The following is a 487,587-nucleotide window of genomic DNA, read 5'->3' on the forward strand; positions in this document are numbered from 1 at the left end:
ATCTTTATCACAGAATTGTGATTATAGTACTGTTAATGATAGTTTCTTGCATATATCACCAGGTTACCCACTTTCCACCACAAAGGTCCCAAATGCCCCTCCCATCATCTCCTACCCATGAGCCTCAATCTGAGGGACCAGCTCTCCAATTCTGTTGACTTTAACCACATTTCTCCTTTACTTGACTTCCAAGTCCCACATGAGAGAGATCATACTGTGTCTATACCTTTCCTGTTGACTGATTTTCACTCAGCATGATGTCCTCTAGTTCCACTAATTTGTGAAAAATGGCATGATTTCACCCTTTCTTGTAGTTGAATAGTATTCCACTCTGTATACATGCAACTTCTTGACCCATTCATCTGCAGGGTATGCTTTGGTTTGTTTTTCTATCTTGGCTACTGTACTAGTACTGCAATGAACACTGGGTACATATATCCTTTCAAATGAATGTTTTTGTGATTTGGGGGTAGATGCCAAGAAGTGGTATTGCTTTCCACAGAGGGTGAACCAAAAGACATTCTCATCAACAGTGAATGAGGATTCTTTTCTCACAACATTGCCAATATCGACTTTTTCCAGATTTTTTAAATATATGCCATTCTCACTGGTGTGAGATGAAATCTCACTGTTCTCATTTACATTTCCTTAATCATAAAATATAAGAACTTTTCGCATGCTATTGGCCATTTTGTATGTCTTCTTTGGAGAAATGTCTGTTCATCTTCTATTTTTTAGATGGGGTTGTTGAACTTTTTGTTGTTGAGCTCAGTGTATGCTTTGTAGATCATAAATATCAGCCCCTTATATGAAGTGCCGTCACACCACAGTTTAATCCAGTACTTCTCAGATACATACAAGGTGCAAATCAGCATTAATATCCATTCTTTAGATATGCAGTAATTATCAAGGAAGGTTAAGTGTTTGTCATGAGTCACTGACTAATAAATGGAAGAGACAGGATTAAGACCCAGATAATCTGATTCCAAACCCAGACCTCTTTTCACTAGAAGTACTCTTTAATCCCTGTCAAATAAGAGACAGGAGACAGGATTAGGAACAAGTTTTATCAACAATTTTATGAATTCTCAATTCTTAGGTAAAATTCTATTTTATCTAAAATGATATCTTCCAATTGTTGTTTACCCTACTGAGAACTAACGTGTCAAGCATCATTGATACACAATACAAAATTTCCCTTCAACAATTCCATCATCTTGGTTTTTCTCATTTTATAGATAAAGACACTTTTCTATAGAGGCATAGAAACCTTCCCCAAATCAAATCAGTGAATAAAAAGCATATGGCTCCATTTCACAAGCTTTCCTAAATATATTGAATATGGGGAATGTAAAGGGAATGTAAAGGCCCTCCCGTTGATCATCGATTTGCTCGAGCGGGCCCAGTAACGTCTCCATTGGAGACTTTGTTGTTACTGTGTTTGGCATATCGAATACTTCACGGGGAGCTTGCCAGGCTCTGCCGGGCGGGCGAGATACTCTCGGTAGCTTGCCGGGCTCTCCGAGAGGGGCGGAGGAATTGAACTCCGGTTGGCCAGGTCAGCTGCGTGCAAGGCAAATGCCCTGCCGCTGTGCTATCGCTCCAGCCTTGAATATGGGATTGTTACTTTATTCTGAAAACTTGTTGTGTTCTCATTTGTATACTTCTTTCAAGTATTTGAAGACTGTAGCACTGCACTGTAGCACTGTCCTCCCGTTGTTCATCAATTTGCTCGAGCCGGCCCAGTAACGTCTCCATTGTGAGATTTGTTGTTACTGTGACTGGCATATCAATACTCACGGTAGCTTGCTGGGCTCTCTGAGAGCGGGCAGAGGAATCGAATCGACCAGGCAGGCCACATGCAAGGCAAACACCCTATCGCTGTGCTGTCGCTCCAGCCCTATATTTGAAGACTATCAGGGAAAATAGGAAACTGATTGAATGTACATGCTTCACAGGAGAGAAATGTGAATAGTATGTAAAAATTCCAATCTAATAGTGTTTTGTTTATTTTTAAAAGTCATCTAATAATTATTATATCCCTTTGAAAAATTAGTAGGAGTTAATACCATACGTTTTGGAGTGGTGATTACACAGGCACACAACTTTCCAAAGCTCACGTAGTTAAAACTTTAGATTTTGAAATTTAACACAAATATTTCCCAAAAACGTTGGGTTTGGAAATATAGTACAGGGGGTAAGATGCTTGTTTTACACGTGACTTGGCAGAATTACACACACCACCTAAGGTCCCCCAAGCATCACTAGGAATGATCTCTGAGAAGAGAGCCAGGAGAGGCTCTGAGCACTGCTCAACACCTCCCCATCCCCCCAAAGAGAGAATGCTTCACAAGATAATGAAGGGTTTCACTCTGAAGTTAGATGGCTAAATGATACCCTGATAGACATAAAGAGATGTCTGAGGCAAGCGATACCGAACATATTTACAATTTTTCTACAGATAAGACACTGTAGTACTTTCACTGGCATGTATAAAAAAGAACATGAGGTCCATTCTAGGTCTAAAACTCACAGTATGCTTAGACTGATTATTCTTTAAACTCATATTTGTCTTCAAATATGTAAAAATCTTCAGGTAAGTCATAATATTGTGACCATTATCCAAGAAGAAAAAGACAGGAATGAGGGCATCACTTATCATACTCTCATCACTTCACTTGAGGCCTCCCAGAGAGAAAATCCTGACTGAAGCGTAATGGCCAATAAACTAATTTTCTGTCTTTAAGATCCAGCAACCAATTTCTGTCTGTATGTCAAGAGAATATCACAACAAGGTTTATAAAACTAAGGTCTTTATAGTTTTTAAATTAAGTTTTTCCAAGTGGATCAGACTCCTTGGATCTTCCAGACAGTGTATATTCTTAGAATATTCCTTAAAAAAATTAATTTAGAGCAACAGCACAGTGGGTAGGACAACTGCATTGCTCACGGCAGCTGGATTTGATCCCCAGCATCCTATGTGGTCCTTCAAGCCCATCAAGAATGATCCCTCAGTGCAGATCCAGGAGTAAGTCCTGAATACCACGAGGTGTGGTAACTCCCCCAAAAATTAAAAAAGAAAGTTAATTATAGGAATATTGATTATAATAGAGTCAAAATAAGGAGCAGTGTACGTCTCAAGATTTGAATGACATGTTTGAGTCGCTGGGCCTCCAGTCAGGTACGGTTCCTAAGAGTATTCTTTATTCCATAAAGAATTACATGTATTTTTCCTGATTCATTGTGGATGTGGAGTAATATCTTAATTTACCCAACATGGTAATCATTCTTTCCTTCTTTGCCAAAGAAACAAGTCTAGGTACTCATTTCCAACTCAAAGCACTATAGTCCTTATGAAGACTTTGGGGGAAAAGTGAAAATGTTGCCTTACAAAATACCCAGCGGGTACTTGGAAGGAACCATGAAACTACAGCTTTGGCACAGACCTCGTTTTAAGGATACTTCAAATCTGACGCTGCAAGTCAAATGGGTAACATGAACTCCACACACAGTTCTTGAATTTATATTTTTCGTTTAATTAAAATATGAAATATGGAAACAAAGATGATCTATTGTACTATTTTTGAATTCTATTTATTCTTGCACAGGGATATGCGCCCATAGTTAATTTGCTCTCTTCAGGTCTTTTTCATGTTCCTGCCCACAAGTATTTGAATATCCATTAGCTGCCCAGTACAGATTCTCTGCACCCCACAATATGTTTCACGGTGAGCAGTGCCAAATTCTAACATGGACACAGGGGGTTAATGATCTTGGAGATGTTCTTCATTTTCACATGTCAAAAATAGAGTAGAACATAAATTAATATTTGTTGGGTGCCTGATTTGTGACAGGTTTCATATTAGATATTTTAATCTCATTCAATTCTTATGTAACACAACATATCAAGCAACATTCCCACTTTATTGAGGCAAGAATGGAGCTCAGAAAAGGTTACCTGACTAACCATGGTTACATAACTACTGAGTAGCAGGGCTGGAATTTGAACCCAATCTGTCTGACTTAAATGCCTGATTTCTATCCATATGCTCATCTTTCCTGCTATCCTGACATTTTTCCCATCTTAGAAGAGTGAAATATTTTGCCTGTAAAAGAAAATAACCACTCACTCCTTTAACTGCCTTAAAAGTTTTCTCCGGCACACACTGACAAAGTTACACTAAGGTAACCAATCATCATCTACAACCATTCACCCCTAACCACTCAAACTGCTGCCGAGTGAGACAGCAAAACTCTAAAATAGAATTACATGGCATTGGACAAAACTATGAAATGTAATTAGACAATTCTGGGTAAAATTCTGTGAACGTTCTCAGCTGTGCCATGGAAACTCTCCAAAGCAAAGGAAGAGATAGCTCGCAAGTGCCAGCTGCTCTCGTTGGGGGAAGCCGCCTTTTTGGTCACTAGTCTAGGGGAGGGACACCAACGTCAGAGAGGCCAGAACAAAATGAGGCCATTTCCAGAAACATCTGATAGGGCTTCCAGCGAGGGCGGAGATCAGGCAGGAAATGCATATATTCACTCCACAGACGTCACCAAACACCTACCCAAAGCTAGTGCTGCATTCTAGGCCCTAAGCCCCAGATGAATAAGAGATATTCCTTCATGCAAAAATAATACTGTGTCTCAGTTCTTTCATAGTCAAATATGCTGGATCCAGCTTTCATTCTGCAGAATGTTACAGAAGTGAATAAAACAAGAACCAATTCCTGCCCTATCAGAGCTGGTGTTCCACAGGGGCGGAAGAACAAAAGGAATAAAGAAGTGCAGAGTGCAGCTTCACATGAGTCCTAAGCAGGGAGGGCTGGGGGTGGTGGTGACTCATTCACCGCTGATGAATGAAGATGAGAAACCGCAGGCTGAAAAACCACATAGGAGTTTTGGACTTATTTTTTGTGGGGGGGTGGGGGGGTGGGGGGTGGGAGGTGCCATACCTGGCAGTGTTCAGGTCTTCCTTCCGGTTCTGTGCTCCTGGAGATCAGATAAGCATATTAATGCCTATCTGATCAGATAGGCATCTTAATCCCTATTCTATTTCTCCACCTGCAGAAACGAGGACTCTTAAGAGTGACAGGCACAAGGAGAGATAGGACAAAAATGTTATTTCCATTGGCCCCATTATGATGCTTGTGGTGGTACAAGGCAATGGTATCCAGGAGTCAGGTGGTGGTCATCTCTGCAGGACACATGCAAAGTTTGGGGACCTCCCTCTTCATATAGGGCAATGGTATTAGAGATACTATGGGTAGGGGAAGCTAGAGTCCCTGGAACTCCCAACTTGAGGAAAGACCATTTTGAAACACAAAATGAAAGTTATTACAAAACTGTTTTTAAATCTTAGTTTTATGACAGCAAGGACTTATTTGCTTTGTTTACTGCTGGAGCAATGCTTAGAATGACAGCTGGCAAAAAGTAGGTGCTCAAAGCAATCTGTTTAATGAATACATTTACAAATAAATAACTACAGAGAAATGAATTGATTCAATAAGTCCATATTAGAGATTCAATCATGAGAAAATTAAAAACTTGCATATTTATATACAAAGATGATCATCACAATATTATGTCTAATACCAAATTAAAAGCAGTATAAATGATTAATTATTAAGTGCACTGAGGTATATAATCTGCAAAAATTAAATATGACCCCAAAACAAATAATTTCAAAAACTATATAATGCATTGGGACATCACCCAATTATACCACTGGAAAAATGTGTTGGTATGTTAGAGAATAATGTGTGTGGGGGAAAAGGAAGAAATGAAGAATTAATCATATTTTAGAAACAGACATGTCTAGCTGATTAAACTGGGAAGGAATTTCTTTTCTTTTTATTCCTCCATAATTTTCAAATTCTCTAATGTAAGCATATGTTCCATTAAGGAAATTTTTTGTTGTTGTTGTTGTTCAGAAACTGGCAGTTTGGTAAAGATGAAGTAGGTCATACAAGTTGTAACAAAATTTTGGAACATAACACAACAAACAAGACTAAGAAGAGAGAAAGAGAGAAGACTTTTTAGGGAATTGCCACTTAGGAAATGAGGTGACAGGGAGTTCCTTGGGCTTGTTACCATCCACCCTTTATAAGTCCCTGAAACCTCCAACCAAGAAGTACCAACAAGCACAGATCAAAAAAGGAAAATTTAGGGGTATGGTGCCACCAGCAGGTCAATCTGTACCTGTGAGGCGAGTGCATCAGCAGCCTGATGGCGCCTTCAGACTTCCAGATACCCCAAAATTGCTGCTGTGCCTTTGGCCAGACCTCAAAAACTTGGGGCAAAGTTTACCAAGAAAGTAAACAGCCAAAAGTTAGGTATGTGGGAAACACACCCACAAACCACCTCCGGCTCAGCTATATAATTGGACAGGAATTATATGGTTCTGGTTCCTGATCGAACTGCTTAATGGCCATGATCCCAGAGTCTCAGAAACGAATCTCAGAACCCAAAGGCTTTTGGCAGAAATGTGTCCTGTTCCTGCAGTAGGTTACTGGCGCTGGGCCACTCCAGGTGGGAACAGGTTTTGTGCCTTGGCCTGTTCCCCCTGGTGGCCTGGTGACCACCATCTTCCAGAAGCCACTGGAAAGTCAGGTTTGGGCCTGCAGTGACAAGACACACGGGGCCTCACCACATGGGGGTGGAGCCGACTCTTTCTCCCCATCCCAACGAGACCCCGAGTCGCCGTCTACAAATGGCCTCTCTGGCTCCTGATCAAGCTGATTAATAGCCATGATACCGGAGACTCAGAAACAAATCTTGAAACCCAGTGGCTTTTGGCAGAAATGCATCTGGACTGTATACAGGGTGGCTGCCGGCTCAGAGCTTACTGGAAAGCCAGGTATGAGTCATCGGTGACAGGGCAACTGCAGTCTCATGGGAAGGGGGGCAGTACCAGCTCGTCCTTCACGCCCTACTGAGGTCACGAGTTGCCCACCCCCCACGAGCGGTTCTCCAGCACAGCCATGGTTCCAGAGGCAAAAGGACTTAATCCAGAGCCCGGAAGCCTGCAGCAGAAAAGTGAATGGACCATGCGTTAAACTACAGCGCCATGCCTCCCCAGAAGGGAAAGGGTGTTGCTCCCTTCCACCTTCCACAACCCCCCCCCCCCCCACTGGCAGCAAGGTGGCTGCCACCTCAGAGCTTATTGGAAAGCCAGGTATGAGCTGGCAGTGACAAGGCAACTGCAGAGTCATGGGAAGGAGGGCGGTACCAGCTCATCCTTCACGACCTACCGAGGTTATGAGTTGCCCCCGGCTCTCTGGCATGGCCATGGCTCCAGAGGCAAAAGGACTTAATCCAGAACCTGGCAGCTTGCGGCAGAAAAGTGAATGGACCATGCATTAAACTACAGCACCATGCCTCCTCAGGAGGGAAAGGGTGTTGCTCCCTTCTGCCTTTTCCCCCCCTGACAGCAAGGTGGCCATCACCTCAGAGCTTATTGGAAAGCCAGGTATGAGCCAGAAGTGACGGAGCAATTGCAATCTCATGGGAAGGAGGGCGGTACCGGCACGTCCTTCACGCCCTACCGAGGTCACGAGTTACCCACCACGAGCGGCTCTCTGGCATAGCCATAACACCAGACACAAAAACCAATCTCATAATTATCTGGCTCTTTGCAAAAATCCAAAATCGTGGCCACATGACATTCTATGATTCTCATAACCAGCTATAGAAAACAAAATATTTCACAATGCCTTTTCAGCAATTCTGATTGTTTGGGGGGAAATTCTAAACAATAATGATGCATCTTTTGTCAAATAATGAATGTAATCAATGTAGAGAAGAGCTAAGTGGAAATCATCTGCCTCACAGGCATTTGGAGGGATGGGAGGGGGGTATACTGGGGTTCTTGGTGGTGAAAAATGAGTACTGGTGAAGGGAAACGTGTTTGATTATTGTATGACCGAGACTTAAACCTGAAAGCTTAGTGACTTTTCCCACAGTGATTCAATAAATAAATACAAAAAGAAAAAAAATTAAAAAAATTAAGGTGGAGTTCATGCCCAATTCAATCAGCTAATCAGTGGCTGAATAAATAGCAGTACTCCTACAAAACAAAACAAAACAAAAACAAGGAAAATTATATTAAGCTCCAAGAAGTCGGTTTACTATAAAAGAATCAGAGGGTATCTTAACAGCTGAAAATTGGGGGAGGGGGAAAAGGGGGAGGGTAATGTCTGTCCTATTCTGATCAAAAGCCATACACTAAATTCTCTATCCTCTACAATGGCTCCAGAAATACCCACCTGACAGCTGCTACCATACTCTTCTGCCCCACAGAGGCAAGAAGTGGTATGTGTGGGAGAACATTCCATTCCCTAGACAGCAGGAGCAAGAGCTCCGAGTCCCCTCTCTATAGAATCAGGATGGAAGGACAGAGAACTGATATTCCATAGCCCATCTGACAGTACCCAATTCCCAAGTCAGAACAGCATCACTGAAGTCCCGAGATTTTACCATCATGTCTCAGACACAGGCACACAAGATTTAAAGTGGAATGACAGCATTCCATTCCTCCCTTTCCTTGATAGCAGGACTCAGGCTGACCCAACCCCCTACTGAAAAGTGCAAATCAGGGTCCCACTTTAAATGGAAGAGTTCTGATGAAAGAGACACCTAACTTATACTCCATGTCTCTGCAGTGGGACAGGATGACATAACTATCAATTTTTCCTTACTCTTTTCATTTTTTGGCCCCATGTAAAGCTGATCACACTTGCCTATCCAGCCCTCATCCTACACCTCAAAAAAAGTAACTACCTGCTAAAAACAGAAGACTAATCCAAAAATCACACAATGTAATATTCAAGATGCCAATGATATACTTTTGAAAATTGCAATTTTGAAAGAACTATGGAAATCAAAGCATCAATCAAGGACAATGAACAGATGCCAGCTCCAAGATAAATAAGATGCTGAAATTATCTTAAAAGATCAGTCCCCGGGGCTGGAGCAATCTCACAGCAGGTAGGGAGTGCACAAGGTCGACCGGGGTTCAATTCCCAGCATCCCATATGGTCCCCTGAGCACTGCCAGGGGTAACTTCTGAGCTCAGAGCCAGGAGTAACCCCTGTGCATCGCCGGGTGTGACCCAAAAAGAAAAAAAAATCAGTCCCCATCATAATAATGCTTTAATAAGTACATATTCTCTTGCAACAAATTAAAAATAAGTAATGTTAATAAAGAGATAAATATTATAAGAACCAGGACGAAATTGTACAATTTTAAATAAATCACCAATGAGGTTTTTTCAGAGAAATGTTTAATGTTTTACTATTATAATGGAGAAATTCAAAATATGTATCTTAAAAAAAACATAAATAACTGGTTATGTGGTATGAGTGGTAGAGCACATACCTTGCATGTGAAAATTCCAGGATTCAATCCCTGGCACTGCAGATTATGGCATCCACAGCAACAAAAATAAATAACAAGTAAAAAATAATAAAATGAAATAAAATCACTAAAATAAAACTCATTAGATAGGCTCCATAGAGAGGATTATACGGAGAATGAAGTCAGTGGACTTGAATAAGAGCAAAAGAATTAACAGAACTTGACCAACAGAGAGAAAATAGACCAAACAAATAAAAGAGCAGATCCCCAGGACCTGTGGAAAAATAGCAGAGTTAATTTACAGGTCATTAGTTCAAGAAAGAAATAATGGTCAGCTAAAACTGAAAATATGTTCAAATAAATGATATCAAGTTTGGTATGCATTCCGTAACACACACACACACACACACACACACACACACACACAGCCCAATATACTTTACAGATTCCAGAGCCTGAATGAATCTGAATGTAATAAATGTAAAGAAATTCACACTGGCACAACATAAGTAAATCTTAAAAAATAAAAAAATCTTGAAATCAGCAAGAGAGAGAGAGAGAGAAAGTACTACTTCTAAAGGAAAAATTCATCCAAATGATAGTTGATTTTTCTTACAAAGCCATGGGGGAACAGAAGTAATATATTTTTCAAGTACTGAAAGGCCAGAGCTATTGACCATGAATCCTATATCTGGCAAAAATATCATTCAGGAATTAAGGGGAAATAAGGACATCTTCAAGTGAAAATATATTAAGAAATTTTGGTGTCAGAAAAAACAGCACTTAACAAAGAAATTAACAGAATTAATATTTCAGAAATCATGTTAGAATGAGTATAAATATTACAATAGCACAAATGTACTATAAGTATTTCAGTGGTTCCTTATATCATCTGAGTTAAATCAAAATATATAATACATGATGTAATGCTCAATGTACACTGAGCAAATACTTGACTATCATATTTTAGAGGAGGGTGGGGCCAAAATGGTCCAAAAATAGTTTTGTGAGTGTTCTTCTGGCATCAATACAAAGAACGCATAAAAACTGAACAAAGCACAGCATCACACAAGGGACCTCACTGGAAAAATTCAGAGGTAAGTGCTATCACCTCAGAAAAACTCAACTTGTAGAACAGAGAACTACAAAGTTCAGAGCTAAGGAATGGGGGAAGGAGGGAAGCAGTTACTAAGATAAAGGGATCAGCAAGCAAGTACCAGACATAAAATGCTGATTTGGGTGAAGGATGCTGAGTAGGATTTAAAGAGCTTAAGCGATACCTGCAAAAGCAAGCTCAAACCCTAGAGCTTCCCTATATACCATGGACATACTGTCCACTGTCTGGAATTCCCAGTGGGAAAGAAAATAAGATTTTCAAAGGAGTGCTATCAGGGGGAAAAGGGAGCTTTGACATTTAAGAAAAGTGAGGGAGGACCAGAGATCTAGTTCACGTTGCAGACACCTTCAGGGTCTCAAGTTCAATCTCTGGTACCACATGCCCCTCCTCCAGCACTGATGGGTTCAGCCCCTATCAAGAGGTAAGGAAGGAAGGAAGTCAAGCTCTTCATCAAGTAATGAGTGGATAAAGACAGTACAATTTAGTTTTAAAAGAAAAGGATAAATTTTGCCAATTGCAACAAGATGAATGGTTCTTTAAGCTATTATACTAAGAGAAATAAGTCTGAAAGACAAATACTATATGCCTTTGGAGGCCAACCACACATACTAGGGGAAAAGGGAGCTCAGATAAAGAGGGAAACACCAAATAAAGGTGTTGGGAGGATCCTCCCAGGATGGGAGAAGCATGCTGGAAGTAGACTATAGACCAAACATGATTGCCACTCAATGTTTCTTTTGCAAACCACAACACCCAAAAGGAGAGAGAGAGAACAGAGGGGAATGCCCTGCCACAGAGGCAGGGTGGGATGGGGGGATGGGGGATCGGAAGGATACTGGGATCCGTGGTGGTGGAAAATGAGCACTGGTGGAGGGATGGGTATTTGATCATTGTATAATTGAAACCCAAGCACAAAAATGTGCAAGTCTGCAACTGTACCTCATGATGTCTCACTATTAAAAAAATTTTTAATAAAAAAAGATAAAAGTAGTTAAAGAAAAAAAAACACAAAAAAAAACCACAATGGTGTATAAAGAAACAAAAGTAGTGACAAAACAAAACTCAGACTACAAGAACAAAATAAGAGTTACAAATATAAGGAAAAGAGTCATAAGTAATCTGGGTAAAGGGGAATAATTTCTGGTGATAGAATCCAGACTTTTTGTGTATATAGATATTGATTTATAAAGCTGTACATATGAAACTGTTATAAACCAATGTCACATGAGTTTTGTTTTAATGAGGAAAGAGAATTTTACTTTAATGTCACCATCTAGTACAAGATCAGTGTTGGATGGCCCTAGTTTGGTTTAAACATCTTAAAGCACATATTCTTTTTCTGGAATAGGCCTCACTTCCCTCACTCATTAGCCTAAGAATGCTGGCAGTTTCAAAGATAAAAGACTAGACAGATGGTGTTTTGGAAAAAAATCATAGACCTACATATGAAAAAGCTGGCAAGAAAAGAATATCAGCAACCAAAATCAGAATTATGTTTTCGTAAAATTGAAGATTTATTTTGCCTAGCACACATGAAGGTTTACCTAGGAATTATGGAACCATGTTATGAAAAGTAAACATTCAAATTTGAAGAATATTTGAAAAAAACAGCTAGACTTTGGCAAAAAAGGGGGGGGTCACTAGTTTGGTCATAATTCAGTAAGTCTCCAAAGTCAAGACTTGTAAAGAACAAACTAATGTGTAAAACTCAAGGACATTAGTAACTTCATAGAGCTTCTACAGTGGTAAGGCATTTAAAAATATGTTTTAAGAAGCACCAATATAAAACATACTAATTTTTAACACAAGACATGAAAAATTTTTTAAAAAACACCTTATTCCAAAGTGCAGGTGTATGAGTTTTTTTACACAGATATAATTGGAAATTTTGATTTTTTTCACATTGTGAATTAATATTTTAATATACTAGCTAACACTTTTTGTTTGCTTTGATTTTTGGGTAACACCCGGCGATGTTCAGGGGTTACTCCTGGCTCAGGAATTACACCTGGTGTTGCTTGGGGGACCATATGAGATGCTGGGAATTGAACCCGGGTTGGCCACATGCAAGGTAAACGCCCTACCCGCTGTGCTATCGCTCCAGCCCCTAGCTAACACATTTTAATTTATTTTCACTCTCATGAAAATTCACTATGGCTAAGATTTTAAATCAACCCAAGTTTCCAAGAAGTTGACTGGAAAAAGAAACAGTGGTACATATACACAATAGACTACTACTAGGCTGTAAGAAAAGATGAAAACATATGATTTGCTACTTTGTGGATGGATCTGAGAGATTTCATGCTGAGTAAAGTTAGAAGGAAAGGGACAGACATAGTACAATCTCTCTCATATGCAGGATCTATACAAACATAGTAGGGAAGAACAAATTCCCAAAGACAACAAAAACTGAGAAAGGGCCTTCAGTAGAAAGTTAACCAAACGGGGAAATGGAAGAAAGGAATCAGAAGTGGGATTGGATCCTGGGGCAATGGTGGGGATAAGTGGACATTCTGGAGTGAGTGGTGCTGAGATGATTTATGCAAGAAACCCTGCTATTAACAGTATCGTAAAGCATAGTGCGTAAAAAAAACTTTGGTAAAAGGAGAAAAGCTTTTTTAGCTATCTACTTAGCAGTAACTACAGCCTATTCTTTTTCATGTCTTTCCTTCCATTAATCTATTCTTTGGACTTCAGACATAGTAGATTCTCAATGAATATTTCATGAATGGTCAGAAAAGTCTCTAGAAACATAAAAGCTGTTAGGGCAATAATAAAAGGTTAGAAATAAAAAGCGCAAGTGGAGGAATAGTACAGGGAGTAAGGTACTTGCATTACATACAGCTGACCCTGGTTCAATCCCTGGTACGATTCCCTGAACACCATTAGTAGTGAACCCTGAGCACTGCCAGATATGGCCTAACCTCCTTCTTTCCCCCAAGGAAATAAGCATATTTAAAGCAATTTATCCCCTCCCCCCACATTGTATATGTATGTTTTCTTACTTAATAAGCCAATGGTAGAAAAAACTGGCTACTAATTTACTAGTAAAATCCAAGAAGCTCTCAGACATGTTTTCCTAGGATTAAAAATTTACTTGGCTAAAATTTAAGTAGTGAAATATCTTTTAGACATGCGTCCTAATTTACTTTTATAAAATGCCAAATATTATGCTGAACTGCTGGAATTATGGTTCATAACTATTTTCCATAAGAATGATAACAGTAGTAAAAAAAAAGAAGGTGAGAAAAACACTAATAGAGAAAAACACTTTATATTGACTACTCTCAACTCTGTCACCTGCTTAAAATTCTAAAGAAAGCTGTGAATAAACTTTCCACTTAGAAAACAAGCCGATTCAATTCTGCTTGTCGTAAAATAATGCAAATGTTTGTGAACAGAAGCATGAAATCTCATCAAAGTTAGGCATGAAAATAACTGGAAAAAGTTTTTAATAATACACCATTTGACTCTATATCTTCCATGTCAATTTCACCTAAAGGACAATAGAAAATCGATTTCATTTTATTCATACAAATGGACCAATATATGATGGGATAGTATACCCCCATCTAGAGATCTTTGAGCATTTTCCTTTAACTTTAACCAGGAACCATCTAACACAGGGCTGTTGGTCAAATTGAAATGTTTTCAATTCTAGAGAGGAGACTATGAATGAACCTTGCCATCTGTCCTCTACAACTCTCCGAGGGAAGCCACTGAACACCTCCTAAAACTCTGGGATGTGTCCTCAGTCCCTCCTCTTAACTCCTTCAACTGGTCAGAAATGAAGGCCTACTGGGTTTTACCTTAAGAGACCCTCCTCTCCTACCTCCCCATACCCCAGCATCTCTGACTCACTCATCACTGGGGACTGCGTCATCAGATGAGTCCTCTCTCTGGACCACTGCCAAAGTGCTCTGATTGCCCAGAGTTGAAACGATGACTTCAGTGTTCACATTCAATCCGTTGGCCTGTTTCACATTGCAGAGTCCTCAATCACCTCAGCAGCTTCATTTCTCACTCCCATCACTACTGACATCTCAACATTGCTCTAGATGGACACTCGGGATTTCCCCAAGACTATTTGTTCCACCCAGATTTTTCTTCTCCCCACATCATAAACCCTGCAACTCAATGTAAGCCTCAGAGAACAGGGACTTGGTCTTTGCTAGCTGCCTCATCTGCCTCGTCTCCTGTCCACAGCATGCTGACGGTTTTCAAAAGCTAATGTGTAAGCTACACATTGTTCCATTCACATCCCTTTTTCTAGAACTCAGCCAAAGGGTCACACCAAAGTTGAGGGCAAGAGATGACAGTTACTGAGGTGCATAATCAATAAAAAACAAACCTGGACTAACAGCCAGCAGTCCCAGACACAGCAGACAACTGTCATAACAAAAACAACAACTACAACAAAACAACAACAAAATTCAAATGTGTAAAACCCAGAGAAAAGCTCTTTTCCCTTGAAATTAAGGCCAACTAGAAACTGAATTTAAGCCAATTAGTGAATTAAAAAATAAAGTAAACATTGAGGTACCAATTACATATCTTGATCTTCTAGGAGTGCCCATACCAATCTTTTTATACGTAATTTTTATCCTATTTAAACTGTCACTGTCCTCCCATTGTTCATCGATTTGCTCGAGAGGACCCAGTAACGTCTCCATTGTGACACTTGTTACTGTGTTTGGCATATAGAATATGTCACGGGTAGATTGCCAGGCTTTGCCGTGCAGGTAAGATACTCTCGGTAGCTTACCGGGCTCTCCAAGAGGGGCAGAGGAATCGAACCTGGGTCAGCCGGGTTGGCCTCATGCAAGGCAAACACCCTACCTACTGTGCTATTGCTCCAGTCCACTATTTAAACTATTTTTTAAAATATTAAGTAGCATGCCACTTAAGGGTAATAAATCAATTCTAAATTTTATCTATGCAACTGGAAAACTGAGAAATATCTATGAAAAGTTTAGGGCAATGGTATTAAAGACATCTAGTCCCTGGACTCTCAACTTGAGGAAATAACTTCTATTTTGTTTTTCAAAGTGTTATTTTAAAAAACTGTTTACAAAACAATAGTTAACTTAATAGTTAATTATTAACTATTAAGTTAATTATTAAGCTAATAAATAGCTTAATAGTTAATATTAAGTTAATATTCAATAGTTAATATTAATATCATCAATACTATTATATATCAATATTAATAAAAATAAGATAATAATTATTAATATTTTGACATTAATAGTTAACATTAGTAATAACTAATAAGTAGCACTGTAGCACTGTCCTCCCATTGTTCATAGGTTTGCTCGAGTGGGCCCGGTAACATCTCCATTGTGAGACTTGTTGTTACTGTGTTTGGCATATTGAATACATCACAGGGAGCTTGCCACGCTTTGCTGTGTGGGTGAGATGCTCTCGGTAGCTTGCCGGGCTCTCTGAGAGGGGCAGGGGAATCTAACCCAGCTTGGCCAGGCCGACCGTGCACAAGGCAAAGGCCTTAATAGCATAAATTCATTAACTTGGTAAAATATATTTATATATATATTTATAGTAGTCACTCTCTGTACTCCAAAAAATGGCAGAAAAAAAATCTTGAATAGCTATGAATTTAGTAGCACTGTAGCATTTTGTCCTCCCATTGTTCATCGATTTGCTTGATCGAGCACAAGTAATGTCTCCATTGTGAGACTTGTTATGGTTTTTGGCATATAGAATACACCACAGAGAACTTGCCAGGTTCTGCTGTGCAGGTGAGATGCTCTCAGAGGGTCTCCGAGAGGAACACAGGAATTGAACCCAGGTTGGTTACATGCAAGGTAAACACCCTACCCACTGTGCTATTGCTAATAAACCTAACAAGAAATTTGCAAAATTATACAAATCTGTCAAATTCTGTGAAGTACAAAAACCAGATGTTAATAAAGAACATAACATACTTGCCCTGGGAAGTTCAGTTTTTAAATGATATTAATTAAAATGTCAGTAAATTTCAAAATACCAGGAAAACTTTGTGTTTAAGGGCCATACCTGGTGATACTCAGGGCTTACTCCTGGCTCTAAGCTCAAGGATCACTCCTGGTGATCTTGGGGGGGGTCTTCTGGGGTGCTAGGGAATGATCCCAGGTCAGCCATGTGCAAGGCAAGCACTCTACCTACTGTACTCTCAGTCTGGTCCCATGCCAGGAAATTTATAATCAGATGAAACTTCTTAAGTTCATCTTGAGAGGCTGGAATGATAGTACAGCAGGGAGGGCATCTCCCTTGCACGTGGTCGACCCAGGTTCGATTCCCAGCATCCCATATGGTTCCTCGAACCCACCAGGAGTAATTCCTGTGTGCAAAGCCAGGAGTAACCCCTGTGCATTGTCGGGTGTGATTCAAAAATTTTAAAAAATAAATAAAAAATAAAGTTCATCTTGAAAAATAAGCATAGTAGTCAAATACAATTCAGGAAGAAATGAGTAGAGTCTAACTCTCACTGGCAGTAAAGCATGTTATCAGTTACAATAATTAGAATATGATGCTGACACATAAATAGAGAGTGAAGCAGACAAGCAGCTCCAGAGGCATCTCTTTATAGCCTTTGGAATGGCAAGAGTTAAAATTTATGAAGAATTTCATCTAAAATTCTGCTTTATATTAGAAGATTTTACTAACACCGAGAAAGGTCAATTAGTATTCCCTCTAAGGACTATTGCACTGTGAATTACAGCCAACAGGGAGATTTCTTTGGAGTTAGGTGGTTGGTGCACGTTCTACTAGTTTTCCCTCTAAAATATTCCTGTGTGTAGCAGTGGTAAGCACTTTGCTTACATTAATCTGATTTTTTACCCTAGATAGTAAATTACTAAGAATCATGAATTCTTTGATCATTTGAAGACATCTTTAAAAGGTGAACATGTACAGTCTGACTAAAAAGAAATTAATGAAATTAGCCTTTGCTATAGCAGCTGAAGTTTTTGATTCAGAATAGTCACTCAATTCATTTTTTTATTTTTTATTTTTATTAGTGAAACACCCTGAGGTACAGTTGTAGACTTACAAATTTTTGTACTTGGGTTTCAGTTATACAACGATCGAGTACCCATCCCTCCACCAGTGCCCATTCTCCACCACCACTGATCCCAGTAGTCACTCTATTTAAACTGAAGACTAACATACACCTTGATTCTTCATGCTTCCACTTGCATTTTCATCATTATAATTTTCAATGTGTTTGGGATTTGTTACCTTTTTTTTATTAATAACATTGGTTTACAGTGTAAATATTTATATATTTTTAAGGGTACAGTGTGGTACTACACCAAACCCGTGATCAAAGTACTGATCTCTCTCCACCACTGGGATCCTTCTACTTTCCACCCACTCAGGTGATTGAGTTGATTCATCAGAATCTAAGGGGCCCCCACACTGGGCATTGCCTATTCCTTTGTTCCTTTATAAACCACAAGTAAGTGGATCCACTGTCTTATTGACCCTATCGACCTATTCTGCTTACCATAACCACATCTAATTCCATCCATGTTGTATAAAAAAGGCAAAATTTTTTATCTTCTATATAACAGTATTTCATTGTGTATGTATACCATAATTTATCTTCTCATCTTTGTTTCCAGACTTTGGCTATTGCAAATAGCACTGTAAGGAACATAGATGTGCATATCTTTCTAAATCAGTGTCATTTGGTTCTTTGGCTACACACAAAGAATTAGAAGTGTGGAGTCATAGTAGTTTTACTTTTAATTTTGTGAGGAATCTCCACAGTATTTTCCATAGAGACTAAAGCAGTTTCCTCTATAGTCAAATCCGGTCCTTCTCTTTTATTTTAATACAGGCCACTCTAACTGGTGTGAGGTGATGTATCATTCTCATTTTGATTTTCATACCCTGATCACGACAATGAGCATTTTTTTCTATGCCTTTTTTTGTTATTGGATGTATGGTATGAAAATATTCAACAGGATGTCCCCTTTTTTTTTAGTGATAGTTCCTTTCATTGTCCAGAAGCCTTTTTGGTTCAAAGTAATCCCAATTGTTTATTTCACTTTTATTTTTCTTGCCAACTGAAGCTGTGATCACAGATTAAAATGCTATTCTCTTCAATGTATTCCATAGCAACTGCACGTTATTGAATTTCTTGTATATATTTCCAAGTGGTGATTTGTTTGCTCTCCAGGGTTACAGCCAGCCTCATTCAAGGATATTTCTAACTCTGTGCTTGGGGTATTCCAGGCAGTGCCAAGGACTGAACCCAGGCCTCCCACATGCAAACCATGCACTCAAGTCTGTTGGGCTCTTACCTCCAAATGGAATATGAAATTGTTTTAGCATAGAATGTTTTCATTCTGAGATTCAAGATCACAAATCATACTGAAGTAAAAAACTTTCTGCTTAGAATAAATTACCCTCATATGACAAGAAAATAACTCTGCCATCAGGAAGAAATGCAGATGGAGGGAGAAGGGTGGGTTATTCATAACATGAACAAGGGAGTTACCACTAGAAAGTGATTAAACATTCTTATTTCATTCCTTGTATCAAATATAATTCCAAATCAATCAAGCCTTTAAATTTAAGAATGAAACGCATGCAAACAGAAGAAGTTTTCTTTATAGTCTCAACTTATTATGCATGTTTTACCTAACAATTGTACCTCCCAGTGACCCAGCCTCCTGAGAATCACTGTAGGCTTCAAGTAAATTCCAGGTATTAGAGGAGTAAAAGACACACTCTTGAAGAGGTCATGAAGGTCTAAGTAATAACAGACTGCCAGAGAATATTCGGGAAAACAAACATGAGGCTGTATACACTCATTATTACTTAAACAAATTTGGGGAAAAGCCATATCCCCAATAAATGGTTTCCTGACATGGGAAATACCCTCAGCCAAAATGCTACAGATGAGTGCCTGCCTGCCCCTTCAGCAGTGGGCGCCTGGGCCAGCACCTGTCCAGCACAGCTGTAGCCACCTGAATTGCCCGGCCTGGCTCCCTGGCAGGCTTCCAGGTGGGGTGCTGTAGGCACCTCCATCTGTCACGGACCATACCGCCCAGACACACTTGCACATGGTTCTGTGTGGAGAGTCGTCAGGTCTTCCATGATAATTGGCATGCAGCTTCCCGTGGTGTAGGAAGCAGCGAGCTGCTGAGAAACAGCGGCCGCAGTCAGAGCAGCTCAGCAGGAAGGTATCAGGATTAGGGCCATGCTTGTGAGCAGGAGAATCTGTCCAGCGGAAGCAGCCAAAGGCAGCCACTGTGTTTAAGAGCTGCTACAGCCAACATGTTAAGACGGGCTTTGCGTGGTCTTGAGATGGAAAGATCAGAGGTTCTACCTTTTTTTTTTTTATTTTGGGGCTGCACCTGAAGGTCCTCAGGAACGACTCATGTCTCAATGTTAGGCGGATGCTCCAGACAGTGCTAGGGCAGGACCAAGTTCTTGATCTCTGCATTCCCCCAACCTGACCTTCTAACACCTGTCTCCACTCCAGCAAACTACATGCTCAGTGCAAATGATCTGAAAATTAAAAATTATAGAGTGGGGGGCTGGAACGATAGCACAGCGCGTAAGGTGTTTGCCTTGCACGCAGCCAACCTGGGTTCAATTCCCAGCATCCCATATGGTCCTCTGAGCACCACCAGGAGTAATTCCTGAGTGTATGAGCCAGAAGTAACCCCTGTGCATTGCTGGGTGTGACCAAAAGAGCATAAAAATTACAGAATGGATGTGGACAATTTTGGATTTGAGGTCTTATGCGTAACCTAAAAACTTTAAACTTTTTTCAAGAAGAAAATGCTAGAAATTTCCCCGTAACACCAACTGGTACCGTTCAGTGATTATTTTTTTCCTAAAGCTGGCTTTCCTCAATGGCGATTCATCAGTCTGCATAGATTTAATAGACATCCACTGCAGATTTTAAAGGTACACACTGGACATGAAAAATAGCTCAAGTGCTGGGGCACATAGCTAACACATACAAAATCCTGTTTGGTACCTGGTGCCTCATATCAGCTAGGTCTATGGATAGTCAAGCCTCACAGTGTGGCCCTTATAAAAATAAATAGAAGACAGGGCAAGGATGGAGAGAAAGGACAGTTAAGGCACATGCCTTGCATGTCACTAACCTCAGTCTCATCCCCAGTACCACATGGTCACCCAGCTACTGCCGAGGTGGTCTAGGTAATTCCTACCACTGCATAGTCTAAGAAGCATGGCATTCTTAAGCCCACTGCACCATCTCAGCTGGCAGAGAATCATCAGGAAGAGACCCTCAGATCTCCTAAACACCACTAGGGAGCCTCCCCCACTACACACACAAAATAAAAGCCCACACATCTCATTGTTCTTTGGGCTTAAAATTTTTCACCACAAAAGTAAATTTAAGTCACGTTAAATGGTGGGGGAACAATTCAACAGATAAGTGTGGTAATGATCCTAATTCCAGTGAATGGAAACAGGGAGAAGGGAGACATTCAAAGAGGGAGAGAGTAGGCAGTGATCTGGGCCAGGGAGGGAGGGTAGGATGGGGAGGCAGAGAGAGAGAGAGAAGGAAGAACATCGTGGGTGAAAGGAACAGAATGAGTGGGGGCTCAAAAGTGGAGGAGAGCTGGCATGAAACTAAGGTCATAGCATCTGGTAAGAATTCATGAATCTGTCTACAGAAAGGAGATTTGTACTAATGATTTTCTGCCGGGGTTTAAGTTGTTAGTTCACTGCACAAGCTGGCTAAATTAGCTAAATTAGCCCGTATTCTATGAAATCGCTTCTTGAAAATAACAAGAGAGTTTGCAACTGAGAATACCATTTTAGAGCAATGAGGGCTGCTAGTACTTCCCAAAACCATGTATCACCTCAGACTCAGGAATGTTGCCCCATAAGGTCATAGCAAGACCCCTAGATAATCAGATAAATTTGCCTGAGTGAAGTTTTCTCATAGTTGTATTTCTTCACATAATAAGCTTGGGAGCTTTCCCACTGGTTTGTCACTTTCCTCCAAAATTGTTTTCCATAATATCAGGAAAATTCATATTTAGTATCTAGCACAGAATAATTATTAATCATGAACAATGCACAAGACATGTGAGAAATGACATAGGAATTAAAAATAATTAATCACGGGATTTCTATTGGGAGCCATCGTGCTAAATACATCTGCGTGGGCATTTTGTTCAGCAGTATGTCTTCACTTCTATGCAGAACATGGGAATGGAAAGGAACACTTAGCGAAGGGAAAACAAGTTTGTAGCAGGTTAGTATGTTACATGAAATGACATGAGTAGTGGATGCTGAGCAACACACAGGATTAGAGGTTTAAGAAAGATCTGATCACATGCCAGGAAGTCTTCATGGAAGCTCTATTAGCTGAACTTGGTCTTCAAGAATGAATAGAAGAAAGTGGGTAGTGTGAGAATTGAAGCCAATTTATAGATTATTTTGGAGGCAAATTTTGTAGAATCAATGCCTGAATAAAGTTGAGAATATTGAATAAAGGCTAATCATGAAGGATCATCAAACTTGTACTAACTGCCATCACCAAGAGAGGGGTTCCAGCAGAGAAAGTCAAGTTAGTTGGGGGTTTGGTGAGTGTGAGATAAATTTGTAACATTGGTTGGAAGATACCTCATCAACCCACAAAAGTTGGAAGTTCAGCAGAGAGAAGAGGGTAGAAGATCAGTTTAAGTCACCAAATCACCAGTGTGAGGTGATGAGTACACACAGAACAAGTGAACAATTAAGCAGGAATGAGAATTAGAAGCACGAATATTAAAGTTTGGAAAAGGAAGGGGAACCAGTAAATAAATATAAAAGGAATGGGAAGAAAAGAATTTAAAAGGACAAAAAACTGGTAAACACAGAAGAGAATTCACAATCAGTGATAGAAATGGGGAACTGAGGAAACTAAGATTATAAATCATCACTGTTTAGGTTAAGAGGAGAGATTATACAGTACTTGAAGGGAGTAAATACTTATTTCCAGCAGAAATGATTTTTTCATGAGGAAAAGCCACCAGAAATAGAGTTAAATTGAGGACAGCAAAAACACATGAGAGTATTGAGACGGTGATGGGGCACATTCAACTAGTGCCAGACCCACCAGCAAAAAGTACAACTTCTTGAGGCAAACGTGTAGCAGAGTATGCCAGGTCTTTGAAGAGCCATACATTTTTCTCAACTCAGCTCAGAGAGAGGACATGCAACAGAGTCTTCATAGGAACTGAACTGGAGCTGTTCATGATGGGGTTTCAGTATAAGTTCCAACACCCATCCCTCTACAAGTTTACAATTCCCACCATCAATGTCCACAGTATCCCTCCGCCACCCCCACACCCTGACCTCTATGGCATATTCTCCCCTCTCTCCTTTGGGCATTATGGTTTGCAATACAAGATACTGAGAGGGCATCAGGTTTGGTCTTTTCCCCACTTTCAGCACACGCCTCCCATCCATAGCTATTCCTCCCAACCATCACTGTCATAGTGGTTCCTTCTCTGTCCCAACTGCCTAGAAGAGCACTTTAAACCAACACAAAAATCAGAACCATAACTCACTACTTCCACCGACATTTTATTTTAACAATATAATAACTCTGGAGTCATTCAGCACGTAGAACTAAATACACCGTACCAAATTGTTAAACGGAAAAAAAAAATTGAAAAGGAGCACTATAACACTTTCACAGATAAAAATTATCTTAAAGTGTGACCACAAAGCGGAAATATTTATCTAGATATTTTGAAATGAGGTCAAATTTTCAAGAATTCTGAAGCTCTGAAACAAGTCAGAAATAGAAAAGCTGAGATATTATATAATTAGACAAATGGCACATATAAAGTAAGAATTGACTAGAATATTAGAAAAACTTTAAGATTAAATATAAATTAAAGTAACAATAGGTATGGATTGAAGAACTAGTCTAGCAGTGATGCCAGTGGGCTCCAAGGGTGACATATGAAGTGGGGAGGAGAAAGATGGTCACTTTCCCCCCAACCGCCTCTGCCACCCGGGACCCAGGGTTACTGGGTTCTGGTCTCATCTCGCAGAAAGGAATTTCAGGAGTAGACAAGAAGTGAAATAAACAGATTTTATTTGGAGTACTTTTAAGGTGTGGAGGGAGAGACAGTGAGAGAGTGATGTACTCAAGAGAGAACATGGGCTTCTCCAAGGGTGGAGAGAGCCTCTACACACATACCAGCATTAGACACAAAAGCATGAAAGTACATGTCTCAAGAAGGGAGATGCGAGCGACACATGTGCTCAGCCACCACATGTGCTCCGTGTGGGCGCAAGCAACACGTGGGCTCGGGGCAGCGTATGCGTGCCCCTCCTTTTTAGAAGGTGGCCTTTATAGGGTTTCTCCAACCTGCCCCCACGTGGGGCTTCCTCCTAGATCTAAGTCTGGTACTAAGGAGATTACCAGGGAGGTTGGTGGGAAAGGTGATGGTCTTCTTTGAAATTCCTTTCCTGGCCTTTTGTTCCTGCAGGAGCTTCTTTGGGTCTGTTGCTGGAGCCAGGTGAGGGTCGTATTAGGCTTTAGTTCCTGTTTTCTGCAGGGCTGGCTTATGCCATTGCCTTGGGAGGTTGTCTTCACTATCTACCTGCCTACATCATCAGGCCGGGTGTTAAGTCCTACATGAAACCAACCCAAGTTCAATCCCCAGCATCATATATATCACCTATGCATCACTGGGAGTTATCTCTGGGCACAGAACCAGAAATAAGCCATGATCACCAGGGATGCACCCCCAAGAAAATTCACATCACGGTCCTCCCGTTGTTCATCGATTTTCTCGAGCAGGCCCAGTAATGCCTCCATCATGAGACTAGTTGTTACTGTGTTTGGCATATCGAATACATCACGAGGAGCTTGCCAGACTTTGCCATGCGGGCGAGATACTCTTGGTAGCTTGCTGGGCTCTCCGAGAGGGGCGGAGGAATCGAACTCGGGTCGGCCATGTTGGCTGCACGCAAGGCAAACGCCCTACCCACTGTGCTATTGCTCCAGCCCTGGAGTGATAGCGCAGCAGGTAGGGCGTTTGCCTTGCACACGGCCAACCCGGGTTCGATTCCCAGCATCACATATGGTCCCCTGAGCACTGCCAGAAGTAATTCCTGAGTGCAGAGCCCAAGAAAATTTAAAAATTTAAAATCAATAGGTACCAATAAAGTATATAATAGGAAGTACAATAAATTCAATAATTTGGTCGTATTTCCAAACATCCTAGGCATTTCAAGAAAAACAATATAGTCAGTGTATATTATATAGAGATAAAATTCTCCAAGAAATAAAAATTGAATAAATGTTTTTAATTGGACTTTTAGTAGTGAAATTACTATAATACACACATAGTGATTTTCAATGTATACCCGAAACATGATGCAATGATGAGAAACTACTTCAATTCCTAAAAGTCAAGTTGTACGTCTATAATAATCTGGAGAAGAGGCTCAGTGCCTTGAAACGGTGGCAAATTCAATACCCAGTATCACCCCGGCTACTGAGTACAATGCTGGCAGCTTTGTGGTGTGAACCTGGCAGCTCTTGTCTGCAGGTCCTGGCACTGCACTGATTTCTGGCCGGACTACAGCCAGATATGGGCAAGCACCACAAAGGGGTGTAATCTCCAGTAACTGCAATGACCACAACCAATGTACAAGCACTATAGTGAAGAATGATCCACAGTGAACATGCATGCCAGCATCACAGCTACAAGGATACAACCCTAGACAAGTACAACTGTCCAGCAAATATGTGACACCCCCCCCCCAAAAAAAAAAAATCAGTGCATCAACAACAAAAGGATAAACGAGGGGAGGAAATACAGACACACACAATTTTATCTGTCAATTATACTTCAATAAAGATTTTTAATGTTAATGGAAAAAAGCTACTCTTAAGAAAAATTTTCCTAAAGTAAAAATAAATGCACGTATATATATTGAAAGTACATACTTCTTACCACAGAAAATAGATCCAAAGTGTTAACACAATGGCATTTCCCAGCAAAAGTAATGACCTTTAAATATATTAAAAATCTTTTAGGTAGCTGGGGGGAAAGTCTAAGTCATCTATAAGGCAGGAACATTAACTCACAACAGACATCTATCTTGACAGGAATATTTTAGCCTAGAAAACAATGTAGTACTTTTAACATATCAAAGAAAATGCAAAGTAGGATTTAACCTCTATCCTCACGTTTCTTTAATAGAAAGGTCACCAACATGCTAAAACTCAGGAAACGTTTTATTGCGCCTATTTTCTGGAAACCAGTCAACCTCAAACAGTCACAAAATAATCAGAAAGGTTTTAATAAAATCTTCAGGAGCAAGTATCGTATATATTCACCTACTGAAATAAAACTAAAGAATGAAGAGAAGGATAATATAAAATTGTATCTGTGCTAAAAATGCAGCAAAAATTGGATGAGCTAAGAGAATATATAGAAAGCACTGTCACTGTCACTGTTCTCCCGTTGTTCATCGATTTGTTAGAGCGGGCCCAGTAACGTCTCCATTGTGAGACTTCTTGTTACTGTGTTTGGCATATTGAATACTCTCGGTAGCTTGCCAGGCTCTCCGAGAGGGGCGGAGGAATCGAACCCAGCTCGGCCGGGCTGGCTGCATGCAAGGCAAACACCCTACCACTGTGCTATCACTTCAGCCCATATAGAAAGCAAAGCAAGATAATTATTCTGTAGATATAAAATGGGTTTTTTGTGTGTGTGTGTGTTAAAGCTTTGTTACTGTGTTTGGCATATCGAATACGTCACAGGGAGCTTGCCAGGCTCTGCCGTGCGGGCGAGATACTCTCGGTAGCTTGCCAGGCTCTCCGAGAGGGGCGGAGGAATCGAACCTGGGTTGGCTGGGTAGGTCGCACGCAAGGCAAATGCCCTACCCGCTATTCTATCGCTCCAATCCACAAATGTTTACACACATATATAATATTATACTATAAGTAAAGTAAAGGCCCTCCCGTTGATCATCGATTTGCTCGAGCGGGCCCAGTAACGTCTCCATTGGAGGCTTTGTTGTTACTGTGTTTGGCATATCGAATACGTCACCGGGAGCTTGCCAGGCTCTGCTGTGCGGGCGAGATACTCTCGGTAGCTGGCCGGGCTCTCCGAGAGGGGCGGAGGAATCGAACTCGGGTTGGCCATGTTGGCTGCGTGCAAGGCAAGCGCCCTACCACTGTGCTATCGCTAGTGAAACAGGAACATGATCTGAGTAGAGATGTGTACAAAAAAGATAATGCTAGCAGATAGACAATGGAAGAAACTACTGTTAGCCTCTACAGACCATAGTAGGAAGCCAGTAAGTCATATCTAACTAAAAAGGGACTAACGGTATTAAACAAAATCAAACTATGTTTAAACAAAAATCAGTATGTTCACAAGACTTACCAGTAACACAAGAAAGACCAAAAGAAGGTCAAGAAAACACATGAATCTAAACTAAAAACAATTATCAAATCTACACACCCCATCAATATATGCCAAGTGTAACTCACCTAATAAAAAGTTGTTTTTTTAATCGTATATTTTTAATATTTTATTATCAAGGTAACACTATATACAATTGTGTCAGCATTTTTGTTTTTGATGTACAAAGTTACTGCACCTCAACCATTGTCCCTGGATCACCGCTAGTCCCTCCAAACACGTCTCACCTCCCAACACACACTTGGTAACCACAGATCTGTCCTCAGAATCTCAGGGTATGTTCTTATTGGATCCCGTCCATTCCCTTGCTTTATTTCATTATAAACCATAAGAATATAATGATCAGGCATTTGTTCTCCCCCTAATAAAATATTCTAATATTGACTTCTTTTAGCTTCTGAGAGAAAGAGAAAAAAGTAATTGGTAAGGAGAAGGCAGGTGTTATATGTCCCCAACCTGTTTACCAATCACAGTGAATACCCTGTTTTAAAAATGCATGTAGAACTTTCACAATATTTAGCAATATATTACACCATGAAAAGCTAAGCCATGAAAATATATAATAGCTTTTTAAAATACATAAAAACATATATTCTGATCAAAGAGCAGTAAAATTAAAATAAAATACTTAAAAAAACCCAAATGCAATAAAACACCTCACTGAAATTTGTGTCCAGGAGGAACTATAAAAAATAGTATCAGAGCCAGAGAGATATCAAGAGGATAAGTAACCTGCCTTGCACCTGGCTGGCCTGGGTTCAATCCCCAGCACCCAACATAGTCTCTTGAGGACCTCCAGGAATGATCCCTGAGCAGAGTCAGGAGTAAGCATTAAGCAACAAGGTGTGACCCCCCAAAACCAAATTATAATATCAGAATTTCAAAAAAATAAAAATAATTTGATATAAGTTATTGTATCTAGGGGATACAACTAAAGTAAAAGCACAGATAAAAGTTTATCACTTTGAGTCAGTCATCAGAAAGTGAAAGACAATTACCAGATGGTTTTACTAATGTGAAACAACCAAAGTAAACAGGCTGGCACAGCAGAACTTAATTAACTCAGACTATGGAAACCATGGGGTGGTCTCCAGGGGGAAAGGGGATGGCTGAAGGAAATAAGTTGAGGGGATTATTGGGACAATATGATGTACTAGGCAGTGTTTCCAAAAGTAGGTGATACCATACTGTGGGGCCATTGGAAGGATTCAGGGGTGGTAGAAATATCGGGTGCAAATGGGAGCACTTTGTTTAAGGAAGATAGACCTTCTGGGGAGGTACTTTGTGTCTTTTTCTGAAAGTGCAGTGGGGGGACCAAATAAATTTGGAACTTCTGCATTAGAACTTTGTTGATAGGTTCAGTAAGACTTGTGTAGGTGTACCTCCAAAATTTATAGGAGAGCAAACCAATGGAAAATCAATTTTGATTTAAAAACAGGTACTGGGGAGATTCCTCTAAGGCTGAGTATATGTCTCGCATGGAATTCCCAGGTTAGATCTGCAGTGCATGCTTTCAGCCCCCTCAAAATACATATGAAATAAAAGGGCCACTATCCAAAAAAAATCTACATCACTTTGCTCTTTATATATCAAAAAGGAAAAAAATTGGATTAAGCAATACCCAAGAAACGAGGAACAGAGAAGTATCAAAAGAAAGCAAAATGAAGCATTAATTCTGTTCCCTAGAAAAAAGAACAAATGTATAGTTTAATTTTTCGGTAAACAGGAGGTAAGGTAAAGGTAAAGGTAAAGGCCCTCCCGTTGATCGTCGATTTGCTCGAGTGGGCCCAGTAACGTAGAATCCAAATATACAAAATTTAAAATGTTCACTAAAACAAGGAATTTTAAATGTAATTATGCTAGCACAATTCTACACATATACTTAAAAACCTATATTAAAAAAGATAACTCCAGTCAAAATAATACGCTAAAAAAGTTCAAATTATAGATAACTGTGGGGGGTTTCAAAATAACTACTCTTCAAAATAGTACATGGGCTAAGGATGTAGCTCAGAGGCAGAGCAACTGCCCTGAGTGATTGCACTCTGATTTCAATCCCCGGCATGGCAAACACAGAACACATTCACTTAATGTGCTGAGCAGACTTCTGTCACAGGGCCTTTGCACTTGTTGGAAAATAAGCCCCGAGACGGGATGGCTTTTCAGTGGAACACTTTTCAATACTTAATAAAATGACCCAGATCATAGAAAAGGAAATCGAATATTTATGTGAAATATAAAGTATTCATTGATATAAAATTCACATAAAAGATAATACTGTTTCTCACATAGAAGAGCTAAAATGTTATAAAATTATGTCATATTGAAAAGATACATGATCAGAGAAATTATGAGATTATAAAGGTATTCACTATGCAGAAACCTGTTAATGTAATTAATCATAATTGGTCAAAGGAGAAATCATGATTTTCTACAACAAAGTCAGAAAGAGCCTTCAAAATTTGACATATTTTTTAATCACACACACCCACACACTCATTTACTAAGAATCAACTACATTTGTATCTTAGTGAGGAAATGGAAGGGCATTTCCACTGGTGTGAAACACTGCAGTTCCCCACAATAACCAGTACTATTTAACAGATATTAAAAAAGGATTAGACAATAAGATTAAGACATGGTGGAGCAAGTAGAAAGAAAAATAGCAGATCTACTTGTAGATAACAGGCTTTATATATAGGAATACTCTAGAGAATCAATGAAAAAAAGAAAAGACTAAAAAATGAGAATGCAGTACATTAATAAAAACTTACAAAATATATACAAACACTAAGTTCTCACTTGGTTATGGGAGGAAGAGACAAAGAGAATCAAGACCTTTCATACCTTCCCAAATTCAGGGCTCAATCAATAAACTTCCAGAGACCAGTAACAGAAAACCCAAGAAAAACTTGTCAATAAGCAGGAAAAGATGAGGCATTAACACAGGGACTGACTCAACATATAGCAGAAGAGAAACGTGAAGTAAGCCTTCTTGCAAACCTCCTGCTGTGCACCTGGGCCTTAATTCCAGCCACCAGTCCCTGTTCCCATTCCTGATCCCATAGATCAGAAGGCCCCAGCTTCCCTTATAAGTGGGATCATTTGGAGAGTTTTAAAATTCCCTAACATTGTGCACTTCAAGCAATGCAGTTGAGAGCCAGACCACAACCACAAAGTTATCAGGACCACTTCTGGAGGGTGGGACCCAGGTTGTAGGATTTTTAAGTTTGTTCCGGTGATTCCAATGTGCAGTCCACTTTTTGAGAATACTGACTTTGAACAAAAGCTGTGTGCCCTGCACCCTCTAATAAAAACACTGGCAGAGACTTTGCTAGTGGTTGCCTTATAGTGAGGAAAGTGCAGCTGCATTGGAGTTGGTGGTAATGAATCCTCATAAGAAGCCAAGGAGCCTCAGGACACTGGGTTAGAGTTAGTAAACTGGGATTTCAACTGATAAGGTCTGATTTGAGGACACAAACTCCCGACAGAAATCTTGTTAACCTCAACCATGGGGGGGGGGGGGGGGAGGAAGGAGAATTCATTCATTCAGGAAAGCATTTCAGCATGCAAACAGGTGATGTATTTTAGAGATTACACTGGATCCACCTTAATTCTATAAAAAAAATTCAAGTTTAAATCTCCATTATTATTACTCATAAACCATCTGCGACAACTTCCCTCATGGGTTGCGACACCATGACCGAACAACAATGCCAAATGAGAACCCTATGGCAGCTGCTCCTCCAACAAAACAGGCATTCGACCTTTTTCTGTATTTCATCAATCCCTTAACTCTCTAACATGTTTATTATCATCAGTAAATTATAGTCCATTTGAAGGGGGAGAATCAAGTTCTCTCATCAAAAACAAAATAAAAAGGGGGTGTGTCTTGTTGGCGGGGAGGGGGACTGCCACCTCTCCAAAGCACCTTGAAGATACTCCGCACACATACATTTCACACACATTATCTGAGTGGGCTGGAGCGATAGCACAGCGCTAGGGCATTTGCCTTGCACGCCGCCAACATAGCCGACCCAAGTTCGATTCCTCTGCCCCTCTCGGAGAGCCCGGCAAGCTACCGAGAGTATCTCGCCAGCACGGCAGAGCCTGGCAAGCTACCCGTGACGTATTCGATATGCCAAACACAGTAACAACAAGTCTCACGATGGAGACGTTACTGGGCCCGCTCGAGTAAAGCGATGAACAACGATTATCTGAGTAGGAGGCAATTATTGCTCAAATGGAACTAGCAAGAACGAAGGAAGTCAGGATGGGCTTTGCTCTTCACAGAGCCCTTCAGCCAAGTCCCCAAGAGAGGCACAGCCGCCGTGGGAGCTGGCTTATGCGGTCAACTCTCCCCGGGCCGACACAGATGGAGGCGCATGCCAGAACCACGAGTATATAATTAGAAACACCTAAAGACATAACTTAGCCTACTTTGTTTTAGCTCTGCGCCCCAGCGCATTCCTAATAGAGCCTCACCCGGCAGGGTTCACCTAAATAAGATCTTCTCACTTGTCACCCAGACCTAGTTCTTTGCATCTAAATGAAATGGATTCTGGGCATCAAGACATGAATGCTTACCTGGCATTATAACCAGTGGCTGTTTTCTAAAATCCAAACAACAAGGAAAGCTAATGCCAGTTTGTCAGCATGGATTTCTAAGATAAAAATGAAGTAATTCATCCACCCTGCTGGGTAAGGTTTAAAAAGCTGAAGGGTGCAAAAAGAATGCTTGGAGTGAAGCATGGTAAGATTAGAGACACTCCGTAAGTTAAGGAATGAGAAGAAAACATTCCTTGGTACATCTCCGCTAGCTGACCCAAGGACAGGCTCCTGCTTATCAGTGATACAACAAAGGAACCTCTTCGCACCTGGTTCTACTCTAGCAGGGAGGACAGGCTGTGCTCAGAGGCCTGCTGGGACACTGAGTCAAAATTCCCTCTCCTTAGTACGGGGGAACACTCAGTCCCCTTACCTGAACACAGTTCCTCCAGAGGGGGAAGAGGTTGCAGAGAGCAGACTGGGCCAATTCTTCCTAAAGGACCCCTCTCGCTCACCAGAACACTGGCTCTGTTCGTGCCCACTTTCAAGCTTTTGTACTAGTGGGTAAATTGAGACCAAGTGTTGCCAATCAAAGGGTCGCTAATAAGAGGGTTTCAGATCCCAGCAGTTGGACAGCTGTGCTGCTAATTAGGCTGCAGGTTCAGGCTTCCAGGAGCAAATGGGAGGAAGGAATGGGAGCCAGTCAGGGCTTTGCAGAGCTTTATGATTTTTATTCTGGATTTTGAAGTGGAAATGGTCAACGGTGTGGACTTGCAAATGTTTTCCCAGTGCTGGGGGTGGGGGCGTGGGGGGGTGAGGGTTGGTGCACCTCTGCCTCAAGTCCTCACTTCCCCATGAGCCTCCATTTCTGTACACCCCTGGCCTTAACTCAGCATTACTTCGTTCGTTTTTGATACTCACACTGAAAGTAATGAGCTCTAGTTTATGTAAGAGGAAGTGAGCAGAGAGATGAAGTACCTTGCCTAAACCACACGACTTTCAGCAGGAGATACCCAGCTCTGATACCCAGATATGTTTGCTATCCGTGAGCCTGCTTCACGCTGTTTCCGCTCTGCCAATCCCACCCAGGACCGTCAAGAATGCAACGTTCCCTGAGTTTGGTAGAAATGAGAAGGAGGAATTCAACCTCTCCAAATGGTCAGTTTCCTCCCTTCTTGATTTCCTGCTCTCCTTCAAACCACTATCGGGAAATAAGCTCCCCCACCCCGTAAAGGGCTTTCCTCTCATCTGGATCATTTTCTCCTGCTTCAAAATAAAGTAGCTAATCTCTTTATCTGCGAATCAAAACCTGGATTTTCCAAGCAGGCCTCAATCAGTGCACGAGTCACCCAACTGCCACTGCTGGACCCCCCATATTTGCTACTGAACCCCATGTTTCAGCTCTCAGCTAAAGCCCCAGGCTGGGCAGTGGTGGGCAGGACTTGAACCTCAGCCCTCCTTTTTTGTGTGTGTGGTTTTTTTTTAAATTTTCATCCTGATACTTGAGTGTGATGTTGGAAACAGTCCCTTTACCTTTGGCCATTTCTCAGCTGCTCAGAAGGGGGATCTGCTGTTCCTGATTAAAACCTCCTGCTCCCTCAGTCATTTTGAAAACAGCCAGAAACACAAACAGCCAGCAGCTGCACAAAAGGAAGGATGCGGTTCTTGGGGAACGTGACAGATGAGAAGACAGTGTCTGCGGAGACAGATCAGACAGATCTGACAGAGCTCGGCCCTCTCTTTGGAGAACGGTGCCAGGGCACAGGATCAGACTCAGTGTTGGTGGAACTTTTCTTTAACCATCCCGTTGTAGAGGCAGTTTCTGAGCTCATGGTCAACAGCCGCCTGGGTGGGAAATCCTAAGATACCTGGGACTGTCATCAGTGAACAGGGACTATTTTAACCAAAATGATTTCATTACCACTTTGGGGGTGATTTCCTTAGGAGAGCAGACTGTCCAGAAAGGAGCCCATCTAACTCATGTGCATGCCACATCCTAAATCTATCAAACTGCAGCTTCCAGAGACTTTTCTGAGAAAGAAGCCATAGTATGTCAGGGGAGTTCAGTGCCAGAAACCTGAATCCAGATGACAGTAGGCGTCCCCAGGTCAGCCAGAAAGAGAGAAAACAGGTTTGTAAAGAGCCTTTAAACCGAATGCGCACGTGGCCACAATGCACTGGGCCCTTTGTTTCTCCTTTGCTAGCTGACCTTCCTCCTGTCTGTTGAGACTTGGCTGGGAACTGACTTCCAAACCTCGGGTAATGAGGCGCATCCCCTTGACTCTGTGCTGACCATCAGCCTCTTTCTGCTAGGATCCCCAAACTGTGTCTCCCAGTAGAGTCATGTATGTGTGTGTGTGTGTGTGTGTGAGTGAGTGTGTGTGCATGACTTGATGCCAAACTATTAATGTAGCACACTTTCTGCTTTGTTTCCCCATCCTGTGACTCTCCGAATAAAGGGAAAGGGGTGGGAGCACTGTGACTCCCCCTTTCACACACATTTTCTCCTTATCAAAATGCCCAGTTCAAGGGTCAGAGTAATAGGATAGTGAATAGGATGTCTGCCTTCCACAGTCGACCCAGGGTCAATCTCTGACACACCGTATGGTCCCACAAGCCCACCAGGAGTTATTCCTGAATGCTGAATGCTGAGCCAAGAGTAAGCCAAGAACTTGCTGCTGGATGTGGCTCCCCCCGCACCCCCCCCCCCCACAAATGCCAAAGCTCGAGCTCCACTGCATGGATGCTGAATGACTGTTTCTTGGATGAATTAATGGATAAATGCAATGGAGATTAATGAATCCATGAATGAACAAATATGCAAGTAACTAAAGAAATGATAAGCACAGACTCAAGATGCAGGTTTGAAATTCTGATTCCTGTCAGCCCTAACAGTAACGAGTATATTAATAGCAGGAAGGGCACACCAAGATTCCCACTCACTTGTTTGATTATGTGAGTCTCCTTTCTTCCCCAAATTCCAGTAAGCATGGTCCCCACACAGCAGCTTCCTCTTCTATCACTGATGTGTATCTGGACACAGGGGTACACCTATGACACCAGGTCTTACATGTAGCTGCCCTGGGTTCCATCCACAGCATCCCACATGGTCCCAAACCCTGCCAGGAGCGATCCTTGAGCATAGAGCCATGAGGGAGGAGGAGGAGGAGGAGGAGGAGGAGGAGGAGGAGGAAGAGGAGGAGGAGGAAAAAGAATACTCTTAGCCCAAAGATCAAGAAAATTTCGTATGCTCCCGGACAGAAGATGAGGCTGGGCCAAGGCCAAGCCATGAGAAGCATGTCCCAGGGCACACTGCAATAACTCCTTGGCTTCAGGACTAAAAATCAAATTCATTTACAACTATTTGCTTCCTCTGTGTGCTATTTGCCTAATGCACTAAAAACGCTCTCACTTTTGATTTCTCCAAAAGTTCTCTGTGTGTTATTTTTACCCATGCTACACAGAGTGGTTGGATCTCCAGAGGAGACTGAAAGAGGAGAGAAGAAAGAAGAATAACCATCATCCCTGATTGAGAGCATTTGGGGCACAATTTCTCTGTCAAAATATGTGAAAATGCTGGTTAGTCAAACCCAGGGGTCACCAATAAACAATTTAAACCTACCACCTAAATCCTCTGACTAATAAGCCAGCTGTCAGATCTCTCCTCTGGAGCCAGCCCCAAAGAGCATGGTTACATCAAAGCTGCAGCCCAAAATGAGTCTCACTAATCATCCAGCAGTGGGGAGATTTTATACCATTACTTCCCTTGCCAGAATGCTGGGAGCTCCTGAAATTCTTTCAAGATAATTCTCAACCTATGTGTTTTATCCGCACACATCATCAAACTGCTGACATTCAGGCTAAGATCTGGTGAGCCTCTCCAATCTGATCAAATAAGGTGAAGGAGATGGTTTTGATCCATCGCCAGTAACAGAGATCACATTCACAAAGCATCGTTTCCCCCACAATTTACATTCTCAGTGCCTCTGAGCAATTCTTCTGGGTCCAGGTTTGGAAGGAAAAGAAAACAAGGTTCAGAGTGGCAGCATTCCACTTTTGAAGTCATTACATTTTAGTGGAAGTTTTGTGTGGTTTTTTTTTTAACTGCAGTACTTGAGGCAAGTCCATATGCAGCACAATAATATTCTCAAATCACACAGCTGAGATTTCAGAAAGCATCCCTTGTGCTCAGATAGAGTCATCACCATCCTCTAATGCAGGGAACAATACACAATACAGTTGTACACATGATACTACAGCAAACTGGGTCACTGCAATATTTCACCCAATGCGCTCATGAAAAGGAGCTGAGGGACGAGATCAATTCAATTCCCTGGGATTCTGTCCAGGAGCTAAGTGTCTACAAAGAGAAAGAAAACCTCCATAACCTGGAGGAATGGCTAATATACTTCTTCGGAGGGTTCTCTGCCTCCCGCTTCCAGTCTGAAAGGTAAGAAGTAATTGCAATAAAACTGATGGGACTTCACCATGTACTGTGCTAAGAAACGCTCTAGGTGTCTGCCTTATGTTTTTTATTTCTGACATGTGAACACTACCTGCAAAAACCTGCTACCAGGAACTAGGAAGACAATACAGGGGTTAGGATACCTGCCTTGCTTGAACTTGACCCTGGTTCAATCCCGGCCATAACATAGTCCCCATAACATAGCATTGAGAATTGCTGGGAGTGGCTGCAAGCCCTCCCCAAACAAGCACTCCTTGAAAATACCTCTCGCCCACATACACACAAAGAAAATAAAAAGCCCGGGGATTTGTATATGTATGGTTTCAAAGATCTAGGTTATAGTCTGTTTCCGTTTTCTGCCTTCTAAATCTTTAGTTTGCTTGTTTTTGGTTTGGGGCCACAACCAGAGGTGCTCATGGCTTACTCCTGGCTTTGTACTCAGGGATAACTCCTGGTGGACTTGGGGAGATGGGGGGGGGGCATATGAAATGCCAGGGATGGAACTCAGGTAAGGTGCATGCAAGATAAGCACCTACCTAGTGTACTATTACTTCGGCCCTGCTTTCCAAATTCTGTTGAATGGTTCATGGGGACATATCCAATAGGACAGTGGGTAAGGTGCTTGCCTTGTTCAGGTTTTATCCAGGTACCACATTTGGTCTCCTAGCATTGCCAGGAGAGATCCCTGAGCACAGCTGGGTGTGGCCCAATCCCCTTCCCCCCAAAAGAATAACACTGTCCTCCCGTTGTTTATCGATTTGTTCAAGCAGGCACCAGTAACATCTCCATTGTAAGATTTGTTAATATTGTTTTTGGCATATTGAATATGCCACAGGGATCTTGCCAGGCTCTGCCGTGCCCCCTAAAGAATAGTTTAGGTAAATCCCTTTTTAGAGATGAAACCAAAAGCACAGTCAGCAATGGCAAAAACAGGGTACCAAAGCAGTGGACTCCCTACAGGCAGGAGTGCTCCTACCAGGACCCCAAACAGCCCAATCGAAACCAAAACATGTGACTACACCATGAGGCAGAGGCCTGGGGTAGATACTATAGGAAGTGCTACCAGGGAACAGATTCTGATCCCACCCACTTGAAAATGCCAGATGAGTCTCTTAACAGCCCTGTTCTCAGGTTAATGGTATCCAAACTGTAAGAATTTGTACTGGATAATCTCAAAGTTTCCTCCAAACTCTAAAATGTAAGTAGAAGCAGGACAGAGCAAGAGGACAAGTCCCCAAAGTGGACAAAGATAGACCTGGATTCAAGTTCTGACTCTAACACACTCACCAACTTCAGGCAAATCATTGACTTCAGTGAAGCTCACAGTGCAAAATTTGAGATGAAATGAGTCCAGTGATATGGGGTACAAGGGATGCTGTGAGAATTAAAAGGTGTAATAAGTACCCTGATACATACTAGCACTTAAAAATTATACTGAGTCTTCTCCCCTCTCATGGGTAATGCACAAAGCAAACTGTATCCCTGCATCCCCAGCCACTGCAGAAGTGCCCAGCTGGCCTTCTGCTTCATAAGCTCATCAAGTTTGATCTATGCCTGTTCTGGACTATCAGGATTCTTTAATAGTGAAAACAAAACTCTACTGGATTTCAGTGATCTGAAAGTTTCTTGGGCTCTCTGGTACTTCTGCACCAGACACCATGAGAGCAGCTCAGGATACACGTGCAGGGGCAATTTCACTCAACTGGGCCCACACCATATTCCTTACCAGAGATTCAACATTAAGACTAAAACATGGCTTGTCATATATTGGTTTACGAAGGATGCAAACCAAGGGACCCTGGAAAGCTCCCATTTCCTGACCATCTCCCCAAAGGTTTCCTTGGCTTTTAAATTTTCACTATTAGAAAGCTGATTCTTTGTTGGGTTTTTGTTTGTTTGTTTTGTTTTAGGGCCACAACAGTGATGCTCAGGGCTTACTCCTGACTCTGAACTCACTTCTAAGGCTCAAGGGACTATATGTGATGCCAGGGATCAAACCTACATCAGCCATGTGTAAAGACAAGTGAGCACTTTACCCTCTGCACTACCCGATTCCTGAATAAAGTCTCCAAAAAGTCTTTCTTGAGTTCCTCTTGCAAGTCCAGAATACTTACAAAGTGCTAATAACTCAGCTCTGAATGAACAAGACAGGAAGGCTACCAGGAAGAGAAGATGTCTAGCAAACTCTAGTCACTGTCACTAACTTCCCAGCCTGCCCACCACCAAACAGACAGCTGTGGGTGGAATGAGGGTTCTACTTGGAGAGATCTAGGGAGGAGACTGATACCCAAGGGCCTTCTACACAACCTCCTCCACTCCCGGCCAACTGGTTACCAATGCCCAGTATCTGGGCACCTGTATCCCTAGTCAGTGCAGAAATGCCCACCTGGCCTTCTGTTTCATGAGCTCCTGCAGCATCTGATCTGAACTCTCCTGCTCCCACACAGATCTAGCCTCTCTACGGAAAGTGCGGGGAGCTACAAGGAGGGTGGAGACAGGACTCGAGGGTCAAAGACTCCTCTGAGGATGCTGAAAGCCACAGCTGATTCAAAGGGCCAAAAGTTCCCCTGCGAGAGAGCATAGTTTACAACTCTAATCATTTAGCATGGGCTCGCTTTCCCTGAATAATTACAGATTATTATCCAGCTAATTACAGTACACGGTATTAAAAGATCTGGAATTCATTACCTCAATCTAGGAAATGACTTTGGCACGTGTTTTGAAAAGAAAAATGCTGGAAGAGAAGATCTGTTCCTGCCAACGCCACAGACTACTGTGCACTCATGGTTTCTTCTGACTGTGACAAGCCACGTAGCCTGCGGTGTCAAAGACTCTCTGGGCTTCTGCATCTTAGTCTCAAGTGATTTCTAAAGTCAGGTTGTCAGATTTAGCAAATCAGAACACAAAATGCCTAGTTGTATCTAAAGTGTAGAGGAACAACTGATAATGCAGTTCCATGGCTCATAGTTATACTAAAGAGTTATTCCTTATTTATCTGAAAGGCAAATTTAACTGTCTTTTATTTGACAACTCTACATCCAAGAATGGCGTGAAACTTCAATGATGCTGAGGAGATGCAATAAATGTGTCGGCTCAATATATTGTAGTACCTCAATACCAATAAGCGGGGGACCAAATTCCATGCAAAAGTAAAAGCCTCCAACAGAGGAAGGTTCAACAGTGAAAAGAAATTGTCAGTGGACCCTTTTCTTTCAGGTCCAAGCAGCAATATAGTCCTCATTTACTAAGTGTAGTTGTGTGTGTGTGTGTTTGTGTGTGTGTGTGTTGGGTGAAGGGGTATCCCTTAGTTGTCTCCAGTTAGCAAGGGTGTTTTCAAATATGCAATAACAGGAGCTAGGGTTGCATACTTTCCATGCAAAGGACCTCGGTTCAATTGCTAGCACTGCATAGTCACCCAAGCACAATAAGGTTTGGGCCTAGTGACCCCCAGCACCCCATAGTGCTGCTGATGGTCCCCAATACTGCAGGACCCAAGAATCACTGCATCTTCCTGCATATACTGAGCTATGCAGTCCAGTTGGCCAAGTATCAACAGGAACGACTCCTAGATCCTCCTCTTCTCCCACCATGTGAGGCTTCTGCTTGAGGTCCCCCACCAAAAACTCAATACGTCCCAAATGCAACAAAATGTTTTCTAATAATAAAGAAATGTGTCTCAGTATTTACTGTAAACTTCACTGAGTATAAGAACTAGTCACTAGCTTATGCATTTGAAAAGAAATGGAGTCTAAATACAGAAAATGTAGGGAAAACTTTGTGATACTAACCCCAGCATAGTAAAACTTCAAAGAACATTAGTGCTATAAAAAAAGAGATTATAAAACAAAATTATTTGATTATAAAACAAAATGATTTGACATTTGAGACCTAAATAACACTGGTCAAATGTCCACTGGTTTCCCAAATAGATCTTCAGAAACAGCTCAAAATATGAGGTGAAGTTTCCCACACTTAAGACACAGAATATAATCCCTCCTTTTATATTCTCTCTCTCTTTCTCTCTCTCTTCCCTTCTACACACACACACACACACACACACACACACAAACACACTGTCTGTGTAGCAGAGTTTACTGTTAGAAGTAAATAAGGGAGTTTACTTCCCCACAATACAAAAACTTAAAATTGATATCAGACACCCCACCTCTGAACCATCCTGGGGTTCCAGTGCACTGCACATATCATCTTGACATCCTCATCCCAATAATGTTTCCTTCATATCTAACAATAAGTTCTTTATGTCTTTTCTGGCTTTGTCTCCCACCAACCCATTACAATGGTGTCTCACTTCTTATTCAAAGTATTTCCCTAAACAGAGTTTCTTTCTGAAGGGAAATTCTGGTGCCAACTGTTAGGATAATAATTTGTTTCAACTAACTGATGTTGGAAATCTGTATTTTTCTCTGTTGTTATGGGCATATGAATTGTTCAAATACCTTTCTTTGCAATAACAGAAAGTTTAAATGAAAGCAATTCTTCCTTTTGCAGTCCGTTTTTCAAAACTATTTTGTATCCCATAGACAGTTTCTGGTGCACAACAGGCTTTCAGTGACTGTTTGAAGATCTTAATTTAATATAATACAACCTATATGTGCACCATGGAGAGAGAAAAATAGGCATATGACAGTGAGTCAACACTCATAAAAGCCAGTTTATTAAAAATAATTTGCCACCAGCTGTACTTAGAAGTAGATTACTTTTCATGCTGTTTATTTTAGCATTTAAACACAATCATACAGCATCATTTGCAGCAGGCTTCAGGAAGGCATGTCTTTGCTTTATGAAACTGCACAATGATTGTATGACTGTTGAGGGTGGGTATAGTGAGGCCGATACACATATTGAATGTGTGTACGAAGCTGGGCTAGAGAGACAGTAGAATGGATAAGGCCCTTGCCTTGAATACAGCTGACCCTGATTCAATCCTAGACACCATATGTGAGTCCTGCTAGATGTAATCCCTGAGCACAGAATCAGGAGGGAGCCCTGAAAACCTTCTAAAACAAACAAACAACAACAACAAAGTGTGAAGATTCACTCCTGAAATTCATTTCAGGGAATTGTAAACAAGAGGTAAATCAGTAATGTTACAAAAATTAATAAAGATGAGTGACCCAAATTGCCTCAAGATAAAACAGAGAAAGATAACCAAGTCAGCCTTGGTGAGGCTGCTCCATTACCCAGGTGTTATCAATATAACAAAATCAACTTCATACGAATGTGGCAAATATCCTAATTAACCCACAATTTTCTGATATTTATTATATTTCTTTCTTGCCTTCAAAGAGGGCCGGAGCAATAGCATAGCAGGTAGGGCATTTGCCTTGCACGAGGCTGACCTGATTCTTCCGCCCCTCTTGGAAAGCCCAGGAAGCTACTGAGAGTATCCCGCCTGCACGGCAAAGCCTGGCAAACTACCCGTGACTTACCCTATATGCCAAAAACAGTACCAACAAGTCTCACAATGGAGACATTACTGGTGCCCACTCAAGAAAATCAATGAACAACAGGAGGACAGTGCTACAGTGCCTTCAGTGAAGTTTTTTTTTTGGGGGGGGTGGGGGGCTCTGAAATTCTTGCTTCTTTTTGTTTGGTGGTGACACCCAGCAGTGCTCAGAGCTTACTCCTGGCTCTGTACTCAGGGATCACTCCTGGTGGGGTTCGGGGATCCCATGGGGTGCCGGAAGCGAAACCCAGGTCTGGCGAAGGCAAGGCAAGCACCCTATCTGCTGGACTATCTCTTCAGTTGGGTGCTTTCACAGAGTCCAAATCCAGTGAGAAGCTTATTAGCCACTTATTAGGAGTTAGTAGTTACAATATAATGTCACAGCACTAAAATGAAAGTGTATCTAAGGATTTGAGGAGCAAACAGAAAGGAGTGACTCCCCATGGGACTGGATGGTGTTTGGCACAGGTCAGGTAGATTCATGCTAATAAACAGTTCCCAAGTTGCACTTGGTATGGCCTGGGGAGAGTTCAAGGTTTGCACTTCTGAACATAAGTGCAGAAGTTCATCCTTTTTAGCCCCAGCACCTAATTAATACAATGCTTGAAAAAAGGAAGTGTTTTTGCTGTTTAAGAAGTGCTTGCCGGTAAAACCAGTCTCTCTCCCATGCTAGAGCAAGAGACTTTTAGAAGCAACGGAGAGGCCAAGAAATTGCGCCAGAAATAAATAAAACACTTAAATTTCTCTTTAATGCTCATTGCATACAAGCTAACTTCAAGTACTCTATAAATCTGTCCTGCTCATGCATCCAAATTAAAACTTAAGCTTCTCTGTTCAGCACAAGGACTGCCCAGTTCTTTTAACTTTTGCAATTCATCAAAATAAAGTGAGTGTTTCGATGCTAGCATTCACTTTGGTGTGCTCTTAGGCCCTCTGAACTTTAAATGGTTCTCTCCCACGAAGGAGTGGATCTGGAGATGTGATAAGAAAGAGGGCTGGTGATCTATCTTTGATCTGCCAGTTCATCCTCTTTATGAATATACATCTAGGGAATTCTTGATGAAATACAGTTAGGATTATCACTCTCTTCTAGAGCACAAAACATTTGAAAAGGACTTAAAGCGGGGATGTCAGGTGAAAGTGAGTAAGAAAATAGAGCGATGTGCATCGCTCAAATACACCAATATTTTCTTAAGCCATTTCCAAGTAAAGTGGAGAATAATTAAACTGGAAACAAGTCACTAGGCAGAAAAGTAGGTATTCATTCATCAGCTAGATCTGAAGATCCTCGAACGATGAGCTTTTTTGATAAGAGTCTCTTCAAGAAAGAATTGGGAAGAGTAAAAGCAGAAATTCTTCATATCAACAAGAGACCTTTGACAATCTAACTCTATTTTCAAAAAACTACATCTCTGCCTCTTTTGAGTCCATCCGAATCTGGCCCACTATTCCAGTTCTAGTGCAAGATTCACCTCTTCCATCTGAACCCACAACTCTTGGTCTAATGTGACAAAAAGATTTCAGACTAACAAGACTGAGTTATTAGCTCAGTTCCCCAAACCACACTGCAGTTAGAATTTCTGATCTTGGAAATTTAGCCAACATATTCAGGACATGATATGGAATCAAGTGCACCTTTTATTTACTGTAATGTAAGAATTGATATTGGAATGTTCTTCCACACTCATGTGCCAAGTGTGTGTGTGTATCTTGGGGTAACTGACCCTTTGGGCTGCTGAATCCTACTTATTCAAAGGGAATAATTAGATCTCCAAAGATTTTGCTCATGAGAAGTGCCTGGATTATAGTAACTCCATGATAAAAAAAAAACCTAATAATTTTACCAATGTGATTTATTGATTAGAAAACCTTGTTTTCCCTAGAAAGAAAAAAATTTTCTCCTGGACGTTTGGTTCGATGCCAGATTCCTAAACTCCTTCCAAATGTAATAGTCAAATAGTCAAAATATTCTCTGACAATTTCTGATTTCCCCATTGAAAAGTAAAATCATCAATATAAACCTATTCTTACAAATACTCAAGTACTCACAAACTCTCCCATTGAAGAATTAAAAAAAAAAAGAATTTGGATTCTGAAAGTTGGGACCTGCTTTTCTGTCCCTCTCAGTGATTAACCAATGCTCAGGGAGCCTATCTCTGCCTTGCCTGAAGAGGGAGACTGCAAATATGAGAGAACTGCATTATTACTAAGTTCTTACACAACTAAACGTTCGTTTCCTATAGGTCATTCACTTGATATTCAGATCAGTCTTATTTCCACTGTAATTAGCAAAGAGAAATTTCATAATGACAAAGTATAGAGTGGTCCTCCAAAGAATAAACAAACTTAACTGTGGGAGTTCTAATTTTTGACTACTTTAAAACACTTTTCAACTTACGTAGATTGCAAAAAAAAAAAAAGGGTAAAGAATTCAATGTACTCTTTATCCCATTTTCATGAACATTTTAGTCTTATTTAAGCATAGTCAAGGATCAAAATCTAGAAATTGGGTTGGAGATAAGGTGCTTAGAGGAGGCAAGGTGCTTATTTAAATATGGCCAACCCTTCTTTGAATCCCCTGCACCAAATATGGTCCCTTGAGCAATGCCACATATAATTTCTGAACACACACCTGAGCATCACTGAGTTGGCCCAACTTCCCCCAATAGAAACAGTAAACTAATCCAATGTATTAATTTCATTATTTTACTAATGTGATAGCACAGTGGTAGGGCGTTTGCCTTGCGCGCAGCCAGCCTGGCCGAGCCAAGTTCGATTCCTCTACCCCTCTCAGAGAGCCTGGCAAGCTACTGAGAGTATTCAATATGCCAAACACAGTAACAAGAAGTCTCACACTGGAGACGTTAATGGGCCCGCTTGAGCAAATCGATGAATTAACACAATGTATTAATGCTAATACAATGCTATTAACTAAATCAGAAATTTCTAAACTTATTTGATCCATTATCCTTTTTTAGAAAAAAAAACACTTAGTGTCTCCTGAAAATCTACCTATTTTAAATCAACAAACAAAAGTCACCCCCACTTGTATCTTGTACCTGAGGTCATTATTGACAGCCACCACATCATTCTAATGTCCCCCAAAGTGGCAGGGGCAGAATAACTCAATAAGCAGTGAACTAAACCTTTGGCTCTATGCAGATTTCACCACTTTTTCTTCTTTATTTTTAATTTTTTGTTGAATCACTCTTGAGATAACCCTTACAAAGTTGTTCATGATTAGGCTTCAGTCATACGATGTTTCTTTATTTTATTTTATTTTAATAAAATTGTCCACAATATTTGATTACATTTAATATTTGAACGCAAATTCCACCACCATTATACCTTCCCACCAACATATTTCCCCAAACCCTGCCCCCAAAGCAAAACTGAAATAATTTATTTTGTATTGATTGATATTAATAATCCACTAAAAATGAGACAAAAAAGATTCTTAGAGGAAAGTGTGTGAAGATTGTTAAATTTCACCCAGAAGCCATTAAGCCCTTCTATAAGAGATTAGTAATATGATGGTAAAGGTTGAGCCTTGTGTGCTTATATCTCTATCGATACAGTGTTTTAATACCATCCCTCCACTAGTATACATTTCCCAGCACCAGTGTTCCCAGTTTCCCTCCCATTCCACACCCTTCCCCACACACACACACAACCTACCTCTATGGCAGGCACTTTTTTTCTCCTCCTCCTCTTCCTCCTCTTCTTCCTCCTCCTCCTCCTTTTCTTCTTCTCTCCCTCCTCCCTCCCTTCCTCTCTCCCTCCCTCCCCCCTCCTCTTTTCCTTTTTGGACTGTGGTTTGCATTACAGATACTGAAAGGTAATAGCTGAAAATTATCACACTGGACAAAAACTGAGTGTTAAAAGTAAGTAAAGGATATACCTTATCACCATTTTTTTTCTATACCAGAATCACATATTGCATTTAGTCTTCACATCTTCTTGGACTTGTCTAATTTATGATCATTCTTTTTTTTGTAACCTTTACCCTCTTAGATCTCCAAGCCTGCTCAGATCGGGACTGGGCCTCCTCCACCCAGATCCCCCATCTTCCAGTATGTAGGTGTTACACCCACCAACTAACCCCCCTCCCCCATGCGCCGTGTAATCCCATCAATGGCCAAGACCCAGAGACTATAAAACCCAGCTCCCGGAAATGTGCAGTCACATTTGCAGCCGCATGACATCTTATTATCTAGTTAGCTCTTACTTGGAGAATCTGGCAGGCTACCAAAAGTATCCTGCCCACACGGCAGAGTCTGGCAAACTCCCCGTGGTGTATTCAGTATGCCAAAAACTAGTAACAATGATGAGTCTCATTCTCCTGACCCTGAAAGAGCCTCAAATGTGGCACTTTCTAAAATCTCATGGCTAGGATGAAGGAGACATTACTGGTGCCTGCTCGAGGAAATCGATGAACAACAGGATGACAGTGACACAGTGATACCCTCTTAAAGAGCACTGCTGCTGGTCAGGGATATTTGTAGTCTCTAAATTTGGATCTGACAGTTTCTCATGATTAGACTGAGATCATTCTCATTTAGAAAAAATACCAGAGAGGTCCCAGGACTTTTTCAGTGCATCCCAAACAAAGAACACGACCCACAAGAGAAGTAATTGGTCATATTAACTTTGATCACTTTGTTAAAATGAACTATGCTCACATTTTACACTTCTGCAGAAAATGTATTTGTCATTAGTAAATATTTTTCTTTTGTTCTGCATAAATATTATGCAAAAATATTTTTCTCCACTAATTTTCACCTTCATCAGTGGATTTTTATTAACAGTAATTAGTATTATGATGTTCTAAATGGTGATCATTTGTGTTCTTCATTCTGTGTATAGCTATTAATTGGGGTGCTTGTGTAGGGGAGAACTGTTCTTTTGTTTTTTTACTCAATTATTTATATCAGTATTCACTTGTGAATATTAATTTTATTTTTTGAGTTATATTCTTTGAGTTATTTGTTTCTCAGATTGTTCCAGTTTTGACCACTTTAAATTCTTCTAGGTTAGCTCCAAAGTCCCTATCACATATTCTCATTTTTGTTTGTTTGTTTAGCCCTTATTTCCTGGCACAAAGCTTAAGTTCTCTAAGGAAAAGGGCCCAATTATTCCCTAGTTAATCTCATTCAGTGAGTGAACCAGTGTCTTCAGACTCACAGTCCTAACTACTGCAACAGAGAAACCACTCACCCTTCCCAAACCAAGCTGTTTACTCCTGCTTACTCGAGTACAAAGGGACTTTCTAATTCTTCCAGAACATACCTCAAATTGTATCCCAGCAGTTCATTTACATTTCTGTCCCTCCTTCCAGATTCCTCAACAGCATGGATTGTGACTTATTTTTTTTTGGAAATAATATTTGGAATAATAATATTTGGAAATATTTGATGGGCATCTGCTATCTAATGGGAACACCATGGAGAAGAAGACAGACTCTATCTCAGTTCTCAACTTGGTGAGCAAGTACCTAAGACATAAGAAGCACACGACACACCTTGAGCAAATGCTGAAAGGGCATTCTGCAAGTGACCCTAAGGAGACTTCGCTCATACTTTGGCCTTAAGGAAATCACTCCAGAGTATGGCCCAGGGCCTTGTAAACCACACCCAGATTATAATATCCCTTACTTACGGAGAACTACTATCACTATCCACTTTTCCATTACCATTTCTCGGAGATTTATTATTCACTGGGAGAATTACTTGCTTAGTAAATTCGTGCTAAGTATATAAAGCATATAATTCAAGCAGTGATTTCCTAAGGAGAACATTATTATATGATCTCTATTTAATGTTTCCCTGAGCTAGTCCAAATTTCATTATTCAAAAAAACAAACAAACAAACAAACAAAAAATTTCTTGAGGAAGAGCAATAATGCGCTTGGGCTACTGTTGTTCAGGTTTCTGTATAATCTCTATGCTGGATACAGAGCAAAAAAGTCATTTATACATTTCAGAGAAGGAAAACGGAAAAGTAACCCAGTAATGGGGAAGAACAGTTGCAGGAATACAATAAAAACTGTCTATCGCGGACCACAGCTGTGCCATGAGGGAGAGAGCGCATGTCCCGGGGGACACCCTGGGCTCAATCCCCTGTGCCACACCGGCTCCTCCGCACCTCTGACTGTGACCTCCTGAACCAACACATCCCTGAGTGTGTCTTTCTCTAGTAAGTAGAGTAAAAATGTCTCATTTAGGAGAGGAATGATTGAATATGTCACACAAAAATAAACAGGGGCCCAAGATGGCTCAACAGCAAAAGTGCTCTGTGGATGAAGTTGCAAGATAAATCCCCAGGGCCACCCGGTGCCACAACCAAGGGGAGCAGCATGAGGGCATTACCTGCAAGCATCACAACTACAGCTCTAAGAGCACTGTGACCGGCAGTGAACTGGGAAAGCACCACCACAACGAAGGGAAGGCACGGGGAAAAGGATTTAAAAAACCAAACAGGTAAACTGAAAATCGTGGATAAAGAAACAAAGCACTGTAGCACCGTCCTCCCGTTGTTCATCAATTTGCTCGAGCAGGCACCAGTAATGTCTCCATTGTGAGACTTGTTGTTACTGTGTTTGGCATATCGAATGCCAAAAGGTAGCTTGCCAGGCTCTGCCATGGGGGCAGGATACTCTTGGTAGCTTGCTGGGTTCTCTGAGAGGGACAGAGAAATCGAACCTGGGTCAGCCGCGTGCAAGGCAAACGCCCTACCCGCTGTGCTATCACTCCAGCCCAAAGAAACAAATATAGGGCCATTTTGGGGGGGGGGGGGGGAAGGGGAGGATTGAACAGACTTATGTGATTCTTCTCTCAAACCAAATCACAAAGGATAACACCAGAGCCTAGGGAGGCTACTTCTTATGGAAAACAATATGTAAACTTTAAATGTAGGAGTCTTTCCAACCCTTAATATTTAAACCTTCATCACATGAAAACTAATGGAATCTGACTCATAATGTCACCTTGAAATACTTTCAGCGCTGCTACATATAAAAGTCAGCCTTAAATTACATGGAGTCTGTGGAAGTTTAGTAGAGGAGAATTAGCACCAAATCTGTAACATAAAATTGTAATTATACTTTAGTCACAGAGTTTAATAATATTCGTAAGGAAGACACTGCACAGTTAGTGCGCAGTGATTAATCCCCCTGAGGAGAGGAGTTATATGAAGTTTCTCTGTCAGTAGCCCAGACTTGCTGAGGGTGAAATTCTGCTTGGACAAAGTGCTCTTCAATACAACTCTGAAGTGTTTTAAAACGTGTAGAATTTAGAATTTTAAAATATTGAAAATGTCTTGTGCATATGTTCAAAATGCATTATCCTATGTCCCCCATTTATTTCATTTCATTTCATTTCATCATCCTGTTAATCGTCGATTGTCTCAAGCAGGCCCCAGTAACGTCTCTTTCATCCTAGCCCTGAGATTATATTCACGGCTCTTTAGGAGAATGAGACCCATCATTGTTACTGGTATTTGGCATATTTGGTAGGCCACGGGGAGTTTGCCAGACTCTGCCCTGTGGGCAGGCTACATTCAATAGCCTGCAAGTTTGTCCAAAGTAGGAATGAGATAATAAGATGATCTGGATTTTATAGTCTCTGAGTCTTGGCCGCTGATGGGATTACACGGCGCCAGGGGGCCAGGTGGTGGGTGTGACCCCCGCCTACTGGAATTTGGAGGATCTGGGTGGAAGATGCTCGACTCCAATTCGAGTAGGCGTGGAGGTCTTCGGCTGCCGTAGCCCTGGTCGGGGCGGGGAGGAAAGCTCAACCCGCTCCCCTCCAAGGGACTCCGGGAAGGAACACCCAGGCGCGGGGGCAGAGACTGCACTGTTCTCGTCCGGGATCTGGATTTTATAGTCTCTGAGTCTTGGCCGCTGATGGGATTACACGGCGCCAGGGGGCCAGGTGGTGGGTGTGACCCCCGCCTACTGGAATTTGGAGGATCTGGGTGGAAGATGCTCGACTCCAATTCAAGTAGGCGTGGAGGTCTCGGCCCCGGAACCCGCGTGGCTGTGTCCCTCTGCCAGTACCTTCATGGGTGCGGAGAGTGGTCTCAGCATGGTGGTGGCTGGTCCCGGAGGTCTTCGGCTGCCGTAGCCCTGGTTGGGGCGGGGAGGAAAGCTCAACCCGCTCCCCTCCAAGGGACTACCCCAACCCCATTTATTTATTGTCCAAATAAACTGACATTTCTAAAAGATGACTCCTTTGCATGAAGTTTTGAGAACAACTGACATAAAAGCACTCATGAGTTTCACCAGCATTTAAAAATATGTGTGAATATGAGTACAGTGGAGAGCAAATGATGTTAATGGGCGTGGGGCGTGGGGGGGGGGGGCTCAAAATGCCAGAAAAATTATTATTCCATAACATAGTGTAGCAAGAGTTCCCTATGAACATGAGTATAAAGGCCCTTGTCACACGTTGGACACTGAGAAGTATTGGGTCAGAACTCACAAGAGAAGGAAAGCTCAGGTTAAAATTACATTCACCTTGGATTCTGCCTACAGGCACTTTCAAGAATGTCAAACACTGTGATGTGCACTCAAAGCAGCTGTCTCACTGGGTTGAGGAAGTGAACATCAGAGTTTATATCTACTGGGATTATTCGAATTTTTTAAAGTTATATGAAACAAGGGCCTCAGAACATTATGTGGAAGTCTTCTTCATTCTTGGCTGGTGACTGGGATGTGTCTGCGGAAGGAAATTACAACACACACAGAAGCCCTTGGGAGAGAGAGCTGGAAGCAGAGATACAAAGATTTAAATGCTTCAATACATTGACTGAGCCAGCAAAGAAACATCTCAGAGTACCTCACACATTTTATTTAGAAGCCCAGAAGGGTGGTCCTTCATGAATATATACCACACCTTAACACAAAGATTATGACCTAGAAGTTTGAAGGGACAAAACAACACTTATACCTGGCCCAACAGAGCCTAAAAAAAACACTTGACAGAATCAAAAACGTCCTCCAATATTAATGCCTGTCAGAACAATCTACACTATACTTTCAAAGAACCTAATTCAGGCTGATGTCAATATGATACACTCAATATGGAACATTCAATAAAAAATATTACAGATGTAAACCAACTCAGAACCATGGAAAGTATAAGTCCCAAGAAAGATCCAAAGCAAAGATAAACGTTGGCATTGACAGATAAGAAATCTAAAACAGCAATTAGAAATATGCACAAGGATTTAAAGGAAAAAAACAAATAAGTAAACAGGTGGAGAATCTCAACAAAGACACAGGAATTATAAAAAAAAAAAGTACCAAATCAAGATTATAAACTGAAAATTAGAATATTTTTAAAATTAAACATTCACTAAGGAAGTTTAGTACATACTATACTTTGCAGAATAAACAGTAAATGAAGTGAATGACAAACCGATCAGAGTGATTCACAGCGAAGGAGAGGAAAATGTTTGGTTTTCATTCGCAGAGCATCCGTTACATTTTGGAAACTATCAACTGATCTAACATGCATGTAAGTGGAATTTCTGAAGGAAGGATAAAAGATATTATGGCATCAAGTTATTTGGAGAAAAATTTGTTGAAATTATACACAAAATACAAATGTATGTACTACAAAATTAAACTCATCACTTGGTTCAAAAGCCTCACTGGATGTGGACTCCGGGGGTCTGAGGAACCTCCTCCCCAAATTAAATTATTAATCACAAATTGGCAAAATAAATCAACACTTACATCCAAAAAGTTTGGCAAATCTCAAACAAAATAAAAGGAAAGGAAAGGCAGAAACACATCTAGTTATATAACAACCGAGTTACTTAAAAACAAAACTAAGTGGAAATCTTCAAAGTAGTCAGAGAAAAATGACACATTATTTAACAAGAAAAATCATGATAATAAAACCAGCTACCACTTATCCAAAACAATGAGAGCAGAAGAAAATGAAATAATTTCTTTGGAGTGTTAAAATGCTAAGAATTTTCTACCTGTTAAAAACAGTTCTTCCAAAAAGAGGGTTAAAAAAGACATTTTTAATAAACAAAAGCTGAGTAATTTATTGCCAGTACAACTACATTATAAGAAATGCTAAAGTCTCCTAACCAGAGAAAAATAATATAACAGAAATTCAGATCCACAGCATAGTATTAGTAATGACAACTATCTGAGTACATTTAAAACTCTTATTTTCCTTTTCCAATGTGTTTAAAAACAACATATTTGTAAGATAAAAATAATAACACTATATCGAACAGAATTATAACATATGTAGAACTAAAATCTATGCCAACAATAGATCACAGTGTAAAGATAAAATGAATACTGTTATAAGGCTGTTAGACTTTTACATGTAGTTATGCAATATTAATACTAAGTGGAATTTGAAAAGTTAAGGATACACACTTCAATTCATAGAAAGCTCACTTTTAAGAATACAATGGGGTAAGCTAAAATACATATAGAGGAACTAGTTATAATATTATATCAACATGTAATATATATATAAGATATTTTATAGTATGTCACATGGTTTACCATTTTTAGCATTCTGTGGACATGTGAAAATAATGCTTACTCTATAATTATTGGGTTAGATATCAATTTAGTCAAATTTGGTCAAGAATTTTACTTAAATGTTCTCATATTTATTAGCTTTTTGATCATTTGTTCTGTTATTGACTATATAGTGGTGTTAAAGTTCTCCACTATGATACAGATTTGTTTATTCATGTGTTTAGTTGTCAGTATTAGTTTACACATGTTAAGTTTCTTTCATTATATAATTTTTAACTCTTAGCACTGCAATGAACAACTCCCGTTGTTCATTGATTTGCTTGAGCGGGCCCAGTAACGTCTCCATTGTGAGATTTGTTGTTACTGTGTTTGGCATATTGAATACATCATGGTGAGCTTGCCAGGCTTTGCCATGTGGGCGAAATACTCTCGGTAGCTTGCCGGCCTCTCCGAGAGGGGTGGAGGAATCAAACTGGGATCGGCCAGGTCGGCCGCGTGCAAGGCAAACGCCCTACCTGCTGTGCTATGGCTCCAGCCATTTTATCTCATTATTTATTAATAATTAATCTTACTAGAATTTTTTCTCTGTAGTGTTTAATTTTCTTTTTGTTGAGTCAATTTTCTCTTAGTTGACTTCTTTTCCTGGGTCTAATCAATTAGATTGATATGATATATTGAAATTACAGTATTAGAGAAGGGAGATTTAAACTTCATGACTTAAAATTTAACACGAAGTAAATAAATGAAATAATAAAGACAAAGAAAAACTCAATGAAATAGAAAATGGGCAAAGTAAAAGAGAAGAAAAACGGCAAAGCAAAAAAAAAATTGTTTCTTAAAAAAAATTAGCAAAGGGGCTGGAGTGATAGCACAGCGGGTAGGGCATTTGCCTTGTACGCGGCCAACCCGGGTTCGATTCCCAGCATCACATATGGTCCCCCGAGCACCACCAGGAGTAATTCCTGAGTGCATGAGCCAGGAGTAACCTCTGTGCAATGCCAGGTGTGACCCAAAAAGAAAAGAAAAAGAAAAAAATTAGCAAAACTGAGAAGCTCCAGCAAAACTTATTAGGGAAAAAATCCAACGAAAACACAAATAATCAATGATATAACTGAGGCTAGCACTGGTTATGGCGTATGACCCTGGGGCCACATTCACATCTACCGGTTTCTGTCTAGCCTGCAAGCTAAGCATGTTTTTCACATATTCTAAATCACTAAGAAAAAATAGCAAAAGAAGAACAATAGTTGGTGAAACATAAAATGTAAATAAAATTTACCATTTATTTCCCACAAAATTTTCCAGGATAGAGTCCAGCTCATTCCCTCACTTACTCACTAGGGGTAGGGCCAGTGACCACCACTGCATGGCTCCCAAGGCCTTAAGGATTTGCTACCTGCCCTTTAAAAGTTTGCCAGGCCCTGCTACAGATCAGATATTATAATAATACTAAGGAAATAGTAAAGTAAAGTAAAGTAAAGGCCCTCCCGTTGATCGTCGATTTGCTCGAGCGGGCCCAGTAACGTCTCCATTGGAGACTTTGTTGTTACTGTGTCTGGCATATCGAATACTCTCGGCAGCTTGCCGGGCTCTCCGAGAGGGGCGGAGGAGTCGAACTCGGGTCGGCCATGTTGGCCGCATGTAAGGCGAACGCCCTACCCGCTGTGCTATCGCTCCCACAGCGGGTAGGGCGTTCGCCTTACATGCGGCCAACATGGCCGACCCGAGTTCGACTCCTCCGCCCCTCTCGGAGAGCCCGGCAAGCTGCCGAGAGTATTCGATATGCCAGACACAGTAACAACAAAGTCTCCAATGGAGACGTTACTGGGCCCGCTCGAGCAAACTAAGGAAATATGACATTAAAACTTTATGCTATAAATTCAACAATTTAGGAAAAATTAATACAACTTAAAAAATACAATTTTTCAAAATGAGCAGGACAAAACTACTAGATAATAAATCTGTAAACTTAAAACATTGTAATTTAAAATTTGAGTCTTAAAAAATTAGTTTAAAACAATTTAGTATTCCTTAAAAACTAAGTCAATGTTCAACTGGTTTCATGCACTGAACATAATTCCAGATAGACTGAAGTCCTAAAGAGGGATGATGGTTAAAATGTATCATAGTTGGAGACAGGTGGAGCTGAGAACGTTTTGGGGCAGGAAACCAAAGGTACCATTCACGAGGAATAACTCTGATAAACTGGATCTTACTCAAGAACTTTTGCTCCTCGGAAGTTTCCTTTCAGAGAGTTGAAAGGCAAACCACAAATGGAAGAAAGTATTTGCAAATTTATCACTAGCAACAGATCGATATCTATAATACAAAAAAAAAGATGCCTACAAATCAATAAAAAAGAGAAATCATTTTTAAATGACCAAAAGAACTGAACAGACACTTTACAAGAGGAAAAGTTAATATGCATATTCTAACTGCTCACCACCACAATTTACTAGAGAAACGCCAATTAAAACCACTGGGATAAACATCTCTTGTCTGCAGTTTGACAGCTATTCCTTGTCCTCCCAAGAGTACCAACCATGCTTTGTAACCGAGCATCATTTCTAAAACCACCTCTTCTCCATTCTCAGCTATAAGTTTCAGTAAGATTCCATTCAACCTTAATTCAGAACACGGAAATAGCCGTCTCCAATTAACATTTTCCAGTCATGCTATTTGGTAAGAATAGGAAACCCATTTAGAACCAGTGAAACTTAAAATTGTTTTCAGTGAAAAAAAAAACCTCTTCTCTCTTCAGCACTACTCTTTCGTTGTAGGATAAAACGTGGCCATCTGAGACCTAGAATTACTGCAATCCTAGATGATGTTAATTGTGAAAATGAGCTGAGCATTGGCATGCAGGAGGGTGTGATGTAAGAAATAACGACAAATTGTCTTGGTTGTTCCACTAAGAAATCAGATCAAATTTCCCCTATTACTGCTACCCCTGACTTTTCAGATACTGGTCAACAAACTTTAATTACTTGTTACTTAAGTGCTGGACTTTCTGTGGATGCAGGATACAGTCCTAATTAAGCAATATTATTACTGTATTTTAGTATTTGCTAGGGGACCAGAAAATATACTCTGAGCTTTACATACATGTCGCAAGATTTCCACTGTGTGGTTGAGCAAACCAAGAAAAAGAGAATCTGGGTGGTTGAAAGCTTATTCTCACACATATAGCAGGGTTTTCCCCCACAACTCTTTGACTCAGGAAAGCCCTTACTATCAATAAGCTCAGGTTCAGAAAGGCACAAATCACATGACTTCTCCAAAATGTCTTAGAAAGAAACTAAAGATTCAGCACTGATCTTTTTATCTACCGGGTCATACCCACTGGTGCCAAGGGGCTCCTACTCCTGGCCTGGCACTTGGTAGTCATTCCCGATAGTGTTCAGGAGACCATGTAGTACCGGAGATCAAATGCAGGGCACACCCACGCTCATACAAAACATGTGTTCAACTCTGTTTCCACTTGGTTGGTCAGTGGAGTGTCGTCTTCGAAGATACTATTAGCCTCAATATCATGGAGGGTTTTGCTGACCTTGTCTTCAATGTACCTTATGGATTTTGGTCTGATGTTGAGATCTTTAATTCATTTTTATCTACTTTTGTGCATGGTGTTAGGTCAAGGTCTAAGCCTATTTTTTTTAATGTGGTTGTCCAGTTATCCCAGCACCATTTGTTGAGGCTTTCCTTGTTCCACTTCACATTTCTTGCTCCCTTATCAAAGATTAAATATTCATACATTTGGGGTTGTTTGTATGGATATTCCACCCAGTTCCATTGGTCTGCGGCCCTGCCTTCATTCCAGTACCATGCTATTTTAATTATTACCACTTTGTAGTAGAGTTTGAGTTTGGGGAGGGTGCCTCCCCACATCTTTTTCCCAAGAATTGCCTTAGCTATTCGTGGGCATCTGTTGTTCCATATTAATTTCAGAAGTGCTTGATCTATTCCTTTGAAAAATTTCATGGGTATCCTTATAGGGATCATGTTGAATCTGTATAATGCTTTTGGGAGTATTGCCATTTTGATGATGTTAATTCTTCCTATCCATGAACAGGGGATATGTTTCCATTTCCTCGTGTCCTCTTTTATTTTATCAAGTAGCATTTTGTAGTTTTCATTGTAGAGGTCCTTTACCTCTTTAGTTAGGCTGATTCCGAGGTATTTGACTATCTTAAATTAAGAAGCTTCTGCGCCACAAAATATACAGGGACCAGAATACAAAGACAATCTATGGAATAGGAAAGGATATTTACTCAATACTCATCTGATAAGGGGTTGATATCAAGGATATACAAAGCACTGGTTGAACTCTACAAGAAAAAAAAACATCTAATCCCATCAAAAAGTAAGGTAAAGGTAAAGGTAAAGGTAAAGGCCCTCCCGTTGATCGTCGATTTGCTCGAGCGGGCCCAGTAACGTCTCCATTGGAGACTTTGTTGTTACTGTGTTTGGCATATCGAATACTCTCCTAGCTTGCCAGGCTCTCCTGAGAGGGGCGGAGGAATCGAACTTGGGTTGGCCATGTTGGCCGCTTGTAAGGCGAACGCCCTACCGCTGTGCTAACATCAAAAAGTGCGGTGATGAAATGAACAGAAACTTTCCCAAAGAAGAAATCCGAATGGCTAAAAGGCACATGAGAAAATGCTCTACATCAATCATCAGGGAGATGCAGATAAAAACCACAATGAGATATCATCTCACACCACAGAGACTGGCCCACATCTAAAAGAACAAAAGCAACCAGTGTTGGCGTGGATGTGGGGAGAAAGGAACTCTCCTTTACTGCTGGTGGGAATGCCGACTGGTTCAGCCCTTTTGGAAAACAGTATGGACGATTCTCAAAAAATTAGAAATTGAGCTCCCATTTGACCCAGCAATACCACTCCTGGGAATATATCCTGGAGAGGCAAAAAAGTATAGTCGAAGTGACATCTGCAATTGTTTGTTCATTGCAGCACTCTTTAAAATAGCCAGAATCTGGAAAAAACCTGAGTTCCCGAGAAGAGATGACTGGTTAAAGAAACTTTGGTACATTTACACAATGGAGTACTACGTACCTGTTAGAAAAGACGAAGTCATGAAATTTACATAAAAGTGGTACTACATGGAAAGTATCATGCTAAGTGAAATGAGTCAGAAAGAGAGGGACAGACATAGAAAGATTGCATTCATCTGAGGAATATAAAGTAACAAAATAGGAGACTAACACCCAAGAATACCCGAGATAAGTACCAGGAGGTTCACTCCATGACTTGGAGGCCAGCTGCACATTCTAGGGGAAAAGGCAGCTCAGATAGAGAAGGAAGCACCAAGTAAAGGGTGTTGGGAGGATCCTCCCAGGATGAGAGATACATGCAGAAAGTAGACTATAGACTAAACATGATTGCCACTCAATGCCTCTTTTGCAAACCACAGCACCCAAAAGGAGAGAAAGAACAAAAGGGAATGCCCTGCCACAGGGGTGGGGTGGAATGGGGGAGTGTGGGGGGGTGGGAGGGATACTGGGAGCATTGGAGGTGGAGAATGGGCACTGGTGGAGGGATGGGTACTTGGTACTCAATCATTGTGTAACTGAAACCCAATAAAAAGTTTAAGTCTACAACTGTACCTCATGGTGTTTCACTAATAAAAATTTTAAAAAAAAATGTGTTCAAGTCCCTTGAGCCATTGGCCTAGCCCTGAAATACTGATCTTTCAAAAAGGGAGAGAGGGTTTGGTAGGTTCTCTGCAAGAGTTCGTTTTCTTTACTTTTTTTCTTTTTGGGTAACACCTGGTGATGTTCAGAGGTTAATCCTGGCTTTGCACTCAGGAATTACTACTGGCGGTGTTCAAGGGATGGTATGGGCTGCTGGGGATTGAACCCAGGTTGACTGCGTGCAAGGCAAATGCCCTACCCACTGTACTATCCCTCTGTCCCCCATTTTCCTTACTTTTAAGCTCTTTAAGATAAAGTTAAAAGCACACTTGGAAGAAGCCACTACAGTCATTTCTGGCTTTTGTGGCTCAAGGAGAAGTTTCAACCCCATGAGCCACGGACATAAAGGAGATCTAGAGCAGAGACATGACCTCCCAACTTTCCCTGACTTCCTCCTGCAGGGACAGGGAGAAAGTCCTAAGCTCCCAACCTGTGCTACCATGTTACCAGTTTACACTGCAAGTCTCCTCCCAGGACCCCCTTCCACTCCCCGGAGTTACTTCCCAAGTGCAGATAACCTGACAGCGGACCAGAACAAGCCCCAAGAAAGCAATCTCTGCTATAAAACTAACTTTGAAGAAGGGTCAGCTTCCCCTCAGTCATCCCAGAAACAGCCAGAGACAGGATCTGTTTGGCTAATCAAATTATCAAGCCAAGCAATCCAGGGCAATTCTGCTGGCAGAATTGCCTAAACAGCAAATTAGCAGACTCCAGTTTAATTCCCACCACCACATATGGTCCCAAAAGCATCATCAGAAAAGACCCTGGAGCACAGAGTCAGGAGTAATCCTAGAGCACTGCTAGAGGCACACCCAATGTAAACCCTTATATTATCACTGTTCGGGGGTAAATACTATTTCTATTTTCATATATGCATTTTAATTCTATTTTTATACATGCTTTTATATATATTTTTTCTCCCCAAAACACAGCCATGTTCTTTAGTGGGAAAACAATGAAGCCATGAAATAATAAAGCCATGAAAGCTTTTTGCTTAATTAGTATCATTTGTATTTACAAATAATCTCTTATAACATGGTATTAATGATGAGGTGGTTCATTTTATATATATGCACAGTATAGCCATCAACTTAATCAATTCTTTTGTACTAAGATTCAGATTGTTGACAAGCTTTAAGCCTGCCAAACTAAATGCTTCCTTTTCAGATTATTTTCATGAAAAAAGTGCCTAGACATTTAAGAAATTTAAGTGCCATCAAATTTCTGAGTTAAAAAAAAACAGAACTTTCAAATGCTGTTGACATGTATTACAAATTATTCTTCTAAAACACTGTACCAAATTCATATTTGTAGACGCAATATGAAGTCAGACCCAGTAGTTCATCTCATCACCTGCTGTCCCTAAATACCTCTTCTCCACCTGGAGTTCTCTCTCATTTGCCTTAAATCCTAATAGAAAGGGAGTTCTTCCCAGCAGCTTGGAGCAGAAAAGTGAAAGGACTATGCATTGATCCAGGCCATCAAGTCTGCCGGAGGGGAACGGGTGTTGCCCCATTCGCCCTCTCCTCTCTGGAAAGAAAGATGGCGGCCACATGGGAGCCTTGTGGACAGCAGGTATGAGCCGGGAGTGTGGGGGCGACTAAAACCTCATGGGAAGGGGGGCGTTCCGGTCCGTCCTTCACGCCCTACCGAGGTCACCAGTTGCCCCCCACGAGCGGCTCTCCAGCACGGCCACAGCCCCAGAAGCACAAGGGCTTAATGCAGAACCCAGCAGCTTGGAGCAGAAAAGTGAAAGGACTATGCGTTAATCCAGGCAATCATTTCTGCCCAGAGGGGAAAGGGTGTTGCTCCCTTCCACCCTCCTCCCTCTGGAAAGAAAGATGGCGGCCACATGGGGGCCTTGTGGACAGCAGGTATGAGCCGGGGGTGTGGGGGCGACTAAAACCTCATGGGAAGGGGGGCGTTTCGGTCCGCCCTTCACGCCCTACCGAGGCCACCAGTTGCCCCCACGAGCGGCTCTCCAGCACGGCCACAGCCCCAGAAGCACAAGGGCTTAATGCAGAACCCAGCAGCTTGGAGCAGAAAAGTGAAAGGACTAAGCGTTAATCCAGGCAATCATTTCTGCCCAGAGGGGAAAGGGTGTTGCTCCCTTCCGCCCTCCTCCCTCTGGAAAGAAAGATGGCGGCCACATGGGAGCCTTGTGGGCAGCGGGTATGAGCCGGGGGTGTGGGGGCGACTAAAACCTCATGGGAAGGGGGGCGTTCTGGTCCGTCCTTCACGCCCTACCGAGGTCACCAGTTGCCCCCCGCGAGCGGCTCTCCAGCACGGCCACGGCCCCAGAAGCACAAGGACTTAATGCAGAACCCAGCAGCTTGGAGCAGAAAAGTGAACGGACTATGCATTGATCCAGGCCATCAAGTCTGCCGGAGGGGAAAGGGTGTTGCCCCATTCGCCCTCTCCTCTCTGGAAAGAAAGATGGCGGCCACATGGGAGCCTTGTGGACAGCAGGTATGAGCCGGGAGTGTGGGGGCGACTAAAACCTCATGAGAAGGGGGGCGTTTCGGTCCGCCCTTCACGCCCTACCGAGGCCACCGGTTGCCCCCCGCGAGCGGCTCTCCAGCACGGCCAGGACTCCAGAACACAGAAACCAATTTCTTAACTATCTGACTTTCAGTAGAAATACTTCCAGGGTCAATAGGTAAAAGAGCAGAAATCCAAAACCAACATTTAATTCTTGAACCCAGCCGTAGAAAGCAAATCACTTCACAATGCTTTTTCAGCATGTCTGATTTGGGGGGGGGGGGGGTAAACTCTAAATAATAGTGGTGAATCTTTTATTGAAACAATGAATCTAATCAAAGCAGATAGAGTGTTAACTAGAATTCATCTGCCTCACAGGGACGGGGAGGGGTGGGGGGTGGGGTTTTATTGGGGTTCTTCATGGTAAAAAATAAGTATTGGTAAAGGGAAATGTGTTTGATATTTGCATGACTGAGACATAAACCTGAAAGCTTTGTAACCTTTCCCACAGTGATTCAATAAATAAATAAAAAAAAAAATTAAAAAAAATAAATAAAAAAAAAAGAAAGGGAGTTCTTATCAATAAGCCCTTTCTTATTTTATTTATGAACTTGGCTGTCAGAAACCACACACACGAACGATTAACTCTATTTTAAGGAAGTTAATCACTTAATCCCCGTTATTCATCGATTTACTCGAGCGGGTGCCAGTAACGTCTCCATTCATCCCAGTTGCGTGCTAGCGTAGCCCAATGGTATCTGTTCGTTCTAGGAACATGCAGAGCCTCAAACCGATCATTCAGGGTCTTGACGAAGAAGTCTGACCATCTTGTAGGTGGGCGTCCACGTGATCTTTTGATGTCCCGTGGAATCCAATCAGTAATGGCTCTAGTCCAGCAGTTGTCTGTAAACCTCATTACGTGTCCAGCCCATCTGATTTTTGATGTCTTGGCAAATGAGACAGCGTCCCTGATTCTTGAGCGTTGACGGACGAAGATCAGAACTCCGGATTCTATCTCTCATTTGAGTGAATCGTGATATTCCAAGCATAGCTCTTTCGATTCCTCTTTGAGAGACCCGAATAGCGTTCTCATCTTATTTTCGTAGGGTCCAGGTCTCTGAGGCATATGTTAATGCAGGAAGAACAGTGGAATCAAAGAGATGTGCTCATAGCTGAAGGTTCTTTGTCCTTTTAGTTATTTCTTCAACGTTCTTGAAGGCATTCCAAGCCGCTCTCTTCCTCCTGCGCAACTCAGGTGCCAGGTCATTCATCATGTTGATTTCTCGACCTAGGTATATATAACTGTTGCATTTGGAGACGGTGGTTCCGTTGAGAGTGAATGGAGCGTCAGGAACAAGGCTGTTTCTCATAAACATTGTCTTCGTAAGATTCAGCTGTAGTCCGACCTTTCCACACTCACGGTCAAAGTCGGTCAGCATTTGTGCCGCTTGGCTGATGTTTGGTGTTATTAGAACGATGTCATCAGCAAAGCGGAGGTGGTGTAGTTGCCGACCATCTATCTTCACTCCCATGCTTTCCCATTCCAGTCGTCGCATGATGTTCTCGAGGGTGGCACTGAAGAGTTTCGGTGAAATGGTATCACCCTGCCGAACCCCTCTCTTGATATGGATGATTACTTCGTTGTAGAATGGTGAGATCTTGGTAGTGAATCCGCAATAGAGCTCACGAAGGATCCTGATGTATTGAGTTTGTACGCTCTGATTGGCTAGGGCTTCCATGACCGCTTCTGTCTCAACAGAATCAAAGGCCTTCTTTAAATCAATGAACGTTCGACAGAGCGGCATCTTGAACTCCCGAGAAACCTCAATGAGCTTAGTAATCGTGTGGATATGGTCGATGGTACTGAATCCTTTTCAGAATCCGGCTTGTTCACATGGTTGTCCTTCATCTAGTGTTCTGCTAATCCTATTCAGGATGACTCAAGTGAACAGTTTCTAGATGACAGACAATAGGCAGATTGGGCGATAGTTGCCAATGTCGTGGATGTCTCCCTTCTTGTATAGTAGTACAGTCCTGCTGGTTTTCCATTGGGATGGAACCTTGCATTCAGACAGGTAGCGTGTGAAGAGCTGAGCCAATGTATTGATGAGTACTGATGGTAAGTTCTTCAGGTGTTCAGGTCTGATCTTGTCTGGGCCAGGCGCTCTTTGTTTCTTTACCGACGAGATGGCATGTTGGATTTCGGAAGGAGAACATTGGGAACGACATATCCATCATGTGGTATGTGGTATGGGGGCAAGTGGACGTGGCTATTAAAGAGATCTGAGTAGAAGTCATGAATAATCTGCTCCATTGGCCTTCAGGAAGATGTGATATATCCATCATGATGTCGGAGGGCAGTCATCTTGGTTTTGTAGTTGGTGAAGGACAGGCGGGCATTACGAATGCTTTTCCCAGCTTCTGCCACATCTACCAGTACTGCTGCTCTCCTGTTTTTGAGGTCATCCTTGATGGCTTCTCTGCACTGTTTTGCCAGTTTGGATGTTCGCTTGTGGTTGCCTGAGGCATGTGCCAAGCCACGTTGGCGAATAAGTTCAAGAGTGTTCGAAGAAAGGCGGTTTTTTGTGGTTATCTCTCTCTTGGCATTCCTCACAAAATCATGGAGGTGCTGAATCATTCGATCGTATTCCTCATCAATGTTGTCAATGGCGGCATCTTCCCATGTTGCCGCAACAGAGCCAAAGAGCTCCCAGTTGGTGGTCGTTCTGGGAGTCCTCTTCTTAAACCTTGCATACCGACACCACCGACGCCTCTTTTATTATATTTTATATATTTTATATAGTTGGAAACCTATAATTTACCAAACACCTCTAAGTACAAAATATAGAAATATTAAGACCCAATAGATACTCAATAAATATTTATGAATGATTGAATGGAGAGAAGTTGGCACTTACCCAACTTCTGACTCCAAGCCACTGCCATCGCCTACCACAGGAGCCTGCTTGGCTCCCTTCTGAAGTGATGGAGAGAGATGCCTCAACTCAAAAAGGCCAATCAAATCCTCTCCTGAGAATCTGAACTTTGAGTGAGAGAGATCAAAGTCCTTGGAGAGCTGGACTATATGAATTTTAGGATCCTGGAGGGGTCCTCCAAGTACTACTGCTGAAATACTCTCAGCTGCTCTATCATCAACTTTTTAGCTCTTCCTTCAGTCTCATGAAATACCCCAGGAGTTTCATTTTGTTGTTTTTGTTTCTTTTTCTGCTTGTTGTTGTATTGTTGGTGTTTGGGTTTCCCTTTTTTTAATTTTGTTTGGTTGTTGGTTCTTCCCTCCCTCTAATTAGCATCTGTTTTCACTGCTTGCCACCAATGAACACAGAGCTGAACTTTAATCCTCATCCTTGTAGCTGAAAATTACAGGAAAGCTTAGGGAAAAAAATCTCTCCTCCCTAAAAAACTGGGAGGCCCTACGATGTAGACCGACCTCAGAAATAGAGACCAGTTACTTGGTGGCAGACTGCTGATAGCAAGCTTGCAGATGTCCTGTTACGCGAAAATGTATGAAAATGTAGGCATAAAATTGCATAAATTTCAGACCTCTTAGAAGATTGTGCTTTCATTGTTCTTTTCCCATATGTCATAAAAGAACAGTCTGGGCAGCACTCTGGGTTTGTGCACAGCAAGCTGCGAGCGTGGTTAAGTGAAATTTCCTCTCAAAAAATTCTGGAGGAAGTTCAACTATTTCTTTGAGACACTGCAGGTAGAGTGCATACCTTCAGGAAACTAATTATAAGAACTAGATGTCCTTGAATAAACCTGCCAGAAGTAAAATGCTTTGGGCTATTTCCTCTTTTTAATGTTTTATGATTTTTATAATGGCTGCAGTTATGGAGAATGCAGCTGAAACCCCAGGAAACTGGCAAGGAGAGTGAAGGAGGGAAGGAGACAAAGATGAAGGAAAGGAGGAAAGGATAGAGGGAATGAGGGAAGGAAGTAGGCAAGGAAGGAAGGAAGGAGGGGAGGAAGTAGGGAAGGAAGCAAGGAGGGAAGGAAGAAGGCAAGGGGGAGGGAGGGAGGGAGGAAGGGAGGGAAGGAGGAAAGGAGGAAGGAAGGGAGGGAGGGAGAGAGGGAGGGAGGAAAGAGAAGGGAGGAAGAAGGGAAGGAAGGAGGGAAGGAAGGAGGAAGGAAGGGAGGGAGGGAGGGTGGGAGGGAGGGGAGAGAAGGGAGGAAGGAGGGAAGGAAGGAGGGAAGGAAGGAAGGAAGGAAGGAGGGAGGGAGGGTGGGAGGGAGGGGAGAGAAGAGAGGAAGGAGGGAAGGAAGGAGGGAAGGAGGGAAGGAAGGAGGGAAGGAGGGAAGGAAGGAGGAAGGGAGGGAGGAGGAGGGAAGGGAGGAAGGGAGGAAGAGAGGAAAGGAAAGCAGGTTGTCTGTTAGATCCATCTTAGCAGCTTCTTCCTTCCACTCATTTCCTGAAGATACCCTTCCTCCCATTCTAGCAATCTTTCCAAATCTGACTCTATTGCTTGTACCCAAATTAAGGGGCCAGTTTCAAGGAACTGGCCTCTTTCCTCTATCATCATCATTTGTATTATATCAGACCAACTCTGAGGTGCTAAGGAAAGTGCCTTGAACCAAGGACAAAGAACTGAATTCCTGCTATACTAACCATCAACTGATTGAATTTGAACTAGGCATTACTGGGCCTCACTGTCCTTATTTGCAACTGGGGTAAGGCATGCCTTGTTATCAGTGGCACCTGATTTGTAAAGTCCCTAATCCCGCCCCAGGTAGCATTCAGGATACCTACCTGCCCTTACTTCTCTACTAAGCCAAATGTCCTATGCAGCCCTCCTTGGTGGAGTCCTGGTCCACCAAAGCCAACATGTGTCCAGCCGAATGAATTCACGCCCCAATCACTCTCTTACCCTTCCCGCCCCCATTTCTAGTTCTCTTCCTCCACGCATGCTTCATAGCCATGTCCACCCACTACTGCTCAGTGAATGCTCTCCTATCCCACAAATCCTATAAACTCCAGCTCTAGTTCCTCCTTCTTCAGCCTCCTTACACCCAATCATTTTGCCATTTTCAGAATTAAGCAGTGAAGACAAATTCCCCAGGTCACAAGCTCAAGACACCTAGAAATAGAATGCTCTTAATTTTTCTGCAATTGAGCAGAATTTCAATCCTCCTGAAATCCAACGTTGCTGATGCCTTCATTCCAACTAGAGGGTGTAATTTAGTCTTAATCACAAGAAGATTTTTTTCTGTTTTGATTTACTGAATTTTTGCTCAGATCTGAATTTGGGGATTTCAGTTCCCTTCCTTTTTAGAATTTTATGAAAACTCCAGGGAAACACAATGCTTCGGGGCAGCAGGGCGGGACGGGGGGTGGGGGGGCGTGTAGGGGAGGATCTTAGGATCTTAATCACCTGGGCACAGCAACTCTTGCTTCTATAGTATTTGCTGAGATGGTTCCTCACAATTGAGTCATCGCCAGACTCTTCCTTACCCACTTGGGATTCTAGCATTCCCATGTGGAGAGTTTCTACACACTAACTGAGCATCTTTTTTGCTGCCTCACATCTCTCTGTCCTTCTGTCCATAAGCCCGCTCAGGTCTACTAGCTTGCACTCTCACCTCTCTGGACCATACATACCAGAGCCAGGCCATCTCAGTCTTCTTTATCTCACACTGCCCTACTGCCAGTTAGCTCTTCGTTAATGCCCACTTGCCCTGGGAAGGAAGCTGTGCATGGTTTTACATTTCCCAAGACTCCAGAGAAGCAAACATTCTGAAGGGTTTTACCACAAAACCCTCCATAGTCCACATGGGTCCATTATCCTCCCCAGCTGGGTTCAGCTAGCTGGGTTCAGCCCGAGTTCTGGGCACGTTATCCCTTGTGAAATACCCACAGCAGTTTCTAACTCTATTGCAATTCTACTGTCAACAGAAGTGTCTTCCCTGTGCCCAGCAGAATTTACCACTTCTCACTGGGAAAATAATGGTCTTGACATATTCTTGGTCTTTCTAGTCAAAGTTCTCCATCAGAATCTTTCAGAGTTTTGATTTTTAAAATGGGAAGGAAAAAAAACTATTGGGTTTGATCTACTGGCTTTTCCATGATTTTTAAAAGACCGCCATGGAACACGATTGCTGTCTATTTGACTCATTCCTTCCCTTAAGTGGACAGCCTGAGCTGTCATAGCTGCAACCTTTAATAAACGAATGGGTTACAGTACAGAGGAGAATCGGGACAGGAAACAGGGTGGGGGATACAAGATAAAAGTGAGATTTCACTGCAAAAAGACAAAAAGAACATTGTTTGTTCGGAGCCTTATCCAACAGTTCTCAGGATTACTCCTCGCTTTGTGCTCAGGGATCACTCCTGGTGGGTTTGGGGGAACATATGTGGTGTTGAAAATCAAACCCAGGTCAGCTGTATGCAAGACAACACCCTACCCACTACACTATTGCTCCAGCCTAGAAATTGGTTTATATCAAGTATCACCTCACAGTGGGCAGGAGCAATAGCACAGCAGTAGGGCGTTTGCCTTGCACGCAGCCAATATGGCCGACCCGAGTTCGATTCCTCCTCCCCTCTCGGAGAGCCCAGCAAGCTACTGAGAGTATCTAGCCCACACAGCAATACCCGTGACGTATTCAATATGTCAAACACAGTAACAACAAGTCTCACGATAGAAACGTTACTGGGCCCGCTCGAGCAAATCGATGAACAACGGGAGGACTGTGACATATCTCTCTCACCTCACAGTATTTGGGGTAAGAGCCCATTCATTCCTTTTCACCTCAACCTAACGACACCTGGTCAACTTCTAAGAACCATTTATTTCTGTGCTGAATTACTGCTTCACCTGAAATGTCTTTTCCCATTCTACCTAGGTTATTCCAGTCCCCAAATGAGGTGAGGTGCTCACTGAATTCTACGATGACCCCAATCATCCTCTCTTCATATAATTTATCCCTAAAAATGTGTCCAGTTATCATTATATCTACAGCTATTACATCACACAGTGTAAAGAACATGGATAATGTAACTGAGGTTACTAATTCGCGAGTTTGAGTTCATCAGGAGAGATTACCCTGGTAATAATGGGCCTGACCTAGTCACATGAGATTTCCCCTGGGACTAACTGCAGAACAGAAACTTAAGAACTTTGAAGCATGAAGAAATGTTGATGCATTATTGTTGGTGTGAAGAGAGAGGGAATTGCGTGGGGAAACCATGCAGGGGCCCCTAGCAACAATTCCCTTTCACAGACCCCAGCACAGCACCCTAGAGGGCCTGGGTATGTCTTTCAGGGTGTCTTTCTCAACCAGCCTTGGCTTCATTGTGGAAGAACCTGATTCCTAGTGCAGTCTCCTCAGAGCCTCCCTTTGCCGAGGTCAGTGTTAGTTGCTACTGAAAATATTTTGGCCGAAAGGACTGGGAATTGCCTAAAGTCCTTTCAACACTGAGATTTAGTAACACTGAACTGCCTTTTTTTTTTTGTCTTCTGTACTTTCTTTTTTTTTAAAATTTTTTTACATAATCAATGTGAGATAAGACCTTTACAAAACTGTTCATGATTATGTTTCAGTCATACAATGTTACAGCATCAATCCCTCCACCAGTGTACACTTTCCAGCACCAGTGTCCTCAGTTTCCCTCTCATCCCCCATTCCCCATCCCCCATCCCCCCATCCTGCCCTGTCTCTATGCCAGGCACTTTTCTTCTCTCTCTCTTTCTCTCTCTCTCTATCTCTCTCTCTCCTCTCTCTCCTCTCTCTCTCTCTCTCTATCTCTCTCTCTCTCCTCTCTCTGCCTCCCTCCATCCATCCATTCATCCCTTTTGGGCATTGTGGTTTGCGATATAGATACTGAACAGCTATCAGGAATATCCCTTTTTTGGTACTTCCTTTGCCCAGATTTAGAACTGTACATTCAGATAAAGTTGATGACAACAATTCCCTTAAGAACTCTCCCAGAATTTCAGGAGTGAACTTACCAGGGCAAGACTGTATTCAGACTGGTGCAAGGATCAAGTAAGATAGGCTCAGAATCAGGATCTTGTCCTTGCTTTCTCCTTTCTACCTTGGTAAGTGTTCCATGAACACCAGGGATATCAGAACTAAACTGAGATGATGCTCACCTTACATGTTCCTGTTTACTGAAAGCGTTAATGTCTTAACCAGTTACATATGTTTGCTCTGCATATTAAATTACCTGTTCAGAAATAAGCTAGCTACAGTAGAACTTTGGTGGTGAGTGCAGTGAGGCTTATGAACATATAGAGGTGCGGCACTATACATCCCAAATGTATATGGTATAGCAAACTAGAAGTACATCAATAAAATTTAATTAAGAATAAAATATTGTAAAAGTAAATAAAGCCAGGGGCAGGAATGACAGCACAGGAGGTAGGGCATTTGCCTTGCACACAGCCAACCCGGGTTCAATCCCCAGCATCCCATATAGTCCCTCAAGCAGCACCAACAGTAATTTCTGAGTGCAGAGCCAGGAGTAACCCCTGTGCATTGCTGGGTGTGATGAAGAAAGAAAGAAAGAAAGAAAGAAAGAAAGAAAGAAAGAAAGAAAGAAAGTCATATAAAACAAATTGCTTTGAAAATAAATGCATTCTGTAAGATTTAAATTTTGTTTAGAGAGGAAAATATAAAATCCACACAGCCAACAGTTTCAGTTCCATCCACAGATCAATCCTGGGTTTGACTTATCCAACTCAGGGGAGTCTGACCAATGCACTTCACCTCTTTGAACTGAAATTTCCCTGACATTCATGTAACAGTCAGACTGACAGTCAGACCAGTGCAGCAAAGACATGACCAGTTAGAGACAGCACTGGCACACTGGAGCAGGTCCTAGTCTGTTCCTGGCAGATCCCCAATGTGACAGACACTGAGAGGTTACTTTTGGTTTGGTTTAGTTTGGGGGCCATGTATGGCAGTGGTTGGATATTACTTCGGGCTCTGCAGTCTGGTCTGGGACCAGCTAAGTGCTAAGGGGCCCATGAGGTGCCTGGGATGGAATATGGAGTGCCTATACTTGAAGCATCCACTCCAGCCCAGGAGTTCTCTCTCCAGTCCCTGGCTGGTGAGTTCCTAAGTCACAGTAAGCATCTGGGGGGAAGGACCAGAGAAGTGATGGAGGCACCCGAACAGTTCCATCAGGAGGGTAGAGCTTCATAGATCCACTTGCAGTGGATCAAATATTTCAAATATTGAGTATTTGAAAATACTCTGGAGTTTCAACAAAAAGCACACTCACTTTGGGCACACTGATAAGCATCCTGATCCTTAGTTTGGGGTCATGAAAAGGGATTTTATTCTTCACAAGAATGTCTCATTTAAGGGGAAACTAAGAAATCCTTGCGAGTGTCTTGTGGGTCAAATAAGACAATAGACAATTTCAAAAACTTATTTCTGCTTGAGAGATAATAGGTACCTAATTGGTATTTGATAAATGAAGGTAGTCCTGGCTAGGATGATGTAGGAATAAAGAATAGAATAGAATAGAATAGAATAGAATAGAATAGAATAGAATGAATAACCTGCCACCATTACAGCTTTTGTTTATGCTTTATTTTTGGTAGGTAGCAGTTTTAATTTAAAAAAAAAAATAGAGTCAGTAAGAATTCAGGAGATCTGGCCAAGGAGAAAAAACAAGCGGGATATGTTTAGTTTGAGTCTAACAGGCTATTTTTATGAGGTTCAAAGTCATTTCTGTGTGAAATTAAGCTATCATTAGCCTTCCTGGCACTGGACTGGCTTCCAGGAATACATTACTGCACTGTGCCAATTCACTGGCTATTGTGATACAGAAGGAGGTACTGGTCAGAAGTGGTCTAGCAACATCTCCTGCAGTTCCCAGATTTAGAAGTATGTAAGGGAAAGAAAAGTTAGTCTAAATGCTCTAGCCACAGGCGAGAGTGATCAACAGGCTGGACAGTATATTCAACATGCAGGAGGGCCAGGTTCTGTGTCTGTCACCACTCCCCAACACAGAGCCAAGAGAAGTAGCCCCTGAGCACTGCCAGATGTGGCCTCCAGAAAAAATAATCAGTCAATAAATAAAATAACTATAAACTACACTGCCCAATATCAAATGTGGAAAATCTGACTGGGATTGTACCTGGAGCTCCTGTATGCAAAGTGTGCAAACAAACTTTTTCAGCCTTCATTAACACTTACTCAAAACAAAAGTCCTCCTCTATGCAAAACAGATCCAAAGAACAAAGTGCATATCATTGTAAATATACCACATATTTATTTTCATTTTAAAAACAATAACGCAAAATAATTATCAGCCAGTGCTTATGCGGAACAAATCTGTCACCATATCACAAACAGCAGGTTCATACAACATCAAAATACGCAAGTTCACGGGACATCAAGATAGCAAACTAAAGAATAGAAAGAAATGGTTTTAAACTTCAAATAAAGCAAATATGTTCAACTGGAAAAGTAGAAATTATAATATATGATAAGATTATTACAGTAAAAGTGATGATCAAAGAGTATGTCACCAAAAATTATATGAAAAAAAGTATGGCAGCAGTGAGCATACAGTTAATAAGGATGTGATTTATTTTAATGAAACTGAATATGTTTTTATTCTGCTTCAGCTTTTTAAAATGTGTAATTTTTGTGAAAATTGTTTTTTGTTCCAAACAACAATTCGTTCAGACCAAATTCTGTTGTAATTTTCTTAAAGAGGAAGGCCACAGAAAGCAAAAGTTTTAAACTCAATCAAACATGGATCTATGTGAGACAGGGTCACAGAAGTCGAGCAAATTCTCTGTCCTCACTCCACTGGAAGTAAACAAAGCAACAAAAGAGAGATTACACAGTGCAGCGGTAAGTGCTATGGGCTTATCTTACCAATATATCAGAAAATCCTTGAAAACTGAATTTATTTTTTACTGACATAGATCCCTAGAAACAAAGCACAGTTTCTGGAACAAAGTAGGCAAATAATGGCTCAGTGTCTGGATGGATGAATGGATAGATAGATATGTGGATAAATAAATAAGTTAAGGGGGGGAGGAAGAAGAGAGAAAGGAGTCAATCATTGTGTGAGTGGAAGGACAAAGTAAATGATAAAGGGCTTGAACCATTACTCTCTACATATTTGAGTTTTCATACCTGAAAAAACATTAGAATATATGAAAATTTTACCTCAAGTACCCTAGGAATGGGCGGAGCAATAGCACATCGGGTAAGGCATTTGCCTTGCATGTGGCCGATCCGGGTTCAATTCCTCCATCCCTCTCGGAGAGCCTGGCAAGCTACCAAGAGTATCCCGCCCCTGGAAAGCTCCCGGTGGCGTATTTGATATGCCAAAAACAGGAACAAGTCTCATAATGGAGACGTTACTGGTGCCCGCTCAAGCAAATCGATGAACAATGGGAAGACAGTGCTACAGTGCTACCCTAGGAATAATAAATGTTGACAATATCTATTATTTTACATTGTTCTTAGTATATGTTTTATGTCACTGTTCATTTCTTAGTGTACATCATATTTCTCTTGCTAGATTTCATTGAAGATGTCAAGTTTCTTAATTAAAATTCTATATGATATTTTTTTTACTCTTGATGTCTAATAAAACTGCAAGGAATAAGGGAATTTTCTGTAAACATTATTGCAGAACATGGTGGTAAATAATACTATGTCCATCACTCTTCCTTATACTAGGATAATGGTCCAGTAAATGAATGTAAGAGGAATTTGAGAGGCAATATACACAGAGGTTAAGAGCTGGACTCTGTAGTCCTGGTGTATCTCTTTTATGGAAAGTATTGGTTTCTATAAACTGATAATGTTCTTATTCTCTATGAGAAATTTCCCCTCTCTGTAATACAAACTAGAGAGGGGATAATAGGAAAGTGCTTCAGGAAGAGGAAGAATGGAGCCCAAAACCCATCTTCACAGATTTTCCTATTTTTCAGTCCTAAGGATATTCATCTATAGGTACAGATTTTATAATCATCTACAGGTACAGAAAGAGACCATGAAATATGAAAAATATGATGAATATTTCATGCTATCTCTCCAGCCCTAATTTCAAATCCTAATCATAGCTTGTTAGCTGTCTAAGTGAAGGCTCACTAAAGGTTCTTGGTTAAAAGCCTACATGTAGCTGAGAATCCTTAAAGTCCGTTAAAGTGTGAAAGTTGCTGTTTTAAAGTTGAATAAAGATTCTATGGGTCTCATAATTCTGGAATATGCTGGTGCTCTGGCCCACTCAGATTGATGAGACTCTTCTAGGAGTCAGAATATTTCCCGAGATTCCATGAACGTTCAAGAGAAAGAATCATACCCCAGGATATAGTTAAGGGTAAATATAATAACACCAGGATAAAGGTTAATTACACTAGCCAATGTATCAGATATTAACCACATAGAGAAATTTAGATGTAAAAGTAAACAAAAATTCCGCAAAACTTAAAATTTATTTTGCCAACACAGCAACATCACAACTCTTCAAAAGTTCAATGTGACCAGTGGCAACCACTTTCAGAAACATTTCAGGAAGGTTACTGGATACCCATACTTTAGCAAAACTAACAGTCAAGTCTGAGAAGACCAAGGAGAGATGCCAAAGCAATACCTATTTCAGTATAATTCAAATGAAGGCCATAAAATCTACACTCCTAATAAAAGTTATTATCCATGATACAGAACACACAATAAGTAATTCTAGACAGGCAAAGAATTAGCAACAGATTCTAAAATAATCGAGATGTTAGAATTTTCAGGCAATGCCCTTAAAAAAATAATAAGTATCTTCAAGGACATAAACAAAATAGAGCCTTAATTATAAAATTGATGGAGATTCATATAAAAGGAAGCTATGAAGGTGAATTCTATAATCTAAATTACAATAAAAAAAGGTCCTCCCGTTGATCATCGATTTGCTCGAGCGGGCCCAGTAACGTCTCCATTGGAGACTTTGTTGTTACTGTGTCTGGCATATCGAATACTCTCGGTAGCTCTGGAATAAAATATTAATTAAGATAATAACAGAATGGAAATAGCAGGATGACAGGCTGTGTAAACCTAAAGACAAATCTCAAGAAATTAAGCCAATCTGAAGAACAAAGGGGAGGATTATACAGAGGGAACCAATCATAATAAATGTGAGTATTCATGCTTCCTCTTTTTCACCAAGATTTAACAATGACTATTCCTTGCTGATCTTGTCAAAACTTTAATACAAATAAACCAGACAGGATCTGCCAAGTGTCTTTTCATATGTCCAAATGTTCCATCACATAACTGCCAACCCCTACAGACTAGAAAGCTCATTTATTGAACAAAGAGAAACCTCAGCCAATTTAACCACCCTTAGTTTTAAGTTATGAATATGTAACATCAATCCACAGTCATTTAAAGGAATTTCATAGCATCAGATATGGAACCCTTCTAAAGATTATTCAAGTACTATCATTATTGTCGTTGCTATTGCTGGGCATAGCCAGCAGTGTTCAAGAGCCAGTCCAGGGATAAGAGGGGACTAAGAGGAACTGAGCCCAGATGTCCTGCATGCTTTACATGGGCTCCAGCCCTTTAAGCATCTTCCTAGTCTGATTAAGATATAACTAAGGTTTGCTCTGCACTTCAAAACAAATGTCTCTATTTATCGAAACGAATGATCTTACCTGTATAAATATCTCATCATCAGAATTCACCCATATTTGCCAACTTAGTAAGCCCGCTGGACCTTTAATTGAAAGGCACGCACCCAAGTTCTAGTCTAGTGGTGACTTCTACCCCAGTTGCTGCTTCCTGTGTCAAATTTGCTGCTCTATTGAATAATTCAAATACCACTAATTTGAATCCTGGCCTCTCTTTGGCATTTTGGCCAGTGTTCTCTCATCTTATAACCAAGACAAAATCTGAATGAGAAGGGAGCTAGAAGGGCATGTGCCCAGTATGACATATCTATAAGGAATCTTAGAGTACCAGGGGATATACAGGAACTGATTCTATTTCTATGATTCACTACGTCAGAAGCAACGCTGTGGTCCAGAATACAGAGAGGAAAGCAGTGCACTCCAGTGAAAATCTCTAAATTGTGTTCCTCACTGGACCTGACCTCTCTGTGTTGACTATTTTTATATTATACATATTTCATCATGCAGTTAGGGTCATCTGAAACTACAGTTCCAGTCAGCTACTGAAGAGGTTGTCTGGTTCAGAAAACTTGACAAGGGAAATGAAGATAAAGCAGGAACAACTAAGAAGTAAAAATTACTTTGCCTGTATGTAAGCAAAGAAAATAACATATCAGCATTCAACATACCTTGAATAACATTCAGCAAGTACTTCTATGTAAATTACCTTTAGGTTTAGTAAGTATGCATGGCTGTCAAATCCCAACTGCTACCAAAAAATCCAGGAATGACAGATAACCCAAATATCCAATTTAACAAAATGCTAGGTTACACTGATGCACTGCATATAATTTTGGTCAAGAAGGGAGAGGCTTAAAAATTCTATTAGCACAATATAAATTTACTGCTCCCTTATGCACATGTTGAACAAGCATTTTCAAAATACTAATTTAGCCTCATTCAAACAGGCACCGCCCAGCACCCAGCGCCAGAGACTCTTTCTGGGCATGCACAGCTAGCTTGATCCCCTAGAACAGTCGGTTTTCACCCTTGATCTGCACGGGATGGGAACTGAGGCACATCTCATGGAAACAAAGCTGAACGGCTCCAGGCATTCTCTCCTCATTCAAACAGGTACCCCCCAGTGCCCAGCGCCAGGGACCCTTTTGTAGAACCACAGCCGCGTTATTCTCCCATTACATATCCCATAGGAACCATAAGTTACCCTCTTAGATGGAACCTTCTCTAGGTTAACTCAACCACTAGAAACACATTAGCCAATAATTCGTTAAGCCTATCGCAATTCATTCTGCATATCAAGCAGAACAGTAAAAGTGAACATGAAGGTCTAAACCACACTGGTCACAATGGTAAAGCAATGCAAAAGCCCACAAAACTTTCTTATTTAAGAGACTAGCCCAGAAGACACCAACAGTACTGTAGTGTTAGACAACCTCTCTGACAAGGAATTCAGAAGGGAGCTACTTAGGATGGTTAGGGAGCTAAAAGAAACAACGGAAAGCAATGCCAATAAAAGACAAGAGGATTTGAAGGCAGAAATGAGGAAAATGCAAACGGAAGTGTCAGACCTGAAAAACCTGGTAGGGCGAATTGAAAAACTCAGTGGAAGGCCTCAGCAGCAGAGTACAGCTGCTGAGAACAGAGTCAGTGAGCTCGAAGATGAAGTTCAGAGACTCTCCTGAAAAAAGCAGACAATAGAAAAGAGACTCACAATTCGGAAACAGATGGCAAGAGAAGATCATGATGAGCCAAGAGGGGTAACATAAGAATTATTGGAGTCCCAGAGGGACAGGAAGAAAACCCTGATGAAGAATAAAATGTCAAAGACATCACTGCTACAACGTTTCCAGAGCTGAAGAAAACTTGCGACCACATTCAGGAGGCCCAAAAGGTACCAGCTAGAAGAAATCCAGATAAAAAATACCCCAAGACACATCCTGATCAAAATGACCAAAACCTTAGATAGAGACAAAATTCTGAAAGCAGCAAGATCAAAGAAAGAAATTTCCTACAAAGGAGCATCCTTCAAATTCACAGCTTATTTGTTTGATGAAACCCTCATGACCCAAAAACAGTGGTGAAATATAGTGAAAAAACTCAATGAAATAAATGCCTCACCAAATATACTTTACCCAGCGAGACTCTCATTCAAAACAGAAGGAACAACACACAGTTTCACAGACAAACAACAGCTCAGGAACTTCATAGACTCAAAACCATGGTTACAAGAACAACTAAATGGGCTACTTTAAGACAAGAGAGGCCCCTCAAATACACCAAATTTCAACAGAAAAATGGGACAAAACCCCATAACAATAATCTCTCTCAATGTCAATGGGCTAAACGCATCAATTAAAGGACAAAGAGTGGCAGGATAGATTAGAAAATTGAACCCAACATTCTGCTGCCTGCAAGGAACACATCTCAATAGTCAAAGCAAACACAGGCTCAGAGTCAAAGGCTGGAAAACAATCCTACAGGCAAATAGCTCCCATAAAAAAGCTGGGGTAGCCATCCTAATATAAGACCACATCGATTTCAGAGTGAAGAAGGTCACAAGAGACAGTGAAGGCCATTTCTTATTGATCAAGGGATCTGTACAACAGGAAGAACTTACAATACTAAATGTATATGCACCTAATGAGGGAAAGTCAATGAGACTACTCATAGACTTTCTCCAAGTCTATGAGTAGTATTTAAAACAACTACTCATAGATGTGGAGAAAGACATCAATAGCAACACAATACTAGTGGGAGACTTCAACACCACTTTATCACCTCTTGATAGATCAACCAGACTCAAGCTTAGCAAGGACATACTTCATCTGAGGGAAACAATGAAAGAGAGGGACTTAGTAGATATATACAGGGCACTTCATCCTCAAAAAGCTGAAAACACATTCATCTCAAGCATACATGGAACATTCTCCAAGATAGACCACATGCTGAGCCACAAAACATACCTCTACAAAATTAAGAAGATAGAGATTGTATCAACAAACTTCTCAGACCACAGTGCGCTGAAATTAGAAGTAAATCACACACAAAAACAGAAAACTAAATCAAACACCTGGAAATTAAACGGTGTGCTATTGAACAACGAGTGGCTTAGAAAGGAAATCAAAGAGGAAATCAAAAGATTCCTAGAAACGAATGAAAATGAGGACATGAGTTACCAAAACTTATGGGACACAGCAAAAGCTGTCTTAAGCTGAGATCAGCACCAGGAGGATTACTCCATAATTTAGAGGCCAGCCGGGTATCCTAGAGGAAAGGGCTATTCAGATAGAGAAGGGAGCACCAAATAAAGGATGTTTGGAGGATCCTCCCAGGAGGGGAGATGCATGTCGAAAGTAGACTATGGACTGAACATGTTTGCCACTCAATGCCTCTTTTGCAGACCACAACACCCAAAAGGAGAGAGAGAACACAGGGGATTGCCCTGCCACAGAGACGGGGGGATGGGGGGATGGGGGTGGGAGGGATATTATCCATGGTGGTGGAAAATGGGCACTGGTGGAGGGATGGGTATCTGATCATTGTATAATTGAAACCAAAGCACAAAAAATTGTAAATCTACAACTTTAAAAAAAATAAAATAAAATAAAGGGGGAAAAAAAAAAAAGAGGAAAGTTTATAGCTCTACAAGCATTCCTCAGGAAGGAGGAGTGAGCCCACATAAATAACCTAACCTCACAGCTTAAGAGCTTGGAGAAGGACCAACAAAAGGAGCACAACCCGAACAGGAGGAAGGAAATAATAAAACTCAGAGCAGAGATTAACGAGATGGAAACCCAAAATACAATCTGAAAGATCAATGAAACCAAGAACTGGTTCTTCGAGAAAATTAACAAGATCGATAAGCCTCTAGCAAAACTCACAAAGAAAGGGAGAGAGAAAACCCTAATAAACCGAATCAGAAATGAAAAGGGGGTCATTACAACAGAAACGACAGAAATTCAAAGGATCCTCAGGGAGTACTTTGAGAAGCTTTATGCCATGGAACATGAAAACCTCAAGGAAATGGATAAATTCCTAGATTCCTACAAACTCCCAAGGCTGAACCAAGAGGACCTGGAATACCTGAACAGACCTATCACCATCAAGGAAATTGAAATGGTAATAAAAAGTCTCCCCAAGCACAAAAGTCCCGGCCCGGATGGATTCACTAGTGAATTCTTCCAAATCTTTATAGAGGACTTACTCCCAATCCTCTTTAAGCTTTTCCAAGAAATTGAAATATCAAAAACACTTCTGAACAGTTTCTACGAAGCAAATATTACCCTGATACCAAAAGCAGACAGAGATACCACAAAGAAAGAGAATTACAGGCCGATATCCCTGATGAACACAGATGCAAAGATCCTCAACAAACTACTAGCAAATAGAATCCAACGACTCATCAAAAAGATTATACACCTTGACCAAGCAGGATTCATGCCAGGGATGCAAGGATGCTTTAATGTTTGGAAATCAATCAATATGATCCATCATATCAAAAAAAGATAAAAACCATATGATCATATCAATAGATGCAGAGAAAGTATTTGACAAGATCCAGCACTTTTTTATGATGAAAACCCTAGCCAAAATGGGTATGGAGGGGACTTTCCTCAACATAGTTAAAGCCATCAACCACAAGCCTACAGCAAGCATCATCCTCTATGGGGAAAAACTGAGAGCCCTCCCTCTAAGATCAGGGATGAGACACGGATGCCCACTCTCTCCACTGCTGTTCAATATAGTACTGGAAGTACTTGCAATAGCGATTAGGCAAGAAAAAGATATTAAGGGCATTTAGACAGGAAAGGAAGAAATCAGGCTCTCACTATTTTCAGATTATATGAAACTATACTTAGAGAACCCCTATAACCTCTACCAAGAAACTCCTAGAAAAAATAGACTTGTATAGTAAAGTTACAGGCTATAAAATCAATACCCAAAAGTCCATGGCTTTCCTATACGCAAACAGTGAGAGAGAAGAAAGCGACATGAAAAACAATCCCGTTCACAATTGTGCCCCAGAAAATCAAATACCTAGGAATCAGCTTAACTAAGGAAGTAAAGGACCTGTACAAAGAAAACTGCAAAACGCTACTTCAGGAAATAAAAGAGGACATGAGAAAATGGAAATATATCCCCTGCTCATGGGTCAGGAGAGTTAACATTGTCAAAATGGCAATACTTCCCAAAGCATTGTACAAATTCAATGCAATCCCTATAAGGATACCCATGACATTCTTCAAAGAAATGGAGCAAACACTCCTGAAATTCATATGGAACATTAAGCCCCCACGAATAGCTAAAGCAATTCTTGGGAAAAAGAAAATGGGAGGAAACAACTTCCCTAACTTCAAGCTCTACTACAAAGCAGTAATAATTAAAACAGCAATGTACTGGAACAAAGGCAGAGCTGCAGACCAATGGAACAGGGTTGAATACACTGACATCTCCCCTCAATCATATGATCATCTAATCTTTGATAAAGGTGCAAGTAATGTGAAGTGGAGTAAGGAAAGCCTCTTTAACAAATTGTGCTGGCATCACTGGACGGCTACATGCAAAAAAATGGGCTCAGAACTCTGCCATGTACAAAAGTAAGATCAAAATGGATTAAAGACCTCAACATCAGACCAGAAACCATAAGGTACATTGAAGACAAAGTTGGCAAAACCCTCCATGACATTGAAGCTAATGGTATCTTCAAAGATGTCATGCCACTGGCCGAGCAAGTGAAAACAGAGATAGATAAATGGGACTATCTTAAACTAAGAAGCTTCTGCACCTCCAAAGAAACAGTGACCCAAATACAAAGACAGTCTACAGAATGGGAAAGGATATTCGCCGAATACACATCTGACAAGGGGTTGATATCAAGGATATATAAAGCACTGGTTGAACTCCACAGAAGAAAACATCCAACCCCATCAAAAAATGGGGCAATGAAATGAACATAAACTTTCTCAAAGAAGAAATCCGAAAAAAAGAACAAAAGCAACCGATGCTGGCGCGGATGTGGCGAGAAAGGGACCCTCCTTCACTGCTGATGGGAATGCCGAATGGTTCAGCCCTTTTGGAAAACAGTATGGATGATTCTCAAAAAATTAGAAATTGAGCTCCCATTTGACCCAGCAATACCACTCCTGGGAATATATCCCAGAGAGGCAAAAATGTATAGTCGAAGTGACATTTGCACTTGTTTGTTCATTGCAGCACTCTTTACAATAGTCAGAATCTGGAAAAAACCTGAGTGCCCAAGAACAGATGACTGGTTAAAGAAACTTTGGTACATCTACACAATGGAGTACAATGTAGCTGTTAGAAAAGATGAAGTCTTGAAATTTACATACAAGGGGTACTACATGGAAAGTATCATGCCAAGTAAAATGAATCAGAAAGTGATGGATAGACATAGAAAGATTGCATTCATCTAGGGAACATAAAGTAACAAAATAGGAGATTAATACCCAAGAAAAGCCGAGATCAGTACCAGGAGGATTACTCCATGGCTTAGAGGCCAGCCAGGCATTCTTGGGGAAAGGGCAGCCCAGATAGAGAAGGGAGCACCAAATAAAGGGTGTTTGGAGGATCCTCCCAGGATGGGAGATGCATGTTGAAAGTAGACTATGGACCGAACATGATTGCCACTCAATTCCTCTTTTGCAGACCACAACACCCAAAAGGAGAGAGAGAACAGAGGCAGGGTGGGATGGGGGGTATGGGGGTGGGAGGGATACTGGGATCCATGGTGGTGGAAAATGGGCACTGGTGGAGGGATGGGTATTTGATCATTGTATAATCGAAACCCAAGCACAAAAATTTGTAAGTCTACAACTGTACCTCATGGTGTTTCACTAATAAAAATTAATTTTAAATATACTAATTTTTTTTATAATTTATTTATTTATTGAATCACTGTGGGAAAAGTTACAGAGCTTTCGGGTTTAGGTCTCAGTCATGTAAATATCAAACACATTTCCCTTTACCAATACTTATTTTTAACCCCGAACCCCAATAGACCCCCACCTCTCACCCCTTCCAATTCTTGTGAGGCAGATGAGTTCTAGTTAATACTCTATCTACTTTGACTAGATAGATTGTTTCGATAGAAGATGCACAATTATTGTTTAGAGTTTACGACCCACCCCCCACAATCAGATATGCTGAAACAGCGTTGTGAAATGATTTGCTTTCTACAACTTGGTTTAAAAATAAAATGATGTCGCGCGGACGCAATAGTGTCCATGCGGTTTTGAATTTCTGCTATTTTACTTATTGACCCTGGAAGAATTTCTATTAAAAGTTAGATAGTTAAGAGATTGGTTTCTGTGCCCTGGAGTCGTGGCCGTGCCGGAGAGCCGCTCGTGGGGGGCAGCTGGAGACCTCGGTGGGGCGTGGGGGACGGCCCACAAAGCCCCCCTTCCCATGAGGTCCCCGCCGCTCCCGCTGAGCCCGGCTCAAACCTGCTGTCCACAAGGCTCCCGTGCGGCCACCATCTTTCTTTCCAGAGAGGAGCCAAAAATACTAATTTAAAGAGTTGTCAAAATATTAACTTTGGAAACATGAGTTCTAAACTACAAAAAAAATATATTAGCCTGCCTATAGTATGCATATGTATTGGCATACCATTATTGGCTTATTCTGTTTCTCTCTAAAGGTTAGAAGTAATTGAGAGAAAAAACATAGGTCAGATGGAGTAATAAGTATGAACTTTTTAAAAATTAATAAATGGCTTTTCTCCTTTCTCAGGTTTGAATTAATTATGGTTTGGTCATTTTAGAGATGAACTAACATAAACCTTGCTAACAAGCAAAAGATGTTAACACTAAATTTACCTTTTAACCAGAAGAAAATAGACCCTCCTTTCATTAGGCTAGTTTAAAGGGAATTAATGACAGACTTCATATATGTCTCACTTTTAGGCAGTCAAAATAGTTAATAAGATGCACATAAGATCACAGCACTAGTACCACACTGACAAAAGAACTTCATGCCTATGTTTCTATATCCCCAGATCTGAGTGTCAAGCAGGGGAAATCAGACCATAGCAGGGGAAATCAGAAGCCAACAATCTCTGAGTTCAGCCTCAGAGGATATGACAAACTGTGCTGTCATGAAGTCCCTGTTTGTGCCCTTCAACTCAACATGGATATAGTTCTGCTAGGAAGAAGAATTCTGACATTTCGTATTCATTAGTTCGATGGGTACATGCCCTGTTGCACTGTCTTTTCCTCAAAATGTAGTAATCAAGAAATGTGTGCAAGAAACCTAAGGCCTTTATTTTTTTATTTTCATTTTTCCATTGATGGCCATGTTTGAAGAATTGGGGACAGATAATAAAAAGCACCTAGTGAGTGTGACCATCCTGAGGCTTAAGTAATTAAGGAGTAAGGTGTAGGAGCCAAGATCATTAAGACAGGGACTGAACAGCCAGCAACACTGCTACCACCAAGCTATAGTAAGAAGTAAGTTTCTGAAGAAGAATATTCCATCTCAACCTCCCTATTCCACTGTCTAATCCTCCCTGAGCTTCTCATTCTCCATAGCCATAGATCTGGAGAGGAAAGCAGCCCAAATGATGGGGACCATTCTCCAGAACACGGAGCTGGTCCTGGAAGAATGGACCGTGAATCTGGAGGAATAAGAACATCTAGCAATGCTGATGTTTTGTGTTTCAATCTCTAGGCCCCAAGTGATAGTCTGATTTTCTAAGTATAATAAATGTTCTATCCATTTTCTAAGAACTTCTTGTTCTATTCAAGGAGTGTCCAAGTGTCCCTAGATTCTACCTTTGTTCTTTTTAGCTTCCTTTTTTATTCATAAGACATATGACTTTATAAAACACTTCTTTAACTTAAGAAACATGAAATCAAAGCAAGCCTGGTCTGTCACCATCATCCCTATTTAAACAAATTTCTCCCCTTCGAAATCTCATTCAGTTTCAAAACCTCAGTCAACTATTCACTAAAAACAGCCATACATCATGTGAACCCAGGCCTGAACTGCATATGCTGTTGTCTTCCTGTTTCTATTTAATATTCCCATATCCTCTTTGCCTTCTCTTAGTGTATAATTCCTTATATTTCTTGGATAAGTTTCCTCAAATGCAAGTGATATCTACATCATAGTGAAACTTTCCAAATAATTCCTCTTCCTAGTAGCCTTCTTTCAAATTTTCCATAAACCTTCAAGAGAGCTGTCCTAGTTTGCAAAACTGATGGTCCATTGATATCACTATCACAGCCCTAAAGCAGGGATGTGCAATCATGTTCTGAATTCTGGCATAGTTTAAGAAGTTTATTCTAGTTTTCTTCCTTAAACTTTGCTTCTTTTACATTCGCTGGATCTGGTCACTTATGGCCTAGTTCATAACATCTAAAATATTCCTTTCTTCTCTGTTTCAGAGTAATTACATCTAGGCAGAGCTTGCTTTCCGTTTCGTACGTACCTCTCCTAACTTCCTAGCTTCAAAGCATCTAATTTTCTGTTTTATATCTTTTATTTTTATCTCTCCCGCACGGCAGGGCCTGGCAAGCTCCCCGTGACGTATTCGATATGCCAAACACAGTAACAACAAAATCTCCAATGGAGACGTTACTGGGCCCGCTTGAGCAAATCGATGATCAACGGGAGGGCCTTTACTTTACTTACTATTTTTACCTCTTATTGCAACTCACATCCTGAGGAAATTTTTCCTTTGTCCAGTTTGATCATACAGTCTTCCGTTTTTTTCTCTTGCTCCTGTTCTGATAATGAAACTAAAATATATTTCTCAAACTACTCTGGTTTCTCCTTGCTTTCCCAAGTTAATTTGATTTCTAGAAATCAAGAATTCCAGGCTAGAGCCTTTTTAACCCTGGATTTGAATTTGTTTCATCAAGGTAATTTCACAGTAGATCTTTTTTTATGACAAGTTCTCTGCATAATAAGGGATTTTACATTTGCTTATTTTTAAACTATTGCTGTGTAATTAGTCTCAGAAATCTGAAATCACATAATTTTTGTAACCCAAGTAATAGTAGCAGAAGATCTGGAGACCACATTCCCCATCCATCAGTCCCATTTATTTCAGCACCATTACAATGGACAAGCCTGTTACCTGGGACCTCTCTGAAGCACTTCAATGCTCCCTGCAGATATCCTCATGACTATTTCTCAGATTTCGATCCTTACACAAGCACAGTATCAGAAGAGTTAGAGGACTACTCTTAGAGTACACCGAACAGGAGAGAGTATAATCAGCCCTGTTCCTCAAACTGTAGCTAAACAATCTTTCAATTTATTCTATTCACTTCCTGGATCGATCCGAGTTCGATTTCTCCGCCCCTCTCAGAGAGCCCGGCAAGCTACCGAGAGTATTTGATATGCCAAACATAGTAACAACAAAGTCTCAAAAAATGGAGACGTTACTGGGCCCGCTCGAGAAAATCGATGAACAACTGGAGGACAGTGACAGGACAGTGACACTTCCACTTCCTGGAAGCTATCATGGCCTACAATTGAAAACCAATTCCATAACAGTTTCCATATTGCTTTTTCTCTTCCCCTTTGTCATTTTCCATGCCCCATTCCCCATCCTCCTACTACATTTTCCTGGGATGGATGGATGGATGGACGAATGGATGGGATGGATGGGATGAGGGAGGGGAAGGAAGGAAGGAAGGAAGGAAGGAAGGAAGACTCTACTTTTACCTGGTTTGTTGCATGTCTCAGCTCATCTCTTGAAGACACGAAGCCAAGCCTATGAGACCTTCTGTTGCAGCAGAGTTGGAGAAGTGACACAAGACAAAGAACACTAGAGATTACCCTGCTCTTTCCTTTCTCTTTGTCCTTGAGTATAATTAATGTAATCTGAGCCAGTCGGTTCATTATAAACCACTCAGGTCTCAAATTAACAATTTACAGGTAGAAACAGCTTACCCACACTGGTGAGTTCTATTTGGAACTTATCTACATTTTATAGACTTTCATGAGATGTACTGTGAGACTTACAACACGTTGTTCATGGGTCCACCCACGTCAAAGTGAGTCTTCAATGGGACTCAGGCTTCTCATTCAGACTTCCCTGTAATGCCAACACAGGTTGAGACCTTGCTCAGCTGGATGTCAGAGGAGCAAGTAACATTCTCGCCTCATACACAGCCACCTTATAGAAAATCCCACTTCTGGTATAAAAACATCTTCCTGTTTATAGACAAAGCTGATGTGATCTGCACTGACACACCAACATCAATTTTCTCTTTCTTCTCACTTATTAACCCTGAGCCAAAAGTAAGACAAAGCCTAGTAAAAGCCAATTATGTAACTTCCAAAGTACCAAAGTGTGAGTCACTGCAAACTGCTAAGGTGAAACCCCATAGGGCCTCCACCTATTAAAACTGAATAATGAGCCATCAGCCTAGGATCCCCAAATTAAATTCCTTATATTCTTCAGAAGGCTCCCAGGTCACTAACAAGTAACTATGGAATCAAAGGGATGCGACCTATTTTTCTATAAATTTCAGGATCAATTGGGATCTTGCATTTATTTACTGGCATCAAGCCACTATGAGATTAAAATACTATATTTATTACTAAGTTGCAATAGCACAGTGGGTAAGGTGTTTGCCTTGCACGTGGCCAACACAGCTGACCTGGGTTCTATTCCTCCGCCCCCCCTTGGAGAGCCAGGCAAGCTACCGAGAGTATCTCGCCTGCACGGAAAAGCCTGGCAAGCTCCCCGTGACGTATTCAGTATGCCAAACACAGTAACAACAAATCTCACAATTTGTTGTGAGACGTTACTGGTGCCTGCTTGAGCAAATCGATGAACAATGGGAAGACAATGCTACAGTGCTAAGTTGCTTAAATGTGGCTTAGAGGAGAACTAAGTAGATTCCCTAGAATCCACCCTTAAATTGAACTTGGCCTTGGCCTTAGTCATCTTCCTGCAGATGGGGGCTATTAAGCTCACCTGTGGCTGGGCAGAGGCGCCCCTTGTATTCCAGTCAATCTGTCACCTGGTCTCTTCTTAAAAGGAGTGATGGAGAGGGATGAAAAGGCAGGAGTATTGCTAGATGTTATCTGTCCACACAGACAGATCAAGAATCTTCTCTCCTAGAAGCTTGTCTTGCCCTTGTTTCTGGTACAAGGACAAACATAGCAACTAGTCCCAGCCCCATATCAACTCCTTGTACGTTCAACCAAGAAAAGTCCTCCAGAAAGAGAACTTCCCAACTTCATTAATATGTTCATTGTCACTGATTCAGAGCCTCACCCCAGAATGTGCCAAAGCTGCTTCTCAGAATTGGGGTGGTCACCTTTGAATCCAGGGTCCACAATGAGACAATGAGTTACAGAGACAGGAGAAAGAACAGTTTAGGTTTTGCTTCCTACAATTGCCTCATGTAGGGGCCGTGTTTGGAGCACCAAGACCTAGATATGGCCAGTCTAGATTTCTAGGTTCTCTGATGTCTGTGGGGCTACATGTCCTGATACCCTTACTCTGACCCTACTTTCACGTGACTATACAGCTCCCCTGCACCGTATTTTCAGTCTCCCCTGGGACGTCCCAGAGTCTTTGGACCTCCCACCGCACAGGGAAGGCCTCTCCTACGACTACCCCTGGCTTCAGATGCCCAGTGTTCTCCACCTTTCCCTGGCTAATGCAGCCATGAAAGGGCAAGACAACCAACACAGTCTTCTACCTGTGGCCCCCTGAAAGCCCTAAACACCTTGTTCTACTCCCCCCTATCCAGAACTTTCCAGAAAACCCAAGAATCTTTCCTATTTCACAATCTATTTCCATTTAACTTTAGATAAACACAACTGGCCACAACATTTAGGTCAAAAAAAAAAGTGTCTCTCCCAGCTATGTGGCATAAACATTTCTTCAGCAAGAAAATTAAAGGACTTGCTCTCTGAAACTGTAAAAAAACGTTGTGGCTCCCAGGGAATCTAGGAATATCAGAGCAGCGCCCCACCCCCACCTGCTGCTTAAAGATAACAGGGTTCCCACCACATTTACACAGTAATTCACCTCATCACCGAGGGCAGCTGAGCTTCACTTAGAACAAACTCTTGTTCTAGTCACAGCCAGGCAATAAGCTAGCAGGAGAGATTACAAAGGGGCAAAAAGCAATCAAAACAGCTGTCTCTAACAGTTCCAAAACAGTGAAGGCAGTCAATAGCCAGCCTGAGTACCATCAGTGATTTAGTGATCACCACACCCGGAGCCCCAAGTTTTCTTCATGCAATTGCCAGCACATTCCCAGGGGGCTCATGGAGATGGTGCTCAGTGGTGCTGCTGCGGCTGGGAGGCCAACTGTGGTGGTCAGGGCGTATCTCAGGGCAGTAGGATAAGTCCCGCCCAGCCCTGCTCCTGGCACCTTTGGAACGGAGATCTCTGTGCCCAAGTCTCTGGGGACCATCAGCTGTTTTGTCCCTTGGTGTTGACAGACCCAGCTTGCAGCTGCCCTGGTCCTCTCTCCCAGGCTCCTCTGGATCCTCACAGCCTGGCCCTCCTGGGGCAGCAGCACCCTGGGGTCTCAGTCCCAGCCGGAGATGGAAAGAGAGCCCTTACTGGCAGCCTTTCCGGTCAATGTGGGCCACAATGCTGCTCCTGGGCTGAGCCTGAGAGACAGGGAGGCAAGGGAAGGCACAGAGGGCAGCACGGAAGGGGTGTCCTGGAAGAGCAAGTCCTGCTACTGCTTTCCACTCGGCGGTGAGTTCAAACCCCACCTCCTGCAGGGTTTCACAGCTAACACAGGACGCGCTTCGATCAGATGCTGGACCTCAGAGGGCACCATTTGTGAGTCAATAAGGCAACATGGGAAGATGCCATTGTTGACAACATTGACGAGGAATACGATCGACTGGTTCAGCACCTCCATGAATGTGCGAGGAACGCCAAGAGAGAGATAGCCACAAAAAGTCGCCTATCTTCGAAAACTCTTGAGCTAATTCGCCAGCGTGGTTTGGCGCATGCCTCAGGCAACCGCAAGCTAACGTCCGAGCTTGCAAAGCAGTGCAGAGATGCGATCAAGGAAGACCTCAAAGAGAGAAGAGCAGAAGTACTGGTAGATGCGGCAGAAGCCGGGAAAAGTATTCGTAACGCCCGCCTGTCCTTCGCCAACTATAAGACCAAGATGACTGCCCTCCGACGTCCTGATGGATCCATCACATCCTCCAGAACGGCAATGGAGAAGATTATCCATGACTTCTACTCAAATCTCTTCGATAGCCATGTCCACTTGCCGACATACCAAATTCCACAGGATGGGTATGTCGTTCCCAACGTTCTCCCTTCCGAAATCCGACACGCCATTTCGTCAGTAAAGAAGCAAACAGCACCCGGCCCAGACAAGGTCAGACCTGAACACCTGAAGAACCTGCCATCAGTACTCATCAATACACTGGCTCGGCTCTTCACTCGCTACCTGTCTGAATGCAAGGTTCCATCTCAATGGAAAACCAGCAGGACCGTACTACTGTTCAAGAAGGGAGACATCCATGACATTGGCAACTATCGCCCGATCTGCCTATTGTCTGTCATCTACAAGTTGTTCACTCGAGTCATCCTGAATAGGATTGGCAGAACACTAGATGAAGGACAACCATGTGAGCAAGCAGGGTTCCGCAAAGGATTCAGCACCATCGACCATGTCCACACGATAACCAAGCTCATTGAGGTTTCTCGGGAGTTCAAGATGCCGCTCTGCTTAACGTTCATTGATTTAAAGAAGGCCTTTGATTCTGTTGAGACGGAAGCGGTCATTGAAGCCCTAGCCAATCAGGGCATTCAAGCCCAATACATCAGGATCCTCCGTGAGCTGTATTGCGGATTCACTACCAGGATCTCACCATTCTACAAAGAAGTGATCGTTGATGTCAAGAGAGGGGTGCGGCAGGGTGATACCATTTCACCAAAACTCTTCAGTGCCACCCTCGAGAACATCATGCGATGACTGGAATGGGAAGGAATGGGAGTGAAGATAGATGGTCGGCAACTACACCACCTCCGCTTTGCTGATGACATTGTTTTAATAACACCAAACATCAGCCAAGCGGCACAAATGCTGGCCGACTTTGACCGTGAGTGTGGAAAGGTAGGACTACAGCTGAATCTTACGAAGACAATGTTTATGAGAAACAACCTTGTTCCTGACGCCCCATTCGCTCTCAATGGAACGACCATCTCCGAATGCAACAGCTATGTGTACCTAGGTCGAGAGGTCAACATGACAAATGACCTGGCACCCGAGCTGCGCAGGAGGAAGACAGCGGCTTGGAACGCCTTCAAGAACGTCGAAGAAATAGCTAAGAGGACGAAGAACCTCCGGCTCCGGGCACATCTCTTTGATTCCACTGTTCTTCCTGCATTAACATATGCCTCAGAGACCTGGGCCCTACGCAAACAAGATGAGGACGCCATTCAGGTCTCCCAAAGAAGAATAGAAAGAGCTATGCTTGGAATATCACGTTTCACTCAAATGAGAGAAGGAATCCGGAGTTCTGACATCCGTCGACGATCAAGGATCAGGGAAGCTGTCTCATTTGCCAAGGTGTCGAAAATCAGATGGGCTGGTCACGTAATGAGATTTAAAGACGACCGTTGGACTAGAGCTGTTACTGATTGGATTCCACGGGATGTCAAGAGACTGCGTGGCCGCCCACCTACCAGATGGTCAGACTTCTTTGTCAAGGTCATGAACGATCGGTTTGAGGCCCTCCATGTTCCCGGAGCGAAGAGATGCCATTGGGCTACACTAGCACGCGACAGGGACAAATGGAGACGTTACTGGCGCCCGCTCGAGCAAATCGACGGCTAACGGGAAGTTAAGTGATTAAGTGATTAAGCATTGAGTCCTAGAGGGCAGTGAGCAAATATCCCAGCACATTCCAGGAAGCCAAGGGGCAGCTGGTTAGGAAATGATGACCCTGAGAAATGCAGAACCAAAAATCATATTACAGTGTCAGGAGCCTGCTCAGGTCCCCCTCATTTCACTCCCCTTATCCCCCACTGCCCTGCAGACGTTACTGGGCCCGCTCGAGCAAATTGAAGAATAACGGGAGGACAGTGACAGTGACAGTGAACTTAAAATTACTCTAAGCAAAGCAAAAAAAGCAAAGCAAAAAAGAAGCCTTGGCTTTGGATATTCTCATCATATTTTGGGAACCTCAAGTGAGACTTGGTTTTGCTTCACCATAGAAGGTAGGAATGGATATGGTCAAGGAGTGGAAAAGTGCCAGGACCAAATATAAAACCCAGTTCTGCTTTGTTCAACTCTGGGGGAAAAAATTTCACTCCTCTGAACCTTAGCTCTTCCTTCTATAAAGAGAAACAAAGTGTGCATTTGGTTATTATGGGTCATGGTCACGGTCCTCCCGTTGTTCATCAATTTGCTCGAGCAGGCCCAGTAACGTCTCCATCGTGAGACTCATTGTTACTGTGTTTGACGTATCGAATACATCACAGGTAGCTTGCCAGGCTCTGCCGTGTTGCCGAGATACTCTCGGTAGCTTGCCGGGCTCTCTGAGAGGGGCGGAGGAATCGAACTCCGGTCGGCCATATTGCCTGCGTGCAAGGCAAACGCCCTACCGCTGTGCTATCGCTCCAGCCCATTATTATGGGAATTAGAATAAATACATGTTATTTGCACGGCCCTTGGGAGGCAACTATTATTTCTTCCTAGTAAGATCAGAAAGTGACTCCATGTTCATATGTTTCTGTACTGAAAGAATATAAAACTGAAATCTGTCCTAAATCTTCTTGGGTTCCTTTCAGTCTTCTCCATCAAGCACCGGTTGGTTGGGGAAAGCAGTGCTCCCTGTCACTGCTGCTGGACACTGCTCTTGTGACGGCCAGAACCAAGTCCAATAGCAAGTGGCAGAGCTATGTCGTGAAATCCTACTTACCTGTCCCTGAGGATCAATAAATAAAATTTACGAAAGTATTCTTAAAGAAAAAAAAAAAAAAGAAGGAAAACTCAACCCTTTTTTTTTTTTTTTTTTTTTTTGCTTTTTGGGTCACACCTGGCAATGCACAGGGGTTACTCCTGGCTCTGCACTCAGGAATTACTCCTGGCATTGCTCAGGAGACCATAGGGGATGCTGGGAATCTGGGAATCGAACTTGGGTCAGCCGCTTGCAAGGCAAACGCCCTACCCGCTGTGCTATCACTCTAACCCTGAAAAACTCAATCTTAGTGGTAAACTTACTGCAGTAAATTCTCATGTTGAGCTGTAATAATGGAACTGATTTATAATAATAGAATATAACCTTCAACCTATAGTTATAATCAGTGTGACTTCAATAAAGGTAAAGGCCCTCCCGTTGATCGTCGATTTGCTCGAGCGGGCCCAGTAACGTCTCCATTGGAGACTTTGTTGTTACTGTGTCTGGCATATCGAATACTCTCGGTAGCTTGCCGGGCTCTCCGAGAGGGGCGGAGGAATCGAACTCGGGTCGGCCATGTTGGCCGCTTGGAAGGCAAACGCCCTACCCGCTGTGCTATCGCTTCAATCACTTAATCACTTAAGTCACTTAACTTCCTGTTAGTCGTCGATTTGCTCGAGCGGGCGCCAGTAACGTCTCCATTTGTCCCTGTCGCGTGCTAGTGTAGCCCAATGGCATCTCTTCGCTCCGGGAACATGGAGGGCCTCAAACCGATCGTTCATGACCTTGACAAAGAAGTCTGACCATCTGGTAGGTGGGCGGCCACGCAGTCTCTTGACATCTCGTGGAATCCAATCAGTAACAGCTCTAGTCCAACGGTCGTCTTTAAATCTCATTACGTGACCAGCCCATCTGATTTTCGACACCTTGGCAAATGAGACAGCTTCCCTGATCCTTGATCGTCGACGGATGTCAGAACTCCGGATTCCTTCTCTCATTTGAGTGAAACGTGATATTCCAAGCATAGTTCTTTCTATTCTTCTTTGAGAGACCTGAATGGCGTTCTCATCTTTTTGCGTAGGGCCCAGGTCTCTGAGGCATATGTTAATGCAGGAAGAACAGTGGAATCAAAGAGATGTGCCCGGAGCCGGAGGTTCTTCGTCCTCTTAGCTATTTCTTCGATGTTCTTGAAGGCGTTCCAAGCCGCTCTCTTCCTCCTGCGCAGCTCGGGTGCCAGGTCATTTGTCATGTTGACCTCTCGACCTAGGTACACATAGCTGTTGCATTCGGAGATGGTCGTTCCATTGAGAGCGAATGGGGCGTCAGGAACAAGGCTGTTTCTCATAAACATTGTCTTCGTAAGATTCAGCTGTAGTCCTACCTTTCCACACTCACGGTCAAAGTCGGCCAGCATTTGTGCCGCTTGGCTGATGTTTGGTGTTATTAAAACAATGTCATCAGCAAAGCGGAGGTGGTGTAGTTGCCGACCATCTATCTTCACTCCCATTCCTTCCCATTCCAGTCGTCGCATGATGTTCTCGAGGGTGGCACTGAAGAGTTTTGGTGAAATGGTATCACCCTGCCGCACCCCTCTCTTGACATCAACGATCACTTCTTTGTAGAATGGTGAGATCCTGGTAGTGAATCCGCAATACAGCTCACGGAGGATCCTGATGTATTGGGCTTGAATGCCCTGATTGGCTAGGGCTTCAATGACCGCTTCCGTCTCAACAGAATCAAAGGCCTTCTTTAAATCAATGAACGTTAAGCAGAGCGGCATCTTGAACTCCCGAGAAACCTCAATGAGCTTGGTTATCGTGTGGACATGGTCGATGGTGCTGAATCCTTTGCGGAACCCTGCTTGCTCACATGGTTGTCCTTCATCTAGTGTTCTGCCAATCCTATTCAGGATGACTCGAGTGAACAACTTGTAGATGACAGACAATAGGCAGATCGGGCGATAGTTGCCAATGTCATGGATGTCTCCCTTCTTGAACAGTAGTACGGTCCTGCTGGTTTTCCATTGAGATGGAACCTTGCATTCAGACAGGTAGCGAGTGAAGAGCCGAGCCAGTGTATTGATGAGTACTGACGGCAGGTTCTTCAGGTGTTCAGGTCTGACCTTGTCTGGGCCGGGTGCTGTTTGCTTCTTTACTGACGAAATGGCGTGTCGGATTTCGGAAGGGAGAACGTTGGGAACGACATACCCATCCTGTGGAATTTGGTATGTCGGCAAGTGGACATGGCTATCGAAGAGATTTGAGTAGAAGTTATGGATAATCTTCTCCATTGCCATTCTGGAGGATGTGATGGATCCATCAGGACATCGGAGGGCAGTCATCTTGGTCTTATAGTTGGCGAAGGACAGGCGGGCGTTACGAATACTTTTCCCGGCTTCTGCCGCATCTACCAGTACTTCTGCTCTTCTCTCTTTGAGGTCTTCCTTGATCGCATCTCTGCACTGCTTTGCAAGCTCGGACGTTAGCTTGCGGTTGCCTGAGGCATGCGCCAAACCACGCTGGCGAATTAGCTCAAGAGTTTTCGAAGATAGGCGACTTTTTGTGGCTATCTCTCTCTTGGCATTCCTCGCACATTCATGGAGGTGCTGAACCAGTCGATCGTATTCCTCATCAATGTTGTCAACAATGGCATCTTCCCATGTTGCCGCAATAGTACCAAAGAGTTCCCAGTTGGTGGTCGTTCTGGGAGTTCTCTTTTTGAACTTTGCAGCCCTTTCTCCCCGCTCTGTGAAGTAGAATTTTGCACGAAGGAGACAGTGGTCTGATCCCGTTCGAAATTTTGGGACAACAGCGACATCAGTCAGGCAAAACCGTCGATTGAATATGATGTGGTCTATTTCGTTGTGGAATCGTCCACCGGGAGACTCCCATGTCCATCGTTTAGATTCTGCCTTCTGGAACTGTGAGTTACCATGAATGGTCTTGGTCGACATGATGAACTCAGACAGTCTCTCACCCTGTTCGTTCCATTCTAGGCCATGGGTTCCGATGTGAAGTTCTTCAGCTGATCTTCTCGGTCCTATCTTGGCATTAAAATCACCCACAATGATCTTGTAGAACGTGTGGTCTTCTTTATAGAATTTCTCTAGCTCCATGTAGAACTTCTCGATTTCTCTTTCATCATAATGAGATGTTGGTGCGTAGACAACGAAGATAGAAACTGCAGGCAGTGAGCCACATCTATTCAAATGTAAACATCTGATTCGGGTTGTTAGGCATTCGAATGAATCAATGCTCTTGGCCAAGTTTGTGTTGATAAGGACACCGACGCCTCCAACACCTCTTTTATCGCATGTTCCGAGGAACAATTCTTCTCCAGTGTCGAAAACGACATGGTTCAATAAAAATTATTTTTAAAAAATAGTGGGATGAAGAAGGTGTAAACCACTTAAACAGGTGGCTAAAACGTGATCCCTGCAATGAAACATCCCGCAGCAGGGCAGAGAGGGTTCAGATAGCTGTTATCTCATAAGAAGCAAATGTGAGAATCACAGAACAGGAAGGTTTCCTGGGACTGGCGGCTGCAAACTCGGGCCTGTGACTGCCCACTGCACCAGCCCAAACCTACCTCATGCCTCCTCTTCACTCTGCGAAACCAACCTCAGCATCACTACTGTAACCAACAGCGTTTTTTTTTTCTGCTTTTCTATACCGCTGCTTTGGGTCTAAATTCTCTCTGCATGTCTCTTCTCCACTACACTTCAAGCTACTCCCAAGCATGGATTTTTGTCTGATTATTTACCACGATGCTTATCACAACTACACTTACCTGTTTGTGGGGTAAAATGGACGGATAAGAGAAGAGAGCTAGCACATTCTTGATTTCTTACCTTCCTCCCTCCCTTCCCTTTTTCTGTCCTTATGAATAAAGGTCTCACTTGGTTGCGGTATTTTCACCTGTACTTGCCATGGTCGGGGTAGTGTCACCTGCTTCAGTTGGGGTGCTCGCATGTTTGCTGGGCCCTGGGGCTAGCATGATGTGCCTGGGCTAGCACCATACTTACGAGGTTGAGGACTCCAGCAAAAGAACGTACTGTCCTGACATACAGCCACTCCACTACCCAGGGACACAACAAATGTAAACACACAGTGGATAGCCTGCTGGCCCTTCAAGCGGGGGTCCGTGTGCCGAGTCAGATGAGGTGAGCTATGCCTCTCAGTCCGAAAGACAGACCAGCCACCAGCCCCCATTGGCAAGGTTTTGTCTTTCCCTGTTTGGGAAAGACTTGGTCACGGGGCTTCTAACTAAATCAGGCCGCGGCACACAGTTCCATCCTGTCAAAACACATCGCCCATCGTTCTTGGGTGATTTATCACGGAAACACACATGGCAGGGAAGAGGACGGGGAATTAGAGGGAGCAACGCGAGTCACTCGTCCTGCAGTGCTCGGCTGGCAGGCCGCCCGCTGCCGCCGCAGCAGCTGGTGGGCAAGGCTGCCCTGACAGGGGGATGAATGGACTCCCGTGAGAAGACCAGCTCCCAAAAATAAATAATCATCGCTGGACAGCCCCACTCTATGAAGCATGCCTACACAGAACAGCGCTGGCCAGTCAATCCTGGCCCGGGAATCTGTGAGGCTGTGGGACCGAATTAATGGGCAGCTGCTGGCGGCAACGCTTGCCACAGGAGTTAAAATATGGAGTGGTTTAGATTTGCTCTCGAAGACAAGAGCGGCACCATCACTCATTTAAAGCCACAGCATCCGCGGCTCACAGCTGGCAACCTGGGCATAGGGATGAACGAGGATTGGGAGCAATTTGAGAGTAGTTCCCATATCTTAATATATCTGGAAACAGTTCGCTCTTTCTTGCTGGCCCCTGCCCTCCCAGGACAGCTCTGGTTTCATAGAGATGGCATGACTTTGCAGGGACGAAGGTCTGGGTGCCAGGCTGGCAGGCCAGGCGGACATCTCTTGTTAAAAAAAATAGCATTAACAAATGTGCAGGCAGATAGAAAGCCACTGCTATTGGTCAGCGTTGCTTTGAAAAAGAGATGCCAGATTGTAGTCTGGGACCCCAGAAGGGCTGAAATTTAGTTGTTCCAAGGCCTAGAGCCTTTTTTTCTTCGGCAGGCTGGAGGCTGAAAGGGAAAAATTAAAAGATGGGAAGCAAACAGGCCCTTACCCCTATGTCCTTAAGAGTCTAGAAGGGAAAATGGATGTGAAAAAGAAATGGGAAGGCAGTTAGCAGAAAAATCAAAGTCTGAGGCTGTGAAAGACCTACATGGGGTGCTGTTGCACGGGAGGGGTTGGCAACAGGGGATGCCTTTGCAGGACCTGATCAGGGAAAGGAGTTTACCACAGGTCAACCATGGGTGACCCCAAAGACCTTGCTTAGGAAACTCCCAGCATGTACTTGGTATTTTTATTTTACACTTGAGAGTGTGCAAGATTTTCTTTCTCTATCTCTCATTAGTTGTCAAGTATCCTTTTCTAGATGTGGGATCCTGTGTAAGGCAAATGTGGAAAGAGTTTTCAAATTCACTCACAATGAAAGCCTGTCCCCTGAAATCCACCAGGAGTGTGGAGCTAAGAATCACAGTGCTGGTGGCCAGAGGGATAGTACAGTGGGTAGGGCATTTGCCTTGCACGTGACCAACCTGGTTTGATTGAGGAATTCCTGAGCGCAGAGCCAGTTTTAAGTCCTGTGAATTTTGTAGTATGGCCTAAAAAATAATCACAGTGCTGAAGAGATTGTTCTGGGGGTCACTGCAGTGGTCCTGGTCTTGGTAGTGCAGGAATGACCATGCAAGGCTGCAGCTAAACATACTCCAGGGGGCCCAGCAGTGCCAGGGATCCTGCTCAGCAGGACAAATGCACCTTCTGCCAGCTCTATCTGCACTACCTGCCTGGTCTCCTATTCTTTGTAAGGATTTGTTTTCAATAAATAAATAGTAATATAAGTACCCCTCCAAAGGTGAACGTAGTTACAACCCACAGAGTCCTATGGGCCTTGAGGTATAGCTGTTGGTCTCTTGAGAGCAAACAAAGCAATGCTAGAATGAATGAGTGCAAATCACAGAAGTCCAGAAAGCACTTCGCTAATGACTAATAACGTGTTCCCTTTGTGGGGCTGTGGGACTGACAACCACTGACAGAAACTCTCCCCGCATTCTGCAGTGAAAAGTTAGAAATCAGGCTTCATGGGACAGAGACATAGCATAGGGGTAAGGCACTGACTCTGCATGCAGCCAGCTCCTGTCTGATCCCTGCCGCCACGTATGATCCTCTGAGAACTGTCAGGAATGAACCCTAAGCACGAAGTCAGGAGTAAACCCTGAGCACTGCTGTAAGTGGCACCAAAACGAAAAGTAAAATAAAAACAGAATAAACAAAGAAATCAGGGCATCAGTACGGGTTCCTCTATTGAGCACTCTGAAGGAGAATATGTTCTGATCTCCTCACAGTGATGGCTGCTGGATATTCTTGGGGGTCCTTGGTTCAGAGCTACAAGCCACCCCCTGTCTCTGTCTCTTCTCCTGGATTCCTTTTCCTGCATGTCTGTGCCTCTGAATCCAAATTACTCTCTTCTAGTATGGAGCCCAGCTCACCCAATTCCAGTCTGACCCCACCTTACTTAAGAACCTCTTTAAAGACCTATTTGTAGATGAGGTCATGAAAGAGGGGATATGGAGAGATCAGCGTATATTTTAGGGGGCTACAATTCAACCCTGGGCAACACTCACGAGTCTGTTCACTTTTCAACCATTAATTCTTCACCCTTATGCCTTCCGGAGAGCCCAGCAAGCAACCGAGACTATCCTGCCCACACAGGCAGAGACTGGCAAGCTCTCCGTGGCGTATTTGATACGCCAAATACAGTAACAACAACAGGTCTCATTCCCCTGACCCTGAAAGAGCCTCCAATCGTTGGAAAAGATGAGTAAGAAGGGGCTGCCAAAAATCTCAGGGCTGGGAGGAATGGAGACGTTACTGGTGCCCGCTCAAGTAATTCTACGATCAAGGGGATGACAGTGATACAGTGAACCCTTAACCAATCATCGGTTCTTCATTAATGCCCCCCATCTCCTCTCACCCCCACCAAACTCAGTCCAAGGAAATGCTGCTAGCTCACCCTTCATCTTACCTTTGTATTCTGAATATTGCCTGAATAACTTCCCCAGCACTGTAGAACTGCATATCTAGCAGTAAACAAAGATGAAACATTCTTGTCTGACCTCTGAGTGAGGACAGGGGAGCTACCGTACCCCCCCCCCACTCCAAAATGGGCATGGACGTGCATATCCACCTGGGCAGTCCTGGAACACAGCCACCCCGATGGTGATTTCTCGCCTGTCTTCCTCTTTATGGAGACTTGGCATTCTACCATACGGTACGTTGTGAATAAAATGTCCTTTTCTGATACAGTGCTGTGTTTGGGTAGATAAAAGGTGAACAAAATGCTGAAAGTAACATATAATTTGCTCTTAACAAATGGCAGAAGGCTAATGGAGAATGTTATATGATGGAAAGATTAATTACAGTGGGAGCCAACACAGGCAGGATCCGACTTTAATCTCTCATAACGGAAAATGTCATGAGCACATCTGGGTGTTTTTGCTTGTCCTTAATAGTAGCGTGAAATAATGACAGTGAGGGAAATACGGAAAGGTGTCCCAAAGTTTGATTTATAGTCAGTCACCTTCCATGTGGCAGCCGCTTATAGGGAAGCTGCAGAAGCAAGAAATCTGGCAGGTTTTGCCCTTGAGGTTAAGATATTAAATAAAAATGGAAACCAATCTATCTTCACAGAGGAGTTTGGTACTTAAGGTTGAATGTTTGAGAGATAATCTTAGAAAATGTTTCTTTTTTAAAAGTGATTTTACTAGAGCAATTAAAATTGTAGAAAGCAGCATCATATTTCTAAAGTTCTATCAGAGCTCTGTTCTCATCTCTTTTGCTCTCTGGAGCTGGATAAAACTATATATAGCTGTCCCTGGTATATGCTCCCTCTATATATAGATCCGTAACGAGAACGTTCACTGTGAACAGAGGTCACATTGCTTTAAGACACAAGAACACTGAGTCTAAAAGCCTTGAAACTATAAAATTCCTGGAATAGTTCATAAAGTTAGCCCTGGAGGAGAGAAGCAGAGGTAATCTTGGTGAGATGTGCATTTATTTTCCTCTCCATTCCACAAATATTTACGGAGCATCCATCATAGGCAGACACCTATGTCCAGTGCTGTGGGCTTAAAAACAGCAAAACGTTTCTTACCTCTAAGATCTTATAATGAGAGAAATCTATGATTCTCAGCATTGTTGACTAGATAACACTTATGAAGAGTCCTCCTGGCATCGTACAAGCAATACCTGTGGCTGTATCATGAACAAGCCTTGAAATATCATATTGACCTTCAAGAAAGTAAGAGTCTTTATAGAGAAGGGTTTAAATCAAAGCAGGATTTGTAAGGCAGAAATCTGGGCTACACGAAGGAAAATTCTAAAACAAGGAGCACAGATTTTTGATAAGGACAAGAAGGAAAAGAGAAGATGAAATACTTTCAGGGTTTTGTGGTTAGTTGGTTAGTTGGTTGTCGGTCCTTGGTGGTGCCGAGGATCAAACCCAGGTAATGATGCAAGTTTCCATGGGTTCTTAACATGTCTAAGAGAATCTAAAAAATCCATGGATGTAGGTGGGGGGCATCATTTATTTTTACATATATAACTAAATTTCCTTTCATTATAACATGAATTGCAGTTTAATAATAGTGCCTTTGCCTCTTATAGAAATCACAGTTACTCCACATCACATCAGTGTTGTGTTTATACAACACAGCAAAAAGTTACCGTGGAACCAAGCTAACAAAAATTATTCCTGGTCTTTATGACAAAAATTATAAAGCTTTATTGAAAATCATTAGAAAACATTTCTAATATATATAGAGAGAAAAGAAAATTCAGTATCATAAGGTTTTATAATCCTAAAGTTATTTATAGCTTCAGTGTAGCACCAATCAACATGCTAATGGTTTGTTTTATTTTTGTTCATTCTCTATCACTTTGTTTTGTGCATATAATTATTCAAATAAAATTTATATAGAAACAAAAGTCTAAAACAAAAGCCCTGGGGAAAAAGGAAGAGGAAAACTCTCTGTGGAATACCAACATTCACTGTAAAGTTAGAGTAATGAAACCAGTGTGGTATCGGAAAAGAACAGACAGACAGACAGACCAGTGGACAAAGAAAAGCTCAGAAGAGTTACACAGATATCTCAACAAATGAAAATGTGGCCCTGAAAACTAATGGAAAGAGATGGTACTAGGGGCCAGAGGTATCGTTCAAACGTCAAGGTGCCTGCCTTGAATGCAAGTGACTTGGTTTGATCCCTGGCACCACATATGGTGCTCTGAGTACTGCCAAGAATGATCCCTGAACACAGAGTCAAGAGTGGGTCTTAGCCCCAGCAGATGGTAACCTCTAAAAAATAAAGAAAAAAAGACACAATAAATAAAAGCTGGTACGATTGCAAATTTTCATCCAGGTAGAAGAAACAAAATTTTCACCCATGTAGAAGAAACAAATTCTTCTTCATGAAAGAAATTCAGTTTCAGCTAGATAATAAACATAACTATAAAATGCAAAACTTCAATACCCTTAGCAGTAAACAGAGAATGTGCTTATGAACTTTGGCAAGACATAAAAATCACAAAGGAAATAAGTGCTGTATTTCATTATGACAAATACTATATTTTTAAGCAAAAATTGCTATTTAAAAATTTACACAGGAGCAAACAAGGAAAAAGGAGTTTCCCAAAAAATGGATGAGGCAAAGAATTCATATCTAGAATCCACAATAAGCTCAGGCAAATGAAAAACAAGGTCATAAACCAATGGAAAATGGACTAAAGTCTTTTCGGTCATAGTCTGATTGAAGGGAAAAAAATGAATCATAAGTATAAGAAAGAACTGTCAAAGCCTTATCAATGGTCAAGGAAATATGAGACTAACAATATCAGTTTAGAATGAGAATGCAAACCCTCACACACTGATAGGTGAGACTAGAACTGAATCCAATCTCCCTGTAAATCAATTTTAAGCATTATCTTTCAATCTGGAAATGTGTAGACTCAATGACCCACAATTTCACTTTTAACCCTCCATCCTAGAAACGAATACACAGGTGCACTATGGGAATATTCCTGTGTAGAAAACAACTCAAGGGCCAGAATGATAGTACAGTGGTCAGGGCACTTGCTTTGCATGCTGCCAATCTGTATTTGATCTCCAGCATCGCATATGGTCCCCTGAGCACTGACAGTAATGATTCCTGAGTGCAGAGTCAAGAGTAATGCCAGACCATTGCAGGTGTGACCCAAAAACAAAAAGAAGAAAAGAAAAAGAAAGAGAAGAGAAGGGGAGGGAAAAGAACTCAGATGCAAAATGTAAAGGAATGGGCAAACTGTAGAAAATTAACCCTGCAAACAGACTGTACAGTAGTAACCAGAAAAAAAAGTAGTGACTCAAACAAACTACAGGTACCTACAAGGTTATGGAGAAATACCAAAACAGAACATGAAAACATGATACCGTCTGTCTAAATAGAAATATGTAAAGAATGACACTTAAGAATGATGCAAAATAATGTGGAAGTTCAGAGGAAATGTCATTTGAACTGCACCAATAGAAAGAGAGAGGACATGGTGTAGGTATTAAATGCAGGCAGAGAAAACAGTACAAACAAGAGAACAAGACCTAAGACTCCCACCTGGACCCTCCCACACAAACACCATTCTTCAGGGAAACTAGACTGAAAAGAAATGTGGCATGTAATGCGAAGACATGAGACCAGAGACAAGACTAGAGATATGGGATTAGGGTTAGGGTTAGGCAGGGGAGCTAACCAAGGAGCAAACCAAGAGGACGTCCATTGTGCATACCCTAAAGCTGGGCTTCTTCAACTTCCTCTACTGGCCTGAGACAGGCAACAAGGACAAACATTGCCAGAAAATCTTTGGATTCATTACTTGTTTGATTCTGAATTATTTTTCGGTCCTTGCAAGCTGAGAAACCTCTACTTTTCCTTTTTTTTTTTTTAATCAGCGAAGACCCACAGTTTAAGCAGCTAGGTCCTAAAGATATCCCCATTTGTGTCTCCCCTTGAAAAGTGTGCTGTCTTGTGAACCACACCATCCCACGTTTTTCTCCCCAATACCTGATCTCTGCTCCTCTTCATCAAAACACTCACTTACCCACCAGCTGAAAATAATGGCAAGTGAAGCTACATTATGAGAACGAGCACCCTTTCAAAGCCAAGTGTGAAGTCAAGGTGTTACACCACCAAGGATTCCGGTTAGAAAAAGCCTACATTAGCCCAAAGCATTCAGCAAACCCCTAAATTCACAAATTCAGAGGGTCTTCACACATACCTAAAACAGGTCTTCTGGGCTATTCCACATACCCAATTTGGGACAGCTCAGTAAGTAAGCACCGGGCTCCTGTCCATCCTCACTCACCACATACTTATGGTGCATTTAGAGCCCACAGAAGTTGGGTCTTTGTGCAGCTGTGCCTTCAGTCTCATTACATGGGGCAGTTTTCAGTGGTATTACCCAAGTGTTGTTAGACATGATCCAGAAGTGATTAGCTACTTATTTTCATTTTTCAATGTAGCCATTCAATGTTCACTCGAGCACTAATGCTTTTTAAATCCAAACGGCGAAATGTATCGAGTAAAATACTCTTTATTGTGTTAAAAATAGTTTGATTTTTGAAAGTCATGTTTGAGATAGACATACATAAACACAAAATCATTGGCAAAATATCAACTTAAAAAAATTACTCTCTTTTCGAGAGACACACAAATGAATCTTGGAACCGAGCGGCTCCTGGCATAAATGCCTCCAGATGTTGCATTCGGCCATCTTCACTAGGCCACCCCAGATGGGAGCAGATTCTGTCCCTCCGCCTGTTCCCTGGGAAGTCTGCCGGCAGCCATCTTCCAAAATTCATTGGAAAATCCAGGCTGAGCCTCACGGGATAAGGGAGGAGCTGGTCCTCCCACATCCCAACGGGCCCCTGAAATGCCGCCCATGAATGGTCCCTGGCTACTTATTAAGGTCCTTAACGGCCATGATCCCAGAGACACACAAATGAATCTCAGAACCCAGCGGCTCTTGGTAGAAATCTCTCCAGACCTAATTATTAAAATTTTAGAATTCCAAGATCACGCGGCCACAACATTACAAGCTATTCATAACCAGAAATGAAAACAATTTGTCTAATGTTGCCTTTTCAGCAGGTCTGAATGTTGGGGGAAAATTCCAAAAAAACAATGGAGGGACTGGTGTAGAAATATTGAATCTGATCAAAGCAGAGAGAGTAATATGGAAATTATCTGAAACACAGGCAGGGGTAGGGATGGGATTGGGTGCATACTGGAGTTTTTGGCGGTGGAAAATGTACACTGGTGGAGGGATGAGTGATCATTGTTAAGTCTGAGACTCAAACACGAAAGCTTTGTAACTGTTCTCATGGTGATTCAATAAATAAATTAAAAAAGAAAAGAAAAAATAATTCCTCTTTTCCTTTTCCCTTCAAACTAACATTAATATATTTAGATAAGAATAGAAAAAAACTATTCCTGATAATTAGGATTTGAAAGAGTCTGTAAGACCAGAAAATTAGAAGTAACGAAAGCCCTTATCTTTATTTGCCATGTCATTTGTTTTCTATCAAGATGATCAAACAGCAAGCTGAGCTAATCTAATCATAAATATGAAGGGTTTTCTTCACAGAAAATGTAATGTTACTGATCTATGGTCAAAAGTAATAATAAGGCCCTGCCACAGAGGTAGGGTGGGATGGGGGGTAGGGGGTAGGTGGGATACTGGGATCAGTGGTGGTGGAGAATGGGCACTGGTGGAGGAATGGGTATTCGATCACTGTATAACTGAAAACCAAGCACAAAAATTTGTAAGTCTACCTCATGGTGTTTCACTAATAACAATTTAGGGAAAAAAAGTAATAATAAGGACCCACAAACTAACCTCAGACCCAAGCTCAACTTGGTCCTGGACTTTGCTATAGGCCCTTTCCGCTGGGCTGCTCCAGATGGGGGCAGGTGCCATCCCTCCTCCTGACCTTTGGGAGCCCTGGCGGCCGCCATTTTGTAGAAGTCAGTCACAAGCTCAAGGTACAAGTGGCGGCAGCAGCAGATGCCAGGCCTCATGGGACAGGGGAGTAGTGGGCCCTTCTTCTTCCCCCTGCCCCGATGGGACTCAGATCCGGCCATCATCTACTTAAGCTCCCACACAGCCATGATACAGTGACATACAAACAAACCTTGGACCTGAGCAACTTGCTGCAGTGATCTCTTCAGACCCTAATTAGTAAAATTTTAGAATTCCTAGAGCACGCGGCTGCTCTCATGGCTGCACGACACTATCCATAAGAAGCAATACAAAACACATTGTCTAGCATTGCCTTTTTGGCAGGTATGAGTGGTGGTGGAACTGGTCTCAAAATATCATAGGTAACTGAAGTAGAGAAAACGAGTATTGTGCAAATTCTCTGCCACACGGGCAGGGGGAGGTATGGAACGGGTGTGTGGATGGGGGGGGGCATACTGGGGATTTTGGTGGTGTAAAACATGCACTGGTGAAGGGGTGGGTGTTTGATGACTATATGATCGAAGCTCAAACATGAAAATTTTGTTACTGTACCTCACGGTGGATCAATTAAAAAAAAGTAATAATGATGGCCTCTTCTGGGTACTCAGGAGTCACACCCAGTGGTACTCAGGGCTTACTCCTTTCTCAGTGCTCACAGATCATTCCTGGCAATGCTTTGGGGTCCATACGATATGCCAGGGTTCAGATTGAACCAGGTCATCTGCATCAAAGTAAGTGCCCAACCCACTATACTTTCTCTCTGGCCCTTATAATGATGATTTTTACCAATACAGTTGTATGATTTTTTTTCCCTGAATAAAAAATATTCTTGTGGTACAAGCAGTTTTTAGCAGCTTTTAAATTCACTTATATACATTTGGTCATGCCCCCTAGTTTTATGAGTTAAACTGATAATAGCTCTGTATTAGTTTAAGATATATAGCATAATAACTTGGTACATGTATTTATTATAATTATCATAATCAGTTTAATATATATGATTCAAAGAGTTATAATTTTATCATGTATTTAGAACTTGCGATGTCTACTTGTTTTACAATTTTTAAATATACAAAACAATTTTGTTAATTACAGTCACCAGGCTGTATTATTACATTCCCAGAATTTATTTATCATATACCTGGAAATTCAAACCTTTGGAGCATCTTCACCCATTTTCCCTACTCTCACCTCTGATAAACACCAATTTGTTCCATATTTCTATAAGTCCGCAGTTTTGTTTTAGAGTCTGTAAAGGTAAAGGTAAAGGCCCTCCCGTTGATCGTCGATTTGCTCGAGCGGGCCCAGTAACGTCTCCATTGGAGACTTTGTTGTTACTGTGTCTGGCATATCGAATACTCTCGGTAGCTTGCCGGGCTCTCCGAGAGGGGCGGAGGAATCGAACTCGGGTCGGCCATGTTGGCCACTTGTAAGGCGAACGCCCTACCCGCTGTGCTATATATGTGATACTATACAATAATTTATTTCACTTAGAATAGGCTCTGTGCATATATGCATATACTGGGTTGATAATCTCTTAACTCTAAAAACATCTCACAGGGGGTATCGTGCCACCAGCAGTCAACCTATACCTGTGAGGTGAGAGCATCAGCAGCCTGATGGTGCCTTCAGGCTTCCTGATACCCCAAAATTGCTGCAGTGCCATTGGCCAGATCCCAGCAACTTGGGACCAAGTTTACCAAGAAACTAAATGGTCAGAAGTTAGGTATGTGGGAGCCACGTCCACAAACCACCTTTGGCTCAGCTATACAAGCTCATTTATTGGCCTTATTTCAGAAACCCATAAACAAATCTCCAAAGAGATCTAAAGCCACAGTTAATCTCAGACCCACGCTTGGCTGAACAGACCAGGGTAAATCAGAGGGGAGTGGGGTGGCTGGTACCCACCCAAGCAGGGCCACCAGAGGTCACCTGCTTTCACAATCCAAAATCACTTCCATGCCCCCAGCCTAACTCCACCATCTGAGGACGGACCTCACCAAGATATAATCTGCTGAAAATTCTGGTATGTGGGTTTTGTGACTGAAATCTCCAGGCTTTCTCAGAGTTTGGATGGGCTACCTTCCCCGACTTTCCAATACTCATGAAAGCACTGGTAGTCTCTCCCATGAACCAACTCCAGCACCTCTACTACTGGTTTTGCTTTAGAGACCCATAAATAATATCAAAAGAGATCAAAAGCTGCAATTTATCTCAGACCTGCTCATGGCTGAACAGACCGAGGTAAATTGGAGGGGAGCAGATTAGCCTGGTGCCCACCCAAACAGAGCCCCCAGCAGCCACTTGCTTCCACAATCCAAAATCGCTGCCATACCCCTGGCCTGACTCCACCATCTCAGGACATATCTCACTGAGACATAATCTGCTGAAAATTCTGGTATGTGGGTTTTGTCACTGAAATCTCCAGGCTTTCTTGGGGTCGGGATGGGCTACTTCTTCCCACCTCCCTGTACTTCCAGAAGCATCGGAAGTCATATCCACACCCCCAAAGCTGCCACCCAATTGAAAAGCTACTCCAGCCTTACCATCCCAATAATAATACCAAACGCCATGAACAAACACCATGACCTCTTGGTGTTTATAACGTGCATTATAATCATAATTTTGTGCATTATAATCATAATGCTCAAAAGGAAAAGGAGAGAGCAAGAAGGAAAGTGCATCCCATAGAGAGAGGCTGAGGTTAGGGCGTGGGGGGTTGGGGGATGGTGATAGGGAAACGGAGAGCGTTGGTGGTGGGAAATGTACACTGGTGGAGGGATGAGTGCTAGATCATTGTATGACTAAAATCCAATTATGAACAGTTTTGTAATGGTCTATCTCATGGATATCCAATTAAAAAAATTTTTAAAAAAGTAATGTGGAATTCAAAAGAACAAAAGCAACCGATGCTGGCGTGGATGTGGCGAGAAAGGGACACTCCTTCACTGTTGGTGGGAATGTCCACTGGTCCAGCCCTTCTGGAAAACAGTATGGACGAATCTCAAAAAATTAGAAATTGAGCTCCCATTTGACCCAGCAATACCACTCCTGGGAATATATCCCAGAGAGGCAAAAATGTATAGTCGAAGTGACATCTGCACTTGTTTGTTCATTGCAGCACTCTTTACAATAGCCAGAAACTGGAAGAAACCTGAATGCCCAAGAACAGATGACTGGTTAAAGAAACTTTGGTACATCTACACAATGGAGTACTATGTAGCTCTTAGAAAAGATGAAGTCATGAAATTTACATACAAGTGGTACAATATGGAAAGTATCATGCTAAGCGAAATGAGTCAGAAAGAGAGGGATAGACATAGAAAGATTGCATTCATCTGGGGGATATAAAGTAACAAAGTATGAGATTAATACCCAAGAATAGCTGAGATCAGCACCAGGAGGATTACTCCATAACTTAGAGGCCAGCCGGGTATCCTAGAGGAAAGGGCTGTTCAGATAGAGAAGGGAGCACCAAATAAAGGATGTTTGGAGGATCCTCCCAGGAGGGGAGATGCATGTCGAAAGTAGACTATGGACTGAACATGTTTGCCACTCAATGCCTCTTTTGCAGACCACAACACCCAAACGGAGAGAGAGAACACAGGGGATTGCCCTGCCACAGAGACAGGGGGGATGGGGGGCTGGGGGTGGGGGGATATTATCCATGGTGGTGTAAAATGGGCACTGGTGGAGGGATGGGTATCTGATCATTGTATGATTGAAACCAAAGCACAAAAAATTGTAAATCTACAACTTTAAATAAAATAAAATAAAATAAAGGGAAAAAAATCTCACAATTATTACTCCTTTTAATTTTTATATTTTCAATTTTATATTTTCATAGCATTTTACAACATCTTATTACTTGGGGTCAGCATATTCAGTATCAGATACTGAGCCTAGTCCTCTTGATACAGCATACACTCAAGCCCTAAAACTATCTCCCCAGCCCATCATTTTACACCTTTTTTTAAATCTATATTATATGTATTACTTCACTGTAGCACTGTAGCACTGTCCTCCCGTTGTTCATCGATTTGCTCGAGCAGGCCCAGTAACATCTCTATTGTGAGACTTTGTTGTTACTGTGTTTGGCATATTGAATACGTCATGGGTAGCTTGCCAGGCCTTGCCGTTGTGGCGAGATACTCTCGGTAGCTTGCCGGGCTCTCCAAGAGGGGCAGAGGAATCGAACCCGGCTCGGCCGGGCTGGCTGCGTGTAAGGCAAAAGCCCTACCCACTGTGCTATCGCTCCAGCCCTATATCTTTATAATATATATATATATATATTTCTTGGTTTATATCTTTATATTACATACAGCCCTTAACTACTTGTAGCTTGAGTTAATTTTACTACTTTTATCTTTTCTTTTTCATTCTTGCATTGTAAGTGACTGGTTCACCATATCACTTTCCAGTGTGTGTTTTCTTGCAGTTAGTGCCAGTGCCATTTCCTTTCAGTTTAAAGAAGTATCTTCAACAGTGCTTACAAAGTCAGTTTAGCAGTGATGAGCACATTTAGCTTTTGCTTATCAGGGAAACTCTTAATCTCTCTTTCAGTTCTGAAGCTTAACCTTGCCAGATAAAGAATGATCGAAAGTTTTCTCCATTCAGCGCTTGGAGTACCTTAAGCCATTCTTTTTGTCCTCTAAACTTATTTAAAATCTGCTGGTAGCCTGTGGGATTTCCCTTGCATAGAACAGACTCTTGTTGCTTTAACTTTTGCCATTTTAATTATAAAGAGTCTCTGTTGGATTTCCCTGGCTTCTTTCATTTAGGGCCTGAGATTTTTGTACCTGGTTTTTGTTTTCTGCTCTGTATTGGGGAAGTTTTCAGCCATTATTTTATCAAATATTTTTTTCTGGCTCTTCCTTCTCTCCCAGAGATTCTATAATGTGAACACTGTTCTTCTTTTTGTTATCCCAGGTACCTTTTAGTTTTCTTAAATTCTTTTTCTTCACTTTGCTATTCTGTCTAAATGAGTTTTACTGCTCTATTTTCAGGCTCACTTAGTACCCCTTTGCCTCATTTAGTTTGCAAGATTATGTTTTTCAGTTGTAATGTTACATCCTTCAGTCCTTTCATTTCTGTTTGGGTCTTTCTTAAATTTTTTGCTTCTTCCTTTATGACCCAGTGATACCACTTCTTGATATCTATCCCCAAAGCACAAAGACACTAATTCAAAAGGATATACGCAAACCTATATTAATCACAGCACTCATGACAATCCATAAGATATGTAAATAACCCAAATGTCCAACTACAGATGAATGTAATCAAGACATTGTGGAATATATATATATATATGTGTATATATATATGCAATGGAATACTATGCAGCTCTAAGAAAATGAAAAAAGCATGCGATATTCCATGACACATATAGAACTACAGGTTATCATGCTGAGTGAAGTCAGTCAGAGGGAAAGGGATATATCTGATAGGGAATGATCTCTCTCATATACGAGAGTTAAAGATATAAGCAGGAAGGAACAAAGGGTCAAAGGCAATCCGACGGGAGAACTGATTTACACACATGAATTATGAGGGGTAGGAGTGTTCAGGCCCTTGATTTACACACATGAATTATGGGGGTAGGAGTGTTCAGGCCTTGGGGGAGGGAGCTATGTACACTGGTGATGGGTGTGGTGTTAGAACCCATCATTTATAATATTATGAATCACAGAACTTCAATCAATTATAAAGCTTAAATTTTTTTCCTAGTTCTTCTCTTGGCACCAGTAAGCACCTTTATAATCATCACTTTCAACTCTTCATTAGATTGTTTCTTTAAATCTGTTTCTTTACAGTCAGGTTGAGGTTTTTGTCTTGCTCTTTCATATGGGACATGTTCCTCTGTTTCTTCATTGACCTGATTCTTGGTACTTATTGTGTATTAGTCAATTCTTCTCTACCATCTCTCCTGTCTTGTAGAGAGGGCCTGGTGTGAGTGCTGTCTCACTGAGTCCAAGGAGCTCATTTTCCCACTACACCAAAAATGGACACTCCAGAGTCATCCCCTACATTGGCTGTGCCCAATACACATTTAAATGCTATTGCATATTACCCAAGGAACTGAGTTCTAATTCAGATAAGGCCCCCATTAACTCAGGAGTCCATAAATGGAGATGAAAACTGCAAATCTAATAAGGGCTTAGGGAGCAGATGTATCCAATATATCACATCACAAGGTAAACGAAGTTCCTGAGAGTCACAGTCAGAGACCAAGCCCCGATCTCAGAAAACTGTTATAGCCAAAAAGGGTGTTAAAGTGAAAGTATGAGAAAGAACAACAACAAAAAACAAAAACAAACCAAAAAAAAAACCAAAAAAATCAAGAGCATAAGCACACAGCACTTCTATTATCAGTCCAGACACTTAAAAAGCTTTCTTTTTTTTTTCTGATTTATTGAAGATTTAAATTCTGGTCCTGTGATATTCCACTTCTTATCAGTTCCTCTCCACCTTTTACAGTGATGAATCAAATCTAAAAATTTGTCAGAAAGTGGGGCCAGAGTGATAGTACAGCAGTAAGGCACTTGCCTTGGATTTGACCAACCTGGTTCAATTCCCAGCATGCCACATTGTCCCCCAAGACTTCGAATAGTAAATTCTAAGCTGAGTCAAGAGTTAGCTCTGAGCACCTCTGCAAAAAATGACTGATAATGTATAAAATAGTAAACTAGACAGACAGTGAAGCGAGTATGTGTGAAACAGCACTCAACATAATGCAAACCCCTTAGCTTCAGGGTTCTAAATATTCTGAACTATTGAACCTAGTTCATCAGCAATTACTGGGGTTATTTTTTAGATTAATTTACAAAAAAAGATGTTGTGGCCACTATTATGCTTACAATAATGAAAATTCAAGGGGAAATAGTTGACATAAAAAATTAAAGGGGCTGGAGCAGCTAGGGCATTTGCCTTGCACTCGATTGAGCTGGGTTCAATTCCCAGCATCCCATATGGTCCCCTGAGCACCGCCATGAGTAATTCCTGAGTGCAGAGCCATGAGTAACCCCTGTGTATCGCTGGGTGTGACCCAAAAAAGCAAAAAGCACTGCACTGTAGCACTGTCCTCCTGTGGTCATCAATTGGCTTGAGTGGGCACCAGTAACATCTCCATTGTGAGACTTGTTGTTACTGTTTTTGGCATATCAAATAGATCATGGGTAGCTTGCCAAACTTTACACGCAGGTGGGATAAGTAGGAGCCAGAGTGATAGTACAGTGGGTAGGGTATTTGTCTTGATGCAGCTGACCGGGGTTCAATCCCCAGCATCCCATGGTCCCTTGAGCACTACCAGGAGTAATTCTTGAGTGCAGAGCCAAAAGTAACTCCTGAGCATAGCTGGGTGTATGTGACCCCAAAAACAATCAATCAACAAATCAATAAAAAGTATACTTGAAGCGTTTTAAATTAAGTCGTGGGTATCTGGTCCTCAGTGACACCCCAAAACAGGAGCACCTCAACACATGATCCCTCTCCATCTGTTTTCTCTGTGCCACTGTGTGGGAAAGCAGAGAAAGCATGGTTATCAACTTCCCCAGAGCTGTACATCTTAGAGTTTCAGTCCCCAGGGACTGTGATCCCATTTAAAAATACACAGAGAGAAAATGATTGCTCAGCCTCACATCTGCAAAACGTGGGGAATAATGCACACCTTCCTTGCAGAAGCATAAAGGTCAGAGATAATGTACAAAGTGGTGCAATGCCAGATATACGCCAGCCACTGAATTATGCAAATAGGGAGCAGCTCCCTCATAACCTCTAAGAGCCAATGCTCATTTGGCACAATGTATGTTTTCAGAACATGTTCTCTGTCTAGTAACCCATTTCCTTGTGAAAAGCATCCTTTCCCATCCTCTATACCCAAAACGCAAGGTTAATATAAATCCCAATTAGGTTTAACTACAAAGAAGTGGGGTCAGGCAAAGGAACTGCTTTTACACTGACTTTTCCCAGAGGTTTACTAATTTTATCTGAAATGATGCCACCAAAGAGCCAAAATCCCAACAGTAAAGCATTTGCCTTGCACGTGGGAAGGCCTGACATGCAATAGCTGACACTGCAAAAATAACATGAATAGTTATAATCATAGCAATATTAAAAGTTTTTAAAAAGTGAGCTAAGAAAAGACTATGTAGCTACACTAATAGCTTGAAATATCACTTGTAATCACTTGTCATCCCGTTGTTCATTGATTTACTTGAGCGGGCGCCAGTAAAGTCTCTATTCATCCCTATTGCATGCTAGTGTAGCCTAATGGCGTCTGCTTGCTCCAGGAACACAAAGAGCCTCAAACCATTCATTCAGGGTCTTAACGAAGAAGTACAACCATCTCGTAGGTGGGTGACAGGTGTTCTTTTGACGTCCGTGGAATCCAGTCAGTAACAGCTCTAGTGCAGTGGTCTCCAAATCACATTACATGTCCAGCCCATCTGATTTTCAACACCTTGGTAAATGAGTAGCATCCCTGATCTGTTATCATCGACAGAGGTCAGAACTCCGGATTCCTTCTCTCACTTGAGTGATACTCCAAGCACAGCCTTTTGATTCCTCTTTGGGTGACCCAAATAGTATTCTCATCCTGTTTTTGTAGAGCCCAGGTCTCTGAGGCATATGTTAATGCAGGAAGAACAGTGGAATTAAAAGGTGTGCCCAGAGCCAGAGGCTCTTCGTCCTCTTAACAATTTTGGACACGGGAGTCTCCTGGTGGGCAGTTCCACAATGAAATTGACCACATCATATTCAATCGATGGTTTTGCCTGACTGATATCGTTGTTGTCCCAAAATTCTAAATGGGATAGGACCACAGTCTCCTTCATGCAAAATTCTACTTCAAAGAGCAGGGAGGAATGGCTGCAAAGTTTAAGAAGAGAACTCCCAGAACGATCACCAACTGGGAGTTCTTCAGCACTATTGCAGCAATATGGGAAGATGCCCCCATTGACAACATCGACCAGGATACTATCGACTGGTTCAAGCACCTCCATGACTGTGCGAGGAATGCCAAGAGTGTGAAAGCCACAAACAGATGCCTGTCTTTGGAAACTCTTGAGCTCATTCACCAACATGGTTCGGCACAAGCCTCAGGCAATCGGTACAAGCCTCAGGCAATCACAAGCTTACATCGGAGCTTGAAAAGCTATGCAGAGAAGCGATAAAGGAAGATCACCTCAAATAGAGAAGAGCAGCAGTTTTGGCTGATGCGGCAGAATCCGGGAAGAGTATTTGCAATGCCCCCCTGTCCTTCTCCAACTATAAAACCAAGATGACTGCCCTTTGATGTCCTGATGGATCTATCATATCTTCCAGAAGGGCTACAGAGAAGATTATCCATGACTTCTACTCAGATCTCTTTGATAACCACGTCCACCTGCCCACATACCAAATTCCACAGGATGGATATGTCATTCCCAACATTCTCCCTTCTGAAATCTGACATGCTATTTCGTTGGTAAAGAAGTGTACAGCACTCAGTTCAGACAAGGTCATACCCGAACACTTAAAGAATCTGCCACTAATACTCATCAATACACTGGCTCGGCTCTTCACATGCTACCTGTCTGATTGCAAGATTACATCCAAAGGAAAAACCAGCAGGACCGTTCTGTTGTACAAGAAGGGAGACATCCACGACATCGGCAACTATCACCCGATCTGCCTGTTGTCCATTGTTTACAAGTTGTTCACTCGAGTCATCATGAATAGAATAGGCAGAACACTAGGTGAAGGGCAACCATGCAAGCAAGCTGGGTTCTGAAAAGGATTCAGCAAGATCAACCATATCCACACAGTGACCAAGCTCACTGAGGTTTCTCTGGAGTTCAAGACACCTCTCTGTCTAACGTTCATTGATTTAAAGAAGGTCTTTGATTCTGTTGAGACTGAAGCGGTCAATGAAGCCCTAGTCAAACAGAGTGTTCAAACTCAGTACATCAAGATCCTCTGTGAGCTGTATTATGGATTCACGACCAGGATCTCACCATTCTACAAGGAAGTGATCAACGTAAAGAGAGGGGTTCGAGTGATCAATGTAAAGAGAGGAGTTTAGCAGGGTGATACCATTTCACCGAAACTCTTCAGTGCCACCCTCAAGAAAGTCGTGCAATGACTAAAATGGGATGAAATGGGAGTGGAGATAGACAGTCGGCAACTACATCATCTCTGCTTCGCTGATGATATCGTTCTAATAACAGCAAACATCAGCCAGGTGGCACAAATGCTGGCCGACTTTGACCATAAGTGTGGGAAGGTTAATCTGCAGTTGAATCTCACGAAGACAATGTTCATGAGAAACGGACTAGCCCCTGACGTTCCATTTGCTCTCAATGGAATAAATATCTCCAAATGCAGCAGTTATGTGTACCTAGGTTGAGAACTTAACATGACAAATGATCTGGCACTAGAGCTGCACAGGAGGAAGCTTGAAATATACATATATGTATGTATATTTATGCATACATACATACACATAAATAAATACATATATAAATAACATATATATGCCTATAAGTTTATATACATAATTGACTGTCATATTTTCTATTTTTTTAATATCCTTTTTAGCCTGGAGCCAACATGGTTTGATCCCCAACACCACATGAATTCCTACACATCACCTGGAAAACTGAGCACTGCCAAGTGGCTCTGGTGGTCCCTAGCATCACAGGGTCCAAGCAGCCCTGCATCCTCTGACTTGCACTGAACCACTGACTGGGCTGGCGCAGTGTCCCCAGGAGTGGCCACTGGGTTCCCTGAGTACCTGAGAGACCCCAAAAAAAAGTTTTAAAGGATACCACTCAGGGGCCAGGAAGTTAGCTCAAGGGGCTAGAGTACAGCAGAAGCCCTAAGTTCAATCCCCACCACCTCATGATCCCCTGAGCACCGCCACGAATGGCCCTTGAGCACTATCAGGTATAACCCAAAATTTTTTTACAAAAGACACAGCTCAGGCACCTCCTCAGCCAGCAGCCTGTCTTGTTCAGCTTTGTGTTGCGGCCCATCACAGAAAGTGGTAAAAGTGGCAGAGTGCCTAACGGAATAAGAGGCTGAGGGGAGCAGTTTCTTACTACGACCTCATACCGGAGTTTCCTTTTTCCTAATTCTAACCTATTTCAGACGTCCAGGATCACCTCTACTCAGCACGGAAGGCCTATGAGTCAGGCCATATCTGTGCTAGGCCACTGAGGCTGTGGAAATGTCTAATTCTAGATGGAGAGCAAAGAAAGGTGAATGTGGGAATGCACCGCAGAATGGATGGCATCTACAGAAAAGCAGGCAGAGAAATGGCACAGCAGGACCCAGCAGGAAGCAGCTAAATCCCCACGAACATGTATATGACCCTGTCCCATACCATAGCTTCTTGTCTCAGGGTTTAGTGACCTGCCGCTAGGCCCAGGCTTTGTAGTTATCACCAACAATCATTAATAATGACAATTAATTCCATTTAAAAATAGGAAGAATGGGTTTAGGAAGTAGGCACGAGGCAGCTTCTACACCCAAGGCATTCCTCACTTCCAATGACTACACTCCCAGTCCATCCAAAGGTCTCACTGTTATGAAAGGACTAGAGAAACACGAGATGGCCCATAAAAGCAATGGTTGATGCTGAGACAGAAGAGGACATTAGATGACTCAGCAGGAGGAAGCAAGAAGCAAGTCTAACCAAGCCAGGTTAGGTGTCCCTGAGCACAGTCGCGCTCCTCTGCCAGTGAGTAAGCATACTGTAATGTATGTGTGTGTGTGTGTGTGTGTGTGTGTGTGTGTGTACAAAATGTGTATCTATAATGTATATAATAATGTAATGGCCTGGACAGCTCTAGGGGGAAAAAAAGTGCAGGTTATGTCTCCAATCTCAAGATCTCTGTTTCTGGCACTCCCCTACACAGCTTAACAAATTAGTTTGCTCCTGCTCACTCATTACAGAATTTGGCTGTTGTCCAATATTACCAGTCTGAGACCATGGGTCTCATAGAGCTCATTCCATTGAGGGTCTGTGGTCTTCCATAGCCAATGATCAGCTCCAGGAGGCAACACCAGCTGGAATTTCCAGTCTGGTCATGGTTGCCATGGGGATCATCTTATGCTTCATTGTTGGAACCAACTATAAAACTTGGCTAATGGCCCGTGGTCTTGACTCTCAGGAGATAAGAAGCCTTAGCAATCTGGGCCCTGGTGTCTGAAATTCCTCTCCTTCCTAGGAACTTAGGTATTGGTGAGGAAGGGCAATGAGCACAGCAGGAATGTGCTCAGTTCCATTAAAAGTAAGGTTCTTGGGGCTCTCAGTCACTCAATGGCAGATCAAGTGTGAGGCTGGTGAAAGTACAACTTCCCTCAGAACCACCCTACAAGCCTGTGTCAAACGGAGAAGCAGCTGGCGTCTGATTTGGTTTGATTTTGCTGATCCCAAAACCATCTGTGTAATCTCTGGCACAAGACCACCAGTAAACTCAAGTGTGCCAAACTGAGCAAGCGGGCAACCAAACACGTGTATGAGCACCGAAAAAAAATGCATACAAGCACTATGGCTACAATATGTGAGCCCCAACACGCACCCAACTAAAAACAAGTATGCAACTTTGTTGGCGGTAAAGTGAGGGAACAACATTTCAAAACCATAACTACTAATAAACAAGTGGAAGAAGAGTGGTGGTGAAGGTATATTAGGCCAGAGGTGATGTAAGGACACCTGTGAAGAATAACGAACAATCTAATGGCAGTAGGGTTCAGTAATGCTGTATATCAATATGACGAACTTAAACACTATTGCAACCTTATCACATAATCCATAACATAAAAAGGTGTGTGGACATAGCAACCAAATGTGGGACACCTTTGCAGAATTCTGTACATTGCAGAAATGAGAACAACAAAAAGATGGGAAAGAGGAAAGGGGAAAATAAAAAAGAGATGAGCTTTATACTGGCTCTTTCCTTTGCCACTGGAGCTTGGGTGTTTCTTCTAAATTAGGAAAGTGAGAGGCACCAGAGTCTGAAGGGGTAAAAGCACTGAAAAGGGGGCAAAGGTACTTGATCCTGCAATCTATGCAGCCACCAGCACTCCCTGGGAATGGAGACAATTCAGCGAGCCTCTTCTCGTTAATAAATTCATCTGACCCCTAAATGGGCCAAAGTTCCATCAGCTGATAATCTGACAGTGTGTTCTGTATTCAACATATCAAATAACTTCTCCCTCACCTGAATGACAATTATAAGAGATGGGACAGAAAGGCATGACTAATAATAAAACCTGGTCCAGCTTACTGGGTGAGAGGTTCAAATTCAGAAACCCGAAGTGAAGACAGAGTTGGGATCAGGCTAGCAGGGACCCAGAGAACATACCCAGAAACTCAATATGTGCAGCGGGAACCATGACCAAAGCAGGAGAGCAGATCTGCACGGTGCGTTCTGGAGGCCTATTTAGTCTCTTCCGGTCAAGCAACCATGAGTCAAGTCAACGAGAGGCGGGAACAAACGGAGAAGCAAAGAAAATCCCAACAACTTCTCAAGTTACATAATGAGGCTGCTCTGGATGACGAGGAAAGTCTACGTTGGAAATGTTAGCTTCTTTCCTGATAGGGTTTGCAGAATCTAAATGAACATGGGCAGGGATCAGTGGTGATCCTGTGAGATCAGATGAACAGGAGCTGCTGGCAGCCCGGAGCTTGGCATAGGGTGTGTCCTGCCCTCCAGGGGTGGGGGGTGCTCTTCAGAGTGTCTGAACTGTGTCCCTCATGATATGCCCTCTCACCTCTGTACGCCATGTGTAATACTGAGTGCTACTGCTCAAATCTTGGAGTTCAGGATTTCAATAAACATTCAATGAGGCCCTGCTACAAGCCAAATAGGACCCCAGAAGGAACACACTGACCGACTCTAAAAGTCCAGATAACCTGTGGGGAGTTTTCTGTGTTAAATTAGACAACCTCGGGAGCTTTCTGGAGACTCCTCAGAAGCATTCCCTCAGGCTCGTTGACTCTCCATACAGCGGAAAACAGAACTGGGTTCGGGTCCCTGCTCTCCCTGCCCAGCTTCCACTTGTGCCATGTGTGCCCCTCGGGCCAGGAGGCATCTCTACGCCTGAGTCTGAGGTTCTGCTATAAACCTGGGCAACCTAGCAGCACACATGGCAAAGGAAGGGCTCCCGACTCGACCCTGTTCCTAATTCATCCGGGCTCCTGATTCACCCCTGCTCCCGACTCAGCCCAGCATCCAATTCAGCCCAGCTCCCAGGGCCTCTTCTGCACCCAGCAGCTGCCACCCAGCCCCTGTCCCCCCAAAACAGGAACTGAAACACCTGCCCAAGACCACCTGGAAATTGCCACCGCAAGCTTTACAGACACGAATGCTTGGAGGCTGGAAACTCAGGCAGAGGGCTGGAGGAGCGGACCAGTGAATAATGAGCTCTGGAGTCACAGCCTCCATCTCCAGAGCTGCCCTGTGCTGGGGGTGATTTGTAATGCTTCTACTTGACAAGCCCTCATCTCCCGGAACAAGTTATGAAGACGGAAATCAATCTTCCCATATAACAGGGAGAGAGAAATCTGCTCGTAAAAATGAAGGGAAAAAAACTCATCCTAGAATCCTTTCTGCTACATAAATGGATTCCAGAGGAGTACGGCTGCCTCCACATTTCTCCCTCCTGCCTGCCTTTTGCGGAAGAGGGTGGAGAGAGTCCAGCTGGGCCTGTGGGTCTCCCCATCTCAGTCATAGGGGACAGATGCCATCAAGGAACCAATCTTCTGTCATCCCAACTCAGGGCTCGACCACCCTGTCCTGGGCACATATCTGTACTAAGTCAGTGTTTGTTTGCCTCATGAGACTGATAATGAAAAACCTCACAGAGTCTGCCAAAAATACACCCTGTAACTCACTGGGCATTATTCCCTCCCAAGATGAGGCCCTCAGTGTGCGGAGAGACACTTTTATCTTTCACCTCAGGCAGAGAGAGGGGCCCGAGAGACTGCTGAGAACCTTGCTTGCCTTGCATTTTCAGAGTGCCGAGCTCAGTGCTCAGTACTTGCCTGCTCCCTCAAGCACCTCTGGGTGTGGCCCTTGGAGACCCCTAAAGCGTCACAGATGGCCCTTGTGGCTTCTAGCACTGGACCACCTCACTTGGTTGGCCAAGTATCAGCAGGAGTGACCTCTCAGCACCTCCCTCCACCACCCAGCCAACGACCTCACAAATAAACTGTAAGGCAGCAATACGATGAGGTTTAATTTAAGCCCCAGAGCAAGATGAATTCTGCTTCTCAGACCTTTTGACACTGGAGAATAATGTCATTGCAAGGCATGCTGCAATCTACAGCAGAAATCCTCTGAGAACCCACTGGAGCACTAATCAGACCGATGTCAGGCAGAGATGAGTCAGCAGTAAGGCAGAGGAGCACTATAAAGTGGCAAGGAGGAAGGAGGGAGAGAAAGATGTGGGGGGAGGACTAGGAAGATGCTTTGTGGAGAAAAAACCCGAAGTGGGGTCCACAGAGCAAGCCTGCAGAGACCCTTTCGGTCTTTGTTTACACAGACCATCAGAGTCCTCACACCCTCCCATTTTCTGGAGGGTTCTAGAAGCTTCTAAAAGAACAGGCCACACTACGAGAAAAAGGACTGGTGTGCGAAAGAGTTGCCTCCTTTCTTCCCCTCTATCTGACTTAGCTCTGGCCCAGCGACAGGGACTGAGATAGACAAGGAAGCCACACATGCTCTCCCAGGGCCTATGGGCCTTGGTCTGTCTCAAAGCTTCTCTCCTGAGAAAAATCAGTTCACAGCCATCCAGGATTGGAAGAACATCCTGTGGGTCAGCAATTGTGTGAAAACCTAGAGATCTGGACTGGGGAATGTCAGGGCAGCTGGACCACCCAGGGAGAAGGCCCACAGCACCCAGTCCAGGAGGCGCTCTGATCCCAGCAGGGAGGGCCCTGACAATGGGGACTCGCTCCAAACTCTGGCTGGAAAGAGGGAGGCAGCAGAGAATGGATTAATGTGAGCAACCTTTTGGGAAAAACTGAAACATCGGGAGCCATGTGGGAACCTCCAGGCACAGATGAGAACCTGGAACTCAGAACCATGAAGTGGCCCCAAGCCTGACCTAAACAACTTAAATCTAAGACGGCAAACGTCCTATCAGTCTGGGGATGCAGCCCAGTGAAAGCCAGGAAAAGGATAAAGCTAAAAACAACAGCAACAACTGTGCAACAAACACCCTGTCATAGCCCTGTGCTGGCATCCTTCAGATCTTCATCTAATTCGCCAGATTCCCCAAATCCAGCTGGAGTCTGTGGCGAGTGCAGCCCCTCACTTCACTTCCCTCACAAGGGGTTGCCCCAGGCATACTGAGGAGACTGAACCCAGGGCCATTTCAGTCCAAAGCAGCTGGGACTCAGTCAGATCTAAAAAAAGAGAAAGAGGGGGTTCAGCCACACCCTGCTTTCCCACTAGCACTTATAGATGGAGGCTCTGGGTGGCGATTAATTCCTTAGCAAAGGGCCAGGTCAGGAGGCCTTTCCAGGAAGGCCTCCTGAAAGGCTGCTGGGAAGAACTCAAGGTCCTTCTCTTACATTTGAGAGTTGCGCATTTCAAAGTTACTTCTTATAGTTGACAAATATTGGGGGGGGAGGGGAAGGGAGGACTTCCCAAGTGTTACTTAAGAGTGCCAGGGGCCCCACTGGCACAGCTGATTCAAGGAGAATGATAAGTTCCAGGATGCAGGGATGCTCTGCCTTGTGGGGTGCGTGTGTGTGTGTGTGTGTGTGTGTGTGTGTGTGTGTGTGCTCGCACTCGTGTGCTGGCGGGGGCGGTGGGGGGGACGGGGTGCGCTGGGGGGGGGGGCGGAGGGGACGAGGGGAAGGACCTGTTCCTAGCCTACCCTAGCCTTGCATACATGGCCACATCAGGGGACCAAATCCAAAAGCAACATTAATCTGAGCTGAAATGGCTGAATGAGATGAAAATGACTGAATGAGAATAATGAGGGAGAAAAAGTCCTCCCAGGGCACTAGCCAGGACAGATACTGGGCTTACTTAGGACTGTAGTAAGCATCATCTCAGTGGAGAGACTGGGCCTACAGGCTCCGACAGAGAAGGCTGGGATACAAACACAGAGTCAGACTCAACTTCCAAGGCCTGCACAGTGAACTGCAAAGGACAGCAGCTCCTGACCCCCACAGCCCGCAGGCTCCTAGGGTCATGGGCAGCAGGTTGAGTTCAAGCTGACCAGAGAAGCAACATGCATGAGCTTTAGACCTTATTCTTGATTCCTTTTGCTCTGAGTTTACTCCCCTCTTTTGTTATCACATCAATGCCCCTAACCTAAGGCAAGAATGATTAATCCACCAGACAAAGAGAAGTCCTTTCCCGCAGCACTTGCTGGGATCTGAGGGGAGATGGCATCCCTGAAACTCCTCACCAGCCAAAATGGTGGGAAATGCAGAATGACCAGACCAGAAGTTGCTCCGTGAGCTGAGCATATCACTTTGCAGGCGAAAACCTGGGACTTGTTCCCCAGCACCACATGGTCTCCCAAACACTGAGCTAAATGTAGCCCCCAGCATCACAAGCTATGCCTCCCCACCTGCCAAACACACCGCAATGACCATTTCTGTAAACGGAAAATGTTATGGACGCTCCCAATTCCAAAACTTACCTCCCAAATGATGACAAATAGCTCTGGGAACCAGACATAGTGCTCCTGAGCAGTGAGGGCAGGAAGGCAGGAGCAGGGCCCCACGGGGACGCAGCAATGTGGCCTGTGGCCTGTATCATTTCAATCACCACAACAGGAAGGCTAAGAGGTGGCAAATTGGGGGACTGGGTCATGGGAAGTATAGGAGGTAGGGTAAAGGAGAGCTCAGAGAAGGGTCCCCCATTAACATCTCATTGTCATCTGGATCCACCAACAACCTCCAGGTCCATGGCCAAAGTCAAGGTCCACATCTGCCCCTTGCTGAGGAGGCCACAGAGCATGGCTAGAATTCCACAGGAGGCCTGACTGCTATACCTAGGGATCTTTTAGGCCTTCAAAGGCTCTAACCCTTTGAATAACTTGCCCAAACTTCTGCCTTTCCAACCTGTAGCCATCAGCATTGGGGAGAAGCTTACACAAATGCTTCCAGTGAAGTTTCAGCTAAGTCACAGGCCAGAGAAGTTTCTGTGCTGGACATTCTCGGGTACAATGTAGCCTCTTCCCAGGCCTCTGCTGCAGCTCAGCTCAGTTCTGGTTCACTGCAAACCCCAAGCCCCCCAACCTTGGCTTGGTCGACTTCCACAACTGTCTTCACTAAAATCACCAAGTCCCCAATTGTGGTTGTTGGAATCTCTGAGAGTGGGTTAAGGCACTTCAGTGGCCATTCCCGAAGATGGGAAACGCCCCTGAGCATCACCAGGCGTAGTCCCAAATCGAGCAACAGAGCTGAGGTTGTTGACCTGAGATCTGCTGGATAATCGCTAGCTGCTCTGGGACATAGTTTTCTTCAAAGCAGTGACTGCCACTTCCATGTTGTAGCCTTTCCAGATCTCTCGGCAAGAGTCCTCAGAGAAGCCCTCTGTTGGTTACAGGCAAAGGAGTCACAAAAGCTTCCTTGCAACTCCTGGATCCTGGCCACAGAGTCCAGAATTTTGGAGGTTCAACATCAACAAAACAAGGGAGTTTGGAGGGGACCTTCACTAGCTGCTGGGTTGCTGCTGCCTCTCTAATTAAAGGCAGCACCAAAACAAATGCAGAATTATTTTGCTATTTGGCTCTTCTAGTAGAATTGTTGGATCATTTTTGAGAGAGACGCCAGAGTAATAGTATAGCAGGTAGGGTATTTGCCCAGCATGCAGGTCAGATACCCAGCATTCGATATGGTCCTCCGAGTCTGCCAGGACTGATCCCTGAGCACAAGAGTAAGTCATGAGCATCACCAGGTGTGGTCTAAAAAATAAAAAAATAAAGACGGTAGAAGGAAGTTGACACTGGTGGTAGAATTGGTGCTGAAATATTATATGCCTAAAACAGCTATCAATAACTTTGTGAATTATAGTTCTTTAATAAAAAAATAATAAAAATTTTAAAAAGAGAAAAGAAGGAACAGGGGCTGGAGTGATAGCACAGCGGGTAGAGCATTTGCCTTGCACGTGGCCAACTCGGGTTTGATTCCCAGCATCTCCTATGATCCCCTGAGCACCCGCCAGGAGTAGCTCCTGAGTGCAGAGCCAGGAGTAACCCCTGTGCATTGCTGGGGGTGACCCAAAAAGAAAAAAAAAAGGAACATTTAACATTTAGCATGGTGCCATAAAACTCAGAGAGACTGTCCCATGTATCTTGAACCTCTCCACACCCAAATGCACTGGAACACTTACCTCATTAATCAGTGAAAATACCACCCTAGGGCTACTTCAGGATATTTTCTAAAATACGTTTTACAATACTCCACCAAAGGACACTTCTTACCACTCACCTTTGGTGATTGCCTCTCAGGGGCTCTCTAAGATAAAGAGGAAGCCAGCTTCTTCCAAGGCGTAGGCCATTCCATGTTTCCCAGATACATTCCTGGCACTCAGCACCCTCAAATGCCCCTACTCTGCCTCTGTTAGGCTAATTGCTACCTAGGCTTAAATCTTAATATGACAATATAAATGTCTTCTCTTCCAGGAAGTCTTCAGTAATTCCCCAAGCTTAGGGACACCTCCTCTGTAGATCTTTACCAATCTCCACTCTACCTTGCTCTACTTATCGTTTCGACATGCCTATCTTTTTCCTGTTAACGATGAAACCTGGAGAACAGAGGCTTTGGGTCCAGCACAACACAATGTTGGCAGAGAGAAGTGCTGAATGAGTGAATCTCAACCATTCATGATTGCAATAAAGAACCACTCAGGTCTAAGGCACAAGCCAATAAAGCTGTGAGACCAAAGCAGAAGTTTCTAGCATAAAAACAGGGTACTCGGATTGGAGTTGAGCATCCTCCACCCAGATCCTCCAAATTCCAGTAGGCAGGGGTCACACCCACCACCTGGCCCCCTGGCGCCGTGTAACCCCATCAGCGGCCAAGACTCAGAGACTATAAAATCCAGCTCCCGGACGAGAACAGTGCAGTCTCCTGCCCCTGCGCCTAGCTGTTCCTCGCCGGGGTCCCTTGGAGGAGAGCGGGTTGAGCTTTCCTTCCCGCCCCGACCAGGGCTCCGGCAGCGGAATACCTCCAGGACCAGCCACCACCATGCCGAGACCACTCTCCGCACACATGAAGGTACTGGCAGAGGGACAAAGCCACGCGGGTTCAGGGGCCGAGATCTCCAAGCCTACTCGTTTTGGAGTTGAGCATCCTCCACCCAGATCCTCCAAATTCCAGTAGGCGGGGGTCACACCCACCACCTGGCCCCCTGGCGCCGTGTAATCCCATCAGCGGCCAAGACTCAGAGACTATAAAATCCAGCTCCCAAAACCGCGCGGCCGCGCAACATCTTATCAGGACATCTTTTTATGACATCTTATTATCTCATTCCTACTTTGGACAAACTTGCAGGCTATCGAATGTAGCCTGCCCACAGGGCAGAGTCTGGCAAACTCCCCATGGCGTACCAAATATGCCAAATACCAGTAACAATGATGGGTCTCATTCTCCTAAAGAGCCTTGAATATAATCTCAGGGCTAGGATGAAAGAGACGTTACTGGGGCCTGCTCGAGGCAATCGACGAATCGACGACTCTCCCTGGAGTCGACAGTGAACTAGTTATGGTACTGAGCCAGGAATTGGTGCTGCTGAATGTGCAATGCCCAGGTCAGAGGAATAAGTAACAAGGTCAGGCAAAATGCTGCCTGTGAGAAAACAGAAAGGACAACCCCTCAACACAGCAGCACCAATGTGCATTCATTTAAGCCAAATATCAGCAAGTAAGAAGAGTGTTAGCAACTTATTCCACAGAAAGACACTCACAAAATTGGGCCAAGAAATGACAGAAACTGGTTTTGAACTTGGACCTGCTAATGCCAGAGTCCATACTGTTTTCTTGGTCTCACCGCCTTTCAATCTTCCAAAGACTTGGACGTTTGCTTTCACGTTCTGATGAGCGAGGTGTGGGGGAAGTTGAGCAGTCCTGACGCTGTGGAGGGAGGGAATCATCAATACGCAGATGATCTAAGAGCCATTGTCTGTGGCCTGCACTGACCTCATGCTGATGTAGATCTCGTTTTGAAAAAAAGCTTCAGACACAGGAATACAGTTCGGGGAAGCAAACACGGAGGACAAAGAGCAGAGGAGAGTCACAGAGGCTCCTTTACATTGCTCATGGATGAAACAAGTCACAGTGCACACCCAATCAGCCACAGAAAATGTAAATGTATTCCCCCCAAAATAACAGGGCCATCTTATTACCAACAGGGACGTGAGTCATTGCTGAGCCACCCAACTACCAGCAGGCAGCCTGCCACTTCCAAAGGCTAAGGTGCTGAGAGTAAAGAGAGAAACGGGGAGGAAGTGAAAACGCGTCCAATTCCCAGTCAAATGAAAATGCTATGGGCGTAAGGCCAAAGAATATTCTTGGCCTGATGGTGTTCACTACCCTAAATTTAGCCAACTGTAAGCTTTTTAAAGAAGCATCTTATTCAACCTTTTGCAAGCCAGAGATTTACCTCCAATGCACAGCTTGCCTCCCGCTGAAGCTGGAACACGCTGTCCTTGGCTTTGTCATCCGTGGAAGAGGCAGTGCCAACGGGAGCTCTCTCTGCTGCTGCCGCCTAGCTCTCTGCTTGTCCCAGAGCCACTGGATGGGGTGGTTTAAGGGCACTGCCCAAAGGTCTCCCGCCCCTCAGGAACCAGACCTCCACCCCTAAACACTAACTCATCTTCATTCTTATCCTTAAGAGATAGTTTCCTGTGTTCTGTGTGCCTCACACCAGTTCCAGAAACCATCTTGTAATATGGAAAAAAAAAAAACTTTAGCGGGATTTGCATGTCCATTAACATAACTGAGGTCTGTGCAGATTCTAACTGCTCGCCTCATTTGATCCGCTGGCAACACCAAGGACTAAGAGGCAACTTGGAAGGTTGAAAAAGCGTGAAGCCTCTGCGTCTGCCTCAGTCATCCAAGAGAGCTTCGGTTGTCTCATATGAAAAACAGCAAGCATTATCTACCTTGGTTCATTAAACCGAAATTAGTATTATTTTAAGGCAGCTACAAACGTCATAACTTTTTAGAGCCAGAAAAAAACTGGTGACAAAGACAACAGAAATGAGGGTCAATAGGACTGGTCCACGATAGAAAGTTTGCAAAAAGGGGGTTGGGAAGAGTGAAGTTAGGACAGAGAAGGGATGACTATGACATTGATAGTTGGAAATGATCACTCTGGACAAGAACTGAGTGCAGAAAGGAAAAAAACAAACACTGTCCTCCCGTTGTTCATCGATTTGCTCGAGCGGGCCCAGTAACGTCTCCATTGTGAGACTTCTTGTTACTGTGTTTGGCATATTGAATACTCTCGGTAGCTTGCCAGGCTCTCCGAGAGGGGTAGAGGAATCAAACCCGGCTCAGCCAGGCTGGCTGCACGTAAGGCAAACGCCCTACCGCTGTGCTATCACTCCAGCCCACAGAAAGGAAAGGACATATATATATGTCCTTTATATATATATTTATATATATAAAATACTGTAGCACTGAACACCCATTGTTCATCAATTTGCTCGAGTGGGCACCAGTAACATCTCCATTATGAGACTTGTTGTTACTGTTTTTGGCATATCGAATACACCATGGGTAGCTTGCCAGGCTCTGCCATGCGGGCAGGATACTCTTGGCAGCTTACCAGGCTCTCTGAAAGGGATGAAGGAATCGAACCCAGGTCAGCCATGTGCAAGGTCCTACCCACTGTTCTTTTGCTCCAGCTATATATATATATATATATATAGAGAGAGAGAGAGAGAGAGAGAGAGGATATACCCTATATAATATATATAATACACAGGATACCCTTTTGGTAACAGTACAGCAAACCACATGGCCTAAAAGGGAGAGGGGGGGAGAGAGAGAAAGAGAGAGAGAGAGAAACAAAGAGAGAGAGACAGCCAGAGAGAGAGAGAGAGAGAGAGAGAGAAACAAAGAGAGATAGCCAGAGAGAGAGAAAGAGAGAGAGATAAACAGAGAGAGAGACAGCCAGAGAGAGAGAGAAAGAGAGAGAGAAACAAAGAGAGAGAGACAGCCAGAGAGAGAGAGAAAGAGAGAGAGAAACAGAGAGAGAGATACCCAGAGAGAGAGAGAAAGAGAGAGAGAGACAGCGAGAGAGAGAGAGAGAGAGAGGTGTCTGCCATAGAGGTAGGATGGAGGTAGTGGGGGAGGGACACTGGGGACATTGATGGGTAGGAAAGTGCACTAGTGAAGAGATGGGAACATCGTATGACTGAAACCCAATCATGAATTGGTTTGGGGCACTTGGGTTTATAATACGTGCCTTCCAGACTTCGACAGTAAAAGAAAAGATTCTAAGGACCAGAATTAATAAGAAAGATGGCCGGTGCCAGTCACATGTAGACATGGCCCAGCCTTGGAATAGTTGGCAGCTGTGTTCTCCAAAAAATAAAAAAAATAAAGAGAACAATGGAGCAAACAGAAAAATAAACAATCTCACACACATACATATGCTAATGTACACACATACACAAAGACACACTTTCAGGACATTTCAGACCACTGGAGCTGGGAAAAATATACCAAGAGATTTCAAATTCCTAAGGGGAGGAAAAATGACTTCCAACTAAGAATTCAACATCTATCCAAGAAATGATCAAGATAAAGGCATTTTCAGGAAAGGAAGACAAGAGATTGGGGGTGAGGAAGAGCCGCTGATTTAAATATTCAGATTTCATTCCCTGGCATTGAATCTGCTGGATTCTGACAAGAAGCACAGGGAGATCATCTCTGAAATATTTTATTTCCATTACTATACTTCTCAATCCCAGAACTTACATTTTCCTTTTTTATAATTTGTCTTCTCTTTTTCGTAGCCTATGTTTGATGAGTTGCTATTACCTTGTATTACTGACAAACATTTTTAAGGCTGGAGAGGCAGCACAACGGTTAAGGTGCTTGGCTTGCATGCAGCCAATCTCATTTATCTCCAGCACTACTACATCTGGTCCCCTGAGCATTGATACAGGAGCGATCCCTGATCAGAGCCAGGGATAAGCCCTGAGCACTGCCAGGTGTGGCCCAAAATCAAAAAATAAATAAATATACCATTTTAAAGTTCAGCTTTAGGGAGCCAAAGAGACAGTACAGGGATGAAGACACATGATATACATGCAGATGACCCCATTTTGATCCCTAGCACCTACAGACACCGCTGGGTTCCACCCTGGTAGTACTGAGCATGATCAAGCCCAGCACTGAATCATGTGGTTGAGAATCCCTGGGAGAGGTCCCAAACTGCCCCCCGCCCCTCAAGATTTGCGTAGAAATCCTACCTCTACTCCCACCAAAAAAACCTTCAAGTTGTGAACATGTTTGTAATAGTGACCTGAATGTCTTTGTTGGCTAAGTTCATCATTGAGACCCCCCGAAAGGCAGTTTCTACTGGCCCTTTCCTATAGATGATTCACAATATCCTGCCTCTTTACATATCTCCAATGCTTTGCTGAAACTGTACACTTAAGGTCATACACTGCAACGACTAGATATTGGTTCCTCCCTCCCCGTGAGAAGTGCTGTAGTTTGTCTAATCATTTTCTAATTTTCATAGGAGCCACTCCTGATAATGCTCAGTCTGGCCCTTGGGTGCTTAGGGAGCACCGAGCCAGAGAGAGTCAGGAACTGGCACAGGCTAAGCACGTGCTGTACAATTTGACGTGTCTCTGCAGCCCCCGTTTGCTTATCTTTCAATCTTCCAGCTTCTACTTTCTCTCTGTCTTCCCAGAACACCTGATTCTGTTCCATTGACTTACTTGAGCAGGCCCAGTAACGTCTCCATTGTGAGACTTCTTGTTACTGTGGCTGGCATATCGAATATGTGACAGGGAGCTTGCCAGGCTCTGCCATGCGGGCGAGATACTTTCGGTAGCTTGCCGGGCTCTCTGAGAGGAGCAGAGGAATCGAAATCAGGTTGGCCGTGTTGGCCGCGTGCAAGGCAAATGCCCTACCACTGTGCTATCGCTCCAGTCAGGATGGCCCATAGATAGCCTTATTTGCTTGTTTGCTGCATGTACACACACACACACACACACACACACACACACACACACACACACACACACTTCATTCATCCCTTATGCCTTTTCTCCAACTTCTCTACCTAATTTTGGACCAGGGACTTCTGAGTGGTCCTTTGATATTGCACCTTCCCCTGCCATATCCAAATCTAGATTCCTTCCTTGACTCCAGCAGGCACTTCTCCCACATGCACTGCTCGTATAGTCTAGTATTCTTCATCTGGTCTTTTTGCTTTGCTATCCTTCACCTTTTTCCCCCCCACTGACCATGTTCCCAAAGCCAAAAACCAACTTTACTACCACATTCCATTTTGTAAACACCACTGATTATATGCCAAATGCTTTTGCAAAAATGTGGGGTGTGACCATTCTAAGAACATTTTTTTAAAACGTGCCAGTATTATTTAAGAACTCAGTGTAATTGACAGGAGTGACTGCTGAGTGCAAAGCCAGGAGTAGTCCCTGCACACTGCTGGATGTAGACGCCCTAAGCCAATGACTACAGGATAAAACTCAGTTTGCACTAGTAGCGATGAATACCCTTTACATATTATACCTGACATGCAGGAGAATGTCTAGAAGGACCCCCCCAAACAAAAAGATCTTTAGTAGAGAAGTTACATTAAAATAAGCCAAAGTGCCTGGAGAAGAATGGAATAGACTACAACAGAGGGAGCTACTATCTGAAAGAGCATTCAGGCTAATGTGGGAGAGTATTTCCTTTCACTGATCATGGTATCCCAGAGCTTGAAACAGTTCTCATAAAGAGCTGTGGAATGAATGGATGTGTGCATGAGGAGTAGGCTCAGTACAGGTTAAATGATAAAAAGAGATTCTGTGTATTCCAACCAGCCATGACTCCTCAGGATCCCTGTTACAGCCACATGGTGTCCTCTACAATTTCTAAAACATCATCTTTGCAATCTTTGCACCTACGGGTAAAGTATTCCTTTGTTCTTTCACCAGTGTCTATCCGCAGCTCAATCCTTTTTTAAATATTAGACTTTGATTCTTAAAATAAATTCGAAACTTAGATTAAACATAATCTAGATTTCAAAATTACCTATCTAAACTTTTCAAAAATTTAGTGTACCAAATAAGTTAATTCTTATTGATCCTAAGTCAGTCTGTTTTATAAGACAGCGATAAAGGTGGTTAACTGCCTGATTAAAAAAAAAAACTCTTCACCTGTATCAATTTCAACTATTGAAAAATCTTTAAAGAACTCCATTTCAGTTCATTGTTACTTAAAAATTTTAATCCAGCTGACCATAACAAAATTATCCCTGCTTTACTCTTAAGTATAAAGTTCAGACTATAGTCAGACCTTAAATATGAATATTGTACCTTGACATTGAATGGATAAATTATCGTGGTCTGCTATGAGTAAGACTCTATAGCTAGAACGCTCCCATCTCAAAGATTTTTGTTTTTTGTTTTTTGCTTCAAACTCTACTCTGATCACATAATAGCTTTAACTTTGCTCAGCACACTAGGTAGACCTGCTCCAATTTGACTCTAAGTTTGTTCCACTTAAGACATCATGATTTAGTCTGCCTATCAAAAGATGAGGTAGGTGGAGGGCTCCTAAGGGGTGCTGGTCTCCCTGAATCTGTTAGTGATAAGAAGAAGAAGATGGTAAGATGATGGCATGGGCATTGCTTGAAATGGTTTTCAAGTCAAGTATATGTCTAGCTCTAATTATTAGTTCCAATGGGCACAAAACTACTAATTTTATACACTTTGCCTAAGAACCAATTCTAAACTTTGCTCCTGAGGTTAGTGGTCATTTCTCTGTTTGGCATTTCTCTGAATTTGTGGTGCTTTTGTGATTTTTTTCATCCAAGAGCAAACAAAATCTTAGCTAAGAAGGGGTAGCAAATGCTCCACTGAATGAAAGCTAATACACGGCTGCCAGATTCACAAATTTTAAATTTCTGACCACTAGTGTAAGTAACTTCTATTCCTTTCCCAAAAGAGTCACAAAAACTGTTTTATTTTAGCCTGGTCTGATGGGAGAGCAGAGTGCATCTCTTTAATAGGTCATATTATCATAATTTAAATTAATGTTCTTCCATGGGTTTTAATATGACCATTTTTATCCCTTATGATCTTTGCAGTAACTTTAAAAAGGCTGAGATTCAGGATTTAGGAATCCCTGAGGAAAAGAGGTGCTGAGTTTGATTAATTTTGTGTCATGGTTTTTGGGTGTCTGACATTTTTCAATTTTATTTTAACCCAGAAAGGTATCAGGATTACAGATGTTGCCACCTCTCATCAGAAACACTAGGTCCTGAGATCCCTGTGGGGCTGTGGAGAAACTTTAAATGAAAAGCACAAAATTAATAATAAGCAATTTTCACTACCAGTGCTTTTTAACCACTGGCATATAACGCTGATACACTGTGGTGATGTAAGTGATTCTGGGCACAAGAATGTGAGCACAGTGGTAACCTGGCAACATTTCTCAGTCACCTCTTCCCCAAACCTTGCCCTAATCTAGTTCCTGGATTCATATTTTATAGCTATGGAATTGAAGGCTATCAATGGTGGTCCATCTAGTTGGCACAAAATACAAAGATCAAAAAGCAATAAAAGAAATCAATAGGTTGGGCTGGAGCAATAGCACAGTGGGTAGGGCATTTGCTTTGCACATGGTTGACCCAGGTTCGATTTCCAACTTCCCATATGGTCCCCCAAACACCACCAGGAGTAATTCCTGAGTGCATGAACCAGGAGTAGCCCCTGTGCGTTGCTGGGTGTGACCCAAAAAGGCAAAAAAAAAAAAAGAAAGAAAGAAAGAAAGAAAGAAAGAAAGAAAGGAAATCGATAGGTCAAAAGACCTACGAGGTGACCTAACATAGTCTTGTTCCTGAAACTTAACTCTGCATACGATTCCCCAATAGTAGAAGTTGATGCAGCAAACTCCTTCAATAAAAACATACAAGTTCCAGCTCAAAGAGAGCATGTCCCACATGCACAAGGCCCTGAATTCAAACCCTGGCTTTTCATGGTCCCCAAGAACCACTGGGTATAGGCACAGTGGCCCCAAAAACTTCTGGAGAAACTGCCTATCCCTCCAAAAATATCATTTAACTCCCTAGGAATATTCATTAGGTTAGCAACCAATTAAACAATTACCAGTCAGAATGGTTTCATGAAGGTCACAGTCAAAAGGAGAACAGATCCCTTGGATCTTACATAATTACAGCATGACCTAAGCTAAAAACATCTCAGTCTTCCTTGAAACCCAGTGGCATTAGCCATCCCAATTAGGGAAAAGCAGCTCACTTAGGTCCAGACCCCAAACTGGAAAGAGAAGTTGAAAATCCTAGAAGTACAAGAGTTTTACCACTGAGGGGGCAAGCGTTGAAGCCAGTGTACATTTAGGCAGATTTCCCCCAAGTGGCACGCAACAAGATGAGATGTCTAGCAAGGACAGGAAGAGAAGGAACCATGCCAGAAACAGATCTATGTCAGCCAGTTGGCTTCTTGAGGGTAGACGTCAAAGGAGTTTTAATCAAATTCTCAACTAATTGTATGGAGATGCTTAAGGAAACTGTCTTCCGGGGATGCTTCTATTCAGTTCTCATTTCCTGTCTTTGCTTCACTTTATTTTTCTTTCATTCCTTAAAGTTCTTCAGACCCATCAGTTTCCTTCAATTTCCTGGACTAGCTCCCCTCTTCATAAATTGCAGTTCCCTAAATCTAATATCTGCCACATGGAGCAGGCGGGCTTGGATGGAGTGTTCTATTATACCCACCCTATCTACTGTACATAATCCTGAAGACACATACTAAAAACCTTGGACAATCCTTGTACTCCTAAATAGACCCTGCCGATGATACAATGTGAATAAATTAACTCTTGATCAGTGTTTTTTAACCTTTTTTCTACAGGAACTGACTCACAGACCAGTTGTTGAAAATTATTATCAAATTCACCTTCAATGTCTCTGGAAATGCAGCCTTAAGAATCAAGAAATGGGAAATAAAAGACATTTGACAGAGAAAATGTTCCCTGAATTATCAGCATCAAGTAAGACAGCAGTTTCCAATCCTTCCCGGACATTTGCCTAGGGAAAATGTGCAGAGTCCTCACTTCCAAAGAGATAAGGGTACAGACGGTCTGGCTGAAGTGACCTCAGGAACCTACAATTTCACAGAGTTGGTTTTTTCTTTTTCACCTCCTCCCCCTGTTCACAGGTGCTTCTGAGACACAGCAAAGGCCAAGGTGATCTCAAACATAACTTTAAAAATGCTGGCTAGTGGTTCGACTCCAGAATCAAGAAACCAGAACTCCAAATCCTAATCCTCCCACTTCTCACCTGAATGTGAGCACATTAACCTAAGCATGTATCCCTTATCTGTAAAACACTGATACTAACAGAATTCTCAAAGGTCATTGGAGAACACATAAAATAATACATATGAAATAGTGATCAACACTTGTCCTATACATAAGAATTTAATACATGTCATATATTATAATTATTAGTATTATTAATATTAGTATTATTAAAGTGACAAGGCTGGAGCGATAGCACAGCGGTAGGGCGTTTGCCTTGCACGCAGCCAACACGGCCGACCCGAGTTCGATTCCTCCGCCCCTCTCGGAGAGCCCGGCAAGCTACCGAGAGTATTCGATATGCCAAACACAGTAACAACAAAGTCTCCAATGGAGATGTTACTGGGCCCGTTCGAGCAAATCGATGATCAACGGGAGGGCCTTTACTTAAAGTGACACATTCTATGAGAGTCTTTAACTAGTGAGGTTAAGAATTTTAACCGCTGCCCTTAATTCTTCCACAGCATCGTTCCCCAAGTTATGTTCTGCAGAACATTATCCCCACGAATTATTTTATGAATAAATGTCTGGCGAGGGCAAGGGAAGCATCTCAAAGGGTGGGAGCATATGCCTGGTGTATAGAGACCACCGGTTCCGTTTCCAGCACTGCACAATCTCCCAAGCACCACAGGAATGGCCTTGGTGGCCCCCAAGATTGCTAGACACCCCTGAGACACACTGGCCAAGTATCACTGGGTACAGTCCTGTGTCCCCTGAACACTGGAGTCCCACCTCCCCTACCAAGAAAAGTCTGTAGACAAATAGATTAGAAAAATGCATGTCTACTAAAGCCACTTACTTAGAGATTCACAATGCACACAAAGGCCATGTGTCTGGGACAGAGGTCGGCAAGCACAAGGTGAAATTCCCCAAAGATAGTGGCTAGTGGAAAAGAGAATGATGAAGCATGACTGATGGCAGAGATGCCAGTGAGGAAGCCACCATATGGATGGGGGAAGGTGTAGACAGAGACTGTGGTCTGAGTCATGGCAGAGAAGCAAGAAATGGTGAGACTATAGAGAAAGGAAGTGAAGGTCAGGGTAAGGAGAAAGTAAAGGGGAAATTCAAGTGTCTGGTCTAGGTGACAGCCTGGGGGTGGTACAGGAATCCAGAGCACTGGGGAATAAGCCTGTCAACTTTCTCTAGGCTACCAGGGGAATGTATTAACTGCCCAGGGAGGGGAAGGGGAGACGTGGCCTTGGACACTGCAGCAATCAATGTCTTGTCTGCTCTATGGACATTCTGTGCCTTTCATTTTGACCAGAGCCCTGTGAATGGGGACTTTGTAGTCCTAGAAATCTGTGAAATAAAACTGCACCTTTCATCACTGGGACTTGGGAACTCCATCCTGCTTGAGTTCAGGGTCCTGAGAGAGCCACTCCGAGGACACAGTCCCCAGCTGGCTACTCAGCAAACTCTGGGGCCTGTCTCATCAGGGATTGAAGCAAAACCAAAAAATTCGACCAGAACAAAAACAACAAAAAACATCCAATTTTATTTTTAGGTTCAGTGGGTACAGACTAGTGAAACAAGGGGACCCCACACAGAATTCCAAGCAAAACCAGTGAAGGAGACCACCCTCTTCTCTCTAGGGTGCTCTCATTTCTAAGTCCTCCATGCTCTGTCTAAAGCCTGAGAGGAGAGGCTAAAGCCAGGGACATACACCTCTCGCACCTCTTTCCTGCATCCTTCCAAATAAGCAGGAAACTTGCTCGGCCACTGCTTCTCCATGTTAGTGTGGCCGGGAAGCTTTTCAAGAATAGATAGCTACCAAGTCCGGGACAATGCAGTGACAGTGCACATGCTTAGCCTGTGTGGGGCCCTGAGTCCAATCCTTGGTACTTCACAACTGTCCCAACCCCAAAATACATCAACGATAGTCCTGGTCGCCCCCAAAAACAGGCAGCTCTGACCTCACTGCCGGAGTGAGCAGTGCTACCGTGGCTCTGGGGTTCCCTATAAATGAAAATTTTTTAAATAAGTAAGGTAGATTGCTAAAAGTCTCAGGGAGAGTTCGTGCCTGCCTTGTAAGCCCAAGGTTCTGAGTTCAATGCCCAGCACCAACCCATATGCTGGGTGTGACCAAGCCAGATGGCAACGCAGACTGGGATCCACAGTGAGCAAAAAGTATGTGTTCCTGGCTCAGTGAAGCAGGTGGGTGAATGCTCTGCAGTGGAAGGGTGAGAGAGCTGGTCCAGCCCTGCATAAGCACCACAGCCAAGGAGACAAACCCCAGTCACTGTGACAATTAAAAGGGGAGGAGGGAAGAGAAGGGGGGAGGGGGAAGCTTTATAATAAAATCTCTTTAAAAAAAAAACAATAGGTGAGTCTTATTCCTGGGTCTGGAGAGGGAACAAGGAATTTGCATCTCTAATAAATTCCCAAGAGAGGCTCTTAATGCTACATGGCACAAAACTCTGCTGCTTTTGAAGGCCAGCCTCCAACCCTGCACTAAACAGCTGTGTAAACAAAGGAAATTTTTTCCTACATATCAAAGGAACTCAAGGATCTGAGTCAGCTTTTGAATAGGCTATTTTCCTTACATATTAGGACACAGGATGATATAAATCCTATCTGGTTATCCCTTGACTGGTTAGCAAGCACCTAGCTGGATTCAGTAAATCCTCTACCACTCAAAAAGGCCTGCTCTTTCGGTCTCTCATCCTGGCATGCTAGTCCACCTGCCAGAAGCTAAATATTACCCAGGATACTCAATTTGCCTTCCTTCTGGAACATTCTTAATATACCTGCAGGCAGATAGAGATCCTTGGCTATGTGAGGAGAAAGTCAGAAAAATAAAAAAGACCGCTAAAAATCACATGAAAATCTTTAAAAAATATACTCTAATAGATACATTTTTTAAAAATAAGGGTCTCTGGTGGTGCTTGCTCCCAGGGCCTTGTGGTAGCAGGGATCAAATTTGGAGCTTCAAACACTGACCAAGTTCTCTGCCATATAAGCCACATCAATGACCCTGGATGTGTTTTTCTTGTTTGATTTTTTGTCACTGAAATTGGTGGATAATTTCTCTCTTCAAACAAATGAATTTTCTCCCTCCAGTTAAAGTTTCTTCTTTATGACGCCACCATGGCATGCAACTACAAAGAAAGCGAGCACAGGAAGAGGCAGTTCATCACTGGTGAATAAAGAGGCTGCTAGCACATCTCTGAGATGGTCAGAATTGGAGTCCCAGCTCTACAGACTGAGTTTCCAGTTAGATGGTAGGATTGTGACCCTGGAATTGTACAGTATACAGCCTGGGCAACCAAATGTGGCAGCCCAAGATCTTGGGAAGCCAACATAAACTGCCACAAGGAGAAAAAAATAAGAGTCCTGCTCCCAAGTCTCCATTTCTCCCATCAGGTGTGAATGAAACTCCCCTGGAAGAACGCTGAATCTCAAGATTTGTCAAGTTGGAAGAGGGGAAAAAAGTCACATTCTTCTCAAAGGCCTTAATTTATGAGGTGATCTGCCAGAACTGCACTCAGCCTCCAGGCTAAACACGAAGAAAAACATCCAAACTTCAACTGCTGTTCTTTCTTACTTAAAGATTTAACAGCAAATCAAAAGAAGACTGAACATGATCAGAAAAGAAAGGGGGGAAAATTCATGCCAATGTATTCCTGAGAGTACCTCAGGGGTTCTACGGCTCCTCTCTCCTTGAGAGATACTGAGTCCTCACCTAGGATCTACTGCTCCATCAACTGGCTATTCACTGGCCACAGAAACCCCTGGGAGTGTTCAAAATCAATGTCCTTTAATTTAAAACACAGTCTAGAGACTACAAAGAGGAAAGAAAGTCTCAAAAAAAAAAATGGTGATGGGAAAGTTGGAATATCATGCACCAAAGAAAATAAGCCCAGACAACTATGTAACACCATATACAAAAGTTAAGTCAAACTGGATTCAAAGATCTGGATGCTGGAGTCCAAACCCTAAAATACTGACAGAAAAGGCAGCAATGCTTGCCGTGACTCACACCTCAGAGACCTGGTGATGAGACTCCAAGCCAAGGAGAACAAAAGCCAAAATAAACAAAACAACGCCCACTTTAAAACTTTGGAACAGTGAAACTGTTACAGAAATGTAAAGGTAAACTAGCAATTGGGAGGAGATGATGCTTGTAACAATCTTCAAAGAGTAAGTAGATGCTGGGCTAGAGTGCCAGAACAGCAGGTTTGTCTTGCATGTGGTTGTCCTGGGTTCAATCCCCAGCCTCCTATATGGTCCTCCAAGCACCGTCAAGAATAATTCCTGAGTGCAGAGCCAGAAGTAACCCCTGAGCACTGCCAGGGGCTCCAAAACCAAACCAAACAAACCAAAACAAGTAGGTGCAAGAAAGAAAGAAAAGGAAGGAAGGAAGGAAGGAAGGAAGGAAGGAAGGAAGGAAGGAAGGAAGGAAAGAAAGAAAGAAAGAAAGAAAGAAAGAAAGAAAGAAAGAAAGAAAGAAAGAATTCAGTTTCACAATCAGGAAGCAAGCAACCCAATCCACAAAAGGGCTAATGTGACCCAGGGTCTCTTTCAAATCATCATTCATTATCTTCTCTCCACTTACATTGTCAGGGATCAAAAGGGTAGGGATCTCCCCAAGATAGAGAAGAAAGTGCCCAGAGCAGTGCAGGCATCAAAGACCCGGCATTTTACTAGCTGATCCCACACCTTCCACGTGCAGACCGCGGGTGTGGGAGTCAGGCCCCGCTGGGATGGGATCTTGCTTATGGGAAGCTCAGAGAGGAGCCTCGGGCACAGGCACAGGCACTGCACAGCCAACCCTCCACTGTGCCACCCATGATTCTCCCACACATGTTCATTCACCACAGTCCCCTGGCCAGCGCAAGTGCGGGCACTGCACAGCCAACCTGCCCACTGTGCCACCCTTGATTCACCAGTGGCTGGGGTCAGATGGACAAGGAGATGAACACAGCAACACCACAGCCAGTCCAGGGTTCAGGGGAGACCGGAGGGCGGTTCCAGTACACAGGGCGAGTGAGTAGGGTTCCACCACCTGCTGATGGGACCCTCCACTACTGTCTGTTCTGGGGTCGCCATAGGGCAAAACTGGAAGGAGCCACCCCTCTCTCCACCCCTATACAGTTCTCCGGCAGCTCCTCTGTCCTCCACTGTCCAGAGAACGGATGCCTGCATGTGTCTGCCACAGGGACTCATTTCCCTCTAGTGAGTCCTCCCTGCCTTTGCCTTTCCCTCTGGGGTCTGGTCCCCAGTTTGGGGGAGAAGGGGAAGTGCGGCTATAGACCTGAGCAGACACTTCTCCAAAACAGACACACAGATGGCCCAGATATTGGGAAAAGGCAAAACAAAACGACAGTGAGTAGAACTTCATTCCTCTCTATGTGTATGACACACCAACTCCAGAAAGACCTCATGCCCATTCCCCCTGCTCCCCTTCTCCCATCCCTCTGGAAACCACCATTATTTTCATGGAATCTAACCACAGTTGGTGGGATATGAGAGAAAATAAAACCAACTACTTTACAGATGGAAAAATAGAAATTAAGAGGTGTAACAGAAAAGTGTTCTCTCCTCAAATTTTAGTAACTAACCTTAAAAGATGCCTGTCGAGATGGCATGTTGGGGCATGGGTGACAGGGGATTGTGTAGGACAGGGAACCTGGGAACATTAGTGGGGGGAAGTTGACATAGGTGGTGGAATGGAATAGAATATTGTATGTCAAAAACCCAACTATGAATAACTTCGTAACTCACAGTGCTTTAATAAAATAAAATTTGGGGGAAAAAAGAAAAAGGTTCTCTCTTTTTTTTTTTTTCGTTTTTGCTTCTGGGCCATACCTGGCAGTGCTCAGGACTCATTCCTACATGAGTAAGGGCTCTGCACTCAAGAATTATTCCTGGTGGTGCTCAGGGGACCATACGTGGTGCTAGGGATCGAACCCAGGTTGACTTTGTGCAAAACCTATGCCCTGCCTGCAGTACTATCGCCCTGGACCCAGAAAGGGGTTCTTTGTGAATAACAAAACATATTCCATATCACTCAGGAGATTCCAAGGATTTTATGAAATGCTTTACCTGAAACTGGAGGCAACAATTCTATCTATATATATGCTATGTTTATATATAACATTAGCATATCTTATACAATTATACATAAATATGCATATATACCATATACAGATCTCATTATACCCCAGCCTTCCCCCTTCCCAGAACTACAGCAGGTACCGTGGCTCTGCCTCCTGCCATCACACAGCCTGAGCCAGGCAGGACGCAACTGCCTGAATTTGCACACGTGCTTCCTCCTCCGCTCTACCCGCTATACAGACCGGCCTGCCTGTGTACCCAGAACGCTTTTCTCCTGCAACAATCTGCCTGTTGAACTCCTCTTACTCCAGAACCTTCAGGAGGCTCAACTGCACCCATCTTCTCCAGCTCAGGCCAGCATCCCTCCAGGCTTCCTTCCAGTTCTCCCAACCTCACAAGAGTGTCTGTGTCTCCAGGAGTTAGCTGAGTCTGTTCTGCCAGGTACCCTGGTGACCCAGACATCTGACCCCAAGGACATTTGGACTTTGCCAGCCAGGAACAGGGCAGTCACAGACTTTGACATTGAAGAGGTCAGAGAAAGAAATAGGTCATTGTGAATCACAGCGAGAAGAAAAATCTATAGTGTATTAGATTTAAAGAATATTATTCTCCAGCCTTATTAAAACACCTCTCTGACCACACTAGCTAGGCCTGTATCAGCGTTTCCATTATAAATCCTATTTTCAAGGGTTTATGACTTGCTGTAAAAATCCAATCCAGGCTGAAAAGCAACATAGTGAGATTGCAGTCCTGGAAGCAGTTTGATTCAATGAAAGGCTAAAAAGTTGAGAAGAAGCAAATAACAAAAGAGAAAAAAGGAGACAAGTTGTTTCAAAAAGAGGCCAGCCAGAGCGCTGGCCTGCTTTTCTGCCCCCATGTGACTTAAACATGATTTTGTTTTTAAATTTGAGTTTTCACAGGTTATTAACTCCCATGAGCACAGAGTCCAATGGGAACCGCGGACGCCAAATGCATTTAGCTCTGTGATGGGCTTTCTAACTGGAGAGGCTGCCCAGAAAGGCTGCGGCTGTGGCAAGTGTCCAACTTTGTTCTTGGGGCTCTCTGGGGCGGGGGGCCTCTGGAGATGGTGACCTCCTAGGCATCCCCTGAATACAGGATGCAATCACTGGCTTGGTAGGAGGAAAAGTGTGGGAGATGCTCAAGAAACTGGAGCTCTCTGAAAAGCTAAAGGCGATCTAGAATCCACTTTCTCATTGCCTGAAGATAAAGTACCACCCATGTCTGTCTGTCAGCCTCACCCTGCAAAGTCATCTACTCAGACAGACCTACAAGTTTTCATTGGATCTGTGACTACTTATCCAATGAAACTTTCATTCCCATCCCTCACACATCCCCAGGAGACACTTTTGTCTGGGGGTTGTGGGGGGGGGGGGTCACGGCAGCACCTGTGTAAATACACTGCAGTAACCAAAGCATCCCCCCATCCCTTTCTTGCTCAGTCTGAAGATGAACTTTTGCCCCAATGTTCAGTGAAGGAATCTTTAGGCAGTTCAGGTTTGGAGGTGGGTAAAGAGAGCGTGACATCTGGCTCTGACTTTCAGACTTTTCCTCCTGAAGCACGGGCTGGTGATTCAGCCGGAAGGAGGCACTAAGGAACTTGTTTGTGCTTATGGAGCCAGTAATCAGTGCTGCTCAAATCACCGGATTACTCAGAGGGGTGTTGAAGGGGCTGATGGAAATGATACCGGGAATACTCTGCCTGCCCAGTTTTCTGGGAGGGCATTTGTCTGAGACTCCCAGTTTGCTTTCTAGGTTGAGTGAAAAGAAGAAGGAATGGAATTTGCTGTCATAAAGCATCTTTATGTACTGTCAGCATGCCTTTTTAAAAATATATATTTAATTCATGTAAACCTTTAAAAAGCTCTTATGATATTGATAGGCATTATCCATGTCCTGAAAAAAAAAAAAGATGAGAAAATTAAGACTAATTAACTGACCCAGGGTTAAACCCAAAGAAAATGGGCAAAGGCGGGATTGAATCCACACCTTCCCAGTTCTCAAAGCCCTTGATCTTTCCACAGCAGCTCTGAGCTGTAGTTCAATGGATAAATTACAGCATGGAAATGAATGTGAGGCATTCTGAAAGTTTCAAGCGTGATGTTATCTGGGATAAGTCTGGTGAGAGGCCTGGTAATTATCTGCACAAAGGAAAGCAGCCTTTAATGATACTAATTCCTCGAATCTAGAAAAGCAAGCTTATGTTCAGAAAATGAAAGCTTTTCGGATTGTTTAAAAAAAAATCAAACCATCTTTCTAATTTCATATCTGAACAGTCTTACTGTGAACTCTGAAAGATAAGAGCTCCCCGCTTTTAAAGGCTGTGTTCGTAATTAGGCTCTTGCACTCAGCTCCCCACCCAGGCTGCCATAATCAGCTTGGGAAGGAGAGAGCTTGCAAACTACAGATCTGCTTTACTAGTGGGCGCACAATAAGGCTCCGCCAACAGGGGGCGCTCACAGGAGCCTGGAAGGCCTGTGGCCAGAGGTCTGCCTCTCCTGGGGAACCTCCAGTACCAGGCTGCAGTTTCAAGAGGCTTCCTCTGCCCCAGAACCACTCTAATCGTACATACTCAGTCACAGCAGCACCAATCAGATGGTCTGGCCTCTTCTGGAGTCTCAGTGCTAGTAACCACACCAGCAGAGTCAGGAGCTCCTTCCTGAAACTGTGCTACCTAAAATGCCTCAGTGCTCCCTTTTCTACTTAAAACCTGTTTCACAAATTCCTTTCAATGGGTTCTGTTGTTACTGTGTTACTATGTCTGGCATATCAAATACGTCACGGGGAGCTTGCCAGGCTCTGCCGTGCGGGCGAGATACTCTCGGGAGCTTGCCGGGCTCTCCGAGAGGGACGGAGGAATCGAACTCGGGTCGGTCATGTTGGCTGCGTGCAAGGCAAACGCCCTACCGCTGTGTTATCGCTCTGTTGCTCATTTTTCTGAATGGTTCCTGACTGATACGACGCCCTCTATGGGAAGGTTTTTAATTCCCCTTCCTGCCGTCTTCCAAAAAATTGAAACAGGTCATGTGCCAGAGAGATAGTATAGGGGTTAGAGTGCTTGTCTTGCACATGGGCCAACTTGGTTTAATCCCTGGCATTACATATAGCTCCCGAGCATTGCCATGAGTGATCCCTGGGCAGAGCCAGGAGTAAGCAACTGCTAGGGATGTTCCCAGACCACACCCTCCAAAAAAATAAAAAGAACTACCAGGACAGATATAGAAGTCAAGCGGTAGCATGTATGCCTAGCATATGCCAGGACCTGAGTTTGATCCTCTTGGCCACATGTCCCCCCTTCATCAAGCACTGCCAGAACTGAGCACCAGTTTGTCTCACGCAACCTGGATAAGCACAGCTGCTGAACGTGACTCCTATTTTTTTAATGGAACCACTACATAACCTAATAATTCGATATCTAGGAATATAAAGGAAAGAAAACACTAACCAGAAAATATATCTGCATTCCTATATTCATGTTAGCATTATTTACAATATCCAAAGCATGGAAACAAGTGTAAGTGTCTAATGATAGATGAATGGCTAAAGAAGCTGTGGCATATAGCCTTGTGTAGCTTCATAATGGGGTATACAGTCCAAGAAATGCTTCACTAAGGAATTAGCAGGCATGCGTGCTGCTAACACCAGTTTGATCCCCAACATCACACATGGTGCCCTGAGCACAACCAGGAGTGGCCCCCCAGCACAGAGCCAGTCCTGAAAATAGCCGGCTAAGACCCAAACAATAAATGAAAAACTATGAAGATACCCTCCCTCATTTCACCAACAAGTTAACTCTTCTTAGGCCCCATTTTAGGTCTTGTCTGAACCGGGTTATTAATACCTATCTAGTGATGCAAGGAGGACTGAGTGCAATCACAGATGCGCCAGCATCCACGGATGGCCTGTGCATCTGTCTGCTTGGGTGTGTGCCTGGCTTCCACCACAATCTTACTCCATCCCTATTTTTGGAGGGTCCAATCCCCTACCTCTAAGTGAAGACGAATTTGAACATGTCGAAAAATGTATCTCTCTGGTCCCAAAGAATCCAGGGGTGGGCTGTCTTCAAGTCAGACCACTCGGAATAGCCCCTCGGGCCATTAGGGCTGCTCAGCCCAGGCCGAGGATGTCCAAGGCGCCAGGCTTGAGAAGATGCTGGCAGCTGCGACCCAAGATAGGTGGGCCCACGTGATGCAATGCGCAGGCGCTGAAGCCTGCCGCCCCCACTCCTCCCGTGGTCACTCTCAGTTGCCCACACAGGGAAGCTTAGAGAGCCTTGAGGCCCAGCCTCTCTCCGGCTCCGCCTCCTTCCTGCTTGCACCTGCTGTTTGTCCTGCCCCAACGCTTCACCAGCCTGGTTTCCCTTCCAACTGTTGTCTGTGGTGGTCGCGATGGGCAAGTTGGATCTCCTGACCCCAAAGGCCTTCACCAACAGGAACTGCCAGACATGCCAAAAGCAGTGCCAGGACGAGAATGGCTTTCAGTGGCCGAATGTCATCAGTTCCAACTACAGCTGTTCGTGGATTATTTTTTCAGAGGAATTCCGAAAAGAGTTTCTAGATAGAGTTTCTCTGGAGGTGTTTTGGCACTGAGAGACTCCACAACAATTTTTTGTGTAATGAGTATGTCAGGAATCTCCAGCACATCCACATGAAGGCCACCCAGTGGGAGATGCTCACTGACTTCAGCAAGTGTCTGGGCAGAGAAGGGCTGGATGAAGTGCATGAGACCCCTGGTGTATTCAGTAGATAGACAGGGACCCAGAAACTCCAGGGGCAACTGGAACTAGAGAAGAAGCAGGATCTTGATGATGAAGAAAAAACAGCCAAATTCATTGAAGAACAAGTGAGAAGAGGCCTGGGAGGAAAAAAAAAAAAGAGGTCCCTGTTTCTATGGAATTACTGTCACTGTCACTGTCCTCCCGTTGTTCATCAATTTGCTTGAGCAGGCCCAGTAACATTGTGAGACTTGTTACTGTGCTTGGCATATCCAATACATCACTGGTAGCTTGCCAGGCTTTGTACTGCAAGCGAGATACTCTCGGTAGCTTGCCGGGCTCTCCAAGAGGGGTGGAGGAATCAGACTCTGGTCGGCTGTGTCAGCCATGTACAAGGCAAACACCCTACTGATGAGAAGATCACCTTTAATTTGAATAAGGGAGCCTGCAACTCTGCAGCGACCATCTCCAAATCCAGTTCTTTGGGACCAAGTGCATTGGCCACTCTAGGGCCTGTGGCATCCACCAAGCAGAAATCTCAGAGTTCAGCTGAATCCAAGGAAAAGAAGTCTGTGCTCCATGAAATCATGGAGATTAAATAGAATAAGAGAACTTCCCTGACAGACTACTGGCTACAGCCAGAAATTACTGTGAAAGTCATAAGCAAAAAGCTTGGTGATAAATATTATAAGAAAAAAGAGTGTTATAACAGAAGTGATGGACTAGTACATAGCTGTGGTGAAGATGGTCCATTCCAGGGGCAAACTGAAGCTGAACCAGACTCACTTGAAAACTGGTATTCCCACACCAAGAAAGAGAATTCTAATTTTAAGTTGAGACTACAGAGGAAATGAAGGTACCCTGGAATCCAAAAATGAGAAAGCATTTTCAGCTACTACCTTTAAACTGGCCCTTTAAAGGGACACAGAATTGAAGGAATTCAGTATGAAGACATTTCTAAACTTGCCTGTTTGAAAATTTGTTAACACATTAAAATCCTAAATCAAATTGGTGTTTGCCAAGACACTGAGGCTCTAAATGCCTAAACACTGTGTTGGGATGTTTCTTCTGTATAAAGCAAATGGATTTATTTAAACCAGACTGTGTCGTTAGTTAGCTAAGCTTAGAAAAATGTCTAATTATGTCATGAGTATCAAAATATGTTACTCTGTCCTTGTTGCATTTATTTGCTTCGTAATAATAATGATTTTTATCCTCATTAAAAGAATGTTATTGCCTCTGGGGCTCTTTTGGGAGGCAGGCAGGATGGGTCCTCATACTGTCAAAGCCATATCCACAACCCTAAACCTCCTGTAACTCATTTATGGGCCCAGTTCCACAGCCTCTTGATTAAATCTCAGAAGATATCAACTAGCCTCAAAAATTCCCAGAACACCAATCCTGGCTGAGGGGCATCGACAAGAGCACGCCAGATTGTCAAAGCCCTAGCAGCCACAAGAACATTCCCACGGTTGCTGCCATATCAAAGGCCTTACCCCACCACCTCGCAACAGCTTTACAAGGCCGCCAAATTGAAATTTTCAGGTACACTAGTTTTTCTGTTTTTTTTTTCAGAGTGGGGTTAGGAAGCCTCCCCCCACACGCATACTTCCGGAAGCACCAACAGCCACACCCACAACCCAACCCACCATCATGTACGCTTATTCATGGCCCAGCTCTACTGAATCACTAAAAAATCTTAGAAAGCCTAGTCGCAAAAATTTCTAGATACACTGGTCCCAACTGAAAACTCTGGGCTGCCATGTAATCTCACTGCCCACTTAAATATGCCGGAGTTTCTGGAGTTTGGACACATCCAAACTGCAATACTGACATCCCAGTAGGAGCACACCAAATTAAGTGAGGAGGTAGCATAGACGCCAAAGAAGCTCAATAAACAAAATCATTAACACAGAAGGCTCAACTGACAACAACAGCTTAGGGAAAACCCCACAGAAAAGAACTTTATGTCTCTGTAGCAAGATGTAATAATTTTCAAAAACTTTCTTTTACTGAAGTATTTTGATAAATGCATTAGACATTTAGTTGCAGCAAGCAATATAAAATAAATTATTTTGTGCCAGCTAAGGGACTAGATTTAGAGGGTGATGGGAAAATGGTGGAGGGAAGGTCACACTGGTGGTGGTATTGGTGTTGGAATATTGAATGCTTATCACAAATGCATCATGAATAACTCTATTAACCAAAGTGTTTAAATAAAAGGGCTCAGGAGAAGAATAGCCTCTATCATCATGGTTGTTGCTGAGATTATGGGACAATGACTTAATTTATTATCTGCTACCTAAACTGTAAAATAATATCTATCCCTGAACCTGGGATCCATCTTTCCCACCCCTAGGATGACCAGTCCTGCCTGTCTGGAGTTTTCTTAGTCTTCAATATAAAAGTCTTGCATTCCAGAAAACTAAAGACCACCCTCTCATGATAGAAACCAGCAAGGAAATGCATCCCCCACAAAAGAAGTCAGGCATTTCTTGGAGAAGATATGCAATGGCCAACAAGCACATGCAGAGGCACTTAATACTGTGTTAGTCATTTGGGAAATGCAAATTAAAAGCACAAGGAGATGCCACTTTATATCCAGAAGAAGGCTATAATCTTTTTAATGGGGTTAAGTGATAAGTGTTGGAGGTAAGTGTTGAATATATGGAAATAATTGAACCTTGCATATTACTGGTAGGAGTGAGAAACAATTCAGTCATTATCAAAGAGTTGAGTCACTTCTCCAAAAGCTAACTGCCATATGCCCTGCAATTCCAATCCAAGGAACAGTCCAACAATCTGAAAGCAGGTATTCAAACAAGCACACCTGCACATATGTCCAGAGCACCACTACCTAAAGCAGCCAGAAGGTAGAAGCAGGCCAAATGCCCATCAGCAGGGAGAAGTATAAGTATATTATGATCTGTAGTTACAATAAGGTATTATTCACCTAAAAAGACTAAAACACCAATGTATGTCACAATCTGGATGAACTTCCAAAGCAGGATGCTAAGTAAAAGGCATACATAAAAAACACATGTTATATGACTCCTTTTGTGTGGACTACCTAGAAAAGACACATCTGTAGAGATCAAAACAGACTGGAAGATGCAAGGACTCTGGAGGAGAGACATGGAGAAAATCCCAATGGAAAAGGCCTTTTCCTTTTAGTGGAAGTAACAATTTAATAACTAGATAGAGGAGGTGGTTGCAAAACACTGTGACTACACTGATGCCATTTAAACCTTATTAATAAGAATTTAAAATCGAGTTATTGAGGATAGAGGGGCGAAATCAGAGAGGGAGTGAGACAGGCCAGAAAAATGAAGACAGAAAAAACTGGGTCTCCTGATAACATGGCTAAGGAAGTCTGAGTTGAACTTCTCTTCATTTAACCAAGAATTCTCAATAATATTACCCTTCACTAATAGTAATTAACCTTTAACCCAGGACCACTAAAATTTAATTGAGTTTCCATCGGTTCTGACATCAGTAAGAGAAAACAGCTCATCAAGTCCCATTCTGGACAAACTGTGCCTGCTGTAGAAGCCACTCAGGTACCCTTGAGCTGTCTCCTCTTCAGGTTGAATTGTTTCAGTTGTTTCAACCTTTTGAGGCAAGGCTTGAAAATTCCCTTTTGGCTTGTATCTTAGCCAGAACAACACATAATACTTTAGAAAGTTCCTTGGCAGAAGTCAATAACATGAGATACAGACTTCTGCATTCTTATCAAAAAATTAATGGCGGCTGTCTCACCAAAGAACTGTTGCCAGCACCTCCAATACTCAACTCCCCACTGGAAACCCTCTCACACTTCAAATCTTCTCCCACTTCCCTCATCATCATCTTGACATTCCTTATGTATTATTAGACAATGGCTAATGGCACTTAAATGTGGTAGCTTGGGTTTAATTGTCAGTTTATACTGAATGGCTCTAAGTGGAGGGAACTAATTGCTTCCATGAAAATTTGATGTGATTCTGTCAGGTGTCCGTCTGTATCTCAGAATACCCCTATAGCCAATGAGTTCATCATTGTGCTAATTTTCTATAAAAGATAAGACTTTATTAACTTCCTGTCCTGCATGGTTTGCTTAACCAGATGGAGACTGCCTTGAGGTAACTAAAATGCCACCAAGTGGGCGGTGTCCTCATATATGCTAAAACTAGAGAAAACCTGAAAAACATGCTGAGTGCGGATCACTGGTAACAACGGTTACCAACACAGGCCAACAGTAAGAACCATTTACTGTTTACCAGATAACCCCAGTCACGGTTTTTAATCACTAGTCTCTAGTTTTCCTTCTGTAAAACAAAGTGGTTTGAATTGATTTATTTTTCACTACCAAAACGCTGTCTTCTATATCTTAGAATGAGACTGCTATTAATTGATTTCATATATTTTTTTTAAGAAAGGTGTTAGAAACTGTGATTTTAAAGTTGTGTTAATATAGGCAGCAATTCAAGGTATAAGCATCCCAAATATGAGATTGGGGAGAGAGATCAAAGGGTTAGAACACATGTTTTACATAAGGATGGACTAGGTTCCACCTCTAGCATGGCATGATCCCCTGTGCACTGTTGGGTGTGGGTCCCCAAACAAAAAGATTATTCTCAAAAGACTTTGCAGTTCTTTCATTGATTTCTTCAGTCCATTGCCACAGTGACTTTTGTGGGGGATGCTACAGAATGCTATTCCAAGACTTCCTAATTAGAGCTATAAAGCTCGGAAGAGCATTTCCACAATTAACCTCATAATTAACAGGCAGAAGTTGCTAGAATAGTACTAACACTCAGTAATCAAAATTAAAGATTTTTAATCTTTTAATGATACATAAAGATTATTGTGTATTCTATGTAATAAACAGAACATAAAATTTATAAGATAATTTTTCTTGATCAGAGTACTCTTACCAAGCAAAATATTCTGACCAAAACCCAGCTCATTTAACAACGAATACCTACAAGGAATGCCAGAATGACAGAGAAGGGAAATCGGTGAATTTTTAATTTAGTAGTCTGTGACTTGGAGCTAAATATTATGTTGACATCACTGGGGTGTCTGTCAATAACAGGTGGTAAGACACTGCTGGCAATTTAGTAAGATTGGAAAATGCATTTCACAAGAACATTTTCCGGAGTGTGGCTCAAAGAAATATTTGTAAAAACAACATAGGGTTGGAACTAATTCTTTCCCCACCTAAGAACACAGTCAAGAATCATAATAAACACGAGATAGCACATTCCCGAGCTGCCTTCTAGGAAACTGATAGGTTAATGCAGTGTTTCTCGCTTCTAAGTTGGGTATAGAGCTTTGGGCACATGAATTTCTGATAAAAATTTCTTAGAGGTATAAGGAGAAGCCAAACCCTAGAACATTCGTGCTTTCCCCGCAATAAAAATATTCAGCCTCTGATAAACGTTTGAGAATATCACATTTTAGCATACTCTTGATGTGCTCCCATGATTTTAGTGCAGACCCATTCTGCTGAATCTGGGAGAAGCAGACTTTATTACGAAGGAATTCAATACAGCTAGACCAGAGGCAGTCACTTCTCTCTCATTCCATCCAGAGAGCCATGTGACTGTCCACTGAAATGAAAACCAGGGCTTCAAAGCACAAGGACTTGGAGAAAGCATGAGAGTTCTTAGACTTTATCATTTTCTCTTTGCCTTTAATATGATGATTTGTGATAAACAGTTCACAGAGTCTAAACCCCATTCATGGACATTTAAGATTACTATTAAAACAAATGGGCTGGAGCGATAGCACAGCAGGTAGGGCATTTGCCTTGCAAGCAGCCAACATGGTTGACCCGAGTTCGATTCCTCCGCCCCTCTCGGTACCAAGCTACCAAGAGTATCTCGCCCTCATGGCAAAGCCTGGCAAGCTACCCGTGATGTATTCGATATGCCAAACACAGTAACAATTGTCACAATGGAGACGTTACTGGGCCCGCTCAAGCAAATCGATGAACAACGGGAGGACAGTGACAGTGACATTAAAACAAATAATTGAGCGAAATCAGTCAGAGGGAGAGGAACAGATTCAGAACAATACTTCTCATATGTGTGATATAAAGAAACTCCCTAGAGGAATATAATTTCTCAAAGGCAATCGAGGAAAAAAAAAAAGCCTAAGAACTAGTCTTCAGTAGGAAGCTGGGGTGAAGAGCTGTGTGTGTGTGTGTGCGTGTGTGTCTAGGTGTGCATGCACGCACGCACGCACACACGCACACACACACACACATGCAGGACAGAGAAATAGGGAAGGGAACACTAGGACAACTGCAAAGGGGGAATATTCCTGCCACAGTGGCAGGTAGGTGGGCAGGAGGGAAACTTGGGACATGGGTAGTATACACTGGTGAAGGGACAGGTGATAGAACAATTTACACCTGAAACTCAATCACAAATATCTCTGTAACTTTGTAATTTACAGAGATTCAATTAAAAATGATAAATGCTTTAAACAATATTCATAAGAATGTTCAAAGATAAGACATGGTATGGAATACAATATTTTCAAATTATACATTTGGTAAGGAACATGTACAGAGTATATGCAAAATCTCTTGTTATTCAATAATTTAAAAACAAACCAATTGAAAACAGGGCACAAAATAAAATAACTGTCCTCCCACTGTTCATCGATTTGCTCAAGTGGGCCCAGTAACATCTCCATTTTTAGACTTGTTGTTACTGTGTTTGGCATATCGAATACGTCATGGGTAGCTTGCCAGGCTTTGTCATGCAGGCGAGATACTCTCTATAGCTTACCAGGCTCTCTGAGAGGGGTAGAGGAATTGAACCTGGCTTGGCCGGGCCAGCTGTGCACAAGGCAAACGTCCTACCATACGTTTGGAAAAAATAAAGATAATGCAGCTAACCACAAAAAAATGATTTAAGATAGCATTCTCAGCAGGATCCCTGGCATCTAGCTGTCACTCACCATCGATCTAGGTCCTAGAGATTCAGAAAGGATCATGCAAGTCCTTGGAGGGGATGGGAAAGAAGGGCTGAAAGTTGCTTTGAGTACACAGGTTTTAGCAACAGCACTGCCCCTCAATAGGGATTGTTATCGAGATAACACTGGTTTAAGTTTCTGGTGCACAGCATCAAAATCAGAGTCTATATACACTGCATGGTGATCACAACCTGCAGTCTAATTTGCAACCACCATCATACATTTGACCCTTCTATCTAATCCACGCCCCCCATCACCTCCTCCTCTAGCCACCATCAATGTCAGCTGTCAATGGATCTTTGTTCCAATTCCTGCTCAAGTCTGTCTTCTCTATAAATTGTGCTCTTTTCTTGCTTGTTTGTTTTTCCTGAATGCATCAGAAACTCTGCAGACCAAAAAGATTCAATCATTTGATAAACATTTGTCCAGCAAGCATCAGTCCAGGCTGGAAGCTGCAGCAGATGCTAGAGATACTAGCCTGGATAAGATGAAGTGTTTTCCCCGAGGGAACTCAAAGCTGGGAGCAACCGAAGACCACCGGGAGGTGAATTCTGGGAGGGACACAGTTATTCAGATTCAAAGAGAGGAGATAAAAATTGATTCCTTTCCACAACAGTGACAATGCTGATAAACAACACTGAGCTAAGTCCTCTATTATTTCCTCCATCATCTCATCTATCCTGTGTAGTATTAACAAGCCCATTTTGTGAGTAATGGTTCTCAGATGCGTTCATCTTTGTGTTAACAGCAGTTGGTCAGTGAGTTCTTCTGTAAGAAGGAAGCGAGCGCGACTGGACAGTGGGTGGATAAATCCACACAACCAAATCTAAGAACAATCAGCCTGCTGGGATAGAGGGCTGAGCTCACCACCAGATTTCCTTTAGAGAAGCAGAGAGAAGTACTTGGCCTCACAAAGAGGGAAACAGTGGCTGTTGAGAACATTTGGGGGAACTGAAATACTAGCAGGAGAGCTTAGTGAGGAGTAAACATCTGTGGAAGAGCAGAACCTGGGGCTAAGGTTTATGGGAGGGTGGACAGGAGAAGGGACAAAACTGACAGAACTCTGCTGAGAAAAACACCTTGTGCTTGGTGGAGGGCCTGTTCCCTAAGACCCCTCACGAAGAAGCTGGATTTTGTCTGCGAGTTCCACATTACCCACAGTGAGTCAAGCCAGGCAGGAATCTGTGACTAGAATCAAGCCAGGAAACTGTGTGGAAAAGAGATTCAGCAAGCAGGAAAATATAAAAAAGACAGAAAACTGTCCCCATGTTTTAAAAAAAATGAGTACTCTCTGGTCAAGGGCAAAAAAGGTCATCCATAATAAATAGCAGTACTCCTACATAAGAAAAAAAAAAGGTCATACATACCCAAGGGAATACAATTCGGAAATGGAAAGATTTGGAAGTCCAAGTCTGAAACTGTAGGAGCACCGCAGATGAAGAAGTACTGTATTTCTAGGTCCTTACAAGAAAAAGACGAAGATTCACAACCCCATAGAGTGAGTGAGTCAGTCCGTGAGGAAGAAATCCAAAAGCTAGCATCATAGAAAAGTGGAAATATCGGGGTCAAAATGAGGGAAAAATTCAAGGTGCTCTTCCTCTCTGAGGCAGAGCTGAGACGAGAGCTGAGGTGTGAAGCATGGCTAAGCAGAGGAGAAAGATGAGAACCCACCTCACAGAAACCTGAATGGAATTGACTTCAGATCTGTAGCAGTAAGTTTTGCTTGCCTGTAGGAGATGAGTTTGTAGCTAAAAGTAAGGAAGACTTAAGAGCAAGAGGAGTTGCCGGGAAATCCAGTCCACCTCCATGGGTTTCACCCTGTAAGGCTTCTACCTGGAGAAGAAATGTTCCATGAATCTGAAGTTACCAAAAGTCACTCTCTGGGCATCACCCAGGGGTACAGAGCAAAGAAAGAGGAGCAATGGGGTATGGGTATGGAAGGACATCCCCTGTCTGTGCCTCCCTGGAAGTTCACCCTGATCTTATTCCACTAGGTTTTGTGCCCTGCTGAAAAGCAGGACTGTCTCAGAGCACATTTTTCCTGTGCAAATGTAGACATCTTTCCAGGGTGTTTAAATCTGACAATCTCTTTGATTATGACCTTTCCACTTCAGAAGGGTTTTGTCAATCTACAACTCACCAATGATCTCCAGGCCCTACTTGGCAATTAAGAGCATCCACTGTGTCATTTAGAAAGCTTGGTGTTTCCAAAACTTCAATATTGAAATGGGAATTTATTTAACTGGAAAGAAGCAAAGGCTCCTGAGGCCACAATGTCAACAAGTATTGAGTAATGGCGCCAGCTCACCAGAGAACTAAAACCCAGAGAGCGATTTTTTTAAGCAGTAACTGACAGAAAGAGTTGAATTACTTTATACAGAAAATGAAAATAGTCTACCAGTGAATTGGAAGGAAGAGACAAAGAATGCTGGGATTATAAGTAATGCATTATGTAGATTTATTTTAGAATATGAATAGCAGAAATTGTCACTAAGACACGCACTCCAAAGATTCTGCCATTGAATAAAGTAATTATCATTCATTAATCTTTGCAAGGATTATGAAAATGGGTTTGTGATCAGGTTCCCAAGCATTTGGAGCCATGACTATGAGGACAGATTTATCATCTCAAATAAGCAGATAATCTTCCTGTTTAATGAGCCTCTCCTGGCCGGGATGGAAATGCATTGTGGGAATCTGACGAAGATGGTGCTGCAAACACCCTTTCCTCTTCCAGGCATAGTCAATGCGACTCAACTCTTTTTAAAGCACCTGATTTTCAACCTCATCCTTCTCCTCTTTCCCCTTGAATTTCTTACTCATTAATTTCTTTCATGCTATGCCCTTAGTGTCAAAAAGAAATCACACAGCTGACTTTTCTCCTCCTCTTCCTGGCTATAAGAACAATGTCGTTCCATCCAGCACATAAGACAAAGAAAGTCGAGTCCCTGGCTGTGCAGCAGAAGTGACAAGGACACGTGTACCTGACAGGCCTGGGTTTGAATTCCTGTTCCATCAATGGTGACAGAAAAAGTATTTCATTTCTCTCCATCATAACTTGTTCCCCTGCAAATGGGGTAGGGAGACAGAAATGACAATGGATGAAAAGTGGGGAATGCTTGACAGGAGAGCACCCCTCTCCCCTCCCCCACATACACATAGGATTCTCCTACATCTGTCTCCAGCAACATGGAAAACACCTGTCCCACTTCAACTGGTACCTCCTAGATTGTGATGACACACGGGCTCCAGACAGTGGCACGTGACTACCAGTGCCCCAGAAAGGACATGGGAAGGCTTGGATTGGTGTCTGACTCATATGAAACTTTATAGCATAGAGTCTATATGCTGTTTGGTACCACGGGCTAATGGCTGGACACCAAGAAAATTCTCAATCCTTCTATAGTGACTGATTAATATCAGAGTGATCCACCCACCCACCCTTGTTCCATATCCAAACAGCAACAAAAAGTCTAAAATCTATATTCTATATTATAAGCCTCTTTATCTTTTTTAATTGTTATCCTTATAGGTTGCCATTCTTCTTTCTTTCTTTTTTTTTACCTCTGACAGTCTCTGTTAATGTGATGGTCACTGTGGCAGGGAAATAAGGTATATAGGCATTTGCCTAAGAATCACAGAATCAAGTGTTTAGTCATGGCTCTCTTTATACATTTATTCTGTTATTGAGCACGTATTGTGGGCCAGACCTTCTAATGGACACTTATTTTGTGAGAGAAGAATATAAGAAAGGGACAATTACATTACAGGGCAGGAAAGCTGAAGCCCAAGAAAGCATATCAAAACCACAATCATTGTATAACTGAAACTCAAGCACAAAAATTTGTAAGTCTACAACTGTACCTCATGGAGTTTCACTAATAAAAATTAATAAAAAAAAAAGCTATGTGCAAAGGACTCTCTTTCATTGTGCCTTGATTTTCTTATACATCAAAACAGAAACAACTGTTTAACATTACCAGATTTAATGCAAACCAATGAAGCCAAGAACTGAATTCACAAGATATCATTATGGAAATTCTCAGTTATGTTCTTGCATCCGTCTTGACAACTTTCATTAATCTTTGTGGTTCTTACCCTGTTTTCCAAAACACAGCAACTCGGAGACACATAACAATTAAAGATAAAGTTAATTAGAATCCAGATTTCTTCACTCTTCTTTTGCCAGTGCTCACTATTTAACTTGAACAATCAATTGCAAGTGAGAGATGGATGGGAATGAAAATTCACTGACCCCAGAATGCAGATGGACACGGACAGGGGATTTCCATTTACCTGTAGACATTAACTGTGGAAAGAGAGTATGTATGGTCTGGAGGGAGGATTACCAGACAGTAGTGGGGGCCCAGTCACTGCAGGGGACCTGTCCCAGGGCTCTGAATCTATGGACAGTGGTAGCAAGCAAGAATGGGAGTGCAGACAGACAGACCACGACTCAATTGTCCTTTCTACCTGGATACATTGCTGGGGTACTTGGGAGCCTTAGAAACACTGACTAGCTAACATACTCCGAGCACCTATTAAGTGCGCAAACAGTTCTAATTGTTTTGTTTATTTTAGGGGGGGGGGCATGTATTCCTTGTAGCAACCTTCTGAAGCATGTTCTACTGTTAAGCTTATTGTATTGATGAGAAAGCTGAAAGTACATTGATTAGCCATGCTGGCAAAGACTTATTACCTGAACCCGTCATTCTTTCCCCCAAAGGGACAGAGACAGAGGGTGAAGGAGAAGCAAACTATTTAAAAAGGAACTGCTTCTACCACTTTTCTTCTCAAAATATAGAAGGAAAAGAAATTGTGAAAGCCAGACTCTCAGAATACAATTAAGTGCGGTTGGCAAAGAAGAAGCAATGCTCCCAGTACCAGGCCCAGGGGGATGGGGGGAAGTGCTCCCCCTACAAAAATGTTCTACCTCCTGCCACTCACCACTGACTCATGAGAAAATGGGAAAATGGGGAGCTCTTGGGTACCAATTATGTACTGTTGAAAACTAACAATGGCAGTCATTCAAAAGCCCAAAAAGAGTTATGAGTCAGTTCCACAAGCATTGCAAGCCCTGGCTAGGCACTTCACAAAATTTCCTAATTAAAAAAAATAATGATAACATGGCAATCAAATATGGGTCCTGCTGTTCTGTGGCAAAAAGGGGGCTTGGGGAAATTTTTAATTTTTCTTATTCTCCCCTTCAACAAACAAAGAAACTTGATTCTACCTATTGGAGCTTGTCACAGGAAACTTGATGGGGAAATAAAATGTTGAATAATTGAATAATTAGAAGGGAGATACCTCAGTCCTAAGCTTCCTTTTAGGAAGAAAAACCCAAAGATTCAACCACGCCATCAAGCTAATGGTTTGACCTGCCTTCACTGTAATAAAAACAAGCTGCTAAGTGTTTCCCAGAGGGACAATTGGGGGCTATCAATTACTGCCCTGGTGAGCAGCACACAGATGTACACCTCCAGTTCAGGTTGAATGATCATGTGTCATGAATATAAACCCGATCTCCCAAGAGATGCCAAGTCATCGACCCCTGCACAAGCAACAATTCATGTGTTCCTCATCAGCCCTATACCTTAGAGGAAGTGGAAATCTCTGGGTCTCATGTTTTCCTGAAGGAGAGCAATTCTCTTGACCAAGAGACACTCCTCAAACATGCACCTTAAATCAGCTGTTTTGAATTCAAAGGCCATCTCTTTTCCCAAGAATTTGCAGCCTCATGAGACAGAATCATGAAATAGCCCTGTAAAGAAATGTGATCACTACGCTAGAAGGAGAGCATAGGGCTATAATAAATGGAGGGTAACACTAACCAAACTGTAAATGTGGGGAAACAGGGAAAGGGTCAAGGAAGACTTTTCCCCCTGGTCAAAAGAATGATGCTTCAACTCGGTTGTTAAAGGAGGAGCAGGGATTCTCCTATATTGGCATTTTCTGCTTAATTTGGTGAATCCTGAGGTGAGAATGGGATTTTGTCCAGAGTTATATTTCTAGCCACTAGGCTTTTACTTGAGACATTTACTGAATGTATGAAAGATGGGTAGAAAAGAGGGAGGGAGGAAGAAAATGGAGGGAAGCAGGATGGAAGGAAGAATGGATAGAAGTATGGACATAAAGGATGAACGGAGTGATGGAAGTTAATATTTACATTATTTCATAAAATTTATTAAAATGTCATTCAAATAAAATTTATTTTCCTGATATTTTTAACCCTGAATCTTTCCATCTTAAGCAAAGTCATGATCTTAACATGTAACACTTCTCCTACTTGATCCTAGTCCCTAGACAGAGATGATTAGTCTAGGAATGTAGCAGAGTTCCTTTCTTAGAACTCAGGATTGAGACCAAAAAAGAGATCCTGGCTTCATGGGGCATCTGGATTTATAATTCATTAATTTGGACTGGAGCAATAGCACAGCAGGTAGGGTATGTGCCTTGCACGCAGCCGACCTGGTTGACCTGAGTTCTATTCCTCCACCACTCTCGGAGAGCCTGGCAAGCTACCAAGAGTATCTCTCCCACACAGCAAAGCTTAGCAAGCTACTCGTGACGTATTCGATATGCCAAACACAGTAACAAGTCTCACAATGCTACTGGGCCTGCTAGAGCAAATCGATGAACAACGGGAGGACAGTGACAGTGACAGTAAACTTGGGAGCTAAGAGAAGACCATGCTTTCATCATGTGAACAGGAAGCAGAGGAAGTCAGGCCTCAAAGAGCAAAAAAAATGCTATTGGTATGCAAAGGAGATACAAAACACTACCTGAATTTCCATTGTCTTATATTTATTGGTTTCTGAGGCTGACACATTTACCTCTGTTGGTTCTTTGTGTTTTATCAAATGTCTTTCCAATAGATTTTCGCTCTTATTTAAGCCAGACTGGCTTGTTTTCTTGTGTGTGGAACCAACAACATTTTCTACAATGTCACTAAGAGTTGGATCAGAAGGGATTTAGCCTCAATAAGGCACTGAGGTCTGAAGGGGGAGCTATTGAAGAATGAGAAGATGCCAAGGCTTCATTTACTGAGACAAAGGAAAAAGGCCTTGAGCTTTTAAAAATGTCCAAAAAAGAGGAGGGGACAACAAGATGTGATGGAAGTACATTTCCAGTATGCCTTAAGAATACGGTCAATGCCACAGAAGCAGGGTGAGATGGGAGGGATGGGGAGGGGAGGGATATTATCCATGGTGGTGGAAAATGGGCACTGGTGGAGGGATGGGTATTTGATCAGTGTATAATCGAAACCCAAGCACAAAAAATTGTAAATCTACAACTGTACCTCATGGTGTTTCACTAAAAATAAAAAAAAAGAATACGGTCAAAAGTTTGGGGCCAGAGAGAAAGTACAGCAGGGAGGGTACTTGCTTTGCACACCACAGACCCAGGTTGGGTCCTCAGCATCCCCTAAAGTCCCCTGAGCACCACCAGGAGAGATTCCTGAGTGCAGCGACAGAAGTAAACACTAGGCATCGCCAGGTATGCCCCTCACTCCAAAAAAGGTGTTCAAGTTGCAGTTGGAAAAGGAATGTAAATAAAAACCTTCCAGAGGACTGCACCAGATAGCTATGTTTGAGGCGCTCTCAGGGGTGAAAACCTGGATAAAGGGACAATATGAAGCCAGAGTGAACAGAAGCAATAAAGACACTGATAAAAACCATTTTTGTTCATTTACAAAGAGAGGCAAGCAACACAGGCCCAGCCACAAATGAAGTCTGTCTTCTATACAGGATCACAATGCCCCATACCACCTGATAAGAACTTACCTGTGTTCAGTCCTCTATTCTCCACACAAATATTAGTTTCCCATCATGCTCTCTCTTCTAGCTTTCCTCAACCACAGTGGAAGTCACTACAGTAGCTCTTGACACCTTTTTGTCCTTCCATAGTTGGGCTGGAGCGATAGCACAGTGGTAGGGCGTTTGCCTTGCATGCAGCCAACATGGCCGACCCGAGTTCGATTCCTCCGCCCCTCTCGGAGAGCCTGGCAAGCTGCCAAGCTACCCGTGATGTATTCGATATGCCAAACACAGTAACGACAAAGTCTCCAATGAAGACGTTACTGGGCCCGCTCGAGCAAATCGATGAACAACGGGAGGACAGTGACAGTGATAGTTAGGCAGAATGCCATGGCCCAGAGTCCACAAAAACAATTGCCCCCATATCCTCCTAAGTATTTAACAGCTCATATGATTAAATACGGTGTAGTCCCACTTCTTGAAACTCCAACTGAGTATGTAACACACAGATAGGGAGAGGAGAGTCCATTAGCATCACAATCAGCATTGCAAAATAAGTCTTCTACTGAAAAGGATTAGATGTCAATTTCCTCAGTACAATTATAACATGATGTAATTCTTACAAACAACATTTACACATGCGCTTCCAGGAATACAATTACTCTACATTACGGGTTTTATCTATATTGAACTTAAGATCTTTGGCAAGAGTAGTTCCAAAACACAACTCTGGAAAATTACTCCAGGTAGTTGAGTTCGAAACTTGTGCAGCATCTATCCAGGAGGAGAGGTAAAGCAAACCTCTGTTGATTTTAATAATTCACCACCTGGTGTTAGCTACACCCATGAGACCAAAGCCATGGGTAGCAAGGAGGCACTCAACACCACCTCAGCACATAAATAAACCATCCTCTGCTCTCAGTCCGAGAGGCAGTTATTGATTTGGGCTGTGATCTTTTCCTACCTGTCTTGCTAAGGGTTTTTAAAATAGCTCACCTTAGGGGAATCGGAGTCTCAAGTACTTTTCTTCTGTCCTTTGACCAGTAAGAAAAATCGCCAACACCTTACAAAAGATGAATCCTGCTAGAAGAATCTCAGGGGTTTTAATTGCCAGAAAACTGACCTGGCATCTTCACGTGCAAACTAAGAAGTCAAGGACAAGATGGGCCGTCGGGTGGCCATCAAGTCCATCTTGTTCCGTCAGGAATCAGACTCCAGGTCACTATCAGGGATCCAATTACAGTCATGAGATTTTTTTTTTCTCTTTGGGTCACCCCAGCGATGCACAGGGGTTACTCATGTACAGGATGCTCACGCACTCAGGACTTACTTGTGGTGATGCTCGGGGAACCATATGGGATGCTGGAATCAACTCAGGTAGGCTGCATGCAAGGCAAACACCCTATCTGCTGTGCTATCACTCAAACCCCCACTTAGGAGATCTTGATCAGCCAAAAAACAAGCCCTGAAATCTCTAAGGATGAGAAGGGAAGAACAATGTCCTGAAACAAAAGTCTTCCCACCGCACACATTCAGTGGCCTGCTTGGAATAACCAACTGAAAACGGAGGCTTCATGCTGGCTCCTACTGGGGCCTCATCATCAGAAAAGCCTCATAATTTCTCAGATCTCTGTTTCCTCCATGAGTCAAAAATCACCAACTGACCATGTAGCAGACAAGTCCAACTCCCCGCTCCATGACTGCCTCCAGGTCCAGTGACTCCAAATGCTGAGTCTTCTCTTCTAGCCCTCCTCCTCTGGAATATAGAGGGGGAGAGGGGAGGAGGGGGAAGAGGAACTTAGTACAGAGATTCTGGGTGAGAATTTCATATTTCATAAGTAAGATAATCTGATAAAGAGTTGCTATTCAAATCTACCAACAACTCCTAAAAATCACTAATGAGAAAGCAAACAACCCCATTTGAAAACAGACCAAAAGCGTTAACAGACTTCTCCCCACAGGAAATACACAGCGGGCAAACAAGTTCCACATCCTATCTCATCAGAGAAATATGAGTGAAAGCAACCATGAGCTACCAGAATATCCTTATCATAAAGATCCAAATCTTGAATATTAATGCCAAATGCTCACAAAGATATGAAGCAGCAGAAACTCCCCTCAATTGCCGATGTGTATGCAAAATGGCACAGCCACTTTGGAAGAGAATTTTGGAGTTTCTAATAAAACTATAGACACCGATATCATGATCTAATCATCACATTCCTTAAAACTGACTCTCAGGAGTTGAAGACTTAACTCATATATATGGGATGTTTACAGATCTTTTACTTCTAATTGTTAAAACTTGGAGGCCGGGGCTGGAGCGATAGCACAGCGGGTAGGGCGTTTGCCTTGCACGCAGCCAACATGGCCGACACAGGTTCGATTCCCAGCATCCCATATGGTCCCCCGAGCACTGCCAGGAGCAATTCCTGAGTGCATGAGCCAAGAATAACCCCTGAGCATCGCCGGGTGTGACCCAAAAAGCAAAACAAAAAAACAAAACTTGGAGGTCACCAAGACGTTCCTCAGTAGATAGAATGAGAGTACACCCAGATAATGAAATATTATTTCATTCAAAAGAGTAAAACATAAACAATATGGAAGAACCTTAAATGTTTATTACTATGTATATTAGGCACTGTCACATAGATTTAAACTCAGGGTGCCCCTGTAAGCTACTCAATACCCAGTCATATCAACTACACATACACTCCTGTTACTGGTGAAGTAAGCATTTAATAAATGTAGCAGGAGAAGTAGAAGGAGAGGTAGTAATAGTAGTGGTAATAGATATAGCTGGAGGAATAGTAATAGTAGTTGATAGCAGTACTAGAACAGGAATCATGTAGAACACGAAGAATGAAAAATTGAAGGATGTGTCCTTAGATTCGCATGTGGCCTTAAGAGTGGAGCTTCTTCTCTCTGAACCGCAAGTTGCCATCAGCCAACCCCCCCCATACCCTGCCCCAGTGGTAGCATCCCCACTCCTCCTTACTGTCCTGTTTTTCTGTTTCCCCCTGCAGGACCTTGTTAAGTCATTCACAGTCCAGAGTATATAACTCTTGGGCCTTTGCTGTCACACATATTTGGTATGCTTTGATACAGTTTGCATCTTCGGTTAGCTTCTAAAAGTTTGTTAGCATACTTTCCCCAACCTTGCTATTTTTCACTGTCAAAGAGATAGCTGTGATTGTGACTTTTCAACTAAGAAATTAGCAAGCAAGCCTGAGGGAGAGAGAAAGAGTGAGGGTGGGGAGGAAAAGAGAGAGAGAGAGAGAGAGAGAGAAAGAGAGAGCTGTGTCTTACCTGAGGGCTGAGGGATGGGCGGGTTTCTGCACATAAAACACCCTCACTTGGGCATGTATAAAGATGCCAGGAAAGATGTCTGGCTGACAAACTTTACTGGGAGATAAGATAAAACAGCAATAAGATTTGAGTAGCAGGGGCTGGAATGATAGTACAGCGGGTAGGGCATTTGCCTTGCATGCGGCCAACCCAGATTCGATTGCCAGCATCCCATATGGTCCCCTGTGTACTGCCAGGAGTAATTCCTGAATGCATGAGCCAGGAGCAACCCCTGTGCAACACTGGGTGTGACCCAAAAAGAAAAAAAAAAGAGTAGCAAAGGTCTGAGTTCAATGTCTAGTTCCAGTATTTACTTGTTGGATTGAAAAATAAATATACAGCCCTTACCCTCAAAAGCCAGACAGACTACAGGGGTAATGAACAGAGGTTGGTGCAGTGATGAGACCTCCACAGTTTTATGGGGCTCAGAAGATGGGGGGAGGAGGGAGCAGGACACACCATGAGGAGTGGCACCTGGACAGAGTTTTACGTAAGAATAGCAGTCGGCTATGCATTGAAGCAAAGGGGAACTCATAGCTGTGTTAAATTTTACAGAGTAGAAGACTAAACAGGCTTCCTCCATTAATGGTAACTTATACAAAGATATACAAGGAAATCACAGCAGGGAATCTAGCTCTATGGCAAGACACAAAGTCCTCACTTGGAGCCTCCACAAAACAACAGAAATCTTAGCACACATTTACCTTGCTCTCTTCCTGCTGGCTCTTCCTGCAGGGATCCAGCCCACTGGTGATTCAGCACCCATTCATATTTTCATTCTTCCTCGCTTTCCCTCTCTCTCCTGCACTCTCTCCCTCCCTCCCTCCTTTCCCCATTTCCCCTCCTCTTCCCACCTGGATAGTCTCTCTCATCTCATCCACTGGGATCCCCTGATTTTTGTTTACTCGTAGAACACAGAACTCTGCGGACAACCTTCTCCTTGTGTGATCTGGCTTCTTCCTGGGGCTGTGGATGCTCTTTCGGTTGTGTCCCAGCTCACCAAGAGTGTATGTCAGCAGAGAGCAGGCCTCTGAGTGAAATTGGTCAGAATATAGAATAACTGCATTCATTTGTGGTAGATATATATATATATATATATATATATATATATATATATATATATGGGCTGGAGTGATAGCACAGCGGGTAGGGCGTTCGCCTTACAAGCGGCCAACATGGCCGACCCGAGTTCGATTCCTCCGCCCCTCTCGGAGAGCCCGGCAAGCTACCGAGAGTATTGGATATGCCAGACACAGTAACAACAAAGTCTCCAATGGAGACGTTACTGGGCCCGCTCGAGCAAATCGACGATCAACGGGAGGGCCTTTACCTTTACCTTACCTTTACCATATATATATATATATATATATATATATATATATATTAATTTTATGGCCCCGGCACAAGGGGGTTTCTCATCAGCCGTGTCTGGCCACCCACTGCCTGCTCTTGCTGAACTTTTTTCCATCCACAATATGATGGCCTCCCATAGTTCAAGGCCACTGGCCACACACAGCTTGGTTCAAGAAGCTTCTTCTCAGAGTCCTGAGCAAAGGCCCTGAGGCAGAAGTCCCATTCTGACTAGAGCTGAAGCCGCTTGGCCACGTGAGCAAATGAAGCAGAAATTGGAGATGTGGTGGGTGATACAGGCCCAATTCTGCGGGGATTTGTGATCTGGCTTAGGATGAGGCAGGGAGGATGTTCTGCTTATCAACTCAGATATGGAAAGCAGCACATACCAGCATATACTTTAAATCCACCTAAATCCAGCATGTGGCTACAGTCCAACTGAAGTTGCTTGGGGATCTTGTCATTGGTTTTGTGCAAGATCCTGAGGTCTGCAGCGAAGCAATGCATCAAGGAGACTTCTCCTAGGTTCTGAGCATTGGTCCACATGGGAGAGCCACCACACACACAGTGTGAGCCACTGCAAACCTCACTTCCTTTATGCAGAAACCGGTTTGGTATACTGTATTTCACTCTTCCCCTAGGGTAAGAAAAAGAGCCCAGTTCCTGTGCCAAACTTTGCATGCAGGAAATAAGCAAATTCTCATCCTTATTGCAGTCCCGACCTCCCCACCTCCTTTGCCCTGCCAGCCTCGTGGGGCTTCAGGAGAGAACCAGTAGTGGTGGGGAAGAAGGGATGGTTTGGGAGAGGCCGTCCGTCCTGTTAGAGATTCTGGATAAAACGGCCCATCGAGATGACACAAATCACAGGATAGCATGCCGGAAAGGGGCAGCGGGGCTGAGAGCTGGTAGTGGAAAGGAAACGTGAACAGTAGAGGAATAAAGGGCAGCAGAGGAATAAAGGCTGTCTCAGGCCACTGGGGCTGGACTGAGAATCCATCATAGTCGGGAAAATGACTGGCAGGGGGAGGCATGGGCAGACCAGGAGAGAAGCATTTCAGGATTGATTTGGCAGGAGCGGAGGCAGCAGTATTTCACCCAGAGCTTTAGAGCAAATGGAAAAATCAGCTCTCGGGCTGAAACAGATGCAGAAGAAAAGCTGCAGACTCTGAGTATGTTTTTCTCTCAAGGAAGAGAGAGCCATCAGGGCCCCAGAGAAAAGCCTGGCGGAACAGAACAGCAGTGAGTCACTAGCACCTGCTCCTCGCCTCTCTAGCATCACAAAGGCCCAGCAAATCTAGGGAGGGGACCCGAAAACCTGGGACTGCCCCTTCTCTACCGGGTCACCTTCTGCAGGGGCATGAAGATCCTTGAGCCTTACCATTCTTTCTAGAAAAGGGAGTGGGGGTCCCATGGTACCTGCCGCTCAATAAAGAATCCCCTGCAAGCTCTGATATAACATCCTGAGTGAGGCACACTAGGGAGAGACCTTGATCAGCAGTGGGCAGGGGCGTAAATGGAGCGTGGAGAATTACTGGAGCAACGGAACTGTCCTGCGCGGCTCTATAAAGGTGGAGGCACTTCAAAGCATGTTGTCCAAACCTTCAAAATCTACAACACCAAGAGTAAACCCTAATGTAAACTATGAACTCGGGTGAGAGGGACATGTCAGTAGAGGCAGCTGGACTGTGACAAATGCACTCCTCTAATGGGGGCCATTAATCACGGCGGTGGGGGCTGCTGCATGAGCAGAGGCAGGCGGTATACTGTATTTCACTGCATAATTTTCATGCCTAGCTTTTTCAGTTCCCAAACTGGTATATGACCTTTGCTTTTTGGGTCACACCCAGCGATGCACAGGGGTTACTCCTGGCTTTGCACTCAGGAATTACTTCTGGCGGTGCTCAGGGGACCATAAGGGATGCTGGGAATCAAATTCGGGTTGACCAAGTAAGTGCAAGGCAAACACTCTACCCACTGTGCTATCACTCCAGCCCCGGCACATGACCTTTGAAAACAGAAAAGTTTTAGTGCCTAAAACTCTCCTACCAACAGCTTTGTGAATCATGGCTCTTTAAATTTTTTAAATGAAATAAGTAAGAAAACAAAAGCAAGAGAAGTTTCACATGGGCTGGAGAGAGAACTCAGCAGCCTGGAGCACATGCTCTGCACACAGGAAGCCTGGCTCTGATCCATGGGCACTGCAAACACTGAGCATCGAGCTGGGAGTAGTCTCTGAGCATCACCAGATGAGACACTCCCGAATGAATAAGTATGTTCCACATAATGGTTGCCACCTATCATTTTACACACACACACACACACACACACACACACACACACACACACACGGCTACTGGCTGTCTACATTCCTATTCATGGAAGTGTCTTATCTCATCTCTCCACTTCTTAGATGGGGTTGTTAGATTTGTTGTTGATAAGCTTTATATATCTTAGAAATTGACCTCTTATTTGACATATTGTGAGCAAGTGTTTTCTCCCATTTCGTAGGGTGTCTTTTTTCATTTTAGCCTGAAGGAGTGTTTTTTTGCCATGTTAAAAAAAATGGGGGGAGGAGGTTTAGGATACACCCAGAGGTGCTCAGAAATTATTCCTAGTCCTGCACTCAGGGATTACTTCTGGTGGGCTTGTGGTACCATATGTGGTGTTGGGGATTGAACCCGGGTCAGCTACATGCAAGGCAACTGCCTTAACCACTACTATGGCTTTGGCCTCTGCCATGATAAACTTTAAAAAGTGTCCCTCATAACTTATTTTTAGGTAAATGCAAATATAAACAACAATGAAATATCGTCTTACCCCAAGTGAGAATGGCATTTTTGAGAACAAAGAATATTCAATGTAACTGAGACAGAAATTCATTTTTTGAAAATGTATAAACCCCTTAGTAAGCTAGGAATAAACAAACCTTTCTTAATCTAGAAGAGAGAAACCATGAATGAATGTTTATACTCAATGTCAATGCTGAGAAGCTTGTCTTATCTTGTAAAGAGGCTCCTTTAAGGTTTCTTGCAAAACTGCTTTCAAACCTAAGAATTCTCTAAGATGTGGCTGGTCCCTGAAGTTCCTTCAAAACTGAGTGAAAATCTAGTTTGACAGAGCATTCTTGCTGAGGTGTTCATTCTGTTGAGTGTTTGTACCATATCCCCCCATTCTTTTGGCCCATAGTCATTTGATAGGCCTACCATGACTCTTAAGGGCTTTCATTTGCATGTAAGTTCCTTTGGGTTTTTTTGTTTGTTTGGTTTTTGGTTTTTGGTTTTGGGGCCACACCTGGCTATGCTCAGGGGTTACTCCTGGCTCAGTGCTTATTAATCATTTTTGAAGGCACATAGGGGCCCATATGGGATGTCAGGGATCAAACACGGGTCAGCTGAGTGCAAGGCAAATGCCTATCTGCTGTATTATTGCTCAGATCTCTGTATGCAATTTCCTTTGAAAAAACTTTTTGACATAAAATCTTCAATGATTATACAGTGAAATATGGTGTATGAAATCCCTGCATCTTCCTTTCAGCTTTGTGAGCCTTTCTTTCTTCCTCCCGTCCCTTTCTTTTCTCTCTCCCTCCCTCCCCCCTGTGACACTCAGGAGTTAATCCTGGTTCTGCATTCAGGTGTAATGCCTGGCAGTGCTCAGTGGTGCCAGTGATCAAATCAGGTTCGGTCATGTTTAAGGTAAATATCTTAACCCTATACTATCTCTCTGACCTCACTTCTGCATATTTTCTCACAGAACTCTCACTCTACTTTTGGACTTAAAGAGAAGTCACAAAACCAATACCCAATTTTTCAAATGAGAAAACTACAAAACAAACAAACAACACTGTCCTCCCATTGTCCATCGATTTGCTTGAGCGGGCCCAGTAACGTCTCCATGTTGAGACTTGTTGTTACTGTGTTTGGCATGTTGTGTTTGGCATATTGAATACATCACGGGCAGCTTGCCAGGCTTTGCCATGCGGGGGAGATACTCTCGGTACCTTGTCCGGCTCTCCGAGAGGGGCAGAGGAATCGAACCCGGCTCAGCCGGGCTGGCTGCGTGCAAGTCAAACGCCCTACCGCTGTTCTATCGCTCCAGCCTGAGAAAACTACAGTGTAGGATATTGAATTCTCGTTTTTCAGAAGAATCAGAATTAAGGTGGCCAACTGAACCCCAGGGTTCCTGTTTCACTCTGCCTACAGAATTCTCATGACTGGAGCCAGGGAGGAAGTTCACAAGGTAAAGAACATGCCTTGCATGTTAAGAGGCTCTGAGTTCCTGTCCTAACGCCACTGACTCCAGGGACACCGCTGTGTGACCCCTTTCATTGCAGCACTCTTTACAGTAGCCAGAAACTGGAAGAAACCTGAGTGCCCAAGAACAGATGACTGGTTAAAGAAACTTTGGTACATCTACACAATGGAGTACTATGTAGCTGTTAGAAAAGATGAAGTCATGAAATTTACATACAAGTGGTACAACATGGAAAGTATCATGCTAAGCGAAATGAGTCAGAAAGAGAGGGATAGACATAGAAAGATTGCATTCATCTGGGGGATATAAAGTAACAAAATATGAGATTAATACCCAAGAATAGCTGAGATCAGCACCAGGAGGATTACTCCATAGCTTAGAGGCCAGCCGGGTATTCTAGGGGAAAGGACAGTTCAGATAGAGAAAGGAGCACCAAATGGAGGGTGTTTGGAGGATCCTCCCAGGAGGGGAGATGCATGTCGAAAGTAGACTATGGACTGAACATGTTTGCCACTCAATGCCTCTTTTGCTGATCACAACACCCAAAAGGAGAGAGAGAATAAAAGGGAATGCCCTGCCACAGTGGCAGGGAGGATGGGGGGATGGGGGGAGGGATATAATCCTGGTGATGGAAAATGGGCACTGGTGGAGGGATGGGTATTTGATCATGGTATGACCGAAATCCAAGCACAAAAATTTGTAAATCTACAACTGTACCTCATGGTGTTTCACTAATAAAAAATTTAAAAATAAATAAATAAAAAAGGACACTGCTGTGTGACCCCTTTATTAGCAAGCAAATAAATAAATTACTAATTTAAAAACTCTTATTCTGATTCTACCCCCTATCCACCAACACACATGCCTGGCTGATGACAGGACTTCCTCTATCCAGGCCCATGAGTCTTTTTCATTCCTAAGGTCAAATTTCATTACAGAGCGAGACCTCTGTCTCTGTTCAACCACAGGCACCTGCAGGTCCATAGGAATCGCACAAACACTATCTTCCTGTCTCCTCTCCTGTGTTTGCATCTCAGGCCACTGACTCTCCCACACAAAGCACTCTAACACTCTGCACGCTTCTTTTCCAGAACCCCATTTCCCGGCCAAACAGCTAAGCAGCCCTTCCACAAGTGAGCAAACTCTTTCTCAAAACTTTGTACAGAAAATTCTGGCAGTCCGCAAGTAGTAGCAGCAGCATCATAAAAAGAGCTTTTCCCACAAAAAGCAAGTGCATGAGCCTAACTGCAATGGGACTTTAAAAGCAGCCATTCCCCTCACCTCAATACTAATGCTTGCACCTTACTCTCTCTCGTTTTACTTTGGGAAGATTATAACAATTAATTTGCCCAGATAATCCTTAAAGTATCTCCAGGATTTCCTGAACCTGCTCAGTTGAGAAGTATGGTTCTTCTTAGGCGAGTTTAATATTTTCTACTTTCTGACGTTTATCTGTGGGCTATTCTCAGCCCCTTTTCTGTAGCTCCAAATTACATGTATCAAGGTCATGTGTGATGTTCAGAAGATACTGCTGAGCTCTGTGATTCAGGCACGGTATTGGTGCTGGAGAGAGAAATGAGTGACTTCTACTCTTTTTCTGTGACTTCTACTCTTGAGGTGCTCATAAAATAGATCAGCAAAGGCCAGGATAGTTTCTAGGCCAGGAATCAGCACAGGGTCATGTGGATTCATAGACAGAAAACATCTGCTCCAGACAGGGTACTCGGAGAGGGTAACACGTGAGCCTGGCCGGTGCCAGTAAGGGATGAGTTTGGCAGCAATCGAGGGAAACTGATCAATAACTTCTGAAGGTACACATAGAAGTAAGAAGCCTGGAGAGGCCAAAACAAGATTCACACAGCAACTCACCAGTTCCGTAGAGGATCTGGGCTCCTTCCCGCTCTGCCTCTTCAACCTCAGCGTGGGATAAGGAAGGAAGTACGTCTTGCTTTCATTCTCTCACCTCTACTTTCCAGACTGGAGAAAAGGGTAGAATCAAGGAGACAGGATCACGGACAAGCTTTGCTTCTTGATTTGTGAAGAGTCACCAATCAAATCACCCTGGTGACTTCCAAGCCAGAAAAGCCTTGTTCAGGATAGTGTTCCCAGGTAACTTTAGCTTTATAAAGATGAGAAAATGAGAAACTTGCACAGTTTGGTAGAACAGAAAAGACCACCAAGAGTTGACAAAGAGCTGTAAGTAGAAATTAACTCTTCATGCAGAGTGTGGGGAGAGAGAAAGCTTCCAAGTGCTATGTCAAAGATGATACAAAAATGATAATGACATTTTAATGGGACAGAAATAACTGAATGGAACTGGAAGCCAGGCAGTGCCACTCTATCCATCCTGCTCTCACCTGCATCAAATGACTACAAGATTGTGACCCTCATTTTTCAGATTTTCTGACATTAGCATCATTAGCATCTAAGGCTGTATGTTCATTCATTCCTCTGATGTTGGAAAACCATGTTCTAGAGCAACCTTCACCACACTTCAAGGGCACATATCATTCCACAACAAACAGTCCACTGGAAAATACCATTCGTGGGGCTGGAGCGATAGCACAGCGGATAGGGCGTTTGCCTTGCATGCGGCCGACCCAGGTTCGATTCCCAGCATCCCATATGGTCCCCCGAGCACCACCAGGAGCAATTCTTGAGTGCATGAGCCAAGAATAACCCCTGTGCATTGCCGGGTATGACCCAAAAAGCAAAAAAAAAAAAAGAAAGAAAAAAAAGAAATGCCATTCGCCACCTCAAGGTGCACTAAGAGCTCATTGAACTGCACTGCAGCGGAACGAGCGAGCTGCCTGCAAAGTGGCCCATTCCCACCGCTACGACTGAAACCATTCATTTAGTATTGATTCTGCTGCCATTCATTCCTTGTTAGGTTTCTATTTGTATATGACTCATTTTCTCTACTAAACTATAATTTTCATGAGGGAAATGTTGTAGATGGAAGAGATTTTTATCCTGTTCTAGAGAGTCAGGTCACATTTCAGGTCCTAGAAGGCTAGAAAAATTAAAAGGTAGAAATAAACCAAGATATAACTGCAGAATACATTACAGATACATATGCACGTGTGTGCGTGTGTAAACCAATGATTAGGAAAAAATTTAAATTGTAAAATAATTGAAAGGGAAATATAGGGCCATATATAATTTTACCATTAAAATATACCAGTAATTAAATAAATGTAAACTAAATATCCTAAGACATAACTTGAGCAAAGATAAAAGAAAATGACAATAGCTAATATTTTTTAAGCTTTTCTATAAGTCAAGCTCTCTTCTAGTTTACTTTACATGAGCTCATTCATGTCATCTTCATAACAAGTCTGCAATGAAGTTACTACTATTGTACTCTGCATTTTACAGAGATGGGAATAAGGCCCTGAGAATCTGGGAAATCTATCCAGAGAAACATAATTAGACAGTATTAAAAACAGAATTTTAATGCAGATTCTGGGTTCCCAAACCATCTCTTGACTCTCTGACCCTTCAATCATTCGGTGCTAAGTATGGAAGACAGATTACCTTATCTGCCCCTTACAATCGTCCTAGAAGGGATTTATGAACTAATGCTTCATAAACTAAACAAGTGAGATAAAAATATATTGACCAAATCAATAGCTAGTAATTAATAGAACTAGGTATGTTTGTACAAAAGCAAGCCTGTATTAGCAAGAGTTTGAGGGAACAGGCTCTTTTTCATTCAGTTGGTGCCAAAGTTCAGTTGAATCGCCACTGTGGGGGAACTTGGCAAAAATAATTTGCTTTTTCGAAATGAGTCAGAAAGAGAGGGATAGACATAGAAAGATTGCATTCATCTGGGGGATATAAAGTAACAAAATATGAGATAAATACCCAAGAATAGCTGAGATCAGCACCAGGAGGATTATCCATAGCTTAGAGGCCAGCCGGGCATTCTAGGGGAAAGGGTAGCTCAGATAGAGAAGGGAGCACCAAATAAAGGGTGTTTGGAGGATCCTCCCAGGAGGGGAGATGCATGTCGAAAGTAGACTATGGACTGAACATGACTGCCACTCAAAGCCTCTTTTGCAGACCACAACACCCAAAAGGAGAGAGAGAACAAAAGGGAATGCCCTGCCACAGAGGCAGGGTGGGATGGGGGGGTGGGGGTGGGGGTGGGAGGGATATTATCCATGGTGGTGGAAAGTGGGCACTGGTGGAAGGATGGGTATTTGATCATTGTATAATCGAAACCCAAGCACAAAAAATTGTAAATCTACTACGGTACTTCATGGTGTTTCACTAATTAAAAAAAAGCAGCAAAAAATAAAACTTTCGATCAATAGATATATCTTGAATATCAATAAAATGTTAATGTAATATTTTAAAAAATAATAATTTGCTTTTTGCCATTTGCCACAGACTAATACAGTTTCAGACATAGTATCCCATTTCTTAAGGGATACTATGTGTTTTTCTAAAGGGGTACTGTATGTTTTTCATTCTGTACAAATACAAATGTATGAAGTTCATAATAGTATTACTCATCATTAGGATCAAAAATAGCTAATGATATATCCTTTGTATAAATGAGCTCATTTTAAATAACGGTAAAGACTTTTATGACTTGATAAAACTGTCACTGACACACTGCAAAAAGAAAATGTAGAAAATGAACATCATGGAGGTGAAGTACAGCAGGTAGCTTGCCTTGCATGCGGCTGACGGGGATCCAATCTCCGGCATACCATATGGTCCCCAGACCAGTGGGATGGGGACTGGTCTCCAGTGATATGGTCCCCAGTGATTCCTGGGTGCAAAACCAGGAGTAACCCTTGAGCATTGCTGGGTATGGCGCAGAATAAAAAGAAAGTCAACATCACTTACCACATAATATCATTTTTTAAGAAAACACACAAGTAGAAAGGAGTCTGGCTCACTGATTAAAGCCAGACACTGAGATACAGGAAGTTAGAAAGACACATAGCTACACTTACATTATTTGTAAGAAGAAGGTGATTAAAGAGGTTGCTTCCATAGAGCAGAATTTTAGGCACTGTTTTTCCTTTGTACTTTCATATATATATATATTTCCAATGTTTTGTTACTCCAGTTATAATAGAAGGGGGAGTGCCAATTTCTGTTCTACAGAATAAACTAAGTTACATTTCAGCAAAAAGTTCGCAGAAAGGCCAGGAACCATAGTGCTAGGGCAGACAGTAGTCAAGAATAATGGTTAACACTTCCCAGAGACTCGTCACAGGAAAGAAAGGTCCTTCTTTGCAACCAGTAAGAGAATCTCTGGATTCTGGATCTCCTTTCACCATGGTGCTCTTGTCCTAAAAGACCGAATTTTCATTTGATGGTATATTCCACGGACCCCTCCTCTAACCCTCGTGGCCCTTCTTGTCTAGTGAACTAGATGCCCTATTTGGATCCTTTTTTTTTTTTTGTCTGCTTACAGAAACTAATCAGTGAATCACATGCTCATGACAAAGATAAAATGGTGTCCTTCATAAGACTTATTCAAGGAACAGCCCCTCTGCTCAGACACCTCTTTACTCTCTTGGTCTTCACAAACAAGCTCTCTCTGCCTCTCGGCATGCACTAGAAGCCAATATCACAGGCTGGAGCGATAGCACAGTGGATAGGGCATTTGCCTTGCATGTGGCCACCAGAGTTCGATTCCCAACATCCCACATGGCCCCTAAGCACCGCCAGGGGTAATTCCTAGGTGCAGAGCCAGGAGTAACCCCTGTGCATCGTTGGATGTAACCCAAAAAGCGAAAAAAAATAAAGCCAGTATCACCAAAACAGCTTCCCAGATCAACCCATTGACCAGTTGGGAGAAAGCCAGTGGCTCAGTTTTGCTCCGGCATCCATCCTTGTCCCCATCAGGGCCAGAAGGTGGCTTCATAACACACTTGTGGAACTACCCTTTGGCCCTGTGGATAGTGAGTTTTTCTGAAAGGGGTGGGGTTGGGGGGTTGTGGGGGGGGGGGGGCTTCAAAGAACATAGCAGGTCCACAAAGAGGGTTTTTGCATCCATGCACTCTGCTGCCCCCTGGCTGCACAAACTCTTCCCTGCAGTTCAGCTGCCCTGAGTTCAGTCAACGCTCACCCAAAGGCTGGGAACCAACCAACCTCATTTCCTTTTGGTGCCAAGGACAGAACGCAGAGCCTAGACCACCTAGCTACAGCTCTGCCCTCCCTTCCCCACTTTCTGTACAGCACATCAGAAGCTTTGCATCTTTATTATCTGACTGCTTTCAAGAAGCATCAGCGTGAACACATGCTAATAACATGATGTAAATGCCCTAGAACCAGTTCTTCAGCAAAAAGAAGTCAGACAGTTCTTTCCCAGATTCAGAGGCAAGGGTGAGCAGAGGGTTTTGACCTCCACATAAATTAAACGGGGGTGGGGGGTGGCAGTTTAATCTCCTGTGGGGGAAGGTGTACACTTACCCCTAATTGATCAAGGGGAAGAGATGACTAGAAATTGCCTTCATGTGAGCAGTTCACAGCTTTCCATGCTGGAGACCTATTTAAGATATTCTGATCCGTGAAATAAAGCAGGGATGTTTGCATAATAATGGAAAAAAATAGAATTTAGATCTCATCTCCTCAGGTCTACCCAACACACATTCAGACACATTAAAAGTGGCATTGGGGTCTGGTTTAATTGGATTTTCTAATTTCATCATCCTGTTAATCGTCGATTGCCTCGAGCAGGCCCCAGTAACGTCTCTTTCATCCTAGCCCTGAGATTATATTCACGGCTCTTTAGGAGAATGAGACCCATCATTGTTACTGGTATTTGGCATATTTGGTAGGCCACGGGGAGTTTGCCAGACTCTGCCCTGTGGGCAGGCTACATTCGAAAGCCTGCAAGTTTGTCTAAAGTAGGAATGAGACAATAAGATGTCATAAAGAAAAGTTCTGATAAGATGTCCAGGATCTGGTGGAAGATGCTCGACTCCAATTCGAGTAGGCTTGGAGGTCTTGGCCCCGGAACCCGCGTGGCTTTGTCCCTCTGCCAGTACCTTCAGGTGTGCGGAGAGTGGTCTCAGCATGGTGGTGGCTGGTCCTGGAGGTCTCCGGCTGCCGCAGCCCTGGCCGGGGTGGAGAGGAAAGCTCAACCCGCTCCCCTCCAAGGGACTCCGGGAAGGAACACCGAGGCGCGGGGGCAGAGACTGCACTGCTCTCGTCCGGGATCTGGATTTTATAGTCTCTGAGTCTTGGCCGCTGATGGGATTACACGGCGCCAGGGGGCCAGGTGGTGGGTGTGACCCCTGCCTACTGGAATTTGGAGGATCTGGGTGGAAGATGCTCGACTCCAATTCGAGTAGGCTTGGAGGTCTTGGCCCCGGAACCCGCGTGGCTTTGTCCCTCTGCCAGTACCTTCAGGTGTGCGGAGAGTGGTCTCAGCATGGTGGTGGCTGGTCCTGGAGGTCTCCGGCTGCCGCAGCCCTGGCTGGGGTGGGGAGGAAAGCTCAACCCGCTACCCTCCAAGGGACTCCGGGAAGGTGTTCCTTCCCTGGATTTTCTAAATCTTCCATATATTCTAACGAGTTTGGGGGACAATCCCAGTGGTTAGGATACAGCTACAAGCAGGATGAACCATGAGCACCCTGTGCTGGAGAAGGACCACTCTGTGGATCCCCATAGCCTTTGTGGCTCTCTCAGCCTCTGGCATCCAGACAGCTGACAAAAGACTTGGATTTCAGGGTCTGGAGAGATAGCACAGCGGGTAGGGTGTTTGCCTTGCATGCGGCCGACCCAGGTTCGATTCCCAGCAACCCATATGGTCCCCTGGAGTACCGCCAGGAGTAATTCCTGAGTGCAGAGCTAAGAGTAATCCCTGTGCAATGCTGAGTATGACCCAAAAAGCAAAAAAAAAAAAAAAGACTTGGATTTCGGGGCTGGAGTGATAGTACAGCAGGTAGGGCGTTTGCCTTGCATGCACCGGACCCAAGTTCGATCCCCAGCATCCCTGAGCACTGTCAGGAGTAATTCCTGAGTGCATAGCCTGGGGTAACCCCTGTGCATCCCTGAGTATGACCCAAAAAGAAAAAAAAAAGATGTGGTTTCAGTTTCCATGTTTTGAAAGGAAGGTGCAAATGTCTTCAACAAGATTTGTGCATTTTGGTGGATGGAGCTCACTGCACTTTCAGGTGCTGCACTTAGTGATTTCCCAGTAATCAACAGAGCCTGGGAGGACAGAGGCTCTGCTGACTCGTAGCCTCTTAGAGGGCACATGCATCCCTGCAACCCTCCTCTCAGGCAGCTGCATGGGGATGCTCAGGCTCAGCAGTGCTGCTGAGGAAAACAAAAGTGGGTGCCACACTGACCACCTTTCACTGCCACCTGAAGTCCCACAGACCGGATGTCTTCCACAGCACAAATGCATTATTTCTCCCAGCTCTGGAGGCTGGAAGGAGCTGGCAGGGCTGGTTCCTCCTGCGGCCTGGCTTATTGGCTTGTATTTGACTCTCTTCTCCCCAACACGTTCCTCCCTCCACGGTGTCTGCATCCAACTTTTGTCTTCACATCAAGACATTGGACAGATGGGATTAGGGCCCACCCCAAGACCTCATTTGGACTTAATTAAAAGTAAAGATCAGATCTTAATGGGGTTTCTAAGACCCTGTCTCCCTTATGAAACTGAGTGGCCAAAGTCCAGCCCGAAGCACTCTCAAACACTTCTATAGACCACACAAGCCCAGGTAGGGGGTCAGATCAATGTGACTCTACAGAGGTCAATCCCAATCCCACAGGTGCAGATGCAAGCTGTGAGCCCAGAGGTCAGTGCTGGAGCTCCTCTGGGCTACAGCTTGTCAGATACATAATGAAGACGATTACCATCTCACCCAAATCCTCTCTCTATATATAAACTCAGAGCAGCTCCTGGTGCACAGTGAATTCTTCATAAACATTAGTGGCGAACATCGAGTTCCTCAGGCACCCTAGCTGACTCTTAGCCCAGAGCTGGTAGATCTACCCAGTGCATCCCTGAAGGTGACACTAACTTAGGAGACCCTTGAACCCACTGTGAACCTGGTCCCAACATGGCAGCTATAAATTATGGAACAAATACTCTTTTGACCTTCAAAAGCCTTAGCCAGTTCACTCTTTCAGCATTGGCCCCTGAGCAATTAAGGCTTCACATGTAACTCAGAACTTTGCATCCACCTGTAAACCCATTTGTACAGGCAATGAATTTTCCCCTTTGCTTTTCTTGTTCTCGCTGCAGACTACAAAGAAAGGCTTAAACTAATCCTTGGAAGATAAAAGTCTTCAAGTGACTCCTCTTTTCTGAACCCATTCAGTCTTGCCTATAACTGATCAGCTGGCTTGTCAAAGACAACTCTAGATCTCCCACAAGCATGACAAGAAGGAAGACAGAGGCTGGGTCATTTGCTTTGATGTGCAGGGTTGTGTAAGAAAGAGCTGGCTCTTGGCAGCACAGGAGCTGTGCCCAGCCAAAGGTTCACTTCCCTCACAGGAAGGGTGAAAGATACTCAAGAACAAGAAGAAGTCAGATCACTGAGGGTGGCCCAAGAACTGGCGAGAGAGGGTCTTAAACCCCACAGTCCCCAGTATTTAGAATGACCTCACTTACAGAGGCCGGCCTCACTGCTTCATTCCCACTTACAGCCATCCTGGTGTCTGTCTGTCTGTCTGTCTGTCTGTGGAAAAGCCTCCCAGGACAGTTTCATCACTCAGAAAGTCCTCCTGAATGGCCCTGGCTTTGGGCAGGTTTGCAAACAAGCTCCAGTCCCCATCCCACGGGGTTGTGGGTGGACACAGCCAGTGTCCTTTCTGTACCAAAAAGCACAATTCCTAAGCACAGCTGAGTGAGGCAGGATAGGGATGCTAGTGGCCTTTTCCTGAGTGCCCTCTCCATATCCAGCACTTTCTGTGGACACTGAGATAAAGACAACTCTGCTGGGGGCCAGGCACTCACCTTCTCACATAGAGAAGCATACATGGAACAACAGTGCCACGGTGACCAAGAAACACAAGGGACTCCAATATAGGAGAAGCAAACTTCCAGTCATGGGGAGGGAGGCGACTGAAGAATCACAAAAGCCATTGAACGTCGAAGAAGATATCTCAGGAGTTAGGAGGCTGGCATCCACAAATTTCAGGGTTATCTTGCTACAAGCCCCCACAACTACCAAGAACCACCAAGTATGGGCCTGGTGGTCCCCAAAAACAATTGGGGTGGTCTTGGTGATCCCCAGCCCCATGTGGTCCAAGAGTACTGCACTGCTGGTACTTATTGCACTAAGCATTCAACATTCCAACCCTGCTGTCTGAGCACTGCTTGGGAGGCTCCCAGCAGAAAGCATCTAAGTGGGAAGGAGGGGATTCAGGGAGAGACGTGGGATTGTGTGAAGAGAAAATATCTTAAGTGCTGCGTGGCTTGATCAATGTCTGATCTGTCCCCAGATCCCTGCCCAAAACGGGAGAAAAGAAGGCTCCATCAGCATGGAGGTATCCACTCCTTAACCTCCACTACTAAGGTACTAATAAACCTATATGCCAATCCATATTAAAAATTAAAGTCTTCAAGATGTAGTATCTAATCACATTTGACTTTTTATCATCAGTATAGCAGACAGCCAACTGCAAATACTTGAGCTGCCTTTTAAATGTCTGTTTCTTTTCCGGTAGCTTTTGGGTCCCTCCCTGCTGTTTGGGGCAGCGGAACTTGCCGCAGGGATGGTCACTAGGTGTGGGTGAAGCATGGTATAACTGGCACAACGTGACAAAATGCCAATGCAGAATCGAGTGAGTATGGTCAAGATGAAAATTATTTTGGAGACGAGGGAAGGGGACAGGTGGCACTAGACCATCTGCTTCAGAAGAAATAATTGGGATTCTGGCTTGGCTGAGATCATTTTTAGAATAAGCGTTTGCCGAACCCACAGCTGCTGCCATGTAAACTCATGGCCCAGCTTTACAGACTAGCAACAAATCTTGCATGAGATGTAAGCCAAGCCGCTAAAATTCACAGCACGCTGGTCTTTCAGTTGAAAACTCTGGGGTGCCTTCAGGTGGTGGCAGGCAAAGTCTCTGCTCTGTTGAAGCCCCTGTAGTCGCACCCAAACCCACAACTGCTGCCATGCCAAGGGTCCGAGTCCACTGCTTTCTTCCAGGTACACAAGTTTTCTGACTGAAAACTCTGGGGTCTTCTCGGAGCGGGTCAGGCAGCCTCTCCCAACCCGCTTATACTCCAAACCCTAGCAGACACACCCACATCCCACAGCCACAGGTGCGTAAACTCATCCATCAACCCAGTTCCACAGATCTCAGAGTTCCTAAGTCACGATTCCTCCAAATTCCACCGCAGTGACATCCCAGTAGGAGCACACCAAATTAGATGGAAAAGTAATATAGATGCCAGCTAAGCACAAGAAGCAAAAACACAGAAGGTTCAACTAGCAACAGTTTAGTAAACCCTCAGACAAGGACTTAATAATCTCAGAGTGCGATATAACAATTTTCACAAATTTTATTTTACTGGTGTATTTTTTAAATAATTTCATCCTCTATTTAGCTGTAACAAATAATATAAGTTATTTTGTGCCCACGAAGGATGCAGGCTTTGGGAGGGTGGTGGGGAACTGGGACAATGGTGGAGGGAGGGTCACACTGATGGTTGGGATTGGCATTGGAACACTGACTGCCAGGAACAACTGTATTATGAAAAACTTTGTAAACCATGATGTTTAAATAAAGAAGAAAAAAAGAAAAATCATTTTCTAGGGTTTCAGAACTGAGTCTGAGAAAAAAGGAAGAGATAAAAATGACTGTGAAGGACACACTCTCCAGATTAAACTGGTGTCCCATCAACCCTGCAAATGAAAACGCTCCCAGAGCCAGAGCCAGAGCCAAAGGGAAACCCTTCGAGTAACGGGTAGCCATCAAAGTAGAGTGGATGACCTCAGCTCTGACAGTCTGTCTCTGCTACCCACTGAAACTATCCAGTGCCTTTCATCTGCAGGAAATGGAGCCACATTAGAAGAGTTATGGGCAAAGATGCTTCAAAACTGTGACGATCTTCTTCCTTTAAAATCTCTGCTCCCTGCTTATAGGGCCACTTCTTAGTGTTTCCACCCTTGAAACAATAAGAACCGGACACATGGTTTGGTCATATAACTCCAGCTGTAAATACCAGCTATTCAAGAATAAAGAGAGGAAGAGAGGGAGAGAAAGATGAAGGAAAGGAAGGGGAGAGGAGGAAAAAGGAAGAGAGGGAAGGAATAGGAAGGGAAGGGAGGATGGCAAAAAGTGTTGATGACCACTATGTGTTCAGAAAAAAAAACCCACAATTTTAGGTCAACTAAAAAGGCTGGAGCGATAGCACAGCGGGTAGGGCGTTCGCCTTACAAGCGGCCAACATGGACAACCCGAGTTCGATTCCTCTGCTCCTCTCGGAGAGCCCGGCAAGCTCCCCGTGACGTATTCGATATGCCAGACACAGTAACAACAAAGTCTCCAATGGAGACGTTACTGGGCCCGCTTGAGCAAATCGATGATCAACAGGAGGGCCTTTACCTTTTTACCTTTACCTAAAAAGTACCATGAATTTAGGTCAATAAATACAGTAAATGGCTTCTATACAATTGACAAACTGTATTTCATATGTGACTTTTAATAAATATTGCACACTCAAAATTTAATGCTTCAACTTCAATAGTTTCTGCAATATGAGCTAAAGTAGTCGATGAAATGTAATATTTGTCAGCATCTATTATAATCACTGTAATTACCTTCATCTGTCTATAAAAGGACAATTTCTACTTCGTGTCATTATCCTCATACTGAAATAACACAACACAAATTAGAAATTATATCTAGATAAATTAAGTTTTCCTGCCAGAGTTTGGGGTGAAACTTTTGATTCGAAAACTTCAGCAACAGACTCTAAGTCAGTTAGAAGAGTTTAAACTTTACTCATAATCTGGCCTGAAAGAAAGTTTAATTGATAATATTAGCGAGAAAAAAAGTCATGAATACAGTCCTCATTAATGTGAACTTTGCCATGCTTTTCTTTGCTCTATCCATAAAGAACAGTTTCTTGGAAAATCGTCAACATAAATTCAATTGTAACACTGTAGCACTATCCTCCCTCCCATTGTTCATGGATTTGCTCAAGTGAGCACCAGTAACATCTCCATTGTGAGACTTGTGGTTATTGTTTTTGGCATATTCAATATACCACGGGGAGCTTGCCAGGCTCTGCCATGCAGATGGAATACTCTCGGTATCTTGCTGGGCTCTCCGAGAGAGACAAAGGAATCAAACCCGGGTCAGCCGCATGCAAGGCAAATGCCTTACCCTCTGTGCTATCACTCCAGCCCATATATTATGTATATACCCATAAATTATATATAACATATATGTGTATGTGTGTGTATAAAATTTTTTTGTGGGGGGGTGGTTGGTAACTGGCAATGCACTAGGCTTACTCCTGGCTCTGCACTCAAGGATCAACTCCTGATGGTGCTTGAAGAACCATATGCCAGGAATTGAAACTGGGTTGATCATGTGCAAGGTAAGTGCTCCACCTGCTATTCTAATACTCCAGTCCTATAAGACAATGTTTAATGTCTACATGGGCCTAACAGCACCCAGGAGACACTGTGCTGGGGATAGATTCCAGGGCCTTACACTTGTTAGTTGTGCCCTACTGACCTATCTCCTCAGCTCCAGGGTTTATACACCAAACTATAAATTTATTCAAGGAAAAGTTAAAAGATGAATTTTTAATACTGAATGAAATTAAGATCTTTCCATTAAAATGCCAGTGAAAATGGACATGTACCAGGTGAGCAGGAAGCAGGGAATGGCCATCAGTGTTGGTAACTGTCTGGTAGATGTACTGGACCTTGCAGATCCTGTAGAAAAGAGTTCTGAAGGGAGGCAGAAACCTAGCTCAGACCAGCTCCCTAGATCCAACCAGCTCAGCGTTTTGCCCCACCTGGATTATGACCCCAAATTCCTAAATATAACTGATCTTTCAACATAGTGTTGACGCCTGCACAGTTGAAAATCTGTGTATAACTTCCAAACACAGCCTTCATCCCCTACCCCAAACTTTAAAGAAATACCTACTATTGACCTAAAACTTTTCCTGGAACCAACTGAGTAAAACACATTTTTCATTTACTGTTCACTGAGTGAAGTGGATATGATGAGCAATCTCTCATTCACCCCCTCATTTTTAAAAAAAATTTTATTAAGAGTCAATTCCTACCTTCCAGGACGTAATAAAGACTAAATGAGATAATATAGGCAATGCGTTTATAACATACAGCAGGCACACAAAATGGCAGTATATTACCTGTCTCTGGTAACACTTGTTACTATTCACCAAGTCTCTGGAGAACTTATTTTATGATTTTTTTTCATGGTTCCCCGGGAAACAAGAACCAACTGATTTGTGTATAAACCACAGAGAACGAATGAATGGCCTAAGAATAGACTTGAGACTGTGAGATCTGCCAGGGTAGTTCATTCTGTTCATCTTCTACTACTAGATTCCTCATTTTCTACTCAAGTCAATACACCACGTTTGGCCTGTGAGGCAAATTTTAGTTTGTTCATCTGTAGTAGAGGTAATCTGTGATTGCCAGCTGTTCTTCTGTAGCTTCATGTTTGAACGCAGACCTCTTAACACGGGGCTTATTTTAGAAAGCAATAAACTAAATTTCATGAAGACTTTTTTATGTGATCTTAGATGCAGTCAATAGTCATTTAGTAGGAACTTGGAAGCATACTCATGGAAATTCAATTGTACCAAGAATAAACTTTCTGATTCTATCAGGAGGAGTTTGAATGTTTATTTTTTAATTTTATTTGATTATAGTTACACACCCAGCAGTGCTCAGGATTTACTCCTAGTTCTGTAATTGGGGCTCACCCTTGGCAGTTCTCAGAGGACCATGCAGTGCTGGGAATCAAACCCAGTTCTCCAGCATGAAAAGCCTATGTCAGGCCATTTCTCCAGGCCAGGACACAACTTTATGTTACTGCAGATTATACACACCTATACAGTTATTCTGCCTATACCTTAGTGGAACTGAAAATATCAGATCAAATCCCATATAATATATCTAGAAAAATAAATCCATCAAAAAGCAAAATATCTTTTCTCCTCCCCTTACTTGAAAAGAGTCATTAAGGGGTTGGAGTGATAGCACAGAAGGTAGGGTGTTTGCCTTGCACATGGCCAACCCAGGTTCAATTCCCAGCATCCCATATGGTCCGGGGTGGGGGGGTGATGGAAGAGAACCTGGGGACACTGTTGCTGGGAAATGTACACTGATGGAGGGATGGGTGTTGGAATACTGTACGACTAAAACCCAATCATGAACAGCTTTGTAATGGTCTATCTCACAGTGATTCAATTTAAAATGTACCTCATGGTGTCTCACTAATAAAAATTTTTTAAAAATTTTTTAAAAATAAAATGTTTAAAAAGAAAAGATAACAGAAACGATTCACTGAAAGAAAAATAGGCGATAGCATCTTTGTGAATATAATACATAGTATTTCTCAACCTTCTCCCAACCACAGCTCCCTGTGACTTTCCTTCCTTCCTGGGGCCTCCCTATCCTATCAGTTACTCCTAGTCTCTTAATGTGGTACCCATTTATTTTTACTAGGACCCCCTTGAAATATACTGGAGAGGCCACATGGGTCCCAATGAGAAATATTCCCTAGAGCACATCCTTTAGGGAAGGGGGTAAATTAAAAAGCCCCATTTCTCCCCAGCTTGGAGTTATTTGTATCATTGGTTGACTTGAAAGCTACTTCTCTCCAGGGTCTCATCCATTGATCTCTGGATAATTGCTGAAATGTGCTTCCAAATCCCCTGAACTGGAAGCAGAAACGCTTCTCAATCTTTCCCCAATGCCACCTTATCCCACCCTCTCCTGAGAGGTCTCCAGAGTCTTTGTCTTTATACATGAAAGCAGTCAATGTGTGAATTTCTCCAGGGCTTCACCGCACAAACTGTAGTGAATCCTCCTTAAATCACCCTGGCTTATGCAACTATAAATAATTCCATGTCCTAGGGTGATAAAAATCTTAGCATCAGAAAGAATTGCATCCAATTCAAAACTTTCATTTATACCAAAGGCAAATGAGAGCTGGGGAAGTGAAATGACTTGCCCAAGGTGACAAATTTCTCAGTGACTGGCACTGTTAAGAAATGACACTAGGCAGGAAAATGGCCATTAACCTAATTCTTGCCAGTGTCAGATTAGAAAACAATAAAATGGTATATTACATTTTTCATTATATTACATTTTTCATGTTTGGGTTTCACCTTAATTCTTATGAGCTTGCTCCATAATTAATCTGTGAACCCATAAGCCTTTATTCTGGCAACTTTTTCATAAGAAATTCTTCATTGATTCCTCACACCTTGGCCTTGACCAATGATAAAGGAAAAATGGGTCTGTGCTCAGATACTAGGCCTCTTTCCCTTCACTTCTTGGTCCTTTTTTGTAAGAGAAGAGATCATCTTTCTGATGGGCCAGAGCTTGATGTCCTTTGGCACCTAGTCCCAAATGCTGGTGCTGCTGCACTTTCAGCAAGACTGACGCTGTCCTTTCCCACTTCCTGTCCCTGGAGTACTCGACCAGCTCAGGGCCCTTTGCACTCCCTAATGTTCACCAAGGAAAACCTGATGGCCTTGGGGGGTGGGGGGGGGGGGCAGGAACAGCTCAAAGACATGTTCTATCCCCATAATGCATGGTCCCCCAAACACTGATCCCCCCAACCACCCTCCAGCATGCAATAGGGAATGTGGCTCCCAAATAAACAAATAAGGCCCAAATCAACAGCCAAACGTTAAAAACACAATGGCTGATTAGCCACCTGGAAAATGCCCGCCCATCTCTCCTTGTTTCCCATCTGGCAGCCTCACTTGAGCTACTATCCTGGCCTGGAGCCCAACAGCCTGGCACCACTTTTGGGCCACGGGCTGGCAGAGAACATGCCCAAGTTAAAGTCTAGCTCTTTTTCTTCCGGAATTTACAAATGTGGTTTGAAAGACAATTTTTAAACCCTCTCCTTTGTGGGAGATGGGTTGGGGGGGTAAGAATATGCAGGGAAACCATAATGCCCCAAAGAGGAGAGACAGAGAGAAAGGGGGGGGAGAGAGAGAGAGAGAGAGAGAAGGGAAGTGCCTACCATAGAAACAAGCTGGAGGAAGGGTGGGGGAGGGAAACTGGGGCATTGGTGGTGGAAAATGGTGGAGGGATGTGTGTTGGAACACTGTGTGACTGAAACCTGACCACGATCAGCTTTGTAATTCTGTATGTCATAGAGACTCAATAATAAATAAATAAATAAATAAATAAATAAACCAAAAGAATGTACGGAGATAAGGGGGTAAGATATTAGCAAGCAGAAGATGGATTTCAGCTCAGTATAAGGCCTAAGAGATGTCCAACTCAGTTCTTTCCAAGAATCCCTGAAGGGTAGGAGCAGGAAAGACAGTGGGCAGCCACCGGGTGTTTTTCAAGACACAACTAATGATGCACATATGTGTTCCCCATGGAGCCCTACTCTAAACCCAGCAAACATATATGCAACTCACAGGAATTTCAAACACTTAGGTCATATTGTCATGTTCTAATGTAGCAACTAACCTGAACCCAGGTTCTGAAGAGATGCCCATCACAAATTGCCTGGCCTCAAGATCTCACTTCATTGTTTCCGAAAGCCATTTCTAAAATGTGGTGACAAATCCCATTTGGTTTATTTCTGGTCCTTTTCTCCAAAAGAAACACTCAAAGGGCGTGGGTTCCTTAGTCAATTCACCAGGGTCGGAGCTTACGCCTGCCTCTAGGGGAAAGGGAGAGACACATTGCGGAGAATCTCCTGTGGAGAGACTCATGGACAAGTTACCTTAGAGCGTCCGTGGGGTCCTGCCAACAGTATCCTACATCTAGCTCAGTCTGTGCCTAACATAATTCAGATGGACATTTGTAAAGATGTTTCTAGATGGAGAATCACAAGCAAATATGGTATTTGTACAGTTGAAAATATGGAGTCCTCAGAAAAGAGCCAGGGTAGTTCCTTCCTGTTGCTAAAACTCTAAGATTATCTCAGAGGTAAGATCGGTCCGTGTGTTCATACACACAGAGCAGTGAGGTGGACAGAGCACTGACAGACATGCAATGTCCAGTCTTGCTGACCTCTACCTCACCACGAGGCTGGGACCACTATAGGCTTCTCTGCCTATAGGAACCTTGTCTATGCCATGAACAAGATGAATGGCCTGATGGTTGGGTCCCTTTTCACTTCAGGATGCCATGATGTGAATAAAATGTCCCCTCGGGGATAATAAAAGGACAATGCTTACTTTTTAACTGTAAAATATACCCAGAAAGTGCTGCACTTTACCCCCAATTTGGGAGGGAAAAAAACAATAAAAATACTTTGTCAGAAAAGATTGAAACTTGATCCATTAAAATAATTGCCTCCCCTGCTCAAAATTCAAAAGTGTTTCAGTCCATTCTGAGTGACTTCTCAAAATCTGACATTAATAACAATTTGGACCTTTCTCTGAAAAATCCTGATGGCTCCTATTTCTGTGCTTTAAGAGCATTAACAGTCCTCTCAGTGGAAACTTGAGCGACAACTCGAGGCCATAAGTAACCAGGAGTCTCTTTTCATTTCTGAGAGTACAAAAGAGAAACCCAGGGGTTAGGGCAGAAAAGGAACAGAGATGTTGATTGTGTTTTTAAATTCCAATTTCATTTTCAAGTGCAGAATGTGCCCAGAAGCAAGACGACACAGCAACCTAGAGCGAATGTCCTTAATTACTTCTTTCCCTAACTCCCTCAAACATTAGCAATATGGAAACTTGGTGCACAAGACCGGGCAGAAACCAGTTCACACAGTTTTCTAATCATTTCCTCCAAGAGGAGGCGGAGTAACAGTGATGTGGCTCCCCTAGGCTTGTCACCAGAATGAAGCTCTGACCACCGAGAACCCCTAAGGCCAAAGGGACTTTCAAGGTAGCAATGACACTGAAACAGTGTTTCACTGAGGTCTCAGTTTCCTTCCCCAAAATTGGATGGAATAATTCTTGCCTTTGAAGTCTTGGTGATAAAGTGGGAGAGGAAGGGTAGAGTGCTCGTTCATTTCATTTTTTTCATTTCATCATCCTGTTATTTGTCGATTGCCTCGAGCAGGCCCCAGTAACGTCTCTTTCATCCTAGCCCTGAGATTAAATTCAAGGCTCTTTAGGAGAATGAGACCCATCATTGTTACTGGTATTTGGCATATTGGGTACGACACGGGGAGTTTGCCAGACTCTGCCCTGTGGGCAGGCTACATTCGATAGCCTGCAAGTTTGTCCAAAGTAGGAATGAGATAGTAAGATGTCATAAAAGATGTCCTGAGTTCCGGGAGCTGGATTTTATAGTCTCTGAGCCTTGGCCGTTGATGGGATTACACGGCGCCAGGGGGCCAGGTGGTGGGTGTGACCCCCGCCTACTGGAATTTGGAGGATCTGGGTGGAGGATGCTCGACTCCAATCCGAGTAGGCTTGGAGATCTCGGCCCCGGAACCCGCGTGGCTTTGTCCCTCTGCCAGTACCTTCAGGTGTGCGGAGAGTGGTCTCAGCATGGTGGTGGCTGGTCCTGGAGGTCTTCGGCTGCCGGAGCCCTGGTCGGGGCGGGGAGGAAAGCTCAACCCGCTCCCCTCCAACGGGCTCCGGTGAGGAACAGCCAGGCGCAGGGGCAGAGTGCTCGTTGGTCCTTTTAAATCTCACTTGCCAATGAGATTGACAGTATATCCAGTCAAGATAGATAATGAATGGGATGACTAGGGGTGGGAAATTGTTGCAGATAAGAGAAAGCCCCCTGCTAGCCAAAGCTTTCTTTGGCTCCTCACCTAAGCCCAAACAGATGGCAGAACAGCCTACCCACCACCAAATCACTAATATCCATTTAACACTTCCATCAGACCCATTTATCAACTTCACATTCTCTGGTAACATCAAACCTATGGTTACAGTTCTTGCTGTTTATCGAACAGTGTTCCCTCTCTCCCTCATCCTCTCTCTTTCTCTCTTTCTTTCCTCCTTCCTTCCTTTCCCTCTCTCTTTCCCTCTCTCTCTTTCTCTCCTTCCTTCCTTCCTTCCTTCCTCCCTCCCTCCCTCCCTCCCTCCCTCCCCCTCTCTCTCTTTCTTTCTTTCTTTCTTTCTTTCTTTCTTTCTTTCTTTCTTGCTTTCTTTCTTTCTTGGCCATACTCAGTGTTGCTCAGAGTTTACTTCTGGACCTATGCTCAGGGATCACTCCTGGCAGTGCTTGAGGGATCATATGGAGTCTCAGGGACTGAACCCAGATCAGCTGCATATAAGGCAAACTCCCTATCCACTGTACTATCACTCCAGTCCAACTTTGTTTCTTTATCTATGTATAAGTGAGATTATTATTTGTCTTCTCATCACTTATTTCATTTAGCACAATGGCTTCCAGTTCCACCCATATCAGCAAAGTGCCAAAATTCCTTCTTTCCTTCCTCCATCTCTCCATCTCTCATTCTCTCTCTCCATCTCTTACTTTCTGCCACACCTGGCAATGCTCAGGGATTACTCCTGGCTCTGTGCTCAGGGAACATTTGTGGTAGAGCCTGAGGGATCATCTGTGGGTGTTGGGTGCCAAGAACTGGACTCGAGTCAGCTATGTTCAAAGCAAGCAAGCATCTTACCCAATACTACATCTCTAGTCTCTCATTTTTTCTTATAGCTGAATATTCTATTGTGCGTATATGCCACAAAATTTTTATTTGTTCATTTGTCACTAGGACTAGGATTGTTTCCCATATAAGTTAGTGCTAACGCTGGAACAATTCAGAATGGTCTACTTCCGGAAATGAATGAAGGAGAAACTTTTAGTCCCTTTTTTCAATACCACAAACAACATTTTCAGAGCCATCTTATCCATGCCTTGATTATTATATATTTAACATAGCATGCTTTGGTGGGTCGGGCCTTTTGCAAGATCAACTGCTTTCCAATCACCACAGAATTCACAGGGTTGTCCCTCAATTTTTGCTCGACCTCATGTCTACTTCTGATAGAAAATTCCTGTCAGTGTTGTTCACTTCTGCCACTTAGTAGACTAAAACTGGGAATGTGTTGGAATTCATTTGTATCAGATTAATAAAACACTAATGCAAACCAACAAAAAAAGTCCTGTTTCTCTCCTCTTCTTCAGCCCAGTTCCAACAAGAAAATTCAAGGAGAGTCTGCAACAAGGCTCTACTTGAGAAGGAAAAAGGAGCAATCGAGTGTCAGAAATACTTTAAATGATGTGTTTCCTTCTTTCCTCCAAGGCCTACCCTGATTTTGTGGAAATGCACAGCATGTGGGTCAATTCTGATGCTCATTAAGTACGGGAAAGTGGGCAGAGCAGTAAGAGCTGAAGGAAGAGAGATAACCCACCCCCACCCACCCCCACCGCTTCCTTCCCTTCCGGGTCCCACCTGGTCTTCATTTAATTCAGCTACGATGCCGAGGAAACTAAACATTACAAAGCAATAATCCTGGAGTGAGCGCAAAGTTAGGAAATGAAGAAAAATATCTCTAGCTCATGCCTTAATAAAGCCCAGCTATGGAGAAAGCTGAGAATTTGCGGCAAAATTGCCCTGTAAGGAGTCTAATGACCATCCAGCTTCTCTCTTTACCCATGATTAAAGTGTGTGTGCAGGGCCTGGAGCTGCTTCCCTGCTCAGCCAGGCTCACTGCCAAACAAGTGCATGGATAAAGCACAGACTCCTGAGGTCTGAGACCTCAGTGGACTGCAAGGAAGAAGTGAGAAGAGCCAAAGCTGGGGAGGTGTCCATCTGGCCCCATAGGGAGCACTGCAGGGAGGAGAAAGCATTTGAGCGGGGGCTGCCAAGGTTTCTTCCATGAAAGCATAATCCCAAAGGCCCACTTCCCAAGACGGTCTGAAAGGTAAGGGCAAGAGATTCAAAACGGCACAGCCGGAAGGGGAGGTGACCTTAGCATCCTTGTCCCAAGGGCATTTAGGGACCTCACTTCCCAGGGCTTCCCCTCCATGCCAGCCTGGCAAGCTTCAGAGACACAGTTCTTCACACTTTTGTCTATGTTCACAGTCCTGTTAGCAGCAGGAGGCATCGGAGTGATGAAGCCGCTGTTACTATTAACAGTCTCTGAATGATTTCTAGCTGCATATACAGGGGGAGCATCTTAGGGGCAGAGTTAAGTGGATACACAAACTGGGCAGTAACAGATACTATGGATAGTAAGAGACAAACCAATCCTGATGCCCACCGATCCCAACTCCCTCATCCCCCCCAAAAAGGTGCGAATCAAAGATCTTACTGGTTCACTAGGCGTTCTGGCCATTTTCTCTGTTTTGTTGGCTTATCTTTTGGCTAATTCTCTGACAGACAAATAAGAAGCTCTTCTCCAGGGAGCTCAGCAACAGTGGGAGATGATTGAGAAGCTGTCCCCACACTTCCCACGAAGGACCAAAGGAGACTCATCCACAAGAGCTGAGAAACTCTGGAATCGTCACTGATCCCAGGCTGACGACCCGGGCAGCGATTCAGAGCAAGGCTTCCTTCAGAGTCGGGGAGACATGGATCCTGGGCCTAGGAACTCAAATAATGTCTTCAGCTTCTTCTACCTTCAGTTCCTTTGACTTTACAACACGAGGACAGTCTAAGTAACAGGATCCTTTAGAAAGACCTCATCCTGAACAATGGTGGTGGTACTGGTGCTGAAATATTATATGCCTAAAACTCATTATGAATAACTCTGCAAATCACAGTTCTTTAATAAAAAATGTTTTTAATAAAAGAGAGAAAGACCCTATCTGGCTATAGCCAAGTACTTCGCCGTGTAATACTAGTTCTTTTTATTAAATCATCTTTTGCTTCTAGATGCAAACACCTCCCTTCTTTTCAAAGAAAATGAAATTCTGGTGGTGCCAGGGTTGAACTGAGCTGGAGGGGAACTCAGGTGAGAGGGTCCACATGGAGCTGCTCATCAGAATTTTCTGATGAATGGAAAACACAGACTCCTTGGCCCCAATCAGCATTGCCTACAGGAGGGGGCTGGGGCAAATCTGGACCTATAAAAAGTTTCTCATAAAGTTCCCTAGAAAAATAAAGCTGAAAGAAATTGGGGGGAGGGGGGAGGTTCTGAGGAATCAACTGCTGAGACAATTAGGGCTTACTGAGACATCAAGGCAAACACTGAAGCAACTTCATCTCAACTCCATTATGAATTGTGCATCAAACCCCCTTTAATTTATTTATTTATGGATGGGGGCAGTGGGAATGGGGCCACACTCAGTAATGCTCAGGGCTTGCTTCAGGCTCTGTGATCACTCCTAGTCGGGCTCAGGAGAACCATATAGGGTGCTGGAGATCAAACCTGGGTCAGCCATGTGCAAAACAAGCGCCCTACCCTCTGCACGATCTCCTCAACCCCTTTCACGCCTTTAAAAGTCATTTTTAAAATTGGAGAGAGAGAAATCACAAGCAAACACCTGGATCCGATCCCCAACACCCAAATAACAAGCCCCCTAACAACAAGGTCTCCCAAACAAAAAGCCCCAAAACAAGAAGCCATGAATAGCCCCTGAACACTACTGGGTATGGCTTTCCTTTTATTTTTTTTCCCATTGAATCACAGTGATATACACAGTTACAAAGTTGTTCATGACTGGATTTCAGTCATATAATGTTCCAACACCCATCCCGTCACCAGGGTACTATTCTCACCACCAATGGTCCCAGTTTCTCTCCTGCCCCTACCCCCCTCCAACACCTGCCACTATGGTGGGCATTTTCATCTATCTATCTATCTATCTATCTATCTATCTATCTATCTATCTCTATGTATCTATCTATCTCTATATCTCTGTCTCTCTCTGTCTCTCTCTCCTTTGGGCCTTATGGTTTGCAATATAGATAATGAAAGGTTACAAGGTATATCCCTTTAGCTATTTTCAACACTCAGTTCCTGTTCAAAATGATCATTTCCAACTATTACTGTCATGTTGGTCCCTTCTCAATCAAACTGCACTTCCCCCCCCACACACACACTCTTATGGCAAGCTTCCAACCACTGACCAGTCCCTCCTGGCCCCCATTTACCCTGGCCTTGGATATTAGTCTATATATATATATGTAAAATGTTCTCCCTTCCGAAATCCAACATGCCATCTCGTCGGTAAAGAAACAAAGAGCACCTGGCCCAGACAAGATCAGACCTGAACACCTGAAGAACTTACCATCAGTACTCATCAATACACTGGCTCGGCTCTTCACATGCTACCTGTCTGAATGCAAGGTTCCATCCCAATGGAAAACCAGCAGGACTGTACTACTATACAAGAAGGGAGACATCCACGACATTAGCAACTATCACCCAATCTGCCTATTGTCTACCATCTACAAACTGTTCACTTGAGTCATCCTGAATAGGATTAGCAGAACACTAGATGAAGGACAACCATGTGAACAAGCCGGATTCCGAAAAGGATTCAGTACTATCGACCATATCCACACGATTACTAAGCTCATTGAGGTTTCTCAGGAGTTCAAGATGCCACTCTGTCTAATGTTCATTGATTTAAAGGCCTTTGATTCTGTTGAGATGGAAGCGGTCATAGGAGCCCTAGCTGATCAGGGCGTATAAACTCAATACATCAGGATCCTTTGTGAGCTCTATTACGGATTCACTACCAGGATCTCACCATTCTACAAAGAAGTAATCATTGATGTCAACAGAGGGGTTCGGCAGGGTGATACCATTTCACCAAAACTCTTCAGTGCCACCCTCAAGAACATCATGCGACGACTGGAATGGGAAAGAATGGGAGTGAAGATAGATGGTCGGCAACTACACCACCTCCGCTTTGCTGATGACATCGTTCTAATAACACCAAACATCAGCCAAGCGGCACAAATGCTGACTGACTTCGACCGTGAGTGTGGAAAGGTCGGACTACAGCTGAATCATACGAAGACAATGTTTATGAGAAACAGCCTCGATCCTGATGCTCCATTATCTCTCAACAGAATGCAATAGTTATATATACCTAGGCCGATAAATCAACATGATGAATGACCTGGCACCTGGGTTGCACAGGAGGAAGAGATCGGCTTGGAATGCCTTCAAGAGCGTTGAAGAAATAACTAAGAGGACAAGGAACCTCCAGCTACGAGCACATCTCTTCGATTCCACTGTTCTTCCTGCATTAACATATGCCTCAGAGACCTGGGCCCTATGAAAACAGGATGAGAACGCTATTCGGGTCTCTCAAAGCGGAATCGAAAGAGCTATGCTTGGAATATCATGATTCACTCAAATGAGAGATAAAATCCAGAGTTCTGATCTCCGTCAACGCTCAAGAATCAGGGACGCTGTCTCATTTGCCAAGGCATCAAAAATCAGATGGGCTGGACATGTAATGAGGTTTACAGACAACTGCTGGACTAGAGCCATTACTGACTGGATTCCACGGGACATCAAAAGATCGCATGGACGCCCACCTACAAGATGGTCAGACTTCTTCATCAAGACCCTGAATGATCGGTTTGAGGCTCTGCATGTTCCTAGAACGAACAGATGCCATTGGGCTACGCTAGCACGCAACTGGGATGAATGGAGTCATTACTGGCACCCGCTCGAGTAATTTGATGAATAACGGGGGATCAAATGATCAAGTGATACATATATATATATATATATATATATAATTCTATACCTGTCCCTCTCCTTCTAACTCATTTTACTCAGCATGACACTCTCCATTTATAAGTTTCATGACTTTGTTCTTCCTAAAACTGCGTAGCATTCCACTGCATAGACGTACCATGCTTTCTTTCTCCACGTCTCTGTTCTCAGGCACTAAGGTTGTTTCCAGATTCTAACTATTATGATGTTTCTGCTGTGTGTTTTTGAGCCCCCAGGATATATTCCCAGAAGTGGTGATATTGCTGGGTCAAATGGGAGCTCAATTTTTAGTTTTTTGAGGAATCTCCATATTGTCTTCTCAAAAGGCTGGACCATTCAGCATTCCCACCAACAATGAAGGAGAGTCCCTTTCTCCCCACATCTGCGCCAGCACTGGATGTTCCTATTCTTCTGGACATGTGTGGGTATTTTTTTTAGAAAAAATGTGGGTATTATTTTTAAGAAATAACCTATTGAGTGTATAAATGTGATTTAAAAATGACTATGAATTAGTATGGGAACAATGTCAGTCACAGGTGGAACAATCTACAAATGACAGAAGAATTACTCATGATCATTCTGAAATCACAGCACAGCTGTGGGGTGGAGCTGAGAACCACACCTGACTGTGGCACATAGAAACACATCTGTGGTTTCTATGACACTGTTCAAAAGCAGTGAAGGGTCCTGGGATAGTGCCCGGAGGCAGCCCAGGCAAGCTTGCACAGTGTGGTGAGCCTGGGCAGGGCGGGTAAATGACCACACATGTGGGTCCCAGCTTCCACAGAATGGTGTTTCCATGCTATCCCTTTCCTGCACAGGCTGCCTGGCCAGTGGTCCTCAACCCCAGGAACACCCTCAACCCTCTTTTTCCCATCAAGGGTCTCATCCAGGCAGTGGCCCACACATCCAGTCCAGTGGCTACTTGTCTAGGAGAATCCTTTATTTTCCCATCCAGTTTTCCCATGTTCGTGTCACATAGGCTCTGCCCAAAACCAGGGATTTGGGGTTGCTGACATCGGACACAGTACATGTGACAGATGGATACACAGAACCCTGGGCCTTATTTGAGGTCCCACAGAAAGTTCTAGTAGAGCAAGCTCGTCTCCTCCCACCTCCAAATGAATCATGAGAAGTGAAGTTCATCATTCCATTCCAGAGTTAAGGCCTCTGGGCAGAGGCTCCCAAAACTGTTACTCTCAGCCAGGCGAAAAGTACTGTCGGTTTGTATAACGCAACAGTCAAAGTGTGGGTTAGAGCAGGTGGTACAAGTTTGAACCCCTTCACTGTGGTACTCTATCCAAAAGACCATGGAACTCTCAAAGTTCAGCTTCTCAACTAGACTGCGGGAAAAGTGATGCCTTCCTCGAGGACTACTCTGAGAACCAGAAATATCTGAAATGCATAAATTTCACAAATCTACTTAGCATGTATCAGTAACTGACTGCATGCCCGAGAATTGTCTTTACTCAGGGCTTAACAGCCTCAGGGTCCTGATGCTTGGCACACACAGTCCCAACTCAACGCCACGTGATGATGGTAAGGCTGGGACAAGTGGAACAGAGAGGAGGTACAGGAAAAGCAGTAGAAAGTGGACATGTCTGAAGCCTGATTACGACCAGCCAATGACCAGGGTCAAAAGGAAAAGTAACTTTCTAAAGTAAGACACAGGGACTGGTGATAGTCATTGCTTCAGTCATGCAGTGCGGAGCAAGGGAGGGTCCTAAACAAATAGTATGGGGGAAGAGTATCTCTAGTAACTGTCTCAGTGCAACAGGCAGCATGTGATGGTTTTTCTTCTTTATGTAACTATGCAGGGACATACAGTCACACTAAGCCCCCATAGCTCCACCCTCTTTTAAATCTTCAGTTTCCTTTCAGGCACTGTGTGTAGGAGAGAGGGTGAGAAATGAGAGGTGTTCTTCAGTAGTACTAGAAATGGTTCAGCTCAAGTCCACATTTGTGCCACTGGCTTGAACTCAGTTTGGTGCTCTGGCCCCCCACCTGCCCACCCAGCCCTCCCACTAAGAGTAACAGAAGCTGAGGAACAAGGTTCAGCCTTGTTCAGCCTGACGCGTGGCAGAGAACACAAATGTGGGTGAGCCCAGTAGACTCTGGACACAAATTCAAGCTTCAGAGGATAACTTCAGTGCACACATGCCCCCAAAGACCTGGATACCTCCTTTTCCTTGTCTTATTTTCTGTTTTCTGCACCCCAGGGGTACCCCAGGGCATGGGGCACAGGGACTTCCAGACAAGAACCCTTCCTCTGTACCCCCACAAAAGAGGTAGGTTTCAGCACATGGCCTGAGCTGGGACTTGGATGTCTGAGGATAAGGGACAGGAGTGTTCCCAAGGGACAGTCACTGAGGCCCTCGCGGCTGTACTCAGACACCCCAGGGCTCCTCAGCTAGCCAGCCAGGCCCACCATTTCTGTTCTCACTGGAGCAGCTCTCCCCAGCTACTTTCTTCTCAGCTACTTCCCAGAGACAAGAGGATGTATAGAACCAGGAAAACAGCCTGTGTCATCCATCAGAAATGACATGCGCCAGGCAGGGGCTGGGGAGGTGACTCTAGTTGAGCCATGCCTCTGGGTTTGATCTCAGGACTGCAAAACTGATTTCGGTGATAATAACCAAATACTAAGACTTCAGTTTTCTCCCAGGTCCTGACATGGACAGCTCTGTCTTGGTACCCTCATAACCACGTCCCTATACTTTTATTCAGCAGACCTAGTGATGGGCCCGGAACATCTCAGTCACATCAGATTGGGTCTGTCCCCCGACCGGAGGAGAAAGTCACAGTGAGGTGCCCCCACAGACCCCCTGGTTCTGTCTGCACTGACCTGGCAAAGATCCAAAGTAGCTGGATGTCCCTTGTGGAGGAGGGTGACAGTGGGGTGTCCCGGCATTTAAAGGCACACATTTGCTCCCCAATATCAGCTTCCAGCTTCCTTCTGCAGATGCAGCCATTTTCATCCTGTCCCTCAACTAGGGTGGGGTGGGGGGCAGAGGAAACCCATGACTGTCCCCGACACAGACACCCAAGAACTGTCCTCTGCCTGAGGAATGGAACTGACCTGTCCCTGAATTTTGTTATGCAAATATCCTTCAAACGGAGGAGCAGGTGACACAGGGTACCTGACACTACCAGAGGGTCAAGAGGTGAGGGACCCCAGCTCTGCTCCCCTGGCTGGAGTGCAGCCTCACCCCCAGGCAAGGCAGAGACCAGAACAAACACATTTCTTTGTCGGTTCCTTAACAAGTGACTGGCACAGGCGGGTCCCGGTGCCCCCATCCACCCAGACCCAGCAGCACCGAGGGTGACCCGCAAAGTCTTGCAGGTTTCCACTGAACACGCTGGGTGCATTCAGTGCCTCACGCAGCGGGCGGGTCAGACAGATGCTGGCACACAACGATGTAATGGGCACTCTGCAGGTGACCTCCCCAGTCTCAGCTTGGCCAGCCAGTCCCTGCTGACAGAAAAGATGGGTCACTGCAGTGACCTTGTTAGAGCACCGGGGGCTGCTGAAGAGCTGTCCTGGGGCCTGTGCAGAGAGGGTTGGTTCTCAAAATGTCTCCAAGCCAAGGGGAGTTATAGACCTGAACAAGGGCCCACACCCAGCCCCCGTCGGGCCTGTTTCTGGGGGCCACGACACACTAAGGCCCCAGAAGGATCAGGCCTCATGGGGTGCTCCAGGACTGAGGGCTACAGAGTGCTGATCCTGCCCATGGTTGGGGGGTACTTGTTACAGGGGAGCAGCTTGGCCCTCCCTGAGCCAGTGTGTGTGTGTGTGTGTGTGTGTGTGTGTGTGTGTGTGTGTGTATACACAAAGGGAGGGTAGGAGTTTCCCAAGGGCCTGATGCTGCTTCATACACTGAAAACAATCCAACCCCCACAGGCAGGTCTCCAAGCCCCTGGGGAATTTTCAGGAGAAGTGATACATGCTGGGTCAGCTTTTCCTTGGGACTCTCCTCAGGGGTCCCCTCTAGTATCCCCACATCCTTACTACAACTACCTGGAGGGCATGGTGGGGCAGGGGCAGGGGGAAGTTGTTCTTTTAAGGCCCACTTCTCTACTTCCTAGAAAGTCACTTATCCCAAAGTAGCATCCATTTCTTAAGTGATGCTTTTGGAGATACTAGCTGCAGGGCAACGGTGAAGCTGTGGAAGGAAGAAGCAGGAAATCCCTTTCCTGACCTTGACTGCTGTGGGCACAGGTGGAGTGTCGCCCTCACCTCCCGGCCCCTGCGCACGCAAACCTCCGCCCATCTGGCTCTCAGGGGCTTGGAAAGAACTGGCAAACAGGGACTGTCTCTTTCCTCAAAGCTCCCTGACTGCAGAAGAGCTGTGATAACACTCCTATTTTTAGTGCAGCATAAGCCCGTCAGGTGCAGGGTGGGGAAAATGAGGAGAAGGGCTGGAAAGGACCGGAAGTTCCTCAGATGCACACGTTCGGTGCTCCCTGCTCCAGCGGGGACCCTCGCAAACATGCCTGCTCCTAGTTCTTCATTAAAACCTCCAGTGGCAGGGTGTGATGGGGAGGATGGGGGGTGGGAGGGATACTGGCATCCGTGGTGGTGGGAAATGGGCTCTGGTGGAGGGATGGGTATTTGATCAGTGTGTAATTGAAACCCAAGCACAAAAATTTGTAAGTCTACAACTGTACCTCATGATGTCTCACTCATAAAAATTAAAAAAAAAAACCACCTCCAAGTGTGACCAGTAGCCCTGATTATTTGACCCTCCACACCACAGAACTCTGTGAGCAGGCATTTGTTCAGGAGGGTGTGAGCCTGTGATCACTTGGGCGAGGTTTGGAGGACCACAGCATGGGAGCTAGGGAGGGCAGAGCCGAACATGTTTCTTTCTGTCCCGGCACATGGGGAAGGTGGTCAGGGGTGACTTTAGGCGAAGCTGTGCAGGAGCAAGTGGGTCTGTCTGTTCTGCTTCCCAGCACCCTGGAAGCTCCCAGTCTCCCCGGTGACCCCAAGAAAGCAAACTAGGCAGAGAGAGTGGCAATTCCAGGGCTGCAGAACACAGTGCAGCTGCTGAGGCCCAGGAAAAGCAACCTGAGTGGAACTCACAGAAACTCAGCACCAGGAAATCAATTGTGGAGCAAAGCTGGCTGGCTGATCCTTCTCCAGTGAGGTGCAGTGGATCAGGGAAGCAAAGATCAGGCATGTTTTTCAGCCGATTCCACGCAGGTTTCAGTTCTCATCACTTTTGGTAAATATCACTCACCCGTTGCTCTAGAGTTCTTGACAGCAAAAAATAGTTCACCTCAGAAGCAATCCTGGAGCTTGCCCTGAAATTATAAGGTGTGTCAATGAGGGTGTCAACACACTCTCCAGTGAAGAGTGCTCTCTGCTCCTTAGATGCAGTAAAATTGATCTGGTGGCATGATGTGAGCACTTGATCAATTTATTTCCCTGACCAAGGAGTCAATATGAGAACTTTTGCTCCCCCAGTGGTATTAATCATTGCTTGATTTTATCAGTGCTGCAATAAATAAATAAATAAATAAAAAACTCTGTACATTTAGCATCAGGGTTTTCTCTCTCAAAATAGTGAGTGTGGAATGTCTTTCTCTGCAGATGAGACATTCCAGCACTCAGTGTGCTTGTGGTGCACAAGAGTGGACAGTGAAGGGGAAGAAGTGCCATCCTGCATGGCAGACACCAGACCAATGCCTTTATTCTTCTAGGAGTGTCTGCTGTGAGCTCACACAAAGCTAGAAAGTGCAGAGAGAGAATGAGCTGGTAAGTCTGGGATCAGGGAGAAAGTCTGTCCCCGCTCCCACTTTCCCCAACACTCCCCTCCCCGGCATGCTCCCATCTAAGGTTAGAGAGTCACCTGAGTGGAGTCGGTGACAGAGCGACAGGAACATCTGAGAAGGGACACACGGGGACACTGAGAAACAAGGCTTGGACTGGATCATCAGAAGCCGTGTGGGACCTGACACAGATGGTGCCGTTTCCTTATAAGAACACACCTGCTTCAAGGGAAATAAACAGGCGAACTGAGGTCCCAGAGACCTTTAAACACAAAGCCACTCGACCAGGCAGTTCTGGACCAGACCCACAGAAAGAAAAGGGCTCAAGAGGCAAATGCTTGAGTCTGGTCAGGACAGTCATCCCCAGAACAAACCCTTCTTCCGGGCAGGAGGCAGCCACATGCAGTGTGCTAACGCCGGGGATGGCAGTGGCTCTGTCTGGGCTCCTGAAAGACGGTAACGCCAGGCCCATCCAAGTGTGGAAAAGTCTGATGTATGGAGATCAATCGTCCTCAGAGATCAGTTGTACTGACAGAGAAGCACTTGGGGCCATCCTGACATGTGTGCCATGCATGTGCCTTGCAGGGCACAGGGCCACAGGGCTCTCTTTGTCTGGGGCTCAGGCCAGGGTGTGTAGGGGGTACTCAAAGGGTGGAGCATGTACTTTGTAGGAGGCCTGGGTCCTACCCCGGCACCACCAGGAGAAACTCCCAAGCGCAGAGTAGGCCCTGGGCCACTAGGGGTGGCACAAAAGACAAAACCAAAAGGAACAAGCAAAGAAACTAGGGAATCCCTTAAAGTGGAGAAGGAACTCAGAGTTACTGAAGGAAATTCAGACCCTGAAGAGGCAAAAGCTAAACGGTGACAGGGATGGTTACATAAAGCAGCAGGGCCAGGATCACAGGTACCCAGGGGGACACAGTTCATAACAGACAATTACCTGCCTTGTCCTGGAATTAAAACCCTCACCTTCCTGCTGCCACGGCCGTCCACCACAGTCCCTGGATGGTACTGACAGACAAGCGAATGATTCTGCTCCTTTGACACCAGCTCTCCAAAAATGTGTGCACACATATCTGTCCAAGGACTGACTGTGTGAGTCTAACAGGCTCATGCCACAACGGACAACAAATAATAACACAGTGACTGACTGTTAATGTCATACAACTAATTGATTCTTACAAGAAGCTTTTGTTGACTTTCACTGCAGTCTTCTAACTGATGGACAATCTGAGGTATAGCACGTTCAAGGGACAATGTCTGACAAGGGAACAGACAGGGTGAAATTTCAGTCACAAGGAATTGACTGGCCAAGGCATCACTTTAAACACGGTCTTCAAAAGTGGCACCTTTCTCAGGCGCACACTTCTGCATGTCCACACGCCCCTCTTCCCCTTACACATATGTATGAGCACATGCCGTTCCGAACTTCCTTGCATTTTGATCTCCAAGTTGCAAATTCTGCAGCCATTATGTTATGCATGGAAATGGTACGGTTTATGGGCTAGCAATTCCCCTCCTAGGTATAGACTCAAGAGAAACAGGAATGTCCACTTGGAGATGAATGCTCACAGTAGCAGAGTTCCAACCCCCGATGCTCACCAACTGCTGAATAAGTGAACTGTGGCAGAGCCACACACCGGATCGCTCTTTGGAATGACATGCTGACAAGTGTAACAACTTGAATGAACCTTGAACGGGGCTCAGTAGGAAAAACTGGACACAAAAGACCACATATTTCACAATCCCATAGGTAGGTGCCTACAGAAACAGTAAATGAGGCTTAAGCTCAGATTGGCAACATCAGTGAAGAAACTAGGAGCAATGACCAACAGGAATGGCCTTTCCTTGGGGGGATATGGGAAGATTCAAAATTGATAGTGATGATAGTTGCACCACTTAATGCAATATAAAATACTAAAATATGTCCTGAGATGTAGCTTTCCGATGGCAAACTAGAAGGTATGGAAATGATATGTCCACAAAGCGATGGGTGAAGGTTGGCTGTTACTTTACTCCATACATGCCCAACCCAGAGGAGCTTCATGAATTATCTCCGCTCATTTTCTGAACTGATTCGCACATCTCTGTGTGAGTCAGCACAGTGGCAAAGAAGAAAGCTCGTTTATGACTCTGAGGAGACTCGTGTAGGGTCTCACCTCTGGTTTAATGGTCAAAGGAAGAAATAGGACAATTTGTGCATGGGTGCCTACAGCTTCCTTCTCAACTGAGCACAAGTCAGAGAAAAGCCAAAGTCCTGCAGGGGGATCAGAGCAAGCCAGGCCTGTGCAGAGGTCAGGAGCCTGAGGAGCCCTATGACCATAGTTAGGACACCTTGTCTATTCCCTTATCCACTGGTGCATTCTTTAATGGGAGAGAGGGGTTGTTCTCAAATTTTTCTTGAGACCCAGGGATCCCTCCTGGCAATTCTCAATCAACTGGGTCTGCAACTTGGGCAAGGCCCAAGAACATGGTGCCACTTGGCCCCCAAGGTACTAGAGATTACCAGGGGCCACCTTGGTAGTACTCAGAGCTCCAAGGTCACTCTCATGATGCCTAGCAATGGGGCTGGGTGTGTGTGTGGTGGTGGGGGGGGAGTTCTGCACCTGATGATGCTCAGGAGACCATGGGGTACTGGGACTGAACCAGGGTTGGCCACTTGCAAGACACTGCTCTATCTCCCTGGTCCCCTTGGGGTACATTCTCGCTGGGTATCAATTATGAGCAATGCCACAATAAATGCCCTCATGACTGAGCTCTCAGGGCCAGGACACAAAAGAAAATCACCCTGTTAGCAAGAAACTATCACTGTGAACTATTCCAGTGGGGAAATAAGGGCACCCAAGAAAGTAGATAATGGGATTCTCTCTGGATGAATGGCAAACTGGGAGGGGGAAATACAACATTCTTCGAGATTCTGTATTACTAATTTCAAGTATATCTTTCATCTTGCAAAGTCAAAACCTGAGGGACCTGAGAGATAGCACAGGGGGAAAGGTGCTTGCCTTGTTCATGGCAGACTCCAGTTCGATCCCCAGCACCACATATGACCCATCCCCCAGCTCATTCACTGCCAAGAATGATTCCACAGCACAGAGCCAGGAGTAAGCCCTGAGACCATCACATGTGGCCAAACTGTCTGTCTCCAAATCAAATCCAATAACGCATTTTTTTTTTTTCATTGAACCTATGATATTTACTCCTCTGCCCTCTGGTTTCATTTATTTTTTATTTTTATTATTATTATTATTTTTGCTTTTTGGGTCACACCCGGTGATGCTTAGGGGTTACTTCTGGCTTTGCACTCAGGAATCACTCCTGGTCGTGCTCAGGGAACCATATGGGATGCTGGGAATCTAAACTGGGTCGGCCACATGCAAGGCAAACGCCCTACCCGCTGTGCTATTGCTCCAGCCCCTCTGGTTTCATTTAGATACTCTCTCAAAGAGTCCTCCAGCAAGAGGCTCCTCTGGTTGGTGAGTGTGGAGGCAGGCTGGCTCTGCTGGACCCTTTATGAGGGCCAGGCCTTGCCCACAGCCAACCACAAGAGGCTCGTCACCTCTTGCTCTCATGGAACCCCAGGCCCTCAGCCCTGTTTCGTTAAGTATCACCAGAGACCAACAGAGCAAGCCCCACATTTACTCTCAGAGCTCAAGCCTCTCCATCTGGCCCTGGGTCAATGTGTCCATCATCTATCGCTGTGCACACTATGCCAAAGCTTAAAACAACAGCCACTTCTCATCATGCCTTAAATTTAGGTCAGGAATTTGGGCCAGCTTGACTGGGTGATGCTTCTACCCCAAGGGCATCAGCCACATTCGGCTGGCACTGGAGCTATACACCTTCCTGCATACCCTGCCTATCACCCCACCATAGTGGTGGCTGAAGGGTTGGGCTCAGCTGGGCACCTTTTCCCCTTTGTGGAGCCCCAGAATCACATGATGTGGACTCTTCAGCATCAGAGCAGGTGCTTTCTTACTCTTACATGCTGCAAAGGTTAAAAAATTGGGAGTCCTGAGAGCCGGACAACAGCTGGGAAGCTAGCAGTGTCATGGGCCTAAGGTTTTGTGGTCTCCCTCATTTAGTGGTTCCTGAGGGACACCATCACTACAACTGATGCCACTCAGATCCCCCAGATTTAAGAATGGTGACCACACGGGGGTATGGTGCCGCCAGCAGGTCAGTCTGTATCTATGAGGTGAGTGCATCAGCAGCCTGATGGCGCCTTCAGGCTTCCAGATATCCCAAAACTGCTGCTGTGCCTTTGGCCAGACCCCAAAGACTTGGGGCAAAGTTCACCAAGAAAGTAAACAGCCAAAAGTTAGGTGTGTGGGAAACAAACCCACAAACCACCTCCGGCTCAGCTATATAATTGGAGGCCTGGCCTCTCTGATTCCTGATTGAACTGCTTAATGGCCGTGATCCCAGAGACTCAGAAACAAATCTCGAAACCCAGTGGCTTTTGGCAGAAATGCGTTCGGTCCCTGCAGTAGGTTACCTGTGCTGGGCCAACCCAGGTGGGAATAGGTTTTATGCCTTGGCCTGTTCCCCCTGGTGGCCCAGTGGCCGCCATCCTCCAGAGGCCACTGGACAGTCAGGTTTGGGCCCCCAGTGATGAGACACACAGGGCCTGACGGGATAGGGGTGGAGCCGGTCCTGTCCTCCCCATCCCAATGAGACCCCAAGTCATCACCCACAAACAGCCTCTCTGGCTCCTGATCAAGCTGCTTAACAGCTATGATCCCAGAGATTCAGAAATAAATCTCGAAACCCAGTGGCTTTTGGCAGAAATGCGTCCAGAGCCCGCAGTAGGTTACTGTCACTGGGCCAACCCAGGGGGAAAAGGTGTTGTCCCTCCTGCTCCCCCTTGGCAGCTCGGTGGCTGCCATCCTCCAGAGGCCATTGAACAGTCAGGCTTGGGCCCACAGTGACAAAACTTGTTGGGTCTCATGGAATGGGGGTGGAGCTGGTCCTGTCCTCTCTGTCCCAACGAGACCCCAAGTCATCGCCCACGAATGGCCTCTCTGGCTCCTGATTAAGCTGATTAACGGCCAAGATCCTAGAGACTCAGAAACAAATCTCGAAACCCAGTGGCTTTTGGCAGAAATGCGTCCGGACCCCGCAGTAGGTTACTGTCACCGGGCCACCCCAGGGGGGAAAAGGTGTTGTCCCTCTGCCTGCTTCCCCCTGGTGGCTCATTTGCTGTCATCCTCCAGAGGCCAATGGACAGTCAGGTTTGGGCCCGCAGTGAGGAGACACGAGGGGCTCACGGGATGGGGGTGGAGCTGGTCCTGTCCTCTTCGTACCAACGAGACCCCAAGTTATCACCCACGAATAGCCTTTCTGGCTCCTGATCAAGCTGCTTAATGGCCATGATCCCAGAGACTCAGGAGCAAATCTCGGAACCCAGCAGGTTTTAACAGAAATCCCTCCAGATTTAAGTGTTAAAATTTCGGAATTTCAAAATCATGTGGCCACTACTGCAGCCACGTGACATCATATGTTATTCATAACCAGCAATAGAAAACAAATTGTCTACTGTTGCCTTTTCAGCAGATCTGAGTGTTGGGGTAAAATCTCAAATAATAATGGTGGGTCTGGTGTCAAAATATTGAATGTGATCAAAGTAGAGAGAGAGTAATGTGGAAATCATCTGCCCCACAGGTAGGGGTAGGTTGTGGTATGGGGGTATACTGGGGTTGTTGGGGGTGGAGAATGGGCACTGGTGAAGGTACAGGTGTTTCATTGTATGACCGAGACTTAGACCCGAAAGCTTTGTTACTACTCTCATGGTGATTCAACAAATAAAATTATAAAAAATGAAAAAAAAAAGTAAGGTGGAGTTCATGCACAATTCAATCAGCTAATCAGTGGCTGAATAAATAGCAGTACTCCTACATAAAAAAAAAGAATGGTGACCATGGACCCTGCTCACAGGTCCATGGTACCATAATGATAAAAGATTTGTGAGTATCTTATTTACACTAGGCAGATGATGAAAGAGGAAGCCTCAGTTTCCCCTTGCCAGTTAGAGAGAAAGTCAGTTTCTTCTCTCCAGATCTTCCATCTCTCTTCCATCAACCTGACACACATTCCACTCCCAAGGTTCTATCTCAGCACGCCCGGGGCTTCCCAAGAACATAAAACTCTGCCTTGGACTCTGGGCTGACAGTGGAACTAAGATAATGGACAATCCTGGAGTCTAGGCTGAAGAGTAAACTGAGATAAGTGGCAATAAGGCCTATAAGGCCTGGAAGATTTGTTTCCTCTTGCCAGTGAAGACAGAAGTCACAGTTTCAACCCCTTGCCACCTTTCCCCCTTGACCTGACACATTTCATTCCCAAAGTCCTACCCCAGCAGTTATAGAGATTTTCAGGATCATAAAACTCTGACCTGGAGCCTAGGCCAACAGGGAGACTAAAATAAGGGACAAAAATGCCCAGAAAGATTTAGATCAGCTAGGCATCACTGTAACTTTCTGGCACCTTTTGTAAACACTTGCTCACCAATAAGGGATGCCAGGAGCCCTTCAAGTGGCCTTCACAAAACTCCCTTACCTGAACTTAGTCCTAAACTAAGTTCCTCCCCACTTGGGGAGGTTCTTTTCTTTTCTCTTCCACTTTCCAATAAACTTTTCCACTTTCGAACTGAGTCTGAGTTTTTTTTTTCTTTCTGGGTCACACCCATTGATGCACAGAGGTTACTCCTGGCTCATGCACTCAGGAATTACTCCTGGTGGTACTCAGGGGGACCATATAGGATGCTGGGAATTGAACCCTGGTCAGCCACATGCAAGGCAAATGCCCTATCTGCTGTGCTATCGCTCCAGCCCCAGCCTGAACATTTTTTATTCAGCATTTTCATTCTTGAAAATATTAAAGAACGTGGAAATTGCGTATGAACAGAGACCCACTGGCTGCCACCTCTTCAACCTCATCTGCATCAATGTCATTTTATTTTGTTTCGTTTTTGTTTTAATTTATTTACTGAATCACTGTGAGAAAAGTTACAAAGCTTTCAGGTTTAGGTCTCGGTCATACAAATATCAAACACATTTCCCTTTACCAATACTTATTTTTCACCACGAAGAACCCCAATAAACCCCCACCCCACACCCCAACCCTCCCAATGCCTGTGAGGCAGATGAATTCTAGTTAACACTCTATCTACTTTGACTAGATTCATTGTTTCGATAAAAGATGCACCATTATTATTTAGAGTTTACACCCCCAAATCAGACATGCTGAAAAGGCATTGTGAAATGATTTGCTTTCTACAGCTGGGTTCAAGAATTAAATGATGTCGCGCGGCCACAATAGCAGCCGCTCGGTTTTGGATTTCTGCTATTTTACTTATTAACCCTGGAAGTATTTCTGCTGAGAGTCAGATAATTAAGAGATTGGTTTCTGTGCTCTGGAGCCACTCGTGGGGGGCAACTGATGACCTTGGTAGGGCATGAAGGATGAGCCGGAAATGCCCCCCTTCCCATGAGGTTTTAGTCACCCCCCCCCACCAGCTCATACCTGGCTTTCCACAAAGCTCCCAAGCAGCTGCCATCTTTCTTTCCAGAGGGAAGAAGGTGGAAGGGACCAACACCCTTTCCCCTCTGGGCAGACATGGTGGCGTGGATTAATGCATGGTCCGTTCACTTTTCTGCTGCAATGCATCAATGTCATTTTAGGTGGGGGGTAGGAGATGTCCCATTATGACCTTCGGTCACCTTAGTTTACTTCGGGAAATAGAGGACCTCTGCTTTGCTCAGCTTTTTGTGCTTCTACTCCGATAGCCAGAACCTGGGAGAAGAGATGGCTGCCTCCCCAGATGTTGGGGAAGCTAGACTTAGAGAAAGTAAGAGTTTGCAGAAACCAGGGCAGCCAAGAGGGTGAGAACCCCAGAGAACACTTCAATCTCTTCTCAGTTGGTTTCTGCTGCCAGCCTGAGACACACAGAGCTGGTGTGCTTGGCAGTCACTATCCTGTGACCTGCGGGACGGGCTGGTGTGGGAAAGGAAGTTGCCAAATGATGCTTCTGGAGCATTGCCCAGGTCTTTGCATTTGAAATGGGCCCTGTGGGACCGGGGCTGTGATTCCTGGGAGCCAACAGCTGTGGCCTCTCTGCACTGCTTGGCAACTTGCACACATTTCCTAGCAAACAATTTCATAGCAGGTGTGGCGCGAGGGCCCCCGGGACACTGCCAGTGGCTCTCAGGGAGTGGCACCTCCCGCAGGAGCAGAGAGAGCTGATTCTGAGATCTACTCGATTCCGCCTCATGCCCAGTGTGTGTACCAGGCCCCTGTGGTTCTCACCACCACCGTCCTGTGCAGACTCAGGCTGATCATGGTATCAGAAGCAGAGGGTGACCTGGATAGAACAGGGCAGAGCTGCACAATGGTGACACACAACAGCACTGCCCTCCCCGGCCCAAATACCAATGAATGAGGCTACTGGTGATGAAACAGCAACCACCACTCTGATGTTAACGTTAGGGGCCTGGTTTAGTGTCTCAGAACCTCAGATCTGCCTGGCAGATCCAGGGTTGATCCCGGCTGCCAGCCGATGCACTGTGATCCCGGCAGCCATACTGTTTGCAATCCCCAGCATGAGAGCAATTTCCCACCACAACGGAGCCAGCTGTGTGTGAACACGGCAAAGGGGCACATCCCTGGTGAGCACCACAACTGAAAGGTATGTTGTTTTATACTCATCATTTGTGGAATATAAAATAATATAACATGAGACTGACACCTAAGGACAGTAGATACATGGGACAGACAGATTGCTCCATAGCTGGAAGCCTGTCTCATGAGCAAAGGGGAGAAGGCAGCTGGAAGAGAGAAGGGATAGCTAAGAAAAAGATGGCTGGAGGAATCAGTCGGGATGGGAGACGTGTACAGAAAGTGGATAAAGGACCAAACATGATAACCCCTCAGGGTCCGCATTGCAAACCATAATGCCCCAAAGTAGAGAGAGATTATGGGGAATCATGTCTGCCATGGAGGCGGGGGGGGGGTGGGAAATGGGGGGGCATACTGGGGATATTGGTGGTGGGGAATGTGCACTGGTGGAGGGATAGGTTTGATCATTGTGTGATTGTAACCCAAACATGAGAGCTTGTAACTATCTCACGGTGATTCAATAAAATTAAAAAATAAAATAAAAAATAAAGGTGTGCAGGCACCATGGCCAGGGGGTGTGAACGCTGATGGGCAAGGTGGCACTCTCTGGCAAGCACCACGACCAGAGTTTATGGCAGCACCAGAACTGAAAAGTGCAACCGTCGGCAAGCACACATACAGACTGTACGAGGAGCACGAGCTCTGTGAGCGCAAAGGCTGAGGGTGCAGACACCGGAATTCAATGTGCAACCTCTCGCGAGGCCCACAGTTAAAACAGGCATGTGTGTGGCCTCTGGTCACCAAGGCAACAATGAAGGAAGGGGGGGGAAGTAGTAAATTAATTAAACTAAAACATGAACTCAGACCAAATCACTTCATGCTGGAAGAGCTGGGGGAGATGGGGATTCTGCTACGTGCATCCCATAGGTCTAAATCCCAGGCACAGGGCAGCAGAGCAACCTGGCCCACCTCTGAGTGATGAAGTGCTGGGAGGGGCTGGAAATTCAAGTGTGAGCTCAGAACAACGATGTGCACCACAAAGCCTGGTTCTCGGAGCAGGGCCTGGGATTCGGCTGCTCAGTCCGGGGACTGCTGTAACTAACAACCACACTGGGAGTGGCTTCTGAAACAGAAGGTCTTGCCCCCACTCCAAAACAGGTCTGCAGGCTGAACACCTATAGTCAAGGCACTGGCAGTTAGGACCATGTTCCTGCCCCCCTCCCCCAAGACTGTCGGGGAGGGTTTCCCCTTGCCTCTATTCAGCTGTGGAGCCAGCTGGTAATCCCAGGCATGCTAGGCTTGTGGAAGCATCATCCGGTGTCCAGCTTCACAGGGCCTCTTCCCCATGTCTCTAGGCCCTTTGATCTGGTCTGTGTCTCTCCTTATCAGGATACTTGTGGAGTGGCTTTGGAATCTCTTTATTCCAATGACCTCTTCACTAATTATATCTTGAAGACTCGTTTCCAAATAAAGAAAGTCCCTGCGGTTTGGAATGAGCCTGAATCTTGGGAAGACACAATCTACCATAACTGAACGAGGGGGGATGGGGTTCTACTGCAAAGAAGATCTTGATTTGGACAGATCAGCTCTACCTTCTTCCAGGAACACTGGAGAATGCCACTGACAAGGTCTGGTCTGCTGACTCAAATCTCTCAGGAGCTTTTCATCCTGCTTCTCATCTCAGGCAGCGGGGCTAGCATTTTCTTGGCTCAGCGAACTTCAACAGCATATTTCATTTTATTGGTTGGGAGGTGGGTTGGGGGGGGGGCAACCTGGCCGGTGCTTAACAGCAACTCCTGGCTCTGTGCTCAGGTCACTCCTGGAGGTGCTGATGCAGTGCATATGCAGAGCCAGAGATGGCATGTGGCACACTGGGCAAGCACCTTGGCCATTGTACTCTCTCTCTCTGGCCGCTTGACTGCACATCCTTGGTGATGGTGTGGTCTCCTGTGTCTCACACCACTGGGCTCATCCAGTCAGCACAAGGCTCTCAGAGGGTCCTCCTAAAGCCCCATGTGATTTTGCATTTTCCATGGGATAAAACCTGTCCCAAACCTGCACTCATCCCAGGTGCTTACACGGAGGCACTGCCAGTGCGTCCCAGGTGGACTCAGAACCCATCACTTCCAGGTAAAGCACGTGTGTTGTGGGAGTGTTGTCTGGGTGTTGTGCAGTTCCCTGAGGACTGGCTCTGGTGGTCATTTCCGTGCCTTCTGGCTGGGGTTTCTGGCACACATTGAGCTCAGCTTTCTGGTGATTTTCCTGTTTCTCTACGGTTTTTCGGGCTCAGGTTCCTCTTTTCTGGAAGGCTCCTCTTCGTTCTCTTCTTCACTACAACTGTCCTTTTCCTTCAGATCCACCTGCACCACCCCGGAAGTGGGCAGGGCCACCCTGCAGAGGCCACTGTGAATCAAACCTCGAAATCCTATCCTAAGACCACTGGGAAGCCACTGTAGCTCTAGAGAAAGAGGGAAAGAGGTGGCCTGACGGTCTGGACTTTCCGTGAAGGCCTCCAAGTAATGCTTCAATCACTTGAATTCGAACCCTCCTTTCTTAGTCGGGGAGAAAGAGGTGATGCTGGCTAATGGGAATCTAGGCATGCAGGTGCTCAGCAGAGTTGCACACTGCCAGAGATGGATAGTGGTGGATTCCCCCACATCCACCGTGCCTTTCTTTCTTGAAGCCAGGAGTGGTGGCCGTCTAGTCCCACTACATCTAGGAGCTTTGCTTGCAGTTAGGTGACGTCAACGTGATTCCCTTCACCCCACTGGGACGGACTGTGACCTGGGCACCACCTGGGGTACAGCTCTTCGGGTGTTCTAGCCCTTGTCAGCCACAAGACGGAAGGCCTCAGTGCTCAGGAAGTAGAGAGCACTGTCTATAGTCAAGGGGCTATCCTGAGCACCAAAGACAAACCTGGTTTTCGGCTCATCATGTCACTGCAGCTTGGTTTATGCTCATACGCTGACTACCTCCACAGGTGCCATGAAGTGTCACAAAGTTTCTAGCTAATTACAAATTATTGCTTTTTTTCTTTTTGGGTCATACCCAGTGATTCACAGGGGTTACTCCTGTCTCTGCACTCAGGAATTACCCCTGGCAGTACTCAGGGGACCATATAGGATGCTGGGAATCAAACCTGGATCGGTTGTGTGCAAATCAAATGTCCTACCCACTGTGCTATCGCTCCAGCCCTAATTACAAATTATTAAGAGGGGGTTTAACTTGCTTCTTTCCCTTTTCTAAAGGAGGATTAAAACCATTATAAACGCTCAGGCAATACATTTTCATTTTTTTCATCATCCTGTTAATCGTCGATTGCCTCGAGCAGGCCCCAGTAACGTCTCTTTCATCCTAGCCCTGAGATTATATTCAGGGCTCTTTATGAGAATGAGACCCATCATTGTTACTGGTATTTGGCATATTTGGTAGGCCACGGGGAGTTTGCCAGACTCTGCCCTGTGGGCAGGCTACATAAAATATCCAGGCAATACATAAAATAAATAAAAAGCGGAGAGTGAAAATAAAGAAAAGAAAAATGATTCATAACCTCAACAGACTAAGCATTTGTTTGTTCTGCTTACTATGTTATTTTTCATTTTTACTCAGTATCAGGAACATAGGTCTGTGTCAAACATACTGTTTACATGGAAGCATCTGAAAAAACAGGGGTTGGCTCCTTAGGGTGAGATGTGGTAACTGTGTACTTCAAAGCCATAAACGGTAACACTATTAGAAACATGTAACCAAACTGTAATAAATAAAAATTTTAAAAGAAAAAACTTGAAAAAAAAATGAAGAAATGTAATTTCACAACAGGAATTTTTAGTAGGTGCATTCTGTTGAACCTCTCCAATGTCCTTATTTGTTCTCCAACTGTTGGAAATCTGTTTCTTTTAAAAATATATTATTATAAACAGACTGAGTCAAAGATCTTTCCATATCTTGTATCATTTCCTTTGCATAAAACATGGAAGGCGAAATTGCCGGGGAAAGCAAACATATAATTCAAAACTTTGAATCTACAGTATATCACCAACTTGTCCTCGAGAGACAGGGACAAAAGAGGGCTGGCAGGTTGGTTTTCTGTTTATTCCTCCGCCCTCCCATGCGGTGTGTTTGGAGACAACACTCCACCCACAAAGCCTTTGCCGGAACATCCCCTTGGCAGGTGCCGATTCCTGGGACCCACGGCAATTCCGTGATTACAGCGCGTGGTGCCTGGTACAGAATAACGATGAGGATGGCAGGAGAAACCCATAATTTCTGTTATTCTTTAAAGGCAGCTTCCTGTGAATCACTGTACAGGCTAATTTCCATTTCCTGGGGACTCAATAACCCTCTCCTGCACAGAGAATATCGGACCGGAATAGGAAGTCCAAGGCGGTCTCCTCTCTGAAGTTCTTCACCAGCTCAACCACCCTCATGCCCAGGAGCCACTGTCTGTCTGGATCAGCTGAGGGGGGTGGGGGTGGGGATGATATTTGCTGGCATTTCTCCCAAAATTGTTCACAAATTTGCTAAAAAAACCACCACCATGCTAACAATATGCTAATGAAGCTAATGGGGTTAGTGAAGTTAGTTTGCCATTTCTTTCTTTTCTTTTTTTTTTTTCACTTTTTGGGTACCACCCGACGATGCTTAGAGGGTTACTCCTGACTTTGCACTCAGGAATTATTCCTGGCGGTGCTCAGGGAACCATATGGGATGCTGGGAATTAAACCCGGGTCAGCCACGTGCAAGGCAAACGCCCTACCTGCTGTACTATTGCTCTAGTCCCTAGTTTGTCTTTTAACAGTTTCAGCTACAGTCATTCTGACCCACAGAGATCAAGGTCCTGAATTTTTTCTCCTGGAATCTTTTCACCATTTTTTCCCCCTGAACCATTTTTAACAGGGAGCCCAGAAATTCCAAATATATCCCCTGCCTGCCCTTGCCCCACCCAGAAGCCATCTCAGACCAAGCTGACCAGGACTGTGCTGGGCAGGTCCCCAGCAGCAGGCTGACAGTGGGCAGAGGGAGGGTCGTGAGGGAAGGGGGACAGGCTGCTCTCCCACATCGCCCCTTTGTCTCCTGTAAAGCGCAGACACCAAGTCTCTCCCTGACTGTGTGTCCCATTCTCCAGTCTTGACAGGGGGAGTCCTAGGACATTCCTAGCAGCTGATCTTCAATTTCTGAGGAGAGTGTTTCGGTCCGTCAGGCAGGTCCCTGCAAAGAGCCGAGCTTCCAGACAAGACCCTCCGCCTCATGGGCTTCAGAGCTCCGAGCATGGAGGCACCCCTGGCAGTGATTCCAGCATGTATAGACTTGAATGAAAAGGGAACAAGGATGCAAACACTTGGCACTCTGCACAGGAAGCCAGGCCCTGGGGACGAGCACACGTTTCTTCTCTCCCGCAGCTGTACCTGTGCCTCAGCCCCCCGTAACCCTGGTGGCCGCAGTTGCTCAAGTCTCCACACATCAACTTCTAACTTTGGCCTCCATGCTCAGCTCCACTGCCCCAATTCTAATTGACTTTTTTTTTTTGCTTTTGCTTTTTGGGTCACACCCGGCAATGCTCAGGGGTTACTCCTGGCTCTGCACTCAGGAATTATTTGTGGCGGTGTTCAGGGGAAGATATGGGATGCTGGGGATTGAACCCAGGTCGGCCATGTGCAAGGCAAACGCCCTGCCTGCTGTACTATCACTTTGGCCCCTTCTAATTGGTGGTCAAGCTCCTTTTTCTCCCTCAGGTCTATGACATCAAAATTTGTTGGCTGGATGGGTCTCCCCGCAGGCCTGGCCATGAGGGGCTGTGAAGTAGGACAGCAAGGTCAAGCCTTCCACACAGGTGGAGAAGGGACAGATAGCTTGACTCGTAGTTTCTTTAGATGCTGCCTACGGTACCAGAAATACTCTCTGGTTTCCTGTCTCCCAGGGAGGAGAGGAAAGGCAATCTGAATAACCCAGACATTCGTGCTTAAGCCTGAACCCCACACAAGTTCTGGCTGTCAGGTGTAGGAGGCAGGGAGGAAATGGAGAGGGAAAAGGAGTTCAAGGAAACCTTTCTTCCGGGCAAGAAACTCCAATCTTGACTCTGAATCTTAAAAGCAGCCAGGCTATTTCCTGGCTGAAAAGCCAGCAAGTGAGAGCAGGCCTCCTGCTGCGAACCTCTAACACAAAGGGTCCCTCCTCTCACCTGTCCCCAGCGCGGTCTCCCAGAACATCTGGAGGTGTGTGCTGGGGAGGAGGGTGGATCCGAGCGTGACTCACCTGAATTGCTGGTTGGCATGGTTCTTGTGTGGGGGGCTGCCCACATCCGGCTGGCTTTTGGGGAAGAAATGAGATCCATTCTCCTCCTCCTCTTCTCCCTCTCCTGTTTGCTGCCTTCCTCTGGGTGGGTGGGCTCAGTGGCCTGCCCCGGCCTTTCCTAAGCCTTGGAGAGAAAGAGCTGACCGCACGGCCCAAGAATCCACCAGAAACGGAAGCCCAAAGTCCCCTCTGTACAGTAGGATGGTTAACGCAAGTCTCAGTATGTGAGCTTACTTGTGCTTCTCTGAGGATCTAGGACAGGGCAAGGTGGCGGTCTGTTCCTTGTGGACACTTCTAGGTCATCCTCTCTCTAGACACTGCATACCAGGTCTGGCCTGTCCCCCAGAAGGGAGAGCCTGTTGTACACCAGAGCCAGAGGTGACACATCTCTGCCAAGAAATCCCCCCCAAGGAAGCGAGCCCCCTCATCCCCTAATGCAGCACCTTAAGTTCCAGAGCCCTGTGTGAGGACAGTTGTCACAGTGGGACAGGCGGCAGCTGAGGTGGGCAGTGCTGCGAGTGTTTGGCTTTGGATGGAGATGACGGGGCTCTGATTTTGACTGTGTGTTGTAAAGACAAGTCGACCATCCTCTCCACTAGTTTCCTCCTCTGCAGAAAGGGAGAAACACTCCTTCTCCCAACTGCAGTTCCAGACTAAAGGCCCACAGTGTGGCAGTTTGGCTGAGCGGTACCGCTCATTCATTCATTCATTCATTCATTCCTCCTCCGTTCAAACCCACAGACCTGCCTGAGGCACTTGCCAGGAACTGGATGCTGAGTGAGGGGCTAGGGAAACAGAGAAATCAGAACAGGAAGTATGCCTCCTAGGACTGCACCCTTAGCATTGCCTACTGGGTGAAACTCTGAAGACGGGAGAACACAAGGAGAGCTTTTCCGAGGAGGCGGCAGCCGACTCAGGGACAGACAGTGGGTTCCAGTGGGGGAGATGGTGTTCTTGGTCCAGCGTGCAGAATATTCAAAAGTCCCGGGCTCACTAGGAAAAATAAAGCCATGCGGTTTGCAGTAACTGGGACGGAGCTGGTAGGAATCACGTCAAAGCCAGACGCAGGACGGTTTCACTCATGTGTGGCACAATGAGAAACAAATCAGGGTATGGACAGTGTCGATCAATAATAAACCTTGGATACTAGAATCCGGAGCTAAGAGTGCCAGGTTGGGGGGCAGGCAGGCGGGAACGAACAGGCTGCTAGAAAGTAATGCATGACATGAGTGTCTCCAGTGCACGAGTGGTGCTAAGGGAGGTAACAGTCTGCACCAAAGCCGTGACTGTCAATGAACCATTCATGGCAGCAGGGGTGGGAGAAAAGGAAAGCTGGACCAAGTGGACACAGGGACGGAGGGTGGGAGAGGAGGGTCATGGGCACTTCAGTGCTTTATCCACCAATACCAGAGCACTAGCCTGATCCTGTCACTGTCACTGTCATCAATTTGCTCGAGTGGGCCCAGTAACGTCTCCATTTTGGGACTTGTTACTGTGATTGGCATATTGAATATGTCACGGGTTGCTTGCCAGGCTTTGCCGTGCGGGCGAGATACTCTCGGTAGCTTGCCGGGCTCTCCGAGAGGGGCAGAGGAATCGAACCCGGCTCAGTCAGGCTGGCTGCACGCAAGGCAAACGCCCTACCGCTGTGCTATTGCTCCAGCCTTGCCTGATCCTATTATCTAGAATATAACTACACTTTCAAAGAGTCCCAGGCTCTGCGAGTCTCTGGTGTGGGACCGGCAAGGTGAGGAGTCCAGGCAGAAGAGGTCTCTGCTTTCCCCGCGCGGCTGAGAGCCAATGCAGAGCCATGCCAACAGCTCCTGAGACCATCTACATGGACGGCAAGTGGCTGCAACGCTTCCAAGCTGGTGTGCGCAGAGGAAGGATCTGCTGACAGTGAGCATCTGTGGCCTAGAGAAATCCAGAATTGGTACTGGGGATGCGATTTCAAATTTAATAACATTTTTACTTACTCGTGGATGTGTTTCTGCTAAGCCCCGGGGTCTGAGAGCCAGGCTCATTTGCACACAGCAGAGAGAGCAGGTTTGTTTTTACTCAGAGTAGGAGATAATAAATAGATGGGGATGAAAGTTCTAATTGGATAAAAGTGGTTGGACTGAAGGAGGAAATAAGGAAGAAATAAAAAATAAGATCCACAGGAATTACCTGGCGCTGTCAGGAACAGTAGCCGGTAAGGGCCTGCAGCTGATCACTCAGAATAACTGACAGGCCGAGGTTTTAATGAGTCAGCCCTGCCCAGCAGGATCAAAACCGGAGATTTTGATTTTGATTAAAAAGAGACACTTTTTAATGTAATAAACCTCTGAGTTTCACATCTCTGGCCTCTCTCTACTGATGCTTCCACATTAAGGCCCGGTACATTTCTAATTAAAACCTAAATTGCATCCAAGACATTTTCATCCAAAGAATGTTTGTTCAGCCAAGACCACTAAGTTGCAAGTTTAAAGGAACTCTAACTTGAACTCTTTAATCCCCAATGCACCATTTCCCACTGGGTGCCTGCAACACTGCTGGGACTCTAGCATGCCTCATTCCTCTTTCTGGCGGATATGACATCAGTTCATTAAAAAATCAGGAATCTTCCGGTGACTCATCCCATCAGCAGCAGAAGAGTCACTTGGAAATACCCTGGGCTTCCAGACACACGCGTCCCTGTCAAAGACGAGAGGGAGCCCAGAGAGCCTACAGCCTATGAAGCCCAAGCAGAATTCAGCTGCAGGGCGCCTGCCCACCCTAGCTGGCCCAAGGAAACCAACTGGAGAAGATTAAAGGACACAAAGGAGATGAAACCACTCAAATGATCCAGAATTGCTCTGGCTGGAACCGGAACAAAGGCTGGAGATGAGTGAACAGTCCTGTATTGGTTTTCCTTTCTGGCCTTTAATCATTGTCATGGTGTCATGGAAGATACTCACAGTGGGAAAAGCTGGGTGAAAGGATGCTGGGGATTGCTTTGCATGATTTTGCATTTTCTCGAGGGTCTGAATTATTTTTAATGAAATGTTTTCCAGCCATTTAATTAAAAAAAGTATTAAAAAGGAACTCAAATCCTAGGTATCTCTGTGTTACTGCTCCAGTTTCTGGTTTGGTAGGTCTGGAGTTGGGGGCTGAGAATTTGGATTTTTGAAAGTCTCTGCTGCTGCTTCCAGGGGCCTCCCACAGAGAACCCCAGATCTACCTGGTACGCCTCATCAACTCCAAGAAGGCACTGCTCATGTCCTCTGGCTCTTTGGAGCTGTTATTTCTCTGTCTGCTTTTGTTTGTATACTGGGCTGGTCACACTGCACGTTAGGAACCACAGCTGGCACACTGGCACCTCACACACGTATACCCAGGACTGGGGCCACAGAGATGCAGTGCCACAGAGACCTGACGTCAGCCAGTGACCTTCTCGGGGAACTGACACAACTGTTTTGTGGCGCTGGATCTGATGGCCTGAACCAGAAAAAAATATCAAATAGCCTTTCCAAAGATTCTTTGAAACATTCTTCAGTTGCAAGTGACACATTAGGTATCTTCAGCACCATTTAGCGCTCCCCCTGCCAGCCCTGACTTCACAGCTAGGCTGAAGGAGCTCCGAGGATGGCGCAGTGCTCACCACAGGATGCACATGTATGCTCGGGAACACACACTCCAGGAAATTATAGCAAACAAAATATGATGTGACCGTGATGTCACTGAAATGTGAACTTCCCATTTAAAACTGATAGATGTTTATTTAGGTTGCTTTAGATCTGATGCGAGCAGAGAGAAACCATATCCCCCCTCACCCATTTCCTCTGTCACGAATCTTACATTATGACGCTACTTTTCTCGCAGTGGACAAACCAATGCTGATTATTATTAGCTAACTCCAGCTCTAACTGGGTTTCCTTAGCTTTTATCTACTGCTCTAATTCCGGGTCAGGGCCCTGCCGGACCCCACCACTCCTCAAACCCCCATTTGCTGTCTCGGGAAACTTCTCTTGGCTGTGACCATTTCTCAGATTTTCCTATTTTCCAGTGACCTGGGAAATTCTGAAGAGTGCATCAGTCCAGCTGAGGATACTCTCACGGGGATCCAGTTGATGTCTTTCTCATTAGTATTCAGGAACACGGTTCTTTAATAGGAAGATCAGGGAGGAGTCAAGACCTTCTCAACACATCCCACCACAGGGTCACACTCTGGCTATGCCTGGCAGCAGGGAGGAGGCTGGTCTGCACACCATTCCTGCCCCTTTCACACTGCCCTCTTCAGTCACAGCATAGGGGCTGGAGCAATAGCACAGCGGGTAGGGCGTTTGCCTTGCACGTGGCTGACCCAGGTTCGAGTCCCAGAACCCCATATGGTCCCCTGAGCATGGCCAGGAGTAATTCCTGAGTGAAGAGCCAGAAGTAGATCCTGTGTATCACAGGGTGTGACCCAAAAAGCAAAAAAAGAAGAAGTCACAGCACAGCCCACTGTGTGGACATCGAGAGAATGTGCCTGCCACAGAGGCAAAGGGTGGGAAGGGGTGGGGGTGGTGGGAGGGACACTGGGAACAATGGTGGTGGAGAATGGGCACTGGTGGAGGGATGGGTACTTGAACATTGTATGACTGAAATATAATTGTGAAAGTTTCTAAGTCTGTAACTATATCTCACAGTGATTCATTAAAATAAAATATATTAAAAAATAGTTTGGGGATCTTCTACACAGAAATGCTGTCCCTTTTTCTACATTTATTCAAACACGTCACAGCTTGGACTGATGAGCACTTATGTAGTACATACATATAGATGGATTTCAATTTTACTATATGCGTAGCTTACACTTTATTCTGCTAGCTCCTCTCTTTGGCATGCCCCTACTTTTGTGGGGATTTCTTTCCCCTTTTAAAGTATTTATTTCATGGCACTACAAGCAGCTAAGGGTTCGTCTAACACATTTCCAGTCCCAGTCCGAGAAGCAGTTCTGTTGCCAAGAAGCCCTAATGGAGAATGGTCCAAGAAATCACATTTTAAAACTATACACAAATATATCATGCTTGAAAGAAGTGAGCAATCATACCACTGAAACGCTATAGTATTTTAGAAGAAATCATCCTATGAAAGAAATTAAGAACTACATTCTGGGTGTGCTTATAACTACTTGCAGGTGGTCAATGGAATTTTAATACTATAAGAGCTATAAAAGATACTGGAAACTATAAATGAATATTAATAACTGCCAAATAATTATAGGGGGAAATAGATGACAAAAATATGATCCCAAAGATTCTTTCATATATATACATATATATGAATAGAGAGATAAAAATTTATGCTGAAATATCACGTTAACTAGATTTTCAGTGGTTTGTTTTTTTAACTAAGATTTTAAAGTTCCCACCATATACACACATTCATTACTGAGAGAAGACAATGAACTGACCAAATTCCTTCACATGAAGACTCCCAGAGATTCCTACTGGCAGAGCCAGATGTGAGTCTGAAATTCCTTCCTGCCATTAAACTGGTGTCCTTCCCAGCATGGCACAGACTATGGCTCTCAGGGGACAACCAGGCATGCTAGGGACCAGATACCCTGGAGAGGGCACTGTTCCACCTGAGTCGTCGAGCGGGATTAGACCTTTTAAAAACATTTACCACCAAAAGCTGTGATGCTGTTTCTCTTCTTCAAATCAGTGAAAAAACAAACAAAAAAACCTACCTTGCAAAACACACCTATATATATATACATGAATGTTATACTCACACCATCTATATGCGTAACTGTGTGTGTGTGTGTGTGTGTGTGTGTGTGTGTGTGTGTGTGAAGTGCTCAGATTTGGAGCTGCAAAGATAGTACAAGCATTAGGGCACGTGCCTAGCATGCACACAAATCAGGTTCAATCCCTGCCGCCAGGTCCTAGAGCTGCATCCAATGACCTGGCTGGCCAAGAATCACAGGGAACGATTCCCAGACATCCTGAGCACCAGCGTTTTGTTTCGCTTTTTCACATTAAAAAATTCTAGAGAAGCCCACCGAGGTTGAATGTTCTGCATTACAAGAAAAGCTGCCATTCGCATTATGGTCGCTGTTCTGCATTATGGGAAAAGCTGCCAGTCTCTGTATTAAGCCACGCAGCACTGGCCTGGGTGGGCAGTGCAGGGTCTTTCCATCAATCTCCCAGTCCTGCTCCTCCAACTCTGAGGAAAACACATAGCAGTTCGCGTCTTTGGAAAAAAGCTCTGAACAGTGAGGTATTTCACAATCAAGCAACCCAAGGCAACACAGTTCTTTGGAAGCGATGGAGCTAGCCAGTTTTCTGTAGAATTCAGAAGGGGTATCTATATTATCCAAGCCCACTGGCCTCTTCCAGAGCAAAGAATGACAGAATATTTTATTGATTATATATAAAAGTCACACCGGGCATCTCAGTTCTCCTGTTACACAGAATCAACAAATGTGTGTACGCCTCCATTAAAGAGAAGGAAGTCTTCTTGGCAATGATTCACTCATTCCTAATTCAGACTAAGGGCTCTTAGGATACATGCAGGAGTCAGAATAATTTGTATGTATGCTTCCTGTTTATCCATCCATCTAAGAATGTTTATGGCACCTTTATTCAGAATAGCCCCAACCTGGAAACAATTTAAACGCCCACCAACAGGAAAATGGGTGAGCAAAGTGTGGCATCATCACACTATTTCTTTTCTTTTTTATCTTACTTTTCTAGTGCTACAAAAAAACACCTCAAAACACTCTGAAAAAACGTGATTTGTCACAATTTCACATGAGCTTACTGCATGTTCAACTGAACAGTTCTTCTGTTCCAGACAGCATGGGCCAGCTCCTCTGGCTAGAACAGCTGGGAGCACAGCTGGACCTAGAGTACATCGGGTGGTTTCTCCTGCCCAGTGTCTCAGCTGGAATGACTGGTGTGGCCATTAAGTGGCTGGGCCTCTAGCCCCACAAATTCTCCTGCTCTTCAAGCCTAGCTGGATCTTCAGGGCAGCCTTTGGCTTTAATCAATGATAACTTTTCTTAATCACTATGTCCTACAAACAGTCTAATTTAATCATTAAAAGAATTGATGTTGGTGGTGACAACAGAGTTTGATTTTACAGTAGACTGGGGTGTCCACATTGATAAACGAGCAGGGATCCAGCAACCAGTCAGAGGACTACTGGTACTGACCTGTTTCACTCTTTGCCCTATAACATTGCCATGTACTACTCGCCAATGGGTTTAGATAGCCCTGACTTGATTTTCAAGCCATGAAAGTGATCCTGAAAACAAGCTCTATTTTTGATACCTTATCCCCATTCTCTAGGACTGGGTCATTGATCTGATATCGCTGTGCAAAACCAATCTCATGGGGGGGGGGGTGTTTGCCACTTCTTTATTCTGACAATGGATCTACTAACTTAACTTTTTTTCCCTCCCAATATAAACCCCATGCTAGCTTGGCAACAATTTATTATGGGAGCAATGTGGCCTAAATGACTGAGATCTCAGTTTTTCAGTCTTGCCAGAAAACTAAGTACCCTTTTTGCTTTGAGTCCACACCCAGCAGTGCTCAGGAATTACTCCTGACTCTACACTCAGGTATCAATCCTGCCGGAGCTTGGGGACCATCTGGGATGCCAAGGATCAAATCCCGGTCAGCTCATGCAAGCAAGTGCCCTACCTGCTATACTAACACTCTAAGCCCCTACACTAACCCAAACAGACCTTTAATTGGTGGGATTTAACCATTCACTCATCAAATGTTTCTGGAGTGTTCTAGGAGGCAGAACACAACAATGAACAGAGACACTTTCTAGTCTCAAGGACTTTATTCTGTTTTGTAGGAGTGGAGGAAGAAGGCAGCAAGGAAATAGAAAAAATGCCATGGTGGTAAATGCAATGAAAACTAGAGAATAACTGGGTGATTAAGAGGGTATAATTTTCCACTGGTGATCAGGGAAGACTTTTCATGATACTTGATGATACTTAGGCAATGCAAATACCAGAAAATCAGGAACTCTACACAGAATAAACAGCAAGAAATCCAGTTAAATGAAAGATAGCAAGTGAAGAAAATTTATAGATTAGAAATAAGGGACAAAATAGTGATTTTATAAGCCATGGAAAGGATTTTATTAGAAGCTGACAGGTCACTTTGAATTTTAACAGGAGTCATCGCACAATCCAGTTTATGATTTAAAAGAATTGTTTTGATTTGTGTCAAAGGGAAGAAAAGCAAGAATACTAGTTAAGAGGTTATTGCATATTCCTATGTATATACTTTATAAAATTGGAATGGATGGATCACTAAGTGAGTATATATATATTCCATCTATCTAGATAGATATAGATAGATAGATAGATAGATAGAAAGAAAGAAAGAAAGAAAGAAAGAAAGAAAGAAAGAAAAGGTCAAGGTTTGAGTTTTAAAGGTCTCTACCATTTAGAAGTCAGGACAAGGGGAAAACTCAGAAAAGGAGACTAAAAGAAATCAATCAAGGAGGTGGAGAGTGAGGGGGAGATGTTCTTGAAAGTTAGAATAAGACAGGAGGTGGAAAGCCCACATTTTACTACAGGATTTCTTCAGGTAAGTACTAAGAATTAATTTATGGAAGTTGTCAGTGGTGATCGAGCAAGAGTTGTTTTGGTAGGAAGGGAATGGGTGTGATATGCAGAAGTGCCGGGATTAAGTAGCTCTGGAAAACACATCACATAGCATCCGAAGCACGCTGGCTCTCCAAAGAGTAGTGAGAGGCATTCTCAACCTGCTAAAGAGGAAGATCATCAATCAAACTGAAAAGGACACATAACTGGTGCTCACCAAGAACTCAGCGTCAATCTAGGATGACATCGTGTGTGTGTGTGTGTGTGTGTGTGTGTGTGTGTGTGTGTGTGTGTGACAGATGGGAGTGGAGAGTGGAAGGTGGCATGCTAGGGAAGGCACTGAGTAACCTCAACACTGCATAAAAGTGCCTTCTAGGCCAGCAGCATGTCAAGTTGGTGGAGGGGAAGGGGGGGAACTAACTTATAAGAGCTGGTTAGATACTGTAAGGGATTTATAGAGATTTTCTCGGCTGTGCTTGGGGCTCACTCAGGGGACATATATGGCACTGGAAATTGCACCCAGAACCTTACAAGTCAAATACTCTATTACCAAGTCACATGCCTGGCCCAGGTAAAGAATAATCTTTTCACTAAACACTGTTGGATCAATTGGACAGCCATATGCAAAACTTTAAGGCTCTATCCATATATCATATACAAATGGCATTTATCTGAATGAAGTATAAAATTATAAAATTTTTACAGTAAAGCTACTGAGAATACTTTTGTGATAATAGGCTAGGCATTAATTTATCAGATACAAATTGCTGTCACTAAAAATAACATATTCAATATCGTAAAAATTGAAGTTCTGCTCTTTCAAAGACAAACAGAATGAGAAGGCAAGTCACAGACAGAGGTATTTTCAAGTCATGTATTTGAAAAAGAGCTTTAAACACATGACCTGAAATGTGTGCAGAATCTTAAAATTGTTCATGAATTTCAGTAAAAAATTATAAGCAACCAAAAAAACATAGGCCAGAAAGAGAGACCAATGAGCCTAGTGTAGCTTTATATGTGAGTGGCTTGGGTTTATTCCTGGCACCACATGTTCCTGTAAGCTCACCAGGAGCAAGTCCTGAGCATCAAGCCAGGAGCAGCTCCTAAGAACAAGCAGGTATCGCTCCAAATCTAAACAATAACAACAACAATTTTTAATAGGCAAAACATATTTATACCTGACCAAACAAAAATCTATAGATAGTAAGTAAGCACATAAAAAGATACTCATATCTTTAACCATCAGGGGAAATGAAATTAAAATCACAAGGAAATACCACTACACACACACACACACACACACACACACACACACACAATTAAAAAGACGAAGATCTGATATGGGCATGAAGTGGAGGTCGAAAACTCTAATACTACTAGAACAAATAAAATAGTCCCACCACTTTGAGAGATAATTTAGGAGTTTCTTAAATAGTTGAGCATACAACTACCACACAAGCAGCCATTTCCACTTCCATATGAAATGAAAACATACAAAGACTTTTATACAAAGGTTCATAGCAGGCTTGTTTGAGATTATCCAAAACTAAAATTTTTTCCCACTGGTTTAAAAGTTAAGTAGTAAGGTAGAGTCACATGTTAGATTCATTGCTGTTCAGCAATAAAAAGAAATGAACAGTTGGTTCATGGCACAGCATGAACGTATCTTGAGATAATGATGGTGTGTGAAAGGAACCAGACAGGGCCAGAGAGAGGACTCAAAGACTGCAGTGTATGCTTTGCATCATGAGTCCTGGGTTTGATTCCCAGCATCCCATGGTCTTCCAAGCAACACTGGCGAGTAACCTCCAAGCACCAATGGGTGCCCCCAATTAATAAATTTTGTATGATCTTATTTATTTAGGGCGGGAGCGATAGCACAGTGGGTAGGGCGTTTGCCTTACATGTGGCCGGCCTGGGTTTGATTCCTCTGCCCCTCTCGGAAAACCTGGCAAGCTACCGAGAATAACTCGCCTGCACGGCAAAGCCTGGCAAGCTCCCCGTGACGTATTCGATATGCCAAACACAGTAACAACAAGTCTCACAATTTGTTGTGAGATGTTACTGGTGCCTGCTCGAGCAAACTGATGAACAATGGGAGGACAGTACTACAGTACTACAGTACGATCTTATTTATGTGAAATACTAGAAAATATAACTTACAGGCACAAAAAACAAATCATTGATTGGCTAGAAAGAGCAGGCAGGAAGCAAAACAAAAAAAAGCAAAAATAAGAAAACGGGTGATGGGCATGTTTACCATTCACTGTAACGGTTTCATGGATGGCTAGATGCCATTGGTACTTCCACATTGCCTGTTATTTGTACAATATAAATTATGCTTTAATAAAGTACTTAAGAAAAAAAAGGCAAGAGAAGGAAGAAAGTCCAGGCCAGAGATAGAGACAAGCGTCTTAAATCATTCTGTGAAAGCAAAGGAGAAAACGAATCTGGAGCTGATAAAGGCTGGACAGAGTCCAGCCTGGGCCCTGTTAGAGGGGAGATGACACACGGCAGGTTTGCTTGCTGATGGTGGGGAAGGGTACCGGTGCGAGTCTTCCACACACACAGGGACATCCTTGCCAGGTAGCTCCTGCCCCCTTCCACCATGCTGTGTCCTGAGGAACAGTCCATGGGGTAAGTAGCCTTTGAGCTCTGGGTGGGGGTGGAGCACTTGTCTTTAGACTGGCTGCACATGTCAAGTTGAAGGTCAGCTTCCCTCCTCTTCCCTTCTCTCCCCAGAGTAAGTGGTAAAATTGTCACTACTTGTCTCATCAACCATCCTCCAGGCTTCCTTGCCTGGCCTAAGCAAATGATCCCTTTATTAACCCTCCTTAGAATCTTCCTCATTTGTGGGTGTCATCTCTGGTCTGCTGGGACTCTGACAGAATGCCTCTCTGTGAAGAACGACTTTAATAACTGAATTCCATGAGAATCTTGCTCCTCAAAAGTGGCCACGGGCCAGCAACATGCATCAGCTGGGCAGGGGTAAGAAAGGCGGAGCTGGGGTTGAAGAGACACTATAGTGGGAAAAGCGCTGGCCTTGCACAGGGTCAACCTGGGTTTGATCCCCGGCATCCCTTATGATCCCCAAAGCATGCAGGGAGTGATTCCTGTGCACAGAGCCTTAAGTAATCCCTAAGTATTGCCAATCCCTAAGTATTGCCAAGCGTGCCCCTGCCAAAAGGAATATAGAACCATGCCCAGCCCCTGCCCCCACCGCTAGGTGGAACCCTCAAAGTGCCTGAGTTTGAATGGTGCTCTTCCCAGTCCAACCTCCCCTCCCCAGATTAGCTCAGGGGTTTTATACCTCAGTACCTGAAAGAGCCTGAACTAGCAATCTAAATGGACCTATGGAAAGGTGACTCCTAGGGGGACAGGACTGATGGGAGTGTGGCCCTAGAGCTCTCAAAGGAGCCTACAGGCTTGGCTGTGTTGGCCTAGATTCACTCCAGCCTTTGTTTCTGGTTCCAAATCACCTATTTTCCTAATCACTTGCTCTAAATCTCATCAGAGCTCTTAGTCACTTACACTTTTGCCTGCCTCCCCATCCGGGCACACTTTCTGCTCATCAAAGACTTCCTGGTCTGTCTTAGAAGCTTATTATGTTGCTCTCTAAATTCCAGTTAGACAATCAGAACATTATTTGCACAATTCATCATCTTTGGGGGCAGAATTTTGTACCAGTTTCCCTCATTGGCTAACAGCTAGCCAGTGGGTCGCCTGCCTGTTCCTGCTCCAGCAGGCACTACGGGCCAGAGGGCATAAACATTCTCCCCAGAAGTGTCTCAGCGAGGGCTGGAGAGGAGATCGCACCACAATCACATGGAGTTAAGATGGTCTGAGAAAACAGGAAATGGATTCTCCTGTCGATTGCAACTTTTTCCCTTTTTCCTACACCAGCTTCCTACACCTCCCTTCCTAGGAATGTACCTTCTGGGGGGCAGATAGGCAAGGACAGGGCTTTCCATAGTCAGGGCATTTCAAATATTATATAACAGAATTAATTCACTAAGCATGTCCATCTGTAATAGCCCCAAACAAATCTAAGCAGGAAGTGGCTGTTGGGTATAGGCCGACCACCGCCTGCCTCGGCCCTGTTCTGCACCAAAAGCTTTCTCACACAGGCCTCATCTCCCTCCTTCTTCCTGCTCTTTTCTTCACATATAAAAATTATCAGTTGGTTTTTCTTTCCCTTACTACATGGTACCAGTGGAGGGACTGCTTGTTTTTCTTCCAAGTACAGGGCCTGGCATATGGGAATTACTGGATTTGTGAGTGTTTTTACTCAGTGAGTGCTCAAGCTCAGTGGTGATGTATTTCCGCCACCCTGAGTACTGTGCAGGGTTCCCAGTGATGATCCCTGCTGAAAAGTGACCTCCCTGGGAGAAAATGGCTCCCAAGTTCCCAGAACCACATATACCTTTTCTATTAGTTCCCTGCCTCTCACGGCTCACAAATCACTCCCAAGAAAGGGGTCTCGGGCCCAGGAATATCGCTCATAAGGGAGAAGCTCATGTTTTGCATGAGAGAGGCCTTGAGTTCAATCCTCAGTGCTACATGCTCTGGCCAATGTTCAGCACTGCCAGATGCGGCCCTGGAGGCTCCGAGCACCAGCTCATCAGCCCTAGTACTGAGCTGCCAGGACTGCATTGCTGGGCCATATATCACCCAGAATGGCTCCTGAGCAACACAGGGCAGGCCACTCTGTAAAAGAAAAAAGGGGTGCAGTGGTCCCTACCTGACTATTATCCCTACCTGTGGGCCAGTGTTTATCAAGGATGTTGCTGCCTTAGCTAGCCAGAGATGAAAGCACTGAACACCATCTACACACCATGGGAGAAATACAACAGTGATGGTACAGTATGTACGACACTTGCTTTGCACAAGACAACCCAGGTTTGATCTCTGGCACCCGAGATGGTCTCCTCCAAGCCCCACCAGGAGTGATCCCTTAAGCATAAAGCCAGGAGTAAGGTTTGAGCACTGCTGGGTGTGGTCCAAATAGTAAACAATGCATATCTATTACCTTGTTTTAAGTCTGTATTACACTGGGATGCTAATTAGCTTTCAATATCTTCAGTAACATATACTGGTCGGAATACACTCATCTTTAGACAATAACCACAAGTCAAACTAGTTACTACACCAAAGGCCATTGACTGCAGGAATAGGCTGTGAAGACACAGAAGAAATAATGGAGCAAAGTCCTTACCATGGAGGGATAAAGAGAACTGTTAAGGGCGAGGCAGAGAAGGCATCAAGTTTCTCAGCTGGTAATTGCATGACCTTGCTATAGCTCATGAGGAAACTGTGAAAAGAGAAACCTTTCAGAGACAAATATAGACCCAGAAAGGTGGAAGGACACAATCAATCCCTTTTCATGGATTCATGAGTAATTTATAGTCATTTATTGAAAGTTAATTTCATTTATATCCAGGTGAGGATACAAAAAAAGAAAGGGGAAGAAAAATAAAAATACAACAATCCATGGGGGCCAAAGGGATAGTACAAGGGGCTTGCTTTGCATGCAGCTGATCCAGATTCAATTCCCGGCATCCTATATGATCCGTCTGTGTGGTTCTTCAAGGAAATTAGTTTAAGAGAACAACTCATTGTTCAAGAACTGGCCACTTTGATTTTAAGAACCTTCACTTGACATTGGGGCTAGAGCAACACTATAGCGAGAAGGGCATTTGCCTTACATGTGGCTAACCTGAGTTCAAAACCCAGCACATCACACAGTCTCCTGACAAGGAGTGATCCCTGAGCACTGCCACGTATGGCCCAAGAACTAACAACAAAAACAAAACAAATGAAAAGAACCTTCCCCTGACAGCAGTTTGAAATAAATGGACACATTAGAAACAAAATTTTACAAGAAATGTTTATTAGTTATCATCTCAAAAAAATACTCTTTCTTTGGGGTTGGTCTATGACAGTTTAGGACTGTTCAATACACTGAAACTGTGAGCTAAGTGATGAAACAGTACATAGAGCTTCTGTGTGGTAAGCTGGACATGTCTCCAATGCCTGCAAGCACAAGAAGGCAGCATTTCCCATGACTAGATATGTCAGTATGTGGGTACAATCTAGTGAACCTGTCACTAGATAAGCCCTTGGGCACAAGATCCACAGGATCCAAGGGCTGCCTAAGCCAACTTTTTTCCCTCTTTCTGATGCATATGACCATAACTAGTAGTTTCCAGGAGAAGCAAAGAGAAGGAAATAGTTATCTTTGACTTTTGAGCAGATGTAATACCAGTTCTTCATCCTCTGCTAAAGTTAGGCCTGTGTCCAAGGGCTCCCACTTGGTCTTCTTTCTATTTCGACTTGTGGGTCCCTCGTCTTCCAATTCACTGTTGTTCCGTTTCCTCGTGCCCTGCTTCTTCTGGGTATCACTGGTGGGAAGAAATCCAATGATTTACTTTATTGACAGGGAATTGTGAAATCAAACACTTGACAAAGAACAAAATTTTCAATAAGATACCAGTTATATAATATTCATGAGTGAGAAATCACAGTATCACGATGTCTGTGTCATAACTAAATCTGCTCCCCTGGACATGTGGGGAAGATCACTGTCCTGTCATGTGTATGCATGCTTTCATGCAGTCCTTTCAGCAATCCTAGGAAGATCCACAATGAAAGAGCATGCAGAGTTCCATGGTGTGCTTGCTTAGCCATATCAAACAGTCTCTACATACAGCAGTTATCAGTTGTAGACTAACAGACATTAGGTACTGAATGCGATAGATCATGAGTGAAACAGAATCTGTGTTAAATGTTAAATTGCAAATTACTTGACATCAAATAAATTTCCGTTTTTCAAAATCTGTACCTAAGACACAGTTTTAAGAAAATACAAATTACTGCAGTTCTGCACATAATTAACACAAAGACCATTTAAAAAATCAGGCTTGTTTCTGAAGGTAGAGAAAAATCACTTGATATATTAAAATGTGAAAGCAAAACATAGTGAAGAAAGCATTTAGAGATAAAATATCACCACGTTAAAAACTACAGAGTTATTGGGTACAGGATAAAAATTTAAAAGACAGCACAGCAATGGCAGTAGAAAATATTTCCCAAGGGCTCCGACATTAACCTCGATGCGTTCCACACGTTTTGTCATTAAGCCTCATGAAAATCCTCAGTGTGTTCAGCATTAGCCTCATTCTATAATGTGGTTAAGAGAAGTTCAATGACTGGACACAGATTACACAAATGGGATTTGAATCCAGAGCTGAATGATTCAGACCTAAATCAGGCTTCTGACATGTAAGTTGATTCATTTATCAACATCTAGATGAAAGCAATACAAAGAATTGGCCATAGAAAAAAGCACTAGATTGGCACTGACAAAATCAGACTTTAGCCAAATAATTAAGATTTTCTAAGTCTCAGTTATCTCATTTGCCCGCTCGAGCAAATCGACGATCAACGGGAGGGCCTTTACCTTTTTTACCTTTAGTTATCTCATATGTAAAGATATGTATTAAATAACTTATTTAGAGGAACTTTCTGTTAAGAATTAAGTAAAATTATAAAGGCCCTCCCGTTGATCATCGATTTGCTCAAGCGGGCCCAGGTAACGTCTCCATTGGAGACTTTGTTGTTACTGTGTCTGGCATATCGAATACTCTCGGTAGCTTGCCGGGCTCTCCGAGAGGGGCGGAGGAATCGAACTCGGGTCGGCCATGTTGGCTGCATGCAAGGCAAACGCCCTACCGCTGTGCTATCGCTCCAGCCCCTTTCTGCTTTAAACTATTCCTTCTGAAATAAATTATACTGATATTAGGTAACGAACAGCAACAAGTACATGGTATATTCCAAAAGAGAACGAAGTTCTCCAATTCCAACCACCTACTGTAAGAAGATGGCCTGGATGTCCCCTCATCAGCACATCTATTTCCAGTCAGAGTGAAGAGAGACTTAAGAATGTTCCCTACTCTCACCCCAGAAAGATCCAATGTCCAGAGACTCAACAGTCATTCTCTCTCTTCATGGGAGTAGAGCCAAACTCTACGACATTTGAAGTTATTGAAGCGAGAAATAAAAACATTTTTTAAAGGTGCCTCAAGAATTGGACACGAAAGATGGGAATTCAGTCAGCAAAGATTTAAAGTAGTGGAGAGGGACCTTTTAAAAAAGGACTCAGGGGCTGGAGCAATGGCACAGCGGGGAGGGCATTTGCCTTGCATGTGGCCAACCCGGGTTCGATTCCCAGCATCCCATACGGTCCCCTGAGCACCGCCAGGAGTAATTCCTGAATGCAGAGCCAGGAATAACCCCTGAGCATCGCTGGGTGTGACCCAAAAAGGAAAAAGAGAAAAAAAAAGGATTCAGTCTTAACCTGTTTGAGAGTATGGCCATCCTGCATCAGTTACACTGGGCTGCAGTGATGATTTATTTGGTTCTGGGTAAGACTGATTTTAGCTTTGTACGTACTTTAAGTGCTTTTCAGAGTGGCTCATCGGAACCAACCTAATTAGTGGGCTTTACTGAGCATCTTTTCTTAATGTGCTCTGGCAGGTTATATTCCCTACAGGAAATGATTGGCTTAGATAATAATAATAAGATGAAAATTTTATGTAGCCTAACTATTTTCACAATTAGCAGCTTTGTTGTTTTATGGACAAGTTTAAATTCTAGAAAAATATTTCATACTGTTTTTCATAGCAGAGAGGCAGGAACTTGATAACAAAATTATTTCAAAATGCTATAGATGATTCATAGGTAATTTACCCCAAAGAAAGATTAACATAATAATTAATTAAGAAAATAATTAGCAGAAAGTTAAATATGGTTCTAATCTAGTCTCTTTAGAAAAGGCCTTCCCCAAATGCTGTGGTATTAGAGAGTGTCATCATGACATTCAGCATTCATGTCCCCCCATTACCTGGTCTCCTCACACAGACCAAAGTGACTCTGTGAACCTGCGGGGTCCAGCACTATCCACCAGCATGAGACCCAACCCTGCACTGGATAACGGAAACACAGACCTCCACACTAGCTGTGAAGCCTGCAGAGATCCTAGTACGTCACCCACTACACCCTCCAACCTGGCCTACCTAGATCCCTGTCTGCTCCCAATAGTGATAATCAGAGGAGATTGTAGCAAACAGCTAGTGAGCACAACATGAAATCAATGAGCCCAGGAGAAAGCAAAAACTTTCATTTCAGTGTCACTGCAGGGAAAACAAAAGGGAGGCGTCAACATTCAGCCTGGTGTACTGTAGAATCAGGAGAAGGCATACAAGTTTCTGTGAGAAGAGGAAGAAGCAGGGAATGGATGTGTCCATAGGTGTGAGAAAGCCACATAATCCTAGCAGGACTGACAAAGTTTCTCTCCAGATAAAAAGCTGAAGAAGGTGACAGCTATTCCAAGTGTGAAGAAAGCAACACAAATCTTGTACAAATATAAAAAAAAATCCAAGAAATACGACCCCACCAAGCAACCACAATACTTTTCTAGTAGTCAATCTCAAGATATGATCATCTGTAGCATACCAATGCAAAAATCAGAACAGGTAAGTTAGAAAAACTCAATGTGTGCATAATCCATAGAAAGAAAATTCTGAAGAATCAGAAAAACGATAATGAACAAAATGAAAAATGTAACAAGAGAATTTATTTTCTGCAGCTAAAGAATGTTATGAATTATAAAAAAAACTGATAGAATAAACAGGAAAATGGAAAAAACAGAACAAAGATCTGTGAGTTAGACAAGAATTCTGAAACAATCTGAAATTCTTAAAACAGTTAAAGGAAAAGTAAAAAGTGCAGAAGGCCTACTTGATTTGTGGCATAATTTAAAAAGAAATAATTGGCAAATTACTGGAAACTAGGAAGAGAAGAGAGAGAGTGGGCAGAAAGTTTTATTCAAGAAATTAGATCAAAGAACTTCTCAATTTGGGGGAAAGACTGGAACATCTAAATTCATGAAGCTCATAGGCCCCCAAACTCAACCTGAGATCTCAAAGACACAGTACTGCAAAACTGTCAAAAGTCAAAGCCAGAATCTTAAAAGAATGAGAGGGAAAAAAATCTTACCCTGTGCCAGGGGATTCCCATAAGCTATCAGTGGACATGTCAACAGAAATTTTATAGGCCAGTAAGAATTGGGATGATAGTATCAAAATATTGAAAGAAAACTCTGTCAGCCGAACACTCTGCATGGCAGTCATCTTTCAGAAAAGGAGAGACAGACACTAATCGGTGGGGGGATATGAAGGAAGCCACTAGACCTAATTTACAAAGAATGCTGAAAGAAGTTGAAGTTGAAGTGAAAGACATAAAAATATCCAATATATTGGTAAATTCAGAGCATGCTAACAGCATTAATATGGTGGTATGTTCATCTCTTAACACTAATGTAAGGGTGAAAGAGAAGTTTTAGTTTTAGCCCTATGAAGCTTTAGCCCTATTTAGTTAGTTGCTGAGAGCTCTATTGAATCCAATTTAAGTGGGACTGCTTTATCATCACATATAATAATAGAGTCCTAGTTCCTTGGTTATCAAATTACTTTCTGCAAGTGATGGGGTGGATTCACGAATCTTCAAATTAAAGGTTATATTACATAATATTGCAAATCAACAGTCAACTAAAAACAAAGAGCTCTAGTAGGTGTTCATGCATCATAGGAAAGTTTACTAAATAGACAGTGGAACTTTCTGAAGGTAAAAGTCTGCTGAAAGTGCAGTGCAGTAAGAAGCAGTGGCAACTCCTGGGTTTCTCTTCCGGAAACGAGGGAGCCCTACTCGGTAGGGATGGTGGGAAGCTCACAAGCACGGCCTGAAAGCCAGGCAGTGATGGGCAAAACAGAGGAGCTATTAGGGTTCTGTACTTCAGCTTCAGATGAGTTACCTCTATGAGATTTTAAGTGCCATGCTTCTCAAATGTACAAAGTATTTGTGAAAAGGACCAATATTTCTGCTCGATATGAGCAGCATACAGCATATTGGTCGAAAAAACATGGATTCAGATTCAAAGGCATAGCTCAGAGGACTATAAAGCCAGAAAACAGTAAGAGCAGAAGAATTCATATTCTGCAGTCACTTAAATAATGAAAAGATGTGATTAGAAATGTCTGCTGGATTAAAGAACCCTACAACAAAGCAAAAATGGAAAGTGTTAAAATATTTCATCGAAACAACAGGAAAATCGGCAATGACCCTGAATTTTGTGAAAATGGGTACCCAAATGCTTGTCAGAATGCCCAAAGATTTGAGTCAACTTGTTTACAGGCAATATTTAAGAGAAAAAGATTATAAAACTGGAAGATGAGCAACACTTTAAAATTTTAGTAATTAAGTTCTTAATTGAAATGTAGTTTTCTTGGCGCTCAACTCAAACTTCAAAGTCCGTTGAGAACCTAACCTGTTTTTTTCTACTGGTTTAACTTTGTATTTTCAACATGTACTTAGGTAACCAGAATAAGTGTAGTCTGGTTACACTGACGAGAAACAAAATGAGAAAGACCTGGAATGTGTCTGTCCACTGGCACGCAGGCACACGCACACATGCACACACATCAGCCTTCACAGGGCTCCTCCTGGCACTCCTCACGCGTGGTCTTGGCTCAGGTGATCAGAGACACTGGCCTTTCGTAAATATGGCACCTCGCTTGCTTCAACACCAATCAAGACGACTTCATCTTCCAATGCAAGGTGCCCAAACTCTATTTCAGAAGTGATCCCTTTACTCTGAGTCCCTATAGCCTTTATTTTATTATTCTTTTTGCATCTAGCATTCTTAACACTAGTGAGATTTTTCTTCTTTTTCACTTGTCTGCATCTCAACTCCCAATGAGAGTGTACACTGAGTGGGAATGCAAATTACTTCAACCTTTCTGGAGCACGATTTGGCAGCGCCTTTAAAAAAAAAATCTTTCAAGTATGCATGCCCAACAATTTCTCTTCTGGGAGCTTATCCCAATGAAACTTGGGATGTAAATAATAATTTCATTGCAAGGATATTCAAGAAATAATATTTAGTACAAATGAAGTCAGGACTCATGTTAATAAAATAAAGTTAACTTCAAAAGTATTAAGTTTCAGAAAGTTGAAAACCCAAATGTCTAACCATAAGGGGACTAATTAGATGGGTTATAGAGCTATATATGCAGTTATTAAAACTATTTTAGTAAATTACTGACATGAAGAAGTCATAAAACCAGATGAAATAAGAATACAGTCTTGATTTTTAAAGGTTGCATGTATGTTTACACATAAAAGATTTAGAAAATTTTTATTTAATTTAAATTCTATAATCTTTATTGGTGTTCTGTGATATAGAATTCTTTCAAGGCTGGTTTCATGCATACATCATTCCAACACTACACCAATCCCCAGAGTCTCTATCCATTTCCCTCCAGCAGGGACCAAAGGCTGCACCTCTTCAAGCCTGCCTCAAGCAAAATAAATTCTGGGGCTGACTTCTCTGCTCCAGCCCTTGGCCAGTTTTTAAATACTCTTCCAGGTGGTATCTCAACAGCACAGTTATATTACCGTGTTTCAAAGGGGAAAACAATTACGTTTGAAAGGAAAATTGATTCTAAGTAGAAAGGTAGATGTCACTTACATGCCGTAATTTCATGTTCTGAATTGGAGAGAGGAGATATACATCACCAGATTTTAACCTGGGTCCCTAGATCCACTGAAGGATGGAGAACAGGAGACACTCAAATGTGTCACAGGTTATCTCTACTTCCATAACACTTGCCACTATGTGCCAGACACTGAATTCTGTGATTTCTACGCTTTGGGCTAGATATTAACTGATTTTTGTAAATACTCAACACTTTAGAAGCTTGTAGAGGTTGAAAATGATAGTGCTTAGTTATGGCTGAATGCAAAAGTTTCTCTGTGATGACGAAAATGCTGGAGGTCATTGGTCTAGACTCAATGCACTCATGCACTATGTGGAGGACTTTGTGGGAGTTTCAGATACCACTGCTTTTCAATTTATGTATTAGACCTTTAATAACAGGTAACATCTCCACTAAACCCAATCCCTCCAAAAATTGAAAACTGGTCGTCTGTAAATGGGGTCCTTACTGAAATACCTGTGTTTTCTTTTATTTCTGCCAACCCCACAATGTGCCTAAGGATGATTTATCTGTAGAGCATATCGTGGTTCTTATGATTCTTCATAAAAATGATGGTGACTACCTGTCACTATAATTTAGTGTAATCTTTAGGACTATAATATGAGGCACAGGCTTATCCCATGTAACATAATGCCTACTCTACATTATATCTCATTTTATATGCCCCTGGTTCTTTTGTACTACTTTTTATTTCCTAAGTGTGTTCACGGTTTCAACTTTTTTTTTGTCTCAATATCCTGTGGGTCCCTTTTCTGTTTGACAATTATTTAAATCTTTATTCTCATGTCACATCTTCCTGAAAGATTCTTCTTTACTTTATCACAACTTATGCACTATGTCGCTTCCAGGGCACTCCTGAATTATATTACAGTATAGATCTTCCTTGTTCCTACCATGTTAGTTTTGGGTTTGAGGGCCACACTCCATGCTCAGGGCTTATTCCTGGAGGCACTATGTGATATCAGGAATCAAACTTGGATCAGCTGGGTGTAACAGATGAGCCTCTTCTGCTGTGTGATCTCTCTAGAGCTCCATGTTAGTTTTTTTTTTTTAAATGTCTCAGACTGTTTTTTTTCTTCGTTTCTGGAGAAGATTTGAATAAAGAAGTCGTTCCCTAAACACCTACTCATCTGAATGGTAAAAAGCTGGTATTGTGGGGGATGTGTGAAGTTCCAAAAACTACAGCCATCACCAATGGAAGGAAAAGTTCCCACTGACTTGGCTTCTCGTTCAACTTCCAAAAAGTCACAGAGGAGAGTGTGAAGCCTAGGAGCATCTGAGAGCACTAAGGCTAGTCTGTAGATTCTTTCTGCTGACCAATCCCTTGTGCTTAAAGGCTCATATTTCCAGTATTCTAAAACTTGGCTTTGCACATGCTTTTCAATTTTATAGAAATAATCATGTTATCGCTAAACTCAGAAATTCATTTTTATAAACATATCACTTCCATTGAGTTGATATTCTATTAGTGGTCAGTTACAATTTTACCATTACTGGGCTGGTAAAGTAGCTTAGTGGTAAAGTGAATTCTTTGCCAGTTAAGACTCCCAACACTAATAATAATAATAATAATAATAATAATAATAATGGTCGACTCGAGTTCGATTCCTCCGCCCCTCTCAGAGAGCCCGGCAAGCTACCGAGAGTATCTCGCCTGCATGGCAGAGCCTGGCAAGCTACCCGTGATGTACCCAATATGCCAAACACAGTAACAACAAGTATCATGATGGAGATGTTACTGGGCCTGCTCGAGCAAATCGATGAACAACGGGAGGACCGTGATACTGTGATACCATAACTATAGCTTTGCATGAGATGTACTGAGCAACATTTAAATTTTAAGGTTGGCTACTATAACCTTGACTATATTATCTTTTGTCCCCCACAAAAAATGAAAAAGAAAGAAAGAAAGAAAGAAAGAAAGAAAGAAAGAAAGAAAGGAAAAGAAAAAGAAAAAGAAAGAGGGAGGGAGAGAAGAAGAGAGAGGGAGGGAGGGAGGGAGGGAGGGAGGGAGGGAGGGAGGGAGGGAGGGAGGATGCATCTTGAGTCTAAATTTCTTTCCCAACCAGATTAGTATGTAACAATCAGCTCCAAGATATCTCTACTCACATCTTCAAAGGTAGCTCAAAACTCAACACCTCTTCTAGTCAGCATAATCCTTTCTCATGAGCTGCCACTTCGTGGACTAGAATAACAGCTATCCTAATTTCTTATCCTCATCACCTTCTACAACGCCAAACAGTATCACAGGAAACATGACTGAAGAATGAGAAGATGAAAAAGAAACCCAGGGACCTGTACTGGCATGATTTAACTAATCATGACTGGGAAATTATTAGGGTACATATAGAAATTCCAATCAACTGTCCCAGCAATTCATTGTCACAGTAATGCAATGTTACTGCATGAATTATTCTTTCTTCTTAAACAGAAGGTGTTATTTTGTTTTTTAATTCTTTAGGTCTCATCTCAGAGAAGTTCATTCTAATTACCTCATCAAAAGTCAATCTCTGAATTCCTATAACTCCCACATTTATCACTTTTTACTTCTTCATGCCCCATCTCCCCCACTATCTCACACTTCATGAGGACAGAACTCTAGACTCTCTTTAGCACTGCTCTATACCCAGTAATAGGATATTCCATTAGGGGAATAAGTAGAAAGGGTATTTTCCATACTCCAATTTGGCAATACACATGTTGAATGTAATATGTTACACCACATTATTTTCACTGTACTGTTCATCATTTGCATCTATTGTCTTTACAGACCCTGCCGTAAGAAAAACATAAAGTAGATATCATTCCTATCAATCTATTCCTATAAATATGTTAAGTTCATTTAAATATCACTCCCATAGTTTTGCTTTTAGTACTCAAAATGATTACCATATGTTCATTTCCCTATTTCCTAGTATCAGATTTCATTTTCCTTTTACCCACCTTAGAGCTTCACAATAGCTCTGTAAGAAAAGGATTACCTTCATTTGACTAGTAAAGAAGATTCAGGATCTGAGCGATTAAGTAAATTCCCCAACATGAACATAATATAATTTAATATAGAACATTTATAACTCTCTTATAAACGAGAGTAAGATTTTAATTCAGGTCTGCCTGACTTCAAAACCCAGTTGTCCCACAGGGCCAAGTAGCCTACCTATGTTCTAAGAGAGATATAACTTCCCAAAACTACTTCTCTCATGGTGTGAAGCTGATGATAATACAGTCCATGGATCAACCACTTCAAACTACATGCAATGGTACATGTGGGCCAGGCATTCAGTCTCTTGGTTCCCAAAACTCCATGCAATTCACATCGTACATCTGTCAGAACAACTGTACTTGTGATATAAATACTTCTAAGACCATTTACCCAGAACCAGACCTCTGTTAAATTTCTATGTGTTGAGAAGAAAAAGTCAAAGGAGAAGAGATTGATTCACTGTCATAATATTTTCCCACGCAGAAGAAACTAGTAAGGCATACTTCACTTGAATTTTTAATTCTCCCAGTCTTAGGAAGCTTTAGCCAACAGCTGCACAGATGTGGAAAGAGGTGGGACCAAGAGCGTGATACAAGCAAAATACATTAATACCTGCCATGAAAGGGAAGATGAGTGATTGTTAAACGCCATTCTTGAAGTGAAGTGGGAATGCACTCCATTCACTCAAAAGAGAGCAGAATGCTCCTCTTCTCTCCCCGCCCAACGGTCCATTAACTTGCATTCCCTGGGCTGTAAGAATTCTGCCATCAGAACCTCTGTTCCAAGCCTCAAGAATGCCCCAAGCACTGTCTGTTATAGGACTGTAGGCAAGGCCTCATAGCAGAAAGCAACCGCTGGTCAAACCTGTCAAAATCTTTCACAGTTGCATGTGAGGCACTGCAGAAACAGCGAGAGAGAATGAGCGTTCGACTTTCATGGATGCTGGAAGAAGCGGTTCCAAAAAAAAAAAAATTATAAAATGGCCACCCAAATCACTGGGAACTCTAAAGCCTGACACTTTTCCAGAGACAGTGTAGCCAGATGAGAGCTGTTGGCAAAGCTGCACGCAGGAGCTCCGCCTTCTGCAGTGGCTGTGTTTATTCATGGAGATCAGGAGTGTGCAGTCTGCCTATGCTGCCACACAAAAGAGAGGCCAGCATCATTGTACCAGCCTCCTCAGCAGCAAGACAAAAGGCAGGCCCAGGGGCTGCTGCAAGAAAGGACACTCCTTTTACTAGAGACCCTGCAGCTTCCCAGGCGCCAGTCTTTTGCTCTTCTTTTCTAAAAGGCCAAGAATAGAAATCAGGTGGAAGAACGGATTGCTCTCGCTGCAAGCAAACTGAGGCTGGAGGGGAGAAGAGGAAGATTCACTCACAGAAGGCCCCCCGGGGGTCATTCTGGAACAAGATGCCAAGTTGTCTGTGGAAAGTAACTGAGAGTTCGGAGCCCCAGTCTAGTTTGTATTCTTTTTCCATAGGAAACTCTCCCTCTTGTATTCATAGCAATAAACAGCCTTTTCCCCCACAAAATTTTAAGTTAAAAGTGAACCTAGGACTAAAAGAAAATTCAGAAATCTTTAAATCCATCTAGAAGTAATTGCATTTTGGCAAATATGTCATGCCACAGACTTTCCCCCTTATCATAAATTTCAATTTACAAGGCCAGGGCAACAGTCCTAATGAAGATTAATTACTGCAGCACATTTGAGAAAATCTGCTGAGCTTTATTCTGATGGTGAAGGATACTGCAGGTAGAAATTGAAGTGAAAATGTCTGATATCCTTGATGTCTTTTCTAGGTGCTAAGGGGAAAAAAATTGTAAAAACAATTTAAGTCAAAGAAAATATGAACTGGCTCAGCATTCAATACAAACAACTGCAAGGGCAGAAGGAAAGCTGTCATTCTGAAAAAGCCAAGGATTCAGAAAATCAGAGAAGGCTGAGGGTAGTGAGGAGATGAAGGGCAGAAGACTGCATCAGACTGCTAATTCACGCATCAATTTCCTTCTAAAATGTACACATCATTTGAAACTGAAAAAAACGTTTGGGCCTTCAGTCTCTTTTCCCTTTGAAAAGATGAGAAGAATCAGAATCATTTCTCCCGATAAACACATGGAACTGACTTGGTGCGCCTCATGTATGTCTGTGTGCAGCCCCACAATACAAGTTTGCATAAAATGTCAAGATGGTCTAAATTCCTCTTAAGCTCAGCCAGAGTCCAGGTTAGGAATTATTCCTTCTCTACAAAGATTTAGAACATACAATTATTTCCCTTCTCCCAGATTAAAAATTTTAAACACCTAGTAAGGCTGGTTTTTATCACGTACTTTTCTTGCTATCTATATGCCTATATACAGAAGAACAGTTTGTGCCCTGCAGAAGCACATCAGCTTCTCTCCTCAAACCACTTTCAAGGATTAGTTTTCAATATTCGAGACCATCTCCCACCAAACATGTCCACAATGTTCTAGTTATCTGGCAAAATTAACTTAGCAGTTTAGTCCTTCAAACCACTTCCTGAGAAAATTCAGTCTCCAACAGATTCACTCATAAAGGGTCACTTGAATGACAGAAAGAAAGGGCAACAATACAAGCAAACACTTTCACAGGTACAACCAAAAATTCTTTCAAAAGATGCTTAAGGAAATTAGTGTGAAATGAAATAATAAAAATGTTATCCATTCGTAAGGCCTGTGTGCATTCCACAGGAATATAAAATGAAAAAGGAACAGCACCAGCCTCAGCAGTTTTCAGAAATAAAGTTGACCAGCATCAGAATCAGGGCAAGAAAACACTGCTAAGTTCCTTAAGGCGTGTGGCACCTGAGCCATTTATCCATCCTCTTAGAGATCTGAGCACTTGTGCAAAATGACAGACTCCTACCAGAGCAATGAAAGCACTAGACTAAAACTGAGACTTATGTCAGTCACAACTTCCTTCCCTCCTCAATGAGTAGTAACCCTTCTTTCTCTCCCTCTCTCCCTCCTTCTCTCCTTTCCTCTTTCCTTTCCTCACTTCATTTTTCTTGCCACACCGGAAGTGCTCATGGTTTTACTCTTGCTATGTGCTCATGGATCACCTGCGGCAGTTCTAAGACAAATAATACTGCCAACCCTCACCCCCTAGTATCTGTTAAGGAAATGTCTCCATTCATGCTGAACTTGACAGAAAATTTTTTATTTTTTTTAAGGCCAGTGTCAAAAGGCAAAAGACAAAAGAAATAATTTAAAAGAAAGTCAAGATTAATTTGTGTCACCCACAATTTATGCTAAGTTCTGAAAAAAGCTTAGTATGAGTTTTGGTAATTCATACAACTTTAAATTTTGTAAAAAAAAATGATGACTGAGATATTTCTCTTAAAAGTTGCTAGACATATTGAATACATGGATAATCTCAAATTAAAATCAAATAACAGGAGACACACTTTCTACTCAATGAATCATGACTATGAACCAACTCCTTCCCACTTGTGCCCCTCCAAACTAGATTTTCCAATGAATAAGGCTCAAGAGAGTGGGAAGTACAAGTCAGTAGTATATTTTTAACTATCATATCACCTAGATTTTTGAAAATCCCATATTTTCAGCAGTAATTCTTCTAAATTTTAATATAATAAATAGGGCATCATATCCCCCAAAAAAATAATTACAGGGGAAAGGAACGTGGCTTATCCAGAAGCTCAATTTGGACTCACATGTATTTTTTTCCTTAGGTAAAAGGCCTTGCATTTCTTCTAAAGTTAACTCTAAAGTTTTGAGTCAACTCAAAGAGAAGAACAGTAGTGGGGCAAAATTAACTGAAGTAATGGCACAGAAGAACACTGGCAGACCCTAGAAATTAAATAGTTCATCTCTGTATGAGAAAGAACTTGTAGAGACAGGTAGGTTTGTTGCAAAAATAAAATAAAGGAACATGCTTTTTAAAATTTGTTTTTGTTAACTGAATCACTGTGAGATACACAGTTATGAAGCTGTTCGCTATTGGGTTTCAGTCATACAATGTTCCAACACCCTTCCCTTCACCAGTGTATATGTCCCACTGCCAATGTCCCGCTCATCCCCGACCCCCCCAACCCCCGTCTCTCTTTTTCTCTCTCTTCCCGTTTGTGCATTATAGTTTACAGTACAGGTACTAAAAGGCTATCATGTTTATCCCTTCACCTATTTTCAGCACTCAGTTCTTGTCTAGATTGATAATTCCATTCAATGTCATGGTGGACTTCTCTATCCTAACCAGCCTCCCCACCTCCATCACTTGTAGCAATTTCCAACTGTGGGCCAGTCCTCCTGGCCAGTATTTTTTTTTTTTAAATCTGAACAAAAATTCCAAACGAATGAAAACAGAAACAACAATCCTTGATTAGTCTATTCCTTCAAACCTGTGTCAGACTAAGTAAAAAAAAAAAAATCTAGTTAAATTAGATTTGAAACATTTTTAAATGATACAGGAAAGTGTTTGAGTTCACATAGAAATTTTCATGTCTAAATGATGATAACAGTCTTAGAACAAATTACCAATGTAATTGATCTCATACCATCTAGAGTAATACACCAAACACCTCACCAAAAACAATTTTTTATAAAGTAATGTGCCATAAGCAAGAGACCAAGGAAGAAAAGATTGATATAAGGCAGTGAGTCTAACCACAACCTTTTTCCTTTTCCTTTTTTTGTTTGAAAAAGGTTAGGATTATAAATATTAAAAACATAATTTGACTAGATAATGAATATCTGGAACATCCAGCTGCTTCTTTTTCATATTCAATCCTTTGCACATTTTCACATCATTAGCAATTCACATGAAGATGGCCATAAACCAAACATGATGAATGCTACCAGATACACACAAATTAATCTTATGTTACATATTCCAAACCAAATCTCTCAGCCTGTGCAGCATAACTAAAGAGGACAACTTTACTGAAAGAAGCATTTAATAGGAATATAGCTGAAGAAACTCTTGTCTCACTTCAAGGACCACGGTCTTCCCAAGTGCAAATGACCTTTTTCCCTGACTCACAGGAAAGTCCTTCCGGTTCACTCCTTTTAGAAAGCTCTTCCCACACACCCCACCCAGAGTAGGACCCATCAGTTTTGTCCACCTTCATACCCCATGCCCACAGAGACCCCCCCCTTGCTCCCTGCCTCCCTCAGATCACAAGTCAAAAATTAAATCCATCATTCAGCTCTGCAATTGCGTGCTATCTGTGAAATCTAGGGAATTAAAATAGCTTTTCAAAGGCAGGGATGTAGGTTGGTTTGTTATTTTTAAGTATTAGAGGTTCTGGATTGAAGTGATAGCACAGAGGTAGGGCGTTTGCCTTGCATGCAGCCGACCCGGCCGAGCCGGGTTCGATTCCTCCATCCCTCTCAGGGAGCCCGGCAAGCTACCAAGAGTATCTCACCTGCACGGCAAAGCCTGGCAAGCTATCCATGATGTACTCAATATGCCAAACACAGTAACAAGTCTCACAACGGTGACGTTACTGGGCCCGCTCAGGCAAATCAATGAACAACGAGGGACAGTGACAGTGATTAGAGGTTCTATCCTCTGCACTACTATGCATGACAGGTGCTAAATTCTTAAAGGACAGATGGGAGAAATACCAAGTCAAAGACTATAGCTTTAACTACTAAATAAGTAGAATGTGATTTATATAATGCTTTTTATCTCAAAAAAGCAAGCATTATATATATGTGTGTGTATATATATATTTTATCTTAGTACGACGTAAATTCTTGGTACCAAAAAAAGAAAAGGGCAGCATGGCTACATGATTTAGAATATCTGGGAAAGAAAATGAAAAATCATGTATGAGTACAAAGACCACTGTACCCACTTAAAATATGAAAATCCCTACCAGAAATCACAGAAACAAAAATACAGGATTTCATGCAGTTTTCAGATGAGCAATTAATTCTATGGTGTCACAATATCTGCTGCAAGAAAAAGCCAGGTCCTCTAGCAAACTGTCCACCTTAATTTTTTTTAAAGCCAACTTTTGGTGTTAATTCTATCTTTGCTAATTGAAGTTGAAAAGGAATAGTCAGGAATGAAAGAGTATAAACCAGCCCAGACCAACTGAAAAATGGTTGAAAATGAGAAAAGCAACTCATGAACATCAAGCAAGAACTCCCTTCTACACATGTTCTCAAAGATCAGTAGAGGCAGCCGCAGCAGCAGCATTCTTTAGAGTTCCTTGAAAGGAACTCAAGGTCACGTTGTTCACTGCCCCTGGGACCAGCTTCTAAGCAAGAAGCTTTCTGTCATGCTAACTTAAAGGAGTTGGATCTTGTACTCCATAATCTCTTCAGAATGTCAGCGTTAGAGATGACAATTCTGAACATCCCATAGAGGACTGGGGAATAGTTTAAATTTGACTGCCACTGCCCACTGAGCTGAGGTGGGCAGAGGTACACACTTTTTTGGTTTATGTATGTTATATTTTATTAAAATGTCCAGAATAGGACATTTGGTGTCACAATATCTGTCCAGAATAGGATATTTTAATAAGTGTCTATAAAATCCATAGAGACAGAATGTAGATTAGTGATTGGAGGGAATTCAGGAAGGGGGAAGATGAGGGATGACTGCTAATGGGTATGGGTTTTCTTTTAGGGGTAAGTTTGAATATTCTAAATTTTTCTGACTTGTGTATTTTATTTTTAAATCCTTTAAAACCCTATCAAAGCTCTGTGAGGAGGAATGACTGACCCCAACCTAGGTCTTTCTGCACTAAATCTAACTGCCTTTTGCTCAATTCCCACTGACTAAGATAACTTTTCCATGGAGAGACATGAGAGTGTTAATCAGGCTGAGAATCTGTGGGTGTTTCCAATGTGAAGGAAAAAGAAATACCTAGAAGAAATGTTCAAAGAATTTTCCCATGCTACTGAGATTAAGATCCATTTTCTAACTGATGTATCTAGTTCCATAACAGTAAGCTCCTATCTGAAAATGCAAGTACATTCCTGGACCACGACCCGAGAGAACCAAGAGGCTGGAGTATGAGCTCTTCCGACAATTCTTAAGCAGATGCAAAAAGCAGGGCAGCACAGAAAACTTGTGAACGTGTGGGAGAACTCTCTATAAATGACAACTTGGACATTACTATCTAGGCACATTTATGTAAGACAAAGTCAAAAATTGGAATGAGTAAGAAAACAATACAGGTAATACTAACTGAGAGGTGGCAGCAGCAGCACTACCACGGGCATAGACAAAGGATCATTTCCACTATGACAAGATAGTTGGAAATGATCACTGGGTAAGAACTGCACACTGGGTGCTGGAGCACAACGGGTAGAGCATTTGCCTTGCACGTGGCCAACCCAGGTTCAATTCTTAGCATCCTATATGGTTCCCCCAGCACCTCCAGGAGTAATTCCTGGGCGCATAAGCCAGAAGTCACCCCTGTACATTGCCAGGTGTGACCCAAAAAGCAAACAACAACAAAAACAACAACAAAAAACCCTGCATGCTGAAAGTAGGAGAGAGGAGAGAGGAGAGAGGAGAGATGGGGAGATACAGAGAGAGTGGGGGGAGGTTGCATGCCATAGAGAAAGGAGAGGGTGGAAGGAGAGAAACTGGGGGCACTGGGGGTGAGAAATGTACACTAGTGAAGGGATGGGTATTGGAACATTGTCTGACTGAAATCCAATTATGAACAGCTATGTAACTATGTATGCCATGGTGATTCAATTTAAAAAAACTAATGTATATCAATTTATATATGAATGTTTTTTCTATTGTTTCATTCTTTTATTTTTTGGTTCTGGGGTCAAACCTGGCTGTTATCAGGGTTTACTCCTGGCTCAGTGCTCAGGCATCACGCTTGGCAGGGCTTAGGGACCATATGGGGTACTGTCGGGGGTTGAACCTGGGTTGGCGGCATACAAGGCAAGCACCCTACCTGCTGTACAATCACTCTGGCCCTTGAATGCTTTTTCTTCTTCAAAACAATTTTGATTATAGTTTACATATATCTTTAATTAATTGCCATTAAAATAATTTTAAGTGAAGAGAAAGGCAGAGAAATGAAACGTAGGGTACAAAAAGAAACTTCACAGGTAGACTACGACAGAACAACCTACCGTAAAATTCCTGCCTTAGTTTTAAAGTCACTTGCTTATTAACTTTCTGTGGTGCATGGTCTAATCCCATGCCTCGTCCATACATACCAAAGCATGCAGTGCCAAATAACTGACAGTTGTCCTGAGCTGCTGGATTTAAATAGAAACAAACTGCCTGGGCTGAGTGGAAAGGAATACACATAAAGCCCATCTTAGAGAGAAACTGGGTTAATTAAGCGCCTGCAATATGTACATCCTGGGTCTAGTCTGGTGGTTCTCAACTGCAGATTTTGCTTTACAAGGGATATCTGAAGATATCTCAGAAGCAATGCTATCCGAAGCAATGTCTAAAGATATTTCTGGAGTCCTTGCTGAAAGGTGCTAGTATTAGAGGCTGTGGATAACTTAACCCCTGTACTACATCTTCTGGCACCAAAGTGAATGTCTTTATTATTTGATTGGAGTGTTTGAAGTATGATGTTTGATTTAGGCTAATCAAACTGATCCATCCCTATTTTGTATTATGATCACAGACCTAAATTATTTTATCCCTTGAAGCCCTGGCTTCATCTCTAATAAAGAGGGCTGAAGCAGATCATCACTGCTTTTAGACACAAGATGAAACCATTATAAAGCGCTTCACTGTACTAAAGGAATAAAGCTCTGGCTGATATTCTCTTCAGCAAACGACAATTTTTTTTCAGTTTTAAAACAAGTTCACTAATTCCTTTTGATCTCTGCTAATTCTGTAATTAGCCTTATCTGGAATGGAAAACATTGAAATTTTCATGTAATGCTTAAATATTTCTATCTTAACTCTTGTCTTTCAGTGCTTTGGCATCTCAAAGTGCTCCCCTCAACATTCTGTCCACCACTACTACAATATCTGAACTTGGCTTCTTCCTATTCTATCTATCTATTCCAGTTTCTACTGTAGCATTTAAGTTGCTGGGACTGGAACTATTTTATTTGTTTATAATTATAGGTCGTCCTTTTCACTCTACAAACCTCCATCAGTAAATCAATTTGAATATTTCAAGATATTCTCAATGTGCCTATGACAAGAGTAGTGGCTCAGGCTAAAAGTATTGGCACAAAAGGACAGTTTCCAAAGTCCGCAAAGCAATTATAGATTTTGTAACACGGGACATATGAAACTATTAATGAACAAGTCATATTAACTAGCTGGTAGCAGGGAAATGTCACTACGAACAAAAGAAGTACCAGAAGATGAAATGAACTGCCTGCTGTACATTGATTAATGATGAGCCAGAATCAGCAAAAATGTTTGGGGAAAATTCTTATGGATCAGATACAGAAGGACTGCTAACATCTTGCAAATGACTTCAAAGGTTAGGCTCTTTGTTTTAAAGATAATGTTACACAGAGATGCAAAAGATGGCAGCAAATAAACTAAAAACCAATTAATGTCCCTGCCAGAGAGTAAAATTACAGAAACATTTGGAAGCTACTGATATGAAGCCCTACATGTTAAATTGCAGCACATTTATCAAAATGAAAATCTGATAAAACCACTTGGAAAGAGGGGCATTTATTTATGTGAAAATTGAAGTAGCAGCAAACTTTTAACTAAACTGATAGCTCAGTAAAACCTAAAATGATGCACTGAGGCATTTTCCAAAGCATATTTAGTCTCAGAGGTCAATTTATAAAGATTAGGCAAATGCTTAAACCTAAGTACTTGAACCCTGATCACAAACATCTGTATAGTTTCCTAATCCCAATCAAATTATTCCACCCGTGGTGCTTCTTATCCTTCGTTGGGAGTTAGGCTAACTAACCAGGCTGTAAATGTTTAAAAAACCATTATTAAGAACACTGTCTCATTGTCCAAACGCTTCCAGGTTCACTAGGAAAATTGTATTTTGGATAAATGATTTTGGCTACTACAAAATAATTTCATGTTTAAATGAGCACAGACTAAAATGAAAAGTAATTCTGAAATGACCTCCCCCTGCAGTCTTTTCTCCTAAGGAGATAATCTTTTTCAGACCTTTTCATAATGTCGTTCTTACTTAATACCAAAATTATAACTCTCTGTGGCATATTTATCCAACTACAAACTCTCTAGGCTACCAATTGAGGGATGCCATTAAAACTCCTCTTTCCTTCAATCAAATTAATTCCAACAATCATTTGTATGTCCCTCTGCCCTAATATACTCACCTATATACAATGTCCGTGAAAGCCAATGTCTTGAACTACTGGGGGAGAAGTGAGGATACCCCACTTGTGCTCAGGAGACCTAGGGCCCTTCCCAGTGATACTCAACCAACTGGGCAAGGACTTCAATGTGAGGGTCCCAAGATGTGGTATGTAGGCCTCCAGAGCCATGTCTAGTGATGCTCAGGGGACCATGTGGTGCCAGAGATTCATCAGCAGTCAGCTGCATGGAAGGCAAGCACCTTAATCCCTTTATTATCTTCGTGGATCCCTAACTGTTCTGAATTTTTAAGCCAATAGATTCTAATGCGATCTAATATGTAGTATTCTGAAAACAAATGTTGAACAAGTCATACTTGTATTTAATTCATCATATTTTACCTGTTCTTTACCATAATATTAAATAAATCTACATTACAAGTGGAAGATTTTAAAATGAGAAAAAGATTCAAGTCAGGTTATATAAGTTTTCTATTTATGTATTTATTAACTGCATATCAAAGTTGGTAAGGGTATAAATTACCATTTCCTAAAATTCAGAGAACTTTTAAGACTTTCAATAGAATCCTATTGTCAGTGAATCAGAACAAAACAGTACCTCTGTACTACCGTAGTGAAGCAAATATTTAAGCATTAGAAATTAGAAAAAGATAACCAAAAAAGCCAAAAAAAAAAAAAAGGAAACAGAACTTTCATATTGCCCTCATATTTGTTAACAAGGACTATGGAAGCAAAGGCTTCAAAATGATAAGTGCATGAGATGATATATTTGTCTCTACACATTCTTTCAATTTGTTCGAAGAAGATCCATATAGTAAATGATGCTAATGATAAAAAAAGAAAAAAAACGTACTTGATTTTATTCTCCACATCTTCACTATCAGATTCTTCAGAGTCTCTGTACTTATCTGGATCTGGAAGTGTGCTTGGATCAAATGCATCATTATCATCATCACTCCAATCTAGAAAGGCTTCCTCTTCATCTTTGGCCTAAGAAAATAAATACAAGGAAAACTCATTAGAGCACCTAATAAACAAGTAAGTCAGATTTCTAGACATGAATTAAACCCTCTAAATGAGAATCTCATTTAGGTTTCAATTTCGATGAAACCTCTATATAACTTCCAGAACCATAATCATTTGCAAAAAGAAAAAGATTTATTTCAAAAATAAAAATTTCAGAAAGCAAATAATTTTTGAGAGCTTTAAACGCAGTGTAAGAGAAAATGGTCGGCTTTATTATGTCTGTGAAATTCAGCTATCAAAGAGATAAAGTGTAGTGTGGCTTAGTGTTTTTCCCACATACATCTAAGTTTCAAAACTACCAAAAACATTAGGTGAAAGTATAAAAAAACCACAAGGAAATACAGAAATATTTGTCTGATCAGTTTATGACCATACTAATTAAAATCTTAAAATATCAGACCTACACACCAGTAAATTAATACTGAAAGAACTTCTAAATTCAAATATAAGTAGAGAGTTACTCAGAACAAGTGTAAGAAGGTACATTTTACAAAACTACAGAAAATGGTAACAAGGATAGGTTTTATAAAAACAGTTTTATGCTGTAAATGGTAACAAGGATAGGTTTTATAAAAACAGTTTTATGCTGTACAGATTAGTAAGCAGATTTTTCTGATTTTATATTATGGGAGTTTGTTTTTGCCAAAGAGCAAATCAATGCTATGTTGAAAAGCTAAAAAAGTATTATACATTAATATAACAAACTTTCCTTATTAACAAACTTATTTCTGACAGATTGGTTTTATCACCAAGCAGATAAGAAATCTAAGTGTTACCACATGCATTTAACAGACAATAAGTAGAATTTAAAAAATAATCCTAGATGAGTTTCTCTATTACCACCTTTTAATTCTTTATTACAGGGAGAAGAGTTTTATATTATAAGTAATTTATACTTATAAATCATTTTAATTTTATATTATAAAGGATTTTATCCACAGCATGTGGAATAATAGTGATTCTTTGATTTCAAATATTTAGTGTTCTTTCCCAGAAACTGAATAATTCAGAAGAGCAGAGCAAGCCACTATGAAGCTTTATCACAAAAGTCCTCAGAAACACTTCTCAGCTACTTCATTCTGACCATAATGAAAGGAGGAAGAAGAAAATAAGGATTAGTCACCACACAAGACTCATTGCATTCCTGGTCAAGCTTCCTGTTAAAAATCTGGAAACAACTAGCGGAAGCAGGGACTTAAAAGGTTGCCAACCAGGGGCCAGAACAAAACAGTGGGAAGGCCTTGCATGCAAGCGAGCGACACTGGGTGAATCTGTGTCATCTCATATGGTCCCCTGAGCACCGCCAGGAATAATTTCTGAGTGCAGAGCCAGGAATAAAACCTGAGCATCATTGGATGTCGCCAAAAAAGGAAAAAAGGAAAAAAAGACCACAAAAATTAAATATAAAAATGTTATCCAAAGCAACAAGCAACACATCTGACAGTATGGCATGGTCTATTTGAAAATAATCAAGCCATCAACATTATATACACAAGAACATTAATCTCCTAGCTCTGATTTGCTAGTATGATGTGCTTAAAGGAATTTCCTGTTCAAAGTTGGAGACAGAGAAGACTCTAAAGAATCCTCAAAATTTCTAGGTCTCGGGGCATCACTATACATGAAGAGTATGCAGGGCTCCAAGGAACTTTTGCTACTGTGGATTATATTCACTCACATTTAGTGTATTAGAAATTAACAGGACAAGAGAGAGAAAGTGATCTCTGAGCACAAGCACAGAACCTGGAGTAAGCCCTGAGCACTGCTAGGTGTGGACATCTCCTCCTATCCACCCCTCCAAAAAAGGAAAAAAAAAGAGGAATGCTTCACTGAACTGTATTTTAACACCAAATATTATTTACCATGTCCTGACAGCATGTTATAAAGTAATCCCCAATAATGTTTTATAATAAAAGAATAAATTATAAAAATGAGAGTCTAAATGCCTGATAATATTGCACTCTACATATTCCATTTGTTAGAAGGAAAAGACTAATTCTCAATGATGCAATTCAACTTTTAAACAGATAAAAAGATATTTGGATTTGTGTTACTACGTTATAATCAACAATTTTCAGGTTTTGCTATTTTCTGGCCCAACAGATGATCATACTATTAATACCTGTGTTACAATAGACCCCTGAATATATTGTATTCTTGACAATGAAAAATGGATTTGAGCTAACAATCACTCCTTTAGAAATACAATTTCAATCATTGAAAGTGCGGGGATAATGGGAGAAAAGACATTCTTATCTTGACCTTACTTTCTGATTCTTTTTTTTAGAAATATAAAACCATAATAAAGCTAATATTATGAAAAGCTGGTGATTCTAACACCTTAATTAAAAAACAAAAACACTATTATCTACAATATAAATGTACAGTCACTGTGTAAAAAGGGTATTATCACAATCAAAACATTCTTAGATTCTGTCCTGACAAGGCCTAATTTAGACTAGCTATGTAAGGTGGACATTATAGAAAACGGATATTCTTAAGTATTCTGTCTCATGACTTTATAAATCATTTAAAAAATAAAGTTAATGGTGTTTATATTTGTAAATTACCTCACTCCAGACTCTTGTTCATGACAGAGAACACAAATAATCTGATACCCCAGCTGATCATGGATGTCACTGTGTGAGGACTCACTGATGGGAGCAATGAACATATAATACGACACCATGACAGCAATTGGAAGAGTGGCTGGAAGCTATAAAATTTGAAGGTGGTATGTGATATCAATTTTGTTTTTGGGTTTGGGGTTACATCTGGTGGTGCTCAGGGGCTACTCCCAGTTGGATGAATGCATGGCATTCACTCATGGTTATGCTCAGGGAAGCATGAGCGATCAGGTGTCAAACCCTGGCCCACTGAGTATTTGATCTTCCAGCCAATGAACGAGTAATCTCTCCAACCCTGGAGATATCAATTTTAAAGCTACAATAATCCAAGCGAGTCGACAGCTTACTGAGAGTGGTGGTGCAGATGGGATGAGGCCATCTCATATATATCAAGGAACAGCAACTTGATGCTGAACGTGATGTATCTGAGAGAACTGCTATTGCACAGAATCATGACTGAGTGTATTAAATGTGACTGAAGAAAGAGTCAGTAAACACTAGATGCATTACAAAAGCATCTCTATTCACTCCTTTATTCCACAAATCTTATTAAGGAAACACTGTAAGTACCAGACACACTTCTAGATACTAGGGAATATAACATAAATAAAACAAAGTACTTGCCAAAAAAAAAAAAAACCTGTTCTCCGGCAGTTACATTAGCATTTAAAGGAAAACCAGGTGCTGCTTTTCTGGGGAGCAGCTATTGAAGAGTCAATGGACCCTGCTGGTTGTGAAGGCATTTTTGCACAGATTCCCTAAGGTGTGGCTCTTAAGGGTTCCGGGTATCAACTGGACTGTTTTCTTTCATGTTAGAGGTTATAGGCTAGAAGCAATAATCAGAGCTGCTCAGGTTATTCTCCCATCTCTCTCTTCCCTTTCCACCTGCTCAAAACAAAGCATGAATCACTACTGTCAAATGTCACATTTCTCTCTTAAGACTGAGAAATAAAGTAGTGTATACACACACACACACACACACACACACACACACACACACACACACAGAGCATTCAATCAGGGTCACCTCTGTGAACTGGCTCTTCCTGAAATATATTTTTCAGAAACCCTGAAGAAATTTTTCACCTAAAATAGAAATTGCTTTCCAAAATAGTTCTTTAGAAGACCCAATTATAAGTAGGGCAGATGAAAATTCTCGAAAAAACAAAAAAAAAGGTGTTACCTGACTAGTTTTATTTTGGTTTTGGTTTTAACGATAGAAATGTGGCTGAGGAGAGACATTCTACCACAAATTTACAAAGTACTCGGATATATATTACCTAACTTAATCATCAAACCCTATGAAATAGGATGAGAAAAGATTTGTTCGCATTTTCTTTTTTGGTTTTGGGGCTACACCTGCCAATGCTCAGGGGTCACTCCTAGCTCTGCACTCAGAAATCACTCCTGGCGGTGCTCAGGGACTGTATGGGATACGGGGGATGGAACCTGGGTTAGCCACAGGCAAGGCAAGAGCTCTACATGCTGGACTATCTCTCCAGCCCCAGAACGTTCTCATTCTCAATGTTCAGCAGACTGAATAACTTGGCTAAAGTCACACAAACTTGGTCAGACTCTAAGAAAATGGTTTCCAACCTCTCAATATCTGCTACTTGGCGGTTGAAAATCAGTCACATTTTTCACCGTTAAAGCTTTGCATTTGCTGTCTCAGAAACAAGATACTTTAAATACCACATAAAGCTACAAGGAGGGTTTCGATGTCACCTTGGATGTTCACCTCCACTTTCACCATGCCTGCGCTCCAAGCTTCTCTGTTGTGTGTGTGTGTGTTTGTGTGTGTGAAGTTTTGTACCAGCTTCCCAATCAATCTCAGTCATTTGATCCTTCAATTTTAACCTGATGGTACTTACTGTCTGCTTACAACGCTGTTAAGACACACATTCTTTCACAGCTTGGGACAAGTCAGGTCCCTTTCCAAATCAGGATTTTTCTACCTGATACTTCTCTGCTGGGATGCTGTTCTCTCCCTCTCACCTACCATGTGATACTTTCCAACAACAAACATCTTTTCCACACCAGTTCTCTAATGCCTTCAATATTAGAGCATTCAATATTGAATTCAATTCAATGTTGACACTATGCAGAATTAGCACGGATACCATTGGACAAGGGTTCAGTTCCATAAGAATGCCTACAATGAGATGCAAACTCCAAATGGAATCCTCAAGCTGCCTATACCTTTGCCTGATGAACTGTAATTCAGGTTTTCTCATAATCCTCAGGCTCAATAATACTCTAGTATGACTCACATAACTCAACAAAGTACTTTACTCATGGCTATGGAACTAAAGGACTCAGGAACTGTCAAAAGAAGAGACAAACAGGACAAAAGAGCCTGTAAGGGAGCCGTAGAGCTTCCACACCCTCTCCAACTGTTGCTGCAGTTATCAATCTAATGGTCTCCACATCTTCTTCAAGGGTTTGTTTTATTTTTATTTTATTTTTTATTTTTTATTTTTTGCTTTTTTGGGTCATACCCGGCGATGCACAGGGGTTACTCCTGGCTCTGCACTCAGGAGTTACTCCTGGCGGTGCTCAGGGAACCATACGGGATGCTGGGAATCGAACCCGGGTCAGCCGCATGCAAGGCAAGCGCCCTACCCACTGTGCTATTGCTCCAGCCCCAAGGGTCTGTTTTAGAGCCACACTCTGATGTGCTCAGGGTTTAATCCTGGCTCTGGGCTCAGGGATACTCCTGAGGGGGCTCAGAAGACCACATGGTGTGTTGGGGAATTGAACCCTAGTCAACTGCATGCAAAGCTAGCACCCTACTTATCTCTCAAACCCTTGTTCAAGAGTTTTGCATTATACTCCACCCTTAACTGCAAGTCAATCAGACACAATACAATAAGCATCGCTTTCCTAGTAAGACTTCCTGTGGGTTTCTCTTCAGGGCTCTGCTAAGAGAGAACTCATTAGTCAAGTCTGCACCCCTAACTGGCAGGTCAGTTCTGTGGGAACAGATGTCATGCAGGTCTCTCTCTACTGCAGCCAACAAAAAAGAACAGAGCAGGTTCTTAATAAATATGCAACACATGAACAGGTGTTCAATGTATAAAGTATTAGAGTGGGGGTACATACTGTTATCTTTACATGATGAGCATGTATTTGTGGGATTTTAGCACTAGTTAAGTTAGAAATCTCACCAATTTAGAACTGGCCATGCGGTTTTATTGGTAATTGTTAATCCCTTAACTTCTGTCTCAAATTTCTCAAGTATAAAACGAAAATAATTACAGTACTGAAGCTTAAGGAAGCTTGTAAAGATTTTAATTAATTGCAGATGCATAAAAAATATTCTATCAGCATCTTAATGGGAAAATGAGTTGTCAGTAAAGAAAAATGCAAGAATGATAGCACCTTTAAAGGGGCAAATATTGGAGAAAGTCATATTTTAAAAATTCCTCTACACCATGCAAGAAAACTTCATGCTAAGAACCTATGTGTACAGTTAGGGCATACAAACACACAAAAAAATTTAGTTCTTCAACATAAATGATTATGCAAAAATAAGTAAATTAGGGGTTTACTTTTGAGAGTTTAAAATTTTAAAACATTGTTTATAAATATGCCATATTTATAAATATTTATAAAATATTGCATAAAATCCCTTTGGAAGAAAGAAAACAAGTCATCATCTACGTCTAAATATGCTTCTTACCTGCTGCATTTCAATTATTTCTTTTTTTTTATGAGTATTTGCAAGGACAGCAAAAGTGAAAAAAAATTTAGTGTGGAACAGAGAACACAAATGTCTGGGTAAGAAATTTAATAATTTGAAGATTTTTGAAAGAGGAAACGAAAATTATATAAACATAACATCTATGAAGAAGAGGTTGTGTGGAGTTAAAGGAATATTGATTATGTCCTATCTTGACAAAAAGAGACCATAACTTCACATCAACAGATTTTATTTATTAGGCCAAAGACCTAATATGTTTATAACACAAAAGAAACAAGACTTTTAACTTTAATGGCATTACTTGAGTGAAGTGAAAAGTCAGAAGGAATATTTGGACATGTATTAATGATTATTGTCAGAAAATCAATTTGAAATATAGACTTTATCATTACCTTTCTATGTATCACATAACATTCATAAAATAAGCAAATTATTTAATAATTACAATTAATGTTTAGTTATTTAATTCCGTTTAGAATTTTGGTTTGTTTTGGGGCCACATCCAGCAATGGCTCTGGGGTTACTCGTGGCTCTGCACTCAGGATTCACTCCTGGAAGTGCTCACAATACCATATGCAACTGTTGGGGAATTAAACTCTGGCCAGCCGCAATTAAGGCAGGTGCCCAACGCACTGTACTATCTCTCTGGCTGGTCCATTTAGAATTTAAAAATTTTTTTTAAATTTTAATTTTAATTTTTTTGCTTTTTGGGTCACACCCGGCTATGCACAGGGGTTACTCCTGACTCAAGCACCCCCTGGCGGTGCTCAGGGGACTATATGGGATGTTGGGAATCAGTCGCATGCAAGGCAAACGCCCTACCCGCTGTGCTAGCACTCTAGCCCCAAGAATTTTGTTTTTTTTTTTTTTAAATAAGTCTTCCCAGTCTGTAGAAATTATAAGCAGAACATCAACTTTGAAATCTCACAATTTTATGAGGAAAATTCCAAAATCCCTGATAAGCTCATTCTGATCTTGACAAGAAAATAAAGAATGTGAAGAACGTCTAGAGAAAATAAAGAATTCAAAATACAGCTTATGTGGGCCGGAGCAAGAGACCAGCAGGTAGGACACTTGCCTTGCACATGGCGGACCTGGGTTCGATCCCCCAACACCACACATGGTTCCCCAAGCCCTGCCAGGAGTAATTCCTGAGTATAGAGCCAGGAGTGAGCCCTGAGCGCTGCTAGGGGTTGGCCCCCTTAACCCCAAATAAAATCTCTTGAAAAATAAAAAAAATAGTTTGTTCTCACTAACAAGACCAGCAAAATAACTTTCTAAGATAGTAAGAAGAAACTTCACAACTCTGAAATTTAAAATAAAAATTGATGGTCAGAGACGATAAACCATCTTCAGAAAAGAGGTATGATTGGTTTGAGATGTACCTGATTATAAATTCCAGGCACAAAATCACTTACGAAATAAATACTGGAAGTGTCTTCTGGATTATGTGCACAAACTGTGGCCAATGAGAGCTACTTTCTTTCAGGCAAACGAATTCACTAAGGTAAATGTGCAAATGGTTCCCTCACCAAAATGTCAACTTTTAAGACTGGCTCCTACTTATGCCGAAAGTAGATAAAGGAACGAACGTGATAGCCTCTCAGTATCTATATTGCAAACCACAATGTCCCAAAGTAGAGAGAGCGCATGGGGGAAAGTGTCTGTCATAGAGGCAGGGGGAGGGCGGGGGGAGGGATAATGGGACACTGGTGGTGGGGAATGTGCACTGGTGGAGGGATGGGTGTTCGATCATTGTGTGATTGAAACCCAAACATGAAAGCTTGAAACGGTTTCTCACGGTGATTCTATTAAAAAAAAAAAAAAAGACTGGCTCCTTTACTTTTTTTAGTTATACTGTCATAAGCTGAATTATAGTACTTTAGAATATTTTTATCTTATTTGCCAGAAATTTATTCGGTAAGGGTAGTGTGGAGCTCTAACCAAAGAGTGATTGGCACTCTAGTAACCTCTTGGCACTTCAGTAACTTCTAATGTGCAAGAATTATATTTGAAAATCTCCCTCTCCTCAAGGCATCTGGCCTCGACTGGAAAGCTCTGTCCTAGCTCTATACTTCCTACCATCAGCATCAAACCAAGCACAGTGAACGGGAGGAAGGAAGCACATCTTCACTGCGGTGCAGAGGAGACAATGAGAAAAAGGGAACATAGGACATTGGGGATAAAAGAATATACAGGGGCAAGGAAGGGAATCCAGACCAAGGCCATCCATTGGTTTGTTAGGACACTCCTCAATCTAGTACAGCTTACCTGAGTTCCATTCACTGCCTTATTTTTTCCTCAGCATTTCAAAACAAGAGGAATACCTCACTGAGAGACATGAAGAGGTGATAGACATACATGAAGGGAGCATAATTAGGAATGGCAGACAAAGGGTCAGCATGTCAAAAATCTCAGAGAGTGAATCCCAAAATTAAAAGGATTTTCAAAATTTGGAATATCCATGCAACTATTCAACACACTGATTGTGTGCTAAGCATTGCTACAAAGCAATAAAATCTGAAACACAGTGTGCCAGAAGAGTATGAGTCAGCAGTTCCATCTTAGGACTTCTGGCAAAATAAATTTTCTCCTAAAAGTTCCTTGCACAAAATTTATTATTCTTTCTAAATTGCTGACTCACTTGCATATTTAAGATATGGGTACCTCATAGAGCCCTGCAAAATACTAACAATACTATAATTTAAGTAACACCCTGTTAAATAATCGTGTAGCCCATTATCTTTCTTCTTCTTCTCTTCCTTCCAGAAGAAAAGGTTATATTCAGATAAGCTATTAAATAAAATGCAATTACAAGTCCAGATGACCATTCTTCTCATAGTAATGAACACCTCAATGCAGGATGAGTCACCAGACACTGCTGAGGACTCCACCAGTAGCTAAGTTGAATACTTTCAGGCAACTGACTACCTCAGGGAGCTTCTAATCCCTTGTCTGGATTGTTTAAACTTGTGGGGTTTGGGGGCCTTTTTTACACACTTGAACTTTCACTGGACCAGTGGCTGAAAAATCACTGATCTAAACACTGATATCTGTCATAGTAAAGGAGAAAAGTATGTGGGAAAAACATTTATCATCATTAATAACAGAAAAGCAAAATCTGGCAGTTTGGTGATCTGAGCTTCTTAGACTCTTCTGTTTCCTCCAGACCTAATTCTAATACATGTAGAAATGTCCGAGGCCCTGAGTTTCATCACCAGCACTCCAAAAGAAATACTTTGATTATTACTCTATTAATAGTAAAAAAAATTTTAATGATGAAATATTTCTCAATGTAAAGGGCTAATACATGCAACAATAAGGAATGATCACAAATAAATCTCATCAAGCAAAACAGGGTAAACACAAGGTTAGACGTATGAATGAGTTGATATAGATAAGATTATAAAAAAAGAAAAACCTAGACAGACAGAAAACAGATGACTGATCACCAGGAACTGAGTCTGGAGGAAGGCAGTAAGAAGACCTCTTATTTAAGATAATGAAATTATTCTGTATATTCAACTGCGGTAGGGCTGGAGCGATAGCACAGCGGTAGGGCGTTTGCCTTACAAGCGGCCAACATGGCCGACCCGAGTTCGATTCCTCCGCCCCTCTCGGAGAGCCCGGCAAGCTACCGAGAGTATCTCGCCCGCACGGCAGAGCCTGGCAAGCTCCCCGTGACGTATTCGATATGCCAAACACAGTAACAACAAGTCTCACGATGGAGATGTTACTGGGCCCGCTCGAGCAAATAGATGAATAACGGGAGGACCGTGACAACTGCGGTAGATGCAAGGTAACTCTAAGCGCATGTCAAAATCCACAGGTGCAAATACCACAAGTAGTAAATTTTACTGTACATAAATGACCCTCCAAAGAATACTTTAATGACATTTAGAAGGGTATTCATAATCAGCAAAGTTTAAATGATAAATATATGTATGCAGAGACTGCATTATAGTATTTTTTCCAATCCCCTTATAGATCTAAGCATCTTAACATTAAGTAATACTGTTTTTAATTCAGAGGATATTATTAGATTGTTTTTCATATATTTTAATAGAAGTGTGTGTGTGTGTGTGTGTGTGTGTGTGTGTGTGTGTGTACACTCTCTATATGTTAACAGGATAGACTTTAGACATTCTTTGAAGTTGGAGGAATTTAGACCACATCCAGCAGTGCTCAGGGCTGACTCCTGGCTCTGTGCTCAGGGATCCCTCTTAGTGGTGCCCAGTGAGTCCTTACACAGTGCCAGGGATCAAACCAAGGTTAACTTACTCCCAAGTTTACCTCTCTGCCCCCAGATTAGAAATAATGAACCTGAGGTGCTTGGAAGTCACAGAACCATTGAAACCATATAAAGAACATTATTAGCACTTACAAATAAGCATTTTGGAAGGGAAAAAAGCCTGAACTTTCAGTACAATAGCCTGCCTCCCATGAACCCCTCATCAAAGACTACTGCAGGGTACAACTACTTCCTAGGACTGAACTAGCAACAAGTACACAGGCCTCAAGTGGGACAGTTCTGAGCTCTGTTTGAGAAGGCCAATCAGCACCAAAAGCCTTTAGAGTATGATTTAGGTTCAACAACCCAGTCAACACAACCCTCAGTCTCTCGTAAGTATTGTTTTAGGCTGCTGAGTGGCAAAACCACATACAACAAAAGTCGTAAGTCAACATTCAAAGTAGGAGAGCTCCCAACAATACAATAATTTATGTAACAGTCATAAAATGAATGGGCGCGTGCACTATTTTGTCACATGCCTGTATTTTAATCTTTTACCCAAACTGCCATTTCTCAGGGAGAAGAAATATGGTAAAACTACTTGTGCCCCTTCTTTAAAGTTACCAAACACTGACAAAAGGAGATTTGGGTCATGTGCATGTTTGGTTTTACCACATTCTCCAACAGTTTGTCCCATTCATTCATTATCACTTCCCCAAACAGAATCCAAGTTCAATCCAATCTCTCAGTAAGCTACTGGAAAACTACTCTATGAGGGACTAAAACTGGCTTCTATTTGGTGAAAATAAATAGCAACTAAAGATCAGAAATGAAATGAATGAGTTCAGGTTTTGACAAATGCCTATGAATGAATCTAGCAGAATGTGAAAATCCATTAACCACCTTTTGCACACAAAAGGAAAAAATGCTAAACAGCAGGAAAAACATCCCAACAAATGTCAAATGCACAAACCATGACAGCCTGTTTTTTTTGAGGATGTATGTTATTATGGTATCACTAAATGAGATGTTACCAAATGAACATTTTCAACCAGAACTTTTCCTTAAAATTTATTAAGAGTTCCCTTTCACTTGGGTACTATCATGGCCAACCCCCAAAGGAGAGTAAGATCATTTCCATTTGGCTAGCTTTAAATAAAGTTTGCACTGAAAAAAAATCAAAAAACAAAACAAGGAATTTAAGATGAAAGGGAACTTTGCTTTGGAAAACATACAATTCAAGTAAAATTTAAACATAAGTCACAAAACCACCCAGAAATTCCAATCCTGGATTACATGGGGAATTGGTATTTCTATACCTATGCTACAGAGAATTGAAAATATATAGTCATACAAAAATTTGCACATGAAGTTCATCGTAGCATGGTTCATTAGTGACGAAGTTGAACTAACTGAACTGTCCTGTAATTGACATGGGGATTTTTAAAAAAGTTAATATATTCATATAGGGCTGCAGAGATAATGCAGGGGTAAGTTCCTTGCTTGCATGTGGCCAGTTCTGATTTGACCCCCAGCACAGCAAATGGTCCTCCAAGCATTACCAGGAGTGATCCCTGAGCACCAAAGGGTGTAGCCAAAGAAAAGGAAGGGAGGGAGGGAAGGGGGTATAGAGGGGAATAAAGGAGAGGGGAGGAGAGGGAAGGGGGGGAGGGAAAGGGGAGAATGGCAAAGGAGAAAAGGAAAGGAAAAAAGGAAAGAAAAAGAGGGATAAAAGGAGACAGAGGGACTGGAGAGACAGAACAGTGGGCAGGGAGTTTGCCTTGCATGAGGCTAACCCAGGCTCGAGCCTCAGGGAGTGATCCCTGAGCCCATAGCCAGGAGTAACCCTTGAGCATCCATCACCAGGTATGGCCCAACCCATATCCGCCCCCAAAAGGGAGGAGACTGAATGATTGAAAGTGAGTACTGGGATTTTTAGATAGCAACACTAAATAGTGAAATTAGATACTGATGTTTTGACACTGTGGATACAGTAACAGCCACTTAACTGTATAGATAGATGAATTTTACGATATATAAACTATATATCAACATTCTTAGAATTAGGGGCCAGAGTGACAGAACAGCAGGTGGGGCATTTGCCTTGCATGCAGCTGACCTGGGTTGGATTTCCAACATCCCACATGGCCCCCCAACCACTGAACAGGAGTGATTCCTAAGTGATTCCTGAGTGTAGAGCCAGGAGTAACCCCTGAGCATTGATGAGTATCACCCCAAAACAAACAAACAAAAACCTTTTAAAAATCGAGAATTACAATTGTATATAAATCTGTAGATTTCAAATTTTAGCAATTAAACAGGATTATTTAGTAGATAAGGTAGAAAGTCTCTTATTTTCTAGAAAATGACCCATTTGTAGAGAAAAGCTATAGGATAAAAAGAAGAGAAACAGCACTTTAATCTCATCTGTCGCTGTCACTGTCACTGTCCTCCTACAGTTCATCAATTTGCTCGAACGGGCCCAGTAACATTGTGAGACTTGTTACTGTGTTTGGCATATCAAATACGTCACGGGGAGCTTGCCAGGCTTTGCTGTGCGGGTGAGATACTCTCGGTCGCTTGCCGGGCTCTCCGAGAGGGGCAGAGGAATCAAACCCAGCTCGGCCTGGGTCGGCTGCATGCAAGGCAAACACCCTACCCGCTGCACTATCGCTCCAGCCCTAATCTCATCTAAAACATTCAAATGAAGACCCAAAACATTTATGAGTTTTTCATTTGCTTTCAAAACTGCACAAGTCTGAAGAAAAAAAAAGCTAATTAAAATTATAAAATACATGAATTTTCAAATTTTAATTTTTGATGAAGGGCAAATCTTAAAATGGATGTTACATTCACAAAAGTATAAATATTATTTTACCTAGTTTCAGGTTTAAAAATAGCACTATAGGGGAAAAAAAGTAGCCTTCTCAAAGTCAGTTTAGAACAAACATTTCCAAACTTATGTGACCCACTTCTCATGGGGGGGGGGGAAGGGAGAGAATCACTCAGCCCCCACTGGATATCTACATTTTAAAGATCAAGTACCCCAATTTCATAGAAGCTGTTACTAACCCACTGCATCATCCCAGCAGTCTGGAGGTTGGGAAGAAGTATTACCTGCTTTGGGAAACACTGGTTTAGATAACAGAAAAGAGGGTGAGGGGATGGGGAGAGGAATCCAGTTTGCCTGATGCCTAAGTCTTTCTTCCTTCTATTCTATCATAAAGACGAAACGTAAGTCTTTCTGTTGGAACGAACAATAAGCACACATAAGCTTTGGCACCTGTCCTAAAAATTTGCTCATGAAGTCCTTTGTTCGTTGGTTTCTGGTTTGGGGCCACAGCCTGAAGTACTGAAGTACCTGGCTCTGGGCTCTGGAGGGATTCCTGGAAGTACTCAGTGGATGATATACAAAGTCAGGGCTTGAACCAGGGTCATGGATGTTGCAGTCACATACAAGAACAGTACCTCACCTCCTATACTATCTCTCTGGCCCTACTGAGGTTCTCTCGTTATTTTTCATTTAAAATATTTATCTTTTCTTTTTTTTCCTTTTTTTTTTTGGCTTTTAGGGTCACACCCAGCGATGCTCAGGGGTCACTCCTGACTCTACACACAGGAATCATTCCTGGTAGTGCTCAGGGGACCATATGGGATGCTGGGAATCGAACTGGGTCAGCTGCATGCAAGGCAAATGCCCTACCCACTATGCTATCGCTCCAGCCCCCTAATTATCTTTTCTTAGGGGCTGCACCTGAGAGTGCTCAGGGACTACTCCTGGCTCTGTGTTCAGGGGTCACTGTTGGTGGTACTCAGAAAACCATGTAATGCTACATGTGAACTTAAGATTTCTTGCATGCAAAGCATGTGCTTTTTATTAGCCCTTTCAGCAATCCACGAGACTTTCTAAAACTTTCTAAAAACAATTACTATTGAAAGCAAATCTTAGCTAGTGAGTGGAGAGGATAGGCATATTTTAGAGCTATTACACACTACCTCACCACACTACTAGAGCTGTAACACACTACTGGGCTGGAGCGATAGCACAGTGGGTAGGGCATTTGCCTTGCATAAGGCCCACCCAGGTTCGATTCTTCCATCCCTCTCAGTGACCCTGGCAAGCTACCGAGAGTATCCCACCCGCACAGCAGAGCCTGGCAAGCTCCCTGTGGAGTATTTGATATGCCAAAAACAGTAACAAGTCTCACAATGGAGACATTATTGGTGCCCGCTCGAGCAAATCGATGAGCAATGGGAGGACAGTGCTACAGTACTACTACTACACACTACCACAATAAGGCTAATGTTGCAGGTTTACTCACTTTCAGTAAAGCAAGTTGCATAAATTTTTTTGTTTCCCAGTGTATATAAAAATTGTATTTATAGGGGGCTAGAGCCACAGTAAAGTGGGTAGGGTGTTAGCCTTGCATGCAGCTGAGCCAGGTTCAATCCCCGGCATCCCGTATGGTCCCCCAAGCACTGCCAGGAGTAATTTCTGAGCATTGCTGGGTTGTGACCCAAAAAGCAAAAAAAAGTATTTATAAGTACTAGGTATGTAATACCTTAGAAAATACAGTGTACTTGCCTTTAAAAATATACACAGACAGGAAGTTGGCATATGGTATTTTAAAAAATGACACCAATAGACTTGCTCAATGCAGGGCTATCACAACCTTTCAATAGTTAAAAAGTAAACAATCACATTTTATACTTTTATGTCCTTGTCTGCAGTAACAATGTCAAATCACTGGTAATATGCAAAGCTCACCCTGATCCCTGATTTACTTTGATGTTCAGATACACTCTGCAGTGTAGGGACTGTACTGCTGTCATCAGATAATCTCATGAAAGCTGGACGAGTGAGGAAAATTGTATATGGAAAGAATCAGTACAGAGTATATATAAGGGTACCATTTACTATGCCCAAAGTAAGACCTTTATACAGGAACTACAATACAGCCCTTTCATTAATCGGGAAAAATAAATATTAATGAAGTTATTCACACATTCTAGTGGCAATTCAAAATTATTTTTAAATAGGCCCATAAACAAGTCTGCTCAAGTTCTTTCAGAACCCAACATTATATTACCTACCATATATCAAATCATTCAAAATACAATTCCAGGACAACTTTTTAAAACACTACATATCAAACTCCTTCCAATGAGCCAAAAATATTTTGGTCATTGCCTAATGAGGTATCTGCGCTTTTCCGGTATTTTTGCTGACTAGTCTACCTTTAATCTTATTTATAATTCAGAATAAGACCACAGGGGGAAAACATTCCTTATAGAATACTGCTTATTAGCAAATAAAATATTAAAGAGTGCACCATGTTTTTAAGCTTCCAGTTTACTTGGAGAAATGGGATGTCATTTAAAGTCTCTGCAGATACATACCAACACAACTCCAAAAACAGTCATGAAACCAAAACACTGTACTCTAGGACACAGATAATATACCTGAGATGGTGCGTGTAGATTCGTATAGCTCAGACTTTTAACCTTGGATATAAATTCAATAACAGAAAGTGAGCCATACATATGGATGCTAAATAATCAAGCACATGAATGTGTTTTATATATATATATATATGCACACATATACACACACACACACACACACACACACACACACACATATATATGTATAATGAAGCAAAAAACCTGAATGTTGTCTAATTTGGCCCAGAGATCTGGAATTATAACTAGCTACATTTGTTGGATGTTTATGTGCCAGGTACACATGGTAAGGGTCTTTGGGAGATACAAACAGAAATAAAAATTGCTTCATGCTCTAAAAGAGCCTCCAGATTAAGTCAGCAATTTTTGGCATATGGAATTTTAATACAAGAAAAAATGATGATGCTCTACAGGGAAAAATTATGTAATTAAAATGATAAACTTAATATATGGAAGGTTGGTTGCGGGCTGGGACAGGGATGTCAGTGGCAGTTAATAAAAAATTTACAGAGGATGATTCTGAGTAAATACAAATTAGGACATCTAAAGGTGATCAACAAGAATTTGGTATAGTATAAGCAAAGACGGGGGCATGAACTGCAGAAATACACAAAGGTGCTTATCAGAAAAGTAACTAGAAAAAGGAACACCCTGTTTCTGCAAGGGGGCGCAGTCTAGCTTGGAGTCCTCAGCCTGGGCTGCTGCTGGACGGGAGCTCCCGCCACTCCCTGAGTCAGGCGCATGTGTAGCTTGCAGACTCCCAACCACACGGCAGGAAGGGGCTGTGTGGCAAGAACATACAGGGCCGTGGTGGTGATGAACAACTTCTGTTCATTCTTGGGCCCATAGCTCCAGCTATACAGCGTCAGGCAAGACTGCCTTACTTACTTACTGCCTTACTGCACCAGAATCTCATTAGCTAGGGAATAGTACGGTATTAATGACTAATAAGTGACGACAGATTAATGAGGAAATAAATATCAAGTACCTTGGACCAAGCTTGGCTAATAGAGGCACTCAAGAAATGACACAAGTAGTTATTAGTTTTGGCAGAAGGGAAGCAAAGCACCGTAGTTCATCTAGAAAGGTGGACAGGACCTCAGATCCCGTGTGAACACATGCAGGTTTCTGGAAGGCTAACATAACTAAATGAGGTAGCTTTATTTCAGCCACATAAAGGTAAAATTTAGGGTTACATAATGATTCTCTGATTGTTGCATAAGTCTTTATGTGGCGCAAAGCTGTCAACTATGTTGGGGGGGAGGGACTCACTTTATTCTATTATTAGGTACTTTTTAATTTGTGTTTTCTTTTGCAAAGCAATAAAAACAGAAGGCTATGGCGTGTTTTTAGATGTGTCACTAAAAATACATGAAGTCGTATATAATGGTCACACCACGGGTATTCCTAACTCTCAGTTTTGAACTGCCAAAGTTTGGGGATCACGATACTCAATATACTCAAGACCACTGTGTTTATTTTTCTTCTATTTTTTCATGACCGCTCTGCTGGAAATTGTTGGTATTCAGTGACACCAGTGCCATACCAAATGGTGCCCAATGGTCAGGTGGTACCAGGTATTCCAAGAGAAAAAGGTTACTAAGAACTCTGTCTAACACAATAGAGTTAATGCTATAATGTATATTTAAAATGGTTAAGATGGCAACTTGATCTCTGTATTTTATTTAAAAGATTATTTAGCTAACATGTTTATGTTCTAGATTACAAGCAAACTCAAGCAAACAAACACACAGAGACCTATGAAATGTAGGCTACTTTCCCAAAAATCACAAAACAAATTAATAACACTAAATCTAGATCTTTACTTTTATGTCTTCAAGGCAAGGCCAGAAAACACCACTCTTAGGTAGGGATGACATGCACAAAGTACTTAGCAAGAGAAAGAAACCAAATATCTTTCCTTCCCAAAGAAAAGGCACTATCTAGAGATGAGGATGGATTCTAATACTAAACTTATCTGAACTCTGGGTATGGTAAAGAACCTACTATGCTCTCAGAACAGAATTCAGTAGATCCATGATAAAAAACAGGAATGGCTGTTCTTTAACAGAAAAGCCTATACTTAATTTTCTACTTTAGCATTACTCAGACTACTTGACACTCTAAAATTTGTGCAGATTTGTATTTTAGAAAAGAGGAGGCTGATAGGTGAATAGATACTGATGCATGCTTTCAACTCCTAACAACGTTCCCAAGGGATCTGCCTAAACTTCCCTAAACAGCTGAGATAAAGTTAAAATGTGTGTTGACAGGAAAGGGAAATGTAAGATTACTGTTCTGTAAGTCATTACTTGTAAAACTACTAAGAGTCTGTAGAGATTGGTAATGCTGCATTCACCAGTATGTTGGTAATTTCCTTTGCCTAGTGAATGAACAGGTGTACTCTTCAGAATACATAAACCACTAGCAAAAGTTGCTGTACAACAAAGCAACTAGGTTTCCAATATCATGATTTAAAATGGGTAATATGATTACAATAAACTGGATTTCCTACTAAAGTATTTTCCAATTAATCTGTTTCTTTTTAAAAAAATTATTTAAAAAAATTCAATGGGATACAGCAAAGGTAGTATTAAAAGAAAAGATTATAGCAAATCAAACTTAGGAAGGAAGGAAGGACCACATAAATAACCTAACTCGCAGCTTAAGGAACTAGAAAAGGACCAACAAAAGAAGCCCAAAGCAGACAGAAATAAGGAAATAAGCAGAAAGAATTTTAGTTCCCACTCCCCCGCCAAAAAATAAGTAAAGTAAAGTAAAGGCCCTCCCGTTGATCATCGATTTGCTCGAGCGGGCCCAGTAACGTCTCCATTGGAGACTTTGTTGTTACTGTGTCTGGCATATCGAATACTCTCGGTAGCTTGCCGGGCTCTCCGAGAGGGGCGGAGGAATCGAACTCGGGTCGGCCATGTTGGCTGCGTGCAAGGCAAACGTCCTACCGCTGTGCTATCGCTCCAGCCATGTTGGACACCAATAAATAAATAAATAAATAAAATCCAATAGATTAATAAAACCAAGAGTTGGTTCTTTGAAAAAAATAAACAAGATTGACAAACTACTAGCAAGACTCATGAAGAAAAAGAACTTTACTCTAATTCTTAAAGTTCTGTCTCACTTCCTCTGAATAACTAAATTTGTTGCTATGATGTATACAAATTCAGTAAAGGGAGAATTTCTCCAGAGAAGTTGATAAAACTTTTTCCTTAGCACAAACGGTTTATTACAAACCAAAAAGAAAGAGGACAACTTGGTATTCTAGGTAGCAGGTGATAAATTCAGTCTTATCTGAAATGCTTTATTGAATTTTCGAAAGCACAACAGCTGAAATAGAAACATTTCACACGTCTGGTGTCTGAGAATTTTATTAAAATGGGGCTTTGATCTTTCCTTGGCAATGACTCTGTACTAAGTTCAGAATTACTAGACTTTAGGTTAAAATTCTAATTTTAAAATTATCAATGCAAGCCTCTATTATATTATTATAACTATTATTTATAGTTATAAATATATAAATATATATAGTTATATATATATAGTTATAAATATATAACTATATATAACTATATATAACTATATATTTATAATGGGGCTGGAGCAATAGCACAGCGGGTAGGGTGTTCGCCTTACACGCGGCCAACATGGCCGACCCGAGTTCGATTCCTCCGCCCCTCTCGGAGAGCCCGGCAAGCTACCGAGAGTATTCGATATGCCAGACACAGTAACAACAAAGTCTCCAATGGAGACGTTACTGGGCCCGCTCGAGCAAATCGACGATCAACGGGAGGGCCTTTACCTTTACCTAACTATTATTTACATCTTAGAAACCTCACGAAGGATGGCGAAAGCACAATAACTTCATAGATGTTAAAAGCTTATAGTAATACATTGTTGAAGTATAGAAATATAATTTTTTTTAATCTGAGAGCTGAGTTTGGGCCCCACTACCGTACAACATGTAAAAGAAAAAAGAGTAATTCCTTAATATCCAATGCTAAGGAATAATATTCATATTTTGTATGTTTTTAAAAAGTAAAAATACTTTTACTTAAGGCATATGAGGAGGGAGAGCACTAAAGGTGAGCATCAAGTAAAATAAAGGAGTTTCACATCCATTCAGCGAGACATGTATGACCCCATAATGGGGATTAGCCAGGAAAAATGAATTAATGAGAGACTAAGAACAAGATATGGGAGCAAAGGGACCAATAAAACTACTTAAAGAGAAACAAGTCATGCTTTCTGCAACAAACAGAAAAATCAACCCTTCCCTTGATGAGAGTATCCAATCTGGCCAAGTTCTTTAAAGTCTATTGCACTGGCTTAACGTAAAATGTCTTGCTTCTGATGACCAAAAGAGGTTTCTCAAACGTTGCTAAGCAAAAACTACTAATTTCTTAAAATTTCATTGTTTCCTTATTTGAGACTGCCAGCAAGAGTCATGATCCAAAATACAGGCCAGTCATAAATAATAGCTATAAATCACATTCTAAAACGTTTCTACATAGCTTAAGACATTCCCACTAAAAAATCAGAAAAATTAAAACAAAGTGAAGATAATCACTCAATGTTCTTTGCAGCAATCAAGGAGGTTCTTTCCCTTTTCAAAAATGGAAATAAATTATAAATTGTGTTGTTTTCTTAACATTCCCCACGAAGAGCTAGAGAGACAGTTCAATGACTGACTGAATGTTTTGCATATAGAAAGCCCAGATTTGATCCTTGGCTCTTTATGATGCCCAGAGCACAAAGTCAGGAGTAATAAATCCACCAAATACATACATAAATAAAGGCAAATTTTAAAGTTTTTCATATGTATTATTTGAATGAAATTCCACGTAATTCTACAAGGTTTCTTTCTAAGTTTTCATTTTCAGCTACACCGGGCTGTGCTTGGGTTTTACTCCTACCAGAGTTCAGGGGATCACACAGGGAGCTAGGGAGCAACCTCCAGTGGGTGCATGCAAGGTCTACCCCACTGTACTATCTCTCCAGCCCTGAAAGTTTTTATTTTTGGAACACCAAAATGTACCTAAATGAGCATCACACAATTTTCTACAGTCTTACATTTTAAATTCTATTAACTTTATTTCCCCAATGATATTTTGACATCAGGAGAAAAAGTTATTAACAAAAGTTATAAGTCAACTCTATGATAGCCAGTATATTTTCTTTAAAATGTTTTATTCTTAATTTTTAGCTTCTGTGTTCAAAGTTAGTTTCAATGAGTTACACGTGAAAATTGGAAAAATTATGATCCCATATCACACAATAAATAATGGCTTATAATCATAGAAAAAAAGGATCAATTCATTTTAAGTTGTATAAACATATCTTTTATTCTACATCAGGATCTCCATCTTAAGAACATGTATGTTACAAGAACAGGAAATCTCAGTTACTATCAACTTCCCACACATCTTGATCATTTTTAAAGACAGTAAGAAAGAATCAAGATAATGATACTTTCAAGTTCACTTGCTATTTCCTAATTCTTACCCTTCCCGTGGGGCTGGAGCGATAGCACAGCAGTAAGGCGTTTGCCTTGTGTGCAGCCAGTCTGGTCGAACTGGGTTCGATTCCTCCACCCCTCTCGGAGAGCCTGGCAAGCTACCGAGAGTATCTCACCCGCACGGCAAAGCCTGGCAAGCTACTCGTGACGTATTCGATATGCCAAACACAGTAGCAATTGTCACAATGGAGATGTTACTGGGCCCGCTCGAGCAAATCGATGAACAATGGGAGGACAGTGACAGTAACAACAAGTCTCTAAATGAAGACGTTACTGGGCCCGCTCAAGCAAATTGATGAACACGGGAGGACAGTGTGGAGTGACCCTTCCTGCGATCTAAAAGTCCCCACAGCACCAACCTGATACCTCTTACTCTAAAATATAGTGGAGGCAGTCAAATTGCATGTACTCTCATGAGATTTTTTTAAATCATAAATAAAACAATTACTTTAATATCTATAACTTTCACTTATGTAGTAAAAACCACTGAGTACTAAAATTTTCTGACCCTACCTCTGTTTTCTATACATGTTTTCTATACATCCTTCTGTAAATAGCTTGAAAGAGAAGTAAATTAAAATCATCTATTTTCCATCCAACAAGAACAAAGCAAATAGAACATTGCTTACATAGGAGAAATATAGGCTTAGGATGTAAATACCTGAAAATCGTTGATAAATCTCCACTGCATAAATCTGCATAAAATTTTGTATTTTCCATTACTTTGGGAAAAAATAGCTAATCCTGTATATCAATCCTTTTAATAGTCTATGTAGCAATCAAAGCTTCCTGGTAAGGGACTTAAAGGAATTTCTGTCACTCAGGTGTTAGGTTAAGATGAAGTCACCTATCCATATAGAATTATTTAGAGAAGAAAAATTGAAACTACAATCATAGTGGCCATACATATGTTTATTTTGTGCATTTTCAATGATAAAACATTACAATAGGTTTTCTAAAGATTTAGGTAATATGAATAGAAAACAATGGATTTATTTATTTTGATTTTGAGACCACACCTATCTGTGGTCAGAGATTATTATTTCTGGCCTTGTGCTCAGGAATCATTCCTGGCAGAGCTTGGGGGACCGTATGTGGTGCCAGGACCAAAGCCGACTGGCCTCATATCTCTCCAGCCCAGGTGGCAGGTGGCAGTCCTCCCGTTGATCATCGATTTGCTCGAGCGGGCCCAGTAACGTCTCCATTGGAGACTTTGTTGTTACTGTGTCTGGCATATCGAATACGTCACGGGGAGCTTGCCGGGCTCTGCCGTGCGGGCGAGAGACTCTCGGTAGCTTGCCGGGCTCTCCGAGAGGGGCGGAGGAATCGAACTCGGGTCGGCCATGTTGGCTGCGTGCAAGGCAAACGCCCTACCGCTGTGCTATCGCTCCAGCCCAGTGAAGCTATTTCAAGGTTAAAGATTGAGGATTAACAATAATGTCCAGCACAAAAGTATTTGGAAAATGAGGAAGTATATGAAAATGTGTTCGAATTTCACACTTTAAAAGGACAGAACTAGAGGATTTGAATATGGTTAATGGTAAAGTTTGATCCTAAGTCTGTTGAGTTTTCATACAAAATTAATCCAAAATTGCCCACAACGTATTTCCAACAAGTATTTCTAACCTTTGACTATAATCTTAACTACTAAGTAAGCAATGCTAATAATAATCTTCAAGTTAATATAAATTCCAAAACATAAGGAAGCCACAAAACTACTCCACATGTTTATAAACTTTCATTATCATTTTTATCCTTTCTTCAGCATTTATTCACAACTGACAGACCAGTTATTCAATGAGATATTTGTATATAAAATGTACCTGCTAGCATTAACTGAGTGTGAGTATGTTGTATATTCACACACGTGTACACATACCCATGCCCCCGACATAAGAAAACAGTAAAGTTATTCCCTGAAGAGATTCAGAATAATCCTGAGGATAATTTAGAATGAACACAATGAAGTGGGGAACAGTAGGTAGGTGGGGTCAGTGTTTCTGTACAGTAAAGATGGTACTACAGATGGGGGTTGCACAAGGTTATGAAAGTGGACAAGGTCGGCAGCTTAATAAAGGCTTTTAAACAGATGAACGAAGTCGACTTAAATCTATGGGTCGAACTTCGTTAGTCTATCAAAAATACAGACTTTGTCATAAAAAACCCTCAATTTTTACTTCTTATCCTTCCCAATAATATTTTTTGTTATTTTGAAAAAAAAATGGAATTACAATGAATTTAGATACATTAAACGTATAGCTTTAATAATTCTAATATTAACCATATAGTTTCTCAAGTGAGTACATTTCTTTAATTGCCTTTTTGAGTTGAGGCTCATTAAAAAAAATAAAAAAAGAAGACTGGTTGTGGCTGCCCCAGGCATTATGATGAAATGATAGAAATGAAGAAAGACACCAGCAAATGAGGTTAAAAATATGAGAATTCCTTTAATAGGAAAGTATGGAGCCACATCTGTTCAGCCTTACTACAGAAAGCACAAGACAATGCAGCATATTTCAAAATACATGTGCAGGCTTCCCAAGTCTGCCAAATTTCTGTCTAGAGACATACAGAAACTACTGGTAAAACTAAAACAGATTATAAATACTGCCAAATATGAGAAAATTATCTTTCCTAATTTTACATGGGTTTTTACAGTAGCTCTTCACCCCTCTGCCCTATGCCCCCCTCCTCCTCCGCTCCATATCTGCTGCTCCCAAAATGCACATAAACGGTAGCCCAATCCTGAGTATCAATTATCACAGCACCAGCTTACTAGAAGGGCCATTTTATAGGTACGGAGTGCTTTAGTCGACAGGTTTGAGATTCATTCCCAAACCACAGTATGAAATACAAGGTAATAACTATATTATGGGGAGTGATTCACAACTGCCTTATGAGGTAAGAAAACAACAGAACAAAGGTATTTTTAAATAAGACTAGCCTTCATGACAGAATGGAGAATGGTAAAGTTATTCACACTGCTACATACATGAAAAGTTCCAACTGGAAGACTCCAATTATTACAGTCATTTGCTATTCATTTATAATGCTTTAGGCACATACAAGCACTGAGTTGCCAAACAATCCTGATTTGACGGAATGATCATTTTAGCCCTAGGCAGGTTCCTGGAAAAGATCAGGAGTGTGAAATCAAATCCCAAATTAAGAAAGCAAACAGGAATTTTGCAGCATACATCCTGGTTAAGAGTAAAGGCACGTAGCCTATGGCCGCCATCCTCCAGAGGCCACTGAACAGTCAGGTTTGGGCCCCCAGTGACGAGACACACAGGGCCTCACGGGATGGGGGTGGAGCTGGGCTTGTCCTCCCCACCCAAACAAGACCCCAAGTCATCGCCCACGAACGGCCTCTCTGGCTCCTGATCAAGCTGCTTAATGACCAAGATCCCAGAGATTCAGAAACAAATCTCGAAACCCAGCGGCTTTTGGCAGAAATGCGTCCAGACCACGCAGTAGGTTACTGTCGCCAGGCCACCCCAGGGCCGAAAGGGTGCTGTCCCTCTGCCTGCTTCCCCCTGGCGGCTCGGTGGCTGTCATCCTCCAGAGGCCATTGGACAGTCAGGTCTTGGCCCGCAGTGACGAAACTTGTTGGACCTCACAAGATGGGGGTGGAGCTGGTCCTGGTCTCCCCATCCCAACGAGACCCCAAGTCATTGCCCACGAACAGCCTCTTTGGCCCCTGACCAAGCTGCTCAACAGCCATGATCCCAGAGACTCAGGAGCAAATCTCGAAACCCAGTGGCTATTGGCAGAAATCCCCCCAGATTTAAGTGTTAAAAGTTCGAAATTTCAAAATCACATGGCCCTACTACAGCCACGCAACACCATGTTATTCATAACCAGCAATAGAATACAAATTGTCTACTGTTGCCTTTTCAGCAGACCTGAGTGTTGGGGTGAAATCTCAAATAATAATGGTGGATCTGGTGTCGAAATAGTGAATGTGATCAAAGTAGAGAGAGAGTAATGTGGAAATCATCTGCCCCACAGGCAGGGGGAGGGTGTGGGATGGGGGTATACTGGGGTTGTTGGGGGTGGAGAATGGGCACTGGTGAAGGTACGGGTGTTTCATTGTATGACCGAGACTTAGACCCGAAAGCTTTGTAACTGCTCTCACGGTGATTCAATAAATAAAATTATAAAAAATGAAAAAAAAAAGTAAGGTGGAGTTCATGCACAATTCAATCAGCTAATCAGTGGCTGAATAAATAGCAGTACTCCTACATAAAAAAAAAAAAAGAGTAAAGGCACAGCTGTTCAGTTTTTCAAAAATCTGTGTACGCAGACTTTAGGTACCCAGCACATATTCAGAAAAAGCCAAGATTTGGTAATAACTAGGGCTAGACTGATAGTACAGTGGGTAAGGATTTGCTTTGCACACGCAAATCTAGGTTCAATTTATTTACCTGACATCCCATATGGTCCCCCAGCACTACCAGGAGTAACTCCTGAGTGGAGAGCCAGGAGTAACCCCTGACCATTGCTAGGTGTGAACCAAAATAAATAAATAAATAAATAAATAAAAATATTTGGTAGGAAGCATATTTGACAATAGGAAGCAAAATGGTGCATGAATTTTCGAACTAGAAGAAAGTGCATTTTACTTAAATATTACTGGGGTTTTAGATAAAGAAATGAGTTCAGTGGTTTCTTTAGCCAACATAAACTACCATGCTGAGGGTAGAGATATGTATCTTGAATATATATATAAATATTTTAAAGTCACTGAGATCATGCTTGGTGTTTGAAGGCATCAATTCATGTCTCCCCATATATGCTTGACATTCCAGAGATGATTTTTATTTTATTTACTAAAATATAATAGGAATTTGGGAAGTTCTCAGACTTGCACGTTTATATCAGAGCATACCATCAGTGGCTCACATTTGAATGCAGTTTAATTAACACAAATTGCAGTCCCACTCAAAAATCTAAATTCTCTTGCTCACTTTTTAAATTTTTCTTATTTTATTTTATTTTTCTTTCAGTTTTCCTTTTCTCAACCAGTTTTATTGAGGCACCAGGACTTACAATACTATAAATCAGAGACGATTTTCATGGGCCACACTCTATACAAAATAAAACAACTGATGCTTTTAAATTAATTCTAGCCACTGTCCTCCGGCTGAGACTTAAAACCCATGAGGTACCTAATTTTAATAAACAAAGCTTATAAACATTAAGAACACTTTATCAAATAAAGCAACATCCAACATCTCTTATCAAAAAGGCTATAAAAACCAAGCATCATTTTTTACATAGAAAATGAAAGTAAAATTTAACATATTTCTAACCAATGTCTTTAGTAGATTATGATTTCCAGGGTATTTCAGAGTTTATTCTCTGCATTCAGAATTTACTCTAGTGATCTGTTCAGAAGTCATTTAAATTTGCTGTACCACATTTTTTCTTAGGAAAAAAAATAAACTATGACAAAACTAGAATGAAACAAAAATAAAAACTACTTTTTCTAAAGCACTAATTTGCTACACAGGCATGAAAAAAATATGCTACTTCACTGTGATTCAAATAAAAAATAATTTAAAAAACATAAATAATTTTTAAATTTAAAAATGGAGAAGAAATATGCTAATATTTTAAGAAATACTTTCATATTTTTCTGCTTGGGAAGTAAATACTTTATACTAGAGAGCATTTAATTCTTTGAGGATTAACAGCCTGACTATTGTAATGGGTAAAGAAAGCAGTATGTTATAGGATACCCACATGGCCTGCATTATAGTAAGGTAGAAAAGAAATGAACCTTTTATTTACCTATAAAAATTGAAATTTGCTAATTTCCAGGTATTCCCACAAGTACAGGAAATAAATAAACAAGTTAACCGTTCCACATCTAGTGATTCCTATGACACTTTCCAAGAGTAACACATTCAGTGATAGGAGGCAGGAAGTTGACAAGAACTTAATTCAGAAGACAATAGTGAAAATGTTTCAATAAGCTAAAACTGTGTCAATAAAGCATGCAACCTTCAAATGTTCAGTGTATTGAATACATTTTCATCTACAGAGATTAGTGTTAAAAGGCCATCAGAATAATGTTTTCTGGTAAATAGTAGTAGTAACAAGAGAACAAGTATAGAGATTCAAGGAAAGATCACATTAATAACCTGTCTAAGCAACTGAAAAAAAAAAATCTGTTTCAGAAAACATTTCTCTAAACTACCACCTTTTAATTTTTACTTACCTCATTTCAAATAAATAAAAATTGCTTCATTTCTGGTGTCTTATATCATGTTGCCACTTTTATTTTTAGATATCAAAAAAAGAGAGCAATTTTATAAGTATCTGATGAGGGTGGATTTTTCATAGTAAAATTCAATAGTCATTTCAAAATAGCCTGGATTTTAATAAGCAAAATTAAAACATTAAGTGCTGATGTTATATGGGAAAGACAACGCATAACTATAGATTCATCAGAAATAGAAACAGATTTGTAAAAATTTCTTCAGCTATGACAAGTTGAAAATGTATGATTTCTACCCAAGGGAAAGTACTGTATAGTCAGTTAAATATATGAAACAAGGGCTCAGAAGGTCAAGGTTAAAGACATAAATTTAGGATTCACCAACCCTGGCAAGATATTTAAAGTGGTAAGAATGAACGAGGTCATCTGGGATGAAAACAGAAGAAAAGTCTAAAGACTAAATCAGAAGCATTCCAACAATTAAAAGTCCAGAAGTAAAAGTTCGTAGAAGACAGAAATTCACAAGGAGACAGTAAGAATTTGATGTTCTGAAAGATTCATGAAAAGAGGTTTCAGGGGTAGGAGTGATAGTATAGCTCTTTGTAAGGTTTTGATCCCTGGTACCCTATACGACCCTATGGTCTCTTGAGCACCACCCTGAGCACAAAGCCAGGAATAAGCTTTGAGCACAGCTGGGTGTGGCCCAAAAACAACAATATAAAAAGGTTTCAGGCTTTTTCCACTCAGGAAAATCCCTTGATGTGATATCTCTTGAACATATATCTCTTTCTCTGTTTTTCTCTTTACATCTCTCTAAATTTCTTTCAATAAAAACTACATCATTTAAAAAAAATGTTTCAGACATTTTTGGATGAACAATTCTCAAAAAATTAGAAACTGAGCTCCCATTTGACCCAGCAATACCACTCCTGAGAATATATCCTGGAGAGGCAAAAAAGTACAGTCAAAATGACATCTTCACTTCTATGTTCATTGCTGCACTGTTCACAATAGCCAAAATTTGAAAAAAACCCGAGTGCCCGAGAACAGATGACTGGTTAAAGAAACTTTGGTACAACTACACAATGGAATACTATGCAGCTGTTAGAAAAAGATAAAGTCATGAAATTTACATACAAGTGGTTCTACATGGAAAGTATTATGCTAAGTGAAATGAGCCAGAAACAGAGGAACAGACATAGAAAGACTGCACTCATCTGGGGAATATAAAGTAACAGAATGGGAGACGAACACCCAAGAATAGTTGAGATAGGTACCAGGAGGTCTGCTCCACGGCTTGGAACATGCTGGGGGAAAAGGCAGTTCAGAGAGAAGGGAACACCAAGTAAAGGATGTTTGGAGGATTCGCTTGGGATCTGAAATGCGTGCTGAAAGTAGATTATACACCAAACATGATGGCCACTCAATACCTCTACTGCAAACCACAACACCCTAAAGGAAAGAGAGAGCAAAAGGGAATGCCCTGCCACAAAGGCAGGGCGAGGTGGGAGGATGGGGGGGTTGGGGGAGGACTACTGGAATCACTGGTGGTAGAGAATGGGCACTGGTGGAGGGATGGGTACTCGATCATTGTATAACTGAAACCCAAGCACGAAAGTTTGTAAATCTACAACTGTACCTCATGGTATTTCACTAATAATAATAATAAAATGTTTTAGAAGGAGAGAAAGAACAATTGGGTTAAGTGCTCAAAGGTCCATGTGACAAAGGCTTGGGAACTGGCCATTTAATAAGATGGAAATTTACTGATGTTTGAAAAGAAACGTCTTAGTAAAGTAGAAATTATAGCACTCAGAATAACCTGAAAAGAAAATATATGAGGAAGTGATAACAGAAGGACAGAAAGGAAAATTTTAAGTGTGACAAAACTGAAGAACAATGTGAAATCCAGAAAGGAATTTCCCCTTTATGACGAGATATGACATGTTCACATACTAGAAAGAATAATCTAGCAAGGGCCCTGGAGAGATAGTACAACTGGTAGGGCATTTGTCCTACAATGCAGCTGACTTAGGTTCAACCCCTGACACCCTATTTAGTCGACCAAGTCTGACAGGTGTGATTCCTGAGCAGAGTCAGGAGTAATCCCTGAGCACTTTGAGGTGTGGCCACAAAACAAATAAAAAAAAAATCTAGTAAGGAGGTAGAAATGGATACTAATGAAGAACATGAGATGATAGTCAAATTCCTGAAGAGAAGGGCAAGAATGGAATCCAGAGACGGTAGAGAGGTCGACCTTGAACTTGAGCTGGGTCATTTACTCATGGTAACAAGGGAAAGTACAGTTGATATAAGATATTCTCCTGGATTTGATAATGTTCTGCAGTGTAGTTAGATTCTTTTAGTGATTGTGTGTGTGTGTGTGTGTCTGTGTGTATGCATGCACATCTAAAAACAATCAGCATATGTATAGATTACCCAAAAAACCCCAAAAAACTCAAGAGTCAGAAAATGAGTGCTAGATTTGATTTTGCTTCTTTACCACATAATACATGCCAAATCTCCTTTCTCATCTATATTATTATAAGGTCTCATTAGGAGCATTATGAACATAACTATAAAAAGCTTTTAGAAACAACAGCAAAGATCACCAAAAAAAAAAAAATCAGTGACAAACTACGAGTGGCAGAAAAATCGCTTAAGAATATGCAGCAACTGACATAGGCAGTATGTTGAGACTCCAAATGTTGTTTAAGATGGACACTTCTATATTAGAAAATCACAGAACCCTGGGGTGTTTGAGCTTGAAGTCATAAAGTTTTGTGGCAGATGGTGGGAATGTGCGGCTGTAGGTTGAATAAATAACAGGTCCACAATGCAGTATAAAGCTAATTATTCTGGGGTCAGATCTATAGCACAGCGAGAAGGGTCCTTGCCTTGCACTGCATGCAGCTGACCCAGGTCCAATTCCCAGCATCCCATATGGTCCCCTAAGCCTGTCAAGAGTGATCCCTGAGCAACGCTGAGTGTGGTCCAGAAACAGGGGAAAAAGAGGAAGGAGGAAGAAAAAAAAAAGGAAAGAGAGAAGAGGAAAAGGAGGAGGAAGTGGAAGAGGAGAAGGAGGAAGAGGAAGAGTAGTTTTCCTCTAGAATAAATCAAGGTAATTATTTCAAGCTCCATGTGACTTTATCTGTTATTTTTTGTTTTGGGGACACACCTGGCTGTGTTCATGGCTTATTATTGGTTCTGTACTCAGGGGACCATATGGGATGCCAGGGATAGAACTCAGGTCAGCTGCATGCAAGGCAAGTGCCTCACACACTGTACTTTTACTCTGTCCCCTGGTTTCTTATCTTTAAATGAGACAGTGAGACGGGAAAATCTGCCTCATCAGGTTGCACATTATGAAGTGCTCAAAAATGGTACAGGGATTAAATGCTTGCCTTGTATACAGCCAATCCTAGTTTGATCCCAGGTTCTGCAAAAGGTCCTAAATACCACCACGAGCAACCCCTGAGCACTCCTGGATATAACCCCAATCTCCTCCCCCTAAAAAAATTAATGTTAGCAACTGTGGTTGTTTCTTAAGATAATTTATTAGATCAGCTCTGAGTATGAAATAGGAATCTTCCTCAAGATCACTTCATGCAGCCCCCTACTATAGAGTTGGGAAACATCCCAGATTCTGTTGTTTCTTCAGTCACAATCTTCTAGAATACACCATTCAAAGTAAAGCAAGCCTCAATATGATGTGACTTGCATATATAAGTACAGAGATAAAAGATAACAAAATTATTTGTGGGAGATTACCCTCCAACTGAATATATTACTTGACCTGAAAATAAAGAAGACAATGCATACACCAAGTTTTGATTTTTAGTCCACTATAGAATGACCTGAAGGTTAAAATAAAAAACTATTTTCCTGTACATCTCATAATTAGTAATATTACATAGAGAGTGATGCCTGATGATCGTTGTTCTTATGAGTCCCATAGACAGGATGTAGGGAAAAGTGTATCTTTAAGTAGTTTATTGACATTCTGACCAACACAATGAGCAAGTTGCTGAGCTCACTTGACTTTTAATGGAAATTAGTACAAAGTATTTTTTAAACAAAGAGCATGTAAAACAAACAAAAAATTTTATGATACCCAAGCTCTTTTAAAATCGTTTTTAAAGGATTTTTATTGTAACTATCAAAAAGTGATGAGAGGAACAAAGAGGAATGAATACAGAGAGAAAACATTATAATAGAATTTTATACTGGAAAGTAACTTTTAAAAATAAATGAGGAAATACTGAAGATTCAGAGTCTTAGATGGTTGGTTCAAGGTCATATCACTGGCCCCAAACCAGGAGGAAGCACAGTTCATTCCCTTCTACTGTACTGAATCCTCTTATAAGAATGTTTCTGTGCATGCAGTATTACAAGACATTTTCTGTAATTTCTTAAAGTAGTAAGAGAAGTGGAAACTAAAAGTTAAAAGACAAATAAGCTGAAAATCTGATCCCCATCCGTCATTGAAAGCAACATATTTTACTCTCTAAATACAAAATGGTTTAAGAGTGTGTTTCAAATTACTGCATTATCTCCACAAGAAAGGATTACAGATGCTAGCATTATGAATGTCAAAGTAAAGTGATCGGCTTTAAATATATATTTCACCATAATGGGGAATCGAGTACAAGACTTCAAGAGACATATAATAAACCACTATATTCCTTATTTCACCTGAGTTCAAATAGATTAGGGACTTGCTCTTTTATAGCTCCATTTTGGGGTGAGATTCAGAACTAGAACATGAAAGGACCTTGAGACTGTTACATTGGATAACTTTCAGAATTAGTACAAGGCAAGGGAGTATTACTGCCTCCTCCCAGAAGTTTTAAAAGGAGAAGGGGCAGGTTTTGCATAAGTACTGCTTCATAGTAAAGAAATCTGGGCTGGAGCGATAGCACAGCGGTAGGGCGTTCGCCTTACAAGCGGCCAACATGGCCGACCCGAGTTCGATTCCTCCACCCCTCTCGGAGAGCCCGGCAAGCTACCAAGAGTATTCGATATGCCAGACACAGTAACAACAAAGTCTCCAATGGAGACGTTACTGGGCCCGCTCCAGCAAATCGACGATCAATGGGAGGGCCTTTACCTTTTTTACCTTTAATTAAAGAAATCAGGGCATAGAAGAAATTTGGATGATTATGTTATAGTTTAGGGAGGGTGGGAAGTCTTTAGCTTTCCTTCTCTCACAACAGTTAAGCAACCCTCATGATGCTCACGAAGTAAACAGAGGAAAATAGCTAATAAAAATCAATTTGCTTTAAGACTAAAGGAATCAACTATGTGTTAGTGAATCTCCTAATGTTTTGTCCTTGAAATATCTGGCAACTCTACACAGACTTATTAAGATGCATCGCTTATCATAAAGCACTATGCAAATACACATACACAGAGGAGAGAGAAGAGAAGGAGAAGAAGAAAAGAGGAGGGGGGAGAGGAGGACAGAGGGGAAAGAGAAGTGGCTTGAAGTGAGAAGAAGATAAGCACTGAGCAAGAAGGAAGAAATATTCCTGAGGCCTAAAAGAGAAAGCAGGAAAGTATGGGTAAAAGATATGAAATAGAAAGCATTTTGCTTGGGGACTGTCTTAGACCACATTTTGTTACAACCCAGAAAAAAAGTATAACACCAAATAATGCTAAATATAAACTATTATGTAGTCAGGGTTAAGTACCAATCAAATATTTTTGAAGTTCTGAAATTAGGCAAACTGAAGTCGAAATCGCAGCTTTCAAGATCTGTTAACAAGATGTAAGTGACTTCATTTCTTTAAATCTGCTTCCTCTCCTGTCAAAATGAGGCCCAGGATCCCATACAGTTTGGAGAAATGATTCTCCAGTGATCCATATCATTGTAGAAATTATATATATAATATGTATTATACAGACATGTGTATGGGCTGGAGCGATAGCACAGCGGGTAAGGCATATGCCTTGCAAGCGGCCAACATGGCCGACCCAAGTTCGATTCCTCCACACCTCTCGGAGATCCTGGCAGTATCTAGCCCACCTGGCAAAGCCTGGCAAGCTACCTGTGACGTATTCGATATGCCAAACACAGTTAACAAGTCTCTTGATGGAGACGTTACTGGGCCCGCTCGAGCAAATCAATGAACAATGGGAGGGCAGTGACAGTGAAAGACATGTGTATATATTATACATTATCACAGTCACGGTCCTCCCGTTGTTCATCATTTGCTCAAGCGGACCCAGTAATATCTCCACCGTGAGACCTGTTACTGTGTTTGGCATATCGAATATGTCACGGGTAGCTTGCCAGGCTCTGCCGTGCGGGCGAGATACTCTCGGTAGCTTGCCGGGCTCTCCGAGAGGGGTGGAGGAATTGAACCCGGCTCAGCCAGGTTGGCTGTGCACAAGGCAAATGCCCTACCGCTGTGGTATGCTTTGTATTTTTTAAATAGACATAATGGGACAGAATATTTGTGAAGCAAGGTCTTTCCAGACCACATAGGTCTGTGAAAAGACTTCAGGGTCTAAAATGTTGAGAAAAAAAAAAAAGAAATTCTAATGTTGGTAAGACAGAGAGGGAAAGGTAAAGTGGAAATTCTTAATGAGGGCTATAGCTATAAGAACCTTAATAAGCAAAAAGGAAATGTGAAAATTCTTAGTAGAGCAACATAAAAAGAGGGGCACTTGGGTAATATAACCTTTAAGGGGCTCCGAGATAGTTCAGTGGTAGAGAATACCCCTTGCAGACGCATGAGACCATAACTTCCATCCTGGCACCATCCCACATGCCGACCATAATTCCAACACCATTGCCTTATGAGTACAACCCCTGGCAAGCATTGCAAACCTCAGTCATAACAACAACAACCAAAAAAGCAAAGGGAAGATCAATTAAAAAAAAAAAAGCAATAATAACTTCACAATACTACACAAAGACTAGGAGTTGGCATCCATGAATGAGTGCACAATTTCAAAAGGAATCATTTATATTACACTGCACACATACTGTGCACCTTGTAAATTATGCAGGCGATTGGGAGCTATTTCAAAAGTAATAGTACCATTAGAAGCAAAAGAAAACTTCAACTGGAGTAGATGGAAACTTTCAACATATTTAAGGGAGGAAGGATTTGATGGTTTTGAGTTATCTCCTGAGAGTTAAATTAATGACTGTTATCCATATCTACTATATCTAAAAGTAACCTATACAATCATTGTTTCTAACATGCAAGCGTTAGAAAACAATCTGCGAGTAGTTCTTACTTGTTTGCAATTAATGGCAAGCTAGAGACAATATTCGAAAGTAATCAATAAAAAAAATTCTTAAACCTGCATAACAAGTGAAATGAAATACTGAAACAAGAGCTAATAATTTAGTTTTGTTCCAAGAACATAATCTTTCCCCCATTCCACAAAAATTCCTTCCCCTTACCATAAAACAAAAAAGATTTTCCGTATATGTGTACTTCTTTTAAATATCGTGCAAGTTTAGAATTTACAGGACTCTTTAGAAAGCATCTATTTATTAATCTTTTTCCCCCAGAAACTAAGTTCTTCACTTAAAATATCCAGAAATGCTGCAGCTTTCATTGTGAGTCATTTCCAAGTGTCTAACCCAGTGGTTTGAACCACTTGCATTAGGTGTGAACAGGAAAACAAACAAGAACAGAAAAACACTGTTTAACCTAATTCCTTCGGACAATGGGTTAGACCCAAATATTTCTGTCCTATATTAAAAGAATCTACCAGGATTATCTAAAAATTCACCTTAATATAGACCTCTAGTTTAAGTCTTCTGAAGTCTTTTCTCCTCTCTGTTAGTCACACAAGCCTACAGGACGTATTTCTATTAGTGCCGTTTTAGTAGATGTATTCCCCCAAATTCTTTCCCCTCAGATACCGGAACTGCCAGCACAATCACATGGTTTTTAATCTTTATTTCATGTGACCAAAATGATCTATTTTAAAAACAAAAAGCCCCCACGTCCAAATCTCCTGTGGAAAAGTGGCCATGGCAGCTAACAGCCCCACCCCACATTGTGCAGGAGAGGGGAGAAGAGACCTCTGAGGCCCAGTTAAATTGTTCACAAAACTCTCTTCAAGGCAATCCTGAATTCTGAATCCTCTGCGAGAGTGCAAAATTCTGTGCTCATAACGCAGGTGGCACACTGGGAAAGTAAGAGTGTTTTCAAAATGATTAAGGGGACATTTTAGACGTTTAATGCATGTAGTTTACTTCTGATAAAGTAAAGATGTATAGGAGTCTATAAATATACTACTCGTGATAAAAATGTTTTTCAGGTCAAAGAAAACAATGCAAAAATGCTTCGTGTTACATAAGGAATACGCAAGGTCAATATTAGAAAACACTCTGAAATAGCATAGTAGAACAGTGCTCTTCCCAGAAACACAGCTAGAATAATCTCTGGGGATCAGCTCTGATTAAAAAGAATTAGGGAGGTGTACATCTGTCTGGAATCTGGACCAGATGACCAGTGCTCGCTCTCTCTCTCTCTCTCTGAAATACAAATAGATTATGTCACCTTCCTGCTAAAAACTCTTCCAGGTTCACTACTAAGTACAATTCTTCCTGGAGTATAGTTCTACTTCCTAGAACACCTGTATTTTCCAGGTTCTTAGCAAAGCCTATTAATTTTTCGCTATCTAGATACAATGACACAATTATAATCTTACTAGAGTACGCTCTGCCAATTTGTTCATAATTTTGGAATACACATTAAAGTAAGTCCCTTGATGACTGAGGTGAGGTCTGCTATGGATAAAACACATTCCCTTTCTTGAAATTCGTATCTTAAAGCCCTAACTCTGACTTAGGCTATTGGAGGTTGAGTCTTTAATGGATGAGGCTCTAATCTAATCTAGAAGGTTTGCTGTTCTAATATAAGGAGGAAAACATATCAGAAAACATCTTTTCTTTCCACTTCACTCACACTGAGGCCCCCTCCCCTAACCCACACACTGCAGGATTTTGTGAGGGTAGCCTGACCTCTAACAGCTTCCTAATAAATATCTTGTGAAATATTATCTTTCACGTTGCTATTAAAAGATCTACAAATCAAGAAATGCTCTTCAACTACTGGCACATATGTTTTGAACAGATTAAAGTTGGATAAGTATTCAGTCACACGCATGAAGACCTGGTCCTGAAAAAAGACAGAAGCTGTGATTTGTTTTGACCTGGTTGCCCTAAAATCAGGGATACAATGACAAGGCAAAGTTGATGTCCCATGTCAGCATGACCCCAACAGGAGGCAAATCTATTCTTATTTTCTGTTATTAACAAGTAGTATGTTACTGTCTGTCCACTGGCATTCTATTAAAAAAGTGAAAGAGATTTTCATTTGATTTTTCTTCATTTCAGCATGTTTCTGTATCAAAACAATTAAGCCAAATGTGTGCTCCTACTTTAAAAGTCTACTGCAATTCTTAGTTCATGGTCTTTCATCAGGAGAAGCAATGCAGATATTATTACTTCAGGAAGATTTCATTACTTTTTATGAAGATGAATTCCTCATAGAAATCTGAGGAGAAACCTAAACTAGACTATAAGTTAAATGTTCCTAGAGGAAAACAGGATAGGAAAAAACTAAGTAGGAGGGGATGTGTTTGCCTTTAGAAGAATGCTGCAAATTAATTTAAACTCAATAATCAGATAGGTTAGAAAACTCCGACAGGAAAGTATTAATTATCAAGACTTCATTCCAATTAATGCCCAATATGAAACTTGCAGGAAGGGGTAACAATAGTGAAAATATTTCCATCTGAAGTATCTTTTCACTTTAGAGGTCAGAAAACTAAAGTTTCATGAAGGTAAACAATTGGCCGAAGTTCGCAAACCTGGCCAATAGCAAAATTGAGATGGGCTAAGGCAGGGGCGTGGCATGCAGTGGAGTGCGTGTTTGCCAGCAATGTCCAAAAACTCTGTACTACAACATGATGCTGACCACCTACGAATAAAAAGAGTAAGCATGTACTCATCATCCTGGAAGAAACCCAAGAGTCCTTAATGCAGAGAATCTCACTGTAATTTTAAGTTGAATAAATATCTTTATCAGAAACAAACGACAAAAAAAAAAAAGCCCTTAGAGGAAGCTTTGTCATATGAATTGATGAGCTATTATAAAAAAAATTTTTTTAATTCTAAAAGAAGTGGAAACTGATATTAGGAGAAGAAAGTAAGAAAAGAGAATATCAGTAAAGGAATAGTAGCTGGCCAAGAGAAAAATTTGAAAAAGAGAAATTAAAAAGAGTATGTTAACTTATTTTTAGCAATATTATACTATATACAACTATACCCATAAAGTAATTAATATAAAACTTTTGACATGCAATCTAAGTTCACTCAGATAACTTGTTCTTTATAAAAAGATGTTTTGGTGAATCTCAATTTTTCTCCTATAACAAAACATTTTTCTGCGCATTTCACCTTTTGCTTTTAATCTATTCGATATTTAATGTATGGATTTAAAGGTAGTATAACGTGATTTTGTGTATTGGAAATGTTTTTCAAATTAAAAGCAGAAGATAGATAGTCTTCCATTAAATATGCTCCTGCTTCTTAAGTAAAGGAAGTAAGTGGAAGAGAGGAAAGATGGAAAAGGGGGGAAGGACGGAAGGAATGAAAGAAATCGCCAGGGTAAAAACAGAAGATAAAAAAAGAAGAAAAATTAGTCTGACTCATCTGGCTGTGCCTTAATAAGCTTTCTGGGTGTGAAATTTATTTCTATAGCCTGGACTATTTCACTTCAAGTTATCAGATAAACCCTGCCAAACTTAGACAGTGACAGCAAACAGCAAATCAAATGGGAACTGTCTTCCTACTTTTAAATCAAGACAATTTTCTTGAAGAGTTGAAGAATCCACAGAACTCCCATGGCAATGTTTAGCTACGTCATGAGTCTAGATGACCAAACGTATACCTTACACATGATGAAGATGGACAAAGTTGATCTACCATCACAAGGCGCTCCTCACTCCTTCAATCCCACAATCCATAGTCTCCCCCCGCCCCACCAGTTTCTGGTAACACAATACATACTGAAGACAAATCTGCATTATTGAGATACTTTAGAAATCCACTGAAGCTTTTTTTAATACCATCTAAACAGGCTTCGAACTTTGGATCTAACATATAATACTTCTAAAATCTCATCAGGTCACTATAATGAAATTCCACCTGTGCTACTTCCAAACGTGTTACATAAATGTGAAGAACTATAAATATCCATAACTTAATAGGTATTTTTCCCTTAGGAAATCTAGATCATAGAAAGAAGACAAATGGTGCTGATGACTTTCAAAGAATCACAGAAATAAAGCAACTACATAAATTTTTTATATTCAAGCATGTACCACATAAATTATTTATATTCAAGTATGTACCATGCTTTAATCTAAGAACGTTCTTTTCAAAAGTTGATCTAGTACATAAAAATAGTCAAAAGGCAGCCTGAAATCACTTATGCTCTTCACAATGGTGGGTAGCTGGTTTTATTTTTTTAGGTTTGGGGGCCACAACCTGGCAGTGCTCTGGGACCACTCACAGTTCCCATGTTTAGGGTGACTCCCAGCAGTGTTCTGGGACTGTGTTGTCCTGGGGATCAAACGCAAGTCTCCCACACGCACAGACTGTGCTCCAGTCCTTTGACCTATCTCCCCCTCCAGTCTGGGCAAGATTTTCTTTGAATTTTGGGGGAAGAAAAAGCAATCCTGAAAATGTATCAAAATTTGTAATGTAACAGAATACATCAACGGTTTCTGAAGGCAACACAAGAAGCGTTACCTTTTTGATCTTTATGCTAATGGCTCACCCTTCAAAGAATCTAAGAAAACAAGGGGTCTACTGGAATTGTCATTGCTGGACCAAGAATCACTTTTTAACAAAGGGGACTTTCCGAGATGATGTTGTTGTTGTTTAAATAGATCCACTGCTGCCTGGAGTTATAACTATAATTGAAATGTTACAGTTTTGTAATCAAATGTCATAACTTAATGTCCATAAAATAGCCTTTGCTGTAACTTTACACAATTAAAAATGGGGAAGGATATTCTTTCTTCTGAAGAAGAGTAACATAAACTAATTTGCACAATAGCTTTTTGGATGCTAAACATTAACAGATACTTCACAAATGTCATCTTATTTCTCTCTCAGTAACCCAAGGGTTTAAGTTTACACAGCTCCATTACACATATGAGAAATGTTGGGTTCAGGGTTTTAAAAACCTGCTCATGATCACATACCTACTAAACAATGAGATAGGGTTTTATTCCAAGTCTGAATGACTCCAAAGGCAAAGGTTTCCTTCTGAACTACTTTGTCAGCCAAGCTCAGGGCTCTCACTCACGCTCTGATGTACATCTCTGTGTCCACAGATGCAATGTATGAGGACATAGCTGCATGTAACTATGCAATTTTAGTCAATTCAACCTCCCTGACCTTCTAATTCCTCCTCCGATAAATAAGAAACAACTACATGGTGACAGTAGGAATAAGTACAAGAAATATGTGAGTATTCTAAGATTCAAAAAATCAATATACAATGGATCAGAACAGGGATCTCAAAGATGTCAATTCAGAATTAAGTTACTAATTCTGAATTCTAAATTCACATAAAACTGCTGCTTTTATCAGTGAAAATATGCCAAACAAGTAAATTTTAAATATTTAGCCCACAGCAGGGGAAATAGCTCAACGAGCAAGAACACATACTTTGATGCCAAGATCCCTGGTTTCAATCTCAGCACTCTGTGTACCACCCACCCCAGTACCACTGGAGCTATTTACTTTCTGCCCTCCCCCATTCCGCAAAATGCACTGGAGTACAACAAGGCGTGGTTCCCCCCAAACCATAAACAAACATACAAATAAGCAAATAAATAAAAGATCCAACCTAAAATTCCAAGAACCCATGTGCAAACTTGGGGCACGATACCACATGTCAAAGGTTTGTTGAGAACAGCACACAGTCAAGTATACCTAATACTTTTAGTCACTCTAAGTGACATCTTCAGAGAAATTTTAAGATTTTTCTCGAGTTAAGGATTTTCCTTGAAATTCACAACATTATTTTACCTAAACCTCTTCGAAACTCAAGAATCATCTTTTAATTGTTGCTTAACTTTAGCTGTGGTGTTTAACAATCATTATATCATCAATCTTCCAAATGGTACTGTGAAATGCGTACTATTAGTGTTCATTTTAGAAATGGGTAAAGTATTCTAAGGGCAAGTTGCTAAAGAATTCAACCCCACATTTTGATTCCAGGCCCAGCCCTCTTTACCACACTACTTTACCACCCCTGTTAAAAAAAAAAAAAGTGCCACAATTCTACATATGCTACCATACTGACTCACCCAGACCCTGTTCTACTGATTCAAAGAGACAAATAGAATTAAGAGATAAAGATAAATGAGTTAGGGGCAATGAAATGAACCGAAATTTTCTCAAAGAAGAAATCCTAATGGCCAAAAGACACATGAAAAAATGTTCTCATCACTAATCATCAGGGAGATGCAGATCAAAACAAAAATGAGATACCATCTCACACCACAGACACTGGCCCACATCAGAACAAAAGCAACCGGTGTTGTGCGGATATGGGGAGAAAGGGACTCTCCTTCACTACTGGTGGGAATGCCAACTGGTTCAGCCCTTCTGAAAAACAGTATGAACGCTTCTAAAAAAATTAAAAATTGAGCTCCCATTTGACCCAGCAATACCACTTCTGGGAATATATCCCGGAGATGCAAAAAAGTATAGTTGAAATGGCATTTGCACTTATATGGCCATTGCAGCACTGTTACAAAAACCAGAATCTGAAAAAAAAAACCAAGTGCCCGAGAACAGATGACTGGTTAAAGAAACTCTGGTACATCTACACAATGGAATATTATGCAGCTGTTAGAAAAGATGAAGCCATGAAATTTGCATACAGATGAATCAACATGGAAAGTATCATGTTAAATGAAATGAGTCAGTAAGAGAGGGACAGACATAGAAAGATTGTACTTATTTATGGAATATAAAATAACAGAATGGGAGACTAACACCCAAGAACAGTAGAGATAAGTACCAGGAGGATTACTCCACAGCTTAGAAGCCAGCCTCACATGCTGGGAGAAAAGGCAGCTCAGATAGCGAAGGGACCACCAAGTAAAGGGTGCTAGGAGGGTCTGCTCAGGATGGGAGATGAGGCTGAAAGTAGACTACAGACCAAACATGACGGCCACTCAGTATCTCTACTGCAAACCGCAACACCCAAAAGGAGAGAGAGTGAGAGCAAAAGGGAATGCCCTGCCACAGAGGCGGGGTGGGTGGAGGAGACAGGATGGGGGTGGTGGGATAGATGCTGGGACCATTGGTGGTGGAAAATGGGCACCTGGAGGAGGGATAGGTACTCGACCATTGTATGACTGAAAAGCAAGCATGAAAGTTTGTAAGTCTGTATCTCTACCTCAAGGTGAGGTGATTCACTAATAAACAACTGTAAAAAAAAAAAAAGATAAATGAGTGAACAGAGCAAGTGACAGGAGAAATTAGCATCAATATCTTTGAGGTAAACAAGGAAACTTTTTAAATAAAACAACATGAAGGTGGGGGTGGGGTAAACAGTAATAGTACTGCAGGTGGGCATTTCACTTGCATGCAGCCAGCCCAGGTTTGATCCTTGGCACCATTATGGGTCCCTGAGCCTGCCAGGAATGATCCCTGACTACAGAGCTAGAGGTAAGCCCTGAGCACCCTGGGTGTGGCCGCCAAAATAAAACAAAAAAAATTACTGTTACTGTATCACTGTCATCCCACTGTTCGTAGATTTACTCGAGTGGGCATCAGTAATGTCTCTATTCCTCCCAGCCCTAAGATTCTAGAAGCCTCTCCTTACTCATCTTTCCCAATGACTGGAGGCTCTTTCAGGGTCAGGGGAATGAGACCTGTTACCGTTACTGTTTTTGATATATCAAATACGCCACGGGGAGCTTGCTAGGCTCTGCAGGCAGGATACTCTCAGTAGCTTGCTGGGCTCTTCAAGATATATAAATATATATATTCATATATAAAATATATATTTAAATATAAATATATATATTTCTCTCTATGAAACAAAAAATATGAAAGGGAAATATTATCAAGTATTTCTACAAATTTTAATACACAATTTATCAAATAACACTGTGTACAATTAACTTAAAAGTATTCCTAAAAAAGACAATAAGAGCAGAAAGTTAGAAAAGATGAAATTATGAAATTTGCATATAAGCAGATAGACATGGAGAGTATCATGCTAATTGAAATGAGTCAGAAAGAGAGGGACAGACATAGAATGAAAGGCACTCATCCGTGGAATATAAAGTAACATAATATGAGACAAACACCTAAGGATAGTAGAGATAAGGGCCAGGATGGTGGCTCCACAGCTCAGAAGCCGATCTCATGTGCTGGGGGAAAAGGCAGCTGGAATAGAGAAGGGACCACTAAGTAAATGATGGTTGGAGGACTTGCTCGGGATGGGAGATGTGTGCTGAAAGTAGACTCTGGACCAAACATGATGGCCTCTTAGTACCTGTATTGCAGATCATAAGACCCAGAAGGAGAGAGAGTAAGAGGGAATGTGCCTGCCACAGAGGCAGAATGGGGCGGGGGAGGCGGGGAGGAAGGGGGTGGCAGGAGGGATACTGGAAACATTGGTGATGGAGAAAGGGCATGGGTAGAGGGACAGGTACTCAAACACTGTATGACTGAAATGTAATCATGCAAGTTTGTAAGTCTGTAAATGTAGCTCACGATAATTCATTAAAAAAAAAAGAATAATAGCACTGCACTGTAGCACTGTCCTCCCGTTGTTCATCCATTTGCTCGAGAGGGCATCAGTAACGTCTCCATTGTGAGTGACCCCGGTTCGATTCCTCCGTCCCTCTCAGAGAACCTGGCAAGCTACCGAGAGTCTCCTGCCCGCACGGCAGAGCCTGGCAAGCTCCCCGTGGCGTATTCTATATGCCAAATAATAATAAGAGCAGGAAAACAGAAATCAATGAAAAGGCTAGCACAATCAACCAAAATGGACTCTCATCTTTTCGCTGTTAAAGCAGATTTGTTTTGTAAACCATAACTGTCTAAACACTGGGAAAAAAAGGCTCAGTGTGCAGAGTGCTTGTCTTGCATGGTTTAACGAAGGTTCGATTACCGGTACCCGACATAGTCCTTTAGCACTGCCAGGAGTGATCCGTAAGACTAATGGGTGTGACCCCAAACCAAAAATATATATATATATATATTTAAAAAGAAGAAGGAGCTTTTATAAGCCTGGGGAGAATACAATCTCACAGTACCACTGGTTTTGTGCAACTCTAATACTTTTTATAGGCTACACCCCCATTTCTCTAACCCCTACGCTAACTTACATAAGTGCTAATTTTAAGGGAATAAAAAATGTTTTCCCAAGTATCTTATGCTCATACCAATTTGCTTTTCTATGAAAGAGATGAACGTAGGAAAGAAACCACTTATTTTACAGACACTAAAATAAACCACAGTAATCTTAAAAGATGTTCATTGCAAATAAACCCTTAATGGAAAATCAATTATGTAAAATTAAGTTGAATTGATTGCAATTAGTTATCAATCTCTTTTATAAATTTGTGATTTATCTTATTTATATAACATTGTAACAGTGTTTGTTATTCACAGGAACATTTGACAAAATGAATTTTCAAGAACATATTGTACAAAAGAATCAAGATAACTGCAAAATCGTTAAATCACAGGGCAAATTCAGAATGTTGCAATGGATGTCATTTTGGTAAATCACTACTATTTGTGAAATCATTTGTTAACTTTTAAGTTTTCTTAGTACTGTACTGAAACTTCTTTAGACACAAACAAGAAGAAATCCTTGCATTATCAAAGCTCAACTTTTAAGATTCTTGGTCTTTTAAATTCTTGGTCCTAGTAAGGAGAAGTTAGGGCATGGATATGTGGATGGACATATGGAAGGAAAGCTTTAATTTATTCTAAATCCTACAACTGTGGAGGGAAAATATTCCACCCCCACTCCTGGTGTTAAGAGTGACATTTAGAGTCTACTGGAAAGGAAAGGGGGTAGATGACATCAAATGGGGCTTTACATCCTGACTCATATTTTCTATCAACAGTAATATCAGGATAGGATCTCTGATTCAGGCATGCGCACGTGTGTGCGCACACACACATACACACACACACACCATACATATACATATATATATATATATAAAATATATACACACATATGTTTCAGGTATAATTAGGATGACCAAAGGGTTTAGATTTGCCAAAGGTTGGCAGTCCTGGTATCAAATTAACTGCACCCACTTAGTCTCCCAAGTCTCCCGTCTACATGATAGTTTATATGGTCACTTTGTACTAATGGAAATAGATCACAATGAATAAAGCTTATGAGAGAGAGAGAGAGAGAGAGAGAGAGAGAGAGAGAGAGAGAGAATTTAAGCCCCAGCTTAAACTAAAATTGGAAACAGAAGGTGCATAATTAAGAGATTGCCTGTACTTAATAATTTCTTGTTTGGGCTCACTGACACTTATTTCAATCCCTCTCTCTTTTGTTTTACTGTTCATATCCTGAAATGACCCTCAAAGAGGTGCTTAAGGTGCCTTCCAATTAACAGCACCCTATAATTCAGCTATATCACACCTCAGAAATGTCACTGCTTCATTCATTCACTCACCATTAAATATTAAGGGCCTACTGTTTGCTGGGTATCTGTCCAGTTACTAGTGATAAACCTGCTATGGAATTCACGTTCTTATAAGAATAAAACAAGTGACAACCAACTAGCACTTATTTAAATAAATAAATGCAAGTGCTATGGAGAAAAATAAGAGTCACCGTGCAGAGTAAGCAAAGAAGAGTAAGGAAGTCACCTAGCTATCTAGGAAGAAGGATAGAATAGACTTCACATTATTTGAGGAATGATCAGGAGAGCCTAATGTTATCTGGAGAATGGCAGGAGGAAAGAACAGATGGGCAGCTCAGAGATAGGTAACTTCCAAAGGATTCTTTAGTTTTCACTATAAATAAGCTAGTGGAACCCATTGATGACTGGGTTCTGGGCAGAAAGGGAAGCTAATGTGACTTAATTTCAACAACTCAATCTGGTTACTATACTAACAATAAACAGGGGTTGGAGAGAGGGTAAGAGAACGGAAACTAGTAGTCTAGTTAGAAGGTTCATGCTCCCAAGGAACACAAAAACAATAATACAAAAAAGTATGTGCACACCTATGTTCATCTCTCTACAATAGCCAAGTTCTGGAAACAGCTTAAGTACCCAACAACAGGTAAGTGGGAAAAGATGGGAAAAGAAACTATCATTCCTTCTCTCTCTCTCTCTCTCTCTCTCTCTCTCTCTCTCTCTCCATGGAAGTAGAGGAGGTCAGACCAAATAAGTCAAATAAGTAATGTAAAGACACACATCAATAAAGAAACAAAGCAAGGAAAAACAATGGCCCATGAAAACAAATCCTGAAACCTGACCACATATTTAAGATTATCAGAGTGCAGGGGAGTGACAGCGGTGGGAGGAAGTTAATATGGTTGAAAGAATCTTCTAAGCTGTGGTGGAGAAATATCAGTACTCTGGCAGTAGGGATGCTGTAGAAGCACTGTGCCCCCTAAAAGTACAAACCAAAGATATCTCGATTTTTTTAAAAAGCCCATGCCTGAAATGCTGCTAATTTGGTTCAAAATTGCAGCTTATTGGGCTAGGGGGTGGCAGAGTGGTATTCTGGGCCTGTTTTACAAGAAAGTTTTTATTTTATAATAATTTTAGATTTACAAAAACTTGCAAGAATGTGTTTCCACCTCCAGAACTCAATCACTACTATGCATACATAGGCTATCACCAAATGAGTGAATCTGAAAAACTCAGGTATGCGGGGTTTGTGACTGAAATCTAACGGCATTGATGATGGGCAACCTACCCCCTCCCAGCTATCTGTTCTCCCGGGAGCATGGCAATCACACCCACAGTGTGCCTTTGGCCCCATATAAGCCCACTGACCAGACATGATCCAGAGACTCACAAATAAGTTGTGGAAGAGAGCAACAAGCTGAAGAGAGGCCTCCAGACTCCAAAGTCACCCGCCAGTTAAAAATTTAACTCCAGCTGTATCACCTTATTTGAAGGTTTATAATTCCTGAGTGCATGGCTGTGAATCTCACACTCTACACCAATGTACCGGGAGTAGTACACCATATTGGGTGGAATATAAAGTAGAAGTAACTGATCTCGATAAAATAAAATATTAGCGCACAGGCTCAACCTGTAACAACATGTTAGTAATCTTTTACATAAGTGCTTAATGACTCCAGGGTGAGATACAGCAATCTTCACACACTTTCTTCTAGAAAACCTTTTTGATCATTTTCAATGAATGATTCATAGTAAGCAATACAAAATAAATTATTCACGGTTGGAAAAATTCAAAATAATGGTGGTGGGAAGGGTGATGGTGGTGGGAATGGAGTCGAAATACTGAATGTAATAAATTATTGTGAAGAACTTTATTTAAAAAAATGTAGTGTTTCCATGTCACCCATGCCTATGTTACCCCTATTATTAACACCATATAGTATTTTGTCACAGCACCTGTGACAAACATACTATTAACTAAACTTTAGCGTTAATCTTGATTTTGATTTTTTTAAAAAAATCTCATTTTACTGCAAAGTCAGTGGAATTTACTGATAACTTCCTACAGAGCTTAACAATTAAAAGTCAGGGTATCTCTAAAATTTTATCTGCGAAGAATCTCTGTGGAAGACAAAAAAAGAGAACTTTGAATGGGATTAAGGTAGGTCTGAGGCACAACTAAAAGTCCAAATGGAAGTAAAGTCTAATAGGTAGCTTAGCATACAAGCAATCGAAGTCAGGCCTGCATTTTCTAGTTCGCAGTTTAAAGCAAAATTAATTACAAGAACTTAAAGATCAATCATATAAAATGAGTATGGAAGAAGCTGAAAATGGCTCCCAGATTTCTAGACAAAGGAAAAACAGGTAATGATAGGCTTTTCCATTTTAACATTCTTCTCATTAATATCCACATTTTACCATAATTTTCTATAATGAAGCTGAAAGTCAGTGTCAAAATTTCAGTTAAAACCTTTAAAAAATGAACACATTTTGTGTAAAGTATTTTTAAATATATGCCAAACTTTTCTTAGTAAAAGAAGCAAAAAATTCTTCTGCCAAATTATAGATCAGAAAAATACAAAATTGAGATTTTAGTTTACTCGTATATAAGTATACGTAAACACTCGCTTCTTCATTCTAGCATTTTAGTCTAACAATGATGATCTACAGTCATTTCAGAAATTAGGAGCAAGAGTTAGAAAGCTTTTCATGACTTTTAGAGGGTGAGAGTAAAACCTATTAATGAAACCTTATCAGTAATATATTGAATCGTCTACTCCACAAAGGAAGAACTCAGGCAGATCTGTAACAATTCACACTTGACAAAAGACCCACTGACATGTCTTATTTCAAATAGATCTCTGAAGTTTAAATATCAGTGTTTTCAGATTTGAATACTAAGCAATGAAAAATGCTTTCTCAATTCAGTTCCGTCCACAGAGAAAATGAGTGATGAAAACTATCACAGGTTATGACAGAGCATAATGGCAATTTTATTTCCTGGCCTTGCTGAGCAAATGAACTGGAAATTTAGAACATGATGAAAAAAACTTTTTTAAAAGATGAGTTACATATACGTACAGAGCTTTCAACATTCAAGTAGCTAAGCAAGTATTTAGGTTTCCTTTAATTCTCTACCTGACCATTCTCTTCCATTTCTTATCACTATTATTACCTCTTGTTCAGATCTCTGATCAAGCCAGTTAGCTACACTCTTCTTCCTCCTGCTCTCTTGTCCTAGCAGTTAGGAAAACTAAGCTTAATTCCTAACTTTAGCTTTGACTTAAGAGACTGTTTATTTATTTTTTTTATTATTTGGGGATGTGGAGTATGCCTGGCAGTGATTACAACTTATTACTCATGGCTCTGTGTTCTGGGGTCATTCCTGGAAGTGTTCAGAGGACTCTATGTGGGACCAAGGGTTGAACCAGGATCAGCTACTTGCAAGACAAATGCCTCCAAGCTCTGCATCCCAACTCTTTAAACCACACTTTCTTCATCTGGGGGTAAAGCAGTTAAATATATTTTCCTACATACTTCTCAAGGTTATTTTTGGCAACAAGTTAAATAATGTATTCAGAAATTATTTGTCAACTGTGAGAAGCTATGCTGGAGCTTCTGGGCACAAAGACATAATCATCCAGACAAATTTTCCAAGGGCTTTTCACTGCTCTTTAGAGGAGAGGCAAGGCTTTTTCAAAACCAGCAACATAGCTCTCTGATTTTCCCTCCCCATAAAATAATCAATCCACTTCAAGTTACATTAGACTAGGGTTTCAAAATGCACTCTTCACTCACATGTAAATCAAGAAGTCATCAAATGGACTGTGACTATCTTTTTTCTTTCCAAAATGAAAGAAGAGAGAACACGTGACCACAAGAAACATAATGAAATTTTATCCTTCAATGCTGTATGTCATGTTACTAGAAAAGGATGAGTTGTATTCCAGTCATAAGGTCCAGGCCAAAAAAAAAAGTGTGAAAACCCCCAATGAAACAACTCATAGAACATATGTTTTATGAACTCTAATCTTCAGGCCAAAGTGACATGTTTTGCAACTGAACTGCCTTTCAACTTAAAATTCTCTGGATAGTCTTTCCTTATTAAAAAGAAAAAAGTAACACAAGTAACCATCTGACAATACCATTAAGAACTGGATACCAAAGTTCTTTTATGTTAAGTATCAACTGAGATCAAGCACCAAGAGATTTCCTTCCTTCCTATTTCAAATCCGCATGACAATGTACAAAAGGGCGATGATGATATATATGCGTCAAAAGCAAAACAAACCCAGTAGAAACCAAACTATGACGAACACGATCATCCTGTTGTTCGTCGACTGCCTCGAGCAGGCACCAGTAACGTCTCCTTCGTCCCAGCCCTGAGATTTTTTTTCTTTTCCTTTTTTATAATTTTATTTATTGAATGACCGTGAGAGCAGTTACAACGCTTTTGGGTTTAAGTCTCGCCCATATAATGAAATACCCATCCCTTCACCAGTGCCCATTTTCCACCACCAAAACCCCCAGTATACCCCCATCCCACAACCTCCCCCTGACTGTGGGGAAGATTATTTTCACATTACAATCTCTCTACTTTGATAGTGCCATATTCAAGACCCTTTCAAGGTTAGGAGAATGAGACTCATCACTGTTACTGGTATTTGGCATATTGGGTACGCCACGGGGAGTTTTCCAGACTCTGCCGTGTGGGCAGGTTACATTCGGTAGCCTGCCAGGTTGTCCAAAGAATGAGATAAGATGTCGCGTGGCCGCAAAACCAAACGATAAAATGTGTAAAATTATAAGTATCCCCTTACTGGGGTACCAAGTTAATTTTCATATTGAAGGGCCTTTACGTCAAACCCTATACAAAGGGATACATAAAAAATACGACTTATCCTATTTCCTAGATGACTGCGGTTCAGAACTATTACCATTAGTCTGATAATAGAGTGATTCCCTCTAGTTCTACTGGCTTTCCTGAGTGTTCTCTATAACGGTACAGCAGGGCTTTTCAATTACAAGATCTGTTTTGCTCAGCTTTTACATAAATTTTCCTCGCTGTTCTTTCTGTCTCTGATAGGGGAATGGTATTTAACAAATTTACTATCACATTTGTTATTTCTTCTTAAGTCTCATGACTGGTAGTTAGGTTTGCTGCATGACCAAAATGCACTGGGCAAGCCTTTGCTGGAGCAAAATGCAGGTGTCCAGTGCCCAGGTGTCATGACTTCTGCTCTGACTGGTCAGAGTCATTTTTCTTCACTTTCTGATTCTTGACTTTAATAGTCAATATTTAAAGTGTAATTAGAGTCAGGGATAACAGTATATTCCCATTGTTTTTAAATAATCTGCATAAGCTTACACTGAAACACCCCAAGGAGAACAATCAAGTGAGGTTTTGGCTTCATCTTCAAAGCCCCAACTTTCTACTTACTCACTATGTCCATGGGCAAAAGTATGAAAACACCAGCTGTATGCATAAACAGAAATCACTTTCATTCCCCATGCCTCATGGCTCTCTAACACCCACCGAATCCTACTTACAAAATTCAGGACTCTATTTCAGTCTCAACATCTACTGCTCTACTTCAAGAAATACAACCCACCCCACTCCAGAAAAAAATTCTGCTGCTAAAAATTTGTGACTTACCGCTTCCTTGCTTTTGCTCAATGCTAAGCTGGTAGATTCAGCTCCAATGTATTACATTGCAAGTATAATATTTGCATGATACTCTACAATTAAAGAATTTTCAAGAACCTTCATCTTGATTTATAATTAAAGGTCCAGCTCAAATGGTCTCTTCATGGACTGTTCTTTCTTTTGCGTCCTGTCTGTATGTAAAGAATAACCTCAGCCACTTCCAAATTGTTTAACTTCCCATTACTTGTGGGTTTTTTTCCCCCATTATTTTACCTTTTTTCACTTATAGAACAGAAGTAAAATGCAAGAAAGATTTCTAACTCAGTCATTTACTGAAAGTCAGTCCTTTGGAGATTATCTAACTTCATCCAGATCCTTAGATCTGACAAACTGTGTTGATTACGCTAACTTATGAGTCTAAATAAATGACGCACTGTGAACAGTACATAAAAGTTCAATGCTGATGGTATTAAAAATGGTCACCTTGCAGAGCTGTCTGTCTTCCCTAGAGCATTCAGTACATGAGAGGTGTCAAATTTAGGAAACTACAAGGTACTATCTAACTCTTCTCTCCTGTCTCCTCCATGGCCCATTCCAGTCAGGATTGACAGATGCCATTTCTTGAATACCTTTCACTTTACTTGCATACATAGTTCATCATTAACATCTAAGTCATAGGAAGGCTATCCCCAGTTCTAGCCTTCTAATTCACCCACTCAAGACAAACAAAATCAACTTATCTATATCCTTTTTAAAATTCTCTTAATAGTTCCCAGACCAATATACACAGTTTTCCTCCTTTCCAATTTTCTGACAATATTTTCACACCAGTCCTTGCTGATTTTCACCTGTTCCTTACACAGTATTGTTCCTCAGGATCTGTAAATCTGGGACCCTGCTCTCTATTTTCACGTACTCTAGAATCAGTCCTAAGTCTATTCGGTCAAGAAGGTGAGCAACCTTTCTACACTGCAATTAGTTCAATCTGTAAAGTGGAGATGAAAATATTTAACCATAAGTTGAAGGGCTGATGCTTTTACATAAAAATGTATAGATATACTGGTTTGGGGGCCCCAGCAGCTGGTATCCAGGGCTCACTTCTGGTTCTGTGCTCAGGGATCATTCCTGGTGGGGCTTAAGGTCCATACCCACACACAGTGCCAGGGATTGAACCTAGGTTGACCATATGCAGGCAAGTTTCCTACCTACTGTAAGCTCTAGATCCTATACATGAAAATATATTTTTTAAACTCACAGAAAACGGAAAGCAACCAATAAATGGCCTCTTCCCACCAGCATCTCTTTTTGCTTCAACAGTCATGTAAATAGATGTTTCACAAATTTCTGGGGTATAAAAATTCATCGAACTGTTCTACTTATAAAGGTCTCCCACTCCAATGTCAGTTCTTCAAGTTATTATCTTGGAAAACAGGCAAACAAAAAATGTGTGCAATAAAAAATCCTCCTAAAAATCATCTTTCCACTATGCTGCTTCCTTGCTCAAAATCTTTATTGCATCCTTTATAATATTCTTGAATCAGCCCAAATTTACCGGGTATCCCACAGTCTCTAAATTCACCAATTTCTCTGGTTCTATGCCTTATTATTCTATTAGAGCTAGAGCTTCTTGCTGCATTTCAATCACCAGTAAAGGCTCACACGGAAGAGACAAATATACCTGAAAATATTGTGTAGAAGGTTAGAAAGATCTGAAAATAACAGAATGCTTCATTAGTTCTTGAATTAAAAAAAAAAAAAGCCAGAATGGTAGAAGTATAATGAGCTTTACAAAACATCTACTCCAGGCTACTCTGAGCCAGAGTAGTTGAGAAACTTGCTAGACCACACACTGATCTATTGACAGCATAAAAAATCAGGCTCCGAAGCTACTCAATCATCCAGGTTAGCACTGGCTCCACATTTCTAGTTTGTTTGGGGGTTACATCTGGTGATGCCCAGATCTTATTCCTGGCTTTGTGCTCAGGGGTCACTCGATCACTCCTGGTGATACCCCAAGGACCATATTCAGTGCTAAGAATCAAATCCACATCAGTCACATAGAAGGCAAGTATATTACATGCTACACTATCTCTTGCCCCAGTAAACAAAGCAGGACCACTATCTCCAGTCATGGGTAGGTCGCTCTCCTTCCCTGCACTAAGCAGATGAACAAAGGACTGAAATGCATGGCCCTTTATTAAAAATAAAGTTTTGAGCAATGTAGTTCTATTATCATTACCCTAAATTACAGCACTGGTTTCAGAGGTTGTTCATAAGATTTCAGAACAAGAATAAAAAGCAGCATTTCTCTTATGCCAGCACTCATGCAATCAGATACCCTGAGAGACAACTAGAGGTAGTCAAGCCAGGTTACCAACTGGTTCAGGAGTCCGGGCTTGCATCTACCCATAGATTTCTAATAGACATTTTGCTATCATAGAAGTCAAACCAAAAAAGTGGAAAGGGTTCAGCATTTCATGACTGTAAGCAAGTGAAAAAGCTTTTTTCTAAATTTAGTCCACTGACATGGTGGTACTACCTTAATAATAAATGTAAATAGTGTACAAATTCATTTAAACAAATTCCTCCTCTCCTAGAGATTCTGATGGGGACTAGAGACGTGGAGGAGGATAATATTACTGGATATTATATATATTTTGAAATGCATTTCAGCAATTTGGACTTAACACACTACAATCCTGATTAAGCCATGGGTATATACTCTTGGTATTTCAAAAGAATCAGCCTTAGAAGGCAACATGTAATAATGCTGATAACTATAATTCACAATTCAACAAGCTTTACACATTTATTTCCTTTGGACTGACAATGCATATATCGCCAGTTATTCTACAGAAGAAGAAACACAGGCTTAGAAGAAAAATGATTGTCCTAGAGTCCAAAACTTACTAGCAAGAACTGAATCTGAGTCTATCTCCAACTTAGAGACTCTTTTGGTAGACTTCTAAACAACCAACCTGGCAGTTCACAATAAAAACTGATCCTAACCTCCAAATCTACGACCTAGTATTATTCACAACTTCACATTCCAGATTGGTATCATTCAATCTTAATTTTCTCTATTACTCAGAAGACTCATTTTTTTTCCTTCCTTCTTTCACTTTCTACTGTCCTTGAGGAACACCAGAAAAAAACAAAAACAAACAAAAAAAACGCTCCAGTAGCATTGACAGAGGCAAAATTCTTAGTGGTGGAATGAAGCCAGGAGGCAGTGATCAATAGCACTTTGTTTAGAATACAGATGGGACTAATGGTAAAAACAATTCAATGAGATTGAAGCCCTGTGATAATATACTTTCTAGTTTCCAAAGAAAGCTGCACTAATAGAAATAAACGGATAAGTTTGAAAGTGCGTATCATTTCCAACTAGAGGAAATGAGACGACTGTATGAAATAAAAATCAAATGTGTCTGCTCTAAGAGGAGAGATGTGTACATCCCAAAAATCAAGATGGGTAAAACATTTTAAAAAATTGACCTTAATTTAGCAGCACTCATCTTACAGTCCAAAGACACAGTAAGTATGATTACTGATAAGCTTGGGCTGGAGCGAGAGCACAGCAGGTAGGGTGTTTGCCTTGCATGAGGCCGACCTGGCCAATCCGGGTTCGATTCCTCCACCCCTCGCGGAGAGCCCCGCAAGCTACTGAGAGTATCTCACCCACACGGCAGAGTCTGGCAAGCTATCCGTGATGTATTCGATATGCCAAACACAGTAGCAACAAGTCTCACAAGGTTACTGGGCCCACTCAAGCAAATCAATGAACAACGGAGGACAGTGACAGAGACTGATAATCTTTAAAAATTTGTTTTAGACACCGTAACTTACCACACTGTTAATAGTAGGTTTCATGCATTGAACATTCCAGCATCACACCAGTCCACCAGAAAGTCCACTTTCTTCCATCGCTGTCCACTTCTTCCCACCCCATCTTCCTATATCTCCCCATACACCCTGCCATGGTAAGCTTCCTACTAAAGACCAGTTCTCCATTGATTTAAAAAAAAAAAAACTTTTAAATCATGCATATACATAATTTATGCAGCACTTTCAAGTATCTGATCCGGAACTGCAAAAGAGATCCCTTATGATAGAACAAGGCCACATAAACAAAAAGTGTCCGTTTTCTCTCTAATGATCCTGTAAACTCTATCGCACCAGGGCACAGAGAAGATGCTCAGTATGTACCCATGGAATTGATAAGTAATTGCATTTTGTGAAAAAGGAGTACACATTCGGTTCACATAAGCTGCTCACAAAAAAGGAAGAATAATCAGAGGGTAATCATATATCGGTTAAATTATCCTTCAATTTCTGTAGCTACTTACTATGCATATAATGTAAATGTGGAATAACAATAGTTACAAATAAAGGCCATTCATACTATTGTCCCTTCCACCACCCTAGATTCCTTGCTCTCAATAACTTCAATTCAATAGCTCTCAATATTCTCTTGAAGGGATCAAGAGGCACTAACATTAGAAGGCCTCCAGGCTAACTTATAAATTTAGTGTAGACACGCAAAATTCACTGTGGGAAGAAAAGTAAGGTCTCAAGATGATACAATGATTATTGTACTCTTTTTAGAAAATGTGCATTATGCTTTTTAGTTTGCATGGGAAACTAAAGAACCAAAAGAACATTCATTTTCTCAAATAATAATAGTAATAATAATAATAGTAGTAAGTATGTCTTAGGAAGCTAAACACTGTACCACTTGGAACCAGGGATTTAAAAAATGTACATTTAAAGAATATAAATTATTCAGTATCTTTCATAGCTTTCATAAAACATAGATGGCTCTAGAGACTAAGGCTTCTAGTACTCCTACAGTTATAAGACTTATCCATAAAACCCTACATAATCCTGAATCCACAAAGTAAAATATCCAGGCTGAATGCACGTAGAGAGATCTAGACTAGTACTTCAAGGCAAACTCTCCTCCCTGACTAATATGAAGCATTAGTTTTGCTTTAAAGAACACACACACACACACACACACACACACACACGGGATTTATCAGCTAATTTTGGTTGCAGTTTCCAATTATTTTCAAACGTTTGGGTGGTATTTTCCACCTTCCCCAATCCTTATTCTTATAGATTCATTAGTGTTGAACCAATGCTTTCCCATTTATCAATTCTTTGTATATATATTCTTTTCAGATATATTAAACAAAAACACTTCCAAAGAAAAACTTTATGTACATGTAATGTTACAGTATTTACTCTTATTGGCCATAACTCTTAACTATATAGTATTTATTTGTCACTGTCACTGTTCTCCCACTGTTCAATGATTTGCTAGAGCGGGCCCAGTAACATTGTGAGACTGGTTACTGTGTTTGGCATATTGAATACATCACGGGTAGCTTGGCAGGCTTTGCTGTGCGGGCCAGATACTCCCAGTAGCTTGCCGGGCTCTCTGAGAGGGGTGGAAGAATCAAACTTGGGTTGGCCATGTTGGCTGCATGCAAGGCAAATGCCCTACTGCTGTGCTATTTATATCAAATATAATTTAATATATTTGATAAGGCCACGCTGGGACCACTCTCCACACACTTGGATGAGCCTCATGCATAAAAGAACTGGCAGAGGAACCCAGGTGTGTGGGACCCGGGGCTGAGATCTTGTCATCTCATTCCTACTTTGGACAAACTGGCAGGCTACCGAATGTAACCTGCCCACACGGCAGAGTCTGGCAAACTCCCCGTGGTATACCCAATATGCCAAATACCAGTAACAATGGTGGGTCTCATTCTCCTAACCCTGAAAGAGCCTTGAATATGGCACTTTTAAAAAAAATCTCAGGGCTAGGACGAAGGAGACGTTACTGGGGCCTGCTCAAGGCAATCGACGAACAACAGGATGGTCGTGATCGTGATAATTTATCTACTCTACAACTTATTTTCAATATTTGATTATTAAAATAATGCTGCTACATGAATATCTGGGTAGATATGTATGCTTTTCTCTTGAGAACACACATAGGAAAGAGTGTATAAGACACCTAGGAGAGAGTGTAGGACACACTAATATGTTTAATAGACATATTAATTAGAGCAAAGTATTTTTACCATAGTAATTGTACTATAAATGGAAAATTTAAAACTTAGAGAATGACAGTGATTTTGCACATAGTGACTTAGGACAAAAATTACAAACTACAGCTCTCATAATTTAACACTTCTTTCTACTGAACATTCAAGATAATACTCAAAACAAATGAATAAGTTATATTAACGCAAAATCTGAAAGACAGAAAACAGATCATCTAAATAAAGTCAAAAGACCTTTGCAGATTAGGTACTAAAACAGAAACCTGAAGAGTATTTCACCTGATTAGGAATATAACCTTAACTAAGTCATTTAACTAACTTCTCTATACAACAGGTTTTGCAATGTTTAAAATAACACTTCCACTTATTAAAATACTTTAACCAAGTGGGGCTGGAGTGACAGCACAGTGGGTAGGGCGTTTGCCTTGCATGTGGCCAACCCAGGTTTGATTCCCAGCATCCCGTATAGTCCCGAGCACTGCCAGGAGTAATTCCTGAGTACGGAGCTAGGAGTAACCCCTGTGCATCACCATGTGTGACCCAAAAAAAAAAAAAAAACTTCAAGTAATTCTGATAAAAGTGCTTTTAAAAAGGATAAAATATTCAATGTGATGCTATAAAATGATCAACATCACAATCAAGTAACAATTTTGGAGTTCTCATAAAATTTAATCTTGTATCAATAATAGAAACTTAATAAGCAAAAGAAAAAATATTCCCATATAAAACATTACCAACAACTGGCTATAATTTTCCCCAAAGACATAAAATATTACCAACAGGAATAATTTACTTTTGTTAATAATAGTAACAGTAATAGCAACAGCAATAAGATAAACTAGCTTGGGTGTTACAATCACAAAATATTTTATATACAATCTCTCAGAAGATAGAAAGATGCCAGTGAGAAAAATAAATTTTTCTCAATGGTATTTTGGATAATTCTGTCTCTAGAAAGAAATTCTTCTAGCCACTAACTTTGTCTTTCTAACACTTCTCTTATGCTCTCCAACAAGAGTTTCTATGACTTATAAGGGGGCAATAAAGCTTGGCCGCTCTACTGCTTTTACATACCACATAAGCAGCAAGTCAAAGTTTATCTACTCCCACAAAGAGCTTTCCCATCACACACACAAAAAGTAATTCACACGGGGGCCAGGTACATGGCTCAGAGGGCTGGAGCTTATGCTTTACAAGCCGAAGTCTTGAGTTTGAGACCTAGAACAAAGCTAGGAGTAGCCCCAAGCGACACCGAGTATTGGGGTGGGGTGGGGGGAAGCTGTAGGAATGAATAGGAAGTCAAAGCATAGCCATCTTTCTCCTTCCGCATTTCATTTCCTTTAGTTTCTGTTATTTCCTTTTCCCACTGACCTCTTCCTCCTTGAAAGACTAAGTAACAACACAGCCATGTTTTTTGTTTTTGTTTTTAGCCACACCTAACAGTACTCAGGGCTTACTCATTGCTCTGAGCTCAGAGATCATTCCTAGCAGGACTGGAGGGCTGACCTTATGCAATGTCGGAGATCGAATCTGGGTCAGCTGCATGCTAGGCAAATGTACTCACTGTACTATCACTCTGGACCCTATAGTCACTGTCACGGTCTTTTCGTTGTTCATTGATTTGCTCGAGCAGGCCCAGTAACATCTCCATTGTGACACTTGTTACTGTGTTTGGCATATTGAATACGTCATGGGTAGCTGGCCAAGCTTTGCCGTGAGGGCGAGATACTCTCAGCAGCTTACCAGGCTCTCCGAGAAGGGAGGAGGAATCGAACCTGGGTCGGACCCTATAGTGCCTTCTTTTTAAGAACTGGTGACAACCTCCTCCTCTTTAATACGATTGCCCTGGTATTAATAGGTATGATTGATTATGTTCACACACCATACAAAAATTAATTCAGTCTCTTCAGGTAAAAGAGGATATTTAACAGGACATTTAACATCGACTAATTTGTAAGATTTTAATTCTTATTTAATGCTTATCATTTAAGGAAATATAAAACTAAAAAGTACCAAGCAGGAAGGACAACAATATTCACATTTTGAATATGTTGGGAATTTGTTTGGGTATTTTGTTTTTGTTCTTTTGTTTTGGGGGCACACCTAGCTCTGCACTCAGGGATCATTCCTAGTAGTACCAGGGACAGCACAGGGGCCAGGCTCAGTCAATGCAAGATAAGCACTTTACCTGCTACCTATTTGGTCCATATTTTGATTACTTAATAAGTTTTACATACTTTTAAATAATACCCGGTAGAGAAGTCATTTTTGGTAAAGCCAATGTAAGATGTTTATGACAACTTTTTAAAATGTCACATAATAACATGAAAAAAAGTCACATAAAATTCCTGAACCAAAACCTGAAAATACAAGCAATCATTATGGCAATTTTCTAGACCTGTCTCTATTTTTCAGTGCAAATGAAAAGATTCCAAGTTATGAAGCATAACTGAAAGAAGAGAAAGAAGAGAAGAACCTACAAAAAAATTTTCCCTGTTAATTTGAGACTTTTATATACTTGTGGGATATAAAAAATACATTGTATGAGACTAATATCCAAGGCCAGAGAAAAACAGGGGCCAGGAGAACTGGGCAATGGTTGGAAGCATGCCATAAGAATGCCTGGGGGACAAAGGACAGCTAGGATAGAAAAGGGACCAGTATGACAATAAAAGATTAAAATGATCTTTTTTGATAGAAACTGGGTGCTAAAAGTAGGTAGGTAAAGGGATATATCTTTCAGTGTCTGTATCGCAAAACGTAATACCCAAAAAGAGGGAGGGAGATAGGGAGGGAGGGAGAGAGAGAGAAAGAACGAGGCAAAGAGGCAGGGGGACACTGATGGTGGGAAATGTACACTGGTGAAAGGATGGGTGTTGGAAAATTATATGACTGAAGCCCAATCATGAACAATTTTGCAAATGTGTATCTTACTGTGATTCAATAAAAAAGTAAAAGTAAAGCATGTATCTTTAACTTAGATAAAGGTAAAGGTAAAGGCCCTCCCGTTGATCGTCGATTTGCTCGAGCGGGCCCAGTAACGTCTCCATTGGAGACTTTGTTGTTACTGTGTCTGGCATATCGAATACTCTCGGTAGCTTGCCGGGCTCTCCGAGAGGGGCGGAGGAATCGAACTCGGGTCGGCCATGTTGGCCGCGTGTAAGGCGAACGCCCTACCCGCTGTGCTATCGCTCCAGCCCTTAACTTAGATAAGCAGAATAAACCATGATTGACTGCCAAGGGTCAATGAGAGAAACAAACCACTTCTGCGAACCCATAAAGTATTTTTAAAAGAGCACACACGTATATGCACATATATATGTGCTATACTACAATTTTTTAGGTGAACATTTTATTTTCCTCTCCTCCCTTCATCATGATTATTTCTAAACACAAAGATCACGGGCCACACACACTTCAGTTGTGAAGCTGCGATGCTCACACACTTGCTCACGGTCCTCAGCGAGGTCACACACTTTAGTTGGATAGTCCACACATATTTGGCTGCGGAACACTGGAGACTGCACACTGTTGTGGTGCCAAGGGTTACCAACAGCAGTGCCATGAGGAGCATATTCAGGATAGTGACACGGTCCCTGGAATAGGTCTTGAAGCCCCGTGCTCTCAGTGCGGAGCTCCCGCTGTACTTATTTACTATCAAGGATCTGTAACTCATAAGTTAAAAGACTCGAGTGATAAAGGACAGTGCTTGCAGGTACACAAACTGACACTGAATAATAATGGATGTGTTGAGTACATGCACAGATTGGTAGAAATTCAAGTATTGTGATATATTACACTATTGAATGGGTTTCAAGGAGCCAATAATTGACATGGCATTAAATTGTAAGTGTGAACTTTAAGGATAAATGTATCTGTATGTCACTGTGTATTCGATTAATATTTACTAACACTGTGTCAGTTGTGGAAAAAATCAGTTGCTGCTCTCAAGGATTAAACAGTCTTGTGATGAGAGAGGCAATCACGGGGCAGCATGGCAAGAATAATGTGTAGAAGCGATAGGAGAGAGCTGGAGAGAGAGCTCAAGGACCTGGAGCACATGCTCTTTGTGTGGGAAGCCTGAACTTGGTCCCGGGCATCACCAGGGAGCATCTCCGGAGCACCTTGCCAGGAGCGGCCTCTAGCATTTACAAGTGCTGGCATGAGAACAGAGGAGGTAGGAAGGAGAAGGAATGGGAAAGAGAAGGAGGAAAAAGGGGTGGGAAGGGAAGGAGAAGAGTGGAGGGGTCAAGAGAAGAGGAAGGAGAGGAGAAAGAGGAGGGGGTGAAGAAAACAGGAGAGGAGAGAGGAGGGGATGATGGGGGAGACGAGAGGGAAGGAAAGGAACAGGGTAGATGGAATGCCTAAATAAACTGAAAACGGCAGGAAAGGCTTAAAATGGAGCAGGGTTAGGAGGAAGAAACAATGAAGACATTTAAGGCAGATGGAAAGCTTACGGAAAGATAAGAAAATACAGAAGACGGCACGTAGCCATGAATTGGAAACTTGGGTAACTATTTGTTAATGTTTCATATACATAAATAAGTAAAGTAAGTAAAACTAAATAAATAAATCAGTAAATAAATAAATAAATAAACTGGGACGGAGAGACTGCTCAACAGAGTAAGCGCATGCTTTGATCCCTGACACCACGTGGTCCCCAAAGTACTGCCAAGAGTAACAGTCGAGTACTGAGCCAGGAGTAGCCCCTAAGGTCTGTCACTGTGATCCCAAAAACCAAAACCAATCTAAAAGAAAAAACGACTACTTATAGGGTCAACTTATAAGTAACTGCTTATACAGTCAACTCTATGTTAAAAACTTACAAGGAGCTTTATAGGAACTAATAGGAAATAAACAATAGTTCGTTTATGACAATGGTTATATAGCCAACTTTAGGTTCTTACTTCATCCATGGTATGAAAGGGAACAGACTATGAACAAGAACAATTTCAGGAGACTTAAGTTATGATACTTTCTGCTACAGTTTTTAAGACTCAGATGTGGATAATTTTGGCAACCTTGTAAGTTAGGTGATGACATAGTTGGATACAAACATGTCTTGACTTCAGAGTCCTATAAAGCAGACAGAGGGGTCTGCCATATCCTAGCTATGTAATCCTGAAAAGCTGCCTCAACTTCTTTAGTCTCTCTCTCTCTTCGTGAGAAAACATTAAGATAACAATAGCTGGGCACTGGTGGAGGGATGGGTATTTGATCATTGTACAATTGAAACCCAAGCACAAAAATTTGTAAGTCTACTACTGTACCTCATGATGTCTTACTAATGAAAATTAAAAAAAAAAAAGATAACAATAGCAAGTTACCTCTCTAAAGTAAGAAGGTACTGAAAAGCTTAGAACAGTATTAAATTAAGTCACAGTATTCAGACCTCAGGAAATAGTCAATGAGAGAGTAATGACGGCTAATTATTTGGCTTTACACTGGTCAAGAAAGTTGTATTTCAACCTAATGCATCGATGATAGTTCTTACTTATTTAGGGGTGGGGGGTGGGCACTCTGCAAAGTCTTCTGGCAAATTTAACATTGATGCTATTGAAACTTTTATCATTATTACCTGGGTTTTGAGATTGTGGCCTAGTGTGGTATTAACAACTTCTTTTTGTTATATTTTCGTATGAGCTATCCTAAATAGCACTGTCCTCCTGTTGTTCAATGATTTGCTAGAGTGGGCCCAGTAACATCTCCATTTTGAGACTTGTTGTTACTGTGTTTGGCATATTAAATACGTCACGGGTAGCTTGCCAGGCTTTGCCGTGTGGGCGAGGTACTCTCGGTAGCTTGCCAAGTTCTCCAAGAGGGGCGGAGGAATCAAACCCGGCTCGGCTGGGCTGGCTGCGCGCAAGGCAAATGCCCTACCACTGTGCTATCCTAAATAAAGGTAATAAAATTCTAAACATATTCCGTGAAAAGTAAAATGTTTACTTTCTACATTGTTGTAAGGAGGTTTAAGGTAGAATGGAAAAGTACACATAAGCACTGATTTTTACCCCAGTTTCATGGTTATAAAACTATAAGACCTTGAAGAACCATTCGTTCATCAGAGTCCTTTCTCACATGCTAAATAATAATCTGGAATACAAGAGCCTTTTCCTTGAGAATATGTACTTTGTGCTAGAGGTAAGAATGGGGAGTTACTGTAGAAAGGGCAAAGCTTCAGCCTAGGATGATGAGAGGATTCTGAAGTTCATGGATTCACAAATGGTTATGCAGCAAAGTTAATGTATTTAATGTAACAGAATTGTGCACTTAAACATGGATAGGTTTTTAACCACAAAAAAAATTTTTTTCAGAATTTTTCTATAGGTCTTATAAAGTCATTCATTTACTCATTTGTCTTCTCATTCATTGAAATATTTCCTAAATACTTATGATGAATCGAGCACTGTGCCAGTCATATGAAAACCATCAGGACTTATAAATGAGTGGGCAAAAGAGATAGATACAAATAAAGTGCTATAAACTATCCACTGATATACAGGAGACTAGAGTAGGAGTTATCAAAGCAGGAGTTCATTATATCGGAGAGGATACAAATAATCTCATAAAAAAGAACCCTTAGCTGAGACAAAAAATAAACAAAAAGCTATAGCAGGTAGGGCCTGAGGGACGAAAGAGGGCTTAAAGTTTCTGCCCTGTATTTAGCTGGTTCAAGTCTTGGCACCACATATAATCCCCTGAGCACTGTCAAGAGTGATGCCCAAGCACACATTCAGGAGTAAGTCCTGAGTACCACTAGTTGTGGCCCCCAAACAAAAACCTGCATGTATTCACCGTGAGGTTAGCAGCATGAACTGTTCCTCTCCCCCAGGGAACACTGAAAGCAGCTCTCAAATGATACAAGATGGTTGAAAGCCAAACTCTCTTTTTTATTACCACCAAAGGGAGAGGGGACAAAGCACTACATTAATCTCCACGCAAACCAAATGAACCTGAGGATCATGACAAAACTGAAACTAACTTGGGTTTTCATTATAAATTTTGGCATAAATAAAAGGGGAACAAAAGCATATCATCTAAAAGACTCAAATGTTGTTTACTTTAAAAGTACAAGGACAGCTTAATGGGTCTTATTATAGCACTGAAACAAGATACTGTTTGAGCAGTTTTCTCAGAGAAATGGAATGACTCATCCAGGGCACCATTAAATAAATTATTATATCAGAGCTGCAAACAGTGCCCTGCAAGAGTCCAGTCCCTTCGAGCACAATAGCAATTTACTTTAGAAAGTACTCATGCTTCTTTTCCCTGGGAATAGAAACTATAAACAAGCCTTTGTTTCTCCTGTTTTATTTGCAATTATATTTAAAGCCATTTGATTTATAATAAGCTGATATTCTCTATCTCTTGAAATCATAATCACATTAAAGACAGACCAGTAAAATTTCAAAATTAGGAAATGTCAAGAGAAAAAAATGGTAAATAGGACTTGGAAAGGTTGGGATGGTTATATAAATACATGGAATGACTAGAACTTTTCCCCCTAAAGGAAAATCAGAATTTTGTGTTAGACAATAAAGCCCTATCAAAGGAATAAATGCTAAAGTTTAAGATTTAAAAACTTAAGGATGGCCACAAGCACCATTAATGTGTATTTGTAGCTCTTTAGGGAGAGAAAATCTTTTAGTAGATAAGCCTACAGCTAAAGGTGAGGTGGAGGAGGAGTTAATCCCACAAATACTAGTGAAAGAAGAAAAAGCACAATAGAAGTGTGCTGGAGTGAGGAAGAGAGGGAGGAAGGGAGCTCAGCCTGGAAGATAGTTAGTTCAATGGGTGGCTGAGCCAGATTTCAGCTGTCGCTGTCCAGGGCTGGAAACTGCCTATCATGGCCCCTGGACAAGTAATAACCAAACTTGCAATGCCTTCTAGATATTTATATACATGATTCTGAATCTTTGGATTCTATCTTATTCTTCTGAAGAAAAAAAAAGAATAGGTAGTTAGATAGGACCTGCTGCTATATTTTAACATCGCGATCACGATCACCCTGTTGTTCGTCTATTTCCTTGAGCAGGCACCAGTAATGTCTCCTTCTTGCTAGCCCTGAGATTTTAAAAGAGCCATTTCAGTGCTCTTTCAGGATTAGGCGAATGAGACCCATGATTGTTACTGGTATTTGGCATATTGAATATGACACGGGAAGTTTGCCAGACTCTGCCGTGCGGGCAGGATACTTTTGGTAGCTTGCCAGGTTCTCTAAAGGAAAATAAGACAATAAGATGTCACGTGGCCGCAAATGCGGCTGCGCACTTCTAGGAGCTGAGTTTTATAGTCTCTGTGTCTTGGTCGTTGATGGGACCAACCTGGTGCTGGCGGCAGCTGGTGGGTGTGACGCCTACCTACTGGAAGATGGGGGATCTAGGTGGAGAAGGCCCAGTCCCAATCCGAGTAGGCTTAGAGACCTCAGCCCCGGGACCCGCATGCCTGGGTTCCTCTGCCAGTTCTTTCATGCATGAGGCCTGTCCGGATGTGTGGAAAGTGGTCCCAGCATGGCCATGACTGGCTCCGGAGGTCCTCAGCTGCTGGGGCTCTGCTCGGGGCACAGGGGGGAGAGAAACTCAACCCTCCCCCCTCCATGGGGCGCCGGTGAGGACAGCCAGGCGCCGGGGCAGGAGACTAACATTCTCCTTGAAAACATTTTTATTGTAATTCAATGAAATTTCTACTTGATATGCCATACCATTAAAGATTTTAATAATATTTTATTACTTTTAAGTGTTTGTATTTATTAATCATTTGCTTTTTCTTTGTTATTAACACTGCTTACTTCTGTATTTTCTTTTTCGCTTCGTAGGTGTTCCCCAAGAGGGTCACTGTCACTATCACTGCTGTCCTGTTGTTCATCTCTTTGTTCGAGTGGGTACCAGTAACATCTCCATCTGTCTATTGTCACTTGCTAGTATAGCCCAATGGCACCTGCCCGCTCCAGGAATACGAAGTGAGACTTGTTGTTACTGTTTTTGGCATATCAAATACGCCACGAGTAGTTTGCCAGGATCTGCGTCAGGCAGGATACTCTTCGTAGCTTGCTGGGCTCCCTGAGAGGGACAGAGGAATCGAACTCGGGTAGGCCGCATGCAAGGCAAACACCCTATCCGCTGTGCTATTGCTCCAGTCCCCAAGAGGGTATCAATTTTATTCATTTGAAAGAAATAAACTGCTGCTTATGACTAAAAATGTATTTATTTAGTGAAGCAAGGTAGTTTTTACTAAATGAAAAGTTGCTTGGAAAGATGTAAGACGAGACAAAAAAAGAAACAAAAGTGGCCAAAAGACAGATGAAAAAATGCTCTACATCACTAAATGTCAGGGAGATGCAAATCAAAACAATGAATCAAACATATCACACCAAAGAGACTGGCAGACATTCAAAAGAACAAAAGCAACCAGTATTGGCATGGTTATGGGGAGAAAGGGACGCTCTTTCACTATTGGTGGGGATGTAAAGATTTCCAGCCTTTTTGGAAAACAATATGGACATTCCTTCAAGAAGAAATTGAGCTTCCATATGACCCCGCAATACCATTTCTGGGAATATATCCCAAGGGTGCAAAAAAGCACAATAGAAATGACATCTGCACCTGTATGTTAATTGCAGCACTGTTCACAATAGCCAGATCTGGAAACAACCCGAGTGCTCAAGAACAGACAGCTGGTTAAAGAAACTATGGTATACCTACACAATGGAATTCTGTGCAGCTATAAGGAATGATGAAGTTATGAAATCTACTTACAAGTGGATGGTCATGGAAAGTATTATGCTAAGTGAAATGAGTCAGAAAGAGAGGATCACGCAGAGAATGACTGCACTCATTTGTGGAATATAAAATAACATAATATGAGACTGATGTCCAAGGACAGTAGACACAAGGGCCAGGAATATTGCTCTACAGTTGGAAGCCTGCCTCATATGCTGGGGGAGACAGCAGCTGGAATAGAGAGGGGATTACTAAGTCAATAATGGTTGGAGGAATCATTCAGGATGGGAGATGTGTGCTAACAGTAGATAAAGGAACAAACGTGATAGCCTCCCAGTATCTAAACTGCAAACCGTAATGCCCAAAAGTAGAGAGAAAATATAGGGGAAATTGTCTGCCACAGAGGCAGGAGCAGGGGAGGGTTGGAAAGAGGGGGAGGTAATACTGGGAACATTGGTGGTGGAGAACATGCACTGTTGGAGAGATGGGTGTTCAGTCATTATGTGACTGAAACTCAAACATGAAAGTTTTGTAACTGTATCTCACAGTGATTCAATTAAAAAATATGTAAGAGAAGAAAAAGACGTAAGAGGAGAAAAAAAAGGGGAAATGTGTTCAAGAGAGAACACAGCCTTCTCCAGAGAGGAAAAAAGCAATCAAAGAAAAACAGAGAGAAACAAACAAGATATGTGTTCAAGGAGGATACAGGCTTGACGAGAAAGCCAAGACTGCAAACTTAAAATGACACATTAACCTGGGGAGTGTGAGACCAGTCAAATTTACATTAGAGAAAGCATAATGGGAACATCCAAGGAATGACAGGACTCACTCTGGTAATCAGAAAATTGCTTACAAGAATGTTCACTTAGTAAATATTCAATGAGCTGTTTACTTAATGATGTATCACCTTTTCTGTAAGAATGTCATACTTCTGGGGCTGGAGCAATAGCACAGCGGGTAGGTGTTTACTTTGCACGCAGCAGACCCAGGTTCAATTCCCAGCATCCCATATAGTCCCCCAAGTACCACCAGGAGTAATTCCTGAGTGCAGAGTCAGGAGTAACCCGTGTGCATCAATGGGTATGACCAAAAAAAAAAAAAAAAAAGAATGCCATACTTCAATAAAACAAATTTATATGCCAAAAACATAAATGGTAACGCTATTTACAATTATGTTACCTTAACTACAATAAAAATTTTCTTAGTCAACTTGGGGACAAAGGAGGAATGAAAAGTGATAATGTCACATATGTTCTTCATTTAATTTAAGGTGGGAAGATTTCCAGAAAAGAAAGTGTCATGATAAGAGAAGGCACTTCTATTCTCATTTTGGAGTTTTCTTACTCCAAATATTTACTCTTAGTGACTTCTTATGAATTTTAGTACATAAAATTTTTATCAATATATTTTAGTGCATATACCCTCTATTTGTTTACAGAGGGGAAAAAAAAGAAGAGAAAGGAGGTTACTTACCACATGGGGCAGTAACAGTAACAGTGACAGGGAAGGAGGATTTGGGGAATCCAAGAACACACTAGAACTTGGCACCAAAGCAGCCAGTGATGATGGGCAAGTCATTTATCTGCTTTCAGCCCCAATCTTTGGGCATTTCTAAAATGTTAGATATGGGTGATGATTTTAAGTAACACTGTCACTGTCCTCCCGTTGTTCATCGATTTGCTCAAGCAGGCCCAGTAACGTCTCCATCGGGAGACTTGTTGTTACTGTGTTTGGCATATCGAATACGTCATGGGTAGCTTGCCAGGCTTTGCCGTGCGGGCGAGATACTCTCGGTAGCTTGCCGGGCTCTCCAAGAGGGGTGGAGGAATTGAACTCGGGTTGGCCATGTTGGCCGTTTGCAGGACAAACGCCCTACCTGCTGTGCTACTGCTCCAGCCCTTAAGTAACACAAGTATTTCAAACAAATTTCTCCAGAAGATTAGTACACACAAAGATTCTGGCTGACTCGTAGAATTCTGCTCAAATAGCAACCTCTTCTCACTGGGTAGAGGTGGAAATCTGAAGTACTTCTGCAGAACCCTGAGACTACTATATGCTACTCTAAACGACAGGCACGGTCTTGCCCTTCAATTCCAAAAAACATTTTCAAGGACTGACATTGGGCTTTTCATTTGTTCAGTGAAGAGGATTTTTGGAGTTATTATTACCATTTCATGAAAGGAAAGACATCCCACCATCAAACTAAAGAACACAGTACTCAAAAATGATTGACAGATGTAGCTATTTCTTGCAAGCACTGACAACCAGAAAAAAGGACAGGATAGTCTGGCAGATCAGGAAACCAATCCAGATCACATTCTCTTCTGCTGTGTTAAAAATAGATACTGCTCTCCTTATTTAGGTTTTCTGATCCTGAAAGAGCTATCCAAGACCAACGTAGGTATCCAAGGAACTATGCCTTAAGACTACTATTTGTGAAGATCACAAAAATGCCCCAGCAAGACTAAAAAGCAAAGAAGCAATAAAAATCAGAAAGAGAAAGTCAAGTTAAAAATTACACTATAAAAGTCCAACCTTAAAACACATGACCTCCTTTCAGTTATTTTTACATGATTTTCCCCACACCTAAAAGGAAAACTATAAAGCATCATTTATAATACAGTCAAAGCAATGCCTATCTTTGCAGTGTTTAAATGCTTTCGAGTACTTTGTTCTTTTTTATCAACTTCATACTTAGGTTCAATGAATTTGGGAACTTAATTTTTCAAGCTTCCTTTCTTTACATTTCCAAAAGCCTCCCAGTCACCTGTGGTAGGTATAAACACTTGAGACCAAAGTAGCCCGAGGAAATTTAGCTAGATAATGAGGTGGTGCTGTTTTTCCAAGTTTATGTAACCTCCCTGAACCCAAAATCCAGTATGGTCTATTGATCATTGCTGCAAATGTTTCTTTTTTAGATCTCAGTTTAAATCTTCAAAGCTATAAGAACATAGAATATCCTGTTAGCTAAGGTAAAAGGAAGTCCACTGTGTAGTTCAACTAGCTCTTTTACTAAAATAAAAAAAAAGTTCGGTACTTAGAAAAACATCTTAAGATGTTTCTCACCTACTCTTGACACCTCACATAACATGTTCTAGACAGATCTTAGCCCTATCTTTTAATGAAAAGCTGTAGCAAAGTCCCAAGCGGCCCACTCCAAGTTTATTTTATCCTGTTTATTCTTTAAAACAATTTTTCTTAGAAATACTTCACGTGAAAGAGGAGATAACCACCAACCATCATTAATAAAGTTGAGATTTCACTTTATCATTGTCCCTTCTCTTCTGTGGAAAGTAAAGATAATTCCATTAACTTCATCCCAATACTTTTCTCTTCAGTTTTTTAAAAATTCACTCTGGTGTCCTCCATATTCCCCCTCAGATAGTAACTTAAAGCTTTCTAAATGAACCACAAAAGAAGGCTATGAGTCTCCCTTTCTTTCTCTTTTATGGTTTCTACACACTGATTTTCTTAATCTCCAAATACCTTTTCTTTCAGAACTGCTTGGACTAAAGTTGATCAAAGGGCCCTGGCTCAAAATGCATTATTAAAAGCCAACAAAGTTACATCACTGTAGTGACCACTAGCAAATGGCAATATACCTAAATATTTATTCATATTTGGCTGATACCCACAATCATGGGCTGGAACGATAGCACAGTGGGTAGGGCATTTACCTTGCACATGGCCGACCTGGCCAACCCAGGTTCAATTCCTCCGCCCCTCTCAGAGAGCCCGGCAAACTACTGAGAGCATCTCACCTGCACGGCAAAGCCTGGCAAGCTACCCGTGATGTATTCGATATGCCAAACACAGTAACTAGTGTCACAACAGACACGTTACTGGGCCTGCTTGAGCAAAAATTGATGAACAATGGGAAGACAGTGACAGTGACCCACATTCATAAGGGTCTCATGGGGATCGCTATACAATAACTACCTTAAAATACTACTGAAGAGGTGTGTAAAATCTTATCACGCCGAAGGTTGTGTATTCACAGGCTCACTGGATGGCTCTTTCTCACTGCCAGCGTTCAGTGCTCTTGAGCCCTGTGTGTGGCCTGCATCAGGACGGCTGTTCTTTCTCCCAAGCTTGGACCCTTCCCACTCTGATTCTCCCTTCCCGGAGCTTACAGTCTTAGTTTATATAGCAATCACGTAAGGCGGTGACATAAAGGTGGGTTGAATATTGACAAATCAACAAAGAGAGGTAAAACCACTCCTCTAGGATATTAACTTAAGGATAAAATCTCCTCTAAAGAGATTATTCCAGATTACTAAGAGATCCACTCAAGGGTGGGATCCCAACAAGGGTGTGTTCTTCCCTCAGTTAGTAATCTACTTAAATAGTTGTAATAAATCTACTTCTAATATTTCTAGCAATGTCATTCTATGAGCACAGTAAGAGATATAAACTTAGTTTGCTTCTTCCTGAGAACATTTCACTATACATTCCGCAGTCCTCAGGCCAGGTTAATCTTCCTAGCTCCAGCAGGGTCCTAGTCTCGTCGTTACTTACTTTTAGATCTTGACAGCATTTGTCCATGATCATGCCCTCAACTTATAGTTGAGTATTGTGACGCTTTGGCCTGGCCCATTTCAATGCCAGGGTAGCTCACAGATTGCCCTGAGTCCATTCAATCCCTCGTCGGGACCCTGCTTTTGGGGTGCTAGGAACTAAGGGCAACTGAGTCAAGAAAGCAGATGCCCAAGAGTAAATATTATTCAGAGTCAATCAACTCCCACAGAGCATAATACTGTCTTCCTGTGTCCATACAGAAAGGACACTGCTTACAATACAAGTTCAGTGTCCTTAGATGGGTGTGACCCGATATACCTAAGTTACCTGAGGAAGGACAAAACAGTGTTATCCTACAGAGGTGAGGGAGTAACATTTTTTCCTAAAACAAAGTTACATCCATTATTTAAAGCACACAAACACGACATTACAGAAACTTGACCACTGATAGCATAATACCTTTGGGCCACCATTCTTTAACTGAATTCTTCCCAAATAATACCTTCTGGGTCTTTCTCCAAACACACACATTTTAAAAGTCAGAAAGTTTTCACCCCTGTCACTCTCATGTGAAAAGCAGCAGAATGCAAAAAGGTTGGTCCAAGTTAATTTCTTGGGCTTCATCATTCAGCCTGAATCTGTCAGTGCTGCCAGACCTCAGAACCTTGAGGGATATTTGCGGCCTGGCTACACATCTTCCACTCGTCCCCCTGTTACCATCATGCTTAAAGGGAGCTGTCATCCTTGATCATGCACACAGACTGTGACATGGGGGCAGAACAAGTCTTCCGATCGACACTACCACCACAACCTCTGTCTGTGGGTCTGTGGGAGTCGCTTCAAGATGAGCTGCCAAATCATGTGCTCTCCAACTTGCTGCTAGTCCCTTTTGGTGGCTCACAGAATGAGACTGAAACAAGAAGAGTTCTCCCCTCTTGTTGTCAAAACAAAACAAAACCAAATTCTCACGAGTGACAAGTATGTAAAGGGATGTGGGGAGAGAAGGAACAGCCCCACCTGAAGAGTTCATTTTAGGAGAGAAGGTGGCAGCACACGCAGCAGGCACAAGAGCTGACAGAGCAGCAGCGGCTCTCAGCGCTCTGCACAGCGGGGCCCACGGGGTCATAAAATTCCTGCGTGAATGACTGTAAGTGCCGTTTAAATATTCTCTCTCACAAAAAGTGGCTTTAAGTGGAACCAAAGTGGCGTCCACGGCGGGGCCAACTGGAGTGGGACTTGTGCAGATGGTGGGTTCCAAAGCTGATGGAGCTACTAGAGAGATGGGCAGCAGGCAGCAGGAGTTTGGCGTGAAGGAACAGGGCTCTTCAAGCGCAACCTGGCACTTGGGAATTGAGGGGCGCCCAGGTTCTCACCATGGGAAGCAGGCTCAGGCACTTGCCGCCGGCCCACCCAAAGCGCCCAAGCCGCAAATGGTAGCAGCCCTGGTGTCAGACCTGGTCCCTGCCAGGGCTATGGCTACCATCACCACTGGGGCCCAGAGGGTGCAGCACCATCAGCGGATCAGCGTGGACACAGGGGGCAAGGGCATCAGCAGCCTGATGGAGCCCTTGGTCTTCCAGCCACCTCAAAATCCCACTATGCCTCTGGCCAGACTCCAACAACCTGGGACCAACTTTTCTGAGAAACTAAACAGCAGAAGTTAGGTATGTGGGAGCCACAGCCACAAACGACGTCCAGCTCAGCCGTACAACCTCACTTATTGGCCCTGCCGTAGAGACCCATAAATAAATCTGGAAGCGATCAAAAGCCGCTGTTAATCTCAGACCCATGCAAGGCTGAATAGACTGGGGTAGATCGAAGGGGGTTCGGTTTGCCTGGTGCCCGCCCAAGCAGAGTCCCCAGCAGGACTCCATCTCAGGGGGGTTAGAGGATACTGGTTGTGGGAAATGTACTCTTGGTGGAGGGATAGTTATTGAACATTGTATGAATGAAACCCAATCACGAACAGCTTTGTAATGGTCTATCTAATGGTGAATTAATAAAAAAATTAAAAAAAACAAACAAAAAAATTTTTTGGCCTGAGGCCTCTCCTCCTACAGATTAGCAACCAGTTTAGTACCAGCACCAACTACCAGATTTTCACATCTGGCCCCTTGGAATATCCTGGGGTCCCAAAGAGGGCGCTGTAGGGATACTGTTGGGCCCCTGTTGGCCCTACTTGAGAAATGCTGACTTAGAGAACTGCCTCAAAGAAACAATTAATCTGGAAAGCCTACACAGCTTGCCCCCTTTATTTCCTAGCCGGCAAGCATCAAAACCAAATACATATATCAATTTACAGGAACTAACAGAAGACGCATATGAAGTAGAAGCAGGCTCAAACATAAAAACAACTGCTTGTAGCTTATACCACCATGAAAGATAAAGCACACGCTAAGTCAACTAGTGCCAAAAAAGAACCATATTTAATAACACACAAACATGCATCAACAATCAGATGCAAAAAAAAAAGTAACAGGGCTTTGTCTGGGTTCCAGATTGTATCTTTCATTTTACAAATTTATATGCAAAAATGAGTGCTTCTTAATAAATTTTACTTTACTTTTTTTTTATTTTTTATTTTTATTTATTTTAGCACAGCGGGTAGGGCGTTCGCCTTACAAGCGGCCAACATGGCCGACCCGAGTTCGATTCCTCCGCCCCTCTCGGAGAGCCCGGCAAGCTACCGAGAGTATTCGATATGCCAGACACAGTAACAACAAAGTCTCCAATGGAGACGTTACTGGGCCCGCTCGAGCAAATCGACGATCAACGGGAGGGCCTTTACCTTCACCTTTTATTTTTTAAGCAAATTTTATTTGATCACTATGAGATGAAGTTACAAACTTTCATGATTATGTTTTAGTGATACAGTGACTAAGCACCCATACCTCCAACAGTGCATATTTTCTACCACCGTTGTTCCCTGTGTCCCTGTGGAAGATATTAATTTTTTTTTGGTGTGCAATGTTCATAAATATCCAAATGTTTCATTGAATTTGTTTCATTGAATTTAAATCTGTCTCACTACGGTGCCTAAAATATCTAAGGCATAACAGTTCACATCTACCTTTCAAAAAAATTTGCTGAATACACCACCCAATTAGCAGTCAGGGTACATATACTGTAGCCCTTAAGTGGTATTTAATACTGAATATAAGCATCCTTTCATCTTTGATTCTACAGCAACTACTTCCCATTTCAGAATTATAGTCTGAGTTATCTGTAACTTACTTTCTTGCTCTGTAAGCATGATGGCCATTACAAAAAAAAAAAAATCAATGACAAAGAACAACAGGAACTTACTCATGGCAGTCAGATCTAACTCAAGAAACAATTCATTGTGCTGTGCCACCTATCACAGCACAATGAGGTAAAACGTGAGAAATGATATATAATACTAGGTCCTCATTCCAGGCATTCATTTCTATTAAGTGACCTCAGAACGCAGAAGTTGAACCTTTCTCAGTTATCAAATACGACAGATAAAATGGTGTTTACAACTACACATATGAGGTAAACTATACATATATACTTGTGCTCAATTTTTTGTTTACAGAGCACAATGAAGGTAGAAGGATAAGAATGTTTTCCCCTAGATTCTTAGTTTTTTTTTTTAAATTTTTATTAGTGACAAACCAAGACGTACAGTTGTAGACTTACAAATTTTTGTGCTTGGGTTTCAATTATACAATGATTAAGTACCTAATAGCTGACTTGAAGTAATCAGTGCTTTTAGAGATACCTATTATCGAGTTAGGTTCACATAGGTTGCCCACCAAATATAAAGGTGATATAGTTTAAAATTCAATCAAATCTGATTCAGATTCAACCCTATCCTATATTTTTATGGAAAAATAATGGGAAAAGGTGTCGAGTAGAGTAGAGCAAAGACCAATATAAGGTATCTTATATGTTTTTTAATTCTATGTCAAAGAGGAAACAGAGGAACACCAGAAAGCAAATGACAGACAGATATTTGAGATAAAAGTATGAACATCATGACACAAAAATAAATGCAAACTGTAGAAGGAAATTAAGAACATTTAAATGTACTTTATAAATGTTCATTTGTCTCATGAAAATGTAAGTTTTTACCTTTATTTGTCTCTGGTGAGCTTCTCTTCTGGCTTCCCTCTCTTTCAATCTTTTTTCCTAAAGGAAGAGTGCAAAAATTATTAAGATATAAACTTAATATTATTAAGTAAATCAAACCATTCATAACAGGCTGTTTTTTTGTTTGTTTTTTTTAGAAAATTGAAACATACCATACATCTATCAACAAATCCAGTATGGAACTAGCTTAAGTACTGATAGCAAAGGAGTCCCAAACATACGGATCTGGAAACAAATTCCAGTTCTACTTATTAGCTGTGCAATTTAGAGCTACTTATATTCTCTAACTCTCTTGGATATTACAAGAACACACATTTCATAAAGTTGGAAAAAAGTGATGAAAATAACCTATAATATAAGACATAAATACCTAGCATAATGATTCATATACGAGTAGTAAACAATCTATGTAAGCTAAAAAAAGTAAGAATAAAAAAATCACAGTAATATATATATTTCCTTTTTCTTCTGTCTAAAAGCAGAATTTAGAAAGTATATAAAATCCTCATCCCTGAGTTTTTACAACCCAAAAATGTTTCCTAAAAAAAAGATATTATAAAGCTTGCTATCTTATTAACTTCTTTATAATTTTACTGTTTTTCCTTGATCATAATTGATAGAAAAATGCACCTGTAAATTATTTAAATAAAAAATATGTACAATATTTAAAACAAAAGAACCCAGCTAAAGTCAAAAAGAATTTTGCTTTAAATCTAAAAATCTTTTCCTCTGTAAAAACATATTTTTAAAAAATAGGTATTATTCAATCCAAAGTTTACAGCTCACCACATTTTCTTAATTTAAAGAACTACAGGGTTAGCGCAAAAAGTGAACAAATAATCATCATGAAGAAAACAAAACTGTATGGTGGAGGGATGGATGTTGGGATACTGTTTAGTGCTTTTTCAGTATATTTATAACTGAAATCTAATTATGAACAGCTTCGTAAGGGTCTATGTCACAGTGATCCAATAAAAAACTTTAAAAAAACTATGACTCACCATTGATTTAAACAACCACTAACATGAGAATTAACAAGCACCCCTCCCTAAAATTAACAAGTTTTTAAATCTAAGCTCTTATCATAACTATTAGTCTTTCTAATCCATCTCAAGATTCAAAAATCAAATCCAATGCATACTCTAAAGACATTATTTTAGGCTGTTCTGTGGCTTGCAGCATTTAAGGCTAGGAAATTATTAACATATCTCATCTAGCTTCATAGACATCTTTCTTATAAAGTGAGGTATAAGTTTCACAAGTTTGAAATGAAAGAAGGCTAAATGCTAAGTAATGCAATGAGGAGGAAATCTAATACGGCTCATACAGTCAATGTCTACAGCTTCAAATTATACAGTAAGGAGGTTAAATTCTAAGTGAAACAAAACTTCATATTCCAGTGGCAAATGTGAACGTGCCATGCCCCTAAGTTATACATGATGTTACATTATTCATTTCTGTAATTACAATTCTCTCCCTACCTAGTTTTGAAATGACTGGGTATTATACTCTGACTTCAAACAAAATATACAAGTGAAAGGGCAAGTAAAACTTAAATAATGAGCAATCACTTACACAAAGAAATGCAAAGATGACTTAGATATTTAAAGACCGAGGTCAGAGGAAAAGGAAAGCATACACAAAAACTCAGAGGAAGGTTTCAACTTGTTCCTCGCTGAAGTGCTTAAATGACAGACTGCTCTCAAATCTCGGTCTTTGTACACCAAGTCTAGTGCTTTTTTCCCCTAGTAAGTTCTAATGACAAGAAAAATGTCAGGATGTTGAGGCTTTATGGATGGTACATTAGTAACAAGTATTGTCAATAAAGACTAGGACGATTTTAATCAGCAGTGAATTTCTATCAATTTATTCATAAATACTTACAAAACTATATCCCTGAATTGGCTCTCTACTGATTGGTTCTGTTACTGAAACAAAATAATCTCAGCATTTCCTTAACTTGTGGAAAATAGGAAATGTTAGTGCATGTCAGTTTCTAAACATTTGCACTCAAATTTTTCCTAAAATTTAGTACCAGTCACTGATTTCTATGAACATCTGTGGACCTACAAAATAAACCGAAGCAAGAAAATAATCAGAGGAAAATTTTAAATATCTGACCATAATTATGCCTTAGTGGATACATATATTCGTAATTTTTGTCTCTACTCTTTGAAACACTGTAAAATAAGAAAAAAAAAGTTGTCACGTTTCAGCAGGTAAAAGTAGCACAGAAATATTCTGCATTATTCTACAAAGACCATGATGACCTTCTAGTATGCTGCATAAACTACTTTAAAACTAAAGGTATATAAAACATCAAGTAACTCCCTGAATTATAAAACTGAGATTATCAAGCAGGGGCCAAGGGAAAGGGAGGAACAAAGAGGCAGACTAGAAGTAACATATGAATATTGGTGGAGGGTAATGAGCACTTTGGTGACTATACCTCAAAACCGTAAGTGTTGGGACCTACTACTGCTGGGACCAGACAGACAGTGTAGCAGCTAGAGCAGTTGCCTTCCACATGACCAACCGAGTTTCAATCCACAATACTGCATAAGGGGCCCCAAGTACCGGCAGGAATGACCTCGGAACACAGAACAAGGAGCAAGTTCTGAACACAACTGAATGTGGCCCCCAATACAAAAAATACAATTGTAAACATAGTAGCTTATATTACTACAGTTCCTTAAATTACAGTAAAAGGGAAATAAATAAAACTATAGCCAAAGTAATTAAATTTAACAGAGATGAGCAGTGTTAAAGGGAAGAGCTAATTTTTTTTAAATCAATAGAATAAATTATACTTTTATAAGCTCTTACCTATATTATTATTTTCTTATAATAGCTCTGATTATTAGCAGTATGCTTTTCATTTTACAGATTTTTTTAAACATCTGTAACAAAAATTGATGCATTATTTTTCGTGTTTTTCTTTTTTGGGGGGGAAATCAGCAGTATTTGGGGCTTACCCCTAGCTCTGGACTCAGGGATCAATCCTGGTGGGGCTTGAGGACCAGTAAGGAGTGCCAGAGATCAAACCAGGTCAGCCATGTTCAAGACTGTACAATCTCGCTAACCCTTATTCTAGTCTTTTAGATGAAAAAAATAACTGAATAAACAACTGGTCTGGTGTCAGTCAGACAGTAAGTGATAACCCTAAGGCTAAAACCAAGTATGTGACGTCAACTCCTTCCCTCTCTCTCCAGCACATTTCTATCCCTTTCTCCTGTACTTAAAACCGTATTTAACTATGCACATTCCTACACAGCATTCTTAATGTATGGATATGTTTTATAGGGATATACCATTTCTTCTTATTTCTAACAATGGCCTGCTACTCTATGTGCCTTTCCATCCCATTGTTTCCTGTGCATATTAATTAATTTTCAACAGTCTCCTATATAGAAGAAAAAGAGGATAATTAACATCCAACAGTTACGCAAATGTCTGTTGCAATTATTCAGTATCTGGCCGGCTCCCAACATGTCAGAGTACTGTAAATGACATTTCAAAGTTCCCCAGAATCACCTGATATTCATATGAGAAAATCCCTGTATAGAGATGTAAACAAGCTCTTTTCTGGGGCTCTTCATCTAATCATATATACATAAATCAGAACAACAACAAAAATGTTTTCCACTACTACTTAATTCAAAAAAGTGGGCTCAGATCTGTCCCTAACACCAAGTACAAAAGAAAGATCAAAATGGATTAAAGACCTCAACATCAGACTGGAATTCATAAGGTACATTGAAGACCAAGTTGGCAAAACCCTCCATGACATTGAAGCTAATGATATCTTCAAAGATGTCACGCCACTGGCCAAGCAAGTGGAAACAGAGATAGACAAATGGGACTATCTTAAACTAAGAAGCTTCTGCACCTCCAAAGAAACAGTGACCAAAATACAAAGACCGCTTACAGAATGGGAAAGTATATTTGCCGACAAGGGGTTGATATCAAGGATATACAAAGTACTGGTTGAACTCCACAAGAAGAAAACATCCAACCCCATCAAAAAATGGGGCGACGAAATGAACAGAAACTTTCTCAAAGAAGAAATCCGAATGGCTAAAAGGCACATGAGAAAATGCTCTACATCATTAATCATCAGGGAGATGCAGATCAAAACCACAATGAGATATCATTTCATACAACAGAGACAGGACCACATCCAAAAGAACAAAAGCAACCGGTGCTGGCGCGGATGTGGCGAGAAAGGGACCCTCCTTCACTGCTGGTGGGAATGCCAACTGCTTCAGCCGTTTTGGAAAACAGTATGGACGATTCTCAAAGAATTAGAAATTGAGCTTCCATTTGATCGAGCAATACCACTCCTGGAAATATAACCCAGAGAGGCGAAAAAGTATAGTTGAAGTGACATCTGCACTTGTTTGTTCATTACAGCACTCTTTACAATAGCCATAATCTGGAAAAAACCTGAGTGCCCGAGAACAGATGACTGGTTAAAGAAACTTTGGTACATTTACACAATGAAGTACTACGTAGCTGTTAGAAACGATGAAGTCATGAAATTTACATACAAGTGGTACTACATGGAAAGTATCATGTTAAGTGAAATGAGTCAGAAAGATAGGGATAGACATAGAAAGATTGCATTCATCTGGGGAACATAAAGTAACAAAATAGGAAACTAACTAAACACCCAGTAACAGCCAAGATAAATACCAGGAATTTTGCTCCATGGCTTGGAGGCCAGCCACACATGCTAGGGGAAACGGGAGCTCAGATAGAGAAGGGAGCACCAAAAAAAGAGTGTTGGGAGGATCCTCCCAGGATGGGAGAAGCATGCTGAAAGTAGACTATAGACCAAACATGATTGCCACTCAATGCCTCTTTTGCAAACCACAACAACCAAAAGGAGAGAGAGAACAAAAGGGAATGCCCTGCCACAGAGGCAGGGTGGGATGGGGGGGATGGGGGGTAGGAGGGATACTGGAACCCGTGGTGGTGGAAAATGGGCACTGGTGGAGGGATGGGTACTTGATCATTATATAACTGAAACCCAAGCACAAAAATTTGTAAGTCTACAACTGTACCCTCATCACATATACTAAAAAAAATTGGTTTCACTAATAAAAATTAAGAAATGAAAAAAAACTGCCACTAAACACCAAAATAAATAAATAAAATAAAATTTCTGCCACAAGACTCAAGGTAGATGAGGACTATCTAAATCATTGAGAATATACAAACGACAACTAAGACATGAAAAGGAAGTATATAACGGGGTGGGGGTGGGGTGGGGTGGGGGAAACTACTTTTAATATTTGATAAAATTTAAGGGAAATTAGAAAACCTTTCTTTTTTTGAACTATAATATTTTACCTAAAAAGAGACAAGAGTAGGTTTGAGCCGGGCTCGGGGAAGCGGCGGGGACCTCATGGGAAGGGGGGCTTTGTGGGCCGTCCCCCACGCCCCACCGAGGTCGCCGGCTGCCCCCCACGAGCGGCTCTCCGGCACGGCCACGGCCCCGGAGGCACAAGGACTTAGCACAGAGAACCAGCCGCTTGGAGCAGAAAAGCAAATGGACTTGTGTTGATCCGCGCCACCAAGCCTGCCCGGAGGGGGAAGGGCGTTGACCGGCCCGCCCGCTCCTCTCTGGAAAGAAAGATGGCGGCCGCACGGGAGCCTTGTGGAAAGCGGGTTTGAGCCGGGCTCGGGGAAGCGGCGGGGACCTCATGGGAAGGGGGGCTTTGTGGGCCGTCCCCCACGCCCCACCGAGGTCGCCGGCTGCCCCCCACGAGCGGCTCTCCGGCACGGCCACGACTCCAGGGCACAGAAATCAATCTCTTAACTAGCTAACTTTTAATAGAAATTCTTCCAGGGTCAATAAGTAAAATAGCAGAAATTCAAAACCGCGCGGCCGCTATCGCGGCCGCGCGACATCATTTTATTCTTAAACCAAGTTGTAGAAAGCAAATCATTTCACAACGCTGTTTCAGCATGTCTGATTGGGGGGGGGGTCGCAAACTCTAAACAATAATTGTGCATCTTCTATCGAAATAATCTATCTAGTCAAAGTAGATAGAGTATTAACTAGAACTCATCTGCCTCATAAGAATTGGGAGGGGTGGGAGGTGGGGGTCTATTGGGGTTCGGGGTTAAAAATGAGTATTGGTAAAGGGAAATGTGTTCGGTATCTACATGACTGAGACCTAAACCCGAAAGCTCTGTAACTTTTCCCACAGTGATTCAATAAATAAATAAATTATAAAAAAAAAATAAAAAAAAAAAAAAAAAAAAAAAGAGACAAGAGTAAACACCAGTCTTTAAAATAAAGAGAATATGACATAATTTCAACAATTGAAAATCTGAGGGGGTTGGAATGATAACACAGCAGGTAGGGCATTTGCCTTGCACGCGGCCGACCTGGGTTCGATTCCCAGCATCCCATATGGTTCCACAAGCACTGCCAGGAGTAATTCCTGAGTGCAGAGCCAGGAGTAACCCCTGTACATTGCTGAATGTGACCCAAAAAGAAAAAATAAAATAAAAATCTAAGAAATTTCCATAGGAAAGGAAGAAAGGTCATTTCCCCCCTCCCCTTTGATAAGACAGAAAAAGAAGTTATTTTTTAAAGGTGTGTGTGAATTATAGGTTCTATAAGTTTATGTGGCTCAAATGCACTAAATCTTTTACTTTCTCATTTCATTTTTGAGCCTAAACTGGTATCAAAACCTATAGTGTGGCACACACACAAAAACAGGCAAAATTTTGTCTTTATTTCTGCCACACCACAAAAGATTAGGTATGAAATTCAATAACAAAAATCAAATTCACAAGGAAGAGAAGAACAGAAAAATCACATTTCAAGGTACAAAATACTCTTTAGGGACGCTACTAGACTTCTTTTGGCTTTACATATATTATAGATTCCTAGCTCTAGAAAAGAAAATATCATGAAATATAAATTTCATGAGCAGTCAGGATTGTGTATTTAAACATTTTCCTTGTATGGCAATGGTTGGAAAGATATTCACTTGGAAATACAATTCATTTTTCAGGACACAGCTAATCTGGACAATTCTTAAGCCACTGTGTCGGTCTGGTAAAGAATAGAGTTTCCAGCTGTCATACAAAGGGGGAGGGGACATCTATTCTTTTTGAGTGCTGTATTTCCCTCTGCTTCACTAAGAAAGCTGGCCCAGCAAAAATGTGCAAAAGAATAGTTATTAAAAATTAGTGGCTCTCGAGATATTCCCCTGCCCCCTAAGAACAAAATTTCAGCAAACAAAAATCCTGCTCTTCTGCCTTTAAAACTCAGAACAAGGTTCTCTGATGTTATTTTATTCTACAGTTTCACTGAAACAAAAACATATGGCCTTCAATATAGAAATCTGTAACAGCAGCACACCAACAGCCCTGGCCCAGAGACACAGCATCAAGTCCCCGAAGACACCACTGCACCAGAGATCTCTCTGGGACCATATCGGGCCAATATCACCGGTGCACCTCAGATGGAACAGGTGCAGTCTCCCCACGTACTCCAGATGGAATCCCAATGACCATGAGCTTCCACAAGCAAGACCCAGGTATGCAGGTTCCAGGACTAAATCTCCAGGCCGAAATGGCAGCAGAGAACCCGGGCTGTCCGTCCCCAGGTCCTCATCCTCCCAGAAGACTGGCTGCCATGCCCACAATTAGCCTCCGGGAACCATCTTAGCACACCAACAGCCCTGGCCTAGAGACTCCCTACTGAATCCAAAAATGGATTAGTGCCATACAGAGATGTCTCTGGAACCCAACCATTTACAATCTAGAAATTTACATTTACAATCATGGCCACGTGAGCTCTCGTGATACTCGAAATGAGCTATGGAAAATGTATGCCCCTAGAGTTTGCCCCTGGCAGGGAGGCTTGAATGGTGGTGGGAAACTTTGAGCAAAATTAATGCCCAAAATTAGAGAGAGAGTATTGGGGAAATTGTCTGCCATAGAGGCAGGGTGAGGACGGCGATGTGTATGTGTGTATGGGGCGGGGGGAGTGGTGGTGATACTTGGGACATCGGTGGTGGAAAATGTGCACTGGTGGAGGGATGGGTGTTCCATCATTGTATGGCTGAATCTCGAACATGAAAGCTTTGTAACTCTATCTCACGGTGATACAATAAAATAAAAAAGTAATGTGAAGTTCATGCCCAATTCAATCAGCTTAATCAATGGCTGAACAAATAGCAGTACTACAACATTATTTAAAAAAAAAATCTAAAACAGCCAAAAAAATGAGAACTGCCCCAAAACCTATATGGAAACACTACTTCACTAATTCTTTCAAGTTATGTAGTGAGTTACTATAAGCAAGGGTTCATGGTAGATTTAGGGCATAGGAAAAGGAAAAGCAAAACCAGGTCTTGCTTCTGACTTACTCTTACATGACCTAAATTAAACCTTGTCATACCCTAATTCTAGTTGCCTGATCCTTAACATGGCTGCCATCAGTTATTTTACCATCAATCTAACAAAATAAAAAACTTAATAAAAGTAGATATAATAAACAGTACAAAGATATGTCAGAGACTTGGTAAGGCTGATGCAATTTTGAGTTACTTTTTTTTAAATGATTGATGTGAAGGAGGGCAATAGTACCAAGATGCTGAACAGAATATCACAATACTATAAACTCATGGGAATAACAACAGAAATCTACCAAATTATAGATAAAGGTTCTATAGTAACCGGCTGCCTTGTTTCTATAATAAACCTGGTGTGATTTTGGGAAGACAGCCTCAAACTAGGAAAATCTGGTAGAGCTGTACAACAAAAAGAATCTTCCTTCCTCTCACGTAACTAAGTATTAGACAGAAAGTCCATTTTAGAATTAGACATGGAGCTAAGTCCCTTGCCCTCAAAATGACATTTCTGGCATTAGTAAAATGTCCTAAGACCATATGCACCAGATCAATCTTGACATTGCCTTAGATTTTTCAATGGCCATAGAAATTGAAAAACGGATTCTGCCACCAGTAATTACACAGCTCTGCAACAAATATTCTAGGAAAGACTATATTAGCTTGGGGTCATAAATTAAATCACTAAGCACGAGGCTTAGATTATTTCTAAATTTGAGACCTGTGACGTGTCTCTGGAAATAAGAATAATTTCCACTATCTGCAGGTCCTTCTTTAAAATCTCGCATTCCTACTGCTTCCTGTAACCATTTTATTCATGATTTCAGAGACTGTCTTGGAAGGGAATGTATAGTGGTTTGAGAGATGGCAACACAGCTGAATTGTTAAAAACAGTCCTTAGAGAAATAGAAATCTTGGTGAGAACCACAGGGCTTGAGGATAGCTCAATGGCAAAAGAATCTGGTTTTCTTTTTTTCATACCAAAACCCAAGTCCAGTGTTTAGGATTTCTAATGCCACAACAAAATGTGAAGTCCGCATGCCCTGCAACCACAAGCATGCAACCTCTGGTCATCACAACAAAAAGGAAAGAAAGGGGGAATTTTTTAAAAAGGGTGGGGCAGAGAGAAAGCACAGGGGTTAAGATGACTTACATATACTCTACCCTAGGTTTAATGTCAGGCACCAAATATTTTCCCCAAGCACTGTGAGGTGTGATTCCTGAGCACTGAGTCAGGAGTAAACCCTAAGTGTGCCCCTCCCAAAAACAAACTAAAAACAAAACTAAAAAAAAAAAAAGGACTGTTATTCATAAACTGTGGGGGCCTTGGCCTTGTGCAAGCTATTTGATCTGGGTCTTAGTTTTATCTTCGGTTAAATGAGATGAGCTCACTTATTTCAGAATTTAACTGTTATCAGCGTATGATAATACTGATAATGCACTTGTCCTGGGCCATTTAACTGCTACTCTTATTGCCAATATTCTTGTTATTACTATTTCTAAAATGCATGATTACAGCTTCCCTCCTTGACTATCCTATGAATTTATTTAAGATACCTTAACTTCATGCCAACTCAATTCTGTGTCAACAAAATAAGACTTTCTAATTCCCTTTAATTCTTCCACAATTTTCTAATGATCAGGCTAGGAATAAGTGGGACCCAGAGCACTGCTGCTAAAATCTACATCTAGTACAGAGCCACAGCCTGAGACTGCTCTGTTACAGAAACACACAACCCAAAATGGAAACAGCATTCAAAGCGACTTTCAAGGGAAAGAAAAAGAACTTAATCACCTTAAATATAAGTAAATCTTTAAAGTTAAGAAAGATGATGTAGCACAGAGCACATTTTCACTCTATTAAAGTGTAAATCCTTTCCAAAATATGGCCCACGGCCCATCTGTCATTGTTCTGACTGAATTATCAGAAAATACATATGTGAATTAGTGCCTTAGTCTTTCCATTTCAACAATGGTTCTTGTGTGAAAATTACGATGAGTGCTCTAATCTTACTGCTGATAAACAGACTGAGCAGATAAACTAGTAACTGAACTGGTTAAGCACTGTTACCTATGAATTGTCAAGAAAAGCTGAAGGTCAGAATGGCCTAAGAAAATGCTTTTGTGGGGTGATCTGTGCTCAAGGGTCACTCACTCCTAAAGTGCTCAGATGATATCTGGTGCTGAGGATTAAATCACTCATATGCAAGGGAAGTACCTAAATTTAGTCCCCATAATCTCTGGCCAGCTCTGTTCTAAGAACATGATGTTCTAGGGCTGGAGCAATAGTACGGCAGATAGGGAGTTTGCCTTGCACAAAGGTTCAATCACATATGGTCCCCAAGTCCTGCCTGGGAGTGATACGTGAGCGCAAAGCCGAGAGTAGGCGCTGTAATGGGAGGGTCTGGGAGGGAATAAGAGGGTACACAAGGACACCTAATGTCTACAGAGCAAACAACTATGAAGTCCAGCAAACAGGTACTTAAATTCTAATCCCTGAAATGTCATAAACTGGATCACATTTTGTTACCATTACTATAAACTGGCTGGAGCGATAGCACAGAGGTAGGGCGTTCGCCTTACAAGCGGCCAACATGGCCGACCCGAGTTCGATTCCTCCGCCCCTCTCGGAGAGCCCGGCAAGCTACCGAGCGTATTCGATATGCCAGACACAGTAACAACAAAGTCTCCAATGGAGACGTTACTGGGCCCGCTTGAGCAAATCAACGATCAACGGGAGGGCCTTTACTATAAACTAGTCTTTGGACCTAGCTAAAATCATTCTGTCTCATTTTCAAAAAATTTATTACAAAAATGTCTCAGTCACAATAGAAATCAAAACTTTCAGAATTTGATAGGTGAAAATATAAGTGAAGGATAGTTACAGGAATTATGGGGGAAATTCCTGAATATGAAAGAAAGATGTAGGACAAAAATGAAGAAATTATTCCCAATTACAAAGATGAAAGATTTATTCAAACCAATGAAGCAAGGTTAAATATAAAGAGCAGAAGCAAATAATGACCTTCTAAAAATATGACTAAGATTAAATTTACTTATATATTAAAATATTATACTTTTTGAAGTAAAAGATAATTATGAAACATGTTCATATTAAAAGAACCTGCCTACGTTTATGAGTTTCTGAAATGTGACATATTTTTAATTTCATGTATTTTAAAAAACTATGTCAAATACAAATTATATTATAGATTTTATACTTTTCACATGAAAAATTCTTTCAGGCATATACTTCAATCATAATTTTAATTATAATTAAGTTTCTCTACCTTTTTCAGTCTTTAGACAGTAAAGTTTCCTACTAGAGCCTAAAGTTAGTATTTCAAGTATTCTTTAGGGTCACAGAATTCTCAAATTTCTTTTACAGAAGCAACAAAATTCTAAGTGACAGCTTCAAGAGAAGATACAATTTTATTTCCCAAGGTAAAACCTTATGTTAAAAGAACTAAGCATTGCCATTATAAATAATATACTCAATTTTGGGAAAATATTATTTCAAAATCAATAATGTGTTCAGACAAAGCAATTAAGCAAAATTCATGCAAAATAAATAATATATTTAGTTCTTAAAGTAAAAATTAAGTAGCCTAGGAAAATAAGTGAAGAAGGAAACCTTATAATCAAGCAGGACTCTGATTTGTCAGAAAGGAAAAGTGATACATTAAACATTCATTTTTGGGGCTGGAGCGATAGCACAGCGGGTAGGGCGTTTGCCTTGCTCGTGGCCGACCCAGGTTCAATTCCCAGCATCCCATATGGTGCCCTGAGCACTGCCAGGAGTGACTCCTGAGTGCAGAGCCAGGAGTAACCCCTGTGCATCGCCGGGTGTGGTGTGACCCCAAAAAGCAAAAAAATAAATAAATAAATAATTCATTTTTCTAAATGACCACTTCATCTTTGATACAGGAGCAAGGAATATGAAGTGGAGCAAGGAAAGTCTCTTCAGCTAGTAGTGCTGGGAAAACTGGGCAGCTACATGCCAAAAAATGAACTCAGACCTCCTTCTAACGCCATGTACGAAAGTCAGATCAAAATAGATTAAGATCTCAGACCTGAATCTATTAACAGTTCAAGGAGGAAAACATAGGCAAAAACATCCATGATATTGAAACTAAAGTCATCGTCAAAGATGAAACCCCACAAGTGGAAGCAAAGAGACAAACAAATGGGACTACACCAAACCAAGAAGGTTCTGCACCTCAAAAGAAATGGTGACCAACACACAAAGACGGCAAACAGAATGGGAAAAGTTATTTAGTCAATATCCACCGGATAAGGAGTTAGTATCAAGGATATAAGGCACTGGTAAAACTTTACCAAAAAAAAAAAATTCAGCCCCATGAAAACGGGAGAAAAAACAACAGAAACTTCCTCAAAGAAGAAATTCAAATGACCAAAAGGCACATGAAAAAATGCTCTACATCACAAATCATCAGGCAGATGCAAATCAAAACAACATCTGAGATACCATCTCAGACCACAGAGGTTAGCACTTATCAAAAAGAACAAGAACAATCAGTGCTAGAACAGATGTGGGGAGAAACTGACTCTCAATAATTGTTGGTGAGAATGCTGACTGGTCTAGTCTTTTTAGAAAACAATATGGACATTCCTCAAAAAATTAGAAATTGAGCTTCCTATGACCCAGCAATCCCACTTCTGGAAATGGGGCCCAAAAACACACTGCAGAAATACCATCTGCACTTCTTTGCGCATTGTAGCACTGTTCACAATGGCCAGGATCTGGAAAAAACCCAAAGGCCCAAGAACAGATGACTGGATAAAGAAACAATGGTTCATTTACACAATGGTATACATGCAGATAGCCACAAAAAGACACCTGCTTCAAAACTCTTGAGCTCATTCGCCAATGTGGCTTGGCACAAGCCTCAGGCAATCGCTAGCCAACGTCCGAGCTCGCAAAGCAGTGCAAAGAAGCAATAAAAGAAGACCTCAAAGAGAGAAGAGCAGCAGTGCTGGCAGATGCGACAGAAGCCAGGAAAAGCATTCACAACGCCCGTCTGTCCTTAGCCAACAAGACCAAGATGACTGCCCTCCGACGTCCTGATGGATCTATCACATCTTACAGAAAGGCAATGAAGAAGATGATCAATGACTTCTACTCAGATCTCTTCGATAGCCATGTCCACCTGCCCACATACCATATTCTGCAGGATGGATATGCCGTTCCCAACGTTCTCCCTTCTGAAATCCGACATGCCATTTCGTCAGTAAAGAAAAGAACAGCACCCGGCCCAGACAAGGTCAGACCCGCACACCTGAAGAACCTGCCTCATCAATACACTGGTTCGGCTCTTCACATGCTACCTGTCTGAATGCAAGATTCTGCCCCAATGGAAAACCAGGAGGACTATACTACTGTACAAGAAGGGAGACATCCACAACATCGGCAACTACCGCCTGATCTGCCTGTTGTCTGTCGTCTACAAGCTGTTCACTCAAGTCAGCCTGAACAGGATTGGCAGAACACTAGATGAAGGACAATCACGCGAGCAAGCCGGGTTCCAAAAAGGATTCAGCACAATCGACCATATCCACACAATCATATTCATATTCTGCACAATCGACCATATCCACCAAGCTCATTGAGGTTTCTCCAGAGTTTAAGATGCCACTCTGTCTAACATTCATTGATTTAAAGAAGGCCTTTGATTCTGTTGAGACTGAAGCGGTCATCAAAGCCCCAGCCAAACAAGGTATTCAAACACAATATATCAAGATCCTCTGCGAGCTGTATTACAGATTCACTACCAGGTTCTCACCATTCTACAAGTGATCATCTATGTCAAGAGAGGGGTTCGGCAGGGTGATACCATTTCACCGATACTCTTCAGTGCCACCCTCGAGAACATCATGCGATGACTGGAATGGGAAGGAATGGGGTGTGAAGATAGATGGCTGGCAACTACATCACCTCCGCTTCGCTGATGACATTAATCTAATAACACCAAACATTAGCCAAGTGGCACAAATGCTGGCCGACTTCGACCATGAGTGTGGAAAGGTCGGACTCCAGCTGCATTTCATGAAGACAATGTTTATGAGAAACAGTCTCATTCCTGACGTTCCATTCGCTCTCAATGGAACAAACATCTTCAAATGCAACAGTTATGTGTACCTAGGTCAAGAAGTCAACATGACGGATGACCTGACACCTGAGTTGCGCAAGAGGAAGAGAGCAGCTTGGAACGCCTTCAACAGCATCGAAGAAATAGCTAAGAGGACGAAAAACCTCCAGCTCCAGGCAAATCTCTTCGATTCCACTGTTCTTCCTGCATTAACACCTCAGAGACCTGGGCCCTATGAAAGCAGGATGACATCGCGATTTGGGTCTACCAAAGAGGAATTGAAAGAGCTATGCTTGAAGTATCAAACTTCACTCAAATGAGAGAAAGAATCCAGAGTTCCAACCTCCCTATATGATTAAGAATCAGGGACTCGGGGCTGGAGCAATAGCACAGTGGGTAGGGCATTTGCCTTGCATGTGGCCAACCCGCGTTCAATTCCCAGCATCCCATGTGGTCCCCTGAGCACCACCAGGAGTATTCCTGAGTGTATGAGCCAGGAAGAACCCTTATGTATTGCCAGGTGTGACCCAAAAAGAAAAAATAAAGAATCACAGACGCTGTCTCATTTGCCAAGGCGTCGAAAATCAGATGGGCTGAACACGTAATGAGATTTGGAGATGACTGCTGGACTAGAGCCATTACCGACTGGATTCCACAGGACATCAAAAGATTGCATGGCCGCCCACCTACGAGATGGTGAGACTTCTTCGTCAAGACCCTGAACGATCGGTATGAGGCTCTTTATGTTCCTAGAGCAAGCAGATGCCATTGGGCTACGCTAGCACGCAACAGGGATAAATGGAGATGCTACTGGCGCCCACTCGAGCAAATGATGAGTAACGGGATGTCAAGTGATCAAGTGATATATACAGTTACCAGGAAAAATGAAGTCATGAAATTCACTTATAAATGGATGGATATGGAGAGTATCATTTCAAATAAAGGAAATGAATCAGAGGGAGAGGGACAGACACAGAATAATCGAACTCATTTGTGTGGGATATAAAAAAACAAACATAATATTTGAATAATACTCAAAGAAAGTAGAAACAAAGAGAACTAGTTCATGACTGGGAGTTTGCAATAAGTGGTGGGGGGGAGGGCAGTTAGGAGAGAGAAGGGACCACAATGATAGTTGGAAATGATCACTCTGGATAAGACTCAGTACTGAAAGTAGTAAAGCAACAAATAGGATAAACTTTCAGTACCTGTACTGCAAACCATAATGTCCCAAAGGAAACAGCAAGCAAGAAACAGAGAGAGAAAGAAGAAAAATGCCTGCCATAGAGGCAGGAGGCGGGCGGGGGGTGTGGGGGCAATTGAGGGATGGCAGAAGGGAAACTGGAGGCATTAGTGGTGGGAAATGTAGACTGACCAAGGGTCATGGTGGAACTCAGGGGACCATACGGGGTGCCAGGGATCACACCTGACTGGTCATTTGCAAGACAAGTGGCCTCCAGAAAGTGATTATTTTTATTCTCATGTCAGAAAGAGTCAGAAGTTCTTTTTGCCATGTGGTATTAATACCAATTCCATCTCATTTTTTAGGATAGTTCAAACCGGTGATTGGTGATCTCAACTGGACTAAGTAATGCCAGCCAGACTCTGAACACAATACAAGGCGCAATACAATTCCATCAAACATGACACCAAATGTTAACAATTTGCCATCAAATGAAAATATTCCATGAGCTCTCTTGAGAGGAATCTAGTACACAGTGGCTTGTGATTGACTTGAGCACTACACTGTGTTTTATGCATGCCACTGCAAAAATAAATTTTAAAAATACTATTTCCAAATACAATGTCTAACTTAATACAAACATACACATTTATATATGTACTAATAGTATTTTTATTGGTAATTAACCCAGGATGTTAGGTAGCACATTTACACAAAAGTGAATAAAGAAAACTTAATTTTAGGTATTTTCTTGTGCTATTATAGGCTAAGACTCAGAGACTATAAAATCCAGATCCCGGACGAGAACAGTACAGTCTTCTGCCCCCGCGCCTGGGTGTTCCTCGCCAGGGCCCCTTGGAGGGGAGCGGGTTGAGCTTCCCTCCCCGCCCCAACCAGGGCTCCAGCAGCCGAAGACCTCCAGGACCAGCCACCACCATGCTGAGACCACTCTCCGCACACATGAAGGTACTGGCAGAGGGACAAAGCCACGCGGGTTCCGGGGCCGAGACCTCCAAGCCTACTCGGATCTTCCACCCAGATCCTCCAAATTCCACTAGGCAGGGGTCACACCCACCACCTGGCCCCCTGGCGCCGTGTAATCCCATCAGCGGCCAAGACTCAGAGACTATAAAATCCAGATCCCAGAACCGCGCGGCCGCATTTGCGACCGCGCGACATCTTATAAGAACTTTTTTTTTTAATGACATCTTATTGTCTCATTCCTACTTTGGACAAACTTGCAGGCTATCGAATGTAGCCTGCCCACAGGGCAGAGTCTGGCAAACTCCCCGTGGCATACCAAATATGCCAAATACCAGTAACAATGATGGGTCTCATTCTCCTAAAGAGCCTTGAATATAATCTCAGGGCTAGGATGAAAGAGACGTTACTGGGGCCTGCTCGAGGCAATCGACGAATAACAGGATAATGAAATGAAAATGAAATGAAATTATAGGCTACATGAATGACAAGTACCAGCAAAAGCAAGAGTTCTCAATGTTTTAATCAACTTAATTTTGGACAATTTGAATGTATTACTCATTTCAAATTTTTTAAGGTAAAAAAATTAAGTCACAAAAAATGTATGCAGTAGTGACAGCTTCTCCTTCATAGTAACGATGACTGGTAACTAGAATATTCCTGAAGAGAAGCCAGGTATTTTAAATGTTCCACTTTCCCAGCCTAGAACAGGGGCTGGCACATTAAATGTGGAATGATACAAGCACAATTAGCCTATCAGAAGTTAAGTCTTGGGGACAGAGAGATGGTGTGGCAGGTAGTATGTCTGCCTTGCATGTAGCCGAACCCAGGGTCTGCTCAGCCAGGAGTGATCCCTGAGTACTGAGCCAGGAGTAAGCCCTGAGCACTACCGAGTGTGGCAAAACAAAAAAAAAAGTCAAGTCTTTAAAATTTCCACAAATCACAAAATCACAAATCATCCTGTTATTCGTCGATTGCCTCGAGCAGGCCCCAGTAACGTCTCCTTCATCCTAGCCCTGAGATTATATTCAAGGCTCTTTAGGAGAATGAGACCCATCAGTGTTACTGGTATTTGGCATATTGGGTATGCCAAGGGGAGTTTGCCAAACTCTGCCGTGTGGGCAGGCTACATTCGGTAGCCTGCCAGTTTGTCCAAATTTCCACAACTCAGATAAAGTAATAACTTCCACACAAGGCTAGAAGAGAGCATAAATGAAAGCATGAAATTGTGTGGAGGGACTGGAGAGATAGTACAGCTGGTAAAGTGGTTCCCTTGCATGCGGCCACCCCAGATTTGACCCCCAGCATCTCATATGGTCCGTTGAGCACTGCCAGGAGTAATCCCTGAGCAAAGTCCAATGTGGCCCCAAAACAAAACAAAACAACAACAACAAAGACATTGTGTGGAAGGTCACTGTCACTGTCACTTTTCTCCCATTGTTTATCAATTTGCTCGAGTGGGCCCAGTAACGTGTCCATTGTGACATTTGTTACTGTGTTTGGCATACACTACCCGGGTGACCCAGGTTCGATTCCTCTGACCCTCTTGGAGAGCCCAGCAAGCTACTAAGAGTATCTCGCCCGCACGGCAAAAACTGGCAAGCTACCTGTGATTTGAGGAAGGTAAGATGAGAAAAGAGTCTTTGTTTTATAAAAATTCTTAATTATTTCTTATACTAATGGCTACATTTTAACAGTAAAGAACAAAATGTTCTTACATTAAATCTTCCCCTGGTGAGTGAAACTAGACGGAAAGCTAAAATATGACAAGCTGCTGATAATCAATGTCATTAAAGATTCCAGTAATAAATAATTAATGCAAAATTTCAATTTAAGGCTCGGAGATAGTATCCCTAAGCATGGTCCTTCGCTGTAGCACTACCAGGTTGAGCAAAGACTAGTCGCATCCAAACAACCAGGCAGCACCTCTGAGAGAGGCCCTATCGAGAGCTCTAACTGTATTATATTAACAAACATAAATGTATTTACCTTAAAATACATGTCTATTTCATTATTATAACTTTTTATTTAAAGTATAGTATTAAATGAAACAATGCAGAAAATGTTCAGTTCAGTTCTCTCAATAAAATGCATACTGCAACCAGGATATTTCAGGTACAGAATATTTCAGGTACAGAGGTTCTACTTCATTCTGGAATGTTTTTCTCAGCATTTGTTTCTATCCCTGAGTCAGTAGACAATCCTACTTTTTTCTTATTCATCAAATGCTGCAGTGAACTTGCCTAACATTCTGAAACGAAAACTGCTGCTCTATAGAAAAAAAAAATTTACTGGCCTATTATATTGTTGCAAGGTCAAATAGGTGTTCAAAACCACAAGAATTCTTCTCAGTGCAGTTAATAATGTCTACAACATAAGGCTTAAATTGTCTGACTATAGAACTTATTACAGCAGTGACACAAACCTTAAGAGAGCAGGGATATTATTCTATTACCTTCAAATCATGTACTGTCTCAAGGGCATATTGCAGGGATTTATTTAAACATATAAACTTGTTTTATTTCCGGAACTGACTCAATTAGTTAAAAGTCCTCTTAAATGGAAGGAAACCTGAGTTAGGTTATATCCTTAAAAACTAGTTCTTACACAAAAGATCCATTAGCCAAGTGAACAATAAATGGCCAAAGTCATTCAGAACTGGAGATTTCCATAAAACTGAGCATAATGGGAGGGGACTGTGGGACACTGGTGGTGAGACGTGAACACTCTGGTGATGGGTGTGGATTTAAAAGGATGTATGTTTGAAAAATACAATTATCAATACTATAAAAATCTTGGTACTGTAATAAAAGGGTTATTGTCACTCTCACTGCCCTTCCGTTGTTCATCAATTTGCTCTAGCGGGCCCAGGAACATTGTGACACTTGTTACTGTTTCTGGCATATTGAACATGTCACGGGTAGCTTGCCAAGCTCTGCCGTGCAGGTGAGATATTCTCGGTAGCTTGCCAGGCTCTCCGAGAAGGGCGGAGGAATCGAAGTAGGGTCGTCCATGTTGGCTGCGTGCAAGGCAAACGCCCTACCCGCTCCAGCCCAATAAAAGGGTCAAAAAAATTTAATTTTAAAATTTTAAAAACAAAAACCAACAAATACACTAGCAGAAGGTAGGGGAAACAGATAAAATAAATAATAGCTACCAAAAAAGTGTTACAGTAAATAAAATACATAGTTATTAATGAATATTTTCATATATTTAGGAACATATTAAGTTTTACTCAATATTAAGTCAAAATGGAAAGCTTACCCGGTGTTTTGCCTTAATTTTCTTTCTATATTCTTCTTTGTCAAATTTGTCCTCTTCTTGAAGCCTTTCTTTTGCTTTATCTAAGTTGATACCTCCAGCACTGTCTTCTTCCTCAGAATCCTTCAAGACAGATTTCTGCATCTGTGGCCACTGCTGAATTAACTGTAGATTGAGAAATGGTACAGTGTGGAATGTGAGATAGGAAAATGAGAAACTTTCTAGCAAATCTCATTATCAAATGAGCAAGCCACAGAAAAGACCATCCCAGTCAGGATAAAACAACACCACCATGACCCAGTGAGAGAAGGACAAAGGAGTACCTCACAAAATAATGCGGAAAAGCTGACTCAAGGTCAGCTCCAACAGTGTTCACAATCTGTCCTCCACTGATTCAGCTCCAAATGTCCATGCAGAATAAGCCAGTCGACCAGTCAGGCCCCAGTGATAATACACATGGTCGGACAATTAACACTTCTCTCACTTATGGTGTGGTTTTACTTTCCTATTTTTCTGACTAGAGTTAATCTCCTTGATGGTTTTTTTCCTATACCCTCACACTGGCACATTTTAGGTGCTAAAAAAAAAAATCAATGAATAGATAATTTATCAGCTCATACTACCCACAGGAACAGAAATAATTCGGTGGTTAAAAAAATTAATTTTCAAAGGTCTGCTCAAGTCCAAGTCCACACAACTTTACACCTTCAGTTTACATCTAGGTGGCTTTAAAGATATGGCACCCATGCAGGGGTCAAGGTCCCTGGTTAAATGCCCTGTTCTGTTCACCAGCCCACTATGTAATCCTAAATAAATAACTTAATATCAGGACATCCAAGTCTCTTCTTTAAAAGTTATCTTTTGACACTGAACATCTAAGTTTCTTCTTAAAAAATGATCTTCTATGGGGGGTGGAGTGATAGCACAGCAGGTAGGGCGTTTGCCTTGCACGCCAACCCGGGTTCGATTCCCAGCATCCCATATGGTCCCCTGAGCACCACCAGGAGTAACTCCTGAGCGCAGAACCAGGAGTAACCCCTGAGCATCACCAGGTGTGAACCCAAAAAGCAAAAAAAAAAGCAAAAAAAAATCTTCTAAAATACTGTAAAATTTTATCAATTTAGACAAAAATTATTGCTTTTAAACTCAGTAATTGTTACCTGATAGATTTAAGTAGACTGATTGAAACAGTTGCCATTGTTTTTAAAAGCTCACTAATTAATCAGCAGGCCAATGGAAGATGCAGACATATCCATCACAGATATTAATGCCTCTTTCTCACCCATATAAGATAAGTAACACTCCTGTGTGACTTGCAACTACAGTCACTCTTCAAGATGTCTCAATTTTTGGCAACACATGAAGGGGATCACAAATACCATCACAACAGAAGCTGCTCTAGTCTTCACTGACACTGAACAGTCAGAGGATCCACTGTGTTGGTAAGAATGCGACACGCTCCTGACTCCTTATCTCTTTTTCTATCAAGAGGAAAGGTTTATCACACTGTGGGCCGAGTGAACAACAGATCCAAAGTCTCAGTAAGGCTGACAGTCAAACAAAGCTATTCTCAGCAGTAAGCATACGACTAAATACTCTAGTGGAGGATTTACACTCATCTCGAAACTAATTGGTACAATCTGCAATTAAACTCAGTTGCACAGTAAGGAACCTCATTACGCTAACAACACTAATTTTAATTTTACATCGAGTAACTGATGTAATACAACTTTATCAAGTAGCCTGCTTCTCAGCCGCTGATCTCCTCTGATACATGCTAAAAAACAGAGCATGTATCATTTATAGAGACTTCCTCTGAAATTTCAACATCTCTAAACTGCACTCAATTTTGTTAGTTTTCATGATTTATATATCATTTTATTCCACTTATTAGTGCAAATCTGGACATCGAGATTTTCTTAATGTCTCTAAACTGTTCACTTCAAAACGAAAAGGAAATATACTCCAGACTGCTTAGGAAGTATTTATTTTAATGATGATGATAAAATAACTGAAATTATAAAATCAGTATGAGAAGTTTTTATTGTGATACTAGACAATAGTTCAACTTTTTCTGAAGGCTTAGTTGATGTTAGGTGCTGTCCCAAGCATTGGGAATAGAGTAATAAGAAATGTCAAAAATAACTGCCTATCAGGCAACCTCCTTCAGTCACTGGAATGGAAGGAACAGGCAAAAGCCAAATAACTGTACAATGCTAAGTCATGTAGTAAGTGCTATGAAGTAAAGGGGACAAAGAAAATGGGATTGCACCAGCAGGATATACTGTGAACTCAATTAGAATTACAGGAGCAGTCTGCAGGTGGGTGACAATGAAACGTAAAAAAAAAAAAAAAATGACATTCATAAGATTCTGCACTGAGTATTTATTACCAATACTTCTTACCAAAGAAGTCCCTCAGCACTTTACATCTCTATCCTTTTCAAAAATGAAGATAAACTATTATGGAGTAGCTTGAGCTTTCTTAAGCCATCTGTGAGTGATGGTGACCCTTTCCCTGCCTAACAGGCATGTAAGACAAAGTTAATGGTGGGATGAAAAGTGTCTTCTAAGTGTCCAAGATCATAGCAAAGAATTCCTTCCCAGGTAAGGCCAGTCAGTCAGAAACAGACCCGCCCAGCATCTAAAACTGAGGGATTGCAAAGCACTCTGAAGGCAAGGAAGAGCAGCTGTGGAAATTACTGGCACTACTCCTTTGCTTGCTCTCACGAAACACGTTGTTGACCACCATGGCAAGACACTCTCATCTGGCGCTGGAGTAACAGTACAGCAGGTATTGCTTGCTTCACATGCAGCCTCCCCAGGTTTGATTCCTGGCGCCCTATATGGTGCCTTGAGCCATGTCACATATGCCCCCAGAAGTGATCCTGGAGGAGAGAGCTAGAAGACCTGAGCACCGCCAGGTGTGCCACCTTCTCCTACCAAAATATCTGTAAAAACAAAATTAGAACGCTCAGAAGCAACTATGAGTTACTAGCACCAAGTATCTCAGTTTTCTGTGAGTGCAGCATTTCTTTCTGAAGATGCAGATTTGGGCCGGAGTGATAGTACAGTGGAAAGGGTGTTAGCCTTGCACGCGGCCAACCTAGATGCAATCCCTGGCATCCCATACGGTCCCCCAAGCATGGTCAGGAGTAATTCCTGAGTGCAGAGCCAGGAATAACCTCTGAGTATCGCTGGGTGTGACCCAAAAAGCAAATAAATAAATAAATAAAGATGCAGAGTTGAAGAAATTTCCATATTAACTATTAACACTGAAGGGAACTGCCTAGGGCATCGCAGAGAACTGCTTTGCTTATTTAAAAAAGGGACTTTTGAGCAGCAGAGTCTGTAACACTTGGACTGTATGTCAGAAACTAAATATGTACAGGATCTTACCTCTCCTTCATCAGTAAATGTTATTTTCTTATTCACTTTAAAATTTCTCTTCATTACTTTTTTTGCTTCTGCAACCTTGGTCACTTTTTTCTTGACTTTGGATTTAGAAGTTTCTTTCTTCTGCAATGAATAAACAAACAAAAACTGTGATTAAGTAAACAGCTACTTTACATTAACGAGTGAGCTTTGGCATACACTTCCAAAACTGAGCCACAGTCACATTTTACTGATATGATTAAAAATATGTCCAAAAATAAAATGAATAGACAGTTCAGCTAATGCCCCTTCTACACGACTTTACAATAGAAAACTCTCAGGTGGGGGGAGGGAAGGGGCACGGCTGGAGGGAAACTGGTTCTGGGAAATGTACTCTGGTGAAGGAATGAGCATTGGCACATTATGTGACTGAAACCCAAACAAGTTTGTAACCATGTATCTCACTGTAATTCAATTAAAAACAAATGAAAATTTAAAAAAAAAACATAAATAACCGTAAATTTTTCTTTTATTACTATTATTATGCTATTTTGATAATGATGGGGCTGGAGCAAGAGCACAGCATAGCACAGCGGGTAGGGCGTTTGCCTTGCATGCGGCCAACCCGGGTTTGATTCCTCCATCCCTCTCGGAGTGCCCAGCAAGCTATCGAAAGTATCCCTCCCGCATGGCACAGCCTGGCAAACTCCTCGTGGCGTATTCGATATGCCAAAAACAGTAACAACAAGTCTCACAATGGAGACGTCACTGCCCACTTGAGCAAATCGAGAAACAATGGAAGGACAGTGCTACAGACAGTGCTATTTTTCCAACTACCAGACTTTTGGGGGGAATATCCAGCAATGTTCAAAACATACTCCTGGCTCTGTGCTCAGCAATCACTCCTGGCAATGCTTGGGAGAACATACTGGTGCCGGGAATTGTATCAGGGTTCAAACTCCTTAACCTCTGTATTAGCTCTCCAGATCCACTACTAGACATTTTAAAATATATATTTATTTTAAGATGCAGGTTTTATTTTTCTTGAAAGTTTCAACATTGCCACATGGATTAGGGGAAAATACTCATTACCTCATTACTACTTTATATTTCTATTCATTAAATCATGCCCCAAAAAAGTATGTCTATTGATAGGAAAGAGTCCTATTTTAGCTACAAGACTCCATTATAGGAACAAGAACAAAATTTGTGACAGCCATAAAATACACTGAAAGATTTGCTGACAAGATGTAAAACACCAAAATGCAATTTTCTTTTCTATTTGTGCTTCTTCCACAGCATGCATGCTAGACTTTAAATTAAAATGCTAAAAGAAAAATATCATAAAATACAAAATTGATAAAACAGAAAGTTATTCTCAAGGTCCTATACTCTTGTAGGAGATTGCTACAAATAACTTGGAATTTACAGGAACAGCTATAAAAATAGCAATGGTTCCTTTCAGAAAAACCATGTTAGTTAAAAAGATTCAAATCAATGGGGAAAAAAATTACTCCTTAAGTATAAGCATCACTAGTAGAAATCCTAGAGGATAACATAAAAATATCTTTGTAACATAGGAAGGTAGAGGCTCAAATTAAAGGAAAAAATACTTCAAGAATCAGAATTTTCTGCTTCCTAAAAGTACCTCCCACGTGTCACTGAATAATTAATAGTTTATAATAGTAACGATAGTACAGCGGTAGGGCGTTTGTCTTGTGTGTGGCCGGCCCAGCCGGGCTGGGTTCGATTCCTCTGCCCCTCTCGGAGAGCCCGGCAAGCTACCGAGAGTATCTCGCCTGCACAGCAAAGCCTGGCAAGCTCCCCGTGACGTATTCGATATGCCAAACACAGTAACAAGTCTCACGATGGAGATGTTACTGGGCCCGCTCGAGCAAATCGATGAACAACGGGAGGACAGTGCTACAGTGCTACATAATAGTAAATGAAGGAAACCAACAAAATAAAGAACTTTGCTGTAGACTTTGAAAGTATCTATAATAGACTAAGCCCTTAGGTCAAATATGAGCAGTTCATAGCATTTGTAAATCCGGATGTCCAGAAGTTCAAATGTTCCTAACTTCAAACCATTGCCCAAATAACCTATTTTATAAGATCTTTTCTTAAAAGAGCAAAACTGCCTGCTACGCAAGGATAATTTCTAAGTTCTCATAAACTTACTGAGCTATAATAATTCACATGTTCTAACTTTATAATATTAAGGACGCACTATTTGATATTTGGCATTAAAGGCTTCTACAGAATCTTTTCCTAACTCTTCATGCCCAGAGCACCACATGGTCCCCAAGCACCCACCAGGTATAGATCCTGAAAATCACCCAGTGTAGCCCCCAGACCAATCAATAAACAAACTACCCTGCTGATAAATAACATAAAGCACCTTTTTAAAGCACTCAAGAGCCAATGGTATGACTTCACTGAAAAAAAAAAAAATCTAAGGGCCAAGTAAATGGCTCACAAGGCCAGAGAGCATACTCAGCATGTGGAGGGCCTGAGTTGTTTAAAGCCCTTGCCTTGCTCGAAAGCCATGGCCCAATCCCACTTCACCACCATAAAAAAATAAAAAATAAAAAAGGAATGAGTCAAACTTGATAAATTTATAAATTAGTCAAGGTCAAGAAATTTAGACCTGTATTAGGAGTAGCAGTTCCTATGACTATAGAGGTAACAATGGTTGATATTAAATGCTGCAGGATTACAGGTTCATGTTACCACTCCATGCCTCTCGCCTATTAACATCCAGTGCAGTTCAGCGGACCCCTCCACCTTTTGTCCACACCTCCCTCCCTCCCTCTACCCCACGCTCCCTCTATCTCCCCCTCTCTCTCGCTCCCCATAATCCAAAATTTGTTTGGGTTTGGTTGTTCTGAAGTGATGCAAATACTTTACATTAAATGATAATGACAAAATATGAAATATTCATGATTCGTTTTAAAAGCCTCTGAACAGGTTAACATAAATGGAAAAGTAGACAATGAAATATTGCTTGTTATTTTCCTCACTCAGCCCAAAAACTATTTAAGTATGTAATAATCTCAGCTTCGCTGACTTCCTCTGGTTATGCAGGATCCTAAGGCTCAACAACCATTCCATACAGCATGCTTTACTCAGATTCTCCTGTCATTGCCAGAAAGTCCTGATGCTCCTCCGAAATTCCTACCATGCACATCCAGTTACTAGGAATGATTCCTAGAAATTGCTTATTAATAAACTAAGTGTACTACCCTCTTAACTACTCTATGTCTTAACAGAAGAACTGTCCAAGGTCCCAGGATGTGGCTCAGAGTTAGAGTACTTGCATTGCATGAGTAAGGCTACAAATTTAAAAATCCTTGGTATTACCCTATATGCCAGTACAAGTTCCAAGTTCTTCGTATTGCAACCAAGTGTGCAACAGCACAGAAATTGCAGCAATAATGATAAGAAAACAGGAAAGGAGGAAAATAACTCCAATATATCTCCAACAGTCTCTGTTTTTCTCCATTCTAGTCTCCTAATTTCTTATGTAAGCATTCCTCACTAAATCCAATAATTGTGGCAGTGCTTTATGGTGGCTTATTATTTTGCACGGGGGTCTGCCATCCAGAGCTACATCCAGGGCTAGGGGCGATGGCAGTCTTATTTTCCTTTGATTTTTATTTTTTTATCTGTTTTAATTTAAAATTATTATTTGAGGTTCTTTTACAATACTATTAATACTGTTTCTCATTAACATAATTCCAACTCCTTTGAAGTAGCATTTCAGTGTAGAATCTTTTTCATCTCTTTCACAGTTTAAGTAAGATTTAAATTTCTTGTCTTCAACCAAGCATCTTTTTATCACCATTAAAGATGCTAAACTAAGCAGTCCTGTCATCATCATTTAGGCCTCATGCCCAATTGTATATCTACTCAGTCAAATCTATTATTCTTTATTGTCTTAGTAGTATGTTCGATTTATTGTCTCATTTTAAGTAGTATTGTTCGATCTTCGAGGATTCACACTTTTTTAATATCTAGAGAAGAATTTCATGTTCTTCTGCACTACCTTAGGAAATTTTCTTCAGTTCCTTGAAACCGTCTGTGCCTTTTTTGCTTGTTTTACTGCCTAGGAAATATCATTTGCTCCACACCATTCCCCATCCTCCACCCTCCATCCCCCCCCCAAAAAAAGTCATTATAGAAGCAAAATCTCAGATATTTCTCTCTCTTTAATAAAATTATGGAATCAGTCATATTTTGCCTGAGGAATCTAATTTTTAACCTGCCACTTTTAATAAATATTTCTATATTAGGAAGCAGGCAGCTGGAAGCAATTTAGGGAAATGAAGCCTGATTCATTTTTTTTTTTTGCCACTCTTTTTAGATTTTCAGAAATGACAGTATGGATTTCATTTCTAACTTATATCCAAATTGGCTACATCAATTTCTGTTGTGCACGACAAATTCTGGTACTAAAACTTAGAACAATTACAAACTACATACCAAAAAAAAAATTAATATAAAATGGAAAGCAAATTTTTACCACCTGATCATTTTGCTAACAAAATTAAGGGAGACTGACAACACAAGGAAGGTAGTACTGGTGGCAATGAACTAAATTCAAAGACCTGGAATAACATTTACAAAACTTATAAACAGGACACAAAAGCATTCTTCTCCTGAGGAGCTCCTGGACCATCTTTAACCCTACCATCTCCCTTCAAACAATATTAAAGACTCAGATATAATGTACAAACGCTCATTTAATCAAAATTTGTTTGAGCAAAATGAGGTAACATCAAAACAACATTCAACAATCAGTTTAACTGAGAACTCCATAGCTGGCTAGTGTAGCTTCCAGAAAAGCAAATTACTTGTCTATCTGGCTAGTCTGATCTGAATTTTCAAAAATCTATCGATGCAGAAATCTGCTTTATAAAATACCACATAGTGATAGTTGTTCAGTGAGCCACCAATCCAAAGAATTAAATACAAAGGCACATATGCATATGCATCTATATTCTAAATTATAAAACCAGAATCTCTCTGACTTTAGGCTTCACAAAGAATGACAGTGCTAGAAAGATGTATAATAAATTAAAACTGGGCTTGGCACCTGGTTAGCTTTTTTTGTGACATGCTATTTCAAGACATTTAGAGATGCTGCGACCAGCCTCCAGCTCCCCAAGAAAAAGTCATCACTGCTATTGTTCATTTGTTTTTCCAGTCTGACATTTTCCTAAATTGGTTGGCATTAATAAATCACAAGCCATGTATGGGATGCACCATAACCACAGCATAGTTAAATGAACAAGAAATAACAAGAAAAACTAGCAGGTCCAATCCAAGCCACACTCACCAACACATTTATTGTATTAAAATGCTAACTAAGCAAAAACTACCAAAATTCAAAGCTCATCTGTATCATATTTCGAAAAGAAAATGAGGTTCATAATGCCCAGTCATCCTAAGTTGAGTACTCTTGACGAAAAATAGGTCCAGAGGGTAGTACAACGACTAGGGCACTTGCCTTACATGTGGCTGACCCAGGTTCTATTCCCCACCCCACCTATTGTCCCCTGAGCTCCTCTATAAGTGATCCCTGAGAGCAGAGTAGGAATATGCTCTGAGCACTGCCAGATGATGCCAAAAACAAACAAACATAAAAACTACACATAAAATGGTAATACAAAAAGCCATATTATTATTAAGCACAGAACTTGGAAGGATAAAAGAGCCCTCCAAGATTACCTACAGAAACAACATATTCACATGCATGCGCCGCAGAGACACACACAGACACAGACATAGACGCACACAGATATACACAGAGACACAAACACACACAGATACACACACACACACAGACACATACACACACCCCAATTTCAATACCTGAACCAGAGAAATAAATAGTACAGTGGGCAAGATGCTTGCCTTCCATCATCCCATACGGCTCCCTGAGCCCGGCATGAGTAATTCTGGAGTACAAAACTAGGAGTGTGCCAATTCAGCTCACTAGGACTGAGCTGTGCCAGGTGTAAACCCCAAAAAAAAAAAAAAAATCAGGGCTGGAGCGATAGCACAGCAAGTAGGGCGTAGGGTGTTCACCTTACAAGCGGCCAACATGGCCTACCCGAGTTCGATTCCTCCGCCCCTCTCAGAGAGCCCAGCAAGCTACCGAGAGTATTCGATATGCCAAACACAGTAACAACAAAGTCTCCAATGGAGACGTTACTGGGCCCGCTCGAGCAAATCGACGATCAACGGGAGAGCCTTTACCTTTACCTTTTTACCTTATACTGCTTTAAAGACGAGCAAAATCAGAGCTAGAACTTGAAATCTTCCAAAACCTAGCCGTTTCTGCTCTTATTTTCACATCAGTATAAAAACATTTACTATAATGTCACCGACAGTTACAGTATAGCAGCAGCATGTTAGAAACATCTCAGAATCTACACTTTCTTCTACAAATCAGTTTTCCTAAATAATACTCGGAAACCTGTGAAATGGAAATTAAGAGTTTTCAGGCAGCAAATCCTTTATGATGAAAAGAATCCCTCATGGAATGTATATTTAAAGAGCTATTTTGTTTTTCGTAGAAGGAACACAGGTGTGACAATTTTTCTTTTGTCTCTTAAATGTTTAACTTCTGGGCAGGTGGGGGTAGAAAGAGGGGAGGGGGCAGGGAAGCATTTGGTCACTCAAAGCCTTATTACTTGGCCCTGCTTTTTCATAGCAAATTGCACACTAAGAATACAGAGATTAATACAAATTCCATTTGCCCATTTGCCCTTTTAACATTGGAACTTTTTTTTTAAGCCTCTGGAAACTGTTGGCAGATTCTTGATCATTAGTTTTTGTTCTTCCACTTAGAATAATTCCTTGCTATTTTATTGGTAAGTTTGTAGGACTAAAATGTACTCATTTTTCAGAAAGAGAGGTACAGACATAAGAAAGATTGCACTCATCTGGGGAATATAAATTAACAAAATAGGAGACTAACACCCAAGAATAGCCGAGATAAGTACCAGGAGGTTCACTCCATGGCTTGGAGGCCAGCCGCACATGCTAGGGGAAAAGGCAGCTCAGATAGAGAAGGAAGCACCAAGTAAAGGGTGTTGGGAGGATCCTCCCAGGATGGGAGACGCATGATGAAAGTAGACTATAGACTGAACATAATTGCCACTCAATGCCTCTTTTGCAAACCACAGCACCCAAAAGGAGAGAGAACAAAAGGAAATGCCCTGCCAAAAAGGTGTGGTGGGATAGGAGATGGGGGGGATGGGAGGGATACTGGGATCACTGGTGGTGGAGAATGGGCATTGGTGGAGGGATGGACACTCGATCATTGTATAACTGAAACCCAAGCACAAAAATCTGTAAGTCTACAACTGTACTTCCTGGTGTTTCACTAATAAAAATTATATATATAAATATATACACTCATTTTTGAGTAAATAAAACTTACTAAAACTACTATAAACCCACAATTCCCAGAGAACTAAAATGCAATTTTTGCTGGTCCCCACGCTTCTTACTACATCGTCAAACAATTTTAAAAAACAGATCACTCTCCTTACTACTGTCTCATACACAGACTAGAAAATGTGGGAACTATCAATATGCCTGAAATTCTTCCCCAGAAGGTAGGTAAGATTTATGCTTAAGATTCAACACTGGCTATATTTGGGGACCATCCTCACCTATCCTCAAACTTCCATGGGAATCTCTTACAACGTTATAAAATTTCTTCTAATTTTTAAGAGGTCCTTCTGCTTCTGGAGTATGCCTCTTACATAATAAATGCCCCCAAAAAGATGGTCTTTGTCTTATGCATCTTTTACTTCTAGAATAAGCACTAATGGCTTTGTCTTACTCATCCTTTACTTCTTGAATAAGCACTAACCTGTTCCCAAGCTAATCAACGCTTATTTGTAAAACTGAGCCTGAGCCATTCAAGACCATTTTTGGATGGGAAGAGCATTCATTAAAAGACTGCAAAATGTATTATTTTGTTATTTAGTCTAGTATCAACTTGCTCGAAGTATCACAGAAATAAGCAAATCTATTATACCACAGCTGATACTCATTTGTTAAGGAGGACAAATTTACTGACTGGGGACAATAAAATATGAACAAAAAGCAGAATTATGAAAATGGTATCATGAGTCACTCTGGGTATCTGTCTATTCGCCATGAGCTAAATTCACGCAGCAGGAAAGGGTACTTCATCTCAGGCAGGACTGAGACTTTCTCTCTTAGCAAGGCAGATCAAACTTCCTACGGACCCCAGTCTGTCCATGATATTCTGATGCATTTTTCAGACGACTGCAGGCATCCACAACTAGACCAAATGTATCCCAAAGAGCTTTGTGACTATTTACTAATAAGGGTGATCTACTTTTTATTCTAAAGAGTAAGGAAGATTGCTGTTAGGAAAGGAAATAGAGGCTGGATACCTTAACCAGAACGAAACTCTATGCTTTACAATGAGCAGATGCCAAACTCTGGCATCCCTTTTTGTGGAATAAGGAGGTGGCAAACTCATGCCTAACTATTTCTGACTGGCCACTGTGTTTCCCCATACAAGTCTCCTTTACTCATTTAAATCTATTTCTTTTTTTTAATTTTTTTATTTTATAAGTTGGTTCACAATGTTCTATTACATTCAATATTCAAACACCAATCCCACCGCCAAAATCAGGATGTTTCCATCCCAAACCTCAATTCCTGTCCCAAAACACAACCAAGATCATATATTTTGTATTGTCTGTTATGAAGAAATGCTCAACATGCTTACAGAAAAGTGTTCATGTAGGAAACAGTGTGAACACTGTTCTATTTTGGCAGGAGCCATTAAGATATTTGATAGCATATTACTAACATGTGTTCAAGTTTGGGTGATGTGAGCTTTGGTATATATATCTGAAAACACGTATATATGCATATGTGTGTATATATATATATTCCCTCTATGATTTGCTGCCAACAGTCTAAACCCCATCAAATGTGGTGTGATAATTATGGAGAATAGATAAGAAGTGTCTTATGATGTGTCACGCAGCCACGAAAGCAGCTGCATAGTCCAGGAATATGTTTACTCATATGTGAGCATGGTGGCAGTTGGGTTGTGGGGGATTTTGGCTGCCGGATCTGGGTCTCCTGGGGTGGGGAGGGCTCTCACCTGCCCCCCTCTGGGGCGCCCCGTGTGAAACAGCATGGCACAGAGTCCACTGCCATGGTTATAGGGTCCTCATGCTATGCTCCCTTTCGGGAGACGCAGTCATGTGATCTGAACAGTGGCCAATGACAAGATTATCTGGTGCCAGCAGGAGGTGGCTTCTAGGCGTGATCCCTGGGTTGCCAGGGATTGGGAAAAGCAGGCAGAGGATCTCCACTCCCGGTTTCATTGAGCCCAGAGTCCAAGGTCACAAAGTTCCGCATTATCTGGGTTCCGTAGGAATTCACTCATGCGTGAAGCTTGGTCCAAGCATGTGGGGAATGGCCTTGAGCATGGTGGCAGTTGGGCTGTGGGGGGTTTTGGCTGCTGGAGCTGGGTCCCTGGGGGCAGGAAGGGCTCTCACCCAACTGCTTTGGGACACCCCGTGTGAAACAGTCTGGTGTGGAGTCCAGTGGCATGGTTATGGGGGCCTCGTGTTATGCTCCCTTTCAGGAGAAGCAGCCATGTGATCTGGATGGTGGCCAATGATGAAATTATCTGGTGCCAGCAGGAGGTGGCTTTTAGGCGTGACCTCTGGGTCGCTCCTGGTCCCATTGAGCCCAAAGTCCAAGGTCACAAAGATCCACACTACCTGGGTTTCATAGACTTCACATACAAATGGCTCTGGAGCTCTCAGTCATGGGTTGCCACCTACCTCTGCACTACAAGCCCTAACTGTGTCTTTTGATCTCTTTAGGGATTTATGGGTCTCTGAAATAAGGTCAATAAATGAACTCCTACAGTCTCCCCCACATACCTACCTTTTGGCCATTTAATTTCTTGGTAAACTTGGCCCTAAATTGTTGGGGTCTGGCCAAAGGCACAGCAGCAATTTTGGGGTATCTGGAAGTCTGAAGGCAACGTCACACTGCTGATGTACTTGCCCCAAAGGTACAGGTTGACCTGCTGGCAGCACCATACCCCCAAATAAATCTATTTCTTAATTAACTCCACAATAAGAAATTTGACCTAAGCTCCAAATGCCCTAAACTGAAATTATCTTGAGTGCCAAATGACAAGCATTTCTAAATGGATTTGCTGTGTTAATCAAGAAGTCACTGAACTTTTGAGAAGTTTACAAAAGGCTACCCAAAGAAGCTCTATGTCAGATGCTATATTAGATGTTTTTTATTTCATTTACTTCCACTTATTTCCACTCATTTGAGGTATTGCTTGCATCATACAGGTGGCGAAACTAACAATGAAACAGGTTGAATTGTTATCCAGCTAAAGGAACAGTGAGAGGCTCCAAGAACTTCAAATTCTATACTCAGAAACTGTGTAATCTTCCGAAGACCCCACTGTCACTGATTAAAATAAAATTGAGAAGCTCTGTTGGTAGCAGGATTTATTTTACTCTCCAAATGCTGAAACCCATAACCTCCCTCAGAGACAGGCAGAGTTTCTACTTGAATAAACTCTTTGAGGGAATTCACAAAATAAAGAAAACACATTATATTGGGATGACCACTGCCAATGTTCCTGTATATATTTTTTAAAATAACAAATGACATCAACAGAAAATAACTACCTTTTTCTCTAAAACTGTAGTGTAATTTTCAAATCAAGTAAGTAACTAACAAAATCCCAGGCGAATGCTTTTGTTCAAGTTCCAGTATTACCTTTGAGAAGTCTGTACTGATACTGAAAACAAAGAAATCCTATTTTCTTGTGTCATTCTAGGAAAAAGACAATTGTAATTACAGTTAGAGGGGAAATAAAGTTAGAGAGAAAGTTAGAGAGGTAATAAGACTTCTGTGACAAGCTTCAGGGAAGACTCCAGGACAAAAGAGACAGCATGTATAGAATAAAATAGACAGGGGAAAGGACAGCCAGGGAGGGTTAAGGCAGTTACAGTAATAAAAGAAGACAATGTGAAAACAAAATCACAGGAAAGCAAGGGACAAGGAATAGGAAAAAGCACTGAGAAACAAAATCCCTCTCACAATTAGTGGCACACTGCAAAAACATTGCACTATACTGCCAAAATATTTCCCCTTCCCCAGGCACCGAACGAAACTACCAACACTAAGATAGAAAAACAAAATTATTAAACCCAGGACACTCTGAGAAGTTCTAAAACAACCACTGACAAAAGGCAGAATAACCATTCATCTTCCAAATATTTTCTCCACTACACCAAAAGAACATCTAAGAAACAAAATTAGGTGTGTTATATTCAAAAGAAAAGAGTATACTGGAAGAAGAAACTGGGATTCAGTGTGGTCATTTCCAAGTCTGCATGCTATTATTAACCAATATGATTTAAAATATATTCTAGACTTTTCCAAATATATTAAACATATAATTATTTAAAGAATTTGGTCACATCATTAACAATTGCAAAAAATAAATAATTCTAATATAAAAAATTTACCTCTGAGCTAAAGTGATAGTACAGCAGATAGAGCACTTCCCTTAAACCCACCTGCCCTAAATTTTATTCCCAACACCATATATGGTAGTCTCCCACCCCACTCCAACTCCACCTGGAGTGCAGAGCCAGGAGTAAACCCTGAGCACCCCTGGATGTGCCCCACCCCCCAAAAAATTACCTCAAAGTTATTTTGAGGACATTAAATTTCAATCTAATTCAAGCAAATGGAATCACTGGAATTTTTATCCATTAAATGCAATTAATTTTACATTTGTGTAAAGACTAGAATTAAGATACGAAACTCAGGGCTGGATAGTCTAGCAACTAGGGAGTTTGCCTTGCACATGGCCAACCGGGGTTTAATACAACCGAGTCAGGCCAGGAATGATCCCTGGGCACAGAACCAGAAGTAAGCCATGAGCACTGCCAGGTGTGCCCCCACTTCCCCGCCCAATAAGAAAACAAACAAGATATGAAATTCACCAATAACTTGTCTCAACAGTTCTAAATCTAAAACGCTTTATTTCAAATTTTCCTAATAAAAAACAACAAACTATCATACAGTAACTTGATCTGATACTATTTGACAGATTTAAGAAGCCTTAATCAACTAGAGTTATAATTATATATATATATATTTTAATTTTTATTAGTGAAACACCATGAGGTACAGTTGTAGACTTACAAATTTTTGTGTTTGGGTTTCAATTATACAATGATTGAGTACTCATCCCTCCACCAGTGCCCATTCTCCACCACCACTAATCCCAGTATCCCTCCCACCCCCCATCCCCCTATCCCACCCTGCCTCTATGGCAGGGCATTCCCTTTTGTTCTCTCTCTCCTTTTGGGTGCTGTGGTTTACAAAAGAGGCATTGAGTGGCAATCATGTTCGGTCTATAGTCTACTATAGTTAAGTATAGTTATAGTTGAAGGAATAGTATTATAGGTTAATTTTTATCTTGCTTTACAATAAGCTAACCATTATTTAGGAAAAATGAGTAAACTTTCTAACTGCTTTGCCAGAGAAGAGAATACCTAAGAAAACCACCCTAAAACAAAAATAAATAAAAACCTCTTATCTTATTCAAAGGAAGGCTACAAACCAGAATGTAACACCATTACCTGTTGTGCAAAACGAAATGGGTGAAGTGGGATAAGTTATATGCACATAAGCATGGGGCTGGGGTAGAAGTACAAAAATCAAGAGTGGCGAATGAAGCATATCCATACAAATATGTGACAGGATTGTGGCAGTTTTTGTTTTCTTTGTTTTATATCCCAAATCCCCAGAACAGCAAATGACCCACAAAAATTACTAGTCATGGGGTCAGAAAGAGAGCAGAGAGTGTCAGGCACGTGCCTTGCATGCAGCTGACCCAGTTCAATCCTCTGCACTCTGCAGTCCTCTGAGCGTCACTGAGAAAAGCGCAGGAAGTCCCAGACTTCACCAGAGAGGTTTGGGTAGTCCCTGGAACTGCAAGGCCCAAGCAAAACCACTTCCTCAGATCCAAGTAATGAACCCCAGCCTGGTCTGTAAGAATCTCTGGACTCCCAGCACTACCTGGATGCTTCCTAAACCCCACCCCCCAAGTTAGAGTCATAAGAGTCATTCACGAAAAAAATGAGAAACCAATTCTTCATTGCCCTAAATGAGCTCAACTATTCATTATTTAAGAATGTCTCTTTGCCGATCCCACTTTTCTTCCTCTTCCTATAAGCTGGTTAACATGGCCTATTTCAGCTCATTTCTCTTGATTTAATGTTATCTATTACATCTATGTCCATTTCTCTTGTGTCTATATAAATGTCCATATGTATAAATGTCCACTTGTCTATTTGTAATTCACTAGATTATTAAATCAATCACACTAAACTCTGTAGACTATGGACATTCATAAGTATTGGTTAGTATCATTTATTCATAGATCAAATTTATTAGTGCACTGCAATCATTTCCGATTGATAAACCTATTGGTGGGGAGGTGTGTAAGGCACCTTCATAGCATGTGGCTGACCCAGATTCAATTCCTGGTGCAAGTTGCCCCAGAGAGCAGAGTCAAAAGTAGCTCCTGAGCATGATCAGGTGTGGCACAAAACAAAACAAACAAAAATCACTGTAGTTGATATTTTAAAATCATGTTTAATCTAATTTATTTATGGAGTTTCTGTTCTTGAGAATCTAAGACTCAATATCTATGAATAATTTAAAAAATTGATAATGTCAGTATTATAGAAAACATTTAACCTTTTGGTTGAATCCAGCATCCGAGAGTACATATCTGATATAAAAAAAAAGTACAGAACATGGTGTAATAATTTATCATTCTCAATTGCTGAGATCAGACCAGAAAGTGAATTCCTGATATCTTGGGCTCATTAAGTTGGAATTATATAAAATAGTCACATTTGATTTAGAATCTAAATAAAATCATTTCATAAATGTCACTGATTAAAAATGATTAAATGATCTATTTACAAATAGGGACTGATAATCAAAGAAAAGGAAAATTTCATCTGATTAGTCTCCAGTAATAATGTTAATATAAAAAATTAGACAAGATCATGATTGACTTACAAGATAAAGTCAAAGTCACCATTTTTTATTCTATGTCAATCTTTAACATCATTAACTAAAGAAATGTATCCCTTCTGATATATATATAATACATATATAAATATGCTCATATTTATATATATTGTTCTATTATTTCTGGTGAAGGGCTGGAGCGATAGCACAGTGGTAAGGGCGTTTGTGTTGCACGCAGCCAACATCCTCCGCCCCTCTCGAAAAGCTCCCGAGAGTATCTCGCCCGCACGGCAGAGCCTGGCAAGCTCCCCGTGACGTATTCGCTATGCCAAACACAGTAACAACAAAGTCTCCAACGGAGACGTTACTGGGCCCACTCGAGCAAATCGATGAACAACGGGAGGACAGTGATAACAGTGATTTCTGGTGAAGCTTTCAAGGAGAGAATTTTGCGATATGCTGAAGAGAACAAGTGATGGGGTAGATTTTAGCAAAGTTACATGAAATGATCTATAGAAAACAGGCAAATACAGATCTCTTATTAATAAAGATTCCAAAAGTAGAAACATATCAAGTTCAAAAGACAAATACTGGGCTGGAGAGATAGTACAGCAGGTATGGCACCTGCCTTGCACACAACCAAACTGACTGTGCTCAATTCCCGGCATCCCATATGGTCCCTGAGCACCACCAAGAGTAATTCCTGTGCAGAGCCAAGAGCAATCCCTGAGTACTGCCAGGTGTAACCCGAAGCCCAAAAATTAAATAAATAAGTTTAGTATTTACTAAATTCTAAATTTCCAAATACACTGCAATGTAGTTAATTTCCTAAACATGGTCCTTTGAAAGAGACATATACCAAGCTTATTCCTTTTGACCTCATCTTCATGCTATGGAATAGGAAATGACAGAACAGCTTATTATATGTGGATTCCAGCCAGTAATGAAAAGAAGCAAAATTAACTAAGCCTAAAGAAACCTCAGTTTTATAAACAATCATATTTGACTAATAGCCCCAATATTTTTTTAAATTTTTATTAGTGAGACACCATGAGGTACAGTTGTAGACTTACAAATTTTGTGCTTGGGTTTCAATTATATACCCATCCCTCCACCAGTGCCCATTTCCCACCACCACGGATCCCAGTATCCCTCCCACCCCCTTTACCCCCCATTCCAACCTGCCTCTGTGGCAGGGCATTCCCCTCTGTTCTCTCTCTCCTTTCGGGTGTTGTGGTTTGCAAAAGAGGCATTGAGAGGCAATCATGTTTGGTCTATAGTATACTTTCAGCATGCTTCTCCCATCCTGGAGGCTCCTCCCAACACCCTTTATTTGGTGCTCCCTTCTCTATCTGAGCTGCCTTTTCCCCTAGCATGTGTGGCTGGCCTCCAAGCCGTGGAGCAAAATTCCTGAAATCAAGCCTATGTTAAAGGCCATCCAGAATTTCTAAACACCTAAACAACATTAAATAGCTGTCCATTTCAGGAAAAGCTGTAGTATTAAGAGTATCTGTTCTTTTGCTGTTTTTGTTTTTTTTTTAGACCACACCTGGAGATGCTCAGGGCTTACTCCTGTCTCTGCACTCAGTGATCACTCTTGGCAGGGCTCAGGAGACCATATGAGGTAGTACTGGAGATCAAAACCGGGTTGGCCACATGCAAGGCAAATGCCTTACCCACTGTACTATAACTCTGGCCCCAACACCCATTCATATAAAATAAAAAAAAGAACTCATTACCCATGCACCCCCACCCAAAGCACAAAAAAAGACTAAGCTTACATCTTTTGCCTTCTCTCTTATTTTAAACGACTTTCCAAAATCATCATGAGGGAACTTTCATGAATTTATCTACTGATTACTTTTAGAGCTTCCCACTATCAAATCAGAAGATTTTTGTCTCTTAAATCTGATGGATCTGAAAGAACACATAAAGGAATAATGTAAAGGTAAAGGTAAAGGCCCTCCCGTTGATCGTCGATTTGCTCGAGCGGGCCCAGTAACGTCTTCATTGGAGACTTTGTTGTTACTGTGTCTGGCATATCGAATACTCTCGGGAGCTTGCCGGGCTCTCCGAGAGGGGCGGAGGAATCGAACTGGGGTCGGCCATGTTGGCCGCTTGTAAGGCGAACGCCCTACCCGCTGTGCACGAATAATTAGTGGCGCCAATTATTTGGGCTATTGAGGGATCACTCAAAGGGCTAAGTTTGCTCTGCACGGGGAAGACAGCCAAGCACTACAGATACCAGCATCACCAAGAGTAGTCCCTGAGCACCAATGAATAGGGCACAAATATAATTTACCAAAAAACACTGGGTTAATATGGAATCTATTAAAAGATCGTGTGGCCATTTTTCAGAGTAACACACTAGGCCCAACCAGCAACATTTGCATGTGTGTTGACTGTAGCAAATTAGCATTCCTTTCTTTTTTAATTTTGGTTCTGGGTCATACCCACGGTGTTCAGGGGTTACTATTTGCTCTGTGCATGGGGGTCACTTCCCATGGTGTTCTAGAGATCATGGAGCCAGGGATGAAATCTGGGCCTTCCACATGCAAAGCCTGCAGAGGTTTTTAGAGCTAGCTTTCTGCCCCTGTACCCTTTTAAATATAACAAATTAAAAAAGAAATGAAAAGGGATTCTAGACACTTGCTTCATTAATGAGGCAGTATAACAGATTAAGTGCACAACATCTGAAACTTCTTATTACTATGTCCAAATCCCAGCACTACAATTTATTATCTGAAGATGTTTTAACCTCCCAATCTAAAATAGGAAAGAGAAAGGTTTCCCTTTCTTTCCCCTTTGGCAACAGCGTTATCTTAAGAATCAGAAAGTATAGTGAAGTGTTTAGTACACAATTTATCACAACAGAAGACTCTTCTGTCACCACCATCAAGGCACTGAATAAAGGAAAAGCATAGCTGCCCAATTCAGATACCTGCAGAAAAAGGAACGGGGTTCCCAGAAACCTCATCTTCACTCTGGTATCTAGACTGACCTAAAAGTTACCGGAAGTTCTGATCAAAGACTGCTAATCTGCTCCTGTCGACAGGCCTCCTCAGCACAGACTATCCGACCTTTCATTTTGTACTAAGCAGACCTGACCACAAGTTTCAAATTATTTCTCTGCTTTAGAATGAGAGCAGAGAGACAATTACCATGTTTGATGTAAAATAAGGTAATTGTGAAAAGCTTGGAAAATAAATTCCTCCTATCATGTGTAGTATTCAAGAAAATATGAAAATAATTTTTTAAAACTGTAACAGTGCCAGAGAGATAGTGGCACTTGCTTGAATGCAACAGACCCCAGTTCGATTCTAGAACCTGAGGACACTGAGTCCCCCTTCCACAAAAACAAACGCAAACAAACAAAACAGAGCAGAAGAGATAGTAGTGGTTTAGGTACCTGTCTGGCATGTAGCCTACCCCTGTTTGGTCCCCAGCACCAGCGGTACCTCAAATATCACCAGAAGCCAACTCCCCACCCCCAGCACAGAGCTGGAAATAGCACCATCCAGGGATGGCCAGGTGTGATACAAAAAAAACAAAAACATTGCATCAAATATAAATACAATCATCAAAATATTTGCCTAAAGTTATTCCATCTTTCTATCAAGATATGATCTAAGCATTAATCACTATTGATTCCCTGTCAGGACAGAAAAGGCACTTTTAAATGTGTTATATTGGGACTTCTTGCTCTGGTAACATGGCAGAACCTCTCCCACTATAAATTTCTAGTAAAACTGACTTTTAAAATAATCAGAGAGCTTCCCAATAAAATAAGAGCTTTAGCAATAAAATAAGAGCTTTAGCAATAAAAGAGGTTTAGTAATAAAACACATTGCTAATTTTGCAGAAAGGGTCCTAAGAGTCAGAAAAGGAAAAAGGGAAACGGGTAGTCTTGAGTTGTGCTACTCACCTAGAAACATAACTACATGGCAATTATTCTCATATCTGAGCAGAGACAAGTGGGAAATTACTATTAATTCTTTATAAAACACTCAAAGGGCTGTATCCTCTCTATGAAAGAAAAAAAAACATTACCAACAGCTTCAAAGAAAGGAAGGTTAATTAATACTTGCTATGAGCTCTGCATAGAAGAGCATAAGCAGAGAAAGGAAAAAAAATCCTCAAACAAAATGAAAACCCCAAGATGACAAACTTCCACCAAGTTAATAAATAAACATAAAAGTTTTGTGTTCAAGTTCAAACTCTTGTAAAATACTGAAGAGCAAGTGATGACTAGACTAGCACTATGCAGTACTTAAATATACCGTAGCACTGTCCTCCCGTTGTTCATTGATTTGCTCAAGCGGGCACCAGTAACGTCTCCATTGTGAGACTTGGCGTTACTGTGTTTGGCCTATCGAATACGGTCATGGGGAGCTTGCCAGGCTTTGCTGTGCGGGCGGGATACTCTCGGTTGCTTGCCGGGCTCTCCGAGGGGGACGAAGGAATCGAACCCGGACCGGCTGTGTGCAAGGCAAATGCCCTACCCGCTGTGCTATAAATACACCAATGGAACAGGCTGACTAGAAAGCCGCAATATAGATTCACAATGTATACAGGTCTTCTATGTATGAAGAATAAAGGTAGTACACTAAATTAGTGGAAAAGATAGATTTCAATAAATAAATGCTGGGGGTCGAGAGACAATACAGCAGGTGGGGTGCTTTCCTTGCACATAGTCAACCTGGTTCAATACCTGGCACAATATACAATCTCCCAAAACCTGTCAAGAGTGATCCCTGAGCACAGAGCTAAGTAAGCACTTTTAGATGTGGCTTCAAAAGTCTAAATACATAAATAAGTGACGATATAGTGTTGGATCTGGGTCGCCATCTGTAAAACTATGCTGAATCCAAAATTCACAAAAATAAAGCCTAACCAGATCAAAAACGTGTGTGTGTAAGATTGAGCCATAAAAGTTCTGAAATAAATGCTGGCAAAACTCTCTTCTACCCTACTAGTGCAGACTCCTTCCCATTTTGAAATGAAACTCAAAATCACAAAAGACAAAATTTTCAAATTTACCTCTGTAACAACCTTAAAAACATGACCTAAACTCAGGAACACAAAAGAAAAACAAACCCAAAACAAAGAACACAAACCATGTGCAACTTATTAGACAGGGAGAAAAGATCATTTTTTTCCAATAAAAAGGACTGATATAAGGAATAAGTAATGAATTCAACAGCCCAACAAAACTAATGGTATAGACAGCTGTCAGATAGTCCATACAAGTGACAAATGAGTCATTCATAATATGAGAAACATAAACAGAAACTTAACAGAGCTAGCATTTCCCTCATATGAAAAAGACAAGTTTTAAAAAATATACTGCATCATGTCATGGATAAAAAAAAAATTAAAGAACACAACTTTAAATTTCATAACTGAAGATTCCTTGAGTTTGGAAGATATCTCAGGGGCCAGAAACCTGAGTCTGATCTCTAGGAACATGTGGCCCCAAGGTACTACTAGGTACCATGGCTTCAAACAGCATCACTGGGACCCAGCACTGAATCAAACAGTCTCAGTGGCTAAGGACTGCTCAAGTGGCCACTGGTTTCTCTGATCACTGCTCCAAAGGTCCAAAACTGGTTTGCTGTTTTATTTTTTTGTTTTCAGGCTAGGACCAGCGGTGCTCAGGGGACACTCCTGGCAGTGCTTGGAGGATCATATGCAGGGTGGGGAACTAAACCACTTTCAAGTCAATCAATCACTTCCAAGACAATCAAGTGCCTTACTTCCAGTCTTGAGAAAAATATATACATGCTTTTTGATTCAGTATCTTGGGGTTTCAGTATACATGCTGTAAGTATACAGCTTTTTAATGATGAGAAAAAGCACTGCACTAGCACTGTCCTCCCGTTGTTCATCGATTTGCTCAAGCAGGCCCAGTAACGTCTCCATCGTGAGACTTGTTGTTACTGTGTTTGGCATATCATTTGATGTCACGGGTACCTTGCCAGGCTTTGCCGTGTGGGTGAGATACTCTCGGTAGCTTGCCAGGCTCACCAAGAGGGACGGAGGAATCAAACCCGGCTCAGCTGAGCCAGCTGCTTGCAAGGCAAACGCCCTACTGCTGTGCTATTGCTCCAGCCCAATGAGAAATAGACAGAAATATTTTTTTTAAGTAGTAAGGAAGAGAGGCTAGAGCAATAGTAGAACAGGCAAGGCACTTGCCTTGCGCACAGCCAACACAGGTTAAATCCCCAACACCATATGGACCTAAGTCCCCACCAAAAGTGATCCCTGAGCACAGAACCACGAGTAAGCCCTGAGTACAGCTAGGTGTGCCACCACCCACAACAGTAAATTAATTAATTAATTAATTAAATCTCAGAGGCCAGAGAGAGAATTCAGAAGGCAAGGCGCTTGCCATGTATGTGGTGAATCTGGATTCAATCCTCAGCGCCCTGAGTAGTCCCAAAACATAGAGTCAGCAGTAAGCCCGGAGCATCACCCCTCCACACCAAAACAAACAATAAATTCTCATCAAACACAAAAACTAATACCATTTCATATTTGTACCACATAGCCCTTTATATGTTTCCATTGTGCTTTTCCTTGATTTTCACCATAGCATACAAGAGAAAATTAAGGTCTCTACATTTAATAAGAAATTAAATGAGAAAACCAACATACTATACCAAGGATTTATTGGATTTCTAATATCTTATCTAATAAAAGCTTTTCTACACATATCAAACTCTTTCAATTCTGAGGTTATTTTTCCCCCTATTTTTTACTGATTCACTGTGAGGTACAGAGGTACAATTACAAAGCTTTCATGTCTGAGCTTCTACCATACAATCATCAAACACCCATCCCCTCATCAGTGCATGCTTTCCACCATCAAAATCTCCAGTACCCCGTTCCACACCTTCCCCTGCCTGTGAGGGAGACAATTTGCACAATACTCTCTCTCTCTCTCTCTCTCTCTCTCTCTCTCTCTCTCTCTCTCTCTCTCTCTCTCTCTCTCTTTCTCTCCCCCCTTCGGTTATCTTCAATATTTCGAGACCAGTCCCACCACCACTCATACCCGACGAAAAGGCAATGCTAGACAATTTGTTCTGTACTCCTTGTTATGGATAAAATATAATGTCGCACGGCTGCGAGAGCTGCCACACGCTCTAGAATTCTAAAATTTTAGTAATTAGGGTCTGGAGAGATGGCTGCAGCAAGTTCCTCGGGTCCGAGATTCGTCTGTGTGTCTTCTGGATCATGGTTGTATGGGAGCTTAAGTAGACAGTAGCGGTATGTGAGTCCCATCTCTGAGTTCCATTGGGGCGGGGGTTGGGGGGAGGAAGGAGAAGCCCTTTCTGGAGTGACCCAGCATAAGTGGCCTATGGCAAAGTCCAGAGCCATCTCTGCAGCAAGTTGCTCAGGTCCGGGATTCATTTGTGTGTTCCGAGGTTATCTTCTAACACCTTACAAGTTCAGACACTTTGAAAACATGCTTCAAAACACATTTTAAAAACATTCTTACCTCAAGCTTTATGAATAAAAAACATTAAGTCAAATGTACTGCTGATCCTACAGGAGTTCACTAAATACTGAATATGTCCTTTCTCTACAGGCAAGCAGGTAAAGAGAAGTGAAAGTTATTTTTTGTTTTTACTTGATACTGTTAGTAAATAATAGGGCTGGAGCGATAGCACAGCAGGTAAGGCTTTGCCTTGCACGCGGCTGACCGGGTTCGATTCCTCTGTCCCTCTTGGAGAGCCCAGCAAGCTACAGAGAGTACACCCCGCCCACATGGCAGAGCCTGGTAAGCTCCCCGTGGCGTATTTGATACGCCAAAAACAGTAACAAGTCTCACAATGGAGACATCACTGATGCCTGCTCGAGCAAATCGATGAACAACGGGAGGACAGTGCTACAGTAAATAATAATCTAACTTTCTTATCAAAATGGAAACAATAACTCTGGCATTGAAAAGAACCATTCTGATATTCCAAAACACAAAATAAGAAAAAAATTTTTGAAGATTAGTCTTTGCTACGGAGAGAAGATTCACTATCAGCACGTACTAGAGCCTAAGAAAGATGGATCTGTAATTTCAGCAGTCAGGGATTCTGCCAAATCGAAGGACTAACTCTTAAAGAACAAAAGCATATATTAGATAAGATGATATCAAATAACCAAAATCCATTCCCATCTCTACATACTGAACAGCAGGGACGGAAGAATGGAAGGAATTTCTATTATCATCTAGATGAGCAGCAATCAATTCCTAGAGCAAGCACACAAAGAATAAGTTTAAAGCATCTAAAAAGACACAGTGAAAACTATCAGCTGTGAGTCAGTCCCTTAAAGCCACCATTGAAGGCAAGAATTAACTTTAGTCTTTATACATTTAGACTGCTAATATTCATGCACCATCCTTAGAAAAACTGAGCACTAGTCACTCGAATCACTGAGTCCTGGAGTTCAGATAAGAATCACTGGAGACAAAGGCTTGAGTGAAAATAATAATTCCACCTCATACAGAGAGGTAAGAGTAGGATTCCACCAGACAAGAAAAATCATTTGTTAGGTCAAGTGAAGGCCATGTTGTGTTTGAAGAATTTTGCTTCACTGGGAGAAACAGAGGCAAGACATAAAGCATAAGGAGAGACAAAGAGAGGAATTACAGTCTGAGGAGAAGCCAGACAAGGATTTAGGCTTTAGTTTACATACAAACAGAGGCATTAATAATCCTTAAAGACAGTTCAGTTAATAAGAAATAAGTATCCTGGAGGTAAAATTTCTAAGATACTAACCTCTTAGTGTCTCCAGTTGGGCCTAGAAGTTAAATTTACATTAATCTGAACTAAATTAAACAGATTATCCACGGAAACAGACTAGGTTTCATTCATTTGTTATATATATAGGAGGCTTCAGGAAGAAAAACAAAACCCAAAGAAGCAGTTGGCAATTCAAGCTTACTGATTAGGTTAGATAAAGTGTAATTAAGGGACAATGGGCAGGACACTTGCCTTCCATGCAGCCAACCCCAGTTAGATCCCCTGCATTGCACATGGTCCCCTGAGCACCTCCAGGAACGATCCCTGAACAAAGCCAGGTGTGGCCCAAAAGCAATAAAAAAATTAAAAAAGTAAAGAAAAAGAAGAACTATTCAATGTTAAGACTTGTGACAAAGAGTTTGGCAGGAGGGAAGATTAGGATTTGTTATAGAAATAACAATGTCCTCCTTTCACCTGGTATATGGAGGACAGCTTTCACTTAGTTTTATTTCTTGCTTTCAGGAACAGAAAGTAATGTCAGAATTGCCTTCTTGTATTTGCGGAGTTTCACATGCAACTAACTCAAAATAATTCATATGCCAAAGTAACATATTTTGGTGTATATATTCTACTACACCAAACAAAGTTAAAACTGCAACACCGGAAGCACCAAAATATGTCTTTTTCCCCTCACTTTCCTAAAAACTATTTTTATTTCTCCTTAGACAGCTAATATTCTAACATCCTCATTGAAACTAAAAACAATCTTAAAGCAAAAACAGCCGCAGAGTCTTTAAAAAAGGGCAATTTTTATAGACGGTACAACGTGGATGAACCTTGAGAACATTATGCTAAGGAACACAGTCTCAAAAACAGTTATTGTATTATTCCACTTATGAGATATCTATAGTAGCAAATTTCATAGAAACAAAGTAGACCCATGGTCAAGGGCTGGAAAGAGGAGAAAATGGAATTACTACTATTCAGTGAGTACAGAGTTACAGTTTTGCAAACTACCAAGTTCCGCAAATTAGTTGTTCAACTATATGAACACTACTAAACTGCACACTTAAAAATGATAATTACCGCCTCCTCCAGATGGAACCCTGGTGACCATGAGTCTCCACAAGCACAGCTCGAGCATGCAGGAACAGGACTCTCACTCCAAACTGCCGGGACTGTCCCGGCTCCCAGGTAACCTCTGATTCTGGAAGTCACGCCCACAACCCGCCCCCCAGCACCATCTTTACAGTACACAGCCACAGAGAAGAAAGGTTATGCAGGAACCAGGACTTTTACTCCAAATCACGCGGCCGCATAAGCGGCCGCACGACATCTCCTCATATATAAAGTGATCAATGGAAAGTAAATTATCCTACGTTTGTCCCTGAAACTCAGGCTTAACTCTTCTACAAATCACAACACCCAATAGGAAAGAGAGAACAAAAGGGAATGCCTTGCCACAGAGGCAGGGTGGAATGGGGGGGATGGGGGGGTGGGAGGGTTACTGGGATCCGTGGTAGTGGGAAATGGTTACTGGTGCAGGGATGGGTATTCAAAACAAATAAATAAATTTTAAAAAAAAGAGAGAGAGAAAAAAAATGATCACAATCAAAAATGCTTTTTTAAAACCCGAGATTGAAATGGTGACTAACCAAAGATGCAGAGATGCAGCTAACAGGATTTTTGTTAGAAGCATAATGACACTCAGATTGTCATTTTGTATCTAAGTGTGTGTGTGTGTGTGTGTGTGTGCGTGTGTGCATGTGTGTGTGTTGGGAGGTGGGGGCATCGTAGGCAAACTAATGATAAAACTGAAATGTTTTTAATACAGATAATATGACATATAATATGACATATATATAGAAGAGTAGTGGATGGCTGAGGTTTGTGAATATAGAGCGAACAGAGGAAGGGAATCAGTGAAACAATTTTAGAAAACCAGACAAGCCATCCCAGGGATCAGTTCAAAGGTGAAGTTATTAAGGTTTTTGGGCCCAGAGGATTATTAAGAAGTTGCTGAGCAAGCAGATACAGCAGCAGTAAAGAGCACGAGATGCGGAATGAAGCCCTCTCTATTCCTTCTCGACTTCCAGGCCATTTACAAGGAATCAAAGAATTGCTTTATTTATTTATACTTCTCCTCATCTAAACAGATCTGAAAAGGTCAGCAAATAACCACTGTTCTGCTACTTGCTGTCAGCCAAGCACAATGGGAGCATTTTGACTCCCTAGAATTTGAGCAGCTGTGATAAAGACATAGCACTGCTAACAAATTACATAACCGACACATTTCTGAAAGATTTTCTACATGAAATTGTGGTAACTCCAGTCACATGGCGGATGTGCTAGGTAAGCCTATGTTTATGCAATAGAACTCTGACTCCAAGAGTAGGTCCTTCTGTAATAAAAACCATTTATCTATTTTGTTATGTCCCGGCATGGTTTCCTTTACATTCATCTTCATGGCAGTACAGAATCAAGTCTTGAGAGTAAAGTTTAAAGAAAGCCTGAAATTACATGACAGTGGTAAAAGAGTTCTGGAAACTACAACCATCAAAGCATATTGCAAAAATATTAATCACAATAAAAACACATTCCACATTATATTCAAATATTTATATCATGTTATAATTTTAGTTAGTGGTTAAATTGCAATCCCTAACAATACTCTATTCCTTTTTGCTTTAACTTATTTATAATCTTTCAGTTGCTCAAGGAATAAATCAACCTATGCCAACTTGCAAGATCTTTATCCAAAAATGCTGAATCCAATTTTACTCAAGACTCTGGAAAAGACAAAGATGAATAACAATCCTTGCCTCAAAAAGCATTCTGTCCAGAGGGAGGTGAAGGGGTAAAACTTAAGCAGAGCTGAATTAAAACACAAGGAACAAGTGCTAGAAAGGTCACAAGGAACAAGAAAAGTTCCAGCGCCACAAAACCTAAAACACTGCCTTATTGTAAAATCTGTGAGCCTTAAAAGTCTTGAAGGATCCATAAAATTGATACACCTTTATCCTTAAAATATAAATGTCTGTGAGTGAGGGGGAGGGGAAATATGTAAAACATAATTCACTATATTAGGAATAAAAGAGCATCACCATAGATCAGAGGCACGAAAAGGGTTACAAGAGAATACCGCTACATACTGGTAAGTTAAGGGCATGGGGAATGGATCCGTGGCTAAAATGCTGCCTTGCAAGTGTGAGGTTACAGGTTTGACCTCCAATGCTCCCCTCAGGTACCGAGCATGATGCCAGCAGCTCTGATGTTTGGGCCCCCTGCAACAGAGTATGCGATCATTAAAGTGTATTCAGGTGTGTGTGAGCAATGCAGCAAAAGTGCTGCACTCCTAGTGAATGCAACAACTGTAAAGGTTCCAATATTGAGCGCAGGAGTACAACTAGTGAGCATGTAGACATGCATGAAATCTTTGTGAACGCTAAAATAACAACTAAGTGAGTTTGATTCCGCCAGAAAAGCACATGTGCAAGCAGCAAAACTGAGGTTTTGGACCACCCACCTGCATGATCCCCCCAAGCATCACCAGATGTAGCCCTGGAGGCCCCCAAAATAACAGATAGGATGGACTAGCACCTAAGGATTCAATCAACTCTGAATCTTGGGGCCCTCACATTGAACTGTCAACTCAGTTGGTCAAGAATCACCAGAAGGAGCCCCAAGAATCTGAGGACCATTTAGGAGACCTAGCCACTAGAAATTAGCATGGAAAATACTAATGACATGGAATCCAATTAGGCATAATCTGATTCCTGCTGTCCTTTCTTGATCATTATTTTAGCATCATTAGACAAGAGCTGCGGAAATGACTCCACGAGACAGCTGATTGTGATTGACAATATTTGTGGTAAACCCCTAAGTTCTTCTATCATGTCTTTTGTTTGGTGACTCTTAAGTTCTCTGATGTCTTTTGTTTGGGGCCAAGTCCAGCATCACTCAGGAGAAAGAAAAGTGCTAGCCACTAAAAAGAAAAAAAAAAAAAAACACAAACATAGTCATTATAAATTTAAGGGTATTTCTCCTATGATTTTCTACATTGGGCAAGATCAGGCAGGGATGGCTCAACCCTGCTCCTGCTTGATCAGCTAAGAGCCACCTGACTGGGATGAACAATTTATTTTGGGTTCAACAATTTATTTCTAGGATCCTTCACTCAGAAGGAAAATGGCTGGGATGTTGGCAAGATCAACAAAGAAGATTTTTGTGGGCTGTCTCTCACAGTATTCCAATGATAGTATTCCAATACAGACTATTTCACAGGGTGCAGAATACAGTAATACTGTATTACTGTATTACTGTAGTACTCTGGTGTAGGAGCCTGAATGACTGTCTTGTCCACAGTCACAAGCTATATGGAGTGACCTTGATTCTTATTCCCTCTCAGAGAGCCTGGCAAGCTACCAAGAGTATCTCGCCTGCACAGCAAAGCCAGGCAAGCTACCCGTGAGGTATTTGATATGCCAAATACAGTAACAAGTAGTCTCACAATAGAGACGTTACTGGGCCCACTCGAGCAAATAGATGAACAATGGGAGGAGAGTGCTACAGTACAGTCACTGTGTCACATTCTAACGAAAGGACACAGATCTGTCTTTCACAGGAGGACGAGCAGTTTCACACCGGAAAGAAAACTGTGTGGAATGAGACATACTATTCTAACTACATTAGGAGAGACAATTCATCATATTGAATTTTTATTCTGTAGGTAATGGGTACCATTACAACGATGCACAAACTACATGATTCCATCTATATTTCAAATTATATAACTCTGGAAACACTATGAAGAATAAACTAAAAATAGTGACTAAAACGGCCTGTGTGATTGGAATGAGTCCAAAGTTTGGTTGCACAGAATCTGTGCTAAAAAGTAAAAAGCAACATACCTGCTAGGAACACTTTAATATGCAGGTAAAATGTCCTGCACCAAATGCATCTGTGTAACCCTGATATCTTTAAGTCGAGGTTTAAGACTAACAGTAAGTAATACATTGTTTCGGCACTTGTTGAAGATGAAATGCACTTGTAACTAAATAGCAAGGAAGGAGCACATTTTAAATAATAAGGAAGGTGGTGGGGGCGGGGGCAGAAGGATAGTAAAGGACGTAAGATGTTTGTCTTGCTCAGGGCCAATTCCAGTTTGATCCCCAGCACCCTGTATGGTTCCCCACAAAGTAATGCCCAAAGTAATCCCTGAGCCCAGAGCCAAGAGCAGCCCTAAGCAAAACTGAGTGTGGCCCAAAAAAGCAAAACCAACCAACCAAACAGAAAACCACAAAGAGACTCAATCTGATTAATCAAGAGTTTCATACAATATAGGCAAGAGGCATCATCTCTTAATAGTGGCCCCAAACTCCTGATATTCATCTACACACAAAATGAGTGAAATACATTTTCTTTGTAGTTCACTGGGTTAATGAAACTGCCAATCTGGAGATCTGTTTCTAAGTCCCGGTTAGAACAATTTACAGGCTCTTTTGTAAGTGATAAAACGTGATTTTAAAATCATATTTCTTTTAAACTTTAAATAATCTGTGGCAGAGCAGACATTACTGCTTGACTTCCTCTCCTTTATTCCCTGCTTAAAAGCATCTTCTTCTGCTATCAAACTTGAGTCTCCAGGATGCTGAATTTATAAACACCAATAGTATTGCACTTAGTCTATCTCACAGTTCTTAATCAGAGGAAGAGAGAATTTTTTTCTTTAAACTATGATTGAAATCCCTCCACCCTGCCTGTTCTGATTTAACTGGTCTAGAGTTAAAGTGTCTTTTAATCATTGAGGGAGAAGTCTAAGGTGAAAAGTCAATTCAATAGGAAGTAAGACTGTCCACACAGAAAGATAGCCAGAACTTGATCCTGACAACATAGAATAAATCAACCCATAGAATAAATCAACCATTACTTTACACAATCAAAAAGGAAGGAAATTTCGCTTAAATTTCGTTTTTGATTGTGTAAAGTAATGCATTTTCCTCATGTTAAAATTATTTCTGATTATCTTCAACTACTGCAATAAAAAATTAAAACTGGTAATACTATTTTCAGAATTAAGTTCGGTCTTGTTAACAGGAAGTAGAATTTCAATAATTCTGGAAAGGACAAAGCCAAATTTATGTACAAAGAATTACATCATTTAACTGCAAGTAAAAACATCTTTTTCTGTGGCCTTTTAAATTCTCTACATTTGATTACTGGAATAGAGAAGTATTTGCCCACTCTATTGTCTCTTCAATATGTCTAGAGGGGTCATCTTTGAAATTGGACAATATAGTAATTGGTATATAGGACAGTATCTTGCACAAACATCTCACATATGCTTGAACAGTTACTTCCCAGATTAACCTCTATTACTCCGCAATAGGAATATAGTCAAAAGATGGAAATGAAACAATATACAGATGGCTAGTCTTTGTTCTGCTCAATAATTTCAAAGTACCTAAAAAAACACAAAAAGCAACTGTCACTAATCTTTATGTTGCTGAGAGACAGCCCTCTATTCTGGCTCTATTTAAGGCACGACCTAAGCAGGAAGCACCTGATTTATTATTTTTCTTCTCAAAATAAAAGCGGGTGATGGCTGCATGGGGACCATGCAAGGGGAGATCAAGGTGGCTTCTGCAGCACCCAAAATCAAGGCCGGAGTCACGGAGTTTGCAGACAAAGATGACACAAGTGAATTCTCAACACCAAGCTGGCCCACCTAATCAAGGATATTTAGATCAAATCCCTTATGAATGTCATCTGTTCTCCTGTACATTAAGGAATTTGAGATCACAGATTTTTTTTTCCTCTACAGGATAAGTTTTGTTTCCCTAATGGACCAAAGTTTTAAGATTAGACCCATGCAAAAGTAGTTTGTACTAGCCAGGAGACCAGGTTGAAGGCATCTGTCATCATCGGACATCATAATCAACATGTCAGTCGCCATTCTCAAGACCATCCTTAGCAAAGCGCTCCAATATTCATGCTGCAAAGGCTACTCAGGGAAAAGCATCAATACTTTGGCATGGGAACAAGCAGTGACCATTCACTGTGGCTCTGTGGACCTCACCCCAGGTACTGGTACTCTCTAGGCTCTAGCATCTAGGAAGCTGCGGCTGATGGCTGTTATTAATGACGGCCACACCTCAGTCTATGACCACAATAACACTCTACAACTTTGCCAAAGCCACCTCCAACTTCTAGAAAGAAATAAAAGTGACCAAATCTTCCCATCAGAAGCTGACTGAGCATGCTGTCAAGACCTACACTAGAGTATCTATGCTATGGTTCTAGCTAATGTCATCATTTAGTCCACTGGTGTTTTGGTAGAGGCTACAGTGTGTGACATTTTTAATCGGTCCTTAAGCCACTGTTGCCAAAATAAAAAGATTAAATTTAAAACAGGGGGAAAACTGCCATTGGGGTGAGGTGGGATGGGGGGTGAGGGGGGTGGGAGGGATACTGGGAGCACTGGAGGTGGAGAATGGGCAATGGTGGAGGGATGGGTACTCAATCATTGTATAACTGAAACCTAAGCACAAAAAATTGTAAGTCTACAACTGTACCTCATGGTGTTTCACTAATAAAAATATTTTTTTAAAAAGGGGGGGGGGGGGCAAAAAGGGTAATTAATTTAAAAAAATAATAATGTATTTTGTTGGAACTGACACGATAGTACAGCAGGTAGGGCGTTTGCCTTGCACATGGCTGACCCAGGTTTGATCCCCAGCATCTCATCTGGCTCCCCAAGCAACACTAGGAGTAATCCCTGAGTGCAGAGCCAGGAGTAACCCCTGAACATCACTGGATGTGAGTCCAAAAGCTAATAATAATAAAAAATAATAATAATAACAATAATACATTTTGCCCCCCCCCCCCAATTTAGTTTTCCATGAATTTTAGAACTTTAGTTTGGTATCAAAGGAAACCCCATACCTTGGACTGATTCCTCCTAATCCTTAAAGAACCTATTCTCTCCATTGTCCCCTCTCCTCAGTAAGGTTCAGGGGCTTCCCTTGAACATGTTCCTATCCACCTATTACTCTGCCATCTACAGCCTCCACTCCTACTCCTGCCTTGTAAGTAAGTGGTGCTTACTTCCTCACCTGATTCAAATCATTCTGGGAAATAACAATCACAACTCATTGCCCTTGTCAGTCTTTGGATTTCTTCCTTATTTTTAAACTTCCATTCAAGTCAAAATATGTATCAGACATTAGAGGTCAAACCTGATTAAATCAGTCCCATCTTTAAGAATTAACTGGAAGATGGCACAAAGACCATCGAACACTGTGCAAGTTCAATGACTAGTTTGTATGTGAGAGAGAAAAATCATCAAAAATCATTTCAAAGGTTTTAAGGTTAAACACACGTTTAAAGATTCAACTGCCATTCATGGTGTTAAAGACCAGTAAGGACATTCCAGACAGAACATATGTCTGTGAAGCATGATGATACAACCCCAAGCTACAGATGAGTAGATGGATCCAAAAGAAATTAATTACCTGTCAGGCTAAATTTCAAACTACTAACTATGCTTTCCCAATACTCTGCCCCTTTGACTTTCCTTCTCTCTGTTTTGTTAGATTCTTTTTCCAATCCTAAGTGTCTGTCCCCAACCTCCTCACACTCTAACTGCTCTCAAACAGATATGGGCCAATCTACAGTTTAGCAGATAACACTGCTAATATAATCACATCAAAGCTTTCCTCTGCAATTTTTTTAAATTTAATGACTCACCGTGGGGTACAGTTACAGACTTACAAATTTTCATGCTTTCATGCTTACTACGTTTTAGTCATACAATGATCGAGTACCCATCCCTTCACCAGTGCCCATTCTCCACCACCTATGATCCTGGTAACCCTCCCACCACCCACCACCCCCACCACCCACCCCTCCTCTGTCACAGGGCATTCCCTTTTGCTCTACCTCTTTCCTTATGGATGTTGTGGTTTGCAACAGAGGCATTGAATGGCCATCATTCAGTCTGTACTCTACTTTCAGCACCTATCTCCCATCCCAAGCAGGCCCTCCAGGCACCCCATACCTGGTGTTCCCTTCCCTATCTGAGCTGCCTTTTCCTCCAGCATGTGCCGCTATCCTTCTGGTATTCATCTCTACAATTCTTGAGTGTAAGTCTCCCATTCTGTTACTTTATATTCCACAGATAAGTGCAATCTTTCTATGTCTGTCCCTCTCTCTCTGACTCATTTCACTTAACATGATACTCTCCATGTTGATCCACTTATATGCAAATTTCATGACTTCATCCTTTCTAAGAGCTACATAGTATTCCATTGTGTAGATGTACCAAAGTTTCTTTAACCAGTCATCTGGTACCCGGGTTTTTTCCAGATTCTGGCTATTGTAAACAGTGGTTCAATGAACACAGAAATGCAGATGTCAATTTTACTATACTTTTTGGCATCTCCAGGATATATTCCCAGAAGTGGAAGATGGCACTAATGATCAAAAAAATACTCAGTTTTCTCTATAGGGTTAGTCAAATTATTTCATAAAACTAATGTACAAACCAACATAAAAGAAAATGCAATACATGAAGACTGACCTAAAGGTACACTGCAACAGAAAAATGAAATATATTGAACATACAAGCAAGGATACGATCCTAATGATATGAAACTGCAAAAACTAATTTGAGAAAGAATCTACCCAGAATTTAGCTGCAAATGAGAAAAGTTGATCGTATGAAATCTAGTGTTATCCAGAAATCATTAAAAATGACTGGCAAATGCACTGGTAAAAATTCTAGGCTTGTACTTTCTCAAAAGAACACTGGGTCCTCTTACATCCAGATTCAGTCCAAAAATTGTCAGTTGAATTAGCTGTAAGAATTAAACTCCTATGCAGAAACCTAAGGGAAAAGACAATTTCTAAAATAACCAAACTATACATAATCTGAGGAATCAAAGTTATCTCTTAAGCTTGTCAGACAATAATTGCAAGAGTTTATGTGTTATATTTATGCCTTAAAGTTACAAGTCTTTAGACAAATTCCATGTTCTATGTTAACTGAATTTGCAACAGTTATCTCAAAAGGAAAAATCCCTCCTTTGTGGAGGCCAAAGAGAAATAATCTCTCCTGATGGCAATGCTCTCAATTCCTAATGACCAAAAGAAATAGAGTCCGTATAATAACAGAGAATAAACCATGGAAAACCTCTAAAGAGAAATAAAAACCAGAATAATTCACTTGTCCTCCTCAAATTCTTAAGACTTTCATTTCAAACAGAAAAAAGCTATGTATCTGGGGACCAGGCAAATCGCTTAATGGAACAAGGCACATACTCTGCACTGAGAGGTGCACCAAGCCCAACTCTCAAACTGTCAGCACAACTATCACTAGGAATGGCCCCCAGGCCTTCTGAGCACTGCTTAGGCGTTGCCCCCCTTAGCCCAAATAAATATCAATCTGCAAACTGTCCATCCAAGAAAGGAAACGAACAATGGGAAGACATGATTCATTGGTGGCAATTTAAACTACACTTTAGAACCCCTTATGAAAGAATCTCAAGCTCTTCCCTTTTAAAGGAAAGCGGCTTCAACTATAAATTCATAGAGTCATTTTGGAAAGTAAAATGAATGGGTTTCTTCTTTCACCCCCTGGTAAGAGAGAAAGAGATCAATAGAAAAACAGCACATCTCACAAAGCCATATATTCTGTATATCTTTTGGTATATAATACAAATGATAAATATGAAACTAAACATACTTTTTCAATCCAATTCCACTAAAAGAGCTTCTTTTTGTAAGTGGATCAACTGTCACCATGTGCAAAATGCACTTAAAACAATTTTTCTTTCCTCTTGAGAATTCCATTTTAATATGTTTATGCAAATTAAGAATCTTTACTTACTGCACCAATCAAATAAAAAGAGAGCAAGCTGTAAGTGACAGATGCATTTTGCAATGTTATAACCTTGGTATCTACAATTTTTTTTTTAAAAAAAGGTTTCAGAGGAATACTAAGACTGTATTATTTCCGTGTATTGCAATAAAATAACATCCCTTGGGACAATGAGACAAAATAAGCATATTTATAGAGAGTGTGGCACTTTTAACTAGTAAAATTGCCAATCCAATAAGTACTCAATAAAGACCTACATACAAAGCTTTTACAAATCTTGATTATCCAAGTTACAACTTGTTTCTAATACTGAAACCAAATCAAACCATACAATAGTTTGCTGGCCTAAACAAAAAGACTAAGAATCACTGGCAGCAGCAGGGGGGTGAGGGGAGAGGAATTTCAGGGACCACCTGAGCCACTTCAGAAGAATTTCCTTCTCATGCACAAAAGCAAGAAAATAGAGCAAGTTTACCTTACAGAGACATAATTCAGCCTTAAATATGTACATGACAGCATTACAAGGATGTATTTTTTCATCTCTGATTACAGCTGCCCTGTCCTGCACACTGTTCTTTCTTACCATTTTGTCTGTGAAGTAGAAGAGTTATTAATAACAACCCAACTGTAAGCAAGGCTATTTACTTTCAGAAAGCAAAATAGCAAAACTCAATAGCATGGTCATAATCTTCCATCTCTGCCTCTACCAGTAAGTTTCTGTTCTTCCCAGTACTTCTCATAAACCATATTTTAATCCTCAAAAAAAATGTAAGATTTTCTTACAATCCCACAAGGTTGGGAATGAAGCTCAAAGAGACAGACCTGACACAGTTCACTTACTGATGAGTGAGCAGTAGCTCTCCACAATGGGAATTCTTCACACTTCACTCAAAGTCTTATTGCACTCTGATCTTCATGGCCCAGGAAGTGTACATGCCAAATGCATGAGTAAATGAATCAAAGAACCAAAATACAAACTTAAACGATCTGTGTAGTTTTTTTTGAAGCACAAAAATCAGTAACAAAGAAATAGCAATGTGAAAACCAGTTATCTAAATTTTAAGTGAAATAGAATCCGTCAAATTGAGATTGAGAGCAAGTTGTATTTTTCCAGAAAAGGCAGAAGTCACTTCTATAAGACTTGTGCTGACAGAAAACCATTGAACACTCACCACAGACTATAGAAAAACAACTCTCTGAAGGAACTGATGACAGCCAAAACCAGAAACTGAAGGAGATTCTCATGAAATCATGCTGGGGGAAGCCCCATCATGATCATGATCATTTTCTATTGCTTCTTTTGTCACAAATAAAATTACCACAAACCCAGCCACTTAAAATATTGTCCATTTAATAATATACAACATGGCTAAATCTTCCTCTCAGGGTTATCACAGGTCAAAATGAAGATGTCAGCTGGGTTACTCTGCTCTCAGGTTAACCAAGTACCATGGCAAAATTTACTTCCTTGCAGCTATAGAACTGAAGTTCTTGGATCCTTGCTGCCTATCAGAGCCAAAAGCTCTCAACTACTTAAAACAGTCCCTTCACTTAGTCCTTCCAGGCCTAAGTCAGCATGACGTGAAACTCTTCTTGTGCTTTTAATTTCTGAGTTACTCCTGCTTTTAAAATATAACATGAGCAGTCAGGTCAACTGTCTTAAGAACAATTATATATAAGTGATGTCATATATCACAACATAATCATGGGGATACCACCTCATAAACAAAGTCAACAAAGCAATAGATAAGAAAGGTAATTCAGAAAGACCAATTTCGGCCCAGTCTAGAAATGTACAATTCACTAAGTTACAAATGGGTTCCATGTTGGTATAACGTAAGAAAAGAAACTACCTATCAGTGCAAACAATATTTCTGTTTTGCAATTCTAATAGAAGTCATTTCAATACTAATATATTACTGATTTTTTAATGACTCCTTACATAAAATCGATTGCTTCCACATACTTCAAACTTTTCTTTAAATAAATCCTTTAACCCAAAGGGTTAACAATGAACACACACCATTTTATATTTGTGGAAAGTTACAGAATATACAATACTGAGAGTACTTTGATGTAAAGTATGAATATCAGGTGATTGTTGGTCCAGGTTCATCAATTGTGATCGGGGTCATGCACGAACAGCAAATACTGAAAGATGCCAGAGCTGAGTCCTCCTACATAGCCCCAGTCTCCAGGCTGAGATCTCTAGCGCCTTCTCGGGATGGGGGCTAGCCGAGTCCTCATCCTGCCAGAAGCCCTGTGCCCCATACACACCTGACTTCCTCCAACATATAAACAGTCCAGCTCCCTGACTAATCTTAACGAGACACCAACTACTAAATCAGTTCAGTTCAACAGTTCCTGAAGCATGTGGACACATATGTGGCTGCACAACATCTCCCCTCTACTGACCGTCTAGTAGAAGCACAGCCAATTAGATGGGAAAGTTGTGGAGAAGCCCACAGAACTCAATGAGCAAAAACAAAAATACAAAAGGCTCAACAGCACTTTAAAACTCAGTGAATCCTTAGACAGTGACTTTAATACCATCACTGTGATGCATGTAGTAACAAGTAACACAAAGAAAACTATTTGCGCCTGCTAAGGATACAGATTTGGGGGGCTGGGGGGGGAGGGAAACTGGGGACATATTGGAGCGAAGGTCACACTGGTGGTAGAATTGGTGCTGGAGCAGTGAGTACCCAAAACAAACAAACAAACAAACAAAAACATAAAATACTAAAGGCACAAATCTCATAAAGATCTATAACAAAAAAAAAACCCTCAAAAATATTGGAGTCAAAAATTAAACCTCTAAAGAAACAAGAGACACTCTATGTTTGTAAACTGGAAAGTTCTTTATCATAGGTTCCCAAATTTATTTCAGAAAACCCTTGTGCATCTGCCTTCATTAGGCAAACAAAGAAAGGAGCCTCTAATTACACTCAACACTACTATGGTTCCCTGTGTAAGTCCAGTGTCCCTTGCCCATTTTGAAAAGGACTTTTATATATTGTTAACAGGTCAATTCTCTGTTAATATATCACTGTATCACTGTCATCCCATTGTTCGTGGATTTACTCGAGTGGGAGCCAGTAACGTCTCTATTCGTCCCACCCCTGAGATTTTAGCAGCCTCTCCCTACTCATCTTTCCCAAAGATTGGAGGCTCTTTCAGGGTCAAGGGAATGAGTTTTGGGTTTGGCATATCGATTATGCCACAGGGAGCCTACCAGGCTCTGCCCATGCAGGCGGGATACACTCGATAGCTTGCCGGGCTCTCCAAGAAGCATTTCATTTCATTTCATTTCATCATCCTGTTATTCGTCGATTGCCTAGAGCAGGCCCCAGTAACGTCTCTTTCATCCTAGCCCTGAGATTATATTCAAGGCTCTTTAGGAGAATGAGACCCATCATTGTTACTGGTATTTGGCATATTTGGTACGCCACGGGGAGTTTGCCAGACTCTGCCCTGTGGGCGGGCTACATTTGATAGCCTGCAAGTTTGTCCAAAGTAGGAATGAGACAATAAGATGTCATTAAAAAAAAAGTTCTCCAAGAAGCATATGTATTTCAATGATTTGTTGCCTACTGCCTGAACTCCATCAAACATGGTATGGTAATTACGGAAAATGGGTAGGAAGTGTCTTATGACACTTCAGCTGCTGGGGCTGGCTGGGTCCCTTTGGGTGGGGAGGGCTCTCGCCCATTCCCCTCTGGGGCACCCCAAATAAAAATAGTCTGGCATGAGTCTGTTAACATATATATCTATTATACATACATACATACATATTACATATATATATGTCACAGTTAAATATACATATATATCACAATTAAAAACCTGTATGTTGTTGAAATTGATCAGCATACTCTAAAATTTATATAGAAATTCAAATGGCAAACAGACAAAAAAAAAAAAAAACCTAAAAAACAAAGTTAAAAGGCTAAGGCCAAAGAGATAGGACACCGGTTAAGGCACCGGTTAATGCCTTGCATACACCTTATAGCGGGTTCTACCGCTGAGCATCATCTCTGTCCCTTGAATATTATTAGGTAAGACAAGTTTGTCCTTTCATGGGACAGTCTTTAAAATGGAAATGCCCTGCCACAGAGGCAGGGTGGGATGGGGGGGATGGCAGGTGGGAGGGATACTGGAACGCATGGTGATGGAAGATGGGCACTGGTGTAGGGATGGGTATTTGACCACTGCATAATTGAAATCCAAGCACAAAAATTTGTAAGTCTACAACTGTACCTCATGGTGTTTCACTAATAAAAATTTTTAAGAAATAAAATGAGTAAACCAAGATCTAAAGTATTGGTTTACAGTGCTGAACTTAACTAAAGAGATAACAGCTTCCATAATTTGACCCAGATACCAAAGTTTTGCATAAAATCCTCCTTTACTCTTTTCTGCTAGCCGATCACTAACTTCTGAATTAAATAGCACTATCTCATTTATTTTCTTGAGACAGTCACTCAGTTGTCAAATGAACCGTGTGCTTCCTTCTGAAGGTCAAAGCCTTCAAAGCATCCATCTGCCAGTGAAAACTGACACATTTTTCAAAAATCGGTACGCAGAACAAAAGCAATTTAAGATTATTAACGTTTCCCATTTCCATGTAATTTCTCATGACAACTCACCCTCACCATCACAATGTTTCCTTCATTTCACTAATGAGGTAAAGACAGCTTTCACATTTATTTCACTTCTTTCTGAACTGAATGTGTTTGGCAATACCAACTATTTAATTGGGCCCAAGTCCAAATCTGATCAAGTTTTAAAAGACGTTTTACTGTGCTGACATGAACAAAAGTTGTAACAAATTACCAAGAGTCAGTGGCCCTCAGCTGTCCAAGCCTGTAAACTGACAAGTCTGACTCCAGAAGATCAGAGAAAAGGTAGTAATCTCCAAACAGTAATTTGCACTGGAGAGAAGATAGATCAGATGTCTAGGTCCTGCCTCAAAACGTACCAGGAATAGGATGAAACAGCTCATTTTATATGTCTGTATTTTTCTATAACACAAGCTATCAAAAATAAAGCTCAAAGATGTTTTTAGAGACCAGAAATATTGCCCAAGGGCAGAGCACATGTCTTCCATGCACAAGGCTCTGAGTTCGATCCCTTACACTAAGGTGCAGCCCCCACAATAACAAAATCTTGAAACTGGAGGAAACAGGGTACAATGTGAGAAGGACTGTAAGGTTTAAATAAGGCAAAAATGAATGTGAAACGCTATACTCTAATAATGGTAACTATGTAGTTCTCTGAAAAAAAAAACTGTCAATTGTCACTCAAGCAGCAGAAAAGAATGAGTTACAAAAGTAGCACAAGGTTCCTTGAGTGAGTTATAATTTAACAGAACTACTAACTATCAAGATTCTCTGCTAGTTTGTGTCTGAATTGCTGTGAAACGAAGTACAGTGGTCATAATATCCCAGCAAAGAGTATCAAAGAAGAAAAGAAAATGAAAGTTTTTCTTTCAAATAGTTTGGGTTCTGTAAGGGGTTTAGACCAGTGATTCTCAGTGTATTTCATCATCAGCCCCCCCAATCCCCCCAAACCTTTTCAGAAAGCCTGTAAGGTCAGAGCAGTAACAGTAAGCTTTAGCATACTGACATTTTCAGTTATAATATAAAAGCAATGAAGGCTAAAGATACTGGTGCATTTGCACTGCAATTCTAACTGTACCGGCAATCACTGCATGCTCCACCTCCACACACTCCCTGTAATAGAGATGTCAGTTTTAGTTACAAACGCCCTTTATAACCCAACAAGACTTGCTGACTTCATTAAATCTCAACCATTAAGTAGAAAAGTATTCATTTCCCAAGACTGCCATAACAACCACAAATTTGTGGTTTAAGCAGACATAGGATTTCCCAGGATTCTGGAGGTCAAAAGTCCAAGGTAAAGGTATCATCAAGGCTCTACTTCTTCCAAAGAGTCTAAAAATGTATTCCTGGCCTCTTTCAGTTTCTTCCTGCTCCAGGTGTTCTTGATTTAGGGCTACTTCTTTCTAATCTGGACCACCATGTGCACACCTGTCTCCCCCTCATCTCGAAATGTCTTCCTGTCTGTCTCTCCCTCATGGACACTGGTCACTGAATTTAAGACCCACTCAGATCTTCCATCACTGAATTTAAAACCCACTCAGACCATTATTTGACCTCATCAAATATTTATCATAATTAAATGTACAAGAATTCCATTAAAATAACATCATGGATTTAGAATATGGACCTGTATGTTAAAGGCCATTACCCAGCCCACTGCAAGTCTTTTTCTATGTATCCAAATGAGAACAATTCAAAAAGCACTTCTAACTGCACTCCCCTCCCGCTTTCTGGAAGCTTCCTACCATTGGTCAGTCCTCCTGGCCTCTGGTTCTACTGTCTTTGGGTATTATTCACATGTTATTTTTTTTTATACCACACAAGTGAGTAGAATCATTCCATGTTTGTCGCTCTCCCGCTGACTCGTTCCACTCAGCATGATACTCTCCATGTCCATCCACATATAAGCAAATTTCATGACATCATTTTTCCTGATTGCTGTGTCATGTTGTAAAGAGATGTACCATAGATTCTTTATCCACTGATCTGTTCTTGGACAATTGAGAGCTGTTTCCAGACTCTGGCTATTATGAATAGTGCTGCAATGAACATAGGAGTGGAGATGGCTTTTCTGAATTGTGTTTCAGGCCACTAGGGTATATTCCCAGGAGCGATCTTGCTGGGTCATATGGAAGCTCAATTTCTAGTTGAGTAATGTCCATATTGTTTTCAGAAAGGTTGGATCAGTCAGTATTTCCACCAGCAGTGAATGAGTGTCCCTTTATCTCTGCATGCATGCCAGTACTGATGTTTTTGGTTTTGGTTTTTGATGTCTCCCAGTCTCTATAGTGTGAGATGATATCCCATTTTTTTTGAATAGCATCTCCCTAATAATTAGCAATGTAGAGCACTTTTTTCATATGCCTTTTGGCCATTTATACTTCTTCTTTGAGGAAGTTTCTCCTTCCCATTTTTTGATGGGGTTATTTATTTTTTTTTCTTGTAAAGTTCTACCAGTGCCAGATGAGTGTTGGGTAAATGAGTTTTCCTTTCAATGAAGTGCAATTAGGCCACAGAAGGGACCACTATTGACACTGAGAGTTGAAAAAGACCACTGTGGACTAAAACTGAGTGCGGAAAGGAGATGAAGTAATATGCACGATACCCTTTCACTACCATTATTGCAAACCACGGTGCCTAAAAGAAAAGTGATAGAGAGAGGGGCAGGGGGAGAGAGAGAAGAAAAGGGCCGTAGAGGCAGGCTGCAGGGGTGGGGCAGGGGTATGGGCAGGAGGGAAACTGGACATCAGTGGCAGGAAATGTAGCCTGGTGAAGGGATGGTGTTGGAACACTGTGTGACTGAAACTCAATCATGAACAATTTTGTCAATGTGTATCTCATGCAATTCAGAGGAGGGGAGGAGTGGGGAGCAGAGCCCAGACCCAAGAGATACAGGAAGCGAAGAGGCAGGTCCTACAGTCCACATTTTCTGTTTAGTAGCTCACACTGTGAGCTTCCCCACCAAGAACAAAAAAGAAAGAAAGAAAAGGGGTTTTAAGCTCACTATCTCAAATAACTTTTTGTAGCAAAGGATTCTCCATTTATCTTGAACCTCCCTGATATTCTGAGGTTCTCAGTAAGTGATAAGAATTTCGTATATTCGGGGCTGGAGCGATAGCACAGTGGGTAGGGTATTTGCCTTGCACGCGGCTGACCTGGGTTCGATTCCCAGCATTCCATATGGTCCCCTGAGCACCGACAGGAGTAATTCCTGAGTGTAGAGCCAGGAGTAACCCTTGTGCATTGCCGGGTGTGACCCAAAAAGAAAAAAAAAAGTATATTTAAAAATGCTTGATTTGGAGCTTTTATAAAACTTGTTTTGAGAATAAATACCTGAATGTATGGTATAAAACATTTGTGTAAATTATAAGAATTTCTCATTAAAATATTTTTATAATAAAAGAACACTGGCTGTAATATGTAGTGGAATTATCTGCAAAACAACCATTTTCAAAACAAAATGTGAAGTTTAAAAATTATAAATAAGATTTCCTTTCAGAATACAAGATAAAACCAGTAGCTTTTTATCTTAACAATGAACAAAAGGTTGAGTGATATGGTTTTGCAGTCAAGCTACAAGCAATCGTGTGTGTGTGTGTGTGTGTGAGAGAGAGAGAGAGAGTGAAAGAGAGAGAGAGAGTGAGGCAAGTTAGTTATTATTAAATAGAATTTTCCTAGAAAGATGTGAGAAGAAAGAAAAGAAATGTGTTCAAGAGAGAAAACAGGCTTCTCCAGAATGAAAATAAGCAAGCAAAAAATCAGAGATAGTCAAGCAAGATACATGTGTAAGGGAGAACCCAGGTTTAAAGAGCAAGCCTACAACTTATCTTTAGGAATTTGTTAGTTGAGACTTACAATAGTGTGAAAAAAAATCTGTAACCATTTGAAGGGGCTATTTATTACAACACCCCTCCCTTCATCAAGTGTGGAGGTCAGATTTCTTTCACATAAGTCAATGAAAATGTTTTTTTAAAAAAAGCAATTGAACACCGAAGTTATTAGAATCCCAGCTGTCTTGAGCTCTATTCAATCAGTCTTTGAAGGATTTATAAAAATATAACAGTTCTACTTTCTTGCCATTTTTAATTTTGAAAAAGACTTTTAAAATTTAAAAACAAAACCTTATGTTAACATGAGTTTGCTATTAGTTTAAATTATTAGTGGTAATTTCTAATACAGTAGTTATCAGTAGATTTAACTTGTGGTCTTCAATAATTCATGTATCAATAGTTGCTTTGAGAATAGTTTAGCCTACTCAATCCTACTTCCCCAAACAACCTCAATCCTTTAGAAAAGGAGTACTAGAGAGATAGTATAGTGGACAGGGCACTTGCCTTACACACAGCTGACCCAGGTTCAAGCAACACTAAGAGGATTTCTGACTGCAGCATTAGGAGTACCCCTTGAGTACCACCAGGTGTGAACCTCCCCACCAAAAGAAAAAAAAAAAAAAAGAAAAGGGATATTAAACTTACACAAACTTATAACAAATAACTTTCTATAGCAAAGAATTCTTCATTTATCTTGTTCTAATCTACTCCAATTAGCAGATATAACAAAATAAAGCACGTTTACCAGTGTTCAAATGAAAATTATCAATAATGTAAGAAAAAAAAGCTCAACTAAGGATGTATATGCAAACACCTAATTCAGAACAGATTAAATAGCAAGAAACAGGCAAACAAACCTGTTTCTACATGCTTGCTCTAAGAACTCTCATCCCAGGAACTGAAGTAAGGTAAGTCAAGGCTATCCCAACTGCAAAACAAATACAAAACTGGGCTAGAGGTAGACACAGAATTTCCACAGGAGGTAGACACAGAATTTCCATAGGAGAAGGTTCCCTGAAGATCACTTTATAATCAAAAGCTATCCAAAATAAAGGACATACAAAGGTGTCCAGTGCAAAGATCCATCTGGGAATCCCAATGGCTCTGCGCTTGGGATCTTCAATATCAAAACAAAGTGTGCAGACTCAGCAACGCCATATAGAGCCTGTGCATGCAAGCCCTGCAACCAAGGCCACTAATAAGTGCTGTAATCCAAAATGTGCACAAGAGCCCCAACGAAAATCTGAAACTGCCAACCACCACCACATGTCCAAGAACTACAACTACAACTAGAGTGTACTTGGGACAGCGCGACAACCAAAAATATTGGTGAGAAATAAACACACACACCACTCACCATGAAAGTGTAAGCACACAAAAAAACAGTGGTATAGAGTTCTAAAACATCTAAGTAAAAGGATTATCGGACAGAAACTCAAATAATCATGTTAAAAATTTCGTAGATATAATAAAAAAAATGTTACTGATAAAGAATTAGTATTTTGAGGGTGCAAAAGAAAATCAAATATAATTTAGTGGAATGAAAAATGAGAGCTCTAAGTACTTGAGCTAGATACAGATGAAACAAAGTGGGCATCCATTTGACATAAAATAATGAGTGTGCTGACCTACATAATATTAATAAATTTTAATCTTTTTCCTTGCAAAGTAAAAATTAAAACAAAATATTTTCTTCTGGGATTTCAATGAATCATCCTACTCTTCACTTTGCAATGAGAGAGAATGATGACCAAATTCAAAGATTCTATACTAGGGCAGCTTCCCCAAACTAAACACTCCATCACTTAATAAACAATGTTAACTAGACAAAGGAGGAGAAGATAGTTCAAATACACATATCAAATGAGCAAAGAGGTAAAAGGGATCAAACATCAGTGTCTGTTAGGAAAACCAAAACAGTTTGAAATCTGCAGTTCTGAGTCACTAGGGCACATAGCATCTCCCTCACATTCATTACATCCTTATCCCCCACAGAATGAGATGAAGCTGCCGATGGATCCCAGCCTAATCTTTTCCACGGTCTTCTCTTCATAGTAATCAATGTTCCATACTCACATTTTATTAAATCCCAGATGTCTGAATTGGAAAGTAGACAGGGTTTTATTCTTTGGCCCCAAAGGAACACGAAAGCTCAGTTCCACTTTATTGGATAAAATGAATTTCCATTGCACAGATGCACTTTTACACAGATTTTTCTCAAAATGCATCTCAGTATAAAACAAGCAATCACAAGACTGACTTCCAATAAGCGGTAAGAATTCTACATATGAATTATTTACTGAGACCTGAATCATGCATCACCTAATGTTGCTTTCCCTCAACAATGTAAGAGTTGAAATAACTGACACCCCAAAAGTAGAAATGAGTTAATTGCCCCAATAACCACGTAACAGACATCAAGCAATTATTATCCATTACTTACAGAATAGCTCTCAAAAAATTAAGATTTCTCCTTCGATAAAGGAGCAAGAAATATGAAGCGGAGCAAGAAAAGCCTCTTCAATAAGTGGTTTTGAGAAAACCAGGTAGCTATTGTACTTCCTCAAAGAAGTACAAATGGCCAAAGGCACATGAAAAAATGCTCTACATCATCATTAATCATCAGGTAAATGCAAATCAAAACAACAAGAAGCTATCTCACACCACAGAGACTGGCACACATCAAGAAGAACAAGAACAGGTTGAGACCCAAGCACAAAAAATTGTAAGTCTGCAACTGTACCTCATGTCGTCTCACTAAAAAAAAAAAAAAAAAAAAAAAAAGAACAAGAACAATCAATGAATCAATGCTGGCGCAGATGCAGGGAGAATGAAACTCTCATTCAATGCTGGTGGAAATGCTGACTAGTACAGCCTTTTTGGAAAACAATATGAGCATTCCTCAAAAATCTAGAAATTGAGCTTCCATATGACCCAGCAATACTACTTCTGGCAATATATCCTGGGGGCTCAAAAAAAAAAAAAAACACCACAGCAGAATCACCATCTGCACTTCTATGTTAATTACAGCACTGTTCACAATAGCCAGATATTGGAAACAACCCCAGTGCTGGAGAACAGACGACTGGATAAAGAAAGTATTGTACATCTACACAATGGAACGTAACGCAGCTGTTAGAAAAATGAAGTCATGAAATCTGCTTATAAATGCATGAACATGGAGAGTATCATGCTGAGTGAAATGAGTCAGAAGGAGAGGGGCAGATATAGAATGAGTACACTCATTTGTGTGATGACAAAAAAATACTGTAGGAGACTAATATAATATCCAAGGCCAGAAAAACAGGGGCCAAGAGGACTGATCCACAGCTGGAAGCTTACCAGAAGTATGCTGAAGTTAGGAATTTAATCATGATCAGTGATGATTACCACATGATGTGTGCACCTATGATTCAATATTCCAACATTTTAATGAAAAATATTTAATTTTCTTTAAAACATGATTGAAGTTATCCATAAAAATACCACGAAGCCTAATTTTTCACTTGATTCAGTAACTTACCAGTGTTCTAGTGTACCAAGTATGCAGTGGGCAATTAAACAGTGAACTGCAGAGTTAACGTAGGATCCTTTGAGCATCTATTTAGATGCTGATTAAAAATGATTTTGTAGTGCTCTCATGAAAAAGTACATAAGCAAATGTCAAGCATCACAGTAATGTAGTTTGCATTGCAGAAGTAAACTGACATGTATTAAATGCAGAATAACTGTCACTGTCCTCCAGTTGTTCTCGATTTGCTCGAGTGGCCCAAATAACGCCTCCATTGTGAGACTTGTACTGTGTTTGGCACATGGAATGCGTCACGAGTAGCTTGATGCGCAGTCAAGCTTTGGTGGGTGGGCGAGACACTCTCGGTAACTTGCCGGGCTCTCTGAGAGGGGCAGAGGAATTGAACCCGGGTCAGTCGGGTCGGCCGCATGCAAGGCAAACGCCCTACCGCTGTGCTATCACTATAGCCCATAGAATAACTATTGAATTTAATATGAGGTTGTCAAATTTTTCAAATTGTAGTCAAAATATTTTATTTCCTTTGGCAGCTGAAGTAAGACTACAGCTACAAATATTGTGGGAGGCCAATTTGAAGACAGAGTACCTAATTTACCTAAGAACTAATAGCACCTTGTAAACTAGTTCTAAGTAAGACTTCAGGAAAAACTGATTTTCTGAAAGTACAGTCTATAAAGCTTGCATGCTAATTTTTCTTATTCATATGATTTATTTTATATAGGTTCAGTAACTCAATGAAAAGACAACATGAAGGATAAAGCATGAAAATCCACAGGCAGCCAACTTTGAATTGAACACTCTTAGAGCTTTATGCATACTTTAATTTAAAGAAAGTTACAGATTGTTATATTCACTACCTCAGAGTTAAGGTCCAAACACTTCAGGGAACTGGCAGAGCGCTATAACTAAATTTTTTTCAGTTGGGTATCACAGCTCTAAGAAGAAATTTTTCTTTTCTCTTGCACTGTAGCACTGTCCTCCCGTTGTTCATCGATTTGCTCGAGCGGGCCCAGTAACGTCTCCATTGTGAGACTTGTTGTTACTGTGTTTGCATATCGAATACGTCACGTCACGGGGAGCTTGCCAGACTTTGCCATGCAGGCGAGATACTCCCGGGAGCTTCCCAAGCTCTCCGAGAGAGGCAGAAGAATCGAACCTGGGCCAAGTGGGTCGGCCACGTGCAAGGCAAACACGCCCTACCTGCTGTGCTATTGCTCCAGCTAGGCCCACTCGAGCGAATTAATGAACAACAGGAGGACAGCGCTACAGTGCTGAGAGATGGATGTTGAGAAAGGGAAAAGGGAGGTTTGTTCACATCTGATGCTTTTCTGTAGTACTTTTTCAATTTGGTTGCTAGATACAATTTTGCAGAAGAGGCCTAAGAGATAGTACACCCACCTGCCTTACAAACAACCAACCCCAGTTTGATCCCCAATGGTACCCTAAGCACATCCAGGAGCGATCCCTAAGCACAAAGTCAAGAGAAGCCCCTAAACACTAACAGGTCTGGCTCAAAAAACAGTCTTGCACAAAAGTTAGTATTTTACTAAAACTAAAGAAATGACACTACATTTCTGTACTCCATCTCAGCGCATTGAAAATTAGACAGTTTTCTTACGTTCGTAACATCAGGGTAGCACATTTTTTCCTTAAGCTTGACTTTCTTTGTTTTCATAAGCAGACTTGTTTTGTCTGCTGAATATTCCCCTAATTTACCATGTCTGCAAACAATTGTTCTGTGATTATAAACAACTTCAGAATGCTAGTTTTCTTTCCCCTTTTATATCAAAATTAATAATCCTTGCAAACATCTCTCTGACTCTTGTGTTCTACTTGGATAAATCAAAAATTCCCAGGAAGAGATGGATTTCTTTGATGTTATATTGATTATTCCATAAAATTAAAAGAAGCAAACTTTTACCTTGCTGCTAATCTATCCTAAAATATACTGCCCTGCAAAAGTGGTTTTCTACACATGAATTTAGATTTAGAAGATGCATTAAAATAAAAATACTTTTTATTCTAAACTTACCAAAGATTTTTAAGAGTTTACTTTCTTCAAAAAAATCTAATTCAAAGATCTCATAATTTTTATTTATTTGCTTGTCAATATTTGCAATGGTCAATACTAATCTGTATTTTAAACCTACACATAGTGAGGCATCTTTAAATAGGCATTCTGATATAAAATTTTAAACCTTAACCATTTACTATTTAGGGTTTATTGACAATCTCGAGAGGGCCCAGTAACGTCTCCATCATGAGACTTGTTGTGACTGTGTTTGGCATATACATCACGGGTAGCTTGCCAGGCTCTGCCGTGCCGGCAAGATACTCTCAGTAGCTTGCCAGGCTCTCCGAGAGGGGCGGAGGAATCAAACTCGGGGTGGCCATGTTGGCCGCTTGTAAGGCAAACGCCCTACCACTGTGCTATCACTCCAGTCCTACGGCTACTCTGTACTCTCCTTAAACCAAAAGGTTTTAGCAAAAACAAGAGGACATAAAGATAACCTTCACAAAGACCTGTCAACTCCGATCAGTTGCATATCCTTTCACTAGAAATTCTCAACTTCCTCTCTACTCCACGCAGCAGTGGAGTAACCTCTAAAACAGAGGCAGAAGGCTCCAGATCCTGCCCTAAATCTGGTAATGGAGCCTATGCTCTGCCTGTTCTTGAGGTTTATACCAAGGTCATCTAATTCCGGGTCTGCAAGGATACATGTGGTAAAAGCGATACAAACAGAGCCAGCAACAAGGTTTGAGTAAAGACAATCCTTATGAACCTTTTGCACATGACTGTAACCTACCTGTATGAGACATGAGACATTAATTCAGAGACACTATATGAGTACCAAATTACTCTATGTGAAAGTAAAGCCAACAGAATCTATATTCAACAATAACACTATTGTTCCAGCCACAGCCATGCTTAAGACCACTCTCCACACGTTCAGACGAGCCTTATGCATGAAGGAACCGGAAGAGGAACCCAAGTGTGTGGGACCCGGGGCGTAGATCTGCAAGCCTGCTCGGATTGGGACTGGGGCCTCCTCCACCCAGATCCCCCATCTGCCAGTATGCAGGCGTTACACCCACCAACTGCCCCCGGCGCCATGTAATCCCATCAACGACCAAGACCCAGAGACTATAAAACCCAGCTCCCAGAAGACATCTTATTATCTAGTTCTTACTCTGGAGAACCTGGCAGGCTACCAAAAGTATCCTGCCCACACAGCAGAGTCTGGCAAACTCCCCATGGCGTATTCAATATGTCAAAAACCAGTATCAATGATGGGTCTCATTCTCCTGACCCTGAAAGAGCCTCAAATGTGGCACTTTCTAAAATCTCAGGGATAGGACGAAGGAGACATTACTGGTGCCTGCCCAAGAAAATTGATGAACAACAGGATGACAGTGATACATACAGGGAACACTATAGTTAACATTTGTTAACAATAACAACAATAAAAAGGAAAAAGAAAGGTACTCAAGCACTGCCTGCTAAATAGTAAAGTGAACATTAAAGATTCATCCTAGTCTTCAGAGCATATTTCTTATAATCACTTATTCCCCCTGGGCTCTTTAATTGCCTCCCACTATTAAAGGTCTAGAACATTGCTTGATGCTAAACAAGGCCCAGTTACGAATAGAGGGAAAAGAGCAAACAGACCCTCTGAGACACCTCCTGGACCTTATTCGTGCCTACAGATTCCTCGCACCCCAAAGAGGAGCCAGCGCCAATACCCTTTAAGAGATTCCTAAAGATATCAGTCTCCTTCCTCCTGCTGTTCCACTTGCCACAATTTTCTGCTAACTTACTTTCCCATCAGTTTCTCTAGATAGATCCCTAACCCCAGTCTTCGAGCAAGACGGTTGTGGGGGAATAGGTCCTAATTGACATATTTCCACATCATTAGTATACTTCTGTTTATTTCATTTCAGAACAAGTAAAGCTAATAGAACCATTAGACATCAGAATCCCCAAGCATCAAAATCTAGAGTCAAGGGAGAACGAAGGGACTGCATAATTCTACTCTCTTCTACTGTGCATGCAGGGATAGTAGGGAGAGAGGAATTAAATCTAGAAACTAAAATAGCTATTTGATCCAGGTTTTTAACAGCCTAGGGGCTAAAACTATGATGCAGATCCTACTCTGAATAGTTCTTACTGACAACAAAGCAAACCTTTCCTTGAGAATTCCTAGTATCTTTACATTCTAACCAGAAGTGCTCTGAGAATCTGTCCAAAGCAGAATGTCCCACACCTCTAATGAATTCCTTGTATCTGTCAATCTAGCAGTCCTCTTCTGAAATAAATGTGCCGGATTTCAAGTGAGAAATCCACTCTGGTGCCATGTGTTCATTTCTTTCTCTTGCTTTTGTTGCACATATCTAGTTAATAAATTTTTATAATTATCAAAAGAATAAAGCTAGCTTACCAATTTTCACTGCCAAAACCTCTCAACTTCAAACAATAACCTATTGCTATCATACAATTTCTAGCCCTTCTTTTCGTATCTTCAAGAACTACTCAGTGAGTCTGATAATTCTCTCTTAAAAAGCCAAGTGTGAAATTTGATGATGTCAAAACTAGCTCGTCCTTACTTTAGGGGATGATTACGGAGAGGTGAAAGGTAATTGGGTGGCATGGAAATGAAAAGAAATCAACGCATGACTCATATATAGGAAGCAGTAAGTTCCTGGAATAACGCATCAACCCAAATGTTTACTTAAAGTATTTAATTTAGTTTGATTTATATCGAAACTGATTGAAAACTTACTATATAACAATTATATAAGTCACTCAAAACTATCAAGAATTAAGTGTCATTTTGGCATATTTGGACCTTTTAATAGTATGGCTATAGGGAACCACTGTACACTACCTTCTCACAAGTGTTACTAGAGAATTGAATGCCTCAGTACTTCATACCAGTAAATAAAAAAAAAATGCCACTCCATTGAATATTTAAGTTATTAACATTGATTTTATTATGTAGTGGCACATTATTTTTTATTACCAACATTTAAATTACAGTGGATGTCAACAGGGGGGTGTTTTTAACTGCAAAAAAAATGCCCCCTTATACAGTTTTACATCAGTACAACTAATAATAAGGTGCAGTTGTATGCTTTCTAAAAGAAGCTTTATTGCATCCAGTATAAAGTGATTATGGCAAATCAAAAGGATTTAGGACAGAGAGTTAAAGAACCGTACTGATTCACACTATTATATTATTAATGTTCAACACAAAGAGGTTGGGTAAATGAATAAGATTTAGTAAATGAACCTTTTTTACCCAAGTAGAGTACAGGGAAAAATCAGAAGCACCGCACCTATAACTTGCTCATAATTCTTCACTTAAATATATGCAGATCTTTTTTTAACAACTTAAAAAATTAGCCAGAGCAGGTTAAACCCAAAGAGTTATTGTTCTACTCCAAATGCCAAAACAGCCTGAGAAATCCCAGTGAACAATAAATATCAATCATACTCATTCTTAATGAGAGCAAAAGTTAAATTTTGATTTTTCACATTAGTGAGATATTATAAAACCACAGAACATATTATATATTTTATTCATTACAAATTATACCTCAATTTTAATTAGTAAATCTCCCAGTGTAGTAATACACTTCCATACGATAAATTTTCAAATTTCCAACAATAAACAATTCCACAAGCTACCAATAAGTTTCACTGTTTCACGTTTCTCTGGCTGGTGATCCTTTGATCCTTTCATACTGTGTCCCAATGGTATAGGTCAACAGAGGCACAAGGTCAAATAGCAATATCCCCACTATACACTATAAATATATACAGATTTGCCATTTGCTTGCTTTGTACATGGCTGACCCCACTTCAATACCCAGCACTGCATATGGTTCCCCAAGTACTACCAGAACTGATCTCTGATCAGAACCAAAAGTAATCCTTAGACATACCAGTAGTTTAGGTCTAAAACCAAAACCAAAAAATTTTAAAGAAAACACTGATGCCCTGTGCCAGCTTGTAACATGGTTGTAGCATCAGTTGTAGAGCCACATGTGTGGCTTGCCTTGCATGTGTGAGACCCCGGTTCAATTCCCAGCACCGAATGTTTCCCAAGCACCAAGTTAGAAACAGCCTAAATATACAATTGAAAAAAAAAAAATACACAATTGAGTATGGCCCAAAAACCAAACTAAACTATCACAGTAGCACGGCCACTGTAGCACTGTCCTCCCGTTGTTCATTGATTTGCTCAAGCAGGCCCAGTAACGTCTCCATTGTGAGACTTGCTGTTACTGTGTTTGGCATATCGAATACGTCACAGGTAGCTTGCCAGATTTTGCCGTGTGGGCGAGATACTCTCAGTAGCTTGCCGGGTTCTCTGAGAGGGATGGAGGAATCAAACCCGGGTCGGCCGAGTTGGCTGCATGCAAGACAAACACCCTGCCCGCTGTGGTATCACTCCAGCCCAACTATCACAAGTATACAACACAACTGAGAGAAACTGCTTGGAAATGAGGATTCTCCAAAAGGAAAGAACAAGCAAGCACATAATAAAATAATTTTCATAACAGAGCTGGATGGACATCAGATTTCCTGGCCCATCTCTGCCGAACAAAGTTATGAAATGAGCTGGCCCTCTCACTTACAAGGCAAGCTCCTACTGCTGCCCTATTTGGAAGGCTCATCACACTCCAAAATGAAAGGTTTGGGAAACGACGAGATGAGAGCCTGAAAGCTGTTTTCCTCTGATGACTTGATTCTGTATCATTTTTTCTCCAAACTCTGGTAAAGCACTGTATGAGTTAGGTTTTGTCACACAAGTAGAATTTCAATAGCATGTGCTTAGATGACTGAATTACTTTATTCAATCTTTTACTCCCCACGTTTTTTCATTTTGTTCCAAAGAAGATTTAGGGGAATAGCATTGCCAATCATAGAACAAAAATAAATATCAAAATAATCTATGATAAAGGATACATGGTAAAATTTGATTTTATCAAATTTAAAACTCCTTTGTGAGAACAGCATAAAAGGGAGCTTTTTCCCATTCCTAAATTCTAGACGCAGCTTCAAGAAGCCATTCATCTGGGTGTTAATGGACTACGTCCAGGATAAGGTAACCTCTGCTCTGATAAGCTCTAAAACATTTTTTAGACAACAGTGTGGTGCACTTTAATAACAATAGATCCCAAATCAAATCTCATATGAATGCACAGCTGTTCCAAATAAATCATGATCGGAATCTTATTTACATGTGCCATTTAAAACAGTAAGAAGGCATTTTCATATTCAAGAGATGCCTAAGCTATCTCAATAAACTGTAACTGTAAAAGGACAACTTAAACACTTTCTCATATGGACTAATAGGAAAGCCTACAGGAACACAAACTCGAGTTGTTGTTTTGTTTTGTTTTGTTTTGGGGGGTTTTTATTTTTTGCTTTTTTTTTGAAGGGGGGGATCATATCCAGCAATGCTCAGGGGTTACTCCTGGCTCTACACTCAGGAATTACTCCTGGCGGTGCTTGGGGGACCATAAGGGATACCAGGAATTGAACCTGGGTCGGTCGCGAGCAAGGCAAACACCCTACCCGCTATACTATCACTCTGTCCCCTGTTGTTTCATTTAAAAGCTACATCTGACACAAAAGAATCTCCAAACCAAGCAGCTCACCGCAGAGATGCCTCCAGACTTTAAGCCAAGCTGACTTCACCGAGTTGCCTCAGATGGGAGAAGGCATTGTCCTTCCACCTGCCCCCTAAGAATCCCATCAGTCACCAACTTCCAGAATCCAATGAGAAGTGCATGTATATGGTTTCAGTGATGGCAAATTGCAAGCCTCAAGGGATAGGGGATGGGCCAGTCCCTCTCATCCCCCTGGTCCCCATGGGACCTTGGAGTTCATGCCCACAAACTGCCTCCGGCTGCTACTTAAGCTCCGTAATGGCTATAATCCAGAAACACACAAAATAATCTCTGAACCGAACAGCTCACTGCAGAGATTTTTCCAGACCCTAATTATCTAAAATTTTAGAATTCCAGGACCGTGCGGCTGCTCTTGTGACCATGTGGCATCTTATGCTATTCATAACTAGCAATACTAAAGAGAGTATGGGAAGATTGTCTACCATACAGGCAGGGGGAGAGCAGGATGGGGGAGGGGATACTGGGGACATCGGTGGTGGAAGATGTGCACTGTGGAGGGTTGGGTGTTCGATCATTGTATGACTGAAACTCAAAAAGGAAAGTTTTGTAACTGTATCTCACAATGATTCAATTAAATAAATAAAAGCTACACCTGGTGATTCGGAGAGCCCGGCAAGCTACCGAGAGTATTGGATATGACAGACACAGTAACAACAAAGTCTCCAATGGAGACGTTACTGGGCCCGCTCGAGCAAATCAACGATCAACGGGAGGGCCTTTACCTTTACCTTACCTTAAACCTGGTGATGCTCAGTCTGGTAGCTGGTGCTCAGGGGTCACCTGACTACCAGTTGTGGGGGTGACGCACCCTCATGCTCCATATGTGCTTCACTTAGCTATCTCTCCAGTCCTGAGTGTTTTAATAGATTAAAAATACACTAATCTGGTGTTGGAGAAACAGTACAGAGGGTACGGCATTTGCCTTGCAGTTGAACCAGTTTGATCCCAGCACTCCATATGGTTCCCCAAGCCCACCTAGAGACCTGGGCACAGAGCCAGGCGTTAAGTCCTGAGCACCAATGAGTGTGGCCCATAAACCAAAAGGGAAAAAATGTATTAATCATTTTTAAATTACATAAAAATATAACAAGAATTTTGCTCGAGCAGGCCCAGTAACGTCTCCATTGGAGACTTTGTTGTTACTGTGTCTGGCATATCGAATACTCTTGGTAGCTTGCCGGGCTCTCCGAGAGGGGCGGAGGAATCGAACTCGGGTCGGCCATGTTGGCCGCTTGTAAGGCGAACGCCCTACCCGCTGTGCTATCGCTCCAGCCGTAACAAGAATATTTTATATTAAATATTTAATCTCTAGATCCTTCCCTGCCTCCCCAAGTCCTCACCTGTCCAGCCACAACCACTTCACCAGCTCAAACCTACCCAATAATCTAAGGAGCTCTTCCAACATTTTAGGACATAGAACATACCTTATACAAATTAAGTTCATGAAACAGATCTATAAAATATAAAGAAAATGTAATGCTAAGAAACCCTACGCACATATGGCAAATAAGGAACATTTCACAAAAAGGAAAAGGTAAAAGTGAAAGTTTCAGAATCGAACAAACAAGAACCAAACACACCAACCAACTAATAAACTCACGTGTTACAATTTCTCTGTAATTCCCACAAGCTAGATTATCACTTTTCTTCTCTGTATGAGTCAAAGTGATTTCTTCATTCCTCTGAGAACTCTTTCTGTCATAGATAGATTCAGCATCATTGAAATGGAAAAAGGCTAAGAAAAACATTCTCCACACAAAAACATATAAATCCTGGGGCATAAACTGGAAGTCTACAAAATTTCCTTTATACCAGGCTAAGTCTAGCTGGATTCACACTAAATATTCCTGATGATATGCGACATCTACAACAAGCAGCATCTTTGGTTCTCAGTTCCCCACACCTTCCCTTCATTGCTATTGATACTGCTGCTGTGAAGACTAGAATTAAACTAAGAACTGGCTTTGATGCTTGCACAGAGCTGTGCTTGCAAGCGTTCATGCATTAGTGTTATTGCTTACACATGTGTTCATAAGGCGTCACACTCTTTGGTGGTGATGCTGACACACATAACCAGGAGTCACTTCAGTGCTCAGACATGTGGTCACTAAGGGCCTCACTTCCAGACGCTGTGCTTACACATCTCAGTTGCAGTAGTCACCAGCGGCCTGAACCCCTTTCATGTGTTGACAAACATACATAGCTGTGCTATGGTCAAAAATCAACCGTGGTGCAGGTCAAAGATAGCAAAGAAGTGAACTTCAAACATGAGAGCTGCCAGGATCTCCACCACTCAGCACATGTAGGAGGACAAGGAATTAAACTTGCCACCTAAAAATGGTTAGGAAGGGTTCTAAACAATTGAGCTTAATCCCCAGGACACAAGGCAACCTCTTTTTTTTTTTTTAAATATGGAGAGGTATTTTTTATTATTTTTTTAAATTTTATAGAATCACTGTGAGATAGTTACAAGCTTTCATGTTTGGGTTACAATCACACAATGATCAAACACCCATCCCTCCACCAGTGCACATTCCCCACCACCAATATCCCTGGTGTACCCCCCCTTTCCCACCCTCCCCCTGCCTCCACGGCAGATATGATTCCCCATATTCTCTCTCTACTTTTGGGCATTATGGTTTGCAAGACAGACACTGAGAGGTTATCATATTTGGTCCTTTATCTACTTTCTGCACCCATCCCGACCAATTCCTCCAGCCATCATTTTCTTAGTGATCCCTTCTCTTTTCCAGCTGCCTTCTCCCCTTTCCTCATGAGGCAAGCTTCCAGCTATGGAGCAATCTACCTGCCCCGTGTATCTACTATCCTTAGGTGTCAGCCTCATGTTATGTTGTTTTATACTCCACAAATGAGTGCAGTCCTTCTACTGTCCCTCTCTTTCTAACTCATTTCACTTAGCATGATACTCTCCATGTCTACCCATTTATAAGCAAAGTTCATGACTTCATCTCTCCTGACAGCTGCATAGTATTCCATTGTGTAGATGTACCAAAGTTTCTTTAGCCAGTCATCTGTTCTACGGCACTTGGGTTGTTTCCAGATTTGGGTTATTGTCAAACAGTGCTGCAACAAACATATAGGTACAGATGTCATTTCTACTTTGCTTTTTTGCATCCTCGGGATATATTCCTAGAAGTGGCATTGCAGGGTCATATGGAAGCTCAATTTCTCGATTTTGAAGAACTGTTCATATTGTTTTCCAGAAAGGCTGGACTAGTGAGCATTCCCACCAACAGTGAAAGAGTGTCCCTTTTTCCCTACATCCACGCCAGCACTGGTTGCTTTTGTTCTTTTGAATGTGTGCCAGTCTCTGTGGTGTGAGATGGTATCTCATTGTTGTTTTGATTTGCATCTCCCTGATGCCTAGCGATGTGGAACAATTTTTCATGTGCCTTTTGGCCATCTGTATTTCTTTTTTGAGGAAACTTCTGTTCATTTCTTCTCCCCTTTTTCTGTTGGAGGTTTTTTTTGGGGTTGGAGGTTTTTTTTTTTTTTCTTGTACAATTGTGCTAGTGTCTTGTATATCCTGGATAGTAAATCCCTTATCAAATGGGTATTGGGTAAATATTCTTTCCCATTCTGTGGGCTCTTTCTGTATTTTGGTCACTGTTTCTTTTGGAGTGCAGAAGCTTCTTAGTTTGATGTAATCCCATTTGTTTATGTTTGCTTCCACTTGCATGGTCAGTGCTGCTTTATCCTTAAAGATATTTTTAGCTTCAATGTCGTGGAGAGTTCTGCCTACATTTTCCTCTATGTACCTTATGGATTCATGTCTGATATTGAGGTCTTTAATCCACTCTGAGCTGACTTTGGTACCGGGCATTAGACAGAGGTCAGAGTTCTTTTTTTTTTTTTTTGCACGTAGCTATCCAGTTTTCTCAGCACCACTTGCTGAATAGGCTTTCCTTGTTCCACTTCACATTTCTTGCTCCTTTGTCAAAGATTAAGTGGTCAAGTATTTGGGGGTCTCACGATCACAATCACGACCATCCTGTTGTTCGTTGATTGCCTCGAGCAGGCCCCAGTAACATCTCCTTCGTCCTAGCCCTGAGATTTTTTTAAAAGTGCCATATCAAAGCTCATTCAGGGTTAGGAGAATGAGACGCATCATTGTTACTGGTATTTGACATATTGGGTACGCCACGAGGAGTTTATCAGACTCTACTGTGTGGGCAGGTTACATTTGGTAGCCTGCCAGTTTGTCCAAAGTAAGAATGAGATAATAAGATGTCGCGTGGCCACACGCTTCCGGGAGCTGGGACGCGCTTCCGGGAGCTGTCTTTGTGTCTTGGCCGTTGATGGGATTACACGGCAGCAGGGGGCCAGTTGGTGAGTGTGACCCCTGCCTACTGGAATATGGAGGATCTGGGTGGAGGATGCTCAGCCCCGATCCGAGCAGGCTTGGAGATCTCAGCCCCGGGACCCGCATGCCTTTGTTCCTCTGCCGGTACCTTCATGCCTGTGGAGAGTGGTCTCGGCATGGTGGTGGCTGGTTCAGGAGGTCTTCGGCTGCTGGAGCCCTGGTCGGGGTGGGGAGGAAAACTCAACCCGCTCCCTCCAAGGGGCCCCGGCGAGGACACCAGGCGTGGGGGCAGGAGACTCTGCGCTGTTCTCTTCCGGGAGCTGGGTTTTATAGTTGGGGGTCTGTGACAGAAAAATCGACTCTGTTCCATTATCTGCAGGTCTGTTTCTAGCCCAGTACCATGCTGTCTTAATTACTACTGTTTTGTAGTACAGTTTGAAGTTGGGAAGGGTGATGCCATCCATCTTCTTTTTCCCAAGGATTGTTTTAGCTATTCGTGGGGGTTTATTGTTTCATATGAATTTCAGGAGTGTTTTGTCTATTTCTTTGAAAAATGTCATGGGTATCCTGATAGGGACCACACTGAATTTGTATAGTACAAGGCAACCTCTTAAAACACATCTTATTGCCACATGCTAATCTAAATTATTGGATTCAGTGGATTTTTAGGAAACGTAGGTTATAAATTAATACCTATCAAAAACAATGCTAGATAAATACAAAACCAAACCCTGCATACTCTGATAACTTGAAGTTGACAACACTCTAAAGAGGTGTAACCAGGAGGTCAAAATAAATACAAAATTGCTGTAATAAGTTATGTCTTTATATTTTTGTTTCAATCAAAATTCCAAACTTTTCACTCACATTCTGGATTAAAAAGATGATTCAGTTAAATCTCACTCTTGAGTTCAGTGCAGTTTGACAACAGCACTGGAAACCAAGCAGAACTGTGCATTTTCAGAGGAGTGTAGGAACGCTGAGTCAGCACCCATGCAGTACCAGAAACAACAAGCTAAAGAAATGGTTTTCATCTCATCCCATGAATGCTAATTACCTCATGTTTCCTAGTTTTAGCTTTTTTCTCATTTTGTTTTGGTTTTACAGTTACATGAGAGCCGAGATTATATAGAACTTTGACACATTTTATTATATTCTAATCAAATCATTTAAACAATAACATAGCATCTACGAGAAGGTAATTATCACATTATCCATCTTCTATTTTAATTTTTGAAGTAAGGTAGTTTTTACTGAAACTACTTAGATGTGAGGAGAAAGGAAGTACATATCAAAAAGAGAATACAGACTTCTCCAACATGGAAAAATAAAACATAGAGACTTTGAGACAAGCAAGGAGATACACGTTCAAGGGAGAACACAGTCCTGAAGAGCAAGCCTATTTTGAACTATTTTTTGCCCTACCAATGCCAATCTCCGGAAATGCAAAGCTCTACATGAGGAAAGAACTAAAACAAACAGATTGAACTCATAGCACTACTAAAACTGATACGTTTGTTGATATAGACAAAGAACTATTTCACAAACACTATTTCCTATTTTTCTTCTGCCTGCCAGAAAGGCAGCTTGAGATACAATTATGACTTCATAATTACAATGGAATAGAAAAATTGCTAACTAGAGCTTTATGGGCAGACATAGAACAAAGCAAGCAAAGCATGTTCCCCTCCTGCAAAAAAAAAAAAAAAAAATTCATGTGTTAATTCCACCATCCTATCAATCTATTTAATAGGGGAGAATGAAGGTTGCAATTAGAATTAAAAGTGCTGATCAGCTCACTTTAAAGTAGGAAGATTATTCCCCACAACACACACACACACACACACACACACACACACACACACACACACGGAAGACTGCCCTGGACTATCCAGATAAAATCCACTGTTAACCTAAGGATTCTGAAACATGAATGAGAGTAGCAGATGTGCAGGTTAGAGTGAAGTCATACGAGTCCAACTCAATGATGCTGACTTTGAGGCAGAAAAGGAAGAAATCAAACAAAAATACAGGAGGAAATGGACTAAGTAAACCTTTGCCCCTAGAGCTTCCACAAAAGAACAGAGCCTTGCTAACAACTTGCTTTCACCCAGAGACCCATGTAAGAAAAGTGAAGAAATTGTAAGATCTGTGCTCCCTTAAGCCACTGTATTTGTTGTGATGTGTTATAGCAGCCACAAAAGACTAGTATAACCCCTTTGTTACTCTATTTTTCCCCTCCTATGTATTGCCCCGTCCTGATGTTTTACAAGATACATAAATTTGACCTTTTAATTTTTTTTACACTACAGGGATCAAACCCAGGGCCTCACAGCAATGCAAGAGCTCTACCACTGAGTGACATCCTTGCCCTATAGACAAGTTGCCTTTTTAGTTTATTTCACTACTTAATATATATTTCTTGTGAACGCAAACATTGCTACTATCCAGGATACCCTCAAAGCAGTGGGTGTTCAGTATACAAAAAGGGTACCACTGGACAGAAAGAGGATTTCTGCAAGACAGTAGTATTTTCTCTTTAGAAAATGGGATGACTGCTGGGTAGCTTAGGAGCAATGAAGAAGACATAATGTGCCAGGTCCATTGCAGTGCTCTAGACCTAAAATCCACATAAGTTGAATAATGTTGCAATAAAAATAAGGTTTCTTAAAAACCGGTTAAATCTAGACATCAGAATCACCAGGCTATGAGGGGAAGCTTAGTTAAAATCAAGGGTGATAATAGCACTTTTCAGAAACCTCCAAGTTTAGAATAACGATCACAGAACTCTAGGCTAAGTCAGAGACAGATTAGGAACTTTGCAAGTTAGGAACCTTCATGTAAAGTCACTTCAAAAAGTGACATGTGCAGATGTCTGTTTCCAGAGCCCATAAATAATTTTCAGGACTAGAAAAATACAGTTACCAGTAAATATTTTTAACTGGTTAATTATATAACACTGTAATTAACAGGTGCAGCTTATATAATTAACAGGTGACAACAAACCAAAAAGTGACAAGTGAGTTTATGAAACAAATGTGATTTTTTTTGGTTTTGTTTTTGTTTCTGTTTCTGTTATTGTTTGGGGACCACCCCTGCCCAGGGCTCAGGGGTTACTCCTGGCAATGCATGGGAGTTCATATGGTGCCACAGATCAAACCTCTAGCATGCAAAATATGCATTCAAACCCTTTGAATTTTTTCCCCAACTCTGAGCCAAATGGTTTTGATATGCAAAAGAAAGAAGACGAAGTTAAAGATGAAAGCAGACAAGCTAATGATTTAGAGAAATCTCTGTTGGGAGGGAAGGTGGAATTCTGGGAGTGGGCTGCTGAAATAATGCCTAAGATAACCTAATGAAGTCACAACTCACAGACTCCAGAAACTGATCCAGTTCCCAGAGAGCACCTTCCTCAGCATTCTTAGTCTCTGGTGAGATCATCCATTTCATTAAGAGGGTCAGCATAAGCACAGACAAGAATCTAATGCTATTTATTTGTCTTTCAATTCTTTCCTGGGTCAGGAGAGATCATGTGTGGCAGGATGCTTAAGAAATAAGAGAAGAGAGCTAGAGAGAGAAAGCAGGGCAGCATGATGGACCAAAGAGAGGCTAGCAAGGGGGACAGAGAGAGGAAAATGTAGAAGAACAATACAGGACCAAGCACAGAGAGAGAGAGAGAGAGAGAGAGAGAGAGAGAGAGAGAGAGAGAGAGAGAGGGCCCAGGCTGCGAGATGGAGCGGAGAGATGAGCGGGAGAGACAGAAGGAGACAGGAATGAGAGGCAGTATGAGACTAGAATGGGAGACTCAGAGAGACTGGGGCAGGCGCATGTCGAGAATGGAATAAATGGCTACTGATCAATCAGCCGGCTTGGCCCTCGTTTCATCCACCATCTGCCCCATGGCTCCAGCCATCCCGGCTGGATGAGGAATGCACCAGGAATGCAGGCAGTTAGGGGAAGAGCCCTTGGGGCCTCCCCCTGGCCGCCCTCAAAGATTCTGTACAGCTGGTATCCCTGGAGCGAGCATGAACTACCAACTAAAGAATATCCATTTGTATTGGAGCTTCCCTCTGTCTTTCTCTCTACTGACAGGCATGGAGACCAAACCCCGATGGTTCAAGCCATTGATAACTTTAAAAAGGTGTTTTTTCTCAAACATGAGCTAGGATGCTAGGATCCATGACTGACAATGAACCTGACCAGAAAATGGGTGCATTTCCCTGCTGAATACTCCTGCCGGAAGTTGTGATGCTTCTTTTCCAGTGCTCCCTGACTGATCCAGTGCTTCCTGAAATTTCACAATCACAATCAAAACCATCCTGTTATTCGTCGATTGCCTTGAGCAGGCCCCAGTAACATCTCCTTCGTCCAAGCCTTCAGATTTTTTTTTTTAAGTGCCATATTCAAGGCTCTTTCAGAGTTAGGAGAATTCCTCCTGAAATTTATTGGACTCCTAATAGCTACTCCCCTGGGATACATTGCTGCAACCACTACTGATGCTGTTACAGGAACACCTCTTCAGTTTTGATCCAGACACTTCATTTCTTCAGAACAGGACTAAATGACTCTCATCATTGGTGACACTTATCACCCCTGGACAGTTCAGGACCATTGGATGCTTTACTCTAAGCACTGATCTCGGTCCAGGGTTTGACTGAAATCTTACAACAACTTAGACTGTATTGTGATTTGGAATTGTTCCTCTGTTTCCAATTTTTGTGTTTTTGTAAAAAGAGAAAGGGGGAAATGTAGGATGACATTGCTTTGTCCTTTCTCCCTTGCCATGAAGAGCTTAGGTTTATCAGGTCACACTATCCCAGTGCTCCCGAGTCACTCCCATTCTTTTGTTTATTTGTAACTACTTCTTTACGCTCTCTTCCACAAACAGTTAATCAGCTTATTCCCCTAATCAGATTCTATTCATTTGTAAGGTCAGATCTTTCTAGGACACTGAACTTGTATTATAAGTTAATGTTGCCTTTCTCCTCTCCTTAACTTTAAGGCAATGTTCTTTTGTATAGACACAAGGAGACAATTAATATGATGCTTTTGTATCCTGGGATTTAATTGGCTTCAAATATTATTCATTCCTGGGCATCTGCTTTCTCAACTTAAGCCTCAGTTGCCCTCACTTCCGAGCGCCCCCAAAAGCAGGGTCCCAACGAGGGACTGGATGGAACCAGGGCAAGCGGTAAGTTATGTGCTACCTTGGCATCGAGATGGACCTGGCCAAAGCACCACAATTCTTGACTCTAAGAGCTTGATCATGACAAATGCTGTCATGATCCAAAAGTAACGACAAGACTAGGGCCCTGCTAGTTGATAGGAAAGACTAATCTGGCCTGAGCACTGTAGTCTGAGATCGAGGTGACCCCAGGAGAACAATTCAATAAGCTTAATGCATCTCTTACTGTGATTGCTTATATGTTTGCTGGACAAGGAGAGGAGAAACACACCCATGGGATTCTACCCTTGGGTGGGTGGTCCTGCTGAAAGAGAATCTGTCCTAGAAGCAGAATCCCGAGAGAAGGAACTTCAACTCAATTGATTGTGACCACACCTATGTGTAAGCCCAGCCCCTCATGGTTTGGGGATGTAACTAGACTGGAAGGTTGGGGGTGAAGATCGAGATCCAGCATCAGAGCCAGAGGGAAAGAGGGGTTCCAGATTGGGGCCCAGGAGAGGAGGGGAGAGAGAGAGAGGAGTGAATGGGGATGAGAATGAAATAAACAGCATCTGATCCACAAAAAAAAGAAAGAAATATGAGGAACCATTTTATTTGAGGGTCTGGAAACAGCTCAGTTGGCAGAGCACACGCCTTTCAGACACAACGCTGAGAGTTCAGTCGCTGCGTGCTGAGTGCAACTCTGGCGATGCTGCCATCTGTGATCCCCAAACGCACGAGTGAGTGCGATTTCCAATACACAGAAGCTGAGTGTAAAAGCACAACAATTAAAATATGTATCAGAACAACTGAACTGGGGAGAACCATAACCAACCAGCAGCGAGAGGGAAGAAGAAATACAGTAGTTCTACCTAGTAAAAAACTTTACAACTTATTCTCTTTCAGCTCAGACCATTTTTTAAAATATGAAAGTAAGACAGCTAAAGGCTGACTGCAATATACATAGACATAAGAACTGTGTTCAGGACTAGTCAAAAGGCCTAACGGCATTAAAATCTATCAAGAAAGCACAGATACACTGAAAACATGAGAATACAATCTTATTATCTGGGACAGGTCAGAAGATAAAGAGGACTTTACAAAAGTAGTCATTCTGAGGCCTGCAAAGAATTATTCACAAAGCTAACATGTCTGTAACACAATTATAAAGAAGTCACAGGAACAGAGTTACTAATTTAATACAATATAAACCAAAGATTGGGTTAAGTCCACAGTATTTTTAACTAAACAGACAAATCCAACAAGACAGCAACCTAAGAACTAAATAAATGGTTATGCGAAGTGAGTATATTAACTTGAGTGAAAATATAGGATCAACTTCAATTTATCATCCTCTACTCTGTGGCCTTATTCTCAAGACAACTATAAATTTAACTTCTTTATATTTGCAATTTTATTAAATCAAATATGATCTTAATACATATGACAGACATCCAAATACATGAGGTCTCACAGCACTCTTTTATAAATTTTCTCCTATGAAAGTATACCCAGTCTTGGGGTTGGGTTTCATTAAATTAATAGGAGCAACAGCACAGCGGGTAGGGTGTTTGCCTTGCACATGGCCTACCGGGCCTATCCAGGTTCGATTCTTCTGCCCCTCTCGGAGAGCCCGGCAAGCTACCGAGAGTATCGTGCCCACATGGCAGAGCCTGGCAAACTACCCGTGACATATTCGATATGCCAAACACAATAGCAAGTGTCACAATGGAGACGTTACTGGGCCTGCACAAGCAAATCGATGAACAACGGGAGGACAGCGACAGTGACAGTGATGAAAAATAAATAGACTAACCTACAAAAATAGAACCCATTAAAATTTACTGCAAACTAACCTCCTATGACTTGAATACACACCGTTTTTGAGGGGTGGAGGGTGATGGGAATCTGAGCCATACAGTACTGAGGGTCAACTACTGTCTCTATGCTTAAGGAGTCACTCCTTGCAGCACTCAGCAAACCTTGTATGTGGTACCAGGATTCAACCAGGGTTGAGCACATGTAAGGATGCACATTAACCCCTATAACCATCTTTCTGGTCCTTGGACAAATATCTTTAAAGAAGAAAACCATGCCAGTACCAACAAAGCTAGATGGTGTCGGGAGGAAAGAACAAACTTCTGATATATGTGAGTATTCATTTACCTTTTCAAGAATCATCAGATAGCAAAGGGAAAAATATAAAATATAAACATCTAACACTTACTCAATGAGCACCTGTCCTTCTCTAGACACTTTAATTCTCAGAACAGACCTTTGGAGTACTATTATTAGCCTTACTTTCCAGAATCGAGAACTGGAAGGAAGATGAGTACGATTGCCTAAGTCACAAAACTGACTCATGGCTCACGCAAGAGCTGAACTCATGAAGTTTTACTCCAGCATCAAAACTGCTAACCTTTCACTATACTTTCTCATTAAAAAAAAAAAAAAGTAAGCTTCTCTGTGTACACTTCTAAAAATGCACCTGAGGAAAGAGGAATAAACAACCTATTCATAAAATATTTGCAAGTTCCATTTGCTCGGGGGTAAGCAGACTTTTTCTATACAGGTAATAAATATTTTAGAATTTGAGGATACCTATCATAACTACTCAACTTCACTGTCACAGTAAGAAAGCAACCATAACCTAATGACCAGTTATATAATTTTTTTAATTATTTACAAGTGAAACTTCACTTTCAAACACAAGTAGTAGATCAAAAGTGTCTTTCAGGCCAGAATTTGCCAACCCCAGGCTAGCACAGAGACAGAAGACAAAGTTTTAGTCAACTATAAAACCACTGATGGCACCATAAGTCAATTACAGAGTTACAGAAAGTAACATCAAGGACCTTCTTAAGAGCAAGTGGTTTTCTTTTCAGAAAGACATTTTGTTTCTAAGATATACTGTGTCAGTGGGGTTTTGTTGGTTTGATTAGGTTTGATTTGGGGGCCACTCTGGCTGAACTCAGGGCTGACTCCTGCTTTTGTGCTTAGGGGTCATTCTTGCAAGGGCTCGGGGACCATATGAGATACAGGGATTGAACTTGGGTCAGCCACGTGCAAGGCAAGTGCCCTCCCTGCTGTACTATTGCTACAGCCCCTGTACAGTGTTTTAGTGTTGATTAGGGGCAGCTTTTCTCTTCAAGGAAGACTCTCCATACTCTCCAAGGAAGGTACCACCCCTTGCTTAGAAAGGGCTTTACAAAGACACAGCAGTTTGCACAGCTTCAACATCTGCTCTGCCAAGGTGGTTAGCACTGTAGCACTGTCCTCCCACTGTTCATGGATTTGCTCAAGTGAACACCAGTAATGTTTCCATTGTGAGACTTGTTCCTGGTTTTGGCATATCAAATAGGTCACAGGTAGCTTGCCAGACTTTGCCGTGAGGGCGGGATACTCTTGGTAGCTTGCCGGGCTCTCCGAAAGGGATGGAGAAATCAAACCCAAGTCGGCTGCATGCAAGGCAAAGCCCTACCCGCTGTGCTTTGGTTAGCAGAACAAAATTACCTTTCCCAGAACAATGAAGGAGGCAACAGAAAGAGACAGTACTTGAGCTAGGCACATAAATTAAACGGCTGTAAAGTCATCAAACTGAAAATTCAAGTTTCTTAAGGCTCTGACTTTTTGATTTTAACAGCTCTCTTCCTGGTTGCTACCAGTTAAGTTTTAGGGGACAAAGAGAGAACAAGGCTTGTACCCTGTCCTCACAACCCCCAGATGAAGTTACGAATACGAAAATGAAATCATCTTTCGTCCTTCTATCATTCTTACTCTAATTCACTGACCTGTAGCTAAACATGCAGCCTTTCCTAAAGGATTCTCCTACCTCTCTTATTTCTAATGCTAAGTTAATCCTAATAATTTCTATTTCTAGGCACTGTAATACAATACTATTAAAGGTAGAGTTGCAGAGGGCACCCTTCAGTACACCATCTTTGTCGAGTCCCTCACGCCCGTTTAACTAACCCCCGCCCACTCATACCCCACAATGGGGAACTCAGTTCTATAGACAAGATCTCAGGTTCTGTTGCAGGTGAGCCTTTATTATGTCTTTACTGTATCTCTTTACATCCCCCATCTCAGAGAGATCTCTGACTATCCCTTTCCTTCTGGCTTACTTCACGCGGCATGATACTCTACAATTCCATCCACACGGCAGCAAAATGCATGATTTCCTCTTTTCTTACAGTGGAGTAGTCTTCCATTGTGTAGATATACAATAGTTTCTTTATCAAGTCATCTGTTCTTGGACACTTAGGTTATTTCCAGATTTGGGCTATTGTGAATAGTGCTACAATGAACATAGGAACACAGATGTCTTTTCTGAATGGAGTTTTTGAGCACTTGGGGTAGATACCAAGAAGCAGAATTGCTAGTTCAGTCATAAGGAAGCTCAATTGTTTGTTTTTTGCCTAATAGTCCTTGTTTTTCCCCAAAATTTGAAACCAGTAGACATTCCCACCAGAAATGGATGACGGTCCCTTTCCCTCATATACCATTTCCATTTCCTCCAACTACCCTTTATTGCTTTTGGCCTTTGTGATGTGTACAAGTCTCACTGGTATGAGGTGATATCTTACTGTTTTTTAATCTGTATTCCTATTAAGCAATGCAGAGAATTTTTTCAGAAGCTCTATCTGCCATCCAAATGTCTTCTTTGAACAAGTTTCTGTTTATCTTTCTTCCCTGTTTTTTAATGGGGTTGAGATTTTTTTTTTAATGCTCAGTTTTATAAATGCTTTATGTACCTTTATGTACAAATGCTTTATGTACCTCTTGCCACTCTAATTTGATTGTTTCTACATATTTTTAATGCTTATATCTTCTAATATGTAAAGTGCACCATTTAATGTATAAAATGCACCATTTTTTACTATGTGCCTAAAATATACTGGGTACATCCTATAAAACATGTATGAACATATATGGGTATATATAAGCAAATATACACAGAAAATTAAGTTATATAAGTACAAGTTGCATTATTTTCTTCAGCACCATGCACCTTCCTCTTGGAATCAGTGTACAGAGAATTCATGAGACATATTTTAATAAAAGCGTGAACAATAGATGAGGAATGTGAGTTGGGAGTATCCTTAAACACTTAGCAAAATCATTTATTATTTCATGAACTCAGTTGATCGGAAGGTTGTGAGTTATTATTAAACTGTTTAATATTATTTCATAAACTCTTGTAAGGAAAGGTAAAGGTAAAAGGTAAAGGCCCTCCCGTTGATCATCGATTTGCTCGAGCAGGCCCAGTAACATCTCCATTGGAGACTTTGTTATTACTGTGCCTGGCATATCGAATACGTCACAGGGAGCTTACCAGGCTCTGCCGTGCGGCTTGGAGCTGGAGCGATAGCACAGTGGTAGGGCATTCGCCTTACACGTGGCCAACATGGCCGACCCGAGTTCGATTCCTCCGCCCCTCTCGGAGAGCCTGGCAAGCTACCGAGAGTATTCGATATGCCAAACACAGTAACAACAAAGTCTCCAATGGAGACGTTACTGGGCCCGCTCGAGCAAATCGACAATCAACGGGAGGGCCTCCCTTGTAAGGAAAAAATGTAGAAAATATGTACAGTGCCACTGCTTTCTCTTTGAACATTTACCATTTTGCAGGGGAGAACTCTTATTTTGTAGGCCTTTCATACACATACAGATTTGTTTTTAAATGCCTAATTTCTTTTCCATCTAAAAAAATAAGCTTAGGGGCCAAAGTGATAGTACAGCAGGGAGGGTGATAGCCTTGCATGTGGCTGATCCCTGGCACCCCAAATGGTCCCCTGAGCACTTCCAGGAGTAGTTTTTGACTGCAGAGTCAGGAGAAACCCTTGAGCATTGCTGGGTGTTACCCCAAAAGCCAAAACTAAATTAATGACTTAAATAGAAGTAAATTTAAAAATAAGCTTATAGCATTTTTTCTAAGTGCTACCACTTACATAGTCTTTATCCAACTAAGGACAAACATTTAAGTAATTATGTAAGGTTTGTGCCTTATGATTAAGACATACTTTTTTTAAATGAGCACTCTAATCATGCTGTTAGTTCATCTGTAGAAAATAGATGTATTTGCCTTGTACAAATTTATTATGCATTATAAAGTTCTCCCTTCTGAGATAGACTGCTGAACAGACACTGAAATGATACAAGCTGATTTCTAATTTATGATAAAGAGTTGTACATACTCCAGCATTATAGTTTAGTAAGAAATATTTAATATTCAGGAGCTAGTGAGTAGTCCAGTGGATAGGGAACTTGCCTGCATTCAGCAGACCCAGATTTGATCCCCAGCATCCAGTATGGTCCCCTGATCCCTGCCAAGAGTGATCCCTAAGTAAAGAACCAGGAGTAAGCCCTCAGCATTGGCTTATTATGGTCCAATATGTACTGCAAACCATAAGATCCGAAAGAGAGAGAGGAGGGAGAGAGAGTGAGAGAGAGAGATACAGAGAGAGAGAGACAGAGAAGAAAGAGGAGAAAAGTGTCTGCCATGGGGGGAAGGGGGAGGGGAGCAGGAATGAAACTGAGGGCACTGGGAAATGGACACTGGTGAAGGACAGATGCTGGAACTGTATAACTAAAACCCAATCATGAGTAACTTTGTAACTGTATCTCATGGTGATTCAATTTAAAAATAAATTTAAATAAATAAATATATATTCAATATAGCAATCATCTACTTACCACCTATTATGTACCACTCTAAGGGAGAAAATGAAATGTATAACCTTCATTCAGCAGTGAAAGTTTTCAAAATTTTTAAAAAATTAACATTGAATGGACTGAGGAATTATAAAAATCTATAATGCAACTGCTCACGATAGATTTATAGTTTACATATTTAATATTTAAATACTTATAGTTTAGTGCTGACCAACACAGCTTCTTAAAATTTTTTGCCAAATTTTCAAGTGTATACAACATGAACATGACAAATATAAAACCAATACAACTTGCAATATTTCCCCCCCCCCATCATAATCCTTCCACAATGAACCATCATTACATTATAAGTGGTAATACAGTTTGACTGTTCGACTAGGACAAGAAAGTTGTTCTGACTGAACCCTAACATTCATCAACTATCTACTAAGAAAAGAAAAAAAGAAGAAAAGACACCAAGGTAGATTCATAATGATGATGTACAACACCTCTGCTTCTCGAAGAACGCACTACCTACATGTCCAAACTATCGGATGGCTGCACAAAGCACAGAAGCAGTTCTGTGAAGATGATCTTAGGCTGAACCTGAAGACCCTCCACAAGCGAACAGACCATCTCCACAAAGAGAATGGCAGAGGAGGAGGGTGGAGGGCAACAGACGCCTCTAAAATGAGTAACAATATGGAACTCGTTTGTACACTGGGGAAACTAATTTACAGCTCCGTTATGCAAGTAGTTCAATATCCCATAACATGTCAACAGTTAAGATTTAGCTCTCCTATTGTCTATAATCACATTTGCAAAATGCATCCTAAAATGCAACTCAGTTTGAGCCAGATCTAAGTAAGTACTAAATGAAGGACAAGCTAAGCTGGTAGAGGTGCTTTAGCCTCACTCCCTGCTTAGTTTACTAGAACAAAGGAAAATCTTGGACAAGGGCTTTTCTGATTGTTTCCCAAAGAAGAGAATACTGACACTGTCCAACGGCCAATTTCTCAAATGGAAGCTTTCATAAGAAAATTTTAATCTGGCTTCTCATTGCCGTTAACCATAACTTTGCAAGTAACAGCTGTATTTCATACAAATTTTGCATATTTTTATTTTAGCTTTGCTTACACTGGGCTCTAATGGGCTTTTTTCTTCCTTAAAAAGGGACAGGGGCTGAAGCGAGAGTACAGCTGGTAGGGCATTTGCCTTGCATGCCGCCAACCCAGATTCAATCCCCGGCATCCCATATGGTCCCCCATGCACTGCCAGGATTAATTCCTGAGTGCTGAGCCAGTTTGACCCAAAAAGCAAAGAAAGAAAGAAAGAAAGAAAGAAAGAAAGAAAGAAAGAAAGAAAGAAAGAAAGAAAGAAAGAGCAACTCCTTAAAAGGGACACAGCTCAATATTAAAAAATAGAATAGCTCATAATATACTCATAAAGCTTATGATGCTAAAATCTCAGGGATGGGAAAAACGGAGACACTGCTGGCACCCGCTCAAGCAAATCGATGATTAACAGGATGACCGTGCTATGGTGAAGTGCTACCGCTCATAATATTACACAACAATATATTCAAGGTATTACTTTCAGTAAAATACAATTTTTAAGTATTCATTTTACCTAATTTCTTACCAACAAAACAAAACCTTATGTAAAACTATAGGTAATTATTTTAATAATCTCACTGCAAGAGTAATTCTACATAAAATATATGAGGATGGAGTGGGGATGGGGGAACTGTTAACAGTGACACCTCCAAGAAGCATGAAGAGAGAAAAACCAAGCATTTAAAAGCAGCATTTAATAAGAGAACTTTCTTTTTGCTCTTTGAAGCAAAACAAAAGAGTATCAGTTTTATGACCTTTAAGCATCAAAAGAACTTTTAATTCTGACCTGATAAAACAAGCAATCTGCCAGGAAGTTAACAGATTTGAGTAATAAAATAAGCATGGTAATGACCATCCATTTCTTGAACAGTCTCATTATTAACATGTAAACATCAATTTGGAAGAATTATAGTACCCTGAAACAAATTTCCATTTCACAAGTCATATGTAATAATGGAGTTCTATTTCCATCACTGCTCTAGTCTTTAAAAATAGCCACACAATATTATAATAAAAAGAAGGCAATCCAGACATAGATTTGAGTAGTTCATGTACAACCCAATATATGATTCTCTGTATTTGTTGACCATTAATAAAAGTAAGTATCCATTTCACTATCAAAGATGAGAATTCAAAAACAGAGAATTAGAGATGATACACACTATCTTCTGGTCTTAAACCCAAGTTTCCGAATATGTAGCATCTGGATCACAAATATCTTAATAATTTGTTTGATTTGGTTATCAACAGACATACACCAAAAGGACAACTATTTTTAATGCACTGAATCTTATTTTATGACATAGCATAGGATACATTACAAATACATCAAGTGGAATACAAAAAAAATGAATATTCTGTTGATTAGTAGTTGGATGTTTTACTCTAAAATACCTATTAGGTCAAGGAAATTCATAACATTTTCCAGATACTTCTTCAATGTCTTTGTATCTGTAATGATATTTTAATCTAATTCCCTGACACTTCCTGACAAATAAGAATGAGTTTCTCCTTCTCCTGCTCTCCTCTGGGTTTCCCCTCACTCAGACCTCTAAGTGCTCTTCCCCAATCCCTCAGACTAGAAAGACTGCATTCTTCCTGAGTTTTCCCTACCCTATAACAACCAACCATCCTTAACAAAAGGTGCTAGAAAGAAAAATTCACCCAGTGCCAGTGCCAGCTTATTCTTACAAGTTTTGACTCCCCTCTAACATCCAGTCACTAAAATGTGTTCACTTTAGTGTACAGCGGGGAACCTTTTTCCCCCATAGGCCATGCAGATATTTGTATCATTTGCAATAAGGCAATTCAGACCAAAGGGCTACGGACAGCCAGTGAGCTTACATGTCTATCCCATCATGGACCATGGCGAGACACTTTATGACACAGGCCTCATATAGCCCACCACTGCCTTTACTCTGTCCAAAACCCTCCCTAGAAGGGTCAGTCTACTAGGAACTTACTATACCTACACCCTACGAGCCTTCTGCAGACTTGATTTATTAAATATTGTTTAGCACAAATGTGGGTTGGAGCAATAGCATAGTGGTAGGGCATTTGCCTTGCACGCAGCCAGCCCGGCCAAGCCGGGTTCGATTCCTCCGCCCCACTCGGAGAGCCCAGCAAGCTACCGAGAGTATCTCGCCTGCACGGCAAAGCCTGGCAAGCTCCCTGTGGTGTATTCGATATGCCAAACACAGTAACAAGAAATCTCACAATGGAGACGTTACTGGGCCCGCTCGAGCAAATCGATGAACAACGGGAGGACCGTGCTACAGTGCAGCACAAATGTGTTTCTGTTGAAGCCGACTAATGAATCCAATATGCCCAAAGTTTCAGAAAGGTCAAAATCTTCTGAAAGTTTGAGCACGGTGTTAACTACAACAAATTCCATGAATCAGTAATTTGGGAGTTATAACATATTCAGCAAGCAAAAGATCACCAATAGTAGTGATATTAGGAGATGTATATTTAATTGAAATAATCATATGCATATTTAGCTAGTTCTGATACCTAAGCTGAATTGAGAAGAGAGAGCTGATTAAACTGTCAGCATTAGGGAGCTGATTAAACTGTCCAAAAAAAAAAAAGATTTGGGCCATATTAACAGTGACATAAAGAGAAAAAAGACCGAAACAGAGAAATTAGATGTAATAATATGCAAGTTCCCACACCCCAGAAAGAACTGTTAAGAAAGAAACACAAACACTCTACCCCTACCAATCTACAGTATGAAAATATTCTATTAATTCTCATCATTCCTCTCCTTCTCAATCTATCAAATCCCACACAACCTTCATACTAATTAAACCTGAACTACTCTACAAAGACTCTATGCCTCTAGCCCACATTTAAAACCTTTTATTATTACAGGAAAATATTACACATCTTAACAGCTCAATCTTAAGTGATTTCACTTAAAGTTTCCAAAAGAATCTCTGATCTCCACAACTATGAAGCTCTCCACTATCATGAAGGCTGACAATAGGATTTATCATTATCATTATCTCCATTATCATGATGGCTGACAATAGGACTGATTTTTTTTAATATGGTACAATAACAAGTCCATATTAAAATAATGAGAAAGAGAAACACTGGATTAATACAGAGAGGAACTGAGTTACAAAGGATATTTAAGGTCAACCAACATAATCGCAAGTGCACAGGCTAACCCGCTCTACCTACAGGCTCAGTATTTTTACTCTTTCCTCAGTAGATTTTTGGGTCTGGCTACTAAATTGCTTCAGTAAATAAATGAATCTCTTAAGTAGCTGGGAGATTTTTTTTTAACAGAGATTAACAGAATTATAAAGAAGTTTAAGCAGCCCAACAGGGTCTTTTGACCTGAGAAACCAGAGCTATAAATAGCCTCATTAAATAATCATTTCTTGGCATCTACTAAGGCTTTGCATTTCACACACAGTGTACAATCAAATTCACAGACACAAAATAATGCTTCCCAGCCGAAATGAAACTACTCTCCCCCAATTTCCTTTTCAGGGAATTCTTAGAAAACTACATAAAGCTATTCAAATTAATAGTATTTATGAGAATATAATCAAGTATAAATCAGTTGGAGTCCCAAATTGGAAGAGCTTATGAATCTTTTCTCTTTTATGCAACTAAAATACACTTTTGGCAAAAACATACAAACCCAACACAGATGTGAATATGCAGACCTGCCAAAACAATTTCACTTTTTCACTTCTGGCTTAAAATAACTCATCATTTTGGTAGTTGTGATTACTCAAGAGTAATCAAAAGAGATAGCCACGTGTTCCCTTATAGTGTTCAGATCGCTTCTTCAAGGTTCTTAAATGTGGGGACAATAGGATTGGAGTGACACTATACCTAAAGGAACAAATGTGCTGGCACTGAGAAATGAGAAGTCAACTTTCAAATGCCTCGGTCAAGGTTATATCCTCAGTCGAAGTCACAACTGTAGGTGAAAATCAGAAGACCTCTGACAACAGTGGCATAAACACATCTCTTAGTGCCAACTCTACCCAAAACTATACACAAGCACGTGCACACACACACACACGCACACACACGCACATACACACACACCAGCATACATGTAGACCACAGAATTGATGGAATCGTATCAACCTGATCTCTTCAAGTCAAATTTTATTTCAGTTAAATCTGTTGCTAGAGAACGTAACAGGATTATCACAAAGGAAATTCCAGAGCTGAATGCAATCAATATATAGAGAAAAGGGATGATGGGTGGATTAATTCTGGTTTAGGAACAAGGTCACACAAAATTATCGACTCTGTATCTCACTCATATTTCAAAACCAATATAAAGTTCCTACCGAAGAACAATATATTCAATTGCAAATATATTCTGAGCCCATTTCCAACCACGTTATTCTATTAAATCAGTTAGATCTTATCAACCAAAAGCATTTCTTTTCTCATTGTACAACATGTCTTTCAGAAATTCAAGTTGGTTTTTTCTTTCCCTTCCTTTCCCATTTTTATATAAATACCACGATTACAATACTGTCAAAAAATCAAGTCATTTTCTTCGGAAGAATAGAACCAAAACCAATGATGGAAACAGCTCTGAATCTTTGCTGTTACTTTGCACTGGGAGACAATCATCTATGGTCTCTCATGTGTCTGCATCCTTTCTGTTAGCTTTCTTCCAGATGATATTTTCAAGGATGTCAATGTTATATAGGAGGGTAACTGCCTTGGCAGCAGAGACCATATTTGATCCCAACCTGGTTAGTAAGAATCAAGTTTTCCTCTAGAGAGAAAGTTGTGTGTGTGGGTGTGCTAGCAGCTCTCTTCTAAGACTATGGGTTTCTTAGCTGTGATACAAACCTACTCTGGATGGGACCAACCTGAACACACCTACACATGGCCCCTGTGGAACCAGCAAAACAGGGAAGCCAAGGCACACACCTGCTGTGCCAGAGCTGGCTAGTGACATATATCCAAATGTGGTGGGCATATTTGCTAATCTGCATGCAAAGCAACAATCCCAGATAATTCACAGTTCTTCAAATCTACAAATTATTGGTTCTCTCTTCAGTAAATGAATACAAAAAGCCAATGACTCCATGATTTCTACCAGGAAGCACTATTTAATGAGAGGTAGGGGAAAGTAAGGGAGAGAAACTTACTACAATACATACAGTCCCACATATATAAATCATCCCTATAGTTTGTTAGCTAACCTGGTATTGAAGACAAACTGGCAATTTAGTTAAGGTCGTCCAATAGCAAATTCTGGGGCAATAAAAATCATCTCTCCTTGGGGCCAGAGTGATAGCACAGTGGGTAGGGCAATTGCCTTGTAAGCAGCCAACTCAGGTTGTATCCCCAGCATCTGATATGGGCCCCCAAGCACCACCAGGAGTAATTCCTGAGTGCAGAGCCAGGAACAAAGCCCTGAGCATTGCTGGGTGTGTCCCAATCTGCTCCTCCCTCCTTAAAAAAAAACTCTTTTTGGTGTAGGGCAGCATTACAAATAGCACTATGTCTAAAAACATTTATTAAAAAAACAATACTTAGCTCAAGTTTTAAATAAAATGGCTCAACAGCTATTAAAACCCATATGACTCAATGTGCCTGAAATTGAATCAAGCTAAACACTGGGCTGGAGCGATAGCACAGCGGGTAGGGCGTTCGCCTTACAAGCGGCCAACATGGCCGACCCGAGTTCGATTCCTCCGCCCCTCTCGGAGAGCCCGGCAAGCTACCGAGAGTATTCGATATGCCAGACACAGTAACAACAAAGTCTCCAATGGAGACGTTACTGGGCCCGCTCGAGCAAACACTGATTAACAAAAAAAAAAAAAAGTAAAAAGTAAAATTCCCTAAAAGCCATTTTTTCTAATTCCAAAAGAAAAAGGCTCAGTCTTAGAAGATTCTGATGGAGAACAGAAATAGACCCTAAAGAAATTTACCTCCTTTTTGACTTGCAAAGCTCTACTTTATAGAAACATCACCAGTGAGGAATAGTCCCGATATCAAAAGATATGAAGATAAGAAAACAATGCAGAGCCAGTCAAATCATAGGGAAGAATGATATTTAGCAAGCTCTTGCTGTTTATGAAATAAGCAAGGCATTTCCGCTATCAAACATTTTGAAATCAGCATGCCTTACAAAATTAGGTATCATTACAAAAAAATAAAATTATTCCTTTACTCTCTGGTTTCCTGTGACTGAAACCAACAGATATGAAAATGTGTGCAGGTGAAAAAATTATTCTAATAGATATTACACAAAAGATGTAATAATACACCGTTTTAATTTAGAAAACAAACTTAGATAAGAATTTTATTATGGGGCAGGCTCTATAGTGACTGACACTGGGAAATTATTCATCTGCCTATTCCACTAATGTGAGGGGAGAGAATGGACCATCGAGAAAGAAAACGGCACAGAAGACAGTTTCTGAAATGAGCTTCTTCCTTTATGTGCTCTCAGAAAAGCTGTAATAACAGACTTCTATCTCATGCATACCTTCCCAATGCTGAAAAAATTTTTCATCATATTGTCCATGGACTTTACAGTGCCAATATACTACGGCACACGTTTTGAAAGTTTAAAATTAATGCACTGTAAGAATAACCACTGTGTTGGCTTTATTAGAACTGTAACAAAACATCACTCTGTTTTCAATCATTTATTATGCCAAATAAAAACCAGCAGATTCTCTGCCCAACAGTGTATCAGGACCGTCTGTCACCTCTACTCTAACAGCCAGCAGGCAAACTAAAATAAGGAGGGAAAACAAACTAAAAACAGCAACAAGCTTGGGAGGGGGGAGGGGACTGGTGGGAGAAGAAGTTATGTCCAGACACTGATGAACCTGCTTGAAAGAAAAAAGCCTGTTCTGCCCGTAACACATAGCATTGGCTCAAAAAATACTCCCAGAAATTCAGTTTATTGGATCTTTATCATAAATATTTACGATAGTGATTTGTTCAGGATAAACTTGTTTTTCCAGTTTTATTTTGATACTTAGGATAAAAGTGCTATTGATGAATGCCACAGGAGATACTCATTTGAAGAAAATGACCACACGCTACAAGCAAGCATGAACTATCTACTAAGACACTTGAAAGATACTGCATAAACCACAGAGACAAACAAGAAATGTTACTCTGGCTGAAGGAGATTTATCTTCCGAGACATTTCATCCTCAAGTCAGTGTGCCAACCAGAAGCCACTTAGCAATTTTTCCTCTTAATCTTCCTTTCTTCTTTAGGGGGATAACCACACAATTTAAACAAGGAGCCCAATACCAAAAGGAGTCGAGAAATTCTCTTACCTCGATTGTTATGTTATCCCTTCAACATCGCAGCCCATCCATCAGAATAGCCCAAAGGCACAGAAGGGTTAGACAGAAAGCACAGTTCTCTAAACGGACAACAGCATGTCCCATTTACTACATGTATTCATTTTACACACACACACACACACACACACACACACACACACTCTCAAATGCCTATACTCACAAGACCATATTTCTATTATGACTTTAAACATAAAAAACGGTTCAGACGGAGCTTGATGATGGCTAGGTAAAAAGAATAACAATGCAGTTAAGAAGGCAGCTGCAAAGGGCAGAGAAAGAAAAGAGCTAGGAAAACAAAAGAGTTTGTTTCACCTTTTTAGTCACTGAACTTGGCTGTTTTTTACCAATGTAGGTCTGTGACAAGTTAAAAATGAAGTATTAGCTCTTCAGCAAAGTTAGCCCCAGAAGCACTACGCAAAACCATCATGAAGTTAGCATGCGGAATTTCTACTTGAGCCTTGCCTGAAGGGGGAAAACGAGCTCTTTCTTCATATACAGGCATAGCTATACCTACTGAACTTGACTAAAATGCCACTGCTCTGACCAATCTACTTGATTGCATCAGCTCCCAGGAGGATCCAAATTATCTTTCATTCCCCACACCCAGCCCAGAATTCCTGCACAATTAACCAACTGGCAAAAGACACATGCTCAGAACTCCAAGCAAAGCTGGAGTGCTGGAAGAAAAAAAATGTTTTCAAAAACTTGTGTTTCAACACAAGCAATGAAGCAGTCATGGTGGGGGGGGGGGGTAAAATTAAGATTCTGAGGATTTTTATTGCTTTAAAATCAGTTTATTTTTGTTCTGAATTACATATGAATTTAGGAGCATTAAAATCTCAGTGAGAGAAAACCTATACAAGTCTTAGGACCATGTGGGGACAGCTCAGTGGCTTAGAGTATCTGCCTTGCAAACATCAGGCTACAAAAGTTCGATTCTGGGTGTCAATGTTATGTTCAGTGTGTGTTTTCAGAAGGCCCAGCGGCACTCTATCTCTCCCCCCGCCCGCGTTCGGTAGTCTCGAGCCGTTTCCCCAACCCCAGGGAGGTCGATGTGATGGGCAGGCGAAGGAACGAACAAGGGCCAGGCTGGTCGGCATCAATTGTAGTTTATTCTTCACTCTCACCTCTGACTCTGCCCTCTGGAGCCCAAGCTCCCGAGCCTGAGCCTGAGCCCGCACCTCAGCTTGAGCCTCTGCCTGAGCCTCAGTCTCTGCTCTCTGGAGCCCAAGCCCCCTCCGAGCTTCCAGTCTTAGTTTATATAGCAATCATGTAAGGCGGTGACACAAAGGTGGGTTGAACATCAACAAATCAGCAAAGAGAGGTAAGACCACTCCTGGAGGAGATTAACTCAAGGATAAAATCTCATCTAAAGAGATTATTCCAGATTACTAGGAGATATGCTGAAGGGTGGGATCCCAACAAGGGTGTATTCTTTCCTCAGCGAGTAATCTAGTTAAATAGTTGTAGTAAGTCTACTTCTAATATTTCTAGCAATGTCATTCTGTATGAGCACAGTAAGAGATAAACTTACAATTTGGTTCTTCCTGAGGACATCTCACTATATTTCGAGATATATATATGTATATATATATATATATATATATATGTATACACACACACACACACACACACACACATATATATATATTACAGTCCTCAGGCCATGTTAGTCTTTCCAGCCCCAGCAGAGTCCTAGTCTCGTCGTTACTTGCTTTTAGATCATGACAGCATTTATCCATGATTGTGCCCTCAACTTATAGTTGAGTATCGTGGCACTTTGGCCTGGCCCATTTCGATGCCAGGGTACCTCACAGCTTTCCCTGGGTCCATTCAGTCCCATTATTCTCTCTCTCCCCTTCCCGCCCCCACTCACTTCCTTTTACTTCAAAAAAAAAATGTTTTTTCTAAGAGAATACTTAGAATGATTTAATAACAAAGTTACCTAATCTATGCTTAAACACTAATAGCAAGTTCTTATAAGAAGAATTTTTGTGCTGAACTATTAAGACTCATTGTAAACATATTACAGAATCAACTTGAAGGTATAAAAAATAATTAAAACTAATCTATGTTGGAGATATAGTATAGTGGACAGCCACTTTTCTTGCATGCAGACAATCCGGGTTCAATCCTCAGCACCCCACATGGTCTCCCAAGCCCCAGCAGAAGTGATCTCTGAGTGCAGAGCTAGGAAGGAGTAAGCCCTGAGCACTGCTAGGTGTGGCCCAAAAACAAAGCAAACAACATCATCAACAACAACAAAAGAAAATACCCTGGTCTGTGCTGTTTAGTGAGTTTTGCTTTGTCTACTTGTCAGTCTCATTTCTAAATAACTATGAAATGTGAAAGACAAAACTATACACCTTCAACGTTCTCACATTTAAGAAAATATTATAAAACATTTATATATAAAATAAAATCACTTTTGATTTCTATATTCATGGTCTTCTCTAATTATGTTTCCCAGGAGCTCAACTTCCTAGACATCCAATGTCCAGTAATAAAACAAGTTTCCAGCCTACAGTGGAAGGCAAATGACCCTATTTCTGCCCTTGGTGCCTGATCACCCCAGCTGCTAGGATCTTTCCTGCCTATGTTTTACTGCTTTTTTCCTCAGGACTCCCTCTCCTTTGCTAAGGAAATCTTTCTAAACAAGGCCCTGATCTTATCAACTAGAAGATGACAGTGACAAGGCAGTTTTCTAGATGACATCACTCGCACCTAGCACTCAGTACCTTTCTTCTCCATATCCACGTCCAAAGAGGCAAACATATCAATTCTGAATCGTAACAATCTCTCACAGGAGGAGCCCCAAGTTACTCTCCATGCTGTCAGTTGCAGGTAACAAAAAGTAAACAACATGTAAATGACATGTAGAAGGACAAGGGCCAAAGAGAATGACTGATGTGGATTCAGAGATAGGTCTGAGCACTAACCACTCTAACCCTAGCAAAGTCACCTGAAAGTTCTGAAATTCCTTTCAAAATACCTAGCTTTCCTGGCATGGAGATAAAGTGGGACCTTGTAAGAAAAGCATCATAAGACAAACTAAATCAGTGGCAGTAATAATTATCAAATTATCACTATAATTTGCTATTTAAAGTCCATTCATTGGCTCCAAGCCTCAACTAAGTTCTACAAGTAACAGGTAAAATATGATCAAGACACAATAGCCTGAAACAAATAATTAAAACAGTTCTCTGTGTGTCTAGTATGTTCTCCTGACAGACAATTCCAAAACAGGAACAGTGAAAATATCCGAAAAAAGGCAGCAATATCTGAAACTATAATCTCCTGAGAGAAAAGCATTCATTGATAGAAGAAAATGCTATTATTTCCTACTTCGTACATAAGGTTTGCTCCGTTTTCTTTACCAGGTCTCTCCTTTAAAAGCATGTAAGATTGAGATGGGCTCGATAGTACAGGGACTTAGATGCTTGCCTTGGATGCAGGAGACTCTGATTCCATCCCTAGTACAACATATGGTCCCCCAAGTACCACCAAGAGTGATCCCTGAGCTCAGAGTCAGAAGTAATCTCTGAACATTTGGGCGTTCCAAAAATCAAAAAGAAAAACAAAAAGAAAAGAGAAAAAGCAGACTCCACAGCTACAATGCAATACTAAACTATGAAACCAAGAAGAAAGGCAAAATGGAAAGCTCAGATTATGGATATAATCAAACTCAACATAAATGTTTTAAAAACATGAAAAAGCATATAAGTAAGTGCAAATAAGTACTAACTTTGAAATTTTTAACATAAAAGTTGAAAATAAGAGAAAAAAAAGAAAAAATTGTTTTTAGACTTCAGCTAAATAAAATCATTTCAATTATTTATAACAGTACATAATATGCAAAAAATAAAAAATCAGTATCTCAAAGTCCTACCACTTGTCCCAAAATGTTGTCCACATGTGGCACATGTCCACAATTCACATCCACCAAAATAGATCAATTTTATCATTATAAAAATCATGTAGCTATTTTATAGACAAAACTTTTTATAGTATACCATGCAAATATATTCTTAGGTACCAGATGTTTATATAACAATCAGATATTTTCATTTGTATTCTGAATTTTTTTTTATTACTGGGAAAAAAAAAAAACCACCATCTCCGAATGCAACAGTTATATATACCTAGGTCAAGAAATCAACATGATGAATGACCTGGCACCTGAGTTGCGCAGGAGGAAGAGAGCGGCTTGGAATGCCTTCAAGAGCATTGAAGAAATAACTAAAAGGACAAAGAACCTCCAGCTACGAGCACATCTCTTTGATTCCACTATTCTTCCTGCATTAACATATGCCTCAGAGACCTGGACCCTACGAAAACAGGATGAGAACACTATTCGGGTCTCTCAAAGAGGAATCGAAAGAACTATGCTTGGAATATCATGATTCACTCAAATGAGAGATAGAATCCGGAGTTCTGATCTTCGTCAACGTTCAAGAATCAGGGACGCTGTCTCATTTGCCAAGACATCAAAAATCAGATGGGTTGGACACGTAATGAGGTTTACAGACAGCCGCTGGACTAGAGCCATTACTGACTGGATTCCACGGGACGTCAAAAGATCGCGTGGACGCCCACCTACAAGATGGTCAGACTTCTTCGTCAAGACCCTGAATGATCGGTTTGAGGCTCTGCATGTTCCTAGAACGAACAGATACCATTGGGCTACGCTAGCACGCAACCGGGATGAATGGAGACGTTACTGGCACCCGCTCGAATAAATCGATGAATAACGGGGATTAAGTGATAAGTGATTAAGTGATTCTGAATGACAAAAAAAAATTTTTAGAAACCCCAAGCTTGACCGGTATAGTGTACTATCTCAAATCAAATAAACAAATAATCATATTCATATATATATATAAACATTTCAACAGAGGGGCATCAAGGATGAGGCTCAGCAGTAGAACCGTGTGTCTTGCATGTGTGAGACCCTGGGTTTGATACCAGCACCACAAAAAAGAAGAAAGAAAAATATCCTTTTGGATTATTTTAAATCTATTAGGTAAGAATGAAACACACAGAAATGTGTGTAGACATACACACATATAGATTATGCATATGAATTATAGTAACTAATTCACAGTAAACCAAAGTAAAAATGCATATAAAAATTCAATAATTCATAAGAGGGGGAGAGACTGACACAGAATGATCTCCTGTCACATATAAGGTATAAGGAAACATAATGGGGGAATATCAAATGCCCAAAGTCAATGGAAACGAAGTGTATGAGAACTGGCATTCAGTAGGAAACATGCCACCTGAGGGGAATGGAGGATGGGAAAGGAAGGAGGCAAGGACTACGGTGGAGGGCAGTTTGGAACCTGGAGGAGGAAGTGGTGCTGAAAGATGTATAAAACTTGAGTCAGTTAAACTACTGTAAACCACACTGCAAAAACCTATATATTAAAAAAAAAAGTGCCCCTTGTAGAGGCAGACTGGTGATAGAAGGCAAATGAGGGGTGGAGGGCAGATATTAGTCAAGGGAAGTGAACAGTGGTGAAAAGATTGGTTTTGGAATAATGTCTGCCTAAAACCCAATCACAGACAATTTTTCAACCTCATAGAGACTAAAATAAAAACTAATAATTTTATAAAAGTAAAAATATAGCAATTCACTCATGACACTGAACAATTTCACGTGATGAGACTATAAAAAATGTTTCAAGACATGGACAGTAACTGATGTCTAAAGACATCTTTGAAAACAATATGATCAAAGACCAATATAAAAAGGAAAAAAAGTAAAATAAGCAAATGCACATGAAATAAACGATACACATAATACAAATAAGCAATATGAAACAACTGAATATCCTCTAGACTTAACAAAACATGGGAAAATACTGATAATCCTGGGTTAACTTGATTTATCAGATATGACACAGAATACATTAATTATAAAACAAAAGTAATGTCTTTGAATTTTAACATTTCTTTTCCTAATTTGTTATTGGAAGAGAAACAATGTATCTACATCTAACTTTTCCTAACTGCACATAGAAAGAATTGCTCCAACTAGAGAGGATGTCGGTAAGCAAAATATATCTGAAGACAAATACCAGATGATAAAACGCTACATAGGATTTAAAGGGGAAAAAAAGCAAGGGAAACAAACCCTGAGACTTTGATGCAGAGCTATTAACAAAGATGGGTAGGGTGGGTGAATAGGAAGAACCTTCAAAGAGAAGAAACACTGGCACTTTGGTGGTGGGCGTGATGTGGTTACACTGTACCTCTAAAACATTTACACTCCCGAAAACTATCATTACCACATTAACAATAAAATTAAAGACATGAAAAGCGAAACAATTCCTATTCCTCTATTTAGGTCCTCAAATATTTTGTATAGCCTCATCACATAAAATTGTTCAGTGTTATGTGTGAATTATTGAATTTTTATTTTGATTTGGACTGGAGTCCAACAGTTAATACCTCTTTAAACGTAAAATTCACATTCAGAGAAATTAAATCTAAGTCAGGAACATTTGTAACAGCTTAAATCAGCATATAGTATGTTAGTAACCACAATGAAGGATCCTTAGACCATGTCCATGGAACCCCAGCACCTTTTTTCTTGTCATTATCATGTCTTGGGGTATTTTAAAGACATACATTAGATGATTTCATTCACTCATAAAATATAAATTACTAAAGCAAACAGTGTTTGGGAAAAAAAAAAAACTTCTCGGGGGTATGGTGCCGCCAGCAAGTCACTGATCAAGCTGCTAAAAGGCCATGATCCCAGAGACTCAGAAACAAGTCTCAGAACCCAGTGGCTTTGGGCAGAAATGCATCCGGACCCCGCAGTGGGTTACTGTCACCAGGCCACCCCAGGGGAGAAAGAGTGCTGTCCCTCTACCTGCTCCCCCTTGGCAGTTCGGTGGCTGCCATCTTCCAGAGGCCATTGGACAGTCAGGTTTGGGCCCTCAGTAGTAACGAGACACGCGGGGATTCACGGGATGGGAGTGAAGCCGGCCCTTTCCTGCCAACCCCAGCGAGACCATGAGTTGCCGCCCACGAACGGCCTCTCTGGCTCCTGATCAAGCTGCTTAATGGCCATGATCCCAGAGGCTCAGGAACAAATCTCGGAACCCAGCAGGTTTTAGCAGAAATCCCTCCAGATTTAATTGTTAAAATTTCAGAATTTCAAAATCACACAGCCACTACTGCAGCTGCATGACATCATATGTTATTTATAACCAGCAATAGAAAACAAATTGTCTACTGTTGCCTTTTCAGCAGATCTGAGTGTTGGGGTAAAATCCCAAATAGATAACGGTGGGTCTTGTGTCAAAATATTGAATGTAAATATTTTGAGTAGAGAGAGAGTAATATGGAAATCATCTGCCCCACAGGTAGGGGATGGGTATGTGATGGGGGCATACGGGGGTTTTCGGTGGTGGAGAATGGGCACTGGTGAAGGTATGGGTATTTCATTGTATGACCAAGACTTAAACCCAAAAGCTTTGTAACTGCTCTCACGGTGATTCAATAAATAAGATTATAAAAAAATGAAAAAAAGAAAAGTAAGGTGGTGCTGAATAAATAGCAGTACTCCTACATTAAAAAAAAAAAAACAAAAACTTCTATGGGGGCTGGAGTGATAGCATAGCAAGTAGGGCATTTGCCTTGCATGCAGCCGGCCCAGGTTTGACTTCCAGCATCCCATATGGTCTCCTGAGCACCGCCAGGAGTGATTCCTGAGTGCAGAGCCAGGAGTAAACCCTGTGCATTGCTGGGTGTGATCCCAAAAGCAAAAAATAATAATAATAAAAACACTCCTAGAATCTGTAGAAATGACTGTAGGTAGAGACAGGAGGAGGAGAATGGTAGAAGGAATAATGAGAACGAGAATTTTGGCTGGTGGGGTGATACTGGAACTTTAGTGGTGGGTTGTGTAATATTGCAAACCAGTGTTAAATCAATAACTTTCTAAGATTAAAAGAAAACGTGCATCAGAAAACCAGTAGATGAAAGCTGTTCAGTTCCCAAATGATGAGCAGTGAGGAATCTTTGGCATGTTTGAATATGGAAGGAGAGTTCATTTCTATTGCCCCATTGTTTCCCAAAGGGTACAACATGCAGCACTTAGTAGGAAGTGGTGAGAAATGATAGAAGAATTCTAAGGAACAAACTTACCTGCAATGCTTCAGTCTCTTTAAGGTCTAAACCAAACACGTTGTGTCGCTTCACCTTCAAGAAATCCAGTCCATCTTCCTCCTCCTCATCCTCCTCCTTTCTGTCTAAAAACTGCACAGGAACTTCCTTTATCTGTTGTGCCTCATCAGGATGAGAAACAGATTGGGGTTGAGTATTCCCCAGTTTCTCTTCCATTTCTTTCTCATCTTCCATCTCCTCCTCTTCTTCATCACTGGTACTATCACTATCCTCTGCCACTTCACATCTTTTGCCACCTTTCTGGAGGAGAGACATTTTCTCATTGAAGCAGGCTCTAAACTCTTCCACGTCATCATTAGTGAGGGACGCAGTTACTGGATTGTCTTGGTTCACTTCCAATTCTTTAATGGGTCGTTGCTGCATTTTCTGAAGAAATCTTATCCTAGGTGCCACAGCAAGACCAAGAGACCTTAAATATGAGAAAACGAAAATAATTATCTCAATAGAGTAATGGTACACTTATGAATATTATGAAACAGTTTCTCAAGCGCTGAGGCCTATTTTTAGAGCTTTATTGTAAAGAAAATATTCTGACATACAATCTTGACAAGGTAAGAAGATGATCCAAAGACAGGCCAAAGCACTGAAAATCTGTCAGAAAACGGTCTAGACACCTCATTTTTTATTAAGTGGTTAACATGTCATAAAATAAAGATGGTAACATCAGAAACAAAGGCTGGGACTGATAACTTCCAAGATAAGTTTTTCAACCTCTGCTTCCTCAAACACAGGGTGACTCACAGCTGATACAGAGAACATGGCACAGATTAGGATTACAGACTATACAGATTACGGACTCTGGGGATCCACCAGAGCATGGCTCTTAACAAATCACAACTAGATCTCTCTGCCATTCTCAGCTACTGAAACTTAGAGCTCCTTTATGACAGGAGTATAAACTATAGATCTATAACTTTAACATCTAGTATAGCGAACTATACATACAAGGCATTCAAAACATGATTCCTTAACAAAGTAAAAAGTTTTCAATAAAACATTATTCTAACATGTGTAATAATACTGCTTTAGGTATCAAAGGCTTTTAAAGGAAATTACTCATCATGGAAATTATGTACATTAATATATTCATAAAATTAAATTAAAAGACCAAATTAAACTGTCCCCATAACTGGACTCGGGGGTATATTATCTGCCTTCCCTAAGCATAAAAAAATAAAAAGAAAAAGTCTTTAGCTCTGCACTGTGAAATTTAATGACACTTGTGTAACAAAATGTCTCCTATACACTGTCCTACTATGATTAAAACCTGTACACTAGATTTGTTACTATCTCACCTAAGTCCATCAAAAAAAGAGAAAAAACTTCACATGGCAGGGCTGGAAGAAAGAACACGAGGACAGTGAATGCTGCTAATCCCAGTTCAATCCCTAGCACTACCTATGATCAATCCCCAGAGCACTGCCAGGATCTCTCCTGAGCAGAACCACGACAGCCCCCGAGTCCTGCAAGATGTAACCCAAATGCCTCCCCGCAAAAAAAGAACTTCAAATAAGGCACAAGAACAAGTTGAATAACCCCAGCTGTGAATTGTATTTAAAATGTTAATAAACATAAACATGTTATCCACTGGTGGTTTTCCATATGTGGCCCAATACAAGTCAGTGGCCTAATTTTAATATCTAACCAATTAAGGAATTCTGAAATGTGACATTACATAAACTGTTCTATTAAATTCACAGTCTAATATGAGAAAAAAAACTAATACCTCATTCATATGAAGTTTCTTAGTAGTTATCACTTAAAGAAAAAGACATTTAAATTTAGGGAGAGATAAATAGACCTTTCCTTGAGAACACATGAGAAATTTCATGCTGACACTAAAAGTATTAATCTCAAGAAGACTTTTATAGGATTTTATAAATGCTTTTCCCACAGATAGAATCCCACTGACTAAAGAGGCACTCATCATGTGGCTTATTAGAAAATAAGACACAAATGTTGATGTTGGAAATGGTGTGAAGAAAAAAGAAATCCTTGTACAAGTGTTGATGAGAACAAGCGCTGAAAAAGAATAAAATTTCATTTTGTTCCATACTATGTTTTTGGAAAATAGTACTAAAAATAAAACTATAAAAGTATTCCATACAATTCAACCGTCCTACTTCTAAATATTTATAAAGCAAAAATTTTTAAATATACATGTATATGTTCATACAGAATTATTTTTAATATCAAGAGATGTAAATAATCCAAGAAATCATAAACAGGAGTGGATCAGGAATAAATGGTTTATATGTACAATGTATTAACACTCAACTATTTTATGAAAGTAAAATCTTGCTACCTGCAAAACATGAATACACCAAAAAAGCATTGTTATCCAGAGTTAAAGCAGGGGAAAAAAAATAAAGCTATGGTTTCATTCATATGTAGAATTTTTTTTTTTCTTTTTGCTTTTTGGGTTACATCTGGCAATGCACAGGGGTTACTCCTGGCTCTGCACTTAAGAATTACTCCTGCCGGTGCTAGGGAACCATATGGGATGCTGGGAATCGAACCCGGGTCGACCGCGTGCAAGGCAAACGCCCTACCCACTGTGCTATTGCTCCAGCCCCCATTCATATGTAAAATATTTTTTAAAATTTGAAGAATAAAACAGAATCAAAAAGATTATAAGATTAAAATGGTGACTGTGTAGAGGAAATGGGAGAGAGATGAATAAACTGTGATTAAAAGGGTCAACTGGTATGGATGGAAACAGAAGTTTTGATGATGACAATGTAGTAGAGATGTCTAATAATAACGCCATATACCTGTAACTTATACAGTAATTTAAACCAATGTTACGTCAAATCAAAAAGGTTAATGCAATATAAAACTGGAACCATCAAAATGCAAATTAAATGAACACTCCCTCTTAACAGAGAAGATTCAAAAACATCCTACAAATACTAGTATTAGCCAAAACAAAACTAAGACTCCATTTTCATATAATAGTAAACTTAGTTACTGACCAGTGACACTACACCGGGGTTCAAGTTCCTCTAAGAAATACTGAGATATTGGGGCCAGAGAGATAGTGCAGTGGGTAGGGAGTTTGCCCATCACACTGCTGACCTGAGTTCAAATCTCATCTGGTCTTCTGAGCACTGCCAGGCATGATCCCTGAGTGCAGAGCCAGGAATAAGCCCCGAACACAGCAGATGCTGGTCCAAAAACCAAAAAAGAAAAAGAAAATAACAGAGACCTAAAGTGTCAGCATCCTTCCACCAACAATTCAAGGTCTCTTTCTATGCACCCACCCACCCCCAATCCCCCACTTTAACACTCTGAAAATTCAGTTTTATGGGCCAATTCTCAGGGTTACCACTATTACTGCTGGCCAACTGTTATTCTCCTACTGTGTTTCTTAATATGAGAGAGATCATTCTATATTTATCTCTCTGTCTCTGACTGACCACTCAGTCTGATTCCTTCTAGTTCCATCCACAGCACAGCAAATGGCATGATCTTGTATTTTCTTATAGTTGTGACATACATAGTTCAGAATGAAATGAAACTGAAATTTACCAAGGTAAATGAAATTAATCCAAGAATTCAGCAGTGATTGTATTTTCTTATAGTTTCTTATTCCTGGCTCTGCACTCAGGGATCATGCCTGGCAGTGCTCAGAAGACCAGATGAGATTTGAACTCAGGTCAGCAGTGTGATATATATGTATATATACATATATTTACACACATATATGTATGTATGTATATATACCAAAGTTTCTTTATTTCCTCATTTGTTCTTGGGCAATAAGATTATTTTTGGAACTTGTCTATTGTGAACAACACTACAGATGAACACAGGAGTGCAAATGGCTTTTGAAATAATATTTTGAGGCCAGCAAAGGGGAGGGGGGACAAGAAGTGGAACTGTTCAGTCATGTGGAAACTCGATTATTAACTTTTTGAGATTTCTTTACTGTTTTCCATAAAGGTTGAACCAACATCCCCACTGACAGTGGTTAAGGGTTTATTTTTCCCTACATCTCATCAACATTGGTTGTTTCTACTTTCTTCTGTGCTCTGTTACAGTATCACTCTAACAGGTTTTTTAAGAAAGGGGGGGGGGGGGAGAAGAGAAAGAAAGAGAAAGAGAAAGTGCCTGCCATAGAGGCAGGCTGAGGAGTTAGGTGTGGCAGGGTAAGCAGGAAGGAAATGCACACTGATGAAGTGATGGATGTTAGAACATTGCATGACAAACCCAATCATGAACAACTTTGCAACTGTATCTCACTGTGATTCAATTTTTAAAATTTTTAAATAATAATAATAAATTAAAAAAAAAAAAAGCAAAGCAGTCTAAACCAAGGCTGAGGAACCAAAGACTAATTCTTTCTGTGAGAATTTATAACTATTATTTTAACAGAAATACTTACAGGGCATATTCGGGAATAGGTAACTTGCTCACATCAAACACGTCTTTAGCCTTCATCAGATATACTGAACGTATGTAGGAGACAAAACACTGTAAAACATTTTAAACATGTGACATACATAGTTCAGAATGAAATGAAACTGAAATTTACCAAGGTAAATGAAATTAATCCAAGAATTCAGCAGTGATAAACCTCAAAATAGCTGCACACATCTCCATTACACAACGTTTTTCTATCTTTGCAGAACTATAATGCTAACAAAGACTTTACATTTGGTTCAATTAAGCCAATTCAACAAAGAAGTATCATCTCAAAAATGCTATTCTAAGGCCAGGGAGATAGCTTAAAGATGTGGCTAGCAGGGAGGAGGCCCCAGGCTTGATCCCTGGTACTAAAGCACCCACCACTCGTTTTTTTTTTTATAAAGCTGTTGTAGCGGGGCTGAGAGACAGTATATAGTGGGTAGGGTGCTTGCCTTGCATGTGGCTGACCCAGGTTCAAAACCCAACATCCTCTATGTTCCCCTGCCAGGAGTGATTCTGAGTGTAGAGACAGGAGTAACACCTGAGCATTGCTGAGTGGGTTCCCAAGACAAAAGAATAAATTAAATAAGAAATGATCTTTTAAAAAATGCCATTGTAGGGACCAGAGTGATAGGATAGCTGGTGGACGGTGGATCACTTACCTTCTATCCCCAGCCCCATTTGGTCCCCTGCCAGCAGTGATCCCTGAGTGTAGAGCCAGGTAAACCCTAAGCACAGCCAGGTGGCCCCATAAAACAAAAACAGCTTTAAAAAAAAAATCTATTCTAGAAGTTAATGCCACTTAATGGTAATAAAGTATTAAGAGGCTTTGGAATAATACGAATAATAGTATGAACTTTATCTTACAAGTTTCTATATTTCTCCAGTTAATGGAAATAGCATCTTTTAGTGTTATAAAAGTTATATGTGAAAATGCATGTAGAATACTTATATTTCAGGCGATATGCCAAGTGCCAAAAAAATTGTTATAAATAATAATAATCATTATAGTACTCAAGGGATAACTTTTCCCAGAAATAAAAGAAAATCTAACTATAATTAAGTGAAGCTTAATAAAATCATAACCAAAAGTTTATTCCCGAAGTTCTCCCTTTTCCATTTTCAAATAATTCTTCATCATTATGATTTCAAGTAATTGTCATTAACTCATAAAATATGTAGGCAATAAAAATGATAAAGCATATCTAAGTATTTTCATTTATTTTTAAATTGTACTTTGTAGAATATATTTAATTCCCATATCTACGTTTTCCTGAACTTCCCATATTATGGCTTAATGCTAATCCTTTTTTCAAACCACTTACACTAATCTTCAAACCATTTTCTCTGTCTCTGCAGGCATGAAAAAGAATGAATAGCTTTAATTCTAAGATCATTCTTCCCCTACAATCACCCACAAGACATCACCTCAGTTGCTTATCATTTTTGTTCTATCTTGACTATAATCAAAAGCCAGAAAATTCTTCTATGAAACGAGATGGCTTGCAGTAGCTGGCAACAAACTTAGCCATTCTGCTAAACCAAGCGTGACATCCAATCAATCACATCATTTATTTCAATGTGCTGTATTATACTCTTTGTTCTGGCAGATTCATGTGTTGTTTCACAAACCTGTAAAGCACCATCCTTCCAATGATTCATATTTACTGATTCATAATTTAATAGCCTCTTGATATATAATGAGCTAGGGCATATCGAATTCACGTCTAGTACTTTCAAATGTGCACCTATTTCTAAAGCTTCTAAAAGAACTGACGCCAAACTTGAAGTATGTATGTTAGACAAAACGTACACACAAACGTTTGCATGCCCAGATATATGCTGAAAATTTCTATGACATAAAAAAGGAAAAAAGTTACAGTCTGCTTCAAGGTTCTTTCAGTAGATTTCAGGTGAAATGTGATTATGTTGCACTACTTGTTAACTAGTTTTTTTTCCTTTGGGTGGGGGAGAACGTGATTTGTTCGGATATTTTGGGGTGATACCAGGGATGCACTTTACCAATGAGCCATATACCCCAGTCCGTACTTCTTTTATTTTGAAATTTATTTCTTCTGATGTATCATGAAGAAATTTATAAATTCAGGTCGGTCACTTAATAGTTATGTGATCATGTAATCTTATCCGTTTTCTTATACCATTGTCTACTCATCTACAATATTTATTAAGTATCACCTATGTCATAGACTCTGGAGAGAATTAACATTACACATAATAAACCATCATAGAACAAAATCATGTCATGACTAAGTGCTTTGTAAATATCAATTATTCAAATTTTAGCTTCTAGCAATAATGTTATTTCAAGCACATTTTAAAAATGTATTCTCTGTTCTTTAAATAAAACCTGAGAGGGTTGGGAATGCCACCCAGTGGTAGGCTACAAGTCTCCCATGTGTCATGACCTGGGCTCAATCCCCAACACCAGCCAAGAAAGAAAAATATTAGGAAAAAACTTCAGGGATATCCAATTTCTGAACCACAACCTAAAAACCTGGCAAAGACATTCTGTTCAGACTTCTCTATTTACTTAGGATTCCCTCTCCCTGCCTCTTATACTTCCTCCCTCCCAATTCATCTATCTGCCAAAATTGAATCCACACTCTGAATAGACTGCAGTCACCAATGATAACTCCATGCAGATGGAGCTATCACTGCTGAGCTGATAACTACAATATAAGTAAAAACTGGTGAAAATGAGAAGCTTCAATAACAGGGACTCAAACAGTTGTCAATTCAATGATAAGACAGCTTGTAAGCGCAATCCAAAATAATTCCACGTCTTCCTTTTCTAAGAATCTACTGTCAGACATGCTAAGAACTAAAAACTGAGTTCAATAAAAGTAACACTTGTGAATTTCCTCATTAAAAAAATTTCTAAGTCCAGAAAAGCGGTTTAGGGGTCCCTGAGTCTTATTTATGGATAAAAATCTCCTTAAGAAAATGTAACCAAAGTTATACGCTTTCTATAAATTTAACCTATATAAACAAAGTACAGGAGTTACTCAAACTATTGAAGAAATCCAAAGTTGGTAGCACTTGGGGGAGAGGGGCAGGGGAAGGGGGGTGATGCAAGGATTCAAACCCAGAAGCCCTATCGCTTAGCCCACCCCACTCCCAAACATTGTTAACTTCGTGAGGTATACTAGACACCAGGTCACTCTGGGCTGAAATCATCCTTGAATTGGTGAGAGGAATATGGACAGGACATATTTCCAGGATATAAGGCAGAATTTTTCAAAATTTAAATACATTAAACTTATTTGAAAATTGGTATTTGAATAGGTAAAATATAAACATGCAACATGGAAGCAGCAAAAAATGGTAAAATGAAACTTCTGCAGGAATCCCATTCGAAGACTTACCCTTTGAGCTCTCTCTTTTAAATCTTGATCTTGAGCTAAAAAGGATTCCAATTTTTTCTGGACATCTATAAGTTTTTCTGGATTGATTCTTAGAAACAAGAAGATAAAGGTTAAAACTAAAACTTCTCAAATTTTGAAACAGAACGTGGTAGAGATTGTCCTCAATTATTACCTTTCAATCTTAAACACCACTTTCATTTTAAATCGTACTAGCACAGATTTAACTCCTTTGTATAATTTGTAGCAAGATTTAGGTAAGAAAAAAACCCTACTTGTTTCCCTAATTTTAGACTCAACCATGTTGTTTCTGAAAAGCGAGGGTAGTGGTAGGTAGTAGTGGATTTTACTTCTGTTTTCAGATATCAAAAGTTTCAAAATACACTTTCACTGAGCAATTATCAACTCACGGCCAATCTTGTCTCTTCTCAAATGTTAACACTACTTCTTCATCTATCCACCCTCCAAATAATCTTTAAGAAAATCAAGTCAAAGCATTAAAAGGGCTGAGAACAAGTGAAAAGGAGATGGTACATGGTTTCACTCATCTGTGGAAGATCAAAAAAAGAAAACAAAGCAAATGAACAAGCCAAACAAAAATGAATTTAGATTCCAACAAGAGAACAGTGGCTCCCCAGGAGCGAAAGGGTGCTGTCCCTCCACCTGCTCCCCCTTGGCGGTTCAGTGGCCAGCATCCACCAGAGGCCATTGGAGAGTCAGGTTTGGGCCTGCAGTGACAAGACATGCGGGGCCTCACGGGATGGAGGTGGAGCCGGCCCTTTCCTCCCCACTCCAACAAGACCCCGAGTCAACGCCCACAAACGGCCTCTCTGGCTCCTGATAAAGCTGCTTAACGGCCATGATCCCAGAGACTCAGGAGCAAATCTCGGAACCCAGTGGCTTTTGGCAGAAATGTGTCTGGCTCGCAGTTGGTTACTGTTGCCGGGCCATTCCAGGGGAGAAAGGGTGCTGTCCCTCCACCTGCTCCCGCTTGGCGGCTCAGTGGTTGCAATCCCCCAGAGGTCACAGGACAGTCAGGTTTGGGCCCTCAGTCGGGGTTGGAGCCAGCCCTTTCCTCCCCGTCCCAACGAGACCCTGAGTTAAGACACCCACTAACAGCCTTTCTGGTTCCTGATCAAGCTGCTTAATGGTCATGATCCAAGAGACTCAGGAACAAATCTCGGAACCCAGCAGGTTTGGGCAGAAATCCCTCAAGATTTAATTGCTAAAATTTCAGAATTTCAAAATCACGTGGCCACTACTGCAGCCACATGACATCATATGTTATTCATAACCAGCAATAGAAAACAAATTGTCTACTGTTGCCTTTTCAGCAGATCTGAGTGTTGGAGTAAAATCCCAAATAATAATGGTGGGTCTGGAGAACACAGGGGATTGCCCTGCCACAGAGGCGGGGGGGGGATGGAGGGATGGGGGTGGGGGGGATATTATCCATGGTGGTGGAAAATGGGCACTGGTGGAGGGATGGGTATCTGATCATTGTATAATCGAAACCCAAGCACAAAAAATAGTAAATCTACAACTGTACCTCATGGTGTTTCACTAATAAAAAAATAAAATTTAAAAAAATAAATGAAAAAAAATAATGGTGGGTCTGGTGTCAAACTATTGAATGTAATCAAAGTAGAGAGAGAGTAATATGGAAATCATCTGCCCCACAGGTAAGGGAGGGTGTGGGATGGGGGTATACTGGGGCTTTAGGTGGTAGAGAATGGGCACTGGTAAAGGTACGGGTGTTTCATTGTATGGCCGAGACTTAAGCCCAAAAGCTTTGTAACTGCTCTCACGGTGATTCAATAAATAAAATTATAAAAAAGTTTTAAGAAAGAAGTAAGGTGGAGCTCGTGCCCAATTCAATCAGCTAATCAGTGGTTGAATAAACAGCAGTACTCCTACATTTAAAAAAAAGAGAAAGAGAGAACAGTAGCTACCGAAAGGATAGGGAATAGAGGGGGTAGAGCTAGAAGTGTCAACTGCAAGGTGGTGGATAGAAATCAGACAGGTGCTTGTGACCACAATTAGCACAAAGTAGACTCCCAACTGGAAACTGTATACTGAAAATGCATAGATATGCAGGAATTACAAGATACAAAATCCAGGGCTGGAGTGACAGCACAGCGGGTAGGGCATTTGCCTTGCACATGGCCAACCCTGGTTCGATTCCCAGCATCCCACATGGTCCCCTGAGCACTGCCAGGAGTAATTCCTGAGTGCAGAACCAGGAAGAACCCCTATGCATTGCCGAGTGTGATCCAAAAAGAAAAAGTATATATATACAAGATTCTAGAAAGTAACAAAATGTTATAAATAAGTGAATAAATACATAGGTTGGGGGACTGTTACACCTGGGGCCAGAGCAATAGAACAGCAAGTAGGGTGGGTAGGGTGCTTGCCTTGCAGGTGGCCAAGTTTGATACCCCATCTGGTTCCCATGTGGTTCCCAAAGCCCCACCAGGAGTGATTCCCGAGCACAGAGCCAGGAGTTAAGCCCTGAGCACCACAAAGTGTGGCAAAAAAATAAAAACAGTTACACTGGAAACTTACAATGTTTTAAACTAAAACAACCTCAATTAACAAATTAAAATCAGGGGCTAGTGAAATGGTACAGGAGCTAAAATACTTTCCTCCCTCAGGACTGACCCAAATCTGATTCCCAACACCACATGGTTCCCTGAACATCATCAGGCGTGACTCCGGAGCACAGAGCCACTATTTGGCCCTGAGTAACAATGAGTACTCCATCTTCCCATGCCCACCTCACCACCCAAAAAAGAAAATAAAAATCAGGGCCAGGAGGAGACTACAGAGATTAGGACATACGTCCTGCTAGCAGCCGATCTTGGTTAAATCCCTGGTACCATTTGCCCCTAAGCATATCTGGGGGCTGTGGAGACACCCAAGCAATGAAACAGCACGGCTGGCTGAGAATCACCAGGCTCTGAGCACCACCTGAAAGATTCCCCCTTAAAAAAGAAAGAAAAGTCTGTAAATTCTTACAGAAAATAAAGGGGGAGGGCAGAGACAGAAACAGCAGAGGAAGAAGAAATAAAAACCCGGATGGCAGGGGAAAACAGCATTACTCTTCTTTTCCTAAGAGACCAGTAACACCTCAAAATGTCCTTACTTGATTTCCTTCACAGGTACTTTCCTCTGGAGAAGCTGGTGTACCATCCCTTTCTCCTCTGAAGGAAGCAAAATTAATAAAGCTTCACCACCTTCTTTGTACCTAAACAAAAAGAGCAAAACACCATCAACACAATCTCCATTCTAGAGTTTAGTAGCTTGAAGAACAGATAATATGAAAGCAAGTTCAACTAATTAGTCTTTCTTAGGAATACCTTTTCATCTTCTTTGACAAAAGACAACCAAGGCTCTGAACACCTGATACAAAATTTTATCACTAGTTATACTTCCTAGGGACTTTAGACCCCACCAAAATAGGAGAGCTGGATCCTAAGGAACAAATTTTAAAATGTCTTTAATACCTCACTACCTACAGCAAGAGGAAAGCTTCTCATTCAAGTCACTAAAAACTGTAATGCAATTGTTCATTTAATCACCATGGGATCCACAACACTGAGGAAATTAAATCAAGTCTTGTCATACATAGTCCAGAAGTGTCAGTTGCAAATAAAGAACCGGGGCGGGTGAGGGAGGTGGTGGTGGGTAGGGCACTCGTCTTGCAATAACTTGACCCCGGCTTGATGCCCGGCACTCCAGATGATCCCCTAAGCCCCACCAAGAGTGATCTCTGAGAGTACTGTGGGGGGTGAAAAAAAAAAAAAGAGTGATCCCTGAGCTCGGAGTCAGGAGTAAGTCCTGAGCACTGCTGAGTATGGTCAAAAGAACAACAAAAAAAGGACCTTACTTGCTGTGGAGAGGAGAGGAGACTGTTCCAACCAGAGGCTGACGCCAACCCATTTATCTCACAGAGTAAAATCCTCCTTCATGCATCATTCATCATCAGGAATTTGTACTCTCGGGTCTGAGAAGCTGCTCAACAGGCTGAGTGCATGCTTTGCATGTAGGTCAGCCAGGTTCACACCTCAGCACTGAATGAGCACAGGGCTAGAGATAACCCCTGAGCAACACCAATATCGCCCAGAACCACAAACAACAGAAATCTGCACAGGCCACAATAAGCCCGCTCTTCACTCAGGCAAACTGTCCTATTAGCATACAGACTGCCCTGATATCTAAGGGTTAGCTGTTTTCTGCAAGCAGTAAGACAACAGAATTTGGTATCTGTGGAAATTTTCTAAAGTAACAGAAGTTAAAGTCATCTCAAAGCACTCTCATCAAGGTTTTTGCTCTAAAAATATAATGATGGGCTCAGAAGCTAGCTAAAGTGATAGAACAAGCCTAGCATGTACAAAGCCCCGAGGCTGATACCACACTCTCTGCTCCCCACACCCAATTTAATTGACCCCTAGACACTCTCCAAAGTGATGCTCATAAGAAAAAAAAAATCTTAAAAATATGCATCTATTAGGGACGAAAAACAAAATTTTAAGTAGTTCATGTGGGGGTGGTTCTCTCAAGCAGTACTCAGAAGACCTGAGGGCCACTCCTTGTGGTACTGAGTTCACCAACCTGTCAATCAAATCCAGGTCCTCCACACATGAGGCCTGAGCCCCAGTCCTTAGAGCTATCACCCCAGTTCCTTTAATAAATTTAGGGCCATTTCCAGGGGTGATCAGGGCCATATAGAAGTGCTGGGTAGGGGATGGCATGCAATGCCGGGGGTCAAACTTAGGACCTCACACATACTAGGCATGTTGTCTATCATTTGCATATCCCTGGTCCTGGCAGGGAAAATTATTATACTTAACCAAATAAACTATGCACCGAGAAAAACTGTGCCAGCATAAGCTAACAGAAGGAAACAAGAGATGAATACTAGTCTCCGGTGATCTAGCAATGCAACTGACTAAAACAGAGAAGCAGGGGATCCAAAAGAACAGACCCAGATAGTAAATTGGCAATGTCAAAGAACAGTCACAGGTAATAAGTGCCTATGAACAGAGAGTGAGAGGACTGCTCAAGGTTAGCTAGGGGAAACATGTTATAGCAGATAGAACTTTGAAGTGGGCTTAAAAATGGATGGAAAGAAAATAGTTGAGGTACTGTAAAGAGGGAGGAAGGAGAAAGAAATGGATGCCAAAAAATACAAGGTGAGGGGCTGGAGCGATAGCACAGCGGGTGGGGCGTTTGCCTTGCACACGGCTGACCCGGGTTCGATTCCCAGCATCCCATATGTCCCCCGAGCACCACCAGGAGTGATTCCTGAGTGCATGAGCCAGGAGTAACCCCTGTACATTGCCGGGTGTGACCCAAAGAGCAAAAAAAGAAAAAAGAAAATACAAGGTGAACTTAAGAGTCTACAAAGAAAGGATACACTCAGCCAAAATGGGTAGAGAAGATGCCTCTGGCTTCAATGTCTTAGAAAGTTAAAAAATACAGAAAGAAAAAAAAAAAGAAACAAAATGGGTACAGAAGGGAAAAGTCAGGAGGATTCCTAGAAAGGGACAGTAGGATCTGGTTTTGAAGGAATTTGGATGCCTCTACATAGAGATTCAATACAGTGTAGAATTATTTTCTCACCAAACGGTGGAACAAAAAACTGTTTTGGGGACCAGGGACATGGCTCAAATTGTAAAGCACATGCCTTACAAGTGTGAAATCCGAGGTCTGACCCCAGGACATGGTCTTTGGAGCACTGCCAAGTATATAACCCTAGTGGCCTGAGGACAACAGTAGCTCCACACAAACAACAGCAACAACGAACATAACTTTTTGCTTTGTACTGTAATAAAAAAGACTAAAGGGCAATTTTTATCTTCCTTGTTCATTCCATACCTTCACTCCTACATTAGGTGAAACTCCTAGTGTAATACCATTACAAAAGTATGTATATCTGCATATATATTATACACATATTTGTATTGCATGTATATGCATATCTTCATGTGTAAGAGAAAAGCATGAAATAAAAACCATCAAATGAGACACCAAAGCAATAGTACAGAGTAGGGCACTTGCTTTGAACATGGCTGACCCAGCACCCCAAATGGTCCCTCAGTGATTCCTAAGCACAGAGCCAGGAGTAAGGGACCACTGTGCCAAAGCACTTACCAAAAAGCCTTCAGAACAGCCAGACCTGGGTGAAATTAAAGTTTATTCCATGCAGGCCAAAGAGGAGTTATTAGAACAGGGGGAGATGAATGGCTGAAGGATAAGAAATCCTTTTCACTTCACTTCAACTGTTCCCAAATGCAGAAATAGAAAGATGCCGAAAACAGGCTCCAAGTCTGCAGAGGGTCAGAACCATAAAAATGGCAGCACCCTCTGACAGTCTCTGATCTTCAGATTAAGGAGCAAGAGTTTTAAGCCTGTCATCTACCTCAATCTGATTTGCCTGTTCATGCACTCCCGAGAGTACTAGGGCAAAGGAATCATGACTACTACTACAAATGGGTGAATCCCAATCTCAAAGGGGGAGGGGGGAACACTGTAACAGAATTACATAGATACACAGCGAAGCTGTACAAGATTAGAACAGACTCCAGTATTAAAATTTAGAAGAAAAAGATCCCTAAAGGCAAAGAGGAGGGAGGGGAAGAAGCTCAAAGTCAACTGGCCAGCCAGCAAGCCTCCCCTGAAATCATCACAGACCGTCTACCTTTCTTCCATCACGCACATCTGTTCCCAGAAACAACGTAAAGCACAGATTATCTCCCACACAGCAACACCCAAAAATTTCCAGGAAGCTAAAAAATGTGGCATAAGCACACCTCAGTTTTTTAATGCTTACAAGAATAGCCTATTTCCCCAGAACTACTTTTTGAAACTACTAGTTTCAAAAAAATATCCCAGCCTGAGGCTAAGTAAATGGATACAGAGAAATAAATATTCTCCTTAAGATCTACATTCTAAAACTCCATATATTTAGACCAAATATTTTAAGAGGTACCGTAGGCACCACATAAAAAGCCCTGCATCTGAAACACAACAAAACGTCACATTTCACGATCAGCACAAATACCATGCTGAATTTACATAGTTCTTTGGAATTTATAAAGACCTTCATTTTTTATGCTCATTTGTCGATCTTAAGAAGCAAGCGACCAGGAACCAGAGTACAGGAGGTTAGGCGTTTGCCTTGTATGCAGCTGACTCTGGTTTGATTCCCAGAAGCACATATGCTCCCCCAAGTTCTGCCGGGAGTGATCTCTGAGCACAGAGGCAGGATTAAGCCCTGAGCAGTCAGGTGTGGCCCAAAAATCAAAGAGCAAGCAACCAGTACAGGAAAAAAGAAATAATAATAATAATAATAATAATAATAATAATAATAAAAATAATAATGATGTTCCTGAAAAGCCAAGAAGTTGACCTTAAAAAAAAAATCAATGATCACTTCCTTAAAAACCTGTCAACTTCCAATTGACTGGATTCCACCACCCCCCCCCCCCAACTATACTGGGATTCCTTCCAGAAATAAGGTTCTTGCATCAACTGATAATGATTTTCTAACAGATATCAGGAAGCTTATCACTATATCCAATATAGCTCACTTGCATTTCTGGCTAAAACAGGAGATGCAGACCATTAGCTTCTGGGTTCCAGTATTAATTCTTCCACCAAAATAACCTTCTTCCACTGAAATACGGCAGATGAAGGAAAGAAAGCCTGCTATTCTGGCAACTTGCCTTCTACCCAAAGATGCATTAATCCTCAACTACTCCAAGATTCCTCAACACCAGCTTTAATCCAGTTGAGTCTGCAGAAGTCCCTGACCCCAACTACTGCTGCAGTATACTGGCAGTACCCATGACTTTGTTCAGGCCTGTTCTCTCATCCAACTCTGCAGGTAAGGTAATAAAATGTTTATAGAAGAATATGCTGGATAATTCCACTTTTTAATGTAAAAAAATACTTATGGAACAAATATTTTCTAGGTGAAGGATGTCACTCAGAGGTAGAGCACAAGTCTCATAAATTTCAGACTCCAGACTCATTTCTTCAGAAAGAAAAAAAAGTCTTCTAGGTGGTGGTGGGTTTGGGTAGCTTTTGATTTGCCATTGTTTAAAATAATGTGACTAAGCATTGTCTTTGTAATGAAACAAGTTATTAAAAATAGGCAGTACTATATACACCACTAGCACCCAACTCAACAGAGCTGGGTATAGCCCAAATCACCGCCAGGGGTGGTCCCTATTTATTAAAAAAAAAAAAAAGATAAAATATCCATCTTTTCTATCACTCACTATCATAGTACTACCAATATTGTAATGCCTTATCTTGACTACTAAGCTTAAGACATGAATTTGCCTTTTGTAACTCATATGCATCATTCATCCCTAGAGACTGAGATCTATGGGTAAATAAATGCTTACAAACCAGTAGAAATTATATATTTGGGCAAAAATATTGGATCCAGAGTCAAACAAATTTCAAGTTTGAGTTGTATGATTAAATAGTTTCACGGCCTTGATAATGAGTTAGTTTCACACTGTATTATAATATTTATAAATGATACTATTTAAATCAGATGGTCTAAGAGGTCACCAGAGGGCATAAAACTATCGCTATGACTTGAATAGTTGTTCACAATCCAAATATTTGAAAGGGGCGGAAAAGGGGAGAGAACTCTTAGTCACAGTCTGCTTTCCAAGGTCCTTTTTTCCCCTCCCTGCACTGCCTATTCTCCCAAGATCTGAGCCCTACCTGGGGCCACTCAGCCTCATAATCCCTGTCACTGTGTGAGAGAACATTTAGCCTTGCAGACACAGACAACAAAGAGGAATCAGAGTCCATCTGTTCTATTCCTTCTGCACCACACAGAACACAGCCTTATTCCAGGAAGAAGGAGCACTTCGACCTACAAAGTATCTCAAAATCTCTAGCACTAGATTTTTTTTTAAAGAAAGTGATTCTATATTCTGGGAAAAACAAGTCTTCTGCAGCCTAAGATCTTGGAAACAGAGCAAGATTACCATGATAGACAGTTTAACAAGTGAAGTTCACTCTGAAGTAGAAAGAAACCAAGTTGGTTAAAGTAGACTTTCACAAAGCTTCTAGCAAACTGATTAAGGAAAATGACTTACGGAGTTCACAGAGAAAGGGTGAAACCACTGAATTTACAAATCTGTCTCTAGAATTTGAAAAGACTAAATTTATACTAGATTAGGAACAGTTAGAAACTGCATATAAAGAAGGGCTGATACTACCTTTGATTCTACTTCCAAGGCACTACTACAAATTAGATATGGTTAATCCCATTTTGCAGGAGGGAAAAAAATGAGGTTTAGATTAAGTACTATTTCAAGGGTACGCAGCCAGGTGACAGATCCAAATCCAAACCTAGGTTGCTTTTGGTGTTGTTTACTTTCCTTAGGGGTTAGTACTCCGCAGTGCTTGGGGGTTCTGGGATCACTCCCAGAGGGGCTCAGACCTGGCAGTGTGATGCTCGGGACCATCAGTCTGTATCTAGCATGATAGCATGCGAAAGATTGAATTCAGAAACTCACACAAATTAGGAATATGTACTTGAGCCGCATCTCTGGCCCCACAAGGTTTTTTGTTTTTTGGGTTTTTTGGTGTGTTTTTTTTTTTTTTTTTTTTTGCTTTTTGGGTCACACTTGGCAATGCACAGGGGTTATTTCCTGGCTTTGTACTCAGGAATTACTCCTGGCGGTGCTCAGGGGACCATATGAGATGCCGGGAATCGAACCCGGGTTGGCCGCGTGCAAGGCAAACGCCCTACCAGCTGTACTATCACTCCAGCCCCCCACCAAGGTTTTTAATTTTTAAAGGCTTTGATCAACTATAGGAGAGTCATCTTTCAAAATCCAAAGAAAAGATAATATACGTAATATCACTGTCACTGTCCTCCCATTGTTCATCGATTTGCTCGAGCGGGCCCAGTAACGTCTCCATTGTGAGACGTGTTGTTACTGTGTTTGGCATATCGAATAAATCACGGGTAGCTTGCCAGGCTTTGCCGTACGGGCGAGATACTCTCGGTAGCTTGCCGGGCTCTCTGAGAGGGGCAGAGGAATCGAACCTGGGCTGGCCAGGTCGGCCACATGCAAGGCCCTACCCACTATGCGATCGCTCCTGCCCATATATAATATTTAATTGTATATTTATTATATACAATATATAATATATACATGTACATACATATATATTACATGTATGTACGTATGTATGTATCTAATACACACACATACACACTAGTTTATCGCCATAGCCACAGATGGCAGCAATTTAAAATGAAGATATCTCCCTTCCTCCTTCAAGTACCTGGATCTCAGGCATTCTAGAAGTCCTGTATGGAAACAGCAACCATGGTACTTCTCTAGAAACAGCTTGTTTGGGGAACACTATAAAAACCATGCAATGGTATGAAAGCTTGAGTAAAAATCCCAATCCGGGAACTTAGTGAATGATCTTGAACACCTCTTACCTCATCATCTCTGAGCAAATTTCCTTCTTACAAGGCTGTTACAAAAGCTACATGAGTTTATTTATTTGCTTACTAGCTTTTTATTATTAGGAAGGAAATGTCTAAATCAAAACCTATTCCTTTCCTGGGAAGCTGGGGAAGGGTAGGAAGAGGCTCCTCGAGCTAAAAGGAAAGACAATCCAATCTCCTTTATTTGGAGTAAAAGGAAGTAGGCATCACACCTACTTCCTTTTACTCCAAATCATTCTCAGGGTTTATTTCTGCCAGAACTCGAGGAACCGTATGGAATGCCAGGGATGCATGTCAGGTAAATGTCCTATCCACTGTACTATAAGTTGGCCCCAAATCTCCTTATAAAGATAAGAGACAGAGCCCCTAGGAAACCACACAGTATCTATTCAAATGAGAGTCCTTACCTACAAAATGCTGTTACTGGAAGGGACCAAGTTTATCCACAGGAAAGGGAATCAAGTCACCAGCCTCAGCAATCAGTCTTGTAAACTGAGCTTATCAAGTGAGTAAAGGATACATCGGAAGCTATTTAGAGCTCTGAGGTCAGTGTGGACGGAGCACACCCTGACGTCCCAAGAATGGACCTGTGGAAGTATCAGACCTCTTCTGCTTCACTTACACCTCAAAATTATCTTTATCCTTGCAATTCTCAGGAAAGCTGGATCCCCTTGATATTCTTAGTAAAGCTGGCTATTACTCTGGTAAGCAGTTTTTATAAGCACTAAAAAGGGTCTCTGGCATTTACACCCTACACACACACCCATCTCATACGCACCCCTTATTTTTGTTACCCCCTAGGATTACTGAGAAAATGTAGGTCACATGCGAGAGCTCACTCTCCTTTCACGTCCCATTGGCTCTGGGAGAACAGCTGCCTGTGGAAAGGAATTCAGAGACACTTCTGGCCAATGCCACATGAGGAAATGGATCCTAGCCATGGTAGGTGATGGTGAGCTTGGAATGGAAATCCAGCCACCCATACTGTAGTCACAGGAAACCTTGACTGCACCCTGTGAGAAATCAAGAGTCAGAGAATCCTGCAAGAGCATTTTTCTGCCCAAAAACATGAAATAATGGTCCTTGCTTCAAGTCATTAAACTGAGTGACTCATTAAACAACAACAGACAAGATTTTTAGGATTTGATTCACGCAACTGATTTAAGGATCTGTGCTCATGTCAAGTGTTTACAGAGTACCACATCCTATTCTGAGCGCTCTGGTCTTTCAATTACGTAGATTACACCTTGTTCCCACGAAAGTTTACATTCTAATGAGGAAAAAGAAGCAAATATAATAAGCAAATGCTCTATTACATTTGAAGATACTGTATTCTATGAGAAATGAAAACTAGGCAACTTAAGGAGCAATGGTTGTGAGGGTAAAAAAAATAAAAATAATCATGTAGATACTGAAAGAAAAAGCATTCCTGCTGAAGGAAGAGAGAAAACCAAGTAAAGAGTAATTAATCAGAAACAGGTTGGGCGTCGGGAAGAGGTGGACAGGATCAGGACATCACTGGTTTTTATTCCGGTGAAGAGAAGGCACTGGAGGAGTGACCTGACCTGACTCATCCTTTAAAACTCATCACGCTGCCGGACTATGAAGAGCAAGCAACAGGAGCACAAGTGGAGGTGCTGAAAAATGGTCACCCCCTTCAAAATATCAGCCCCTATCCACCTCTATCCCCATTACTGTCAGATCTAGCTCAGCCAGTCATGCTTCTTGATGCAAATAAAGGATTGCTTTTACGTTACTAGAGCTTTAAATTTCATGTAGCAACAGACAAAGGCCTTGGTGGGGAAGGTCAAGGAAGGCAAGACCCAACCTTTATGCAGAAGAGCAGACAGCTGATAGGGTCTCAAGGAAATCTAAGCTAGAGGAACAATTTACTAGCGAACACTGCTCCATACCTAAGACACACAGAAAGCCTCCATAAACGAATGTGCATGAATTGTCTTTTCCTGGTTTCAATTTGCAAACCAATTAAAGAGACAATTTTAAAACTTCTCATTTTCTATTGCATAAATACCCGTATTTTCCACAAACCAACAATGAACTCTTCACAAGTTATCACATTAGAAATTTTAACTACTTTCCAGCTGCTTGTTGTTGACAGAAACTGAAACCAGTGAGCACACAACGCAAAGAACTGGCCTCTGCTACCCCCTAGTGGAATCACAACATGCTACCTAAGTCATTTCCAGATGCGCCAAAAATGCAAACAAAGCTGCGTTGGAATACTGCTGGAATTTTTACTATTACTTTTGAGAAACAACAGTGTATGTGTATGCCTACCCATCACTCAACACACACACACACACACACACACACACACACACACACATCTTCCCTAGCCCACTTGTCTCTAGAAATTTTGTAAAACAGGACATAGAAGGCTAAAGAAAATCAAAGGCAACTTCAACTACTGAAACAGGTGAACATTTTAAAAAGGCGAGTATTTTAAACAGGTGAATAAATTAAAACAGCAAATTTTACATTCAAATCAACCAGTATCTACATTATCCTTTATTTTTATGTAGCTAAAACAGAAGGAAAAATCAAACTAAGTTTCCCAAATCTTCACTATTTTGCACTGAATTAATTTCTCTATATTCATGTGTTATAGTTCAGTTTCAAATGCAAACACTATCTGGCAACCTGGCTTTAATTACAGCATACACACAAGGTTTTAATTAGCTTTAAATTTAATTTAGTCTTTATTCAATTCAATTATCCATCTCATGGCCCACAAAACTTTCTAATTATCTCTAAGCCCATTAATGGCAACTTTTAAATTGCATTTTGGTGATTTTTTTTTATTAAACTGCCAAAGAAAATAAGCAGTATAAATCCTAAACCTTTCTACTGACTATACATTTAAAACTGTCGATTCAAAATGTTTTTAGTTGATGATGAAGGGAAAATCAGACTTGTACTTTGAAAATTAATGACCGCATTACAAGTTGCAATATAATGGTTTTTCAAATTAGTTCGTGCTCTTCAAACACAATCAGTTGTGATATAAATCTACCTCTCTTCATCTCCACAGTTACCAAGAACAATTTAATATTCACCAGGACATGTTCAACTACATGAAAATTCTAACAACTCATCTAAGAACGCTGAAGTATTCCGCCATCATGGACCTATTCCCAATGCAGTGAGATGTCCGATTATCTCCATTCAGGAAGAATGATTTTTAAAACTGGTACATATATTCTATAAAGAAACTAACATATCAATACTACTGGCATGTCCAAAATCTCTCTGGCCCTGGTCCAGTTTGCTAATGAAAGACCATTCAATCTTGGTCAAAAGGTTGGACCATTTCCAACCTTATCAATCCAGCAGCCAATAGGGTTAAAAAATGCTAATGTGCACACAAATGTAGGTGCCAATTCACACATTCTATCCAGTTACTGAAGAGAAGCAAAGAGTGGGCAACATTCATGCCTCCGGCCATCAGTGGTATCTGTGAAGATCCCACTTTATATAAAAAATGATCTGAACATGTATCTGGCATGAAGGTGTGCATGTATCTTTTTATAAGTGTGAAACACAGTTGCTACAAAAATTTTTGTTTGTTTTTTGGGTCAGCGATGCTCAGGGGTTACTCCTGGCGGTGCCTGGGGGACCACACGGGATATTGGTGATCAAACCCAGGTGGGACCCATGCAGGGCAAGCACCCTATCCACTGTACTCTCTCTCCAATGAGCAATGTAGTTGCTCATTCTATCCATGTCCTATTTGCTCAGATCTCACCAGAAATCAGTTTCTAAGGTTTGAATACACAATGGGAGCATACATAGTACCAACAGAACCCAGTTCTTATGCTCAAACTGTAATTGAAAAAGAAAAAGATTTTAAAAAAAACTTACTTTGGGGCCCAGAGAGATAGCTTAACAGGCGGGAGTACATGCTTCACACACAAGAGATCCAGGTTCAAACCCAGCACCACGTTTCCTGAGCGCCACATGGAGCTTTTCCCCAAACACAGAGTCTGGAATAGCCCCTGAGCACCCTCACGTGAGAGACCCAAAAACAAAAACAAACAAACCAAAAAACCCTTAGAGTCCTTTCAAAGAAAAAGAAATTTTTTGGTTTTGGACCACACACAGAGGTGTTCAGGGTATACTCCTAGCTTTGTGCCCAGGGATCACTGTAAGCTGGGCATAGGGTACCAGGATCAGACCAGGTCAGTCAGGTGCAAAGAAAGCACCTTATGCGCTGTATTATACCTCCAACCCCCAAATTCCGCGTTTGTTTTTGTTTTGCAGCTACACATAGTGTTCTGGGGTTACTCCTGGCTCTACCCCCAGGGATCACTTCTGAGGAAGATCTGGCTCAGGGGACCATAATGTATGCTGGGGACTGACCTCAGTGGGCTGCGCCCTATGGGTGGTACTATCAAATCACTATTGTAATTTCTTCTGTCATGCGGATCATGCTGGTTCTGCATTTAATTAAAATAAATACATTTTTATTATAGCCCACATTTAAGGCCCAAGGTTAAATCTGAGAAAATCAAAAACTGTTTAAATATCCAGTAAGTAGGAAAGGAAAGCTTCACTTCTTGTAAGACTACAGAAATATATGAGAAACCCTTCTTCATCTTCAGCTGAAACAACAAATTCAGCAGGTACAAGGTTTTCTTTAAAACTACATCAGAGAACTATGAATATAAAGCAACATAAAAGAACTAAATGCCGAAGGGACTTCCTACAAATCACCAGGGAGAGAGGACACTGTCGTGCTTTCATACATGAGCTATCAGGAATTAAATGTAAATGGAAAACCAAGCCTGCTCTACAATGCCGGTCTTTGCTTGAATAAGGATTTAAATCCTGGGTTTAAAGATGCTGACATTAGTGGGAACTGATTAGCAAAGTTAGTGGCTAAAATTAGTCCAAGTAGACCTCGAGTTGATGTCGCATTCATCAATGTCTCAATTGTAAACAACTGTCTAGCTGACAGTCATATTATAAACACCCAAATTTTGATGAGAAAGAAAATGTAAAGACAAAAATACAATTGCCCTGTGGCTAATCATAATTATTCATAACCCTATTTTTACTATGTAGGTTGTTTCCAATTTTTCTTTAATTGTTGAGGGGGCTACTTCTGATTGTGCTTGGATGCTACATCCCATGGGTAGGGAATGCAGTGCCAGGACAAGCTCAGGACTGTGCACACACAAGGCATACATACGCTCTACCACCGGACCACACCCCGAATCCCCGTTTCAAATTTTTAATCATTATAAAGTAAGAACGATGAATCTCTTTCATCTTTATTATTTTAAGGAATTAAACTAAGTATTGTTTTAGTAATTAAAAAAAGCATGGTGCTGGAATAAAGACAGACACTCAGATCAACGGAATAGGGTTGAATATGCTAAGACAAAGCCTCAGGTATATGAACAGTTAACCTTCAATAAAGAAAGCATATGAAGTGGAGCAAGGAAAACCTCTTGAACAAGTGCAGTGGTGCTGGGAAAACTTGTCAGGTGCATGAACTCACACCTCTTTCTAACACCGTGCGCAAAAGGCAAATCAAAATGGATTGAAGATCTGAATTCATAAGGTACAGAAAGGAAACCACAGGCAGCATGCTTCATGACATTGAAGCTAAAGACATCACCAAGGACGAAACATCACTGACCAGGCAAGTAGAAGCAAAGATAAACAAATGGGGCATTAAATTAAGAAGTTTCTGCACCACAAAGGAAATAATGAACAGGATACAAAATCAACCCCTAGAATGGGAAGAATTATTTATCCAATAAGGGGTTAGTATCAGAGATATATAAGGCACTGGTAGAACTTGACAAGAAAAAGAATTCAACCCTATCAAAAAATGGGGAGAAGAGATGAACAAAAACTTTCTCAAACACAAATGGCCTAAAGATATATAAAAAATGGTCTGCATTACTAATCAGGAGGTAGACGCAAATAAAAACAACAATGAAATAACATCATGTCACAGAGACTGGTGCACATCAAAAAGAACCACCACCACCAGCGCTGGCACGGATGCAGGCAGGGAGAAAGGCACTCTCATTCAATGCTTGTGGAAATGTCAACAGGCCCAGCCTTTTCTAAAAAAACAATATGGACACTCCTAAAAAATTTAGGAATTTGAGCTTCCATTTGATCCAGCAACCCTACTTCTTGGAATATATACAAAGGGCACAAAACAAAATGGAGAAGAGACATTGGCACCCCCATGTTTCTAGCAGCATTACCCACAATAGCCAAAATCTGGAAATAGACTGGAGCAATTGCAGAGCGGGTAGGACGTTCGCCTTGCACGCAGTTGACTCGGGTTCGATTCCGAGCATTCCATATGCCCCCCCCCCCAGCACCACGAGGGGTAATTCCTGAGTGCAGAGTCACGAGTAACCCCTGTGCATCGCCGGGTGTGACCCAAAAAGCAAAATCTGGAAACAACCCGAGTGTCCAAGAATAGATGACTGGATAAATAAACTATATATATACACAGTGGAATTTTACTTAGTCATAAGAAAAGACAAAGTCATGAAATTTGCTGCTACATGGAGGGAACTGGAGAGTATCATGCTGAGTGAAGTTAGTCAGAGGTAGAGAGACTGACACAGAATGATCCCTCTCATGTGTAGGATATAAAGAGACATACTGGTGAAATGATGAATGCCCAAAGGCTATGGAAACCAACAACATGACAACTGGCAATCAGTAGGTAACATGCCACTTGTGGGAGTGCTGGGGAATAGGACAGAATAACATCTATGGTGGACGGAAGCATTCAACTTGGAGGAGGTGGTGTTGAAAGGGTAAAGTGTTATGTAAGAAACCCTATAAACAATAGTATTGCAAATCACTATGCAAAAACAAATTTCTTTGAAGTGCCTCTCCTAGAAATAGACTGGTGGGTGGGAGGCAAGTACAAGGAAGGGTAGACTAGTGGAGTGAGGTAGACACTGTTTAAGGATCCCTGCTGGAACACTGTATGTCCGAAACTCTATTATGTAATTTCATAGCAGCTAAATTCTTTAAAAAGCGAACAGATGAAGTTTTATGTTTATGGATTTTTCTCAGCACTAAATAATCATTAAGTCTTGGTCTCAATGATTTATCAACCTATAAGAGTGCCTTTTATTTGTGTTTGTCTATAGCTCCAGAAGTATGCTACTTTGTTTACTCAGCACCAAAAGTGGAGAAATGAGTCAGCACACCTACCTGGCAGTTCTACCTGCTCTATGAATGTATGTGTTGGCATCCTCTGGACAATCAAACTGAAGAACCCAATTCACAGCAGGGAAATCTATTCAGAAGGAAGATCATGTTAGAAAATCAATTCCAAAATCTGCCCTGACATATTTCTTCTTTTACAATATTGCTGCCAGGATTATCATTATCAAACTGATAAGATATAATCAGAACATCTACTAAAATAAAATCTTGTGAACTAAGAGATAACAATTACCTTTCTTGAAAAATTAATGACAGTCTTTGAATATGAAGATTTTTGTCTGTTTTGTTTTGTTTTTGTTTGGGCGCTATACCTGCAATGCTCAGGGATTACTCCTGACTCTGTGTTAAGGGGACCATAATGGACGCTGGGGATTGAACCCAGGTCGGAAGTATGCAAGGCAAATGCCCTACCCACTATGCTATCTCTCCAGCTCCTGAATACGAAGATTTTTGAAGAGACATAACATTCTGTGTCAGACAGATAATGAAATATTCCATTAAGCAATCAAAACAACAACAACAAAAACACTTTCCTGGCCTCCTAGTGAACTACAAAACTGTTTTCTGGGACCATGAATGAGACTCAGTGGTAGAGTGCATACCCTGCATGTGTGAGACCCTGGATTTGATTATCAGCACCCCAAAGGTTAAAGAAAATAAATAAAATGGTCTCTAAGTTTAAGTGAATGTTTACTTTTCCTTCTACTCCTATTTCCGATTTGAATTAGTCAAATTAAGTTTCTCTACCTGTCCTTAGTAATAATCACACCATACTGTACTTATTTCTATGGAAGTCTCCATTTCTTCATTAGTCTTCAGTCCAGTGATTAGTCAACAAACCTCAATCAGTTATAAATCTCTTCAAGTAAGTTTTTGGTGTCTGTTATTTTAAAAGTTCACATAAAAACCATTAAGAAAGGTCTCAAACAGGGAAGACCAAATAACAAAAATGGTGACAGAGGCTGCAAGTGAGGTCGAGAAGAACAACTGTTGGAACTGCAGGAATCTGGAAATGAGACATCTGCCATGGTCTTTGAGAAAAATTACAACTGGCTACACGGAACATTAGGCAATTATTAATTCAAAAAAAAGCATAAAGAAGTAAGTATATTTATGCAAAAGATATCATATAAACGTAATTTTTCTGTTCCTGAATAATGAACATCTGTCTTTTAGCACAATGATGAACTGAATATTCTGAAGCTTTAGTCATATGTCCACATGTATGTAATGTTTAACATCTCTCTCCCTCTCTCCTTCACATATATAAATATGCTACATATATTCATATACTATATATTATATATAATTGCATATATGTGCAATTAAATGTTTATACTGATTTAGACTATTCAGAGTTCAAAAATTAGAGGGATAAAATCAGAATATGATGTAGACATAAGCACATTAAAATGTTTCAAACTACAAAGTCAAACAGTGCTAGGAGATAGTGGGTGGTTGAGAGGGTGGTGAGTAGGGCTAAGAAAATAGTCAAGAAAAGAAAAAATCAAAAAAAAGAAAAAAGGAAAAAAGAAAAAATCATGCAGCTTGCTGCTACATGGATAGAACTAGAAGGTATCACGCTGAGTGAAGTCAGCTAGAAGGGGATTTACAAAACAAAACAGATACAAAATGACCTTGCTTATCTGTGGGATAAAAAGAAGCATGGTAGAGGAATAACAAAAGGCCCAGAACTAAGAACTGATCTACAGATCTGAGCTTATCCTGACAGTACGATGTGAGGGGGCTCTGAGACCCCAGTGGAGAAAAATGAACACTTGGATGTTGACTTGTGAAATCCTATCATTAACAGTATTAGAAAATTGTAAATCATGGTGACCAAAATTATTTTTTGAAAGGAAGAAAAAAACCAAGAGACCTTTAAAAATATACTGTATTCGACAGTCTCTAGTCACATGGGAAAGAATGCACAGAACTCACAAGAGCTGAAAAGCAAAAGAAAAAAAAGGAGATATATCATTGCTCATGTTGGGTACCAAGTGCATCAGATTTACCCTCTGTCCATGTTTAAAATCTGCAAGTTTGAGTTGGCACAACAGTACAATGGGTAGGGCACATGCTTTGCACATAGCTGACCCTCAGATTCAATCCTCAACATGCGGTATGATTCCCAAGTACCACCAGGAGTACTTCCTGATTGTAGATCCAGGAGTAATCCCTGAGTATCACCAGGTGCAACACCACCCCCGAAAAACCCCCCAAAAAGAACAATCAAAATTTACAAGATTTAAAAAGATAAAATTAGGTGAATAAATCGAGTTACCAATTTATTCTCATCCTTTTTACCAGTTTCCCCCGCAATTACTACCATATTCCACTTATACACATACAAAGCCATCAGTTTTACACACATACACACACACACTATTAGTGGCTTTTTCAAAATCTAAACATAGTAAGTATTTTCAATAAAAATTGAAATGGCTGAAGGGAATTTCCCCCTTGATAATCAATGCAATGCCCACTTACTACTTTCTCACGACCTAAAGTTAACATCCCCCAGGAAAAAAATTTAGAATGGCTGGAGAAAAATGAACTTCATTAATTTTTCTTATTAAATAAACTCAAAATATTCGTCAACTTTCCAGTGTCAAAGTCACAGGAATTTTTTACATCTATAAATCTTCAATTCCTTCATTCTGCAGGCTCCTCAGGATTCTATGATATAATCACCAAATGCATAGAATTGATTTTTTCACCGACCAGAGATTTAGGATATCAATAAGTTTATGTTGTTGTAATAAAAAAAAAATTATCTGAGTCAAAATATGAATTCACAGAAACATTCCTCATTTATAAGCAAATTGTATTTTTCCATGATTACAGACCATCTGCTCCTAAGAAGTTTTCTTACCTAGTCCCCTGGCTGCAATATCAGTAGCAAAAAGCACTGCAGATCTCTTGCGGACAAATTCATTATAAACCTCCATTCTTCTCATTTGCTGCTGCCGGCCATGCAGAGCTAGGATAGAAACACCAGGACGGAGTCGGCAGAACACTCTGAACAGATACTGAACCTAGACAGGAAGGAAAAAATGAGTTTGATCCTCTGGACACCAGCAACAAAGTGAAACTAACAACAGAAATGTACTATGAAACTAACAACAGAAATGTACTAAAGAAATTATCAACACAGGGACTAGAAAGGTAGTACAGGTATTCAGGTATTTGCCTTGCATACACATGGTCCCCAGGGGGCTGGAGCGATAGCACAACGGGTAGGGCATTTATTTGCCTTGCACACAGCCAACCCGGGTTCCATTACCAGCATCCCATATGGTCCCCTGAGCATCCCCAGGAGTAATTCCTGAGTGCAGAGCCAGGAATAGCCCCTGTGCATCACTGGGTGTGACCCAAAGAAAAAAAAAAAAAAGTCAACCCATGGTCCCCAGAACTCTGCCAGGAGTAAGCCCTGACAATGATAAGTGTTGGTCCAAAACCAAGAAATAAATAAGACATATACAGAAATTCGGGAAATGTAGTATGGCCTGCAAACATCTATTCAAATTATTGCCTAAGTGAATTTGGGGGTGGAGGGAGAAGTGTTCCCCTAATATGTTTAAGCAAATAGCTAGCAATTTTCCAAATTTAAGAGATTACAATGCAATTTCTGATCAATTTTAAATATGCATTTTTTTCTTACTTTCATTAGATTTTTTCATTGCAGGGAATGGTACCCAGGGTTTCATACATACAGAACAATTGTTCTGGAAAGCTACATCTCCAGTCTCTAAAATTATCTTTTGCGGGAGGAGGATGCCCATACCCAGCAAAGCATGTTGCCAACTCCTAGCTCCGGCTCTGTGCTTGGGGGTGGCTCCCAGCTGTGCTTGGGGTGGAGGGAAGGGGGAATAGGTGAAGTGGGTGCCAAGGATTGAACACAGGCCATCCACATAAAACCTACTCGTTCAGCAACTACACTATCAGCTCCCTCTTTTTTTTTTCTTCTTTTTGGGTCATACCCGGCAATGCACAGGGGTTATTCCTGGCTCTTCACTCAGGAATTAATCCTGGCGGTGCTCGGGGGACCCTACGGGATGCTGGGAATCGAACCCCGGTCGGCCTCGAGCAAGGCAAAAGCCCTACCCGTTGTGCTATCGCTCCAGCCCCTACCAGCTCCCTCTTAAACAGGCATTTTAAAATACTTCTAAAAGCATCTAACAGATTTTAAATAGCAATGAAATTTGATGCCTATCAACAACTGTTAAAGAACATATATAATTAATAAGGGAGACTCTGCATGAGTAGGAAGAGCCCCTAACCCTAATTTTGAACTGCGATAAAAGGGTACGAGAAGCAATTTCCCTGAACAAAAATTTTACATAATTTCTTTACCTCCTTTAATTCATCTCCTAACTCAATAGAATTTTATCTTAATAGTTCATGTTTTGAAGTCTTTTACTGATCAGATTTTATTGACCAACTCAGACTTTCTTCAAACTACAAATCATTTTGTAACCTCTTTTAATTGCCTGTGGTCATAAAGTCACATGGTAAAATGTGTGCTCAGAATGAATTATAATTACAATTATGGTGTAGAACTGGCCCAAAGAAGTGTTATCATTTCATAAAATTGTTATATGTAATACATTTTATTATAAATACACCCCTAAGTATATGAGACTAAATGGAACCAAGTGCTATTTTGGTTTTATTTCTCTTCAGTTTGTTTTTCTACCTACTGATTGCTAGACTGAGGCAGGACACACCATCATTTCATCCCACTTTCTCTAAGATAGGTGTTAAAATCTCTATACAAAAATATAAAAAATGAAATAATTTAATTAATTAATTTAAATAATTAATAACTTTAATTCTCTGCACTTCAGTAAAAAGTTAAGTCAAAACCAAAATAATATAGATTAAAACTATAATTAAAACTGCTAAAAACTCCATACTATCACCCTTCAAATTTCTGAGGTGCTTCAAGGCTTCTAGGTATAACAACTGCACTTAGCTTCAAAAGTCTCAAAAGATTAAATATCCCCCCACAGAATTAGGGTAAAGAGACAGATATTGGGAGTGGACTTCAGAGATCAGCATAAAAAAATGACAGAAAAGCATGAAAATAAATAGCATTCAGATAAAAATTTTTTTTCTTTTCTTTTCTTTGTTCTTTTTAGCCATACCCATGGTGCTCGGGGATCACTCCTGGCAGTGCTTAGGGGATCATTAAGGGTGCCAGGGATCAAACCCAGGTCAACGGCATGCAAGGCAGATGTCCTATACACTGTACTATCACTCTGCCCTCAGGTGAATATTCTCAATCTGCTACTTACCAGATTGCAAAAACCTCTGGACAGCCTTGCAAGTTTAAATGCTCATCCACCAATCCGTGTCAAAGCTACTAAGTCCTAAGTGCTGTGCGAGGTTCTAACAACCATGCAGTAAGATAAGAACAGCCCCGGTTTCTGTGTTATTAAACCTTCCATCTCATTCACAGATTCCTTGAAAATATAATCGCTGAGAGCTGGAGAGATAGTATAGCGGGTAAGGAGCTCGCCTTGCATGCAGGCAACCCAGGTTCAATCCCTAGCACCCCAGGTGATCCCCAAGCACCGCTAGGAGTAATCTCTAAGTGCAGAGCCAGAAGTAAACCCTGAGCACCAAACACAAAAACCAAAACCCAGATCTGGAATCTCTGGGGACAGAGAAAGGGAGTACCAGGTAAAGGTAACATCCCCTCATGCAGTCAAGCCCAGTTCAATCCCAGTTCTACCTGGTCCCCCCCACCACAGGGACCTGCACCACCACTTGGAAGGCCCACAGAAACCAACAGAATCTAGATACTGGATTCTTATCATGGACAGCACATCTAGCACTATGTTTTAGAACTGGGGGGGACACTTACTCAGCTGAAATTTGGTATTTTTAAAAGGATGATTCAATGTAAATAATTTAAGAAAAATAAACATTTGGTACCTCTTTACAACTGGAGAAAAATACAATACTTTTCTTCTTCAAGTGGCTTCTCAAGAAGGAATACAGCACACTGATTTTTTGCTGCAGCTCACAAACTATGTAGTTCTGTTCTAAAGTCGCTGGGGTGCTTATGGAACAGGCAAAAAATATTTAAATTAAGTCATGCTAATAACTTTGAAATCAAACCTAAAGGAGACAACATTTTAACAATGGCACAGACCTCAAATTTCTCACACATACACTTAGACACACATTTGCTCTCTGTACAAATAAACCGACTTGTAGAATTTTTTCACAAAAAATGTTCAAAAATATAAGATACTGTATTATTATTGATAAATAAAAGGTTAAATTTGATTCATGTCTGTAAGTTTAAAATAAACTAATGTACATTCATACAATTAAGCATCATGTAACTGTAAAAGGTAAAAAAGAAATACAAATCTATCTCCATATTCAAATAGAGATAGCCCTAAGAATCTTAAGTGAAAGCAAAGAAAAAAATCATACATAAATTTTTTTGTCATTTATCAGGGTGGGATACACAATTTGTGTGTGTGTGTGTATATATATACACATTTATATATGTATCACATACGTGTGTATATATGTGTGTATATATGTGTGTGTGTACACCCACGCACAGAAACACATATATACGATATACTGTCTTTAAAAAAAAATAAAGGCAGTCAAAACTTAATAATTGATTCTCCATACGGGAATACACAGAAAAAAAAAATGAATGAACCTACACATTTATCAAATTGATAGTTGATAGTTTAGAGACCAAGAAATCACGTCCAAAAAATGTATTATATTTGAAGTAGAGTATCCAGGTTGGGGGTGGTGGAGAGGGGAAGAAATGCAAAGGAATCAAACACCCAAAAGTCACATTGCTGATAGCAGTACTGATACTCCCCTGAAACAATTCTATATTCAGTAACCAGTAAGTGGTTACAAATGAAGATCTCTGACATCATCCGCATATGTAATTATACAAAGATCTCAAAGAGGGGTATCTGATCATTGTATAATTGAAACCAAAGCACAAAAAATTGTAAAAAAAGAAAAAAAAAAGAGGCTCAGTAAAGACTAACATCTTATATTTGATCTGGAAATATTCTTATGAACTCATGTTCTGTGTGTGTATCTGTGTGTGTGTGTGTGATCAAAACATAACACATTTGAAAATCCTAATGGATTGAGGCAGTCTGTGTCAAATTATTCTTTCGGTCTTAGAGAACTATGGAAGCAACCAAGGTAGCATAGACTTGAGGTGAAGGATAAAATGAATATGTCTTATAAAAACATATTAGAGACCCTTTAATGACTGAAACATTATTAGATTAAAACACTTATTAGAGCTCAGGTTTACTGGAGAAAAATTCTGTTCTAACTTTTCAGAAAAACCTGTAATTAATCATGGTTTTTTAATACCTTGGAAAATTTTTCTTTTCTTAGGAGTACCAGGTTTAAAATACCTACGAGGGGCCAGGAGATAGTACGAAGGTTAGCGAGATGCCAGGCATGTTCCTGACCTGAGTGAGATCCCCAGTCCATCTGGTCCCCTACGCACCACTGGGGACATCTTTGAAAGTTCACAACATGGCCAAGATGGCTAGGTTATCCCCAGCACTGTGAACCTTGAGTACCACATCTCTGACTTTTGCACAAAACCATCAAACCAAAAATGGCCGGAGGGGGCCCCGAGGCCTCATGAGCACAATCTGAGAGATCCCAAAAACATTCGACTAAAAATTTTTATAATAATAATTTTGAAATTAGGCAGAAAGCATTTTTCAAAGTTGAATGTCAGTACACAATTCAACCCAAACGTAAACACACAAACTTTCAGCTGTCACAATATCTGAATACATTTTGAATTGTATTTTCCAGTCCATATATATTACATCAAACTTTTTACTGTCACAAACTCACTTACCTTACATTCCAGTTTTAGTGAGATCTAGACAAAGTAATTGCCTGAATGTTGTAAACAGAAAGATATTTTTCTCAGTATTAATGCATTTGATTAAATGTACTTTAGTCCTGCATAATGCAGTTAGAAAAGAATGATTCTGAAATCAAATAAACTGAACTGACAAAATGCAAAAAGCCGTACTTCATATCACCACTTCTTCAGGAAATAACAGCAGTGAAAATAAACTTCCAAGAAGTCATAAAGAAAAATTTAACCCAATGTGCCATTTATCTGGAAATCCTCTCCTTTTATGAATGGTAACTGGTGAATAGCTATTATCTTTATGAAAAAAGATTTGTTCCCTAAGTCACATTTACAGAAATACTTCAGAGTACTCTGTTAAAGGTCCAAGAAGTTATATAATCCTTACTAATATATCTTCATATATTAGTAAAATATAATGCTTATTTCCTACAAAAGTTATATTAACTTCAAATATTACATTCTTAAAGGTAACTTATTTTGACTAAACCAAGTACTTTTCCAAATTGTGCATACCTACCTGTATTTTGCTTTTTCATGAACCCAGACATACTCAGGGTTTTTCAAACTCAATCGTGCGAGATCCTTTACAGACTTGGTTTGCGTGGCCGAGAAAAGCAAAGTCTGACGTTTCTTGGGAAGATTTTCAATGATAGCATTCATGGTGTCAGCAAAGCCCATATCCAAAATTCTATCTGCTTCATCAAGAACTAAGAAGGAAAAATCCAGTTGAATCACAATATTTAAAATACACATTAAGCTAAATGCAATGTGGTATTCTGGACTGAATTGTTCAACAAAAATGGGCATTAACAAAAAGAAAAAAATAACTAGTGAACTCAAAGAGGTCCTGAAATGCAGATAAAAGCCAATGCTATGGCTTGGAGGCCAACCACATATACTAGGGGAAAAGGGAGCTCAGATAAAGAAGGGAACACCAAATAAAGGTGTTGGGGGAATCCTCCCAGGATGGGAGAAGCATGCGGAAAGTAGACTATAGACCAAACATGATTGTCACCCATTGCCTCTTTTGCAAACCGCAACACCCAATAAGTGAGAGAGAACAAAAGGGAATGCCCTGCCACAGAGGCAGGCTGAGATGGGGGGGATGGGGGGTGGGAGGGATACTGGGATCTGTGGTGGTGGGAAATGGGCACCGGTGGAGGGATGGGTATTTGATCATTGTATAATCGAAACCCAAACACAAAAATGTGTAAGTCTGCAACTGTACCTCATGATGTCTCACTATTAAAAAATTTTTTCATTAAAAAAAATAAAAAATAAAAGCCAATGCTAATCTCATTAAGGTTCCACAGTTTTATCAGATGTTATACATGGGGACACTTGGGGAAGGTCCTAACAGGAACTATCTCTACTACCACTACAACTGTACCTCTGGAATTATTCAAAGACAGACTGACTCAAATCCATACCCATCATGCATTACACAGGACATTAGGTAATATCATTAAATAGATATAAATGAACAGGCAAAACTTGGTAGTGTTGGGTCAAATGTCTCTACCAGTTGAGGACATGCTTCATACACAGGCATGCAGAAAGACCCCAATTCAGACTCCAGAGTCACCCAAGTAACAAGTCTGGAATAGGCCCTGTGCACTATCAGATGTGGTCCTAAACAACCCTCCAAAAAATAAATTTTCTTTTTAAACTTAACATTGTCAAATCCTGAGATGCCTAATTTACAAATAAGAGTGCTCATTTCTCTATTTTGATTTTAAAACAAGTCTAGTTGTGTTCTCTGAGTTTGGAACCCATATGTCAAAAATTTATTTCAAGTTATTTCTCAGATTCTCTTTAATCACAATATTTACCCAATATGAAAGTTCTTTCATTAAAATTTATGACGGCTTCCTCCAAAGTCAGATTTTCTTCATTAGAAATTCTTTAGACTCACCTAACATTTGGAGATTGGTAGCATGAAAGCATATCGTTTCATCCATGTGTTGAAGAAGCCGGCCCGGTGTACAAACAAGTATATTTATGTTATTGATTCTCTCAGCTTCATGTTTCAGATCCTGAAAACAGTTGTTTCCTTTGATTACACACACACATCACTGAACAGCCTGTGCACCCAAACTATAAAAGCCATCTGCATGCAACATTTCATCACAGCAATGAAGATACCCTAGAAATAATTACCACCTCTCTCTTCTATTTCTGCAGTACAGTCAAATGTCAGGGTAAAATAAAAGTCCTTCATGAAGACCCAGCTCAGAACTGGGAGCATAGTTCAAATGGCTACCAGGCATGTACTGCATGTGAGAGGCCCAGGTTCAATTCTTGGCACACACGGTCCTCCTTTCCTTCCCCCTGCACAGCCAGGAGAAACCCTCAACAACACACCCAGCTTAGTTCCTAAGCATCTCTGGGCACACGGAACTTCAGGGGCATGGAGTTCTGACTCTGCTCACTGACCTCACTAGACTAGAAAAAATAAGCGATGAGTGATCTAGATTCTAGATGTTCTTCCCTAGAAATAAGACCTACAGAATGCTCTTCTAAAAACTGTAGTAAGATGTGAAGGTTTGTAATGCTTCTTTTTTGCGAAGATCTATATCTGCAAGTGTTTATCCTTGCAGTTAGAACAGGCTCTAGACTGTGCAAACACTGTACATGTACAATAAGCAGAAGTTGAGTAGGTTTTACTCAAATAAACATCCCTCAAAACCATCTTTTACCTTCTTACTTCTGCTACTAACCCAGCTACGTTCATCTCTAAGATACCAGTTCTACATATATACATACTGAAAAGTTCTCTTTTCCAATATACATTAACAAACAGATTCACGGGTTAGAGCAAATTAGTCTCAGAGAAACCAACAGGGAAACTCAAAATATTTGAAAACATGAAACTTTAAAATTTTACGCTCAAGATGACAGCGACATACCAGGGTAACTGCCACTCAATGAAGCCATGTCTCAGGGCCCCACCTGTCTAGGTGAGATCTCTAACTCTTCCCTGTGATCTGTCACAGGACTCCCACATAAGTTATAGAAGGAAAGCAGGGTAAGGGCAAAAGGACAAACCTTTCCACCAATGATGAGACCAGCTGAAAAGTCATGATTTTTTCCTACTTTTCGGAGAACCTCAAAGGTCTGATAGGCCAGTTCTCTCGTAGGTGAGATTATCAAAATCCCCAGCCCATCTGTTGATGTCCATTGCAGACGATACAAAGCTTCCAAGACCTCGGAAGAGACAGCAGTTTAGGTTTTCAGTAAGCCCTCCGAGAATGCTTTTGATTCCCAAGTCTCAGCTTTGCCTCTCCAAATCAAAAGCATCTGTCAAACCCAAGGCATGCCAGTCACAAGTTTTATCTATTTTGAATGCTTTGTTTTCCCTTTTTCTTCCATACACCAGGACACACGTCCAAATCTCCAAATCATAAAGGAAAAGAATAAGAAGTTCTGGCAACCCAGCTGCTGTCAGAGCCAGACCATTAAGGGACTGAAATTAACAGCCATTAACATAGACTTCCAGGAAATATCTGTGGCAATTTTCTGAATAGAAATCACATTAAAATAAACTTTTATCTGCTGTTATTACACCATGACTAATTTTCTAATCCCATATATTATTTAATTGGAATTTAAGAGGAAAAAAGGTTTTAAGTATTTAAAATAAAAATTTCTGAGCAAAATATCTTATAGGAATTAAAAGTTATGAAATCTTGAAGGCTGGGGAGGTAGTACAGGGGTTAAGGTGCCTGCTTTGCCTGTGGCTGACCCAGCTGTGATATACCACACATGGTCCCTGATCACTGTCAGGAGTGATTCCTGAGCACTGCCAGGAATGTGGCCCCAAACAAAACCAAACCAAAAAAATATGTGTTGGGGTTTGGTTTTAGCAGTAAGGCTCATTCCTCATTGATTATTCAATCCCCAGAAGTAAATTATGAGACAAACTGCATAGTTGAGAAGTTAGGTAACTCCTATGAGGCTCTATAGTTCTACTGTATGAGGTATATTAACACTCCAGAAATTTCTCAGAAAATGACCCAATCTCCTAATGAGCATTTTTGACTTGAACAGATACAGTTAGTAAGTATAAATGCCCTTGGCAATGGTAAGACTTTCTATAGCATTCCCTTCGATTTTTACCACAAAGTAGAACTATTTGCATCTGTGCCCTAATACCCCGCAATCCACCAGGAATGCCCTGGCTAGTTAGAGCAAAATGTATTAATTCAGTAAATTACTAAATGCCTACCATATGCAAGGCACCAAACTAGGAAATATGGTAGCATACAAGACAGGGAGTCCTGTCTCACATAGCTGGTATTCTACCCAGAGAAATCCAACACAAAATAACTCTTTACATAATTATTTCTATCCAGGCACAGAATGCCTAAAAACCACGTGCTAGAGAATCTGACCCACCGTAAATAAACTTACTGGAACAAGGAAAGCCAGGGTCTTGCCAGATCCAGTTTTGGCAGCTCCCAAAACATCTTTACCTTGCAAAGCTAAACCAATGGTCTGTTTCTGTATCTCAGTTACCAAGCGATACTGGGCTTCTTGCAGACCTGGCAGCGTGTACGGAAGAATGACACTTTAGAAAATATCCTGAAAATAATACTAGAAGCTAAATTATAAGAACCTCCCCCGCCCCCCCACCCATCACTCCCAATTCATATGTTCAAGTCCCAATTCCCAGTTCCTCCGAATGTGAAGATGGGACCAACTAATTGCTCAGTCGCAAAAGCAACTGCCTCACACCTAAGAGGCCATGAGTTAAAGTCTGTGCTACCCACATATGTCACAAATGTCCTGGCACCATAACATGTGGGCAGCACAGGGTAAGATCTCTAAGCACCCAGCATTAAAAGCACTGCAACATCATCTACAAAAGACCCACCATGCAAGCCCTGCAGCCAGGAGCATGGCCCCGGGGAAGGCTAGGAATGAGCACATCACTAAAGGCTCACTACCAGAGCAAAGATGCTTGCAAGCACGACAAGTGAAATGTGCAACCACTAGTCAGCACCACAGCCAAGTGTGGACACAATTTTCAGTTATTTTAGTAACAACAATAAAGGAAAGGGGGGGGGGGGATAAAATTTAAATTTTTTTAAAGTGACCACAGAGGGGACCTTTAGTGTTAATTTCTAAGCTATAAATGAGCCCTGAAGGCAGACCTTAAATCAGTCTGGTGTTTCTTATGAAGAAATTTGGACAAATAAAGACACCAGGATTTCACACACAAAGCAAGACACCAATATGAAGAGGAAGCAAAAAGGTGGCCATCCTTAAGGAAATCGCCAAGGAATGAGACCAGACAGCAGAGCCTTCCATTCTGGACTTCAAAGGAAACCAATCCTGCTCAGCGCCTTGACCTCTGCAGTCCCGAGCTCCAGGACTGTGAAAAAAATCGTTTCTGCTGTTTAAGCCACCTAATCTTTGCTATTTGGTTATAGCACCCTGGAGAACTAATACAGAGTGCTATCACTGTGTGCTCTCTTGCTTAAGTAACAAAATTAAGTTTCATCTTAATTTTTAGGGGCCCTGGCATCTTTTTAATTTTTATTACTGTACTTCAGACTTCAGAAAGGCTAAAGAGAATAAGTTGGCAAGAGTAAAAGCAGTATCTTTTGTGTTATAGGTTCTCATATTAGAGTTATCTCCCAAAATAGAATTTTTGCTTTAAACATTTACCATTTATAAAAAGTAACAAGAGAGGCTAGAGTGATAGCACAGCAGGTAGGGCATGCGGCTGACCCGGGTTCGATTCCCAGCATCCCATATGGTCCCCCGGGCACCGCCAGGGGTAATTCCTGAGTGCATGAGCCAGGAGTAACCCCTGTGCATTGCCGGGTGTGACCCAAACAGCAAAAAAAAAAACGTAACAAGAGGGCTGGAGCGATAGCAGAGCAGGGAGGGCATTTGGGCATTTCCCTTGCACGCGGCCGACCCAGATTCAATTCCCAGTATCCCATATGGTCCCCCGAGCACGGCCAGGAGTAATTCCTGAGTGCATGAACCAGGAGTAGCCCCTGTACATCACCAGGTGTGACCCAAAAAGCAAAAAAAAAAAAAAAAAAGTAACAAGAAACCCAAAAACATGTCACTGGAATATTTCATATACCTACCTTTCAGAGTTTTTTTGGACAGAGGGAAATCTGAAAATCGTGTGATTTCATTTACATTTATCTGGGGAAAAAGAGAAATTGTAAAATAGTCAAAATAACAACTCTTATTCATTTGATTCACAATAAAACCATTTTTTATCAACGGTGCGCTGTCCAGCTCATCCTTGACTCTTCAGGACTAAATTCAATCAACTTCTAATTTTTAAAAATCTAATTCTTTTGAAAACACTTTTAGGACACAAAAATCTAAGTTTATAACACAACAAAACCTTTATCTCATACACACACGCACGTGCTCGCACACACATACACACACACATACCCTGCCTCTCTCTCAACTATCTTGAGACATCCTCCATCACTAAAATATTAAGAGTATATAAAGAACAAAATTACTATAAATTACTGATCATGATGAAAATAGGCATTTTGTTGTTGGTTTTGGTTTTTGATCCACACCCTGCAGCGCTCGGGGCTTACTCCTGGTTCTGAGCTCAAGGATCACTCCTGGTGGGGCTCAGGGGGTCATATGGGGTGTCTGGGATCAAAGACGTGACGGCCATGTGCATGGCAAACACCCTACCCACTGAACTATTTCTCCATGATCGTGATGAAAAGTTTTATTAATACACGAGAAGAACTGACTGATGTTACTTGGAGAAGTATGTCATTAGAACAAGCCTGTCAACGTTTTAACTTTGTCATTAGCATGGGGAAACCTGAAAATTGCTTACAGAGGATATCCTGAAGGAACATTATTCACAGTAACCAGGAGAAGTGTCTCTGTCATGTCTTGAAGTCACAATAACTAACACTTTGCCCTTTAACTTTACATTATCTAAATGTTCATTACCAATGTTTCTCATTAGCATAAACCCAATTTCCTGAATTTCATTTTAGAGACACAGGAGAATAATTTTATTACAGATGCTGAAAGCAGGAACTACTGTTCAGACCTGGGAATAAGTTGCCAAAATATTCATGAATTATAAAAGGGAAAGTCACATTTATAAGGTTCATTTATTTAAATTACACTCCAGGCAATAAAGGGATGACAGCATGTATTTCATTTAACAGTCTACACATCATCTCTTTCAAGACTCTTAACGTGGCCTAGCCAAATTACTTTCTGGTCTCTAATGCTGAAAACACAAATATTAAAACAATGCCTTAATCCCTACAAATCATCCAGTTAACACTGGAGAGGAGGAATCAATGCTAATCCCCACTAGCGTTTAAGGGAATAAAGTGTATTCCTATATGCTGACCCTTTGAGGAAATCTCAATTAGAAGGTGTTTTTCCAGCTTGCACATTAAAATTAGGCGGGTCTTCCTTGGCACCTAACAGAGTACAGCTCAAGCACAATGAATTGAATGTTTACAGCAGGAGTTTACAGAATGTTTACAGTTAGATTAGCCTCTAACTCCCCTGTCCCCATCAGAGCCAGGAGAGGTGACATATACTATGGCCCAGGGGCCCAATTCGGTTTGCTGCCTGTCTTTGAAAATGATAGTTTTATAGGAACACATTTCCAATCATTCATTTATCCATTGTCAATATGGTTGTTGAAGCGACCATGTGGCCAGGGTTTGATCTCCAACACCAAAGGATCCCCCAAGCACCACCAGGAGTGGGCCCCGGAGCACAGAGCCAAGTGTTGTCCCTCAGCACAGCAGAGTGAGGCCTAAGATTTTTTTTTAAAAAATGCAAAGTGTATCTAGTACTGCTATCTCTAGCAATTGACCTCACACTCAAAATCTTAAAATTTTCTAACATTTAAATAAACAAATGAAACACAAATTATAACAAGAAGGGACTGCCTTTTCCTTCCACTTAGTGAAGACTGGAATTTCAAACTCCATGTTCAGCGACACAGACAAGGTCTTGTTTGGCGTTCTGGCATCAAGGCTGGGACTTTTCAGTTATTACAAGTTCAACTTTGTGCACATTACTTAACCCTGCCTCGTGCCTTAAGTTTCTTCATTTGCATCCAGGCCACTCTTTTACCCAAAATTAGAGCATTCCTAGGGACTGGAGATGTTGTTCAATGCTTTGCACATGCTAAGCACATGTGAGGCCTTGAGTTTAATCCTTGGCACTGTAAGCACAACTAGGTATGGCCCTGTTTGTCCCCACATTATCAAACTAAAGTACTGTGTGAGTGGTGACCTCAAGCACCACAGATGTCTCCAAAATCAATTAAAAATAGTTTAATAGAGCATTCCTAATTGATATTAATTGGAAGATTTAGTTTGGGGGTCTGGGAACACTCAAAAATGATTCCAGGGCTTGAGAGATAGCACAGGGGTACAGGTCCTTGCATGCACTCAACCTCAATTCAATCCCTGATACCAATTTATGGTCCCCCTAGCATCTCCAGGAGACTCTAGAGCATAAAGCCAGAAATAATCCCTGAACACTGTCAGATGTGACCCCAAAGCAAAACAAAGTAATTCCATATAAATTAATGATAACAGTATTTCCAGACCCAAAAACCAAATCATACCCAATAGGAACACTGTGCTTTGGGATGAAAGAGGAAACCTACAATGAGAACAACCTCACTAAGTCTATGGAAAACAACTGGTCAGCACGTGTAAAAGATTGATGAGAGTTGGTAATTATTCCTGTGAAAACAGAAGTCCAATCGAGTAGAATCAAGTCATCCGGGCAAGGTCTTATGTGAGGACCAATCACCTAACACAAAGGTTCCAAACTTATTTGGCTTGGCATTCCCTTTTCAGGGAAAAAAAAAATTAAATCACTTAGCAACCTCCCCCTCTTCATATTAACCTTAAGTGAACAAACAGAAAGCACCCCTCAATTGTACCTATGGTTACCTTCACTTCCCTTCACTCCCTATATCCTTCCAGCACACTGAGTTTGGGTGAGGGATTGGGTAGTGAGAACTGCCCACTTTGGGAACACTGGGCACCTACTCCAGGGCAGAACTGTGCAGCCAGGCAGGTAAATCAATGGTCTCTGACCCCCACAGGCGCAAAACCAATAGTTAAAGGAAATCAGAGCAGTCACCACGGCCTCCAAACAACACCCAACTAAAGAGAACACAAAATGCTACCCACCAGCCCTCCTCAGCTCAGGTGGTCAGAAGAGAAATTTGAGGTCAATCCTGACAAATCAGAGGACATCCCTAGAGCAGGGATGCTCACTATAAACAGTGAAAACCTCAAGTACCAGGCAGTGAGGCATCAAAGATAAAGCCCACTTCCCCAAGTGTCAAAGTGCTGTGTTAATGTATGCGGATCACTTGTATTATGTACCAGCTGGTTTCCACATTTCCCTATGAGTCTTACTCCTTGGAATCAATCATTTTTGCTGAATGAAGAAAAAGAAAGACCAGACAGTAAAGGAAACAAACTGGCTGATATTAAAAACTCAGCGAGTATTAAAACCAGGTCTGCCTGATCCCTCCCCCAAAAAAGGTGTGTGTGTGTGGGGGGGGGGGGGGGAGGGGGGGGAGCTTTCACTGGCCTAGAAACATGCTAATATATTTCAGATATATTTCAGTATCAGAACATTTTCCTGAAAATAATTGTAAACTAAAGAAGGACTTAAGACAGAGAAAAAATGACTGGGTTTTAATCTTGACTTTTTTAACGGAAGTGCTGCACCCCTCCAGTGAGTACAGTGGTTCAATGTGTGAGCACTACAAAATCTGAGATTCCAAGCAAGAACCACAAACCCATGATCCCATGGGCCATGCAACAAGAAGAACAAAGAGAAGGGGAAAGTGACTTTGCAACTGTGATTAAAGATTGTGAGACCAGCGGTCTATTAATCTGGATAATCTGGGTCCCAAATGCAATCAAAATTGTCTTCATTTAAAGCGTGTGTGTGAATGAGATATCATCTCACACCACAGAAACTGGCCCACATCCAAAAGAAGAAAAGCAACCGGTGCTGGCGCGGATGTGGCGAGAAAGAGACCCTCTTTCACTGCTGGTGGAAATGCCGACTGGTTCAGCCCTTTTGGAAAACATTATGGACGATTCTCCAAAAATTAGAAATTGAGCTCCCATTTGGCCCAGCAATACCACTCCTGGGAATATACCCCGGAGAGGCAAAAAAAAAGTATAGTCGAAGTGACATCTGCTCTGGTTTGTTCATTGCAGCACTCTTTACAAATAGCCAGAATCTGGAAAAAAACTTAGTACCTGAGAACAGATGACTGGTTAAAGAAACTTTGATACATCTACACAATGGAGTACTATGTAGCTGTTAGAAAAGATGAAGTCATGAAATTTACATACAAGTGGTACAATATGGAAAGTATCATGCTAAACGAAATGAGTCAGAAAGAGCAGGACAGACAGAGAAAGATTGCATTCATCTGGGGAACATAAAGTAACAAAATAGGAGACTAACACCCAAGAATAGCCAAGATAAATACCAGGAGGTTTTCTCCATGGCTTGGAGGCCAGTCACACATGCTAGGGGAAAGGGCAACTCAGATAGAAGGGAGCACCAAATAAAGAGTGTTGGAAGGATCCTCCCAAGATGGGAGAAGCATGCTGAAAGTAGACTATAGACTGAACATAACTGCCACTCAATGCCTCTTTTGCAAACCACAGCACCCAAAAGGAGAGAGAGAAAAGGGAATCATCACAGAGGAAGGGTAGGATGAGGGGGATGGGGGGTGGGAGGGATACTGGGATCCGTGGTGGTAGAAAACGGGCACTGGTGGAGGGATGGGTACTCGATCATTGTATAACTGCACAAAAATTTGTAAGTCTACGACTGTACCTCATGTTGTTTCACTAATAAAAATTTTTTAAAAATAAATAAATCGGGGCTGGAGCAATAGCACAGCGGGTAGGGCGTTTGCCTTGCATACAGCCAACATGGCCGACACAGGTTCGATTCCCAGCATCCCATATGGTCCCCTGAGCACCGCCAGGAGCAATTCCTGAGTGCATGAGCCAGGAGTAACCCCTGAGCATCACTGGGTGTGACCCAAAAAGCAAAAAAAATAAATAAATAATAAATAAATAAATCAAGTGTGTGTGTGTCGGGCTGGAGCGATAGCACAGCGGGTAGGGAATTTGCCTTGCACGCAGTCAACCTGGGTTCGATTCCCAGCATCCCATATGATCCCCAGAGCATTGTCAGGAGTAATTCCTGAGAATTGCAGAGCCAGGAGTAACCCCTGTGCATTGCCAGGTGTGACCCAAAAAGCAAAATAAATAAATAAATAATAAAGTGTGTGTGTGTGTGTGTGTGTGTGTAGAAAAAGAGACAGGGAGGGTAAGAGGTTATTTGACATAAATCAGAAGGCACTGTGTCCATGCGGAGAGACTGCAGTGATGCAGCCACAAGCCAAGGAAAACAAACATGCACCAGAAGCTGCAAGAGGAAACAAAGGGTTCCCCCAGAGTCTCTGGAGACTGAGGTCCTGCTAGCATCCTGATTTTAATCCATGAAACTGACTCCAGATTCCTGGACTGTGAAAAAAATTGTCTCTGCTGTTGTAAATCACTGAGTTCGTGTTCATTTGTGACCATCGCAATAGGGAACTAATACACTAGACAGTAAACTTAGAAAGGGTTGCTGAGATACAAAGGAAAAAGATGAGCTTCCTTTTGAATTTGGGCCTTTAAGTTGTCTGCTGATACAACTAGAGACATCCAACAGTGTGAGGAGGAAGAGCGTAAAGTCAGAAAAGATAAAGCCAGAATAAAATAAGGAAGCACCTGTCCAGAGGAACGAACCATGAGAAGGGAGTGATAAAAAGCTGGCTGCGGTTACTGGGTCCTAAGCAATACTTAGGGGGATGCAGAGATGTCAGCTGCAGAGTTCAAATGCAATCTAATTGTAATTTGCTAGACACTGGGCTCTGGAGGTGCTGTATATATAGTAGCAATAATATCCTAAGAAGTAAAATGGAGTGCATATTGTCAGTCACTGTGCAAAGTGCCTTACACTGGAGTCTAGCTAACTCCCCACAATTTATCATGTAGATATGATTTTTGATTTGGGGGGACAGGCTGGAGCGATAGCACAGCGGTAGGGCATTTGGCTTGCGTGCAGCCAGCCCGGCTGAGCCAGGTTCAATTCCTCCGCCCCTCTCTGCGAGCCCCGCAAGCTACCTAGAGTATCTCACCCGCAGGGCAAAGCCTGGCAAGCTACCCACGAGGTACTGGATATGCCAAACACAGTAACAACAAGTCTGACAATGGAGACTTGTTACTGGGCCCGCTCTAACAAATCGATGAACAGGAGGACAGGGTTTGGACAGTATTTTGAGGGGACGGGGGTAGGGGGTTACCTCCCAAGCAGTGCTGGGGTCCCAGGGACCACAGCCAGAGACACTTGGTCAACCAGACCCAGGAGTTCAATGCCAGAATCCTAGGATGCGGGGCTGCTCCGCCCAGGGACACCAAGGCCACCACTCCAGTGAGGGCCTCCAGAACTGCACCTAGTGGTGCTCTGAGAGCTACCAAACTGTTACAGTTCAAATTTGAGGTTGGCCCACGCAAAGCACGGGTGGCTGATCGCCAAGCTACCTCCCTGGCTCCTAAATGCTATTACATCTCTTAAAGATAAGAGAAGAAACAGTTGCTTCTCTTCTGCGTAGCTTGAATGACCCAAAGTCATGCAACAGGCGATCCAGAGCCACAAACCGTGGCTCTAAACTAACTCATCGCCCGAAGGATCATTCAAGTTACATTTCGTTCCAGAACAGACGCACGTGGGAAACGCCTGACTGCGCAGCACTGAAAGGGGGCAACCTCCACGCCTGCTGAGAGCGTGGGTGGGTGCGTGGCTGGGTGGGTGGTCGCAAGGGACGCGGGATCGGGGGAGGGGGGAAGAGGAAGGGGCACTGACACAGGGAGGCACCGCGATCCTGGAGGTGGTCGGAAGATGGACCGAGACCTCGGGGATACTCGGCTACCGAAGGGGCGGGGGGGAGGGAACTCGGAACCCTGAAACTGACCAGGAGTGGCCCCTTTTCTAGGCAGATTCCTGGACGCGGTGGGGCGTGAAGCAGGCGGAGAAGGCGACGGCGGGAGGAGAAGGAAGCCGCAGCAAGCAGGCGAGTCGGCAAAAGGGTTCAACCGCAGAGACCCCGGTTCGAACCCGGGAACCCCCATAGGATCCCCCGGAGCACGCTATTTTTTTTTTTGGCGTGGCCAAAATATAGCACTGTAGCCCTGTCCTCCCGTTGTTCATCGGTTTGCTCGAGTGGGCCCCAGGCACGTCTCCATTGCGAGACGTGTTACTACTGTGTTTGGCGTATCGAATACGTCACGGGTAGCTTGCGGGGCTCTCCGAGAGGGGCGGAGGACTCGAACCCGGGTCGGCCGCGTGCAAGCCACACGCCCTACCTACCCGCGGTGCTATCGCTCCGGGGCCTCGGAGCAAAAGCTGCGGATCAAAAGGGACGCAGGGTAGAGGAGGTCCAGGTGGCCCCTCCTCCAAGTGCCTCTGCCCAGGCCCTCAGCCTTCTCCCCTGGGAAATGGGCTGATGGCCCGGACCAAGCCCAGGACTTGGTTGCAACGTATAGGGGTGAGGGAAAGGGTGAGAGTCTCAGAGGAGCCACTCTGGGGGGCGGGGGTCCCACGGATCGGGATTCTCCCTACCAGGCCGGCCCTCGGGATCCTCATCGCTACGGACCCGGAGGACGCCTCGGCCCTTCTCCGCCTCGGCCTCCAGGGGAGCACGCCAGCGAGTACCGCGAGTGGGCAGAGGGGCGGCCCGGGCGGCCCGGCCCACCTGTGGTGCCCCCGCGCGCGCCTCACCTTCTCGTAGTCCTGTACCAGGCGGCTGATGCCCTCGCGCTCCACCTGCCACTCGGGCTTCCTGAGCTGCTTCCTCAGCTGTTTCTTCTGGCTCTGCCTATGGCTGTGCTTCTTCTTCCAGCGATTGAAACTCCGCACCGGGTCGGAACCGCCGCCACCCCGAGAGCCGGCAGGTTTGCCCATCGCGCCGCCAAAAGCCCGCGTCGGCCGCAACACGCGCCACACGAGATGCCCGGCGGCCAGGCGGAGGGACTTCAGCCGGGAGGACGCGGAACCAGCGTGGAGGGGGAAAAGCGCGCCACGGCGCGTGCGCGAACCCAGGAGCCCGCCCCCAGGCTTTCGAAACCGGGGCACGCGCCAATGACGGCGAGGGAATGGCGCGCGGTGATTGGCGGCTTGAGTTCCGCAGGGCGGGGCAAAGTGCAGCCCGGACCCGGAGGCGGAGCGATCCGAGGATGTGGGCGGGGCTCAGTGGCTCGGCGCACGCCGGCTCTTTAAAGGGGCGCGTGCGCGCCGGGTGCCGTTACCATGGTACCGTCCTGCTACTTTCCGAGCTCTTCCTCCCGCACCGGGCTTCTCCGAGGCAAAGTGGGCGTGGACGTGAGCGTGCGCCTCTACGTCCGCGCACACCCGCTCACGCGTCGTGTGAGTTGCTGTCCTGGTTTCACGTATTTCAAGCTCCGGAAAGTAAAAGACTGAAAAAAAAAGAAAATCTAGTTAATGACTTCCGGTTCCTATTCACAGTTTGGGAATAAAAATAAGTAACTATTCTGTACCCTTATGTGTTCCGCTGGGTTTTTCCTTTATTCTGACCCTCAGACTCCAGCTACAGTATGAAGGAACTGGATCATATGGTCAAATTAAGTTTGCTTTAAAATAGTATTAAAATAAAAAAGCAAAGTGATAACGAACAAATTGATGAACAACGGGAGGACAGTGACAGTGATAAGGAAAATTAATGTAAAGTCATGTACAAGCTTACCTTTTAAGTGAATTGGATTTTTTTTGGACTTGTTATATATATATATATTGGACTTGCATTGCCTTATAGTACCAAGTTCATCCAGGTGATGCCGGAGGTCAGCAAGGCCACCCAATGCCTGGGATTGAACATGCTAGACATGTCCTCTGCCAAATGGGCTACTTTCTCCACCCTGTGTGAACTTCTCTTGTGGTGCTGAGAGGCTCCCAAGTACTGCTTAGGGAGCTTGGAATATTCCTGACAATACCCAGCTAAGCAAGGTGTCCAGTTTAATGCTCCGATGGGAGGATGCTATGAGTCAAGTTGCCCTGCCCTTCTGCCCCTCAGCCCCCACTCCCAGCAGCACCACTGTGTGTGGCATCTATAAAAATAGTTTTATTTATGTATGTATGTATTTATTTTGGAGGTGTGATGGGTTACCCCCAGCAGTGCTCTGACCTCTGTGCTCAGCAGTCATTCCCAGAGGCATTCTGGGGAAGCAACACAGTGCCAGGGATCGAACCAGGGTCAGCCACATGCAAGACAAGTATCTTATCCCCTGCACTAGCTCTCTAACCACACTCCTAATTAATAGTTTTTATTAAGTACACAATAAACTAAGGGTTCAGGGGTATAGCTCAGTGATAGAATTAATGTCTCAAAATTTATGAGACCCTGGGTTTGCTACTGCATACCCAATAAATTACTGAAAAATAAATGTATGAACACCAAGGCCCTCAGCTCTAATTTTGACTAGTCTAAAACTGAAGCTGCCAAGTAAACTCCAGACCAAAAGAACTGGAAGATTCATGAGTAGGACAAAAGACCAGACCAAAAGAAAGAACTGATAGGATGACATTTAGGCAGCTGGCAAAGAAATGCTCACTAATCTCCCACAGGTTCTCGTGTGATCCCACCAGCTAATCTCCTCTCACATACTTGATTCCAGCTTTACGCAAATATGCTAAAATAACCAGAGACCACCATGCATTTTTAGAAGTCCTCAAGCATTGAAATCCAAAACCAAATAGCCAACATAAAGCAAAAAACAACCTTCAAAAAATCATAACTAAAATAATAATATTTATCAATTGAAATATTTAATATATGCTTATAAATATTAAATATTTAAAATAAAGTCTTTTATTCATTAATAAAGACAGAGGCTCTTTTTTTATTTATTTTTTGTAATGGATCCCAGTGAGGTGCAGGGACAGGCTTACAAACTTTCATGGTTACGTTTCAGAATAAGTGCAGACTCTTCAGAGAATTAAAAAGAGCTCTCTTTTTTGGTGATGGTGCCTGAAATCAAACCCAGAATATCACACTAAGCCCATGCTCTCCAACTGAGCCACATTATCAGCTCTGAAATAGAGCTTTTAATTGAGGTTATGTGTTTACACATAAATAGAAATTTTAATATAAAATAAAAAATTCAAATTTTTATCAGACAATAAAAAAGCTCAATATTACATTCCAAAGTCACTAGGATTTCATAATTAGCAATAAAGATAGTCCGCGTTATGATTGCATAAAATGACAACTTGATAAGGGCTCAAAAACTTATTTGCCTCCCAAAATGGTTGTAACATTGAGAACATTAAATCATTTTAACACATTTTCATTTTGAGACTGCAGTGTCAGCTAATATTCAGCTAATATTCACAAAGCAGCTGGAAAAAAGACTAAAAAGATTTGGAAACATGCCTATAACTATTATTACCACATTGATAGGTAAAACTTCCCTGGGAGAAAGAGCAATGCTAAAATTTAAGGGGAAACTCCATCATGATCCATTAAGTAAATAAATAAATAAAATTTAGGGGGAAATATTAGCTTCTTAACATTAAAGGCTGGAGTGATAGCACAGCGGTAGGGCGTTTGCCTTGAGCGCAGCCAGCCGAGCCGGGTTCAATTCCTCCGCCCCTCTTGGAGAGTCCAAGAGTATCTTGCCCCCACGGCAAAGCCTGGGAAGCTACTCGTGAGGTATTCAATATGCCAAACACAGTAACAACAAGTCTCAAAATGGAGACGTTATTTGACCCACTTGAGCAAATCAATGAACAACGAGAGGACAGTGTTTGTTTTGTTTTAATATTAAAGACTATCTCCTTTAATCATCAGGCAGTTTCCAGTGTCAACTTTTACAGTCGTGGTTGCTCAGCACCATCGTTCTTCACATTAAACATCTCTAAAACTGCAAGACCACGGTGTCCCTCAGTATGTGCAGACCCTCCTGAGATCCTTTCGTGAAGGCATAGAAACCCGGTAGAGATGAGCGCGTCTATCACCCAGACCTCCTAGTGTAAACTTCTTTTCTAGGCCAATGCACCAAAGCTCACTGGCGAAATAGCTGGTTTCAGGGCTGGGGCACAAAGATACTAGATGAGGCTGGAATGCCTTGAGAGACAGAAAATAAGAGATCAAAGATGAATGGGAAATGGAGGGCACAGCTGTAATCTCTTTTCTTTTCTTTTTCTTTTTCTTTTCTTTTTTTAAGAGAAAGGCTTTTTCTAAGTTAGGTGACTTCAGGCTACTAGAACACTGGGCCCTCCCACTCCCTTTTCTCATCTGCTCTCCTGCAGGAGAATTTGGCTGTCACTGTGACAGGTTGCTTCAGGAGCTTTCCCTTCCCACAACATCAATGATAGGAGCCACCCCAGTCTTGTATTTGGCAGCACTAATCACTGGCCAATATTCACTGTTTGTCTAGATTGACAGTTGGGCGGAAGCTTTGGTTTCTCTTTAAGTGATAATGCCACATGCCCACTTCCCCAAAGTAATCTGGATGATGTTTGACAAAGTGGATTTTGTGCTGATGAATACACCAGCAACATTACCCCAACCTCCTGGGTGCTTCCGGTGTTTGGTGATGCAGCCGTGGTCATGGCTCACGTGGCTTCTTAAGTTTTCGGGTTTTCCTTAGTGGGGATGGCATGTTGGCTGGTAGGAAAAAAGATCCACTGGTTTTATTTGTTTGTTTGTTTGTTGTTTGTTTTGTTTTTACATAGATGATAATTCACATGTCAGATGTTTGTCTACTTCTTCATTAGGCTCCTTTTTTCAGTACTTTTCTATGACATTCTATGACAAAAAATTAAATTTTTTAATTTCTCTGTTTATTGTCTGCTTTTTGGGTCTCACCCAGCAATGCTCAGGACTGAAAGGCAAGACCCTACCCACTCTACTATCACTCTTGCTGACAGTTTTTTTTTTAACAAAAACAAACGCTTCACAGTATAATAAATTAAGCAAAAGCTAGAAATTTTTCACTAAAGAGTTTGTGTCAGGAAAAAATGTTTAACAAGGGAACTGGGATGATATTCAGTTGGTGGAGTATATGCTTTGGATGTATAAAATCTGAATTAAATTCCTAGAACCGTACATAAAAAATATTTACAATAACTCCCACATGTTCTCAGATTTTTCTTTGTGTGGGGGTGGGATGAGGAGAAGGGGATTGATTTAGAAATCTTGTTTGCAGTAGAAAAATTCCAGAAGTTTAATATTCAAGTTACATGAACATGAATTGAAAGAAAATTAATATAATTAAACTTATTAGAGATGGAGTGATAGTACAGCAGGCAAAAACTAGCATGCAGCTAACCCAAGTTTATCCCAGCAACCCATATAGTGCCCCAAGCCTGCCAGGGATGATTCCTGAGTGCAGAGCTACGGAGTAACTGCTGAATGTGCCTCCTCCCAAAAAAAAAAAAAAAGAACCCTGCGTATTTATTTCTTCTTATAAATTTTACTAAATTCATCTTTTATGATTAATATGGAAATAAGGAAGTTCACATCTTTCCTCAGAACCAAATTCCAGTGAAATTACTTTCTTTTCCCTGATATTTCTTATATTCAATGACCCACAGTTAACTGCCTAGAATCACAAAGAACTTTTTTTTCCCTTTATTTTCTTTTTTGGGTCACATCCAGTGATGCTCAGGGGTTACTTCTGCCTCTGCACTCAGCAATTGATCCCGGAAGTGCTTGGGGAGACCATCTGGGATGCCGGGGAAGGAACTCAAGTGTGCCGGTGTAAGGCAAACTCCCTACCCACTGTACTATCGCTGTGGACCACAAAGAGCTTTTTTTAAAAAAAAAATAATAATAGTACTTCCTTAGTTTTATTTCCAAATAGTCTGATTTTGCAAGCAAGAAATAGAGACAAAGTAATTCTGATGCTATCAGCCAGATCAACTAGTATCAGAATTACAGATTGCCTTCTGGAATCCTCTGAACTCAGAGATGTCATAATTAATTTAAATAATTAAAACAGATCTAATTACGTAATTTGAATCCATTCCTAAAATGCCACCAAATTATGCCATAATAAAACCATAAAAATTAACATATGAAAGTAAAACAGTAATGGATAAAAGTCTCCTATGTACCCTTGATTCATATAGATATGACTTATATGGCTGCAAAATCATTTTCATTCACCAACATCATCCACCAAAACTGCTATGAAGGGGCCACAGAGATAGTATAGGGGTAAAGGCGCTTGAGTCTCACGTGACCAACCTGGCGAGGTTTCACGCACTGCATACTGCCCCAAGCCAGAAATTAACCCTGAATACCACAAGGAGTGGTCCAACGCTTTCCCTCAAATAAATAAAATAAAATAAAAATTACTCCTGAATACCACAAGGAGTGGTCCAACACTTTCCCTC

General features: G+C 41.5%; 1 protein-coding gene and 1 pseudogene across 1 annotated transcript; one reads left to right on the top strand and one right to left on the bottom strand.

The window, feature by feature from the left end:
• Positions 1–143,721: 143,721 nt before the first annotated feature.
• On the top strand, positions 143,722–145,033 carry LOC130016853 (DNA/RNA-binding protein KIN17-like; annotated as a pseudogene).
• Positions 145,034–228,606: 83,573 nt separating this feature from the next.
• Positions 228,607–482,156, bottom strand: DDX10 (DEAD-box helicase 10). Its single transcript, XM_056107531.1, has 18 exons — positions 481,951–482,156; positions 474,189–474,249; positions 472,495–472,625; positions 471,130–471,288; positions 469,997–470,117; positions 468,599–468,788; positions 466,113–466,239; positions 463,045–463,207; positions 460,155–460,239; positions 445,578–445,679; positions 442,436–442,523; positions 439,027–439,115; positions 434,601–435,048; positions 348,457–348,576; positions 345,062–345,223; positions 325,128–325,184; positions 249,419–249,555; positions 228,607–229,115 (listed from the first exon to the last, which is right to left on the bottom strand). The coding sequence occupies exons 1-18, from the start codon at positions 482,131–482,133 to the stop codon at positions 228,947–228,949; spliced, it is 2,592 nt and encodes an 863-aa protein (XP_055963506.1). The 5' UTR covers positions 482,134–482,156; the 3' UTR covers positions 228,607–228,946.
• Positions 482,157–487,587: the final 5,431 nt, after the last annotated feature.

The sequence above is a fragment of the Sorex fumeus genome, unplaced genomic scaffold (assembly GCF_029834395.1).
Source record: "Sorex fumeus unplaced genomic scaffold, SorFum_2.1 ptg000169l, whole genome shotgun sequence".
Lineage (NCBI taxonomy): Eukaryota > Metazoa > Chordata > Mammalia > Eulipotyphla > Soricidae > Sorex > Sorex fumeus.

What these genes read in the sequence shown, in the direction of transcription:
- DDX10 (XM_056107531.1), bottom strand. Translation starts at nt 482,133, where the DNA reads ATGGGCAAACCTGCCGGCTCTCGGGGTGGCGGCGGTTCCGACCCGGTG. An exon ending in CCCTGGCTTTCCTTGTTCCA is followed by an intron (nt 471,289 to 472,494) that starts GTAAGTTTATTT and finishes GTCTCTTCCGAG; the next exon opens with GTCTTGGAAGCTTTGTATCG. An exon ending in GATGTGGAGAATAAAATCAA is followed by an intron (nt 229,116 to 249,418) that starts GTACGTTTTTTT and finishes TCTTCCCACCAG; the next exon opens with TGATACCCAGAAGAAGCAGG.